The sequence below is a fragment of the Python bivittatus genome, unplaced genomic scaffold, assembly GCF_059951505.1.
Source record: "Python bivittatus isolate LINGU-HERP-01145 unplaced genomic scaffold, Pbiv_v1 ctg000530_np1212, whole genome shotgun sequence".
NCBI classification, from domain to species: Eukaryota; Metazoa; Chordata; class Lepidosauria; order Squamata; family Pythonidae; genus Python; species Python bivittatus.
In genome coordinates, this window is record NW_028277085.1 from 6037622 (window position 1) to 6608730 (window position 571109).

At 43.3% G+C, this 571109-nt stretch overlaps 24 protein-coding genes and 2 non-coding genes across 45 annotated transcripts; 11 read left to right on the plus strand and 15 right to left on the minus strand.

Annotated features, from left to right (window-relative positions):
• Window positions 1-4406: 4406 nt before the first annotated feature.
• Window positions 4407-30702, plus strand: ZNF592 (zinc finger protein 592). Of its 2 annotated transcripts, none has more exons than XM_088148478.1 (9): window positions 4407-4548; window positions 10013-12393; window positions 19688-19866; window positions 20712-20888; window positions 21877-22036; window positions 23466-23732; window positions 24063-24175; window positions 26939-27056; window positions 28195-30702. In XM_088148478.1, exons 2-9 carry the CDS (start codon window positions 10021-10023, stop codon window positions 28720-28722), a joined length of 3915 nt encoding a protein of 1304 aa, XP_088004604.1. In that variant the 5' UTR covers window positions 4407-4548; window positions 10013-10020; the 3' UTR covers window positions 28723-30702. The 2 variants fall into 2 exon arrangements, with proteins under 2 accessions (XP_088004604.1, XP_088004602.1); XM_088148476.1 differs by lacking the exon at window positions 4407-4548 and adding an exon at window positions 4892-5488.
• Window positions 30703-33248: 2546 nt separating this feature from the next.
• On the plus strand, window positions 33249-44182 carry SEC11A (SEC11 homolog A, signal peptidase complex subunit). Of its 2 annotated transcripts, none has more exons than XM_007424674.4 (6): window positions 33249-33377; window positions 35318-35427; window positions 40601-40750; window positions 42386-42505; window positions 42933-42990; window positions 43894-44182. In XM_007424674.4, the coding sequence occupies exons 1-6, from the start codon at window positions 33327-33329 to the stop codon at window positions 43942-43944; spliced, it is 540 nt and encodes a 179-aa protein (XP_007424736.1). In that variant the 5' UTR covers window positions 33249-33326; the 3' UTR covers window positions 43945-44182. The 2 variants fall into 2 exon arrangements, with proteins under 2 accessions (XP_007424736.1, XP_015742963.1); XM_015887477.3 differs by lacking the exon at window positions 33249-33377 and adding an exon at window positions 33416-34756.
• A 1215-nt stretch (window positions 44183-45397) lies between these two features.
• NMB (neuromedin B) lies at window positions 45398-52245 on the plus strand. 2 transcript variants are annotated; one of them, XM_088148479.1, is made up of 4 exons: window positions 45398-47997; window positions 49347-49564; window positions 50754-50837; window positions 52101-52245. In XM_088148479.1, the coding sequence occupies exons 1-3, from the start codon at window positions 47844-47846 to the stop codon at window positions 50793-50795; spliced, it is 414 nt and encodes a 137-aa protein (XP_088004605.1). In that variant the 5' UTR covers window positions 45398-47843; the 3' UTR covers window positions 50796-50837; window positions 52101-52245. The 2 variants fall into 2 exon arrangements, 1 of the variants encoding a protein (XP_088004605.1); XR_015797485.1 differs by having other exon boundaries at window positions 49347-50837.
• Window positions 52246-53012: 767 nt separating this feature from the next.
• On the minus strand, window positions 53013-57615 carry DUOXA2 (dual oxidase maturation factor 2). The gene is made up of 6 exons (XM_007424680.2): window positions 57469-57615; window positions 56321-56378; window positions 55968-56102; window positions 54823-55036; window positions 53740-53951; window positions 53013-53215 (listed from the first exon to the last, which is right to left on the minus strand). The coding sequence occupies exons 1-6, from the start codon at window positions 57613-57615 to the stop codon at window positions 53013-53015; spliced, it is 969 nt and encodes a 322-aa protein (XP_007424742.2).
• An 11446-nt stretch (window positions 57616-69061) lies between these two features.
• On the plus strand, window positions 69062-99710 carry DUOX2 (dual oxidase 2). The gene is made up of 33 exons (XM_088148181.1): window positions 69062-69137; window positions 70239-70322; window positions 71602-71766; window positions 73006-73193; window positions 74500-74701; window positions 75279-75445; window positions 75968-76031; window positions 76957-77053; window positions 77720-77810; window positions 78323-78425; window positions 78694-78854; window positions 79470-79636; window positions 80965-81077; window positions 82539-82676; window positions 83308-83421; window positions 83770-83972; window positions 84473-84658; window positions 85937-86162; window positions 87024-87117; window positions 87582-87757; window positions 88723-88792; window positions 90247-90342; window positions 91676-91854; window positions 92837-93067; window positions 94313-94412; window positions 95274-95323; window positions 95874-96001; window positions 96473-96626; window positions 97026-97258; window positions 97534-97692; window positions 98275-98430; window positions 98909-99037; window positions 99588-99710. Exons 1-33 carry the CDS (start codon window positions 69062-69064, stop codon window positions 99708-99710), a joined length of 4623 nt encoding a protein of 1540 aa, XP_088004307.1.
• Window positions 99711-116743: 17033 nt separating this feature from the next.
• On the minus strand, window positions 116744-135030 carry SORD (sorbitol dehydrogenase). Of its 2 annotated transcripts, none has more exons than XM_088148480.1 (9): window positions 134775-135030; window positions 132402-132435; window positions 130207-130371; window positions 129119-129278; window positions 125066-125184; window positions 123876-123941; window positions 121082-121257; window positions 119808-119929; window positions 116744-119109 (listed from the first exon to the last, which is right to left on the minus strand). In XM_088148480.1, the coding sequence occupies exons 1-9, from the start codon at window positions 134850-134852 to the stop codon at window positions 118944-118946; spliced, it is 1086 nt and encodes a 361-aa protein (XP_088004606.1). In that variant the 5' UTR covers window positions 134853-135030; the 3' UTR covers window positions 116744-118943. The 2 variants fall into 2 exon arrangements, with proteins under 2 accessions (XP_088004606.1, XP_025020183.1); XM_025164415.2 differs by lacking the exon at window positions 134775-135030 and adding an exon at window positions 133808-134730.
• Window positions 135031-149793: 14763 nt separating this feature from the next.
• TERB2 (telomere repeat binding bouquet formation protein 2) lies at window positions 149794-155601 on the minus strand. The gene is made up of 7 exons (XM_088148182.1): window positions 155538-155601; window positions 153921-154002; window positions 152744-152883; window positions 151650-151711; window positions 151358-151431; window positions 150291-150370; window positions 149794-149939 (listed from the first exon to the last, which is right to left on the minus strand). The coding sequence occupies exons 1-7, from the start codon at window positions 155599-155601 to the stop codon at window positions 149794-149796; spliced, it is 648 nt and encodes a 215-aa protein (XP_088004308.1).
• A 1096-nt stretch (window positions 155602-156697) lies between these two features.
• TRIM69 (tripartite motif containing 69) lies at window positions 156698-163681 on the minus strand. The gene is made up of 6 exons (XM_025165771.2): window positions 163133-163681; window positions 162253-162348; window positions 161728-161961; window positions 160220-160242; window positions 159155-159279; window positions 156698-157562 (listed from the first exon to the last, which is right to left on the minus strand). Exons 1-6 carry the CDS (start codon window positions 163679-163681, stop codon window positions 157018-157020), a joined length of 1572 nt encoding a protein of 523 aa, XP_025021539.2. The 3' UTR covers window positions 156698-157017.
• Window positions 163682-168789: 5108 nt separating this feature from the next.
• On the minus strand, window positions 168790-174843 carry B2M (beta-2-microglobulin). Its single transcript, XM_007426771.3, has 4 exons — window positions 174687-174843; window positions 172301-172579; window positions 171258-171294; window positions 168790-169804 (listed from the first exon to the last, which is right to left on the minus strand). The coding sequence occupies exons 1-3, from the start codon at window positions 174757-174759 to the stop codon at window positions 171281-171283; spliced, it is 366 nt and encodes a 121-aa protein (XP_007426833.1). The 5' UTR covers window positions 174760-174843; the 3' UTR covers window positions 168790-169804; window positions 171258-171280.
• A 2228-nt stretch (window positions 174844-177071) lies between these two features.
• PATL2 (PAT1 homolog 2) lies at window positions 177072-193094 on the plus strand. Of its 2 annotated transcripts, none has more exons than XM_088148482.1 (19): window positions 177072-177480; window positions 178379-178490; window positions 179620-179945; window positions 180848-180916; window positions 182191-182256; window positions 183033-183179; window positions 183713-183799; window positions 184802-184932; window positions 185019-185096; window positions 185830-185971; window positions 186778-186895; window positions 186973-187067; window positions 187387-187431; window positions 188363-188511; window positions 189127-189286; window positions 190536-190676; window positions 190890-190987; window positions 191081-191270; window positions 192699-193094. In XM_088148482.1, the coding sequence occupies exons 1-18, from the start codon at window positions 177442-177444 to the stop codon at window positions 191232-191234; spliced, it is 2157 nt and encodes a 718-aa protein (XP_088004608.1). In that variant the 5' UTR covers window positions 177072-177441; the 3' UTR covers window positions 191235-191270; window positions 192699-193094. The 2 variants fall into 2 exon arrangements, with proteins under 2 accessions (XP_088004608.1, XP_088004607.1); XM_088148481.1 differs by having other exon boundaries at window positions 186970-187067; window positions 192699-193093.
• A 4023-nt stretch (window positions 193095-197117) lies between these two features.
• SNX1 (sorting nexin 1) lies at window positions 197118-221008 on the plus strand. The gene is made up of 15 exons (XM_088148483.1): window positions 197118-197298; window positions 200627-200729; window positions 202957-203093; window positions 203886-203952; window positions 207207-207250; window positions 210596-210737; window positions 211972-212050; window positions 213258-213333; window positions 216096-216209; window positions 216361-216454; window positions 217311-217516; window positions 218629-218772; window positions 219151-219231; window positions 219804-219875; window positions 220584-221008. The coding sequence occupies exons 1-15, from the start codon at window positions 197173-197175 to the stop codon at window positions 220632-220634; spliced, it is 1536 nt and encodes a 511-aa protein (XP_088004609.1). The 5' UTR covers window positions 197118-197172; the 3' UTR covers window positions 220635-221008.
• An 826-nt stretch (window positions 221009-221834) lies between these two features.
• On the plus strand, window positions 221835-230173 carry SNX22 (sorting nexin 22). 2 transcript variants are annotated; one of them, XM_025165775.2, is made up of 8 exons: window positions 221835-221976; window positions 224306-224389; window positions 225929-226033; window positions 226132-226217; window positions 227546-227578; window positions 227693-227717; window positions 228272-228345; window positions 229808-229941. In XM_025165775.2, coding segments are annotated over exons 1-8 (495 nt in total). In that variant the 5' UTR covers window positions 221835-221889; the 3' UTR covers window positions 229809-229941. The 2 variants fall into 2 exon arrangements, with proteins under 2 accessions (XP_025021543.2, XP_015743311.2); XM_015887825.3 differs by lacking the exon at window positions 227693-227717 and having other exon boundaries at window positions 221839-221976; window positions 229808-230173.
• Window positions 230174-232225: 2052 nt separating this feature from the next.
• On the minus strand, window positions 232226-238848 carry PPIB (peptidylprolyl isomerase B). The gene is made up of 5 exons (XM_007426773.3): window positions 238655-238848; window positions 235155-235268; window positions 234449-234542; window positions 233525-233709; window positions 232226-232643 (listed from the first exon to the last, which is right to left on the minus strand). The coding sequence occupies exons 1-5, from the start codon at window positions 238829-238831 to the stop codon at window positions 232521-232523; spliced, it is 693 nt and encodes a 230-aa protein (XP_007426835.2). The 5' UTR covers window positions 238832-238848; the 3' UTR covers window positions 232226-232520.
• A 1906-nt stretch (window positions 238849-240754) lies between these two features.
• CSNK1G1 (casein kinase 1 gamma 1) lies at window positions 240755-281491 on the minus strand. 3 transcript variants are annotated; one of them, XM_088148485.1, is made up of 13 exons: window positions 281338-281491; window positions 269821-270213; window positions 269190-269230; window positions 266575-266644; window positions 265247-265398; window positions 264308-264542; window positions 263416-263501; window positions 262381-262465; window positions 260615-260763; window positions 259003-259104; window positions 257979-258086; window positions 256066-256172; window positions 240755-246050 (listed from the first exon to the last, which is right to left on the minus strand). In XM_088148485.1, exons 2-13 carry the CDS (start codon window positions 269996-269998, stop codon window positions 245996-245998), a joined length of 1368 nt encoding a protein of 455 aa, XP_088004611.1. In that variant the 5' UTR covers window positions 269999-270213; window positions 281338-281491; the 3' UTR covers window positions 240755-245995. The 3 variants fall into 3 exon arrangements, 2 of the variants coding, with proteins under 2 accessions (XP_088004611.1, XP_088004612.1); XM_088148486.1 differs by lacking the exon at window positions 257979-258086; XR_015797487.1 differs by lacking the exon at window positions 240755-246050 and having other exon boundaries at window positions 256132-256172; window positions 257979-258852.
• Window positions 281492-282899: 1408 nt separating this feature from the next.
• On the minus strand, window positions 282900-287465 carry PCLAF (PCNA clamp associated factor). Its single transcript, XM_007426767.3, has 4 exons — window positions 287297-287465; window positions 285072-285149; window positions 284299-284464; window positions 282900-283695 (listed from the first exon to the last, which is right to left on the minus strand). Exons 1-4 carry the CDS (start codon window positions 287346-287348, stop codon window positions 283632-283634), a joined length of 360 nt encoding a protein of 119 aa, XP_007426829.1. The 5' UTR covers window positions 287349-287465; the 3' UTR covers window positions 282900-283631.
• Window positions 287466-296863: 9398 nt separating this feature from the next.
• Window positions 296864-330078, plus strand: TRIP4 (thyroid hormone receptor interactor 4). Of its 2 annotated transcripts, XM_088148487.1 has the most exons (14): window positions 296864-296988; window positions 297888-298054; window positions 299092-299228; window positions 300026-300253; window positions 301021-301099; window positions 302733-302862; window positions 303761-303976; window positions 304745-304868; window positions 305557-305744; window positions 308799-308923; window positions 310521-310612; window positions 319984-320086; window positions 322061-322102; window positions 327576-330078. In XM_088148487.1, the coding sequence occupies exons 1-14, from the start codon at window positions 296882-296884 to the stop codon at window positions 327641-327643; spliced, it is 1806 nt and encodes a 601-aa protein (XP_088004613.1). In that variant the 5' UTR covers window positions 296864-296881; the 3' UTR covers window positions 327644-330078. The 2 variants fall into 2 exon arrangements, with proteins under 2 accessions (XP_088004613.1, XP_007426827.2); XM_007426765.4 differs by lacking the exon at window positions 322061-322102.
• Window positions 330079-340383: 10305 nt separating this feature from the next.
• On the plus strand, window positions 340384-427739 carry ZNF609 (zinc finger protein 609). Of its 3 annotated transcripts, none has more exons than XM_088148488.1 (10): window positions 340384-340567; window positions 364728-365609; window positions 403351-403576; window positions 414307-414394; window positions 415175-417551; window positions 419116-419482; window positions 420716-420891; window positions 421187-421397; window positions 422969-423047; window positions 423629-427739. In XM_088148488.1, exons 2-9 carry the CDS (start codon window positions 364860-364862, stop codon window positions 423040-423042), a joined length of 4269 nt encoding a protein of 1422 aa, XP_088004614.1. In that variant the 5' UTR covers window positions 340384-340567; window positions 364728-364859; the 3' UTR covers window positions 423043-423047; window positions 423629-427739. The 3 variants fall into 3 exon arrangements, with proteins under 3 accessions (XP_088004614.1, XP_088004615.1, XP_088004616.1); XM_088148489.1 differs by having other exon boundaries at window positions 340385-340567; window positions 364728-364840; XM_088148490.1 differs by lacking the exon at window positions 364728-365609 and having other exon boundaries at window positions 340385-340567.
• On the minus strand, window positions 426582-440788 carry OAZ2 (ornithine decarboxylase antizyme 2). The gene is given in 6 exon segments (XM_088148491.1): window positions 426582-429248; window positions 429814-429899; window positions 431464-431639; window positions 432851-432931; window positions 432933-433008; window positions 440625-440788. Coding segments are annotated over 6 exon segments (570 nt in total). The 5' UTR covers window positions 440645-440788; the 3' UTR covers window positions 426582-429117.
• A 22142-nt stretch (window positions 440789-462930) lies between these two features.
• Window positions 462931-467555, minus strand: LOC148214787 (uncharacterized). 2 transcript variants are annotated; one of them, XM_088148492.1, is made up of 2 exons: window positions 464664-467555; window positions 462931-463987 (listed from the first exon to the last, which is right to left on the minus strand). In XM_088148492.1, the coding sequence occupies exon 1, from the start codon at window positions 466111-466113 to the stop codon at window positions 465073-465075; it is 1041 nt and encodes a 346-aa protein (XP_088004618.1). In that variant the 5' UTR covers window positions 466114-467555; the 3' UTR covers window positions 462931-463987; window positions 464664-465072. The 2 variants fall into 2 exon arrangements, with proteins under 2 accessions (XP_088004618.1, XP_088004619.1); XM_088148493.1 differs by having other exon boundaries at window positions 462931-464323.
• Window positions 467556-467632: 77 nt separating this feature from the next.
• RBPMS2 (RNA binding protein, mRNA processing factor 2) lies at window positions 467633-498478 on the plus strand. 2 transcript variants are annotated; one of them, XR_015797488.1, is made up of 9 exons: window positions 467633-468149; window positions 485204-485281; window positions 486323-486361; window positions 487255-487317; window positions 488462-488612; window positions 489630-489778; window positions 492520-492682; window positions 496862-496929; window positions 497160-498478. XR_015797488.1 is itself a non-coding variant. In XM_088148494.1 (8 exons), the coding sequence occupies exons 1-7, from the start codon at window positions 468096-468098 to the stop codon at window positions 496922-496924; spliced, it is 597 nt and encodes a 198-aa protein (XP_088004620.1). In that variant the 5' UTR covers window positions 467641-468095; the 3' UTR covers window positions 496925-496929; window positions 497160-498478. The 2 variants fall into 2 exon arrangements, 1 of the variants encoding a protein (XP_088004620.1); XM_088148494.1 differs by lacking the exon at window positions 492520-492682 and having other exon boundaries at window positions 467641-468149.
• An 8551-nt stretch (window positions 498479-507029) lies between these two features.
• LOC103051532 (general transcription factor II-I repeat domain-containing protein 2-like) lies at window positions 507030-514102 on the minus strand. 4 transcript variants are annotated; one of them, XM_007441452.4, is made up of 7 exons: window positions 512344-512483; window positions 512081-512195; window positions 511941-512010; window positions 511121-511206; window positions 510773-510899; window positions 510087-510287; window positions 507037-509308 (listed from the first exon to the last, which is right to left on the minus strand). In XM_007441452.4, exons 2-7 carry the CDS (start codon window positions 512099-512101, stop codon window positions 507465-507467), a joined length of 2349 nt encoding a protein of 782 aa, XP_007441514.2. In that variant the 5' UTR covers window positions 512102-512195; window positions 512344-512483; the 3' UTR covers window positions 507037-507464. The 4 variants fall into 4 exon arrangements, with proteins under 4 accessions (XP_088004621.1, XP_007441514.2, XP_007441513.1 ...); XM_007441451.3 differs by lacking the exon at window positions 511941-512010 and adding an exon at window positions 514037-514102 and having other exon boundaries at window positions 507041-509308; window positions 512344-512816; XM_088148495.1 differs by having other exon boundaries at window positions 507030-509308; window positions 511850-512195; window positions 512344-512375.
• Window positions 514103-516372: 2270 nt separating this feature from the next.
• LOC103052797 (uncharacterized) lies at window positions 516373-531705 on the plus strand. Of its 4 annotated transcripts, XM_088148500.1 has the most exons (7): window positions 516373-516516; window positions 516823-517350; window positions 517489-517615; window positions 517898-517977; window positions 518683-518809; window positions 520508-522266; window positions 530525-531705. In XM_088148500.1, the coding sequence occupies exons 2-7, from the start codon at window positions 516937-516939 to the stop codon at window positions 531375-531377; spliced, it is 3360 nt and encodes a 1119-aa protein (XP_088004626.1). In that variant the 5' UTR covers window positions 516373-516516; window positions 516823-516936; the 3' UTR covers window positions 531378-531705. The 4 variants fall into 4 exon arrangements, with proteins under 4 accessions (XP_088004626.1, XP_088004623.1, XP_088004624.1 ...); XM_088148497.1 differs by lacking the exons at window positions 516373-516516; window positions 516823-517350; window positions 517489-517615; ... (1 more) ...; window positions 518683-518809; window positions 520508-522266 and adding exons at window positions 526426-526544; window positions 528311-528429 and having other exon boundaries at window positions 530257-531705; XM_088148498.1 differs by lacking the exons at window positions 516373-516516; window positions 516823-517350; window positions 517489-517615; ... (1 more) ...; window positions 518683-518809; window positions 520508-522266 and adding exons at window positions 526724-526955; window positions 528311-528429 and having other exon boundaries at window positions 530257-531705.
• Window positions 531706-532506: 801 nt separating this feature from the next.
• Window positions 532507-537195, minus strand: RPS17 (ribosomal protein S17). Its single transcript, XM_007441455.3, has 5 exons — window positions 537080-537195; window positions 535900-536051; window positions 535393-535498; window positions 533294-533359; window positions 532507-532632 (listed from the first exon to the last, which is right to left on the minus strand). The coding sequence occupies exons 1-5, from the start codon at window positions 537080-537082 to the stop codon at window positions 532552-532554; spliced, it is 408 nt and encodes a 135-aa protein (XP_007441517.1). The 5' UTR covers window positions 537083-537195; the 3' UTR covers window positions 532507-532551.
• Window positions 534725-534859, minus strand: LOC112542401 (small nucleolar RNA SNORA71). The gene has a single exon (XR_003086167.1). It is a non-coding gene; the product is annotated as a small nucleolar RNA SNORA71 (small nucleolar RNA).
• LOC112542402 (small nucleolar RNA SNORA71) lies at window positions 535690-535821 on the minus strand. The gene has a single exon (XR_003086168.1). It is a non-coding gene; the product is annotated as a small nucleolar RNA SNORA71 (small nucleolar RNA).
• Window positions 537196-541244: 4049 nt separating the features above from the next.
• Window positions 541245-566086, minus strand: CPEB1 (cytoplasmic polyadenylation element binding protein 1). Its single transcript, XM_007428458.3, has 11 exons — window positions 565949-566086; window positions 565506-565697; window positions 555305-555522; window positions 554845-555091; window positions 554638-554751; window positions 552926-553015; window positions 550753-550889; window positions 548192-548390; window positions 547156-547250; window positions 545503-545583; window positions 541245-542650 (listed from the first exon to the last, which is right to left on the minus strand). Exons 1-11 carry the CDS (start codon window positions 566028-566030, stop codon window positions 542540-542542), a joined length of 1566 nt encoding a protein of 521 aa, XP_007428520.2. The 5' UTR covers window positions 566031-566086; the 3' UTR covers window positions 541245-542539.
• Between the last annotated feature and the right edge of the window lie 5023 nt (window positions 566087-571109).

Consider the following 571109-nt stretch of genomic DNA (forward strand, 5'->3'; position numbering starts at 1 on the left):
CAGCAAAGCGGGGGATAACAATTCTCCCTAAGGGCAAACCCAAATGGTCAAGTGCCCACAGAGGGGGACCTAAGGCAAGACTTCTGAGAAGTAAGAGAAAGGTATCAGCAGATGGCTTCAGAAATATTCAGAAGTCCATAGCAACACAAAACCTTTTTTTAAACATCTCACCCTCCACAATAATACAGCCAAATTGGGACTGAGCATGTTCAAGGAGGCCCCAGAAGCAAAGGCCTATTATATGTTAATTAGAAATTAGAAAGAAGACGATGGAGAAAGTAAGAGCTTCTGCTTAAGCCCCATCCAACTTGTTACTGCTGTTGACATATCTTACAAAATGATGTAGCTATCTGGAATCTTGAAAAGGAATCAGGTACAAGGATATACTACAGACCACTGGAAGAGTTTGAGGAGACGCTCTAAAATTAATATATAGATAGAATTACATCTCAATTTTTTATCCCACCTTATTTTTATAAATTACTCAAGGCGGCGAGCATACCTCCTTCCTCCTCCTATTTTCCCCACGACTGCAACCCAGTGAGGTGAGTTGGGCTGAGAGAGAGGGGCTGGCCCAAAGTCACCCAGCCGGCTCTCGTGCCTCAGGCCACTGTAACTGAGTCCACCCACCTTGCTGCTCGTCATCCTCTTCTTCTCTTTCCTTCCACATTTCCTAACATAAGAGCCTTCTCCAGAGAGCTGGCTCTTCACATAATGTGTCCGAAGTCAGATCATTTGAGCCTGGTCATTTGTGTCTCGAGGGAGAACTTAGTGACTTATACAGTGACTGTTCCCTAATAATCTATATCCATTTCCTAAAATGCCTATTCCTTAATAAATTATATCCAGAATCATTCATACCATATCAGCTTCCATAGCCAAAAGTGAACTTAAACCTTGGTCTCCCCAATCCTAGTTTAACCCATTATCTACCGTGTCACACTGGCTCACATGTGTTGTGACCTTTGGCTATTTCTCTAGCATAACGAAATGGATGTGCTATGCCTGACTGACCACTTGGGAAAGAGTTCTTACTTCGGTGGATAATGATCACTAATCATTATCCAAAAGAGTCAGAGAAAAGGGAGAGAAAGTGCTCAGAAGATCCAAAGGATCGGATTAACACACATAGTTGGGGGAAAAACCATGGTCAGAAATAAATAAACAAACTTACGTGGCATGGTTCCAAGCTAACAATGGAGAACCTGAAGAAAAAGGCTCATATTTTTCAGGACCTAAGGCTAAGCTGCAAAGAGACAAATTGATATGCAAGGCTGGTCCTGTTCCGAGGCAATGCCTCAGCATTCATTCTATAACCCTTTTGCTCCGTATCTCAGTAATCAAGAAACACTGTATTGCTCACTTCTTTATTTAAAATATGCATAGGTCGTAAAATGGAAAGGTTGGAAAGAAATGTGGAGATCTACTAGTATGTCCTGACAGCATTTTCCCAGCACCATCATGAGGAAAAAAACACTATATTTCCTTGATCTTTAATTTACTTTGGCAGAGTATATGATTAAAGCCTGTGTCACATGATAATCTTCCCTGTGTGATATGTAAGAGTTGGCAATTGCAAAATGCGATTTGTGATAAGAATAAGGACATTACAATCATATCCCAATTTTTCTTTGCAAAAGTCCCTAATTCCTAATCTTTGAGAATTACATGTCAATGATCAGTGTGGTCCTGTTCTACTGCTGTTAGGACCAACTTGGCCCAGAAAGTCCATATTATAGGGTTGATTTTAAAATGAAACATATAATAATGATGATGTTCTTGCATGGTCCAGTAGACTGTTAGTTATTTTAACTCTGTTTTGTGGAGTTCTTGGTGGTCTCTGAGCTTGGTTGTTTGCTTGCAGATGTTTCATTACCCAACTAGGTAACATCATCGGTGTGAGTCAGTGTGGTGTTTGTTCCCTGTTTACACACAGTAGCTTGCCCTGCCAGTGTTGGTGGGGGCGTGGTTTTTTTCTTGGTAGTCTCTTGATTAGGGTGTTTTCTGCTTGATTGTTTGTCTGGGGTTAATCCCTGCTTATCTGGGTGTTGGATGCTGGAGAGGATGTGTTTTGGTCTTTTTGTTTCCTTTTTAGCTTTTTTTAATTGTCTCTTTTGGATGGTGTGTAAATGTAGTTTATCTCTGTATGTCTATTGATGGCTGACTTGTCTGAATGCCAAGCTTCCAGGAATTCCCTAGTGTTTTTGGATTTTGCTTGGTCTAGGGTGTTCACAGTTTCCCAGTTGAAGCTATGGCTGCCATGTGTTGTGAGATTAAGGAGTTTTCATCATGTCTTCTGACTGCTAGTTGGTGCTCGTGGATGCGTTCTGCTAGTCTTCTGTCTGTCTGTCCTACATAGTGGCTGTTGCAGTCCTTACACTGTATGTTGTAGATGACTCTTGTTTTTTCTTCTTGGGCTACTGGGTCTTTTGGTTTACTTAAGATGTTTTGGAAGGCTTTAATTGGTTTGTGTGCTACCTAGTCTGGTAATGAAATGTCTGCAAGCCAACAACCAAGCTCAGAGAGCACCAAGGACTCCACAGTTCAACCCTGAGCTACTATATTCTCTTCTACTGTAACTCTGTTTTGTTCGCATGTTGTTCTTTCCCTGCTACTTACTTTGGATTGGTTTCTCTGAACTTCAGCTACATTCTGGACCTTGGGTTTGGGTTTCTGATTTCATCTTCTTATGAAACTTTTGGGGAATATCCTATTCTGTTCAGTCTAATCCTTGGCATGCCTAAACTGGCTTGCACAGGCACAGATCTTACCCTGAAGGATGCCATTGACCTCATTCCTTTAAAGCACGGATAAACGTGTGATCACAACCTGCAGAAGCTTAAGATACCCATTTCTCCCCTTAGTACCCTACCCCCAAATGGATCCTGGCCCCAACCACTCTTAAGAGTACACTCTTTGACATGATGTACAAAGCCTAGTGCGGCCCGTGAACTTCCAGAAGTTGTACTCTGGGGGTGTAGAAGATCACACACAGCAACAGGAAGTGTGTAAAACCATTCCTGCTTAAGAAATTCCCACTCCTGATACTCACTATGAACTAATAAAAAATACAGTAAGCTTTCCAGCTCTGGTTTTTAAAGCAAAAAATGTGACATCGGTTCCAAAAGGGACTTTCCTGCAACTATACTGTTCATAAGTGAATAAAGCATTGTTTACAATAAATTCTATGGAAAGAGAGACAAAAAGAGAGATGTATTATGACCAAAAAAAAAAGATGTTTATTATGAGTTGTTGGCATAATTGAGGATCTTAGTAAAACAGAATCCCCCAAAAGGAATCATGACAGATTTTAATTGCAAAATGCTAGCTGTGTAGCATCCACCTGTCTGGAATTTCAGGAGGTTTCCTGGCGCAAGATGGAGCTGATAATTGAAATATTACCTGTGATAGCTTATTCAAACAAATCAGGGAAGATAGATACTCAGAATCGTCTAGCCCGTTTTCCATACTTACAGACCGCCTCACGTCCAACACTCTCAGGGCAGTTCACCATAATAAAATCCAATATAAAAATGCAGTAATGATGAAAGTAAACACCACCCCCTCTCACGAGGAGAGAGAATTCAGCAGCTGGGGAGGCAGCAGCTTCCAAAAGACAACTAAGAATTTTTGAAGAGGTTTCACGCCGCGGTGGAGTCCGGGCGAACCATTTGGGTCAAGGGCAGTGTGCTAATCACATTTTTGGAGTGCAATAAGGGTCAGTGTGACACTCGCAAAGTCACAACGTGCACGAGGTCGAACAGAGCATCATGGACTGCTAGGGCTGTTGGAAAGTCGGCCTTGTTACCATCCCCAGCCTCCCCACCTTCTGGAGTGAACCCCAAAGGCACTGGACTACAAGGCCCATCACTCCCCACAGCATCAGGGGCTTCTGGGCAGCGCAGTCCTTGCCACAGCACGGCGTCTCTCGGGAGGTTTCCCCAAGACCTTCTCGGTTACCCGTTCAGGGAGGAAAGGACGGGCCGTGTAACCCGGGTCGGGTCGGCCAGGGAGCCGTGTTGCGTGTGCGGGGGCGGGCGAGGCTCCTCTGCGGGCCACCCTATCCCATGTTTTGCGGGGGGCACGGCCAGCATCCATGCCATGCCATGCCATGCCATCCGAGGCAGAAGTCGAGGCTGCCAGGTCCGGTTGCAAACCTCCCGACGGTCACTGGACGCAGCGCGAGCTCTCTCCGCCGGGCGCATCCGGCTGCGGCAGCCCAGCCGGCCACGAGCTCCACGGGCAGGGCGGCGGGGCCAGCCCGGGGCAGGTGGGCCGGCGGGAGGGCGCGCCGCCACCGCGCGGGCCGAGGCGCTGCCCGAGCCGCGGCCCCGCCGCCGGCCGCCCTCCGGCCGCGGAGCGAGCGCGGACCCCTCCGCTGCTGGCGCGAGCGGGCGCCGGCCTCGCCTCGGCCCGCAGGCCCCGCCCCGCCCGCGCGCGGCCCCTCCCGCGCCGCCGCCGCCATGTTGAGGCGGTCGCTGCCCGGCGCTGGGTGAGGCCTGTGCGGGCCCGGGCGGCGGCGGAGCCCGCGGCGGAGCAGGCTGGTCGGTAAGTGCGGGGCGGGCGGCTCGGCGGGACCCGCTTCTCCCTCCCGCGGCGCCCGGCCGGCGCGCTGCGAGGCGCCCGGCGGCGGGCCAGCCTCCCGGGGGCGGCGCGTGGCCGCCCTCCGCCAGGCGCGGGGCCCGCCACGGGAGAGCCGCCGCCGCCCCGGGGCCCGGCCGGCCCTGCCCGGGGGCGGCCCGCCCGGCCGGGGCACGCCCGGAGCCCTTCTCCTCGGTGGGGCAGGCGGCTGGCAAGGGGCCCCGGCTGGAAGCCCCGGGCGGGCCGGGCGGGGGCTCCTCATCTTCAGGAGGGCGACGGGCGGGCGGCTCAGCGCGCCCCGCCGGGCCAGGCTGGCACAGACGGCGTCTCCGGGGAAGGAGTCCCTACCGTGCCAGCCTGGGTCGCCCTCTGCCCCGTTCGGGAGCCGGGCGCCCTCGGGGTGGCCTGTCCATCCGCGGGGGGTAAAGCTCTGCAGCCGCTCTGGACAGCAGGACCCCCGGAGTAGCTTAGACATGTAGCCAGGGTGGTTGTGCCAGCCTGGCGCTGCAAGACCAGCATCAACTTTTGTGGCAGCTGCCAGACTCACCAGGGTGCGTTCTTCCTGTTGTCATCATCCTCATCCTCATCCCGGGGCCACTAGCTTCGTTGGGCACTGTTGTGCCCAGTATGTCCCCAGATCCCACTTGCTGAAATCCATCTTTGAACCTGGGGACCCGTTTGCACCCCTATGTCCCTCACAGCACCTTATCCTGCCACGCTCCCGTCTCATAAGACTCCCTGCGCCATCCGGTTGGCCACTGTGGAACCTGAATGCCGCGGTCCGATCAGCATCGTTTTGTTTTGTTTTTTAACATCCTCAATATTCTGCCACCTACGGAAGATCAAGTACAGTTTGCAGATGGGCTCTTGAGTTTGCGCATTTGGCGCGCACCGAGATGTACTGATGGTACATATTTATTTTATGGCTTTTCTAGGCCGCCCCACTCCCAGCGGACTCTGGGCAACTTAGACTTTGCCGAGGAGGGCCATGCTCAATCCAGAATTCCAGATCTATGCAGAATGCCCCAGGGGAGCTGTCCATGTTATGCTTGTTCTTGTCAGCCTGCTTCTTTCTGACAAAAATCATCTTTTATTAAATGTTTCTCTTCCTGCTACCATGCCATAAATGCAAATATACTTCAGTACTCCTCCTAACCTAGTGCACGGAGTTTTTGAGCTGCAGTCTGTAATATTTATGTGTGCTTAGTAGAGGAATAAGAGACCACCATATCATGACTTTTTCTCCCACCATAGAGGAAACGTGTTACATAAGGGGCTTCAGTTCACATGCTGCCAAGCATTTCAGTTAGCTAGTAGAAAATGTCTTGAGGATGCCAAACTCCCTCAAACTGAAATCTACTCTAGTTCTTATATTTCTGCAGAAAGGCCAGCTAGGTTTTAAGGAATATTTGCAGTCCGGTATTAAACTTGCTAAGAATGAAATATTTTAAATGGTACTGGATTTTCCTAATGGGTAAAGCTGTTGAATTAGTTTTCTTAAGAACTCAGAGCACTTGCATACAGTATAGGGCTGTTGTAAGTCTATTCAGTATTTTAAATAGCTACCCTGTGTTATCCCAGCATGTGTGATACCAGTATTAGGGTGAGGATGTACACGAGGCTGAGAGCTATTAGAGGTTGTTAAGACTGTCTGTAACTGAGCTGCGGTTTGAACTGGGAACTCATGAACTGATTGACAGTACTCCATAGTTCACAATTTGGAAGTGCAGTTCTATACACGTTCATTGGGCCTTATTCCCAGGTAAGTAGATGGTAGCCACCTTCATCTGTGGACTGAACCCAGATGCGTTTAACTTTGGCAAGGTGGCAGTATCACAGACTTCATGTGATTGTCATAGGAAGATAGACCCGTTGCATGCAGCATAATGACCTTTGTCTAAAATACGCTAACCAAATTCACATATCACCCTAAGCAATGATTTATTGAACAAGCTGTAGTGACTTGAATCATACATTATGGCAAGCAATAAACCATGGTTCACAAACAAGGGCTGGCTCACACGTCATGACAAACCAAAACCAATCTGAACCCAGTCATAGGAAAGGATAGGGAAAAATTCCAGGAAAATATCTTCATTGAGACTCATTCGGATACTCTTGGCTGCTTGTGAATTCGACTTTAAAAATAGATCAGAAGCGCCTTTGAACAAGGAATGTTTGTCCTGTTTATGATTTTATCCTTGAACTGTTCCTTTTAAATTTGTGCTGATAAAATATTTTCTACCAGCAAAGCAGTCCTTCACTGGGCATCCTTTTTCATGTTTTCAGCCTGCTTCTGATTAAGTTTTGTTGTATTTTTGTACCTTTCTATTGTTGGGAAAAAATTGGCAAACCATGAGAATGCCTGGGTTCACACAAACAGAGAGCTATAATGTGGTTTGTTTGTTTTTGGCTTGACGTTGAAATTACTCATTATGGATTAGTGTGTAATGTGCAGCCCATTATGGCCTGTTCATCAAATTATGCTTATAAAACCAGGCTTAGCTTTATGTGAATACAGCCAGAAAGTGAAGATGACCAGTGTTTATTAGGAAACACTGTAATGTTTCTGCATCATTTGCAGCTTGGTGTTTTTCTTCCATCTATACTGAAAGTATCAAATCCCTGCTGTTGTTCGTCTTAACATTAATATTCTCTAAAAGCAGACAGTTTCACACGTGAATAGAATTTCACAAGTCGGCGGGAGATTTTAAATCATTGCACCAGGTTATCTGACATGAACGCATCAATGAAATTGTAACATTCATTTTTTTGTGGGACTTTGCTGGGGGAGGAATTTGTGTCTCCTCTTGTTGGGCCATAGAAGTTGGTTGTGTGCTTGCTTGCTTGCTTACAATAGTATTGTACAATCCATAACTCTGTTCAATTTTGTATTGATTTCATGAGGTTATTTAGCATTTGGTAGATGGGAAACTAGAGTAACTATGGGGTTATGAGAATGCTCTTCTGGTAGAGCAAATATAACAAGCCAGTTGAGGATGAGCTGGAATTGATTGGTAGGGCAGTTGCTTTGTCTGCAGAAAGCCCCAGCTTAGCCTATAGCATCTCCAGGCAAGTTGCTTTCATCTATCTGAAAGTTCAGAGAACAGTTCTTGTCTGACTCCAGTTTATGCATCACGTTGAGCTGTGGTTTGTTTTAAACATGGTTCATTGAAGAAAACTACTACTGTATATCTGGGTTGACACAACATGCTAAGCTAAAATCAAATGGACTGCATCATAATTACGGCTTAGTGGAAGTGTGGGACTAGCACTGTGGCCACACTGACATTATAGACGCATTTATTTTTTCCCCCCAATTTCAGAACTTAGGATAAAATTGGAGGATATATAGGAGTGGGCAGCGGTCCAGTTGTAGATGTATCTATTCAGAAATACAGTAATTGCCACTGGGATCAGTGAAATAAAAACAGTTAAGTTTGGGTGGACTTGGAATGTTAAGGTGATGCCTTTGAAACTGCATTAGGCAGAGTCTTGTCAGCCTTTGAATTGACTGGGTTGTCAAGAAAGGGGAAGACAGGATGCTGACTTCTGCAGCCTTTCTGATATTAGCATAAAAGCTGCATTACATCTGATGTTAATGACAAGATTAGCAATCGTAGGATTTTTTTTTTTTAAAAAAAAAAGCCAGATGCAGAAGGATGGGAGCAGTGGGTCACTGGCCCTGTGGCCTGCAGGGTGCTCCAGTTTAAGCCTTCCCTCCTCATCTGTTTGCATTGGAGAAAAGGCCTCGGTTTGACCCCCATGGGAGTTAGTCACACTGGGGAGTGGCGATAATGAAATTGCAATTGGAAAGTGAAAGTTTAAAGCTCTCTCTCCTTTAGGTGGAGTGCTGAGGATGTTTCCTCCCTCCCCTGGCTGCAGTTTTTTTTAATTTTTAAAATCCAGCAAGGTTGTTTATCGATTGCGTTGCAAGCATGGCATGAAGTTAAACCCTAAGCATTCAGTTCCAGTGGCTTGTGAGTTTGCAACAAGAAAATGGAAGACTTCCTTGTTCCTGTGCTGTCCCAGTTGACCGTTCCAGGGGGAAGGTCACAGAGACTGGCTCTTCAGGACCTTTGTACCATCCAGGGCAGAAGATTTTTTTTTCTTTAGGCTTCGACAAGCCCTGTGTGTGCAACATGGAGAAGAATGAGATAAAGTGTGCCAATTGTTTCACAGCCCTCTGGCAGTGAAGGGGGAATTGCTGTGATGCAGATTTTGGCTGGGCTTCCCCTGTAGCTGTGGACCAACTGCTGATAGTCAGTGTACACAGCACACTTTGATTTCTTCACTCCTTGGCTTGGCCCAAACTGGCAACAAAAGTCATGCTGACAACATCAGCAGCAAACAAGGAACAGCAGAACAGCAATACAGGATAATGATAGGAAAGGGGAAAGATGAAACTTGAAGGCTGCAAGGAGGAAAGATGTCTGTTATAATGGGGGAAGGGAGCTAAAATGAAATGCAGCAGTCTAGCTTCTGTGGAAAGCTTCAGCATCAGTCTCTACTGAAGGCATCTTCTAGTAATGTTTATTTTTGCATTGAAAAAGAGATGCTTCAGGAATGTGCCTGGGAATGGGGGAGAAGTCACCTTACTTATTTCCCATCCTTCCCAGATGCTTCTCCCACTGTGTCAGTTTCAGTGTGGAAAAGAAAAATAAGATAAATGTGAGAGGAAAAGGGAATGGGTTCCTCTTTTCCCTTTCAGGGAAACTGTCTTGCATGGTACAAAGAGGGTTAAATGGACAGCAGACTACCGGAACATGCATGGCATCTTCTAGGTATGTTGGGACTGAAGATTCCAGAGTTCCTAACCAGCATGGCTGAATTCTGACTCTGGAATTTGGGAATTGCTGTCCCAATGCTTCTGGAGGGCCTCAGGCTGGAGAATGATATGATGACTGTTTGGAACAGCAGAAAAAAAGCAAAAATCACTCTAAGGGCTAAAATTATTTATTGTGGCAGAGTTCAAGCTTTGGTAGACTGGAATTTGGTGCCTCTGATGAAGCAGGTTTTAATCTACATGCTAATCAAAAACAGATAAACTACATTATAGTCCTGCATGATGTGTGAATTAGTTAACAGTTGGCACTTTATCATCTTCATTCTCCAGCTACAAGATATAGGCAGTTAGTTTCCCTGAGGACAAACTAAAGTGTAGGAGCAGCCTTCCTAAACCAGGACTTTGATGCCAGTAACCTTGCCAGCTAGAAGTAATAGGGATTGAAAGCTGGCATATCTGGAGGGTATCAGGTAGGGAACGTCTTTGCTAAATGATGAGAGCTGGTAACGCAGCCCTTGACTTGTCTTCCTAGTATCGCTTGTTAGAACTTGTGTCTTCCTGGGTCTCTTTCAACCCTACAATGCTATGTTTTTAGAAAATGTACATTCTCAGTGATGCTTCTGACAAACTGTTTTTGATTTGTAGTTTTCACCATGGGGGACATGAAAACTCCAGACTTTGATGACCTGCTGGCTGCTTTCGACATTCCTGACCCAACCAGCCTTGATGCCAAGGAAGCCATTCAGACAGCCGGTGAGGAGAATGACAGCCATCTCAAGCAGACAGGGATTGGCATAGAGGAAAATACATCTTTGTCCCATGCTGCCCCAGCTTCTGATGTTCCAGTTGTGAGCGTCATTGTGAAGAACACCTGTCGTCAGGAGTCGTTCGAGGCAGAAAAGGACGGTAACCACCTTGGACCGGGCCTGTTGCACAATGGATTCCGTGGCTCAGATCTGCCCCTGGAGACCCACAGCTATGGGAAATTTGATTCATCTTTCATCAATGGAGATGGCTTGAGGAACTATCCAGAGAAGTTGGAACAGGCAAAGTCGGAGCCTTTACCAACTTTTAGTCAGTTCAGTCCAATCTCCAGCCCGGAGCCAGAGGATGTGCTCAAAGAAAACAGTATTGTAGACAAACCTAAACATGCCCAAACTCCTTATTTCCCACCCCATCCCATGTATATTCCATCGGGGTCGTCTGTGTTAGATTTGCTCAGTAGGACTCTGCCAGAGCCAGAGTTTAGTAGGTTTATGTCAACTGGTCCATCGCTGCTAGATCTCTTAAGTAAGAAACTGCCAGAACCAGAGCTGAGTATGTTTGATCAATATTGTAAAAGAGATCCAAAGATAGAAATGCATGGGCTTCAAGAGAACAGGGCAGAGGTCACCAGCAAGAGGGAGCGTGACAAGAGCCCAGAGAAATGTGACGGGTCTGGCAAAGATCTTATGGACACACACAGTACCTTTGGTGAAGGGTTGCCCCTTGGCAACTTCCATGGCAATAACGTGGGGGAAACTAAAGGTTCTGTGCCTGAGATGAACTTTTCTTCATCAGTCCCACCCCGCCAGCGTCTCAAGCCCACTCACTCCAAACTTTCCTCTTGTGTCGCTGCCCTTGTAGCCCTCCAGGCCAAGAAGGTTGCAGGCATCTCCAAGGAGGATCAGGCAAATGTGACGAGAGAGCCCCCTGGCTCCTTTAAGGATGGCATTAAGGGAAGCCCCAAAATGCCAAAGTCACCAAAGAGCCCCAGAAGCCCCCTTGAAATGGTGAGAAAGGCCAGCAAGCAGCCTGAATCTCCCCGGAGTGTGTGCAGCGACAGCAGCGGCAAAGGCTCTCCTTCAGTGGCAACTGGCTCCCCTCCAGCAATTCCCAAAGTGCGGATCAAGACCATTAAAACCTCTTCTGGTGAAATTAAAAGAATGGTCACGAGGATCTTGCCTGAGGCAGACGACTTGGGCAAATCTCCTCAAGAATCACCTGCAGATGGCTCAGTGGCCGAAGAGTTTGTCAAACCGTTCCCTTCTCCAGAAGCGGCCTCTTCCCTGGAAGCTGAGCCATGCAAGGATTTTGCAAAAGCTGCCGCCCCAGAAGCAAACTTGTTAAGCCCCCAAGTGAACACTTTGATTGCAGACATTCCCATAAACAGCACCCCCAGTGCGTCGCTCTTGGCCAACAGCAGCAGCGGGACAATGAAAGTAGGCGTTGCAGGACAGCAGCTGAGCAAAAAGCAGCAGCCAGGCATCGTGGCCCAGCTCTGCAACCCAGCCAGCCTCCTCCCGAAAGCCGTGCACCTGGCCAACCTCAACCTGGTCCCCCACAGCGTTGCAGCTTCGGTGGCTGCCAGGTCATCCGTGCAACGGCGCAGTCAGCCCCAGCTGACACAGGTGACCGTGCCACTCGTGCAGCAGGTCAAGAAGGCCGCCCCACTTGTTGAGGCATTTAACAAAGTGTTGCATGGTGCCAATCCAGTGCCAATATATACACCCAACCTCAGCCCTCCCCTTGACAGCAGTATTCATGTTCCTGCCTCTGGGTATTGTTGCCTGGAATGTGGTGATTCGTTTGCCTTAGAAAAAAGCCTCACTCAACATTATAGCCGGAGAAGTGTCCACATTGAAGTCATGTGTACTCAGTGTTCAGCAATGCTGCTTTTCTTTAACAAGTGTAGCTTGCTCAAACACGCGAGGGATCACAAGAGCAAAGGCTTCATCATGCAGTGTTCACAGCTCTTCATGAAACCCATTTCTGTAGACCAAATGTTTTCGCCGTCTCCCACAAGCTCTTCAACGTCTTCAAGTCCACCGACCACACGGTTGTCCTCTCTGTCACATAAGTCCTGTGCTGGATCAGGAAGTGGGACGGGGAGCATGACAAATGCCCAGCCGGCGCTGCCTCTGTATACAGACCCATTGAGACTTATTCGTTATGGATTAAAGTGTTTTGAATGTAATAAACAGGCATTGGACTATATTGCCCTAGCAGCACATTATCAGAGAACCTCAGAAGATAATGAGGGCCTGGTAAGTCACTTTCGGACACCTGAGCTAAATTTTTCCGCCTTTGGTTTCTTATCACTGGCAAAGAACCTCAATCACATACTAAGCCAGGAGAAAAAAATGAGTTGTGTGTCTTTCTAGCTTCTTAGGAGCTATATCAGGATCTGTATTGCAAAATAGGGCCTGCAGGATGTCCAAACACCATCAACATCCTGTTATATTATCTGTGGAACCTCCCAAATTAAATTTAAAAGTTAAAACGTTAAGTACCTGAAAACTTGCCATATTGTCAAATCTCAAGAAATGTTGGAGAAGAATACCAAAATCTCCTGAGAACTCCAAGGTGAGGTGGTGAAAAATCACCTGAGATCTTGCAATATTTCTGCCGAGTTTTTAATTATTTTATTTTTTTTTTTATCAACCCACTAAAGGTTGCCAAACCTTGATCTATATGCTTTATCAAACCTAAGTTGCGTGTGGAAAATAGCCAGTGGGCACAATCACTGAATGACAGACAAATTCAGAGAGCTGTTCTGGGCTAGGAACATGTAATACCTCTCTACCTCTCTATTTTCTCTGTACTTGTAGAAAAGTGGTGATTTGAACGATCCTTAAGAACATTTATTTTATATATCCCTTGTTGTATAGCTTAGCCTTGGCCAAATGTGCTTGACTTCAACTACCAGAATTCTTAACTGGAAATATAATAGGCTGTATATTCTGGGAATTGCAGTCCCAATTCAGGGCCAGGGTAGTATAGTAGTTAATGCAGTGTTTCTCAACCTTGGCAGTTTTCAGATGTGTGGACTTCAGCTTCCAGAATTCCCAGCCAGCCATGCTGGCTGCGGAATTCTGGGAATTGCACTCCACACGTCTTCAAGTTGCTGAGATTGAGAAACACTCCTTTAGACAGACTACAGTCCTTGACACACTAACCTGGAAGTTGGGACTACTGAAATCACCATGGCATTTCCAAGTAAAGAGATTGTTAAGGTCACTGTTTCACCCAGATTCTTATATCTAAATATTTAAATAACAGTGGGGCACATTTACAGCTTCTTTCACTATCCGCTGTAGATTCTCCTCTCTGCTTGATTTTCCCACTTCTAAAAATGCTCAGAGGCACTGAAATCCACCAAAAATCCATTTATTGGAATCCTGGGCCTACTCACAATTGCCACAGCAAACCTTGTATTTATAATGCAAACTGGCAATATGTTAAAGAGGAAAGAAAACGAAAACTTCAGCAGTCTGTCTGCCACATAGTTCAAGCCACCACATCGTTACCATTTTTCAGGCCTGCAACCTAGTTAAGCAGTAATGCCCTAATATTCCAGCTCCCTTATTTATTTTGAATGCTTCTGTAATGTGATGGGTTAGAAATATTAAACAAAGAGTTCAACCCAATAAACCATATCAATTATTTCAGCCATGATGGAGTCAACAATAAGCTCTACCATGTCACGTGAGGTTTTGTTGTGTTTTACTTGGGCAGGTCTGCCAACCGTCCAGGAACTGGACTGTTTGCCATTGTCTTTGACTTTCTAGAAAGTGAATGTAGTTATAAAATGTGGTAGATCGGGATGCTATATGTTCCTCCACCACCACCACCTGGAGAGCCAGTAGTGTAGTGGTTAAGATGCTGGACTAGAAAGCAGGAGATTGTACCTTCTAATGTTCCCATAGGCAGAGAAGCCAACTGGGTGATCTTGGGCTAGGGTCTCTAAGCCCAACCCGCCTCATTGATTTGTTGTTCTGGGGGAAAATAGGAGGAAGGAGTATTAAATCCACTACCTTGAGTTGTGCAAAATAAAGGTGGTATAAATCTAGTAAATAAACAGACCCCACTTTTCAGTAAAGTGGATGAAATTCCAGGTGTGATCTAGTGTACGTATTGATATAAATTTGCTTTTAATAGTATTTAGTCCTGCTGTTAATTTGTTTTAGAAAACAACAGCTTTAAGCAAGATGGATGGGAACTTTGCAGTTCCTCCTATTCTGTTGGATTTTGTGTGGAAGCTTTTCAGAGTTCATCTCAGTTTTGTGCTGCCCTCCTCAATTTGTATTTGGGAGAGAAACAGTGAGAACCTGGATAGCGCAATCCATAAATAGTAGTATTAACCAACCATAGAAGGTGGGTAGGAGGAGATTGTACCGTGTTGGAGCCCTGATGGTCATGGAAAAACATGCACTTCTCATAGTTGAGGCACGAAGAGCTACGGTTGAAATGAAACAAATCAGCCAGTCCTCCTACCCTTAGTTTTCAGTTGTATAGTTATTCTGAGCTTTGAATTGGATGTTTCATTTTAGCAAAATCTTCAGGTAAGGGTTCCGATGGTTTTGACCAATTTCCTGTTCATGCTCAGTTTTCCTCTGTTTGTATACGTTGAAAGCTACGTCTTTGTAGAAATGTGGTCTTCGATTAGCTATGCAAATGTGCCAGGCTAGCATGCAACTTATTTTTATATCTGTGTAGGCTTCTTTGAGCACAAATCAGTGTAATAATTGTAGTCTTACTGAGGCTAATCAGCTTCAAAAACTCCATCATTTACAGGAAAAGGTAACAGTCCGTATTGTGATTCTTCATAACTTGTAACAAAAATAAGATTAAAAAGGTAACTATAGTAAAACAAAATAAGTGTTACATTCAAGTGGGTGGTAGTGGAGCAATCCATGTTTTGCATATAATAACTGTGTTTCCATGGATCAGTAAACCAGATATCTTCCAAATTTTGACTTGCTTCCAAAGAACTGTTTGGATACACACTGCTCTGTTCCCAGTGGGCACAGCTGACTAACCCAGACAGATCCATCAGTAGTTTGTTTGCCCTTTCATAGAAGCCAGAGCTCCACAGTTTGTTCTTGGCTTCTGTCTTGGAGAGAAACAAGCCAGAATTTCTAGTTTGTGCAATGTAGTAACCAAGCCTAGATGGAGTTACCTGATTTGTATCTCAGGCATGCTAACTAGTGATAAGTCACAATTTTGAAGACCTTGGCTTTCCATTACAAGCAAACACAGCAACTGCCCCTTATGTTTCTTAATGTGAAGAAACTACCATGATTCTGCACGACTAATTTGTTTGGAGTTGCTGAATATATGTGAATCCATTTCAGATTTTTCCATGCTGTTGGCACGTTGCACAAAGTTGGGCAACCCTTTCCATCTTCGCTGTCGGACAAGTCTGGTCGAGGAGTCCATCAGTGGAGAAGTTGATAATACAACCTGAATTCCTAGCTCATGCACAAACTAACCCATTCCAGCAATCTGGGATGATAGTATTGTGCTCTTTGATTAGGATGCCAAGAATCAATTTTGAACAGGTGCAGTCACTGAATTCAAAGCTTTAACAACAAAATATGAATCATTTGAAAGCAAGGGTAGGAAAAATCTAGTAATACTTTATGTCAATATGTTAATGATTTTAAGCATTTGAGAAGTGCTGAAGTCATATTTAATGATCTTTTCAAAGAGATCCATTGAGAGGGAGGGGGTGTTTGTGAGAGATCTTGCACATGCATGTGTGTAAATTGTCGGGGATGATTTCAGTAGGGAGATCAGAAGGCTGAAGATTTCTGTTCAGCTGTATTGACAGGCACTCAGCTAGGCAGTTTTGGCAGTAGAGCCATGCCCAGTGGAGCTGTTATGGGCTCCAGAGCTGGGAAAAGGGAATAGCTTGGGCCAACATATTGGGGTCATGGGAGACTGTGTCCAAAGCAGTGGCTGCTAATATGGAACAAGTAAGATATTGATAAGGCAGCACTCTCAATGATGTGAAGCTGCTCAGACATTTCACACACACTTGTATCTGTGTATTAAATCAGCCCATTTGTCCATGAATGATTTTTTAAGCTTAAGGGTTCTTCATAGACCTTCATTTAAGTGGCAATGGAAGGACAGTTAGAAGTAGACCATTTGTTCCTCAGGCTTGACATTTATTATCACTTTAAGCTAAATGCAGACATAATGTGGTTGAAATAGAACTACATGTTATATTCTCAAGAGTAGCAGAACATCTGTCTTTTGTCTTTCTTCCCCCCATGAAGCTACATCTGTGAAGCTCTACATTCCAGCTCCAGATTGTTAGAAGCTGTAATCTTGAAAGCTGTTTCACTCCTACGTTTTTCTCTTCTCTCTGCCTCTCCTTCAGTCCAAATGGCTTTAATATATTGTCTGATGAAGAATCATTCTTCAATTAATGTATCATTAATTGGTGACACTTCAGTTGGTGTAAAGACAAGTTTTAAAAGGTGTTGCCTTACTGTGATAGATAGATGGTTGCTCTTCAGTGGATCAGCATGGCTGGCTGTGTTTGCGTATCAAGGAAAAGGAGTAAGGGGACTTCCATCCTTTGCATTTTGGCAGAAATGTAATAACCCAGAATCTTTGCTACCATAGGATCATGCAGTGAATAGGTCTTTCCAGTCAGAAGTCCTCTGGTGGGTCACCGTGAAGACAATCTGTGATACGGTGGTAATGCTTATGACCCTCCTTCACGCAAACTGGAAAGCCATTGTATTGGTTCTGAAACTCAGAAAACTATGGTGTTGGAAAGGAGGAGGGAATAAATGGGTCCTGTAAAACAGGCGCATGTAAATGCCCTTGATTTAATTCATTCTACTCAAAATGTATTAGTTGCTTTTCTAATAGCAGCTGTCAGGGAGCTTGCAATAAGAATACAATGAAAAATAAATACAAGAGCAAAATAAAGCAATAAATTTAAGTATCTGCTAGAAACATCACAAATGAAAAACAGCAGAGATAAAACTAATTAAGTCGCACATTTTGAACTGGTTTTAAGGAATGTTTCTTGGGTTTGGCTGTATTTTTTATTAAGTTTTAATCAGGCCAGTTTAAACTCATTGCTTTTTGTTTGTCTGTGGGAGTATTTTATGCAACCTTTGTTTTGGGAGCATTTTATCAGCCTATTTTGATGGGAAAAGGATATAAATCACATAAATAATAAGATTATTGTAGCAAAGTACAAAAAAATTAAACATACTGGGATTTTAAAAAGCAGAGTGATGTGTGGTAACAAAAAGAAAATGGAGCGGGTGCTGGATATGTTTTTCTGGGAGAATATTCCAAAGCTCAGGGTTGAGGGTTGGGTTGGATTTTCTGTTTCAGAAAATGTCATTAATGTTCAACAGGCTAAATAGGTGTTATATAACTACACCCTTCCTCTGCAAACTGTTTAGGCCAGCAGTCATTGGAAATATCAATTTACCACAATATGAATGAAAGCGTAATTTCAGTAGATAATGCTCACGCTGATAATTCTGCCCTTAACTCCCAGCTGGCAGGATTCCTTTGTATTTTGCTATAAGTCAGTGTTGTCCAACTTGGCCACTTTAAGATGAGTGGACTTCAACTCCCAGAATTCCCCAGCCAGCAATGCTGGCTGAGGAATTCTGGGAGTTGAAGTCCACTCATCTTAAAATGGCCAAGTTTGGACAACACTGCTATAAGTGTAATGTATTCCACTTTCTCTGTCAGGGTTAAAATTAAACACCTGATTAAACTGATAACGTTTTTTCTCACACGAGACATACAGAGTGGCAGAGAGGGGATGGAAGCGTGTTTGCTCAAGGGGCATAACCGAATGAGCAGCTTCTTGGGCTTTGGCACTTGCTCCGAGAAAGGAAAGCTTCTCCTAAGAAATTGGGGCGCTCATCTGCCTCTCTGTGCTGGACACACTTGAGTGTGGTTTTGGGACAAATGCTGCCAGTCAGAAGTTTTGTTTCTGAGCCTCGTCTCCAGGCAGTGCAGGGTTTGGGCAGTGAATCTTTTGCCCTGGTTTCCCTTTGGTCAGACAAAGGAGCCCTTCAAGCATCACCCGCCCTAATCTAGAATTCTGAAGATCACAACTCAGCCAGCCAGCCAGCACCTCCTCTTGGACTGCTCCCGTTCTTGCCAGTGAGAATAGCTGAATAAGACAGGGAGTCTCTCCCTAGGACAGTGTTTCTTAACCTTGGCAATTTACTTACTTATTTATTTATATTTCAAATTTAGTCATGCTGGCTGGGGAATTCTGGGAGTTGAAGTCCATGCATCTTAAAATTGCCAAGGTTGAGAAACACTGCTCTAGGATTTGCTCAGGGCAAGAGTGAGTAATCTTCTGGTGGCCGTGGATTGTGCTTCATATTTGGAGGAGATCGAGGGACTGGAAGATTCTCTGCTACAGATTTGCAGCAGTTATAGTTGGAAGAATTTCAAAAAAGGTAGGATAATGAGTCTGATTAGCTTTGATCAATAATTTAGTGTCTTCCTAATTGGAGTAACCAAGGAAGAGGACAGGTTTGCTTGTTGTGGTTTTTTAAGGCATCAAAAAGCTTCATTTATTTCATCTGGAAGTATTCACCAGGAATTGTCTTGGAATGATGGGGGTTGTAGTTTCACACATCAGGAGAGGACCAGTTAGGAAGAGCTGCTTCACAAGATAGGATTTTTGGACAGCAGAAAAAGCACCATCTCTCTCTCTCCATTCCAAAAAGTATTTACAGAAGAAAGCTAAACTCTGCCTTTTCAAAGTTCTGCTAATCAATCCTGTTTAAAGGCTTGTCAGCATCTTAGTGTTGTACAGAACACAGATGTTGATGGGATCTCAAGAGCCACCTGGAATGGTGGGAATGATTGAGTTGCATCAGGTGGTTATGTTTACATTGAGGAATTATTGTTGCTTGGGGGGGGGGGTTATTTTTGGACTATCTGAATCCTGATGCTGTAAAATGGAGTATAAGCTGCCCAGAGATGGTTTCAGTTGGAACTCTGCATAAACCCTGGTAAGTAAATACAAATAAATAAATGTGCAGGCTAATGAAAGATTGATTATGTGACCAAAAAGGCAAGACAGAATGAGAGGCTGGCCACATGCAAGATGGAATGGCTAAGGGCAGTATAATTGACAGTGGTGTTAGCCGAGGAGCAGAAGACCCAGCATCAAGCACCCCACAGCTGGGCAAGACCGAGGAATTAAGAACAACACAGATTTCAGTAACATATCTTTAATGCCTGTTTGGGGAAAATACAGAACCTTGGAAACTGTAAGAAGAATTTCCCAGCCGCCTTTACAGTGAGTTAAATAAGATGGAGTCTCTTTGAAGGAGTTGAAATGCTTCTTCCCCGGTTTTTGGCCACCTGGGCTGAGTGGCCATTCAAGAGATGAGCTGCAAACTGACTCGCTTCCTATCTCTGGATGGTTTAAGGCTCCTTCCCCTTTTGCTCCTCTCCCAGCCTCTCCATAACCTTGTGCCACTGAAGGAAAGGCAGGACAGAGCTCAAATCGGTCAGTAAAGATGCCTTTCTTTTTCTCTCTCCTAGACATGTCAAGTGTGTCAGATGCTGTTGCCGAACAAATGCAGTTACTGCGCTCATCAAAGAATCCATGCTCATAAATCACCCTATTGCTGCCCCGAGTGCGGGGCCATTTGCCGGTCGGCCTATTTCCAAACCCACGTCAAAGAGAATTGCCTGCATTACTCCCGTAAAGTCGGTTACAGGTCAGTGCTAAGTCTGAGGAACCTGGGAAAAAGCGATATGCTATTTAATACATCTGAAAGAGCAAGTGAGGGAGAACAACATCCGTTCTCCCTCCTCCTGGAGCTGCTTTGTCATCAACTTGCTTTGCCCTAAGACCACGTGAACATTTCCACACAACAAAAGCCACTCAACAGGGCTTTTACTGACCCTTTGGAAATGCACGTTCTGGGCCAAGTTGCAAGGAAGTCGGCTAAAAAAAAAAAAATTGCAAATGACTGGGCTTCTAGGCAGATTGCAGTAGTCTCGCCTAAGGATGCATTGCTGTTTTTTAGGGGAGAAGTGATACTGACCATCTTTATTTTTTTTATCTGGCCACAAGTAGAAGAAACTTCAGAGTAGTCTATAACAGGTGATTTTGCCAGTCTTAACACCTGTTAAAAGGGACTTTTGTATATATGTGTCGTCGGCTCACTCTCTCAGAAGCCTGAAGCTCGCAATGAGTTAACAGTGTCTCACAATTACTCATCTGTAGCAACTGCAAATTGAGGTTCTTTCTTAACTTGGACTAATACTTTCACTGGCTGCTGTTGGCCCCAGAGAGCTGGTATGGTGGGATGAATCTCATTTTTTTATTCCCTCTTACTCCAGCTGGCCATATCTCAACCTCTAACTTCTAGCCAATATCCCTTTCTGCAGCCACCTATCTAGGTTGATATCCTACAACCATGAAGGTTCATGGTTTCTACCAGGTCGCCGGCTGATGATTCAGTAAAGCAAACCTGGGCCTGTTCCCATTTCCTGACTATAGAAATGATGCTGACAGATTTGTGGCTGCAGGCTGAGTTTTTCCTCTTGTTCTCCCCAGGTGCAGCCATTGTGGGGTGGTTTTCATGTCACAAGCTATGCTGAAAGTCCACATTCACGAGAAGCACTGTGAAGTCTTCCACAAGTGTTCATTCTGCCCCATGGCCTTCAAGTCTGCAGACAGCACCACTGCTCACATCACCAGCCAGCATCCTGCAGAGCCTCACAAGACATCTCAGTAAGTGATCTGTTTGGGTCCATGGGCTGGTTTTGCACCATTACAGTTCTGGAGTTTCTTTTCATTTCCTACTCCACCTCCTCCATCTGGTTCTTTGACAAAGGCTGCCCCCCAACTGACCCATGTTTCCAGGAGTCTCTCAGGCCCACGTGTACATGGGAGATCTTGATTTCAGTTTTGTGAAACATGAGTAATAGGATCTGCAGGGTTTTTTTTCCTTTGGGAACTGGGAGGTTATGTTACAGTCCTGTTTGCTAATTATTTTCATTCTTAGTTGGGCTGCCCATCTCTTCCTGAGACTGCCTTTATGTTTGCACATAATCCAGGAGTAGTTTACTATAATCAGTGTGTTACCCTCAATGTTCTGCGTGCTAAGTGCCAGCTTCTGCTGCCTGAGCTAGGAGATCTGATCCCATTGGTCTCTTCCAAAAAGGAGATGCATTTCCTCTTTGTCCCCACTCCTGCTACTAAACAGCTTTGTTAATTCAGGTTTAGGAAATGTGTAGTCCACCAAATGATGAATGGCAATTTCCACCATTGTTTTTGCTAGCTAGACCTGATGGGAGTTGAGCAGTATCTTGCAGTCCAGACACTGCCTGCCCCTCTTGCAACTTAGATACCAGAGGTGCAGAAGTAAAAACTGGAAGCAGAAGTCATGGTCCAGGGTGGTTTAAAACAGATGAACGGCTTCCATAAGCAATCGGCAGTTGTGTTCATCCTCCCTACTGCTGGGGTGAGATAGAGTCATTGCATCTCCTTTTGCAAGGGCTCCGATGTGATTCATTCAGGACAGGGTTGACACACACCTCTGTTCATAGGGCCCTTGAGTCCAATATTATTGTTGTTGTTATTATTAATTTAAATGTATTGGCTGCCCAACTCCAGTGGACTCTGAAATATGTGTATTCCCAAGACATTTTGCTTTTCTTGATTCATGCCTTCATGAAGGAGCAAGTTCTCCTTTTCCACATCCAACTGTTTGTTCCAGGGTGATCTACAAATGCTCTTGTGAGACCGTCTTTAACAAGAAGAGGCTTCTGCAGGAGCACTTCCAGCAAAATGCCAACAGGCTGATGGTGGGCGTGTTCAAGTGCCCCCACTGTCAACTGGTGTATATGCAGAAGCTGCAGTTAATGCAACACGTCAAGGTTGGTAGCTCAGGGCGGTTCCCTCACTTCTGCAAACCCTGCCCTGCCTTCCACATATTCGGCTTATCCCATGAAACACTTTTGCTGCCTTTTATTTTCCCATCTCTGATGGACATTCTCTCATTCATCAGGCTTTCTACATATTTGGCTCTAAAATTTAGGTTGCTTAACTGTAATTTAATTGTAAACCATAATCGACTGGATCTACAGGACAAGCTAAGCCTATAAATTGCAGAGCACAGTGGCTGGGTTCGCACAGCCTGCAAGTCCAGACCAGAGGCGTTAGAACTTAGCACAATGTGTGAACCAGGAGAGTGTCCTAAAATCACCTTATTTGTTTATTTGGTACCTCTATTTATTTACATGAATTATTACATTCCATCACAATTCCAAAGGACTCTCGGCACTTCCTGGAATATCCAATAACAATGAAAACGTCCACGGTTGGTTTAAAATGAAGAGCATGTAAAACATAGTCAAGCCCAGCAACCAGCAGTTTATAAACCTCACTCAAAATAATGTCACACCCCAAATGCCCTCCAGAAGAGCTCTGTTTTCAGGTGCTCCTGGAAAGCAGTTCAAGGGGATCCAATCCTAAGTACAACTGGGAGGCCATTCCAAAGGGCTGGTGCTGCCACCAAGGAGCAGCAGCTCCAAGCTTGGCTTCCTCTGCCTCCCAAAAGAGGGGAATCACCAGCAGCTTTTCCCAGCAGATTCAGGCTGAATGCGGTCCTGAAGGTAAATTTAGAGAAAGTGCACGGAACAACTCACCCAGCAATGAATTGCTGAGGATGTCAGTAACTTCTTTACTTCTAGATCTATGATCTAGGTCAGGTTGCTAACCTGAGCTGAGCGTTATGATCGTATTATGTATATATTGTGCCAAGTGTACTGATTTCCAGTCCGTTTCTGGACCCAGTTCAAAGTTCTGAATGACCTTCTAGATCCAGACCTTCACGAATGCAGAGAACAGAGATGCATTTCAAACCTGTATTAAAACCATTTAACTTTTTGTCTCTTTGAATTGGTTCAGACCGGAAATGAGCTGGGTGCAGCTTTTCCAAATTCTATGCCTGGGATAAGGCAAATATCAGCAAGGGGGCTTGAACAAATGTGTCTGAATATTCTGTTTTCCATGGCACTGCACAACGTAATTCACCATTGCCTGTTTTGATCTAACCATGGTATGGAGTTACAGCTAGACTAGCAGATTACAGCTAAGGAAGCTCTTCAAACAAGATGGCAAATTGTTTGGGTAGTGGCGATGGAAGGGAATGTTTTGGACTTTCCCCTGTGTTTTTTTAAAAAACCTACAACAAATGGCATCTGAATAATGATATCTTGGGGCTATTTCATGAGAAAATGTGGATTATCTCCCTGCTCTGGCCTTTCAGTGTGGAGCTGAGCTTGATTCCTTGACTTTCACTAGAGCACCCACGGAGTCCCTGAAAATCCCGAGGACTTCACCAGTGCTCGGCAGAAGGTCGAGGCGACCACAAGCGGTCCCGTCCTCCCAACGTCCAAGGAGCTGTCCATCATCAACGGTACTTCTCAGTCGACCTCTTTGCCCACGAAAGGCACGAGCCCAGAATCCAAGCCAAAGTCCAGAACTTGCAGTTGGACTTGCCGGGAGTGTTCGCAGTGGATCCCCGACCGTGAAACTTATGTGTCCCACATGAGAAAAAGCCATGGAAAGGTAACAGCCCGCATCTGGATCCTCTTCCCATCATTTCATATCACTGCAGCTCTTCTTCCACTTCCTAGCAATGCTGGGGAAGTAGGAGTGAAAGGAAGACGCCTGCTTTTGTTCCTCCCCTTCCTCCTGTCCTAGTCATGGGGTGGGAAGCAGTAGAACCACACTGTCCCTTTCTCTCATCAAGAGGCCCTCTGCACAAACAAGACCCCTATTTATGCAGAGCAAAGTCTGGCCGCTACCCTTCCGACCACTATTTTGCCCAAATTGAAATAAAATGAAGAGACGGTTCCCTGTTCTTTCGGCACTAACTCTTCCGGTCCTCTTGCGCAGAACATGAAGAGATTTCCTTGCCGGCAGTGTGAGCGGTCGTTCAGTGCCTCCAACAGTCTGCACAGACACGTTCGCAATAATCACGACACAGCAAAGAAAGTGTACCCTTGTTGGTGAGTCTGAGAGGGGGAAATGGGTCCTGCACGGTCCGGAGCACGGCGTCACAGGGTCATATCTGCTCCTGCCTGTTAGATGGCGGGTTCGTGCGCTAGTTGTGTTAGATCGTGTTAGTTTCCAGGAGATCCTGTGATAAGAGTAGGGGATTTTCATAATAATAGACGCGCTCTAGCTATCTCTGGAGGAGCTGTTGCGAGTTCAGTGTGTGCTCTCCCTGTTTAAATGAGTTAATTTCAAAACCTGTTGCAAGGGAAGAGTTTGCAGTTCTAGCCAGGACGGTCTTTTCCAGGGCAGTTCAGTAGGAGGTGACAGGGAATATCCACAAGAGAGAAGGAGAGGTTGATCCTTAAGGGAATATGGCCATCCGACAGAAACTTGCCCATCCTGGATTTAAAGTTAAGCATTCTTTCTGCGGCCAGGGGCTGCATTTTTCTTTTCTTTTCAAAGGATTATTTTCTTTCCAAAGCTTGCAGGTGGCCTGTCCAGTGATACTGGAGCAGGTGGAACTGAAGTTGCAGGGAGTGGTGATTTGGAGACAATTTAAGGGACAGAACAGATGCGTAAGCCTCACCCAAGGCCCCCGTTGTTTGGGGAAACTGAAGAACTGGGCCGCTGACAGCTGCAATCCGGAGTGTTTGGGCGGAGGCCGAGGGCAGCCAATGGAATGCAGGTGGCCCATCAGCAATGTAGTGTTGGTAGAGGAAGTCTGGCGTAGCAGCCAGGATGTTTGTCTAGGTTAATCTGAGATACAGTGAACTAAACACTTTTACGTTCTGCTCTGAAATCTTTGGAGAAAAGATAAACTACCCACCAGACAACCAGATAAACTCAGTTCTCGTAGGTCCAGCTGAACTATTCAAACCAGTATTCAGGATAAGAGAGGCTTTCCATTTCGGATTACAAGTTCTAGATCCTTGCTTAAACGCTCTGTTTTTGAGCTTCCCAGAAGGCATCTACCTGAGTCGTGCTAGAGAGTGGCTTTGTTAATTTTCTGTTGTTTTTGCCTTCAGGTTATGTTTCAGATTTAAGCACTCTTGGTTTCAGAATAAAATAGCGACACAAGGGCTGCATCTTTCCGTTCTAATTAATCTCCAGGAAAGCAGATTTCCAGGAAGCAGATGGAACTTCAATTCATGGCTTGTTTTTAATATTTCATTAAAATATATTGTTTAGTATGTCTTAGTTACCCAACAGAAAACAGCTCCTCTAATTTAGGGTGTTTTCTGGCAATTATTCCTGTATACTACAAATAGTTCTTTCCCCGGTAAAAGCTGCTTTCCATCACTGATTCCATTTTGTGGTTTTAGTGGTCCCTTAATTTATCCATTTGAACAAGAAATAATACTTACTGAAGCCAGTCTTAGAAAACCCATGTTGGCTACAGAAGATTCCAGTTTGGGGAAGGCTGTTCCACATCAAACAGTCCCTGCCCGCATCTGTTCCTTTGTATCTCTGTATATTTCCTTACTTTTCTAACTGCTAGTTTGATTTCATTCATGTTTCTCCATCTGGCCAATGGGGATTCTTACTTTGTGGGGCTAAGATTACAACCAGGAATACTAAGGCATTATTTTAAACCTCCTTCACTGACAACAGACTAACCCAGAAAACAGTGCAAGATTATGTCTGTGGGAGCTCTTTCAAAATGAGAACATTTGAGCTAGAATGGGGACAGGTTAGTGTTCATCCCTACTATTCTTCCTGTAGAAAGCATTTTAAGGAGAAGAAAAAAAGTGTTACTTTAATTGAAGTACAGATGTTGGGCAAGGAGACAGGGGAATTCTGAGTGTTACTTTAATTGGTGCATGTGAACAGAAAAATGTAGCATGTATCTGTTGATCTAATCTTGTGATTTTAAATGCCTCCTCTCTGTGGCCTCCTGCATTCCTGCCACATGCTAGCGAATGTGAAATTGCAGTTCCCACCGAGATCCCAGACAAAACGTTAGTCTCCCATGGCAAACCTTTGCTTTCCCTCTGGAAAAGAAGCCGTTCTTATCACCTCTGAAGGATGACCCAAGGTCACCTTTGGCATCCCTGGAATTCAAAGCTAGCTTCCAAACTACTTGTGGTAGAATCTTTGTCTCTGTATGTAGCTCTTAGAAGCAGGTCTTGCTTATGGAAACTTTTGCTGTGAAATCACGTCATTTGTGGTTGAAGAGTTTCTCACAAACCAAACTTAGCTCACAAGTTCATCAGTTGAGAAAATTGCATGGATGTCCTTCAAGGATATATTCAGAAGGTTCAGCATAGACGCAAAATCATGGTCCACAAGTTGGCCTAAGTCAGTGTTGGTCCACACTGGTCCACAAGTTGGCCTAACTCAGCCATGCTGGCTGGGGAATTCTGAGAGTTGACCCCAGAATTGGGGTCTGAAGTCCACTCATCTTAAAGTGGCCAAGTTTGGACAACACTGGCCTAAGTCTAAGAAGACAGTCATGATGGAACTTTAGAGAGAGAGGTTAAAATATAATTGCACTTATAACTACTGTGAAGAATATCGGAAGCTACTTTTTTATATCTTTGTATCTTTCTTTATATCTTTCCCTTTTTTTCCTACTTCCTTTTCTAATTGCACTTTTAGCTTTTTCTGTTATTTTTCTCTTTCGTTTTTTCCTGTTCTAATTTAGTTTGTATTCATTTGTATTATTGCCTTTAAAACTTTTCATAAAAAATTACACACACACACACACACACCCTACATACCTATAAAGAAATCCAGTTGTGTTGATGGCATTTCTTTTGTCTTGTATTTTGAAGGTACTGCACAGATGAAATTCAGACCTTTCCTCAGCCATCGATGCTGGAGAGTCACATGAGCCTCATGCACGGCATCAAAAATCCAGATCTTTCCCAGATATCCAAAGACTTGACAAAAGTAATCTGCAATGCTTTACTTAAGATGTGGAGGTGGGGTAGCTAATGTTCTCTCTCTTTGGTTTATCATCCCATTTGGGATCTGCTTTCCAAGCGTTGCCCTCCAGTTCTCTTTCCGGGAGGAGCAAATAGGTCCTTTAAATAAGATGCAGAGCTATATCTCGTGGGCTCTACAGACAGTGCCAGCCCTACCAAAAGATATTTCTTGTAATGAAAACTCGCCCATTTCCGCAATCATCTGCGTGTAATTTAACAATTACAAAAATTGTTATTTTAGCCTTACAAAATCCCTTAATGGTAAATACTAAGGTATTTGATTCTAGGCGAACCCACAGTGCACTAAAGACTTTTACGTCTCAAGTAGGGCTGCCTGAAACCACCTTGTAGTTTAACAAGACCAGCATGGAGGAGGCAGCTTTATTTCAGGACAATCTGTGTTAGGTCTTTCTTAATTAAATGAAAATCCTAGGCTCTGATATTGACAAGTGACAAGAGAGTGAGGCCTGAAGAAACCAGATTAATTTTTGACAGCAGAGTCATTAAGGAGAAAATGACCGGACAGATTGGAAGACAAGCTTAATGGCTTCTGTGCACTATAAAATAGGGAATTATAGCCTTGGGAATCATAGACCTAAACAGGTAGCCCTTAAGGCACTCAACTGCATTTGACTTTGGTTATCTTCCTGGGAAAGTGCTGGAGACAAGAGTTTGATTAATTATATCTAAGTTCCCTCCCAAAATGTCGCTCCATTCCAGTTGCTGTCCTCAGAATTGAGAAAACTGGTGAAGGTGTTTTCCGTTCAACAGTAGTGCAAATAGAGGTCAATCCAAATAGGGGGGTCTGCTGTACCCACGACAAAGGGCACCCTTTTTTATTGTCTTCTCCTCACTACAGCATCACCTTTGGATGAATACATTTCAGGCTAAATACATCCATTGACCAAGCAGAGACTGGGGTAACCAGAGAGCCTGTAATTCCACTCATTACTCATAATAGCTTGAGGTGCCATGGACAGCTTGGTAGTGGGGTGCAAGGAAGAAGAGATGGGTCTCTCTTGCTCTTAGTAGGCATCGTTTTGATGGCGGCCTACAGACTGCATTGCAGATTGTTACAGTGAGCATATGGGTTTGTTTTGCAGACAAAAACTCCAAAGAGAGTAACCGCAGATGGTCTGAGTCAGGTGGAAGCTACCGCATCAGGATCAGATGACCCGCCAGCAAAGAAATTGAAGGCAGCCCGCTGGAAATGTGCCAAGTGTGGTTTTGCTACAGCCACAGAGACTGACTTTCTGGAACACATACCTCGACACAAGTCAGACAGTTCCACATACCAGTGCCTGCTCTGCGGTTTGTGTTATACGTCCCACCTCTCTCTGAACAGGCACCTCTTTATTGTTCATAAAGTAAAAGATCCGGAAGAAGAAGAGGAGGAGGAGGAAGAGGAGGAGGAGGAAGAGGAGGAGGAGGAGCAAGAACAAGAGGGTGGAAACGAGGTTCCAGAAATAGAGGCCAGAGAGAACGGACTGGGGGAGGCGAATGGCGAGACAAGCCACAGCAGTGCAGAAGGGGACTCTTCCAAGAGCAGAGACTCGGAGCGCGACCCTGTGCCCTGCAGCAAAGAGAAGCCTAGTTCCCAGAACAAACCCACAAAGTCTCCCCCTATTTAAGAGTGCGCTCAGCTTCCCCAGAATCATTGGTTGGAGGAGGGAGGGAGGGAGGGAGGCTCTTCATGATGCTGTTGAATGGATGGAACAGGCGCCGCGTTCCGTTCGTCTTGATCAGTAAGGGAAATTGGGGAAAAAGCACCCAACTGTCACCGTCTCCCTAGCACAGAATGTGTAATGGAAGGGGAGGGAAGAGAGAGAGATTATAGCAGTGTTTCTCAACCTCCGGAACTTTAAGATGTGTGGACTTCAACTCCCAGAATTCCCCAGCCAGCCGTGCTGGCTGGGGAATTCTGGGAGTTGTAGTCCACACCTTAAAGTTCCGGAGGTTGAGAAACACTGGATTGTAGGATGACCACGGCTGACTGAACTGTATCAGGCCCTTCAGGGTAAGGAGCACTTTTCCATTTTTTTTTTTCCCCTTTCCCCAACACAAACAAAGCATTCATCTGCCGCGCAAGACTTTTGCCTATTAGCTCAGCCTCTTTTTCCCCCCCTTTTTAATTAATTAAAAATACGGCCCTTTCTCACCCACAGCCCCAAAATGCCAGGAATCTTCTCCGGACCACACCACCTCTGACTGAGGGTTCTTCCTTTTCAAAACAAAAATCCTCTGGGCCTGAAAAATGACCTTTCGGACATTCTGTGAATATGATTTTGAATCCCACCTTTTTCTAGAGGACACGCTTTCAGTACTAGTCCCTGGCAGATGTTTTGTTTGAATTTTTGAGAAATAAAAGATCACATTTCCCCAGCAGTACCCACGTTTAGCTGTACTGTAGCAGTGCAGGCCTTTCAAAGCTGGTGGGAGGGGTGACACTTCGCTTAATCTTTGTTGCAAGTGACATCAGTTGCATATCTGCTTGAGTATTTGTCCCCTTCCTTACAAACACACACACACACTGGCTTGGAGTGATGATCATACATGGCAATGGATTCTCGGTCACCCTTCTCTGTTGTATCTAGGCTCTTTTCATAAATGTTGGGGGCACATACACATTTAAATACCTGCCCAAGTAACTCTTGATGTCTGTAGTAAGAAAGAATAAGGAAAAAAAATAACGGGAGGCTTGCCCTTCGGTTGTAGGCAGCATCCTTGGGTGATCAGGCTGTTCCTCTTCCAAGGTTAGCACCCCCTTCCTCAGTTTGGGGAGCAGCCTTGATCACTGCCCCCGGCTGTAAATGATCAGAGTTGTTTTCCCAGCCCAGTTGAAGGGTACCGAGGGTGGAGGGAAGGGGAGATTGGCTTGGTTTATCATTCTCGATGTGTTGTCCCAGAAGACTTTCAGTTGCGAAACAAAGATTACAGTACAAAAGAAGCTGGAGGTCTCTCCTGATAATGCCCTCTGCTTGTCAGTTCAGTTAGCTTGCTGTTTCGGCACCGGGAAATGAAAGTAATTGGGGCTGATGAAGTTTGTTCCACGGGGAGGGGGATCACTGTTTGGCCCTCCCCAAGTGCACCTGCTCTTCCAAAGCACATCCTTTCTCTCCCACCCCTTTCCCGTTTTCATCTCGGTTGGCTGCCATTGACTCTCAAGATTGCTTTCCACCCTCTTAACGTTGGCTCATCCCCCCCGCCCCCGTCTGTGGCCTCCCCGCCCAGCCCCGTGTGCTTTTTTCTCATGCTTCGTGTAATATTTACTTTTTTTTTTTAATACGGTTTTTATGTTTCAAGTCGGAACCCTGCTCATTGTTTACTATAAATAATTTAAAAAGAAAAAAAAACCCTATTTATCTTATTGCATTTGAATTGCTCACTTTCTCGTCTGGACGTGTTTTGATAAAACCCTTTGTATTTTTTGATACTGTGTACATTTTAGTCTAGGGAATGTTTTACAAGGTAGCCTAGCTATAGTAACAATAGCAGGGGGCAGGGAGGATATTCCTCCCAAGCCATCACATATCTATTTAATCTGCAGTGGCATCTGTGCCTTGCTATAATGTTTACTTCAAAGTATTTCAAATAAAACCATCTAACAATGAGTGGCTTCCAGCCTCTGTTCTCTGATGTTGCAGCTCTTCCAAATTCACACTGGTCTTTCAGACCCAGCTCAGTCCAAATGCTGGAGATTCATAATGGAGTCCCAAGTAATTTTCCTTGATCTCAGTGCCTGAGGCTGTGGTTCAGCATCTACCCTTTGAGAAGAACAGCACTGGAGGAGGACCTGCTCTGAAGCAGGTGCCTTCTGCAACTGCATTCACACGGCATTCAACCACAAACGAATCAATTATATTTTAGCCAATCGTGTTCTGTGAATCCAAACTCTGCAGTCGTAATGTGAATATTACTTGGTGATCCATCAACTGACTAAATGTGTGTATAGGTATAAATATTTCTGAAGCATGAAGAGAAGATGAGGGAGATAATTTCAGGGACAGGTCACCTTTTAGTAACTAAGGGCCAGGCTTAATATTTAAGTCCAAGGGCTGCAAAGATTGCAGGAAAACCATATTGCACAAGGTCAGGGCTGGATTTTGGGGGAGGATTGGAATTCATTCTTTCGCTTACAGCAATGCTTTAAAAAAACCTTTTAAAAATCACAGTACAACGTTCATCCATTTCCCACTTCAAAATAGAGCGAAATTGTGCCATCGCTTTTCAGCAGCTCTAGTCATAGGCAACTCAAAAGGGACAGAGGATGGCCAGATGTTACTGCTGACTATTCTTATAAACACCTGCGTGGAAAAATAGTTTGCTTCTCTCTTTTGAATTAACTAGGCTGACTGCCATTCCAACTGTAAGCAGTATCAACTGCAGGAGAATTTGCATCGCAGTTCACGCCTTCTAACCTTAAGCCTCGTTTGGGATTGGAAACTAAGCAAGGCCAACAGCTTGGATAGGACAGTATCAGGGCTGTTGTTTAGTCTAGGATAGTGTTTCTCAAGCTTGGTGACTCTTAAGATGTGTGGGCTTCAACTCCCAGAATTCCCCAGCCAGGGGAATTCTGGGAGTTGAAGTCCACACATCTTAGAGTCACCAAGCTTGAGAAACACAGGTCTACGAGGTTGAAAAAAGTACCGAAGGCAATAGCAGACCAGTTTCCGATTCTAATCCTAAAGTCACCAGGACTCTCAGTCTATTGCTCAAAGGAGATTTTTCCCTTTATCTAAGAAATCTGAACTGGATTACTGAAGAATTGGCAGGGGAATTTGCTGCATTGCCACAAGGCACACCAGGTAGTTCTAGAAATGCCTCTCTTTTGCGCTAAATGCACCCCTTCCTCTCCAGGACACCTTTCCCTTATTGCAACTGACGTTTAAGGGGAGAACTGAAGCGCTCCTGTATTTCTAGTCCAGTCCTCCAGTCCCTTACAGCTCCCTTCGCAAAGCTAAAAATGGGTCTGGATAAACCGCCAGAGGGGGTTTTCCATTACAATCTTTATAGGTTTGTATCCTGACTTCCAGCTCTTTGTTTTTCCTTGTAGATGCCTTCCAAATGCTACAGCCATAGGACCATTCAAAAGAAGAGAGAGTTAAGAGGCTTCCTTGGGGTCAGGTAAACATATTCTGTGGAGTCCCTGGAGTTCTTTGAGCTCAGCTGTTCTCTTGCAAACGTTTCGTTACCCAGCTAGGTAACATCTTCAGTGCCAGAAGATGTTACCTAGCCGGGTAACGAAACGTTTGCAAGAAAACAGCCGAGCTCAGAGAACTCCAGGGACTCCACAGTTCAACCCTGAGCTGCACATATTCTCTTCTATTGGTAATCATATTCTGCTTCAAAAATTATGCGATTTTTTTCACGGCCTCCTGTGAGTAACAAAGACACCCCAGAGTGTCTGGTGTTGGACCGTAAATAAAGGTTGATTGATTGACGCGCCAGAAGAGGAAAAGAAATGGGATGCCCACTGGATATGCAGGCTGTCTCTTGTTTCTTTAGAAGACTGGAAAATCCCTTTCTGCGGGAACCAAGTAGGTTAGCTCAGGGTTCCTCAACCTCAGGGACTTTAAGAGGGGTGGACTTCAACTCCCAGAATTCCCCAGCCAGCCGTGCTGGCTGGGGAATTCTGGGAGTTGAAGTCCACCCCTCTTAAAGTCCCTGAGGTTGAGGAACCCTGAGTTAGCTGACCACCACCCATGAAAGAGAAAGGACAGGGCAACGCCTTGGGGGGGGGGGCTGGAGCCAATGAGCCCCCGCAAGCCGGGCTGGCGGTGCAAAGTCACTGCAACGGCTTCTCCTGGAGTGGGATAACCCCTGCGCCCAATACAGAGAGACGCTGTGTCTCTGCCCTGCAAAAAGAACAGCTTCCGTACTTGCATTTTTTCCCCTCGGGGTGAAAAAAAAATCTAAGAAACCCTCCTTTCATCCGAAATCCGATGTTCAGATCAAAGGGAAAACAACCCCAGGGGGGCTTCGCAGCAACAAGACAGCTCGAGCCTCCCGGGCACGGCGCTGCTCTTCCCCCCGCCCTCGCTCATCAGAACCGGAAATGATGTCCCTGCAGGCTTCTGAAGGACCTCTCGGCAAACAGGGCTCGTTCGGGCTGGTCTAGCGCGTCCAACTCTATGTTTTTCCCTCGGACCAGCTTGGCCGGATATTGGCCTCGGCGGCCGGAAGCGGAAGTGCGGGGCGCTCGGGTCTCCCGGCGGCAGCCTCCTCGCCCGCCGCGATGCTCTCCCTGGACTTTCTGGACGATGTTCGGCGGATGAATAAGCGGCAGGTTCGCGCGGGCGCCGGGAGGGGGGAGGAGGCGGTCCCGGGGGCGGTCTTGCTCTCGGCTGCGCGGCGGGCTGCAGCGTCCCGTCGGTCCCCAGTTGAGCGGGGGGGCGGAGCCCCCGGTTGAGCGATGGGGCGGTAAAAACTAGTGTGAGCGGTGGAGACGTCACGTGACGAAGCGGGCCTGGCCCCTTTCGCTGCTCGTACAGCCCCGCCTCCTTCCAGGTGCGTGGGACTACAACTCCCATCCTCCCCAGTAGGCGTGCCCATAGGTCAAGGAGCGTGGAAGGTGCAGTGCAACATACCCGGAGGGCGCCCGCTTGGGGAAGGTGTGAGGGGCAAAAGAACCAATGAAGTGGGCTAACAGTCCCTCCTTTCTATATGGTGTGTGCGTGTGTATTGTTGTGTGTGTGTGTATATATATATTATTGTAGGGAAAATAGTCAGGAATGTTAAGGATGCTCGCCACCTTGAGTTATGTATAAAAAGGCGGGATAAAAATACAATAATAATAATGCAGTTAATATGTCTGCGATTGCAGTGAGGGACCTTGAATTGCACAGCAGAAGGAGCAGACAGGCTGGAACTGCCTGATGACCCTGGATGGAAAGGAGACGGATAACAGAAACCAGGGGCTTGTCGCCTTCCCAGTCCAGATCTCCCAAGGATTTTTTTTTTTTATCCTTCCTCCTTTATGTATAACTCAAGGCGGTGAACATACCTACCTAACGCTCCTGCCACCTCTTTTACCCACAATTTCCCCCTATGAGGTGGGTTGGGCTGAGAGGGAATGATAGCCCAAAATCACCCGGGTGGCTTTCATGCCTGAGGGAGGCCCAGAACTCACCGTCTCCCAATTTCTAGGCCAGCCCCTTCACCAGGACACCACGTTGGCTCTCCACATTGCTGCAGGAAGGGAGCAACTTCCATCTCCCTTCAGGCACTTGATGCTCTGCAGCCTCATTTCGCTTCACATTTCTCCTTCAGAGCAATTGTTGTCTGGGAAAAGTGAGTCAAGAGCGTTAGGGGTCGTCAGAGCAGCCATGGGGCTCTGCTTCAGAGGACTCCCCGAAAGCAAGTTTGATAGGTTCTCTAGATCAGTGGTCCCCAAACCTTTTCTGTTCATGCGCACTTATCAGCATAGTTTGAGCATGCGCTCCCAGGATACGTATGCCTATTTATTTATAAATTATAGACCTATACCACTGTACTGATATATCATGCACATTATAAATCATACCCCAACACTAGCAATTAAAAAGGGGGTGAGATAAATACATATAAATGGACATTCTAATGTTTTATACCCACACTCTGTGTTTTTTCTTGAGCATCGCCTGAGGCTCATGTGTTCCACTTTGGAGACCACTGCTCTAGAAGAAGGTAAATGTAGTGGCCAGGCTCATATATTATATTAAGCTACTCTGCCTTGTTAAATAAACAGTATTTTTATTTATTTACTACAGTTTATAGGCCCCTCAATCCAACAAGACTCAGTCGCTTATCAGTAGAAGAAATGCTGCTTTCACTGGTTCATGTGACATTAAGCCATAAACTATTTTACAATAGTTTGTGTTTACAAATCTCAACGGTTGGCAGTTTCACAATGTATTGATTAAGTCAAAACTACGTATCAACTCTGGCTTTTAATCTGAGGTGTGAGCCTTGTTAGCATGCTCTGCTTTAACATTCAAGCTGCCAGCTTAAGCCAGTTACTTAGAACCGGGTCCCACTTAGTCTGATTTTAGCCATACTTAAGAAATCAAGTAAAAGAGATCATGCCTGGTTGCAGTCCCCAGTCCTGCTTATCATTTGTGTGTGTGGGGGGGGCATTACCTTTGGAGATGTGCCTGAGGAAGAGCACTGTGCATGGGTGTCTTTGTGTTTTGCAGAGGACTGTCTTGAGTTCCCAGTGATAATCCTTGTCCCCTCACCCCCTCCCAGCTGTATTACCAGGTCCTGAACTTTGGGATGATCGTTTCCTCAGCACTGATGATCTGGAAGGGGTTGATGGTGGCAACGGGCAGTGAGAGTCCCATCGTTGTTGTGCTTAGGTAAAATGATATTGGGAATCTCGGGCTCAACCCATCTTATTGTGGGAGATTTGATAGGGAGAGGCAGTCCTAATGGTTTGGGGAGGCATTCAGCTTGTGGGGAATCTGCTTGGACATGCCTTCTGCTAACATAGCATGACCTTTGAACAAGGGCAAGCTTGACAGAATGGCAAGGTTTAGGTTTACAGCCTGTCTTTTTACAAGTATTGGAATGCAGGTCCTCCTCGAGCTACATTGCCACCCCTTCGGTCAGAGAATCTGCTTTCCGATATTTGTAAAAAGAGAAGCTGTAAACCTAAAACATTTAGGTGCCTCTTGTTTGAGGGGTGCAGTTAAATAATGGTGTTGACCCCTGACATGGCAACTTTGATTCTTACTGGGGCAATGGCTTTGGCTGATTTTTCTGTGTTCTCAAGTGCCTCCTGAAAGTCAAACATTTCTCCAAGATCTTAAAATAAATGGTCTCTGATTTGTTATCAGTTTGTAAAACTGTATGGCAGCAGCATGCATAACACAGTTTAAAGAAAGCACATTTGTTCTGATTTGACCAACAGGCAACCGATTTGCCAAAACTACTTGTTCCTATAACTTTCCCAGAACCTTGTAAACATCCTATGTGAAAGGCTGAAATAGATTCCTACTTTCTGTCCATTGATTGCTTGTGCTTTGAGGTCCGTAGATGAATCCTAGGAAAGGCTCTTACATTTTTAATTTTCTTCCAGGATTTCAAAGCAATATACATAGGTCTCCTTCCTTGTCCTCCTTTTACCTTCACAAAAACCCTGTGAAGTTGAATAGGTCAAGAGATAACAATTAGCTCAAAGACCTTCATTTGAATTTGGAACTATCCTGCCCAGTTTTAAATGCTGCACCATGCAGGATAATATTGACTGAATAATCAGTAGAAAGCTGATTGTTCTCCATATATTCTAAGCCAGAGTATCTGTAGACAGCTGGCTTTGAAGTGGCTGCTGGTCTTATAGGGACAGTGATACAAATAGATTTCAGATTACAGGTAGTCCTCACCTAACGACTACAAGAGGGACCGGAAAATTCATTAAGTGGGGCAGTTGTTAAACAAGTTGCGCCTGATTTTATGACCTTTTTTGCAGCAGTCATTAAGCAAGTCACTGTGGCCGTTAAGCGAATCACGCGATCATTAAGTGAATCACGCAGTTCTCCGTTGATTTTGCTTACCGGAAGCCAGCTGGGAAGGTTGCAAATGGCGATCACATGACCCTAGGATGCTGCAACTGTTGTAAATACATGCCGGTTGCCAAGCACCTGAATTTTGACCATGGGGGCGCTGCAACAGTTGTAAGTGCAAGGACTGGTTATAAGTCCCTTTGTTCAGCTTCAAACAGGTCACTAAACAAGTGGTTAAGTGAGGACTACCTGTATATCCTCAAAAGACACACATGCATTCAGCACAAAGCCCCAGAGTCTCCCCCTACAGAAATGAAAAGACAAAATGCCCCTGCCTTTTGCCTTGCAATCAAGTTGACATGACATCAGAGGGAAGACAGACAGGGTGGAGTAGAAAGGCCAGCATTATTTGTATACTTGAAACAAGGGGGAGCTGTTACCGAGTACAAAATGAGCAAGCAGAACTGCCAAGAAATCTGTTGTGGAAGGCAGCTGGCAGGAAAGACAGAAAGTCATAATCAGTTTGCAGCATCTTGGCTTCTGTGGTACAGAGTGTGCTACCCTCCTCTGTGCCCAAAGATCCGAGGGCAGTCGTTTTATCCAACGCCTCTAGTAAATGGCCCCGTGGTACGTTCCTGCTGTTTCTTCCAGCTGATCAAGTCCACTTGCACAGTTTAGGGCTTTAAGTCTCCCAGCTGCCCTGTGCAAGAGGCCCCCCAAACACTCCATGTTTTTGTTTGTTTGTTTGTGACGTGGGCTTCCCATTTCTTGGGAAAAAAATCCCCATCATGGCTACTGATAAAAGTGAACGTGGCTGAAATAGGTTAAGGCATCTCTTTAATCCAGGGACCGATAAATCTGCCCAGTACGCCAAGGGCCATGTTTCAAAGCCTCCATCTGTGCAAGAAATTATAAAAAGGACCTCAGTTGCTCAACCAGGGGCCCAAGCAAAGGAGCAAAGGGCACATCAGAAGTTGTGAGACCTTAGCCTATCCCGGTACTGTCAGCTGGGGTGGTGCAGAGTGACAGGATTCAAAAACAAAAAGGTGTTTCACCTTCTTCGGGAACACTCACGTGGCATCTGTCTTCAGTCCCCTAAAGCCAATGGTCTTTTCCCAGTTCCCCTCCGCAGGTATGATCCTGGGGAAAGATGTGTTTGGTTTCAGGAGTGGCAGGCAAATGCTGTGCACTGTATCCACCCAAGCAACTTTTGGCCTGCAAATCCAAAGACTTTTGCAGAGTTAGCTCTTAGCTGCAGCCCCTCCCAAGGTACCCTGGGTGTGGACAGTGGCAACGGCCTGTCCCCAGCAGTATCTACATGTCCCATTACATCCGGCAAGAGGGGCATGCTCCAGGTCCCACCCACAAGAGACGCCACCCTCGGGAACATCTTCCCCCCAGAGATCAGATTTGCCCTGACTCTACCGGTCTTTTGCAAGGCCTTAAAAACCTGGTTTTACCATCAAACCTGGGGCCCTGATAGTATGGGCGAGCCTGTTTCCTGGCTGGGTTGATTGTGGGACGTTGTGAGTGTCCTCAGCTACTATTTTACACTATTTTATGTAATTTACCATTTGGGTTATTGTTTTTATTCTGTTTTTAATTGTTAGCCACCCAGAATAATGTATATGAGATGGGCAGCCTTACATACACATACATACACACGCGCACACACATATTCAGTGCATTCGGAAAGTATTCAGACCCCCTTCACTTTTTTCAATTTTGTTATGTTGCAGCCTGATAGTACAATTGTTCAAATTCATTTTTTTTCTCATTAATCTACACTCAGTACCCCATAATGACAAAGTGAAAACAGAATTTTAGAAATGTCTGTAAATTTATTAAAAAGGAAAAACTGAAATATCACATGTACTTCAGTATTCAGACCCTTTACTCAGTACTTTGTTGAAGCACCTTTGGCAGCAATTACAGCCTCGAGTCTTTTTCGGTATGACGCGATAAGCTTTGCACACCTGGATTGGGAGATTTTCTGCCATTCTTCTTTGCAAATCCTCTCAAGATCAATCAGGTTGGATGGGTACCGCTGGTGGACAGCCATTTTCAGGTCTCTCCAGAGATGTTCAGTAGGGTTCAAGTCAGGGCTCTGGCTGGGCCACTCTAGGACATTCACAGAGTTGTCCCTAAGCCATTCCTGTGTTGTCTTGGCTGTGTGCTTAGGATCATTGTCATGTTGGAAGGTGAACCTTTGGCCCAGTCTGAGGTCCTGAGCACTGTGGAACAGGTTTTCATTGAGGATATCTCTGTTCTTTGCTCCGTTCAGCTTTCCCTCAACCCTGACCAGTCTCCCAGTCCCTGCTGCTGAAAAACACCCCCACAGCATGATGCTGCCACCACCATGCTTCACTGTTGGGATGGTATTGGGCAGGTGATGAGCGATGCCTGGTTTCCTCCAGACATAACGTTTAGAATTGAGGCCAAACAGTTCAATCTTGGTTTCATCAGACCAGAGAATCTTGTTCCTCACAGTCTGAGAGTCCTTCAGGTGCTTTTTTGCGAACTCCAATCAGGCTTTCATGTGTTTTGCGCTGAGGAGAGGCTTCCGTCTAGCCACTTTGCCATGAAGCCCAGATCGGTGGAGGGCTGCAATGATGGCTGTCCTTCTGGAACTTTGTCCCATCTCCACACAGGATCTCTGGAGCTCAGTCAGAGTAACTATCGGGTTCTTGGTCACCTCTCTTACTGAGGCTCTTCTCCCCCGATTGCACAGTTTGGCCGGGTGACCAGCTCTTGGAAGAGTCCTGGTTGTGCCAAACTTCTTCCATTTGAGAATTATGGAGGTCACTGTGCTCTTGGGAACCTTCAGTGCAACAGAATTTTTTTTGTAGCCTTCCCGGGATCTGTGCCTTACAATAATCCTGTCTCTGAGCTCTGCAAGCAGTTCCTTTGACCTCATGGCTTTTGCTCTGATACAGGATGCATTGTCAGCTGTGAGGCCTTCTATAGAGAGCTGTGCGCCTTTCCAAATCATGTCCAATCAATTTAATTTACCACAGGTGGACTCCAATCAAGGTGTAGAAACAGCTCAGCAACTATCAAGAGAAATGGGAGGCACCTGAGCTCAATTTCACATGTTGCAAAGGGTCTGAATACTTATGCCAGTGTGATATTTCAGTTTTTCCTTTTTAATAAATTTTCAGACATTTCTAAACTTCTGTTTTCACTTTGTCATTATGGGGTACTGCGTGTAGATTAATAGAAAAAAATTGAATTTGAACGATTGTACTATCAGGCTGCAACATAACAAAATTGAAAAAAGTGAAGGGGGTCTGAATACTTTCCGAATGCACTGTATATATAATGAGTAAATAAACGAAACTCATGCTTTGAGTCTTTCCCACACATTTTTTCAAGGCTTTTTGTCTTCTGCAGCTCACCCTGCAGGGTATCTTGCCAAAGCTGAAGGAGGGAGCCAGACAACTGCCTTGGCACCTTTTTCCTTCTTGCATTTGGATATCAGATGAGCTTAGTGACTTCCCTCACTAAGCACGCTGATGCACGCTGCTTAAAGTTCAGCTTCTTTCTCCACAGGGCTGGATCAGTCATTCCAAAGGTTAAGGCTTTTGCATTGCTTTGCCATTTTCCAGACACGAGCAACAGGCTGGCAAATAGGTTGGCGACGGAGAGCGTCAGAACCAGAGTGCAACAGATGAGAGCTAGGAATGTGGAGGTGAAATGTGCAAGTGTTTATTGGAGAGCAAGATTCTCGCTGTAGTGACATTCTCAGGGTAATCAGTGGTGCAATGTGAATAGTCTTATATATAACAGTATCTTTAACCTGGGGTTTCTCAACCTTAGCAACTTTAAGATGTGTGGACTTCAACTCCCAGAATTTCCCAGCCAGCATGCTGGCTGAGGAATTCTGGGAGTTGAAGTCCACACATCTTAAAGTTGCTAAGGTTGAGAAACACTGCTTTAACCCTTGAAAACTGACTGGGTGAATACCATCTGAAGGCAAAATGCAGAGCTTGAGGTATTTTTATCAACCAGTGCTTTTATCTTCCAGTGGCAGTATGGAACCTGCATTTCACAGAGGAGATCTCCTGTTCTTGACCAACCGCATCGAAGAGCCAATCAGAGTGGGTGAAATCGTGGTCTTTAGGATAGAAGGAAGGGAAATTCCAATAGTGCATCGGGTGCTGAAAATCCATGAAAAGTATGTCTCAGGTTTTGGACGGTGATACTTGCAGACATCTGTTGCTATGTCAGTTTTCGCTGTGTCCTTTCACAACTGGTTTCAGCTCCGTTTCAGTCTTCACCATGGCATGGAGGATCGGAAACGAGCTTTATCCGCGCCCATTTCTTCTCTCCTGGTATTCACAATTCTGATAATCCTTTGTTGTTGTTTGATGAAACTACGCTTTACCTGAACCAGCAAACAGTTGTTTGAATGAGCCCCTCCAGCCGAGATCGCAAGCACCATTCATCTGGGTTTGGCATCTTGTTTGGAGGGCTCTTTCAAGCCAGAGTTTGCTGGTTTAGTTGCAGCTGCAAAACGTGGTTCAATTAAACAAGGGACCTTCCATCACACTCGGTGTATGAGAGGAGAAGGTCGAGGGAGCTAATAGAGTTTGGAAATCATGTGGAAGAACCAGTACGAATACAATGGTGTTACTTGAGGAAGGGAGCAGATGCTAAACTTAAACTAGCTTTGCCAAATCTTTATAATCCTGGATTAGGTGTGGGTTCAGCACTTTGGCTGTTCTATGCTTCCACCCAGGTTATATCTTTTTTGTATTCTGTTCTTACTGTTAGAATTTGAAAAGAGTATTTAGATTAACCCAGCTTTGACTTGAACCTGTGCTGGAAATGAACTCAAACTTCCTGCCTTAAACATGGAGTGCAAGAATGATGACCAAGTTCTAGGCAAGGAGTAGGTAACCTGACTCCAATTCCCATCATACTTGGTCAGCTTTATCTCTGGCAAGGGACTGTGGGGACTTTAGTCCAAAAAGTATGGAGGGATGCCAAGTTATGTAGGATAAACAAGGCTTTGATTTCCCTTTCCATATCTTTCCTGTTACTAAATCAGTTTTCTTTTTAATAGCAAATCGGTTTTCTTTTTCATTTTAACATTTCAAAATGCATTTTTCTTCCAAATGCTTGGTGTATTTGTGCAGCTTTTCTTAACCCCGCAACTCCTTTGTGTCCTTCTGTGTAGGCCAAAACAAAGCTTTATTTGGCAAAACAAAAAGAATGAAAAATTCCATTGACAAAGCCATTAAACCACCCAACTCCATATCATGTGAACTCAGAATGATTAAAATGCAAGCTACTTAATCTTTATTTATTTTTTTTATTTATATATCAAATTTGTCACCGCCCATCTCGTTGGAAGCAACTCTGGGCGATTTACAGAAGAGACAAAATTAATTAAAATACCATATAACAACAATCTTAGTAATAAATAAGTTCCAAGAACGATGGAGAATTGGTGAATTCAGCTCTAATTCTCATAATTCCTTTGGGGTCAGAGATGGCTGGATCAGAAGCTTCTATGGTTGCTTCACAGCAAAGTGGGGAATATGTAACAATTGTCACAAAGGTCCTAAAATAAGGTTAATGTTGTAAAAGGAAAAAGAGGGAGGATCCCAGGCATATACACTCACACACCCCACCTGCAGAACACGGGAAGAAACCAGCTTAAAATCTTGATCCTGCCTACTGGTGTATTGGGGCATACTTGCTTGGCATCTTCATTCCTACTTACAGTCTGGTTGCATTCCGCTTTGCCCATCCATTAACTTCTGCCCTAACAGTGTGGGTTGTTTTTTTTCTCTCCCTGTGCCAGACAAAACGGCGACATCAAGTTTTTGACCAAAGGCGACAACAATGCGGTCGATGACCGAGGCTTGTACAAGCCAGGGCAGCACTGGCTGGAGAAGAAAGACGTGGTTGGAAGAGCAAGAGGGTGAGTGAGCGGCCAGCCAGCTGGTGGCACAGTTAAGTGGGCGTTCCTTCCCACTTAACCACTCTGCGGAGTTCAGCGGTTTCCCCTGCGTTCGGCGATTGACGTCCCTGTTTGCTTCTGCCCATTCGCCAGATTGGAAAGACGTTATTCTTGGAACTATGATTTTAACTGTCTTCCTCTTACGTCTTGGTTATGGATAAATTTGGTCCTCTGGTTTTGAACTCCCCTGCTTCTGTATCACACATTGTTTCTGAGTTTTATGAAGGCCTTTTTTAACCGGCATGTAATTTGGAGGAAGAGGGCCGCTTATAGAAAACCTTACATCTTTTGCTCCTTTGTTCCCCCCTGTCAATTTAGTTTATGATCAGCCCAAGAGGTTTCAGCCAGTAGAGTGTCTAAAGAGGATGACTTTGTTTCTCCGTTTTAGATTTGTGCCGTACATCGGAATTGTCACCATCCTAATGAACGATTACCCTAAATTCAAGGTAGGACTTTCTGTTCCTTTGCTCTCTTGGCGTGACCCACTGCGTCGGCAAGCCAAAACATTCAGACAACGCATGGAGGCAGCTGGGTTCAGGGTCTCTCTCGGCAGAATTCCACTGAGGCATCCCAAGCCGGGCACATTCTAGGGAGTGCAGGCAATTGACTCTCAATGGTGGCTTGGTGCAAATGAGTAAAGTGTCTGGCCTTTCCAAGTCTTGGAATTTTGTTTTGTTTGGGACATAGATTGGGGGTTGAGAAAGGCCAGAGAACATTTAAAACAAACACCACTGGGAGCTTCCAGAGGAGCAGGCAAGGCACAGCGCAGCTCCCTAACATTTTTTCTGAAGTTGAAACTCTTCAAGGAACAAGGCACGTTCTTAAACCATTGGTCTTGTATCGTTTAAAGCTTGCGGTCACCATTTGGGGCCATGCGTCCTGTTAAGTTCTCTTGTGGTTTCGTTAGTTTCATCCTAGCATAACATGTGAACCGTGCATTCTAGTTCGCAAGTTATTTATGGGTTAGCACTGTGCTGACACTGTGGGCTTGTTCTAGTAAACCTGACTAAAAGAAAGCATAGCTTAGTGCAGGATGTGAACCCACCCACTGAGATGGCAAGCTTGTACCCAAATTGTGCCATTTTGGGTGTTTTACTATATATTTTACATATCTTCCTGCCCTTAGAGAAATAGTCCATTCCCACCACATTTGGGGGGTAGAGGCAGAGGGAGGATCCTGGATGAGTCCTATTGTTGGAGCTTTGAAGCTGAGAACTTCTGTGGAAACCTGGGACCTTACTGGAGACCATGTCCTGTGAAGCAAGGGACCGGGCAATTCCTGCATTGTATTTGAAACAATGTGGGTGAATGCTCCAAATATTTCTGTCTTGTTCTTTTCCCCCCACCAGTACACTGTCCTTTTTCTCCTCGGCTTGTTTGTCCTCGTCCATCGAGAGTAGCCTGTCACCAAGGAAGTCCAGCGGAGGCTTGGACCATCCCTCCGAGTAGGCGGTGGGATGTGAAGTGTGTCCCATTTCGCTGCTTCTTAATCCAAGTTGGTTTGGTGTTGGGTTTCATTTTCTACGGCTGCTGTGTCCCTGGAAGGTTGATCTCAGTATTTTGAACAGTTTGTCACACTTTAGCATTTTTGTACATTGGTGAATTTTTATATTAAAAGTTTTAAGCCAATGCCTTTTGCCTTTTTCTGAGTTCGTGGGTTCTCTTTTCAACTGACTCCACTGGAAAGTATGAAAATCAGATTCTGGTTAATGGCTCAAGATGTCTCTGTGGACAAGCTGTGTTCCTCCAAGTAAGAATAAAGTAATCTTAGGACCAGTGAATCACAACTATACATTCCAGTTTTAAAATAATAGATGTGTGGCACCTCTCCACTTTCAAGTTGATAGGCCTGGGACCAAATGCTGGGTTTTACATATTGAAAATACTGGCTTTTTAATTTTAGTAAGAAAATGCTGGAGACCATGCATACGCAATGGCCTGTATGGTGAGGAAGAGCCAATGCATTGGGCCTGGGAAGATCAAAGCTTCATAGCATTCTCACTGCATTTTGGCTTCGGTGATTCTGTAGCCTCTGATGCAGTTTCTCTTACCACCTCCACTTTTAGCAAAGCCGCAGTAAAACACAGCCCTGTGGGTGGCTTAATTTTATCTGATTGTTACTGCCATTGAGAAGGATCTCAACTAAGCTGCTGCTGACTCAAAGGTCCATTTAGCACAACAGGCATAACTGAGTCATGGCGAGAAGTTAGTGGTTCATGGAACCATGTTTAATTGACTCAGCCACTTAACCAGAGACCCTCGGTCCCTCTGGGGTTGGTTAAACAAACTCCACCATCACTAGTGAGATAACTGGCCCCAATCCTCCACAGCTGACCTGAAAACAGATTAAGCAACATGTCCCGGACTCCCTGCTCTAATTTTATTCCTCCAACCACCTTCTTGCGGAGTAAGCTGAGCTGAGGATGATGGCTGGGTTTACTCATTCCTGCTTTCATTTGTTGGTCAAGCTGCATCTTTCCCCCCTTTTAAATCCCAGAGATGCTGCATTTCTTTTTTATGTCTTTTTTGGGGGGGGGGAGGTTCTAATGCAAATGTTGCTAATCAACACCTTTGCAGCGCTGAATGGAAATGCTGCTATTTTATACACAAGGGACAGCTAATTGCTGTGAAGAGAGGTGTTACCCCTCAAAAATTGCTGAATAATAATGATCTTTTTTTTAAAAAGCATTAAAGCACTTCTCCCACATCTCCACACACACATTTCACTTCTAAGTTGCAGGATTTCAGAAAGAGCAAAAGGAATAATTTCTGCCCACCCTCCAGTCTTCTGGAAGAGGTATTTCTTTTGCATCCTTGACCCTCCCAAATTTTTAGGCCACTCTTCACTGAAGATCTGCCATCATGTCGGTGTTGACTCCTAGTGAGCATATAAATAGATTTCCTCCAGAAATCCCTGTCCCTAACCAGGTCCCTCAGATCACAGATCTCAGTAAAGCAACTTTACTGAGTATTTACAGGTTGATATTTAAGTTAAACTTGGGTTTGTATTGGATTCCATGATAAGGGCGAGGTTTAAATGTTCTTTTCTGGCATTTTTACTAATAAGTTACTATAAATTCAGGGAAATAACACCAAGAGTTCCATCTATCCATCTTTAAAATGGTTTCTTCTTCAACCTCAGCAAACATAGCTAAGAAACAATAGGAAAGGCCAGTAAGGGGTGGGGCCTGAACAAAAGTGGGTGGAGCAGTCACTTTTTTCTCCTCCCCCTTCTCCATTTTTCACCGGAGCTGCTTGGAGGGGAATGGCTCATCCTTCTGCAAAAGTGCATCTGATTGCTTGGGAGTTGGAAACTAGGTTAAGGGTTGAATGCAGACCCTATGCTTCTTGGTCCTGCTCTGCTTGACAGCAGTCTTTCCCACCTCCGGTTGAGTTTCTAGGAATTAAACCTGGATCCTTCGCATGCAGTTCCCCTAAGCCATCATCTGCTTCCTGATTGCACTGGGGAAGTTGCTGTTTACTGAACCACATTCAACTCGCAGTTCAGTATGATTGCAGACCAGCATTGGTGGGAATCCTTGACTTTTGACAAGGTCTTCTCCAGCCCTGCTTGGAGATGTGTGAAAATGAATTTTGGATCCTTTTCATGCGAAGACTGCTCATTGCCCCATTATACTGCATCCCTTTTCAAGCAGACCAGTTCCATCTTTGCCCCAGCAGATACACCCCTCTCCTGCTTCTTTGGGCTTATTGGATGTCTTGTTTCCCTTCCCAGGTTACCTGGTTGAGATGTTCCGAATCATCTGGTCAAACCTGGGATGCTTCCAGTAATTGATCCAGGACTGGGAGTCTGGGGTTTCTTTAGTTGCCCAATAATTGGGGTCCCTTAATTTCCACTCCCTGCACCTCCTGCCCCTAATTCTTGAGAGGGCTTTGTGCTCTTTTATGCTAGCCAAGCCACCACTGACAGCTAAACCCCCACACACACACACCCAAAAACCCCCTTAGGCTTTAATCCTCTTCTGCACTCTGCATGCCCACACACAGCCTAATCCTGAAATGTGAGCAATCCATTGCTTCCAGAATAGAGTTTAAGAATGAATAATGCCATCTTGCTTTGTTAGATCTCTGGGCAACTCTGCAGCTTTTTTATTCAAAGCAAAGTATGTTCCTTAAGACAATATTCTCCCCAAGGCACCACATCTGAAGCCTAACATGGAATTTAACTGCCCGGAGAGAGCACTAGTATGAATAAATGTAGTGTAACTTTATACAATGCAAAGGAGGAGGTTGCAAAAAATGTGGGGAAAGGAGGGCACAAGCTGTCTTCAGGATGTCAGGCGGGGGACCAAGGGGTTTCTGGTCACCAGAACCCATGATTTAGAAGAATTTCCGCAGGTTGGATCATATTAATTGGTTGCTGCGAAAACGATGAAGTGCCTTGTGGCATCTTTTAAGGTGAATGTGTTCATTACAGCTGATGTTTTCATGGTGAGGAGTTGACTTTACTGATGGCCCATAGCAAAAATTATATCACCCTGGATCTGAGCTCAGATCCTGGAGACAATGTGGACCCAATCAAGTGTTTTGCTTGGCAAACGTCTATAAAAGGATGGGAATTTCGCATGATCATGAAGAGGGTGGGAGATAGGAATAGCTTTCGCTGGGTTAACATTTCCCCAGCCCTCCCCCAAGTTCCAAGCGTAAGCCTTAAGGAAACGTTCAGGCATCCTGCTTCGAATGGAGGGATGGGCTCCATCTTTTGAGAACTCCTCTGGGGGTTTTAGGTTCCAGCTTGCTGGTTATAGGGCAGCTTCAAATCAAGTGGCTGATCTGGAAAGGGTCTTGGCTATTTAGTCCAAGGCACTGCCTCCTACAGCTGCCTATTGCTCTGGGTATGCTCAGAGGCATTCTAATCTTTTATGGATGCCAAGATTGAGCCTTGGCATTTACGAGAGAGCCAGACTTCGGGGAGTGCTGATCAAATGTCTCTCCTGCAGACTCTTCGGTCTTCTCTTTTCCCTCCCCTCCCCTCCCCTCCCCTCCCCTCCCCGCCCCGCCCCGCCCCTCCCTTCCCAAGGGACCCGGCCAGAGAGGGGTCCCCAGGCTCCTTCCGAAGCTCCACGGTTCGGGCAGACGGCCCTGCCCGTCGGCTCAAAGGCGTCGCCCGGGCCGCCGGGCCGCGCTTCAGTCCCCGCCCCTGCAGCGCCGCTACTTAAAGCGGGGACGGGATGCGAAGGAGGAGACGGCGACGACCCGAGACGGGCTGGGAAAGCAGGGCAGAAAGGCGCCCCCCGGTGGCACGACGAGGCACGGCAGGGCGTCCCTCCGTCGAGCCATGGCCAGAGCCGGACTCGCCCGGAGCCGGAGCCGCAGCCTGCGGGCGGGCGGCGTGGCTTTCCTCATCCTCTTCTCCGCCCTCTCCGCCTCGCCTGCGCTCGCCGAGAACAGGAACGGGCCCATCCGGCTCAGGGAGAACCTCTGGGCTACAGGTACGGCTCCTGCGGCTTCCGACGGGGCGCCCGTCCTGCAGAGGGGCGCCGCGGCAGCTGCCCGCGCTGCGCGTCAGCGCTGGGCGCCGTCGAGGAAAAGCGCAGTTTCTTGCTGGACGCGAGGGGCGCGGGCGGGGGTGGGCTCTTTGGGATCGGCCGCGCACCCCTAAATCTTGGGGGACGCCTCCAAGAGAAGGGAGAGGATGAGGGCGTGGGACCCGTCCTTCAGGATCCCCGCCTAGCCTGGACGCTGGCGGGGCGTGGAAAAAGTGAAGCCTGGCACAAAGTTGAGCGGCGTGGCAGCCTTGCCTGTGCTGGCGTGGCCAACCCTGTGGCGAAGCTGCTTTTCCTTTATTTCAGGGGTCCCCTTTGGCGCCCCTTTGCCTTTGTTAGGCGCAGACACTGCCATAAAATGGTACTCCAGCTGAATGGCTGGATCGTTACACGTTTGGGGTGGGGACGGGCTTGTTCAAAGCGCTACACCGAGCGGGAATACTCCCTTCAGCACCCGGAGGGGGACAGCTCCGGAAAACACCCTCGTCGTGGGGATAGAAACACCAATGGATCGCCTGTTATTTGCGGCAGGGGGCGAGGGTGGGGGCGGGCAGAGGAGCTGCTAAAATTCGGAATATCTTCGAATTCACCTCTCCAGTCCGACTGATTGACCAGCTCTCCCTTCAGGGACCCCAGTGAGTACCCTGAATTTGCCAACCTGTGTCCTTAGAAGGCAGGGCAGGAAAGCCGATCATGTCTTTCATGAGCAAGTGCAAGCACAGGAGGTCTCTTTTCTTTTTAAAATGGGCATGTTAATAATTTTATTCATGAATACACAATCCCTTCTTTAATCAATGTCATACATGTGTGGATAGACTGAGTGCACGTTTCTTCCTTAATAACTCCAGATTTAAAAGTGATGGAATGTTAAAAACAATCATATTGTCCTTTAAAAAGTTAAATGCTATTTCTCCAGCCAACTGATAGATCATAAACTAAGCAGCCATTCTGCTCTGGGAAATGCAGGTGGAGGTAGCGAAACAAAGAAGGATTCAAAAGAGGGGAGGGGGAAGGAGGGAGGGAAGGAAGGAAGGAAGGAAGGAAGGAAGGAAGGAAGGAAGGAAGGAAGGAAGGAAGGAAGGAAGGAAGGAAGGAAGATAAAATGAGGGAGGAAGGAAGGGAGGAAAGGCAGGCAGGCAGGCAGGCAGGCTGACTCTAAAGTACCAAGACAAATAAAGGGATGTCCATGACAGCAGTAAGAAGGAAGTGCACCTGGTGAATCTCCCAGGAGAGGTTGGAACCAGCCCTGTGTTGATTCGTTTAATCTAGAATTCTATGTATCTGTGTCATTTCAGGGCATTTTATGGGGAAGAAGAGTCCCCTGAGCCCCACCCCTCTCCACTCATCATCCTTGGAAAGAGCAGAGCCCAATCATATCCCCAGAGCCTTCAGTCCAGCAGTCACTAGCATTGTAGATGACACGAAGGACCTACTGACAAGAGAACTTCTCAAAATCCTGTTGCAACAGAAGCTTCTGGAAGAGAACCAAGGCAAACAGGATCCCAAAGAGCAGGTGAGATCCCTCCAATTTCCTGTTTGGAAGGAATGTGCAATTGCCAGGGCTCCACAGAGCTAGTCACGAGGCCCACCCTTACTTTCTCAGCCTCCAGGCATCCTCCTTCCCTACGCATTTCTCATATAACTCCAACCATGCCCTTTCTCAGGGAGCTGATTCACTGCCGTGCAAAATGCTGGAGGGCTGGTACTTGGCCTGCCACCTCCAGTTGGGTTCTTATGGCTGCAACATCTAGCCTAGCTTTTGCATTCTTCTTTCTCCTCCTCCTCTTCCTCTTCCTCCTCCTCTTTCGTCTCCTCCTCCCCTGCCTTCTCTCCCTCCTCCCAGCTGTTCATAATCAAAAGAATTGCCCAACTATGAGACCAACACAGATCTCTTAAGTTTTTCTTTTTCCTTCTTCTTCTTGTTCCTGGTGGGACTGACTGAAAAGGAACACGCAGGGAGCTTTGCAGGAAGTTTAAAAGAGGTTGAGGGCTGCTTGGCATGAATGAAAGGCACTGAGAGAGATTTCAGAGAAAGCCAGCAACACTTAGATCCAAACTGTTGGGAAGCCAACCAGATAGGCAAGAAGGTCTTCTCCTGAGCCAGAGTCTTGATCCATCCTGCCCAGGACTGTCAACCCTGACTCTCAACATGGATTGAACTTGGATTTTCTGCAAACCACACAAAGACAATGTCCCTTCCCTAAAAATAAGATGATGTTTCTAGTCCCCGTGATTCTGAATGAAATACTGATTTAGATAAGAAGCATTCCCCACTCCCACTCCATTTTTTCAGCCAAGAGTTTTGCCACTCTTTCCAGAGATGGAATTGAATCTGGAGCTTTCTGCAGTTCAAAACGTGAGCCATGTTTTTCTCCTCTATTTTACCCCTAGGTCACATTTCCTCCATGCACTCAAAAGGGCAAATCCCCAACTGCTTTATCTCACCTCGACCTCTTTGTTTACTGCTATTGTCCTACAGGACAAACAACAGAGACTGGACTTGTGCATTGTGCAAAACCATCCTAGGTTTCTTCGGTCTGGAGGGATTCTGGTTTAGAGACAGGCCACAAACAGCAAGTGGAAAAGCCCACTTTGGCTCCTCCAGCAGGATGGAGAGGGCTGCCTCTTTTGGGCCTCCGAGGTGGTGAACGTGCTATCTGTTCTGCTAATCTGTCACCTTCTACTCTCGTTTTCCATTACAGGAAATGCCGTCATTAATGAAGTTGCTGGCAAAATACATTTAATGGCAAAGAACCGAGAAAGATGTGATGAACTATGGCACAAAGGTAGAGACATTCCTGAAGGCCTTTCTCAATCATAGATAGATAGATAGATAGATAGATAGATAGATAGATAGATAGATAGATAGATAGAAAGAAAGAAAGAAAGAAAGAAAGAAAGAAAGAAAGAAAGAAAGAAAGAAAAGTACTATGTGTGGAAAAGAGAGAAAACACCCACTAATTCCCTGTGCCACGGTTGCTGGGGGAGGGGGAAGGGGAGAAAGACATCATCCATAAATGCCTGTCCTTACACATTGGGAAGCAAGGTTTTCAGCAATGTGCAAACTGCACGGGTACATCCTATAGTAAGAACTGCACTGCAGTATCACTTTGGTGACGTGCAGAAGAATCCAAAGATTGCCAAGCAATACACATTAGCTTGTCTAGATCTTTTGTGTGTGGTCTACTGCAGAACCTAAAAAGGAGAGACGACAAAGAGCAGTCAACCTCATCCTTCTGTTAGCTAGGACTCCAGGCTCTTTGCTCCTTTTGGTAAATAGAGTCCACCAAGCAACCTTTGCGTGCAAAATGGTATCTACTTCAAGAGACATGTATATCCTGCTGGAAGTCATGCCATAGAGCTATGGTGGAATTTGATGTCCAGGGGAGGGTGAGTGATGGTGGGAGTAACTTTGGGGACCTGGTTCCAAACTCTGACCAACACAGTCAAGGTAGCAGCCTTGATTCCCGAAGTCCATAAGCCTCCAGAGACATCAATCATTTCCAGAATTTTATTAAAAAATAAGATGGCTACAGTAATGCTGCTAACAAAACACAAGAGCTACAATCAGGTCGTAGACGAAATTTGCTAAGGCACCCTCACTGCTTCTCAAGTGTTCCCTTGGAGAACTGTGCTCAGCCCAGAAATACACAAGGATAGCTCCAACAGCCAGGGATGTAGTTAGTTACCCCATAAGTACCTTGAGAAGCCCACTTCTGACTGGGAACCAGGCCACTCTTTTTGGAGATGCCCATAAGGACGTTGGCAAACAAAACAGATGATGGTCATGCATGGTATTCATCTAAAAGTGCATTTTGCTAATGCTTCCCAGTGAATGTTTACTCAGCCCACGGCTCCAGATTTGCTATTTGTTGCTAGAATGCCTACCTCCTAAGGAGAGGAGGAGGACTCTCTTGCACGTGTATGTTGCCCCTGGTCCATCTGCTAAGCCTGATACTGAAAATAAATAAAAAAAACCTGAACTCTAGGCTAGGGTGATCCAGACCCTGCAAATGTACAGGTATGATTGTTTGATTTTGTTTTGCTAGGCATGAGATGAAACCAAGTAACCCAGCAGCCTTTTCTTTTTTACATCTACGGTGCCTTCAAACAATGTGAAGCTGATTGACAAAACCTTTGGCCGGAGACAACTTTGTAGAGAGGAAATAGCTACCTTCCATTAAACATTTCTGCTCACTCAATGCTACTCTAGCCTTCCTAAGTCCTGTGACTGGGGGTGCCGGGAAAGGCTGTGTTCTTCTAGGACAACACGTTGGATGTTTTTTTGATTGTATGTTGATGTGTTGTTTGTATGTTGCAAGCCACCCAGAGTTGATTGGAATCAGGCAGTGCCTAAGTCAAATCAAATAAATATTCAGAGTTGGGGAAAATCTTGGGCCCATGGGCTGGGGAAGAATCTCCATTCAGCAGAACCATCCCCAGTATTTTGGTGCTTGATACAAAGGACCCATCCTCCAGTTACAGCAGCTTCTCGGTAGTTGGATCAGAGTCTGTTGTGATACACCATACATGTCATCCAACTTTTTCCTCCCTCTTTCAGTATCTGCTGCTCAAAGCATGTGCCTCCCTCTACCTAATGATAGGGCAGGCCCTCAGTGGCAGGCAGGGGGAACCTTAGCAAATAGGGTATCCCAATGGGATCTGCCTGTGCATACTCCCCTCCTGCTAACACTACAACCATCTCTTTTACTGGCACCACTCCTTTCCTGGTATGGCTGGTGTTGGCACCAGAGCCTCCAGGAGAAGTGCTTCATGCTTGTTGACCCAAACAGTGCATTAATGAGGCTGATCTACCAAGGCCTATAATGGCACAAAAAGGCCAGGTTTGGAGTCAGTTCATAAAAGTGCATCATTCCTTCCCAGTAGCTTGGCCAGGACATCACACAGTCCGTGTCCCTTAAGAAAGACCAGTTCAAGTAAGTCCCATGCCAGGTTTTGCTTTAGCTGTTCTTGATGGTCAGTTTGAAATCAGGCTGAGAAGAAAGTGTCTGGGTCTGATGGAAGTAGGGGTTGATGTGCACCTCGCCCAACATGCCTTCATCATCCTCTTCATCCTCGGCCAGGTCAAAGAATGCTTTCAGGAAGTTTGGCTGGGTGAAGTGCAGGGCAATCACGACTGTGCCAATAAGGAAGCAGAAGAGCCCTGGAAGAGAGGGAGACCAGCAGCATGAAACAGAGACACCCTCAAAACACCACTCAGCCTTGCTTTCCAACACACGTGCTGTACCAGCACATGGTACAGATAATCAGACCAGGTAAAAGGCTAATAAGCATATTTGCACCACTTTCTGACTCTGGTTGTATTAAGCCTTGCTTAGAGTCATGGGGTTGGTTTGCTTTTTGTTTGACTGAGTTATGTGCACCCAAACTGTTGTGATGCACGTAAAAAATTAAGTGTGCTTTGATCGCACCATCATGGCTACCCCCTTGACTTTCTTGACCACATCCTGTAGACACCCCTGCAAGCCCACCCAAAGTCAGAGGAGACTGTCCTGAAGACGACATTTTAATCTATTCAGCCTATTTCACAAGGTCAGTGTGAAGATCAAGAGAAAGAAACAGTGACTGCTGTGAGCTCCATAGATTAAAAAATGGAGAGGAATGGCCAGAATTGAAATTCCCTCATTTCTTCACTACCATCCAGGAAATACCCTTTGGGATGCTTACCTGTGGCCAGAGTGAGCCAGAACGATGCCCCATAGGCCAGCTGCAGAGATGCCAACCCAAACTGGATGACACACCAGGCGTTCCTCCCCGTGGAGAAGGACAGGAGTGCGAAGATGAGGAAAGCCCCTGTGACGAGAATCATGTAGCCGCCATACACTGGGACCGGCATGGAGAACAGCATGTTGGAAACAAGCCACGCACAGAATGCCACCCTGCAGTTGCAAAGAAGGAGCCACAGTGGTTAGAACTCAGGGGGCAGAGGAGGTCTGGATTCAGACTGGGCCCTTTCCAATTGGAAGGGCCTCCGCTGGAAAGAGGAATGGCGCTGGGCAGAATACTTTGCCCCACCTGGTTCCCTGCCAATGTGTTGGACTCAGATTCCACTCCCCATCAAAGTGTGTTGAAAATGCAAGGGATTTTGTTTCCTTTGGGGTTCTGTTCTTTTGCCCCCCACATTAGCCTTGAGCCCAAAGCACAAGAGGCAACAGGGACAGAAATCCCACTAGCCTTGCAAAGGGGCTCCCCTTTTCTATGCTCTTTGTAGCTCCTGGGAGAAATTGAAAGGGGGACAGGCAATGGGGCATTACCCTGAAGAGGCTCCCCCCAACATGGGCGTTCTCGATGGGAAATGATCAGAAGGCTTAGGACCTGTTTTCCTTCAAGGCTGTAGAACCAGCCACTTAACCTCCTGAATTATTTCTGTATTTTGCATTTCCCCACACGGGGCTGTTTGGCTTCCGTGGACTGGAAGCAGTGGAGGAGAAGGTTAGACTGATGTCAGATGAAGTGGAAAGAGCATGTGCTTGGGACTTGCGGGAGCCTTCAGCCCTAGGACAACCTGGGAGTCCTTTAAAAAGCCCGCTAAGAATGGCATGGGGAGGGGAGGGAGAAGAGAAATTCCTAACAATAGGAGCTGTTCAACAGAGAGATGGTTGGTGGCTTCAAAAGGTGGTGGGATTTCTTTACGCAGAGGTTGGATGGTCCTCTGCCAGAAACATCAACCTGGCCCAAGGCCCAAACTTCTCCCATCTTTCTAGTTTCTGCCTGGATGAATCTACCTTTGAGAAACAAAGTTCCCCTTACCAGAGGGTTGCTGATGCATAGTGACCAGCCATGCGGTAGACACTGTTCAAGCCACAGGGGCTGTGCTCAGCAAACTTCTCTGCCACATAGAGGATGGGACTGGGCAATCCACGTTGCAGGCCTTCTTCAAACTCTTTGTCGTAGTCGGCCCCAAACCACCACGAAAACTGTTCATTATAATTGATGGTTTCATTAAGCTGATCCACGGGTTTTCCTGCAAAGAGCCAGGGGCACATGGTGAGCACCTAAACAGGAATAGGATTTAGAACTGGAAAGGGGTAGAAAGATCCCAGAGGTCCACGTGTGAGCCAGGAGGTGCTTTCTTCCCATTGGGGCTTCAAGCTGGCTTATCTCCACTAAGCTATAGTTATCAGGTTTGGAGAAACAGCAAACCCTGGCTCAAATAATTGCAGAAGCTAATGTTTCCCTAGTTATCCACAATGGCTGCACACCAGGACGCCAAAGAGCCTGTAGATACCAATTGCCCTGGGGCTGCAGTACAAAAAAGGATGGGCCATCGGCAGCTTCTGGCCACATCACTCTCTGCTCAGTTCCAAAGCTCTTGGTCAAAATCTCAAAAGTCCATAGTAAGCAATTTAATCGGAGACCTCTGGTAAGAATGATTCCAAAAGAAAGAGAGGGAGGGAGGAGAAATGGCACAGAGAAAGAATGTTCAGCCTCTCCTTCCCTCTCTGTATCTGTTGCATGCTTCAACCTCACCCCCTACTTGGACTTCAGCATCTGACAGACTTCCCACAAGAGCAGGCCAACGTAACGCCCAAGCCCCTTTGCTTGCCTTCCACTTACATAGAGCATAGCAGTGCGTCTGTTAGGCCTGCGAGATAGACCAGGCAAGTACCACAACCAGGAGTCCTAGCTCTATCTTTGTTGCAAGGTCACCTTAACAGAATCTTGCAAGTCTGGAAGTACTTCTCCCCTCCTCTCCTTTTGCTCCCCAGAAAACAAGGGAGGGTCCCTTCTGAAATGTTTCCCACACCCTCCCTCCCTCTGCGGGCTGAGACATCTTCTACACCCCAGTTGTTCACCCTGTGGATCTCCCTCCTGTCTCCCCAGGTCTTTCCCACAGACCATTCCGTTGGCCCAGCCTTCCCCTCCTCGCCCTCTTTGCAGCCCTGCGAACTCACCAACCAAGGTGATGTTGACTCCCGTCAAGCCAACGTACAGCCCAATATCTGCATGGACCATGGCGGCGCTGAACGATTTGTAGGTGACGTTGGCTGTCACCCTCCCACTCTGCCAGTCAGAGGTGAAGTGAACAGCTGCAAAAGACAGAAATCTCTGTCTAAAGCAAAGGGGTAGCTGAGAAGCGCCATAACTCGGGGCAGGATTCCTAAGCCCATTCACCTTCCCGCATCCCATGAATGCTCGAAAGCTAATGCTTGTGATCAAGCACCAGGGAAAAGGGCTCCCTGTCCAGCCAGGAGACTAATCCAGGCCGAAATGAAGGTAGAGACTAAAAGAAGGAACCAGAACTTACCAACAATCACTCCTCCAATAAAGAGGCTGGAGATGACCCGAACAAGCCAGTAGAGTCTCTGCGGACAAAGAGATCAGGCATCAGGAGCAGACAAAGGACTTGCAAACCAGAAAGGTGAGTCCTCACTCGCCCACAGGGGAGTTGGGGCTATCACTCTCTCTCAGCCCAGCCTACCTCACAGGGCCGTTGTTGGGGGTGGAATGAGAGGAGAGCCTACAATACACCTCTCTGAGCTCTCCGAGGAAAGGTGGGATAAAAGTGCAATAAATCAAGTGTTTGAATCCCTGGGCATGGCAGAGGCAGTCTCGATCTATGTTTGATCCCCTGGGAGCCCATCTGGGAATCAGTGTGGACTGACTCAAACGAATCATGGTTCCTATATCAACAGGTAACAAGAATAGCCCCCCCCCCCCCAATTCTCTGAAAGGGAAAAATATCTTAATTTTTTATTCTACAAACTAGGAGATCATTTTTGTTCACAGAAGTTCCAGCTTTCCCAATCTTGATCCAATCCCTACTTACACTCTTTTCATAGATATTCTTGTACATATTTTTCCTGCTCCCAATCTTGCCAATGACCACTATTGTCTGTTTAATCTGTTCCATTAAAGACCACTTCAGGGAGCAGAAAAACTTGGAAGAACTCTACATTTTATGTTCACGCAAGCAATTAACAGGCCTTTTAAAAGAAACCCGTTCTACAAGAAGAAAGAAACATGCTTCTCTGAAAGTAAAAAATTCTTGCCAGAAAAACATATTACTTTTCTCCCCACTTTTAGGTTATGGTGCAGGTCATTCTAGCTGAAGCAAATTACTCACAGCCAGAGAAGTTGTAAACTCCAACTCTTTCACATAGTTCCTCCTTGCCACTCAGTGTACCCCCCCCCCCTTAGCACGTTCGCACAGCCCTTTTAATCTCTGACTGAATTAACCCATTTTTCTGGGCTCACCCGATGCACCAAACCCAAAACACAGAGCAAATTGGTGGGATTTGCACAACCTATTACGCTGGCCACCAGCTGAACCCCGGCTAACTCTAATGAGCTTAGCATGTGAGTCTTTGCTCTGGCTGGTTCAAAGATTGTGGGAAAGTTGTCCCTGATGCTTCGTTCCACCCCAGTTTGAAACCAGGCAGGCCCAATACTCACCGCTCTGCCTCGAATCCCAGGCAGAATAAGTAAGAAGCTGAAGGCGATAACCAAGAAGACGATGATAACAATTATGAGGTCAACATCAAAGATGAAGGGCTTCCTGGACTGGGGGTAGAAGGGGTAGATGCCATCAAACAAGGTCATTTTTGGCCAGAGATCTGGAAAAGAGGTGAAAGGGTGGTCAGCCAGATGTTCTCCACAGGGCAAATATAACGCAGGTCATCGAAACCTGGGCAGAAGATGGTCAGGGATCCTGGCAAAGGGTTGGGAGGAGTCGACTTCTTTGAAATTCTGGGGGTTTAGCTGAAGACTTTCGGTGCCCGGGAGAAGTCTCCAAGAGCCCCAGGTGAGCTCCAGGTTTCCAGAGAGCCCCAACTCTCTGCCTGGTGTCCAGGAGTTCCAAAGGCGCTGCTACAGCCGAGGGAGCCTCTCCCATCCAAGCTGGCTTTGTCCGAGGCTGTCCCTCGCGAGACGAAGGAGCGTCGGAGCAAAGAGGGCTCCCCACGGCCGCCTTTCTCCCTGAACGCCCTCGCCTGCCAGCCACCTCGCGGGGGGGGGGGGGGACCGCTTCGCTACGGCTTTCCCCCCGCAGCAGCCTCAGCCCCGCCGCGGCTCTTGAACAGAAGAGGTCCGGCCGGGGTTCAAGGCTGCGGAGACGGACGGTTGGCGGGTGGGAAGTGAAGTGAAGTACGAGTGAAGCACTCTTCACATGCCCAGGGGCATGCGTCTCTTTCTCTCTCTGGGTCTCCGGGGCCAGGTGGCTGGGGAGAAGGAAAGTCTCCGGCCAGGCCAAAGTTAGCCGGGCTTTGCGTCCCCCTGACTCAAGCCCCTCCCGGCCTGCGAGCGACATCCGCCAGGGAGTCTTACCCGCGAGGCTTCGCTGCACCTTCTAAGGAGACAGGAGCGCACTGCAGGCGCCCAGCGCGGCGCTCGGTTCTTATATAGCCGGAGAAGGGGGGTCGCGCGCAGGTGGCGTGCAAATGAGGGATGTCTCCGGCCACGCCCCCGACAGCTGGCTCCTCCGGCCGCTGCGACGGGGCGGGCGGCATTCCAGGGTGGCTGTGGCGGCAGCAGCAGCAGCAGCGGCAGCAGCGCCGAGACTGCACCGGACGCAGGTGAGCAGGCGGCTTTCCCGGGGCAGTTCCCGAAAGACTCGGCTGGGTGGCCCGCCAGGCTTTCCTGCCAGAGGCAGCCCTGCGGCGCACGCGGCGCTGCCGCCGCGCTTGCCAACACGCGGCGCGCGGGGCTCCGCGCGGACCGAGCTCCTCTCCGCCTGCCCGGGAGCGGCTTGAGTCGAGGAGAAGCGTGTCGGGTCTCCCGCCGCCCGGTCTGGGTCCCGGGCGGTCCTGTCTGCCTGCTGGGAGCAGCCTCGCCTTCCCAGGCCCAATCCAGCCTCCTGGAATCTGGCGGCGGGTTATTATTTGAGCCAGGCAGCGCAGCGTTTTTGGGGTGGAAAGAAATCTTCCCGTCTCGGGGTTGAGTTCGCGGGCTGAACTGCGGACGGCGGGAAGCCAGGAGATCCTCTCTGTCCGATTTCATCCTTCGATGCCCCTAATGCCTCCTTCGGAGTCAGGATTCTCAAGCAGAGGTGGCGGACGCACGTGCGAACTCACGCGTCCGTATCCCTTGGGCTTGCCCTGCCGTAAAGGCAGAAAGTCCCCATTCCCAAAGGGATACCCGCCAGAGTTGTGGACCCTTTAGTCCTGTTGGATGTCCCGCAAATCGGAATTCCGAAGGGCGCAGGCGGGAGGACAGTGGCATAAAGTGCGAAGGGTATCCGGCGCTTGTTCAAACGCGCCAAAAAGTGGATTCCGAAGTTCCGATTGACCGTTTTGCCTTCATCGGGACTGGCCGGGCGTTTCTGGGGGAGAGCGACTTGGGCTCAGTTGCAAAAACCAGATTGTCTCAGCACTGCCCATTTTAGGTTGGAAAGATTTTACTCCAGAATCAGGAAAGTTTCTGAGGTATAGGTCGTCCAACTTTTCCTGCCCAGATACGTTCCCTGGCTGGGGATGATAGCGATTGTAGTCTTAACACATCTGGAGGGTTATTGCAAGGTTCGATTTTTATTTTTAATTCCCCCCACCCCCTTTGCTGGAACTTAGGTGAGAAGTAAGAGTTGCCCTAGGTGGGATTGCTCACTCAAAAATCAGGATTACTCACCCCTCCCTTTGCTTTCTGACTGTGGCCAAAAATAATTTGCAGCAGCAGGTAATGGGTGCCCACATTTTGGCAAGAAAGGGGGCACTGGAGATCACGTGGCCAAAAGGAGAATATGTGGTCATTTTAAAAGAATTGGGTGCAAACATCCCTGTTCGTGGGACATTCCCAACTTGTCCAAGTGGGGAAGCAGCTTCTTCTGGGAAGTAGATTATTTTGTACAAGAGAGGGAATCCATTTGGGCTCAAGTTAGAACAGCATTTCTCAACCTTGGCAACTTTAAGACCTGTGGACTTCAACTCCCAGAATTCCCCAGCCAGCCTTGGGGAAAGACCCTTGTCTCTGGAAAGACCCTTGTCTGGAGCCCAGGGAAGTCACAGCTAGTAAATGGAAGAAGGAAAGAGGGATTCCGTGCCTGCTCTTTCTTCAGCGCCCCCCAGATCCTTGGGTCTCCGTTCCAAGAAAATGCCATTCCCCCAAGAGAACGCTGCTCCCCAAGATTCAGAACAGAGCTCCACATGAAAGTGGAGTCGCAATGCTCTGACTTCAGACAAGGCTCCATCCTGTGCCGTGAACGTTAGAAAAAGCCCCAAGGTCTTGAATGGGACGACACATGTACTTAGGGCCACAACTGAGGGTGTTTTCAAAGCGACAGTGGCAAACACATGTGCCATACAAGTCCGCTTCTTGTTCGGAAGCTGGGATGGTCTTGTCCTCCCTCTGGAGAGTTCGCTTGGTAGAAAATCCAGATTGCATAAGGCAGGAAAAGTTGCTTACGGCTTAGTTGCCCCAGGCCAAAGCAGGACTCTGACCCTATGAAATCAGATCACAATCAGATCTGGTGACAATCATCAAGGAATGTTCTGAATTTGGGGAAATTCGGTTTCAGCCCTTGTAACTACGTACATTTACCTTGGTGTGATTCATGCCCTGGTTATTTTTCTGAGATCAAACACAAACACAGATCAGTCTATCAAACACAAATAGACTGCCTGGGTTTTCTTCCCTATGCACACCCTTCTGGATCGCTTTGTATAAGTTGAGGGTGTGTGTGGCCAGCAGGGAGAAGTGGACTCAATGTGCAGAAGTGATGTGTGAGCAAAGCAGAGCAGGAAATCCAAAGTGCAGGGTATCTACCAGCAGTTTAACTAGTAATCTTAGAGAAAAAGGAAGTCATTTTAACAAGCTGCTGGATCTTGTGGATTTAGAATCCGCAAACTTTGCATGTCAATTCTTGTGCAGTAAACCCACATCATTAATGCGCAAGTGGGAAGGGCTGGCAGTTGTAGGTGGACAGAAATTAAAATAATCTAATTAGGACTGTTGAGAACCTGTTTGGTCCAGTAGTTAAAGGGACCAGGCTAGAAACCGGGAGATCGTGAGTTCTAATCCTGCCTTAGGTGTAAAGACAGCTGAGTGACTTTGATCCCGTCCCTCCCACTCAGCCCAAAGCTAATGTGGTGTATTGGGGAAGGGGCTGGATTAGAAGCTGAGTAACAACTGTGAGTTCTAGTCCTGTCATAGGCATGAAGCCAGATGAGTTACGCTCTCTCTGCCTTAGGAAGAGAGTAAAGGCAAACCACTTTCAGCAAGGTTGCCAAAAAGAAAGAAGGTGGAATGGAGTAACTAGGCAGGGGGCAAAGCTGGTTGGCTGGAATTCTGGAGGCACAGTGTAGGCGGCAATAGTTCCCTGCAACGTTTTGAGGCTGGTCTTACATTAAGTTGAAATCTCTCTCCCTTTTTTTAATCCATTAATATAGAGAGTAGACAAATAAGCGCAATAGGTCAGAAACCCTATCTCCACGTTCAGTTGCCAACTTAATGTAAGACCAGCCTCAAAACGTTGCAGGGGACTATTGCTGCCTACACTGTCCCTCCAGAATTCCAGCCAACCAGCTTTGCCCCCTGCCTAGTTATTCCATTCCATCTTCTTTCTTTTTGCTTGGGGGGAGAACAAGCAGAGGCAGTCAAAAATGTGCGCAGGGCAAAAGAGGTTTACGGTCAGTATGGTAAGCAAGTCATCTTCCTTAGCCAGATGACAATATTGGACGGGTAAAGCAAAGCAATGAAGACTGAAATTGCCATGGGAGCCGAATGGAAAGATAGTTCCTTTAGAGAAGGAAGTATTCTCAGTTGGGAAAAGGCACACAGGTTCAGTTTCAAAATGCTTTTTAATAATTCTGAAAACTGGAAAGTCCCAATCAAGTCCCACCTGATGGGGGTGAGGGTTAAAAAATCAGTTGGGTGATCAAAACCCTGCTCCTTTTTAAGCTGCCTGTCAAAAAGGGCCGTGGTTTTGACTGTGCAGTCATGACTGCCATTTTGACTTTTTTGATCACCCCCGTTACAGATGCCTGGATGCCCAGAGAAATGAAATGCCACAAATGTGTCTATCGGCTTTGCAATCCCTCCAAAAGAGAATCTTGGAATTCAGAGGGACCATTTTGATCCTCTCAAAGGGCTCCAGAACTGGGGGTGGGGGGAGAAAATGAAAATCAGACGTCTCCGTTATACACGCAGTGCAACTTCAACTTTATGACATGAACCTTTACCTTCCCTCCCTGCTGCTCCAGTGAATCCTGCCAGGGAAATTGCTCGCTCTCCATGTGTGGTGCAGGGCACATTTAAGGCACAGAATTGGGAAAGAAAAATTCTCTAGATCTTGTGAATGATAGGATGAATCGGAGCCTTTTAGCAAACTTTAGGAAGCGCTCAGAATCCAGTTCCTTGGGACAGAAAAAAGCCACCTTTGAAGGAGGCCAACACTTGGTCCAGCTATTTGAGTCAGTTGGGAGCAAAGTTGTACCATTTTTAAGACCAGGGATCTTTCCTTTCGTATCTGGATCAAGGTTGGAACGGTGTACATCCTTGCCCTTTCCAAAATAGACTCCCTATACACACACAAACATACACACACTTCCTTGATAGAGCTTCATCCGATTTTTCCTTTCCTTTTTTTATTCCCCCCACAATGTTCAACTGCTCAGCCAAAGAGAATGTTTAGACTTTAGACATTCTTGCCAGGAGATACTTTATTTTCAAGAGTCTGTTTGCATCACAGCTCAGTCTTCTTTTTTTTTAAAATGTTTGTGGGGTAATCCAGCTGAATCTTTTGTTTGCAAAGACTAAAACCTTCTCCTTGGCCATGTCCCCACTTGCACCTAACAACAGTGCAAAGATGCCCTGGCTGTATCTTCTCTTCTTCTGGGTCTCCATGACGTTGGCTTCATCCCACGAGTGACACAGGCTGAAGCCTTCCTTAGCTGCTCCAGGGTTAAAGAAGGTTTTTTTCTCCTTTATTCCAGCAAAATGCAAGGGTAGCCTCAGGGTGGGCAAAATCAGTTAGGCATTGCCATCCATTTATCTTGGGGAGTCAAGGAACTTAAGTATTGACAACAGAGAGGATACAGGTGAGAAATTGGCAACAAGATAAGCCAATGTCAATGTTTAGTTTTCTGTCCACTCAAGGATGGGTGGAGAGCCCTTTAACTCAATCATGGGGAAAGGCCCTTCAAGGGATTTTTACTTGCCTCCTTAAGTGTGTGTGGTTGAGAAGTGCTCCTTGCTTGTTAAGTATGATTTAGTATATTTCTAAATTCTCTTTCCATCACTGAAGTCCTGCTTCTAGTTGTACAACAGCCCAAAACAACCCTCCCAAATGCTCCCCTCAAAACAGGGCAGACCTCCCCCCTCAAAAATAGTAGGCTCCGTCCATTTTGCAACACCGTTCCCCTCCCCTCCCCTCACACACACACACACACATTTCCCTGCAACCCCAGCTGCCCAAAGATTCTGCTTCCAGACAGCATGGACTTTGGGGATAATGAACACAGATTATGACAATGCATAGGATCATAGTAGAGTTGGAGGCAACCCAAGGATCATCTAGCCCAGTGGTTCTCAACCGAGAAACACTTCCTGCATGACCCCCTGGGAGGGGGCCATTTTAACATCAAGGCTATTCCAGGGAGAGGGGCTACAGCTTGCAGATTCACATCCCCTTAACATCTTGTGGGAAGACAGATTCTACCTGGAGCAGAAACCCCCCAAAGTAGCAAGGATGAATAAGTAGCACTCTGAGTTGGATCTGGAAGCCGAATGGTAACCAACAGAGCCCTCGCCATCTCATTGTTACCCTGTTGTAACAACTCTCACCCCTCAGCAAGCAGACAGCTGCATTCTGGGCCAGCTGTGGCTTGCAAATGGTCTTCAAGGGCAGCCCCATGTAGAGCATGATCAAGGCATGAGTTGTCCATCCAGGTCATAGGTGACCAGTGGGATTCCTCTTTTGCAAACTGGAAGGTTTCTGTGTGCCAAGCCAACTGGCAAGTAATAACATTGAGGGGCTATTGACACTTCTGAATTTTATCGGAGGCTAGGAGCATCTCTGGACTTGGTTTGAAAGGCTGCCCCGTCTATTATTTTTCTTAATCCACCACTAGAGGGATTTAGACCTTGCATCAGTTTCCCCTTCCATTTCTGGTGCAGCTGGGCATGGTTCTTCCTTGCTGCTCAGAGGATCAACTATGCCTCAGAGCATCTGTTCCTTGAAGTTGATATTGCTATCCTGTCTTAGCTGTTTGGACTCTGCAGTTGGCAAGGAAGCTATGGCCAAATCTAGATGGTAAATCCCAGTGCCCCTCCCTTTCCCCCCACCCTGCAGATATTACAGCATCAGAATACCTTTAGACCACAGCTCCTATCATCAGCAAAAAGGGGAAACCCCAGTGTCTTCTCTAGAGCTTCCCTGCTTCCTCCTTAGATAGAAACCAGTTTTTCCCCCTTTGCATTCTCTTTTTTCTTCCCATTTCTCATTTTGCATTCCCCACCACCTTCTCTTTACGGGAAATCAGGCGGGTTCTATTCCGTAATTTGATTAAATCAATATCCGAGGAGATCCATATCTCCCTGAACGTGGCTGATGCAAGGAAGACCAACTCCAGATACTGTAACTGCTGTGCAGGATTTCATTGGGGTAAAGATTTCTTTTCGAGGTAGTGATGGGCCCTGAAATTTCTGCTCGCTCGTTCCCAGCAATGTGCCTTTGCAAAGCCTTGTGAAATAATGTGACCCATCACCTCCCCACATGTTGAGTGTTCATCAGAGCGGTGCCAAACTGTGGCCAGAGGAGGGGGAGGGCGAGATGGGGTGGAATTGCTTGCAGCGAGTTCAGTGGGTTTAAAAATGTGATGTCAAATGTCCTCGGGCAAAGCAGTTTCATATGCTGACAGTGCACAGAAGAATTCAATTTACTGGGGAAAAGCCAGGTCTGGCTGTTCAGCAGAAGGGCAGAGGGGGATGAGCCATATGTCAGGCTCTGCAATGGGCACAGCTGGAACCAAAAGTGGGCGGGACTCTGTAAAAAATAAATGAAACATAAACTCCAGCCCTTGCAAAACATGCATGCTTGGTCGTGGGCTTTACAAGACTGTGCGATGATTCCGGATGCCTTCAGCACGTTAAATGTAGTGAAAAAGTACTAAACTTAGTGGTGCTGAGTTGGGGCGTAGGGAGGAGTTGGATGGTGATGGTGATGGTAGCAAGGTGCTTCAGATACATTCCCCCCCTCCCAAGAAAACGAGGATCTGGCTGTCTCTCCACATAGTCAACCGCCTGTGAGGTGTGACTTAGTCCAGTGAGTTTTGAATGTTTTCACTTGAAGGCTGGCCAAAGTGTTTAACTGCTGATGAAGCACTTGGGAGAGAGAACACTAGCTTGGGAACCACAGGAGCAGAGGCACATCATTTCAAGGGTAAACCGGGAAGTTCTTCCCTCTTTCTACTCCTCCACCATCTCAAGCACATTGGTGGCTGTTTCTGTGCTTACACAGTCTGTCCTGCCATACACCCAAGATGCTTGACTTGGTAACAGAGTTCAGCTCTTTTCGACATTCACAAAAGATCCTAATGCATGAGCTAACCAAAGAGGCTGGGTTTATACCCTAGGAATCCATGCCTAATGGTAATGATACTAACATGACAATACACACATTGTGATGTTGTGATGCAAGCTCCACCCTTTTGTACAGTACTTGCATTGCAACATTGCACTAAAGTCTATAAGGGACAATATTTGCATCACGATCTGCATTTTGTTTCTTGCTTTCCCCCCTCCCCAGGACCATTTATGGTTTACAGAATTACAGAATATACTCAGATCACCCTCCCACTCCAAAACTCAGCAGGTTAAAACTACTCTAGCTTGTTGCCTGGGTGTTCTTTCCCTGATGGGCTAACTGTGTTGTGCAAACCCCTTCAGAGACTTCTCCAACTAAATGCCAACAGTCTAGATAAAACTTCTCTTAACCTCCATGGCCATTTCAAACATTCAGGATTCTTAATGATAGGATACTGTTTCATCTGTTTTCCCTCTGAACCCTGTTGGCAGAGAGAACAAAGAAAACTCGCTCCTTCAATCTCTTTCTCCACCCCAGTTTCTAAAGAGGACTTAGAAAGATCCACATGTTCCCTAGAGCAAGGTGAACAATCAGCCAACCACTTCTCCATTCATGTACCATGAAAGAAAGAAAGAAAGAAAGAAAGAAAGAAAGAAAGAAAGAAAGAAAGAAAGAAAGAAAGAAAGAAAGAAAGAAAGAAAACAAGCTACCTCTTGTTATTTCTACTCAGTTCTCCCTAATTTCATAAACTGTTTCTCCTTGGACTTCCTTCCTCCATAACAAAGACACATTTTTTACTTCTTTCCTAGAATAAATAAATAAATAAATAAATAAATAAATAAATAAAAAACAAGCTACCTCTTGTTATTTCTACTCAGTTCTCCCTAATTTCATAAACTGTTTCTCCTTGGACTTCCTTCCTCCATAACAAAGACACATTTTTTACTTCTTTCCTAGTAGTTGAAGGCTATATTTTCCTATCACTCCAATGTTGGCTGGTCCACTCCTTTTAAGAGAAGGAAAATAGACTGTTCTGTTGTATCAAAACGGCTTCTTTGATCTCCTCCGTCCCCCAACAACCCTGTGGATGAGTCCAAACTTCAGACCTGCTGGGTCTACCCATCTCCTGAGTACAGTGCTATCCAGCTTGTCTCCAGATATAGAACTGCCCCCAGCCAGCCAGCCATGCCCAGAAATGCTCTGTGTCCTAATGCTGCAAGAAAACTTTCTTTGCAGGCACAAATTCATGACTGTAGATAATTACATCCAACATCTAATGCTAAGCCTACTTCAGCCTGTATAGTTAGAGGAAGATAGATCTGTTGTCATTCATCTTTACAGTTAATTATAGGAAGAGACTTCTGCATATAATTGTTGAAGGGGCACGGTTACAGTGGCACAATGAAATAATAGTCTGACATTTTTAAAGAAGCAAAGACTTCAAATAGCTCATTACTGCTGCAGAGAAGCTACAGGAAAATAAGCATTTTTCTCATAATAATTACGAATAACTACACTCAATCAATTATATTTCTCCTCAAACTCATGCACCGGGGTCTTAAATGATTCCTTTTTAAAATAAAAAATTGGATTTATGGTTACAATTCAGTAGTGAAATATATTTTGAAGAGGAATAATAATAATCCACTTTGCATGAATAAGGTCCCAGGTTTCAGTAACTAGACCTCATGATGGCACAGGAGGGAAATCAATTGGAATTATGAGCTTAAAGTTAAAGATTAAAGGGGGGAAAAGCTGCCAGATTCATATCAATCTTCTGAACATCTTTTTATTCCAATATTTAAAGCCAAAACTATCCAGACCTTTTGCAGATTTGAAACATTGGGAGACCACTCTCCAGCTGCCAAATATGAGCTAATTGGAAAATTAGCATGTGAATCATATTAATATGAATCACTGCTTGTGAATAACTGCCACAGACAGATGTTTCTAGCATGGCTAAAATCATAACACAACAAGAAGTGGATAAAAAAAAGTGTTCAGTTGACCTGCCCAGATCTGAAATTAAGGCCTGTGTGGTTGCCTAATATATTCCTGGGGGAAACCTCACTCATTTTATGGGCAGCCAATTCATTACCAACCCATCTTCTGTTGATGCTCCACGTCAGACACAATCAGCGCAATCAAACAGTGACGGAAATTCCCTCTTCAGTGAAAACAGCCATTGTTATGAACACAGCAGGTATAGCTGGAATCAGCTCTGAAGAAGATTGATACAAACATGTGTACAGGAATATGGAGCAAAATGCTTTATGTCTACCATATACAACTGGGCCAAAGTGGAAAGAGGTGTGATTCACATCTTACATTACAATAATGTCTAAGCCTTGTAGAATGGAAGCCCAGCTTTACTGTGACTTAGGGGTGTATGGACCAAGACATAGACCATGACTTGGATCAAGACTTAGGGACATTGATTTGATCACGTTGATCAGCAGTTGTTCTCTGGCTTTTCCGAAGAGTCTTCTGAAGCCCCTAGCAGTTGCTCACAACCAAGAAAGCTAGTTTCTCACCATCTTATTAACCAGATTTATTGAAAGGAAAAAGGGAATTAGGTTAGGAAACTGGATGTATGTATTTTAGCCTTCCATTCACCGGAAAGTTCAGTAGGATTCTTTGATCAACTTGCTAACCACTTGAAGCAGTGGGGAGGGTTGCTTCTTGCTTCCCTGATAAGGATGAATATGTAGACATTCTGAATCTGTAATATTTTGCAGACCACTTCCCTATTAGGGTAAGAAAGTGTGTGCATGAGTGAGACACGCAGTGAGCATCATGATTACATAGAAGCCTGAACCTGAGTCTTCCTGCTCCAAGTCTAATATCTTAACCACTTCACTCAACTGGCTCTCAACATCTTGATCTTACCTTCTCCACTGCACCTGTGACAACAGAGATTCCACCTATCCACCTAATCAGCCCTCTATTTCTTTCTCTGTTGCACTTCCTTTCTAACAGAGAGAAGAGTTTAAACATTGCAGAATGAAGCTGAAGTTGTGTCTGGCCTTTTAATTCCTCAGGCTAATGTTTATGGCGAGAATGGCTCATTAATTCCAACCATTATTTTCTGCTAGAAATAGTTTCTTTCTGCAACTTTCCAGACTAGGACTTGTAAGAGAAAGCATATCTGGACACTCATGGTGTCTGTGGGGAAAGTGAGAGAAAGACCTTGGATGAGGAATAAAAAGTCAGTGGAGAAGGGTGACCACCCATTCCTCTGCTGTTTTTCTCCTCCTAACGTAGCTCTAGATTTGCAGCAAAGAATTGGTTGCCAGCATGTTCTTATACCTACTGACATATGCCACGTTGCTGATCCACCAGATGTAAAAACATATTTTCAGATCATTTCTTTGGAAAATGATGGCTTGCCCTGGGGTGATGAGAAGATCCAGAGTTGTACAGTCAATGACTTTATGTCCCTTACTTTACAGTATTTATTATCGAGGTGATCAGATGCAAATCCTTTTCTTTCCACTTTCAGGAAGAAGTCCAACCTCTCCCCCATTTCAAGAAATGGGGACAATTGAAAAAAACCCCAATCTTCTTGTTTGGCTTTTGCTGATTTTGACACATTTATGGCACAATGCAGGTAAGTTAGTCTATTTTTTTCCACCAACTGGTTCCCTGAATCAGAACAAATTTCACCACCGTCTCCAGAATGGTCACTCATCATCCACTGAAGGTGTTGCTGAGAATGATAGAGGAGCTGTGTGAGAGCAGATCAACCATCATTTTAGCATAGCTTTCCCACCAATGCCATCCAGATGCTTCTGAAAAATCACATGCAGAATGTGGGAATAATTGTTCTTGCCCGTGTTTTTTTTTCCTCCCATGTTTTTTCTCAGCCTCTGATACTAGAAGCCACAAAGGACTGACATGGCTACCAGTAACTGATGAATATTAGCCAGTCTAGTTTGAAAACTGTACAAATTGCTTGCCACATTCTTTAGAAGTGCATTACACTATAGAGTTCAAATTCCATATGAAATCTGAAAATTCCGTAGTTCCATTTTGGACTGACAAGAAGTTCAGAATTCACTTTCCTGACACTCCCACCATTGCACTGCCAGATTCTTCTGCATCCTTTTATATATTTTTTGCATGAGTTTCTCTTCCAACCCTCTTCATCTTTTTTAAAATTTTTATTAAATAGTCCCAAATATGATAGCTTTCCTTCCCAGGGAAGCTCAGTTCAATCCCATAAAAATTTTATTTGCTTTTTTTGGGAAACCTGAATTGGAGACCATATGGCAAGCTTGATCTGAATAGTAATCTTGTTATGTTTGGGATGAAGATGTGGGTTTGCTTAACTGATATTTTATTAGATGGAGGCTCAAACCCAGATAGTAGTGACACGTTTTCCATCAGTTAGTATAGAGAAGTAGGGGAGAGATATAACCTAGTTAGAAATAGTCTCTTAGCTCTTTCAAGAGGTGTTATGGTTGAATGTTGGCAGTCCCCACTGAGTAGAACACAGTTTGAAAGGTACTCACTTGGAGTAATGGTCCAGTAGCCAAACTTCTTTCTAACCAGAAGGGGGCTGTTACTGGGTTTTCAGTGGTCTAATCCAGCACCTTCTAATGTGTTGATTCCAGTGTGAGAACTGGCCCTGATTTTTACTGGAATTCAACTTTATTCCCCATCGCTTTGTTTTTCAAAGTGTGTTCTTCCTTGCCGGCTTTATTTCCAGGTGCCCAGGAAAATATCCACTGGGAAATTCAGCGTTATGATGGCTGGTACAACAACCTCATGCAACATAAACACAACTCAGCAGGTGAGAAAGATGCAGCTGATCTTCCAAACTTCCAACTTAGAGGAATTGTTAGTTATTTACGGCTAAAGTTCTCAACCTGAGTTCCATTGATCTTAGTGGACATTATCTCTGAGCTTATGGATCTTCAGCCAGTAGCTAATCATCAGCCTCAGTTTTAGGTATCCTAAACTATCCTAAACTATCCTAAACTATCCATCTCTAACCATGTTATTTTGGAGCAAATGTATATGAGATTATACTATGAACCTTGTGGTTCCACAAAGACTTCCTCAATCCTAAGAATATAAACATTCTCTCAAGTGGTCCACCTGCTCTCCCACTTTGCTGGGGTGCCATTTCCAGTATTTGCAAGGAACTGTGGCCAGTAAGAAAAACCAGTTTTGCATAAGATGTCCATGTGCTCGTCTGCCTCTGTAGATTCAAATTCAGAAATGGAGGCTTAAATAAAATGGCATAAATGTGGCCTTAGTGGGGAAGATGACAACCAGTTAACCTGGGCCTCTTCTAGCCCCTCCAAAAGCCTTAGCTGAACCCCCAGCCCCATTCAAAAATCACCTCTGAATTATAACATTTAATGTCACCAAAAGGGAAAAATATTCAACACATAGGGGAGAGGATAATCACTTAGCCTGTTAAATTTTATTTTCATGATGCTCCAATTAAATGAAATCAAATTAAGTTTTTCTACTGGCACATTATCCAACAGCCAACTATAGACTTCTGCCTATGCCAGAAAAAGTGTATGGGACAATGCACTTGAATTTTCTTCCAAAAATTACCTTCCCATCACCCTTTCCTTGTTTCTCGTGCCATACTTTGCCCCATTCCCACCTTGGAGTGATATGCTGAATTCCTTCCCAAGGTTCACAATGGTCACATCTGATTATTGATTCATTATGTGCCATCAAGTTGCTTTTCACTCCTAGCAACCACATGGGTAGATTTTTTCCATGATGATCTATCCCTAACTTGGTCTTTCAGGTCTTCAAGCAGTGTACCCATCACCAGTGTAACTGAGTCCACCCACCTTGCTGCTGGTCATCCTCTTCTCTTTCCTTCTATCTTTCCCAGCATTAGAGTCTTCTCTTTCACATAATGTATCCGAAGTAGGATAATTTGAGCCTGGTCCTTTGTGCCTTGAGTGAGAACTCTGGGTTGATTTGATTGATCATCCATTGGTTTGTTTGCTTGACTGTCCACGGGATTCTCAAGAGTCTTCTCATGATCCTTCCTTTGCCCCATTCCCACCTCAAAGTGACATGCTGATTTCCTCCCCTAGGTTCACGGATGTCACGTCTACTTCCTGCTAACTATGCAGACGGTGTATACCAGGCCCTGCAGGAACCTCATGTCCCCAATGCACGCAGGCTTAGCAATGCGGTGGCCCAAGGGAATTCAGAGATGCCTTCTCGGAAGAACAGGACAGTGCTTGGTGTTTTCTTTGGTAAGCAAACATCCTTTAAAGAGGCAACCTGTTGACCCAGCCATTCACTTGAGCTCTTTGGATCCTTCTGGCACAGAAACCATTGCTAAGTGTGTTTCCACCAATTAAAACTTGAATCATGTTCTTGGGATTTAGAAAAAGGTCACACCAGCCTGTGGGTTTCTCCAGAACCCTTTACTCCTTTCTGATGGGAAAGTAGAAAAAAGAGAAAATCAGTTCAGCCAGTTATTTCCTCCAACATAATGATTCAGGTGATCTTCTACCTGGACCCAGTCTTGGAGAAGTTCTCAAGCTTTAAATGTGTGGTTTGAGAAAGTCACAATTTGTATTATTTCAAGCAAATAATACAAGAGTGTAAAAAGAAATCCTTTGTTACAACAAATCCTATTTGAAAGAATGTCCTGAACAGGTCCAAAGCAAATGGGCCAAGTGGGGCAGAAGTACATACAGTACTGAACTGAATTCTGCACGGGAAGCCAGATAAAACTAAAATCTGTACCCTATGGATTCACCCATAAGTCAATTCCTTCTCCCAGCATTATTTTGCAAATCCATGCAGTTTTTAAATCTAGATAGTGTAAGTTCTGTTAGCTAGTCTGATTTGTTAGTTCCAGTCTTCAGACCAGAAGTGAAATGGTTTCTAGAACTTGGTGCATATGTTCATGCTTATACTGGGTTCTGTTTTGGCTTCAACCCTCTGTTGGCCACCTAGAGTCACTGTTGTGAGATGGGCAGCTGTACAAATGGTTAAAGTAATGAACCGACTGCATGGGCTGGCCTAGCACAATATGCTAAGCACCAAAAACCTAGCCAAGATTAAATTAACCAAGCTTTGAATGTCATGCAGGTACATCCAGTAGATTTTCAATAGACCTGTTTAAGTACATTGCATGTACCAAGTACATATACACACACACACACACACATATGCACGTGTGCACACACACATACACTCACAGCACTGATCTAATATTTGTTTTCTTGATGGTTCCTGAAAATTGTTTTCTTTTCTGGGAGTGTCTTTCTTTCTTTCTTTCTTTCTTTCTTTCTTTCTTTCTTTCTTTCTTTCTTTCTTTCTTTCTTTCTTTCTTTCTTTCTTTCTTTCTTCCTTCCTTCCTTCCTTCCTTCCTTCCTTCCTTCCTTCCTTCCTTCCTTCCTTCCTTCCTTCCTTTCTTTCAAGATATATGTCATCCATTGCAACTGGTTTCTCTAACCTTCCTGATTTGGGGTATCTGGCAGGCTTCCACGTGCTGTCAGAGATTTCAGAGGCCGACAATCCAGGCTGCCCAGCCGAATTCCTCAACTTGCTGATCCCTCTTGGAGATCCTGTCTTTGACCCCAGCAGATCTCAACAGGTCGTCCTGCCCTTCCAGAGGATGCGTTGGGCTGCAGGAACAGGACGAAGCCCCAACAATCCCCGAGAGATGGTAACAATGTCCTTTGGTGCAGGATGGGTCTGAAGATTCCTGTGATGGCACAAGCCAAATTCTGTCACAAGGGGTGGAATGCTTAGGATTAATTTGGTTGTTTGCTTTGGAATATATTTTTTAAAAAATGACTCAAAGACTACACCTACACCTTAAGGTAACAGAAAAGCCAGATGAAAGTAGGGCCCAGAAATGAGTAGAATAGTCACTATAGCAAATTGGCAATCTGGTGTCTTCCGGATGTATGAGACTACAGTTCCCATCATACCTACACAAAATAGATAGGATCCCCTTTTTCTCCAATGACCCTTGTAAAGCAGAGGCTGGCATGTTTGAAGAACCTGAGTTGGAACTGCTTCTGAAATCTAGGTGTGGCTTGTTAAAGCAAGTCAGCTTCATAAAGCATGGTTTGAAGCTGGTTTAAAATTAATCCCTGGCTAAGCGGCAAAACAAATGCAGTTTACTGAAAAGGGGAAGGAAAGATCTGATCTTCCTTCCTGAGCTAGCTGGGCTTTGGATTCCAGTAAATGTGGAGGTCAAGGAGAAGACCTCCTTCTAGTTTCCAAGCATGAGTAAGGAATATTCAGAAAGCCTGGCATATTTTGGAAAGATCTTCAGCCTTTTTCTACGAGATGAATATGGACATTGTCATATTCACACTCTCCCAATGTGCTTTTGTGGGTTGTGTGTGTGTGTGTTTTTTCTTTTGCTGCTCCTAGAGTCCTCCCAAATCACACTACCAAAATTCACAGGCAAATCCCTGAAAACTGAAGGAGGAGCAATGTCTCATTGTTCCCTGGGAGACAATTAAGGAATATCTTGTGCTGAGTGGTTAGATAAAATATCAGAAATGAAAACAAAACCATAAAAAATAATCCTTAAAAAAAAAGCTCTATCTTACATTTACATGACCTAGCAGATGCATTCACACCACATGCTACACTTGGTTAGTATTAACCTTGGTTAGTTGGGGGGGATAAGAAGTGGTGGGAACCCAGTTCAGTACAGAGCCCATGCTGAGAAAATGAGATAATTTAAAAACAGATTAAGCTGCAGTCTAACAGGAGCAGTTGGTAAGAACACATAATTGAAAGAAATGGAGTATATTCATAAGCACAGAAGTAATGGTTTCAGTATCACCATTAGGTCCAAATTTGCTGGGCTTTGACTACTTTGTGTGAAGGTGCTGTGTTAAGACACCTTATCAAAAGAGTCAGTTCACCCAATCCAAGCAACTGAGAGACTGAATTGGAGTTAACTGATTTCCTTACTCTCTCCTTCCCATCTTCCTTTTTGTTCTCCACAGGTAAATGGGGTGACTGGCTGGTTAGATGGCAGTGCCATCTATGGCTCATCACATTCCTGGAGCGATTCTCTAAGGAGTTTCTCCCGAGGGAAGCTACTTTCTGGAACAAAAGATGGTTTCCCAAAGCAGACAGAAGTGAACAGCTTAATGTGGAAGGCTTTGGATCCATCTACAGGGAGGGGTGGATCACAAGGCATCTTTGGTAAGGAAGTTTGGGATCATCAGCTGCTCCTCAGAGAGGGAGGGAGATAGGGATGGAATCCCAGAGCATTTCTTTTCAGGCCCTCATTCAGTTTTCTGTAATAAATGATAATAGAAAGTTGGGTGTGTATTTGAGAATTCTAGAATGCATGGAGGTCAATAACAACTCAACTGTTTTGTGCTAGAGCTTCCAGAATAGGGGGTGACTTCTGAGCATATTCTTCCTTCAACATCTAACTTTACTACCTTATCCTTTTATGGAGGGAAGAAATCTAGAGGTCAACACCAAACACAGTGGCCTTTTCCCACCTGCATCTTTGCAGAGTGTCCTAAAAATTATATCCTCCTCCTCCTCTTCCTCATCATCATCATGTCTTCTCTGATATCTGGCCATTAGGATTCACCTTGCTTTCACAAGTCTCTTGGGTTCTTTTTAATAATGATTCCTTCTCCTTCTCCTTCTCCTTCTCCTTCTCCTTCTCCTTCTCCTTCTCCTTCTCCTTCTCCTTCTCCTTCTCCTTCTCCTTCTCCTTCTCCTTCTCCTTCTCCTTCTCCTCTTCTTCCTTTTCCCCCCCCAGAATTTGGAAATGCCAAAGGAAATGAAAACGTCTTCCTGCAAGCCATGAGTATTGTCTGGTTCCGCTATCACAACTATTGGGCAGAAAAACTGGCCAAGCAGAACCCAGGCTGGTCAGACGAGGATGTATTCCAACATGCACGCAAGAGAGTCATTGCCACTTACCAGGTAAGTAGAGTTTGGAAGAGACAGAAAAGACAGGAAAGCATATGTAGCTTCTTGAATAATCAGCTCCTCTTGGCCCATATCTATGCTCTCCATCCTGCCTTTAAGGAAGAGGCATTAGTGCAGAAGCGGAATACACATTTTATGTATAGAAGATCCTGAATTCAATTCCAACCAATCATTGTTTGAAGTTTCACATACAGAGTGATGGGGAAAACTTTCTTTTCTGACAAATGGCTGTTGTTTTATTACTGGCCTGTTGTTTTTGTTATGATCCTTCAAGTCAATCTTGATTCTTGGTGACTACGTGGACAGAGTGATTGGCCAAAGTCACCCAGCTGCCTTTTGTTCTTTAGGAAGGACTAGAACTCAGCTCTTTCTGTTCCTAGTCCAGTGCCTGCAACCACTACATCAGACTGGCTCCTTTCTTGGCAATTCAACATTGGCCTAATACGGCATTTAGTTCAAAACAGCATGCATTGGCTTATCTTATAATGTTTCATGATCTTCTCATTGTTCTCCTAGAATATTGTGCTGTATGAGTGGCTTCCAATCTTTCTGGAGAAGACAACCATCACAGATTATGAAGGTGAGGAACGGCAACAGAACAGAATAGATGCCAAATGGAAAAAGACATTATGCAGCCAGTGCCTGCATTATGTAGACACTCCCTGCATAATGGAGAAGGGAGATAAGGATATTCTTGTGGATATGAAGAACTGCCTTAGCCACCTCTCCTTTGATTTTATACTTGTGTGTAGAAAAGGCTGGAATCTGTGTCATTTCCCAGCCTATACATCATCTAGGTTTTCATCTAGGTTCCTTATATAGGAATGCTAAATTGCATTTACATCCCAAGTTCTTCCATTTAAAACTCAAAACATCACAGGGGTTTCAAGGAATTCCCTTCTCTACATCTTCTTTGCTTTAGTAAAATGCTTCTACTAAGTACTTCTGCACCAGGCTGAAGGATAGAATAGGAAACCAGGTGCCCTCCTGCTTTCAGGGTATAATCCCACCCCATTGGCTGTGGAAGTTGGAGTTCAACACACTTAGAAAGTACAAGATAGAGAAGACTATATCATCGTTATTGTCCTTTTGTAGTTATGTGTCTTAGTTACATTTAGCATTTAGATTATTCATTGTACAATTAATTGTAATTTTGTAGGTTTCTTTTGCATTTTAATACCTGTACTCTGCCATTTTACCTTCATAATTTTATCTTCACCTTATTTTATTCTATCAATATGACTTTTTATTTTTATTTCTATTTTAGCATAATTGTTATGTTATTAGTTCTATGCTGGTCTATAAAAATTGATTGATTGATTGATGTATATTAGGGTTTTATATATCCTTCCTCTATCAATACCAGTTTCTGTTTGGCCAAGCACACAAATCTTGCTAAGGCAATCTAGATGTACTGGTTGAATATCTACAATATAGTGGGAGGTATAATTCTTCTGTATTTAATATACCTCTTGCTATCCCTTGCACCTCTCTCTGGATTGTAGGTTACAAGCAGCATGTGGATTCCAGGATCTCTCCTGAATTCCTCGTGGCTTCTGCACTCTTTCTTGGCACTAGAGTCCCATCTGGAGTCTATATGAGGTAAGAAAAGCAGGTTTTTTTAAAAAAATAATATTGAAGTCAGAAGCAGAGAGATGCCTAGAACTGCAGTTTTTAAGATTTACAGAAGTAGTCAGTCACACCTGACATTACAAAATCTAAGCAGGAAAATTCAGTCCCAGTAGGATAGTGATGGAAGGAAGGAAGGAAGGAAGGAAGGAAGGAAGGAAGGAAGGAAGGAAGGAAGGAAGGAAGGAAGGAAGGAAAGCTCCAAGAGAGTTACTAGCTAATGTTTTTCTCTTGTAGATAATACAGCTGGATTCGCACAATATTCAATATGGTTTCTCTAGTTCTGGCTTAAGATTTTGTGTGAATCCAGCCATTTTAGTTTGTAATGTGTCAACCCAGCCAGCTGTGGCTTATTCAACCAACCTTGGTGAACCAGTGTAAGCTAAGACCTCAACCATGGTCAACAGAGTCTCCTGCTGCACCTTGAAAATCCAAGACTTGGATGGTACATCAATAGGTTGCCTTTGCAGATGGAGCATTACCAGAATTATACATCTCATACAGCGTCTATCCAATAGCCATCTGGCTGGCTTCCTCTTTGACTCTTTCCCTCTTGCTGTTTTTTGCCAATGGGGTTAGGCATTATACTGATCTCCCACAGAGAGCCCTACTCATCTCATTTCTTTTAATTCTTTTTAGGAATTCAACATGTATTTTCCGAAATGTGTCTGACATAAATGGACAACTTTCTCCAGCCCTCCGCCTATGCAACAACTACTGGAGCCGGGAGGTAAGGAACTTTAGAGCTATACAAGAGTAACTAAATATACATTTCTAGTTGAAGGTGCTCAAGAGATGGAGATTGCAATAAAATGTATTGAGTAAGTGGATTCATGGTGAAATATTCATGTCATATGAAAAATTATAACTCAGAGGTAGGACACTTGGTTGCATGCAACAGACCTAACTTTCAGTCTTCAACATCTCCAGGTGGGGCTGAGGAGGTCACCTGCCTAAAATTTTGGACAGCTTTCATCAGTATAGAAAGTACTAGAATAGGCTATCAAATGTCCTGCTTCATTATAAGACAGCTTCTTATACCTCTAGTTCAGCTGGTGATTTCACAAAGATAGGTGCCATTCCCAGGAACCCAGGACACATACAGTTGAGCCCCAATAGTTCCTATCAGCGTGAGCATTGCTCCAAAGTTCTGACTTACTGCTGACATGCCATCTTGGAGCTGACCAAGTATACCTTTGCAATAGATAGTACTTCATGCTAAGTGTTTTCTGCCTTGGCCAGAATCCTAACCTCCAGACAGCTAAGGATGTAGATGATCTGCTCCTGGGAATGAGTTCTCAAATTACCAAGCTGGAAGACAACATTGTGGTTGAAGATCTCCGAGGTATATATTTTCATTCATTTATTGGAAAGCTCTCTCTGTTGATGGCTCTCAAAAAAAAAAAAAAGCAAAAGTTTTCATTCCTGCTGCAAAGCTGAGTTAAAAAATGTACTGCAGCCTCAGAAATTTGGGGTGGACCATCTTTGCCTCCTGCGTGTGGGGCTTTCAGCTAATTTGCTTGCCCTTTGATGTCATGATTCCTTTGTTCTTTATGTGGACATTCTTCCATTTTGCTCCACTATGGATATCCCATCTTGTTCTTCTTCTCAAGATTACTGGTATGGGACAGTGAAGTACTCCCGAATGGATTTTGTGGCGAGCTGGATCCAGCGAGGAAGAGACCTGGGATTATCTACCTATAATAAAGCCAGGGAGTTCTTCAGACTTCAGCCTGCTAAGAACTGGACAGACATTAAACAGAAGAACCAAAAGGTACCCCATCAGAGGGGTTAAAACGGACATAAGATAGGGCGGAAGGCAGACAGAAGACTAGCAGCTTCTTGTCCATTGAAAGCAGGCCTACCATTACTTCCCTTTAAAGTTTAAGCAGATATAGAGGCTCAGAAGGCAGGAAGAATCTTTCCTTTACATAGGAGGAAAATGCTTGACGTTAGTCTGAGCACCCATTTTGACCCCAGCCACATGCATTTATGGCACATGGACTCTTCCAACGGATACAGACTTCAGTAGAAAACAGTTCTCACTCTTATTCACATTCCTTAAAATTCCCAATAGGTAGGAAATAGAAGCTAATGCAGCTTGGTCCTCTTCTCTGCCTTCTATTGGAGTGGGCGGGAGGTTTGTTCCAGTTCAAGCAGCAAAAGCAGTGGGGCTGTTCTGAACCAGATCAAGGGTCCAGCATCCACTATTTACTCTTGAAAAGCCATTCATCCAACTGGACTTATTTTATTCTAGTCACAAGGGTCTCTTCCCATTTTGTACCTGGTACCAAACTAAAAGGGGACAAAAATCTCCCCACCTCTTTTAACTATTCAAGCACACCTTCCACTCATTTAGCCTCAAACCACATGGTCTGTTTACTCCTAGATCCTTGAATTAACTGCAAACCTGTATGGTAACAACCCTGATCACCTGGAGCTGCTTCTTGGAGGGATGCTGGAAGAGGATGAGACCCTCTTCCGAGCCATCATTGAGGACCAGTTTGTTCGCCTACGAGATGGAGACCGATTCTGGTTTGAAAACACCAAGAATGGGTAAGAAGTTATCCCATCAGAACATCATTTAATTTAATCCTTCGGTATCTATCCATTCTTTCTTTCCTCTGGGAATGTATGGTGAGATGTGTGGTTCTCCTTGCCTTCTTTTTTTATTTTCACAATGACTTGAATAGGTAGGTTAGGCTGAGAAATAGAGACTGATCCCAAACTCACCCAAATGTTTCATGTTTGAATGAGGATTTGAACTTCAGCCTCCCAATTCTAACCTGGCATTCTAACCATAGCATTATGACTGTATTTACGCTTAGCACACTGAAGATCTAACTGATGCGTTCTCTCAAAATGCTAAGCTTGATTAATGTCAAACTGTGTTAGGGCTTTTTTTTTTTATTTGTGGCTTAGCGTGTTACGTGAAACCAGCCCCCCTGGTTAGTTTAAATTTACAGCTTTAGATAATGTGTTAATTGAACAAGCAAGCGAAGCATGCTATTTAGCTATAGTCTTTGTGGTTCTCCATTATTTCTAAGCAGCTGGTAGTCCATAATGTCACCATGCTATTCCTTGGATATGCCCACAAGATTCTGAAGGGGCCTCCATTCAAACAGCCAGCACAGCTTGTGTTGAGAGATGTTGGGAGTTCTAGCTATAGGCCAGCAACATCTGGAGAACCATAGATCATCTGACCCTCCTCTAGATACCTTTTCAAAGTCCTTTTCTCCTCTGAAAGTGTAGCACTGATTAGATAAGCACTCTGAAGGATTTGGTGACATCTTGGATGGTAGGCCTCTTGGTCATACTTCAGTCCTTTTGGGTGGTGGCTTTTTCTAAGATGTATATTTGAAACAGGGCAGAGCTTGTATGCTATTTCAAAAAGGGGGGAAATTCCCAGATAGTAGGTGCTGAGGGGTCCTGGCCTAGAGATCCATACCTCTTCTAGGTGGAACATAAAGGGCAGACAAACCAGTGGTCTGTCTCATCATAAGGCTGCTTCTCGTATTCTCAAAAGCCTGTGTGTCAGGCCTAGCCCAAGGAACTCCAAGAAACAATGCAAATTCAGTTCAGCTTTGTTTATTAGCTACAACCTCTAGCAAGAATCTTCCCAGACTGAAACTCCAGCTCCCAAGCCATCCAGTCACAACAGTGTGAATTCCTCAAGGAGGTGCCAGTCTCATCCTCTTGTATCTCCCACGCTCCTCTGGCGAGCTAAGAAAATGTTTATATCTCTGAGCCTGGCCTTCATAATTCCATTCCATCACACTGTGTCAAAGTATCCAGCTGAGAAGACATGGTGCTACGTTCCTCACTGAAAAAAATTGAGAGAAATCCCATTGAGTATTGTTCTTCACATTTCTTCCCTTTCTTAGACTGTTCACTTCGGAAGAGATTGAGGCCATTAAGAAGACTACCTTCCGTGATGTTCTTGTTGCTGTCATCTACTCAGACAAAATCCAAGCAGATGTGTTTATCTGGAATGATGGTAGGTGCTTATGTTCGCTGGGGCTGCATGGGATGAGACAGAGTCCATGCAGTGTTTTGTACTAAACAAACAAATTCATTGGTGCCCATGCCTATCCCTGATGATGTCGAAATGAACTAACATGTGTCACAGTGTCATGAAGAAGCTCCACCCTTTCATACTTGTATTGCAGTGTTGCACACAAGTATCTAAGGCAGCGTTTCTCAACCTTGGCAGCTTTAAGATGAGTGGACTTCAACTCCCAGAATTCCCCAGCCAGCCATGCTGGCTGGGCAATTCTGGGAGTTGAAGTCCACGCATCTTAAAGCTGCCAAGGTTGAGAAACACTGATCTAAGGGCAGAGCTTGTGTCATGACATCGTAATGCACATTTCATTACTTGCCCCCCTCCCCGTTGCCACCACTGCTGTGTATGCCTATGAATAAATCCATTACTTTTACCTTTATTAGAAATGTTGGAAGGCTTTCAACAGGGGGAAAGAAGACAAGCAGAATTCAGAAATGGAATGTCTACATTATACTGTATATCCAAAGTTCTGGATTCATTATCTAAAGTGGGGGGGGGGGAGATGAAGCCTAAGAGTTTTTGACAAAGCACCAAACGATAGTTTAGGATTACCCATAAATAAGGCCAATGTTTTTAGTCAGACAGAAACTTACAGTAATCTCTTTTCCCAGCTTAATTTATTTTTTTTTAAATTGGCAACTCCAAGTCTTTTGAACAGGGACAGCTTCATAAATGGCCCCAAAGGCTCCCAGCAAGTCTGTAATGATAGTCACTGGCCTCAGAATGGCAAGCAGAACCAGGTGATTGAAGTCCCGTCCCCTTTTACATGTCTGCCATGTATGCAATACACATTAAAAAGAAGTGAGTGTTTCATCACCCAGTTGCATCTGCTATTTTGAGGCTAGTGACCATCACTGCAAAGACTCCTGCTTTGGATGGAAAATATGGACAATCTGAATCTTGAGTAGCATCTGGGTCAGCAACTCTCTTGCTCTGCCTTGCAAGATTTGACACATAAACATTTTTATGGCATTCCTCTTGTCTTGGTTCAAGGGCAGTTTTATTAATTCTGGTGCGGAATACCCAAATCTCCCCAGTTTGTTATTACAGCTTGGAGAAATTTCCAGATTTACAACATACCATCCCCATGTCTTACCTATACTTGTTCATCCAGATCACCTAAGATGTCATCTGCTTACTCAGGGAGGGGGAGAAAAAAGCAATACATTCACCTGTGCTCAAGTGAGTCCCATTGCTTTTGGACGGAGCTCTGGGCCAATTCTTATTTTGTCCTGATGGGCGTAGAAACCAAGCCATTGTTGGAAAGAGGTGGGTCTGGCTTCAGACTCCAGCAGAGAAGGAAGATATAGAGTCTTAAGAAATTCTGCTGGAGGGAGGAACAAAGGCAATCAAGTTGAATGAAGCTCCCTGTCACTTTGCATTCTTTACCATCAGATGGTCCATGCCTCCCGGCCAGGCAGTTGGATTTGCAGACCCTCCCTTCCTGCAAAAAGCTGACCATCCTAGATTACTTTGAAGGAAGTGCTGCTGGTTTTGGAATCCTCATTGCTGCTCTATGTTGTTTGCCTTTAGGTATGTTTCAGTCCAGGTTTGACATTTTCCTTTCCTTTCCAAGGTGGGGTTCAACTGGGGACGTGTCCCGGGAGTGAGATTGTTGAAAACTTGAATAAAGCATCTCTGTAAGGGCAATGTATGTGAGTGCTCACTTCCAGAGAAAAGAACCAGTAGTTCAGACATCAATGGAATAAAAGTTGGACCCACAGCTTATTAGGCCATTCAGCCTGCATCATTCTGACAACAGCTAAATGCTCTCTCTGAAGAAAGTGAAGACGGAGACAATGAGAAGCAACATGTATGGATCTGGAACCTTTGGCCAACCCTCGATTTTAGCCCCCTTGGTTTCCACTATGCCCTCTGCTTTTTAAGCTGATCAGTAGAAGGCAATGGCACCAGAGGTGATTGAGACGGTGCAGGTAGCAGGGCCATTGTCCATAGTGGTGAAGAATTCTGTGATTTGTCATCCCAATAGTTCTGAAGGACACCAGCTTGGAGAAAAGTAGCATGAGGTGACCAATGTCATTAGCTAATAGGAAGAATTTGCAGGTCCCCAACAATGCTCACTGTTGGCACCAGGACTGGCATCTGTGAACAATTCCAGCTGTTGCAACATCAGCCAATGCTTTTCTTGCTGGTGTTTCTGCAGTGAGTCTGTTCATTGCCTGGGTTGTTGCTGCTTTCCGGAGGAGATCTTTCCGTAAGCTGCAGAAGAAGCAAAATCCCACCATTCATCCAGAAGTATCTGCTGAAGGAACCCAAGGTGAGGAGCGATTTTGCCAGAGTGGCCATTACTCAAAGATTCCATTCAGACACAGTATGAATCAAATGTACAGTTCCTGGATAATTTTTTCCTAATTACGATTCAGAAACTATTACATCTCTCTCTTGTATTCTATTCACTGGGGTTATCCTATTGGATTTAGATTCCTGCAGATAAGAAAGTGATGGAGAAAAGTTATGAACACTTGGGCATTAGTTATATTGGTGTAAATAGATGCATTACCTGTTTAAAAACCTACCTGTCTTCAAAGATGATAAAAGACTCATTGGGAAATGGGAACCTGGTTGTTAGAAAATGCAAGGCTAATTCAGAATCCTCTTCCCCCAGCCTTTGAATGGCAAGGCTCCAAGACGGACAGTTCACTTGTCTACATCCAACTGAAGGAAGACAGAGTGATCAAAGTGCTTGATAGCAAGCTGGCTGTGGTTCGAAGCATAACCCTAAAAAGCCAGCAGAAAGTGGAGACCATCATGTCTAACAACAGAGGCAGCAAAGCTATACTTCTGAAGATCCCTAAAGAGTATGACCTGGTACGTACCAAGGAGGATGACAACCAACTATTTATGTTCTCATTTACACACCAGAAATGTTTCCACCTTGCCTTTCTGTCTTCCAAAACTTCCCAACCCCCAGGAACCTGAGGAAAAATAAAATAGCATCCAGGATTATCTCCATAAAACACATAATTTTATGCCAACTATTTAACAGCAGTAGGAATGTAGTTGTTTTAACTGCTGTTTTGAACAGAGTCAAAGAGTGGGCGCTAAATACCCCCTGTTATAAATATCTAAGTCATTGTTGAATTCATGAGCATCTAAAATATCCTGAATATCTCAAGCAATGTCTTAAAAATTAAAATATGAAAGAGCAGTATAGAACAAGGTTGCCTTTTAGTTGCTGTAGTCTCAGGCTATTTACAACAGAGCATTGTAGTACAATTGTCTCTGAAGTGAAAATAGCTGCAGATTTACCAGGTCTCAAGATTCTCCACCTCAGCTGGGAATGTCTCCTGTTTCATTGTTGTTTTTAGGTGTTGCTGTTTAACACAGAAGCAGAATGCAAGGACTTCCTTGGACAACTGAAAACCTACTTGGAAATAAATGAATTATCTCTCCAAGTGTCAGTGATGAGTGAACAGCAGCTGCTGAATAAGGCAGTAACCAAGGAGCAAAGAAAAGATATTCTGGAAATTTTTTTCCGGCATTCGTTTGCTCAGGTGAGTGGGGAAGCTGTTTCTCCTCCTCTCCTTCTCCTTCTCCTTCTCCTTCTCCTTCTCCTTCTCCTTCTCCTTCTCCTTCTCCTTCTCCTTCTCCTTCTCCTTCTCCTTCTCCTTCTCCTTCTCCAACAAGGATGAAAAGATAGTGATGTTCAACAAATAAACTTCAGTGATATGCTGCTATCAGTTCTTCTATGGAAATCAACTGGGTAGTTCACCCATACACATTATGCCTTACAGTTGCAGCACTGAGGTTTAGGATAGAAAATGGTCAGGACTTCACCAAAAATCCAAAGAGTCTTGTAGCACTTCTAGACTAATTGTGGTTTTTTAAACCACATAAACTTTGATCTCATGCCTTTTAATAAATTTTGTTAGCCTGAAAAGGTGCTACCAGACATCTTGGGATTTTTGGCCACCTTAGACTAACATGGTTCTCCTCCTACAAGGTCAACATTAACCAAATCTCTGTTCTGTTTTGCATCTATGCACATGGCCAAGGATTTCACAATCCCCCAGTGTTGGTAATTACTTCTCTTCTCCTTGAGTTCAACCCACTCAATTTAATAGTTTTAAGGGGCTTGTGCAAACAGTACTATCAACTTTTATATAGCTGGTCTACCTTCTTAATGTCCTCTCCCCCTCCCCACCAGGTGAAGCCAGGTTGCAAACTCCATTTTCCTCCATAGTGTCACCATTATTGTTTTCATTCTCTTCTCACATTTAACTCAGGTTTTTTTGTTTTTTGTTTTACTCTTCACAACTCCTTTGTGAGTTAAATTAAAGGCAGTGAGGAACTGGAGATTTCTCAATGAGATTCTTACCCACAGTGGGATCTCTCACCATCTGCAACCAGTCTTCTAACTACTGCCCCCCAATGCTTACACAGGAAAGCTGAACTCACTAAGCAAAAAAAAGTTACAGAATAGATGTTATCCATGAGACTTATTGCCAAAGCGTGATGTCAAAGGAGTCTTGTACCATCTTAAACAATTGTTTCTTTCTTTTATTTGAAAGTTGGAAAATATTGCATATGTATACTGCTGGACAATAAAGTCAACTTGTAATGTTGCCTAACCAAATGATTTTATCAACTGTCGGAATGACTGAAATGTAGACCGAACCTCCTCTTGTAAGTGAATGTTAAGTCATACTTGCATGATCGGACAGCAAAAGCAAGAAAGATCCTAGTTTTGCTTACGGTGTCTTATCTTACTGATGGAAAGTGAGTGGACTTCCTTCCTTCTGGGAATGTGATCATTGGTCTTATGCTTTCAGGTTCTAAACATTGACAGATTAGATGCTGGAGAACTCAGCTTGGAAACATCTCAAAAAGCCAAGGAAGCCTTAAAATGTGAGCTGAGCCGGGCAGAGTTTGCTGATGCCCTGGGCCTCAAACCCCAGTCTGTATTTGTGGACTCCATGTTCTCTCTCGCCGACAAAGATGGGAATGGGTATCTCTCCTTCCGGGAATTCCTGGACATCTTGGTGGTCTTTATGAAAGGTGAAACTTGCAACTATTCAACTGTAAGGGTTGGGATGGAGTTAACCACAGTCAATCTGGCACCAACCTGTTGTGTTCATATGATACACTTTACTAGATCAGGTAGATTTACCATTGCATTTCTATAACAGGCTAAGTTTAGATTGCATTAAACCTGGCTAAGATTTGTATTTTATTTTTTATATTTTATTTTTGGGTAGCGCTGTGTGTTATGCAAATCCAGACTGTTTAATTTGTTTATGGTTCAATGACTTGTGCAACCTGAGGAAATGGGTTAATTCAGTAACCATGTCAAGCATGTTGTGTGAAGGCAGCCCTAATATTTGGTCCTCAACTAAAATATAAATGTTGATATTAGACCAGTTTATCCAACCATTGATGCTGAAGATAGATAGGAGACAATAGAGATCTTTCCCTTCAGTTCCAGAAACAAACAGGTGGGACTGCTGGGAGGGAGCAGGATCCTTTGCCATCCTCCTTGAGAACCTAAAACAAGGACTGGAGGTAGATGCCACTATTATAGCAGAGACCTCTAGCAGAAACTCAGTCTTGGTCCATAGGAGCTGGGGGGATTGCATTAGCCTTTCAACCAACATGATGAACTTCCAGATGGTGTGATTTTATGAACAGCCATCACCACAGTCCATGAACTTTTGAGTAGCTGCAACCAAGTCCTTTCTATCTTATCTCCACCTATTTCCTGAATCCTCTCCACACTGATAATCTCAGAACTTTCCTTCCTTTCTGATTGTCAACAAGATCAAGAAATGGACTTTGAGGATCTCTCCAAATAATTGGGGCTGTACAATGAATTGTGCTTATGATGCATGGTCTGTGTTCTTCTCTACCTCTCTCAACCAGGATCTCCACAGGAGAAGTCCAAACTGATGTTTGCCATGTATGATATAGATGGAAATGGCTTCCTTTCAAAGGAAGAATTCTTTCGGATGCTGAGGTATCTTCTGCTGGTTTGGGCATGGGATGTTGGCTTTTGTTATTGTAACTCATCCTTGGTGGAGAGATGCTGGAATTTCAGCAGAACCTTCCATTTGCTAAAATGCTATCTTGCACCTCAGGTCATTTCCTCACCTGAAATTCAGTCTGTATACATCTTGGGGAATGTTGACATTGACAATGAAACTCAACCTCATAACCCACAGCCCAGCATTTTGGAGGAACTGAAGCCATGTGGAAAATAATTCTCTAGCTGTGCAGATTAGGGCTGGGCTCATTTCAATCCAAGCTCAGTCAGTGCCCCCACCCAACCCACTGAATTTGTTCAGTTCATCTGAGTCATGAGTGAAATAGAAGTGCCATCAACCACGGTCCTTCCATTCATGCGAGAGTTTGCCATGGACTCTTTGATTACCCAGAAGTCTTATTTCCTTAAGACTTATCTCCTCTTATCTCCTGCTCTAGGTCCTTCATTGAGGTTTCTAACAACTGCCTCTCACGGGATCAGACCGAGCAGGTCATTGAGTCCTTGTTCAAAGAATCAGGATTCCAGGACAAGGAGGAGCTCACCTGGGAGGATTTTCACTACATGTTGCGGGATCATGACAATGCACTTCGGTGCACTCAACTTTGCATTAAAGGTCAGCAGAATCCCATAAAGATAGCTCACAGGAAGCCTTCTGTTGGGTAGGAGTAAGGAAGCCATATTTCTGGCAGCAAACATCAGTAGTAACAGTTCAAGATTTCCAAGAAGTGGGTGCCTAACCTTTTAATCCAACTTTCCTAAACATGATACCCACATGATGGGCTGGAACTGCATTTCCCAGAATTCCTATGCTTTCTTAGAATTCTGGGATCTGCAGAATTCTGGCACCTGGTCCCATGTTGGGCAAGGCTGTTTTATTCTTCCTCCCTCTAGAACTGCTTGAGGAATTCACTTTTCTCACTAGAACTCTCTGGAATATAGCTATTTTTGGAATTTCACCTCTAAATTTTGTGATTTGGAGCATTTGGCTCAAAAAAGTTTTAAGTATTTAGTGCTATGTGAGTTTTTTGAGATAAACTACCTCTACAAATGCATGGTTGGAGAACAAATCAGTTTAGGAAAACATCTCTGCTGAAAAACTATACTTTAAAAACTGCATTTTAAACCAAACTTTTGCAAGGTTGTTTTCAAAACACTGCAGCTTGAAACAGAAGTGGAACAGAGCTGATTTATGAAAAAGAAAACTTCCAAACTTGACCTGAAATGGGGTCTGTTTATCCCTAGCACCCCCATCCACTGGTTTTCCCTTGGTAATTATTCCTAAAGGCCATTTTAACCTAATTTTGTTTTCCCAGAGGCCCAACCCTGAGGAGCAAGTCACTCCAGCAGGAAACAAAAAAAAATAATAAATCAGCAAGTGGGAAGGTTAAACAGCTAAATAAAAATGTTTTCATTTTTATTATATTGTACCTCCCTCTCTCTCTTTCTGTCATGGGTCGCTATGGGAAAGAAAGCCATAAGATGCCCACAAAGTCAATCAGTATCTTTCTTCTCCATTCTCTAACTCTACTAGGTCCTTGGTGGTCACCGATGTAACTTTCTTTTCTGTCTCCCTCACAGGAGTTCCAGACAGACTCAGACAAAATGAAATAAATCGTGTTTCCTTCATTAACAAGGATCGAGATAACAAGTAAGCCATCTCCCAGTTACTCACCTTCTCATGCTTCCATTCCATGCAGCCTGTCTAAGCCTGTGTTGATTTCAGATGCTACCCAGGTCTCACTTTGCCCCACCACAAATCACAGAGTTTCTCTGCAAAGACTCCCGGCATGTTTACAGTTGCCATCCTCTGCCCAACCCATATGGTCATGAGGTAACCAGTAATGCGATGGAAATTGATATTCACACAGTGGGGATCAGAATATGTTAATGATTATGGAAGACCATAAGGGCCAAATTAGGCGTTCATTTTTCAATGGTTTATATTGTCATGCTTACAAAAAATAGATAACAAGAAAGCTTAACCCTATCAACTGTGAAGATGGCATTTGGAGAGGGCCAAGTGTGGAAAGGCTTAAAGAGATGCCCTATTGTAGTAGAGCTACAGTTTAAAGTTTAAACATTAAAGGTGCTCTGGAGCTAGAGTTCCAGAAGTTCCTATGTCTGATAACCTTTCTTAAGGTAAAAGTTTTTCAACTTTTTCAACAAGTCTGTCAAGTTCTTCCACATTTCAATTGTTGAAATACAACCAACCTGAAAACCTCAGGAAGGATCACTTGTGAATGATTATGACGGTTACCTACACCTACAGAAATAGCACATCAGAAGGGAATGTTTTCATACCCTTATCTTCTTTGCATAGTTTTTTTTCCTTCCTAGAGAACAGCATTTAAAGATCATGAAATCTACTTTCAGATGGCCATATCATTGGGCCCAGAAAGGCAGGTGGTTCAGGCCGCTGATTGTGACATGAAAAGGCAGGGTTTAGAAATTCTGCGTTTTTCTTGCCAGAGATGAAAGGAAGTGCCTTAGATGCCAAATGAACTTGGCTGGCCTTGGATATTCTACTTTGGGAATACGTGCCACAATCTTTGGATGACTTGATGTAACTTGAAAGGGCACCATTCAACAACTTAAGTCAGGCTATTCATGGGATACACACAGTCCCAAATGCAAGGTGCTACCACAAAAATAAAATGAACTGAGTGTCATCAGGACTGGCCCCGCCAATACAGGTGGAGTATTGGTGGAAAACAACATTCTTATGAAAAGGAGTTCTTCCCACTGAAATGTAGCGAATAAAGTCAAGTTTGAGCTCCACCCTTGAGAATGGGGGCTGTCTGGAAGTCATCTACCTAGGTCAGTGTTGTCCAAACTTGGCCACTTTAAGATGAGTGGACTTCAACTCCCAGAATTCCCCAGGGGAATTCTGGGAGTTGAAGTCCACTCATCTTAAAGTGGCCAAGTTTGGACAACACTGACCTAGAACGTTTAAAGCCAAAACATCCCAAAGAAAGGGCTGGCTGGCGTTTTTCATTATAATTTTTAGAGTTGGGTACGATCAAACCCTCAGGACATCTTGCTTGCTTCCAAGATCACAGACTGAGTGTTCTCTGTAAAAGATGATGATCTGCTCCCTTACAGTTTATTCCTGAACCGGGAGGATCCCCTGATTCAGGGTGGAGACTGGCTACCTGGCGAGGGAGTCGGGCAAGACTTGCGGAAAAGGCCCTGCAAAAAGTAAGCATGTGAAGTGCATTATGAATCAAAGGTACTCATTCTGAACTTGAAGGATGAACTGTCCATCTTAACTGCACAGCATTCTCCTAATAAGCGTTCTCCTAATATAATAATAATACTCCACTCCTAGTTTAGGGTGGAGGCTCCAGTGAACTACTGGATCTTATTAGGCACATAAAAGTAGAAATGAAATAATATCTGTGTAGAGTTTATGTTTGGGTATATATTCTACTTTCATTTCTTATTGCACTTTCAGCTTTTTATGGTATTTCTTCCTTTTTCACTTTTTCTGTTCTAAATTAGTTCGTTGTAGTTATTATTGTTCTTAAAACTTTTAATTAATATATCATTAAAGCCCACGAGAGCTACGTCATTGGCGTGAGAGCAGTGGAAATGCAGGCTTCAGAGATGTCCTCAAGAGGCTCAAACACCTCTGGATATTCCACCCCGAATTAAAAACCAGAGGTGTAGAATACTAGGGTAGAAGCAACTGGATTTGCTTCTCCAAACCAGCTTAAGTTGCTATGGTGAAAAAAAAATTATCAGAGTATACCAGAAGAAAGTTTATGGGGAAAACAAAACCAAGTGGGTAAATCCTTAGGGTTTGTATGTGCTCAAAAATACCCTTGTTCCCTGTTCCAAAGGTTTGTCTGGGGGTTCTTTTGAGGTCCGGATGTTAGTTTCAGGGTTCTAGCAAAAAGCAAAGTAGATCCCCCTATGCCTGAAGATGGCTCACTCACTGAAATATTGAGGAATCCCATATGAGTATACCAGGATGGCACCCCTGTGGGATCTTGCCTTTTAACACATGGAGGGTGACAGGAAAGGGTGAGGTAAGCACACTTAGATCAGCTTCCTTCCTACATGGTATTAACCTCATGGACAACCAGATGCCAAAAGACAGCCATTTTGGCATTGATAAAAATTGTTGGGTCAGAAGGAGCCACTGAGTGTTTCCCTGCTTGGCGCCAGTGTCCAAATTAGAGGATCAGCAATACATGGCTGTCAACCTGTGGTTGCACACCTCCAGTGAAGGGGACCCCACTTTATCCCCCAGAGTTCCACTGCTGAACAGCCTTTTCTGCTAGGAAACGTATCTTAGCCATCAATCAGAACCTGCCTTGCTCCACGTATGCCACATGAATGTACAGGTGGTATATGCTTTGGCTTGGGCCATATGTATTTTTGTACACAATAATTCTGCTATTATGGATCTCAGAAGCTTTCCCAGGAATCTTTTTGGGGTGTTGTAGAGCAGATTTTTTTTTTAAAAAAAGAAAGGTCTTCACCTTGTAGCAAAAGTTCTCCTGACCTATGACTTCCCCTATTCCAGATTGTCATTCCCAGAACCTCATCTCTACACAGAAGCACGGAGGGAGCGGTACCAGAGGAGCAAAGTCCACCAGAAGGTCCAGCAGTTCAAGCGGTTCATTGAGAACTACCGGCGCCACATTATCTGTGTGGTGATATTCTCAGCCATCACTGCTGGCGTCTTTGTAGAAAGGGCATACTGTGAGTTACCAGCCTACCTAGCACCACCGAAATGGCTGCTCGGCTCAAATGCTGGTGCAGCCAACTTGATTCAGAACTCTGCATCCTCATGCAGTGAGGAAGGAGAGAGGCCCGTCTCCGGGGCGGGCGACCAGTGGCAGCCACCACTAAGCGTACCACGTGCGTATCTCCTTGCAGCACAGACTAACGCCGGTGTAAAGCAAGACACTCTCGCTGCAAGTAGAGCTGTACTAATGGTCGATGAGGGAAGTTGGTTGCCAAACTTCCTGGTATTGTATTGCTTTCATAGTGACTGCTTTAATGACTCAGTTCTACAGGGGCTGAGTCATAACTTCAGTGGCAAGGCTGTTGAACAAGAAAAGGCTGAGTATCCTCCTTGCAATCTTATAGTAACCTAACCCCTCCCCATGGGACACATAGGTAGAGATCTGGAAGTGAACTCCAAATCTGTACTCATAGCTATGTGTTCCCTAGTGCCTTTGACCCCTTTAGATTGTATTGCACTGCCATGCTACTTGTAGGGCATGCAAGCGTGTTTATCATCTCAGCATGCTGGAGATGAGATGTCGTTATGGAAGGCACAGTGGCATATCTTGTGGCTGCGGGCCTGTGGGTGGACTTCTTCCAAAGCTTTGGATGAGGACCCCAGAGCTTGTCCCAAAGCATCTGCTGGATGGTCATTTTTATGGGGCAGAGGTGGTGGACATGGGGAGGAATCCCATGAATGGTGCCTCCTCCATTTAATTTCACATTCCTCCAATTGAAAGGGGCATGGCATTGGATCCAATTGGGTTGGAACCTGCTCCCACTCCCCTCTTTATTCTGAGTCTACCTCCTTTTTGGAGCATGGCCTGGCCTGCTGGACACCACCTGAAGGACACAAACAAGTCTCAGCCCAGGAAAAAAGTGGTGTAATCCCAGTTATTAGAGGCTTTGTCACAAGTCCAGCTTCTGGAACTCACTCAATCCACTTGGCTTACAGACTATGGATTTGCATCACCACCCACTGGCATTGCTGACACCACCTTTGTGGGCATCATGATCTCTCGGGGGGCTGGTGCCAGCATCTCCTTCATGTACTCCTTCATCTTACTTACCATGTGCCGAAACCTCATCACATTCCTACGAGAAACTTTCTTCAATCGCTACATCCCCTTTGACTCTGCTGTGGATTTCCATCGATGGATTGCAACAGGAGCTTTGATCTTTTCAGGTAGATTTGGGGGAGGAGGGACAATGTAGACATACTACATGTTCAAAAATAGCCCATTTACAACCCTTGCACCTGTCCAAAGCAATCACAGTAGAGTCAGAGTATGGAAATGACTCCAAATCCCACTTGATGAATTGAATTAACTTGAATCATTGATTTGATGCGATGATTCAAGTCATTCTGAATAATCAAATGAAATCATTCCGTTTGAGTCAAATGCTTGACTCAGTTTGGGATTTTTTTATTTCTATTTATTAAGTTTTCATATAATAAAACACCAATAAAAGAGAGGAAAAACGTGCAAGAAAAGAAAAAGAGAACTAAAGTTAAGAAATATATAAATGACACCTGACTTTCTTTTCAACAGATAATTACAATCTTATTGTAATCCCTGACTCAATTTGAACAAACTGTTTATAGTAGTTAGAAAAGGGGCATCTGGGTATCAATTTGTCAGATCAATTCAGGAACGTTTGGTTCAATTCAGTGCATCAAACTGATTCAGAAACTCAGTTCAGAGATTTTATTGGAAGGATTGATTGAATCAAATTACCTTTAAGCAGACTCTTCAGATTGAATCTTTGAATAGTCAAATTAGAACATTGTGATGGTTCATAATGGCATGTGGTACAAGCAGGCAATTAGAGCTGGCTTGGAGTGGAGTGGTAGGAATTGTTGAAATTAGAAACTCTAGGCACTCTTTGTTCAATATGATGCAGATGAAACTTTTAAAAAATCAGTTCCTCTCTAATTTCTCACAACTGCAGCTGCATGAATTTTGAAAATGCACAACCCAGAAAAGTGTAAGAAAAATAATTGACAATAGCAGTGGAAATCAACTCCAGAAAAATCTGGTCTTTCAATTTAGGGGATGGTCTAGCAATCTGGGCTGAGAAAGAATAACTTACACTCCCTCTCACTAATCACTGTTGACTAGCCTCTAAGCATTTTTATCAAGGAAATTACAACTGTAACAAAAATACAAATATGGGTGTGGAGTGTTTGTATGTTTTGTTACACTCGAACTTTGCCCAGTTAAGAGACATAAACATTTAATTGCTTGCATCCTAACAATTTCATTACACTGATCTTTCATTTTTTTATTGTTAGGCATAATAATCTTTTCATAGCTTTATAGGGCCCATAGTTCCATGGCTGGGGATTTGGATAGGGGTAAGAGATTTGAAATTGCAGTTAAATTTAGTGACACGGATATCTAACCTCGCTGTCTTGTGTTTCCTGTAGTTTTACATACTTTGGGCCATGTTGTGAATGTCTACATCTTTTCTGTGACACCTCTCAGCATCTTGTCCTGTCTCTTCTCTCATGTATTTACGAATGATGGGTGAGTAGATATGTTCTCTCCCCTTTATGAACCTAAGAATGCAAAAAAAAAAAGGAATTAGTTTGCATAGCCTAGTTCCAGGGGGCTGGAAAAGAATGGAAACACTTAATTTCAGACATCTGTGTAGTTTGGAACTAGTTGTGCCCTATCAGTAAGGAAAACTCAGCATTTCTTTGATGGAACTGAGCTTTTCCCAACTGTGTAAATTCAGCTCCCAGAATTCCCCAGATACTGTGGTCATCCCTAAGAATTCTAGGAGTTAAACTCTACACATAGAGAAGGTCCAAGGTCCTGAATGTGGAATCAATGTGTGTTGACTTACAAGCTCAGTGTGAGAATTATTTCTCTTCTTGATAAGAGGGCTGACAGTTATAAACAGAAAAGACTCCACCATTCACAAAAAAAGCAGGGGTCTGATCCTATATGTAGAAAGAACAAAGGCAAGAATTCTGCTGCCCTAACGTTATCTATATATAAGTGTCTTGTTTGAAAGTAGAATACTTACTGGAATTCTTGGGTAGTAATTTTTTTTACTTTACTCCTAATAAATACAGCCAACCAGATTTCTTGGATTCTTATTCCTTAGATTAACTGTTTCTGATCTAGATAGCAAGGAGGAAATATCTAACACAGAACCATTTCAGTCTAGGGAAAGCAAGACATAATAGAGATTAGGTTCAAGCATTGTGTAAGCCTTAATAGGATTAGTTTGATTGGGTGTAGTGGATTGGATGAATTCAGCCAATTTGCATTATTCAGAAACGCATCGTTAAACCAACTACAGTTTAGCACAAGGTATGAACCAGGTTACACCGTGGCTTGTTCTATTAAGAACTACCACTGTTGTGTTTTCATTTCCAGATCACAATTTCCTCCCAAATACTACTGGTGGTTTTTTGAGACAATACCAGGTAAGAATCAAATAGCAAAGGCTTTTGGTGGCCAGACTGCAGTTAACATTTGGGGGAGGGGGGTTGATAAAGATCTGGGATATAATGCAAGTGGCCAGACCCAAATTATTTATGTGGTCTAAAGCTGAATTTGCAAGGTTTTTTTTCCCCTCTGAGATAGGATGGGGGTGTGAACTGTGTGTTTTCTTTGTCTGTTTGGTCCATTAAGCCCATTTTAGGGCTTACATTAACTTTTGAGGGTGTCCTTATCTCAGCTCTGAAGAATAACATTGGGTTGCATGGAACTTTGGGACTTCAGGCACTGGCATCTGTTAAAAGCTATGATTATGCCGTGAGGGTAACACAAGTAGCAGGATGTCATGGCACAACTGATACAAACTATGTATTTCTGTCATTTGCACAATGCTGTGTCATCACTTGCCCCCTATGGAAAGCTATGGCTTCAGGTTGCCCACCTCTGAAGTAGATGAAGATAATGGTGAAGTAAGACAACATAATGTGCTCTCTTACTTCAGTTGATGTTCCCTTGTCCCCTCCTGGTCTTCTGTAGGCATGACTGGAGTGCTATTACTTGTCATCCTCGCTATCATGTATGTCTTTGCCACTCACTACTTCCGGCGAATCAGCTTCCAAGGATTCTGGATCACCCATCATCTCTATGTGGTTCTCTACATTCTGGTAAATGATACTTAAAGCTCGTGAAAATTCAGAAATATGAATAGTCCACAGATGAAGGAAGTTTTGAGGATCAATGAACCTTTGCTCTCTGACTTGGTTAACCAAATTAGAATTGAGTCAGATTTAATGGTCCATTTACTCTGTTTGCAAAGGTGTGTTTGAGAAGTGGATTGTATTTATTGTATTGTATTGTATTGTATCTTATTCTTTAACTCTTTCTGTTTTGCATACAAAAGGAGCCTTATCTCCAGATAGAGATGAAAAAGAATTGAAACTGAAAGAGTTGTTGCTGCTATTCATTTTGGAGGGACTACTGATATAGTTTAATTTGAAGAAGGTTTATGTGATCCTGAGGACTTCCAAACTGAATGTTATCTTTAGATGCTTTCACTCTTTGTCTTTGCAATCAGAGAAGAACTTTCCTTTTCTGTTCATTATAATGGACTAAACTGATGTGTAATATATTTCCAGGTTATCATCCATGGCAGCTACGCTCTGATCCAACAGCCCCGCTTTCATATTTACTTCATTATCCCAGCTCTTATCTATGGAGCAGACAAACTCATCAGCCTTAGCAGGAAGAAGGTAGAAATCAGCGTCATTAAGGCTGAACTCCTCCCTTCAGGTAATATTGCTACCTGCAAGTTCCTTTCTCCTGCACCCTGCATCAAGGAGAATATCTTCCACCTGAGCACCCTCCCAGCATGTGGACTTCAACTTCCAGAAGTCTTATGAATGGTCCTGCAGCCTGGGGGATTATGGAAGTTGAAGGTCATGCATCTAAAGGATGCCCATTGAGGAAAGCTGATCTAAAGGGACTTACTAAGACCTGTAGGCCATGTATGGCCTGGAAAAGTATCTGGGTGGTCCAACACAGTCTTTGCTGCCTGTCCCTTCTTGAAGATAACCCTCTAGCTCTAGTCTGCCATATGTGTAACTTGCTAGTACAAAGATAGTTGTAGATAGCATTGCTGGCTTGATCTTTCATAGCAAACACTTAGGAAGTCCTTTTTCCTTGGTTCAGGGGTCACCTACCTCCAGTTCCAGAGACCCCAGGACTTTGACTACAGGTCTGGACAATGGGTGCGGATTGCATGTTTGTCCCTGGGGACCACTGAGTACCATCCTTTCACTCTGACATCTGCTCCCCATGAAGACCTGCTAAGTCTGCACATCCGAGCAGCTGGACCTTGGACAACTCGACTGCGGGAACTCTACTCCCCAGAAAGCATAGCAGAAATTGGCAAATATCCCAAGGTAAGGCTGGGTTTTGCTTTGCTTTGCTTTTCCCTGGTGCAGATTTTAGTAGAGGATGCACGGCAGACAAATATGGCTGATGAACATGTTAAAGAATAAGATTACTTTTCTGGTTCCAACATTGACATTGCTTTCCTTTCCACCAACCCTGTAACTACTTTAAAAATATATGTATAGGGGAGAATTCACCCCTTGCTATTCAAGCTCAGTGGAAACCATTTGAACTCCATTGTCCAAGCTAACAAATATCATTCTTTACTCTTGGTTCTTTGTAGCTCTATCTTGATGGTCCATTTGGAGAGGGACACCAGGAATGGAACAAATTTGAAGTGTCAGTCCTGGTGGGTGGTGGCATTGGAGTGACACCCTTTGCCTCCATCCTTAAAGACCTTGTCTTCAAGTCCTCAGTTGGCTCCAGGATCCTGTGCAAGAAGGTGAGTTTGGAAGAACAGAGGTATGGCTGGGCTGCTATATCACTCATCTGCCATTGTGTCAGTAGGTATAATGTCAGGTGATAGGACTTCTCTAAGAATGAACTGCATTACTTGAGGCAAATAGTGGAGGTATCTATGAGTACTTAGTTTCAGATCCCTGACACCTACAGATGGGGAAAGACTTTTGCTGGCTCATACATCTGAACTAAAATGTACTTATCATATGATATTTCCACTTTTCTATAAGGCAACTCTCCATTTTTTTAAAAAATACAAAAGAGCACACATTAGGGGAAAGAGCATACTCCAAAATAAGATTTAATGTTAAAACAACATGCAGAACTTAGAGACAATTGTTTGCAAAAAGTCTACAAAGTGGACAAAATGATATACGTAGGGGGGCATATTAGGAATATGTGTGAAAAATGAGTATAAATTTTCATTGGATTTTTTAAAAAAATAGAATTCACATTCTGATACAAAACCTGGGAAGAACAACAACTCCACTATTGATAAATTATAGGCATTATAGGCACAAAGAGCTTTTGGCAATCATTGTAGCCTTTTTCTCATTCTTCCCAGATCTACTTCATCTGGGTGACCCGGACACAGCGGCAGTTTGAGTGGGTGGCTGACATTATTCGAGAAGTGGAGGAGAATGATCAACGTGACTTGGTCTCTGTGCACATCTACATCACCCAGCTGGCTGAGAAGTTTGACCTGCGCACCACCATGCTAGTAAGTCCCCACATGCAGCTTACTCAGGACCCTAGATCTAGGCTCCTTCAGGAAATAATATTCAAGAGGTTACGTTCTCATCTGTTAACTTGAAGTGCTATTAGTGACTGAGTCTTATCCAAGAGCATCTGCCAGTTCTTCAATGAGTCCAAAGGAATTGGGTATACACAATTAAAAATTGTGCAATTAAGAAATGAAGGTGGGATAGGGTTGGGCAAATCAGGAAGCCTCCAACTCATCTTGATCTTGACTATGAAATTATTGAGTGCCTTTAAGCAAGTCATTCCCTTTCATCCTCGGTCCCCTCATTTTCAGTTTGGGACCAACATTTCTGACTGTACCCATGAGTCTGGTTCCACACAGAGAATCAAAACTTCAGGGTGACTGGATTAGTGGCTGCTTCCTTGGTGGAACAGAGGCTCCTTCTCCTCCAGATCCCCAACAACTCTGTCCTGATGATTGATTGATCTCTTTCTAGTACATCTGTGAACGTCACTTCCAGAAGGTCCTCAACCGGAGCTTGTTCACAGGCCTGCGTTCCATCACCCACTTTGGACGACCGCCATTTGTCCCCTTTTTCTGCTCATTGCAAGAGGTTCATCCTGAGGTCAGTGATAGCCTTTGCAGGTTGGGGAAGGAGGTGAAGACTGTACTTCTGTGCATTCAGTGATGTTCTATTGCAGGCAGAGACATGTTTGCATGGAACAGAGGGAATCTCAGCTATGTAGGTGTGCTTCTTGAGGAGCCCCCAAAGGTGCCTTGTCCCAGCTCAAATTATTTGACACACATTGCAGGAAGGAGAAGGCCCTTGGGAATCTTTACATCTCTTTACAACTAGTTACAACTTAAGTCAGATGAGAAATGTGATGGGAACTTTGGACAAATGTTTCATTTCCCCCAAGGTTTCTTGTCCATCTTATTCCTCTAGATCAGTGTTTTTCACACTTGGCAACTTTAAGATGAGTGGACTTCAACTCCCAGAATTCCCTAGCCATCATGCTGCCTAGGGAATTCCTGGAGTTGAAGTCCACACATCTTAAAGTTGCTTTAAAACAATGCTGTAAATGTTAGAGCCAGATGAGAGTTAAATTATTTCCCCCCCCCTCTTTTTTTTGCATCTCTCTGATTCTGAGCAGTTTTTTGGTTCTTGTTTTCAGGTACGGAAGATTGGTGTTTTCAGCTGTGGCCCACCTGGCATGACAAAGAATGTGGAGAAAGCATGTCAGAAAATCAACAAGAGGGACCAAACTTACTTTATACATCACTATGAGAATTTTTAGTTCTTTTTTTCCTAAGACTCTGTTGCTGTTTGAGAGAATATGGTCAGAGGTCACCATTGGCTGTGTTCCTTTCTTTATCTTAACCAGGAAGGAATTCTTGGATGATAGTTTATATCTTACTTTCAGCATTTTCAGAAAGCTATACTTTTTGTCCTGTCAAGAATTCTAATGCCCTTGAAGTTTCATAGTTTATTTATTTATTCAATTTGTATGGCTGCCTATTTCAAATAAGTTAACAATGATAATTGAGAACTGATGCTTGGCCAACCTCAGAATGGACTAGGAACCTGATTCCAGCATGTGGATCCTTGCAGAACTGAAGTCTGCACATCCTAGAAGAATAATCTGAACAACTACATAACAAAGTGATATGATATCATTGGCACTAATACAGTCTTTTCACTACAAGTGCAAACTGGTTCAGAATTAACAGGTGACTAAACATCTTCCAAAAAGCCCTAGATTACAGCTTTGTAGCACTCACTGTCAATTATTTATTCAACATTCCTTAATTCATTCCAACAATTATAGTTCCTAAACTGGACAGAGATGAGCTATTCTTCCTTTAAGGCAATTTAACCTCACCATTCACTATAGTAAGCCTAAACAGTTTCTTGTACTTTTTCTAATAGGTGGACCTGTTAGGCTTATCTTATAGATGGCTCTGATTTTATAGGTGGCATTGGTCACAGAGAACTAACCATGATAGCTAGATAACTATGAACATCAGCCAATATAGTGGAGTGTAAAATCCTGTATAGAAGCATTCATCTCGGGGGACCAGATGCTGGGTCAAATAAAGAATATCACAGGACCATCCCATCCTATCTGGCTTGTTGCCGTTGGCAACTGCAGAGCACAGCTTGTACTTTTTTGCCTCCAGTTAGATTGCAGGGAGATTTCAGTGTTTCTTCCTCCATGGAGGACCATTTGTAGCTTCACTGAGTAAAGATGCTTCCAGAAACACTGTTCTACAGGAAGTTTTTCAGCTTTCCAGCCTAGCTTGCAGTCCTGGAGTTGTTTAGTGGATTCCCACCCAAGTGCTAACCAGGTTTAACCCTGCTTAGATCAAAAGATACAGTAGACCTACTTTTTCTTTTCTACCTTCCCAATATTCTTTTTGTGAAAGGAGGAAAAAATGACCCATCCGTGGGATGGGAAACCATGGGGAGGTTGCAGGCATTGTTGTATCTCAACCACTATTAAATTATGAGGATGCAGTAAGGGGCTTGCACACCAAGGTTTAATGCAGACACAAACTCAGAAAATGTAGCTACTAATATACATTAGAATTTGATCGCTGTTATGCCATATCACTGAAGGTGGTGGAAATCAAAACATCAGAGAATTCTTAGTGGAGCAAAGTCTTAATGGAGTCTTTTAAAGCTGGATGGATTCCTTTGTTTGATTTATTTTGTTCAGCTGATTGAGTCCATTAATTGTATGTTTGTATACAGCGCTTATATTAAAGATTTATTTCAACTGAAATGTATATATTCTTGAATCAACTTTATTTGAGCTTAACACTGAACTTCAAGATTCTCCATTTTGTACAGTTTACTAATCAGTTTTTTTCATCTATTGGGAATGAATGAGGTTCCCCCCCCAAACATTTGAACATCCCCCCACCCTAATGGTGTTTCGAAGGGAGTTGAAGTCCACATACCTTAAAGTTGCCAAGGTTGAGAAAGACTGGACTAGACTGAAGATTAAAAGCTTCCAAGAGGATAATGACAAATCACTTCCGTATGTTGACATGAAAACTTCATGGATGTGTCCTTGTAAATCACAAGGGGTTGAACCAGCTCAAATGAGACTATATCCTCAAATGTCATGCAAAAACATTTGTTTAAATCAATTATGAGAACCAGTCTGGTGTAGTGGTTAAAGGCTCTGGGCTAGAATGTAGGAGACCACGAGTTCTAGTCCTGCCTTAGGCACAAAGCCAGTTGGGTGACCTTGGGCCAGTCCATCTCTCTCAGACCTGGGAAGAAGACACTGGCAAACCACTTCCAAATGCTTGCCAAGGAAACTGCAGAAATCTGTCCAGGCTGTCACCAGACCCAAGACTGACTCAAAGGCGCACACACACACACACAAAATTATAAGCCAAAATAGTTAATTAACAAGATAAGATCATTTGACTTAAAACAGCAAGAATACTCTTGGAAACTTCTTTAATAGTCCTGGATAAGGCAACTAGTACCTCTGTTTGGGGAATCACAAAAGTTAGGTTTCCATGGAAATTAATTTCTAGGTGCTGCTCTTTAACTTTTCGGAGTGGCAAAGAGGTACCTGACATGGCCATTGTGCAGTCTTTTCTCCCAACTGAACCAATTTAGGATGAAGTCATCTATGAAATGAGCCACAGATGATTCTTCTTTTGAGACAGCAGCTGGAGAACACAAGAATTCTTTGCACCAAGGAGCATTTGACCACCAGCGCACACTGGAGGGAGGGGGGAGAGAGAAAGAGAGAAATGTCTGGGGGCACCTTTTCAGATTAACAAGTTGTATTAAAAGGCACAACCTCTTGTGAGTTACCAATCCCTTCATCAGATGCCTGGAGTGGCTAACTTGAAAGGGAAGGGTTATTACACACTTTGCACACTGTCTCTTATCTGGCCTATTGTTAATAAAATGAGTCTTGGCATTTAAGGGGCAAGCAAGCTTTTTTCTCTCTCTCTCTCTCAGATATGGCTTAGGTAGAACAGAGACTTTCCTATCCTCTGTATTCTGCATCCAGGACAAATATAAACATTTTTCTCTTTAATAGGACCTTCTGCTTCTTCATTACTCAGTAGCCTTTAGCATTCTGCATTTACTCAGGAGTGCATTTTCTAACAAGGGTTCCTGCTGAATTCAGATCTCCAAAGTTCTCAGCCCTTTGGGGCAGGCCAGTCTGAGAAATGGACATCATTCTGAGAAGGGTTCATTTTTCTGTCTGATGATCTGATGTGGGAAAATAAACTTCAGCAGTGTGCTTAAGCCCTTCCACCAGCTCTGCTCAACTTGCATATTTGTAGATAAATGCAAAGGCAGTCATATCAGCTCTGGCTGGAGCAGGCCTATTTCCAGCCCCATGTAGTGATGTCCAGCATTGATTCTGGAACCTTCTGGATGAAAGGTGGGCTGCTCTGTCTTTGATGCACATTTCAACAGATGATTTTCAACAGATTTTCTACTTTGCTTTGCAAATTGAGATTCTTCCTATGCAAGAGTTCTCAGAGCTGCAGCACCAGAGACCAACAAAAGCTATTCACCAAACATTTCTTTGTAACATGACCAAAAGGGAGAGAAGACTCCATGGGTGTCCACTAAGCAATCCCCTCAAATCTACTTCATTTGAATTTAGTTTCAGTACAAACAACGCAAAGTCAAAATTCATTTTTCTCCTGGTCCTGTGCCTTTGGGCTGGATAAAGCTAGGCCAGCTTGTCACTCATCCGTTCTACCCAAAAGCACGAAAACATCAAACTTCATCCAACCACCCAAGCTTTGGCCAATTCACCCTCAGCTGGTCTCTTCTCTGGCAAAGACATCTGCCATACACTCCTGTGGGCTCTTGCTCAAGGCAGCCGTTACCCGTTTAGCTGATGGCAACTTTGATGACTCTGAACAAAGTCATGCCATAAGCCAGGGGCACTTTGCAACGAGGCAGAGCTATAATTATTGTCTAGACAACACAGCTCTTGGTTCAGAGCAACTCACAGTCGAGCTGTTTCCACCGAGCCCTGCAGAAAGACGCCAGATCAGCTCTGCTAATCCTTTCAAATCCACAAGGTGAGGGAAGGGTTAGAGGACTGAGAAGGGAATGCTGGGTGCTTTCACACACGAGGTTTGCCTTGTTCCAGTTGGCTTGTCATCCAAAGATAGAACATGAAGATCTCTTCCACTTGGATTGAATTATATCCAGAAGGGAAGATCCATGATCACACCACACACTGGAAACTGGAACATGGGGTCAGAGTTGAGAGAAGTCCTGCAAAAGTGGACAGCAGAATCCAACATGGGTTATCATAAGCAATGGGGCCTGTTTCTCTCTGGTTTTCAGCCAGGAAATTTTGGAACATAGCTGAGAACAATACTTATATTCTCATATAAGATCTAATCCAATCCTCTGAAATGTGCAGGAAAACTTCAACCATCCATGAGAAGTAGCTGTCCAGTCTTTTCTTGGAGATGGAGAACCTCCAACCTCCATAAGTAGATTGTTCGCTGCTGTACAGAATTTCCTGTCAGCCAGTTTTCCTTATATGTAAATGAAATCTAGGTATCTGCAATTTATATTCACCACAGTATTTCTGGTTCTAGTTTCGGTGGCCCTGGAAAATGGTTCCTGACCATCTTCCCTGCAGTTTCATTTTATGTTCCTGACCTGGCTATCATGTCTTCCCTAAATCTTTTCTCCAGGCTGAACATCCCATGTTCCTTCAGCCTGTCCTCACTGGGCAAGTCCTCAGACATGCAGACACAGACCATCTTCTTTGTCCCCAACTGAACCATTGCTAACTTGTCAATATTCTTCTGAAAATGTGGTGCCCAAATTGTTCACAGTTCTCCAAGGTGCGGTTGACTATCCATGGCATACTTACGCCACCATTTTTTGTGAGAATCACCCCCCAAAAAAAGGATTGTAAATGCCCTGAAATACACTTAATACATTTAAAAATAAAAGCAAAGAATCTCACCAACCCTTTCTCCCCTCCAACTTAAAAAAAAGCCTACCTAATAGGGGATTGTATTTGTTTTGTGTCAACATGTCACTCACTGTGGCCTTTCAGCTCTTAGACAACATGAGGTCAACCTCCCTCCAGCCACCATTTGTCCATTTCTGGTCTAGGCCAAAGACGAAAGTACAGACACGTTGCTCTTCTCTTTGGAGAATGGGGGAATGCTGCAAACTGGTTGACTAGGATCATATCTGGATCCATATTCAGTTGTCTGGCTGTCTTCTAAAGATGCCTGGTCTCCTTTTTTACAGAGGACACCCCCATCCAGCCCAAGTCTGGTATAAAGGCAAGACTTCAAAAATTTGGCAGAACCGTATGAATGTTGGAATTATCTTTCAGCAATGTCTGAAAAGGAGATCGAGAGCATTCCAAAGTTCATTCCCAGGTCACTGTCTCTCCCTAAAGACAAACTTGTTGTTCCTCTATTTAAGTTATATTTAGTTCTGTATTTGCATTATAGCCATACAATTGAGCTCATGCCAATTTCATGCAAATCCTTTTTAGTCTTCTTCCTTTGTGAGGTTTTTCCTCTTTCTTGATACAAATGATACAACAGCCTAAGGTCACCTTGAGTCATAGGTAAGGTACTACTGGGAATTTGATTATCCTTGCCACGTGCCCCCAGACCAGGAAGAAATCCTAATGTTTGGCTGAACTATCTGATGCTAGGAGGAAATTCCTGGAACAAGGCAAAAAAAAAAAAAAATCAATGCTAGAAGTGTATGTTTGATCACGTAACTGAATACTTTACCCAGTGTCACATGGTTTCCTTCCACTGGAAAGAAAAGGGTTCCCCATTTTTCTGAGAGGGGTTGGGTTGATAGCCAATTGATGGGCCACATAGTGTCTGACTGGCAAAAGAGTGCAAGGAGGGGCTTCTGTTTGCAAAGTACATGGAATGTTCAATGGGGATTTCTCCACCCATCTGCAATAGATGATGGATGGATGGATGGATGGATGGATGGATGGATGGATGGAGGAAGGAAGGAAGGAAGGAAGGAAGGAAGGAAGGAAGGAAGGAAGGAAGGAAGGATAAATGATAGATAGAAGATGATAGGTAGATAGATGAGAGAGAAAGAGATGAGATGGATGATAGGAGAGAGACAGAGATAATTTATATTTTGCCTTTCCATGGCAAAGGTATTCTAGGCAGCTAACAACAAAATAAAATACTAGAAGCAGATAAAAGGAACTTAATCACATTATATTGATTAAATTCTCATTAACACCTTTAAAGCTAGAAGGCTGACCAAATTGCCTCCTGATGGGTCCAGTGGGAAGCAGCTCCAGCCTGGAATAGATGCTCACGTAGGTGCTGCCTAAATGACTGGGGACTGGAGGGGTCCTACCCCCTATCATCACCCAACATGCCTTGGAGGGTCTGTTCAGCACGCTGAGGAAACACGGTCAACACATCTCCTTTTCTCTTTTCTTTCATCAGCACAAGCCAGTAACAAACAGTAGGCAGCTGCTAGCGTTTAACATTCTTCAACTGAGTTGGAACGTTTTCAAAGGAGGCCACCCAGCATATAAAATTATCTTTAAATTGGCTTTGAATGTGTGTGAGGTAAATGCACTGCACAAGCCAATTGAAAGGAGTTGGTCTTCCCTGTCACTAATTTTATTACTACAAGGAAGACTTGGGTTGTTTGTATATGGAGAGTTGTTATCACTAGCCTAGCCCCTGTTTCTGCATAAATCACAGGTTCTATGACATGTATTGAAATTACATTCCTGTTTATCACAGGAAAAACAATGAACAGGGCTGTGTCTTTCCTCAGAATTTATCCTATCTCAAGCAAAACATTTATAATGAAGTCATTAAGGCTATATACCCAGCCACCAACCCAATAAATCCCCAAACTTGAAGTTACCGTTTGGCACACATTATCATTTCATCTGTCTGGGTTAAACTCTCTTATAGGTGTTTCCTGTCAGTAGAAAAGTGAATCATTGGGTTTCTCCTTTGAAAATGTTGTTCTCCTTTTAAAACTTTGAAAGCATTCGACATGATATCGGCAGGACAATATGGGGAACAGGAACTCAGGTAATCCACCTTGCCTCTGAAGATGCCAATCACAGATGCCAGCGAAACATCAGGAAATCTGTTGCCTAGACCAAGGTCACTAAACCCTGAAGCCCAACACTGCCCAACATTGGGAGGACTGTTGGGGATGTTCTCAAAATATCAAAAGTGGGTACAAGGGATAAATTCAACACAGGCATGATGGGGGGCTACAGCACACTGCCCCTTCTCTTCCTATTGAAATCCTACTTTCCCCAAGATCCCATTTCTTCCCAAGTGAAAACAGAAGTACTTGGATGGACAAACTTTTCAGTCCTGAAGACTACACAGATTGTTGGATTGAGAGATGAATTGTGCTTGCATCATTTGCCATGTCTGCTGTTGCACACACAACACACCTCATACTTCAACCTCTTTCTCTCAGTGACTCCCTACAGGGAGCTGGTCTCTACCAGTTAGATGGTCAAGAGAGCCACACCAAGTCATGGAAACAAGGAACCAATAACCTGGGTTTTTGCCAGTATGAGGAGAAAGTGAGGATGGGATGCCCAGCGAATAAAATTGGCAAGGCAATCAGGAGTTTTGCAGGCCAAATTTTTCATAGCTATAGGACATATGTGACCCCTTAGGCTTCAGAAGCTCATCTTCATCTTCTCACACAAGAATGTTCAGTTTTTCTGGGCTGAGGGCACCTGCCTTTGAATGGCATTTCAGGGACCACCCTCCCAAAAGTTGTAGATGGGGCCAGAAAGAAACTGATTTTCATTCCACAAGCCTTCAGAAGGAAACATCATTCACCCAGGCCTTTGGAGAGGACAACTGATGTCCCTTTCTGCCTTTCTGTTCCCCCTGGGTTTGTTTTCTTTGCCATTGTTGTTCTTTTGTCTTGTGCTGTTTTTGTACTTTTTGTCTTGTTCTATGTTTTAAAATATTTTAATAATTGTAAATCGCCTAGTCGCTGGGAGTCGGGCAGCATATAAATTAAATAAATTATTAGGATTATTACTGTTATTGTGAAGTGTTTCTTTTAATATTTGTTTCTTATGGTTTTGATTTTGTGATATTGGGATTGTTTTTAATTCAAACATGGATGTTACAGTTGTACTGTAAACCACTGAGACTCAATGGAATGGGGTGGGGTAGACTTCTGCTGAATAAATAAATAAATCACAGGATGATTTTTCTAGTCATGCATTTAATCATGTTCCTTTACTGTTGAGCCACATCCAGGTCTAACATTGACCCCCAACAGATCAGAGTAGTCCTTTTGCCATAAATTCCTCCATAGAGCATTTTCCCCCTTGTATGTGAATGCAATATAAATGTGTCCTGGCATCATTTTTTTCAGTATCTCCCCACTGCCTGCATCTTACCACCAGCCCCTAAGGGTGATACTCTTAAGCTGCCCTTAGATGTACCTGTGTGTCAGGTTCAGCCCAAAGAACTCCAAGAGACAATGCAAATACAGTTCTGTTGCATTTATTAGCTTCAACCTCCAGACAGAAATCTCACCAGACTGAACCCTAGTTCCCAAGCCAGCCAGCCACAACACTGTGAATTCCTTAGGGAGGTGCCAACCTCATCTTCTTGAACTTCCCACACTCCTGTTGGGGGCTAAGAACATGCTTATCTCCCTGAGCCTGGCCTTCATAAGTCCATTCCATCACACTGTGTTAGAAAAGCATATTCCTTCACCATCCAAGGACAGCCTCAAGGGGCATAAACTCTACTAGGACTGATTATTAATTTGGAGGGGAGCCAGGTAACTGGCAGTAGCTGGAACACAGGCAAGGCAGACTAGATAGTGAGATTAGCCATCAATAAGATGACAAAGTTCATGCCAACATCAGTATAGTTTACTGCCAGCTCAAGAATTGGTGGAGAACATTTCAGTTCAGCAGTGTGGAAAGTCACACACTTTCCCCTACAGGATGATGAGTTTCCAGCCATACCACTGAAACCCCAGCATCTCCTAAAAGTTTACTACACTTTTTATCTAGCAGTGACATCCTTTGAAATAGTAGCTAGAAGACCATAAAAGCTTGATGCCTGCATAGACCAAACTCCTAGGAAAGAGCTGAACATTGAATAAAATATTCCTGCTCCATGACACAAAGAGGATGTGGTTTTTGAGGTTTCTTAACAAAGTTGAACTGGATACAGCTGTCTGCTGGAGGGTTAGTGCTAGATTCATGAACCTCTTGTAGAAACCACCACCCATCTCCTGAGCCTCACAGCTGCCCAACCATCTGAGATACACGTGCAAAGTTAAAAAATATCTCCCCTACTAATAACTGCCACGTAGCAGTGTGAAAACTAGACTAAAGTATCACAGATTTGTGAGCAGGTTTTCAACATCTGTAGCCCTTTTTCTGAGGTTGAATGTTAAGTATAACAAGGCAGAAAAACATAGGGCATAAACCATCGTTCCCAAATCTGCATTTTCCAATATTGCAAAATGGATCACAGGTGAAGTACAGAAGCAACAGTGAGTAATGGCCGTGTTTTGGAAAGATAACATCTAACAACCGTTTGTTGGTTGTAGCCCTTGTGGGAATGAACACATCCCTGTAAGGCAAATAACAAAAGTAATAAAGGAAACGTTTATTTATTTCAGTGTTTCTCAACCTTGGCAACTTAAAGACATGTGAACTTCAACTCCCAGAATTCCCTAGCCAGCATGGCTGGCTAGAGAATTCTGGAAGTTGAAGACCATATGTCTTTGATTTGCCAAGGTTGAGAAACACTTGTTTATTTATTTGTTTGTTTATTGGCAAAGCTGAAAACCTAGGTTCAAGTTCTCCCTTAGGCATGGAAGCTTCTTGTGACATTGGGCTAGTCTTTCCCTCTCAGCTCAATGGCCAATGCAATGTAGTATCTGACTAGGAGTGGGAAAATCCAGGTTCAACTCCATCCTCAGCTATGGAAGCTCCCTGGATGACTTTGGGCTGGTCTTTTCTATCAGCCCAAGAGCCAGTGTGGTGTAGTGCTTATGGTGTTTGACTAGGAATGGGGAGACCCAGGTTCTAGTCCTCCCTTAGGCATGGAAGCTGGTTTAATCTCCATGTCACTTGTTCTCAGCCCAAGACCAGGAAGTCAAAAATATCTACAGGATCTACCAACTTGTCCTGAAACTTCATTCTGAGGTGATTGATTTGGACTGATAATAATTGTGCGTGTGTGTGTGTGTGAGAGAGAGAGATGTTAGTTTTATATCATATTCTACAACAGCCTGAGTGAGAATGCTGGGAATTGTAGTACTAACTATCTATAGAGCACCAGATATGAAGGTGAAGAAGAGCAAGCAAGATGTCTACAGATGATGGAGTGAGATGATATTTTGCTTTCTTTGCTGTACCTACCTAATCCCTACACCTTTGCCCATCCGAAGTTTCTTCAATCTTTGAATGGCAGGGAGCTTTCAGGATGACTTATTATCATAAGAGGCACTGTTACAGTGTTTTGGCTGTTGTACAATTATTCATGTTTCTTTAACTGTGGTATTGTGGCATTTTTTTATCCCCTCTCTCTCACAAGACTGGCTATTGTTACACACACTCTACTTATTTAAGTAGCGAGCATTTTAGAGATGTAGCATTTACCTAGATTTCTTTCTCTTTGGATATGTTTTCTACTAGGGTATTTGCTTTTATTTACAAATACAGAAGTCGAGCAAAGCAGGAAACACAGCTTTGAAGCTGCAGCATTCCAACCAACAACCCTTTTCTCTATGTTTGAGTGAAAAACCAGATTGTTGTTGTCTATTTTTTCCCCCTCTTTTGCATAACGACAATACGTTCTTAGCTAGCAGGCAGGGTTTAAGTGGGAAATGATCCATAAATTATTTCCATAGCAGCTTACTGCCAGGAGTTTAACTCACTAAGGATGCGCCAAGATACTTCAGGCCAGTAGATCTGACCCATTAATTCTGTCTTACCCAAACCTGTCTCCCACAAGTATAAATGATACATTTTAAGTCATTTGGGGCAACCTGTCCTACTGGTGTACCAAATATAGCCATTAAACTACAGATTATAAACCATAATGACTGGGTTCATACGTAGGGTTAGGATGGATCCAAAGAAATCACAATAGGGGGCAGTGTGATGTGTGAACCCAACTACAAACTACCTTCTCCAAAACTTAAATGACAAGATGCCCGTCCACACTGAAATAATCAGGGCTGCTCTTATCTTTTTAGTGCTATAAATCAAGTCTGGGGTGACAACAATAAGAAATAGTGGCATGGAACCACTTCAGAAAATTATGTCTGGACTTCCACCAAAGGTAGAAATCCCAGGAAAAAGACTAGTGTGGAAGCTTCTTGGACTCAGCTTGTCCAGCTTACAGCACCATTCTTGAACACTCTTGGTTTGATGATATTTTGCCTTTGTCTTTCAATGGCAGAGCAAATCTGCATTCAGTTGAACAAAGGACTCTCCAGGGACAGAAGAAGGGGCCAAGAAAAGCCATTATTGGTGGTCTGGAAAAACAGAGACTTTCTGTTACTCTTGCTTTCTCCTTCCTCTTGAAACCAAGTTAGGAAAGAGAGAGAAGAGTAATTCATGCCATCAAAGGTAACAGTGCAGGAGCTCACTCTTTCTAGGATCTTCCTCAAGTGTGCCCACCTGTCTTCACTTAGGTGGACTGAGAGGCATCCTTTGTGGTGTCCACATTAGCTCTTCTGTTGTGAGAGCATCCTTCTTCTGCACTTCTCTTGCAACTCTCCATGACTGAAATATTAAATATTATCAAACAGAGGGCTCCAATAACCCCCTCAAATTTAATAAGGTGCTCCCAAAAGCCGCCTCCACCACATCCTGTTGTTAAGATATATAATGAAAATCAGAAGCTTCTGTGGACATCCACCACGCTGTGCCAAGTTGCAAGCTGATTTCACAATTCTGCATAGGGCGGAATTTCCCACTTGCATTTTAAAGCCTTTTCTTCCTTTGGCATCTCATTCTTCGAGGAAAGTCAACAAGGAAATTGGTTGCTTTACAAGAAATTGTCAAAGTCCAACATTGAAGCAACTCTAAACATTGCATATGTGGGGGTGGATCCCTTCAAGACATACAATGGAATGAGATGGCCCTGAGGCCTCCAAGTTATCTTGCCAGGCTAGATTTTTCAACTACTACAACTGCAGAGAAACACTGCATTTAACATTTAACTCAACCCCATTATTTCTTTTCAGCTCTGCCCAGAACTACACAAAGGAAAAATAGGAAATCTCTGAACCAGTGTGGAAATCCAGCAACTTGCCCTTGTGAATGTAGGGTTTTGCCAAGACACGAGCATTTCCTTAGATACTTGAGAGCAGGCAGAGGTGTGTCCCAGATCATCTTCCTCTGTTGAGGTTCTTCACCAAAAAAGACATTGTGTCTTTTTTCCTCCAACCCTGCCTCTGAAAAATGTTGTGAACTTTAGGAAGATTCATCCAACACAAGTTAATTCTTAAAAGGATTTTGGCTGCAGATTAGGGCTTTAAAAATGGTTAAACCAAGCAGCTTAAATCTAGACAAGAAATGAAATGTTAATCAACATAGATCCAGAATGAGGAAGTTGTCAACCTGCAGATCATGCAGTAAATTTCCCACAGCTCCAGCTAGCGTGGCCAATAGTGCAATTCAGCAGGCTGCAAGTTCTCTATTCCTGTTACAGATGCCACAAAAGAAGTATGATGTGATCTACACATGCCCTCTCCTGCCAGGCAGAAATCTTTTGCATCAGTTGGGGTTTTAGAAACCTAAATTGCTCGTTGTATTACTGATCAACTCTTTTCCTTTCCTTGCAGGGTACAAAAATATGCAAATATACAATATCAAGGGACTTATCCTATTCTAGGCACCCTTCCTTGGAATAAATATGAACCTGGTGACTGAATAAAGCACACACCAGAGTGCATCTTACAGAAGCCTCACTATCAGGAGGGGAAAAACTTGGAAATACTGAAGCATCACCTTTGAATGTTTAGATTAGAACACCAATTATCTACAAATACTGCTGAAAATGATTATGATTATTGCAAGCAGGGCTTGTCCCACCATTACACACAGGGAGACAGCTGCCTTAAATGACAGAGACCAGAAGATGAATAGAGTGGCAGAAATGGGAGCCCACCATGGAGAGCAGTGTTTCTCAACCTTGGCAACTTTGCATGGACTTCAATGCCCAGAAACCCCCAGCCAGCATGGCTGATGTATAGGAATCCATGGGGAGGAAAGCAAGTGATGTCACAACAAAAATTCTATGATTTACATATTTGTATCTGACATTGTGACACAACTAACCAGAGTCAGGGTTTGCACTGTGTTCTTGCAACATACACTTCATCATTTATGTTGGGGGATGTTGTTGCAGCAGACGTCTATGTCTACATCTGAAGTGATTCCTATAAGCTGTTATTTGTTTCTGCATATATATTTTCTCCAGGGGTGGAGGGGTTTACAGTTTATTGTGCTGTATTCGTAGTGTATGGTTTGTTCAGCATCTAAGTATTTATAGGATAACTAGTAAAACTTGTTCCTCTTCCATAACACCTTTAAACACAGTCTATCTATCATGGCAGACATCTTTAAAATTAACTTCTGGGTCCATTGTTCACAAACATCCTTCAATATGTCCAATGTTAAAGTATACTGTTCCATTCTTATAATTAATTTCAAAATCTTATTTCAAATCCATCTGGACCCTTAATCCATTTGAAACTTTCTAAAATCAATGTTCTAATCACCCATTTGCTGTTTATTTCCTCCCCCCCAAAAGATCTTTTTTAAAGTCCTTAAACTTATATTTAAAACTTCTTTCACTAAGGATTGAAGAAGACTCACCTGGTGCTCTAAAACTTGTCATTGCAAAGGTTCCTAATACCTTAAAAACAGTTAAGGAGCAATCTCCAAAAGTGGTTAAGAAATGAGGCTTGGTGAACCTTGTGTCCACATAGGCTACGTTATGGCTGTGAGCTTGGTTGAAATCCCTCAACTCCCAGCCGCTCACAAGCTGACCACAAACACCTGAGTTCCTGCAGTCTACTCACAAACAGAAGCTGTCCAGAGTACAAGTGGGAGATCTCATGATCTCTCCTTTTTCTGGAGAGACTTCACCAGCCATAACTCACTGTCTAGCTGCCGATCTCCACCGCAGTGCCATCTCCACTCGTTTGGGGATGTCTAGTTGCTATGAATCCTCACCAGACAAAACTGAGACTGATTTGAAAGTGGATTTAAAAATGACAGGCTACAAGAATGATATGGAAAAAGATACTACACTGGATATACAAATGAAATCAGCTAATGGATTAATAATTAAAAGCGATATACAAATAACAAACCTAAAGAGCGACTTGGATAACTTTTCTATATTGGATTTACAAAAGAGACTTGTTAAAGTTTTGAAGGATTTTATGAGAAGGAACAAAGTAAAAAATTAAAACAAATCAAGCTCTAGGACAATAATTGAAGGGATTAAAGTTCAAGATTGTTAAAAGGATGGAATGTAAAGTTGGCTTATTTGATCAAGGTTAAAATAAGTTATGTCATTACAAAACTGGCAACCCTTTATGGATTTTTTTGCTGACATCAGGACTGAAATGATGAAACTCTATGGATTTGTTTATAAATAAGAGATGGGATATGGGAAGAAGAGGCCATTTGTTGTATTTTATAAAATGGTGATAAGTTACTAAAATTGTTATACTTGTTGAGATGAAGGGGGAAGTCCTTTCTTTATATATTTTTCTTTTTTTTACTATATTATTTTTTTCCTTTTCTATTTTTCTTTCTGTTTTTTCCTTCTGTTCTGCACTATTTTGTCTTTTTATTCTTTTATTTTTTTAGTTTGTATTCATTCTTATCTTTTTAATTGTAATGTTTAATAAATTTATTTAAAAAGAAGTATTTAAAGAATGACAAATACTGAAATAAGATAAGTAAAATAAGTAAAATAACAGTTTGTAACCAGTATATTTATAATAAATTAAGAACCCATTTCATTTTGACTTAGTTTCCTGTACCTTCACATTCCAAAACAGTTTAAATCAGCAATAAACTACATCTCTATCAGTGGGGCTGACTATTTCATGTTTCCTTCAGTTAGAAACCCTTATTTTAGAGACAGATGGAATTATTATAGATCCCATAAAGGCTTCCTTTGATATGTTTTTTAATTGTATGTTGTCAGCCAAGCCTGTTTAATATATTTACAGTTGAGTGGTAAATTAAACATATTAAACATTTATTTTGTTTAATGTGTCATTTTAATTCTATATTTAAATACTGAGGTGTCATCTCTTATAGTAATTTCTAAAGGGATATTCAGAATAGGCTGAAGTCCTTTGGCAGCTGGATTTCTGTGTTCTTCACAACTCTGCTGTCCAACAGTGGAAGTCTCTAAATTCACTAGTTCTATTCATACAACACCCTTAACCTGGTTACGAAACAAAATCATGTTCTGGGTTCACATAATCACCAAATGGCTGGCTTGACAGTACATGCTTCGCCTGCCGAAATCTAACCACAGTTACAAGCAGCCAAACTTAAGCAATTGTGCAAAGGTGATGACTTGGTTTTTAATGAACGATTTGGTATGAGCTGTCCATCTCGTAAAAAGATGGAATTTCAAATCGCCACAAAGCTCAAAAGCCAAGGGGAAAAGAGCCAAGAAAAAACAGCACCTCAAGATGGGAGTTTGAACCCTTCCTCCCACTTTTCCCCACCAGATCTGACATGCAGATCATTTCATATAGTTAGTTCCATTATAATGTACTAAGCTAAAAATACAAAGTGATTACGGGTGACAAATCAAGATTCTAAATTTAAGGAAATAGAGAGGGGTTCTGCATTTGCTTCTCCTTTTTCAACTATTGATTTCTTTCCTGGGAACTCTTATTTATACCAAACCGTTAACAAGAGCAGAATTAAGTCAAGAGGATTCCCCAACCTAATTGCTATGCATTTGCTTTTTTAAAAAACTGGGCAAAGTATCAAATATTCATTAAGAAGGGTACTACAGAGAACAAAATCAAAGCAAAAAGTAGGGTCATTTAAGCTGTGGATACCTCCTTAGGTCCCAAACAGTCTGAAACTATAAATTGAAGCAGGTTGTAATTTCTTTTGAGGACCGTGGGCCACTTAGCCACGCGCTCTGTGCCTGGATAGTCAACCCTTCCATTGACTTCAACTTGATTTCTGCTATTTGGTGATGTAAGTAAGGCAACCTGCGACCTTCAATAACTTGGGGGGCAGATGATAGGAACAGCCAGGGAAGTATCCCCGAAAGCTGGATGTGGCTCATGATCGCATTCACCATGTGAAGTTCATTACTCAGCATTTCCATCAAGAGCTCAGTGGCTATGATCCCAGCGGTAAAATACAATAGCCAGCAATCAGTGATTTAGAACAGTGTTTCCCAACCGTGGCAAGTTTAAGATATGTGGACTTTCAACATCTTAAAGTTTAAGATATGTGGGCTTCAATTCCCAGAATTCCCGAGCCAGCCATGCTGGCTCGGGAATTCTGGGAGTTGAAGTCCACACATCTTAAAAGTTGCCAAGGTTGAGACAGACTGATTTAGAATGCCAACTTAGATTAACAGAAGTTGGCCACCATGTTATGATTATTTAAATCACAAGCGCCTGACATTACCACTTTTATAATATTTTGTGGGGCTCTCCTGAATTCTTTCCAGCTCATTGATACCCAGAACCCAAAGGTGATTATTCCATGATTTGAAAGGAATCGAAGTCTTTGCTACTCAAGTCTGTTGACCTTTCTACTTCCTCCCCTCCTCAAAATTCACTCTTTCCCATCAGTTTTTGAAATCTCCCTTTTATTGCTAAAGGTTGACTCTGCCTCTGTCCCTCTTTAGATTACAATCCTCAAATTATTAATCTTTTCTTTTTCTTTTTGGCTTGTGTTTTCTATCCTAGATCTCTCTGGTTTTATCATGGTGATAAAATGATGACTAATGACCAAACTATTTGCGCTGGCAATGCAACTGCAAAGCATTGGACTTTCAGCTGTAGGTTTAATTTAAAGGCAACTTGCTTCCCACCACTGAACATGGTAGCCACGTGGTACAAATCTGTTTTTTTTTTAAAGTCTTATTTATTTCATAAAAATCAACAGTATTACTTGACAAACACATCAAATCAAGGATGCCGTAACATCTCTGGAAACACCTTATACAGAGCAAGTATATCATGCCATTTCCCAAAAGGACCTTCTGCTTTCCCCACCATGGTGTAGACAAAAAAATAAAGCTTTTGCAGACTTAGTTTACTTAGTAGAACCATTTTATTTCCTTATTGCCCTGAGTTTTCAAACAAAAGGAGAAGACCTAAGAATCAATTTGCGGAACAACCAAACCATGAAAGACTCTGAGCCATTACAACAGACTCAACAAAAGCTACTTTCTTCTTTTATTTGCTCAAGCAACATCAGAGGATAAATTTTAACCATGAAGAACAGGCCTGACGTACCAGGGCTTTGTGAGTGAAAGGTTTCCCCTGGAGTTACCATATTAGGCTCTTAGGGAAGACATAGGACTTGAGTGTTCCAAACTGTCAATCTGGCACTTTGCACTTCCAAATAACAGACCCACCTAAGTTCTCCACCTATTGGCATGTGTCTACATTCCACGAGGGGGTACGGCTTTACAAGGAAATGGTTCTTGTTCCAACAGTAAGGGCTGAAGTCATCTCTGCAAGATGCAAAACCAGGATACAATAGTTGTATTTGCTGGGGATCTGAGCACCAGAGCAACAATGATGCTATTTCCACAAACAGGTACAACTATACATACATAAAGCAGCTAAGGCTAGAAGAGGTATACATTCTTCAGTGAACTAATAACCCATGACCTCAAGATTCTCCAGGAGATATGGAGGTAGGATGGAACTGCAGGAGGTTTCTAGCATCATTTACCAATAGGAAGGAAGGAAGGAAGGAAGGAAGGAAGGAAGGAAGGAAGGAAGGAAGGAAGGAAGGAAGGAAGGAAGGAAGGAAGGAAGGAAGGAATTCTTAGGATGGGATGGACATTTGATAGCCCTACGTTCTGTGCCATTCTACCTCATTCATACTTTAGGCATTTCTTACAAGATTATAGTACAAAGCTTCTAACAGCTATTTGTATATTCCCATGTCTACATGTAAACTGGTCTAGAACTTCATCCTAATTCCTGCAGGAACTTCTTAGGTGATGTACATGGTGTGCAGTAGCTTCTAAGTATGCACTAGCTGAAGGAAGTGGATTGGGACAGACACGCAGGGCTGTTCTTTCAGGCATTGTATAGGGATTGCATTTAGATGGATCCATACACATATACGTATACAAAATTAGAATGCTGAGTTGGAACCTTCAGTCCTGATGTCTCACTTAAGAACATTCCCTCAACCTGATGCCTTTCAGATATGTAGAGATTATGGCCACTATTTGGGAATTTTTGGACCTGCAGTATCAACACCTCTAGACAACATCAAAAGAGAAATTGAGAGTACCAGCTATGTTTTGCCTTGAGGGAGAAGGTTGAAAAAGGTTGTTTAATACTCTGAATCAATAACCAAAAGGGTACCAACATAGGAGAAGGCCATGATCTGCTCATTATGGAGGACATGGAATCATTGATAAGTTACAAGACAGCACATTCTAGTTGAATGTTAGAAGACCACTAAACAAATGAAGACTAGAGAGATTATAAGTTTTCCTTTGCCAGAAACACTCAAGCAGACGATTGATAACTATCTGTCCAGGATGCTTAAATTAGAATTCCTCTCAATGGGCCAAAGGGTTGAAATCACTAGTTGAAATGGCCCCATCCAACTCAACAATTTTGTAAGTTGAGGAAGGCTTGTAGGAACAAATAATTTCAACTCTCCACTGCCAGTCCTTTTGGTTCAAGCTGAAACAATAGCACACATGCAAAGGACAGAACTCCAAGTTCTGCAGAACTTAAAAAAAAAAAAAACTTTAGGAAAAAGGGACCTAAAAAAGAATACTGATTAATAGCTACAGAGAAAATTGGGGTGTGGATGAAAACTGCTGGAAGAGGGCAGAATTGATGAGCTGGCATGCCCAAACAGACACAGCTGTTGCAGATTCCTCTTGCAGTGTCGTGTATCTGGAGAGTTTCTTATGGGAGCGGGTCCTGAAATAATACAACCTCATAAAAGTTGAATATTCATGCATTGTGCAGAAAATTGGATCTGGAGGCCGAATTTTATGATTCCATGCTGGTTCCAACTACACATTTCACCTCTAAGAGTCTGAACAGATGTCATTTCTTCATCTGACTTCAAGGTCTATTTCTAGGTTAAAGAAGGTCAAGTTTCAAAATAATTTGCGTAAGATTTGTTTCCTTGACAGTGCTCTACATTAACACACATTTTAAGGCTTTGATTTTTTGGTTTAAGTTTTCTTCTCCATGTACTTAATCCTCCCTAGCAGGAGAGTAGAATGGAGCACCATGACATTTTTTTTCAGGGATTCAGGTCATTTGGATCACATTTCAGCATAATTTTTATCCCAACGCCTTTCTTAGTTGCCTCAAACGCTTCTGTTGCCTTTTCCAAAGGAAACCGATGTGTCACCAGTGGCTGCACATTGACTTTTTTCGATGCAAGCATAGCAATTGCCATGGGCCACCTGCAGTGAAAAAGAAAAAAGTGATTGACAGACACTCAGGTTTTGAATTGTTGACTGTGGCAAGAATTACTGTTAGGTAGATGTTTCCAAGACCCATCAAAAATCAGAGGTTACTTTATCTTCTCCTTAACCCCCTCCCCTTTTTTTTTTGGTAAATATAATTGTTTGTTTTCTGTTAAAAAAAAGTTACAACTGAAAACCCAGTTTGATGTATTTAAATGTCTAGAACTACATTTAGGTTTTTTTCCTCTCTTTTTAATTAAGAATATTCAATATATTAGATCTTTGCACAGTAGCACTAGATCAAGGACAAAACATTCTGTACTGAAATTATTGACATTGTACAATACTTTCGGTTAAGCTACATTTCAAACCTGTCCACACCCTCTTGATAAAAGCAATGCAGAATGTGTATTTCTTTAGCTACACAATGTCTTGACAACACAAAATGGCAGCTACACAATGTCGTTTGAAGGCTTATCACTCTTCCTTACGGGTCACAGTGATGAACTGATCAGATTCCAAGAGCTCTTTAGGACTGACTTTTTGTTATATATATATATATATATATATATTTTAAAAATGGCTGGCAAAATCTTAAAACGTGGTGCGGTCACATTTCTTGATTCAGTGTCCAAGGTCAGGTATGAGGAAAACAAATCACTATTTGCTCCTCTAGACCCATGATTAATACTTACGTATTGCAGTATCTAAATATCCCACGGATGTCCACCTCCCGCACAGCTGCATTCACAATGGGCAAGGTGACCATTTCTGGGCCCAGACCCACCAAAACCAGAGTCCCACCAGAACGGGTTGCCTGAGGACAAAACAAGAGGATCCAAATCCATTTCCAACTTCTCCAGAAGCCAACATGTCAAGATTACTTTTCTCCCTGCCATAATAACAGTTGAGAGGGGATAAAGAAACAAAAGAAGGTGCCTTTTGCTACAGAAGCATCCATCTATCCCAGAATTGTCACCAGGATTGCCATTTTAGGCCAGAGTTTTCCCTGTCCTTCTTGGAGAAGGTAGGAACTGACCTAGAACCTTGGACATTCAAAGCCTGTGCTCTGCTACTAGGACAAATCCCTTCCTGGCAGTGTAAAAGAAAAGAGGTCCCATGGAAAGTCTGAGAGGTATCACCCAGCAATAACAAGCCATCAAACATCCCGAAGTTCCAGAATAAGCCACACTGACATCAAACATCACATCATGACATCAAACGTACATGAGGTATGTAAGACGTTTCATTTGCATGATGATGTCATCACATACATGTCATCACTTTCCTACTTTGTTTCCCCCTGTGAAAGCTATGGTGTCCCCTGAGGGCTTGAAGACCAATACCAACAGTGTCAATGAACACACCAAGAAAGGGAAGTCTCTGATTGAAAGGCCACCACTGAGAAGGTTCATCTACCAAGCCTCCCAAGTTGGAAGCTTCAAAAGAAGTCTCTAACAGCCTTCAAATGTGGGTTTCAGACTCTCCAACCTGCAGGTCCTCTACAACTGCTACATGGAGCCAAGTCTCTATCCTTCATCTCCCCTCTGGTGCAATTAGGCTTAGAAAAAAGCCAGCCATTATCAGCAGTGGGAGCTTTATTTTCTTCAAGTGGACACTATCATGCAGAACAGCTAACCTCCCTGACGGCTGCCTTTTCCTCAGGATATAATTTCACACGGGAAAGAAAAGCATCCCCTGGAACCCAACGCAAGATGTGGGTATATGTGTTGATGCAAACAATGTGTGTTTCTTTGTCAGACTGGTTTAGCTGCATGTGTGAAAAATGTATTTGTGCATCTATCATAGGAAGGTGGCCTCATCTACTTTAATCACTTTAGAAAGTGCCCCATTCTAAATCTGAAGTTCTCAATATGAACAAGAATGAGTTTTCCCTCTCTCTCTCCTACAATAATGCCCACAGTTGAGAGATTATTCTTGATGCACACTTAAGCTATGAGGCACTCACATATATTCCAGTCTGGATGCAGGCTTCGGCCCCAGTGCACTCCAAGGTAATGTCAGGCATACAACCCAACATGTTTTCCACCACACTGGCCAGCTCCTCAGGACTCTGCCCCTTTACCTGGATGGTGAAATCAGCCCCAATTTCTGTAGCTTTTTCGAGCCGTGGGGCAGACAAATCTGTAGTCAAAGAAAGCAAAATCCATAACAATAATGGAAACTAAAGCACTAGGATCAGTTAAGTTAATTTAATTATCTGAGGGGAGTGGTTAAACCAGTCCAAGCAAGAGTTTTGATGATGGTCAGCTACCAGCCATGTTTTCCTGCCTCTGAGATGCTCTAGGACAGAATAAGAAACCAGTGCTGACCTGACATTGTGGACAACAGCTTCCATCATCCCTTGCCATTGCCTTGCTAGTGAGAATTGAGGGAAGTCTAGTGAATAGCAGGTTATCTACTCCAGATTTAGGAAAGTTTGGGGACAAACAAGCTTTCATGGTCTCTCTAGGATCTCTGGAAGCTGTTAACATATCCAGAGATAGAGAGATTAGGGAAAGATGTTGCAAAGTATTATTCTGACAACCCAACATGGTAGATAGTCAGTGGTAGCTGATTGCCAAAGTAACTCTGGTTGGCAGGTTGTAACAAAGGTCAGTGAACAAATCATTGCCAATATTTCCCACCAACACAGGCACCAATCTCTATACGTAATTCACCTTCATGGGACATCAAGTGAAGGTCCTGTGCAAAGATCATATACTAGATGTGCTGTTTGGGGAAGAAAAACTAGAAGATCCATCTCACAGGTGCCAAAATTGTGACCCACCTACTATCATGTCTTTCATGGTCATCAGAGGGCATGAAACAGATGGGCAGACAGATACATATACATAATGGACTATGATATACTGCATTTTGGGGAAAGGTGACCACAGGACTTCACTTCTCCCCTCCCTTGGGTCCTATCCATGCCCACTTTTGCAGTACACGTCTTGAGAGACCCCCCAAACCCAGGTAAAGCCCTTAAGCCAACAGATCTTGAGCTACATAAATGGCATAAAGATCCAGGGAGAGGGCATGTGAAAGGCCTCCACCTTTGTGTATCAGCTCATTCCAGCAAACGGGCTCTGACCTCATGATTTTTGGCAGCAGTTCATTTGTTAGTCTTTAAGGTGCTGCAAATTCTTTGCCAGCTCAAGACATCTAATAGTTTTAAAGAATAGAGTCCATCCAGATGACAAATTGTTCCTACCTTGGATATATTTGAGCTCTGAACCCCAACGTCACAGATCTACTGTACTTCTTTCATTCCAAGCTATTCCGACCTATTTACACTCATTTTCCTCTGTACTTAGGAACACACAGACACTAATAATGTGGGTGGCATTCAAATCCATTGATAAAGTAGACTTTTATCCAGGGCTATACAACATTTTCAGAGCAAAGGTTGTTCTTGGTCTGATTAATACAGGAGACCAGGATCCAGAATTAGGCAGAAGTAGAACAAAGATTAAACTCAGTTTAATTTACATCTAGATTGAATTAAAAGCAAGTTCCATACCTTATGCCCAGTCAATACAATTATCCTCATATGTTTAATGGCTATAACCTTCTACTGCATTAAAAATTATGGTGTGGGTGGTGTTTTCGATAATATCCTCAGGACCCAAAGTTTTGGGGAGCCAAGGCTTCAACTCTATTGTAGTCCCTAAGCTATGATAAGTAGCAGAATTTTAGGGGTCAACCTAAAAGAGCCTAACCCAAATATACTTTCCCAGGATAACTAAAACTGTCAGCTCTGCCACAAAAACATTTAGAAGGTGAAGGAATGCTGGTAAGTTGGGAAATGATCTTGGAAGGGTAGCAGAATTCTGAAAAAGCAAAAGAAAGTAACTCCCTAGAAACAAATTATGTTCATAGAATAACTGCCTCTTTGTTATTTGAAAACCCCATTGTTTTTGTATTCCTGGCCCATAACCTCCTGGTTCCACCATAATGGCCTCACTAGGTATATGAGCCAATCAAATACTTGCTGTTGTCTAAGCCCAATCAACTACCTTGCTGCCATGTCCCATCCCATATATATTCTAATATGCATAACTCTGTAGAGAGGGATTGTTAAACTCATCTCTCTTTAGACTTATCTTTGCCTCCAGTGCTGACAATAAACCAGTTTGGGCTTCATTGTAATGAGTCTTCAGTTCAAACATAGCCCTGAAACATTCCTCTACGGTATCTCGTACTCTTTTGCACTACCAACAAGTTACTTTCCCACAATCACCTGGACGTGGATTTATGATGGAGAATCCACCCGATGCATCCTAGAGCACTATATTCAAAGGGCCCAGTTAGGTGGCAGTACATAGCCAATTGTGGCTGATCTGTAGGGCCAAAGCGAGATCAGACTGGGTTAGTATTTGGACGAGAGCCCACCAAAAAATCTCTGAGTGGTCCGCTTGATTGGGAAGCAAAAACACATCCCAGAAGACGACAAGAACATTCTATGGATGTGCCTATGGAGTCACCAAGAATCATATTAGACTCAAAGGAGACTTTACTTATATTTAATTGTCTTTCTGCTTGTTTATGCAAAATAAACCACTAAGATTAAGAAAACAACGTTGTGCTGCCTAGATTTGGCTCATTTCTTGGATAATATTTCTTCCTTTGTCCCATCTAACAGCTTTGTATTTGCCCAAGCAACATTAATCCTTTATCTCACGTAACCGGTAATGTAAACTTTCCAGCTGAACTGCAAACACAGAAAATACAACATCTAGATTGTAAATTGGTCTTACCGCTAATCACCACTTGGGCAGCCCCCATTGCCTTAGCAATAAGCAAAGTCACAAGCCCAATAGGTCCTAAGGGGAGAGAAAGGAGGGGAACATCAAGACGACACTCTGGTTATTTATTGCACAGAGTTTGAGGCTCAACAGACCCTTCTAAGGAATTCCTTTCTTTTTAAACAATAAAACTACAACATTATAAAAAGAACATTATTAGGAAACAATAAAAGCATCACAGTAAACACGGCCTTTGCTTTATCCCCCCAAAAAGGCAATCACATGGTCACCAGGTGAACCTTTTTGGAAGAGGAATTTGGACACCATATCAAATATGAAGATGATGGAAGCAATTAAAAAAATGGGGGAAATAATGGAAGGAGGCGCATTTTAGCTCACCATGGAAGGAGCCTGAAAGGACAGTGAGAGTCACTTGCAGGACCCACAACAGAGAGACAGAGATGTGAACAACAGGACTGGCTATGAGCTGGCAAGTGAACTGAAGCTATGCAAGTCAAATTGTTCCACCAGGTGTTCCATTATCCAAATGGGATTGAGATTACCAAGGGTCAGGAACCTTCCTAGGGTAACACCCCCTCCCCAAAATTCAGGACCAAGGAGAGAAACCCCAGAAACAAGTCACCCCCTAAAAGTGGAGCAGTTGTAAGAACTGGCATTAGGAAAGCCCTTCTAACACTCAGAACCTGCATCAGAACTTTCCTTTAAAGAGGCAGTGCTTTTTCTGATCCTCTCCAGCAACAAGGAAAAAGAGAGAGATGCAGGTTTGAGAGGTAGAATCCTGAGGTTATATTTTTCACAGCCTTCCAAGCATGTATTGGAAGGGATGCATAAGAGAAGATTCAGATGAATGTTCTCAACTGAGATTGATCAGGGATGGATGTCACAGTTGTCTCATGGTTGTCACACACATTACAAGGACGCACTTAAGCCTCCCATGGATTCTTGTTCCATACATGTGGTCTGGAATTATGTATACAGAGCACTGCCAGTACTTCTCACACTTCTACACACAGCAATGACTGGAATGCTTAGGGGAGATCTTGGTAGGGATCTATGTGAGAAGGAATTCCAACAATTATATCCCAAAGGAGTACAGATTAAGGAAGTTGTTTGGGAAGGAGCATCCATGGGACAAACATAATACATCAGAAAAATCAAAGGAATCCCAAAGTCTTCCCTACCAGCACCACAAATGAAGACTTTGCTACCCAGCGTCACCTCAGCTCTTCTGCAGGCATGAATTGCTACAGAAAGAGGTTCAACAAGGGCTCCTTCCTCAAAGGTGACATTGTCTGGAAGCCTGTAACAAGACCACATAAACCAAAGGACTCCCATTAGTGTGTGTCAAGCAAAAACCAAATTCAAAAAAGCAATCCTAAATGGAGGAGGAGGTCCAATTGGGGAGGTGTTTTCCACGGGGTTGAAAAGCTCAGGATGGAAAGGGAACTCCAGTGAGACAGTACTTTGATTTCTATCAGGCATCTACTCATTTTGAAGAATGTTCTCCAATCTGCCCATCCTGAGGTTCATTCCCTTGGGTTGTAGCTTTTATTCTCTCTGTGTCTGTGTCTTTTGAATTAATTTTGAAACCAAGAGTGAGGCAGCCCCACCTTCCGATGTACAGAAGCTGGCAAAACCAGCAGCTGCATTTTACTTCAGCACTGGCAGTTTGACAGAGTCCACCATGGCACTAGAAGGCACCAGCTTACTAGAGGATCAGGCACGGCATTTTCCTTCCTGCCTCCCAGGATCTGCTACCATAACATAGCATCCACTCTACTCCCTAACAAAGCCAGTCCTAACAAAATATGTTGTCACTTCCCCTTACTGCCTGGTCAAAGTCCCGATCACTCTGCTCTGACAAAGCCCCATATTTGTACCCGTTAATTTGGATTGATCAACCATAGGACCAGATGTGCCTCCAAACAACTGAAGCATGAACATTAAAGTCTAAGAGCAATCGCTTAGAAGAAATTCTAACAAACACAAGATGTTTAAGTTACAGTGGTACCTTGGGTTACGAACTTAATTAGTTCCGTGACTCTGGTCACAGCCCGAATTGGTCGCAACCTGAAGGAAATTTCCCCATAAGGTTCAGTGTAATTACCATTAATCCGTTCTGGCGTGGAGGACAGAGAGGCGGCTATTGCTTGGAGGGAGAGTCCCCCTCCCTACGACCACGTGTCAGGGGCGGAAAATGGCTGTGGACCACATGTCAGGGGTGGAAAAATGGCCGCAGACCACGTGTCAGGGGCGGAAAATGGCCGCAGACCACATGTCAGGGGTGGAAAAATGGCCGCGGACCACGTGTCAGGGGCGGAAAAATGGCCGTGGACCATGTCACGGGAGGGAAAATGGCCGCGTATCCTGTTTGTACCCCGAGGCGGAGTTCGCAAACCAAAGCAAAATTTTGCAGCCGGAGCTGGTCGTAACCCGAAAAGTTCGTTAACAGAGGCGTTCGTAACCCGAGGTTCCACTGTACTTGCTACTACCTCGCCAATTGCCACTCCTTGAAATTCTCATCTGGACCCATCATCCTCAATCGCGTTCCTATAGATATTTGGGGGATAAATGTTTAAGCAGAGCAGCTGGCGATTCTGGGTGCTATTATCCCAACCCAGCTGGATAGAACAGGTAAGGAAAGGTTGATACAGTCTTTTTATTTGTTTTAACCTTTCAACGCTACCCAATATCTGTTTTTTTTCTAGGTAAGAATGTCAAAGGCCGTTGGGTGACAGTCCCTCATTAGCAGTAATTAGAGGTTTAGTAACGCTCTGAGAAAGGATGAATTTCAAGCCAATTGTTTCATCCTTCTCAAACTGACATGTACAATTACTTCTTCAAAACTCTTGGCCACAAGAGATTCTGCAAACAAATGTGTTGGGGTAAGAGAGTTACTTCCTTTATTTCAAAGCTGCAGTTAATCTTCCTGGCATTATCATCCTCTTAGATCAGCCAGTCCTAACTGCCTGCGGGCGTTGCTGTTGGATACACACGAGTTCTCCTATTTTAAGACGAATCTTAATCTTTGCTTCAGACTCCAGGGTTTGAAAACTATTCCTTGGGAAGGTAAAAGAAAACAGGAACCCCAACAGAGCCTTTTTCAAAACCTTGCTGACAACTCCCAGTCTCTTAACTACACTTGGGGAAATGGTTTATTTGCAATAGGTCTTTGAAACCCAGAAAATAAAACTCTAGGCCACGCTAAGAAAAAAAGCATTCAATGAAGACGTATCGGAGAACTGCAATATCTTTCCTATTAATGTTATAATTAAGAATTGCAAAGGGAAAGGGTTGCCGATGGAAAAAAAGGATAACAATATTCTCTTATTGCATCTCACAGGATTACTGGAAATGAGTTTTTGAAAAGGAGTTTCTTTGCTTGTTTCTTCGTTACTAATTACTGTGTTAGATCCTAAACTTATTCATGCATATTCCCCCAGGCATTAGGCCAGAAGACTGAGCTAGCTCTGCTGGTTGATTGGTTTGGGATTTTTTTCCCCCCTCCGTTCTGGTTGGAATTATTTCCGCGAACTCAGACATTTGGACTGTTGATTTTTATTGTTGGCTTTAATTCTTGTGCACCAGCCAGGGTCATTGCTATGAGATGAGCGGCCATATAAATTGTTTAAATCGTTTTTTAAAAATGAATCATTTTTAAGTTCTCCATCCCATGCAGAATTAAACAAATAGCAACTAGAGTATTTTACTTTCCATATTATTTAATCCCTAACGATTTACAGTCTGCCATGGGTTTTAGCACTGAACATTTTGGGGTTATGCACAAAAACTGAATTGTTTCTCTTCCTAGACCACTTAAATAACAGAAAAACTCAGCAATTTGATCAGTAGATCAGAATACGTCTGGCGATGAGGGAAGGGCTGGGATAAAACATTTAGTTTACTTGTAGAGATCTCAGATTCAATCTGCACTGTGAGCTGGTTCTTTGGTTTTGAACGTTTAGATTCCCAGTTTATGTATGTTGCATCGTGATTTATGGTTTCTATTTCAATTAAGGGATTGATGTTTTGCCTGTTCTTAATCCAAGCTACAGATTAAGGGAATTGCACGCTGCTCGGAGTCAGTTAAGCTCAGGAAAAAACCAAAAATCCTAAATGAATAAAAATCTGCAGACAAAATTACAGAAGCTTCCTGTTTAGAATATCGCTGCCCGCCAGTATCAAGAACACCGAATCTGGATGTGCTGGGTCAGTTTTATTTCTTAGTGGAAAGTAGAGCTTTCTGAATTCAGTTTTCCAAATGTGCTTTGGAACGTGCAGATTGCCAACATACAATCTGTCTTGTCTACTTCACCTTAAAGCAGCTGCATCTTTTCCAGTGATCTTTTCTGCAGAACACATCCGAGGCATTGCATAGGCCTAATAAAAAGCAAGTTCCCTATTTTGCTACTATCCCTTTGCTCAGCCATTTCTGTAATTTTTGATAAAAATGTTAAACATTACGTAAGAACTCCTTTAAAATATGTGCCTCTGATACTTGAAACTTCTAGCAGTGAGGAGGCCACAGAAGCCAGAAGAATCCAGCATTATTTTCACTATATTTTCACAATTCAAAACAGATTCAATTCAGGCCTTCTCTACAAAGTTGTTGTATGTACAGCTAAATCACAATATTGTTAGTACTGTGCAGCCAATCTTGGGTAATCGTGTTGAGTAAATCAAGTTTACTGAGCAACATGTAGAAATATTATTAGTTGGATGAAAATTTAACAGAGTTCATCAAAACAGATAAAATGACACTTACAGATGTTCAACTTCCAAACAAGAACACCAGAAAGATATGGCTGAAAAGATGAGCTCATTTTTTTTTTCAATGGTTTCTAAGCTATCATTAACCATTTTATGGGTCAAGCCAACATAATTTTGCGTGTTCTCAGTTTCTCAGATTCAGCCGCAGAGAAATAAAGGCCAATGAAAACGTGGCTTTTCCAAAGCTGACAGTGGAACCACAGGGACCTATATATTTGTGATTATAGCTTTCATGATTCTTTGTAATCTATTATTTACTACTTTTATTTTTATATCTCTAAAGTTCCTAAAGCCTATTAGGACTAAGGCCATGGATAAATTGCACACGTGAAATAAATAAAATAAAATAAAATTTCTCTCTCTCATTTTTGCCCCCCATCCCACCCCCACAAATATCTCAGAACTAGAGAAACTCAGTTTGGTTAGCTTCATAACATGCTTCCCCAAACAATATTGCAACTAACTTGTAGCAAAAGTTGGCATCGTGCTTGTAATAACGGCACAGGTTCCCGTCATCAGGAGGGGTTGCACAGAAAAAAAGGGTTGGAGATAGGTTGTAACGCCCAATTTTGCAGAATTCGTCAATCTCCCGGGGAACTCCAGGCTCAATAGCTACTCGATCACCTGAGAGACCACAAGGATGTAAGAAGATGAGAAAGCAGAAAAAACGATCCACTAAAAAGCTATGGTATATCTAGGGGATCCATTCACAGTATCTTATCCTAAACAGATACTCCAAAGTATTAGGTATGTAATATTCAATGTTTATCTCCTGAAAGTTGATGAAATCTAAAAGCCCCAGAGCATTTTTAGTAATCATTGGAGCAGTCCGGTCATATGACAGACAATCAAGCTGAGATAAAAATCGAATGGCGAGAATTACCTATTGAGTTCACGGCAGAAGAGGGTGAGATATAATCTAGAAACTTCTAGATTTACTCTTCCTCTAGGCCCCACAAAATCACGTGGTTCTAGAATTAAGTTCTCATACATTCCAACCTGAGAAGGCAGATCTTTGATGTTTGCTTCAAAGAAAATGGCTGCTGTTCCCTTGAGAAGACTTCTCACATTTCACCCAAATGACATTAGGACACAGATAGATAGATGGACATACTACATTAATGGAAGGGAGAGTGGGTCTAAAAGCAGTATATAAACATTTCTGCAAATTGTGGTTGCCCAACTTTTTTTTTAAGTCAAGGGCTACATAATATTTTTGTGGAATGGTTTGGAAGTTTAGGGACAGAGAGAGGAAATATAGGGAAAGGGACAAGAAAGAATGTGGTACAGCCAAAGCAGTAAGTAAGTAAATAAATAAATAAATAAATAAATCTGCCCAAAGGAAAACCATTATTTTTCTTGACACTTTTTCACCTGATTTTAGTCATAAAGCCAACAATTCTATTTTACCTGTCCCAAATCAGTGGCAGTTGAGGAAGGAACTGGGAGACCCTTCCTCCAGAAGGGTACTGTAAATATATATGCAATCAATCCTTACTCATCAGATACTAACAGGAAAGATGGGCATGACTTGGGAACAGCTTCAGCTCACCTTTCTTTAACTTGGTTACTGAAGACCCTACTTTAATAACGGTTCCTGAAGCTTCGTGCCCTAGCACCATCGGAGCCTTCACCACAAAATTTCCAATTCGTCCATGTTGCCAGTAGTGGACGTCAGACCCACAGATTCCAACGGAGTGCATTTTCAAAAGCACTTCTATTACAGAAGAGATAAATCAGAGAGTGAAATCTCCTTCAGGAACCCCTACTGCTTACAGTATAAAGAGGGGCTGAACCCAGATTTTGGAAGCAGCAGAAATTTGATTAATTCATTCATCTAAATCCCTTTATTTATGTATTTAGGGGGTTGTACACTGCTGTGATTGAAACCAACTCACAGCAGCTTTCATGCCCTGTTTACCTAAATGAGGTTAAAAATTGTAGAGTTAGAAAGCCAGATAACAATACCATAGAAAACACTAGAGATCAAGAAAACTCAACTTTCATCCATTTCCAGATTATAGTAGTGAACAGTTCACCATATGCCTTCCCCTAAGGTCCACTGAAAACACCAGGTTTTGATGGCCTTTTGGAAACAGCAGAGTCAGGGACATCCAGATCTCAGGAGTCTATTGAAGGAATAAGTCTGGATCCAACCCAATGCCAAGAAAATTGCAAAAAGGCAGCTTATTCACAAAGATGTGTGATTATTTCTTAATTAATGAAGTGTGCAATGTTGAGTTTTCTTTTCCCTGGTCTTGCAAGAGATTTGCAGAATATTTCAGAGATACAGTTATCAGATGCAACCAACTTGGCTAGCCCTTGCCTAGATATTTTTCTCGCTCAAGTTACCTATCAAGTCACATCCTGTCTGAAATCTACCTGTCTTGCTACCTGTGTCCTATTTCTTCCAAAACCTCTGAGTCAAGCCATGGGGAAACTCCAGTTTACTGGACACTAATTCATGGTGGGCAGACAAGTGATCAAGGAAACTGGAAAGCCCATCATGTACAAGAGTCACACTTGTACATGGTTTTGCAATACCTGTACCAGTGCTAATGACTTCAGGCCATATTTTGTCGCTTCACACCTATGCAAGCTGCTAGAAACCTCTAGGCATGTAGTTTCCTAGCTAAACTCTTCATCTGGTTCATGTGGACACCCACAGCTCGGGCAGTCTTGTCAAAATAATCAAAGGAGCACTATGTAGAGAGTAAGAAAGATGACCCTGATGAAGAGATGCAGGTGTGAAACCACTCTCAATAAAAGTAGTTTTAGCCTTCCTCCAGAGTTGATCTCATGGGTGGTCTACCTAGTGGGGTTAACACACTATGCCCTCACGCTACCAGCTCTGTCTCTTTTGGACATTCGAAAGGTCCAAGCCAAGGGTATAATGTTGCTTTCATCAGACTGCCTGGTTTGACACACACACCCTGGCTGCAAACCCCACAGATCTGGTTACTCTCCTGCCTTAAAAATTAGGGAGTTCTTCTCTTTGGGGAAACTGGACCCCTGTTTGCTTCACTGTACTCCCTTCTCTGCCACTTAGCAGGTGCAAGTGCTATCTCCTAGGAAGACTACAGTATGTCTTTCTCACTTTCTCTCTGCAGAATATCTATTACGGTTTGAACCTCATCCTGGCAAGTAAACCAAACATTCTCTTTCTTGATCGCCAAGAACAAGTCATCCTGAATTCTCACCTTTCCCAAAAGGTCACAAAGCTTCATAGGCATGGACGCCCATCAGGAAGCACAAGGGAAGCAAATGACAATGCACGCATCATGTCACCATCATGTAAATGGTACAATCTAAACACTTGTATCAGATATTGTTGGCATGATGTCATGACAAGCGTCATCACTTGGACATCATCATGGCTTATAGCAGAAGCCTACTGTACATTATATGCTGGAAATGCAGACACTTGTATCATTCCGAACATTATTCCATTATGATAAAGCTGGTGGAGACATTTTAAGTGCCTCCTAACGCAAATGCTTCATATTTTTACATTTCACTGAACAATATTTACACTGAAGGATGTATAATAAATAACGGGTGAAGATACAATCTGACAAATGAATGAGACTGGCTTAGTAACTGTTCCTGGAACTAAACCGTCTCCATCTGGTGCCATTCAGATCTATTCAGAGCTTCCATCACTTCCTTCAACATGCCCATCGACCATACTAGCTGAGAATGAATTGGGAAGTGCTGATATTCCAAAAAGCGAACATCCCAACTTACCATTGGGACCGGGTTCAGGAACTGGTCGGTTTTCCTGAAAGAAAGAAAGAAAAAAAAATAGGGAAGGTTCAATTTTACATGAAACCTTAATGTTGCTTACGCCAAGATTAAATCAGCTAGTTTGCCCTGGAAATTCCTTGCTAGTTCAAGGATCAATGGGTATGAAGAATTCACTTCTCGTTCTACAATTAAACAAGCGTCTTTCCAGTGTCCTACTTGGAGGAACAATTTAAAAATATAAACTGTACGTACTGGTTTGTAAACTTGTGTTCATATTAAGATTTTAATTGAATAGCATGACATGATATGCATATTGTAAGCGTAGTTCTGTTCATAAGAGGTTCATAAATAGTTCATAAGATGACTTTTTCCCCCTCTTTCTCTTTCATATTAAAAAATTAAAAACCATCAGTAGAATTGCTTGAATGCAGGAAGGCTAGATTACAAAGGTAATCCCATAAAGTTGAATTGATTTATATATACACAATTACAAATAAGACAAGAAGTGCAGTCTTATCTCATGTTCTGTTCTTCACTTGTGCGCCAAGAACTTAAAATACCAATTCTTATTCTTCACCAAGAATAGGGGTATACAATTTTCATCAGGCTCTTGATTTTTTATTTTGTTTCTTGCAGCTTTTTAGAACAAGGAATGAACACTTGTAAAAACAACCTCTAAATAATTTACAGCTGAAGGGAGAGGATAGTAAAATCCCATACAAAAATTTTTCAATTGGCAGACATTCGTTTTTTTCAATTGTACATCACATTTTACAGGAAAGAAGAACTTGAAAGAGACAGTGCCAAGTAATGTCATTGGCAAATTCAACAAAGACTGAAATCGGATTCCCCTCTATTCCTCTAAAAACAAACTCCAAGCATAACCTAGAAATAATTTACATTTTAAATCTTCCAAGAAAATAAAGTCTGATACGGGCATTATTTAAAGATATTAAATTTGCATTAACTAAGAAAAAAGTGAGATAATATATCTGAAATGGTTGTACCAATAAAATACTAAACAAAGTCTGTTTAATGTTTAGCTTTGAGCAAACATTCTTTGATTCTGGGGATCAGATAAATGTCCCAGGATGAAAAGATCCCAATAGCTAAACAATCTAACAGTGGCAAAGTCCCCATTTTTTTGGCATGCTTCTTCTTAAAGATGGCAATCTACCCCCCCCTTTTTTTTTTAGAATTTTGAAAACTCTCTCCTGTCTTTTATTGAAAATAAACTCCTCTCTTTTCGGCAAGTGAAAAGCAGCGTTCCACAAGCGGAAACAGGCTACTTGGCCTTTTCCTTAAAGTCTTCACCCTAAATCCCAACTCAGGATCCTCCATATTTTTAAAAGCAGACATTTACAAACAAATGCAATTCTCTGTATAAAGTTTTTGCAAAAATGTACCCTTTGGTAAACCAGACACAGACAGGACACATCCTTTGAACGAAGCCACGCTGTCATTTGTCTGCTTTTCATACGGCGCCAATACGCCATGTTTAAACCAGCTATGGTTTAGCACTATGGAGGAACCAGGTCACTGCCCCAAAGGCATTAGCAATGGGCCCCTTTTTTCCTGCTGATTCATCTTTTTTTTTCCAAACCAGGAAAGGCTATCTGCTGAAGGACAGAGAGCAACAGCAAGGGCATTTTGCATAGGTGTGGACAGGAAAAAAGGGAAAAACTGCAGAGGGGAAAAATGGCCCTTATTGGTGATTTATTTTAAAGCACTAGAAATGTTTGGCGCTGGACTAAGAGCAGCCCGCAACTGTGCAGAAGCTGCCTTTGAATTAAAAAAAAAAAAAAACAGGTGACATTGACACGCAGCTGGTCAAAAAACAGCCGCCCTTCCTTGTTGCCGCCTCTCGCTTGAAGGGAGCTGCTCCTCCCCGCGCGGCTGACTAAGCCCCAAATATCCTTGGCTAAGCCACAAGCCCTGGTTTGCCAACCGGGGGGGGGGGGGCTTCGCGCGACCCTGCGAAGGCGGCCAGCCATCTCGTGGGAGCGCAGCTTCTCGGGGCGCCGCGCAGAGCGAATCGACTGCGCCCTCCCTGGCCGCGCGGCCGCCAGCAAAGGGTCGCTCCGGTCCGGCCAATCGGGGCAGCCCGAAGCCCACCCCACCCCCGGCTGCAAGGCCGAGTTCAACGCCAGCCTGTTGCAAGGTCGTTCCTGCCTGGGGGGGCTGAATTTGCGGGTCTCCCCCGCGTGGAGCCCCCGAGAGCACGGCTGCCGCCCGCGCCATCAGCCCTGCCGGCGAGGCGGCGTGCCGGCTGCCCTCCGCCCCGGAACCGCAGCGCCTCCAGGCAGGCGCCCGGGCGCCCCTCCGGCCCCGAAGCGAGGCCCGGCAAAGAGCCGCCCCGGGCGGGCGCCCTACCAGGCGCAGCTCGCCGGCTGCCCGCACCACCACGGCGAGATTGGCCGCCGGCTCGCCGCCTTTGCCCTGCGCCGCCATCGCCCCGCGCTGCTCGCCCGATGACGCGCGGCGCGCCGGCTGCTCCGGCTGCTGCAGCTGCTCGCCGCCCTCCGCCTCGGCGGGGAACTTTATCCGCCGGGCCAGGGCTGGGTTCGGCGCGGGGGGGCTCGGACTCTGCCCCGGCAGGGTCCCAAAGCCGCGGGGGGGGAGCCTCGCGCCCTCCTGGAGAGGGGATGGGCGTCCTCCCGGCGCGGCGGGTCAGCAGCCGCTCCGGTGGCTCCGCGCCAGGGGAGAGGAGGCGGCGACGCGCCACCCAGCCTCTGCACTGATTGATCGACCCATTGATTCCGTGGCTCTCCCCCCTCCCCCCCCCGACAAGCTCAAGGCTGGTCCCTGAAGTTTATTCCTCTCCCCCACGACAACCCTGTGAGGCAGGTCAGGCTGACAGAGGGGCTGGCGCAAAGTCTCCGAAGTTTCCAAGGATGGAGGAGATCAATGCATCCTCTTGCAATGCCCATCTCTGTTTGGATTCTGGCCCAAGTCATCTCTGGCTGTGCTTGGGGGATTCAGAGTCCAGGCAGAGGATATCTGGAGGGTTAAAAGTGCCTTAGCCCTAACCTACTGCATATGTAATCAAGGTGTTCACACAACATACTTAAGCCATTTGGATTATTTAAACCTTGCTGTTATGGTTTGGTTGACTGATGGCTTGGGGACATCAGTGAATCCATCTAGTGTACTCAGCAAACCATCATTAACCAAATGGGGGTTTCATCCATTGTGCAAACCAGATTGATTATTTTTCGCACCAGGCCCCAAGTAGTAAACACCAGGGTAAAGGGAAGGACTGATGTGCAGAGCTGAGCAAAAAGGGTTACATGGCAAAAATGTTGGGTTGGAGACAAGTCTCAGATTACTCTGGTGGGGCCTTTTGGTCCCTAAGCGATTGAGTTGCAGGCCAAAGAAGACTGGCTACTTCACTGATCCTAAGGACACATTTGGTAAACCTTCCACCCTAGAGTTTGTATCTGAGGGACTTCTCTACAAAACATGGTCTTTGATCCCCAGGTCCTCCCATGCTGCTAGTTGTTTTCCAACCACCCACTTGACCTGTTAAAAGTTACCTCTGAGCACAATACTAAGCTGGTGAACTTTAACCTTGGCTGGGATTTTCTTCCTCATTTCGGCACCTTGCTCTGTTCTGTGATGATGCCATCAAGTCGTTTTCAACTCCAAGTGACCACATAGATAGATTTTCTCCATGATGATCTGTCACTAACCTGCTTCGTCAGCTCTTCTGTCAGTGTACTCATCACTACTGTAATTGATTCCATCTCCCTTGCTGCTGGACATCCTCTTCTTTTCTTTCTTTCCATCTTTCCCAGCATTATAGACTTTTCAAGAGAGCTAGATCTTCATGCTGATTAATTGATTACATGCCATCCAGTTGGTGTCAACTCTTAGCAACATAGATTTTCTCTATGATGATCTGTCCCTAACCTGGTCCTTCAGCTCTTCTAACATACTGAATCTTGCTGCTGCTCGTCCTCTTCTCTTTTCTTTCACCTTTCCCAGCATAATAGCCTTTTCCAAAGAACTGGGTCTTCACATAATGTGTCTGAAGTAGGATAATTTGAGCCTGGTCATTTGTCCCTCAAGTGAGAACTCTTGGGTTGATTTGTTCAATGATCGATTAGTTTGTTTTCTTGGTTGCCTACAGTATTCTAAGAAGTCTTCTCCAACGCCAAAGTTCAAAAGTGTCAATACTCTTCCTATCCTGCTTCTTCAAAGTCCAACTTTCACTTCCATAGAGATGGAACAGAGAATCCCATGGCTTGCACTATTCTGATCTTTGTAGGTATAGACACATCACGGCATCTGAATATTTTTTTCCAAGGCCTTCATGGCTGCTCTAGTCTTTTGTTTATTTGGTTCATGTAATGGATTCTGGAATTTTTGTTTATTTGGTTCATGTAATGGAAACAAGGGTTAATTCAGTTCCCAAGTGTGTTGTCTGAACCCAGCCTTTTTTTCTTGCAACCTGGCTTCCTGCTTATCCCAAATCACTGGCCTTTCTGAATTTCTCTCACCAATTTCATCCTAATTTCAGAAGGCCAAGGGGGCACACCTCCCCTTCAGTCCCACTGGACTGCTTGTCCCCCACACTCTGAGCCAGTCCTGCAGGCTACAACTGCTAACCCTCAATGCTGACCCTAAGTGTGGACTTCAGTCAAGCTCCACCTAAGTTCTAATTTGAATCGCCCTGTTAAGCGTCATTGGGTAGATGAAAAATGGCCCACCAGTGCTTCAGCTTCCTTAACAGCTTCAAAGCTTCAAGACTTCAGTTGCCCCCAGTAGAAAAGGAACCCCGTGGTGACCTGGGCTCCTTCCATGTTCATACACAATCCTGTCAGAATCCTGGCCAAATACTAATATACCTTGTAAGGAAATGTGCCATTTTCCTATTTATTTTCAGTCGTTGAATAACTGTTCAAGCATGCTGTGATTGGTGATTCTTTCTATGTACCTTTTTTGGCAGAGATTTGTGTCTCTCTTAACTGGAAAATTTCCCATCATTCTCTGAGCAACAGCCAGACGCAGAAGACAATGATATATGTGTGTACTGTATGTGTGTCTCTATATGTATGTTGCATAATAGGTACAATTTGTACACAATTTGCACTGTGGAATTTTGGGCACGGTTTCACACTTTAAAATGGAGCCTATTTTTCAGCATTCTGTTAGAATGCTTGAACGTTTTATTTGCCATAAGGTCATCGCAACTGAGTTGGCTAACGTTGCTTCAGCAGTTATCTAGTCATACTTTTGGTGTTGAGCAATCGCTCAGCTTTTACTTAATTCCTTTGCTTCCACGCACAAATGCACAGCATTTATACTTTGCTTAGTCACCTTTTATAAAGGCCTATTTGCTCCGCTATTTTATTTATTTATTTACTTACTTATGTGTCACATTTATATAGCCGCCCATCTCATACAAAGCAACTCTGGGCAGTGTACAACAATTAAATAAAGCAGTGAATAGATTAAAAAAAACCAATCATTATAAAAAGATAAAAAAATAATTATTAAAATGAAAATACTATCAAAAATTTTAAAATATACAAATCCCACGGAGACAGCAGAATATCAGTCATAGTGGAACCATCTAAGAATGCCTTATTGCTTGTCTATGTGGCAAGAAAATAAATGGCTTATTTTGAATAATACAAAGAATAAGTACTATTCATCTTTTCAGAATTCTTGTATTGCTCTTTTATTGAGCTAGACGTGACTCTTGCAAATAAATGTACATGCTTATTTCTTTAATTGGAAGAATACATTTTGTTTTCAATATTCCTGCTAATGTTAATCATTAATATTGACCACTCTGCAGTTGAAGATTTTAGAGCAGTTATTATAAACCACATTTTGTAGAATCATGTCCAAATTAGGATTCTATAATTTCATCTTCAGCTCCCTGAATAAAATTAAACGTTGCTCTCTAATCACCCAACATGATAAAGACTTCAGGAAAACTTCTCTTCCACCCAAGAAAAAGATCATTTTGGAAAAATAGCCTTTGGTTGCTTGGATGGATTAATAAATGATTACAAGGTTAAAGAGCTTGTGTAGGTGCCTTATTTTAAATTTGAGAGGAGAGTGTAGTCAAAATAACGATTTGTGTTCAGATTTAATTATTGGGACACTCTGAAAAATCTCAGGGGCTAGGTTTGCACCCTGCAGCCACAAGAGTTTAGCCCAGCTTTGTTACAATATAGACTGAGTTCCCACAGCTAGATAAGCTAAGCTAGTAAACCATGATATGGATTATAATGATGTACCTATGTGAAACATACTGGCTGCATTTATGCTTTATTTTCAGGGAGACCAGCATGGGTAAATGTTAAGCTTTGCAACGTACCTGCAAGCAATTAGAATCTTTTGCTTCAGTTTTTGATTAACTACAGTTTAGTATTGTAACCAAGTGCTTAACTGTGGTTAATCTTCAGAGATTTTCCTCCCAAGTCCAAATATTACAAAAAAGCAAAGTGGAATCCTAAGCCCAGCCTGATTTCCTCATTTGCCACACTTCAAATCTTCGTATGCAATTGCCCACAAGTTAATTGAATATACAAGGGAAAATATGTTGAAGAAGAGGTCTGCATCAAGCTGTATCACCATGATCTGAACTTGACGGTTTCAAATAAACTGTAATTTACAATCAGTTTACAATTTATAAGGCTTGAGCAATGAGTTGTCGTTAATATACTCAAGGCTGCCTGGGACAGGATGCATGACTGGGTCTAGGCAGTGGTTAATTCTTTCTTGAGGGAGGGGATGGTCCCACAGCAGCTTCAAAGGGCTCTGGATGAAGTGGATTATCTGGACCCCTTTCAGTCAGGATTCAGGCCAGGGTATGGGACTGAGATGGCATTGATGGCATCGATCATGCTGCTGGATGACCTCTGGCAGGAGCGGGATGGAGGTAGCGTATCCATCCTTTCTCTTCTTGACGTCTCAGCAGCCTTCAGTACCATGGATCATGGTATCCTTCTGGACTGGCTTCAGGAGTTGGAGGTGGGCGGCACTGTGTTGTGCTGGTTCTCCTCCTTCCTCTGGGGTTGGTTCCAGTGGTGTCGATGGTGGGGAGAGGTCCAGCCCACGGCCCCTATTTTGTGTCTTCTCTGCCTTAGCGCCTGCCCTCTGGATGTGCCCTCTGGAATACCTTCCCTCCTGAGATTAGGATGGCCCCAACTCTTTTGGCCTTTAAGAAGGCCTTGAAGACCTGGTTGTGTGCCCAGGCCTGTTTCCTGTTTCCTGGTTATGCTAACACCTATGGATTATAATATTTCTTGGCTGCTATATGTATTTAATTTTTCTTTTTGTATTGTTAATTGGTTACTGTAATTGGTTTTATGATTGTTCGTTGCCCAGTCACTTGTTTGAAATGGGCAGCTATACAAATTGAATGAATTAATGAATTAATGAATTAATATTGGAAGAGAAAACTGACATTTGAAGCTCTACTAGACATAGGGGAAGATATGACCCTGGGGCTTACCTAGGGTCATTCTCATCACAACAAACAATGGTTTGTTTGGCATAATGTTTGAAAGAATCAGAGCTGCATGGGTTGTGCCAAAGAGCAGCCCCCTTTCCAAAATAAATATAGCTTGTCTTAACAATTGGCGGTAAGGAAAACCGCAAAAAGGAAATAAGGAATTTTAAAAAATAAGGATTATTAAATGTCAAATCAAATCTTTCATACAATGATGCTGGGGATGGGGGAAAAACCCAGACTGTTGTATCATGACATAAAGATGAGAATGCACAAACTCACAGCAGATTAAAGAAGACATTTAGGCAACACAAAAGCTTTTGCAATTGAGGTAAATGAGTATGGAGAAATACCAGTTACTACATTCAGGCCTAGCTGAAGCAAAACTTGAAAGAGTCAGATCTTATGAAGTCAGATCTAGGAGGGAAAGTACCAGGTAGTTCCCACCGGACAGAAGCAGCCGCAGGGAGGGGTCAAAAAAGTCAAGATGCCATCTGCAGCCAGAGGATTGAAGACGCTCCCCTTTCGTACATGCAGATGCCCTAATTGGAGGGCAGATACAACAAAGAGGAGTTGCAAAAAATTTGAAATAAACTTTTCAGTGCAGTCTTATACATCAAGGGAGTTTGGTTGTGGCAACAGGTTTTTATTGATTCTTGTTTTTCTTCTTTATAGGATATTGTTTTATGTTACAGTTGTGAGTAACCCAGAGTTCTGGTTTTAAGATGGGCGGCCGCACTAATATTTTAAATATATAAAGTACATGGCATGTTTTAAGCCCTGTGAAAAATGTTTCTAATATTCAATACAATTACATAATAAGCATATTTTCTGGGTGCATTCTTTTTCTCCTCCTTCCTCCTGCATTAAATAATCTTTTCCCAAGTACTTCTCTATCGTCCGTCTGTCTGTCTGTCTGTCTGTCTATCTATCTATCATCTATCGATATACAACTTTGCCACAAACTTTAAAAATAGAGGTGCCTGAAAATCTGAGTGCAAAATTGTACCTTAAATTGTTAAAAAATGGACATCAAAGAGACTAAAACTGAACTTCCTGAAGAGAAGATTTTTTTCAAGGATTCTCCAGAGAGAAAGACCTAGTAGCTCCCTCATGAATCAGTCTTGGGAGCCAACAATTTAGGGCTTTAACCATTCATTGACTGATTGGAGAGGTTAACCAGCTTAAGCTGCAGCTGTACATTAAGTTTTTTCTCCAGATTACTGGATGGGCTTTACAAAGATTTTGGAAGGCCCAGTTTTACACCGTTGAAGCTGATTTAACCCACAGGCTTAAGAGCAGTTAACTCTACATGGGATTGGAGGCAGGATCGAAGAAGTTTGACATCTCCATTGCAACGTAAGCTTAGAGGACTGAAAGAAGAGAACTCTAAAAGCTGGTCTCTTTATTTGATGTGACTGTATTTGATGAAGAAGCAGCTGAAAGATGATCTTCCTTCCAATATGAGTTCAAAGCTGGTACCAAGTTTCTTTGGGATTTTTTTTTAACCCATAGCTTTGTGTATAGCTGGTTCTTCCAAATTACTAGATTTATGGCTCTTAAACACTGTAGGAACTCTGTAGTAAAATAATCCTAATTGTTCAGATCTTTGGAATGACGTTACATACAACCACAGCAAAATATAACAAGATACCTCCCTGTTCAGAATGAAGTGAACAAGCAACCTGGCTGGATGGCAAGTGTATTTATTCAACTACAACGCTGATTTTAACTTTTGAAACCCATTTTGGTACCAGTACCCTGGAGGGCTGGTATTTAAAAAAAAAAATACAACTCAGATAATTCGTTGTGAAAGATACCCAGGTTAGAGGAAGATAGTTATGGGCTATGTGTGCATAGATGCAAGTATACGTGCCCAGTTAGAACATTTTGTACAGAGAGCAAACTAGAGGGCATATTAATGTCCTATCTAGGCTCACTGAGGGTATAAAATTGATTTAAATGGTCCTAGAATTTATTTCTCTTCAGGCAGCTGTCATGCATTGTTATAACATGAAGACAAGTTTGGATGTTTATGGATGTTGCCTATAAAATAGGGTCCCCAGACTTAAATCTCTTTTCTCTTAGTTCCCAGCTTACAGATTCAATGTTCCATGCTGGTTTCCTTCTTCCATCTCTGCTTCCTCCTCTCTTCTCTCTGTTCTCCCTCTGACCATGTTTTCTGGCACTACAAGAAAACAGGGGAACCCTGTCTAGCAGTTTATGACTCTTACTCCTCAGGGCAACCCTTTGGGGTTGACTTATGCCCAGGAGACTTTTGAAGGGCACTCAGTGGATGAGACCCTCTGATTTAGATGGCCTTTGCATAGACCAGTGTTGTCCAAACTTGGCCACTTTAAGATGAGTGGACTTCAACTCCCAGAGTTCCCCAGCCAGCCATGCTGGCTGGGGAATTCTGGGAGTTGAAGTCCACTCATTTTAAAGTGGCCAAGTTTGGACAACACTGGCATAGACTATTCAAACTGGGTTCTCTGCATTAGAAGAAGAAAGGTGTTGGTGGGATGGGGGGAGAGCTAAGTGAGAAAAATATTGAATGAGCTGTTAAAATTAACAGCCTGGCTGCAGCATCATGCTTAAGTCCAATGATTTACATAGCTAGTTATCTATTACTCAGTGCGTCCATGCTATTTATTATTGCTTCTCACAGCTAAGACTCTCAAGTTAATACTAATCTTAGCAAATGTACCACAAAGCCACTGAATCAACACAACTTCATAATTAGTCACATATTACCCATAAAATAGGAGAATGTATGGAGGAAGGGGTAAACCAACTCCAAAAACCAAATCATTACTTTTTCCTGTCTTTTTTTTTTCCTTTCAAGAAAGGATCAGGAAAATCACCAGCATGGAAGAGAACAGTATATATCTTTTTTAAAAAAACGAAGACACCATGCAAAAACATTAGAGATTTCCAGCAAATTTAGATCTGTTCTTAAGGACTACATTTTGACAGCGCCATGTGGCATAACTTTCTAGCATGTCACTGCATGCTATTTATGAAAGAGAGGAGCCAGTTAAGGTCAGGCTTGGGCATTGCAAAATGCTGGTACAACATTTCCAGCTGTTTCAGAAGCCATGAAAGAAGACAGAAGGGTGGTAGAATGGTGGTGATGGGGAAGTAGCTGGGATTTAAGAAAACAATGTGGTCAGAGAGAACATGGATGTCCCTATGTCTTGGCTTGACTGCACCTACTCATCTCTTGTCCCACCACATGCAGCCCTCAACCCAGAAAATGTGGTGTCTTAATGGAGCCCTTGATGCACAACTGTGTTAGGGTCACACATTAGTATAACAGACCATAGTTGCCTGCAGTAGGACAGTTTGGCTTAGCTACCTCTTTGCAATGCTTCTTGATTGCCCCAGAGATCATTCATATCATCTGAGATCCTTTCAGCTGTAAATGTCAGAGACTGAACATTGGCATGCAAAAATGTGCTCTCCCACTATATGATCACCTACTCTTAATTAAGTAGCAGCAGATCCATGTTTTCCCCAACTGGTACATTTTTGTATGCAAATTCCCTTAATGTATGCATTTTTTAAATCAAAGTATTGTATTACCAGATTTAGGGAAATATGAAAACTGAGTGATAATTGTATTCCGCTGAACAAATTAGTTCGGGAAGTTTCAAATAATCAGTTCAGATATGAACATCTGCATTTCTACACCACTGAATTGGCATTCATTAATGAATGTTTTTAGTTTTTTATGTATAGGGTTTGCTTTACAGCTTGACCTTTTAATTGATTAATCAATTGTAATTAATTAATGTGTACTTATTTTTTAATTTTAATTTTAATAGTTTGTGGGTTTTGTTTTAATGGTGAGCCACCCAGAGTCACCCATTGGGGGAGATACAAATTTAATAAATAAATAAATGAATTCATTAAATTGGCATTCCCCTTATCCAAAGACCTGTTAAACCATTATAATGAATTTCTCTCCCACTGGAGAAAGTAAACTCATAAAGAAGAATAAAACCAAGCTTCCTTCCTTCCTTCCTTCCTTCCTTCCTTCCTTCCTTCCTTCCTTCCTTCCTTCCTTCCTTCCTTCCTTCCTCTCACACACACACAGTAGTTAAACTGTTAAACTATAAGTCCATCCTCAGCCTGAAAACTGAGGGACAAAGAGGTCTTCCTTCCTTCCTTCCTTCCTTCCTTCCTTCCTTCCTTCCTTCCTTCCTTCCTTCCTTCCTTCCTTCCTTCCTTCCTTCCAGTATTCTGGAACTTCCTCCATAGATTTCCCAGCTTCTGCACCACGGCTGAAATGACTGATAACTTCAGTTCTATGCTATAGTTTCATTAGAAGAACATGAAGAAATTTGCTGTTGAAATGGAGAGGCATTGTTAATAAAGATAAGTATGGGGAAGCATCTTGGGAGGGTGATCTCATCCAGTGAAGTACCTGAAATAGTACAGGATTTCAATATTACAAATGTAAAGTCAATAGGTCAAATACTTGAGGATAAACAGTATACATTCTTCTGGCAATTCATAAGTATTAATGAAAGGAGAAGGAAATTGCTAAGGCATCTTGATGAATCACAAGATTGTTCGGTGCTCTGTTTACACTACATCTGCAAAAACACAACTTCACCATACATTCTTTAAAATATGGAAGTTGACAACAGATTGCATAAATAAATCCAGTTATCTGAAGGCAGCTTAATTGCCCTGTTGCAGGACGAGAAAGAAATAGCCTGACATCTTGCAGAGATTAATGCTAGTCTGAAGCCCTCAAATAGTTCCCATCAAAACAGTGCAATTCCCCTGTCCTCCCTATTAATTTTCCTCTGGAATCTACCATTGTTCTCAGCCTGGTGCTTCACAAGTACTTGCCAGAAACCATGTGTAACTGTTCTGAAAAGTGGAATTCATAAGGAATTGGGGTGTAACACTCAAAGACTGCCCTTGCCAGCTTCTCTCTTTGTGACAAACAGATGCTGGGGCTGATGAGTTAGAGAAGATACAGGGATTAAGCCTGAGGCCACAAGAACCTCATGTCCCGTGCCAGGGTTCTCTTGAATAAGATGACACAGTGGCTGGTTGACTCCTCCAACAAGCCTCAGCTTAGCAGTGCCCAGCAGGATGAAAAACCAAGACGCTGGCCCCAATGGCCAGTTTGGGCCTGTCTATGAGCTGGTTAGAGCAGCTTTTCTCGAGCTGATGCTTTAGATGAATACATCCATTACTCCATCAGACATGGTGGCTGGGAAGGTGGAGCTGTGGTCCAGAATTTATAGTAGAAACCAGATTAGGGAAGGTATGGCTAAGGAGTCAGACAAGTAGTAATCCAGGTTTCCTTCTGCATTCAGCCATGAAGGTCATTGAGTGTCCTCAGACCAATCTTCTCCCTATAGGAAGGGTTGTTGTGAGAATAATTTGGCCAGGGGTTGATGTCAACATCTTGGAAGATATTATTATTTGCGTATGTATCTGGTTTTATCCTATTTTTACTGTATTTTATATTGTTTTTATTGTATTGTAATTAATATTTATTGTTGTTTTATTGTGAACTGGCCAGAGTCACTTTTTCATAAGATGGGCGGTATCTAAATTTGAAATATAAATAAATAAATAAAATAAAATGTCTTGAGCTCTTCGGAAGACCACTGAACTATGCTGCAGTGCAAGTTACCCACCATGCTGTCTCAATGACATTTGCACCCGTGAAAGAGTGCTTCCAATACATGGACACTCTTGACTTTGACGTGCTATTCAGCCAGGGAGGAAAGAGAAGTTAATTCCATTTTGATAACGTCTTACCAAAATTTGCCCATTCACCATAAGCAAGATGGAAAGAACTTGAGATTTTGGGGAAAAGTAGGAGAAAAGTAAAAGGGATGGTTTTGATCTACCAAATTTTGAACAATTAGTGCTTACAAAAATGGGGATTAAACTCCAGTATCATCAGCCATGCTGGCAAGGCTGAATTCCCACCTCTTCTTTCTGAGCAGCAACCCCTCATCCCATCCCATTTTAACACATATGTGGCAGACTGGCCAGCCCAGATGAGCATTTTTGAGTGGAGGAAAGTAAGGAAAATTAGCACATTTCTTGATCAATTGGTTAGAAAAAACTTGACATTAAAAAAAGATCCAAGGGTATAACACACAAGCAGGCCTTTTGTTTCCATTTTAGTTTTTATACTTTGCATCTTTTAATGCTATACAGAAAGCAGGTTTGTGGTTGTTCTTAGCAGTTGTCCTACGTAGTTGCAGGCTCTGTGTTTTGGCACTGGGTTCACCTAGTTCTTCCAGTGAAGTTTATTGATACATGATGCAACAAGGTTTTGCTTATCAAAGCCTGCTTCTCACACCACCTGATGCTGCGTGGCAGGCTCTAAATTCAGCAATAAATAAATAAATTGGTGCTGCCAGTAAAGCAGGATTGGCATATCACTGAGAGATTTATAACTAGGTTAAGATAGTGGTTAGCTCCCAAAAGAGAGCAGCATAAAGACCAGGAGGAACACAAGTCCATTTCTGAATCACAGCCTTTGTCTTTGTCTGTTCAAAATTGGTGACCCACCCAAGGGCAAGACTCACTTAGTTTCAGGACCATTGAGAGACCTTCCAGTTCTGTGGCTTAAGCCATACGCCTTCTACAGAGAAAGCTAGACTATGTCACCGTGCTTGTGATTTGCCTGAATCTTGTGATAAGTCATCATGAATATGTCCCTTTGAGCTGCAGCTCATTTTCAGTTTTTCATAAAATATTGTACAAATTTTATTATAAGCCGCCTAGAGTCACGCAAAACTGAGATGGATGGCTATATAAATTGAACGAATGAACGAACGAACGAACGAACGAAAGAACGAACAAACAAACGAACGAACGAATGAATGAATGAATGAATGAATGAATGAATGAATGAATAGGAAAATTGCATGTGGCAAATTCCGCCTTGGACTTCATCCTCTTATTAGAGGAATGCCTCTTCTTAGTTGATCGTTAGGAGTGGTTCGAGTCCAGCCTTCGCGTTAAACAGGGTGAGCTCCTGTTTCCTCCCCAGTTCCTGTCAACCCAACAGGTCGAAAACTCATGTGAGTAGATAAATGGGCACTCTCACTCCGGTGGGAGGAAAAATGCTGGCGGCGCCTTGGAAAAGTGAAGCCTATGTTCACCTAAATACAGTCACACAGCCTTTTTCACTTCCTTATTCAAGCCATGAGTTTTCAAGACATGAGATTTGTCTTCTGATTCCCACCTTCTTTAGACTGTCAGTTTCTTCCTACCAGCCACAGCTTCTAACTGAATTCCTCCTCTATGCCCTGGTAGGTACCCCAGAGTTCTTTTCTTTCTATTTTTTAAACTTCTTTTTCAAAAATCCCTACATCAGTCTTGTATTGCAGGTGAATGGAAATTCTAAGTCACACAGAAATCAAGGCTAGTAACAGGAGCGTCTGCAAGGGGGAGTCAAAAAAAGTAAAAATGGTATCCATGGCCACACAATCAAACCTTTTTTTTTACATGCATCAGATGCTGGAAATTAAGGAAATCATAATATTATTTGTGTGCACTGTGTGTTGGAAATTAAAGAAATCACAATGCTATTTTCAGTCAGAGAGTTTTGTGGCATCTCATATAGTAGGTAATTAATTGCAGAAGCTTTTATGATCTGACTCATTAATTAATGAAGCAATCCTGTGATCCAGTCTAGTAGGAGTAGTTCAGTTCCCCCCTATCTCCAGTGGGGGGAGAAGAGAAGACGCGGGCGCCTTTTAAATTTAAAAAGGAATTTATAGCATTTTTGCATTCCCTTCATCAGTAAATTAGCTTAATTATTTAGAAAACAGCTCACTTTTAAATTACTTTCCCCTTTTTGCAACACAGCTGATAATTCCAACAGTCATGCAATAGAGATTTAAAAGTAATTGTCTCCTTTGTGAAATCACACCTAATTATCATTTTGCTGAATTGAAGTCACGCATCCGCCTTTCCCTTCCTCCTCGCGCTTGATCCCACGTGCAAGTTTTATCAAAGGGCGCCCCCTGGAGGCCATACGTTTCTAAATTCACCTTGGGAACCAAAATTCATGATTGCTTATTCCATGAAAAAAGGGCAGCCTTATGTTCATGCGATTATTGGCTTTATTATTGTTAAAAGGGATCAAGATGTGATCAATTCAGAGCACTGATATTCTGAACAGGGTCAGACTAACTCCTCATTCTCTCTCGTAGCAGGATTATTCTTCCAAATTATTTGCCGAGTAAATACAGAATCACACACGTGCCGGGAACTTGGAAAGCTGAAATCCAATCCATTAGAAAGAGAATTGCAAGTTGAGGGTGACTGCTGTAGGTCCTTATTCAGGTGTGTCTGCAGGGTGTGGTCAAAAAAGTCAAGATGGCAGCTGCAATGGTGCAACTGAAGCTCCAATGCACACTGAAGATGCAACTGCCATTAAAAAATGGGCAGAGCTTTGCACCATCGCAGCCGCCAACTTGACCTTTTCGACTACACCCTGTAGACATCCTGCCCTTATTTACATACTTCAGCGTTCCCCCAAAATATCATTTTTAATATACTCTAGTAAAAGATACTAAACTTGACATATTTATGGTTGTTCTACAATTGTTCTACAACTGTTTGGTTGTTCCACAGTTAACTTCCCTGCCAAATTTTATGAATGTCACCACGTTTCTGGAAACACGCTTGCCAGGAGCACAAAACGGATTAAAGGAACACTTGGTTTCATCATCATTTGTTCCTAGACAAACAGGTTTGACCACAGGTTTGACCTAGCCATAGTCTAGGACGGTGTTTCTCAACCTTGGCAACTTTAAGATATGGGGACCGGGAAATTCTGGGAACTTTAAGTTATGTGGACAGGGCAATTCTGGGAATTGGAGAATTCCCTGGAGAATTCTGGGAGCTGAAGACCACCTATCTTAAAGTTGCTAAGGTTGAGAAACACTGGTCTAGGAAGAGAATTGCTCTGCATTAAATAGACAGTTAAGATAAGGGGTTCTTGCTGTATGAAATGTGTTAGCTCAGCTAGACGAGAATGCCTGGAGCAAGCAAGAGTTTTGTGAATGGCCACAATAACCGATTTATCACTGTCTGCATCTCCCACCTTTAGCTCCCCCCTCTCTGCCACCATAAATATGTTGTGTTTCTAATTCAGGATAATGCACCATGCACCAATACTAGATTAGATGTGTTGGTCTTTAAAACAGCCATTAGACACACTGTGTGTAATAAAAGAGAAAGGATCCCACCCTTGATTCAGGCTGAATTGCAGGTGATATCATGAATACCTTGTCATTTTCTAGGCTACAATATAGAGTAGGATTTACAGGTGGTCCCCCATTCAAATATTAATACTGGCTTAGCTTTTTTTTTTTTTTTAAATCAGCCCAGGCTGGCTCAATGCTGCCACCTCCTGGGGCAGTGTGCACAGGATCAGCACTCATTCTCCACCGATTGTCTGGCAGAGCAAGCTAATATTTTAAAAACAGTAAGGACTTGCTCCCTCTTTAGATCCTTTTGCCCGTCTCCAGAAGACCTCTGTGAGCAGTAAATACAGTTGAAGCCAACGGTCACTATCCCCAACCTTTAATATGGAAATAATTGTTGTCTGACCTAGAATGCACACAATTTTAATGTTTCACGGCAGAGCAAACGTCAAAACACAATGCATTAAAAGTACATTGATTGCATTAAAAAGTAGCCATGTTTTAAGAACTGGAATACGAAGAGCCATTATGACAAATAGGACATGTTCTAAATTGGTCAGGACTGAATCACCCCACAAAGAGCAGCACAAAACTTTACAACATTTGCCTTTCCAGTAATAACATTCCAAACTTTTCTGAAAAAAGGAGGAATCAAAACTGCAAGGGAAGGTAACTGAGAAACGAACTCTGCTCTTCGTAAGGAATCCAGAGTTACTCACAACTTCCTTTTTAATTTCATTTTTTCATCAGAGAAAACATTTGTTTCATTTGGAATCCAGTACGCTAAATAACCAGAACAACCAGGAATGAAATCTCGTATCTCCCCGAGAAATTTCTTCAACTCTTTCCCAGAGGTATAACCTAGAAAATAAATGCTAATAAATATGCATTATACACATATATATTATGTATATGTGTGTACAGTATTGTGTGTATGTGTGTGTGTATTCTCCCAAAGCATCCTCTAACCCAATGTTTCTCAACCTCAGCAACTTAAGATGTGTGGACTTCAACTCCCAGAATTCCCTAGCCATCATGGCTGGCTGGGGAATTCTGGGAGTTGAAGTCCACACATCTGAAAATTATCAAGGTTGAGAAACACTGCTCTAACCATTAGTCCAACATCATGAGGCATTAGAATACCCAGATACCCAGTCATTGATCTCCTGAACTAAGTGTCTTAATAATTCATTCATCACATATTTTATTTACCTGTCACCATGTTACTTGATGGATAATTTTGAAGAGGAATGTATGTTAGTTTCCCTGTTTCAGATGTCCTCGGCCCTTGGCTGCAATCAAAATAAACATTCTTGTTTATCACCAGAAAAGGATGTTCCTTTTGGTTCTTTTAATGATAAATACAGTGCTAAGGAACACTTTTAATTTCAGTTTATTATTTTCCCCACCTATCATCTTGCTAACTAAGAATCAAAGATCTAGGCCAGTGTTTCTCAACCTTGGCAACTTTAAGATGTGTGGACTTCAACTCCCAGAATTCCCCAGCCAGCAAGGCTGGCTGGGGAATTCTGGGAGTTGAAGTCCACACATCTTAAAGTTGCCAAGGTTGAGAAATACTGATCTAGCCTTTGCCTTGGAGAGACATTTTGAAGAGGCAGGAGAAACAAAAGACCAGATAGCAATTAATTAAAAAACAACTCATAGTTTCTGCAACAAAATCATCTACTTTATTAAGTTCTCCAGCAGGTCTCCACTCATTTTTATCAAAAAGTTCCAAATGTGACTGAATTTCATTTATTTACAGGACTAAACCTCAAGGTTAAAAATAAGGAATTTATGATCTGTTTAACTTTAGCAGCTAAAATAATAATTGCTCAACACTGGAAAACTCTAGATAACATAACAACTGAGATGTGGATTAACAAGGCCGCTTCAACTGCCACATTAGAAAAAATCACAAAGTTAAAATAATGAGACATCAGAGGCAGAAACCACTATTTCATCAAATTTGGATGGATTTTATGATTTACCTCAATAGCAATAGGCTATAACATGGTAATACTTTCCATATGGTAAATTTGTACATGTACAGTACCTGTCTCTTTATTTACATTTTAGTAGATTTTTTCATATTTTCTGTATCTTTTTTTCTCTATGCATCTTGGATTTATGTCCGTTTAATTTCTTGATAATTTTGTTAATCGTGGTTCAACAAAAACAATTTAAAAAGTAACGATTTTGGTCAGGTCATTCTCAGTCAATACATTACCCTTCAGTACATAACAATCTTCTATCATTCATTCTGTTCAGATGCATACCATTTCTCCAGCTCTTTCTTGTCTCTTAACTTTTCTTGCTTCCTGCTGCTTTTTGATTCAAGAGTTTGACTAGACTGTGGACATAAAAACAACCTTAATTTCAAATTTCTCGTTGCTCAATCGGGCAAGGCCAGTTTATAAAAGATATTCAATCAGCCCCATAAATCTTATTCTCTTGTATGGGGTGGAAGCCACCTTCTATGAACAATTTTGTCTGAGGCAAAATAACAAAATTCAAAACACCAAGCAATAATATTGTTAACATCCGGTGCACTCAAGATATTTTTTTTACCTGTAGTTCTAGTGGACTGGTTATCTGTTCCCATATAAAGTTGCCAATTTTTTTTCTAATTTCTACAGTGAATGCAAAAGGAAGAAAGAAAAAGAAGACCATTCAAGGAGGGAAAAGCCATTCAATTATTTATGTGATAACAGGGCCATCCTTCAACAGCAATTATATTTGCTGCCAAATTCACCATGCAAAGTCATTAAATGTGATAGATCTCTTAAAACTGAATAATAGCACCTATTCCCCAGCCTTGTCTGGAAACGTGTATCTGCATCTGGGAAATTTCTAAAAGTTATCATCCCATTCTTACAATATGGTATGAACCTGATATATTTGGAAGAACAAATTGATCTCATTTGCACGCATCATACCCATACATGTGCAAATCCACATTCCATTACATCTGCATTTATAATATATGTAGTTGCATATATAGTGTCAACTGCTCAAGGGGGCTTCCTTGGTAAGTGTATCTGCAATTCTTTTACACAGGTTCTTTCCTGTGGGCCATTGGGGCACCCAAAGCGAAAAACAAGGTGTACATTTCATGCATGCATACACCCATTATAATATGGAAGGAATGGAAGTTCTTTGAACATCCTGGTCACATTTACAATTTTGCATGCAGCCTGCCATCTTAGCTGCATTTCTAGAGAGCTAATTCCCCCCTCTGATGACAGGTATTTGCAATTATTTCAGATTAAATAATCAACAGAGTCAAAGGAGACCTGTTTCCTTCAGATCTTATTACAGAAGATTTCAGGAAATGAATGGATGCAAATGGGACTCCCCTTTGCCTCTCTGGTGACAGCAAAAAAATCTTAACTTGCTATTCTTTGATGGCTGTCAAGTTTGGGGCTAAGAGATGCCATAGTTTGGGACAACTGATAATAACAAGGATGTGCAAATGAAGACATCTCTGTAGTCACTGTGATTACAATCAGTTGCCCCCCCAAAAATTGAAGAAAGATGGAATGGAAAGAAAAGTAAAACTGAAATCCATAGTTGGTACAAATGTATTATTATTATTATTATTATTATTATTATTATTATTATTATTATTAAAATTCTTGCTCATTCTGGCCCATACATACAACCTTCTTGCAAGCTGGCTGGTGGGAGAAGGAAATGTCCTAGAGGTACGGTGTTTTTTATTTCAGCGTTGATACTTGCGGTAAGAAAACAGGAATGAAAAACCGTGATTCGGTCTTCTAGATAGTCTAAACTTTGGTGTATTCTAGGCAAAGAAGAAGGAAAATTATAAAAGTCAGGGGAAACAGTTTGACATATTTGACTTGACAAGGGGAAGTGGTGAAAATTTTCAGAAAGAAGCAGAACTTTTATGATAAATCTGGTCTCCCTGTGAGTCAGTGGTACGGTGTAGTAGAGATGTTTTCTTCATCTCTATTAAATATCCACAGCAAGCAAAATCAGAGCATTTTTAGCCAACATGGTGCCCATTTTTGGGGTGTGATGTTTATGCATATGTTTGTTTATTTATATGCACAATTATCTATATGCCACAAGACTCTAGAAGACTCTAGAACAGTGTTTCTCAACCTTAGCAACTTTAAGATGAGTGGACTTCAACTCCCAGAATTCCCCAGCCAGCATGGGGAACCCCCCCCCATGGCTGGCTGGGGAATTCTGGGAGTTGAAGTCCACCCATCTTAAAGTTGCTAAGATTGAGAAACACTGCTCCAGAAGACTCACACTAAGGTGTCTTCATCATACTTTCCAAACCCAACCTGCTCCAGATTTAACATTATTAAGAGAATATCACAGCAGGAGGAATGTATTTGTGTTGGTTTTCATTTTCCTGACTATAGTTCAGCTGTGTTCGTTGTTACCAAACGGGGCAGCCTCAGGGTATGGTCTAAAAAGTCAAGTTGGTGGCCATCATGGGGTGGTCAAAGCATTGCATGTAAAAACCAGGTGGACCTTCGACTGCTCCATCACAGCTTCCATCTTCACTTCTTGGACCATACCCAGTGGACCCCCCGCTGAACAATTTGGCCTAAGGAGGGAAAGGCCAGAAGCTCCTCAAATAACCAAATTCTAAACACCAGCCAAGAATTCAAAGAAAGTTAAAGAGGTAAAATCTTGTAGCAGGAAGCCAGAACCTCTGGCTCACAAGAGGTAGGAGACTGAACCACGTGGGGTCTTGAACCCTTCAAGGGAGAGGATTTTCTCTGGTCAGAAATTAAGGACTAGAAAAATAAGATCATATAAGACACTGATCCCAGCGAAGCAAACAGTTGTGGTAAAATGTACCTTTTTGTATCTGGGTGAGAAGCATCACTGCTGAAGAGGTAATCAGCAGCTTCCAGATTCACAATCACCCCTCCTTCACCAGCTGCAGAAAGACATCACAGTGAGGGTCCTTGATCGTGGAACACAGAATTTGAAGTCACGAGAGAGTTATATTCTTCACAAATGACTTGGTCTACCAAGATTTAAAAGACAGACTGAAAAGCAGCTTTGCCATTTGAAAGCCCTGGGCAAACCCTGATAATTGTTCTTAAAAACAGAGGGTGTTCCAGGATCAGCGTTCCCAGGCAGAGGAACTTCCACCTTTCCTCTGGCTGTGTCCTCTTTCTTTCATTGCAGCTGCCATGCCCGTTGTCACTTACCTAAACCTTCTTGAAGGTGATGCCTCTGAGCGTGTTCACACCCACTACAACTCCCAGAAGGCCCCAGCTGGGAATTCAGGGAGTTGAACCCACCACCCATCCCGAGGGCACCAGGTTAAGGGCAGCTGCCTCGGCCTCTGACCCTGCCCTTGGGGCAAAGACCCAAGGCGGGATCTGGGCTGGTGGGACGATGCTCTGAGGCTAGGATGGTGTCATCAACTCTTCAAGTTTAGAGGAAGAAAGTCCCACTGCTGGGAAGCCATAGTTCGAGATGATTATTCCATGTGGGCATCTCGGAGATACTTGGTTGTCCACTATGGGAAGCTGAGGGCCGGACGGGAAGAGCCTCTGGTCTGATTTTGTAGGGTTCTCGGATTGCTGCGGCTCTGGGTCCATGCCCATAGCAGCCATCCGACATTAACAATTTGCCACAACTATCCAGCCTCCGCCTCTGTGAATGAACCGCCCAGATGTTTCCTTCAGCCCTTTCAGAACAAGGTTTCTGAAGGGCATGAGGTGGGCAGAAGGATGGATTTACACAATACGCTTCACCCAGTCATTTAAATACCTGGTGGCTTGACCGGCACAGCACATTAAGCTTGGTTTCTATCAGCCTTTGTTTTGTGGCTTAGATAGGAGAACTCAACCTGGGATAGAACACCTGGTCGGAAACCAGAAAATGGGTCCTTCCTGCGGCAGGAAGAGCCTAAAGTTGTCCTCTTCTGCGCTGGATTTTGCTGGAGGAAGCTTTTGGCGTGGCGTTGTCCACGCCCCCACATGCCCCACGTAGTTCACCCAGTGTGGAAACCGGCCTTGAACTATCACAAGCCTGAACTGGCCCAGCGCATGAAGCCCTCCCTGGACGTTGTAGGAAGGACAAAATGAACCCAGCCCGACCCAGCCCTCTCTCGAGTGCCCCAGCTGTTCACATGTGCACGCCGACGAATGTGTGCGCATAAATCGAGGAAGAGACGTTGGCGTCACGGCGTCCATGTTCAGACTGTAGGATTTGTGGCTGTGTCAACAAAATCAAGATGGCACCGTGTGCTTAAAGCCCTCCCTTCGAAGAGACCCAGATTCGAAGCCCGGGGGGGCAGGGCTTCGATTGCACAGGCGCCATCTTGACTTTTTGGACTTCCCCTGGTGATACGGTCTTGCTCTTAGTGGCAATGGGGGGGGGTTAGGCCCCCTCACCCCAATGGGGGCTTTTGCTGCTTTCCTACCTCCCCCCCTGCAGGACTTCCCTTGCCCCCCTCACCCCAAAGGCGGCAGAGCTCTGGGTGGACGCTCTGCGAGAACCAGGCGCTGCGGCCCCCAAACATCCCTCCTTCAGGCCGAGCCGGGCTCTTGCAAGCCTCCGTATCCCCGTTTCCTTTCCATCCAGCCCGAGCGAAGCCCCAGAGGTAGGAAAGTCTCCGCCCACCCGCTGAAGGAAGTGGCTTGCACGCATCTGATCCTCTTGCACGCGCATCTGCACCCCTGCACGGATTTCTCCCCTGGAAGCTGCACCCAAATCACAGGCCGTCTTTCCTTCCCCTCCGCACGGGTCTCCTCTCCGGCTGGGACATTACGAGGGCCGCAAAATCCAGAGACCTGACGTTGCCCAGCTCCGAACATGAAGCGCGTCAAAGAGGCTCTGAATCTGGCTCGTGGACTCAAAACGCCGGGTTTTGCAAACGATTAACAATACGAACAGCAGTACTGCTAACAGCAGTCCCTCAGGCCGAAGGAGGGCAAAGAGAAAGAACGAAACCGACGGCTGATCCTCGCATTGCAGTCGCTGGAGATGTTGTGGGAGGAAAGCCGAGTTAGGCTCTGGGGGCATAAAATCAGGAGTCTGGTAGCGCCTTTTCCCACTAACTGCTTTTATTAAAAGCAACCTGATGAAGAGGTTTAACCTGCCTTTTAATAAAACGGGTCAGCTGGAAACGTGCTACCACGCTTCTGAGTTTTTGCAGTAGCTGTGAAACCATCACAGCCACCGAGGTCCTGATAGTACAGCACGAATCTCAAACAGAAATAAGTTATTGCAAACATAAATATTTGCTCTTTACTTATGGGTATTCCTCGTTTTTCTCTTTTCTTTTCTTTTCTTTTCTTTTCTTTTCTTTTTTTTAAGACAGCCAACCCACACGTTGCAATTGGTCTGGCCCTTTCTTTAGGCCAGATTTCTATTCCCCAATACATCAGGATTCCTTAAAGCTGGGGAACGAAGTTTGTCCAGTGATTACTTCCCAAAGTCCCTGAACGTTTGCCTCTTCGCACACCTGTTCTGAAGAAGTGAGCTTTCCATGCAATGTGAGAAGGAGAAAAAAAATGCCCATGCCTAAAGTTAACATTTTCTTTTGATTTGATCGAGAGGCTTTTATTATTATTACTATTATTAGTATTATAATATATGTTATGGAGTGGAACACTAATGGCTTGGGGCACATCCTTCTGCTCAACCTTACAGTCAGAAATCCTCATGGAAAGAAATCGGTGGACCCCACTGGGAATGCTGTTGGGGAGGCATCGTCCCACCTTTTCAGACATGACAGTTGTCACAGCTGATCCACGGAAAGGGCAAAGGAGCTACTCTTTTGTTGAAAACAGCTGGGTGTAAAACCCGAGCAGAAGTCCCTGGCTGGTCCCTTCTACTGGCATTGGGATCCTACCCCACGATCCTATAAGCTGCTTGTTGCTCGCAGAACAGGCTGAGACATATCTGCTAAGGAGGTATCTCCTGTACCACCCTTCTACATACTAAAAGCAATGATCCTCAGAGGTTCCTTGTTTTCTCCAGAGTCATTCAGACATGGGCAGAAGTAGGGGTAAATTTTCTCGGTGAAAGTGTCTATGAAAGTGTAGATGTGAGACATGGCATTGGCCTCATAAAAGGACACTTGGCCCCCCTCGTAATCCAAATAGATCCCCACTCTGCACGGGTTGCTGGTCAATGTTAGACATTTGGGATGAACGTCTACAGCCTTTAACTCATTCTTATTCCTTAGCTTGATCAGCCAGTGGCCCTCCTTGGGTGACAATGGGTAATTCCCTTTCCGGTTGATGCTTTCTCGGACAACTCCCAAGGTCCACTTGGTCTTCTTCTTCACCTCCACTTCCCAGTAGTGCTTCCCAGTGGTAAATCCTTCAGAACCTAAGACAGAAACGCTGCAGTCAAACCTCTCCGGGATATCTGGAAGAATCTGCTTGGTGTCGTTATGCTGGACGCAGGTCAACCCTTCAGAGAGGATCAAGTTTGGGTGGGCTGTTTTAGGATCCAAGGTGATGAAGGTGATGTCTGGTAAAGAAAAAACATGACTGATGTAGTGTAGGAGATGTTTCCAAATGGCTTCACACACAGGAAACGAGACCCATCTATACAATGTGCTACAGAACAGGAATGGATGCTCTGAAGATCTCCAGATATTGCTGGACTGTGATAAGATTTGGAATTCATCACCATCTAGAGGGCCGCAAAATGCCCACTCCGGTTTTGCAATGAAATAAGTCTAGATATCATATTCTTATGGGTTTGGAAGCTGGTTAAGATAAACCCACAGAATTAATTATTGGTTCTGTAATTCTTGACCCTGAGATTCCTGTGAGCACGGTGATATTGCAGTACCATCACTTAGAATATGACTAAGGGCAGATATTAATGTAAAGTGACTGAATCCGGAATAAAGGGTGGAATCTCACCATTTAGAAAGGGCATATGTGCATAAAAGTATAGGTCTACTGAACAACTGTCTCAAATTATGGTCTGAAGATTCATCAGTCTTATTGGACCAATTCTGGGTGAAATCCAGGAATGATTTTCTTCTCTGGATGTCAGCTCTGAATAATTGGAAGATCCCTAGAAGCAGATTTCAGGGGCATGATGATGGGGCTTTGGGGATGACATATAATTGTCCATTTCTTTTCAAGTGATGGAACTAATCCCATCAGCAGTGAATTCTGCTGTTTAGTTCCAGGTTACATGATTCAGCATCCTGCTTCAATTAAGCCATTCTGGTGCACTCAAGGCCTTCTTAAAAGGAAAAGCACAGGGAATTCTATATGGGCAACCTTGAATTCCATAACAGAAGAAAAACAGGACATAAATGTAATAAAAATTATAATGATTTTTTGGGGATAGTTATCCATGCCAGTTTTCTGGGCCACCCAAAAGGCAGTATAGCAAAAGATGCCGTCATTCCAATCCCATTGCTGTTGCCCTGAAAGCAATGTTTCTAGCTACAACAAATAAATGAAGTGAATATTTGATTTCTAATTCATATGTCCTAATGATACTGACTAAAGAGTCCTTCCAGATCTCACCTAATATGCTATTTATGTATCAATGATACATAAATGGCTACAACTATTCATTGCCATATGCACACCCCTCCCACCTTTCTAGGTAAATGAACCTTTCCAGTAGCATGACCAAAAAGCACCATGTTTCCTTCAAAGCTTCTTTTTTCAACCTAAATGAAGGGTGTTGGGTGGGAAGATTTTAATTTCATTTAAGAAGAACAAAGGAATAATGGGTGGATTTCCACAGGAAACACCTGGGCCTGAAGGTTAGCAGTCCTGAGCTTCAGAATTCTCACTGCACCTTATAATAGCAACTGCAAACTCCAAAATTTAATAAACATAAAAATCTCTCCCCCCCCCCAGCCGCACCCACACTCACATTCTCACGATATCCTGTTCATGTTTTCTTTATTCTTGTACGAGTCATCATGAAAATTGGGAGGGAAGGGGGTAGCAGGGTGCCAAGGTGCCAAGGCCAGTGTGCACGATAGCACTTGGGAACTGAAAAGGTTGTCCCTCCTGCTATGCTATGCGCCTTCCATCCACTTCAGTTTAGTTAAGATAGGTAATGGGGTCGGGATGAATCTTTACCTGGATTAAGGATGGATTTCATTTCTTTCCACATAGCATAATGCATGGGTCCCTTGAATTCTCCTGGGTTCAGAGTCCCAGTCACTAATTCTCCCATGGATGAATTGTCAGTTTTGTGCTCCATCCTACACAGATCGTTTGTAGAGTTAGTAAAAGGTGGTAAGGATGGGGGAGAGAAATAGATAATTCCAGAAACAATGATTAACTTGGGATATATTGGCTAAGAGCGACTCATTTAGGAATACTTCCTGCCTCAAAGAATTGCTGCTGCTGCTGCTGCTGCTGCTGCTGCTGCTGCTGCTATTATCATTATCATTATCATTATCATTATCATTATCATTATCATCAGCTACTATATAGGGAAGAGGTGTGTTTGATGTCAACATCATCTGAGGAATCTTCCTCCTCACTTCTGATTGCCTGGTATAAATGCATTGTGATGGAATGTATCTACGAGGAGGAGGGTGATGTGGGAAATCAAGACTATCGGGAAGGAGGAGGCGCATTCCAGGAGAGAGGAGGAGGCAAGAGGCAGCTGAGTCCGCAACAGGAGCGTGGGAAGCGAAAGAGGTTCAGGATCACCACTCCCTAGAATCTCCCAGGGAATATCCACTAGTTGCTGTAGTATAGATTGAGTCGGGCAAGATTCTGTCTATAAGGTGTAAGCTAATAAAGGAACTATACTCAACTGGACTGTTTCACCGTTGTTCTTGGGCTGGGCTTGACAGCATGAGGTTTAAGGGAAAAAATGAAGTAGCAAAATGTGCTGATGAGTTTATTCGTTGCTTGGACACTGATATGTGTGTTTTGCATCTGACATAGAGGAAACACTATAGAGATGTACAAGGGTTGAACATTAGGGTTCACAACCTCAATAAAGGAGCCATATGTCTATGTATCTACGTTTGCATAGGGTCCTTCAGGCAACACAGAATACAGGGGAACAGGAAGGCCGAGCCAACACATGGAGATGGTTCCAGAGTCTGTGGCTAGACTTCATGTTCTGGCTACTCCTAAGGTCTGCTATCATCATTTCAGAATATTTCCTTATAGACTCATACTCACCGTTCTATAAATGGTTTTATTCCCTGTCAGAAAAAAAAACAAGAGAACAGGAAGAAGAATCATTTCTAAATTGCCTTCCCTTAGGACCCATTTATAATATAAATATAACCCAACAAACCCAAACAGGTAGTAGGTTAGACTGCAAAATTCTCAATGGGCTTTAAAGTCTTGAAGGCACTTAGCTGCATTCATATCCTTCTAGAGCAGGGCTTCTCAACCTTACCAACTTTAAGATGTGTGGACTTCAACTCCCAGAATTCCCCAGCCAGGATGCTGGCTAGAGAATTCTAGGAGTTGAAGTCCACACAACTTAAAGTTGCTGAGGTTGAGAAGCCATTCTAGACTATGGCTAACACAAAATGCTAAGCAATCAACCATGGTTTACCACTAAGAATATGACTTGTTTGCTGGTGGCTTAGTACACTGGATAAACCTTGCCATGATCTCCTTCACATGCCTGTCCTCTAGAACAAGACATCAGTTCTATCCTCGGGTGTGTTTCTTTCCTAACAAATGACCATGCTGAGGACCTGTTTTCATAAAACTTTTTCTACCAGGCTCTTAAAAATACTGTAGGTAAAATTACACCTGATGTTAACTTTCCCACCCTGGCATCTTTGGATATAATCCTTTTACTATGGAAGCTGAGCTCCCTCCAGCATATCTGGAGAGCTCCAGGTTGCAGAAGGCTGTCTTTGGTTTTGGTATCTTCCCAACCTGCTCTTGGATAATCAGGCTTAGCTGAAACAGGGATTATGCATACATTCAACATGCATAAATCACGAATTGTTGCCTTCCTAGGAAATGTCACTATCAATATTCCTTTGCACCACATGAGATTTAAGTTGTTCTTTTACTCCTTGGAGTTTGTAGGACTTCTTTTTGTACTAAAGGGCTGGAGAGCAACCCTAGGCAGGACAACACTCTTGTCCTTAGAACCATGGCCTAGGCCAGTGTTGTCCAAACTTGGCCACTTTAAGATGAGTGGACTTCAACTCCCAGAATTCCCCAGCCAGCATGGCTGGCTGGGGAATTCTGGGAGTTGAAGTCCACTCATCTTAAAGTGGCCAAGTTTGGACAACGCTGGCCTAGGAAGAAGCCATTCAGATCATCAACTCCACCCCTTGCTCACCACAGGAAACCATATTGAAGCACCCCTAACAGATGGCTGTCTAGATGCCGGTTGATCATTTCCATAAAGAGAAGTCCACCTCCTTTCTGGGTAACTGGTTCCACTGTTGAACTACTATTGAGAAGTTTTTTCTAACCTTTACCTGGGGCCTATTCTCCTATAACTTAAATCTTCTGCCCATGTTTAGAGCAGATATAATAAAATGACCTTAAAGTCAAATGGCTGCAGGCTTCATTTCCTACCTATTCTACTTGACATCGCAATTCTCAATTAACTCCTTCTTCCTGATGCTCAGCATATGCTTGTGAGCCCTAAGTCTAATGTTTCAGCAACATTATCCCAAACCATGTTCAATTGTTAAATCTGGAAACCTTACTTTTAGGAAACCAGCAGAATTTTGCTGGTACAACCGAGCCTGAATGCAGACCAAGGTGTCTTTAGCACTTTGTGACCGGTCCTGGAGTTTGTTTAGATTGGTCTCCATTTCCTGCAGAAGGATTTCACTCTCTTCCTTTAACTGGTGAATTAACATTTTCTCCTTGGTATGAAGAAACTGGTGCAGCTTTAGGAACTCCAAGGAGATATGGTACTGGAGCTGTAATTTGTTCTCCTGGAATAAAACAATGTATTGAAAGTAAAGGGCACATAACTAACTGATATCCGTTTTATGGTTTTGGACTGTTGGTCTGTTATTTACCCTGGAATAATGATGACACCAAAAATAAGCTTCCTTCCTCCTTTTAATTGTGGCCACAGAGAAGAAAAGGGATTCTGATGTTTTCATTTTCATTGGGTTGCAGTATATGCAACGTTGCTCAAAATGGGGGAAAAATGTGTTACCCTCCTCTACAATACACAGTGAGAGTGTTCAAGGGTATCTGTTGAATTCCTGCATACTCACTTTATGATTAGATATTTTCTCCTCTTGAGCATTCTTCAGCACCTCCAGTTTAACCAGGATGGACCTCAGCTGGATTCTCAGGGTGAGCAACCTTTCCTGTGGATACAGTGGGAGGTGACAGCTACGTCTTAGCCAGATTAAACAGCTGTTTGAAACCTGCAGTGGCTTTCCAAGATGCTGTACTCTTTTCAGGCACTAACACGGGGTTTGTTAGGAATATACTACAAACATATACAGTACTACTTCCAAGTTTGGAACGATTGCTTAAAATGCAGGGACAACCTGTAGTTGTGTAAGATGGGCAGCTATATAAATGTGACATATAAATGAATAAATAAATAAACCTGTATCCATACAGACGTGCCATTTCCTATCAATCGAAATCTTAGATAGAACACCCAGAGCACCTCAATGTGGTTGCCTCTTCAGTTTTAATGTAGTGGAAAGGGAATATTCTTTGAAGCATGGGGAACAATCACATAACTACCCTTTTACACTTTTCATTTCAGTCCAATTGCAGTTTAAATTAAATCTAATTTAGGATTGATTCTGGCCCGGCTCATTTTCTTCATCCTGGACCCAAGCGCTTTTGAAAGTTCTGCTTCTAGCATTCCTCCCAGGAAACAAGGGAGTCCTGGGTGCTCACAAGAGTATGCACACCTGCTTAACACAATTTTGAACTAGGGATCTACCATATATGCAACCGCTTCTAGGTGGGGCAACCTCTCTCAGCCCCAAATCCTTAGCTTGAAGCACGTGGGTCATTTCAAACAGAACACTAAGGGGTACTTAAGTGATCTGCGGGCACCTCCAAGAGGGCTTCAAAAGCTTGCCTTTGACTGGATCACAGGATCATTCATTGGATCAGGATGTCATTTACCGTATATATCTGCACCGCGTCAGGGATGAGAAGAAACTGGGTGCATTGATCTTTAGGGATCTGAGCTTCCCGGCAGGTGAAACATGCAAGTTTCTCTTGGGGTTTCCAGTAAAGGGTCAGTGGCTCGCTATGCTCAAGGCATTTCTGTTGTTGGCACCCCACATGAAAAGTCTTAATCTTCTCCGCCATTTTCTCCAGGGCTCGGTTGACTATGAAAGTGCGGTCAGGAATGTTTATGTGACATTCTGGGCAGAAAATCCCCTTTTTATCCCAGATTGTTTCCAAGCAAAGTTTGCAGAAGTTATGGCCGCAAGGTAGAATGACCGGCTCTTTAAACAGTTCGAGGCAAAGGGCACAGGATAACTCCTTGGTGAAGTCATCTGCACGCAGCTCCCACGAGGTGTTCGATGAGCTGGCAAGAACAGGGCTCGCTTCTCTTTCATTTAGGGAAGTGAACGAGGAAGTGGAAGGATTTTTGCTAGTGGAAGTAGACATGATCCTGGAAAGAGCAAACACTAAAGCAACAAGCAAAAATAGGGAAGAAAGCATGCATGAGAACTGTTCTTATCTTAAATGACAATTGTTGGATTAGTAGATCATCCATTAAATGATTCCAATTCCACTGTTGAATGAATCTATGATCTTTAACCAAAATAAAGAATAACTCTAATAAATGAGCTAGATCTAACAATAGGTGAGATTAGCTTTTCCAAACCATGCTGGAGTATAATTCCTAGGACTGTGTCCTTCTGGCTGGAAATCCTGAGAGATAATATACCCCTACCCCAGCCTAAGGAGGCCAGTTGGGGAAGACTGATGTTTGCCATCTCCTATTAAAGTCTTGTGGTTTTTTTAATGATTGAAAAATCTGCAGCCCAATTAATCAGAGTCACCTTCATAAACAATCAAAAGATTTCACTGATTAATCTAGCCAGTTGATTGGCTACACATTAGAAATGAGAATAATATTGCTATAGCTACATATTAGTCCTTCATTGTCCCAATGTCATAAAAAAACACCATTTCTAGTGTTTAGGAATGACAAGATGTTCTCAGGATGCAAGATGCTGAACTTGATATGGAAATGAAGTAGCCCCTTCACTTGGGGCTTACAATTTACTTTGGACCCTAACCTGGAGATGTTTAGATGTGTTGGGCTATATCAGCCTCATGATCTTCAGCCAGTTTAAGACCTCAATGCCCAGAGCTTGGATGATTGAGGGGGCTTATAAATTGAGGGAGGAGGAGGAGGAGGATGATACACTTGAGGGCACCAGGTCAGAGAAAGTTGCCTTAGAAGACCTGGCATACTTCAGACTCAATCCTTCCAACCTGCTGTTGGCAGATAAATCCATTTATCTCACCAATTTCCACCTGGTATCATTTCAGGTCAGGAATAAGCTCCTGCTTCAGAGGTGTTTTTCAAAACGGCACATTGGGACCTAGAACGGAAGTCGCCATATGCCCCTCCATCTGAAAGGCATGGATTGGATTGGGGTGCTTCATGGTAAATTGAGCCCAGCTTTCTATTTCCACCCATTTCTAGAATGATCTAACATTTATCTATGCTATTTCTTAGGAATTAACCTGTTTTGCAGAATAAAGTCTTCGCGTTCTTGTTCAGGGGAATCCTTGGGTCTCTGCCCCTGTTCCTCACTAACCTGCTTTAAGTCTCCTGGCTGGTAACTGCCACTCTCCAACTGTCTTCTCCTTCCAGAAGGTTCCATCTGGGTTCCTATGAAATTATTTAGTCTCAGACCTCCCGTGACGCTCTCAAAGCAAGACCACCCTTAATAACAGCTATCAAACAGGTCTTATTTTATTCTTTTCTTGGCTTTGCCTTCCAACTGCTTGCTTTACGCTTTGTAATCCGACGAATATTCCCAAACTGAGATGCACAACTAGATACCGTACAATGGTCTTCCTAATCTTACACCAGCAAAAAACAAACAATCAAATCTTGTGATACCATTATGATTTTGAAGCATTTACTTACAAACCAAGTGACACCAGGATTATTTACTGCCGTGGAGATCCCCATCCAGTGTGAGTCTGAGAAATATTGTTGCTAAATATTGTCTGTGCAACACACTTCACCAGCTGAGTTAAAGGCCTAACCATTGCACTAAGCTAAGCTTAGTTGAGAATCTTGGCCAGATCGCACATAGCTTAGTGTGGTGCTCGCTTTATTTTCCTCTTCCCTACTCTTTAATTTTTTAAAATCAAATATTAATGTTTGAATGCATTATTTACTAAATACCCTATTGTTTTTATTGTAAACAATTTGAGATGCTGTACTCCAGAAAGCCGTATATAAATATGATAAATACATACGTGAATAAATGCACAGTCCCTTTGGTGGGTGCTTTGAGCAAATCCAGAAATGGGGTTAAAAAACCAGGTCAGTATTTTAGGAATACAGACACTGAGTTGTTATGGGGCGTTGGGGATGAAAATGCTCATATGTTTTTACAGGCATCTGTTTATGGATCATTTCTCTGTTTTGTGCAGAGTGCCTTCCCTGTTCCAAAGAAGAAAAGGCTCTAATAATTCTGTAAAGCACCAGCTTTATTTTTAGAAAACTAGAGCAGTGTTTCTTAAACTTTTTGCTCTTGGGACCCCTTCCCACTTTTAAAAATGATGGAGGACCCCCAAAGAGATTTTGCTTGTATGGGTGATATTTATCGATGTTTACCATACTAAAAATGAAAATGGACGCATTTGCTGCTGCTTCTCACGATTGTTGGATGGGAGTTTAATATTGTATTGCTTTTCAACATAGGCTGACAAATAAATTTGATTTTGCAGACCTCCTAAGAGGGGAACCCCAGGGGTTCAGGACCACACTTTAAGAAGCACTGCTCTAGAGGTTTATTCTAGATTATTCTATTATTTATTGCTGGACCTGCTCACAGTCATCCACGTCCTAGTCACCTCCCACCTTGACTACTGTAATGCGCTCTACATGGGGCTGCCCTTGAAAAGTATCCAGAAGCTTCAATTGGTTCAGAATGGGGTGGCCCACATAGTTTTGTGCAAACCTAGATTTGCACTCATGTCACCTCTCTTGCGGGAGCTGCATTGGCTGCCGGTTTGCTTCCCGGTCCAATTCAAGGTGCTGGTTGTCATCTTTAACACCCTACATGGCTTGGGGCCAGGTTATTTGAAGGACCGCCTTTTCCCAGTTTCATCTGCCCAACCCACCAGATCAGGGAGGCAGGGTATGTTACGGGTCCCCTCTATTAAGGAAGTCCATCTAGTGGGACCAAGAAGGGCCTCCTCTGTGGTGGCTCCCTCCCTGTGGAACATCATCCCAGCAGAGATAAGATTGGCCTCTACCTTGACACTCTTCTGCAAGGCCTTGAAAACATGGTTGTGCCAGCGGGCCTGGGGATCCCAGGTTGATAGAGAGCCCACTGAGGGGTTTGTCTGAACCTAGTGTTGTCACCGTGAGTGAGTTGGGCGGCCATATAAATTGTTTAAGTAAGGAAGTGAATAAATAAATAAATAAATAAATAAATAAATAAATAAATATTAGCTTGCAAAGTTTGTTGAAGTGTTTTATTTCTGCAACTCCACTGACTCATTGACTTCTTTTTTTTCCTGAGAAATTAAAAAGCAGCAGCTTTTTAGGTACTGTTGGAAAGTAGTTACAGTATTAGAAAGCTAAATTAATGCCATTTTAGAAGGGAAGTGTTAAGGCTTTGCCGTTATAAAGAAGCAAGTCACCAAGGCAGATAAGGAGAAACGTCTGGCAACAGAGATGAGAATTCAAGCTATGCCTTATTAGGAAAGCGAAACTTGAGGAATTTAGAATTAGGTGTAACCTGCAACTTTAGCCTTCCTTATTCGCTTTTTAATACAGGTGACATTGGCATTTTAGCAGGGCATCCACCCCTCCTTTTGACGTTCAGGAACCATGTTTTCCTTTTAGCCAAAACCATTTCCCTTCATTGTGCGAAAACTAGCCTATTCAGAAACTAAACACTTGAGTGTTGCAAGTGTTAAAGAAACAAACCTGGATGGGAAAGAGGAAGATGTAACGTATTTTAAGGCTGTCTTCTCTCACATCTAATCAGTGTCTTTTATTGTTTGATTTGTCGCTTTCTCATGCAACCCATGTATCGAATGTATATATTATTTGTTTCTGTACTCTATATAAAGACTTGATCCCCCCTTTCACTTTGCCTGAAGTACTTGTGATTTGTACTGGGGGGGGGGCACTTTGCAAAGTTAGTGTCTCCCTGTCCCAGTTCAGCCACCAAGTTCTTTTCAGCTCCATGCCAACTGGAGTGCCTGAGTTTTAAAGGCAACACAATGCACAAACTAGTTGTTTATACTTGACTACAGGTAGTCCTCAACTTATGATCATTCACTTAATGACCATTCGGAATTACATTAAAAAAAGTAACTTACGACCAGTCCTTGCGCTTATGAACCTCACATCCCCGTAATCACGTGATCAAAATTCGGGCGCTTGGCAACCAGCATGTATTTGCGACGGTTGCAGCATTCTAGGATCCCATGATCACCATTACCGACCTTCCTAGGCTTCCAACAAGCAAAGTCAATGAGGGAAGCTAGATTCATTTAATGATGATTCGCTTAACGACCATGGCAAAAAGATAATAAAATCAGGCACAATTCACTCAACGACCACACTGCTTGGTGACAGTTCTGGTCCCAATTGTGGTCATTAAGTCGAGAATTACCTGTATAAAAGTGTCCTGCACCCTTTGCATGGGGCCAGTGGCACTCAATGCTTTTGCCTTGCGTGCGCTTTTTTAAAAAACTCTTAGTGTCTGGTGTTTTGACCTGAGCAAGGAACAAACCATAGGGAAGACATTCTTCCAACAATCCTTTCCTTTTCCAATATTTCGCCTTCTTGTTGCATTTCACACCATACACATCAACAGCCAAGTTGGCCGTGTTTTACATCTGTTGGGATTTGAATTGAGATAAAATCAAGGAATTTCTGAGATTAAACCCAAAGGACAGGGGAGGAAAATGGCAATCCAAGCGCTCCTTCAGAGGTGTCTGCTGGGGGCTTCAAAAGGTCGAGGAGGTGGCCACAACCATGCCATCAAAGCCCCACCCTTTTATGGGTATCACGATGTGCATGGAAAAGGGGTGGGACTTTGAATGCTTGTTGTGCTGCCATCTTGATATTTTTAACCCCCTTGTGCTCTGTGATAGTTGATCTGGGGATTTTTCTGCAGGGAGGGGGATGGCTAGGAGAAACAATTTGTGGAGGAATTAAGAGGGTAAATTTATTCCAACACCATCCTGAGAAATTAAAAATATACCTAAGCCCACAGACCTGGTGCTGTTCTGGATGAAACACTGCGTTTCATGGGTTTCCATGACACACCAAACCTTAAATTTCAGTATTTTAGCCCGTTGCATTATGCAAACCCAGCTCAGTGGTTACTTTGTGGTTCATTCCACCCTAGATAATGGGACTCATACAATAAATAATGCAGGGCTACCAGATCCAGCGCTCAAAACTCTGAACCACTTCTAGCTAGCAGCAAAGAGTATTTTCTGTATCTTCCTTCTGAGTAAGCCCGCTTGGAATTGCATTGCAAAGCCACCCACTGTGCAATTTTACTTCAGGAATTATTAAATCATTCAAAGCCACGACGTTCCAAAGAAAATGCTGTTAGAAGGCCTTTATTGGAGGATTACCTTTACATTAGTGGAGGATTACAAAACGAATTTACATTCTGCTACGTGTCAACTAAACCGTTGGCCACAAAAGAGTGGCGTCTACCTGGCACGCAAGGTCCAATCAACACACCGAGTCAGGGAATCCTTTCATTCTTTTTATTGAGGTAAAAAGACCACCCTTTGGCAAGAAGGGTCCCATCTCTCCGAAGAAAGAACGTTGAGCAAAGTCCTACATCAGTCTTTACATTGTCAAAAAATAAGGAAGGAGGTATGTATAAAAACATGATTGGCTACATGGGTAAGCAAATGCACTTGATTTGCTTACCCATACTAACATCCCATAATAAGCTTAGCGCGTTCAGTTTCCTAACATTTCCACCTCAGGGGTGTGAGTAAACTATGTTAATTCGCTTTTGGCTACACTAGGGTCATAGATGGTCTCATAACAAGGTCACTCGGTGGTTTCTGAATACCTCAGAAGCAGTCCTCTCCCCGCTTTCAAAGGACAACAATTTTTTTATCAGTGTCAGACACCTGCTACACAACCCACATCCTCTGGAAACTCAACCTCAAGCGTTTTATAGTATGCTCTAAGGAAATATGCACTCTTAATATGCTGTAGTATATCTGCACCTGTGGCCCTAAAGATCAACATATCTCGCAGTTTATAAATTTAACTATCATTTTTTGAAAGTCATCTGGCCCCATTATTATCTTTAATAAGCAAATTGAGGCAAACTAATATTCCCAGAAGATTTAACAAGTAGTAGTGGAGAGAAAGCGGTGAAGCTTTTAAGCGTTCATATAAAATATAGGAAAACTTATATAATCACACACAGGTCCAAATTTGTAAGGCTATCTTTAATCCTTTCCAGAAAAGCTGAAAATGCACTGCTTTAAAAATCTGAAAGTGGTGCTCCCCAATCAATCATGAGCAGAAAGAGTATAGGAAGTCAACTCAAATCTCATAAGCATATCCTTTGGAACCAGTGTTGATCAAATCTGGAGAAAAAAGACATTATTATTAAAAAAACAGTAAGAGGAAATGCGGTACAGTAGATGATAAACTGGATCGGAAAGCCAACTAAACTTTCTGCGTCAGTGTCTGAGTCCCCCTTCACCAGATTGTGTTGAGGATGTACAAAATACAAACCTGGGAAAGTATTTTTAAGCCCTTCAGAGTATTGCAAGAGTCGTGCAGGGATCTAATGAGGATTACCACACGTTTGTGAAAGGCGTTTTCAACTCTTTAAAGTGCAATATAAATATTAATTACAGTTCTTTTGGCTATTGTGTTCTACACTTTTACACTTTTTGACATCTGTATTCTGCGCGCACACGTGTGCCCACGCACACACACACACTAGCCCAGTGTTTTTCAAACTTGGCCACTTTAAGATGTGTGGACTTCAACTCCCAGCATTCCCCAGCCAACATGTGTGAACTTGAATTCCCATAATTCATGCATCCTGGTTAGGGAATTCTGGGAGTTGGTCCACACATCTTAAACTGGCCAAGTTTGAAAAACACTGCAGTAGCCTATATAATCTTGGTTCCTGGATTCAAATTTCCTCATATGCAACACTCTTTTATATATATAAAAATTATTTGTGAAAGCCCCACCATTAAAAGAACTCTAGTGTTTAGGTAGAAATAATGCACCATTGTCTATAGGTTTTTCTTGGTCACCAGCACCTTAAAAAAAAATCCTCTTAATCTGCATTATTTGATTTTTAGGAAGAATTAAGATCTTAATTTGCTTATTTTCCTATGCCATCCTTTTTAAAAAGTGTTTTAGATAAAATATCCAGACCACCTTGTGTTTTTGTTTAAAAAAAACCTTGTACAGGGTTTTAAAAATATTAGCTACTTTAGCCATATTATTATTGTATAGGAAATCTGATTAGAAATGGCATATAGATACCTTCATGTCTATCCCAAAATTGGGTTTTTTTCCCCTCCCTGTCATGTGAGATCAAAATTTTACTCATCTATATTCAGGTACATTTTATTTACTGCAATAATTTATATCACGTTACTTCAAAAGGGTTTCTGCAAAACGGTCAGTTGGCTTTGACCCTTGTGGCTTTCCAGAAATCTGTTAAAATATGGCTTTTTCAGGGAGCCCATAAGTTGGCTGCGACACGTATAATATTTTAACACAGCATTTCTCAACCTTGGCAACCTCATGCTGGCTGGGGAAATCTGGGAATTGAAGTCCACACATCTTAAAAGTTGCCAAGGTTGAGAAAAGCTGATCTAAAGCACCAGTTTTCTCTCCTCTTTTTACAGCCCTCTCTCCTGCTGAAAGCTGTTAAACACACGGTTCTCTGGCTTCATTTTGTCTACTGCTTTCTTTTTTGAGAGCAAGCTAATCTTTTACTCCCTTAGTAATAATACACACATTTGCGTATTGCATGTGAACTATACTTTTCATGAAACATCCATCTCTTACCTTATAGACTGCAGATTACTGGCTTAGTGATCCTGCTCTGTAGAAGACAAAGAGAACAAATTTTCAGCACGCATTTCTTCAAATAGATGTCAAATCATTGAGGGCCTACAGAGTCTAAGCCTGTAATTTGCTACTGCTCTGCATGCACTCAGCAAGAAATCCACCCCAATTTTTTTTTTTTCTTAAATAATAGGAAACGGTTAAAAAGCTTTCTGGCAACATTTTCTATCACATGTAGAAATTTGTAGAATACATTTATTATATTTCAGAGGAAACTCAAGAGAGATAATCTTAAAGTGATGTTGGGAAGAGTGGAAACAACAGAGCCCAGTAGTAACATACAGATCTATAACAGACTCTTTTTCATGACGTTTACTAGTGAACTGCCCAGAATCGTTGGGAGTTGGGCAGCATACAAATTTAATACATAATAATAAAAACAGGACGTGGCGAGCTTGTTGTATTTTTTTTCTTTTTAAAAACATGTCTTACTGAAATCCTGAGACACAGAAAGGGACCTCCTATTATCATTTGCAGAGTTCTGCTATTACACCCTATGACGATAAAGTAGAATTCCAGTAGTTCACGTATGGTTTGTTTTCTGACTGCTCGACTATCAAAGGCTGACAAAAATAAGCCATGGTTTGTTTAATCACTCCCCATATGGTAGCTGGAATGTTGGGAAGTGTGAGAAATCAAACGGAGCATCCTGGTTCACTAGAAGCTAGGACTGGGCTAAACAGAACATTGCTTCAATGCACAGGACACAGATTCATTGGACAGGCCCCTTCACAGGACAGGTGGGCAACTTGTAACTCTCGAGATGTTGCTGAACTACAATTCCCAGAATCCCTCACCAGTGGCCATGCAGGCTCGGTGAGTGGGAAGACTAGATTGGCAACATGTGAAGAGAGGCTGGACTGGCGATTCTCATGATGTATTCTCTGGCCTGTCCATGGACCAGGACAAGTTAACTATTCCCGTTTCGAGTGGAAGAGGGGAGGAGGCGATGGAATGGAAAGACAGTAACCCAAAGTAGTTACCCCATTTGACAGTGACTGGTTTGTCCAGGGCCTGGTGGTCCACCACGCACAAATATTCATCATTTCCATTTGGAACCACCGTAGCGTAAGTCAGAAGCTGGAAGGTCCAGTCTTCCTTGAAAGAAAGGTCAGACTGCTTGACGTTAGCTAATTTAACATTATTCTTCAGGAGAGTGACATTGATTTTTGGAGGGTGGAAATTCTCCGCGTAGCAGTGCAAAACATTTTCCTTGCCATGTGTCACAGGATGGCGGGAATACACTTGCACAACAGGAGCTTCTGTAGATTGGAGGAAAAAGAAGAATCTGTTGCAAACCCAGGTCATCTTGCCCCATGTTTTCTCCATCATACCCATAAGTTTGGTCCACAGACGTTGCTTCCAGAGAGAACACTATTTGCAAGCCCACAAGACCCAACTGGCAATAGCTCATTCAGGTAGCTTCATGTAAGTAGTGCACAATAAGAGGACCACCTCTTTAGAAAGTTATGGGTGATAAAAAAAAAAAGAGCAAATAAGCGGGTCCCCAAATGTATCCTTTGGCTAAAAGTAGGCTCCCCTGTCTTGGTAAAGGTTGGAAATTATGTTTCCAAAGCATCAGCTGAAAAGGCAAGTGAAAATAGGAGCAACATTTGATCACTGCCCTCCTAATCATGGCCAAAACTCCATTTTGGTCATCCTGTAGCTCTCAGGGAAAAGGTCTATAAATACAACATCCCTGGATTTATCAACAGACATCCTGCATGTTAATAAAGTCCAACAATCTTTTTTAAAACATTGTTTTATAATATAATATAAAAATATAAAAACAGTTTTCTTAGGAAATGGCAATTTCCAACAGACGGTTAGCAGAAGGTAGTGTGTGCTATAGTCTCTTCCATGCTGGCCAGTTCCCAATCCAGAAGCTTCCTCAAACTCCATCTCCACCCTGAGTTTCAGATGAACGAAGAGTAGATAAAGTAGGACCTACAATTTAGAGCAGTTTTTCAACCTCTGCAACTTTAAAACATGTGGACTTCAAGTCCCAGAATTCCTCAGCCAGCATGAAATTCCATGGCTTGAAGTCCATGTATCTTAAAGTTGCAAAGGTTGGAGAACAAGGATTTAGAGCTAACTAAAGGCTGGTAGGTGTGAGGAATTAACAGCCCGACCTTCCTCCCACTGTTCCCAGACTCCAAAGTTTCCTGTTTGCTCAAACCTAACAACTACTGTGAAACTCTAGAACAGCACTTCATTTCTATTTTATTTTACTTCTGGAGAAGGCACCTCATCAGAGAGAGTGCCTCTTTCCAGCACACTGTCATCCCTTCCAAACCAAAGGATAAACAGGTGGTCCCCAGTTTAAGAACAAGTTCCGTTCCCAAAGTGTGTCCTTAAGTTGAATTTGTACATAAGCCAGAACAGTATTATTGTACAATACCATGTAAGTTGTACAGTATTGTGCAATTAACTCAAATCATAGTGGATTTAAGTCGAATTTTGCTACAATAGGCTCCACTTGTAACTACGGGTCGTCTGTATCCGGGGCATTCTTAACCCAGGGCCCCTTCCTTGCTACTCAACTCCTGCCCTTCTTTCCTTTTGCATTTGGAGCCCCACGAGCAGGACAGAAACGTTGCAAAGGAAAGAAAACAAAGATGTCCCGAAGCTAAGAACGAGACACGACATATCCGGAACGCCATCACGGCCCTCAGCGCTCCTCGACCCCACCCATGTAGTTGTTCACACGCACCACTTCTGCCTTTCGATTTAAAAAAGAAAAAAAATGTTCTGTTGTTTTGGTCTTACTTGGAAGATGCTAAACCACCCTGTGGATACGAGGCGGGTTTAAAACGCAATAAATAAAGGATAGACCCCACTCGTTCCCTTCCATGAAATCAGTCAACAGAAATAAGAAAAAAAGCGAAGTGGAATTCCCCTCATTACTCCCCTAACCAGATTCCTCCCCCGCCCCAGTATCACAAGGGAGTCAAAACTTTTCTTTTAACCTCCGAGATTATATAAGGCGACCGAAAGACAGGCAACCCGCTTCCGCTGATATGGTTAGGACTACAACCCCCATCCTTCTCCAAACTGCTGGGCTAAACACAGCAGAGACCCAGGAGACGCAAGACCACCCCCAGCCCCGCAAGGGCCCTGCAAGTTTCGGGGGCCAGACCCCCTCGCCCACCCCCAACCCCTCTCGCGGGCTAGACGCACGGCGCCCGAAGCTCCTGGAAAAAATCTAAATCCATAAAGAAAAGCCTCTTAAGCACGGCCAAGGCTGCGCCCTCCGGTAAGTAACTCGCTTCTACCCCGGGCCAAACGTCGCTGCCAGCCAACCCCGCGGGACAGAGAGCAGCAACCGACTCGCAGCAAAGAATTTCAGCCGCAACCATGAAGTCTTACTTGGATCAGCCTGCGTGAGATCGGAGACCCACACCAGTACGACGCACCACAGAAAAAGCTCTTTCGAGGCCATCGCTGTGGAATGGTGGCAGTTGCCGCCTCTCCTCCGGGCCCACAAATAAAGCCAGCGAGAGCACTGCGCCTATATAAAGCTCTCTCTCTGGTCCAATCAAAAAGCCCCAAAGAGCTGTTTCGTCACTAGTAGCCAGGCAGGAGGCCTTCCGCAAGCGTGTTTTCAGGAGTTCGGGGACTTTCCAGCGCGCGCGCGCCCTCCTGCCCCACGCTGGTTTCTCTTTCGCTTTCCTGGCTGTGAAAAAAAGGATGATTTCCGAGAAACGGTTTCTGGCCAGGTTAGTCCCGAGGAGGATCGACTTCCGCTGAACATGTGAATCCGGGTGGCAGCGTCTGGGGTGGGAACGGAAAAAGATCCTGATGGTGGTTAACATACGAATGTGAGCGTGCAAAGAATTCAAAGCCATCATATTGAGGCGGGGCGGGGGAAACTCTTCGCAGATCACACTAAGCTTTGGTTTGCTTCAGCAAGGTTTGTTGGATAAGCCCCAGTTGGCCAGGTTCACACAAGAGATTGAGTTAAAACCAGGCTAATCCCATTATGCTTTTGTAGGAGGTGTGAATGAGATTACAGCAGGGCAGGCCACTGCCTTCCACCCTATTTTTCAACTTCCCAGTCTAACATACAGTCCTGGGATCTCTTAGTGGTCTCCCATCCACGTATCATCAATCAGACTAACCCTGCCTAAATTTCCAAGATCAGCTAAGAACTGGACAACTTTTTCCCACTGTCCCTTTACTCCTCCCTTACAGTTTTACTTCTTTTTACACACACACATACACCCCCATTGAAAAGGAAACAATTTATTAACCTACATTTATTTATTTATTGAATTTATTTATTCATTCATTCAATTTATATGCTGCCCATCTCCCCCAGAGGGTGACTCTGGGCGGCTCACAATTAAAATCAAACCTCAAAAACAGTTAAAAATATAAATACCCACATTAATTCAGTTAAAAAAATCAAACTATATAAAAAAAACTATATACTGTACATAAAAAGACTAAAACATTCAAGATGACGGGGTGGGGGTAGAATCAATTACCCCATGATGTACCTTGTGGATTCCCCTGGATTAGGCTTTTATTAAATAGCTGTTCTGCTGTAATTACAGAATGCAATCAAAGCTCCAGGTAATATTCCTTCCTTTTCATTTTTTTTCTTTCCAAAAAAAAAAAATGTTCCAAAAGAAAGAAAGAAAGAGCTGCAGCGTGATTGGCTTTGTTAGGGCCCATCCCTTTGTGTTGGGTGTTTATCTCTTTATCATATTTCCTAGAGGTAAAGTATGGCCCAGACTTGCTCCCTGACAAACAGGGTTCGGCCTTCAAAATGCAGCTGCGTTAGGTGGTTCCAGCTTGGTATATTTGAGTTTGTGAAAGCTGGCTGAGTTTATAATTCTAAACAGACACTCCTCACGTGGCCTGCATGCCCCTGAAGCTGCTTTTATGTTTCTCCTGCACTCCCTGACATCCGAGTCCAGGAAGTATTCGCAGAATAGAAGATTCCTCCACCAAATGGAATAATCCTCTCCTGTAGAAAGTTAGCAAGTCAAGAACATTTCTAATACCAGTTTTTCTGGTTTGCAGGGAGGAGCATTTAATAACGTGCAACAGCTATCAGAGATTGTATAAACTCGTTTGGACTTCAGACTCCTTTGTGAAGGCGGTTGGCACGGTGGAAGGAAAAATATTCCCTTGCTGGATTCTCAACTGTTTAACGGGCAGGAAAATGGCTGCCAGACAGTTTCAAAAGAACAGCCTTTGAGGGCGGGTGCTAAGAGCCCCAAGAGAGGCAGGTGTAAATCCCAAAAATCACCTCTCCTAAAGTGCAGCCTTCACGTAGCTATTAAAATCCGCTCTCCCCATGAATGCAGATGTTTGGTCTATGATGGAGGGGTTCAAACCTGATTTCTGAATTAAACCATTTTCTAGTTTCATGCAATACACTGAATGTCAAGCTAACCAAGGGAGGCGAGTCTGTAGTGGACAACAAACCATGAAAAAAAAATCCTGAAATTAAAACTAAACAAGCCTGTTGTGAGAATCCATCTAGCTACGTTTCACCTGATCTGGTTGCAGGTTAGTGCGAATCCAGCAAGGGGCAAGGATGGGTCAGTGGAATAGATATTAATACATATATAAATATATCCCCCAACTCAAGGTAACATTCCTTCTAACTGAGAAAAGAAGCCACTTTTGAAAAGTGATGTTAGCTTTTCCCGATCCGGGCTTTCCAAGCGTGCGGGGCGTGCGATTCCCATCATCCCCAGCCAGCCCGGTGAGGAGGATGGCAACGGGAAGCCAGCAAACCAGACCGGAGCGCAGACTCGTTCGGGTGCCGTAATCGCCGCGTTCGCCTTTAAGGTGGCCGGCGCTTCGCCCGCCGCCTTCTCACGACCCGCTTCCCCGCGGGTGATGGCACCGGGTCCCTCAATTCTCCGCGCTACTCCACGGAATCTGATTCGGAGCCGAGCCCCCCGGCGGGGCTCGCGAGCCAGCCGGCCCCGCGCATCGGGAAGGGCGCGACGCCGGCACGGGAGGCCAGCGCGGCGGCCCCCCCGGGGGTGTATTTTTTTAAATAAGGCCCGGGCCGCTGCCCCGCCCCCGAAAAGGCGCTTGAAAAGAGCCGGCATGGCCGCAGCGAGCGACCACCGCCGGGCGAGGGCGCCACGAGGGCTGCATGGCCGAAGGAGGCGAAGCCGCGGGGGCGCCGGATGTGGTAAGCGCGCTCCGCTGCGGGGCTCGGCTCGAGCGCTTCGGGCTCCGCCGGCGGACGGGAGGGGCCGCGCCCGCTGGCAGGGCGCCCTCCTGGCTCCTCCGCGCGCCCCGCGGCCCCAGCGGGCGCGCCCCGAGCGCCGCCGCAACCTTGTTGCCTCCCGGCTGGCGGCGTTTCCTCTCGCAGAAGCCGCGCCCCGGTCGGCGGGCGCGGCGCGGGTGGCCTCTGCGCTGGAGGCTGCGGCGGGGGCGCTTCCCGCCAGAGGAGGCTCCGCGGAGTCGCGGGTCCCTCAGCTCGGTAGTAGTAATAGTAAGGCTTACTCCTGCACGCCGGAGCGCGGAGCTCCGAGGATGGCCCGGCGGTCGAGCCGTTCTCCCGGGCGCGGAGTTCCTCCTCTCCTCCCTTCTTTCCTTCCTTCCTTCCTTCATCAAATTTATACACCGCCCCTCTCCCTATCAGTGGCTCTAGGCGGCTCACGAAGAAGAAACGTAAAAACATTCAAAAGCTACGGAGCGCATTAAAAAGAATACTCTTCCTGCCCAGCTCCTAAGCATGAGTTATTCCTTCCCGGGGCTGCTGGAGACATACCTCGCCCACTCTTCTCAGCCAAGAGACCTTGGCTATTGAAGACCCTCGGCCCTGAATCTTTTTTTTTTTTAAATTCATTTCATTAGATGCCTCAGCCTTGATGGGAATTGAAATGCTGGTGATACAGATAGTGATAACTCTCCTTTGAGAGGGGCTCTGTACAAAACATTTATTTCGGACAGACACATAACTATGAGTTTAAACTTTCTTGAACTGGCCCAGAGTGAGGTTCTGTTTTGACCCGATTCCCTATTTTCTTCCAAGAGGGAGTTTGACTGCATAAAAGGTCCAATTTCCTTGTTTCTTTAATCAGATCTTAGAGGATTATTTCATGATGGAGGAGGAAACAGAGGAAGAAACCCTGGTTGACAAAGCAGCTGAAGAGGATGAAATTGACCTTTATATTAACTTAACATTCACTTCAGGTAAAACGTACGGAAACAGCGAATCCCGTGCTCTCCAACTGAATTAGGAGGAGCTTGTAATAAAATAGAACAGTAGAATGAAAGTGATCCAAAGCTGTCACAATTGATTTTTTATTTTTAAATAATATGAATAAAGTATAGGACAGAAAAATATAAAAATGCATTTTGAAAAAGGTACAGATAATTATCCCCATTGAATCTGAAAATGAACCTACTTGGTTAATGCAGTACAAATCATTAACAGTATGAACAGTAAACACTATAGTCGTTTATAGGTCAAGTTGAAATAGAGTTCTCTGAAGAGAAGACCCGAGTCTCAGATGTGATACAAAACTCTATATGGTGTTACAGTGCAAGAATGGTTTCCAATTCTGCATCAGATTTATTCTTTATGTAGGAAGTTCCATAAAAGGTGTTAATGGCACATGTATTAAAATACCTGCATAAATATCACGAAAACATGGCTGATGCCAATTGGGATCTCCTAGTTAGAAGTGTTTGCATGATTCCTCCCTAACCGGACACCTGCGCCCAGACATTGCAAGAACTCAGCCAGCTTGAGAATATATCTGGAGGGTACCAGGTTGAAGATGGATAACTCCTCTTCCAAATTAAATATTAGATGAGTTCACACAGCACGTTTAACCTAGTCACTAATACATTACACAAACTAAGCCGCCTACTTAAGTTTGTGTAATGTATTAAACCAGAAAATAAGTAACTTGGGTAGATTTGTGTGGTCTGCAAAGGGTCAGAACAAACCAAGCTTAACATATGCAAATGCTGCTGTTACATCATTTTACGTACTAAAGTATTGTGACTGCAGCCATTCTTTACGAGCGGGACCCCTCTGGAGATTGTCAAGTATATAAGGAGGACATTCTTCCACCTCTTTAGCAATTTTGTCCTCTGTGGTATAGTAATATCCAACAAAACCTCAAATTTGTTAGTACAGTTGTGAGGAACACAGAAAATAAGACAGCTTGAGCCCAGGACCTTTGTCAAGTCAAATCGCTTATTTAGAGTGAGATTGTAATTATGTAAGAATTGTACTGCAGTTACAGACCTCCTCTTTTAGCATAAGGGCATTTCTGCATTGACTTAGTTGTCTGTTCTCTTGGTTTGCAAGCCTACTCTGAAGATAATGGCGCAAAGGCCCTGACAACAGAATCACAGAAAGTGGCTGTGGTTGACCCCGGGGAAGGGGTGGTGGTCGTTGCTGGAGGAGAAAAGGAGACCAGAACTTCAGAGGTGGAACCTATGGTAGAAGATGGAGCAGGAGACGAAAGCCTTCCCAGAGAGTCTCCACCCCAGTTTGCTTATGGCACCATGGAGGACGAAGAGGAAGCCATGGCTGACCGTGGACAGGTGCCTACGAGTGAGAATGCAGGAGAACTACATGAGCTGGAAGATCCAGCTGTTATGAGTGCTGTACGTGGTCAGCTTCTGCTGGAGGTGAGGGGAACCCTGGGGAACCTCCTTTGATAGGGGGCTCTGAAGACTGAGATGAGTTGCAATACTCATCTTTCAAAGAGAGCCAGTTTGGTCTAGTGGTTAAGGCACTGGGCTAGAAACCAGGAGACGGTGAGTTCTAGTCCTACCTTGGGCATGAAAGCTGCTGGGTGACTTTGGGCCAGTCCCTCTCTCTCAGCCCACCCCACCCCACCCCACAGGGTTGTGGTTGTGGGGAAAATAGGAGGAGGAAGGAGTATGAGGTATGTTCGCTGTCTTGAGTTATTTCTAAAAATAATAAAAACAGGATAAAAAATCTTTAAAAAAAATATTCATTGTGGGTGGTGGACCAGGTGGCTGTGAAAGAAGGGACATCTCCCCCAGTCCATTGAAACGGCACTGGGTTGTTTCCCTGACAATGAAGCCTCTGAAGCTGCTCTAAACTATAGGAGAAGCTCCAGGTTTTGATTCTTATTTCATCTAGATCCCATCTTCTCTCAGGATCTGGAAGTGGCATGCACAGGGATCTCTTAGTGAAGTTGATTAAGTTGAGAGAAGGTGGACAGGCTCTAAATCGCTCAGTGAAGTCAATAGTCTAGTGAACTCTCTTGGTCCACATTCAGCACCTGAGCCACTCTGCCACCCTGACTTCAAATTTGTTGTAATGTTGTAATTGACAAAAACGGGGGGATTACATTCATGGAAAAAGTACCTTCTAAATCCCCATGCCCGTGATCTTAGATGCAGAGCAAAAACATAAAATCTGTAACCAATGTTTTGTAATACCGATAACGCTCCTAAAAAAAATAGTTTCAGAAGTGCCCATTTTGTATTTGGGACATCTCCTTCCTTCCTTTCTTTCTGTGATTTTCTTTGTTTGAATCCCCCCTTTTCTCTCTTTGCAGAGAGAAGATTCTGCTATTCTTGATAGCAAAGTTGCCAACAATCTTTCAGATTATTCTCCTAATTATTTGGTAAGACTATTTAATTTCCTCCCTCCCCCCCTTCTGATAAATGTATATTAATGGAAGAAGTAAAAAGGGAAGGAAGGAGAGGAGGCAAGTTTTAGGCAGGATTTTACAGGAAGAGGCTGCTTTTGAATGGTTGCGTCAGTAGGCAAAAACATCGCCTACCAAAGGAGCCCACATTTTCAGTTTTGACAGCAGATGAACCTAAGAAAATTTGGACGTGAAAGCCCAAGAGTGGAATAAATGCTGTTCCCCAGTTCTAACCTTTATCTCGAGTTGACCACTGAAATTCAACCTTTGCCAAGAGCTTAGCAAAAAAACCTTCACCAAACCCAGGAAGAAAATGCTTGGTAAAAGAGGTAGCTGTGTTATTTCTGAAACGCCTCCCAGTATTTTCTCAAGAGCACCATGGAAGGGAGGTAGACATTCAGAGCAATTGTGCATCTGTGGAGTCCTTGAGGTTCTCTGAGCTTGGTTGTTTTCTTGCAAACGTTTTGTTACCCAGCTAGGTAACATCTTCAGTGCTAGAATGGAATGGAATTGACATCCTAAAATTGCTATTCGTACTAAGAATTTTTACTTTTCTGTTCTTAAAAGAGTACTTTTCGATACTTGAAGCCAGTGTTGTCCAAACTTGGCCGCTTTAAGGTGAGTGGACTTCAACTCCCAGAATTCCCCAGCCAGCCATGCTGGCTGGGGAATTCTGGGAGTTGAAGTCCACTCACCTTAAAGCGGCCAAGTTTGGACAACACTGCTTTAAGCTTTGTGAATAATGGAATGTTCAACATTTTTAATCATATTAAATAAATACTGCTGCGTTGAATCTGCATTGCAATAATGTATGAAGATTTATAACATTACAATGAAAGGCGGAAAAAAGGCTTCATAATGGAAGAGCTGCTCATTCTTGAGAGTTTGCAGACTCTACCCTGGATTAAACTGATCCAAAGTGAGCCAATCACTTTCTGTGTCCTTCGGTTTCTTATATTCACGTATTGTATTTCTTTCCTCCGTATATCTTCTCCTTTCCCATCTCGAGGAAAGAGAAATCCTCTGATGTTTTGGCTGGCAACTCTGTTTCCTCTTTTTGCAAACATAAGCCTAAAACCTTCTTCTGGCTGCTTCAGCACCGATTTCCAAGAAACAGAAGTTTGATAAATGGGTAATAGAAACAGCCTGGAATGCCTTCAGTAAACAGTGGGAGTCTTTAACTGTACCGATTGCTCACATTCATTTTGCCCCAGTTCTCATCTTTGCATCTGTGTTTCCATCCCGTTCAGACTGCTTCAAAATGTAATATGTGGAGTCCAACTCTGAGAAGGGGCCCATCCTTGCCGATGATGCAGGTAACACTCTCTCACTGCACTGTTATGCTCTGAAAACAGAACGGTTTGCCTGGGCTTTACCATCTATCCAGCTTGATTGATGGTACGCTAGTGACACTAAGCCAGGTTTGGCTGTGTTGATCGTCTACTAAGCCATAAACCATGGTTTTCAAATCGCAGTGGCTGGATTCACCCAGTGTGGCAAGCCAAAAACAAACCACATGATGATGTAAAAGAATGTGTGAACCCGGTCTGCTGGGACTTGGAACAACCTAGAAGTATTTGAAGCTACTCAGATTTTAGGAGATTCGGCTTTTGTTTTCAGAATGAGAGCAGACCAGGGTGGATGTGGTGGAACAGAGACAAACTGCTGGTTCTAGTGGGGAAGGGGAAGGGAAGGATCCAGAGAGAGAGAGAGTTTGGTCTAGTGGTTAAGGCACCAAGCTAGAAACCAGGAGACGGTGAGTTCTAGTCCTGCCTGAGGCATGAAAGCCGGCTGGGTGACTTTGGGCCAGTCCCTCTCTCCCAGCCCAACTCACCTCACTGGGTTGCGGTTGTGGGGAAAATAGGAGGAGGAAGGAATATTAGGTATGTCCGCCACTGTGAGTTCGTAAAAATAATAAAAGCGGGATAAAAAAATCTAAAAAAAGCAAGAGATAATATTGGACCCATTTGCCTTAATTCAACAAAGTTCTGGATTAATAAGTTCAAAAATGGGTTAAGGTTAGGTTATGGGCCTCTCTCCATAACTCTAATTAACTGCAGTTCAGGGTTGATTGCCACTTCTTGTCCTTCAGGTGCTGGAACGGGTGTCCAGGTCCCACACGGACCTGGACTTCCTGACTTCACCAGCACAGACCGGCTACCTCGATTCCCCTGAACTTGAACGCTCAGCTTTCTGCGGGAGGACTCTGAAGCCCACTTCCCAGCGTTTCATGCGACAGGTAAATAAAAGGGAAATTTCTTGAATTCCAGATTTCCTGAATCTTTCAATCGTGCAGAAGCTCCGTGCTATAGCAGGAACTTCCTCGCTGCCTCTGTTAAAATACAGGTCGGCTATCTGTTGTTTCCCTGTTGAGGGAATTGGTCCTTTGGTGGAGTCTGCGAGGGACCGTGTAGTGGAGGAGCTGAATCACCGTACTTGACTAACATCTAAGTATGTGCAGGAACCCGCTTGCAATTGGATGCCCTCTTCCTCCCAGACCCATCTTCTCTTTCACTCAAGTAGCACTGAAAGGGCCAAGATGATACAGTTAGCAGAGATTTGAACTGATCTCTTCCACAAGAATTCTGGAAATGAAGCTGAAAATTAGGCCAAAGCCTGCTGATCAACCTCCTCTGTTTTAGAACAAAGACTTGAGACCCCCAAGAGTTTTGGGTTCTGGTTTTAATCTGCATTTTATACATGGTTGAGTTGTATGTTTGTACTTCTACATTTTGATGATGGCCACTCAGCGTCCATCTTCCTGCCTTGCAGCAGTCTTCAGCGATGTCGCCTTCTGTAAGAACGCCTTATCCGTTCACTCCACCCCGCAGGACACGTCGTCCGTTTGGCCTTAATCAGGTGATGTGCTGTGCAGTTTGAATGTTGTACCTCTAGAAAGTTGCTCTGTTAATTTTGTTTAGAGGCCCTGCAGAACAGCTGGCTTTTTAAAATAATCAATAAAAATGCGATTATTCTGTATATGTTAATTCCTCTGGATACGCTTAACGTTGGAATTCAGCACTGGCTTTTGGAGAGGTGCTGGGAAGCAAGTTTCCGATTGCACATTCTTGTTTTAAGGTTCCCAACTCTTGGAAATCCACGCAACTTGCATCTCTCTCGTTTTTTCTCTCTACGGGATTTTTCTGCTCACAGGACTCCACACTTCCCCATGTGGAGACAAGGCTGGAGTGCCCCCTGGTGGCTAGGTGTAGTCTCTGCAGGCCATGAGAAGTTGCTTCTCTGAAGTATCTGTAACTTCTTTCTAAATATTTTCCCTGGTCAGATCATTTGAGGGGCAAGTTTTAGACAAGAGTTCTTGAAATTTAGAAATGCTGAGAACGTTTTAGAAAAAAAATACAATCCGTGGTCATCCTGGTCAACAAAAAGGCCCACCACCCTCAATACTAGCTGAACACAGTACTATGTATTATGATAGACCAGAATTGTTGGATTTCTTGCATAAAAGGCTGGAAGACGGGTGAGCAGCTGCAGGCCATCAGTGGTCCCTAGCCCCCTTTTTCTAGCTTCCCCCCATTTGGTGGGATCATCTGGTAAGTCCCTTGTAGATGTGAGTGGTCAAAAAATTAAAGTGCACCCCTCCAGCTGGGATAAGATAATACCCTCAGCTGCAACAGGGGACTTTGTTACTCTGTATTGGAGAACAGCCAAGGTGACATTAGCCAGTTCTTCCTGATCAGTGAGAGTGTACAGGTGCTTCCATTGGGTTCCTTCCTGAAGAACTTGGAAGAGATTTTGGACTGCTAAATGCTCATTTAGTCTCTCTGATCTTTCTCCTGTTGCATCTGATGAAGAACATAATGGCAGAAATGATTGTGGTCTAACCATGTGTTCCCTCCTCAGATGTCAGGCTACGCTTCCCCACCTCCCTTCCAGCCTTTGTTTTCTAATGCCAGCAGCCCAACGTGGGCTTTGACTCACACGCCTGAAACTCCACCCTTCAGTCCACTGAGTGGCAGCCAACAGAAGATCAGGTAAAAGAGGGGTGAGATAACTCCTTGGTCTCCTCCTTTGAATGGATGTGGGATTCACTGCTCCCTTTTGTCTTCCATTTTTGTAGCTTGCCTAGCACTATGACCCAACTCCATCCTTTGCATCAGCGGTTTCTGACCCAAAGGCAGCGAGGGCAAGAAAGGAGGTAAAGGAGTAGAGAAAATTGAAAGGGGAAAGCCTAATTGTCACGTTCCATGTAGCTGCAAGAGCAAGGAAGTAAGAATAACACAGATTTCAGTGATGATTATGGCAACTAGGTTAACTTTCTCTGTGACAATCTGTTCCCAACCTGACTCTTCAGGTGTTCCAACAGCACACCATCATTGCTGTAATTGAGTCCAACCACTTTGCTGCTGGTTGTCCTCTTCTCTTTCCTTCCACCTCTCCCAGAGTCTTCTCCAGAGAGCTAGGTTTCAGATTTCAGTAAGGTATCATTAATGCTACTCTGGGGTGAATACAGAACCTTGCAAACTGTAATATGGATTCCCAGCCTCGCTTATACTGAGTTATTTAAAGGGGAATCTCCTTGAAATGCTTTTTCCCAAATGTTTTCCTACCAGGGCTGACTTGTGTGTGTGAGAATCTATTGCTGACTTGCCCCCAGATTTCCTGCCCTTGTTTCAGTCTCTCACTCTAATGCATGAATAGTTGTGTGGCTTAGTGTACTTGTTCCACACACTGACCACCCTCTGGTGGAAGTCAGTTACTGACTTTCCATTTCTGGCCTGTTAGCCCAGATGATTCAAGAGCTCCTTCAACATGTCCCCAGAGAGAGTAAAATGAGGATATATTTCTTGGGTAAAGTTGACTTCTTGGACCAGGGGAGGTAGAAGGTTTCAAAGCACATCTCATAGCTCATGTTCCTGCTTACCTCAAAGAATTTCCTGTATAGAATCGCAGCCACCAGAAGTGGATCCTTTCTCTGCACTCATGAGTCCGATTGAAAAAGATTGGGTGATAAAGGTGCAGATGCTCCAGTTGCAGAGTGAAAACCCCCAGCGGGATGACTATTATTACCAGGTAAGTGCAGGAAATAGGTGGAACCAGTCTCAAATTGTGGGCTGGTCAGGGAGAATCTCTGAGGAGGACTTGAGATGGTCATTGCAATGGATTGCTTGTAGTCGTTCTTGCTGTTCTAGAAATGATGCTGTTAGGGGAGGAGCTGAGGACAGAACTCAAGGAATGCGTGAGAAATTGGGCATCTCCCAAAGCATTTTTTGAGGACACTGTAAAACAACAGCTCTTCTCCACCCCTCCTCACTCCCACCAGACCCCCTAAGAACATTACTGTTGGTTTGCCCATTACGTCATTCGACCTACAGACTACAACCAAGATGCATAGTTTTTTTTCTGGCCAAGGACAGCGCTTAGCCTTGAGCCATGCTCCAGAAAGAGGGATCAAAAGTTAATCTACCCTTTAATTTAAACTATTTATGTACCGTTAATATATCCCCCCCTCTACACTTTTCCTCTTAGGTCAGAGTAAACATTCCAGTTTAGTGCCAACTTTGGGAGAGTCTTAGGACTTGAGACTTTTCAGGGCTGAACGTGGTCCTGGAGCCTCAGGGCATCCTGAGGCTGAAATGAGCTTTCTCTGTGGGTAAGGGGCAATGACAGGGTTTCTTAAAATAAGTCCTCTCCAGTGGTGGGACAGATGGTCAGGAGGATCACTGCCTGGACCAGGCAGGTTTCAAAAACCATCACTTGGCCCCTGTTGAAGATGCAAATGGAACGCAGGACAGACTTCATGCTGTAAATAAAGCCCTAATCAATATATTGTAGGCTTGCCCTGCTTTGACCAGTGAGCTGTCCTATCCTACCTCTAGGAGTATTATCACAAGCTGGAGCACAAACAAGCTGAGAAAGGACTCCTTGCAGGGTGTAAACCAGAGGTCCCTAAGCTGGTCACCCCATATATCCAAAAAGTGGAGACCTACGAATCTGGTAAGTCCTGTGCAGGAGGGTTTCTAAGGAATGGAAATGTCCAAACATCTCCTGACAACAACTTCCTCTGCCAGTAGTGCGGATTCCCGGGTCCTTAGGACAGGTAGCCATGTCCACATGCTACAGTCCCCGCAGAGCTATCGATGCTGTGCACCATTTCTCTCTGGAACAGGTACGTGCCAGATCTTCTTGCCTGTGTTTATCTGGATGGCAACTTCATGAGCCTCTCTCTATATTTTTGGAGCGGGGGGAGAGTTTGTTTGAAATCATGCACATGAACCTCAAAAATATTAAACCAAGTTGGTCCTGGATCTCAGATGAATATAGTTGGTCATTTTACATTAATGGCTCCACTGTCTTGCAACTCATCTGGAGAACTCTGCTTTCCAAATTCCTGTGGAAACTGGCCTGCAGACTTGTTAGGACATGGTGCAGATTGTCTCTCTTAGGTGACTCAATATTTATTTGTGTTTCCCCTCTTATTTTCCAAGGCTGTAGGGAATCAACGGCTACGAGTGCTGTACCAGATTGAAAAGGTGTGTTGCTGTCTATTTCTTGCATTGTTTAACCGTTGGGTAGGTTAAAGTGGAGAGTCTCCCTCCTTGATTCTCCTCAAGTAGTCCAGAGTGGCCTCGGTCTGATCTTTCTACGCCACAGAATTCCAGGACATCTGAGCAGAGTAGAATCATAGAAGGTGCAACACAACTATTAGAATTTAAGTCAAACTATGGGAAATACCGTGGGTCTCCTAATTTTGTTTAGACCACTTACCTACAGCCTAATAAGTCTCTAGTATCTCTTCACTGTCAAGTACTCTTCCCAAGGTTGATGTCCTTCAGATGTTTTTACAAGTCCCACTCCAAGATTTGAAAAAGATTATTCCAAGAATTACCTGGATGAGCAAATGATCTTGATCCTATCAACCTCCATAATGACCCTGTCAAAATGCTACTGAATTGTGAAAGTTAAAAAAAAAATGTTTAGAACATCATAGCTTTCTGGGAAATAGATGGATGGTTATGTGATTACAACACCCTGAAAAGATGCTCTACACTCTGAAGGGTGATTACCGTATTATGTATGAATTTGATCGCAATCCGAAGAAGAGTGGACCATGTTCTAGAATTAGAGTTTCTCCAGGTGTTACAGAATTATATCTCCTGGAAGTCTTGGGCCCTCTGGCCAGTTGTAAAGATGTTGAAACTTGTAGGTCAGCAATTTCTGGCCAGAAATTTCCCCATTCCTTGATTTAGAATCTCCATGGGAAATAAGGCATAGACTTCTCCATTAATTCTTGAAGCTTAAAGGTAAGACAGAATCTGCCTTGCTTTTGTCCTGCAACTAACCAGGAATGCAAGAGACTTTGAAGCCCCTAGGGAGGCTACAAAGCAGTGCATCAAGTATGTGCAGGAAACTAATACTATGTCTTGTAAAGTCCTGGCTGATGTTTATGTGCTGTGGAAACAGATGTATCTTTGGCTCCTGGAGATGGAGGACACTCAGCGGAAACTGGATCAGGCCCCAGAAGAGAAGCATCCGTATCTCTGTGAGAAACTTGTCCATGTAGTAGAGCGCATCTACCAAGCACTGAGAATTGAAGAGCATCCTGGTGAAGAGTGAGTCCAAGACAAATTACTAACAATAATGATAAGAGGAGGGGAGGGCACCTTTGGAGGGGCTCTGTGTCTACTTGAATCCCTTTTGTCTGTCATTTTAGCTGCTTTCTCTAATGCAGTGTTTCTCAACCTTGGCACCTTGAGGATGGGTGGACTTCAACTCCTAGAATTCCCCAGCCAGCATGCTGGCTGGGAAATTCTGGGAGTTGAAGTCCACCCATCTTCAAGTTGCCAAGGTTGAGAAACACTGCTGTAATGTATTAACAGTTATCTCTCTTACTCCTTTTTGGATCCAAACTTTCCTCTTTCCCGCTAAAGCAAGCTTCTTGCAACCCAACATTTTCCACATCGGCTGGAACCGTTGTTCCCATCATCCCCACTACATGGCCACCTGCTTTCAAATTTGAGAAGGCAGTTTCCTACCATGTTGACTGGGAATGCTGGGTGTTGCAGTCCCAGTATATCCAAAGGGTGCCAGGTTGCTCTTGTGCAAGGGTTAGAAGATGATAATTTTTGGAAACTCCGGGAATTTCTGTAGCTGTAATATTGAGCTCTTTGTGTTTGGAGTGTGTTTTTCTTTGCTTTGCTTTGACTTCCTTGGGGGTTTTCTTTCAGGGAGGTGAAAGAGGAGTTTCTTCAGATTCTGCTGGTAGGAAAAGGAAAAAGGTTGGTGGCACGCCTCCTGCCACATCTCTCCCTGGAGCAAGCCAAGATGACCCTTGTCAGTATTGCTCAGCATCTAGCAGTGCTCATCAAGAAGGACTTGCTGGAGGAGGTACTTGTTCTCATCCTACTTTTCCTTCAGCCATTATCAAAAGACAGTGGCCTTTGGAGATCCACACACAAGGAGGAAAACCCATCTTCTGAAATATAGACAATACCTTTGCACTCAGATACTAAAAATGTTGTCCCTTCTGCCATTTTTACCACTCGCTTCACTCAATGATAAGGAGGAACAGGGAAGTCAAATTTCATTCCCATCCCCCACCCCTGGTCAACTCCCTGAATCACCCATCTCCCTTTAACACATTCTCAAGCCTATATTTTTGCAGCTGTAAGGCTTGGCAGATCTAGTCTTGATGATCCAAGTCAAGGTTCTCATGAAGTAGAACTTCATAGCTCCCATAGGAACTGCAGGGACACATCATCTACCCTCTCCTTCAACAAAAGAAATTTCTGGATATTTGGAAGAACTGTCTGCCATTGTAGAAACTAGCATCCCTAAAAGGTGTCACTAGAGGACTGGATATATTTCACAGTATAGGTCATTGGTTCACCTAGCTGAGTATTGTTTATGGTGTATGGTCTCCACAATGTGTTCCGCCCCCCTCCATTTCTAGTGGCAGAGGGCCTACTGTTAATTTAGCAACCACAGGAGGGTTCTAGATGCCCCTAACTTTGATCTACACTGACTTGTAGCAGTTCTCCAGATTTTCAGTAGAGGGCCTTTCTTTGGTCTCCTGAAATATTTTGAGGACTTAATGTGGGAATTTTTGCATGCAAGGCAAGTGTTTTGTACTTCTAAGAACCACCTGACAGAATTAGCAGCAAGAGTATGGCTTCACTCCTTCTGGGCTGAGATCTTCAGAAAACAATTGGACAAAATTGATGAACTCAGTTTGAGTTGATTTCCCAGGCTTAATTTGTGGGATGGGTTACAATCTGGATTTGTTCAGAGGTTCAGCGTGTTGATATTGCTAAAATGGGTTTGCATATGTGCTGTGGTTGGTATAGCCCTGTTTGTTGAATAAATTACAACTGGCTAAGTTTGCTCAACATATGAAGTGATAAACCTGAATTTACAAATCACAGGGATGGTCCATATAGGATGCTAAGCAAAAACTAGCAACATTACAGTTCAGTCCTATGGGTGAACCCAGCCTAGATACAATGGTTGCTTGGATTCCACAGTATCTCTGGTCTGGCTATTGGATGTGATAATCTCTCCCAGAGTGGAAGACGTGAGTTTGATCTAACATCTGTCACTTTGCCCTCCTTCTTCCATGCCCTTTGGATTGTGGCAGACCCTCCCTGTCCTCTACAATCCTCTCTCTGACACCATTGGACAGCTGACGTTTAGCGAGCTGATGGATATCCTCCAGGAACTAACCCAGTTGCAGCCTGATTCTGTCAGACAGTCCCTCGCTTTGGTCTTTGGCAACAAGGTATGGGAGTGCACAGATTCAGAGTGAGGTAACTGGGATACATCTCAGAATCCAGATTAGACTGAGATGTGGAGGACTTTCCCTAGCATGTACCTAGTACATGAGTGTTGAATGTAATTCAAACTTTTCCCATCTTGATAGTGACTCAGTGACTAAGTTGAGTCCAAGTGCTTTATTAGTGGGTCCTTTTTCTCTCCATCCCCCTTCCCCAAGTTTGCCATCTCGCTGCTGTACCTGCTGTTAAGCCACGGTGAGAGGTGCCTCTCTTCGGATACATCCCTGAAGCCTGATAACAAAGACTTGGAAAAATGGTGAGGGACCATCTGGTGAACAGAATGATCCTACCCTGGTCGGCTTGACGAATGCTGGGCTCCCTACTGTTGCGACTCTGTTATTCTTCACAGGGTGGATATGGTGCTTCTTGTTGCAAGGGAGCTGTCTCAAGTTCCCAAAGCTTTCATGGTGGAACCACTTCACCTTCCCAGCAACCTCCTCTTCCTCTTCTGCCGCTACGTGGACAAAGACATTGTGAACCGCTTGGATGTCCAGATGGAGTGAGGATTACCCATGAGTGGAGGGGTGTGCTGGATGAAGGCAAGTATACCTGTGAGAGTTGAACATGGCCAGGGCAAAGCTGTAGATGAAAGCTGCAGGGCCTTTATAGCCCAGTCGCTTGGCAGGAAGTTAGGGTCTTCTCCAGTAGGTGCATGTCTCTTTTCAGATCTCTTTGGTCTTTGATCTGCCATGTAACCACCTGGTCTGGCTGAACTACAACTCCCAGCATTCTCAGAAAGTATGGCCAATAGTGAGGGATCCTTGGCATGGTAGTTCAATAACATCTGGAAGTCCACAGATCTCCACCATCACCTCTTTCATAATGGGTGGACATGTGAACTCATTACTCTTTTAGAAATGGGGAAGGAGGGCCCTGACCATGGTTATGAGAAAGAAGACTGCTTGCCTTTCTGTGATGCCTGTCCTGTTCTTCCCTTGCTTGTTTTCATCTGAAGTTCAGCAACTTACTACACCAGTCCTCCTTATCAGAAACTTGGGGAGATCTTTTACATCTTGCTGGACCAGAAATCCTTATAACAGGAGCAGCATTCCAGGAAGACATCTTCCTCAGTCCTGCCTGGGATTGAAAGTATATGCTTCTACATGCAGACCAGATTCTTTGGGTGCTGGTACCTTGCTCTTGCCTGCCTCTGGCATAACCCTGGGATTCTCCATCGTGATCTTCGAGGGCTTTGAAGCTGAAATAAGGCCATCAGTGAGACCCAGTTTGGCATCAGGCTAGAAACCGGGAAACTCTGAGTGACCTTGGGCCAGTCACTCTCTCTCAGTCCTAGGAAGGAGGCAACGGCAAACCACTTCTGAAAAACCTTGCCAAGAAAACTGCAGGATTTGTTCAGGAGTCAACACTGACTTGAAGGCATCAAAAAAAGAAAAAAGGGCCATCAGTACGACCTATCTGAGATTAGACTTAAGCTTACTTAACAAATTTAAGCTTGTTTTCTTTAAGATAACTGTAGGTGTCCTTCTACTGCCCAGCCAAGGAAGAGGGTGCTTAATTACTGAATAACAGGATTTCTGTTGTTCTGATAGAGCCCTGCCAAGACAAGCAGTAGATTGCAATATGGTTGCCCTTGCTCATGGGTTTCCTGTTTCGCTTCTTTGTTTGGTGTGCCATCTCTTAGATCTAACATCTCCACTATTAGAAAGTGTGTAATGTTGACTGACCAGCAGTTGGCGAGCTGCAAGTTAGAAAAACCCAAGTCTCCCTTGTTTGATTCTTAGGGACTCATGGATTCAGAGTTTTCTAGCGACCATACAGAAGCAGTTTCCCATGGACGCCTTGGACAATATTTCTAGGCGAGAATTGTTATGAGGTAGCTGCATATAATTAGCTGAACTTGGTCATCCTTATTTTTGCAAATAATGCAATGGAGAGAGTTGCTCATGGATGAGATTACAGAGTTGCAGAAACTCTGCTGGATTCTCAAGCTTGTCTTTGTTTTACAGGTGATGCCTTCATGAGCCGCTGCAAGACGTGGAATTGCACTGGTCCTGCCCATGGAGACTTTGGCCAGTGGCTTCCATCAGCATCTCAAGCAGCCAGATGCTCCAAGAGATGTACAGGAAATGTTTCAGAACTAGATCCTTAATTTAACAACACCGATTTTTTTTTTTACTTTTGTTTTTGTTTTTTTGGTTCGGGTTTTTTGTAATACTCTGTGCCAATTGTAAATATCTAGTGCTGGCGCTAGAGCGCACGCCACGCCAACGTGCTCAGCCGGGGTAAGTAGACATAGGCTGGCCTGTACAGTGAGCACTAGGGGCCTCTGACGGGGAGATAACTTTATTTTTTATCGTCTTCTGTATGTACAGCACTTCAATACAATAAAAGCAACTCAAACTTGTTTGATATCTTGACCTGGGAGGAATGGGGTTGGTGGTTAGGTAACTTGACTTGATTTGGTTCAGGATAGCTTCAACACGCTTGTTGTCTCCAGAAATGTGGAAACTTCAGCTCTCAAAATTCCAAAAGAGGGATAGAACCAGTAGCAGACATTGTCTTCTTCCCAGGGGAGTCTGCAGGTATGGTCAAAAATGTCACGTTGGAATCCACAATGGTGCAACTGAAGCGCCGCACATTTTTTAATATGTGGATGCACATAAAAACCAGGCAGAGCTTCAGTCACTATCGCAACTGCCATCTTGACTTTTTTAACCATATCATGCAGATACCTCTGCTTTTTCCCATCAGCTGAGCCCACACAACAGTTGAGACATACAGAAAAGCTTCGTTGTGACTCTTAAGGTACAAGAGATATCTTGGCCTGAAGTCCTTCATGATTTCAAAGGTCGCTGGAAATTCTTTTGAGTTACGCCTGGCTCCAAACTGATCATCGGTGTAGTTGTTAACCATAAAACCCAAAGTCAATATGTAGAAGTCAGATACTCTGCAGATGTGCACGTTGCCCCTTCCAGCTACATCATACAGAACAGACTTTGTCAAAGCAGTAAGTTCACAAGGTTCAGAATTGTTGGGGTGGAAGACTTGGGCAAGAATGTCCCAACTCCCCATGTGTAGTTTGCAGAATCACGCCCATCTGTTGGAAGGTCTTTTTCAAGTATGATAATCTTAAAATCATATTGTTGAAGAGATTGCACGTTCAGCTACGTTCTTCTCTTGGACCCCTCGTGTCTCTAATGAGAGCGTTGTTTCTCTCCTAGCCTAACACAAGTTGCAAAATCGTCCCCTATAATTCTTCAGTCTCATTCACTGGAACAGTAGCTGCGTTATAACTCGGTCCTTCCTTCTGTTTTGCTTAAGATGTTGCAACTGCTCTGCCAAATCATTGCTTCTCTAATCTTATCAGCCAGAAAGAGGAACCAATTTATGTCTAGAACCCAGCCCTTTGTTTCCTGTGGCAGCTGTTTGTACTGACTAGCAGAAACCATAACTTTTCATTTTCTCATCCTGGGCTGTTTTCAGCTGTCCTGCCTTAGTTTTGTCTTTGAATAATAAACAATCAAACCACCACGTGTAAAATGTGTACTTTGTTTCTGTGCCGTGAAGGCCAGAGTTCAAAACGGGTTGCGCAGTCTGTTGTAAATCTCTACCATATTGTATGTAGCTGTACACAAGACTAAGAGTACTTTAAGAAGTCAACATGTCTTGCCTGAACCTGACTTTTTATTATTGCTGCACAGAAAATGCTGAAACAGCAAACCTGTTTGCCAGTAAACACAACAGAGGATTTCCAGCAGCTGGGCTTCTCCCCACTCCTTTAACAAATGGTGGTCTATTCTCCTGCTCTTACGATTACCTGGGCTAGAAGAAATATACCTCCCAGCCAGCTTCTAAGGTCAACACCAAACAGCACCGAAAGCAGAAGTACAGGGTGGATTGGCCAGGCCAGTGTTGTCTGTCCGTGATTAAACTGGTGCCTGTGAAGGAAACGAAACATTTAAGTGAAAACCAAGATGCAAATCTGGGCACCTGTTCCACCACTCTTGCTATACCACTTAAAGATCCAGGCATTATTAAAAGCTAATAAGCTTGATCTTTTCCTAATGTGAGGCCTACAGTGCATCCTGGGAAACTCCCGGCACAACCATCTCAAGAATGATGCCATCAGACTGAGATGCAGTGAACAACCCGCAACTGAGGATGAAATATAAGCACAGATTAAGATGGTTTGGACAATGGCAGATCATCACCTTCCATACAGGTTACAGTGGAGAAAGTGGCCCGCCCAGGGGAAGGTCCAACAAGAAGTACCAAAGAGAAGATGGGTGAAGCAGATGGAAGATGATCGGAAAACCTAAAGCTCCATCTGTTAAATGCAAAACAGTCCTCAATCAGAAAACATGGACAACTCTTAATAAGGGATGTCCATTGTCCAACAGCACCCACAGCAATGTCAGCCCTGACCAGATGCTGACTAAGGGGGGGGGAGTAGGAGGAAGCTTGCTTCTTAGAATTACCAAGCAAGCTAAGCAAAATACTTAATGTGAGTGTATTACTAAAGACTTGAGTGGGGTGCTCTTGTAGAAAAGGGAGTAGTAAATATCATTGGAATCTACACAATTTAAGATTTAAAACTACCTAAAACCATGCCAAACTACTTGAAGATGATCCCCAACTTTTCAAGAGTATGATAAGCTACTTATATTGCTGAAAATAATGAAGGCGCAGCTTTGCTCATCAGTCTATCTGGTTTCTCTCATTTCCTGCTTCTCAAAAGCAAGGTAACTACAAGATGAGATGCTGGTTTGTTCCTGCTTCTGCTCGGTACCTCTTCAAACCACAAGATTGTCTCTGAAAGTTTTTTTTTTTAAGATAAACATCTCTCTTTTCCTGACAACACATAATGTTCCATCAATACTTGTCACTAAAAACAAAAACAAAAAAATAGAACAAGTCTCCATTCAGTCTTCTTCATGAGATAATTATGGTGGAGATGAGTGGAAGATCTCCCCTTATAGACCATTCAGAGCTTCTGGCAGAAAAAGTGACAGGAATGCAATAAATAAATAACAAGCCTTGATGGCTAAATTGACTTCTTTGATCAAAGAAAAGACAGTATTTACGTTTATTGCTGACTGGAAACGCCTTATGGACTTTTTGCATAAAACAGAAAAAAGGAACTTATGATTTATGGTTTTGATGATTAGGATAGATTATAGAAAGAAGAGAGTTATGTTGTAACCATAGAATAAGAGGTAAATTTATAAATGCACTTATAACTGCTGTAAAGATCAGAAGCCACTTCTTTGTATCTTTTTTCCTTTTCTATTTTTCTTTTCCTTTTTTTCCCTTTCTTGCGCTTTTTAGCTTTCTCTGATTTCTTTTTCTTTTCTGTTTCTTACTTTATATTAGTTTGTATTACTTTTTTATCTTCGTTTTTAAACATCTTTAATAAAATTTTATATAAAAAATAAATAAATAAGCCTTCTTAGATAAGGAGACTTTAATCCAGCCCCATAAAGAATTGCATTTATTCATTCCATGTGGAAGGACAGCAGAACGAGGAGGGGACAATCCAGTGCTCTATTGAGGTGCTGAGGTCCAAGCACTATCCACGGCAGATATTTTATTCTGTCTATAATAAGTGCTATTGTGTATCATGTTCTAATCTATAATACATACATTATATATTTATTTATTGAACTTATATAGCCGCCCATCTCACTTGAATGATATATGACATACATGTTACATATAATCATTTATATTATATATTAATACTCTATGCCATACGCTTACATTATGTTATATATATATATATATATATATATATATATACACACACACACAATATATGCATTATATCTGTTATACAAAATCATTTACATTATATATAAATACTGTATTACATACACTTAAATTATTTTATATTACAATATACATGTCTATTATATATAATTGTATTATATGTATATGACTATGGTATTACATCACTTACTTTACATTATACTGTGTATACAATTTAAATATATATATATACACACAGACATTATAACTATTATATAAAATCATTTACATTATATATAAATACTGTATTACATAGACTTAAATTATGAATATTTTATATGTACAGTATATACATATATTATCCATATGCTTTGTATTATATACCCACATCTATATTGCATGCATTTACATTATGAGCCATATATTTTATGTACATAGCATATACATTTATATCCATTATAATCGCCTCAGAATAAATCAAGCTCCGCCTGCTGCGCTGAGCGGCTCTTACGGGCGCCGCCAACAGCTGCAGGGCGGGCACCCGCTTGCCTCTCCAGAAGGAGACCGCGGCCACGCCCTTCGCTCCTCCCTCCGCCTCGTGCCGGCCCGGATTGGGCGTCCCGCTCGCTTTCCCCGCCTCCCCTTCGCCCCGCCCCTTCGCCATAAATCACCTGTTGCGGCTTCCGGCCGGGCTGCGCGAGGGGAGCCGGAAGTGGCTGCCTCGGCGGCGAGATGGCGTCCGGAGGCTCCCCCGCGGACCGGCTGCCCCCGCCCTTCCCGGCGGAGGCGGAGGCGACCCCCGCCGGACCCCCGCCGGACAGCGACTCGGACGGGGAGGACATCTTCACCGGCAGCGCCGTGAGTGCCCGGGCGGGGGGCGGCTGGCCGGCCAGACCTCCTCCCCGCGCCCGCCGGGCGACCCAGGCGGGACGGGGCTGCTCGGCGGTGGCGCTGCGCTCGGCCCGGCGGGAGGCGGCCGCCCGTCGCTCGCTCCCCCCCCCGCTCCTGCCGCCTCGGAAAGTTTCCCCGGGCGAGCGCCGCGGGCGCCTCCTCGCGAGTTCTCCCGGGGCGGCCCCGACTCCCATCATCCCCGGCCACGCACCGCGGCCCCAGCCCGGGAAACGGCCGAGAGATGCTGCCGCTGCCCCCGAGCGCCGCCGCCGCCGCCTGTGGGGACCTGGAGGAAACTCGCCCCTCCCGAGCGGACCCCGGGATGTGCTCCCGGGAAGCCCGGCGGAGCTTCCCGCGTCTGCGAGGGTCGCTCTTGGGATCCGTCTCCCCTTCTCGGTCGGGGCGCGCCCGTTCGCCCGGCGGGAGGAGGACCGGCTCCCGAACCCGGCTCCTGAACCCGTTTGCAACCCGGCGCCCTTCGGTTGTGGCGGAGCCGGCCTAGGATGATGGGAGTCGGAGTCCGGCACGTCCCCGGCTCTGCCTGGGCATGGCACGAGCCTCTCCCGTAAACCCGCGTGCCTTCCAGCGACCTCCCGGGCTTGTTTCCCGGCGGAGCGGATGGGAGCGCAGCCGCCAAGCGTCGCCTGCGGGAGGGGAGCCTGGACTGGGGTTCAGGTCCGGGTTTCAAATTCTGCTTACCTTGCTTTACAGCAAGAGATGTGTTCCTGTTGCTTCGCTGCCCCAATCTGAGTCTGCGTCCCATCTTTGTCTTGGGCGGGTTTGTTTCTCTGGGAAGGACTTTATCTTGGGTTGAAAGAGGGTCTTCCGCAGGTGCTGGTTGATCCTTCACCGCTGTGAAATCCCTTTATAGAGCTGCTGTTACTATCTTCTTTTAGTGAGCGGTTACCCTTCCAGCTAATCTCAGTCACAAGGACTTAGATCCCAAGAAGTGAAGATGTTTTGTTGATTTCCAAGGTAGCCTACAGCCCTGGGATTCCCTAGTGGTCCCCCATCCATGTAACAACCAGATCAGATTCTGCGTAGACTTTTTAAATCAGTCGAGGCCAACTAAATGCTGTGTTTTCTTTTAAAGCAGCGCGAATGTTTGGCCATTTATTTGCTAGATTCATATCCCTCCTTTTGGTCACAGCAGTAACCCTGTAAGATAGGTTGGGCTGAGGGAGTCCAAAGTCTCCAGTGGGATTCTCTGGGTGAGAGTAGACTTCATCCTGGGTCTCCCCTGACCTAGTCCAATATCTAAACTCTATGCCACAAATGTGCAGTATGTGTTTACACAATTTATAAGCTGTTGGGCGGCTTACCATTTTTCAGAAAACAAGATAATACCTTGGAGATAAGTTTTAAGTTTTGTTTCTGATTATTCTTTTAGCTACATTTTTATCTGAGAGATGTAAATTGCTTATGGAATATACTACTGGGTATCTGACCCTCAGAATAACCGTCTTTTAGTAACTTTGAGGATCCCCCAGGAGTAAAGATGCTAATTCTATACTGTAATTTTGTGGGTCGCATATGTACACCAGCTGATATTAAGCTGCCAGCATTAATAATGGTTATCTTTATGGCTTGAAAAGTTGTCTTAATGGCTCTGAAAATTTCCATGGTCATGTTCCTCTGTCAGTCTGGGCAGCCGTCCTGGGGTGTGACCATGTGGATGAGAGGGTTCCTTAAATGCAGTTTTGGTACAATGGTTTTGTCTCAATCTCTGCTTCAAAAAAAAAATAACCTTAAGTGACGTGATTGCCAAGGCAAGGGGAATAAATGGTGACTCTCTTTCTCGCACTACAAAATCCAGAAACAGTTAATTGGCAAAGGAGAAAAAAATCAGGAGATTTGAGGCCAGGCCCCACCCTTCTGTTTCAAGAGAAAATGCTGATTTTAAGCAATTTATGCAGTAACTACAAAAAGTTAAGGAATACAAATGGAGTGAAACTTCCTGTGAAAAAGGAACCAAGTTTGACATTTAGTTTCTGACAGTGAGTAGGGAAGAGTTATGCACATGTGTTAGTTTGACATGCCAAAAGAGCACTCTGAGATGGCTGTTGCACAGCTTTTCAGCAGAAAAGTCTGAAATGTGGGGAGCCTCTCCCATTGTGACAAGAGCTTGAGCTTCATCAGGGTCAGCGTGCCTTGGCTTCTTTGTGAAAATACACAAGCGGGGGGCTAGCAGAAAACAAACTGTTGGAAGTAAAATAATTCATATTTTTGTAGTCATATTATGAAATGTAGATTACCTGCAAAAGCATGAGGAAAAATAGAAGGTAAATCAATAATGGAACAATAAAATAAAGAGCAGAGTTCAACTCTTGTTGAAAAGTTTCAGCAAACGGTTAGGGCTAGGTAATAATCAGGAGTCTGTTGCACCTTTTCTGACTGACAAATTTTATTCAAAGGCAGAAGCTTTTGTGAGCCCCAGTGAGGCTCACAAAAGCTTCTGCCTTTGAATAAAAGGTGCCCTCAGACCCACGGGACTCTCTTCCTGCAATGGCTCAGAACGAGGATTTGCATAATAACATAACTCTTTGATCCGTCTTACATTGTGAGAATGCCATAAAGCTTTTGTGTTTGCAGGAATATATTCCAAAGATGTAGGATGAGAAGAGGGATGTACAGATTCCCAGTCGTGTGTTTGAAACACTGCTACTGCACTTCAGCTCGAAGGCAGTGCGTTGGTGTGAGCTATAGACTTGTATACAATAAAGAGGTCAGGACTGACAGGTTCAGACGGACAGTCCAGTTACTTTGACATGCGGTTCAAAGGGGTCAGAACTTCTCCAGAAGTGACCTGTAGTGGCGTGACATCTAAACCTTGCTTTGTTCCGAACCAGGCTCAGTAGCACCCGCAGTTCTGTCCCTGGCGCCTCTTGGAACCATCACCCTGTTCAGACAGCTATTGTCTTTTGGCCAACTGCATGCTCAGCGATGCAGACAGTGTCAGCACTGTCTCCAGATACCAAAGCGGGGGGGGGGCGTGTAGGAAGCGGGGAGCCTTTATAAGCCATGTGCTAGCCTGACAAAGCAGCATTGGAAAAGACACCCAATGCCTCCATTGTTAATTTAGCCCTAAAGCGACATATGCATTTCCAGCCCTGCCAGCTGTTGAGAAGAGATGTGTAGATTCAAATGGGAAGACTTTGCGTAGGGCAGGAGGAGGAAGCTTAGGTTTGCAGACTGAGCATGGGCAGAGAATCTGCTTGCTTAGGTATCTCTGCATATGTTTCAATAACAGATTTGATTCCGCAGCTTGGATAACGGCCCCTCTCTATCCTTATAGAGTAAGCCAGCGTTCCCAAAGAAGGAATCCCCAGTGCAGCTGGAAAACAGTTTCAGAACAAATGGCATCCAGGAAGACCAAGAAGATCAGGATCTATTTGCAGGTTTGTCGTGTTGCATGTCACGGTGGAAAGTGGTTAATAATAGTAAGTTATTAAACTCGTCTGCTGCCCAGCTCATGACGACTCTGGGTGGCTTACAACAATAAAAGAAAGAAATTACAATAACATCAATAAAAAATAAATGGCCCCCAGTCTTCACGGCTCTTCTAAACCACGGCAGGGCCATCCAGATCTCAGAGGGGACCTTGTTCCAGATGGTGCAGAAATCTATAGCTCCCTTAAAGTAGGTATGACCACATGTAAATAGAAGAATATTTGCCGGTCACACCTACTTTAGGAGTCTGGTAGAACCTTTTCCAGCTAACAAATTTTATTAAAAGCTCACTTTCTATAGATTTCTACTCCATCCAGCTGAACCTGGTGCTTCTCATGGTAGCACCTTTCCCAACAAATTTTATTGAAAAGGAGGTCACAAAAACGTACGCCTTTTAATAAAATTTGTTAGTCTGCCTCTCATATTTTTGCCACCATAGACTAACACAGCCCTCCTCCTATGCTGTTCGCACCTGTTTTAGTGAGGCACATGCTCACAGACTTTCTCTGAAATGCTCACACGAGCTACTTTGCTGACTTGTATCCCACTAAGATTGTATAGTACAGGTGTTACTGTTTTGCAAAAACAAATTTGATTGAATTTAAATTTCCTTGAGATTACATTAATTACAGTTCATATGATTAAAAATAAGTTACTTTGACCTCAACTTCTGGTGGCTATATAAATACAACCATGGAGCTTTCTTGGCAATAACATGGAATTGGTCTGCTGTTGCCTTCCTCTCATGCATTACATTTCTGTTGTGCTGTAAGCATTGCAAATTGGTGAGAATTTTTGGATTTGCTCTAGGGGCCGCCAATAGTTGTAGACCTCTGTTCTAGTTATAAACTTGGCAGCTAGTCTGAAGTCATAGAGTGTAAAACACATTACGAAGTCCCTAGAACTTTGGGATAGCTGTTGACAAGCTATTCTTGGCCTCAATCTTCTCATCTGCAAATGGGGATCCTGTTACAGGGCTTTGAACGTGAAAAGTTTGGTCACATATCCTGAGTAGGCCTCAGAGTCCCATTTCTGCTGGTGAGGCTTTGTTTGTTAGCAGAAATGGGACGGGGTTAGCTCCTGTGTTTCTCTGTGTCTCCTTGTCCACTCTCAAAATCTGATCCGGAGTGTTAGGAGCACCCCCCCCCAAAAAAAACAAATTTGGCAAGATGGGGTCTACAAATGGGAAAAGAAGAGCCAAACTACTGAAGCAATTCTGCTTGAAGTATTTACAAATGGATTATGATATGAAATATGAATCACATCAGTTTATCGGAACCAGAGAGAATTCTTGGAGAAAGAGTCTTGTATGTTGAAGGAAATCCAGTTGGAACAAATTTAACATGGCTGAAATCCAGTTGGAATGGATCTGTTATATTCTCAGTTCTGGCAAGAAAGCTTGTACATATTGCCAGCCGTGACAGTTTTGTTCTAATTAAATGTTTCATTACTTTAGTTTCTAAAAAGTGGCCATAGCAGGCTTATGACTGTTTCAGGTTTAGTTTGCTTTTTGGAAAGGGAACTCCACAAGGTTTTCTCCAGTTAGTGGGCCTAACCCAACTTAGTAAATCTTGAAAATGCCCAAAGAGGAAACTGGCCATTTACCCCCAATATCTCCATCTGACACTGGGGCAAGAATACAATCATTAACTTGTGTGTTTATTTCATGTTGTGTTTGGGCCTGTTTAGTAAGAATATGATGTGTTTGATACATGAACAGCAACTTTGAGATGACTGGTTGAGATTTGTGATTTAGATCAAGAATGGAGAGCACATGTCCTCCAGATGTGGCTTAACCGCAACTCCCAGGAGCTCTATCTGGCAGAGCTGTTGGGAGATGTGACCTTCTAGATACTGTTAAACTACAAGTTCCTGACTTAGATACTATTGAAACTGACATCTCCAAGCAGAGATGGGTGTTGGGGCCCAGAATGGATAGCTTCGTGTTATATGCTGTTGGATCTGATTTGATTGTTCATTTCTAAAGAGAGAATTCTGATGCACTAAGTAGATGATTCAACTTAGTGAAATGATTCTACCATGAATGTCTTTCATATTAGCTGTAAGTCAAGGAAGTGGCTCCATCTTGTGAAATTTCTGTAGAAATTTCATTCATCAGGGAAGTGACTTATGGCTTAAAAAAATCAACTTATCATTCAGTTTGCTCTTTTGCAGACGCCACTGTTGAATTGACCCTGGATAGCACCCAGAACCACCAAAAGAAGGAGACAACAACTGTGTTCAGTCCTGTCCCTTCTGTAGAAAAATCAGCACATTCCTCTTCTAAGCAGCAGTCAAAAACCTATGAGGAGGTAAGTGCTTTTGTGTTTGGCTAATTATCTGTTCAGTTTAGCTAGTTGTATATTCAGCTGTGTCCTGAATATCATAGGGAAGGAAACCCCGTCCATCTACATGGATTTCCAGCACCGTGCACAGAGATGAGGTGCCACCAAGGGCCTTCTCCACCCAAGCCCTACCCTCAGGGAAGTCACAGTACAACAAGAAAGTCTCTTTCTCCCTAAAAAAAAAAAAAGCTAGAGTGGTTGCTGCCCTCCCTTTTATTCCTAGAGAAAGGGGCCAATCCTTTCTCCGTGCAAAGCAGGCACGTTGCGTAAGTTGGATATTACTTTGAGCTTCATACCTTTTCCATCTTCTTGCAAGACTATTAAAAGAAGCCCTGAAGTTACTTTTGTGAGTGGAGCACGCCAGGAACTCTGCAGGCTATTGTCTCCCCTCTCCAATCAGGATATAGATTTTTGCCCCTCAAGCTTGCAATATAAACTTGAGTTAGAGCAAAAGTAAATATGATTTATTTATGCTTTACAGCTCTGCCTGTCTCCTGTCTTTCAGGATATAATTGCTAGGAAAAGCAGCTTACAAGTAACACTGGCATAAACAAAAGCACAACAAACACTTAAAAAAAAATGTCAACAGCTGGGATGTTTCTCAAAGGACAGTGAGAGGGTGGAAGAAATCGGGAAGGAGCAGAGGCTTCTGGTGTGGTCTCCACCTGCCTTCCCACCTCTCTCTTCGCCATATTGTGTATCGTATGCAAGGCCTAAGAAAAGTTTCTGACATACATGTAATCTCTCCTTCCTATATAGCTGGAAGAGGAAGAGCAGGAAGACAAATTTGAACTTTCAGTGGGAGTGAGCGATCCAGAGAAAATTGGTGAGTCACGATGAAATGGAAACAGTTTGACAGAGTTCGGTAGGATTTAACTATGCTGGGCATACCGCCATTCACTAAATTCACCTTCTGCCCTCAGAGTCACTGTTACCTTGATTTTTTTTCTGGAGCCTTTGATTTCTGTACAATTTAGAGCAAAGATATATCATGTGAGAGCTGAGTTGGGCAAGGAAGAACCCAGTGATTCCCAGGCTCAAGAAAATGGCCATGTAATTATACCTCAATGGCTTCTTGCCAGGACCATCAAGAGAGCAGCCACATTAACTTGGAAAGATGGGAGAAAAAAGCCTAAAGCATAAACTCTGGAGCAAAGACTTGTATAAAGGCTCTGATTTGTACTGTAGTGAGCAACTGACCTCCTTGTTCAAGGGGTAATTCTTGTCTGCTATAAAGCTTATAAACTAGTCGAGTCATATCAGAAAGTTAAGATGAGTCAGGCCTAGTGTGGAGTAAGAGCTGAGGTGTATTGCTGAACAGAAGTGTGAAGTCTGACATATAACTTCTGAAAGTCAAGGACTAGACCAACCTTTGCAAGACGTACAAAGGGCCCTTTTGAAAATGTTCAGGGCCTGTAAGGACAGGGATTTGGGGAGTTTTTATAAGGCAGAATAGTTGTATCTGCAAAGGCACTTGTTTTGCCTCTTCAAGCCTCCAGTTTCCCCCCACTCCAAAAATGCAAAAAGTGTAGGGGGCAGTGTGGTTCCCTGCAGCCTGGGGTATTTGGGAAAAGATGCTGGTGAGTTCATGGCTGGTTTTGTATACGTAATGTAATTCTGCGGGAATACAGTGGTGATGAGAAGAGTCATGACTAAAGCTCCCGTCCACTGGCCCTCAGTGGCAGCTCCCTCTCTTGCACGCTTGGCACGCTCTTGTGTCGCCGAACAGACTAGCAGGTTGACATAATCTGCCAGCATCTTGGGCAGGGAGATTCCAAACCCAGCCTGGAGAGTGCCCTTCTGCATTTGGAAATGCTGCGTATTCTCCTTGGAACAGTAGCAGCTGCGAAACATGATCAGGCTTGATGCACCTTTAATGGCAGCTGCATAAACAGGGTATCTATCCGTGCAGGGTTATGGCAGGAAAACTCTGTACCTGGGGAACATTATACCCTTTGCTTTAGGCTTGTGGTTTTCTCAAATGAAAGCTCTGCACACCAGAAGGATTGCTTGGCCAGCTCTCAACCCACTTCCTCTTTCTATGTGCTAAGTTTTTTTTTTTTCCACTTTCCTTCAGCTGCCTTAGTGTTCTAACAGCCACTTAATTGTTCAGTGTGGGGCAGATGCACAGGGCTCTCTCAACCTTAGCAGTGCAACAAGTCCCTAATTATTGCACTAGGCTGATGTTTGTAGGAAGCAGGGCTTGGCACCCCTGAGGGAGCCTCTGTCCTTGGGCTTCACCCATCCAGGTCCTGGCTTTGCAAATCTCTTCTCTCTAGGACTGGCGTGATAGAAGCAAAGTTAGGACTTACAAGTGAATGCCACGGCCTCCCAGGTTGGAGGAAAATGCATTTGTTGATTTGTTTGTTCATTCAGTTTAGAGGACACCAACTTCTCAGCAATTCTGGGCAGCTTAAAATTAAAAGGAAAAGAGAATAGATTGGCGTCACCATCACCTGAGATCCATTCCTTTTATTCGTTCCTCTCGAGCCCACCAGAGTGGTGGCCTTCATTTATTTCTTATTTATTTGATTTACACGGCCACCCTTCTCATAAAACTGAGTCTGAGTGGCTAGCACAGTTTAAAACGATGATACATAAATAACACAGGGCAGAAGTAACAAAACAGTTGCAATAAGATCAGAAAAGCAAAGGAAAAAAAAGGCAATTGAGGATAAGCCAGTCAACAGTAATTAACGAACCCTCCTGGGTTCAGCTAAGCTTCTGACTCGCAGGCCGGGGAAAACGGCTGCTCTGAAGGGCTTCCTGAACGGCTGCAGGGTCTTCCGGAGGGCAGGTGCTGCGACAGAAAAGGCACCCGTCCTGAGTCCTGCAAGCGAAGAGCATCGCCAGCGTTCCAGTCTAATATTTTTCTTTAGATCTTTAATGCAAATGTGCCTCTCTAGCCTTCTAGAGTGTTGAAGGAGGAAAAAAAATAGCCCAGATAAACTGGAATGCAGATGAAACATTCCATCAGCAGCTGAACGGATTCCAAATCTTGCTTTGGATGTGGCAAATAGTAAATATATCCCCACCCCTTGGTGCTTTTTGTCAGTGTCATCCTGTTGCTGGTTTCTCACTCAGCCTGTGATTCCTTCAGGCACCTGGAACTTTTGGGGCAGTGCTGTTCCTTAGTGAACTGCCTCCCTTTTAGTGGTGGTGATGTGGTGGCTTGGATAATTTCTGTCCACTGAAGCCCTGGATCGATCCACCCGTTGCTGGAAGTTCTGAGTGTTTTGTTTTTTTTTAACGTCAGCTGAAGCATGGAGTGAGATGCAATTGCTCGATCCTGTTACTAGTCTGCATTGATACCATTGAGGAAGAATTCAGCATTGGAGAACGCTCTTTTTTGAAAGGAAGTGAGGTTTTAAACCTTTTGTGTCTAAATGAGATGTGTCGTCTACCCTGGGAAAAAGACAAAAATTCTGTATGAACTTGGGGGAGTTGTATAGCAGGCTTCAGTACCTGGAACCTTTTTTTCCACCCTACTCCCTAAATTCCTGAAGTCTCAGGATCACATTCTACCCTGAAAGGGAGCCCTGTTGAGTCTTTGCCACATAATCCTTGAAAAGTAAACGCCACCAATAGCTACCGTTTGTGCAAAATAAATTGTGTAAATAGTAACCATTTGTGTACAGCGTGTATGTATGTAAAGGTATGTGTGTTGAAGTTTTCAAGCATGTTTTTATTCTTATCGCTATTTTGATATATGTAAACCACCTAGAGAAAAAACCAGTTTGGTGTAGCGGTGAAAGACCACGCTAGAAACAACACACACACACACTGTGTAGAGTCGGTGAGGATTAAGGAAGTAAATACCTGTAAATTGCATAAATAAAGTCCTGTTAAACACATTCTAGATGTTGATTAAGATCATGGACAATATGGATCATCTTTGAAGGAAGCCCCAAGTGGTCACCAGAAGAGATTGAGCAACTGTCCTTGGCAGTGGGTTCTGCTGACCAGCTTGTGTTTACAGAGTGCCTACAAAGAAGGGGCATTAACCCCAACTTACTAAGGGTCCCAGTTATTATAGCCCGCTGAAGCTCTTGTCTCAATGTTCTTCTTTTGTTCCTGCAGGAGACGGAATGAATGCATATGTTGCTTACAAGGTGTCCACCCAGGTATGCCTGCTTTCTGTTGTTTTTCCCCATTATTGCCAAGGCAGCCGGTCTATTTAAGGCAAAGTAACTCTTTTATGTCCATTTTCCACTTGGGTTTAGAATGTTTTTCTTCCAAAGGTATTTGGCAATCTGTAAGAGGACAGAGCTATGAAGTGGCTGTTCACTGTTTTAATTGTACTCTTCCCCAGATTCCCCCCAATTCATTCAGACTGCAAAGGGAAATCTGATGTCTAGCAGAGAACCTGATCATTTAGACAGTGTCTGTATGGCTCTTTCCAAAACAAGGGTTTCCTGGCACCCAGTTTTGTAATCTAAAAGCAGCAAAGGGGGGGAGAGATGCACACGTAAGCCTGGGCACCAATTCTTAAAGTTATGTTATAGTTGTTGTAGTGATGAGTTTGGAGCAGTAGAAGGAAGGCTTTGAAGACAAGCATTTTTCTCAGCCAGATTGTTTCAGTAGGTCTTGCTTGTCCATTTGTCTGGCTCCCACAGACAGCTCACATTTCTAAATCTGTCTTACATTTTCACTCACTGTTTCTCTCTTTAGCCCAGGCCAGGTAGGTGTTTGTGCCCCAGATGAGCTCAGGTTACAGTGACAATGTCTGTAATGCCTGTGTAAAAAGTGTCCTGCCATTTTCTACAATCCACAGTGCAGAAAACCCCACAGGTGGCCTTCAAAGATACTGTAGGCTGGGCAGTGGCTACTTTAGAGGGGCACAAGGCAGAGAAAATGTGGGAAGTCATTTGATGGAAATATGTGAACTTCCGAGCCCTAGAATGAACTGCAGCATCCGAGGAATTGTGGAGATGGAAGTCTTCTCGTAGGTTGGGGAAAGTGAAGATAGAGATCCTGGTGAAACATCTGGAGTGTGTCTCTCACCCTTAATCCCCTCCTCCCCAGCTATTGCTTCCTACTCCCAGACAGTTCTTTTATGTCACCTCCATCTGAACTCTCTCTTTAAAACAACAGCTGCGATGGCCCCACCCTTTGTCACCAAGCATTTAAGCTTTACTAAGCAACTGTCTTCTAAATAACCATTTGGTGAACTTCATGCACCACCTGTCCAAAAAGCCCATGGGGTTCAGCTTTCCGGTCGCTTCCCGTAACTCTGCGTGAGCAATTATGTGTGTTGAGGCTTTGTCTTCGGGATTTCATGCTGATTGGAGAAGGGCCTGCCTCTTTTTTTCCCTTTTGAAAGGGTGCCAAGCATGTTCTCAGAACACGGCAGGTTATTTCTAATGGTCTGTTAGCAGAGCTGCCCCGTGGACAGTCCCAGACAGCAGCAGTTGGCGCGGCAACACATTGGGACAATAAGCTCATCTGTTCCTTTTCTCCTCCTCCTCTGTTAATCTGGATGGTGACCTTGGAAAGCCTCTGAGATGAAAGGCTCCAGTTCTCCTGTTCTAAAGAACACATTCTTGGAGAGGACGTAGACAAAAGACCAGCCACACCCATTTAAGGGCTGGGAGGCATTGTTTAATTATTTTATTTTTCCCCAACTTCTAAGTGCCAGACACGGAGAGTTTTCAGCTCTTGGGAAATCAGAAGATTTCTCTGCACAGTAGGTACACAAAGCCTACCTATTTTGATGCTTATTTGGTCCAAAGAAGTATTTTTCAAATGCTCTGAGACCACAAAAATGGGACTAGAGTACAGGTAGTCCTCGCTTAACATCCATTCCTTCAGCAACCGTTCAAAGTTACAATAGCACTGAACAAAGGGACTTATGACTGGTCCTTGAAGTTCCGGCTGTTGCAATGCCCCACAGTCACATGAACAAAATTTGGGCCCACCCACATTTACAACCACCTTTTGGCCGCCCATCTACCCGCCACCACCAGCTACCCCCACTGCCCAAAAGGGCAGAGATAGGGGGGTATAGGCAAATAGGGTGAGTTCCAGAGGAGGCAGTCTCTTACCTTACTAAGGCTCAGGGCTGGGAGGAACCAAGCCAGGAATGGCTTGGATCGGGGTGGGTTCTCACCTAATGACCGGTGGGATTCAGTTAACGACAGCAATAGGAACTGCCAGGATTGCTGTCGCTAAGCGATGCCTTCACGCGACGTCACGCTTTACAGCCGCATCACTTAGCGATGGAAATTTCAGTCCCGATTGCTGTCATTATCCAAGGACTACCTGTAGAATATATACGCCTCACATTGTTTACCTGTGACATAGATCTCCTGGCAGTGCCACGTCTGCAGAGATGATTTTTTTTAAAAAAATGCAACAATAAAATTTACAGTGTTTGCACTCATTTTGGAGATTTCAAAGATGTCCCATTTTTTCCCCATAATAAAATGGATTGACTCAGGAATGATCCATAAACCACACAAGTTAAGCATTAATTTTACCAGCGAAGACCCAGTTTCTTGTCGAGTGCCAATAGCTGTTAAATTTTTCTCCTGTTCCCATCTCAAAAGCTACCTATGCATTTTATTTAAATCCTTTTGACTGACCAGATAAAAGACAGGTGTCCCTCAGTTACACCTTCCTTTCATCGATTTCCAGTGTCTTTGCAGCACAGATGCCTTCGGCTTCCAACTTACTGCTTTTTGCCAGCTGGCAAAAATACCTTGTCCACCCTCCAAATATCCACATAACTGGGTCAGTGTGTCCCCAACTAACGCATCAAAATCCTCTTCCGTGCTTCGTGGCAGGTTGCTTTTGATACGGAGAGGAGACGTCCAAAAATGCTTATAATGTGAATTGGCAGTCTTGCTGAAGGGGAAGCAAAGCGGTGCTTGGCTACAACAAAGGCCTCTTTTATCCTGGCTGTGTTTAGTTTCTTCAAGAGTGCATCAGCTTCATCTCTAACGCGGTTTGCGTGTCATTTTTAAAATTAAATATATTTAAATGCCTAAAGTTGTACTTTGGGCCAGTCCCTCTCTCTCAGCTCAACCTGCCTCACAGGATTGTTGTTGGGGGAAAAGGAGGTAGGAGTATTAGGTATGCTTGCCACCTTGAGAGAGAGAAAGAAAAAGGTGGGAATAATATCATCATCATCATCACAATACCTTTAACACCAAACAACATCTGCCTATCCCAAGTCCTTGGGAAGGGCTTGATAGGTGGATAAAAATGCCAAATCCAGGCTAAACATCTGGCCGACTGAGCGGCCAACCATCACCCTCATCACCATCATCGTGCTTGTCGATAGCTGAGGAGCATGCCCCACACAACCCTGAATGTGTTTTCTGAAAAGTAATGGCTGCCTTTTGTTTTAAAAGCTTTAAGGAACCCTAAGTAGGATCGCAGACTTCCAAGCGGTGCCATTCAGATTTTTAAATCAAGATGTGTGGACGTGCGTTTGCGCCTGCTAACCTGATTCTCACTGTCCTCAGACCACTCTGCCGATGTTCAGGAACCAGCAGTTCTCCGTGAAGAGGCGATTCAGTGACTTTTTGGGCTTATACGAGAAGCTTTTGGAGAAACACACACAAAATGGAATCATTGTTCCTCCTCCTCCCGAGAAGAGCTTAATAGGTGAGATTGCCAGCAACGTTTGATTATATTCCCACGTTCAACATACTGGCCCAGCTTCACACGTTGCCATACACCAGAGCCCCTGGGCTCCCATCCCATCCTAGATGAGACTAAAGCGAAGTAGGATATTTTGTGCTTCGGCCCCATCGTGAGCGATGACAACTTGGCTGGAGCATTGCGTGCTGCGTAAACCCAGCAGTTGTGTTCTCTTAACACAGCTTTAGCACGTTAGATAAAAGGCAGGCAATAGGGTTTGGGTTTAGCTATGATGTGTGAGCACAGCTTTGGTGGTTTATAAACCAGCGATTCTTGTTATACGGGCACCGGGGTTCAAGGACACAGGGTTGAAACAAGCTATAAGTCAGCATAGCGTATACCTAGCGAACGTCTTTTGTGTAGCTTCAAACTTCTAGACGCTCCCTGTGCAGCATTCACGGGCAATTTGCAACGGCAATACGTTGCTGATCTTTTGTGAGCTGTAATAGCATCTTTTTCTAAGGATAAGGTACAATCTGGCTCTTCATTCCTCCTCAGTAAGAGGCGAAGCACTCTCTTGCCCTGCAGAGTTACTAGCCAAGGCCTTGATGCCTGCGATGTCCTGTTCCAACGCCTTCCCTTTCAGAAGATAATTCTGCAAGTGACGCTTGAGCTTCAAGAAACAATGGGCAGCCTCCTCTTCTCTGCTCACCTGCTAGCACAGGGGGAGCAATCTATCACCTGTTCTGATTGAGTCCCCCTGTTCTCCCCATTCTACTAATGACCTATTTGCTGCCTAAAAGAATCGCAGTTCTTCAGAAGAACCTGCAGGAAGGAGTAGTGGTTACTCTACTGGGAGTTGGAGTAGTGGGCTTTTTAGCACTGTTGCTTTTTTAAAAAATCCCCATCGTAAGCAACAAGGGGAAGATACTGTAGACCAACACCAGAGCTAGACTATAATTCCTCCTTTGAGAGGCGTGCAATGGAGGCACAAGGGACTATTCAACCAAGCAGATTCCCCAGTTGAAAGCAGAAAGGCCTGATGCTGGAAAAAGCCAGCCTCGAGAAATGGTGGCAAGACGAACATTAAGGTCTCCAGCTCAGAAGAAGGCAGTACCCAGGTGAGACCCGTAGGTCTTGCAAAGTCCTCTGAGCCACAAATCTGATGAGAAGCTCCGAAAGGAGACCTCTAAGTTGAACCTCTTGTATGTGCCACGCAAGTAATTTGTGGTCATATTTTTCTTTTCTCTTGTTCCAGGAATGACCAAAGTAAAAGTTGGAAAAGAAGACTCCTCCTCCACAGAATTCTTAGAGAAACGAAGAGCTGCCTTAGAAAGGTTGGTATCTGCATCTCTCATTGGTGGGTGCTGTAGTTTGGTAAGCCACAAGGTGGTGCAATTGGCTTGTTGTTCTGGGTAGGGAGATCTGCCTGGTACGGAGTAGCCCATGGGCTCACCTAACCTGGTGCGATTTATACTTAGTTCAAAAGCAGCAAGTATCTGATGCGTCTCAAAGGCCCCTAAATATTTCCTAGCTTCTGGTCCTCAGATGTCAACCTGTGAAGAATCTCATTCGCTTTTAAAGCAATCTGGAATAAATTGCAAGAAGACATTTCCTTTTGAAATTCTTCGGAGATTTGTCCAGTAGGCTATTCCTGTGAACAATCGATGGAAACTGTTCTCTGGAATATGGCCTACAGTTCCTGAAATTTGATCCTTTTGGTTGGAATGGATTCCAGTAGAAACTAAGGCTAATGAAGTTCACCCAGGTGGAAATTGCTTCATATCTCCCCCATGAATGGAGAAGTGAGAAGGGGAAGGCCCCAGGACAACCTGTTTTTCTTCTGTATTTTCATGCTTCCAGTTTCAGTGGATGTGCGACGTCTCCTTTAAGATAAGCTCAGCTCAGTTCCTGGTGCCCTTCTGGACACAGCCATGCTGTTTTCCGGCAACCACAAATGGTTTGCCATTTCCTTTTCCCAAGATGTTTGTGTACTTCTGGTCTATCCTGGCATTCTTTGGTAGTCTCCCACCCAAGTCCTGATCTGACCAAGCCCAGCTTAGCTTTCTAGCCTAAGAAAGAAACAGGCCAAGAGTCATCAGTGACTTCCACGGTGGAGTGGAGACTTGAATCTGCATCTTCTCACCTTGGTTCTGTTGATTTATACCCTCTTTCTTGTTCAAAAGATCAAGATGGTATACATAGTGTAGATATAGTGAGAGCAGATACAGGGGGCTGTTGTAGCAGAAATTGGACTGGGTGTGTGCCTGCCCTTATTTCTAAAATCATATGACTCTTCTTAATTCATCCACACCTGAAAGCAAGTAGTGGGTGGATCTGATTGTGAATCAGCCATTAGAGTTTAGTTACGCTTATTTAGTTATCCTCCCTACCCCTACCCCAATATTGGTATGAGGCTGAGTTTGTGAATATGCCTCCTCCTATCCTAGATGCTGTAGCAGCACAAACATCCCTTAGAGTTCTCTTTTAAAATCAGGAATGCTTCATGGAGGCAAACTGAACTTCTGTATTCCAATTCCCCAGGTTTATTCAAAGAACCGTAAGCCACCCAACCATGCTGCAGGACCCAGATGTCCGGGAATTCTTGGAAAAAGACGAGGTTGGTCTGCTGCCGTAACCAAGTGTGCGCTCTTATGGCCTAAGCGACCCCGGCATGTTTATGTGATGAAAAAAATTGGAGAAATGGACACTGGTTGTTGTTTTTGCTGCACTTGGGCTTAACAGCCGTGTTTTCAGAAACCAACTCCTTTGTGAAAGGCAGGAGGGGGTGAAGTGGAAAGCAGTTTCAGTTTCTTTCAGAACACGCCAGCCATGGGAAAAGAGTGACGCAGATCGGCTGGGTAAAAAGGGTTCTGAAGGAGTCTGCTGATTCAGCCGGCTTCCTCTTTGTTCCTTTCTGCTGAACCGTGTTCAGGTTAGGCTCTGTGGGACAGTGATTGCAACACGCTGAGCTACAGCCAGACGCGGCTCCTCTTCTGGCCAAAGCAACCATCCAAATTCTCTCTGCTTTGCAAAGAAGCTGTTTGAGAGGGGCTGGCTTGTGGACTGTTTCCAAGTAATAAGAGCTCCTGCAGAAGGTGTTGATCTAGAGGTGGGCAGTCTGCATCTCTGAGCATTCGTTGGTCCCAGGGCATCCTGAGATTGCACTGCCCCACAGGGAAAATGGCTCACTTTCAGTGGTGCAGTTTTTATTCGGTCCAAAACCAGGCCAAATATTTTTGGTTTCACTCCTTCCAGCGGAGGCGTTCTGCCTCTGCTGACAACCGAGAAGAATCAAGTTGCGGCTCTTGACCTAGAAGAATTTGCCCATTGTTTCTTGTACGGCACTTGGAGGGTGCGTCTTTTTTTTCCCTCCTGTTTTTGCTCTCTCCTCTCTCTCTCTCTCTCTCTCTCTTTCTTCCGGCGGTTTCATCCTGCAGGCTGCCTGAATGGTCCAAGCCACTTGCAGAAGCATTTGTGATAGCTGAGAAAACGGTGCATGATGTGCGGTTGCAGGATACACAACAACTGATTACTCAAGGGAAAAAGCAGAGCTACTGCTTGTAAAACACTTTTTAGACAGACAGCACAAGTTTGTAGTTAAGTCCTAGGAGGAAATGCAGTCATCACTGTCTGGTCCTGAAAGCAAGGGAAGTTGGAAAGAGCCTCCCATTTGAGCCCTAATTTTTTTTTCATGCATACACAAGGTTATTCCTTTTTGTTTTAAACCTGTGGAATTAGAGTCTATTTCTTGCCGTCAGATTGCTGGTTGAAGATGAGCACACTCCTGCGTGTTGATAGAGGACTTTGGTTCACGTGTGGCTTATGATTTACCCTCTGGAGGGCATGGCTCTTCTCATGTTACTTCAGCAAGGAGACCCAGTTTCAGATGTTCTAAACTTCCTTCACTTTAGTTTTTCTGGCTCACTTCTGTTTTTGGAAAAGTGAACCTCTTCCCAGTTCTGCAACTTTCCCCTCAGAAAGGAGTGTTCTACTGACTTTGGTATCATGTTTTCTCACTCCAGAAAAAAACAAAAGTCTAGTTAACCTTTTTTAAGCAAACCTGACGTCAGTGCTAGTTTGCAAATAGTGCAGAGGTGCCCATGGAGAATATTCCCTTGTTGCAGCTCAAGGATCAGTTAGGAAGTATGTCTGCTTGCGCACAAATAACATTGATCACGCAGTTCACGTTATGGAATCTGCCGTTCGTAACCTTTGGTCTTACATTCTCCGACTTTATGGTGGGTTTCCTGCCAAGCAGCATTGCGGAAGTTTAGCTCTGAATGAACCACAGTCCTCTTTTCTTCTTCTTTAAAGCAGCACAGCCACTGCATACTAAAGAGAAATCATGACTGGATCATCCTTAATTCTAGGAACAGACTTATTGACCTGCAGATACAAGTAATGTATTTCTAGCAGTGCTTGAAACCTTTTTTAATAAGAGCCTGGATGGCTCTACCAGCTTCCCAAAGCTTCTGGGTGACTCAGAAGTGTGTTTCGCCCTATTACATCATTTGGGTGACTTGAAAGGGGGAACTAGGTTACTTTCACTTGGGTTGCTTTCTCTTTGGGGCACCGTGGCCTGTAGCAGGTAGTTGAATGAAGTTGGACTGTTCTGACTGGTCCTGTTGCCTTGTTTGGCCACTGGGAGGAGGGTGGACACCAGATCATGCTTTCTCCACTCTTAGAACCAAACACTCTAAGCTTCAGAAAGATCTTCTAGTTGGTTCCCAGACTGAGGAAGTTTCAGGAGACCCAACGTATAATCAGCCAGCGGCAAGCATTCTCAACAAAGTGTTCTGCCTCACCAGATCATAGGAAGGCAATGAGAAAGAAAATCAGAAAGTCTCTGCCTAACATCCATGGCGATATACTGGTTCTAAGTGGGAAATAGTTTAATTGCTGGAATTCTTGCAACACATCCCATTCATCTCATTAAAGAGACCTTGGTGAGAATCTTGCCGAGAAAAGAATCACTGTTGGTTTTAGGCAGCCTGACAGCTACCCTGCTGTGTGAAATGATTCAGTTGCTCCTGCACCGAATTTTCTGGTCTGTTCCCTGAAAGTTAATAGCCCATGGATCAAAAAAAAAAATCATCTGAAGCTGGGGAGCATTGACTAGGAGCTGGTTTCCAAAGGAGAGGAAATGCTTCTTTAAATTCATAAGCCTGCGGCCGACTCTTCCTAACAACCTAATAAACAGGATTTTTCCTATTTAAACTCTATGGAAATCGACATTCTGTTCTGACAAACAGGGTACCCCTCTTCTCTCTTTCCTGTTAATCATCTTTCAATCCAATTGTGCTTGGCCTCTGAGGAGAAATCTTCAAACAGCACTGATCAACTGCACCGTTGTTGATTTTCCTTCCCATCTTCTTTCAGCTGCCGCGTGCCGTTGGCACCCAAGCCTTGAGTGGAGCTGGCCTCCTGAAGATGTTCACCAGAGCCACCGATGCAGTCAGCAAAATGACCATCAAGATGAACGAATCAGACATTGTAAGTAATCAAGCATTTCTTGATATACATGAAACCGCTATATATCTTGTCCCTGGGTAGGATTCCTCAGATTGTCTGCATCACTGAATTCATATTCTCTTCATACGATGACTCATTGGGGTTGGTTCTCTGCCCCGTCTCTCCTTTCTAGTGGTTTGAAGAGAAGCTTCAGGAGGTGGAATGTGAGGAACAGCGCCTGCGGAAGCTACATGCAATTGTAGAAATGCTGGTCAATCACAGAAAAGGTAACTTCCCTGATGAACTATTGAAAAACGGTGATGTCACCTCTCAGCTTTACAGACACTCTAGATTTGCATCTGGGGCCATGAGCACTTTGTAAAGTTGCGGGGGGAGCATACGGTGCTCTGGTTCCCCGCAACCTTAGCTGGAGTGTTCAAAAGCGATGGATGTTCAGGGTTCAGATTTAGTGGCCTTTTTTCTCTTGCAACGAAGTGATGCTGGTTCTATCTTGAGATTCTTTGATTATCAGCAGGAATAATTGTTGTGACTTTGAATCGGGGGAACGGTTTCTGGGTGTAAAGGAGGCAGCTACATGCAGAGACTAGAAAAGTGATCATGGGCTTCTTACTCTGGCAGTTCTGAATACAAGTCTTCCTTCCTGCAGTGCCTTCCAGCTGAAACATACAACCATGTCTAATTACTGGAAAACAAGCCATTAATGAATTGTAGAAATGGAATTATAGTAACAAGGGACTGGATGCAGTAAAACAAAATCTATTTTCTGCCCTTCTCCCCCACATCAACCTGCAATGAACACATAGCCCCCCAACGCAGATAAGCCTCCCTAAATTGGCACATCATAACAGTGGTTTTTGGCTGGTTTAGTCATTTCTCCCCTGTTTTCCTCAGGCCCAGTTTGCCACTGGCTCTGCGCCCCCACTTTCCAAATGTTCATTTGAACTTGACTATCAGAATGGCTGCCTGAAACTCTGCGGTTGGTTGCGCAATCGCCACCTCCCTCTTGGGATGTTTTTGCCTTTGAGAGTCCTTTTTCTGCTGGGTTTCGGTGTTACACATTGCAGCTAATGAGGAGGTGAGAGCTTTCCTTCTCCTTCTCATGCTCCCCCTTTCGTCCTCCAGAGCTGTCGCTGAACACAGGTCAGTTCGCCAAGAGTCTGGCCATGTTGGGAAGCTCAGAGGACAACACTGCCTTGTCCCGGGCGCTCTCCCAGCTGGCCGAGGTGGAGGAGAAGATTGAGCAGCTACACCAGGAGCAGGCCAACGGCGACTTCTTTCTCCTGGCTGAACTCCTGAGTGACTACATTCGCCTTCTAGCTGTTGTAAGGGTAAGAGCTCCTGGAATCTTGCTGAAGGGGAGGTTGGAGCAGATGGCGCCCTGCAGAGCTCTTTGGCCATTATGGTGGGAGAGGGCCACACTGGGAGCCCATTAGGCTTTAGGAGTTGGACCTCAATGTGTGTCCAAAATGCTTGCTGACCCCACTTTCTCAAGGTATGTACAGTAGCCAGTGGTATTTGAGAATAGCCACACTGGATCAGACCAAGGTCCATCTTGGTCCACTATTGTGCTCTTGTCATGGCCAAGCAGAAGCTTCTGCGTAGGAGGAGACCATGTTGGGTCACTTGCAACTTGTTTGGGGGCAAGCTGTCTCCAACCCAAGATTGCATGAAGCCTTCAAGTCAAAGGCCTGTTAACAGGTTGTCCTCCGTGAATTTATCCAATTCTTAATTAAAGCTAGATAGTGGTGATGATGAATTCCACCAGTTAATTGTGCACTGTGTGAAAAAGTAGTTACTTTTGTTTGCTCTAACTTTTCTGAACATTGGAAAACCTCTCCCATCCCAAATGTTAAAGAGCCTTAATAGGGGCAGGGACACTTTGGGTGTGATTTTGTGTTGGTCTTTTGGGAGATTTAAGCAAAGTGTGTGCATTAAGCCTATTTTGTGGCTCTGTGCAAGAAAAGATGTAGCATCTTCAGTTATTTCAAAAGAGACGTTTCACTTAAGCAAACATCACAGTGTACCTCTTTTGAATATTTTGCCCAGCCCTGTCTTCTTAAAACTCTCAAGAAATTGTGCTGTTGAATTTTAGCACTCTGCCACCAAATTGTAGAGCTGTATACTAAGAAACATTTAGCAGACCACCATAAAGAGATTGAGACGGTTTGCACCTCGTGGGCACCCTTCTTTAGGCAAAGGTGTTTGATGCTGTTTGATCAGCTTTAATATTGTGGACTTCGACTCCCGGAATTCCCTAGCCAGCATGCTGGGGAATTCTGGGAATCAAAGTCCACACACCTTCAAGTTGCCACGGTTGAGAAACACTTCTAGCACCGTTGCGCCGTTTACATCTGACTTTGTCACTGCTCTGAGCTAAACCATAATTCCCCATTGATTATGTTCCTGAAGCTTCCAGCAGTGGCTCTCTCCCTCTCAACAGGGTGCCTTTGACCAGCGAATGAAGGCTTGGCAGCGTTGGCAAGACGCTCAGGTCACGCTGCAGAAGAAACGGGAAACTGAAGCAAGACTTCTGTGGGCCAACAAACCCGAAAAACTTCAGCAAGCCAAAGAGGAGATCTCAGAGGTGAGAGGAGGCCACTACAAACCAGGCCCATCATGTCCTTCTAAAACATTGCTCCCCATCAGGCAGGAACTCATCCTGTGCTGCTTCATAGTGATCCCACAGTGGGATCTAGTTCTCCGTTGCAGTCTGCACTTCTACATGTAAATCATGCACTACTATATGTCAATATGAGCTCAAGCTGTGCCACTTCCTAGAGAACTCACATGGCTGTCCAGCTCTCAGGAAAATAGGAATCTGCACTACTGCATGTAAATCTTACATCTATTTGGACTTAAAAAAAACTTCTTTTAAGGACACACTGCTCTCTCGAACAGTCTTTCTTCTGCTGATGGCCAAACATCGCTGCGCTCTTTAACCAGTTTTTTTCTGTCTCTTCAGTGGGAATCTCGTGTGACACAGTACGAGCGTGACTTTGAACGGATATCTGCTGTTCTCCGCAAAGAGGTCTTACGGTTTGAGGTACATAGGACTGCCTCTTTTAGTACAGGAGAGCCTCTTCCAGTTTCACAGTGCCAATGAAAGCAGAACTAATCTGAGGAAATGTCTGGCCCCAAAGGATTCAGTTCTTGGGTTAACACTGCATCCCCTTCCACCACCACCAGCTTTCTCAGTCCCAGGGTTACTGTAAGGAAAAACAAGCGGGGGAGGGAGGAAGGAACAGGTAGGAGACTTCAAATGTAATTCATTATCAATGGGCTGCCTCCTAATTTCACATTTAAAAGATGCAAGGCTTTGATCACAGGGTCACAACCTCCCTTTTGACTTTTTTGACCCTCCTCCCAATGCTCTTCCTACGCCTATTGCATCAAAAGTTCAGTTGCACTTTTCCAGCAGTTAATTGTTTAGCAGGCAATTGTCTGCTTTTTACTTGAGACACATGGAATTAATTGTCTACTCAGAAAATTGCCCTAAGTGTCAAGCCCAGTTCCAGCTTTGGGAACTTTTCTTGAGCTTTGCAGTATCCTGCTGTTGGAAGTGCCCCACTGAAGATCTATATGTCTGTGTGTTGTTTTTTTTAACTTCTATTACAGAAAGAAAAAACAAAAGATTTCCGGACACACGTGACCAAATACCTGGAGTCATTGCTACATTCACAACAGCAGGTGAGGGAGAGATGTGCTGTGCATCCCATTGGCGCGTGCCATGTCTTGTATTTATTTATAAGCCAAGAGGCTCTGCAGAGCAGCAGGTCCCAGGACTCTTGTCCACACCCAGTGACCAGGGTGAATCAGCTTCCTCCATCAATGCCTTTGGTCCCCTCCAATCGATATATTCCGAGCTGGACATTAGAAGATCAGCTCCAGTCAACTCTGTCAGCCTCACAGCTTGGAAACTCCTGTGGTTTGGGCTTTTCCTTTCATGGGGACAGGCTTCCCCTGGATCAGTGTTTCTCAACCTTGGCAACCTGAAGATGGCTGGACTTCAACTCCCAGAATTCCCCAGCCAGCCATGCTGGCTGGGGAATTCTGGGAGTTGAAGTCCAGCCATCTTCAGGCTGCCAAAGTTGAGAAACACTGCCCTGGATTATCCAGAAGGTCATGATAACGGCTGGGGAATTCTGGGAGTTGAAGTCCAGCCATCCTCAGGCTGCCAAAGTTGAGAAACACTGCCCTGGATTATCCAGAAGGTCATGATAACGGCTGGGGAATTCTGGGAGTTGAAGTCCAACCATCTTCAGGCTGCCAAAGTTGAGAAACACTGCCCTGGATTATCCAGAAGGTCATGATAACGGGGGGAATACCAGAAATCTTTCTGTATAAGCAGCTGGAGAATTGTTCTCTGATGTTCCCTCTTCTTCTCTGTCCACACAGCTGGTGAAGTATTGGGAGGGGTTCCTCCCTGAAGCAAAGGCCATCTCTTAAACAGGCTGGGTAAACATTTACTCCTGGATTGGACTGCCTTGATCACGGAATACCTCTTGGCCTTGGCTCCTGCAGATCTGATACTCCTTTGCTGAAGGAGCGGTTTCCCCAGCTAGTAACTCTTCTAACTGTATATTATTTTTTTCCATTTAGATTCATATATAAATATATATATATACACACACACACATGCACACACATATATTTTCCTATTGAAAAGAGACTAGTTTCCTGCTTACAGGGTGACTCGCCATACATAGCGGAGCGGAGGCAGGAATTAACACACGTTCTTTGGACTTCGATGTTGAACCCATGGATGTTTTCGGTGACTCCTGTGGTGCAACGACAGCAATGAAATAAAAGTTAAAATCAGGGCTTGGTAGCTAACTCGTCTCTTTGCGTGTGTCTGTGTGTGTGCGTGCTTGTATGTGTTGTGGCAACTGGCTAGGAGCTGTAGTGGAACGAATGGGCCACATTTTAATGCGGAGAAACACATTTCATGGTTTTCTCACACTTCTCACAGATACAAGCTTCTGTCATGTAGCAACAGGAACTGTGGATATCCCCCCCCCCTCCACGATCAAGAGTTTATCCCCATAAATCTTACCAACTAATTGTTTTCCCCAGGCCTCAGTACCAAAACAGCACAGGCAGGATTCTGCCTTGTTGCATCTCACAAACAACCCTCAAGGTAGGCTACGTAGCCCAGCGCGGCACCACCTTTTGGGCAGAAGGCTGCTGACATTCAGCTGCCAAGTTTGGACAAGGCATGGGTGGGGTTTGCGGGATTTGATGTGGCAAGCCATCACTCCTGACTTCATGGACCGTGCCAAGCCAACCGTTTCAACCAGCCACAGCTCAGGGCAGCGTGGAAACTTGAGTGCCACGGGGGGAATCGTAAAGCGTGGCCGACGGAGGCAGAAGACCTTTGGTTCCAAGTTAGCATAGCCAGTCGGGAGTTTTTGTAGCCCTTAAGGGCTGCTCTGAGGCCGGGCAGGTGGAAGCCCCACCGGTGCGCTTGCTGCCCTGAGTCGCTTCTGAAGGATCGCGGGGCCGCAGGAATAAAACGCTCCGGAACGCGGCTTCGAAGGGGCTGAGCGCGCCGCCTTCGCCTCGCGCCCTTCCAGGCGTGCCGGACTCCAGCGCCCTGCCCAGGCGTCTGCGGCTCCCCTGCCGAGGAAGCCGCGGGCGGGGCGGGGCGGGGCGGCCGCGGCGGGATAAGCGGCGGCGGGACTCAGCCGGGCGGCGCAGCAAGATGCTGAAGCTGGACGTGGCCGTGAGCGCGGTGCGGCTGCGGGCGTCCTCGCAGCGGCGGCAGCGGACTCCGGGGAGGGCTCACACGGTGCGTCCCGGGCAGAGCGGGCGGGCAGGGCTGGGCGCCCCTCCGTCTCCGGGGCTCTGGCTGGCCGGGGCGCGGGGCAGCTGGCAGTGCCCAGGAAGGGTGAGCTGAGGCGGGCGGGGAGCGCGAAGGGGCTCTGCCCAGGCTCGGCCGTTTGTTACGGGGCCGAGTTCAACAGGGAGAGGAGAACGGGATAAAACCAGGCGAACTGCCGCCTGAAGCCTTCCCTTCCCGGGCTCGGTTGGAAGGGCTGTTCCCTCCTCGAGGGAGAAGGGGAGCGCCAGGGTTGGCCTGCCCCTCCTCCGCCAGGACGGTGCCTGGCGGACGACCCCCCAAATAGTCTTCTAACGGCAAAAGAGTTTCTTAGGAATGAGGTTTCCTGAAACCGGGTCCTCTTCCTCTCCGTCTCCCCCGACCTCTTATTCCTAGTTAACAACGTACGTGTGTGTGTGTGTGTGTGTGTGTAGACGCGCGATTGCGCACATGGACGTGCCTTGGTGCTGAGCGCGGGGAAACGCAATGCGGGGCCGTGCGATGCCCGAAATCCAGGCGGTGGGGCTTCTGCCTCGGCTTAAAGAAGGGAAGGACATCCGTGATCTTTCAGGGCGCGTTTCAAGTCGCGCCAACACCCTGTGCGCACACAGACACTGGCCTACTGTTTGTACAACTAGGTCAGGGATCAGAGGAGGGAGAGGCTTCCTGAAGATCAATCAGCTGCCATTCAGCCCCGCTCTTGGAGAGTCTGCTGTGGAAAGCACCTGCTCCGAGAAGGACAGCTGGGCCATTGTGCGACGCACAGCCCAAGTCACCCAGGGACAGAAAGGATGGATTGAGATGCCCTGCGCTCTGGAAACTCCAGAAGCCCCCATGCGGTTGTGCAATCAGCTTCCTGCCTTGGGTCTGGCAAGGTTAAGGCAGACCCGCTCTGGGGCAAAGGCAGAATGACCCACTTTTCCCCTGCTGATAAACAAATATTGTAGGAGCACAAACTTTCTCCCTAGACCTGTGTTTCTCAACCTTGGCCGCTTGAAGATGTGTGGACTTCAACTCCCAGAATTCCCCAGCCAGCCTTGCTGGCTGGGGAATTCTGGGAGTTGAAGTCCACACATCTTCAAGCGGCCAAGGTTGAGAAACACTGCCCTAAACTGTGTTGCAGTTCTGTTCCATTAAGATGGGTTGAGAGTCCTGTATTGCAGTTTGGAGGAACTGATTTTACTTCTGTAAGATAAACTTGTGTGGTGGGGTGGTGCCCTTCAGTCAGCAGCACCGCATCTCCCATCTTGAGTAGGAGGATAAAAGAAACCAGCTAGCTGATCTTGAGTTAAGCGCCTACGTCTGTCTGCCGAAGCAAGAACTCTCCAAGCGTTCAGACAAAGGGGGTCCTTTCCTTGCCTTACATCAGGGATTGAATGCACAATCTATCCTTTTGTCCTTTTCTCTTCCCCAATGAACGTTGAAGCTTTTAAAAACAAGTTTCTGGACCTCATGGGAGCGGTAGAGTTAAAGATCAAGGGAAAGATGCCGAAACTCCAGGTGATTGTCTCCATGCAGTTTTATTGACAGAGAAGTGGTTTGGTCCAGCTTTTGAAAGCTGGCTGGGTGACTTATCCTATTTCCTGTATGCTCAATTAGACGCCTCCAGGGAAATTCCACAAATTTCAGCAGGGTAGGAGAGCCATGAGGTCATCTAGGAGCTTGCATTCAGAACTAGGTCGTATGTTCTTGGTACAGAGAGACCCTTTGGTGTAGTGGTTAAAGGCACCAGGCTAGAAACCAGGAAACAGTGAATCCGAGTCCTGGCTTAGGCACGGAGCCAGCTAGGGGACTTTGGGCCGGTCGCTCTCTCGCAGCCCTAGGAAGGAGGCAAAAGCAAACCGCTTCTGAAAAACCCTGCCGAGAAAACAAGAGTCAAGAATGACTCAAAGACACCCACAAAAGGGTCTATCCAGGGGTGGTCTCTCTGCATGCATCCACACAGAGGCCTTAAGAGAGATGAGAACTGCCCAGGCTTTTTCTGAAGTGTGTCCCCAACTTGTTAGACACATTCCCCAGGCCCAGAGAGAGCTGCTTCTGATTAAAAGCCAGCCTTTGCTGGCTCCTCGCATCCTGCTGCTTTGCTGGGCTCTGAGCCTTGCTCAAGCCACTGCCAGGGAGCACGGCTTCAGAGACAGCGTGGTAGGAAAAGCCAGGAAGGGAATCAAATCTGTTCTTTCATTCAGAAGGGCTGAAAAGCATCCTCTTCCCAGCCCGGTCTCTCTAGCCGTGACTTCCAGGGTGCAGTGAATGAGAAGAAGGGCTCTGAATTTTGACCCACTTCTGGGTGCTGTTGCAGGTGTTCAAAGTGGAGATTGTGTGTAATGGAAGGAAACATTGCGTGGAGAAGCGCTACAGTGAGTTCTACGCGCTTCACAAAAGGGTGAGTAAAGGGGACAATCCCCCTTGAGTCGAGCCTTTGTAGTTTGGGTATCAGCACAGGAGTGGTTTGTTGTTTTCATTGGGGATTTTTTCCCCCCCAATGTTCCACTTTAGCCAGAGCCCTGGGATTTCTTAGTCTCCCTTCCAAATAGTAACCAGGGTTGACTTTGCTTAGCTTCTGGTGATCAGCTAAGGTTGGCTATGTGCTGCCCCCTGCTGGAAACGAGGGGGTGGTGCACCCAGGATTCCATGTGTTCCCATCCCAGAAGGTTGAAACCCTCCTGCCCGTTTTGAGCACTGCACCAGACCATGTGCAGCTGAATTGGTTCAGGGACCACCTACGAGTCTGGTCCCTCAAGTTGCCCATTCCTGCTGCAGCCCAGCATCCCACAGGAGCTGGACGCTTCCTGAAAGTCCACAAATGGAAGGCAGTAGTTCTACCAGCCGTTGCTCCCTAGAAGTAAACTTCCTCTGAGTACAGAGGTTCTATTTAAAGCCATCTGTTCAAGCCTCTGTAGGCTGGGCTGTAATTTTCTCATGCCCCAATGCCAACTGCTGCTTTTGCAGAAAGATGTAGGAGGAACCCAAGAGAAGGTACACACCGACATTCTAGTGTCGATCCCACTTCAGTTCTGTAAGAAGAAGGGAGTGTTCCTAACTCTGAATCTGAAGTACGTTGCCTGCCAGGTCCAACACAAATTGGTTGCTTTTAGGATATTTCTGTGATCAAGAGAAATGCAGGTGTCTTTGGCTTCTGGGTTTTCTTTTGTGAATGAGAAGATCAGGACCAAAACCTGCCCTAGGATGGCTGTCTAGGATCTGTATCTAGTGGGGAAAATGTAATTATGGATTTTTTCCATTGAAATATTTCTATTTAGCTGGAATTTTTGCCAAAGGCAGGAGCACAACACTGAGGAGAAGAACCATGTTTACTGCAATGATCATTGGGTGCCTGCTTTCAAGAAATGGAGGCCCTGAGCAATAGAAAAGCATAGGATTTATACACTTTTGAGGTTGAGAGGCGGGCAATCTGAGGGACATGATTTGAGGATAGGTTTGGATAAGTGTTAAATGGGGGATAAATGGTTTTTAAATGGTTCTTCCATTGTGAGATAAGAACCAGGCAAACCCTTAAGCAGACAGGTGATGGCCATTGTTTCAGTATGATACTGTTAAGAGGGCTATTTTTGGTCACTCTTGGGTCATGCAGTAGCCTGGAGCTGATCCTGTTTTGCATGAGCAAAGAATGGCAGGAGGAAGTGGAGAAAAGAGATTGCAGGAGAGGCAAGGGCGAGGGGGGAATAAAGAGTTTGCTGCAGGAGGCAAGGGGGAAGCAAGGGGGAGAGCGTCCAGCTTTATTTTATTATTTTTCCATCACATAGCCAAAGGCATCATTGTACAGGTAGGTAGTTATGTAGAGGAGATAAAGCGAGTAAATACTGGCAATTTCAGAACTGTCACCGTTCCTTTGTCCATCTCTGTGGATGCCCGTGTTGTAACAGGCGCCTAACAGGTGCCGTGTCCTTGTTTCTCTCCTTAGATCAAGAGGAATTGCCAAGTTCCTGATTTCCCACCCAAGCGTGTGCCCAACTGGATGGTGAAGGTTCTGCAGCAACGGCGTGCAGGCTTAGAAGCTTATCTGCAGGTGTGGGGAGGGGGCACTGAAACCACAAATCCTGTTTGCTTTCTCTTTCCATATTCCGCAGGGGGGTTCACTCCACCTACTTGTTGCATTTCCTGCAGGGGGTCATCTTGCAGAACCAAACGCTTCCCAAGGAGTTGCTTCGTTTCCTGAAGCTCTGGCAGGAACAGCAGGAGCCCCCTTTGGTGTGAGTATTCCTCAAGAGCAGCAAATTCTCTCCCCCCTTCTCCCTGCAGGTGCCAACAGCTGGACAAGGGGGACTGGTGATCCTCCAGGTGTTGTTCAACAACAAATCCCAGCAATCTAATTCAGGATAGCCAGTGGTGATGGATGCTGGGTGTTGTAGTCCTGGATCATCTGGAGGGCTTCTGTTCTACATGAATTCCATTGCATTCTTCTTGCCTTGTCCTTTGGGCATTATTGATGTCTGCTTTTCTCTTTGTTCCCCCCTCCCCAACCGGCAAACAATCACAGTGAAAACCCAACACCAAGGGCTGATTGACAAACTATACTAAAGTGTAATGCGGTTTCTTAGATTTGGTTCAGACTAGTAGATGAAGACACCCGTATTAGCTTCACTGAACAAACCCAATGTTTTAACAGGTTGAAATTTAGGTTATTTTGAGGACCCTTCGAAGCTCTTCTGTTGTTAGGATCCTTTGAGTCAGTTTTGACTCTTGGTGATTACATGGCCATGGTCCCTGTAGTTTTCCTGACAACAAATTGGAAGTCAATTTTGTCATTGACTTCTTCTTGCGAAGGCTGTGAGAGGGACTGGTCCAAAGTCACCCAGATGACTTCCATGCCTAAGGCATCGCTAGAACTCAGTCTCCATTTCTAGCCTGCTGCCTTAATCATTACACCAAACTGGCAGTCAAGTCCATGGTGACCACATGGAGAAGTCCATGCAGTTTTCTTGACATGTTTCAGAGGTGGTTTGCCCTGGCCTCCTCCTTCCTAGGGTTGAGAGAGAGAGACTGGCCCGAAGCCACCCAGCTGGCTTCGCGCCTAAGACAAGACTAGAACTCAGATTCCCCTCTTTCTAGTCCAGTGCTTTTCACCACTGCATCAAACTGGGCCATTCTAGCCACTGCAAGTCTTCAGCCATTGTCCAGGTCCTTACTCTAGAGACGGGTGGCCAAAAGGACTATATAGCTCTAGACTCCAGACCGCTGAAGTTGATGGATCTTCTCTGGTCCTGGTACTTGAAGGATATCCATTTGTGACTCCTGAAATTATGCCATGAGGCCCTCCCACGTTTCAGAGAACAGCTCCTGTGACAGGATAAATCTAAAGCAGTGGGTGGGAAGTATCTCCAGCTGTTTCAAGGGGCAGCTTCTGAACAGCTGGCTGAGAAGGTAGCTCATTTTAAACCTTTGTTACCTCTCTGCGAAGGTGAGGGTATGGCTGACTCCAGAAATTAAATAATGTAATGAAACAGTGATGTGGGTTGAGCTGTTCTTTACTGACTGTCTTGTCATGGCCTCCTGGCTTCTTGATGTTCTTTTTCAACAGATGGGATGAGAATTCTTCCTTGCAGGACTCCAGGTAAGTCGTTTTATATTTTGGGGGAGGGGGGCTGGGGGAGCATCCTGAGCTTTTCCTTGTGCTGGGGAGAGGGATCCAACTACCAGCTTGTCCTCATTGTTTATTTCAACTTAGATGGACTGGATTTCCATCATCCCCGGTCAGCTTTCTGAGAGCTGTTGTGTCTTAAGGAGAAAGACGGGACTGGTATTCCAATGTATCTGGAAAATGCCAGAAGGCTGGCTTACTCCGTAGTCATACTTCTCCAGTAATACAAAGGCTTGATTTCCAGCTCTAAGCAAGTGACTCTGCGTGTGACCCAGGGAGCAAGATCTACAAGAGCCCCAACTCTGCCTGCTTCTTTGCTCTGTCTCTTTCTGTTTGAGTGTCACCCCTGGGCTGCCACTCCAAAGCTGTGTGTAGCCCTCCAGGCTGGGGGAAAAAATCCCCCACTTCTCTGCTTACTCTAAGCCAGTGTTTCTCAACCTTGGCCACTTGAAAACGTGTAGACTTCAACTCCCAGAATTCCCCAGCCAGCCATGCTGGGAGTTGAATTCCACACGTCTTCAACTGGCCAAGATTGAGAAACACTGCCCTAAGCATTGTATACCCTTTTGAGTAGCTTGGAGGAAGGAAGAGGTGGGGTGAAGCAGAAGGGTCTTTGCCCCATTCCTGCTTGTCCTAACAGAAGGTGGTGCTCTTTTCTCACCGCAGTCCCAGTGCCCAGCTCTCTCACCGGCCTGTCGTAAGCTTCCACAGCGATCCATATGTGCTCCCATCCTCCACTGGTAAGCCTTGAGAAAGCCACTTCCCAGGAGGCCTTGGGTTGGTGACAGAGGAAGGGGAACTCCAGTTTGCCAAGGCTCTGCTATCGTAACGGTATGCAAGACAGACTTCGAGAAACAGGGCGAAGAGATGCTGCCTAGGGAACAGTCAGGTAAGCGAGGGCAGAGCCCACAGCTGCATAATGGGTGGAGTAAGAGACTCAGAAGGGACCCTCCCTAACTTCTCAGGCTGTAGCTGTAAAGGAGACGAAGGGAGATTTGTACTTTTAGACTTGCAAGATTGTTGTTAGCCTTCCCAGGTAGACCAGACAGGAAATTCTATGACCAGATGAGCTAATTCTACTTTATTGTAAGGCTACATTAACAGAATCTTGCAAGTCTGAAAGTACAACTCTCCCGTCGGCTCCTTTACAACCTGAGAAGTTAGGGAGGGTCCTTTCTCTCTCTCTCCACCCATTATGCAGCTGTGGGCTCTGCCCTCTCTTATCTGGCCGTTCCCTAAGCAGCATCTCTTTGCCCTATCTCTCAAGGTCTTTCTCATATATCATTACAGTTATCCAGCAGGAGTCTGGGTTGGGAAAAGGCAAATGTGTTTCAGAAGCAACATGTGTCATAGAGTCTGAGCTGGGAACAAAGTACAATGCAATGGGAGTTTCAATGCCAAAAGATATTGTGTGATGGATTTATGGTGAAAACCAGTTCCTTCCTCCTTGCAATCAAGCAAGTGTGGAAACCTATGCTTTTCCAAAGATTCTTCAATGATAACACCCAGCAGCCTTCACTACAGGTCATGCAACAACCTCTAGATGGACCACATGGTCTCCCTCACCTTTGTAAGATGTGTAAACTCCAACTCCCAGAATTCTCCAACCAGCATGCTGGCCAGGGAATTCTGGGAGCTGAAGTCCACCTGTCTTAAAAGTTGCTGAGGTTGAGGAACACTGGTGTGGAGTCCCTCCAGACGTGTGGGCTTCACCTTCCCACCGTTCCCCAGCCTGCATCGCAGTTGCAGAGAATTCTGAAATCAAAGCTCACACATGCAGAGGACGTTAGGGTGGGAATGTTCAGTTTAAGAGACCTGGGCCTTCATGGACAGGCAGTTAACCAATGTACCTCTCCGTCCTTGGGTAGGTAGCAGGAAATGGACCTGTTAAAGTTGTCCTACACGCACAAACCCACAGAACCTTAGTTTCCCTCTGGAACTGGTGGCCTAAGCTACTTCTGCAAGTGGACTCCAGCACCAAGTGCCATATTTTACAGTTTCTGTTGTTGTTATCGTTATTCTGATGCTTTAGTCTTACTCCTTGTCTGGGGGGGGCACAAAATATCTCTGGGCCTGTGCTTGGGCAGCCACTCTGTAAGCCGCGATGGCGGCTTTGGATTTCTCAGCTGTAAAGAGAATACAGGAAATCAAGTGTGCTCTTGAGAAACTGCAAACCAGCTACTTGTTCCTCTTTTTACCCAGACTTGCTTCCAAATATCATCCTGCGAGGTGTCCTGCAGGGCCTCTACACCCGAGACCATCATCTGCCTGGAATCAAAGCTCTTCATGGACTGGGGGTTGCAAAGGACAATGACAGCTACCCACAGATTTGGCCTTCTGCTCCTTTGTTTCCTGCCTAGGGGATGAGTCAGCTGTCTGCTTTGGAAGAGCAGCCTGCAGCTTCTCTCGCATTCAAAGTGGAGCACACGGGCAGAGGGCACAGAGCTCACAGACTGGGCAAGCATGCTTGTCAGCTTCACCCGCTGGGGGGAAAAATCCGGTGCAGATCATATGTTTGTTGTGTAGGGTACCAATTAAATGCACTGTGGTTTGGAGGCTGCAGTTCTAATTCTGTTTACCTGGGTCCCTTGGCTGCATCTCTTTGGGAGCAGACTCCAGCATTTGTGAAGCTCACTGGCCTTATCAAGGAGAGGCTGCCACCAGAGCAGTGTTTCAGCAACTTTAAGATGTCTGGACTTCAACTCCCAGAATTCTGGGAGTTGAAGCCATCTTAAAGTTGTCCAGGTTGAGAAACATGGCACAAGACTGTCCAAAGATAGATCAGGTCCCGGTTCTGGGTCTGCCTCAGCCAAGAGGCAAACCAAAAAAGTCTGTAAGGTGGCTGGTCTTGGTGCCAGTGGGAACTTCAGTAACACATCTTTCAAAAGCCAGAGAGATGCCTTGTTTGGAAAGATTGTGGACTCTATAGCAACATCTTCACCACGTCATTACAATACCTGGGAGCAGGAAGGGTCTGCTGCTGCTTTAAATACTGTGAGATACAGGTAGTCCTCGCTTAATTACCACAATTAGGACTGGAACTGCATCGCTAAGTGACACATCATTAAGCATGATGTCACGTGACCGACTTGCGATCTTCTGCTGGCTTCCCCATTGAATTTGCTTGCTGGAAGCTGGTTGCGAAGGTCACAAATGACAATCACGTTACTGTAGGACACTGACCATCACAAACACGCACCAGTTGCCAAGTATCCAAATCACAGACCTCAGGGATGCTATGATGGCTGTAAGCGCAAGGACCAATTGCAGTTACTTCTTCAGCGCCATTGTAAGTTTGAAGGGTCACTAAACAAGGCCATTGTTAACCAAGGACTACGTATACAGTGGTACCTCGGGTTACAAACTCGCCTCGACTTACGAACCGGATCCGCGGCCATTTTCCCTGCTGCCACATGGTCGCGGCTTCCTGTGGGCGAGGTCGCGGTAGCAAGGAGACGTTCGGTGAGGCTTGTGGTGTGTTTTGCGGTGTTTTGCGAAGGTTTTTGGTGTGCGTGTTAGCATGGCTCCAAAGAAAATGCAGAGCAGGCTTGGTGGGAGTAAGGCTCTGAAGAGAAAATTGCCTCGGGTTGCGACCAAATTCGGAGGGCGGAACGGATTAACCGTATTTACATTGAACCTTATGGGAAACTTTACCTCGACTTGAGACCAACTCGAGTTGCAACCAGAGTCACGGAATGGATTAAGTTCGTATCCCGAGGTACCACTGTACATCATCCCCAAAGTTGGCAGGCTGAAGATATGGACAGCAGTGGACTCAAGTGTACATTGCCAGTCTGGATTTCCAAATCAAATTGTATGTTAATTCAGAAAATCACAAGTTTACATGTGCAAAAATCAACTGATTCTGGCTCAATCCATTTGATCATACACATTTCCTCAGTCATCCTAGTCCATCTCAGCAAAGTGGATAGCACAGGGGAAAACACTAGAGCTTGTCCTTTGATGCTTAATCTTTACCCTATTCCTACCAGAGTTAGCTAGCTAAATTCCAAAAATGGCACTGTGATGGGCCAACAGCATTTTCATGTGATAGAGGCTGTGCATCTTATTTTTTTAAGGCTAATACTTCCCCCAAACAATTGAAAACTGGATAGCCCTCCAAATGGGTTGGTCTACAGCTCCAACATTCCTAGTATGGTTGAGGAAAATAGGAACTCTTATCCAATCGTCTGGTGCAGTGTTTCTCAACCTGAACAACTTTAAGATGTGTGGATTTCAACTTCATGCTGGCTGGGGAATTCTGGGAGTTGAAGTCCATACATCTTAAAGTTGTTCAGGTTGAGAAACACTACTCTAGTGGGCTACCATGGCTAGGAGAAGTTCCTCAAAACCAACCTTTTAAAGCTCTTTATACTGTGAATGACCACACTTTCCACTAGAATTCCCATTGCCCAGAATAGCTGCTTTCATTTCCAAAATCAGAGATCACTACTAGAATGCTTTGTCCTGTTCTGTTCCTAAAAAGGCAACTGCTGTGACCTTTCACTATCTTCTCTAGAACTGGGTTTATACCATGTGCTAAGCCATGTTTGATGGCACAAACTACGACTGGCTCGGGTTCACATGTCCTGGCTGATGAGGACAAAGGCAAGGCAGACGTTCTACAAAAACACAATGGTCGGTTTTATTGGTCCATGTGCTTTCTTACAAAAGAATGAGAGAACACAACACTTCTGGGCCACTCAGAAGGGGCCTCGCTGCCCACAGAGGCTGATGATGGAAGAGGAAGAGTTGAGCTGTTGTTGCAGAAATGGAGGCCCCACCACCCAGCATGGAGGGGACAGAAACAGCAGCGGTTGCTCACCTGCTGGAGGAGGATGAATGAGGCCCCAGGAAGAGTGTAGGACCTCCAGCCCTTTTGCAGACCAGAACCTGGTCCTCTAGCAGCCCCAGATTATTCTTTGGCAATGGCAAATGGTTTCTCCACCTCAATGACATTGCAGTCCGCAATGATGACATCTTTCAGGGGCTTGTCGCGGCTGTCTGTCTTAGTGCTTTCCACCTTCCGGACAACATCCTAGGAAGAGGTAGTAACAAAGTCCTGAGATGATGGGCCCATCTACTGTGGAGGACAATATCTCAGGGATGTTCTGGTCTCCACCATCTCCAGGTCTAATGGTCCCTACTGCAGCTTGGAGGATCAGTTGAGGTTCCAGTAAGATGGGAACTAGAGCCCTCCATTATTTTTATGAAGGGTTCTTCAGGTATTATGAAACTACAACTACCAGCAGCCCTGGCCAGCAATGTTGCGAGTTGTAATTCAACAACACCTGGAGGGAACAGCTGCCAAACGCAGCTTTAGCTAATAAGAACCCCAGTCTAGGGCTTCAAGATCCCAAGGCACACCCAAGCTGAAAGGAACAATCAAAAAGTCTTGCTTGGGAAAATGAAAATGTCGCACTTGGCATCAAAAAGACAAATTTGCCAGATATGAAATCTGGGGAGACCAGGCAGGGGATAATCATATAGCCAGGCCACCACTATGTGGAGAACTCCATTCTCCAGTAACAACCAACTTCTAGCAGTGATGCAATCTAAAGAAAAGGAGGTCGAGCACATCCAAGTGCAGCTTCTGGTGACTAGGTATCCTTCAAATTTATTGTTCTATGACTCCTACCATCCCTGCCAAGAGGTGTAAGGACAAATTTGAGACAGCCATTTTTACAAAAATACAATATGCTGTCTGGGGTTGGTGATGATGGACATCTTAACAAACACCCTAACAGTTGGGTGCGTCACACCTCATTGTTAGCAAGGCATTCAGATGTAGACCAAGAGCCAACTGAGTTGTAATAACAGTCAAATTCAGCTCTTATTTTGACCCAATGCATCCTTTGCATCTATACAGTGAGCAAGACTAACTCCCACCCCACCCAGCCCACCCGGAGCCCTACCTACCATCCCTTCCAGGACTTTGCCGAAGACGACGTGCTTGCCGTCCAGCCATGAGGTCTTGACAGTAGTGATGAAGAACTGAGACCCATTAGTGTCCTTGCCGGCGTTGGCCATGCTGACCCATCCAGGCCCGTAGTGCTTCAATTTGAAGTTCTCATCTGGGAAACGATCTCCGTAAATGCTCTTACCTGGCAAGGTGAGAAGAGGAGCGATGTACTGCTGTACAAAACAGGGACTAAGGGTCCCAACTCTAAGGCCCACCGGCCATGCTAAGCGTCTCTGAGATCCTTGTGTCCTTTTCAGGCATTAGAAGCGATCGTTTGGCAGGGCTTTCATAAGATGCTGACCACTGGAACTCATCAGCCCCCCATTCCCTTGTTTCTTGGTTGTTGCGTTTCCACAAAATGTGCACCAAGATTTACCTATCCATGATATACCTAATCAAGGGACACTGACTTATTTCACAAGCTAATCCACAATTAAGCTACCTTTGGCTGGATTCACCCTTCACACTGCACCAAATAAATCATATTATAGCTTACAGTACTGTGTGAACCCAGCCAGTTAGAAGTAAAGCCTCCTTATTTTCCCTCGCTTTTGTAATTGATTTTACTGCCCATTGTTTTGGCCGGTTGTCTTTACAGCCTCTTCATTCGTTATTATTATTATTATTTTTTAATCTAGGCATATTTTAAACTGTTGCTAGTCACCTTGACTCTCACACTGATAAAATAATAATTAAAAATACACGTGTAGGTGAACCCACTCAAGAGGAAAGGGTACTTTGAGGTAGAAGTGCCCAAGAATTAAAGATGGCCTCCTCCGGATGTGCATGGAATTCTGGGAGTTGTAGTTTTCACACTCTGGGGCAAGTAACTCCCACAATGGATGTTCAGCCCCAACTCCCGCTACAGCCTGGAGCCTTACCTCCTGTTCCATCGCCCCGGGTAAAGTCTCCTCCCTGGATCATGAAGTCCTTGATCACACGGTGGAACTTGCTGCCCTTGAATCCAAACCCTTTCTGGCAGATGAAAGGAGCAAGGCGTGAGAGTGGCAGACGCAGGGGATCCATACATTAAACATTGGCAGGGCCCCCTATGTCAGCACCATCCAGAGACAGGGGATTTATAGTCTGGAATCTCCAACCAGCATGAGACAAAATGAGCAGGCAGAAAGTGGGATTCATAGTTTTCCTAATCAGACTGAGAACCAAAGAGTTTTTAAACATGAAACGCCATCTTTCCCTCTCAGTAGGGCTGCCCCCTTGACTTCTGGAGGTCCATTCTATGGATGGATGATTCTTGCGAGCCACCCAAAGTTGTGCTGTAAGGTGGGTGGCCTTTTAAATAAATAGCTAAATAGATCCAAACTAATATTATTGAGGGCAGAGTAATTTATTTTCTTCGTAACTTCAACCATTTGCTCCCTGTGGTGGCCGCCCCTTTCTCCCTAACCATAGGGCTGGGCCTGCTCAGAAAGAGCCAGCGCCACGAGGATTTTTCTCCAGTCATCCACAGCAATGGACTTCTCTGCTTTGTTTTCCCTGTGAAGCATCGTCACGTTGCACCAACCCAACACCTATTTTTGCAGGCAGTCAGGAAGGCCCGCGTCTTGGAGCCAGCGTCCGGCTTACCTCTCCTGTGGATAAGGCAACAAAATTTTCAACCGTCTTTGGAACCGTCTTTCCAAAGAGGCCAATGACGACACGCCCCACATTTTCATCCCCGATCTGAATATTAAAATACACCTGGAGAGAAAAAGAGAGGCTGCTATCAGGGACCGGCTGCTTAGCCAAACTCGTTCCTATTCCGAATTCAGCCCCCAACTCCTGGGGGCCATCCCTGATAGCCAGGCACCGCTTGTTGAAGTTTGCCCCCGCAGGAACTCTTTTTGCCCCCAACCACACTTTATGCTTAGGAGGTCGTAGCTGAGTCAGAGCATCACTACAATCACCGCAAACATAAGGGGCCCCACCATTAACCTGCCCTGGTTGCTTCAGGATAAAAAAGTACTACGTAATACATGTGGCTGCAACCTCCCTCCCTCCAACTTCTCACCTAAATTAATCAGGGCTGAACGGGCAGAACCATGGGGCCCTGGGGAACAGCCCACACAAATGTCCACTTTTAGTGAATTTTTTTTTTTAAAAGGCTACCCTAGGTGAGGCATAATTGGGAAAGGAAATTGCAATATCATTTTATTTATTTATTTGTCATATTTATATAGCCACCCATCTCACACAAGATGACTCTGGGTAGCATTCAACAATTAAAAAAAAATACATAAAAACTATACATAAAAAACAGTAAAAACGCACAAAACAGGAGGGGATAAAATTCACGAGGGAGCCATGGTAAGATCTCCCCGGTCCCCTGGGAGCCCCAGGCCTGATCATGCAGCCAGGTCTTGGGGGACTTACGGACTGTTAAGTGGGACGGAGCTAATCTCACTTCCAGGGGAGGAGATTATATATTATATTTTCCAGCATATACAAGGCCATGGTGTGACTCTACTGGAGATGTGTACGTTTCTGGTTGGATTCTGAGGAGCTAAAGAAGGGGAAACAAAGACCCGGATGCACAAACACACAATTGCAACAAAAGCAGAAACACACTTGCAACACATTGCTTCGCTATGGACTTCAGCGATGGCTTCTGCTGCTAAAGGAAACAGAAAGAATTCTAGAAGCTGTGCCCTGCAAGCTTTCCCTAATTTATTATACCCATCTCCTCCAGCCTCCGTTGACTATGATCTCCACCAACCCCAATCAACACGGCCTTCGTGAGATGATAGCGTTACGCCTCTCCACAGCAGCAGGTTAGGGAAAGCTGGTTATGACTGAGAAGGTATTTCCGTAACTGTTTAGCTGTTCTTCCCATATACGGATTGCACTTTCGAAAAATAGTAATAAAAATAAAAGTCTGCAAGATGATTATGTGAGGCTGAGGAGATGGGGAAGGAAAATAATACAGGGAGTCCTCGTTTAGCGACTGCCTCATTTAGCAACCGTTCGCAGTTACAACACTGATGAAAAAGTAAGTTTGCGACCAATCCTCATACTGACGACCTTCGCAGGTCTGTAAAGCAAAGGAAAGCTGAAGTCAGATCGTAAGCACAGTCGCAGTTCACTTAGCGATTGCTTCACAACGCCCGAGTTGCTGGTCCCAACTGTGGTTGCTAAACGAGGACTACCTGTATTAGATGTTTTCTTCTTTCAAAAACAAAGACATTGCAAACCTGCAAGAAAGCAAAAGGAATCAGAGAAGAACTATAAAAATAGACCCATCTCCGGGAAAAACTCCAGGTATACAGGAAATCTCCAGGTATACATATATCAGCAAAAACATAAAACCAGCCTAATAGCATTCTTACTTCTACGGAGTGGGATTTAAAAAGTGATGAATAGTTTCTCTCAAACCTGATGTCCTCCCGTAAACTAAAACACCCATAATTCCAAGTCAGCCCTGCAAAAAGGAAAAAAAACCCTCACCCCAACAAAAAATACTTCTTAAGCCTAAACTAAGCCCTCCAACTTGGTTGCTCACCCCCGAGATGTTGCGCTGCTCCTCCTATCCAGCACAATGAATAGGATAATGGCATTCTTTATTGTATTCATTTATAAATTACAATCCAACACACCTAAAGGGTCCCAGGCTATGTGAAGGTGAGGAACACATTGTGTCTTTGAAAGCCCACCAGATGTGTAAGGGCCCAAGATGCACGCATGCACGATGCCATCAAGCACACGCCATACATTATTTAAGCCGTGCTAATTGAATCAGGCAAGGGATGAAAATACACACTCTGAGTAGCAGCTGCAATGACAGCATCACGTGTGTGCTGTTCTTAGAGGCTTCTACCAGACCTGGGTGTCAGGACAGAGGCTGCTGCTTGAATGGCCACCAGCCTCAGCTGCTTTTCCTAGAAGATACAACAGCTACATCCATGGATATTTCCATGGTAGGCAAATCCTGGGCCAAACCTGAAACTGCCCAGAGTTGCTGGGAGGTGGGTGGCCGTGCTGCTTATTTATTATTGTTGTTGTTGTTGATTGCAGTCAGCCAGATGTTTAGACCGGATGTGGCATTTTTATCCACCTATTGAGTCCTTCCCAAGGTCCTGGGACAGGCAGATGTGGTTGTTTGATGGTGTTAAAGATATTATTATTGTTGGTATATAAAATGTTGTTATATAAAAAGGTATTATGATTGTTGATTACTATGATTATCATCATCTCAGACTTGGCTAAGGCTTCCTGGGAATGGCAGAATCCTTTGCAAGGGAAACTAATAACAGGGCCCTCATCCTTCTGTCCTGGGGGGATCCCTCCACCCCTCCCAAATATTCTTTCTTCATTCCCCTGGAAATCACAGTCCAGGTTTAGTCGTTTGAAAATGCCATGTCATCATCCTGACCATCATGTTCCTTAATTTCAGGGGCTCTAGAAAGCAGACTGCAATTCTGGCGCCTTCACCGGCCAGGAGACAACCCCACTGAACCCGGGTGGGCTTCCTTCTGAGCAATCATGCAGGAAAGATCCTGCATGAATCTCGCTGCCTTTTGCCTCCCAACCCTAACCTTGCAATCCGGAGGGGATGATCCCGCCCCAAGATCCAAAGTGGGGCAGCTGCAAATCCCTGTTCTCCGCAGCCTTCCTATTTATGGGCGACCCTGCTTAATATGGGGGGGGGGATGCATGCATCCCCCGCATGCAGGCACGCCAGCGTCCCCCGGCTCCGTCCCCTTACCTCGGCATCAACCCCACCGGATGCAACCGACGCAGACCCGCCCGGCGGCTCATCCTGTTCTGCGCGGCCGCTGCCGTTTCGGAGGATGATGGTTCCCGCTCGCCCCCCCACCCCTTCCCGCACGTGCACACCCACGCGAGCACGTGGGCGAATGCACGCGGATGGCATAAAAGCTGCCCGCTCGCCGGCCGGCAGATGCGGGGTCGGGAGCCGTCCGGGCGTGGGCCGGTCGCTCCCAGCCTGGCCTACGTCGCCAGGCTGTTGTAACGGGGCGAGCAATCAGAAGGGTTGCTGCACGTGCGGCAGATCCTGCCGCAGCGCAATGCAAGAGGGGGGCGCGATGCACGGTGAATGAGGAGCCTGGGTGACCGCCCGCCCCGCTCACCTTCACCGTGACCTTGGGACCCTTCTTGCGCTCCTCTGCATGAGTGCCTGGGAAGAGCAGCACCAGGAGACCCCCACCCAGCCCAAGCAGGGCCGCGGCCATCAGCAACTTCATCTTCCTGCGCTCGCAGCCCCAGCCACGCCAGCCCGGCCACAGTGCCCGCCGCGCCGCCAGCATCCGCCCCCTTCCCCTCGCTCTCCTTCCTTCCCCCGCCCTCCTCCCCCCTGTCGCCGCCCCAATGGTACAGCCCCGAGCCGGGCGGAGCGATGGCTCCAGCGACAGGGATTGGCGCGTTCCATCGCCAGAGCGAGGGGAGGACGGCGAAGAATTCAGGCGGCGGTAGCCGCAGCTGCGACAAAGGAATGCCACGTTTGCAGCCTCGTATTGGGCAGCGGGATCAGCCAATGAGACGCTGGCACGGAAGACGGCGGCGCGCCCATTGGGCCAGATGGCAACAAAGAAGAGGCAGAAGGGAGGGAGGCTTGTCGGGCGAGACTACGTTACCCAGAAAGGAGCGCGCACGGGAAGGGTACTGCTCCTCTCCTCTAGGGGGCAGCATAACGGAAAGGCAAGCTGACAGGATTCGGCGCCTGCGCAGGGGAGAGCCCCGCTCCCGGGTCCACTTTCCATTGAGCAACCGGATCGCTCTGAGCCACCAGCCGCCCTCAGCCCTGCCTACCTGCAAGGTTGTTGTGCGGAAGCAATGGGGGAGATCCGTATTGGTCCTCTTGAGGAAAGCCAGGCTACGGACGCAAAGGGGTTGGGCTCTGAAGGCTGCAATGCCGTGGGCGAAGTTACTCAGGATAAACTAAGTCCTTTAGACCAGGGCTCCTAAACCTGGGCAACTTTAAGATGTGCGGACTTCAACTCCTAGAATTCCCCGGCCAGCATGGCTGGCCGGGGAATTCTGGGAGTTGAAGTCCGCACATCTTAAAGTTGCCACTGTTGAAAAACATTGCTTTAGAGCATCATCCAGACGGGCGCATGATGCTTCAGACAGATTAGATAACTTTATATCATTAATTATTCAAACAGTAGGCTTAACCTCCAAAATAAAAAGTAGATGCAGCCCTGGTCGCTACTGCTGCACACGTTTATATTTTAGGTCCAGAGGAAAAGAGTTGTTTGAAGCTTTGTAAAGATTGACTCTTTTGGCATCTTACCTTAACAAAAAATAGAAAAGAGTGATTTTTCTGCTGGTCATTCCTAAAAATCCAGGTGTAAGGTTTAAAGCGCCCCAAAGTGGGCTTGCTCCATCAAAGATTACACTCCAGTAAGTCCAGAGGTCTTTTATATAAATGTTGCGGGGCTCTTGACATGAAAAAGAGCATGGCCACGCCATCTGAACTTTTAGAGGTTCACTGTACAATATACAGGTGAAGCAGCAAAGCTTAAAGCTGAAGTCTAGTTTAAATCTTCTTATAAACAAAAAATAAATCTAGTCTCTGCAGACAGTAAGTTAGCATTTTGGGTAGGCAGGTGATCTGTCTATATTATCATCGTCATCATATTATTTTGGTGCCTTCGAGTCAGTGTTGATGTCTGGCGACGGCCTGGAGAGGTCTCTGCAAGTTTTGGGGAAGTGGTTTGCCATTGCCTGCCTCTTAGGGCTGAGCAAGAGGAACTGGCCCAAGGTGGGACTAGAACTCCCAGCTTCTAGCCTGGTGTCTTAATCACTACCCCAAACTGGCTGTTTATATTGCACATAAAACCAAACTGAAGAATCAGTCTTTTAGTCTATCGTACTTTCATTTGCCATATTAGGTTCTGTACAAAAGATTGCACTTAAATGTGCAACTACTTCCAAATGTTTAACTGAACCATGTATTTGAACCATACGTCACATGGGAAAGCCAAAAATGTTCCAATTATCCCACTGGTGGCAGAGAGCGCACCAATTTGCAGCAGAATCCAATCCACAGACCAATTTCCCAAACACCTGTAACCAGGAATGTATGTGAAATTCGGATTTTTTGGGGGGGTTCCACCTCGGAGCACTTGATGTTCATTTGCATTACAATTCTCTTGGTACATACGCACAAATACACACACACAAACAGAGGATACTTACTTGTGCACAATAATGAACAGAGCAGAAGTGAACAGAGCAAAGTCAATGTTTTATTTTACATTAAAATGGTGCAATTAGGGGGAGAATGTATTCAAGGTACACAACATTTCTTGCAATGTCCCATTAAAACAGGCGCATCAGAAAGATCAGTAGCAGGACCCATTTCCTGGCAAAATAAAACCCCACCAGTGCTTGAGGAAGGTTTTTCCTGCACACGGCATATATAAGCCCTTATCCTGGTTGAACTGTTTTCAAATGTATTTCAAATTGACATTCATGTGGAAAAGATATTTCATGTTCACCACTGGGTGGCAACAGCAGTGCCAGGATTATGAGAGTACAGTAAAACATTGCATCGTGTGTTTCAAATAAAACGATTAAAAAAAAACAACCCAAAAGGCATTTCAAGAATCAGAAATGTGCACATAATACTTTAAAAAAAGAGAGAGGAAAAAAAAGATTTTCACAGCTGATTTTTCTTTATGGTAAGAAGAGTTCCACTCATTCACTATCCCCATCCCATGTTTTAAAAGCACAAAAGGCCTGCAGTAAAAGAAACAGACGAAATAAATTATACATCACAAGGTTTCCAATGGGAACAAGCCACTTAACCGCATTTCCCTGCTTGGAGAAGATGAAATATTTGGTATGGTCTGCCTACCCCAAAGTCTTAACTCTCCTCTCTCCTGGTCATTGCAAAAATCATTTTTGTCACCATCAAGTTGGCTTCCTAAGTGGAAAAGGCAACCCCTGTTCCATATTCCACATGGTAGCACCTACATCATACAGCAATAATGCAGTTGGGGGGGGAAAACATTTTGGGGGGGGGGGAGAAAAAGTGATTATATTCCTGAGACAGTCTGAGAGACTCTCAAAAGAATGAGAGAGGTTACATAAAAGCCTTCCTCCTGTCTAGGTTTGATTGGCACCCGCTCGCCATTTCTTTGGGGGGGAGATGAAATTCTGAGCTGACAACAGGTAACACACAGCCACCCGCTTTGGGAGAAAGGGTCCCTCCCCATGACTTCCCTCTTGGGTGAGAAAATACAGGCTACTACTACGTCAGTGTTTCTCAACCTTGGCCACTTTAAGACCTGTGGACTTCAACTCCCAGAATTCCCCAGCCAGCACAGCTGGCTAGGGAATTCTGGGAGTTGAAGTCCACAGGCTTTAAAGTGGCCATGGTTGAGAAACACTATACTACGTGAAGGCATTCTGGTTGGGGTGAACGAGTTTTTCTCTTTTGGCAATAAAGCGAATAGAAGCAAAGGCTGCCAGCCTTCGAACCCAAGGCTTGCTGCACACAAATACAGGAGCGAAAAAGGCTTTTCCCCTTCCGACAATCACGCCAGGCAGGGATGGAGAACTGGGGGCCCTCCTGAAATGGCTGAATTACAAATCTAAGCATCCCTCACCATCAGCCATGCTTAATCAGGATCACTGGGAGTTGCGGGGCAGCAGGATCTGCCGGGCCACAGACTCCCTACCCTTGATATAATGAATAGTTCCTATAACTTCAGAACAACTTACATTTCTCCTCCCCTCACAGACAATTTCATTGACAGTAAAATTATTAGTTTGAAAAAGACATTTCATTCCAATTGCTTATGGGATATACGTAACACAGACACAGCTTAGAGCACTGTTTCTCAACCTTGGCCAGTTTAAGATGGGTGGACTTCAACTTCCAGAATTCCCCAGCCAGCCATGCTGGCTGGGGAATTCTGGGAGTTGAAGTCCATCCATCTTAAAGTGGCCAAGGTTGAGAAACACTGGCTTAGAGAACTGCTGAGGCAAAGTACATCCACAACTGTATGTCCTTTCATTGCTAGCCGTCATGCCAACATCAAGGCTTACAGAAAGAAACGAACCTCTCACTCCTCAGTTATTGAGGCTCAAAACTCATGGAACACAGCCTTCCAAGAAAAGGCTGGTACATCCTTTCAAGGCCCAATAAGGAGTACAGAAAAGGCGTGATCTGTTCCTCTTGAACCTTTTGTAATATCTTGAGAAAGCAAAGTTTATGGCTTTGCACTTATAGGAAAGTACAAATTTGGCAGTTCACGTTTATCACTCCAACACTACACCCAAATTACACGCCAGGGGCTCACCCTGGTATCTTCCATTTACCTTTTGGAAGAAGTCACCACTCACCAAACCTTAGGAAAGACACACCTATGGAGTGCTATTATTCAAGAAGCAGCAGTAACAGTCTGCTCATCCCCTTCTAGAAGTTGTGGTACATGACGGAAATGGAAGCACAGATCTCAGATTTTGGATTTAGGAACACTGGACAGGCCCTTTTGAAAGGCAAATGTCTCTGGAACAACCATAGCTAATTCAGGGGATGTTTGAGTATTGTAAAAGGGTAACGACTGAAAGAGAGCAAAATTCTCAAAGCAATGATAGACTTAAGAATTTTCTAATGCTGATGCTGGTAATTCTCAGTGCGATATATGTACATTTCTTGAACATTAATGCAGAGCTTCTTTTAGATTAGCAACTCGAGTTTCTCTATAAAAAAGAAAGGAATGATCACACCAATGAGACAGATCATTTACTAAGTTCAAGAATATGGAGATGTCTGTGAATGGGATTCCTGGTCCAAACAGAGAATTAGCCTTTTTTACATGACAAAAAACCAAACAGCTGATGAACATGCATATATGGAAAGCCCTCTTCCTAGATAACTGGATATAGTTATTTCTATTTTCTAAACAGATATTAAATAACTGTTGATATGTTGACCTTACAGAAAAACTATGTGAAACTAGTAAGGAATTCAAGAATTCCTGAAGCAAAGCAATCCTTACAATAGATTTGGCTCTTAATTTCTGGGAAAGATAGGTAAGTTTTTCAACACAGTTCAGAAGCACATTATCTGAGGCTGGAAGCTGACATGTTTTGCCTCACTGGAAACGGGAGGCTACAGACCCAAGTGTTGATATTACAATTTCCAAAGAAGTAATGGAAAACTTTGAGGCTGTTTTCATGAACCAGACCAGTGCTCTCTGCAAAATGAAATATTAGCGTACAACAAAAGGAGATCCTAAAAGTGGTCTAGACCAAGTTAGTTTCTCTAGTTCCTATTTCATTCTAGAGATTTACTGAGGATTTAGAAGCAAAGTTATCCTTACTTTAACATATAGCTCTCCCTTTTTGCAAGCTTCAAGTTGTACCTTGGCAGGGGGAAAAAAGCCCTAAACTGTCTTGCTTTGTGTAAAGACATTTCACTTTCAAGATGCAAGGTTTTCAAATGGATAGGATAAGAGAAATGTAAATGCTGCTTCTGCTAGAATTAAAGAGCTGCAATTTTCCTTTTTGAATTCTTAAATTTTTATCTCCTCCAGAAATCAAGCATGATTCCCATGGTAAGGGTGGGATACAAGACTCATTTTAATTGGTATTCAGTGGAGAGTAAGTTAATCATTAAGAATGGACTGCTAAGGGGGAAACTCCCACCTCTTATCAGTGATGAAAGATGAGGATGAGGAGCTGTGTGTGGTACCCCAATTTTGGGAAAAAGGTAGAACCCAAAGAATGAATGCACTAGTCACTGAAAATCTAGGTTCTGGCACACTAATTGGGAAATGAACAGCAATCTACAGCTCTGCAAAGAGAGTGGGGTTCCCTCCCCAAATGAGATTTTAAAACTAAGACACGCATCAGACATGAAAAGAGTATTTGAGATGAGCAGGAACCCACAGAGTCACTAGAGGACCCAGTGGCTTTTTCCCTACAAACAGGTTCTTTCATTTGCAAACAAGGGGCTCTTGCTTATTTCTCCCCCTACAATCCTGAAGGTAGCTTCCTTCCCAGGGGTGCCCAAAAATTAGTCACTGATCAAAGGGGCTGTGTTGCCATTTAGACAGACAGATTTTAGGAGGTGAATCCAGGTGTTTTGAAGAAGGATCCCTTTCATTCCACTCTCAAACTGTCTCCTTGGAGAAAGACCTTACATTTCTGATATTTATCTCAATCCGTACCCACGTACATGTATTAATACAAAGCCCGGGCTACACAACTGACAGATCTGCAGGCACTATGCAGATGACTCTGCTGGATCTCACCCCCTCTTCTATTCTGTAGAGATGACTGAAAAACCTTGGCAAAATCCAAACCAGAGATGAAGTGTAAGGCAGCGGCAGTGTCCTCTCTCTGGCAGAGCTTTGCTCCGCTGAAAAGGCCAAAGTGCCTCATTCGTTCCATGGTCGCTTATGGCAGTCTGCATCTGCCTCTCTGTCACTCGTCCAAAGTTCAGTCCGGCTGACTTTGCTCCCTCCTGCCAGCAGAAAAGATTTTCAGTCCCAAGCCGGTCAAGTTAGGCACCATGGAGAAAAACCGCAACCGGGGTGTTCAACGTAAGCTGGAAAATTCAAGTAAGCTTCAGGGCACAAACAACGGTGGGCCTGGCAGCAGTCCTGGGGAGCTAAGAGGGGCGGGCAGCCTATATTAAGAGGAGGCTCTGCACTCCAGAAGCTGAGCACGTGTGCTGGCATCATTCACAGCCACGAGGAGAGAACACACATAAACAGCATATGCATCCGTCATGTTAAAATAAAAAATTAAAAGTGCAACAACTTATGCTCATTTAGAACGGACAGTTTTCTCTAACCGCTCTGAGAAAGGAGACATCACCGAAGCCATAAATCAAGGCAACTGGAAGAGTAGATTGCAATTCTCCAACTGTTGGCTTTCCGCCACAGACTCTGTCCAAGTGCAACTAAGAAGGATCACACTTTGGGTGCCGGGACAGCTGGAACTCAGCGTTTGGATGTAGGAGAAGCTGGGCTCTTTCAGCAGCACTCTCCTCTCTTCGCCTTTACCTTGGCCCTACGGTTCACACCAGCCCCTGGGGAGGGGAGGGGGAAGCACGTGAGAACCAAAAGGAGAAAGCGGGGAGGAGGAATAAAGCACATTCACCAGGAATGCCCATTTTGCTGAACTGTTGTACAGAAAGGAAGGAGGGTAGCCAGCCCCACCTTCCATCAAGGGCAACCAGTGCCGGGCAGGGGCGGAGATGCTGTCCTGATTCCAAAAGGAGCCTCAGGTACGGAGTGAACAAGGGAGACCATTTGGGGAATCCACCTGAATGTTTATTTTGGAATTTCCCCCTCCTCTCTCTCTCTCTCTCTCTCTCTCTCTCTCTCTCTCTTTTTGGTTTAAAGTGTCCCTTGTTTCTTGACTTTCCCCAACAGGAGCCCCATTCAATAAGACGTGGCAGGAACAGCAGGTACGTAAAGCCCCCAAAGACCTTCAGGAGACACCTGTTATTTCTGGCGTTGGGAAGACTTCTTCCTTTTCCTCTTATAGAAGCAGCAGCACCTGGAGCACAAAGAACACAGCAAATCAATACAGAGTCCCAGGGCCATCCAGTCAGCCCTCTCCTTCCAACACAACGTACAGGATGGAGCCAACCTCTTCATTCTCAGAAACACTCAAGCACATGATCCCCGATCCACCCTCTCGTGCCAAAACCAATGGCATTAAGACAACTGAGCAGTCTGCATTCATTATTACCACACATCAGGGATCCATGCATTTTTTTTAGGACTGCCATAGCTCATTGCAATCCATTCTAACCTCCAGCTTGACCATCTTTTTCCATACCACCTACATTCACCACCAGGAATGTGAACATGGTAGCTTTCATCCAAAAGATTCACACCATCACAAAAGCACAGTCTGAGCCCATATTTTCTCAAAAATGCCACCTGGACAAGCATGAAGCTGGAAGTGTGTCTAACTAACAGGAGATTCAGAAGCATGAAGAAGTTTGCATGAGATGCTGTTGGAACAGATCCAAATAGCATAGGCAGAGGAAGGTCACAGTAGTTGCTCACATGGAGATTAGAGTCAATTATTTAAGAATATGTGGGATGAAGTTTTGGCCTAATAAGGATTTGGGTCATCCTGATCAGGAGTTTTCAAAATATCTGAGGTAAAATTTTGGGATTGTCATTTAAACAAATTATCCTTCCTTCCTTCCTTGCTAGAAAATAAACACATTTTTTTTTACAGAGAAATAAACTCCTTATGTAATCTGAATTAGTTGGAGATTAAGTGTTCAGTGATTTAATACTCTTCCCTTCTTATTCCATTGCAAACAAATAAATTCAGACTGGAAGATACAGTTAAACTGGCAATCCATGTTTACTAACTCCTCCTCTGTTACATTTTTAACAGGAAAAATGTTTTTCTTGTTTTCCAACCTACTTTTATTCATACCTGCCTGATGTTATTCATTACATAACAATGAATTTTCCTTTTATCTGATAGGGAACTGAATGCACAATTCAAATTAGTGTCAGTGCATAAACCTGGCTGATGGCATCTGAACTTGTTTGCTATCTGAATCATTTACATCCTAGTTGTTATTATCAAAGATATCTGTAGTTCCAATTCCTTAAAAAGGAAATTAAAGTGATTGTTAAATGTACGTTCCCATATTTAGAAAGCAGGGTGCTGTTTCTGTTTAATGTCAAATTAAATAGAATTAATATTCTATTTAATATTCATACATATTCCAAGGTTTTAACATTCAAACAATTTCATCAATTAAAATCTGTATTAAAAAGACCTAAAATCAAAACATGCAATCAAGTTGATGGAACAAATAGTTAGAGATTTAATTTGAGGTACTTCCTTGGAACCCCTAACTTATCCCTCACCATTATGTTCAGAAGTTCAACAACAACACCCTTGCCTCTAGAAGCTGTCCTTTTTTCTCTGTTGCATGAAGTCTGATCTGTCTGTCCATCTAACACATTTCTTCTATAGCACTTTTCCCCAGCTTGGTGACTTTAGGAATGATGGGAGTTTTATCACACTAGCTGAAGATGACTGAATTGGTAATTTAAGATAGATGAAGCCCCTCAGATTGGTGAATGCTGGGCCATACTGTCTGTTCTGACCTGCCTCGGATAAATCACAAATGCAGCTTGCTGGCATCACTACAACTTTGTGTCTTTCACTCTTGGAATCACGCTAACCAGTTTCAGTGCATTAAATAAAACCCAACCAAATTATGGAAAATATAGAATGCTAGAAAAAATGTCAATCAGTGTAAATTAACTATATTTAACCTCCCTCCACACCCGTTCCACAGAAATACTTTCTACCAACTCCTGCTATCTGAGATATTCTTCCTTGGGAACTGATGACGCCAGAATTGGGCAGTGCACAAATCTCACCAAAGTCCTTTATCTCTCAGAATGCATCCACCCCACAAAAGGGATGCTGGGGGGTGGGGGTGGGACATGGCAACCTTCTAATTGTGTTCTTCAGTTCATGTCATCATTGCTTAACAGAATGGCCGTATTCAGCATCTTGCCAAAACAATTCAGGGTTCAATCAGCTTCTTGATCAATTGTTTAGGTTATGAGAGTATAGAGAAATATTTCAGATTGAGTTTAGGGCTAAAATAAATATCCTCAGGTACTTGGTTGATTGAGAGGGGAGATACAAAGAGCATGTGATCCAGTAAATGGATAAAACCTCACAAAAAGTAACTACAATAAAACAGAAAGGGGACATAGCTAGTGTTTTGACAAGGTGTATTTTAATCAATGATAAAATGAACAACCAAAGTGAAGGAAGATGAGCTGTAAAACCTGAGAGGCGCATGCAGGAAACTAAGGGTGACTTATTCTGCACAGATGGCCTCCTTTAATGATGACACAGGCTGGATGGTTCACAGAATGAGACAATCCAGTTTCTTATGAGAAGCCTGGAGTGGACCCTGGGAAGCCTTCACCTACGCAATGAATTCACTATGAAATGAAGCAGAGACACAGAGTCACATAGAATGACCACATATGCGAGAGTCTCTCTAACATACCTATTTCCCACACTCAAGAGTTCCATTTCAGGCTAGTCTTCCCCCAACCCAACACCACCCAGATGCATTGGGACTGCAACTCCCAAAACTCCCAGCCAGCATGGTGGTTGGCCCAATATATCTGGGGGGTGCAGTTTGGGAAAGGAGGATCTGCACAAAACCAACCATGCTAAAGATGGCTTCTCATGAACACAGGAAATCTGTTTCTGGAACTGGAGGATTGCCAGAAAGGGGTGCTCTTCTTCCAGCAACCCTGTGACAAAATGGTTTTAGGAAAGAGCCACCCCATTATAAACTTGCTGGATTAATCACATCTACTTCTCTAGAATGGTACACATTGACAAATCATACAATGGCAAGGATTCCACAATAATACTCTATAATTTATTCATAAGGAGATGGGTATCAAATTCTTTCCTGTTTTAAAAAGTGGGCTTGTTAAAATGCTTCCCTAAATGCTACTGAAAAAACTCTCCTGAGATTTGTGGCAATCAGTGAGAGACTAAAGTTAAGCAGCAAAGCATATCTTTTCCAACTAAACAATGATGACCATGACATTGTGCAAAAATGTATTACGATAGAGAGCCAAGCCCATAACAGGCATATAATCCTGGGCAACCACTTCCAATAACAAATGTTATTGGCCCATGGCTTGTCTTAGGCACACTTCACTTCTGACTTTGGTTCTAAACAGCACCAGAATTCCATGAGCCTCTCCATCGAGATCGATCAGGGAAGACTTTGGTCAAGACACACTGACTTTTCACAGTGAGCCTTTTTAACTGTGATACTCTGAAATTCTTTATCCAGATTTGGTTCCACCTTCACAAGTGGGAAAAGCTTTGAGTGGCTTTTGAGAAAAGTTCTGAGGGCCTCTAAAAGCATTTATAGATAAAGTTCTATCTATATAGGTTTTTAGGGCTGTGGATTGGATAGATCATCAATTTCAGATACTTTTTATAAACATGATTTAACTACTGTCTAAGTAGAAGAGAAGGAGGGGTAAAATGAAATTTTAAAAGACCAGGCACCATCATGGGATAATAGTCTGGAAAGCCTGGGTTCGGCCAGATCTGCTACTCCTGAATGTCATATACACATAGGACTCTATGAGCATCCAGGGGACAACTACCACAAACAGAGCAAGCAGAGCCAAAGGACAAAACAGCTCAGTTTCTGTAATTTGGGCTAATGCAAGGGAAGACAGCATTCCTTTTTTTAGATAAGGAGTGATGTGCAAAATCTTTTGAAAGATCTCACACAACAGTTTCACACATCCATTCAGACATTCTCTAATCTGAAAAATGAATGGAAGTCCCCAAAGGCAGAGTATTTTTAAAAAGTGATTTGCCCCTCCCTCCAAGTTCAAAACATTTGAAAAAATGACCATTTCAGGATCTTTCCCCAACTTGATGCTCTCCAAATGTATCAGTCCTAAAAAACCCCAAATGCCCCAGCTAAGGTGTACATCAGAGTAAAGCATGAGCTTTGGCTGATGGAGGCTGCTCACATGTTTTGTGCACACAAAGTCTCTAGTTCAAATTCTGACAGCCCCCAAAAATGCTATAAAATATTGCCCCAAACGCAGAGGGCCACTGCTGATCAGATAAGGTTAAACTCCATGGCTTTGGAATAATGTGGCTTCCTACATTCCTTCTGGATCAGCGTTTCTCAAACTAGGCAACTTTAAGATGTGTGGACTTCAACTCCCAGAATTCTCCAACCTGCTGGCTGGGGAATTCTGGGAGTTGAAGTCCACATGTCTTAAGAGTTGTCAAATTTGAGAAACACAAGCAAAATCCCCTTGTCTGATGTCTTTGGAGACATGTTATATTTAAAAATAATGGATTCCATTACTTTTGTCTTCATGATTCCCTCAATTTCTCCTGCCTCTTCCAAGTGACACTCCTTCATGGCACCTTATCCTGGAGCAAAAGGTGATGACATGGGTTAAACAGTAGGACTATGCTATGCTTTGAACTTAATTTCAAAAAAATATGTCAGAGCTGTCACTCTTTAAAGCAACTGTCTTTTGGGAGGGTCACATGCCACCTGCAGAGTTGCAGACCAGTACTATGTTTGGGCCCTTGGCCATTCCAAAGCACCTTTGCAAAGTTATTTCTGGAGTGCTGTGTACTCTACTAAACAGCTTATTTCAGAAGCTGACACAGAGAAAGAACCTGGTTCTTTTAACAGGCTTGGGGATCCCAGGGAAGTAGGGAGCCCACAAGGTGGCTACACTGTGCATAGGCTGTTGGTCCATTCTCCCACGGCCTTATTTATATGTGTGTTTTAACTGTTTTAATTTTTTTAATTTTTTTTAATTGTTGTATTATATTTAAATAAATAAATGTTTATTTAATTGTTTTATTGTACACCACCTAGACTCACGTATGTGAGATGGGTGGCTACATTAAATTAATTAATTAATTAATTAATTTTATGTAGCGTGACATTCGCCCCAATAATCCTGACAGCTTCCCAGCATTCAGTGGCAATCTTTGGCATTTATGCATCCAATATTTATTTTGCGTGCAAAGATGGCAGAGCAAATCTTGATAGAGGCTGGGATACTAAGAAACCACTCTCAATTGCTTATAGGTGAACACAGGCATGGCCTTCTGCAAAACTGTCTTTATTTTATTTCTGTAGCACCCACCAAGTACATCACAAAGAACAGATCTGATAGGTCCATACCCCGAGGGGCTTACAATCTAAAAAAATAGACACAAGGAAAGCATTTTTTTTTGCAGAGCAAAATTTAGCAAGTGTACAAAAACAGAACATGTGGTTAGTCAATGAGTTATGTGCTGTTTATGTTCACTGAAGAAGAATCCATAAGTCTATTTGTGGCTTTTTTTCAGGGACAAGCTACATCCACAGCTTGATAAAGATGAGGTTCTGTAGCACAAAATCAGGGGATTTACAGAACTACCTGAGAAGTAATTCCAAGGTCAGGGGTCTATCAGGAACAGCATCTGATGCAACCTGAGATGCTTTATGTGGGAAAAAATGGGGAAGTCACTGGAGTCCCATACAGGACATGGATGGCCAAACAAATTTCTTCAAATGCCAAATTCTAAAACAAACCAGTGAGACAGGTTCATTTTAGATTACAAAACTGCTAACTGCCATGACTTATACTGGCCACCTCAGAACTTTCATAATCCTTGGTGCCAACTATGAGCATGTAGATGAACATGTACACGTGCAAAAAAATCAACAAACTTTTAAAATTAAGGGCCACTAGTTCAGCTGGGAAAACACACTAAACTCTGTTTATGAGGCTCAATAGTGGCTTGAATTCCAATTACATGCTTTTAAGAAAAGTAAGAGATGTCACTCAAACATAGCAGCTCAGTCTGTCCCAGGATGGGAAACTGAATCTGGCCGAAGGGAGAAACTTGAAGGCCAGAATTATGGGATGGGACAGGAAGGGAGGGGAAGGGAAGGGAAGGGAAGCCCCCACCCCTCACTGTTCTCCAGCTATCTCATCCTGTTTAGACAGAAGATGGGACTGTTCATTGTCCATCTTAGAGACAGAAGTCCTCAGAATTCAGAAACACTGCAGCAGCCAAAACAGCTGGCATTTGACAGGGAATCTCCCCCACCACCACATCTGAAACTCTAAGCATGGGCAAAATTCCTTATGTGGCAAAATTAACAAGTGCTATTTTTGCCATAAACATTCCCTGCTAGCCCACAAACTGCTTTTCCCAATAATTCCTGGGGCAGAATGTTTCCAATACAGGAGCCCCAAGAATGATAAGGCTTGAAAAATCATGTTCCAGCATTATGCGGTTTTGAAGTACTGGGGATTATCGTTGGAATCAAAGCTCAATTATAGCCAACCCCCTGTCCTTTTTTCCCAAGCTAAAGGCCTATGTAATTAAAAACCACCCTCTTCTCCACTTGCTGCCAATAGTCAGAGAAACCTGGTTATGTGGATCCATGTTTGGATAGAGGGAATCTAGTTCTACTTTAGCTCCTCCTAATCCTATGGATTAGGATTTCCGGTACAAAAACCAGACTATTCTCATAGTACTGATCCCTAGCACAGGAAATGTCCAAGTCCTTCATGAGACAATAGAAACTGTTGCGAAACTAGTAATAAAACACACCTTTTACAAATAAAGGATCAAAAAGAAAAAGACAAAGTATATCCATGGCAAATGAACTGCTAATAAGAAAGCTGGATAGTACAACAACTTCAGGAACAAAGTGAAGTGCCTTCATGCTTTCAAAGTGTTTATCCACAATCCCTTTTTTTTAAGAGATAAGCTACTGACGTGCCAATCTAACCACCAACCTATATGCCTTGCCCTAACGAAACCACTTCTTAAACATCCACTCTGCCCAGTCAATTAATTTTACTTTGGTTTGGCCAAGCATAGCCTAGTCTGATTCACTCCCCCTTGTACGTGAACCAGAGAGAGTGACTCACCACAAGTTGAGCATTTTCAGGCAGCTACAACAGACAGTGAGAGGAGAAAGAAAGAAAGACAAATAAAAACACAGAAAGGAAAGAAGGAAACATTAGCTCAGAGGTGAGATGGAAGCATGTCATGGCAGTCATGCAAACGTGCATTGCAGATCTGAGGACACCAGCTCCATCTGCTTTCTCAAATCTGGTTCCACCTGACCCTCCGTAACTACTGAGGAAGAGATACCATGATGGGCATTTCTGAGATAGACAAAAAGAAGTAATCAGACCATTATTCCAGAGCACCAGAATATGGTCATAGGGGCAAAATCGTGTTCAGTAGACTTTGGCAGATGGGAGCAAGAAGTTTCTGAACTGTTGGGTTGGAAAATACTCTTGGAAAATTTGCAAGGAAACCCTAGAGAGTTTTAAACCCTAAACACATTAACGCTTTGATGAACAATAACATAATTAAAGTTCTAACTTTCCTTCATTTATCACTCTAGTGAAAGTTAGTCTGCTGTGATTTGGGAGGAAAAAACCTACAGGATTCAGACAGAAGTAGCATTCCTTGCATGAGAAGTTTATAGTCCAAATTAGACAGAACAGAGACAACCACAAAAAAATGGAAGCAAGCTAAAATAGAGGAAACAACATCTAACAAACTTAGTTAGGAATGAGTGTTTAGAGTCTTAAATGAGTGACTGAAAAGATCAGGGTAATATGGAAAGTAATAGAGATAAAAAGGAGATTTAAGAAAAAGGATGAGATTCAGTGGCATTATCTAGCAGAAAAAAATGCAGTGCCATAGATTAAAAGGAAGGAGATGCAAGAATAGCATTAAACAGAAGGACAGGCTCATTCATATCCCTTACTTTACAGGGAAAATACTACATTTCTGCCAAGGAAAAACAGGAGTGGTGAGGTGGCAAGAGGTCTTCTACTTTGAAGTAAGTATAGGTATAAGTACAGCCAAAGTCATTTAACTTGGGACAAGAACAGAACATGCAAGAAGGAAATATCAGCAATGCAGTTAGAGTTAATGGAATTATTTCAAAGCAATTGTTGTCAGTGTGAAAAAAAAATAATAGAAAATTTACCTAAGAGCAACCAGAGCAAATGGCCTGGATCTCTAGTATAAGCAGAAACACAATGGCCACCAAGAGGAGAATTGAAAGGAAAAAAAAATAAAAACTGGAGTATAGAAAGTAAGAAAAACAAGGGCTGCAAGACATAAGATGAAATTGTGTGATGGCTGAGTGAGAAACACTTTGGAAATACTCATCGCCTAACATAATTGAAGATAAACCTTGGTACTATTTCCGTGGAAAGTTTGGCACAGAGGCGGCACTATGCCACAAACATTTATAATAGTAGAGAACAATCATGGTTTCCAGTGCACATTAACATCCCCTAACTTCCACTTCAATTACAACTACCAGTTCTGGGCTGCTAATATCCAAATGACCCCTAGGTGACAACAGTGATACACCAGGTAGTGGTTACCTGGAATTTGCAATCGAGATCTGGCAGCCCAAACCTCCATCCCAGAAGAAAGCTTCTCTCATGAAACTGGAGTGGAACAGAATGTTTTCAGGACAATTGCCCGTGACATGCAATTCTAGGTACAATTACTTGGGAATAAAAGACTTATTGAACTAAGTGGGAGATGATGAGCGCCATGAGAACAGTAGTGAGACCATGTTTCCTTCAGCCTGACTGGCCCCATCACAAAGGTGATGGTCTACCTTTGCCTAGTAGATGCTGCAGTGTCGGAAGAGTTATCTTGGTCAAGGACTTTATGAAAGCTATTGCCCAAATGGACATTCCTAAGTGCTGGAGTCTAGTCCACTTGTGTGACATTTCCTGGGAACGAGCCTGTTGCTAAAGTGCTGAGCAATCTCCCAGCACTTTGTATAAGTACAACTAATTTTTAAAAATTAACTTAATCTCTCCTTCCCATTTTTTAACGACAGAAAGTCACTGACCATCTGCAGTGCAACAAAGTTATCAACTGGAAAAGCACAACGTTTTGCCACGAGTATACTTAAGCTCATTTAAAAACATTTAAATTCTCCTTCTTCTAAGCCCAAAGATGTTATAGAATTCTTCTTAAGAGAGAAGGTAGAAATGTTTGCAAAATGATAACCTGTTTCTTAAAGGATTACTCGGCAATTACTTCTTCTCCAGTGAAGCTTCAGAACCTGAAGCATAATTAAAGGTAAGGCACAGACCTGCTTTTCTGGAAAGAACATTTGGAGTTCACCTTTAGCCTAGCAAATCAAGGATCGCATTTGCCAAGAAACTTACAGAAATATTGTCACGATTGCTGAAAGACTGCCCGGAGCCACAACAAGGCAAGGTAAAGCAAACAGCGATGCTGTGGCCCACTAAGTCTTTGAGGAACCTTCTTCTCAGTGTAATTAATTGTTTCCTCGTGAAGAAAAGGAAATGAGGGGGAAAAAAGCTCCACATCATGGTTCCTGCAGTGATCATAGATCATGCACAGTAGCACTGGATGGTAGAGATGAAAATAATGGCCTCAACCTCTAATATAAGCAAAATAAATTCCACTGCAAGCAAAATAATTCATGATTTCTATGAGCCAAAAGAATTCCCTCCTGAACACAAAATCATCTCTTTTCAAGGAGTTATAGCACAACAACATAGCCTCAACCTTCCAGAAGAAGGCTGGGAATGGGGAAGTGGACACATGTTTCTCTACTATAATCTCCACATTACCCCAAAGAAACTGAATTTGTTAAAGTGCATACGGCATTAAAGGCCAAAAGATATAGCCTTAACTCCCGGGGAATCGGCTATACATGCCACTTGCAAATTCTTCTGAAATCCTCTGTCAAATTTGCAGCACATGCATTCATCAGAAGTAGCATGACCTAGACAGCCCAAGGGAAAAGAAGCTGTACCCAGCAATGCCATGGTTATCCATGCAAGAAGGAAAGCCAAAAAGGATCTGACAACACATTATGAGTATGGGCGCATCAAAGCACGGAAACACACCAACATATTTCACACAGAGATGACGCAGGGAAAACCTTGCTTGACAGCAAACATACTTAGCTTCCTCTACTACTTCCACCTCAGTACGGGCTGCAAGTTGCACATTGGAGGGTGCTCCTGTTGGCTCTTCAATGTTCAACTCACCATTGGTTGAGCTTACCACCTGGAAAGAATACAAACATACACACACTGTTAATATGGGACATAAGACCACACACCAGTGTATGTCAAAGCTGCATCAAATGCAGCCTACAGGCCTTTCCCAACCAATAAACCAAGACATCTTGAGGGCGTCAGGTTGGGAATGGCTAACGTCAGTCATCGAGTGAAGAAGAAAAGTATATTCAGAAAGGGATGTTATTTCACACTAGAAAGTGCTTTTAATCACACTTAGCTTGAGTTTAAAGTATTCTACAACCTTTCCTGGATTTATTTGGGGGGGGGCTGTGGATTTTTGGTAGGAATATGGGTAAGGTCACTACAACTTTTAAAAGATACCAAGCTAAAAGGGATGTTGCATCCTGTCTATAAGGGTTTGGGGGGGGGGTCATGGTTTTGAGTCAGTGGGGGCCAAGGAGGCCCGGAAGGAGAGCCCTCAAAGGCACACAGATAAATTGATGGAAATGGCATGCAAATATAGCCATACAGATGGAACAATTTTTTTTTTTTAAGTATGACAAAACTCTTGTCTTCTTTCACAAAATTAGTTATGGAATTTTATTCACTGCATCTTCCAGAATGTTTTCTGCCCTTTTAGCCTGTCAAGTAAGAAAGCATGGCAAAGACATGCTCTACAAAGGCATTTTAGCTACTGGTAAAGGGAGCATCTCAAGAAGGCAAACAGAAGGAAAAAAGAACCACCTCATGAGCTATGAAGCACATTGGTTTATTTTCACGTCTATAAAGAAGTTAGCCATTCTCTAACACTCTAACCTCTAAAACCAGAGAACAGAGGCAGAAGAGGATACAAAGGCAACAGTGCTCTGGTGTTACAGAACCTGTTTTATCACCCTTCTCCTCCCCGTCCCTTTCAGCCTCTTTCCCTCCATCTTGGCACATCTGTTGATCAGGAGGCCACGCACAATCACCACTACAATGAAGACCACTTTACAAGTTATTCTGGCAGCACAAGGCCAGGAAGGAAAACATATGGCTGCTTCAGATCATGAGGTAGTACTTTGCCGATGAAATTGCTTATGGATACAAATTTCATGTGGGAAACCATAATGTTCTGATCCTGATTTCCTTATGTATTGTTCAGTGCCCCCTCCTCACACTTACATCAGTCTTTTTGTGCAGCAGATCCTTAATAAGTATTTGATTGACAACATATAATCTTGCAATGGGTGATGGGGCTAATTTGTATGCTGGCTTCAGTCCAAGTCATTTGAAGTCAGAAGAACCATAGTCATATATGGGGTAAGACCTGGCCTTCCTTGCATCTCCTGGGATTTGAGGATCAATTTTAGTCTGACATAGTTGAGAGCTGCTGTCATTTCCACTGACAGCCTCTTTCTTCCCTAAAGTGGGTTGGGAGGAGGAGGAGGGAAGGAACAGGAAAAGGGTATATGGATAGAAGGTAGATTTGGACATAAAGTTTGTGTTCTAAGTTCTGCCTAAAAAGCTTTCCCCAATTTGAGCAACCTCCAGATATGTGGATTAATTCCAAGACTTCTCCAGCCAGATTGGTCTGCATTGAGAATCCTATTGAAGTTCACACCCATGGAAGATGTCCAGATTGGGAAAGGCTGCCCTAAAGAATCAACCCTGGAAACAGCAACATCACACTTAGTCAGCTCTAAGTCTTCTGGCATTCACAAACTTTTCGTATCATGCCCATCCACCCTCATCATTCTAGCAGAAGCCACCCAGTGCAGCTAAAAGATCAAGGGGACCCTGCACATGCCCAAGGACTGATCCACAAAACAGTGATGGCCAAAAAGCTGTGCGGGAGAGGAAAAAGCAATACCTGGACAGATCCCCCATGCCGTTCAGAAGCCAAGTGAGATGTCAGAAACAAAGTATTGGCCTGCCGGACTGCTGGTATGTCCCAGTCTCCTCTGCGCTCTGACGCAGTCTGCCCAGGCATCGGCATGCAGGAAAGCAAAGAGACCGGAGGAAAGGCAAAGGTGAACCAGAACCAAGCAAGCATGTGGTAAGCTCAAAGAGGGACAGGGAAGCAAAGCATTTTAAAAGCATCTCAGGCGTTAAATATTCACTTTAACAAGGATGCCTAAAGGCACAAAGCAGTAAATGCAGAACTGGATTTCATACAGTTAAAAATACAAAATAAATCTCTTTTTTAAATTTTGCAGATACGCATGAGACATATTTTATAAGTATATTGATATTTAGAAAGAGTTTTAGACTGCGCACTATCAGTGCTTCTGCCAACTCATTGTCAGCTATTTCTAATTGCTGCTGACAGCACAGTTCTACTATTAATTGATTTGACTGATGCTTTATTGCATATCAATGAAGTAAAAAACAACAAGCGTGCATCTGCGTGCTCACTGCATGGACGGGCCCTGCGTTTCCCTCTGGACTTTGCTAATCTCTTAGCATCTGTGATCCTGCTAGCAAGGATAGCTCAGGGGCCACGTGTTTCCTACTTTTGCACTTGACCAGAATAGCCTGCAGAGCAAAAGCCACTTCAAAACATCCATCATTCTCACAATAATACATTGAACTATATTTTAAAACCAAAGGTAGCAATGTCTGGTTTCTCTTCAGTTCTCCATTCTCAGACTGGGATTTGCTCCTATTAGCATCTGGGGCTCGAATTATTTGGTACCCTTGTTAAAAAGACATATCCGCCCACTCCAATAACAGCCATGGCAGAGCTGTAAGAGAAAGAGCAGTATGTATTAACCAGGCTTCCGGTAATGCCAATGTCATCACTAGTTTTTCTCTGTGTCCCTTTAGGAATTAACTAAAGGCTGGAAATAGGGAGATACATTTTAAGCATTAAGTTTTAAGGTTAACCAACCAACCTGATTTCGATAAGGCTGTACTGAGGATCGATCCCGATGTATATGGGGATCTCTTGTTACTGATGGTCCCGATTCTACATGCATGGGTCCCACCGGAGTGGGCTGGAAAATAAAATACAGACACAACCATATGCTTCGGTGAGACTCAAACTATCTCGGTCAGCTCAACAAACAGGTGTGTTCACAGTTGCAATATTAGCAAAAGGGCTGGTTTCAGTCAAAGCTTTCAGGTTCTGCGACAAGAGCCTGCAGCTTCCTCGGCATGAGAGCCAGCAGGTTGCAGAAAAGCACATAGGCAGCAACCCCTGGAATGCTGGCAGATACTAGGATTCTGTTAGGGACAGTAGTAATTCTCAATGGCCATGCCCTTCTGTCAGGTGGAGCATTCCAGAGCTACAATCGGCAGTCATTGAATCATGTCAATACTCATGATTTTAAGATCTATCATGCAATGTCTCTCTATATTTCAGAACCCTTTATTTATCTAATTAGATGACTGTTCTTATGCATATATTTTAATCTGCAGACCCAACACCCAAAATCTTTTCCCGAGATAAATATCGCAGCAATAGGTTAAACGTGACAAGTACATTTCAGAACAGAACTCCAGAGCCCTAACAACTGAAGCTTTCTTCAACAAAGCAGAAATTCTTGGGGTTATATTGCATCCCTTGAGATACAAGATGGGAGACAAGAATGATTCAGATTCCAGTACCAGAGAGCACAGGAAATAAACCATTTAGAAACCCTCTTTAACATAACAACTATGTGTGGGAGAGTGAGTTTCAGGAAACTGCCTAGTTACTTTTCTACCAAAGGGAAGGACAATCCCAAAATGACTTTAAACTTGACTTTAGCAATATAATAATTGATAGCAGAGAAGACAACTCAAGGCACATTCTATGTTGTGTCATTTTGGATTGTGAACTTGAGAGCATCTTTTTTATTACACTCAAGCAGCATCAAGGTTATTTTAACTGAAACATATAGTATACACGGTCTAAATAAATGGAACTTGTCCATACTACTCAGTATTCACTATAAATTTTCAAGTCTCAAGCAATCTCTCAGGATTTTGTCAGATATAATACTGGTATTTGCAACTACACCTAAAGCGATAAAAATATATACTGCTGAAAATTAATGGTTATGGTTGGAGTTGGGATACAACTAACACCTCGTAACTTGTGTTGGAAATGACAATCTTATCTGAATGCTCTGCAAAGCGAGGCTCTAACAGCCTCACTTCCAATTTGCTTTTGTAATCCACAGATATGTGGGTTACACTTTGTTAGTTTACATTTTACACTTATCAAAGAGATGCAGGAAAAAATGTATTCTCCATCCCTAATGCAAGAGCAGCAACATTGCACTAACTGTCTAGAAAATCCCATTTGCTAAAAACCAAAACGAAACACTTCCCCCGCTCCAAAAAAAAAAAAAACTCGGGAAGAAAAATATAGCATGAACATCTAGGTTTGCAGGAAAGTTCCCCCAAAAATATAGGAGGCCATCTTGCTTCCCAAATAACGAGACAATGATGTTCTGTCAAATTGGCTTTTAAAGAGCAACTTCTGGAAAATACAGCAGATCTCACTTGCTTACAACTTACAATTGGTCTGCCAACCCAGTCATAGGCATAATCAAAGGTGAATCCTCTCTTTTCAAATAATTCTGTGAAGATTGTTCGTAGGTAATCATAGTCTGGTCTCTCAAAGAAGTCTAATCGTCTGACATAACGAAGATAAGCGGCCATCTCCTCTGTTAAAGGGAATTAGGAAGAAGCAACATCAGACAATCTGTTCAGAAAGAAGTAGAAGCAGAATACATTTCAGCGTTACCTATTGGTCAGGTTAAACCCCTAAATTATCAGTTTACAGAGGCAAACGAGAAACAAATCTGTTGGGTTGGTGGGATACAAAGCCATGGATTTCTAAAGGGTTTCCTTAAATATACAGTTGAAATATTTAAAGACTTATGAAAAAGGACTAACAGGCAAAACAATTAGTAGGCACCAGCTTTGGGAAGACTATGTGTTTATATTAGTATTCTTATTCTCCCAACAGTTCAATGCATTGGGTGTGGGTATAAAGATCAAATATGTAGGTATAGTCACTTCAAAAACTCAAGCTAAAGCAGAAATTTAGACTTAATGGATTCTAATGTAGGTGTATCTTCATAAGCACAGGGCTGATCACCATAAAGAAGGAGATGTGGCATGCTTGCTTTAAATAGTTTGAGCGCTGCTGCGGTGCAAATTATAGCTTTCGTATGTTGTGAATTTATTATGTTGGTGGATTTTTGAACCCAGACTGAAAGGGCTGAACTCAACAGAAAGTCCAAGTAAGAGAAAGGCCAGGTGACTCAGAGTAGATATAGGTAATGCTCTCCCAAGGATTAGGTCACTTTTAAAAGCACAGATCTGAAGCAAACTGGTGGAACTGCACGTTCTAAAGAAGTTTCAGAGTAATCCCCCTCATTTAATCATTTCTTACAACACATATTCAGAGCTCTTCTTTCTTCCCCATGATTAGATGAAAAGAAGAGAGCATCAAGCACCACAGTCTAAGTTTCTCAATATTAGAAAGCAGTTTCACACGCATATGAAACAGTGGGAAGCAAGACCACAAATTCTGTGACAGAGAAACCATATTCCTGCAGTATGGAAATGAACTTGCAGGACAGACTGGAACCATGAGAACAATGTTTTTCAGGGCCCATCCTGGCAAGAGTTCACTGGCACAAGGGTTGATAGTACCAGAAGCTACCAAAGTATCTTAACACAAGCATCAAGAATGCCTTTTCCCTGCCTATTTGCTCCAACAAGAGCAGGCTCTGAACGTTTCACCTGGAGTTCGCTATGTATTTTAATCCAAGTATATTATCTGTACTGAACATAACAATTAGCAAAAAATATATTTAGCACAGTCATATCAAACCTGCAGTTCCTGGCACAGGCAGCACAAACTATTCATTGCAGCCTGCCAGATGACTGAAACTCCTATGTTTGTGGCTGTTAGCCAACTGCAAAAACAGAAAGTTTTATCAAATATAAGGCAGACTGCAAAATATGACAAGAGCTGTCACAAACTTGACCAGCTGGAATTTACCATGATTAGATCTGCATAGCTAACAAACACATTTGAGATATCAGGAGGCTGCAAGTAATTATTCAAATACAAGTTCAGGAAAAAGTCACTGATTTTAAACTATAACTGAAATTAGTGGCCAACTCTAATGGTTGTCATACATTAAACTATAGTTTCCCAATGTGTGCACATTTTTTGTACTAGCTCTGTTCTAAAAATCACCGTCTTAATCGTTTCTATTTCCAGGAGTAATTTACAGAAATGACAAGCCACCAGCTCTAAAAGTTACCTGGGAAGTTCTCACAGAGAACATCGATTGGAGTATTCCTCTTTGTGTCTCCAATCTTCTGATATCGCTCTTTCAGTGTATCAGCCTGTGAAATGCAGAGATGCTAATTTTAAAAACTGTCATTGGATCGCAATATGTAGGATGCTGTCCTGGAGAGAAGGATAGGCGGAGTAAGCAGAGGAAAAATCTTTGGGTGAGTTACAGGAGATTGGCAAGCATTTAGCTAGGTCCTCGTGTCTCATCCTGATACATTTTTATTTGCACCATAACTCAGCAAGTTATGTTTTCAACATCAGTGCTAAAAAAACAGAAATTTAAATTTTCCCATCTGCAAAACAAAACCAAATTGGTCCCCTCTCTGTACAGTAGCTCCCTTTTTTAACAAACTGCATTTTTGTGTGTGTTTAGTTTTGTCACCGTTCTGCCTTAACCAGCTTCAAGAAGCAAGAGCATGGAGAGCTGATTTCAGATCTTTAGTTGTTGTCGTTGTTCTGTTTACTTTCTAAAATGGAAAGTGGGATGCCAGTGAGAAAGTGCAGTTATAAGAAAAGCAACGGGCAGTGAACAAAGGACTTTCTAGAGAAGCAGAAAAAATAGAAGCAGGGAAATTTAAAAGCTCAGAGGTAGGCAGGTCTGGGGCAGAATTAGTAGCCTCTCTTGGTTACTTAACAGAAAAAATTGTGAAAATTGCAAAAAAAAAAAAGCAGGACACATGGTTTCCTTTATCCAATTGTCAGAACTGAATTTTACTAGCAAGTATGTTTGTTCCTTGCTGGCAAAATTATAACTATTTCACCATTTCCATAGTTTAGTTTTTCGGGGATTTTGTGAGCCACCCAGAGTCTTCTGGAGTAGGCGGCCGTAACAAATCTAATAAATCAAATTAGGTGGGGCAAAACCTGGACATTGACAACTAAAGTGAGATGTTCTTCCCAAAGGATTAAATTAAAAGTAAATTGTCAGAAGAGACACATAACTAACACAGAAAACTATCTGCCAAAATCAAACTGATTGAGCATGCATTTTAGCATCTACCTTAAGGCCTTGCCATGGTAAACTGCCTCGAAGGAAATACATGAACATATGTCCGAGAGCTTCCAAGTCATCTCGCCGACTCTGTTCTAAAACACGTAAGAGAACAGAACGCTGCTCCAATCATCTTAATCAATATTACATTAGCAATTACATCCCTAACTCCAGTACAAGAAAAAAGACATCTGTAAACACGTGGACACACAAGCGACATATATACAAGAGGTCTGAGAAATTACTAATTTAATACAGATTTATTCTGCATGTACAACAACAGAAGTAAGCTATTTACTCACAGTCTCCAAGACGGACACTCACACGTTCAAATGGAACAAATGTCTGTTAAAGCTAAGCTGGACACTCTGGGGTTCTCCAGACATTTTGCGCTATTATAACGTCTGACCTTTGCTCAGGGTTTTTTTTTTTTTCGTGATGTGTAAACCTGGCTTCCTCCTCTCTTAATAAGCCAGAGTTAAAAGCCATGATTTATTCTTGTTTTTGGATTCCTAACTTGTGGGGAAGAGATAGCCACAAGATCCCAGTTCACATGTCACAATAAACAACCACAGAAGAAGCTACTATGGTTCATTTTGCTTGCAAAAGGAGACAAGTAGGGAAAATTGAATAAAAGCACTATTAATTCTCATTTCCAAATAGCCAAAGAATTTGGAAATTTTGGCTATGTCCATCCCAACTGATGAACAGCTATGCAAGGACACGTAGTGCTAACATAAACTTCTTTGTTTTCATATTTACTGCAGGTATGCTGAAGTCACCTTGCTATCTAATTTTAAAGAGAGTCACAATATGGAAATTAACAGCACCTGAACATGTTTTTGAGACACAAATAGAGCAAAAAAGAACCCATTAATGTAACCTATTAAACTGAACAAACCTTTGCCAAGATGTGTGTTAATGGACATATATCTTGCTGTTCCAGTTAGGCTCTTGTGTTCTCTGTAAGGTATATGCTTCTGTGTTTCAGGATCGATGTACTCCTTGGCCAACCCAAAGTCTATTATGTGGATGACGTGTTCTTTCTTATTTCCTTGCCGGCCAATGAGAAAATTCTCTGGCTTGACATCTCGATAAATGAGATTCTTTGAGTGTACAAATTCCATTCGGGTGATCTACAAGAAGACAGAACAATAAGTTATTCTAGGACACTGAATTACAAATCATTTGCTAACTGTTCAGGACTAGTATTTTGAATTAAAGTTCACCAGAATAGCATCACTAGGTATGGAAATATCCTATAGTCACTAGCTTTATATACCAAGTTTTTCTGCCATGAGTAAAGATGCATTCCTTTATTTAACTAAAGGAAATGGAAAATATAAACTATGTACGTAGATCATAATCAATGTTTTAAGAATCTATCTTTTAAAGAACCCAAAGAAATCATTCTGGGTTGGCACTTTGTTCATGAAAGGCGCTGCATTAAATTATTGTTCTTCACTGTTATCTCAAATGAACCAAGATAAAACTAGAACATGCCCAAAACAATCTAACAATCCCTAGCAAACAGTTTGAAAGCCACTAACCCAAGATCTGCTTTCTGTTCTTATCAGTCATTTGATGCAGCCTACCTTAGCCATAAATCACTTGTGATCAAACTAGGCAGCTTGACTTGATTATTGCTCTTTTAAGTGCCTGAGCTCCATTTTGGGAGTTCTCTGCTGCATTAACACTTGTAAAAGTTTGCAAGATACACTTAAATAAAACCAAAACATACAGAAAAGTTTGCACAAGGGCCAAAAAAGCAGTAATTGAAAATATTTGATGTCAGACAGAGGTGTATATTTAAAAAATGTGAAACTCTTCCTTTACTCACCAGCTGAATTGCTATCATTAAGACAGTCTTCAGGGTGAATGTTCTATCACAGAGGTCAAACAAGTCCTCCAAACTTGGACCAAGAAGTTCTAGTACCATGGCATTGTATTTTCCACATGGACCATAATAAAATACCTGTGGGAAGCCTTCAACTGAAACAAATACAAAAAAAAACCTAACTATATTGTATCAAGAGGATAATAGCTACTACTATTAACACAAAAAAGACTCAAAACCACCAGCTAGTTCTAGAAAAATATAGCCCAAACTTCTTTACCACCACATTTCATTTGGCCTTCCTTTTGTTACGGGGGAGAGGAGAGAGGAACTCAAAATTCTGAATTAGACCTATGCTAGCACAGCAATTTTTGCCAATACTTATACATCTGGCAGAATTCAATTCCTTAAATTTGATAATGGGCTACAGAGCTACTTACAGGGCCCTTAAGATACTTCACCTTTTTCACATTTGGGACAAATTGAATCATATCACCAGCTACTTTTCAAAGGTACCACCAGATTTCAAATCAATTTACACTTCCAAGATGGAGAGATATTACTTTAAAAAAACCAACAGTACAGAGTTGTACTGTACAGAGAGGGGTACAGAAATTATCTGAATATTGCTTTGGTTCCTGCCACACATCTGACCCATGGATTGAGTCTCCACCCCAGAAAATCAGTGGTCAGTCAACCTTTTTAGATGTGGGCATTATCATACAATGTTGTGCAATGTTATGAGTACCAATTAAAAAAACTAAAAGAAAATTAATTAAAATCATGTTTATTTTTTACAATTGAAGGCCCAAGATTTCACAAAATCTTGTTAGAGTTGACTATATTGTGAAACCAACCATTTTTAATCTTAAAACCTGTTAAAGTTTATTCATTTATTTGACAGGGGTTGATGGGTGCCATCTAAAGTAAATATTCTAAACATCCTACAGAATTTTCTAATGAGTCAGTTACATTTAAGGTAAGATATGTTATGCAATATGATTATGTATTTTTTGCAACTATGCTGATTTAAAAGAATTCAATAATCTCATTGAATTTGTTTATTTCCCTTTTGGCATAAGGAATACAAATTTAAACAAATCTTGACACAGTTCCACAATCATCAACATTCGTGCTGTTAAAACTAATCAAATGACAGCAGAGACCAAACAGAGTTGATGAGCTATACGCACTACACTTCTCACAGCTAAAAACTGCACCTCTGATATCTAGGATATTTGTGGCTTTCAAATATATGCTTGGGTCAATACTAGTTTCACTACACTCCTTTGTCACAATTTATTTTAACTCCTAGGAGAAAGACTTCTTACCTGTGCAGCCGAGGTGTTTATAAAATCTATACTCTAAGTGCAGTTGTGGGGCACGAGATTTTAATGGTTCCTATAAAAAACAGAAGAATGGAGCAGACTGAACTGACTTTTTATGGTAGATTGTTTCACCAAATTACAGCGTAGGATCAGGAATACATTAAATGGATTTTGGAAATTTGGTTTCCAGTGTAAAAATATATATACTGCCTTTTACAGCAAGGCCTTCTACAGGCACTTTCCAAGGAAAAAACATTAAACAATGAAATTACAGAAAAATAAATATAAAATGCAAACAAACAGTCTGAGGAAATGGACAGGACCCTCATGACTGTGAGCTTAGCTACCTGCTCATTAGATCCATGCCACTCCTGGTTAGCTAAGGCAGGGATCTAGTGATGGTGAATTCTTACTTAAGAGAGGGGGTTGTTCCTCCATCCCTTAAGGAGGCATTGGTTCGCCCCCTCCTCAAGAAGCCATTGCCAGATCCCACTATACTGGACAATTTCTGTCCAGTATCCAATCTCCCTTTTTTAGGGATGGTTGTGGAGAAGGTGGTCACACAGCAGCTTCAACAGACCCTGGATGAAGTGGATTATCTGAATCCCTTTCAGTAAGGATTCAGGCCTGGACACGGGATAGAAAGAGCATTGGTCGCACTCTTGGATGATCTCTGGCAGAAGCAGGGTTGGGACATTGCATCCATCCTGGCTCTACTTGACCTCTTGGCAGCCTTCGATACCATCAATCATGGTACCCTTCTAGATTGGCTCCAGGGAGTGGAAGTCAGAGTATTGTGCTGGTTCTCTTCCTTCCTACAGGACTGACACCAGTCAGTGTTGATCAGGAGGGAGAGGTCCCACCCTCGGCCCCTACTATGTGGGTTGCTGCAGGGTTTTTTTATTCTCTCTTCTGCTTAATATCTACATGAAGCTGCTGGATGAGATCATCCATTGCCATGGGGTGAGGTATCATCAGTATGCTGATGATACTCAATTATATATCTCTGCCCCAGCGAAGTAAGCAATAGTGGTGTTGTCCTGTCCTGGTGCCTGGAGGCTGTGGGGGTGTGGAAGGAGAACAACAGGCTTCAACTGAACCCTGACAAGACTGAGTGGCTTTGGGTTTTAGGCCCTTCTGAATCTGGGACTTTACCATATTTGGCATTGGGTGGGGTGGCACTGCCTCAAACACACCTGAGCAGGTAGCAATTGTGGCTAGGAGGGCCTTTGTGCAACTTCATGTTGCACACCAATTGCACCCATTCCTGGATTGCAAGGCTCTGCTCACAGTTATTCATGCCCTGGTCACCTCCCAAACTGACTACTGTAACATGCTCTATATGGGGCTGCCCTTGAAGAGAATCCAGAAGCTTCAACTGGAGTAAAATGTGATGGCGCAGGGACTTATGTGTGCCCCTAGAAGGGCACACATTACACCTCTGCTCCATAAGCTGCATTGGGTGCCAGTTTGCTTCCAGGTCCAGTTTAAGGTACTGGTTTTGACCTTTAAAGCCCTACATGGCATGGGGCCAGGTTATCTGAGGGACCACCTCTTCCCAATTACATCTACCCGTCCCATCAGGTCTGACAGGAGAGGCATGTTACAGATCTCGTCTGCCAAGAAGTTCCATCTGACGGGACCTAGAAGACAAGCCTTTTCTGCCGTGATACCCTCCCTTTGGAACATCATCCCCCCCCCACTGAAGTGAGATTAGCCCTGACCCTATTGACCTTCCAGAAATCGCTCAAAACATGTATTTTTCAGCAGGCCTGGATACTCCTTGGTAACATGGAGCCCACGAGTTGGTTCTATTATGTGTAATTCTCTGATGCATTCTCCCTCCATCTTTATATTTATGTCTAATTGGTTTTTATGGCTATTTGATTGTTTTAATTGTTGGTTTTATTGTACACCACCCAGAGTCACATTTGTGAGATGGGCGGCTGTATACATTTGATAAATAAATTTAAAAGTACTGCAAAAATATATTAAAAAAATGTTATTGTTTTAAAAGCAGATAAATTGCCACGTCTTTCACGTTTAATTAAATATAGGGAGATATATATTTAGGAAGTCATCACATAAGGACTGTGCCATCAGAGGAAAGGTGATGAGAATGCAAAACATCTCAGAACGTTCTGATCCTGAAATGGCCTGTTCCAACCTCACAGAAGACAGTTTAGTATTCCAGAATTTGTTTGAATTCAGACCATTTCTGGAAAGCTTAGAATGGCTTGTTTCAGGGGATGGCATGTGCCATGACTGAACCTACTTCTCGTGCCCCCCAACTAAGAGAACTGAGTGGACAGGCATATAACCAGGATCTCTTCTATCAGACTCTTCCATTAACGTGCAGCAGTCCTTTGAAAAACTTGGGACAAGCCATAAGAGTTTTAAAAGTAATCACTGGCATTTAAATTGAGCTGGGAATGGTTCTAATGAACAGCACAGCTGATACTGAATTGGTTTCTACAATATTTAAAGGCAGTCCCATGTTGCAGCACATCTATGAAGCCTAAGCTGGATGCAATTAGGGCAAATGTGGCTTGAAAAAGTTGTCTTGTTTGGCTAACCTTCAGAACGCAGAGATGTTTAAAAACTGCAAAACTACTCACCAGTTTGATTGCTACATATTCATTTGTGTACAGATTTTTGCCTGCAAGAGAAAGAGAATTTTGTTTGAAATAGCAACTAGGACATACAAGTTATTATTTTTAGCTGCTGGGGTTCTCTAAAATTTAAAAAAATAGGTTCAACAGAATAGCTTGTTTTTTTATTGTCAACTTTTGTTTGCAACTCACATTATCCCCTATAATCCATCATCTGAGAATAATTATTCAATCTTGAATGTTTGTTTTGTATACATTTAAAAATAAATATAGAAATACAGGAAAGAATGATCCCTCAAAACACTTTACACTGCAAGGACAGGTGTCATCCAAGTAAAAAAAAAGTTCCAGTCAGTTAATTTCAAGAATTCTAAACCAAAGTTCATTAAATTCTGAACAAACATAAAGCTAGAAAACTGCAAGTGTTACATGTATGGGCTATATGATGCACGTATGTATTATAGCAAGAGGTGAAAAGGAAACATTGCTAAGTGCCACCAACGACATGTACTTTTCACATGCATGTAAATTTGAGATGCATTCCCTAGGGAATCTTTTCTAAGTAACTACATTACTACTTATGTGACCAAAGCTGTGTAGCCATAATTGAAAGCTACTAAACTGGCCACGCTCTTACCTAGCCTGAGCTCTCCGAAATTTCCACAGCCGATCTTCTTGCCAACTCTGAAATTGGGCCCAACCATAAGAACCCCAGCAGCCGAAGTGGAACTTGATGCTCGAGAACTATGTGTACTTCTTCCTGGATTTCCTTTTCCTGTTCGCCTTTCATCTTTCTCCCTAGTAATATGGTCCATGATCTTGCAATAAAAATATCTGGTAGTAAGTAGGATTTGGTCTTTGCACTTATTCTTGAAGAGAGAAATATATATCCAGAAGAATCATTGGGTCAAACTATAAAATACTTTGGAGATCTTTTGGCATCATATCCAGGCTGTTCAGGCACTGCCAGGGAAGGTTCGGGGGGATGACTTCAAAGTCCTCAGCGAGGTAGAGGAAAACCTTACACAACCTGCAGGGAGAGAGAGAAAAAAGGAAAAGTGTAAGATCAAAATCCTATTTATAAAGGAAGAAGTTGCTCACTAAAATGGAAGGCAGCGATCTTCCCTTAATAAGTATTCTTAACAGAACAAACAGCTCCAGTTCACAACCCTTTCGTAGTCTGAAGTAAGAAGCATAAACTTGAATGCCACCACTTGACACGCCCAAGTACTTTGCTCAGGTTTCTACTACCTCACAATTGTTATCTTTGGATTTCTTTTAGGGAGGACGCAGGGGGTATTCTAAACGGCCTACAGCCCACAAGTAGAGTCCACCCTTCCTAATATTTGACTCTAACCTTGGATATGGGTTCCTTATGAAGAATGTTCATGATTCTAGGTATTTAAAGCAAAGAAAAAATTGAAAGGCAGCATTTGATACCAATCATATATATAAATGGCATGAATAGACTGTACAGATCCCATCGCAAAATATGGTCAAGTTAACACCTAGCTAAAGTTGGGGAAGCAGACAGCTTGAAGGTGGCTTTGGTTATAAAACACTTTGCATTTCTTGGTAAGATTAGAGACATCTGCATCAAACTCCTCAACTCAGCCATGAAGCACAGTTGGTCATCTGGGCCGTGGAGAGCCAGATACATTTTCTTGAGCACACTGGAGGAAAGGAAGGATATATACGTAATACATATACAATCAATAGATTTGTAGACCAGTGTATTTTTGCATCATTCCAAAGCAGCACAGCATGTAGAATATTGGCCCTGGAAACATAAGGACAGAGATACTAAATATTATGGCAAGCATATCACAGAGATCTCTGATTTTAACTCGATGTTTAGTTTTGCTCATACTATCTATGTTTTATCGTTTTAAGTTGAAAGCAGCACTGGAAATTCTGAAATGGAAAAAATTTCCATTTCAATGTTTGAAAAGTATTGTATGTGTGTATTCAATGTTTGAAATGGAAAAAAAATGGATCTCAGGTCAGTTAGGACTTAAATTTTAAACACTTTCATTCAACAAGTACTGCTATACTTGGGTTTAAAATATGTGAAGAAAAACCAGATATTTTCCATTAAAAAACAAAATAGTCACTATCTATGAAAACATATACACTACTAAAAACTACCTTTTCCCTCAGATTTGCACTAGATTAGCTGTCTGACCAATTTATGGCCAAAGCCAGCTAATTAAGAAATTAATAAAGCCAGTGATTCAATAAACACAGAGGGAGAGTTTTCTCTTTTTATGAAAGGTCATTAAAAATTAGAACACTGTGCGAAGTGCCTTTAAAGGCAGGTACTCAAAATACTGTTTGCTTTTACTCCCTCAAAAGTTTTTCTATACAGGTAGCATGATCTGTATGTTTGTATATAAAGCGCAACATCATGTGACCACATCGCTTAGCAACCACTCATTCAGCAACCATTCAAAATTACAACAGTGCTAAACAAGGGGGACTTACAACCAGTCCTCAAAGTTGTGGCCATCGCAGTGTCCCCACAGTCACGTGATCATGATTCGGGTGCTTGGCAACCAGCTAACAATTACAATGGTTGCAGCATCCTGCAGTCACGATTGCCCTTTGCAACCCTCCCTAGGCTTCCCACATGCAAAGTCAATGGGGAAGCCTGCAGGAGATTGCAAATCGCTCCCGCCAAATCTTCTCCCAAGGAGCCCCTGGTCAGCATGGGGAACTCATACTTAGTGTCCACCCACCCAAACTCATAGCACCCACCCACCTGCTTGCCTGGGACACGGTTTCAGCAGTGTAAGCAAGTGCTTCTGGATTCCCGCCTCTTCCCACACTGCGGTCACGTGAGGTCCTTGCTTAACAATGGCATTGGGGACTGCTGGGATTGCCATCGCTAAGCGATGTGGTCACTTGATGTTGCGCTTCACGACTGCATCACTTAGCAATGGAAATTCTGGTTGCAATTGCCATTGTAACCCAAGGACTACCTGTATTCCCTTTTGAAGTAAGCAACATTATGGGAAGTGCAGAAAAGACAACAAAATGCCAAGCCAAAGAAATTAAAGGCATGAGTTTAGAAAAAAAGAAATACATTTAGTTTACACCAATACCATTCACTATATTTTCTATCCCTTTCTGTTCTTGCAAACCATCCTTGCTTCCATTATGTTCATGTACCACTTAATACATTCTGGTCACAACAGAACACATATTGCCAACCTTTTTTTTTCTAAACCAGTTTTGCATATCCTACAATGTCCCTGTTGGCTTCCCCACATTCTACTAAGGTACACAAATTGATCAATACTGTATGCTCTGTTTTCTGGCCACTTAAGTATAACTTGTAATCATTTATTCCATTTCCCAGTCAAGCCCAATTACTTTGGTCTTTGATGCAATAATTTTCAGACCGATACTCCTTGTTGCATTACACAAGCTATCTAAAACATGCTGCAAATCATTCTGGTTCTTATCTAACTATACAGCATCATCTGCATACAAAAATATACATACTTCACATCTCCAACTAACCCAGCTCTGATTTTACCTGAAGCATTTATCCATCCATCCATAAAACAAGGGGACATAATGCATCCTTGTCTTACTCCCTGCTCATTGTTTAAGAATTTGCTAAGCCATTTATTTTCATGTATGCTTTACTTCCATCTTTTATTTTCTTTTTTCTGCCTTCAAGTCTTTGAGTCTTTACTCTGCTCTTATAGCACTACTTTGCTCATTGTCATCAGAATTCTGCCAAATACCTTCCCAGGCACACTTAACAAATTAATCTCCCTGCATTTTTTGCATTCACTTTTGCTAACTATCCCCTTGTAGAAGACAACAATAAAAGCTTTCTTCCATTCTCCAGGCAAAATGCAGTCTTCACACGTTAAACAAATGGTGTAGCCACTCCAGAAGCAAACCTCACCTGTATGTTATTTGCCCAATTATACCATCTGCATTTACCACCTTAGCATTTTTCAGCATTCTCACAATATTTATGACTTACTTTCTTGAACACTTTTATACCATTTATTTCAATTCTATTCTTTGACACATCACTATCATTCCCATACAAACCTTCCAATGTTTCCTCATTTTAGTTTTAATTTCATCACTTTTGTTCATTATTCCATTTGCTCTGCTGGAGACTCCTTGTTTAGCAATTTTCACCTATTATTTTGGATGTGGATGTTTGATTTCCATCAAACATACTTTGCATTTTCTCTACACCTTTAGTCTTAGCTGCCCTTGCTTTCTATAACAAGTGACAATTTTCATTTTCCCCAGTCAAGATTTTTATGCAGAAACTGTGGTAGTGACAGGTAACTTTAAATACCTTTCCCTCAATTTCAAAGAGTTTATATACTGGCTTAGTTTAATTCAGGCTCAACAATAAGTTTGAATTTTACTATCTAGCCTGTATGTGAATGTTGCAACTCATGAAATAAAGGATAGCTTTATGATCTCATTTAGAAGAAAAGCCACTGCCAGTCAGAATAACACTGACTTAAATTTTCTGACCTGGCAAAAGACAGATCCTACATACCCAGGAGTAACCTGATGTACCGAGTGGCAAATGCAAAAGACATATAGAAGACCCAAGGTGAAAATAACCCTAGGAAAATAAAGCAGGAATGTACAACAAAAAAGATGCTTCTTTTGTAACAAGAGAAAAGGTGAAAGAGTTGTTACAGGGATGTCAGGAAGATTTAAGACAAAAAGCTATTATTTGTGGTTGTCTGCAGGGAGCCAGTTTGGTCTAGTGGTTAAGGCACCAGGCTAGAATCCAGGAGACGGTGAGTTCCAGTCCCGCCTGAGGCATGAAAACCAGCTGGGTGACTTTGGGCCAGTCCCTCTCTCCCAGCCTAACTCACCTCACTGGGTTGCGGTTGTGGGGAAAATAGGAGGAGGAAGGAATATTAGGTATATTTGTCACCTTGAGTTATTTATAAAAATAATAAAGGTGGGATAAAAAAAATCTGAAAAAAAAAACAAACTTTGTCAAAGTTACTAATCCCTTAAACTACAGGATTGTGATTTACTTGTAACCTAATTACATGGTCATACCTGGCCTGGAAAGGAAAGGCACAAACGCATTTTGCCATTCCACCCAAAGAAGATTCTCTGTTCTAGCTACATCTTTGTGGTGAAACCAATCTGGTTAGCTGACAGTGAATCCTACACTCCCCCTAGAATGTAAGAGACTCATAGAACTTAGGCAGCTGTGATAACATAATGCTGTTTAAGGGGGTACAGGCAAGGCATCTTCGCCCTGAATAATCCAGAAACCTCTCCTATTTTTTCTGTTAAAACAGTAAGTAATAATGAGTCAGTCTGCAAACCCTCTGGCACAGGGTTCCTCAACCTTGGCAACTTTAAGATGGGTGGACTGGGCTGGCTGGGGAATTCTGGGAGTTGAAGTCCACCCGTCTTAAAGTTGCCAAGGTTGAGGAACCCTGCTCTGGCAGAATATAAACCCTGACAGCTCCCTTTACTTCTATGGTAGAAATCTGTGAAGTAAACAAAAAAATCTCCCAGAATTAACACATCTGAGCTGCATATATAGTTATCAATAATTCCTATTTTGATTCTGGAGAGATTTTTTTCCCCCTACTCCTATTCAAACCAGCAGCATGAAAAGACAAGGAAAAACTAAAAGTATTTACTTTCAACCAGGTCTGAATGGCGTGATCTCATAAGAAATTCGCCTTAGAAGCCAAACAAAACAGTTTAATCATGTGGTGTCAAGTGTGAATGAAAAGAAAACAGGTGTTTGGGAACAAAGGAAGTTAAATATTCTGAGCCAGGGTTACCCCTTAATACATCAAGTTCTGGGTCCTAAGCAGAAACTCATCATATGTCGTTTGTTTTTAAGGGACAACATCTGAGATTCATTCTGTATTACAGCAATTTTTGGACACTGCTGGATCATTTAGGGGAGCCAATGTTTTGAATGCCATGAACAGAAAACCATCCATACCATTGTGACCAGTAATATGTCATCCACATACCTTAACATTTTCATTATATTTTAATTGACATGCCAATATTACAGAACGAATAATATCATAAATATCCCATTATTTCTGTTATAAGTAATGGTATTTTTCGTAAGTGCCTCTTATCCTGCACTGCATTATATTAACATTTCAAATGTACGCTGGATAATACATAAAAAACATTTTAAAGCCATTTTTTAAAAAAATCAGTTACTTGAGTATCATCTGCGGATATAGTATTACTTGCACAATGCAAACATCACAAAACTAACAGAAAGAGAGCCAGAAATATATACAAACAATTAATGCTGTTACACTAAGCAAGGAATAGAAAACTGCTGATGGATTATATCTTGGAATTATTTAGATGAACACCAAACTGAAGGAAAAAAGTAAGAACAGAGTTTATAACCTGAGTAGAGTTTGGTTCTGAAAACAGAAAGCCAACTGAACATATCAAGATGCAACCATTTTAAGTAAATCAGCAAGCAAATGCCAGGATCTAATGCCATCACGGACTCACCAATAGGTATAAATTATATACGTTTTTGATTAATCTGCATAGATTTACCACCTATTTTGAAGATCAGTCAACAACTGAAGGTGGTTGCCATGGAAGTGGCTCATAGTTGTGCCCACGCAGCAGCACTGAGAAGCTGAAAACAAGTGGCTACAGGAGGAATTGAACCCTGATAGTGCAAAAAAGCTGAAAGGAGAATTAAGTACCACTGAATTCTACTCTGCCCTAAACAACAGAGAATAACAAACAATATTTCTCCTCGTTTTTGGTTAGATAATCTATTTTTCCAAAAAAAGAAAAACACTGTCAAAGCAATTAGAGTTCCAAAATTCCCTTTCGAGCCCTGTTTGGTTTGATATGAACAGCTCAGCTGATTACAGTATCTTGTTCATATCACTGCAACCACCATTCCTCATGAAATCAATGGAATCCTATTAAAACTCATTTATCAAAAGTCCATATTTCAACAAGAACTTTATGTTAGACAGCTAGGGCATTCCAGTATAAAAACAGATCACTTCTAACTGGCAGATCAATGGAAATCATAAGTTTACATAACACAGAAAGAAGAAGAAAGTTTCAGATAGCAACGGAACTATTTATCACTATATCACCAATAGTTACATGAGCTATTGCTGTGAAACCTGATATAGATCCACAGGTATTCATAATATGGTTTGGTTAAATCCCATCAATAGGGACATTGATGCAGACCTCCTGGGTGCACTGTGGACGTCTCCTTCAATGGCACTTTTTGGTCAGTTTTATCCATACACACACAAAGAATACAAGGAGCTACTCTTTCAGACATCCTTGGCTTGACATGGATGTCTCCAAATCTAATCCTTAAATAAACCATCTCAGTATGTTTAACATGGATAAATAAAGGCAGGAGTTGTGAGGCCATATGATAACTTACTGAAAGCTACTTATGCATAATTCAAAAGAAAAGCACACACCCTTCATCACATTGTCATATTTGAACTTTGTTTTTGCTAAGAGTGATATACAATGCAACTTTTCCAACTGTATACGATAAAATCTATTGTTAAGCTTTCAGTAAGATGTTGGTCTGTATACCAGGGGTGCCTGATCCTAGCAGTTTGAATGTTGAGAGCATATTGTGGGAATTCTTCAAAATAGTTGCACATAATGGATGTGGCTAATCACAAAATACCAACATATCAGAAAGCAAACAATCCATTTTATTTTCAAAGAATGCCTCTAGGGTTTATGGAAGGCCCAGAGACATTATTAGAAATATAGACTCTGCTTTGTTGTATTCTAGCTTTCTATTATTATTGTTGGTTGCACAGTCAGTCAGATGTTTAGACTGGATTTGGCACTTTTATCCACCTATTGAGTCCTTCCCAAGGACCTGGGATAGCCAGAAGTTGTTGTTTGGTGGTGTTAAAGGTATCATCACAGGATATAAGCTGTTCCAAGTAAAACGGTCTTTTGCAACTGACTAATGGGGATTTTGTCAATGCTGATGGTCTTCAAGTGGTGCTTCAGATGTTTTGGGATTGCACCCAAGGCACCTACTACCACTGGTATTATCTTTGCTTTCTTTTGCCACAGTCATTCTATTTCTATTTGCAGGTCTTTGTATTTTGTGATTTTCTCTAGTTCTTTCTCTTCTATTTTGCTGTCTCCAGGTATTGCAATGTCCACTATCCAGACTTTTTTGTCTTTCTTATCAACAATTGTTAAGTCTGGGGTGCTATGTGGTGGGGTGCTTGTCTGTTTGAATTCTAAAGTCCCAGAGCACTTTAGCTTCTTCATTTTCTATTACTTTGTGGTCCCATCAGTTCTTGCTTGCAGGCAAATGGTATTTCTTGCAGATATTCCAATGCACCATCGTTGCTACTTTGTCATGCCATTTTTGTAGTCAGTCTGTGCAATCTTCCTGCAGCAGTTGACTAGGTGGTCCATTGTTTCTTCAGCTTCTTTGCAGAGGCGGCATTTGCTGTCTATTGCTGTCTTCTCAATTCTGGCTTTATATGCATTTGTTCTTAAGGCTTGGTCTTGTGCAGTCAGAACTAGCCCCTCTGTCTCTTTCTTCAACTTTCCTGCTCTTAGCCATTGCCAGGTTTGGTTGTTATCTGCTTTGCCTGCTAGTTTTTTTGTGTACTGGCCATGTAATACTTTGCCTTGCTGTATCTCTTTTCTATTCTTCATTTGGTCTTGTAGGCCAGTTTGGTCTCTTCAGTATTCAGTAAGCCTTCATGGTGTACTAGCTTCACTGCATCTTCTTCACTGTCCTTCAGATATTCTTCTAATACCCTTTTTTCTTCTTCAATTGTCTGGTATACTTGCAACGTTCCATGCCCACCTATGCTCCTTGTTAAGTAGAGTCTGTCAAAATCACTGCATGGATGAAGGGCGTGATTGTCATTATTTTTCTGGTCTTCCTATCGAGGGCTTCTAGCTCTGCTTGAGTCCAGTCCACTATTCCAGCTATGTAGCTAATGGCTGGAATTGCCTAGGTGTTAATTGCCTTGATGGTATTTCCTCCACTGAGTTTGGACTTTAAGATCTTCTCCACTCTTGTGGTGTATTCACTATTAACTTTCTTCTTGACTTCAATGTACTTTATGTTGTCAGCTTGAAGGATGCCCAGGTATTTGTAGTGATCTTCTTCATCCAGACTCCTGACATAATTTCCATAGAGCATCTTGATTCCTTCAGTTTTCACTATTTTTCTCCTGTTGATGGTAAGAGTGGCACATCTGTCCAGTCCAAACTCCATTGCAGTATCTTGGCTGTATATTCAGACAGCGTTGAACAGTGATTCTGTTTCAGATGGTGTTTTTCTATACAGCTTCAGATCGTCCATGTAAAGGAGGGGGGATAGTCTGGCAGATGTTTTTGATGTTTGATAGCCATGGCCTGATTTGTTCAGTATTGTTGACAGAGGAATCAATGCAGTGACAAACAGTAGTAGTGATAGTGAGTCTCCTTGATTCTCCTTGAATCTCCTTGGGATTCCTCTCCCAATCTATCACTGTTGACCAGCTAACAGTGATAGACTGGGAGAGATTAATATCAAGAGAGGAATCTTTCAAGGAGACTCACTATCACCACTATTATTATTATTTAGGGCAAGAAATTTGTCAGGTACCAAGAAAGATGTTCGCAGCCAGGTTTCATGCTGAGGATCCAGAATTATATGCAGGACACATGCAACCAAATCAATTCTTTTTAAACTTATTCATGATTATCTACAAGAGTTTGGATCAGGAGACATAAAGTTGAACACAGGTCTCTGTGTTGGTAAGACTGGATTAAAAGTTGTATTTAAAAAGAATAGCCACAATGCTTAAATAAGGATTCTCTGGAAAATGTGCTCAGTTCAACATCACATGAATTGACTTTCACTCAACTTTTGGCCCTTTTAAGTTTCCCCAAACTGCTCCAGAACATCTTTCAACACAAGGAAAACTGATGAAAGTGTGAAGAGGGTATGAAGAATGCATTCTGTCAGTAGAATGATACTGTTGGATACAGCTTTATGTTTGATTACTGTTTCACTAAGAATATGCTAGTTTATTTTCAAATAGTTCTGTTGACTTTGCTTAAATCTGCCAGGTGAAATGTAAAATTTAATCTCCATACAGTTTTCATACAGATAGCCAGAAATGGGGGGGGAAAAGCCCTATTATCAGAGACCACTAAGAAATCCAAAAGTAATTCCTGACTTACTACCTAAATAGATATGATTAAACCACTCTGTAATCCATAGTCATGGTGAAGTATCATAAAGAACTATATTCGAAGGAAGATGTATACTGTAGATATCTTTGTTGTAGTAATTTATGACTCTAAAGTGTGTCATAAACAGAAGTATATTCTACAATTTCAAGAACATTTCATCACATTCCTCCAAAATCAAAGGCAGCTTATGTCCACATAATGCTACTTAACACCAGGCTGCCAAAATAAAAAATGCTGATATATTTGTTGCAGAATTTTTTCTGCCAAACAGGAAGAAGCGGTGTTCAATATGTGCAATTAGAGTAAGGATCAACACATCTTCTAGAAGAGAGATCGAAACTGTATTACAGTACCGTGAAATTAAAATGGAACAATTATACCAAAGCAAGTCTATATTTCCGAATGTCAAAGTATTTATATCAATTGCTAGTGAAAGCAACCTTGCTGCTGTTTCCCTTAACAAATGTCTTTTAGTTCTAAAAATACAATTCCTCTGAAATACCTGCAAATATTCCCCATGCATCCTCAACTGCATGAGAATTTGAGCTTGTAGCAACTAGTAAAGAATTTTTTAAAATACTATGTTCCACTTTCAAAAACTGCTTTTATTCTTCCACAGAACAGTACTTCTCTAAACATGATTTAGAAAAAGGAAGACAATGATTCAAGTCAACTATATTTAAGGTTCCTCTCATTTTAGTCTATACCCCAATACATGCAACTCCATCTTTTTAACAGCACCTATTTCAACGTCCTTGTACAAAGTATTTAATTTGTTGATGCAATATCTTCAGATTGATATTTACCAAACAAATGTAACTCCCAAAAAGGTCATAGACAGAAAAGGAATTTGCTGCCAGAGTTACATCCACAATACACAGAAACCAGCAAGTGAGAAGAACTGCAAAAGATCATCCTTCAGTTATGGGCCATAATAAACCACTGCACTTTAAGCACTGAGTCATCTAGGTTGAAAGAAAAACAAGGCAATCAAGAAGTCCATGGCAAAGAGGAAGCCAGAGAGCAAAAAAGAAAATGTGCCTTTGGTGCAATCACATCCTTACTCCTAAACTGTTTAGTTTGGCTCCTTACAGAGGGAGCACATGCCAAAAGTGAACACATCCAGGTTGTAATTCAAAACTAAGGGGAAAAAGCGGGTTCGTACACCGACGTGGACAGTCAACAGGTTTAAAGAAAAGACAGAAACCTTCTTTTCCCCTAACACATACGCGGCCAGCCAATGGGAAGGCATCTCGCAGGCCTGGGCAGCCGTTTCGCAGGTGGGGTGTTGAGAAAGGAGGCGATGCTCGTCAGAGCCGGGCGCCCTCTCCGAATTCCGCATCTCCCCCCCCCCCAAATCCCGCGTCCGGAGCCCTCCAGGGCAGCCTCTGCGGGGTCTCCACGTGGCGGTTCGGACGTGCAGCGCCGAGCCTGGGACCGGGCGCAAGAGCGGCAGCGGCGGCGGCGGCTTCCCTTTCTTTGTCTCCTTCCGAGATCGCGGCCAAGGCAGAGCCCCGCTGGCTCCGCGGCGCAGAGGGCTGCCGGACACCTCCGAAGCCTGGCCTTGGGGGGCCCCGCTCCGGAGAGGAGAGGCGACCCCCGACCCAAAGGGGTGGGCGAGGGAATGCCCCGGCACCGCCCCGGCAGCGTTCAAACGTCCCGCATGGCGGGAGGGCTCCGACCTCAAGGCGGGGGCGAGGGAGAGAAGAGACCCCCGCCGCCGCCGCCGCGGCTCCGGGCCCGGGGAGGCAGCGTCGAGCGGCCCCTCAGCAGGCGCAGAAGCCGAGCGCCCGGGCGGCGAGGAGCGACCCCCTTTCCGCCCTCCCTCGCGAGCGTTCCCGTCGGCTACAGTTAACGGCGGACGCCCTCGCCTCCCTCCCCGAAAACGAGCACGAGGCGGACGGAAGCCCGGCCTTCCTACCGTCCCGAGGAAAAGCCGCTTCTCCCGGCTGGGAGGGGGCGCGAACCCGGGGCCACTGCCCCCTCCTTCGCTGAGCGCTCTAAGGGGGAGCGGGCCACCCCGGAAGCGTTTCCCGCGGACACGCCCTACGCCGGCCAGCACCCTATCGGAGAGACGCCAGCCGGCCCGAGGCGCGCGTCACAAAAGTGTTTCCGGGGCCCGTCCGTCCCGAACGCGCCCTAGCAACCGCGTCCGGTTGCTAAGCGGAACAGGGTGGGCTTTCAGGTGATGGGCCGGCGCAGGCGCGTGATGGCGGGTTTCCGGGCGCGGGCGTTACAAGGTGGGGGGCGGCGGCGGCCGTTGCTCCACCCGAGCAGGAGGCAGACGGGCACCGGGGATTAAGGAGTCACCCTCACGCAGATTCTGGGGTCACGCGTAACTTGGTTTACAGCTGATCCTGGAAAGCAAAGCCAGGTCAGACCTGGTTTGGGCATGGATGGGAGACCACCTGGAAATCCAAGGGCTGTAAGCTGGAAGTCGGGAATATCCCAGAAGGTGACAAGGGTAAATATTTTCTAGGTTCTACCCCCAAAAAGAAAGGGTACTGGGGAGGGAGAGGCAGTCCTGGACCCCACAAGTGATGTCATCACACAAATGATCCATATTCCATGCTTGCTTTCATATTGGACTGATTACACAAGGTTGGCATTTGTGCATCAAGTATTCTATGAGGCAACCACCCTTTGGAGCAGTGTTGTTCAAACTTGGCTACTTTAAGATCTGTGGACAATTCCCAGAATTCCCCTGCTGGGGAATTCTGGGAGTTAAAGTCCACCAACATCTTAGCACGGTGTGGGAACAAATGGCAGCTGTGCAATTCTGTGAAAACATCCCCCGGTGCTCAGTTGAGTAGCACACCCAAATGCCACGCAACTGTTAGCACTTCTAAAGAGGAAAGTTTGCACTTGGGCAAAGCCATCACCTACCCTGATGCTAACATTCTGGAGAACTCAAATGCTTGCACTCTTTTGTCCACAAGGTGTAGTAAAAAAGGTCAAGGTGGTGGCCACAACAGTGCAATTGAAGTGCCAATTGTTTTTATATGTGAATCCCTCATTAAAAAAAATAGAGCTTCAATCACACCACTGCAGCCATCTTGACTTTTAGGACACGTCCCACAGACACTCCTGCGGCATTTCAGAGGATCCTAATTAAACATTGCTCAACTCCAGACTAAAGATTCATAAACACAAGTTTTGCTGAATCAGTAAAAGGACTCTTATCCTACATTAAAAGCTAATTTACAGCACACCTCTGTATGTTTACCCGGGAGCAGAGAAGATTTATTCTGAGTTCAAACAAAAGGGGCTTTTGATACAATAGGAATTCTGGAAACTAGTCCCAGCACAGCTGAAGGATATCAGGCTAAAATATAGTGAAATTGAATATTTCTTTATCTTTCCTCTGCCACAAAGTTCAACACAAGTATACGTACGAATACTCATAGTCCTTAAGAAGTCCATCATTTAAGAACCAATTTGTGGTCTGCATATAGACAAATTAGTTACGCAGATAAAAGCAAGGATAGCTCTGCTGAATTCAGTAAAAATCTGCATTATAACTTTTATTAGGTCAACTCCACAGTTACAAATAATGTAGTGGGTTTTAAAAATTCATTTATTAATCAGGGATATTACTCCCCACCCCCCGCATACAACAAAAACAGAGATGGAAGGAAGCTGGAAAATCTTTGGAAGCATTAACATGTTATTCCTGATATTATTACTGTTTTTCATGTTGCCCTCGTACCACAATTTGGCCCTGTCAAACTATCATATCATGAAGAAATTCTACCGTTCTGTCACTGTAATGAGATAAGTTTCTTGGGCCTTGTTTCTTTTAAATCCAAAAGAGTTATTAGTTCAGCATTTTCTAGTTCACAGAACAAACTAGATATTAATCACAGCAAGAGTCAAATACAGAATTTTCTTACAGAAACACGAGCACATTATTTAACACTGATATGGCACAGAATTTTAGTAAGTGCATAAAGAAGCAAAACGAATGTAATATAAAGCATATAGTTACTAGTTAAGAATCATTAAAGCATTGAAGTACTAAGAGCATAGTACCAATAACCTCTCCCTTTTCTTAGTCTGTCAAGTTTTAGTAAACTTTATTTTAGTAAACAGATTAGCATGCTAGATGCTTATAAAGGCTCATGTTCAGACTGAATGGATGTAATATATACAGACTATACACAACACTCTGAGATACAGAGCATAACAAGATCTGCTAGCAGAAGCATGACTAGCTCACATTTGATCATCTTCAGAAGATTCTTCCTGTACTACAGGATAAGGAGACAAAGGACGTACCCTGTCAATGGAAAGGAAATACAAGTCAGCAACCATTCACATTTCTCTTCTAAAATCCCAGTCACCTATATTTAGAATAACTGGGCCATTAGAAGAGACTAAAAACATTATAAAGGCATGCACCCTTTATCTTGAACTGGAATCTGTTTTCCAGTTAGGTTAGCAACCTTCTAACCTCCCTTGACACACAGTCGCTTCCTCCTGTCCGTGTTGCCATGAATACAGATTTCAGAATGCGTGCCATTGAAACAAAACACGGACAGAAAATTCTATTATCTAGGCAATGCTGGAAACACTGTTTTAAAAAGCACTTTGTAAAAAGCCATGAAACAAAGCCCCACTGTGTGTTCCATCTGTGGGGGAAAAAAAGTTCCCAAAAACTTTTGCCCCCAATTCCCTTTAGAAAAAATCCAGTTTCAGACATCTTCCCAAAAACCCATGTTGTACTAAGGGAGCAAGGCTCGCGAGTTGTAATTGCACCAAGCAGTAACTAAAGTGATTAGAGTGAGATAGATCTGGAGATTTGTTTCACTCATTCTTCCACAGAGCATTAATACTGTGGCAGTTTTTTTCCCCCTAGGAATGCATAGATGGCCGTGCTTACTTCTTTCTGCATTTTCCTATTTCACTGCACCCCGGCTCCTCCTCCGAGTCTCGGTTCTCCTTTTCCAGAAGGTTTGGAGTTTGCCTGAAGAATTCTCCAATTCCTCTTTGCCACGGTGGGGTCGGCCTGATGCATACCGGATTGCCTCCCACATACTTACTTTCAGCTGTAGAAAACGAACCAGAATTTATCAGCGCCTAACTATCAAAGAAAAAAAGCAGCCCATCCACCGTAGTAGCTCCGAAAGCTTCTTATCCGCATACGGATTAATCTCTAGGAAACTGAATGCACAAGCTGTCTCAAGTTAGTCAAAACAAGGCACCTTTGCCAAAATGTAAAGCGAGAGTGCATCAGATGAGTAGTGGACTAACTCCAGGCATCTACTCTCGTGGAAGCGAATGTAGGCCTGCTGCCTATTTTGGATAAACGTCATAGGAATTCAGCCCAGATCTCAAAGCGTGAAGTATTTTAGGCCCAGCTCAGATGTGCTTACTCAAGAAGAAATAGCAAAATGCCAGAAAAACTAAGAAACCATATTATACTTGGCAACAGCCCTGTGCTGTTGCAGCTCTAGATTAAGGACAGACATAGCACAGTCGCTTTAATTAAAAGGAAGCCTAGGGAAAGCAAGGAAGCACCCTTAAGGAGGCAAGTGAAGCTTCAGATTGATTACTTGCAGTGCAATTCTAAGTTGGAAAGTGTCAGCAGCCGTCAGCCCCTGTCCAAAGCAGCATTAAAGCCAGCCAAGCGTCAAGACCATCCTACGCACTCACCTTTCCTTGATGTAGGAGAGGGACTAACATTCGCCTGTCCAGAGCCCAGCACTTTTCGGGGAGCCCTAGCAGCTACCACTGGCATAAAGAAAGGGTTAGAGATTATTTAGATTTAAAGGTGCCTCTAAGTCGAATTATCTAGGCACCAAACCAACTGCTTCTCTTTCAATCCACACAGAGTTTCCTTTGAATATCAAAAGATGCAGGGGCTAAGAAGGTAACAAGGGTATACACGCCCTACTCCAAGGTGCTCGGAGTCTGGTAAGGTACTTGGCAAATGTTCATCTCCAGCCAGAGAGGTAAGAAGGAATGAGAGCTGGCCGTCTTGGAGAGACCAGAGCTCTCCTGTGCTCCTCCTTACTAAGAAGCTTGCTCCATTCAGGGTGGATATCATTAAAAGCTTAAATTAAATTGGATTTTTAAACATCTGAACACGTTGGCTTGAACAGAACCCAGTACCTTTGTTAGGGAAGCAACACTTTAGCCCAGTGTCAGTGGGAACCAATCTGATATTTCTAATAATTACAGTTTAAGATTTACACTTGATGAAAACAATTTGTTGCAGGTTGCTCAGCAGTTGTTCTTGCCAACCTTGCTGTGACCTATCAGTCAGAAATTTCTTTTTCAGTTGTCATTTAGAACTCACACGAATGGAGCCACCCCGAGACCTTACCCTCCTACTAAGTAATAACTATTGATTGTAAAGCAGAGTCCGTAGAAGAGTATTTTAATGACACTCCTTATCTGTTTAAAAAAAGCATGTAAAACACATATAGCACCATAAAGAGAAAGAAACTTGGCATTAAAGAACTGGAATATCTATATAAACCCGCCTGCCCTACCCTCCAAAGGAGAGGAATTCTTAGGCTGGAAATTTGAGGAGCTGAATTGCAGCACTAAAGGCCAATGTACCACCTCAAATTAGTTACATATTAAAGTAGCTGCATAGCCAAATAGCCAAATAATTTGTCTAGAAATATAAGCACTATGAGGTCTAATGAACATATGAAAAATAGAATGGGAACTTTGATTTAAATCAGTTTTCTATGAAGCTTAGTCAAAGAAAAAAAAAAAAACAGGATTCAGCCTATGAAACAGAACTCCTATTCCAGGAGTCCAATCCTAGCTATAGAGCCAGGAACAGAATACCCAAAGTTTCTGGTCACCCTAATAGATAATGAACCCCAATATGGAGCTGAGGTTCCATAATGAAGCCCCCTCCAAGAACCTCAAAGCCTTAGACAAGCCCTAGACTCAAATCACCTGCTGGGAAAAAAAAAATGTAACCAGTATCTGTCCAGTTAAAGAAGGTCAACCAGGAAGACCTCCAGGGCAGATTACCGAGTCCCTATCTTCCGGCTCACTGTCCAGAAAGCCATCACCAAGATTACCAATTACCTTAGGAAACCATGGTCAAGACTGCAAAAGTCAGTTTGATGGTAAAAGCTTTGAACATCAATAGCAATTCACCTTGTTCCTTAATCCTCTTCCAGGCCAAAGAGTCGCCAACTGCCATTCCACTTGCTTCATAACAGCGGCGTTCTCATAACCAGCTTAGCTGTGGTTTCCTGGCTTAGCCAGATTCTCTTTGTTCCCACAGCATCCTGGGCTAATGGAAGTTGGCTGCTTGTGGTTCCCCACGCTGTGCAAAGGCAGCCCAAGACAAACTCTTTACCTTTTCTCTTCGTGCATCAAACGTCAGCCCTCCGAGGTAGGGCGACATTGAATAAGGGCATTTCTACATTCTGAACCGCTGTCCTCCTGATTGCGCTGGCAGCTGCAATACACGCTCTGCATTGACACCACACGCTCATCCAGGTCAGCTAAAAATCTAACGGCTGTATGTGCACCCCGTGCTAATCTCAGTTGGTTTTTCTATGGCTTGCTATGTCTTACACCAGCCTAATGGGTAAAAGTGGTTAAAATCCATCACGTGTAGAGGAAGATGGAGGAAGGCAAGGGATATGACACGTCGCACAATTCATTTAACCCGGACCCTACGGGGCAGCTACAGTCACACAACGCCGCGTAAGCTGCCTAGTTGTACCTGTCCTTTTCCTTTTTTTCGTGGCTCAGCATCTTGGGCGAACCTAACCCTCTTAGGCAGGTAACTGCTCGAGTCCTTACGCAAACGGGCTAATTCCGCATCCCGGCTAATTCTGCAACCTGGTTAATCATGTGTCAACGCAGCCCGGGTTTTTGGGCACCGACGCCAAACGCTTTACCTTTCCGATAGGCACCGGCGGTGCCTCCGCAGTTCGCCTTGGTCCGCACCATGCCGCCGGCCGAAGAAGAAAGGCAGAACCCGGGAGGAAGGGCAGGCAAACGGCCACGCCGCGGCGGCTCCGCGCTCCTTTCCACCCGGCCGCCGAACGGCTTCTCCCCACTGCCGCAAGATTCGTCCTTCCCGCGCGCGCGCCGCACTCCCATTGGCCGAGGCGGAGACGGCGGCGGGCCAATCAGAGACCAGCCCGCGACTTTCATCAGCGGTTCGAAACTGCAGCCGCGTTCCGCTCGCTTCGCCGGACTCGTCCCGAGGGGATCCGCGCCTGGCGGCCGAGCCCCGGGCTGCAGCTCTCTCGGCGGGCGACAGCAGGCGGAAGGGGGTCTAGGACCAGCCCTGTTCCAGTCCGATGGGGCTCCTTTGGGTCTGAATCGAGAGAAGGGTGCCTCCGCCTATTGCAAGGATCGATAACCACTGGATTTTATTAATTGATTGGACTTGTATGTCGCCCGACTCTTTTTTTAACTTGTTTAGATTTATTAAGAATTTTACATAAAGTAAAAAGCAAATTTAAAGAAAAAGATAGAAAAGAAAGAAGTGCGAGAAAGAAAACTAAAGTTATGAAATATAATGCCTTCCAACCTTCTCTTCAATAGATATTAACAAACTTATTGTCTTCCTGCCCTCTTAACTCTTCCAGAAATCCCTTCACCCCCTTATTTAATTCTCATCTGTTTCAATCACTACATCTATAAATCATTTTGTTTTTTTCTTCTTTTAGCAAAAGCTCCATAAAAAGTTTCCAGTCTTTTAAAAAAGCACTCCTTTTCTCCCTGACCAAACAGGTCAGTTTTGCCATTTTGGTAGTTCTGACATTTTTACAATCCATTCCAGTTCATACAGTGATGTTTTTATTACACCTTGTAAGCTTTAAACTATTAAGAGAACAGGCAGCACATCAACATTGTACATCAAACAAACAATACAAAATAAAAATACAGTAATTTTTAATAAACAATGTTGTCACCCATCCTCACAGTTAGGAACGGTTGCTTATTTTGAACCCAACTGTATTTACATACTTACTTACTTACCAGTTTGGGGTATCTGATAAAGTGGTTTGATTCTGATTCAATTCATTAACATTTATCCTAAATATGTTGTTTCTTAAGATACCAGAGGATTGTTGGCCTTTTTAGGAGAGACTTTAATGCATCCACCTCTCTAGAAGTTGTAAAGCATGGAATCAGGATGTGAAGGATGTAAGTGGGTTATAAACTCACCACACTGGCTGCGTTTGCACAGTGCTGCACTAGTTAACCATGTTTTAGCCTAGTGTATTGTACAAAGCCAGCTAGTGAGATCTAACATAATCTCTAAGAAGAAGATCTCAAAGAAAAATGGGGTATACTTGAATTATAAATACAACCCCTGTTTAAATCTGTAAGTTATCAAAGAGAACTCATTCCTGTCTTTAAGATCTCCTACTAATTACTGAATAAACTCTCCTTAAAATCAGGGCTTTTCTGCTACCTATCTGGAAAGATTAACAGTTCTATTCCGCACCAGATCAAAGCTGAACTTAATTAGATTTACAGGCCAGTCTAAACACATTAAAGCTTGGTTCAAAGCGTGACAAGCAGCTTGCTTCTGCAACTCCATCCATTATTATGGTAATAAAACCCTCACAGCTTAAATGGGTGCTAAACCACTTGAGTTCCATTGTCATTCATCAAGAATGAGTGCTGTTAATTTGTTGATTGAGAAATGTGGTGTCCCAAGGCTCTTCCCAGGCATTATATATACAGTACACATATGGAGAATGTAAAATCTATACAATAGTTGTCTAATATTTATTTTCTCAACACATCCTTCATCATGTTTTCATCATATGCATGATCTGCTGATTTGTTTCTCACAGCCTATTTTTCTCGACTGCTATTTTGTGTAGTATCTAATATTTGGTGGGAAAATTTATTTGATTCTGGGGGTAGGTACCCATCAACCTTCTCCCCCCCTCCATGCATTTCTTTTCATGCTAAGTCAGCAGCTGTCACCACATCCTTTGTTACCAAAATGCAGTGTTTAACTATGTCCTCTGTGAAGAAGCATTTCCTGTAGCCAGACACAGGTTAGATTTGCTAGTGTAACCTAGCTTCAGAATGCTATTGAAGCTTGCTTTATGCCTGAATATTAAAGGGCTAGTACATTGGTTCAGAGCAATGGATAAACCTAGGCCTCAACAAACTAGTTTTGGCAAACTAGTAACAGTACTGTTATTACAGTTATAAGATGAAGAAGGCAGCACTGGAGACCCACCACAGAAAGCAGATGGACTTGTGGGTGAAAGGACCACATTGATAAAGTAGACAAACATCAAAGACTTGTCAAGCAAAACCATGCTAACCACTGATGTAGACATGTTGGAAATGCGATATGGCATGTCCCAGGTGGGTTAAGAAGAAGAGCTAATTGGGAATCAGGCATGGAAGGTGCTTGAGAAAAGTGATCAGTCAAAAAAAGAAATGACCCTAGTAATCTGGATCCATGGGAAATAAAGGTCTGGACTGTGGGCCAAGTTTTTAGAAGGTTTCCATCACTGCTTGAACCATCCTCTCAGTGTGCTAATTTGCATCTCTGCTGTATTCAGTGGGGCTCTTAATAAAACTGGTCACTCAACTAAGAATTTTCAACTTAGGAAAAGTCTTAATTTCCTGCTCTTATTCTAATAGTTTATCTTCTCTGCAATTGTTTCCTTGCTTCAGTAAAAGAGGAAGTTCAGTACAGTGTTACTGAATCCTAGTGCTTTCCATGTTCTTGAAACCAACGAGAGAAATGAAAGCGGCAGGAACTTCCTGATGCTCAATTTTTAAAAGTTATACTTGTGTTTACACTTGATGGCAAAGGCTTCCACTGCTTTTTCCGTAACAGTATGCTGGTCATTGCAATAAACTGGTTCTGGGAACAAATTACAAAATGTCTATGTTGGTTTGACCATGTCAGTTTGGGGAAAACACACTTCAGCAAGGGTGATCTAAGTCACTGGGTTGCCCATTCCAATAAGTATTGATAAGCCCAACACAAAAAAATAGACAATTGCAAGTCTGTTCGGATTTTCTTAAAGAAGAATCCTAACAATGTAAGCTTGGAAGGTTTCCCCAGAAATTCCCAACACCACAGCTCCATTAACTGATCCTGAATTCTACCATTATGAAAAGAGAAGCCCCATGTTGAAGCTATGTCTGCACAAGATGCCTGCTGGCTCACCCAATTAACCTAATTTTCTGGCTTTGCAAGACTTATGACACACATTAAACAAATTAATTGCACAGGCTGCATTTATACAACACATCAGGCTAAAATGCAGGTGCCTAGCTTGTAGTGCAGAATGGTATGTGGACAGAGATATAGCTTAAAAATAAATCAAAGGCCAAAAAAAAAAAAAATCTGCAATGAGCAATATCAACCCAGGTGCTAAGGCAGGACGTGTTTCTCACAATCCTCACAATTTGAGAGCCTTGGAGACTGGCACTCAGATTCACATTTAGCTATTCCACTGCCACAAACTCTGTATAAAATATAGATCCTTGGAACTTTTCTTTACCTCCCCCTATTATGAGAACTGTTTATTCCTTCTGCTTATTATTTTTTTCCTAATTATCTATCTGCTAGTGGGCCACTTGCAGATTTTATTAGTTCTTCTGGCTGTGGTTGGACTTGGGTATAACTAGGAAAGTGCTGATGGACCCATGGAAAAATTCTAGGTCAGAGTTTGAGTAAACATTCAGCCTTGTCTTTCAGCTTGTGTAACAGAGTGGAGATGTGTGTCCTTGAAGCAGGAATGCAGGAGGTCAGCAATCTACAGACAGGCCTCTTCCAGGCATAAACAATGGAATAGTGTCATGAAAGGGGAGATGTGTAATATTCACAGTGCATGGACTCACAACTCTCTTTAAAAAAGAGACTTCTTCCTTGAGGAAAACTATAAATGAATTATTTTCTGAGAGGAGGAGGAGGAGAAGAATTTGATGCTACAAAGTTTTATTGGTTTGGGCCTTAAGACATGAAGCAAGTTTTAGTTGGTATGAAGATGGGTAGCCAGCTAGATTGCAGAAAGGTTGGGATGGTTTTAGAAGGGGCTGGGTTTGTGAAAAGAGAATAAGGAGGTCTACTTACATATTCCATATTCCTCTCTGGTTCTTTTGACTTTGGGGTTGTGTGTGTGTGTGTTTGCTCCTTTTTCTCTTTTTTAGATTCATGGAGAAAGTAATTGGTTTCAATTAAGATTTTCTTTTGGCAACCCATATTGTTGCTTTCAGCCATTATGAACTGTGATGCAGCTCTAATATCAATGTTATTTTTATATAATCCTCCTTCCCAAAGGAGCCATATACATACATACATACATACATACACACACACACACACACACACACACACACATACTAGTAGGGTCCAACAGGGATATGTTTTGGAGTCAGTATTATTCAACATTTTTATGAATGATCTGGATAACAGGATTAATGTGCTGGTTATCAAGTTTGTGGATGACACAAAAATTGGGCAGTCCTTCCAACACCTAGGATGACAGAATGAGTTTGTAGCCTAATCTGGACTAGTTGGAAGACAGGTGAGAGGAATAAGATGTCCTTCAAGAAGGGAGAAATGTAAGGTATTACATCATGGCTTGGAGGAGGACTTGGGTCTCACGTTCAGCTTACCAACAAGCTGAATGTGAGACAGCAGTGGCAGCCAGCAGCTTCAAGGGCAAATGCAGTTCTGAGTTGTGTTAGAAGAAGCAATGTATCAAAGACATGTGAGTATCCCCCTCTGCTCTGCATTGATGAGAACATGCCTGGAGTACTACAGATTCTAGTTGCTACAATTACAGAAGTACTGCCAGGTTAGAACAGCTTCAGAGGAATACAAGAAGATCATACAGCAATTTGAGGGCATGCCTCATACAGACAGGCTGAAGGAACTTGGGATGTTCAATCTGGAGAAAAGAACACTGGGGGAGACAATCTCAGTGTTCAGGTACATAAAATTATGCCATAAGGAAAGATGTTCAGAAACTATTTTCCACCAGAAACTAGGACCAGGAATAATAGATATAAGTGACATCTATCTAAATTTCATTTAAATATACAGAGAAACTTCCTGACATTAAGTTCTGTACAACAGTGGAACAGTCTACCCGTGGAGATTGTGGGTTCTCCATCTCTGAAGGTTTTTGAGAAAAGGCTGGACAGCTGCCTCCCATAGATTATTTAATTGTTTTTTCCTGAATATTGCAGAGGGTTGGACTAGATGATCCTTGGGATCCTATCCAACTCCACTCTTCTGGGATGTTCTGACTCAATAAAACAATTAAAAAAAAAGATAAAACAATCAAGAATAAAAGTCCTATCCAGAGACAAGAAGTCAATAAAAAAGCAAGAATGATGAAAACAAAGACCATTCTTTCAAGGGGACTCATTTACGAATGCTTGGGCAACAAGTAGGCTTTCAGTTACTACTGAAAACAGTTCAGGAAGAGGAACAATCACCTTCAATACCCTTTGCTTTCTAGATTGGACTACGGATAGCTGCCTCGACTTCTGAACGAAGCCCAGCATTTTAACTATTGGAGTAGGCAACCTCCTTCTGAAGGATTTCAAGCAAACTGCATTTGGTGATTTCAAAGTTAGGCTCTTGGCATAGGCAAAGAAGATAAGATATTTTTTTCAGGGGCGCAGTGCAACATTCTTCCTCACTTCCTGCAGAGTACAGGAACAGTTGCTTCAGAGGAGTCCTGAAACAGCATGAAGGTAAGAACTTGGGAGTGAAACTCTTGGTTTGTCTTCTTTTTGATTTCTTTCCAGTTCTTTTTTAGCTGTGTTTTCTTTGATTCTTCTCCAGATGGATTCAAGTTTCAAGGATACAAGCTCCTGCAAGTTTCTTTGTTTCTAAATCCCTTTCCTGTGCTCAGTTTTGCCTTCCTGCTGCACTTTCATATGCTTTCTCTCATAAGCTCAGATCCTTATATTTTGGGTCAGACCCTTGTTCAGCTGTATGTGCATTAATATTTATGGAGGAGTGGGATCCAGAAAGGCAGGATTTTTTTTTTTTTTTTTGGTGGGGGCAAATAGTGTTCTTGCATCAGGTCACCCAGTTTAGAATAACGATCATGTCCTGTTTTTGAATTCTCAAACAATTGCTAACTCCTTAAAATAAACTTGCTCACAAGATTGATCTGCGGAGTCCCTGGCTCACCAAGCTTTAATCGCCCTGTGTACCAAAACTCGGTTTTATTTGAATAGAAGTGATGTCATTTATTTCAAGTTTATTTTGGAAATAAATGTCCTTTATTCTTTCTGCTTTCATCACCCTGAAACTGATAAGTTTAGAGCTCATATATGGAATTCAGCTGATCTTATATTCACCTCTCTTGTGCATATTGCCATCCCTTCTTATCTGTTCTTTTCTTTGTGATGTAGTACCTCGGGGGAGGGTAGTGTTATATTTTTTCCCCCACTTGGAGGACAAGTTGAACATGAAAGTTCCAAATTTTGTTTAGCAATAGATAATATAGATGTAGTAAACTGTTTCTTTCTAAGAGTTACAGCCACAAAACCCTCCATAATTACTTTCAGAATTATTCTTCAACGGTCATAAGGCATTACCTGCACTTATTTCTCTTGCTTTAGATATTAGTTATCTCTTTTTCTCCCCCACCCTTTTTTACTCTGCCCCAGTATAGGATTCAGTTCTCTCTCTCCAACCTCCCTCTCCCCTTTCCCCTTATCAGAATGGCTCCTGATAAAAAAAGCAGCTAGTTAACCTTTTATTTGCATTCTGACAGAACCACAAAATATCCTATAATCATACATTAAAGTTGGCTTCTAGTGCATCTTAATTTTTTTTAATAATTATATTGAAGGTTTTAATAAACATAGTAAAAACGAATACAAACTAAACTAGAAGGAAAAAAGTGCAGAAAGTGCAGAAGAAGAAAAAGAAAAGGAAAAAAGTAGAAGAAAAAAAAGAAAAAGGCAACAAAGAGAATAATAAAGAAGTGGCTTCCAACCTTCATCACACCAAGCATAAGCTAATGTGGTAACTTTTCACCCTCTTTTAAAGTTACAAATTAAAAAAAACAACACTCTTCTCCCCATAGCCTAACTTTTATCTATACACGAATATCATATTTTCAATCCTTGAAAAGTCCATTAGGAGTTATCAGAAATATCAAACAAATTATTTATCCCTGGTCAAATAGTCCATCTTTATATTCCTTCTTTTTGCTCTGCACAGTCTTGACCTTTAAATCATTCCAGTGGCATCACAGGATTTGATCCTTCATCTCTCTCTGGCATTTAAAAGGGGTCTTCAAAGCTTTCAACTGCCTGGTTTGTAAATCCCATAAAGAGGCATCGTCCAGGATTTCTTGCTGCAGCTGTTCCATGTCCAGATCCTTTTCTTGATTGGTCTTTTGTATTCCCATTTTAGTCATCTCAATGTTGTTGTCTTCCATGCCTTCAAACTTTATAATGTCTATGTCAGGTAAAAAATTTAAGTAGTTTTTTCTCATCATTTTCTAAAAGTTTATCCACTGAAATCTGTATCCTTTCTGAGATATTATTAATATCAATTAATTAATATTAGTTATTAATATCTCAGTCATTCTATTGACTCAGTCATTGGTTATTAATATTATTTAATTAATATTAATTAGTTATTAATATCTCAGTCCATTTTTCAAAGGAAAAGTTATAACCAGCTTAGCTATTTTAACTCTTTTCTGCCTGGTCCTCTAGTGACCATTTGCAACCTTCATCAAGCCTCAGTTCCTAATGTGGGTTTAGTTCCGTTTCAGTCATTTCTGAAGTATTATTTAATTATATACTTGTTTCCCAAATCTTATAGAAAAAATAACCACTATTCCAAATCTCTCTGATCTCCCAATCTGTTTACAACTTTCTTAAATCAAAATCCTTTTCTGCTTTTTGCCAATTGGATATTATTTAAAATTCTTACGTCTCTGTTTAAAATTTCTTAAATCCAAAGAAGGTAAAACTAACCAGGTGTCAAATTAAGCTCACCATTTTGAAGGTCTCTAATATCTATACAGTGGTTAAACTGAACATTTCCGAATGTGATCAGAAAGTGAATTCTGCTTAATAAGGCTTATTGTCCTTATTAAAGGCTCCGCCACTGCTGAGATCAAAGATGTCATCTCCCTTGGTTCCTGGCACTCAAACCTGCAGGAGACCACTGTTCTACAGTCTCCCTGTGAAGAGCTGCCATTCAGAACATGGTGGGCAATGTCCCATTCTCTCGTTCTCTGGAAAGATTTGAAGGACCGGTCTACTCGCTGGTCCTTCATTCTTGACAGCAGTTGTCGTCTCTGGTTGTTTACAGACGTCTTCAGTCAGCCATGACTCACACTGGAAGTCCCTAGTCCATCTTAATTTCTGATGGTTAACATGGACAGAAGCATTTCCACAGGAATGTTACAAGGAATCAAAAATCTTGTTAGGGGGATAAACCAAGCTAAAGTGTATTTTAAGGAACCCTTTTTACTCTGGTCAAACCTCTAGAAATATCAAGAACACATCATGCTAAATCATGATTTCTTTAATGATAGTTCACTGAACAATCTGCTAAGCCATAAATTATGCTCTAGAGCAGAATATGTGGTAGCACATATTCAGCCCAATCCAAGCAAACCACATTATGGCTTAGGGTGTTCTGTGAACTGGTTTAATGAACCATGGTTTCTTGAATTATCCCAATTGTCTGGATTTGCAAAACACATTAAACCGTAAGCCAGCCACTTACACCAGAGTTACATAACATTTCAGATTGCAGCCCTAATATGTGATTTGTTAAGTTGCACAAACCTAACCATTGCAGAGCAACTAAAAATGCAGAGGGTGGCCATAGTTATGAGCAAGGTACAGCCTTTCCTCTACCATCTTATGCATTCAGAGAATTTTATTTACAGGCCCAACTATGAGTTACTCAACTGGGTTTTGGGGGCCAGCACGACGCTTAGGCCAACATAGGATTAGCCAGTGCGTTGTGCCCACCCAGCCAATGTAGTGTCTGGATCAGCAAGTGGTGCCCCAGGCCAGGAATGCAGTCAACCATGGTTCAGTTAACCTTGAGTCTGCATGTTGTAAATCCATCTATGTGGTCGCTAGGAATTGAAAACGACTTGATGGCCTATTATCAATGAATCAATCGTATGTTGTGCCAACTCAGTCACTGCCTAGGCTAAAATGGTGACGGTTCAGTCCATCCCCAAACACAACTCAGCTCTCCTTTTCACACTCTCAGTGAAGTTGGTCGCGTTGCGTAGCGTGTCTGTCTCTCTTGCTTGCTTCAGGACCAAGCAGGAACCAGAACCTGAATCTCCCCAGCAGCCTCGCTCCGCCGCATTGGGCCCCTTGCTCTTAGAACCCTCTAACCACAGCCCCCTTGTGGTTAGCAGCGGAACTAGAGATACGCAGCCGTCGTTGTCCAGACGGCGCCTTTGCGCGTTGCCCCGGAGCCTTGCCGGCTTTTCGTGGATGTGCACCCGTTTTCTTCTTCCCCCGTCATGAAGGCGTCGCTGCCAGAGGCGGAGATGGCGACGGCGCTCGTGTCGTGGTGCATTGGGCAGCTGCGCGGCAGCTTTGGGCTGGATGTCAGCGAGGAGATCATCCAGTGAGCTGGGGGGTCGGGGGCAAAAGGGAAGCGGCGCAGAGCCGGCGCTCTCCCGCGACGCAACCTTGCCACGGGCTCCCCTCTTCGCCTGCCTCGGGATGGCGCCGCGTGGGTGGCCCCTTGGCCTGCCCGCTTTCCGTTTGGCTGCCTTTGGCCGTGGCAGGCCAAGAGCGCCAGTTGCTATATCGAGGGTATCGCTTTTTCCCTTGGACAACAGGCAGAAATGCAACAGGTGTGGGGAGTGGAAGAAGCCGGCCCAGCCCTTGAGCCCAGTGAGGTGACAGTCTTGGGCAACTGATGCTGGGGGCCGTGAGACAGGACCACTGCATTCATGCAACCCATTAAACCCTTGTTTGCAGCTCGGGATGTTGCGTGAATCCAGGCGTTACAAGTAAATATAATGGTTACCGTTATAATGGCAAACCATGATGTATGGCTTCATGTGCAACGTGAATGTGACCTGCCCTTGCTGTCTAACATACCTGGTCCTCTTTGGTGTGGTGGAGAATGCTGTCCTATGGCCAACGTGTGACACTAAATTGCCCCTTTGACCCATTTCTATATTAGAAACAGGAAGTAGCTTGCTGATGTGGGGCAGCAAATATCTTGAAGGGGACCCTAGCAGCAAAGTCAAGGCCAGTGTTTCTCAACCTTGGCAACTTAAGACATGTGGACTTCAACTCCCAGAATTCCAGGTCATCGTTTCAGAGATATTTCCTTACCTAAATAGAGACACAGAATGACCAAAGGCAAAAAAGTGGTGGGAGTGTGAGCATCTTAAGACTTGCTGCTGGCTTCCCCATTGACTTTGCTTGTGGGAAACTGGCAGGGAACATCAGAAATCTCCCTCCCTCCCTTCCTTCTGTATTATTTTATATTATTATTCTGTATCTTTTTAGATATATTTTGTCTATTAATGATGAGGAAGAGATTCGAGAGTATGTCACTGACTTAATCCAAGGGAAAGATGGCAAAAAGAAGTACTTTGTAGATGAGCTCGTAGCCAGGTGGAAACAGTCCTGTTCTACAACTTCTGATCCTTTGCAGCTGTATCAGAAAAAGGATGGTAAGTCAGAGCAGAAAATGAGATGAAAAGCTGTTCAAGAATCAAGAGGACATTAGAAATCATTGAGTAAAGAGGACATTACTAAATCATTGTTAGATTAGCTCCAACCAATAGAACACTCTAGCCCTTTGCTACCATCTACCGGTAGCAAACTGAATTCTTGTAGACCTGGTCTGATAGCTCTGCCTAAATGCAGTGTAGCTAAAATATGGCCATCCAGAGCTTGCTGAATTACAGCAATCAACATTCCTTACAATTAAGATTAGTTGGGTTGCAGTTGTATGGAAGCTACAGTTCAGCAGTATCCAGAGGACCTGCCCCTGGCCTAACCAAAGAAAGCTGCACGTTACATGAAAAGGTGCTTCTTTCTAAGAATGCAGTAATTTGGTCAGCCTTCCCTAGACTGAACTAATTATGAGACTGAAAAAAAAACAGGCATGTCTATGCTGCTTTCACTTTTTCCTTTAATATCTAGGAATATGCAGTGATGTGACATAGTTGTACATTGGCCAGTGATTTATGGAGGGTAGCAAAAAATCTGTACAACAGTCTCATGTCATGCTGTTTTTTTGTTTAGACCAGGGGTCCCTAAACTCTTCGGCTCACAGACCCCTTCATGAAGTTTCAGATTGTTCATCAACCCCGAAACATTTATTATTTGAAAATAATTTGATAATACTACTTTAATAGTACTACTACTACTGTGAAGAATAAGAATAGAGACAATTCAAGGCCGCTCTCACTGGTGGCTGACTATCCAATGCTGTCTCACCACTAGCCACCTCACCTTCAGGACTAGGGACTGGCGTGGAACTCTACAGAGACCTCAAAATATTAATTGATTCTGATCGACCTTTCATCATTTATCAACCACCTGTTGACCCCCAGACATTTATCAGCTCTTTTGATAGACTCACTAACCCTTGGGGTTGATACAGACCACTTTGGGGAACCCTAATTTAGATATTTGCAGAGGGGTGGGGAAGGAATCTGGACTAATAGCAGCTTCTGCTAAGTTTTTCCTGTTCTGTTCTTAGATACTTTGGATATTCCTCGGCCAGGAGACCAGACAAAGAGAGGAAGGCATAAAGGGAGAAATAAACAGGAAACACCTATTTATGTTGAAGCCAGTCAGCCTGTAGAGAAAGTAAAAACACCACTTGATTTAGCCAAGGTAGGTACATTTGGTATCCACTGTTATTAGAACACATTCATTGTGGAATACTTTTTACATTTAAGAATAAATCTAATCTTTCAGAATCAATGAGAAGGATTGTTGATTATAATTTTTCACTTAGTGCTTTTAAAGGTGCCCTTGCGTGTCATGGTGAATAACAAGACCCTGCCTTAATCCAAATATCACAAAACCCTAGTTGAAGGAGTGATTAAAATTATTTTTCATAAATACAGAATAATTAATGTTTATCCATTATCTTGTTGCAGTGCCATACTTGGCTGAGAATTCTGGGGATTAGAGTCAGTCTGTCTGGAGAGAGACATTGTAGGAGAGGCTGTTTGGGGCCGTGATCTTGGCTGCAGATAATTTAATATCTTACTGGAATGTTTGTCAAAAAAAATCTAGGACGTTTTCACATGAATAACTCCACTGAAAGGATGAATGGGCTACTGTTTCAAAACAGTGGTAATTCTCAGGTGATATTATATTGGTGGGTGCTCAGTTTTGTATTCTAAGGGTTTTCTTTGGAATGTAACAGAACCAAATTCACAGGTTTCTTTTTATTTTGGAGTGGGGTTAGTGGTAATACTATTATTCCTTACATCAAACAAAACAGTGAGAGACACTGTTTTAACATACACTCAGGCTATCTCTGTATACCTTGCTGTAACTGTGAAAATGGGTAACTAATCCCAGTTCAGGAGGTTCTTGTTGTATGTACTCTTGTGGTACATCTATTCTCTGGTGTGTTTTCATCTCTTCGTTTTATCCTTCTTTCTCCACCTTCATAACAGGTCCAGGAGGTCCCCAGAGGTAGCAGCTCCTCTTCCTCCAAGAAGAAGGCAAAATATGTCAATTTGTATACCAAAGAAGGTCAGGACAAGCTGGCCGTCATGATTCCAGGGCGTCATTCCTGTGAATGCCTTGCCCAGAAGCACAAACTCATCAACAACTGTTTGATGTGCGGGCGCATCGTCTGCGAACAAGAAGGGTCTGGGCCTTGCTTGTTCTGTGGAACTCTGGTATGCTAAAATGTCCTGTTTTGGTTTTCTTTCTTTGAAAGAATTGTTCCATTGTTTGACTTTGAATCTAAACAATGGCTACAAGATCCAGAGTGCAAAAATGCAGATGGCTGCTAGATGGCAACAGATAGAGACAGAAAAGCATCACTCTGCTGTCTTTTAGTGGTTGTCCAATTTTTGGCAGCCCAGATCTGGGACTGACAACGGTCTCAGCGTTTTACTTTTAAGCCAGGAACTTTTCAGGCTAGCACATTGATTGCAACAGCATGAAAACAGCAAGTAATAAGGGAGGACGAGGAAAGTTTTTTTGAGGAGAAACCTCTTTAAAGAGGTAATTGATATTTTAAATACCTGTTTAACACTGAGAAGAAAGGAATGCCTATCATAGCACAAAATCCCCTTTGCCTGCAGCAAAAGTTCCCACTGTAAGCCACCAGCCAGATACACTTGTGAAAAATAGAGAATGTATTCTTAACTAGAATGGCTACATACTACTGAGTTACAAAACAGGCAGGAAAAGTGTCTAGAACAGAACCAAAGGGCATATTAAATTCTCACCCTGGCACTTTGTTGTTTTTAATTTGCTTTGAACATATTTTAATTAAAAATGCTTTCATATCAAATATGGATGAAGTTACAGTTTTGAGAGGAATCTTTACAGTGAACAAATGATGCACATGCAACAAGAAGAAAAGATACTTCCTTAGTGTTATGCCCTGTACTTGGAAGATCTTAAGTTCAGTCTGATGCCTCTTCTTCTATCGTAGGTGTGCACCAAAGAAGAACAGGATGTCCTGCAACGGGATTCCAACAAGAGCCAAAAGCTGCTAAAGAAACTTCTGGGTGGTTGGTATTTTATCAAGGACTATTTCTACAGGTAGTCCTTCCTTAACGATGGTAATTGGGACCAGAATTTCTGTCGCTAAGCAAAGTGGTCATAAAGTGTGATGTCATGTGACTGTGCTACTTAGCAACAGCAATCCTGGCAGTCCCTGGTAGCCGTTGTTAAGTGAGGACCTCATATGATCACAATTTCTCACTTCCTGCTGGCTTCCTCATTGAGTTTGCTTGTGGGAAGCTGGCAAGGAAGGTTGCAAATTATGATCACATGATGCAGGGACACTGTGACTGTCGGAAATCCAGGCAGGGTGCTGACCACCTGGATCACAATTACATGACTGCAAGGATGCTTCAGTGGCTGGAACTTCAAGGACCAGTTGTAAGTACCACTCGTTCAGTGCCGTTGTAAGTTTGAACGGTCGCTGAACAAGTGGCCGTTAAAAAAGGATGACCAGTATATCTAACCTTGTTACAGGGCGGGTCGGAATTATTCGATTCCCTTGAAAAATTTGAAGGATGCTATACTGATTCAATATGAGTAATCTTTTTTGATGGTTATTACAAGTATCCGATCGATTGTTTTCAGCTCAGCTGATGCCAGGTAATCTTGGTTGAGTTGGGCATTATATTCTATTTTTCGGTGACCAACAAGCCCACAAGGCTTGAAGTGAGCTTTTTTTAAAAAACGTTATTTAACAATGATACAGTGTATACAGATATACAAAGATAGATAGATAGATAGATAGATAGATAGATAGATAGATAGATAGATAGATAGATAATTTCCCTCTTTTAGAAGTACATCAACAGTATTCTATGTTTATTTTGTTGTTATTTAACAATAATTGTTATAATTATTATTTTATTTTATTTAAAACAAAGGTACAGTGGTACCTCAGGTTACGAACTTAATTCATTCCGTGACTCTGGTCACAGCCCGAATTGGTTGCAACCCAAAGCAAATTTCCCCATAAGGTTCAATGTAATTACCGTTAATCCGTTCTGGCGTGGAGGACAGGGAGGCTGCTATTGCTTGGAGGGAGAGTCCCCCTCCCTACGACCACGTGTCAGGGGTGGAAAAATGGCCGCGGACTACGTGTCAGGGGCGGAAAATGGCCGCGGACCATGTGTCGGGCGGAAAAATGGCCGCGGACCACGTGTCAGGGGTGGAAAATGGCCGCGGACCACGTGTCAGGGGCGGAAAATGGCCGCGGACCATGTGTCAGGGGTGGAAAATGGCCGCGGACCACGTGTCAGGGGCGGAAAATGGCCGCGGACCGTGTCACGGGAGGGAAAATGGCCGCGTATCCTGTTTGTACCCTGAGGCAGAGTTCGCAAACCGAAGCAAAATTTTGCGGCCGGAGCTGGTCGTAACCTGAAAAGTTCGTTAACCGAAGCGTTCGTAACCCGAGGTTCCACTGTATATTTTCCAAAAATATTATCTATGAATCGACAGGTAAATTTTTGAATGTAATGCCAAAATCTCCATTATGTTATTGTTTATAAATGTTAAGGGAAACAAACACCCTTAAAAATAATATGGGTAAATAATTAACTTTCCCTTTCCTTTCCCTTTCCTTTCTGACTTTCCCTTTCTTTGTACTGAAATGAGCTTTTTTTGGGGGGGGGGTTCTCTCAGGTGCTGAAAATTCTGGAAAGATGGACCTAAGTGACAAAGATTTACTCCGGCATCAGGAAGTTCGAATTAAATCAGGTCTGGAAATGGCTGTGAAGCACAAAGATAAGCTGCTAGAGTATGACCAAACAAGGTATGTGGGAGAGTAATGTGGAAAAGGATGAATAGACCAACATTCCCCAGCTGAGGGCCCCCAAAACGTGTTGGACGTTGACTCCCTGATTTCCTGGCCCGCATAGTTGAGGCACCTGGTGGGCATCAAGGCGGCTAGTCTTGATGGAAATTGTGCCGGAAGGATTCACACCTACCGTTTCCATCCTCGGCCACCGAGCTTTGCTTTTGCATTTCCTATTTAAAGCAGCCACACAAGCACAGATGCTTCAGTTTTAACTCAGCAGGTTGCCTTTGATGGAAAAGCTGGAGGAGCTTCCCTGAAGAGAAGAGAAGCCTGCTGGGCGAATCATTAACAGTGAGAATCTGTGCTGGCTGGACTTGCCTTTTGGCAGGAGAACTCCAGCCGGGTGACGGGGTTTGTTAGAAGTGCTCAGGTACCTGAACCGAAGAAAAGAAAATACTTCTCGCTGTCAGCCCTGGCCCTGTTATTGGTCCATTATGGGTAAAATCTACTGCGCTTTGACTAGTCTTAAACATGAAAAGGGACAGCCATTGGTTCTGTTTCAGTGCCCAAGATAGGGATATTTACTCAATATTTCTATTTGCCCAATATAATCCCTTTGCTTTGGGTGCTGGAAAAGTTCTTCATGGAGGGCTCCAGTGAAAAGTTGGAGAGCCCTCATGTATCAAATCTGTGTTTGAAGTAGCCGTGGTCTGTTAGAAGAACACCTATTTTACATTCTGAAGGCCCCAATTTTAATCTCAGTTAAAGGGGTTGAGTAACAAGCGATGGGAAACCCCCCTGGGGAGATGCTGCCATTCAGAATACATAACACTGTAGAGGCCAAAATGGACCAGATGCTGACATGGTGCTCCTGGGAGTAATGGTGCTGCCCCTCTTCCATTCGGTTTGCCAGTGTGAGACGGACTCAAGTGATCGACGACGAGTCTGATTACTTTGCTACTGACTCCAACCAATGGCTGTCAAAGCAGGAGAGGCAGGTGCTGGAGAAGAGAGCGAAGGAGCTGCGTGAGCTGCGGCATGCCTCTCGGCTGTCCAGGAAGATCACCATTGACTTTGCTGGTCGGCAGATCCGGGAGGAACATGACAACCTGGCGGAATATCACAGCAAGTGAGGATCCTGGTGCAATGGCGGGGGGTGGTCGACTCAAGATCATGGTAGCAATAGGCAAGCCCTTCTGGAAATGGCGGATGCTCTTTGGGTGGGAGTGGGTGTGTTGGGAGGGGCTTAGCTTTTTTCCCCTGCTCCTCCTCCACTCCATGCATGCATGCATGCATTCATTCATTCATTCATTCATTCATGGATCCTGTTTAAGCATCCATGAATGGGTCTTCTGTGAAAGACTTTCTGAAGAATGTATGCCGAAAGGAAGGACTTGTGGCCCTCCAGATAGTGCTAAGCTATAGTTTTCTGCATCTCTCCCCGCTGGTCTGGGCCGGTAGAGATTGGTATTTCAGCAGCAGGTGGAAGCCTTCCTAATTTACAGCACACTTACATCTCTTTTACGTTCTGCAATGTCACAGTGAACTATGCAGACAACAAAGACTACACTCCTGCATTTGTAATAGGAAAAGATCAGCTGCCATGATGGATTTTTCTCTTTTATTAATTCATTCTGTTCAGGCAGGATAGTGAGCTTCCATAAAAGCTCCTGAGGGTTGTGGAAAGGCAAACTCAAAGTCTTAAGAGGGTTACTACTGACTTGCTAACCAAGGTAATTGAGGATAATATTAAATTATTGAATAAAGGTATTCTCAGTATATGCAACTCATTAAGAACATGTTTGCAAGAGAAGGGCATTTTAGGCTGTAGCTCTAGATATGAAGAGTGAAGAGAATATCACGGGAGTAAAGGCAAACTGGTTGGTTGTCTTTGCAGATTGGATGAAACAGTTGAAGCTATCAACAGCGGCACTTTGATCAAGGCAACGCAAAATCCAGACAGGAAAGTTGAAGAATTGGGAGTCTTGGTGAATCCACACATTCTCCAGCCAGCTCCTATGGTCAGCGTTCTTTCTTTTTCTTGCCTCCCCTAACCCCCCCCCCCAACAATCTAATATCTGCTTTTTCAGGAATAGATTTTGGAGATCATCATCCTGGGATTAGGATATTTTTTGTCCATAAAACATTTTTTCCGACCTATTTCTTTGGGCATCACCAACCTGTTGGCAGGGCTCACAAGTCATGCTAAGCTATAGCTGGTTGAATAAACCTCAGTGTCTGGGTTCACGTATCACACTGAGCCACAAATGCTAGTGGCAGGGTTTGCACAGTGTGCTTAGCTAAAACCAAGCAAGCCATATTGGGTGTGAAACCAATCAGAAGAGACATTTAACCTTTTGACGTTCTCCTTGGGTCCGTGTGTTGCATCTTAGTATAGTGTTTCTAGATCATTTTCCCACTGTAGTTCAACCAGAGAACACAAACGTAGATGGACTGTTTCAAGAGTGTCGTACTGGCAACCAGTCTCTTGTTTTCATGGCTAATTAGGTACCTTTAAGCCCCCCACAACAACTTTTGTTCTTTCTGCTCAGTTCGGCGACAGTAGTGAACACCAATGACATTTAAGCACAAGTCAAAAAGCTTATGCTTTCTGCTCCTATCTTTTCATTTTACAATTCTGGTTTAAGTATAAAAATGTTAGCTTTCTGTAATGTCTTGGTTTTTGTTCTCTTTTAAATTATATTGAAGTGGGTGGACCAGGCTGGTTTGCTCCCACACCGGAAAATGGACTTTTCTGCAGAGAGTGGCAAATACACGGATTTGGAAAGAGGTCGCTTACGGATTCAGGATCGAGAGATACAGGAGATTTCAGATGACGGCTGGTGTCTGAGCCTGCATCAGCCCTGGGCCTCCTTGCTGGTCAAAGGGATCAAGAGGTAAGCAGAGATCTGTCACCAGGAGCACTTTGAGTCTGGGTTCACGCATTACACAAAACCATGGTTTGCTTTATCCAAGATTTGTTTGAGTAAGCTTCTGGGGCAGGATTCGTACAACATTAAGCCATAAATGTGGTTTACCAACTGTAATTGCCAGTGTCTTACAACACGCTAAGCATAAGCCAAAGAAACCACTTTATGGCATAACATGTGAACCCACTCAGGTATGTTTTCTTTGGGGAAGTTGGGAGGCTGTAGTGAAGTAACTGCTGGATCTGCGTAGCACTGTTGTGTGGACAGAGAAGTTCCATTATTGTTTCAAGCTAAATCCTACATGTTTTCCCTCCGCTGGTTTCTGCTGCAGATGGGCCACTTGTGTGATGCTAGGTTTGCCCAACCACTATTGGAAATCAGGTCACTGCCATTTTAGAGGCTCACAAGCTTTAGAAAAAACCTGTTGGTGTTTCTTTAATTGGAGCTGCCTCCAATTGACTTAATAGGCTGTAGCTGCTTTCTTCTCATGTTTGCGAAGTGCGTGTGTTTCTCTTCTTCCCTCTGTGGCTTGTAAGCCCTCGGGATTGCCCTAACTTGTAAAAATATTCTTTGGGGGCTTAATTTTGAGCAAAGTTTTTTCACAGCTAAAGGCTGGAAGAATTGCGTCACAGGAGCATGTTTTCAATAACCGCTGGCAATTTTATGTTTTCTAAGGATGTTCGGGAATTGATTCTACCTTTTTTAACCTATTGGTCATTTTCCACAAAGTATGGCACACCCTTCTCCTAAAATTACGTCAGCTTACTTCACACTTAGAAGAAGGTTAGAATCAAATTTCAGGTGGGGACTATTGATGAGTCCAGAAATGCCTTGTGCTGCATCATTGCTAAAGTGGAGAGAGATGCTGAAAGGTTTGGGGGGGATAAGGGGCCAGAGTGCCATGAGCATTTTGGAAAAAGTGTGGAACAAATGAAGTATAACCCTATACAGGTAGTCCTCACTTAATTACCACAACTGGGACTGGCAACTCCATTGCTAACGACATGGTCATTAAGCAAAACATCATGTGACCGTGACAGACTTACGACATCAGGCAATCGTGACTGCAGGACACTGAAACACCTGCTGATTATGAAGCGCCCAAATTGCGCTCATGTGACTGTGGGGACTCTACGACTGTCATAAGTGCAAGGACCAGTTGTAAAGTTACTTTTTCAGCACCTTCATAACTTCAAATGGTCACTAAACAGGGCAGTTATTAACCAAGGACTACCTGTAGTCTAATTCCAGTCCTTAATGGGGGAGCCCAAACTGTACCATCCCTGCATAAAAGCAAGAGCTTTGGAAACACCCTGAACTTTAAAGAAATACAAAACATTGAGGGATGGATAAAGCCTCTGAAGGGAGGGAGAAGTTTCCTAAAACATCCCCCAAAAGAACCGCATACATTTTGTGGCCCTGGAACTGACTTCATACATTACATCAAGTCTTCATTGGTTTTAACTGTTTTTGTTAAGTAAGCCACAGTAATGAGGGTCACACCCAGTGGTAAGCCCTCAACCAAGATTTATAAGTGGCCGTGGCTCAGTTGATACAACACTCTGAGCAAAAGCAAACACACACTTATCACAGGGGATGAACGTAGTCTGTATGTAAAGGTGGGATGGGAAACTATGGAAAGTAAAGTGGCTGAAATCTTACACAGGAGGTGACCCTTCTGCACAGTCCAGTTCTAATTATGCCATCCGTCCTGTTTTCTCCTGAAACCTCCTGAAACTTCCAGTGTTTAATTTTAATCCATGTTTACGGCTATGCTAGCCTAAATATTTTAACCATTCTGATCCATACACCAGGTGGTGCTGTTTCCTGTCTCTCTAGCTGAAGAAAAAAAAACTGTGTGTGTGTTGAACATAGTTGTTGCATAGTTTAATCCTGCCTTTCCCCAACTTGATGCTTTCTAGATGTGTTGGATTATACTTCCCACCACTTTTATATAGGGGTAATAAGTGTAGCAATCCAATCCATGGGGTCAGGGGGCACCAAGTTTGGAAGGCTGAATGTAAAAAGCATTTGACTGGCAATCAGCTGATTGAAGGTGCAGTCATTTGCCACAGTTGTGACAAGGACTGTGTGAATGAGGACCCACTTTGGTATGTTGGGTGAGATATTATTGGACCCAGAGGCCAGAGGTGCCGTGTTTCAAATGGCTGGTTTGCTGTGAAACGAAATGTGTTATGTTGGGCACCTCCTTCTCAGTGTCTTTCACAGTTACAAAATGATAAAAATGGCTTGGCTGTATTTAGTGTTCTAAGCTCTTTAGAGAAAAGGGCTCAATACCGACATAACAGGTACATATAGACACAGTAATTCTCCCCTTGCTCCTTGCCCCAGAAGAAAATGACCATGAATGTAAGGCAATTCCCTCCCTCACCCCCTTAGCCTAGATTCTCAGGGATTTTTAAGATAACCCTCTTATTTTAGAGGTCATTTATTTGAAGTGAAAAGCCCAACCATCCCATCAGTTTTGCAGTAGTGAAAAGAGCATGCATCTATAAGTACATTTGGGCTTTGATTTTTATCTCTTTTACAAATTAAGCCCTGGACATCGCTCATTTCACTGGGTTTAGTTACACCCATACATGTATTGGCTGCCAAACCTTTCTTTCCTGGCTGTCTCATGACAGAGCTCTAAGCAGGGGGAAGAATTTTTCAAAGAACCTTTTTCCTAAAAAAAAAAAAAAAAAAAAGTTTCTTTCTAGCATTCTTTGGAAAGTGTGTGTAGAGAAACGTTAATTTCTGTTTAAAAAATGGGAAGATGTAAATCTCCTACCTGCTTGGAAGATCACAGTTCTTCTGCCAGTCTCATTGATTGTGAAGCTTTTTCAGGAATCTGCCCTTTTGTCATGGCCACTTCCTTTGTGTGCACGCTGTTGGCTGAGAGATTGCCCCGGAGTCGCATGTAGTGGCTTCCAAAATGTAATGAAAATGTCCTTTGAGTGATATGTAAAGTATCCCTTGGGAGGCTGGCTCTGTTTCTGATCCTTCCCCTTCCTTACACAGAGTGGAAGGCCGAATTTGGTACACATCACACAGAGGCCGGCTGTGGATAGCAGCCACAGCAAAAAGGCCTACCCTGCAGGAAATCTCTGAGCTGGAGGCCACCTACAGAGTGTTATTCCAGGAAGGTGAGCTTTATCCTTGATCTTTGTTGGGGTTCTTTTCTCTGGAGGCCAGAAGGGAGATGAAAAGAGGTGTGTTCGCAGCTCGTACGGTGAGATCCTCTGGAAGGAGAAGTGCTCAGAATGGTTCCAGCCAAAAACTTGTGCTGTTTTCCACAGGGCCATTCTTTATGCACTTGCTCTCTTTGCTCCTCCACCTTCTCGCTCCATTATCATGACGACATAACATTTCAATTTGACTATCCAGTTTGTGGAAAGGACCACACAAGGGAAACGGTTTCAAAACAAAATGGTGCCCATTTATACTTGCTTGAATTTGATAGTCTGTCAAGAATAATGAGTATGAAAATTAGGTTAAAAGGAGTATTAAGATAATCCTGTAGTTTGGCGATAAACCAGATCCTCTTTTTATTCTGTCCTTACTCCCTCCCTTACGCCTAGAGAACTACCTCATATTAGTTTTGATGATAATTAGGGTTCACACATTGCATTAAGCCTGGGTGGTTTAGCCATGGTTATATGAACCAGCTGTAATTTCGCTGGGTTTGTACAACACACTAAGCCACAAACTATGATTTGCAAAATACAGTAGGTGGGTTTGTGCAAAATGCTAATGAAAGAAAACACAATATGGTTTAGTGTGAAGATTATGAGAAAAGAAGATTTTGAGAAAAAGGTAGCCTCAGGCATAGGAAACAGGAAGGGAGAAAGAGCAGATATATGTGGATGTATGAATGTGTTACAGTTATTTATGTTATGTGAAGCCATGGATTATATAACTATGAATATTGACTGGTGTTATGCAATGTGTGAAACCACAAGCCACCATAGCAGGATGAAACTCAACTGATATCTTCTGGATTAGCTCATTGCATGACTCCAGCTAGTGTTCCTTTTTGAATTTATATAGTCTGACTGACAATTTTTCCAGAGCCCCGTTTTCTATCCTATTGGTCATTTCACCACACTTTTTTTATTTCTCAGTTCCCCTCAAGTACATATTGCGTGTTTCTCAAGACAGAAATCTTACCACATGCATCTGACAGTCAGATTGCATAAAAGGGGTTTCCCTGAGAGGGTGCTTCTTGGCCCTGAACAGGATCCTTAGAGCAGGGTTCCTCAACCTCAGCAACTTTAAGACGGGTGGACTTCAACTCCCAGAATTCTCCAGCTAGCCATGCTGGCTGGGGAATTCTGGGAGTTGAAGTCCACCCGTCTTAAAGTTGCTGAGGTTGAGGAACCCTGCCTTAGAGGACTGCACAGAACATTAACCTTTGAAGGGCCACCATAACCTGAGGGAGATTATACCTTGACTGGAAGGGTAGCAATAGAAATTTGGAAGCTCTTGGAGCTTCAGGTCCTGATGGGGAACTGCTTCCCGTGACGTGGCAATGAACTCCTTTCCCCGCACGTGCATATTATCAGGCAGTGCTCCCTTAGAAAGCGTGTGCTTTATCTAAACCATTAAATTAGCAGTTGAAAGTACCATGGAGTGAGTGCACGCAAGGGCTGGCAAAGGCTAATCAGGACCTCGTGGAGAATGGCAGAGACTCGAGGCACATGTGGGAGCTTGCCTTACAATTTTCTCTCCTGCTTGCCACAGATTTGGAATTTCCCAAGGATTATCCCTCTGGCTGTCTCCTTGGCTGCGTGGACTTGATTGACTGCCTCTCACAAGAGCAATTTAAGGAACAGGTGAGTGAGCAAAAAAGGTTACTGGTTTCTGGGTTTTTTTGTTTTGTTTCTGGGAGTGGGGGTTGCAGTAATTGAAGCGGGAACACGCTTTTGTCACTCGTTTTAAAAATAAATGGCCTTTTTCCTCCCCAGTCTTCCAGGAGTTATAAAATCAATGCAATTGGAGACAACCCCATTCCCAAAGAACCTGAATGTGGAAAATGAAAAGATTGCTCTGTTAGTTCCTGCTGCGCCACTTCTCTGGGGAGCAGAGAGTTACATCTTCTCTCCCTTCCCCACAGTCTTGCTTTGATTGACAGCGGGTCCTCTGGGTTTTCCCATCGGCTGTTACCATTGGAACCTGTAAGGAGATTGAGATGCTAAGGAATTGAAATTAGGGACTTTTATCTGCAAGGCGTATGTTTCCTAGCCTGTCAAGGCTGGGCAGTCGGTGGCAACTCGCTGTTCTAGGAGCATGAGAGAAATTAATGCTCCGCTTAAGGGTTTGGGTTGCATTAAATGAAATGCCAGCCTTCTGCCCACTCAGAAGATGTTCTAGACAGCCTGTCTTAGCAAGGGGGTTGCTTGAGAGTCAGAGTCTTGGGTAGGAAGCAGAAAAGAAAGAAACCTTTTCCTGTCTCTCGTTCTCTACCCTTAGATCTGAAATCTCCTCTCTCAGAAATCTCTCTGTTGCCACTTGGGTTGGTTTAACCAACCGAGCCCTGAGTCAGGGAAATCTCTTTTTGAACAAGCCTTCTGCCATCTGGGTTGGCTGGTTGTTGATTTGCAGAAGCAACCGGGACCCGTTTACCTGGGGGATTTGTGGCAGTCCCTCAGGGAGGCCTTGCTCAAACAGACAAGAGCTGCTGTGAAAGCTTCAGTGAGGTTCTCTTTCTGAAAGCAGACTCTTCTGTGGTGACCCCAGGATACTTAGCAATTATTCCGCTCCTCCGTATGGTGTTTCTGTCTCCTCTAAGCGAGTGACAGAGTGACTTTTGTATTAGCGTTTGGGAGGATCCGTGTTGGTTTGTTGATGTGTAAGATTTCTAAACCGTCTGACTCCAAGGGCTCTAGGCACTGGATGACATAAGATAATAATGCAGTGCAATAGTAACAGTACAATTATAGAGTAAAACCACAACACAGTAGTAACTCCATGTATGGGGGAGATCTTAGCCCAGCTCTTTAATCTCTAAAGGGTTTCTGTAAGAGCCAAATCTTAACTGTTCTCAGGAAGGCTGGCGGGGGGCGGGGTTGCTTCTTGCCTGAGGGGGGTAAGCTGTTCCAAAGCAGAGAACTGTCACAAAGCAAGCATGCCCCTTCCCTTTGCACCTCCTGAGACCTTCAGCAGATGCTTTCTATTCATCTGGTTTGGGTGGGCAGCGTTTATACAGGTTAGGCCAACTCTAAGATACCAGGACCCAATTCCTATTTGTTACAGCCCCCCAACCCTCCTCTCCCAGCCTCTATTAGCTCCAGACAGCATCATTAATGGCAAGGACTTCTGGGTGTTGTAGTTGCCTATTCCTGCTTTAGAGGCCAGATGTTCAGTGATGCTGGGCCAGTACCTCTCAAAAGCAGATTTTTAGATGGATGTAAAGAAAAGCTTTTGATGGCCAGATGGCGAGATGGAATTGGTGCTATCAGACGCCTGTTGAAATAAATACAGGACAACACTATTGTTCTTTCCTACAGCAACCCCTTCGCCAAAGGAGATCCTTGTAATGCCTACAATTTGGAAAAGCCTAATGGAACATAAATTCCTATATTCTTCATCTGCAAAACCAAACTGCCACACATGTGCCTCCTTTCCTTCTTCCAGAAATTGCTAAGAACGTTGGCTTCCATCTGATTGGTGATTTCTTGTGGCCACATAAGAACGTTTTTCTCATCTCTAAATTGTCCTTTCCTCAACATAGGTAGGCTGTTAGAAGCCAATTAATCTTCTGATGCTTGGGCAGGTGGAAAGCCTATCAGCCATTCTGTGGTGAGAAGCCAGGAGACACTGCTTCTTCTTTCTTTTCTTTTCAAGTGAGAGGCTAATAGATTAATACCCGTCCCTGAAACAGTGTCAGATCAGAGCAGCTCAACATCTTGACAATCAGCAGGCAATTTATGTTAGAGAAATTGGATGGCGGATGAAGCCAATTGGCTGTACCCTGCTTCTCAAGTAAAGTGTACTCTTATGCTTGGAAGCCTGTAATGATGTGAGACTCTATTTATACTTCCACAATTTTAGTTGAATTCTGTGGATCAGCTGCTGGACTCATGCAGGCTTCCCTGCTGTTCTACATCTGTTGCAGAAAGCAATGCAGATTGCTAAAAGGCATTTCTCCATTTCTCCGTTGCCTTGGGAAGATCACGTTATGCGTATCTTACTTTGGCAATGACATCATCATCCCGCGAACACCAAGTATGCGGCTTCCTTAACTTTGTTTCAGCCGCCTAAGTTATCCAGAAGGAAAGGTATCCCTTTCGTTCATGCATCCAGCCACATTTACATGGATGCATTTGCAGAATTGTACCTGTATAAAATAGCTATCGCTGTATTTTTTTTTTTTTCTCTCAGAGTTTGTTTGCCAGTTCATTTTTCAAGAAAGTGTGCATTACTTGGATTAAAAAAAAAACAAACAGCTTATACAGAGGACATTTGGTTTTCAAGCAACGAGAAAATCACTTTAGGTTGCTGATAAATAGTGAAACAAGAACTAATTAGTCCTTTGCTGTATTTGCATTTTCCATACCACCATATTGTAGGCTGGTTTAAAAGTTGAGTTAAGGGGAAAAGGTCCAAATGAACAGGAAGTAATTACCACCAGTTAGAATATTTTTCCCCAACCTGGAGATTTCCAGGTATGGAATTTTAAATACTATAGTTTCCAGAAACTGTAGCCGCTTCTCCCCATTTTTCTTTTGTTCTTGTTTTGAGGAACCCAGAAGCTTGCTCAGTTCTTGGTGATTTTTTTTTTAAAAGCCGGTCCTCATGAAACCTGGAGGCCTACTATTCTGTTTGATTTATTCAAATATTAACCGATAGAAAATGCAAGTACTGTTTCATGGACTTTTGGTAGAAGAAGGGTATATTCCCATTTGAGGGAGGGGGGAAACTCAGTGGAGAAGGATCCCTGGTAGTAAGGGGGGAAGATGCTGGAATTATTTTTGAAATTCTCAGGAGGCTTATTCCAGCCTGGTGCCTTCTGGATGTATAGAACTACATGCCCCATCGTCGCCAGCCAACTTGGCCAATATCAGTGGGAGCTGTAACCTAACACATTTGGAAAGTGCCAGGCTGGGGTCTCTGTGAACTTGCCTGACACTGCCTTTGGAGTCCTTTCTGTCTGATTAGCCAGACTGAGAGTACCAAGGGCAGCAAGACCTTTTCACTAGTGGCCCCCGTTGGGCAAAACGTCATCCTCAAGGACATCACTAGATTGTTTTGTTGTGAAAAGCCTTTTTGTCCGCACCAACTTGTTTTATGCTTAAATCCTATTGTCTTGGTGTTAGCTTTTAGGTATGCGGGAAGGGGGAAGGGAGTTGTTGCCTTTTTTTATGTTGCTGGACTTCACAATCATCTCCTTTGTTTTTGACATTGTTTTCATTCCTTTCTTGTTTTCATTTTATATTCCATTGTTTATGAGTGAGCAAAGCTTCTGTTGTGCTGGTCCCGTCTTGCTTCTGCAGAACATCTTCTCTTGATCCTGGCCAGGAACTCTGGATCCAGCCTTCCACTGATAAGTAGGAGGGAGGACCAGATTAGCCAGGGTGCCTCTCCCAGGCTCGCCTTCTTTGCCCCTGCTCCAGCTTGGGAACAGGCTTTATGTGTGCAAGGCTGGCCATGGTGAAGAGTGTGAAGGGAGCTTACATAAGTGTGAGATGAAAGGGAAGTGAAGTAGCCTGGCGGAGCTCTTTGCATCTCCCGTTCAAAGCAGCCAAACCACTTGCCGGCTTGTTTCTGTTATCAGCAAGCAGCAGATAGAAGCTCTTGACAGTCTCAAGGGAAGATGTTGCCTGCCGTTTGATAGCACAGCAAGACTGTGGTTTGTAACCTCAGCAGCTGAAGCTGTGGATGCTGTGCTGCTGCTCCGGAACAAAGCCATTTTGATTACCCAATCCCTAACAATTAGCCGTGGCATTTCTGCCCAGTTTCTTTCTGACTTGTTCTTGCTAGGCCTGGAAACTTTCTCACATTGAGACAGGGGGGCTTCTGAAAACTCCAGCCTACTCCCTGCCCTGAACACACTGAAGAGGTTGCTGTTGTCATACTTGGTCAAAACCAAGGCAACCATGTTGTGGCTGAGCACGATACGTCAAGCTGGCGGATGACTTGCAGAACTCAGCCAGCCTTTCATCAGATCTCAGGGCAGATCTGTTGCTTATTTTCTATTTCCTAGGCATTAGAGTTTCTATTTCCTAGGCTTTTCATTCAGGAACTCAAGTTGTACCTAACTGTTCCTCTTATTTTTCTTCAGAACAGCCACCTTGTGAGTTAGGCCCTGTTAAGAGAGAATGACTGGCCCAAAGTTACCCCGTGTGCTTCAGGGGCTGAGGGGGAACTAGAACCTGGGTCTCCCTGCTCTTAGTCCAACACTTCTGTTGGTATATCACATTGACTTTCATTCTTTGCTTTGCATTGCACAAAATATTCAAATTAAACACTCTGGTGCAGTGTTTCTCAACCTAGCTGACTTTAAGATGTGTGGACTTCAACTCCCAGAATTCTGGGAGTTGAAGTCCACACGTCTTAAAGTTGCTAAGGTTGAGAAACACTGCTCCAGCATGTGCAGCTACCTATTTCATCCAGGTAAAGCCTTTTCTAATCCTCAAGAGAACTTGCAAAACATCATGCGTTTCTGTCAAGAGGTGACAGTCACTGGCTTTTTTACCCTTTAAACAGCTGTGTACAGCAGTCATTTTGCAACTGGGAAGTTGAGGCAAAGAGAGTTTCGTGACCGAGAAATGAACCAGGGGATTTCCCACTTCCCTGGTTCCGTATTTGGTCAAGAAAAACCTTCTACACGGTGGGGGGGTGGGTGGGGGGGGAACCCTGGCTGTATCGGCTGCAGTGGGAGCTCCTTGTACTTTATTACCTTTGGTCAGACTTGGATGTCTAGGCCTACCTTCTCTGATCTTTCGTGATCCAAATCTGCAGTGTTCCCCATGTGGAGAGTAGAATGTGCTCTGTAATTGCAGGGGGAGCAGTTGCTGGCATGCCCTAGGCCAGGTGAGGTCTTGCCCTTGCTTTCTCAGCCCTCCAACCCACCCACACTGAGGTTCACGTTCTTGAAATATGCTGGTCCATCACTCATTGATGGTGGTGGCATTTTAAAAATGGCTTTGGAATAACGATGGTAGGTTCAAAATAAGCTTAAGCTTCTAGTTTAACTGTTCAAAGTCTCCTTCTCTGGAAAAGAGAAGGAGATTTTGCTTTCTCCAGTGATATCATCACTGTGTTCCCTGCAGCCTTCAGAGACCTAAACGTTTTTTTGAGGGACGTAAAATGCTCTGGTTGATCATATGCTGATGATGCTGAGTATCGAATAGAATCCAGTGGATTTGAACCAAGTTCTTTCTTGCCCTGGAAAGCTGATTCTGCTTCTTCTCGAGTGACTTGTTGGTTGGAAAGGTTGACATGGTTGTTTCTGGCGCCAGCACTTTAATGTACTTGCTAAAGGGGCAGGGGGGAACCTCTATTATATTTTATTTTGCTAAATAGTGAAAGAACCATTTTCTTGCTGGAGTGGTAATCAATTTCCTGCAAGAACAGAGTCGAAAACACCTACTAAGTAATTAATTACCTGAAATATTAGCCTGACAGCTGCACAGCTTTATGAGGCATGAAAGAGGGGGCTTCTCTATCCTTCCCACCTACTCAGCTTTGAAAGAAAGAGATTACCAAATATATCTGGTGCATTTCAACCATCTTCTGCCAATTTTCTCCTTTATTCTTTTTTTTTGGGGGGGGGGGGTAGGGTTGTCACTCTCTTGATGTGCTGTTAAACCAGAAGGTTGTGACTCATAAGCTGGCTTGCGGACAGAGTGAAAGCTGACTGTGGGCTAAATTTAAATGACACTGGTTTTCTTTAAGAAAATTAAGAACAGAATAGAATATTCTTCCCACAGATGGAAACCCTTGCATTCATTTTATCTGTGGTGCCTAGCTTACAGCTCTGAGTAATGCAGAGAGGGGCAAGGGACATCACAGAAGAAATTGCTCCCTGCAATTCCACTTCTGAGAGCATTGTAGCCCCAGGCTTCCTTTTGGTATCTGGTTGAGCAGTTTTCTTGGCACATGGTTCTGATCATCTCTGGTCCAACAAAAGGGCTCCAGTGGGGAGAGCTGGTGGGCCACTTCACAGTGTTGCTAACTAAAGTAGTTGGCGGGTGCCCACGAGGTGGTAATCCTCATCTTTCCCCTTTCAAGCTGTAGTCAGCATTCTACTGCTTTGCATGGACTCCTGCTGTTGGGGGGACCCTGCACCAACTCTGCTGAGTGACACAGAAATTCTGCCCTGGTGACACCATTGCTTTGTTGTACTTAGTCAGCAGCCTAGTCACAGGCAGGAATTTGATCTTGATGTTAAGCCTAGGACTTCATACATCTGAAGGTCTGCCAAAGATTCTGACATTCTAAATCAGTTAGCTTTTAAGATTCACAAAAGACTAACACAGCTACCCCTGGGGAAATAAGATGATTTGGGAAAACATTTGGGAATCCAGACTTCAGTCCTTGCAATGTTTGGCAGTAAGTACAGCATTCTGTCTTCAACTGAATTCCTTCAGTAATCCATCTAGCTCTGCCATTTGAAATGCCTTTGGTGGGGTGTGATCGTGGTATGCTAAGTCTTTCCAGCTGACCTCAGTGATGCCAGTGATCAAAATTACATTCTTTTGCCCTTGTGGAAAGTTGCTCCATTTCCTTGCCTTTTGTGGTTGTTCCCTTTCTTTTGTCACTCTGAAATGCTTCTCTGAATTAACCAAGTATGTTTTTGTTATACGCACAAGAAGTGTACTTTGAATACCAGTTGCTGAGGAGCAATAGTAGAAGGAGACCCCGCTTGTGGGCTTCCTGAGTATGTCTGGTTCTCCCATGAGTAATTCAGAATATTGGACTAAATGGGCCTTGGCTCAATTTAGTGGACCCCCCCCCCCTTATGTTTTGAACTTTTTGTTGGCTGACATTTATTTATTTATTTATTTATTTACTCATCCATCCATTCATTGATTCATTCTATTTGTATAGCTGCCCATCTCAAACCAGTGACTCTGGGCAGTGAACAATCCTAAAAACAATTAAAACACTTAAAACACAATATGTTTATGTTTCTCAGTCATCCAGGTAGCCAGTCATCCAAAGGTTGAGTCATGGCAACTGGACTTCTTTTCTTTTTGGTTAGAGCTGTTTCGCTACTTGTCCAAGCAGCTTCTTCAACTAAGAAAGTTGGTTAGGGGGACCCCATAAAAGATTTCTATGGGGTCCCCCTAATCAACTTTTTTAGACTGAAGAAGCTGCTTGGACAAGTAGCGAAACAGCTCTAACCAAAAAGAAAAGAAGTCCAGTTGCCATGACTCAACCTCCAGACACTTAAAACACAATACAAAAAAGAAATTAAATACAAATAGCAGCCAAGAGATATTATAATCTGATGGTGTCAACATAGCCAGGAACTTGCTTTGAAATGGTCCAAATAACCAAATGCCTTTTCCTGCTCACTCAACAAGCCAACTCGCTGCATATATTGTGGAGAAGGCCAGCAATCTAACCATCTCCCCATGTGAGAAATGAAAAGCCATCTCACCAACAGAGTTGTCTTCAGTGCAGCTGCCTTCTGCAGCTTCCCCATTGGAGCTCTAAAAGCAGCCTGCCCATGATGTTCTACCAGCTGACATTTCACAGTTAAAGACACTTTCATGTTCCCACTGGCTTGAGGTCTAGCTGCCTGAAGGGTGCCTTCTGCTGTATCCATCTGCACAAGTGTTGAGGTCCTCTCCATAGCCACCCTGCGCATAGACCTTCTGAAGGTGGCAATATGGTGGCCAGGGTAGGGGTATCCACACTTGTAGTACTCTTTCCCCCAAAGAAGCATCAAATTGGATGTCCTTCTGGTGCCCATTAAAGAGTTTAATCCCTCAAGTGAGGAAGGGGAGGGGAGTTATTTGCTGCCCCCAATATTGTGCCTGCTTTGTAGCAAATGTTCCTGCCAGAGAGGAACGTTCAAAAGATGGCTAAATTTAAAAAAAAAAAGGCAGGGGGAATAGCCATCTGTTTCCTCCCTCTTTGTCATTTTTTTTTTAATCACAGGTCTTTGGGAATGGGTGGAGCTAATGATGATGGGACAAACTATAAATGTTCCTAAGATTGTGTGTATATAACATTTAATTTTTAAAATCATCATAGAGTTACAGGGCTGGAAAGGGCAATTTAGATTGTGAAGTCCAATTCTCTGCTCGCTGCACAAATCCAAATTAAAGTAAATCTAAATTAAGGTATTCCCCATAGATGTCTGTTCAGATTCTGCTTGGATACATCCAGTGAAAGGGGAGCCCACCCCCTCTGAGTAGTTGAATCTAACATCAAATTATTCCTTATGTTTGGAATGCTCTTCTAATATTCAACCAGTATATTCCTGTAACTTTAAATCCTGAAATTTAAATCCATTCTACACCGTGTTCTCAGGGATTATAGACTACAGCAATATTTCTCAACTTTAGCAACTTGAAGACGTGTGGACTTCAACTCCCAGAATTCCCCAGCCAGCCATGCTGGCTGGGGAATTCTGGGAGTTGAAGTCCACACATCTTAAACTTGCCAAGATTGAAAAACCCTGGACTACAGTCTTCTCAACTTTCCTCCATGTGACATCATTTGGGCTACTTAAAATGTGCCAACGTAATCATTATTGATCATGGCGGTGGTATCTTTGCCCTGATTAGCTCTATCTGCTTCTCTGCAAAGAGACCTCCTCTTAGTAAAAAGGCTGGGGATAATTATGTCTGTTTTTTTGTTATTTTGAAGAAGCTCAAAAGAAGGGAAGGAGTGCAAAATCTCTCTCCTGCCCTCCACCCCCTTACTCCCAGGCTGCAATTCTGCAGTATAAGATCTCTTCTAAGGTGGATTCTAGCACTGTCTTTAGAACTGGGTGCTTGGATTTGTCCAAGCGCAGTGTGGTTTCACTTGATTCCAGTCTACCTTTTGAATAGATTTCAAGAAATATTGGGGTGGGGGAGCTCTTCCCTGCCTTTACATTTTAATTTGCTAGGTAGTGCTGGAAACATATTTTTGTCGATTTGTATAGTTTTCCCTTGGTAATTAGTTCTCTCTCCTTAATTTATTGTGGTGCTGATAACCTATTTATGATGGTGATGTTTTTGTTCTCTCTTTTTTTTTCCTCCAGTATCCCCAGCTGAGCCAGGAGTCAGCTTCTCCATTTGTCTTCATCTGTTCTAACCCCCAAGAGATGGTTATTAAGTTTCCCATCAAAGGCAGACATAAAATCTGTAAGTAGCAGGTCTCTACTCCTGAAGGAGGGAGGACACTGGCAAAATGACCCCAGGTGGGGTCCTTCCTTTCTCAGTGGGTCTCCTAGACTTATCTGGCAGCTGCATGTCCTGGCAGGCAGTGGGACTAGGGCAGGCCGCAGCAGTGGGACATCATGGGGTGCCAGCAACTTCCCAGGGAAACCGAGTCGATCTTTGTAGATGCTCCCTGGCAAGCTCTGTCCTTGCTTGCATGTTTTTCACTCCCATCCCCGGTGCCCTAAAGTCCCTGCTTGAAAGCTTCGATTATGCTGTTTTTCATGCCAGGGCAAATCGACCTTGAGCCTTTTGTTTCCTCTTTAGTTTTCCCATTCCCTGAAGAACACAGCTTGCTCCTGGCCAAGCCACTTTCCGTTGCCCTTATAGAAGTAGGAAAACCCTTGTAATACCATTGGGCCAAGCCACAGCCCAGTAGGCACCAATTTGTCTTGAGAGGAAATAATTACAAAATTGATATTCATGTGTGATCAGGGAGCAGCTTGGGGAAAGATCATTGATCTGGTAGACCACCTTTCCTAAAGTTCATTTCTCTTGAAGCCTCTCAGTTGGCATGAAAAGCGACATTTGGATGGGTCTGTAGAGAATTTAAGGGCGGAATCTTGCACATACAGGTAGTCCTCGCTTAATGACCATTCATTTAACCGTGGCTCAAAGTTATGAGGGCCTTGGAAAAAGTGCTTTATGACCCATACTTGCACTTATGACCATCACAAACTGCTGCACCCCCCCGCAATCACATGATCACAATTAGTGACCTTTTTATGGTGGTCATTAAGTGAATTACCATGGTAATTAAGTGAATCACACAGTCATTAAGCGCATCACATGGTCATTAAGTGAATTCCGGCAAAAAACGTCCATCGGGAAGCTGGATTCGCTTAATGATTGTCGTAAAAATGGTCATAAAATTGGGTCCGGTCACATGATAACTTGCTGAACGATGGCCCTGCTTAACGACCAATTTTCTAGTCCCTATTGTGGTTGTTAAGTGAGGACTACCTGTAGACGTGAATTCTTACCTAGCCTAGGTTCTGGAAAAGCCAGACACTTCCATCTCTGTTATATTTAGGAAGCAACATGTTTACAGTCAAGGATGCATTAACAATTGCCTCCCTTTGGTATCATCTTCTCTCACCTGTCTAGCAGTTACCGCTGATAAAATGATGGCAATAATTACAGTCACCATGCAACATCGATGCTTGTCTAATTACCTTGATTTGATCTTATATTTCCTATGAAGCACTAGAGTTATTCCACATGTGACAATTTCTTACACGGATATCATTTCTGCATAGCTAAACTGTGTTTAATTTTTCCATGCATTGTGAGTTGACTTACATTTGTTTTGTTGTATACCCCTTGGAAACTCTTAAAGAAATCCAGCTTTCCTTGCATGTGAAAGGACTTTTCTGCGCTTATTAACATGTGAGATTATCCCTGTGCTTTTCTACTCTAAGGGGAAAAAAAATTGCACATTAAGTGGTCCTCAGTGACCTGTATTTATGCTGAGGAAAGCAGCTTTTGGCCAAAATAAAATCTCTAGACTCATTATTGTAATCTAGAACTCAACAGGATCATGCTGTTGAAATGTGGAGGCAAAATGGTGGTTTTGGACAGCATGGTATGTCCAATTTTGCATTATTTAAGATTTAAAAAATGCTTACTTTAATATCTGCTTTGTACTTGAGAACACACAGAAACACACTGCTCCAAATTTTTAAAGTGCCAGGAATATCAGGACAATCCATATTAATTCTTTGCTGGCCACAAAGCCCTGAGACTTTCTGAAGCTGAAATCATCCCTTAGAAAGGAAAAACTTGCAGATTTCCAATTTAACCAATGATCTAATTGAAATGGGGTGATCTTGGTCCTGAGAAATAAACCTTGACCCCCGACAAGTCCTCCTCCCTGCTGTCCTTTTTCCTCATCTTTAGGTGTCCTGATTCAAGGAAGATTCTGCTTTGATATCTTGGTTGGTAAGTGGTACTTAAGGCAGTTTCCTGCTTCAGCAGTCATAGGAAACTGTGCTTTAACAAACCACAAAATGTTACTTGAAGGCAGACCCTCAAAGGAAAGGTGAAGAATGAGAAAGGAACCCTCTCATGGCACTATTGGTCCAAGATCATTGTAAAACTGGACTAGTAACTTCCTGTCATAGTTTTAATGAACATTTGTTTGTAAACAACAATATACAGTCATGTGGTTTAGCCTGAGGAATTGGAGTAGATGTGTATCGTGGGTCAGGGTTTGACTGATCCTTCAAACTTAACCATTTCCTGCTGGAAAAAGTTCTTTTTAAATAGTGTTGACTTTATTTAAGAGGGGAAAAAACCCCCACTATTTGTTAGTTTAGATGTCTGAATTTGGCTTCTAACCTGCTGTGTTATCTACAGTTCATCTCCAACTTTTCTAATGCACAGATGCAATCACATTTTTCTTTCTTTTGCTCTCTGCCTTTGAAGAGTTCTGAACAAGATGATGAATAATACTAGAAATGATTTCAATAACTGCTGAGTTCTGATTTCCAAAGAGGACTGCTACTGCTTTTGCATCTCCAGCATGTTTGGATGATGAAATTTGTGGTCCTTTGTTCTGAGCCCTCAAAGCAACCAAATTAGTGAGCAATCAGCAAAATATCACCCACTCCTGCTTTGGAGGAGGGGGTGTTTTTAAATATTGAGTCTGAGGTGTTACATGAACATCCAAAACTCGTTGATTAATTGATCGTTTTGGTGTTTATTGTTCCTTTTTAGTTGTTTTTTTTCTTCTCTAATGGACCAGCTGGATGCATTCCCCTCCCTACCCCCTGCCACTATATTATTGTAATCAAGAAGTGTGTATGGTAAAATCACTCCAGTCTCCACTATTAGGAAACAGCATTTATATCTCTGCAGGGGTGGCCTTTTTGTATTCTCCCTGTATGACCTTGTCTATAGCAACTGGCTCGCACTTCTGTATTTGTCGTAGAAACACAGGTACGTGTGGCTTGATTTCCTGACTTACATCGTGGCTTTGTCTCACAAAGGAGAGAGCCTGTTGTTGTTCAAGCCAGTCTGGCAGCTGTGGTGGCACAGCCCTTAACAGGAATGCACCTGGCAGATCATCTTGATTCAGCCTATTTGTTGGAGACAGTGAGTGTGTGGTGTGTCTGTCAAGGACCTCCTTGGGAGATCAGCTTCCTCCCTACAAGAATCAAAGACTTGCCTATTTTTATCACTCGTGATTGTTTCTCTCACCCTCCCAGAGGGCTTGGCCAGCTTCTGACAGGAGGGTCCCTATCCGGGGGGCCCCTGCATCTCTCAGTAGGTTCTGGTAGTGCCCAGTGGTGGCACACTTGCAGGGGCGGTTTGCACAACATGCAAAATATGATTTGTTCACGTGGGGAATAGTGTGTTGTATGACCCCAGTCACTGTTTGCAAACCATGACTTATGGTTTAGCATGTTTTATGAATATCATTGAGGTTTGTGAACCATGGTTTATGAGTTAGTTTACACCAATTCAGCCTGTGTTTGATTCAGGATACCTTGACAGGTGGTGTGTGTTAGTTTGGGGCAGCCAAGAGGCAGCATTTTAATTTTGCACAGGGCCCCTGATGTTAGCATCAGCCAGGGGTATAATGGGGAATCAACCTTGTTGCCTAATGTTTTTTAGCAGCGGGCCATGCAGCAGGTGATTGTGGGGAGGGGGAGACCTGATAGAGCCCCCGGCAGTTAGCTGCCTATAGAGGCTGGATGCTGGGGCCAGCTCTGATCATTAGATTTCCTGAGAGATGGCCAGGCTCAAGACAAGCTTGTTTTCTCACGTCGATGCAGCAGAATTGGCATTTCTGCTACCGGCACAAACCCTTCATATGTCACCCTGGGTCATTTCCAAACTGACAGTTCTCTTCTTGAAGCAGTTTCAGCCTAACAGACTGGAAAGTGACTTTCGGCTTTGCCACTTTCCTTTTCCCTTTCCCTTTTACTCTCTCTTGGAAGAATTTAGCATGTAAGCAGGGGGCTGGGGGAGAAAAGACAGTCATTCCAGGCCATCAGGAAATAGTGACAAGGGTGTGGGAACAGAGACATTGCAAGCCTTTAACGTGCCCTTTGAAGTATTCTCTGCCATGACTGAAGCTGAGTGTACAAGAAAGACTTTAATTCCATCCAGTATGTATGTATGTATGTATGTATGTATGTATTTATTTATTTATTTATTTATTTATTTAAATGTATTGGCCACCCACCTCCAGTGGACAGTAATCAGGAGGAGTCCAGTCAGACTAACACGGCTGTCCTCCTACAGTGTCTTTAGTTCCATGGATACTTTTTCTCAGGATTGTAGTTCTCACTAAATCTATTCACTTAGCTCTGAGGTTGACAGCCCCAGGATCCCTTTGATCCCTAATTATTTTATTTTCAGCATGTTCCTCCTGTTTAATAGACTTTCTGCAAGAGTTACACCCCTTCTTATCCCATCCTCATGGCTTCTCCCTTTGACTCTCTGCAGATTAGGAGAAACTCTATACTGGCTTCTATTTTCACTGCTTCTGCTTATAAAAGAAATACATTTATCTCAAGATTGTTAGTGAGTAAATGAGCATGAAACTGAGCAAACTCAGGGAGGCAGTGAAGGACAGGAAGTCTGGCGCAATATGGTTCATGGGGTCACGAAGAGTTGGACATGACTTAACGACTGAACAACAACAACAACATATTTGAGGTTAGCAATAGTGAGGCCTGGCCAAAATACATTTGCAATCTGGTTTCCCAAAACCAAGTATAAAAGGACATTCTGGAATTGGGGGCAGAAGCAAAGCAGAGCAGAGATGATGGGATAGGATAAGGGAATGTTTCTCAACCTTGGCAACTTTAAGATATGTGGAGTTTAACTCCCAGAATTCTCCAGCCAGCCATGGGGAATTCTGGGAGGTAAAGTCCACATATCTTAAAGTTGCCAAGGTTGAGAAACACTGGGATAAGAACTGAGATAAATCAGATTTGGGACTCAGTTTCCCATTTTGCATGTGGCAAGTGCTGCAAAATGCTCAGTTAAAAAAAAGGAAAATGGATATAGCTTTTTCTAGTTGGGCAATCGGGCCACTGGTTATTAAAAAGAGTTTGCAAATGGTTATTGAAAAGAGCGCGCTGGGGAATTCTGGGAGTCGAAGTCCACATATCTTAAAGTCCCCAAGGTTGGGAAACCCTGAATTAAACATTTCAGGAGAGGGGGTTGGTTTTACCAGCTCCCTCCCCTAACTGGAGTCCAAGAATTTCCTACCTCCTGGAGTAGATAAGGCTGGGGAAGGTTGCAAAGGAAATTCCAGCTCCACGAACCCTATGCTGTTCACAGGAGAGAAGTTAGGATCCAAGCCACTTGGAAGCTCCTGAAATTTCATGTGAATTCCAACAGGCACAGAGTCAAATACTATCAAACTCCTTGAGCTCCTGAACGACCTGTGTTCATCCAATACAAAGCCAAACAAATCACGGAATGGGTTGGTGCAGTGGGTAGATCCAGCCAGGCTACAGAAGACGGTGCTGAGCTAGGTGATGATATAAGCTATTTGTCAGACTCTGTGTAAAATACCTGTCCAGGTTCCAAAGTCATCCTTGTATCTCTACAATTACAAGCCAACACACACCAGCTCATCCGCTGCATTGTCTCAGACGTTCTATAAGCACTTCCCCATATGCCCTCATTCTCTGCGACCCCCAGATGGCTCCATCATGCTCAGAACAGTGGGGTTGGTACAGTAGCAGGGACCTCTCTGAGGGGACTGGATGCCACTAATGAGTTCCTGCTGGTTATGGATGAGCATGTCTCACAACAGCCTGTGCCTGAACAGGGCCAAGACGAAGTCAAGCTTTTGACAAATATTCCTGCCTCCGTTTTAGACAGCAGGCCAAGGACAGTTGCTTCCTGCTTACTTGTATAACATCGGAAGGTGTTAGCAGAGCACATGCCTAGCCCGCAAAAATTAAGGCTTGGGCACCAAGGATGTGGACTATTCTCTGCTTTCCCCACCACACCCCTTTACAGCACTCTCTTCCTCCTGTAGGGAAATATCTGCCCTTGTAGATCCAAGCCTGGCAAGAAGGAAAGAGCTAAGCAGTATGAGGACTTTCTCTTGGCAGCCCTTGCATCTGATGTGCCGTGCAAAGCTACAAAAATGGTGGTGCCGTCCCGCTAGTGTTGGAGGAAGATGAGCTGGTGCATTGCTGGGCAGAAGCATTATGGCAGATGATCCAGTCGCTCAGTCCAAGAGAGATTAGAATGCAGACCGCTTGGTTGAACAGGATGATGGCACCAGCTGATAGTTCCTAGCAGTCCAAGGGCAGCCTGTAATATATCATAGGGTCCTTTGGTGCTTTCCTATCCTTTATTCTTTAAAGCCATATACAGGCACTTGCACATTGTGGTTAAGCTGGCAACAGGTGATCTAAGCCAGATAAACGAGTTTTCCCTATGAGATGTTTTGGGCTTCAGCTCCATCATACCCTAACCAGCTTTCCTTTCTTCTCCTGCTGCTCCACCTTGTTGGCTTTGGACCAGCTTGGGGATCTGAACAAAATGAGAGAAAATATTTGAAATTAGTATTCAGCGTAAGCAGCTTGTCATGAGAGATATGAAAGAGAGCTGGATCCCAACAATGAGCAAAGCTAGATTGGTTTTAATCATGGCTTATTGAATGAGCCAGAGTTGGTTGGGTTCACACAACCTGCTAAGTCATCAGTTATGGTTTACTGTCCTTGGTGGAATGAGAAAAAAAATCACAGTTTGGCTTAGCCTAGTGAATGGACCCAGCAAAAGAGAGAGAAAGTGAAAAGATGATGAAGGAGAAGAAAAGTTGGGGGCCTCCTTCAGGATTAAGTTGTAGACCAGTGTTTCTCAACCGTGGCAACTTTAAGTTGTATGGACTTCAACTCCCAGGATTCCCCAGCCAGCAAGCTGGGTGGGGAATTCTGGGAGTTGAAGTCCACACACCTTAAAGTTGCCAAGGTTGGGAAACACTGTTGTAGACTTTCAACATACAACCATGAGGTTACAGGAAAGCTTTTGTCCTGAGGATGGCCACATTTGCATCCAGAATACTCTGCTGCCCTCTGTTTGCAGGTTGTATTAAGCAGGTTTATTAAGTGGCCTGTTTGCTCTTTGGGGGCTGTCTGACTTGCAACAATTGCCCATTTTCATTCAGTTTTACTGGGCATGCAGGCCAACTTCAGTCCTCTTTCTTGCTCTTTCCCCAGGATTTCTTCCCCGCTTCTTGCCTTCTGCACAAGGCTTTCCACTCCAAAGCTGGATTTTTGGAATTGGTCTGTTGTCTGAAGAGGGAAAATCCAAGGAGAGCAGCTCACTAGCTAGGAGAGATCTTATTGCCTGCAGCTGATTTGAATTACAAACAGCCTTGAAGAATAAGTACTAATGAGTTCCCCCCTCCCAACCCTTTTCCCTTCTCTCTTTTTAGGGAAGCTGGATTCAAAGATTCATCAGGGAGCAAAGAAGGGGTTAATGAGGCAGAAAGTAGCCGTGTGAGCTCCCAGGGCACAAATCCTCCTTTTTCTCCACTGCACTCCCCACTGTACTCACCACTCCTGGGCACAAGAGAAGAATGGCTCTCAACTCAGCCTGAGACTTCAGAGTGGAGGCCCCAGGAGCACTGAGGAAGAAGCGCGGGCACACTGTGAACTCAAGGGTTTGGTGCAGAAGAAAACAAAGAAGGAAAATTGCTGTTAACTTGCATCATTATAATCAAAGCAAAAAAAAAAAATGTGCTGAGTTGTTTGTGACCAAAGGGAACCCTAGGAGAGGGTGGAATTATGCCTTGATGTCTCCCCCAGGGTCTGGAGGGTTATCTTAGACCAGCTGGGCACTGTTTGGTGTCCTCCTTGGACTACAGTTTCCATTCTCTTAATTATGGATGTTGGAATCTATAATAGCTGAAGAACACCAAGTCCAGAAGGCTTTAGAAGCAGCCCTGTGCTAAAAGTTACGGACAGAGAACTTTTCACTTCCTTCTCTGCCTCAGCGGGCTTCCTTTTTCATATGGCCTCTTTCCTTTCTTGCTGGATATAGAATCCAGTAGCCAGTTTGCCATGGGAATCATCATGGCCCACAACAGCACCTGGTTTGGGGAAAGATGTGCCAGAGTTGTACAAAGCACCAGTCAGAATTGCTTGCTGAGAAACAGGGACCGGCATACATTTATCCCTTTTATTAATTTACAAAGTGGGGCTAAGGTCAAGAGTACAGTTGAGCGTGGGCTATCTGTGGCTCTCCTCCTGCTCCTAACCCAACACATCACCTTAAATAATTTGCTTTTATTCAAGTAAACACACCCGTGCACGTGGGCATCACCAGAGAATAAGAAGAGCTGGCTAATGGTGGATTTGTGTGTATGAGCTGAAATGCCATGCATTGTGGGTGGAAAAGTGTGTTTTACTTCCTCTCTTTAATTCTTCTTATCGAGTGACATGTTCTGTTCCAATGGGTTGTGTTTCTATCTGCCTTGAAATGCTCTTAGCTCCCATTTCTACCTTGACCAAGTGCCAACAACTCAGTGTTCCTCAGGAATACCAACATGCCAGAGGTGTGTCCTAGCTTGGCTACAGGAAGGAATTAAGGGAGGCTGTGCAAATTGAGCCAGAGATAGGCAGGAGGGAAGTCCACCCAGTAGCGGCATAGAAGCTCATGCTGATAAGGGGCATGATATGTTCCATTTGGACCTGCTGGTCTTTCTGGACCCACTTCCTGGGTGTGTGAACAGCTGCAGCAGTTTCTGTTCCAGCTCTTGCAAAAGGCTATTGAGATATAGATGTCCTAGTGCCCTGTGCCCTGACTATGGGCACAGACAAGCAACACGGCTTTGAGAAAAAGTGGGTTTTTAGTGTTGTATCTAACTGTATTATTTTTAGATGTGTTCCCTGCCTCGGCCTTTTCTCCGTTTCAGAGACTCCAGAGCTTGCAAAAAGAAATTGGGAAGCGACTTCTAGGGAAGCAATGGCAAACGGAGCTGATGACCGCAGCAGAATGAGTTACAGGTGAATGGACCGGTGTTTTGGAATTCCTCTCCGGACAAGGAGAGGACTCGGGATAGCTCCCATGTGCTCTATACAGCAGCTTCTTGTGAGGAGACCGTAAGAGAGTGGTCTCCGGTGGGTTTAGAACTCTAAGAACCAAGGGATTTCCATCTTCACCCAAGCTGTAGTCAGCACCTTTCAAAAGGACACTGGGTTCGCATATGTCCTTTCTTAACCACTTCTTGTAATGATATGTGGGAATGACCTTGAGAGATGAGGGGAAGAGATGCTGCCTAGGCTGACACTTCTGGAAATTGCTTGTTAACAGTTATTTGGATATTAAAAACCTTCAGAAAGACAAGTTTCATTATACTGGGTGTTGATCAGGAAAAACACAATAAGATGGGATTTTGAAAGTTGGACACTAGAGGAAACCAGAAAGAACTAAAGATTATAATTAAAGGAGAAGAGATTCACTAATACAGAATGGAGCAAACTAATCTGACTTTGGAAGAATTCAAGGATATTTGGGAACAATGCACTCAGAAATTACTCTTAAGATCGTTATTACAAAAATGGATTTAAAAGAGGTTATAGAAGGGGAACAGATTTTATTGGACAAAACAGACTGAGGCTGATTCAAATGTGGATCTGAAAGTGGATTTAAAAATGTGAGGCTACAAGAATGATATGGAAAAAGGTGTTATGCTGGATTTACAAATGAAACCAGCTGATGTCTTAATAATTAAAAGGGATATACAAATAAGAAACCGGAAGAGTGACTTGGATAACTTTCTTATTTTGGATTTACAAAAGAGATGTGTTGAAGTTTTGAAGGAGCTTCTAAGCGGAGATGAAGAGAAAATGAATTTAAGTTCTGAGATTAAAGATCAAGATTGTTCAAAGCAAAGGAAAGGAATATAAAGTTGGTTTATTTGATCAAGGTTAAAATATATGTGCTGTTGTTTCTGGTAACTCTTATTGGATTTTTGCTGACCAGGACCAAATGACAAGGCTTTAAAGATTTGCTTATAAACAAGAGATGAGATATGGGAAGAAGAGGTATTTTATTGCATTTTTAGAGAAAGTGATAAGTTACTGTGTTAAAAGGAAAGGAATATAGAGTGGGTTTATTTAACTGCGGTTAAAATATATGTATTGTTATTTCTGGTAACTCTTAATGGACTTTTGCTGATTAGGGCTGAATGACGAGGCTTTAAGAATTTGTTTAAGAGATGAGATATGGGAAGAAGAGATATTTTGTGGTAGTGTCAGAGAAGGTGATAAGTTACTGAAATTGTATTTGTGACGAAGGGGGAAGTCATTTCTTTATATATCTCTTTTCTTTTTTCTTTATATATATACATATACACAAACACACACACACACTTTAATTTTTTTCTTTTTTCTCTGCACTTTTTATTTTTTATATTTTTCTTAGTTTGTATTAGTTTTTTATCTTTGTATCCTTAACCTTTAATAAAAATTATTACAAAAAAAAAATTGGGAAGCGCCTGCCACCCTTGAACTGCAGGCAGCCCACCCCCCCCACCCCCACTGTAGTGCTTCAGCTCATTCCTTTTGTTTCCATAAAACTCTTTTCTGTTTCTTAAAGAGCAGCTTTTGCCTCTCGTGCCTCAGCCCACCCCATGAAGCTTTGCGTTCACCTGCTCTGCAGGTGTGGGCTGAAGTCAGGAGTGTCTGGGAATCCCTTGAGAGAGAATGCGCGTGCACGCATGCGTGTATCTGTGCATGCATGCAAGTGTTGCTGACACAGGCCGAATGAGAAGCTCTTGGTGCCACCGTTGACCCGGCGCCCTGCTGGAAAGGCGTAGTCAACAGCCGCCTGGCTTTTCGGCAAGGGTGGGGGATGAGCTGGGAGAAGGCACGATCCTTCCATAAAACCATTTTCAGACAACGAAGGGGGAAGCTGGCCATGTTTCAGGCCAGCAGCCCAGCTTAAATACTTGGGTTGACTCACGGACTGTTCTGCAAGAAGTTGCTCCGATTTGTTCATACCAGCCTTCCTCAGCCCCGTATCCTTGTGATATGCTGGGATTACAACTCCAGTTCCCAAAGAGAATGGGAAGGCTGGGAGTTGGAGCCCCAACATATGAGGATGGTGGCAGGTTGGGAACGTTGGTCTGTCTACGTGTTGACCAGGGCTGGATGATGTTTGGGAAGACTGTAGGAATGAAGGAAATGTTGGGGTTAGAAAGGAGCAGGAGACACACATGCGCACCCACAGCCCCACTTGGATTCTTGGAATTAATGTTATTGTTCGCAGTCTGGCTAGAGGTTGGAGGCCTCTAATCTGTTTATGCCAAGTGTCGTTTCTGCCCACTGCAACCCATGGCAAGGTTGCAGTTCCAACGTGCCCATTTGGAGAGTACCCAGTGCTGCCAGCCAAAAAGCAGCAGGATGAGCTGAACTGAAAGATCCTTTCCTTGGCAACTGCTACTGCCGATGCTCTGTGCCTCCTGGTGACATTTGAAGTTACTATGGACACCCAAGTGTGCGGGCACTCAGCCTCCCCTTGGCAGCCTCTGCCGTTTATCCAGACACCGCTTTCAAATCTTCCCCCCTCTCCTCCCCTCCCCAAATAAGAGTTGGAAGGCTTTCTTGTCAAAACCCTGCAGTTGTCAAGCGGCGGTGCAATTTCTCACAGGCCTCAAGTACGAGCCAGGAATAGGTGGGATACCATGAAAGACAGAATTGCAGCATCCTGAGGACCCTATTGAGTATTGGGCTTTTCATAACAGCTCTTATTACCTATGGCGGTTTGATGCTGCCTTGGCATTGCTGCTTTGGCGTTGGAGGATACACTTTCTGATGCCATGGGCTGTGAACTCAGTCCACAACAGGAAGAAAGGATTTCGGGGGTGCGGAGCAGAAGCCAAGGGTAGAGCTGAGATTGGACCCAGATTTGTCTCTGTCCTTTCCATTCCTTGGGGCTACGTTTACGCCTCTGCTTCACCATCATAGGGTTTGCCAGGTGGTTTCTTAGTAAGCTGAGTGAATCCAGACGTTGCAAAAAACTCTCCAAAACGTGATTCTGACTGCGGCTTCATTGATGGGAGATCAGTCAGGGTAGTGGCGCTTCTACATTTAAAAAATAGTTCCAAAAATGTTAAGTAGCTGCACTGGTCAATTGGGCAGGAAAGTGCAAAAGTCACCCTGGGACAATACTGTACATTTATTAGAGTTAATAAAAATGTCACGGTGCTCAAGCATGTGACATTTTGATTTGGTTGAGAGACAAGTATGACTGTTGCAGCTGTTGACTTTCTTTGTCCACAGATCCCTGTCCCCTGAGAGCCAGTCAACAACTTGGGTTGAAAAGATGCTTCCTTCCTATTTTACTCATTGCTTATGATGCTGGGAAATGCCTTTAGTTATGGGAATGAATCACTTTTTCTTTTGGGTCCAAACTTGCCTCTTCCTTGGTAGTATCCCAGCTAAGCTGTGTAGATTATTCCAAACAACTAGGTTGGAAATGTTTCACTGATAAGCAAAGAAAACTACATAAGCGAGAAAAGCAAGTTAACATGGGGATCCGAATCTGCACTTCCCTCCTAGATTTGACCGATATATAGCCCTCTGATGGGAAATCCGTGCAAGAAACTCCTGCTGTGGGTGGGGGCTTGTGTATCAGGGGAATCAAGTCAGTTCAGGGCAGGAATGTCTGTATGAATTTGATTCTAGGTTAGAATAGTCTTGGGAGTTGGGAGCCAGGAGTAAGGGGATGAACCTTGTGAATTTTTTTGGAGATAACTGGTGGGAAAAGTACCCCTACACTTTTGTTTTACCTAAAGCCATCTTACTTGGATTTGCAATCATACGATTTCTAATAAAGGAGTTCATATCTTCTCTGAAAATTTAACCTTTCTTTTGCTTCGAGATCCCGTTCTTTCTTCCCTTCTCCACACCTGCATCTTCCTTCCTGGTTCTTGGTTGCATGTGGGAGAGGGGATCCTGTGGCCCTCCAGCCACTGCTGAGCATCAACGCTCCTCTCTGTTGGCAGAACCCTGTCAGGTGCTGAATGGCTTAGCCAAATCTACTGGGGCAGAAGTTCCCCATCCCTTCATTATTGCCAAAGCAGCATGTGGTTTGCTCTCCATGACTAAACTGAGGTTCCCAATTGTGGCTCTAGATGGTGGACACAAACCAGCTAGTTCGGATGTAATGGCAAAATGTGGCTTGAAACAAAAGGAAGGAAAGAGAAGCTCCAGCTGGTACAGAAGGAAGGTTGTTAGAAGTTCAGGAGTACCAAATCTATAGTACTGTGTATGATGGCTTAGGAGAGCAAACAGATGTTCTGAGAACATTCCTACCGCAGTAGGATATGCATGAATCTGGCCTTCATCAAGTTCCCTATAAGGATCAGGATCTTCTTAGCAATTAATGCTGTTCCAAACCATCAAGAAAGTTAGGAAAGAATCACAAGTAAGATGCCGAGAAGGGAAAAAAAAGTGCTTGCAAAATGTTTCCAAGGAGAAGCAATCTGTTTGAATTTTTTTTCCTGTTTTAAATGACAATATGGAATTCCCCATAGAAGGTTGGTGTTTTTGGGGTGGGGAAGGGTGGGGAATGTGAAACCAGACAAAAACAAAAAGCAGAAGTTCTTTCTATGAATATCCTCTTTCCTCCTCCCCCCCGCCACCCAGTTGCCATTCCTGCAAAAAGACAGCCTCTGTTCCCATGAATGGAAAATAGATTTACTTGAATGATAAATGAATAAACTCATCGGGGCATAATAGATTCCTGAGCCAAGCATTTTCACTGCCAGGAAGCAATACAGTATATGTATAAGTATCTCTCCCTATCTTCGTACAACATGGGGACTAAGCCATTGGCAGCCGTTTGAAAATCTGCAAAATTAAAAGAAAACGGGAAGGTGGTGTGAATCCTGCGGTGTGCAGGGGATTGATTAATGACCTCTTAGCTTCCATCCAACTCTCTGATTCTGTGAAAAAGAATCAACAGGGCCTTAACACAGCCAGAAAAGTACTAATTTATTTTTGTTGTGTTCCTAACATTTCTGGATGTTTAGTGATGGGGGTTTTAGATGGATCTGCCTCCAAAACAAACCTCCTGTGTTCTGGCTTGCTCTGAGCCCCCAGGTGCCCTGGAGTCTAATTCACTGCCATAGATTCCTCCGAAATCTTGCAAGTTGATTCCGTCTTGATGGGAAAGGCTTAATAACCTCAAGGAGCCTCAGTTCCCGATGTAATCAGGAAGCAGGTTGATCTAGCCATTTTTGAGAAAATTATATATTCCATCCATCCGAAAATGTGTTATCGTTCCCTCTGGAGCAAATTTTTTTTAGACAGGCTTGGTAAATACTGAAAGCTTAGTTAACTTTTTCAAAGATCTCTAAAATCAGGGGAACTTGGAACATATTTGGAATTATAGTGTTTTGGTCTTTTTCTATATTTCTATTTGTTGTGTTTTTTCTTTCTGATTGGTGAGGTGTTCATCTTTGCTTTATGTTTGAAAATGGACTCTCTTGTGTAACATAATTACATAAAAATTGTAAAAAGATGTATACAAAAAAGTGGGGGGAGGCAGCTGACTTACTGTGGTCAATTGTGCCTGGGGACGAACCCACATATCTCTTTTCACAGCCAAGGATGACTCTAGTGCACCAATGGGGTTTCCACAGCTTCAACAATTCAATGTTGTGGGCCACAGTATGGCTCATCAGTGGATTAACCCATCATGTGGTTGGTTTATGGCTTAGCACAGTGTTTCCCAACCTTGGCAACTTTAAGATGCGTGGACTTCAACTCCCAGAATTCTGGGAGTTGAAGTCCATGCATCTTAAAGTTGCCAGCATCTTAAAGTTGCCAAGGTTGAGAAATACTGACTTAGCATATTAGGAAACCCCAGCTCTTCTGGCTTTTAACCTACGGTTTATTGCTTGACGCAATGTGTGAACCACTGAATTGTTTGTACAAACTCCTGGGTAGGCACAATGTGGATTCTGGCATTGATTCTCTTTTGCCCTATCTTTTCCCCGCCCCACCAGCCACTTCCTCCTCGGTAAACAGATGAATAAATGGAAGAGCTTTTTTCTTTTACCTTCAACCCCGTCCTTTAACTTTTTAATTATCCCACATGAAAACCAAAGGGTGAGGTTAAGATAATTGTCCAGAAGCCCAAGAATTAACAACGGGGATGCAGATTAATTATTGAGTTGCTTTGTGATGGTTAATCTCTCTCTTGACTTTACTTTTTCTGCTCCGGTTTTCCTTGTCCCTCCCTCTTGTTGTCTATACTTTACCCAGAAAGGTGGCAACACGAGTGAGATGCCAAAGCTGATTAGCCCATATGCTGCTCCCTGACAAGCCTGCTGTGCATCACGGTACACAGATTATTCTAATGCTAGAAATCCAGCAGTGATTCCTTTAGGCCACTTAAGCTGGCCACCCACTCCTTGTAACTAGCCTTTCTCCCCTATGGAGATGGGCTGAACACACCCAGAGTCCAACTACTTGGGGTTTACTGCCCCCCAACACGCAGACTTTGTGACCCAAAGCAAAGGTACCCACCAACGCTTTTAAATCTTCCTACCCTCCCACAACTTTTGTTACCTAGAAAACACAGCATGCTCCATATGAGTAATACTTTGGAGATGTCTGTGTGTGTGTCTCTAAGTGATCATTAAAACAAGACCAGCATGAATTCAGGCCATGCTCAAAAACACTTGGGGTGCAGCCTATAAGATGGTGCAGGATAAGTAAACAGCTTCAGTCATCCCTGCAAGAAGAAAGATGTAATCTGGATCATGCAAATACTTCCTGAAGCTTACAGGGGAGGCTCGGTCAGGGCGGGACATGGGGCCGGATTCCAGGGCACTCTCATCTGAAGGAGGAAGGCCCCCAATTGTGGTGAAGCTGCATTTCAAAGTCGAAAAAAGAGCACAGACCTCACCATTGCAACAGCCTCCACACGGCTCCCAGAAGATCTACTGTGGTCAACTCTCTCGCTCCACCATTTCTCAAACTCTAAATTCCACATCCCATTAATCCGTGATGCGGCAGGTTGATTTTGCTTGGTGTGGTGAGCGTACTCAGCTGCTGTGATTTGGAAACTCGGGTTTATACTTAATTATTTTTCACGAACCAGGCAAATGCTGTCTGTTCTACATACCATGAATAAATGATGGCTAAGCACAATCTATGATTAATTAGCACCATCGGCCTAAAGCAAGAGGTGGAGTTTCTGAATTCTAAGTTCTCACTCCTGGCCACTAAAGAACAAATGGTCAGTTGTATAGCAAGGCTCGGTACCCTCAGAGATTTAAATGAAACGATCCTCTCCCCCAGACTCAAAAGGTGTAAGGCTTCTCTCCTCTTTCTTCCATTGGAAGTGCCAAAAGTCTGCCAGAGCGAAGAATCGACTCTGCCAAAGTAGATCCAAGCACACAGGATGGAATGCAGGCAGGGGTGTGTCAACCGAAGTGTTCTCACATACTTCTGCCAGAATGGCATTAGGGAGTAGCAACAGTAACCAAGAAAGGGTATTCTGTTGTAGGCTATGGCAGACGTGGCCTAGCTTGATGTTGGCTGAAAATGAGTTGTAATACATCTGGAGGGCACCAGGCTGGGGGAAGGAAAGCCCTGTATCAATTCTCCCCCTCCCAAACTCTTTGATGCCCATCCCTTCGTTCATTTATTTCATACAGATTTGCAACTCATTGGACAATTTCAATGCCCAATTTATACATGTACAGTTTATGCCTGTCATGCATGAAAATGCATTTTATGCCTGTCTCCATATGTATTAATGTCATATTTTGTTACTTGCTCTGGTTATGTTCAGTGGTCTCCAACGTGGAGTTAATTGCTTGCCATCCTGCCTTCAAAAAACAGATTCATGCTGGCTGGGGAATTCTGGGAGTTGAAATCCACACATCTTAAAGCTGCCAAGGTTGAAAAACACTGTGATAGGTGCCTTGTTCTTTTAGAGGAAGTAAAATATCTTTAAAAGACTCCTCCTGCCTACCACCTTCCTTTTGAAAAAAAAACACCTTAAGGGCAAAGCTGGACTGCTTTATATTCTAATCCCTGCATCTGTAAAAATGCTGAAGATAACAAAAAACAGGCCACATTAATCCCAACTTTAATACTTGAAAGTCCATATTTCCAACCTCAAATGCAAAAAATTAATGAAAGGGGGGAACTGGAATTAGTTGAATATAGCCATTTCTGTTTTTGTAGAGAGTGACTGTAAAATATACACTGCCTTGGCTCCAAGCCAGTTACTACTCAGTGCACTTCAGGTATGTAAGTTAGTTTGCTTCCTTAAACTGTTGTTTGGTTAATGGTACATTAACTGCCTATGTGTTTGTTTCATTTTGAGCTGCAGCTGGCATTACTGCCAGGCCATGTGACTTTTGAAGGAGAGCCCAGAAAATGTTGCCCACACCCATGCTATTCCCTGCATAGCTCAATCATAGCTTACCCAACCCAATGTTTATGGCTCACATCACACACAACCCATAAACTAACCACGGCAGCCAGGTTTGCAAGACACCCAAAGCTAAAATGTGTTGGCTGTCATGCAAGCACAGCCTAGGAGCACACACTGTACACACGCAGACACAAGAGCAAGCCTGTTTGATCTCACTGGGACCGAACCATCCAAACGGAGAGCCATGGCTGTACTCCTAAGCTGCGACCTCCAGTCGAGTTGCAAACACCCAGAAAGGATCTTGCGAGGCATCGGCTGAAGGTTTCAGCAGGCCAAGAGCACTTAGGTTGTGAAGCCAAAACAACAACTCTCCCAACAGCTGCGAGAGAGGATAATGGACTGCCAGCCGAAGGAAGGCCAACGAGACTAATTTACAGAAGTCTGATGAAGTTCTTGAACAGCAATAAATCTCCCAGGGCGATGAAGATGCATAGTGCTGAGGGTCAGGCCCACACTATTCCCCTTACCGGAGTAAGCAGTTTTATTTATTGTGTAACTGGACAGAACAATCTTATCAGCAATCAGCCTTGTAAATCATGCCATAGTGTGTTGATGAGAGGGCTCTCAGCTAGGCAATCTTCAGAGCTGAGTAAGGAAAACTGACATTCCTCTGTCCCCTCCCGCTTTCCGTTCCAGTACCTGATCTTGGGCAGAGGGCATTGGTGCGCCGTGCAGAGATGGTGCAGTGTAATATGGTACAATTAAACTGTAGCTTCCCACAACCACACCACATTCTTGCATCACTGGGGGAAAGACCTATGGACTCCTGTGTTTTTAATGCCTGTGCTGGAGAAGGACCTGATCAGCTGCACCCAATGTAAGTACCCAAGGCAGCATCACTAATAGGAATGTGAAAAGGTTCCTCCCAGAAATTACTTGTAAAATTAAGCAATATTGATTAAAAAAAAAAAAGAAACCCTAATTTTCTGTCACAGTACCTCACCTAGAAACACCATGCAATAAATTCAAAATAAATACAAGATGTTGACCTGGTTCATCACTTGCTGATATGTATAATTATGTTTTTAAACATGCTTTATGCCTAAATGCCACCTGATGGCATGCAGTGATACTATAGGACAGATATTAAAAGAACTTGGGTAAACAGGGCAAGAATATACCATCATAACTACGTATATTCTGACTGATTTAGAATTGTCCTCCTTGTACTGCAATGCCACAATTCCTCCTTAGAGGTAAGAAGTAGTTCAGCCTTCCTGAATGCATTTGTTACAAAAATCTTCTTAAAACATGTGCAATGCGCACACAGTCTGGAAATGCTGCTGGATTAAGCTCTGTCTCTGGAGGAGAGGGCAGCCTCAGGACTCACTTCTAAGGTGAGCTAACCGAATTCAGTAACAACTTTTTTTTCAAATAACGTTATTAGGTTTTAAGAACAGTAAAAACAAAAACGAATACTATATTGAAGATAAAGAATGAGAAAGAAGAGAATGAAAAAGAAAGAACAAAGTCAAAAGTGCAAAAAGAAAGGAAACATACAAAAAAGAATGACTTCTGACTTTCCTCACAACAGATATAAGTATCAGTTTACACTAAACATACTCTAAGTTTACAGCATAACTTTCATTTTTCTACAGTATTGTCCAGTATTATTTTTAATCATCAAATCCATCCATCATAATTTCATTTTCTTCTGTTTCACCCAAAAAGTCTTTTTTTTTTTTTTTTAATTTCATACAAAAAGTCCAAAATGAATTCAGGAACATGACGTTTGCTTGTACACAAGCCAGCTTCCCAGGCATTAGGTAATTTGTCTTGCCATCTCTCAGGTTCCCAAAGATCGTTGGGAGGGTCAGACCCAAAACAAAGGGTCAGAAGACAAGAGAGGTTTAGGAGGACCAGGCCTGCACTAGCTTGTCCTATTGTGGTTAGAGATTTCCTCTGGATCTTTTCCTCCTACTGGGGTTTAGCAAAGCAGTCCTAAACAAGTCCTGCAAGCTGAATTAGTAGTACTTTCTAGTGGGTGGGCTTTACAGTAGCAGGCCACATCTCCTTCTGAACCAGTGTTTCTCAAACTTGGCGGCGTTAAGATGTGTGGACTCCAGCTCCCAGAATTCCCCAGCCAGCATGGCTGGCTGGGGAATTCTGGGAGCTGGAGTCCACACATCTTAACGCCGCCAAGTTTGAGAAACACTGTACTAAACTGAGACATGGCCAATCTGTCACCCTCCAGATGTTGTCGAACTCCAATAGTTGGCCCAGCCAGGATGGTCTTGGTGAAGGGGCTGGGATCCTCCTGGGATCCTGAAGTCCTGGCGCTCTTCTTCTGAGGCCAGAGAACTACCACTCCCGGCACTCCTGCCCAAGGACCATGCTGGGGGGTGGCGTTCAGGGGAGCAGCGATCCCCAGCTGCAGGGCTAGGGGTTGCCCGCCCGAGGCATCCCATCTCACAAGGGCCCCCGGCACCCTTCCGTGAGAGCAGACTCCTTGGGGAGCAGGGCGGCTGGCCAGCAAGCCTGCCTCGCGCGCCCCTGCCCGCCGCCCGGCTTTGTGCCTTAAGAGGCAGCTGGACGCGGGGCTACTGGCTGGTGCCTTGCCATATTCCCGGGCGGCGCGGCGCTTCCCGCCGCCTTCGCAGAAAGCCGCGCCGTGGCCGCCGCCTTCCCGGTCCGCGCGACGGCCCGACTCCGAGCTCCGGGTTTTCCTGGGCGCGCGGGAGTGCCGCGCTTCTCCCGGGCTTTCCCTCGCGCTCCGCGCTCCAGCCTCCGCGTCTTCCTTCCCGCCGCCGATCCGGGCTGCTCCGAGCGCCTCGGCTCCCTCCGCCTCCCTTTCGGGCGGCCGCGCGGAGGGAGGGCCGAGAGGAGCCGGATCGCAGCCGCGGCGCCGGCCGCGCGCAGACCTCCCCTTCCCACAGGCGGCGGCGAGGATGACGGGCCCGTGAGGCGGCTTCATGGAGGCGGCGGCGGAGGGGCGCGCCCGGCCCCGGCCGGGACCTGAGAGTGAGTCTGAGGCGAGGCGGCGGCGGGCGAGGCCGGGCTGGGCGGGCGGGCGGGCGGGCCAGGCTCCTCATGGCGGCACGCTAGGCCCCGGCCTGGCCCGGAGCTCCTGCTGAGGCCGGAGCGGCGGGAGTCGCCTTCGCCGGACGCGCGCAGGAGCGGCGGGGGGGGGGCGCGGGCGCGACGCGACCCTCCCCTCCCCTCCCCTCCCCAAAGGGGGCAGGGCTGGCCTCGCGCGGGGCCCTTCCCGCGGGGGCCCCGTCCCTCCCTCCTCCCCCCATGCACAAAAGCCCCGCCGCGCCCGCCAGCCATGTGGAGGGTCCCCTCCCCGGGAAGAGCGGCGCTCCGGCCCGGCTGTTCTGCCCCGCGGGGCGGGGGGCGGCCGAGGTCCCTCTGGGGCGAGGGCTGCCCGCGTGGAGCTCCGCCGAGAGGGTCGCGCGGGCGCTGCCCCCGCCTCCCTCCGCCGTGGGAGCGTGCCCACGAGGACACGGAGCCGCCGAGGCAGGGCGGGCTTCCTTCTGCGCAGCCCGGAGCCGCCTCTGCGCAGAGGGCACGGCCGGGGTCACCGCGGAGTGTCGCTTGAGGCCACGGCAGCGGTCCGGGTGCTCCCGGCACGTGTGCGGCGAGCCTCGGGGAGACCCGGGAGGAGCCCCCGCGGCGCCTCGGAGGCTTGAAAGCGCCGCCTCCCCGCCAAGCTGTGCCGCCGGCGGAGTTTCGCGGCTTCGGGGGAACTTGGAGGCTTCGCGGATTGGAAGCCGGGATGGAGGCAGCCCCGCTGGGAAGGGCTGCCCCGACGTGCGAATGGCGGTTGGAGGGTCCAGACCTGGACAGGACTCTGTGTGAGGGGATGTGATGGGAAGGCTGCGACTCCTTGTCCTCCAGCTTTCCGTGGCCATCCTGCATTTGCTCCGGTACCATTTTATGGTGCAACTTTCAGGTGATGGTGCTTGAGTGCAGGGCTCGTTCAGATGGTCGGAGTGTTTGTGCATTGTCTTTTGGCTGCACGCAGTAGGGAAGGTTTAATGGCTCCCAGTTTCTGTTCATTAAAGGATGTTGTAAAGATAATGATTTACTCAGAGGGTTAAGCTTACTCATACTTGTGGACCGTGTTGTGGTTAAATAATGGTCTTGTAAAGTTGTTGCATGGAAGAAGTTCTTAGTTGTCCAGGGTGGATAGTTAATGGCAGGTTTGCTGTATGTCTGATGCAATAAAATCATGTTGGCACTTTCGGTATCTCTCAAGACTTATATAAAAGCCCAGTGTCCTGAAGGAGTTGTCTTATATGACGTTTATGTTTTGAATGACAGTGTATGGAGAGTATAGCATTCAAGCCTGGCTTCTCCGCATGGTATTTCTAGGCACTCTTGCTGCCTCACATCAAACAGACTATCCTGCTATCTTTGAAGAGTGCCTGCTTTTAGAATGGGAAATGACAGCTCCTCAGCAGTGCCCTCAGTGGGTTGAGGTAAAGGCTCCTTAACAGTTGCTGATGGCTGTAGGAGGAAATGAATAGGCAGGTTGAAGTGTCCTGTGCAAACCAATCTGGTTGCAGCTAGCTTTATTTATTTATTTATTTCTGCCTGCCTGCATTTGGAATTTATTTGGATTGGTTATTTGGCTTGTGAACAAATGCCTTTTGCCAGGGTTTGCTTCCTATTTTAAGAGCTGTTCCTCTGAAATGGAATTCTCACCTTTTGTATTTTAACTCCCATCAATCATTCTGTTAAAGAATCTGAGCCCCACCATGATAGAATCAAAAACCCCACTTTTTCCTCAGGGGACATGTGTACACAAGGATGTGTGTATGTTATAGGAATTCTGTTGTAGCAGTTATCATTTCTGATGAGTTTTAAAAACTTAAAACTTTTCAGTGATCTATTTTGTGTCCCATCTGTGATACTACAATACCATTGCATTGAAAATGGTTTAATTTATACCTTGACCTTTTTTGTGAGCTTAGTGTAGATTATACTGAATCTTCTAGGCCTGCATGTGTTGTGAACAGCAAGGAATTCTTAATCTTTACTTATTTCCCAGTACATTAAGGTTTAATGTACATCCAAGGCTATCTCCAGCAAAACCACTTACCAGGTTAAATCTGTGGAATAGTTAATAGTTCAAACCTTGTGATATAGGTGCAGGATCTGCACAACCAAAGCAAGTTATTACCTAGAATCAGTGACTGCATTCACTCTGTGTCCTACCTGTGCAATCCATGCTTGATAGGGACTAAGTCCTATTAAATTTGTGGATTTCTGGATAAGTAAACAGACACAGAATTTCTGCAAACAGTACCTAACACTTTTGTTTGTTCAAATAGTGTATTTTAATTATTTTTTGATCTGCTACAGATTCTCTTGCATAATCTCTTGCAAGTAACCTCAGTGGAAATCATAAGGAATATTTTTAAAATCTGCCAACTAGTTATCTTTTTTAATATTTTAAAATAAATAAGATTTGTCAGATTTATTTTCTTTCCATTTTTAATGTATCTCACTAGTTTTTGCATAATAGTCTTTTTATTCTTGTTTGCTTGGTACTCTGAATATGCTTACTAGCCTTAGATTGTGTTGAACATTAAAAGAGAAATGAGCATTAGCAATATTTAATCTTTTTGTTTAGCAGTACAGTAATGTCAGGAAGTTGTACTGTTAGTAGTCCATATATGTTCAGTTTTAAGTTTTTATATTCTGAATACCATGTAGTTTGTGACTGTGAGACAGTTCCTCAAATTTATAGCCAGAATACATTTCTGGGATCTTCTTCATTTCAAGACAGATGTAGAGAATTTTGTGGTTTTGTTTCATGCTTTCCCCATTTTGTGAGATAAGAAAACACAGACTTTGATGTCTAATAAACATACATGTTCTCTGACAGACTTCACTTTTCCAAGATAGGGGTGATAATTTCTGCATCTGAAAAAATACAGTCATGTTCAGAGATTTTGCTGCTATTTTGGAGGGGGTGGGTGGTTGTTATCTTTTGGTATTAGAAGTCAAAGTTTATAAGGGGTGAAATGAGAAATAATGTCATCTTTTGACTGAAAACATAAGACTGTTCAGTCTGTGCTGTTTTATTACTTTTGTCATAGGGTATTTGTATTTTGAAGATGTGTGGGCTACAAATTCTTTTTTGAAATCTCCAGTTTGCAATATTGGTTCACTTAGTTCAGACCTCATACTGAAGCATGGTGTTTGCTAAAAAAAACAAACTGCTTCATGATTAACGTGCAAAACAAGGTACTTTGTCCACATCATATTCTGCTTTCTCTCAGAACTTTTCATTTTCCCCACAGAATGGACCAATCTGAATGTTCCAAAGGTAGCTAATTCATACTGTCCATAACAGGAAATGGTTTGTGGACAAGACACAAGAATTCAGGACCAGATCACACCCGGAACACCATAAACAACTCTTATTTGGATAATTTTGTTCCTGTCTTATTTTTTGTCATCCTTGCCATCTTTTATTCTTCATTTGTTCATTATTATATTTTTTCTTGTTTTTAATGTTTTTATTTGAACTGCCCAAATTTGGGCAGCATATGCATTTAAATAAAATAAATAAATAATACACTTCAGAAATGCGGCAGACAACAATGGTGTGCTCACATCATTCCAGGAAATACAGAATGATTTGGAGAGAAATTCCCTTCTTTTTCGCATCCTTAATTGTGGCTTAAGGGGATGTTTGTAGCCAGTTGTTAAACTAAACATCAGTACATCAAATTCTGTCAAGTCCTGAAAGCATAAAAATAACATGTGTAAAGGCTCAAGTAATAGGAAAATGAATACTTTAAGCTGCTGTTTTTCTTTCCTTTTCTGATATGATATTTGTGTGAACCACTCTAAATTCTGTAGATTTTTAAATACCATCAGAATAAAATGTGTTGTCAAGCAACTTTGTACAAAATATGTAAATTGTAATTTGCTGGTTTTAATTTCCAGTCAAAAATAGTGGGTTCTTTTAGTTTAGATTGATCATGACCCAATTTGTTAATATAGCAGCAGTTTTCTGTAATGCTGAGTTTCATTGGCAAAAATCCTTCGTAAAGTACAATCCATAATTAGACATTATAAAGCTTTCAAGGTTTATTTTTTATAAAGAATTAGAACAACCAGAATTTAACAGCAGGTAAATTTGCAGCAGTAACTTTACTTCTGGGTGATAAAGTGACATCAAAATGAGAACTAACAGTCTTTGGGGGAAAGAATACTAGGCACTAGGCTAGTAACCAGGAGACTGTGAGTTCTACTTTAGGCATGAAGCCAGCTGAGTTACTCTCTCTCTTAGGCAATGGCAAACCACTTCCAAAAAAGGTTGCCAAGAAAATTTCTCCATGTAGTCGCCAGGAGTCAATGATGACTTGAAGGACAGAAAACAAAAGGATGTTAAAAGGTTCCAAATAGAGGCACCCTAAAGAGGATGTTTGGTGATAATCTTATGACAAGCTTGCAACAAGCACTGGGTATGTGCTGAAAGATGGAGTGGTAAATTTTAAGCAGTAAAAAGCTTGCTGTTTGGATTATTTCACCATTTGCTTCTGGTGAACTTTCATCAAGCAAGCACGGTCAAATGCTTCCTTGTCACATATCATCTTGTGCTTCAAGAATAGATCTGTGTGTGTGTGTGTGTGTGTGTGTGTGTGTGTCCATGGATGGGCATATGTGTAATCTGTATGTGTGTTACCAGTAATAGGGACTGGAACTTAGAGGCTGAGAATAATAGGTTCTGGTTTGTATGTAAAATTCCTTTTACTAAAGAACAGCAACATTGGAATGAGCCTGATTTTTCTGTGCTGCTCTGGTTCTTGCAAACCTGGAACACTTGCTGATTCAGGTGAGCTGCCACTGAAAAGTTATGAGAAGGGTGTCTCTTTTGAAGCATTTAGTTGGTTCTATAAATAGTTTTGAGCTGATGCTGGGGGTCCTCTGAGCTTTGTACAGGCAGGTGGCAGTTTAACTAGGTTCATTTGCTCATACTGGAGAACAATAGTAGTTTGCTGAAGAGTAGTCTTGGTGCTTATTCACTGGAGAACTGGTGCAAGAGGCCTGAGCTTGGAGTCAGGTCATTGTAGCCAAGCAATGGCGGCTGCTTTTGTTTGTTTGAAACCTTTTGTGGTCTTTCTCTTTCTTTGTGAGCACTCCTACTTCTGACAGAGAGTGAACTTATCTTGGGGGATTCACTGAATTATCTGGACAGATATTTCCAAGCTTTTGAACTTTTCTATCCAGAGTGTGTGCGTTAAGAGCTTCTTGTCACACAAACACCCAAAGATAGGGTCTTCTCCTGCAGTTCAGCCTTTAGTATAAAGTACAATTATTGATTGGCTTTAAAAGTCAGTAAGTCAGCATGATTATATGGATTAATAATATAGAATGGTAGGACACTAAGATCTAGTTTATTTAATTCAGTCAAAGTTATGAAAGAGAAAAAGAATGCCTAACAGCCACAAACTGCAAAGAAAATCTAAGGCTGAAATATAGCAAAGTAGCAAAGTTAATTCTAACCATAAAGGTCCACCTTTATAGTACCAGTGATACTATTTGTTTCCTAATATTTTCCCACTGTATAAATTCTGTCTGGAATTAAATCTTATAAAAGGTGGTTGACACAAAAGGCATCTTGTCTACTTGGGTATTTATTTAAAAGAGGTGCTATGAGTAAATGACAAGTAGGAAAAACAGGATACTAGTACGCATGCCACTGACTCAGCAGATCCAGAAAGGCATGGATATAGGTGTTTATCGTATGGGATATCAGCAAATCTACCTTGCAAAATTTCAAGAGAGTAAGGCAATGAAAGAGGCCAAAGAAAAAGCATGCCAGCCCCTTGAGGAAAAGCTGCTAAAAGCATAAGGTAGAGAGAGAATTTTAGTTGGATTTCCAAGTAGCAATAGGTTGTTCTGCTAAAGTCGTTTTGTGTATCAGATCCCATAACACATTATTTTATGGGGGTTTTGGAGAAAGGCTGCAACCCTTTAGTTTTGATTCCAGTGAAATTATCCACCTGGAGTGATGTTGATCGTATGAAGTTAAGGGGGCTGGGCCTTCTGGATAATATATCAGCTTAAGCCTATGCACAAGTCTGCTTTGCCAAATCAGGGCTTTTAAGGAGATAAAGCCAGCTTTACTTTACAGCATTTGGAATGCAACAGGGAACCCTAAAAATCAACTTCAGAAATTTAGATTCTACTTTCCCAAGATGAAGATCTTTGTTTTATTAAAAACAGCTGTTTGATAAGATTTGCTAATGTATATGCTTTGGATAGTCTCCGCTCAAGTGGGGCCTCAAGTTGTACAGGAAAAGTCTATATCATAGTGATAATGTCTTTCAAATGGAGTTCACATTAGATAATTGTACTGCTGTGAATGGGCCAAGTGCCTCACCCACAGAGTAGGCAGTTTAATTCAAAAAAGGAACTGCATGATGTAACTCACACTTCTGGAACCATTGTCAGAAAGGGATCTCTTGGCAGTACCAGGTACAGTTTTCAAAGGCTTTTGAACCAGTCTGTGGGACCCTATGGAATGGGAAACAGACAGCTCGCTCAGGCAGGTTCATACAGCTGCAGAATTTGCAGTCAGGGCAGATGCCTAACATCTATGGTGGATAGAGGTATGACAGTTTGGCCTTGAGATTATTCAGAGCATTGCCCAAAGAGCAGAGATATCTGAAAGAGGGGATAACCAAGGTCTGTAGAATAGCTAAGCTGATGGCAAATGTGCAGACAGAGCCATGTGACGTCCAGGACCTCAGTGTGACCCAGCTTGTGGTTTCAGCAGTAGTAGGGAAACCATTGCTCCAGACCAGCATTGTGAGCACGCCTTAAAATGGAAATAAAGTGTCTGGGGAATTGATTGACCTGGTCCTAATTGAAAATAAGACCAACAAGAAGGCACTGTCAGCAGCAGAAACAACATAAACAACATAAAAAATAGCAGATGCAGGAGAATACCTCCTATCTTCTTTTTGTCCTTTTGTCCTACCTGCTTTCATTCAGAAACAAGATGGGATTATGCATTGGAATACTCAAGACACAGGATTAGTCATCAGGGCAGAGGAGAAAAGTTTCAGAATATCCCTCAAATTGATGCCACCAGCTCCTTGGTGGATGGGTGACTGCAGCTGGGAAAGTAGGCTCCTGGCAAGTAGACAGTCCGATTGGAGTATAGAGTTCAGAGCCAAACTGAAGGATAGATTCCTGCCTTCCCCAGTTTCAAAGAAAAGGGAGATGCAACAGAAGATAGGAGAAGCCATAGATGATGATGATGATCGTTGTTGTTGTTGTTGTTATTATTATTATTACATTAGATTTCTCCACCCATCTCCCCTAATGGGGGACTCTGGGTGGTTCATATAGTACAACATTCTAACCACCAGTGTTTCCTCCCACCAAAATGGGAGTACCTATTTATGTACTCGCAGATGGTATGCTTTCGAACTGCTAGGTGGGCAGGGGCTAGGGCCGAATGACGGGAGCTCACACCGTCACGAGCTGGGCTTGAACCGCTGGAGTGCCGACCATTTCTGGCCAGCAAGCTCCAGCATCATTAAGCCACTACACCACCGCATCCCCCATGATTTATGGATAATCCGCGCAATAGAATATGTTTCAACCCAGGATGGAAGCTCTGGCCTGATCTCCATTTTGTTAAGCCACCAAACAGATTCATTAGACAGTTGACCTTCAGGATGGAGATTGTGATGACTAAGGTAGAAGCCATTATTCCAAGCAGTTGGCTAGCCTCTATAGACTTGTTGGATGCCTTGCTGTGTATCCTGAGAAGTCTGTCAGAAATTTCTCAGATTTGTGTACAGGGTTCAGTTTGCCAGGACCAATTCAAGGCTGTCCCCTTCAGTCTGGTGTTAGGACCCATAATTTTTAACCTAAGTGTTGGCACCTGAGGACTCAGATTTTACTCCTACTTGGATGACCCTTTAATCAGAGCTCCTTCAATGGAAAAGTAATTGAATTAGCTTAACTCCAATTCCTTAGAGATTACAACTTTGTGATAAACATAGAGAAGAGCTCCCTTGTTCCCTCCGAGTGAATACTGCACCTGATTGTATGATATATCTGAAAGAGGGAAGACTCTTCCTATCTCCAGAACAATCACTCAGGTTACAGAGTCCAATAAAAGAAATGCTAGCTTACTGAAAACAACCCTCATGATTTTGGCAAGACTGCAGGGAGTGATAATAGCAGCCCAGAACATAGTATTACCCACACATTTTCATTCCAGACTGCTCCAGTGGCTTCTGCTCCCATTACAGGAATAGATAGCCTCTAAGATCTGAATGACCCTGGCAGTCCTACGCAGGGGGACAGATCCCTGAAGTGGGGATTTGTAGTCATTCATTCTGACCCCGAGGGACAGTCCTCAAAGAGCCAAACAGAAGATAACCATAGATGCCAACTGAACAGGATGGGAAAGTCACTGTTGTGTCTCTCAGTTAAGAACCTGTGGCCCAATCTGAGGCCTTCCTGCAGATCAGTTGCTTAGGGCTGTGGGCAGCGTATCTGGCATTGTTGAACTTGGAGCATCTGGTGAGGGGAAAGGATTTCCTAATAAGGATGGACAATATTACAACAAAGGCTTGCATCAGCCCCCGGGGAGGAACAAGGTCAAAGGGCCCCTAGAAGGAGGCAAATCACTTAATGAGGTAGGCAGAAGACTACTTGATCTTGATAGCAGCAGAATTGGTAAACAATGAACACAACAGTGAACTGGCTCAACCACCAGAGTGTGCCACAGTCAGAATGGACATTTTACCCAAAGGTTTTCTGGAAGTAACAGAGATATTTGGTTTATTATTGATCATCTTCTTTGTAGCAGAGAAGAGCAGGCAGGTGAGCCACTTTTCATTTTCCATGATGTCAGAGCAGAGGAGATAGATGATCTGGTAATGTCATGGCCAGAGGGTTTGCTCTATACTATTTCACTGACATAGATTGTGTCTAGCATAGCACAAAAAATGAAGTTTCTCAAGGCATGAGTAATTGTGGTCATTCTCTTCTGGCTCAGGAGCCTGTAGTCCTCTGCATGGATGTAAATAGTTAAGGAATTGCTATGGCATCCCTTGGGCATAGCAGAATTGTTGAGGGAGGGAGTTGTTCTTCACCCAGACCCAGAATGATTTCAAGGTTATGCTTGGAAGTTGAACAGAGGTACCTAGTGAGCCCCAGTCCTCAGATTCCATAGTGGAGACTGCCTGCTGGGAAGATATACCAGATGATCTGGCAAGTGTTTGATGGTATAGGAGAAGGAATCTGGGATACTGGAAATTCTGGGGTTCCTACAAGGTGAACTAGATAAAGTGTTGGTACCAAATACCCTGAAGAGGCAAGCCACCACCATAGGATTAATACTTTTGGATGGGTAGGGAAAATCTCTTTCAGGTTACATATTTGTGTGCTTTTTCTCAGGGGGTTGACTTTTATTTCTTCCTCAGTTATTCCCCATTTCTCATCATGGGATTTAACATTGGTCCTCAGGACATTGTCCCCAATTCCTTTTGAACCAATTAAGCATATATTTATGAGCATCCTATTTTGGAAAACAGCCTTTCTGGTGGCCTTAACCTTAGCTAGGTGGTTTAGTGAACTGACAGCCCTGTCAGTCCAGGAAGACCTGCATGTGTTCCATCAGGACAAATTGGTGTTAAGGCCAGATCCTGTCTTTATATCCAAGATAAAATTAAAATTTCATAGGGCACAGGAGATTGTTCTTCCAAATGTTTGCCCAAATCCTGTTAATCCTAGAGAAGAAGATGGAGGGTTTGTTCATCTCTTACAGAGTAGGCAAACTAGGGAGGTGAGATTCTCATTCTTCTATCAGTAGATGGGCGTATCACATTGGCCTGTAGGTTAGCAATAAACAACTACTGGGAGACATTACTGCTATCTCCATCAGGGGAACAGCAGCCTTACAGCCTTATTGGCATGGATTCCATTAACAGAGAATTGCAAGGCAGCCACGTGGTCAGAGTTGTCTGCCTTTTTTAAACATTAATGGGATAGACATCTGCAGATACTATACTCCCCCCCGCTATAATAGATCCCATCCCTGTTAACTCCACTTTCAGGGGTGACCAAGAATGGCACTTGGATTTATTGTGAGATTCCTTTCAGGTCACTGAAAATGCACCTGACAATCCCACCACAGTAAGATCTTGTTCTTCGGGTCATTTGCCCAAGTATATGCTGGAAGGATCGTGTTTCGTGTCAAATAGTGAACCTTCTGCGTTCTGATTTTAAGCCATAGAGAATCATGATGCATACTGTGAGTTGTAGAGTTGTTTGTTGAATAATAAAGTGTTTTGTTTATACTACCTGTTGGTTGAAGTCAGTTCATGCAGTTGAGGAGCAGGGGTTAGTTTCTTTTTTTTTTTTAAGCCAGAGAAAATGGAGTTAACCCTTTCATTCCAAGTCCATCTTTAGTGGCCAGAAGGACATCTTACAGTAAGTCCAAGTGTTAATTTATGGTAGAAAATATCATGGGGTTTCAGGGCAATGTTCTAGATGGCATTGCCAGCTTTCCTGGGTTTTGCTCTGAACCTCCCAGTCGCAGTGGATTGAAAAGCTATTGTCTGATGGCTAAAGAGACTTGGCAGTAAAAAAGACCATTTAGTTCTGTGGGTTGCCTTTTGGCCATTGTTATATTTCAGGTATACTGTAGGTATGTAAAGCAGCTTTTTTAAGCTTAGTTAAAAATATTAAATACCCCTACATTCTCCTTTGAGAGAGAAAGAAACTGCAGTGTTTCATGACATTTGAAGAAAATCAGAACTACAGTTAAGAGCATAAAACAGGATTCTCATGTGTTTTACCTAGCTCAAGACTGTTTTAAAAACAGCCCATATTTAGAAATCAAATAATTTTAATTGCACCTTTGTGATATTACTTAGTTGCATGAAAGTAGCCAAGATGGAGTTGTTAATGAGATTAACATTTTTTCCGTGATTTAAATATTGATTTTTTGTTACTATACTATTCTGTCTCAGTTGTTGTTTAGACACTGAATAATCAGAAGATACATTAGGACTGGGTATATTCTTTTGTATACATGAAGGAAATCCATATTCTGCTTTCAGAATAAACTATGCTTATTAAGTTACCAACTTAATTTAGTTCACATGCATATGTGTTTGCTTTATAAAACGCTACTTTATAATATTTGGGCTTTTGCAGAATGGAAAAAGAATATGTGCCTTGAGGCAATGGGCACGTGGGAATAAAACCTGTGGAAAAAGAACATAAATTAATGTTACCCTGTACAAAACCCTTCATTAGGTTCTGTTTAGAGTTGTCTTGTTCATTTTTTCTCTCTTCCTTTCATTAACAAATGAGGAAAAGTGTATATCATAGATACATGATGTATTTCAATATTTACTCTGTTTCATTCTCTGGTTCTCTTGTATTGTTTCAAGTCTTTTTATAGCAATACGTGTGTAAACAACACCATTTTCTCTCTTTTAGTCATTAAACTTATTTTTTAAGAAGTGTTTCATTCGATTACACATATAGAAAAAATATGAATTTTATTGTTTTTATTTTTGGTTTGTTAATTATTTAACTAATATATTAAGTGATTGGTAATTTGAGGGTTGCTGCCAGTTAACGTTTTAGCTATATTAACATTGTTTTGGTAGCAACTGTGCAAAAAACAAGTCTTAAATATAATTGGTATAATGCATTTAATTTTTATATGTGGTTAATCTAGGAAAAGAGATCTCTTGTATTTCATTGCAATGAGGGAAGGGTGTCCACATACAATTGTCATGTATTCCATTCTCTCAAATTGATGGGAATCCTACAGATATGATAGGCAGGAATGGTGACACCAAAGCAGTAAAGAGGATGACTTTCTGCTCCAGGGCAAAAGCAAATTTTTCCATTGCAGTTTCTATTCTCCCACATCATGATAGCAGAAGATGACAAGTGCAGGTAAACATTCTACTATTACATACAAAGCCCATCTCGTTCCAGCATGCCTCACTTAATTAGTTGCTGAACGAATGGAACTGCAGCTGTTAGCCAATACAGCAACAGTCTTTAATGTTTAGAATCTAGTTTGGTTTTATTATTTATTTATTGTCCCCCTTAAAGGCACCAAGGCATTCCAGAGCTGCCCATTTGTAATCTCCCTGGAGAAATCTTCAGTCCAGCCTGTCTACTGCCCACCTGTAGTGGGGTTTGGAAGGAGTGAATGAGCCTTGAAGCACATAGCTTTCAGGGCCCTGTCTGAGGTGCTGGGAGATACCAATACAGAATGACTTCCTGGGCAGTTTTGGACTTTTGTTCTGTAGTCGCCACCGTTAAACCTAGCATGTCTTATTAGCTCTTCTGCAGGCTAGTGTTACAACTGTTGCTTGTGGCTTATTAGGTTTGTTTCTGTTTAACCTATCTTTGCCAAGCATGTTTTCCACTTGGCAGTACTTGATGATGATGATGATGATGATGATGATGATCCACTATTATAATTGCTTTTTGCTGGATGCTCATTGGCATGGAACAGGCATTTATCTTTAAATCCCATAAGTATGTGAAGTGGTCACACAGAATACTAAAATTACAATTGGTTCAAATTGTTAGCAGTCTTTACATTGCTCTCCTTCCCTATCTATCCCTCCTGCTCCTTATTTCAGAAATGAGAACTGAAATAATATTAGAGTAAATATTTTCTGCACAGATAGTGCTAGTTTTTCCACAGCAATCTTGCTGCATAGTTTTGTAACCCTAAAAACATAGGAGATTTTTGCTTAGTGCAGGATTTTTTGTTGAATCCCTTTATAGCGCTAGGCTTATTAAGTTATTGTGATGACTGAATCACCTCACAGATAGATAGGGTGGGACTGTTAATATTTGAATATTGATTTGAATCTGGCACCTCTTGAATTGTGATAAGTGAAATTCATTGTCTTGAGTGGTAGAATCTATACACTGGATTAAACCATAGGGTGGCTTTTTGATTTAAAATGTTATATGAATATAACTGTGGTTAATTCAGTAAACCATGGCCTGGTGTGATGTGCAAACCAGGTCTATATTACCCAGAACTTGTGAGATAAAGCAAGGTTATTGTATGCCCAAAGATGGAAAGATTCGGCATTACCCACAATGGAGGAATGGTTGGTGAAGGTGATGGAACTTGCCGAGATGGCTAAATTGAGTCAGAGAAAAACAATATCTTTATTGACTGGAAACCCCTTATAGACGTTTTGTGTGAAACAAACGAAAAAAAAAAGATTTATGGTTTTGATGATTAGACAGGATAGATTATAGAAAGAAGAGAGTTATGTTGTAAATATGGAATAAGAGGTAAATTTATAATTGTGCTTATAACCACTATAAAGATCGGAAGCTACTTCTTTGTATCTTTTTTCTTTCTTTTCTATTTTTCTTTTCTTTTTTCTTAGGCTTTTAGCTTTCTCTTTGATTTCTTTCTTTTTTTCTTTTTCTTTATATTAGTCTGCATTTTTATCTTTTTAAAAAATCTTAAATTAAAAAAAATATAAAGAACTTATGAGATATACATTGCTTAATGTAATAGGATCCAGAGAGGCATGCTCTAAGTCCCATCTGTTAGGGAGTGCCATCTGGCTGGGCCTAGGAAGAGAGCCTTTTCTGTCATGGCACCTGCACTTTGGAACATAATTCCCCCAGAGAGTAGATTGGCCCCAAACCTGTTGGTCTTTCGCAAGGCCTTAAAGACATGGTTTTGTCACCAGGCCTGGGTATCCAGCTGTGTGTGAGCCTGTGCAATGGCTGTGCTGATTTGTCATTGGTGGTTTAGTTTTTTTTACCTTGGCTGCAAATTACATGTACGTTCTTATTTTTATTGTTTTATGTTTTTGATGCTGTTTTAATTACTATTAGCTGCCCAGAGTCATGAATTTGAGAGGGACAGCCGTACAAATTGAGAGAATGAATGAATGAATGAATGAATGAATGAATGAATGAAAGAAAGAAAGTAAGAAAGAGAAAATATAGCCATTCGTATCACTTTACAGTCATGCATTTTAATGCTTTACTCATAAGATGTAGTTGGCACATTTATCTGAAGTTTAAGAAGATCAAAAACTCATGTCATGCTGTATCAGTATTAGGTCATTTATTTTACCAGGTGCAGGAACAATTCACATGGTGACTTATCATGAACTGTGACATTTATAATTCTGCAGTATCTTTTGACAAAGGAAATGCCCTAATTGAACATTAAATCTAAAATAAGAGGGTTGAACTATGGCGACACATAGACTAGATTTGTACAAATGCCTACGGTTAGATAGCTTGCAGTTCACTATGTTGTAAGAACCCAGTTATTATTCAGCATGTTGTGTGAACCAGGTTGTCACTTTAACTCATAGTAGGATTTAATTGTTTGGCCATAGATATTTTGCCCCACTCTTACATAGAGAGAAACTAAGAATGATCAAACAGCTGAAGTCAAAAACATGCAAATCAGACTCTTACAGTCAGTAGTTTCAGAGAGTTGTCCAAATGCAGTCTCTAGATTTAAAGCTAAGAAATATTGTACTGTACTATATTTGAAGGGAATTGAATTAGGAAAGTGAAATACCAATAAGGTTTAAGAAGTTTGGATAATTTATTTACTGTTTTAGGTTCTGAGTGTGGATTGTACATAAGTTGACATAGTAGTTGACTTCAGCAATCTGCCCAGCTTTCAGTGCCTCTTTAAAAAGTAACAAACAAATCATGCCAAACTAACCTTATATCCTTTTTTTTTTTACAGAGTTACTGCTTAATAAATCTGGGGAATGCTATAAACATAATGTAACCTCTGCAAAGTTTTCAAAGGATCTCTCATGAGATTCTCCTTAATAAAGTAATAAAATATGGATTAGTTATACTGCTATAAGATGGACTTGTGGTCGGCTGAATGGCTATACCCAAGGAACACTAATTAATGGCACCACTTCAGCTTGGAGGGAAATACTGAGTGAAGTGCCATAGGGCTCTATCTTAGTTCTATGCTGTTCAATGTTTTTATCAGTGATATAAGCACACACTTATAAAATCTGCAGATGACACAAAGCTGGAGAGAGATAGTTAACACTTCAGTTAAAAGAGAGAAGATTGAAAATGATCTAAGCAAGCTTGAGCAGTGGGCTGAAATGAATAGGATGGAATTTAACAGGGAGAAATCTGAAGTTCTGCATGTTGGAAAAATGTAAGACGTAAGTATAGGATGGGAGAGACCTGGGTTTGCAGTAATATATATGAAAGGGTTCTAGGTGTCCTTGTTGATTACAAGGTAAACATGAGCCCACAGTGTGATGCAGCTGCAAAAAAGGCAAATGCTATCTTGGACTACACTAACATGAGCATAAGAGTCCAGTTCAAGTGGTGAGTTCTCGTTTGCTAGAGGTCAAACAGAAGTTGGTAACCTGTTGCATGCCACTAATGGTTGCACTAAGAAGAGGGTTGGAGCAGATGACTGCTAAGATTGCTTCCTACTTCGATTCTATGATTCCCTGACATAGCTTCTTTCTTTGAGGAGAAAGGATATAGGGTGGAAATGACATAAACTGGTTGCATGAGCACAGCATCTCCATTTTGTTAATTTGTCTATATGGTATTATGTCAGAATATAGCCCTAAAGTAAGAGAAGATGGTTTGTCTTCCAGTCATTTAATTTCAGAAATGACAAGATGGGCCCATCTTAAAGGCAGTTTTCACCAACTTGAAGAGAGGTGAGGGTTGACTAGAGAAGAGGGATAAGAAAATAACATACAGGAAACATAAGAACTACCTTGTGGGACCAGATCAGAATTCTTCATTCAGCATCCTGAATCCAATAAAGGCCAACCAGATGCTCCCAAGCAGCTCACAAAAAGGGAATCAAAGCAATAACCTTCCCCTTTGTTGTCCTCCACTAAAAAGCATTCAGCGGCATGCTGCCTCTGAATTTGGAAGTGTCAATTAACCTTCATGGCTAATAGAGTTTCATGCTCTAAATATTCTTATTTAGAGCATTCTGTTCCATTTTGATCTTGTGTATTCATGAAATACAAACTTAGTTTAGAGCAGCCACAAAGGAGAACTCCCAAGATTGTATGTACAATGCAGAATGAATCTGCCATGTGGGATGAGTCTTAAAGGAGGTCTATTCAGCACAGCAAAAAGAAAAAAACCAAACCAAAAAGATGCTGGTTTATTTTTAGAGATCTAGAAGTATTTACAGTAGGAACTATCGCATCACATTATCTTTGAACATTTGAACTGAAAATAATTATTTAATATTTAAATTTTACTTCTGCACTTATCTTCAATAATGGATATAAATGTAAAACACTATTTGGTTACAATTACACAGGGTTATATGTACATCAATACTAAATAAAGGTTGTTAGTGGATTTTAGTTCTATCTAAAGTAGTAAAAGTGTAGAATTTGAGTTTAATAAACATCAGGTACATGTTTTATGATCAATGTTTATTAGATGTTTTAGCAGGAATCCATTGCAAGTTTGAAGAACATTTTCTTCTGTTCAAGAACCAGATTATCTGATAATTTGGGCAAGTGGAGATTTTCTTGGGCATAAGAAGCAACTTTATCCATTTGCCTGTTGTTACTATATCTTATATTTGTATAACCTATTCCCTCCTGTATTGTGATTTACAACATCAATTTTAAAACATTAGGCTTTTCTTTCACATCATACAAACTGTTCTGAAGTCTTCCTGTTTTAGGGTCTCCTGTTTATTGTTATATAGTTATATACATAGACATAACTCAGAAACAGGCTAATGGACATATTTTGTAACTATAGTTATCTGCATTAGAAAAACATTGCCCCTGACACAAAGTAAACTTGGCTTTTTATACTTTTTAAGTATTCTCTGCTATGCCTTGTATCCTGGTGATAATCCATCTGTGGTACGCTAAAGAAATTGTCATAAAAAGTGAGTAGAGTAAAATCCTCTGTGCTGATTTTGTTTTGGCTTTTTGATGTAATTATTGCTCTGATGAGAAGCTGGATAGTAATGCCTCATGTAGACCCTTCATAATTGAAATGATTTTGTAAGTTATTATAAATCATGGTCAGGCGTGGATAATCTTGATGTAGGCATTTTATTTTTTATTTCAATCTTACTTGCATTGTGTATTCCCACATTTTAGACCTTGGCTGTGCCTCCGCATTATACACAAGGCCAGGGGAGTGGGGGGTTGTAATAGCACATTTTTGTAGTCTGATGGGATCTGCCTCAGAAAGAGAGAAGCAAAGATTCCCCGCCTCCCCCTGCCAGCAGACAGTTCCTTGAACGAGTTAGGAAGCTCCTTTGTGCAGATTTCTCCATCTCCTTCTGGCTGCCAGCTGGCTTTCATTCAACATTGTTTTCATCGTTGGAGAGAGCGCAAGGGAGAGAGTAACATCTTAAAAAGAAAGCTACAAAAAGACATGGGAGTTGCTCAAAAAAGAAAGAAAGAAAGAAAGAAAGATTCAACCTAAACAAAGCAGCTGGAGGGAGCTCAGCTCTGTAGCGTGAGGAGCTAAGAGTGCGGCAGCTTCGTCGGCCAAGCAAGATGCATCCCTCGGAGTTTCTTTAGTCAGGAAACAAAAAAGGAGCCTGTGTAGAGGAAAGCCGTGGGCTGGCTGCCAACCACAGAATGACGGGAGGAGCAACCCTAGAAAACAGCAGCTGCTCGTGTTTCCACAGCCATCTCTGGAAAAGTAGGCATTTAAGAGGCTGGATGGGGTTAACGGAACAAGGTCCCGGGTTACATGGAATTATTCTGGGCCCTCCGAGGTAGGTCTGTTACAATTGTCTGAGGCAGACCGGTCTTAAAAACTGCTTTGTTCTGCTTTGATCGCTATGAGAATTCCTCACTTGTTTTCCTGGGGATTGCCTGGAGCCAGAATGCACATAAGCTGGCTTGCACTGGCCCTGGGAAGGCAAGGCAACGATCTGAAATCCTGTTAGCTTTGCCAAGCTCTAGAGCTGCAGTTGCGTGGTGCTGGAGATTTTCCACTGTTTCTGTTGTTCCTCAGTGATGGCATTCCTGAAAGTTAATCAGGTTGAAAATTGCAGTTGGTAATGTCTAGAAGAAACCAGAGTTCTGCAGATTTGAATGTGTCAGTAGGAGACATTCTCTTTGTATGTAGCTGAAACTGCTGGTGGAATCAATTCATCTTTTGAGTGTCAGATCGTTCCCAGTTGGATTTTCTTTGCCTCTTACTTCCCTGCAAAAGGTCAGCAGTAATGCCAGCTGTTGTGATCAGCAAGAAAGCAGAAACTGTGTGAAAAGTCACAATTAGCCTTCGTGAGATCTAATAGAGGTGTTTTTATGGGGACTCCAGTTTGAAAGAGAACTTTCAGGTTGGTCTTTAATGACATAACTCTCAGAATACAGATGCAGTTTATGGTGGTTTCATGCAGCCTCTAATGGAGTTGAATTATTTATGTCTGGCCCTGCACATGTGTGGTTTTCCCAAGTGAGAAGCTCTCTTGGTATTTCTGTTCCAAGACTTCTCTTAGAATCCCTGTTGGAAGATTGCCAGTTATACAAGTGAATACGTGCAGCTTCTGCTTTGTATGGGTAGAATTCGGTGTGGCAAGAAGGAAGTGGGGAAGGGTTCCTATGCTTGGATTGACTTTTTCCCCATCTGATCTAAGTCATTTCTTGGTTCTTTTTCTTTCTGATCTCTGTAATAGACATTTTGGAGGGGCAGCATGCCACAAGCTGCAGGCTAAGGTACCGTTGGATAAATAGAATGTATCCTTTCAGACATCTGGCTAAATCCACAGTGCACCAATTTTATTAGTTACATTTTCCATAACTTTAAACAAAACTAAATATTGGGACTTGCATGGAATATACAAAAGGCAAACCTCTGGTTTATTTCTATTATATTTATATGCTACTATATAAAAGTAATCCATAGCAGTTTAGAGTACAAATACAATAAAGCTAAAAATACAGTAAAAAATATAGTAAAATCAATTTCAGACACAAATTCAGTAAAACAAGCAGTATTATTAATAGAACAATACATATGATAACCATGGCACCAACTCTAGAGTACATGGCAGCAAATTGCACCTTGAAGGATCTCTGGAAGAATTCCATTTCAACTGACTTCCAGAATGATGCCAGTATAGCTGCCAACCTGGCCTTTGAGGAAAGGCTGTTTGAAGGGTGGGGGGCACCACAGGGAAATGTCCCTAGCCTCCCATTCCTGCTATGCACATGGGATATGTTGAATACCCCCATCCAGGACAAGTGCACAGGATGGGCCTGGCGGAGACTGTCCTGAAGATGCTTGGGAGCCAAGTTCTATAAGGCTTTGTGGGTTAAAACTAGCACTTTGAAATTATTGAAAGCCAACATAACAATATAACACCTGCAGTATGGGTATAATATGATTGTAGCAGTCCTACCTGCTAGAATACAGGCTACTGCATTTGTGCCAACTCCAGGTTCTGAGTAATCTTCAAAAGTAATCCCAGGTCAAGCACATTGTAGTAATCTATCTTAGTGATGTTGAGGACATGAGTTACTGTAACAAGAGTTTCCTTTTCCAGATAAGGCTGCAGTTGGGCATACCAATCAAAACTGAGTAGACACTCCTTGCCGCCTCCATCTGTGATTCCAGCAGTACCATAAATTTAAGAGGAATCCCAGAAAGGCTTCTGCAGGGAGATTGCCATTGTATGTAGTACTGAAACTGGAGTAGGCAGAGAACCAAATACTTCTGGACAAACAGCAACTCCATCTTGTTAGGGTTGAATTTCAGCCTGTTTTGTCCCATCCAGGCCCTCATAGCCTCCAGACTGTCAGGTCTTCCACAACATCTCCAGTCCTGCCTGTTGGGTATCATCAGCATATTGAAATATCCCACCTCAAACTGATGGATGATCTCTCTCAGCAGTTTCATATAGATGCTAAAAAGTAAGGATGAAAGAACTGGACCTGGTGGAACCCCAAAAAGAAGCATTTCCCCAGTATCTTCTACTTACTGCTGTAAAACAGTGCTTCCAATCCTCACAGGTAGTCTGGAAGGATACTGTGGTCAGTGGTATTAAATCCTTCTGAAAAGTCAAGTAGAACCAGGAAAGTACACTCCTTCTATTTAGGTCCTAATGAAGATTGTCTTTTAGGGTGACTAATGCTATTTCTATTCCATGGCCAAACCTGAACACCAACACAAAAGGATTCAGATAATCCACCTTGTCTAGAGCAGGGGAGGGAAGGTTGGAGACTGGGCAGAAATTGTCCAGTGCAGTTGGATCCAGGTAAGGTCTTTTCAGAAGGGGCTGCATCACTGCATCCTTAAAGGCAAGAAACAACCCCTTCTTATGAAGGAGGTGTTGATTGCCAGATCCATCTACACACATAGTTAATCTGAATTAAAAAAAGAGCCAGGACAGGCAGGGATGGTGGAGTGGAGTTCATATTAGAGGGTACTCTAATCTAGTTCAAAGTCCATTAAAATGAATCTCAGAGTTTATGTTACAAGACATTGCCCCGGTTGTCTCATCAAACTCTGCCCATGAAGACTTAGGCAGTTTTGAGTGACTATCAGCAAAATATGTGTAGTTGGGTAAAGGTGTTTTTACTTTGGGTAATGACACATGAACCCATTGCCCAGTCGCAACAGAGACATTTAAATTGACCTAAAGATTGCCATGGGTACTAAAATATATTTGAAAATCTCCCCAAGTATTCCTATTAAGGCAAAAACCAATGGTAATTTGTTGAAATGACATAAAGATCATTCAATGATATTGTTTTTACAATACAGGTAGTCCTCAAGTTACAACCATTCATTCAGCGACCGTTCCAACTTAGAGTTTTGGGTAATGAAGGAAGACGTTTGGGAAGCACTGTGTTAAACTGATCAAATGATGACTGTCTGGCCTGCTTTAAGCATTCAGATACCTAATGCAGATAATATTTATGGTTGAACTGCAATTGTGACATTTAAGGAAAAACAACATCAGCTTGGATTTTGGTTGCAGTGTGTTGTTTTCTGTGACGAGCATATATGTATGATTGCCATGGAGGTTATTTATTTTTTTAGTACTGACAGAATTCGTTTGCATAGATGTAGCTTAAACTCCTTTTTAATTTGCCAGGTGGGGAGTATTCAGATCTGAAGCAGGAAAGGGGTTCCAGATCCAGCAGGGGGGCATTCAGCAGCTCCTTAAAGATGCCATGCTTTTTTCCTGAACTCACACTGTAGCTGAATGGTAAACAGCTGGGACCATGCATAAGTATGGAAAAAGGCATGTCTTCTTTAAAGAACCTCTGACAAATACAGTAAATGAACTAACCACATCTGAAGCTCCTTTCCTGCTTTGGAACTGAGTAATGCATACCAGACCTTTGACTCTGCAGTATAGTAAAGACTGAAATGCAAATCTTCAAACGCTACAGCAGCATTTCTTAACCTTGGCAGCTTTAAGATGTGTGGATTTCAACTCCCAGAATTCCCTAGCCAGCAATGCTGGCTAGGGAATTCTGGGAGTTGAAGACCACACACCTTAAAGCCGCCAAGGTTGAGAAACACTGCTCTATAGTGTCATCTGCCATTTTTCAGTATGACAATTTAATATAACGTTCAATTCTCATATTGTTAAAAAGCATGATACTTTACTCTGTGTTAAAAGCAAATCAGTCTTGGAACCAAAGTAACTGTCATGAGTTATAAAAACATATTAAACAAAGAAGGTTTAATTATTAATAATAACCAAATTATTAACATGGTTTAGGATAAACTGTGCAATGTCCTGATACATGCATGCTATCTGTTACAACTGGTGTTAAAATTGATTGATTGATTGATACATGCATGAAGATGGATTTGGGCTATATTTAATGCGGCAGTGCTTCTGAGCAGGCATCCTTCTGCAAATTTTATTTCCCATATGCCTTTTCAATTTGGCAGAAATGTCTGTAGAATGCTCTTAATTTCTGTTCCAACCTCTTGAACAACAGCAACAAAAAATGAAATTGCAGGAGGCTGGTGATGTTCAAGGACCGTTAGTATGCACAGGTTAGTGGCTGCCTGCTCTTCTGACTGTGGGATATGTTTCTTGTTCTATTAGTACATAAAAGAAAATGGGGCACATCGATAATTCATTCTGTGGCTCTGCCCCTTCTCTAAAACTAGCCCAGGTAGGAAGAAGGTTGTTTCTGACCTCAATTGGAGGAATAAAGGCTTAGTGACAAGATGTAACAAGCCAATCAGGCAGAATATTTCAGGGAGACAGATAGCACTAAGCTATGAATCAGAAGGTGAAGTAACAAGAGGCTGCAGTTTTTCAAAGCCATTCCTGATTCTGTAGCTGCTTATGCTTCTGCATTTATCTACTGTAAAGACAAAATCACTGCTGTGTTTCTAAATTTCCTGCTCTAGTATCAACCCTTAGCTCCTGAGGTTAAAAATCTCCATAATGACCTGTCAGGGAGCAGACTGTTAGCAGCCAAAGTTAGAGATTCTATAGGGGAATGGATGGAAAATAGTCCAGCTACCGCAATCATATGAATTAACTGCTAATATTGTACTGTGTTCCTTTCTCCTGATGTACATTACCAATGTGCCTTTTAATCCTTGTGCTTTTTGGAATTAAAAAATAAATAAAAATGAAAATACAGTACCCCTTTTTGAAAAATGGTACTGCTGTTGTGTTCCTGTAAGTGTTCCCCATGTGTTACAGTACAGATCATCAGTATCTCATGCTTAGCAAGGAGCAGCAAAAGACAATAATGCTTAAAGAAAGCCACAGCTGGAGGAGTGCCCATGGGTTCATAGGTGCACCTGAGACTGCCCTTTGCTGGCGTTTGGCTGACTGCAGGGAAAATGCTATTTCATGTGCTAATTACTCGTTGTAAATATAATTGTCATATACTTATCTTATGGAATGACTGACTTTCTCATTTGTATCCTCCAAGGTACAGAGTCTTCATGAAGATTTATTTATTTACTATATTTGTATGCCACTTATTCCCAAAGGTGTGATTGGTCACTTAATCATTATAGGCTAAGAATCATTATAGGCTGGTATAAGGGAGCCAACATCTATGCATTATTTGGCCTTCAGATACAGTTCTTCTGTATATAACTCCGACAATTCTAATTTATACTGTTCTTATCTACCGGCCTGTTTACCTAATTTGGACTTTCCTAATTTGTTTCTTGTCTTTTGCTATCACTCTTCAGTAAATATACTATTTCTGGGACCTGTCTAAAAGTCATGCAGCCTTTCCTTCTCTCTATAGATAATTCAGGATTTTGGAAGAAATGACTTTGGGGTGATATGAAATACCTTATCAGAGTGGATAACACTGTCTCTTCTTCAGGTCGTCATGGCTGATACTGAAGGAATCTGTGATGTGTATATCACAGCTGAGCAGGCTGCTGCTTCTTGTCCTCTAGTTAAAGTTATCATGATATAAGGGTATATTGTTCTTTTAAAAAAGCTTATTTGTTACACTGGGTCCGATTCTTCATTTGAATTCTGCAAGATTGACTCCATCCCTTCCTAGGTTGCTTTTGCTCTTCAAAGGGAGCCTGATAAAATTTCTGTTTTAAAAAAAAATTCTGATAATTGAATTTCATTCTAGTATGTAGTAGTATTGTGCCCAGTGGGGGGCTGTTGTAGCCTTTGAAAAGAAGTTACCTTGGGGAAATTGTTTACTTGCCCTTTGGAACCTCTACTCCTTTTATGAATAACATAAAGTTAGTAGTGCAAAAGAAAGGCATGTAACCTAAAGTACACGGGACAGACAGACTGTAGCAGAGGAGCAAGTTCTTTACACGGAGAGCGTCTCATATTCGTTTCCTGGCAGCTCTAATCCAAAGAATCAAATAGTAAACGAAGGGAGGCCATAGAGAGCAACTGCCCATTGTAATACACGTATTGGCTAAATTGATAAAATTGTTTGGCTTTAAGGTTAGGGTCTGTACTCCTATGAAAATGGTTTACTGTGATTCAACTTTCAAAATTTTCTTTTCGCCTAAAAGCAAAGCAGGAATGGGTGGTGAATATGTATTCAGTTACTCTGCATGGGCATTCTTAAATCTTGCATGTAAAATCCCTTCCCATATATGTATGTTGTGTGTGTTTTTGAACACGCTTCCTAAATAATAGCAATGTAACATATGTTGTCCCTGCTTTTCCTTTCAGCCATTATGTTATCATCTGGGTACTTCTTGATCACTGGAGGCTTGAGAACATAGCTGAAGCTGCTACTTCATACCCTGAGGCTGAAGGAGCAGACAAGAGGCTTGAACCTTGAGGTGGGTCGTTAACTCTAAGATGTCCTTGAGCAGTGGAGCTGCTGGAGGGAAAGGAGTGGATGCAAACCCAGTTGAGACATATGACAGTGGGGATGAATGGGACATTGGAGTAGGGAATCTCATCATTGACCTGGATGCGGATTTGGAAAAGGACCAACAGAAATTGGAAATGTCAGGCTCCAAGGAAGTGGGTCTGCCAGCACCGAATGCTGTGGCGACATTGCCAGAGAACATCAAGTTTGTGACCCCAGTGCCAGGTCCACAGAACAAGGAAGGCAAATCCAAATCCAAACGGAGTAAGAGTAGCAAGGACAATGGCAAGGCTGCCCCAGGATCCTCCCTATTCACGCCAAGTGAAGGGACTAGTGGCAAGAAGGAGGTTCAAGGGCGCTCTGGGGATGGTGTGAACTCTGGTGGCTTGGTGGCTACCATTGCCCCAAAAGGCTCTGAGAAATCAGCCAAGACTTCTCGCAGTGTGGCAAACTCAAAGAAAGAGAAGGAAGGTGGTTCTTCCAAGAGTAAGAAAGAAAGGAGTGAGGGTGTGGGTGCTCCAGCAGAAAAGGAGCCCACTGTACTCCAACCTCTTGCCTTGGCAGTCAGGGTTGGGCAATACGATGGTGGCCAAGGATCTGATCCTACTGCTGCTGCTGAGCAGCTTGGAAGTATAGCTATTGACACAGGATCTGCACTCAATCCTTTGGGAGTTAAGTCAGAGCTGGAAGATGGTGACAGTGAGTGCCGACAGCTCAAAAAAGTCAAATCGGAGAAGGTAAGACACAGGTTGGTTTTCTGGGATTCTGAGGAAGCTGCTCCTGCTTGAAATACTAATATCCACAGCGCTTTCCTCAATAACATGGGGGAATAGGCTGTTCCATAGCTTATATGATATGCTCTTTTGCTACATTGTGTCACGTGTTCTGGAGTCTTGGTAGTTAAGTGGATGTCATTCTTTGCCCAGAAGGAATGGAAGGCTGAATTTGTGGTTTCTGTCTGCTGACATGAATGGTTGTTTCTGAAAGGCAGTTGATGGAATGATGAAGGTGGGGCTACAAATAGCTTTTTATTGCTGCTAGACATTCTGGGGACTCCCTATCCTGTTTGTTATATTGTTTATATGGAATGATAGTGACGTTTGTCTATTCTGTAACTGTGGCTAGTTATCCTATGCATGTATCTGGAGAGGAGGGAAAGAGTTGCTACAGATAGTCCTTGGTTAACAATGGTAATTGGGACCGGAACTTCAGTTGCTAAGCAACGCAAAGCGTGATGTCACATGACCATATCACTTAGTGATGGCAATCCCAATAGTCCCCATTGCCGTCATTAAGCAAGGATCATGAGTTGTTAAGCGAGGACCTCCCTACAACTTCCTGCTGGGTTCCAACAACCAAAGTCAGTGGGGAAGCTGGCAGGAAGTTGCAAGTCCCAGGTGGCTTGCAACCAGGCTGGTGGGCAGGTAAGTGGCTGCTGCCAGGTGGGGGAGGTTGCACAGGTGGCTGGTGCAGAGCGAGCAGGGTTGGGGGTGGTTGCTGATGGGTGGGGGAGACTTACCAGAGTGACTTGCGATGTTTCCTGCTGGTTTCCCCATTGACTTTGTGGGAAGTCAGCAGCGAAGGTCACAAATGGTGATCATGTGACCGCAGGATGCTGCAACCATTGTAAGTGCGAGCCGGCTATCAAGTGCCTGGATCGCGATCATGTGACCGTGGGGGTGCTGGGACAGTTGGAACTTGGAGGACCAGTCGTAAGTACCACTCGTTCAGCACCATCATAACTTTGAATGGTCGCTGAACAGGTGGTTATTAACCAAGGACCACCTGTATTCCTAGGAAGAACAGAAGGAGTGGACAGATAAAGCTTTTTGGTTACATCAAAAGATTTTAAAAGCAGGCTGTGTATTTAGAAGCTTGTGAGCGCTGTATAACTTGATATATTATTTGTGCCACTGCATCTCCCAGCACATCTGTGAAGTGTCACCTGCCTGTACTGAATTATTTATAGCAATGTACACAGTTTTTGAGGAGAAAAGAGCAGTTTCATGGATTGTGCATAAGGCTTACTTGACCTTTCAGGTGCTAGTCTAGGAAATACTCAAGGCTAATGGCTTTCAGAGAGTCAGATCTGGCCCAGCCAATAGCTTATTACTCTTTCTGCCTAGATTCTGGAAATAGCAAAGCCTTATGTATGTGTGCATTGGCTAGTTCTAGCTTTATTATTATTTATGTGTGGAAAATATTGATGTGGGAATGAGGAGAAAAATGCACATAGTTACCTACTCATCTCATAAAGGAAACAAAATCTACCACTTGGGTTTATAGCGAATCAAGAGAAGTCGGACAGGATTTATGCTTCTCCACTGCATGGTAGCCAATCCCAGCCTGATGCCTTCCAGATGGCTGCTAAAGTGGGACTGAGCTATTGCTTACACTGTAAAAAAGGAGGGAAAGCCTATTCAGTATCATTTTCTCCAGAGAGCTGTCAAGGTTCATCACTTTCCTATCATGGTTTTTATGGCAAGAGCTATTTGCAGAGAAAAAGCATACTCTGGTTTAAGTGCTGTAGAAGCCTAGTAATAGTTAATAACTGAAATCTGCATTTTCAGGATGTTGATACAGGTAATCCCCAGGTTAAGAATGCCCTGTTTATAGATGACCCATACTTAAGAACGGAGCCTATTGTGGCAAAATTCGAGTTAAATACACAATGATTCGAGTTAAATACACAATGATTCGAGTTAAATAGAGAATGGTTTGACTTAATTACACAATACTACTTATATACAATAATACTGTTCTGGCTTACATACAAATTTGACTTAAGGACAGACTTTGGGAATAGAACTCGTTCTTAAACTGGGGACTACTTGTATAAATAGGGAAGATTAGCATATGTTAATTTCTTTCCCTTTCTGTAGATACTATGAGCTAGAAAATACTTAGGTATATAAACAAAATAGCATGTATTGAAGGATTGGCAGATATTTTTAAAGAAGAGAATAGAGATGTTTGTTCGCTATATGTCTATTGTCATACTACAAAGCTAGTGTACTTCTTTTCTATTGATTATAGGTAATGGTTTGTGTTTATATTGAAACCTACTATGCATTACTTATATATAAAGAAAAAAGACTGGCTAGATTATGCCTTTTTTCAACCAACAGATGTGTACAGAAAACTAGCGTGACAGTTCTATAATATGTGAAATTTAGATTCCAGAGTCTAAAACAAAATTGGTTAGCTCTGTCAGATTGAGCATAGAGCTGGTTCTGCTTTTTATAGCAGTGAAAATGGCCTGTGGTAAACCTAATAGGGAAACATGCCTTATAAGAGTCTTCCTTGTTTCTCATTCCATTATCTCCAGGCAGCATGTCCAATGGGAGTTGTACTCCAACTCATCTGGAGGGCAAGAGTTTTAGAAAAACAGTTTAATCTGAATTTGGCAATATTGCATATCTTTATAAAATAAGAGTAGCAGCATAGAACTTTTCAGGGCACCTTAGCAGAACCTTATCCATTAGATTTGATCCTGAATAGAAAATTTCAGACTGTGATGATCAAGGAGAGATTTATCTTTAGCAACTAAGGGAATAGAAGCTATGCAGAAAGACCATTGGAATCAAGCATCTTAAACTTGAGGTGGAATTTCCCTCCTGCTGACACCAAGCTCCTCCTTTGTGGGTAAAATTCAAGAGAGGAAATCTCTTAGCAGCTGAGGTGGGAGTATATGTTCAGTGTAAAAATAAAGTCCAGTGAAATTCTTTTCTGAATATTTACTTTGAAAGTTGTAGAGGGAGACAAATAAAATAGGGATCCTGTTCCTCTGGAAACCAAAGTTATCAATAGATTTATTACAGAGGGCAAATAGCAATAACGGATTTGATGGTTGCACAAGCAAAGGAGCTGTTGATGGTTTCATGCCTCAGAACAGGATTTTTTGTTGGCATCTGTGAACATATCTTCTAAGAATGTTAGTTGGATTTTTCTTTAGAACAGACTCATGTAATGGCATCACTTTAGATGCTTTTCAGTGAACAATGCTATATGAGAACAAAGGATGAGCAAAGAAGGTGCAGTGAAGGTAGGACTACATAACAGGAAGCAAACAAGGGTTCTCCTCTTCATTGTTGCCTGACAGAAGACTTAGGCAGCCTTCTGTTTTCTCCCACTTGGAGTCCAGCTGTATATATGTTGGGGGAGAGGAGTGAAATAGTTAGGAAAAGATTTTCCAGAAGAGACTTTACATGTGTCAGAAAGGATAACCCTTTCCCCACCTACCTACTCACCCTTGTAAATCTCTCTCCCAGGCTTTTGTGTTAATTGGAAGATAGATGTTTGTATAAAGTGTAACTCCAATATTTGTGTGGGGGGGGGGGTTCCTTTTGTGATACGCTGTTTTGTCCATGACAAAAAACATAACTGTCTTTGGATCAGGGGCCTGACTTCTGAGTGCCACTTCAGTGCTTCCTTCTGCCAGGTGAGAAACTGTGCGACTGTCAGTTGTCAGTGCTCTGGCTATGTACTGCTTTAGCTGATAATAGCAAAATAAATGGCAGGTTCTTGCTGTGGGGCAACAACTTCTGTAGTGCCTGTGAGAGTAGGAGGAACAATCTAGTGGACTGGAAGCTCCATCTATTGTCATAGTTCTCTGCTGTGACTATCTAGCTTGATTTAGGATAAATGGAGAACAAGAGATGACCAGTGGACAATACGGCTTCCCCCTCTTGGCTTCTGTTGCAGCTTTGTTTTAATTTATGAGTTTTGGGGTGGGGTGGGGTGGGGTGGGATGGGATGGGATGGGATGGGGAGAAAGCATGCTCCTCTGTGATATGGGATGCTGACATGATGTTACTAGATGGAGGAAGATGGGGTTTTAATAAGCTTCTTGTAGAGGTATGTATACGTAGCTGGTCTCACACATGCAGTGCTCTGAATGTGTTCTTTGTGATTGTCAAGGATTAGGAGACTCAGTTACACTCCTACTTAAAACTTATAGTTGGGGAGATGTACCAATCTCAATTAATTTACAAATCAGTTTTTCATATTAACTGTCTTTCAGTAATTATGTACAGGCTCAGTTGAGATTATCATGGCAATCTTAAACTTGGAAACTCCCCTCTGTGGCAGAAACAAAATGAAAGCATCCTTTTTCACTTTAGCAGAAACTATGAATCCTTGTTCCATATGAGTGAGGATTTTTTTTAGCTAAAATTGGTTAGTACAAGAAAGAAACCACTGTATTATTAGTGTAGTTTCTTCATTCTGAACGTACAGAATTTCTGAAACCAAAAGTGTTGCAAGCTTAAAGATGTTCTTGCCTGAATTCCATGAGATTGCTTTTATCTCAGATCAGTAGGGAAGGTAGACTTTGCTTGGTGGTTATGAAGCAAAAGGCAGGTTATTTCAAGCCTTTCATGCAAAACAAAATCAAATATCCCTCCCCAAATGGTCAGCTGGGGTTTCCATTAACAATTTTTATAGTTGACACTAGAACCAAAGCTGATTTTCTTCGATTAAACAATTATCCCTGAATATGCTAATAATCGGCACTGACCATTAATTTTTCTAAGAATGTAGGAGTCTCTGGGGAAAAAAAACCTTTCTTTTAAGTCTACTAGATGTAAGAGTTATCTGTTCTGAAAGTAAAGACTTGAATCCAGAGCAAACATACTGAATTGCTAACAATGGGCCTGATTTTTTTAAAAAAAGGCTTATCAACAAATATTAATTATGGTTTCATTTGCATTTCAACTGGCACAAAGTTAGCCTGCTGGGAATAGAGTTGGGTTTTTTAAACAACAAAACCTGAAGGACCTTCTGACAAATGGGTTAGAAAGTAAAAATAAAATAAATATTTAATACTGCTTAAATCCAGTATATTATATTTATTTTCAGTCATTGTTTTTACCTTCTCTACTCCTGATGCAGACGGCAAGTTTGAAGCTGTTGCAAAACCAGTTTCCAAATAATGGTTGCTAAGGGAGAACTGTATGTCCTTTATTACCGACTCAGACAAATAGTTCAAAAATTGCCTGTTTCTATATGAATTGAGCTTTAGGAATCTGATATTTTCAAATTGTAGTACAAATAATCTAAATCTGCAGTTCACAGACTAATGTGGAAATCTGGACTTAGTCCTTAGCACTTCACATGCTAGAATACTGTATTATGAAACAATTCTCAACTCAAAAACTATCAACGCATGTGTAGCTTGCAAGGATCAAATCATATTTTATTACGGTCATAGACCAGCATAGGACTGAAAGGTGTGGAGAGGTATAGTGAATAATGTTTAGTTTTTCTTTTCTTTTTCAAATATCCTGACTTTTTAAAACTTATAACCACTTCCTCTTTCTGTGTTTTGCGTTATGCTGCTTACTCTAATGAATACACACACACACACACACACACACACACGTATTTAGAGATTTTGGAAACAAGGCTTATAGTAAATCACAATTAATGGCAAGATAAAAATGGTCTGATTCTGCCAGTTTTTAATAAACTTAGCTGACTGTTGAGATATTCTTCTGGAGCTCTGTTCAGAGTGTGGCTGCCTTTTGAGATAAAATAGTTGATAAGTAGACTTCAAAAGTTGACTCTGGCACTCTCTTTTTCCCATCTATCTAATTGTTTTCTCATGAAACATATAGCTTTAGTGTGTAGCATGCAGTGAGTTTTATACAACATTGGATTTCTGCATTGTTCTATCTGTAAATGTTGTACTACCAGATATAATTTGGCCTTCACAAGAACCTCTATAACTTGAGTGATGATAGATTACATATTTAAAGTTAAATAAATACTTCTAAAAGATGGTTTGTATAGCTGAGAACTGTACAATGCAGGGACCTTAAGTTCAAAACAAATCCTTTTATTATGCTGAAACTACTATGATTAGATAAGCTTCTACCTGTTCTTTTCCTTAAATTCCTAGCGCTTCTACTGGTTATTTACTTAGAGTGGATTTATTACCTTTAAGTATTTCTTTAAGCAAAATGGTTATGCCTGAGCTTGCAGATTAACTGAGATGGTAGCATGTCCTCCAAATCTTGAAAAGAGGAATTGTGTTACACGTGGGTCACAGCATCCTCATTTAGTGCATGTGGCTTGGAACTAGTTATGAGCTATCCAGACAGACAAATTCGTACTACTGTCTAATTAAAGAAACAACTGCCTGTATATTAAAAGGAAGCATCTACACAGCCCTGGCTTTTAGACTACAAGTGATGGGAGTAATAATAGAAGGATATCAGTATCCTGACTTAAGGGCCAATGCTAACGAATCATAAAGTCTGCTTGAAATGGAACTTAGGTGTGTACTGCTCACAGTCACTCATGTCTTAGTCACCTCCCATTTGGATTACTGCAATGCGCTCTACACAGGGCTGTCCTTGAAGACCATCTGGAAGGTGCAGCTTGTTCATAATGCAGAGGCATATGCAATTTTGGGTGCCCCACAGTTCACCCAAATAACACCACTGCTTTGTGGGCTGCACTGGCTCCTAGTTGCTTTCTGGGTGCAATTCAAAGTGCTGGTTATCACCTTTAAAACCCTTCATGGTACAGAGCCAGGTTACTTATGGGACCACCTCTTCCTGAGGGTATCTGCCCATCCTAGTAGGTTAAATAGGGTGGGTGCACTCCAGGTCCCTTAAATGTTGCCACCTGATTTTCAGAGGCTGCCCAGCCCTTTGGAACAGCCTCCCACCTGAGATCCAAGGGATCCCTACCCTTTTAGCCTCGCTGTTCCCCCATGCATTGGGGTGTTACTGCTAACTGTTTGGCTGGCACCTGTGGGGGGAAGGGTACTTTTGTTTTTATGGATTGTTGTGAGCTGCCTAGAATCTTTATACGAGATAGGCAGCCATATAAGTCCTGTAAAATTATAACAATAACAGTAACAACAATAATAATACAAAGACCTGCAAATAGAAATAGAATGACTGTGGCAAAAGAAAGCAAAGATAATACCAGTAGTAATAGGCCATCAGGATAAAGCCTACAAGTATCTGGGCATTTTACAATTGGATAACATCAATCATGGGCAAGTTAAAAATGTGATTAGTAAAGAATAACTCCAAAGAGTGAGAAAACTGCTAAAGACAAAATTGAATGGTGGAAACACCATCAAAGCCATCAATACCAGTGTTATACGATACACTGCTGGAATTATTAACTGGACACAAGTTGAACTGGACCAAAAACCAAGAAGACTCATGACTATTCACTATGCATTACATCCCCATAGTGATATTGATAGATTATACCTGCCCTGCAGAAATGGAGGCAGAGGTTTCCTTCAAGTCAGACAGACTGTTGAAGAAGAAAAGCATGCATTGGCTGATTATGTAAAAGGCAGTCAAGAACAAGCAATGATGCAAGTTAAAAATGGGAACTTATTGAATGTACAGGAAACAAAATGTGAATATCAAAATAATGTAATAAAAATATGAACAGAATGCTGGCAAGGAAAAGCATTACATGGTCAATTTCTACAAAAGATCGAGGGGAAAGTGGATAAAGATAAAACCTGGCAATGGCTTACAACTGGAACATTAAAAACAAAAACAGAAGGTTTGATATTGGCTGCTCAAGAGCAAGCTATTGGAACTAATACAATCAAGGCCAGAATTGAAAAATCATCAAACGATTCAAAGTACAGATTGTGCAAAGAAGCAGAAGAAACAGTCGATCATATACTCAGCTCATGCAAGATCTCACAGAGTATAAATAATGACATAACACAGTCACCAAAATGATTCACTGGAACATCTGTAAAAATTATCATTTGCCAGTAATGAAAAATTGGTGGGCACATATAGTTGAAAAAATAGTCGAAAATGAGCAGGTTAAATTATTGTGGCATTTCTAAATACAAACTGATAAAGTCTTGATGCATAATCCACCAGATTTAACTGTGGTTGAAAAGAACAGTGTGTGGATAATTGATGTGGCAATACCAGGGGTTAGTAGAAGAGAAGACAAGGAATAGGAGAAGATCACAAAGTATCAAGATCTGAAAATCGAGGTTGAAAGATTATGGCATAAACTGGCAGTGGTGGTCCCCGTGGTTATCTGCACACTGGGTGCCATTCCAAAAGACGTTGGGCAGCACCTAAATACCTGCACTTTGACAAAATTTCCATCTGTCAGTTACAAAAGGCCACACTGCTTGGATCTGCACATGTACTATGTTGATACATTACAACATTCTAGGTTCTTGGGAAGAACTCGATGTGAAGAACTGGCAGCTGTGACTTCACGTTGTTATGTATCATCATCATCATCATCATCATCATCATCATCATCATCTGTCTGGAGGGAGGAGGGACGATTTTCAAAGCTTGTGCCTTCTGAATCCCTTTCCTCTCATTTATCCATACTTTGAAATGCTAATATTTTAAAGTTTTCTTCAGTGGTTTAGATACAAAAAGCAATTAGGGAATGCAGCAAGGCTGTGAAGAATAACAATTCAACACTGGAAATAATTGAAGGGAGGTAACATCTGGAGGGGTTCTCACACATTCTATTTTTCTGTGGAGGGGTGCGGTGTTTATGGCATTGTTGGAAAAATAACGGATGAAGCCCTCACAAGGAGCACCTCTGTGTGAAAAAGAGCTGAGCTAAATGCAGCCACAAGCTTTCGATCCCCTTTTCTCCTGGAGATGTGACAGAAAGGGCAGCAGCTCTGTCAGAGACAATTTCCCAAGCCATCAATTTCCTTCCTTCCAGCCAGGCAACTGCTCCCAATGACAAGGGCTGAAGGCCAGCTAGCTAGAGTAGAGGCATGCTTATTATGCTCTGGTTTCCCGCTAAGTGGTGCCAGTCAGTTGCTATGATTCTAAAGATGCCAGCAGCAGTAAATATACCCATTCCTGCTAAAAACAGTTTGTAGCCAAGCAGATAATACACTCAAGTCTTGACTGCTGTTGGTATTCATGTTTATTTTCTTTCTTCCACCTATCAGTAGTGAGAGCAGGTGGGTATTAGTGTAGTTGATTTCCAAATGCGTTGGGAGTATTAATGGCTAGAATTCCCAATAGTCCTGATATATTTTGAGACCAGTAGTTTAGCAAGGAGACCAGAAATTATCTCTGGTGTTATGGTAGATGCACTCATATTTATTTTCCGTTTTAGGGGTAGAGACACCATCTACTAACTGTTGTGTTCAGTTTTCCACTAACTTACCATGGTGTGTTACCTGCTTTGCTTCCTGGACTAAATATTTCTGGAATGCACTGGAAGGTGTTCCTCTTTTATTAGAGCTTTCCAGCTGATGCTCAAGCTCTGTTCCTTTTGCAGTGTTCCCTGAGCTATGCAGGAATAAGCTACTGACAGGGCTGCCTTTGGAGGACTTGCAAATGAAGGTTTATTTCCTTGCCCACCCCATCCCATCCCACCCCACCCCACCCCACCCTGTTTCAGGAACCAGGCAAAAATCTGGCCCTTTGGTGTCCAGTATGTGTATAGAGGCAAGTGCCATTATTTATTTTTATTTTATTTATTGTTAAACTTGTATGCCGCCCATCTCCCCCAATGGGTGACTCTGGGCGGCTCACAATAACAAAAAGGAAAAAACACCAATCGCTCCAACAATGGCTAAAATCCATAAATAATTAAAATAGAAACATACCTTAATCATGAGATGCCACAGGTTTGAGATGGGTTGCTGTTTTTTTTCTGGAGGTTGATTATAATTGAGAAAAATACTGTCCTTGTTCTGATACAGCAACTTAGTGAGTGGAAGAGGATGCATTCAGTGAGAAGTAACACACGCACGCGCACACACATTTAATGATTTGTTTCATTTTTATTCTGCCTTCCTTATGAGATCAAAATAACATATATGCTTACATGGTCACCACCTTAACCTACCTGAGGCCACCATTTCATCAAATCAAATTAAATCTTTATTATAGTCATAGACCAGCATAGCCACTGTTTCATTTTCATAGCACTCCAGCATCTGCAGAGATGTGAAATTGCCCACAAGCTGTGCAATGGGTTGTTGCCTTGTGCTTCACATCTGCAGTACCACTGTTACCCTCAAAGCTCTGAAGAATCCTTTCCAATGGTTTTGTTTTGCCTTCAGTTTCCTTGTTGACTATTTAAACATCACCCTATCCTATGAGAGAATTTTTGCTTAAGCAATAACATTTCTGAATCTCTTTATATCCCTGTTGTGTAGTTTGTCTCATTAATGCAAATTCTGAGGAGTCCAGTGTATTCCTACATCTGTTGATTACAGTTCTGTGTTAAACAATAATCATTAGCCTCCTTCACACTTCCTACTTTTGCAGAGAGAGGTTGATTCTTGGGAGTGAGATGTAATCCCAGGTTGCTGAGAAGTGGGTAGAAACATCAGGCACGTTAGGGATTATTACATTTAAGGAGTCTGGAAGATAAAATTCTTCCAAAATACAGAATACATAAATGTTCCAGAATTAAGCATATTAATTTTCTAGTCTTTTAACTTTTAATCCTTCCTTGGAGAAATTAATAGAGTAGTCAAACACAATATTCCCTTATTCTATATTTTTATATCCATTAGGCCAGACAACAAATGCAGTGGTGCCTCTCAGATTAGCAATGTGTTCATAGAAGAAGATAAAACATTTGGGGTGTTTGTAATTAATTATTAATTCTCTAAGTCACATTCAGACAGTGGTCATTACGCATATTAAAACATGAAACATGGTAAACTACAGTAGCTTACATAGCACACTTAACAAACAAAAAAATCATATGGCTTGTTGTGATGACCTGATTCATACAATACATTAAGAAACTATTGTTTATGGTTTAATGTGAACATAACCTATTGTCAAGGAACAGTTTAGGGTAGCTTGGTCACAAGAATATCTGTTCAAAATAAGGTTTGCTAAAACATATTTAATATATTTTTGTGTTTCTCTCTTTAAAAAACTCCATCAAATGGTTGATAAAAGTAAATGATGTAATAGAGCTGATAATTAAAAATATGTATATTTTCCCTGATGTAGTTGGTACGAAAGACATCCCACTCCCAACTCTTCTCAGTTTTAAACTTAATTGTGGGGTCTTCATTTCTTTAACTGTCTCCTGCATATGTGACGTATGTGGGCTTCTTGGGTTAGAACAGCCCTTGGGTCTCATATTAGTGTGCCAATTATCTGTTAAGCAATAAGTGATCAGGTACAGCATGTTGTAGCTTTAAACTTTCCCTGGGACAGAACCTTGGAAATGGAAAGTTGTGTGCTGAATCAAACCCTTCTGTGTATCAGGACACTACACAGTTGGAATGAGAGAGCGCGAAAAACATTGGATTATTTGAGTGCTTTCGGTTCCAGTGGAACTCTGGCACCTTGCTTAGTAAACATAATTCTTCATTCTTTAATGTAAGATGTGATATATTTAGTGATAGCTTGAAACCTTGTTATATTTCCACAAAATAGCATTACTTGTCTGTCTTATTCCTTTTTGGTGTTTTCCAGATTTGTTAATATGGTTCAGTACCCATCTGCATCTTGTATTAGTATGCCCCTAAAGGCCTTGCATAGATGATTTAAAGCCTCTAGACACTCCTAGCAGGCATTAAGGCAGATGGCTTTTGTTCTGCTTTTCAGGTCCGCTTGCCAGAGGAGGTAATTTTGAAGAAGGATTTGATATGTCAGTAAATGAAAGGGGAAAACTAGTGCCTTTGCCCATGCCTGGGAAATGGGCCAGTACTGGAATCACACTTGGGTTGGCAGTGAAAGCAGCAGATTCATAGAAACTAACTGGTGCAGCTGAAAGATTCTGGCAAGCCACTGGGTTCCTGAGCAGGGGAGCAATAGCAAGAACATAACGCAGACAACTACACCTAAGAAAATAGATGTCTTTCTGTTCTTAATGGGGAACCTTTGCTTCTGATTCTGTGTTCCATGATTGAGCCTCCACCCATTGCAACACCCTGTATGATACCCTAATAGATACCTATAATAATTCCTCTGGGTCTACTGGAAATGAACAAGTGGAGGTACATGAATGCAATTTTTGGTTTTTTTTAAAAAAGAAATGTTAAATACAGAATAACAATTTTAATCATGTACTTCTGTTATCTGCATCTTCTGTTGTATCCAAATATAAGAATGCTGCCAAGTATTAACATACGAAAGGAGGTTTTCCTTTTGCAGCTCCAGAACTGAAAAGCTGCTCGGAGAGCAGAAATACTTTGGGCTCACTCTCTATTGTGTATGCTAAATGTGGACTTGATTGAAATAGGATTTAAACATTAGTTTCATCTAAAAAATGCTGGAATTGGGTAATGCCATTCACTGTGTCCAGCAGATAATATTTCTAAACATAATGCCCAGATGCCTAAGTGTGCTCCTGGTGTGCCAGTAGTTCTGCCTATTCATCTTCCTTCTTGTCTTACCAGTCTGGTAGGTCTTGCAATCCAAAAGCACTCTTGGCATTTCTGCCTCAAGTAGCAATTGCTGAATGAATCCTGTATTGAGTAGCTTAACACATCCACAGTCTTCTAGATTGTTATTGCCAATTATGTGCATATGGGTTGGGGGAACCCTTCAGTATTGTTTCTTGTGGAACGGTGGCAGCAGCAACAGTTGGCTCCATATAATTCCATGAAAACAAAATCAACAGATACTATCTCCTCTGGCTGAGTTTTATATGAATCTAGAGTACCAAACTGTCCCTAAAATCCATATGGCCAGAACCAATCTGCAACAGAAAATGCCTAATTAAAACAATAATGTAAACATTTCCTGCCTTTACTTCTTACTGAAAACAGTCTCTTGATGTGTGCCCTCTGAACTGGCCTTAACAGTCCCTCTGGGGCTTTTAAAAGATATTTCTTAAGCTCTAAACTTTCATTGATCTCCTATCTAAATTTCACCTTCCTCTCCATTCTTGGGGCACCTGTTTTTTATAGTTTCTTCATGGAAAGAGTTGTGTAGTTCCACATTACAATTTTGCACATGTCTCTTACTTAAATGCTGAATTACGAGAGAATACCCAGTATCATTCATCACAGTTTAAATGCACATTTTGCTCCAGATGCCAGGAAGGCAGTCATACCATATGAGGTGGTTGTGCTGACTCTTATTCTACTACCTCAGAATAAGAATGTGTAGATAAGAAAAAACCTTCCTTTTCAGGTTAGCTCTCATCTAAATGGTGGGTTAAAATGGAACAAACACAAGCAGTAAGTGGCAGATAAAGTAATGGAATAGGGTATAGTTCAAATGACAGACCTCAGTAGAAAAGCAATTACTCTTTGATAGAGCACATGCTTTCTGAGCAGTTCCAGGTTTAATCATTGTCCTCCCCAGGTGGATTGGAAAGTCTCTGAAGAGCTGGTACCAGTGAAAGTAGACATGATGGTAGATGGACCAACAATCCAAACTAAGGCAGCTTCCAACTTTCATGGGTTATTTTTAACTAGCTTATGTAAGGGAACGAGCAGGTTGATGTGAGACAAGAAGATCTTCTTTCTAAGCCATTTAGTGGATTAAGGGTAATCACCAGTATTCTCAGTTGAAGCCAGTGAAACTTAACCAAAGAGGAGTTGCATGTCCACAAAACTGACATTTGATAAACAAATTATCTGTGCATTTTGCATTCTTTTGATGTTTCCTGTATTTTTACTGTAGCCAGTGTATGTAACATGCTTTATGGAGTTTCAAGAGCTTTTATCAGGATTCATCCTGGATGCTATAAAGCATCCTTTCCCCCAAATAAACATGCTGTCTAGGGATTCTGGGAACTCTAGTCTACAGTTGAAGAGCACCAGATTGGAGAAAGCAGTTTTAAAAGCATATAGTCATATTAACACATACTACTAGAGAAGATTATACTGTATACCCAAAAGTTTCGCCAGAAAGTACAAATTAAATTGTGACAATAAAATAAGAAAATCTGCAAATATGTTGTACATGTCTACAAATACTGTTAAATGTCATGCATGTTTCATGGAAGATACTTATTGTAGTCAGCATGATAATTCTGTACCATTTATTTTGGTATATACTCTATTCTATCCTAAAAGCTTAGATCTGAAAAGATAGAGCGTAATCAGAATAAAATAATGGACTTGAAACAGGATTTTTATGACTAAGATGCTGTTTACCATTATTACTAATGCAAATTCCACACTGGTAATAATAATAAAACATAATGTTTTGGGAGGGGAGAATTGCTCTTTTCAAATATTATCACTAGAGAAACATGGTATCTTCACATGGAATTACCCCAGTAACAGGTCACAGCCAATTATAACCATTCTGTTCTTCTCATACTGGGAGTACCTGGTGAATCTCCTTGTTTGTTATTTAATCCAAAGGAAACAAAGCTTTTGGGCAAAATCAGTGTGTGTACTTGTTTGTATTCATACATGTTTTTGCTCTTTTATTCATTGGAACAGACATGAGCAACCCAAGTATGTATGGTGAATGAGCTCATGAGCATAGCACTACTGGCTCATCTAATGTTTCCTGCTGAGACCTTTGAATTAGCTTGCTCTCAGTAGCAAAAAGAACTCATATCAAAAATTAGGTTTTTCTGTTGCAATACTGGTTATAGTGTAATGGATGCTCTGGTAGACTCACTCGTATAAGACATCTGAGAAAAAGTTTGATTTTTTTTCCCCAATTGAAACATGAATCAGAATGTAGGTGTTTCATCTTCATAAATTCAAATCAGTGTAACCACTAGGTATAGGCATTATTAATCAAGATATTCTTAAGGATCTGAGATTTTAAAAAATCAAGTCAGCCATTTGAGATAACTGTAAGCTTGGAAAGAAGATGTAGCTATTATTAACATCTTCTGAAATACAGAAAAATGTCTACTAGGTGAAGGTGTCTGGAAACGAAAAGAAAAAGTAGGCTGCATTCTAAAGAAGCAGTACTTGTTTGGATTCATTTAAAATCTATTTTACCAAGTTTTACTTGGAAGTAAATTCCATTAATTGTATTGAATACATATTCCTGTACAGTCTGCAGCCATATGTATATGGTTTTAAGTACATATTTTGTCCTTAGTATTTTCATTGAATTTTATTTTAAGATATTCTAAGGACTTGGATTACTGTTCAGGCTACATATAAATATCTTCTATTTCCATGTGATTTATTCATTTCAGTTATATGACCTCTACTACTTACAGAATTTGGAATGGAATGGATGTTTTCCTAAACTATTTTCCTTTCCACTGACTCAAGCACTGTGAAGGATAGCAGACTACATGCACAGTGCTGTATATTGTACTGTATGCTGTTGTGAACATGCCAATAAACGCTAATCTCTCTGATTGTAGAAATGTCTTGATTTATATATGCCTAGCCACAATATGAATTTTTTTTTGGTTTAGTGAGATATAAAATTATGGTTTAGTGTTGTGTATAAATCATGGCACTCTGGCTTGTTCAATAGACTGTAGATAAAATCTTGGCTTGACATTGTGAATACAGTCTCAAATCTTCAATTCTCAATCATCTGCTTAATCCTGCCATATCTCCAGTCTATTGAAATTGCCCGTCTTTCTCCTTTTGCTTGCTCACTTCCATCCTATTCATTCAGCATGGTGGCCTACAAAGATTTGTTTGCTATGATTTTAACACTTATCACTTGTCAAAACTCTATTCTTTTCCTATTTTCAGTCTGGTTTGGAAATCAGGTATTGTTCTGAGAAATACTAGAGCTTTAGTAATCATTTTTAAACTTTTTCAACCGTTGTAGGTCAAAGTTCTTAACAACTGTATGATGCATTCAGAATTCTAATGTTTTTGGGGGTTGACTGGATGTGTTATCTAATATAGTTGGTATTTAGGTGAGAGGTTAATGGATTCTTTAGATTGGAAAGGAATTGTATTTTGCTTTACTAGCTCTCCTTTAATGGCAAAACCTGAATATCCTGTGGATATGAATGAGAACAACAACTTGCTACAACTATGTACCACATGTTTAGTTTCTGCTGTGCTTTGTTCAGGGGATCATCCCTTCACATCTGTTGAACAGATGGAAGCTACTGTATTCTCTTTTTTCTTTTTTCTTTTCTTTGAGCTTTGGAATGAACTTACTGCCATTTAGTAGTAGAGTTTCTTTTCATAGGTAAGACTGTTCAGGTTAAAAAAAATTCTGACAACATGTGGATTGTTGTGTCACTTGTAAAATGTGATAGAGCAAGAAAGCTCTTTTCACAATTGCAATATAAACTTCTGTCCTGTCTGAATGTTTATACTTAGGAGCAGCAACTCCTTTATTAGAAAAATATGTTTTATTCCTTGGTATAAAATCATGGAAAAGGCCTATTAAAATTCTTTCCAAGTGTCTGTTGTGTTAAAGTTCTCTGTGTTCTAATTCTAAAAATGCTTTTGCAGCCAGAGTGCAGCATCCTTCTTGTCAGCTCAGCTGTGTATTTGGATCCTTGCTGAACACATCCACCAAAGAATTTTAGGAGTAGGGGGAGAAAAAGGTAGCTTAGCAAGGAGCATGCAAGGACCTACTGATGGAGGAAGGAGATGAACCTACACTGGACAGACTACTAGTGCTTAATTTAAACCATATCCAGTTTCTTAATAATCTTGTTGCAAATATTTGTCTCCCCCCCCCCCCCAAACAAATGGAATGATGAAGCACAGGAAAGTTACCCAGTGTCCTGAAGTTTGGGGGTGCTTGGTTTTATGCTGTTTCCTTTGTTCTGGTTTTGCTTGCTAAATAAGCTATACAACAATCTGATAATGCACCATTGAGAGATAATTGCTTGGGTAACACATCGCTTACTCCCTCTTTTCAACCAGCAGCTACCCTGACTATATTACAATTTCAAGTGGTCTGCTTGAAATGTTCTTGGCCTTCAAGTATGGTTAATGGAATCTTGGCTTTGTATTTCAGACTGGGCAAATTCTGGGGAATGGTATTTTTTATTTATTCAAGATATACGATAAATATATATTATGCAAAGCTGTTGGAAGAAGATGAGTGTAATTTTAAAATTGGAGGAAGAAAAAGACTGTGCTATACTGATGGCACTGCTCTGAAAACAGGAACAGCAACCAGTCATAGAACTGACAGTGAAGATATTGAAGTGGTAGATAACTTCTGTCTTTTAGGATCAGCTATCAACAGTAAAGGAACAAGCAGTCATGAAATATGCTGCAGACTAGCACTTGGTAGAGCAGCCATGAAGGCCTTAGAAAAGATATTCAGATGCTGTGATGTGTTTTTACCTACAAAGATCAGCATTGTCCAAACCATGGTATTCCCTGTGACACTCTAGAGAAGTGAAAGTTGGACTTTGAAGAAGCAGAATAGGAAGAATGTTGACCCTTTTGAACTTTGGTGTTGGAGAAGATACCTGAGAATACCATGGACAGCCAAGAAAACAAACAGATGGTTCATCAAACAAATCAACCCAAAGTTCTCAGTTGAGGCATAAATGACCAGGCTCATATTATCCTAGTTTGGTCACATTATATAAAGAATTAGTTCTCTGGAGAAGACTTTAATGCTGGGAAAGGTGGAAGGAAAGAGAACAAGAGGATGACACAAGGTGGATAGATCAATTACAGTGGCAACGAGCGCACTATCGAAAGACCAGGTTAGAGACAGATTGTCATAGAGAAAAATCTATCTATATGGTTGCTAAGAGTCAACACCAACTTGATGGCACATAATCAATTAATCAAAGTATGGGGGAGAGAATACATTTTAGAGATAAAATCCCAGTCCACAATAAATACTTCAATTTTTAGAGAATAATAAGCTTATAAATCGGCACTTACCAGGCACTTTCAGGAAGTGTGGATTTCCTTTATATTTCAAATGATAAGACTGACAACTTCTGTAAAATATTTGTGATAGCAAGTGCCATTTGAGCTTTAGAAGGTGACCTGACCAAGTAGGTTAGGGCTGCCCCTGTAAAGCTGAGGACTTCCCTATCCTAGAAAAGTTTCCTTTGGGAATGGGTTATTTCCATCAAAAGTCCATTTTTATATACACCAAATTGGCATGCTAAATGTGGGTGTTCAATTAATCTGAAGTTAGTTTTAGAATTCATGGCAATATCCGAAGAGGCCTAGGGAGGTGAAACAAGAAGGTTTGGTAATCTTCAAGCACAGGCTTCTTATTTATTCAGTCCCTTAAAATCCCTTCTCCCATCTGCTATGTAATGATCTGGAATTTGTGTTCCTACTTGTCTTGATAACGACAACGCTTGCTGTTTTCACAGTTCTTGCTTTATGTGTACACAGTAGTTCCCTTCATTTTTGCAATGTAGACTGTATCCGTTTTGTTACCTTTTGCTTTTAAAAACTTTACGTAGGTCATTATCCATTTTTGCCCGCAATGTTTCAGCAGGGAAGCTCCAGCTTAAAGAACAAAAGGCAGCTTGTGAAGCAGTGTATGTACTTGGTGCAAGCAAGGACAGTTTGCAAGGTCAGAAATATGGAAAAGTAGATTGATTCTAGTATAAAATAGATTTATCTATATTTCCTTTTCTTATTTCATCTCACACTGTTAATTTCTTTGCTTATTCTTTTTGACTCCCTTTTTGCTCTTTAGGTGGTTTAGGGAATAGTGTGATGGTTGTGTAAATGTGTAAAGCTATATCTTTCACCTGAATTTACACTTCTATCATACTAGCTTTTGCTATGAAGGAATTTGTCCTAAAGATTCAGAGGTTGATTACCCTTCCAAAATGAATGCACCTCTAGTAGCACAGATTGAATTGCCAGTATCACCTCACATTCTGCCGAACCAATATGGCTTTAAAAAGGTTGAATGCTGAAGTGTCTCATGAGAAACTGTAAGTATGACTGTTTGTATTATGCTAAAATGCAGTTCATGGGTCCTCATTTAAAAAGAAGTTGTCGTGTCTGTGCTGGTCAGTTTGTCCAAACATTGACAGGTGAGTTAATGTGATATGAATATAAGTCCCATTTTGTGATGGGTACAAAATTTACTATCAGCTGTTTTCATATAGCACAACAGGTATCACTTCACCTCGTACTGGCTCTGCCTGATTAGGCCAGTTTTAATACTTTCCCCATTCTATTATATTATAAAATACAAATAAGGTTTTGCTTAGCAGATGCTCTAGTTCCCCATTTCTTGAGTATGTGCTTTTGTTAAGAGTCAGGATAATATTAAAGCTTGAAAAACTTGCTTTTTGTTGAACCTAATAATGCTGCCACCCCATGGATAGTAATAGCCATGTAGTATATTGTTTGTGGTAACCTTATTGGGGTCTGCTGGGTCAGGGTCAGACCATTTAAAGATCTTACTATGTTACTTCTTGTTTTAGGGCTACTCAAGACTAGGGCTAGCAGTCAGGCACACCTACTAGTCTGTAGTACAGCCCTGTTCTCCTAGACTTGGTGGCTTTATTTCTGTTGGCTAATGACTAGAACAGTCAAGTGAGTCTGTTAGCTGTATTTGTGTGACTAATTTATCCAATTAAACAAGATATTATAAAGAAAGTGTCTTGGCTGAAGTTGGAATTGTTAGTGTCTGTAAAAATTAAGTCTTTTATAAGTGCTCTGAATTCATATTTGATTGATGTTGCATGTGAGTGGTTACCCTGCTCCCTGGTAAAAGGAATTCTATCAATAATGTCTTACTCCTAGCAGCCATCTTGTGATATTGCTAATGAAACAATAATGTGTAATTACATTTTTTGTTTTTTTGCCATTGAATCCATTCTCATTGATTTGCCAGGAACAAAAAGCAATGAACTAAGAACTACTCAGAAAGTTATTATTTAGTTGAATTGCGGCCAGAACTATATATGCCTATTCCCCAATCCAAGTACTTTTTTGGGTAATTGGTTGCCTGACATAGGGATTTTTATAGCACTGTTTATTTTTTACATTTATATATTGCTTTTTCATTATATATATTTTTCAAATGATATTCTAGTTAGGAATGGCATATACATATATTTGGTTTCAATAAAATTGGAAACTGATTCTCTGATAACCTGTACCAAACCAAAAGTAATTATACTTTGTTTCTTGGTTTGTGCTAAATGTATTTTGTCTTGCCCTTTTCTCTGGCTTCTCAGAAAAATTATAAAGAAGAATTTTATAGTGTTGATTGTTCATTCTGAGAATAGAAGAATTGGAAGGGTTACATGGACTTCCTGGTAACTGGGCAAAGTGAAATGGAAAAAGCAAGCATATAGATGAATTATTCCATTTTGTAACTTGTTATATAATGTTTGTGTTGGATAAATTTCAATATCCAGTATTGATGGATTAAATAGCTTAGATAATGTAGGGATTCAGTTTATTCAAAAAGTTCTCGTAGCAAGATGGCCGATCATATTTGCTCATTTAGAGCAGAATAACAACAAAATGTTGTGATTTTTCATATCCTTCCTTCCTTGTACCTTTTTATCAAAACCAATAACTCATACATTTGGCAAACCTCAGTCTTTAAAAAAGACAAATTTCCTTTAATGTTTCTGTACAAGATCCAGGACAATCCTGTCCTCCCTTCATCTCTAAGTTTGAATTTCTGAATAATTCTGAAGCCTGGATCCAGCCTTGGAACAAGAGGAGAAGGTGAAGGCATTCTGACCACATCATTGCCTGCACTAAATTGGCAAGCCCCAGCCTTCAGTTAGACCTGAATGAGGATCTTCTGTTATTGTGCTGTTCTGAAATAGTAGGCGGTGTGTGTTTGATGGGGTTGGTTAGGAGCAAGACGGTGACAAATGCACATTCCAGCCCTCTTCAAGTGGTATAGTATGCAGCTAACCAGGAAGAATTAGATCATGGAGAAATTGCAACAGGTGCAATAAATGCTTTTAACATAGTAAATCGGGAAGCAGCAATAGCAGAAGCTATTAAACCATACAGGAAAGAGTGAACTGAAGCCAGTGAGTCAACTAGTGGATGATAATTGCAAATGTTCCTCTGACATCCTTTCTTCTGACTCTAATTTTCCTACTGGGATCTGACTGCACTTAGTCCTTTTGCCCCTTTTTAAGATTGCTATTTGGAAAAACAAAAGTTTTTCCTTTTGTTTGAAAAGTAAAAACCCATGTGACACTGCTTCCCTTTTGACAAAGGCAGGAAAAGAGTGACTTTTAGAGTTCAATAGCTGCAGAAACAAGAGGTAGTCCAGCTTCAACACACGGGTTCCATACACAGTCACATATTACTTTGAGCAGTGGTTATGAGTCATCTGCTTCTGTTGGCTTATGCTTGGGAATTGCCTTCATGCAGTAGATTGGAACAAGCTTCTCTGGCAAAGAACTGCAAGTTTTCCTCTGGATGCAGGGCTGGTGGTTCCAGTGTCGTTGCCAGGGAGAATTGCAAGCTGCTTTGTCAGTGTGGTGGGCAGTATACTAGAGGACAGCTGTCATCAGGAGCTTTATGTTCCTTATATTCAGACATGACCCTGTATTGTGGCTATTTTGTTTGCTGTTCCTGATTAAAAATTCATGCCATTTCTGGACATAAGGGAACCTGAAGCCTGCAGATCCTAATCATGAGTGTTCCAAATTGGATCTGTAGATTGCACATTGTATTATGGACTTTGGTACCAATCTAGACAAATAAAAAGGCTTGTAAGATACGATGTCCTGTATATTTATATCTTTTTTTTAGTACAACTGTCTTGTCTGGATCTAAATTCATGAATAAAAAGTGCCTGAAATTATCCGGTAAGTCCCCTTATAGTTATACATCCTTGTCACATTTGGGCTCATTATAGTTTGTTTATTGTGGTAAATATATTTTTTACCTGCCTGCCATCCCTGAATCACCTGCAATTTGTTAAACTTGAAAGTTCAGTGAACAGTTTTTACTGACTTGCATTATGATGTCCATTATTCCTGTCAAGAATAATATATGTATAAAATTGCAAGATTAAACAACTTTTTTTCTTACGTGCAGTAGTTTAGAGATTTCACTGTGGATATGACTGTGTTGTGTTCATAGACCCCCAAAAAGACAAAGGAAACAAACTTCAGTCTTTTCTATTATCACTTTTGCCTTCTAAAAGTTCTACCTCAATTTGAAAGTTTCCATCTCCAGAACAGGAGCAATGTACAGTTTAGCTAGCTTGCATTTTTGTATTTATTTTCTACTAACAATGCAAAATTTGGTTAGTTTATTTTCTCAAGAGTTGTCTCATTTTGGAATGATGCAAGAAGTCTGCTTGTTTAGTTAGATTAGGGTTTTTATCTGTGAAAAAAGGTAACAGCACACTGAAAGACTTGGATTTCTTGTGTTGAGAAAGTCAAACAACTTGGGGTGGGTAGAGGAGATGCAAAAGAAAGAACTTCTGCTGCATGGTAAGAATACTGAAAATTCGATGTAAGAACGAACAGTTTTTCTGCACACACTGTATCATCTTCATTTAGGGTACATTTTACATCTTTCCTCATATTTATTATTTTCTGTTTATCTTTTATAATAACCTATATGTAAATTCTGATGTAATTTGAGCAAGAAGTGTCTGCAGCTTCTAACCTTTGCTGCTCTGTCTTATTTAACTCTTTCTGAAATGTATTACTCAACAGCCATGGCCTGGTTGATTCCCAGAAAGGAAAGGAAAGGAAAGCACTTAGGCTTTTTTATTACAGAAAAGAAGTCAACTGAGACCAGATACAAGGAAGGCATATATGCAATTATTTTGTAAATAGTTATGCAAGAACTTGTTTTATGTAAGAGGCTTAAAATTGCTGGTTGCTATATGAAAATTAACATGAGATTTGCTGATACCATGCTCTATTCTACTCATATTGACATTTTTTTAAAGAAAAAAATAGTGTGAAGTGAAGGAAAATAAGCAAATTAGGCACTTTCTTGCATAATGACAAGGTAGAATGGTCATGAAGAAATTTGAGGAGAGGATGCCAAGCTGCAGTTGGTCTCCTCTGAGCTAAAGTCTGATGAAATGGCTGAAGGGAACCTGATTGTCAGTAGATTCAAGACAGGCAGAAGGAAAGTGTGTTTCATCATTCATTCCATAATTAATTTTACAGAATTCCATACTGTGAGAAATGGTGGTAGCTGTTTGTTTTAATGGCTTTAATAGACCAAATGAGAGAAGATAAAACCTGTTGGTGTGAGTGCTAAACTGTAGCTGGATGGGAAACCATGGTCCCTTTGTGGTATCTAACTATTGTGGGAAACAGGATATTTTTATTTATTTATATTTCACATTTGTCACTACCCATCTCACTACAGAGTGACTCTGGGCGGTGACAAATTTGAAATTGGACAAGAGAGACAGTTGATCTGATTTCGCACAGCTGCTTTTACAGTGTACTGCATGAAATACTCTCCTCATCTCTACGCAGTCCCGAAACCTCCCTTTCCTTTGTCCTGAATTTATCTCTTGGTATGATGGTTGATGATATTTTGTGTTTTGTTATACATCTCTCCTGTTTGGGGCAAATGTCTACCATTGAGTCCTTCCTGGCATTTAATTTAGAGGATTACAAAAACATGCACATTGCAGGGTAGTGATTTCTACTTTTCAGTTGCTAGTGAGTGTACTTTTCCTCAATACCAAAAGGGGTCTGTCATTAATATGAAGAGATGGTAATTCACAGGCAGTGCTGCATAGTTGAAAATTTGAAATGGCTTCCATTCTTATGGAGAGTGAAAATTGGTTAATGTGTAGAAAGGCTTGTGCTTCTCAAAAAGCTATAATTTGCTGTGATCCATGTAACTCCCTGTTTGTATGGCAAGCAAATAAGAAGTGCAAATATTACACCCAGAGAGAATTTGTGGGTGGCAAAGTCACACACTCCAAACAAATGATAGGAAAACTATCTGCAATGAATTGCAACCAGATCATCTTTCCTGTGGGAGCCCCAAAACTCACTGTGATCATATGGAAAAGCAACTCTGTTTTTATTTGTGTTGGACACACTGTGACTGAGCAACTCACATGAGATTTTTATGCTTGGTTGTTCTGTGTGGTTAGTGGAGTTGCACTACTAGTTTGTGAAATGATTATTCAACCATAAAGTATGAAATGAGCAGACCTGCTGTAATGATTGAGATGGTGCTTTGCATATGTTGAAATTGCAAATAATACGTATCTCCAAATAATAATAAGCCATTATCCATCTTCCAGCAAAAGTTAAGAGGTTTTTCTTTTTTCTTTTTCTTTTATTTTTGTAAAACAAACCCTCCGGAATAAAAGAAAAACAGATACTAAATTCCAATAAAAGAGAATAAAGGTGGCTCAGAGTTGAACTGTGGAGTCCTTGGTGCTCTCTGAGCTTGGTTGCTTACAGATGTTTCATTACCCGACTAGATAACATCAGTGCTAGTGAGTGAGGAGTTTGCTCCCTGTTTATATACCCTGCCAGTGTTGGTGAAGGTGTGGTTTTCTCCTTGGTTAGGGTATTGTTCTCTGCTTGATTGTTTGTCTGGTGTTAACCCCTGTTTATCTGGGTGTTGGTTGCTGGAGAGGATGTGTTCTGGTCCTTTGGTTTCTTAGCTTTGTTTTTTAATTGTCTTTTTTGAATGGTGTATAAATGTGGTTTATCTATATGTGTCTATTGATGGCTGCCTTGTCTGAATGCCAAGCTTCCAGGAATTCCCTGGCATTTTTGGATTTAGCTTGGTCTAGGATGCTCACAGTTTCCCAGTTGAAACTAAGGTTGAGTCTGTCCATGTGTTGTGAGATTAAGGAATTTTCATCATGTCTTCTGACTGCTAGTTGGTGTTCATGGATGCACACTGCTAGTCTTCTGCTTGTCTGTCCTACATAGTGGCTGTTGCAGTCCTTACACTGTATGTTGTAGATGACTCTTGTTTTTTCTTCTTGGGCTACTGGGTCTTTTGGTTTACTTAAGATGTTTTGGAAGGCTTTAATTGGTTTGTGTGCTGTGGTGATGCTGTGTGGTTGTTATAGCCTGTTGGTTGTTTCTGAGATGTTTTTGATTTATGGCAGTGTTTTTGATAAAATTGGTATCCATTTTGTTGGAAGATGTTGTAAAGGGTCCGCCTATACAGACAAAAATTGGTGTCCAGTCCCAGTGACCAACAATTGACTTGCCTAAACTAATATATCTTCCACAGCTTATGGTCCTGTGAATTCAGTGTCTGCACAAAGGCTGCTTTGCCAAGTGCAAGTCAGGATTTTGTGGTACCATGATATCAATAGCCTTATCTCAATAACTCAGCAATCTAAAGTTGGTTGAAGGGCTGCAATATATACCAAAGCAGATAAAGAAGAGTTAAGGTAGAAATTCCTATTGAGCAGAGAAACTGAGATTCTTGTAATTTTTTTCCTATTTTTCTGTTTAAGTTGGTAAAAGGGAATAGATTAAGAGAGTAAAATGGTATAGATTCTCTTCAAGTGAAACTCCACTTCTGGTGACCACATGAATGTAGCTTTTTTGGTGACCATATTGTCACACTGCTTTCTTTAATTATCTTTAATTTTTTTTTCAACTTCCTACTCTTGCCTACAGCCCTGGAATTCTCTCTTGATCTTCTATCCAAAGTAGAAGATAAATTACGTCTTAAATTAAGGCTTAGCCCAGATTAATTTCCAAGCCCAGAGAAGGTCATTCAGGATGATGGAAGCTAAAATGACCACTGTGACTTACTTAAAAGAAGAGCAGATTATGCAAAGTTTAAAAATTAGTTGATAGTGACGGACAGAGATCAAATGGAAAAAATGATTTATCATACTGTGTTGGTTTGTTCTTTATATGGAAAAATCAATCTTTTAACTTAACAGTCATAATATAAAATGTCACTATCCCATTAAAATCTGTTACTCTGTTTTAAAAATTTAGTGAAGATAAAAATCTCTCCTTAACCGTACAGGAGAACCCTGACACAAAAATGCATGTTAAAACTTCTGATACTTCTGTAGATGTTTCATAGCTAAATATAATAGTTCTCCACAAGAAGCCCTGTCTAAGTAGAGACCTAGAGAGAACAAATTAGGATGCAGTATTGGTGCAACTATTAACCCACATGCTAGGTACAGGTTGGAGGTGAATTTGTAAAAACACTTAGTTTTTGGAGAAAAAGAAATTTGGAGCTCTAAAGTCTAAGTAGACAAGTCAAGATAATTTCAGAACTGTTTATCCCTCAGGCAAGAAAAGACATCTTCTTTTAGTCTATTAATTATTAAAGTCTCTAACTTGTTACAATATGCATGCCCCAATACTTGCAAGTTGTATACTTCAGAGGATGAAGTTATTCTAATTTTCCCCTTTGGAACCATATTCTGCAGTGAGGAATCAGTTGGTTTCTCATCACACATGTGGTTCTGGGGGGCTAGTTAAGGAAAGTGGAAGGATGTGTGATACACCATCTCAGCTATACAATCTACTGAACATAGAAGAGGGGCAGGGAGCTTCACCCTCCTTTTGCCTCTTAACTAATCTAAACATTGGAATTTATTCTAAAGAGGATGTTTCCTCAAAGTATAAATATCTCATTGTTCTGACCAATTGAACACTTCTTTCTTATAATAATTTTATTAAAAGTTTTAATTACAACAGTAAAAGATAGTACAAAGTAAAGAAGAAAAAGAAAAAAAGAAGTGCAAAAAAAAAAAAACCCTAAGGAAGCTACTTCCCACCCTCATCACAAGTATAAACAATCTCTTCACCTCCTCTCAGTTAACAGATATAAAACTCTTTGTCCCATAACTCATCTCTTAACTATAGGAAAATCCAGTAAGTAATGTCTTCTCCAATCCAGGTGTCAGCAAAAAGTCCAGAGACCTAAAATAATAATGTTAATTGACATATATAAAATTCGACAATGTTTTTCCATTCCAAATGCCAACAATTCCAAAGAGAACCACCCCAAATGGCAATATATCCCATTCAAATAAACATTCCATATTTCAATTCTTAACTATAAACAAATCTACATTTAATAAATATAAAGTAATTCCAGTATCCTAATATAAACAAAAGACTAGAATTTAACATAACAAAAAAGGGTATAAAAAGACAGTTAAATACAGAGTGAGTTTAAATGCTGTCAAATTAGGATACATAAAGTAACTGTAGATAAAAAAGCTTAAACACCATGTTAAATGTAAGCAAATCCAATACACATCATTTTTCCAGTCCAGATATCAGCAGATCCAAAAAGAACCACCCAAAATAGCAATGTGTCCCATTTTAGCACTGATCAGATAAACCAACTTTGTGTTCTTTCTTTTTAGGCAAAACGATATTGCTCTTTAATCCATTCAGGTGATTGTTACCAACTGAATACTTCTCATGCATATCCAGTTTTATTTTCCTCATTGTTTGCTATCACACCAAGATCAATAAACCAGGCGTTGTGCTTTGGTTTGGAACAGGGCTATGAATCATAATTGGAAGCAAATCCCCAGTTTCAGTTTGAAGCACCAACTATGATTTGCTATTTTGGATACGGCTGGGAAGGGGAAGTGAAAATAAGAACCAGTAGAGACACTTGCCACAGTTGCCATGGATGGCCTCATGCTCACCATGCCAAACATATTTATAGAAGCCTGGTTTTATTTTTAATGTTACTGTGGAAAACAGCTAATCCCTTTAGCTAAAATATCATAAGCTTCCAGCTGTGTAAAGCTTTTCTGAAGTAGAGAATTAATTAATTGGAGATGTGAGTACAGTCTTTTTATTCTCAAAACAAAATACTTTATAGTAAGAAAAGGAAGATATAGGAAATAAGAAATGTGTAAAACTACACTGTACTCTCCAGTATAGTTAATGGAGAACAAATCATAAGAGAAAGTTTTCAAGTATTAATTTTATAGAACTAGAAAAAGAGGATTCTACCTAGAAGCAGCACTCGGTCTCTTTTCATAGTAGATTAGTCTGTGTGACTCACAGCCAGTACGTTCATCACATGCACTATGATTTTCTCTTTTGTGCTGGGCTAAGCTCAACTTGAAATGGTTAAGCCACTTTTGAAATATAAATTGGATTTTTTTTTCTTTCCTCGTAATCTATTGATGATTTCTTTAAAAAGCCAGAATTAGACAGAATGTGTTAAGCCAGCCAGTTTGTCCTGCCATTTGGGGAATTGCATCTAAAGGGAGTAGTTCATGCTTATTTTGGTTTATTTTTATTGTATTTCTCCATCTCTTTCCCTTGATTTTCCCTGGTGGGAACCAGTACTCATTACAAAATGTATGCTCTCCAGGTGCACAGGTTACTTTCATATTGTACCTTTCTTACAAGCAACAGTCATGAAGCGACGGGTCTTACAGGTAGTCTTCGACTTTTGACCCCAATTGGGACCGGAACTTCTGTCGCTAAGTGATGCAGTTATTGAATGAGTCATGCCAAATGTTACAACCTTTTTGTTGCGGTTGTTAAGCAAATCATGCGGTCATTAAGCAAATCTGGCTTTCCTCATTGACTTTGCTTGTTGGAAGCTCCCTGGGAAGGTCGCAAATGGCGATCATGTGACCCTGGGCTCCTGAAATTGTTGTAAATATGTGCCAGTTGCCAAGCTCCCAAAATTTGATCATGTGACTGCGGGGATGCTGCAATGGTCGTAAGTGGGAGGACCGGTCATAAGTCACTTTTTTCAGCACCATCGTAACTTTGAACAGTCGTCAAACAAATGGTTATAAATCGAGGACTACCTGTATAAGCAAGAAGGAAAAGAAAAACATCTTCAAGGAAGGTAATAGCCATTCCGGGAGAATCCAAACCAACATTTTAAATATGTACAATTTTAACTTATCACAAGGCAGAGGAAAAAGATGGCTCTAATTCCTGATAAGTATATGAGGCTTTTAGTTCCAGTAACTTAAGAAATCACCCCAGGCTGTTAGCCAAGCTTAAAAAAGAATCTGAAGACCACACCCTGGATACACACAGATGGTTGAAATAGCCTTTGCCTTGCTGAAAGTTTGCAAAATGATCACTTTCCAGCCATGCCAATTAACTGAAGTCTGGTCCAAATATGTTGCCTGAAATGACCTTATAATCCATAAATCTTACAGCTGGTCTCTCCAAAACACATTCCTCATAGCTTCTGCAGATGGACCCGCTAGCTGGTAATTCTAAGGTGGTAAAAGCATCATCTTCTAATTTAGGCAATATCATATGCTTGAATAAAAGCAAACATTTTTTTGTAATCTCTTCAGTGTTGTCATCCTGGAAACTAATGTGGTAGGTGCATCTTGTCATACAGCCAGCCGGACTTCAGGTATTAGCTTTTTATCTATATCAATATCTATATCCACCCATACATACATACACACTTACACAAACAAACAAACAATTTGGCACTTCATGGGCACATATTTTACTTTGATTTGCAACAATCTGTCAAAATTAATAAGATTGTGTTAATTGAGACTAAATTATGGAGTTTTCTTGTGTAGTTCTAAATAGTGGTTTTGCATTAACAAGTTACAGGTATGTTTACATTTACTTGTCAGATTAGTTTACACAAAAAGTATCGTAGGCACCTTTTACTGTTTGTATATGGACTGTATTTAATTCAACACAGCTGTCACAATCTGAATAAAATAGATTTTCAAGATTCAGTCATGTCAATGCTTAGTTGCTTTTGCCTTTATTCAGTAGTATTTACAAGCTATTCAATAAAATGGGGAGTTCTTAACCAGTTTCTGTAGGAAGTATTGTGAAGTTGGAGTTTAATTCATTCTAATAAATGACTGCGTATTTAGAACTACATGCCTTTGAAATGTATCATTTGCCCATCTTGTTTGTGATATTTATTCTGAGAATGTACTACCTGTGTCTTTGCAAGAAGTATGTCCTCTTAAACATAATCTCAACTTGAGGTGTGGTGGAAGTGTTCAGCAGAACCTGCTATAAATAAGGTTTAAAAATGGTAACTCTTCTGTCAAGGATTGTGTACTGGTTGCTTTGGGGAGACAGTATTTGTCAGTGAAGAAGTCTGTGAAGGCAAATTTTATTCTATATCCTTTTAAAATAGTGTAATGTTTAAAATTTTACAGTAATGCAGTTAAGGCGATGTTGCTACACATAAGAATTATGGTACAAGGTATTCTTGACAGTGACAGTTGGAATATATGCATCTTAAGACACAGCTTGACAGAGCCAGGTACAGCTCTTGTACCACCCACAAGTGCCAGTGTGACAAGACGTCTTGTCAACATCTTCTGTATGTGTGCTACATTTAACTTTTAATTGAATGGGAAAATATATGAAATTTTGCTGTGAGGATTAACATTTTTTCACACTGTAATACTAAATGGAGGACGTGTATAAACACATCTAAAATTCTTGAGTTCTTGCAGTTCCCCATGAATTTTATCATGGACTTCAGAACTTGCAGGTGGTTTTTGGATAGCCATTTTAGTAGCCACCATGAAGTTATCAGCCTTTCATTTACTGCTAGCTAGTAGTAGTATTGAGTGATTCAGGTTGCATTCCGTATTCTTCTCTCCTGAAGGACTGACTGCCCTTGCCTGTTTTAGGGTTTGTTTGTTCATTTGTTTATATTTCACATTTGTCATCGCCCATCTCCCTAGAACCGACTCTGGGTGATCTACAGTAACAGAATAAATATTAGTTAAAATACAATAAAGCCATAGTCCTACAATAATAAATAATAAATATCTTCCAAGATTGATGGTGAAATTATTACGCTTGGCAAGCGTCCTCAAGGCGCCAGCCACTTCCAGGGTTGGTTATGTCTCTTGCCCCACACGAGTCGGTAGAGCCAGGTCTTCAGTTCTTTCCGGAAAGCCAGAAGGGTGGGGGCCTGCCTCACCTCTGGGGGGAGAATATTCCAAAGCATGGGGCAATGGCAAACAAGGCTCTCTGGCTCTCTCCTGGGACCTGCCAGTCTACATTCTCTTGCCAACAGGGTCCACAGCTTACTCTCTCTGCCTGACTGGGTGGGACGGGTCTATGTGTTAGGGGTGAGGCAGTTCCTCAGGTAACCTGGACCCATGCCATGTAGGGCTTTAAAGGTGATAACCAACACCTTGAATTGGACCCAGAAGCAAACTGGCACCCAATGCAGCTCCCTCAGCAGAGGTGTTACATGTGCCATCCTTGGAGCACCCAAAATTGCCTGCATGGTCATATTTTAAACCAGCTGTACCTTCCAAATACTCTTCAAGGGTAGCCCCATGTAGAGCAGAGACTGAGGGTTGCTCAGACTCTCTGCTGTCTGTTACTGTATTTAATATTTTAAACTATATGATTTAAAAAAAAACACTGTAGAAGGTAAGAAAGAATTGTATAACGTCCAAACACGTGATATATGTATTCTACGATTTCTTTAATGAGAAATATATTTCTAGTGTATTTATGTTGCTAGCATGCTAAATTGACGTGAATATATGAGGGTTAGCATTCTTAAATATACCTTCTTGATTAGTCCAAATGTGGTCCAAATATTGGACTTTCCATGAGGTAACTCACCGTCATAAGCATCACAGCTAGGTTCTTTGATTTAATAAAGGAGCGTCTTTCTTTGGCTCTCTTTCTATTAAATGGACAAAAATATACAGCAATATGAGAATATGAATCCTATATACCTGTAGGTTCAGGGGAAGCAATGTAAATATTTGGCAGTGGAGTTACATTTGGTACTTTGATGTTTACTTAATCTTGAAATGTTTCCATATGGTTCTTACAGAGAGCAAATAGTATCAAAATGACCTGTGCTTTCTCTCTTCAATTGACTATAACTGACATTAAAGCTGAATCTAAAATGTTGCAGTGAATTATTATAACACTGCAGCGGAATGCAAATTATACATACATGTATAGAATAGCTTGCAAACATAACAATTCCTATTTTGCATCCTGCAGCCCCATGTCATTTAATAGGAAGAAAGAGAAGGTGGAAGGTGTTTGTTTAAAGTACACTAGGTCAGGAGCTGGTTATCTGTAAGTCTATGTCACTTCCAACCCCTTTTTGCAATCCCCAGAGCCCCCTCAAATTACATCACCAAAATTCAGTGGCAGTTAATAACCAATTATTAGCAATATAATTTCTAACCAATGTTTGGCAGAACAAAAGAAATAAGGCATACTAATTATTAAAGTTAATTTATGATCCCATAGGTGCCTGTATTTTGAAGCCATAACTACAGTTTAATAAAAAGGTGCATTGCACTTCTGCAGCAAATGTTCTTCATGACATCCCACCTTAAAGATAACACTATTTCCTTAGAATTTACTTTGTAAGTGTTCTATTTATTTATTTATTGCTCTAGAATACAGGGGGGGAAAGATATTAAAAAATGAGGGGGGGGGAGGAAACAGAAAAAGACAAAAATGTGCACAAAAAAGCAGCTCAATTTTTTAAACATAGTATTAAAGCTAAACAATATACAATAATATTGATCAGTGTTTCCATTGTATCAATAAAGGGCCAAGTCATAAGCAGAAAATGAACATATATATCATTAACCCAGGATTATAAATCTGGGTAGCATTCTCTTCTACTGTAAGTGTATTCTTTTTTAGTACATCCCATGCTCCATATATAATGGAAATTACAAATGTTTATATTTCAAAATCACATCCACATCTTTAAATCAAACTTTTCCAAGGCTATCTTAATGAACGTATCTATATTAAACCAACACAGGACAATAATAAGGCAAACCCTTAATCTTTCATTCATTTGATTTGGAGACTGCCCAACTCCCAAAAGATTCTGAGCAGCTTACAGTACACACGAAGAAAAAACACCCAACACATTAAAAAGTATGCACACCTGGAAGAGTGAAACAACCAAACATGCCCCAACCCAACAAAAATTAACCACGGCTTGGCATCCACCCTAATCTCAGGCCTGGAAGCAGAGCCATGTTTTGAACAATCTTTGGAACAGCTGAAGGGTGGGAGCCATACAAATCTCTAGGAGGATGCTGTTCCAGAGCACAGGTGCCACAACAGAGAAGCCACACTGCTTAGGTATATGTAAAGTGTCCCCTCCATTGTTTTTATCTCTTCAGTATAATTAAGTTTATAGTTGTTCCTTTTAAACTTTCCCTGAGGAGTCTAGTAAAGATGTTGAATTAATCTCATTTTAAGATTAAAATAAGCATTAATATTTTTAACGCTTTTAGTGGTTCAATTTTTCAATATGGGGTATTCCAACTCTTAATTCCAGGATTCTTGCAAACAACTAATATCCACCTTAACAGTGTTATTTGTTTTAAAAACACTGGCTGTAAACCTTCCATAGCATTTTCAAGTGCCAGAAAAATGTTCTAGATCTCAGTACTTAATTCTGGGAGTTGTACAACTGGATATTTTATTCAAAGCTTTCTGAGCTCTTTCTGCATGTATATTGGATTCACAGCCTTATAATTTTGAATTCAAAGTGATTCCCTCAAGTTATAAATCCATGGATTTAGGTTTAGTTATAGCTTGACAGCTGAAAACATATTATTTCAATTGCTTATTTTACCTGATCCTTGGTGAGGAACTATTTTATCTTCGACCTGAAGGAATTATCTAGGAACAGCTAATACATTCTGTTACCTTCAAATTAGTCTAAGGAATGTCATAATATTGAATGAATATGAATTGAATGAATAAATATGCATTTTTATCATATGAACTGGCCATTGAGAAACTTGTGAAGGAGAAATTGAGAATATTGCCTCTGAAATTTTCTGAAGGCTATGATTCCAGTACAGTAGAAAATAAACTTCTCTGAAATCATATTTGTAAGTAAAAGTGGATAGGGTTGAAGTATAAATATCCTTTTCGATTTGTATGGAAGATCATTATTAAGGAAAACTAGGTTCCAATTCTGAAAACTCTCATTTTCAAAGTGGGCTGAAGATTTTTCTGTATGGTGAGTCACAATTCATCTTTAAGGAGATTTGGAAGTAAATGCAGTGATTGGTACACAATTTACAATATTTTAATCAGTCACTATGGCTGCTGAAATTGGAGGAGAGGGTTGAAAGTTGTTCTCTCCTGTCCAATGTCAGCGCTTGGCAGTAGTTGTCATAGCGTGCGCCTTGCTTTGGCAGGCTATCTGTTTGGATCCTGAACATAGAAAGAGATTTTGTACAGAAGGAAAACAAAATCTAATTACTATCTATAGGAAGTTGAATGATTTTTCCAGATTGTTTATTTCCTTGCCTTCAGTGGTTGAAGCCATTAGTGCTAAAAGAGGTGTCGCCAGTTGCTAAATCTAAAGCTTCACATATTTTTTCCAACAAAGACAGTAAACATTGGCTCAGTGTATTCAATAAAGACATGACATAGTGCACTGTTTGGGGTGTTGCTTGTTTAATCAGAACTTTATTTATTGCAGGACTTAAAGGAAGCTGCAGGTCGCTATACTGCAGGATTACAGATAGTTCTAAAGAGTTCACAAACTTTCACGACTGTACCTTTGTTTAGACAAATATCCTATTCTCATCTGCAATTCAGACACTCAGTTAAGGCAGAAACTTGATCAATTATAGAAGAGCAACTCCCTTTTCCTTTTCTTCCTCTAAGATGTACATTGGTCAGCAACGTGTATTCTGTCATAAATTCTTTAAGAACGAGCTCTCTACACTTTCTCTTCTTTCATCTTTTCAAAAGCTACAGGGAAGATTGAGCTACACACAGTCCCTTTTTCCTCCTGTGCCCCAACAGCTGATAAATTACACTACATTTGTTCTACTGCAGAGTGAAATATGAAATCACATAAAGCTGTCTCACTTATTAGATGGTTCTCAGCAAGCTGCTTATTATGCATTGTGGCATAATGCAGATTACAAACGTGACGAAATGATAATTAGCAAAGCTGGAGCAGCAATTAGCGTTCTTCTGCTGAGTGCTGATTACCTTTCATAGTAGAAAAGCAGCTGAACAGTTTGCAAACCTACAACTTCCCTGACTCTAAACACATCAAGAAGTGCCCCAACTCTGCCTCCAGGGATGAGTTGTGGTGAACCAATTTCCATCTTCCAAGACAAATTGACTGTCCATAGTTCTTTGCCAAATGTCTTGCTGCATTATGCGAGAAGGAGGGAACATCTGCTCAGGATTAGAGAATAAGGATTTCTGGAGCAGCTGATTAGGTTCATTTTCTTTTCTCCCGAGCAGCAGGCAGAAGTATCTGCTCTACTCTCTCTGGTGGAAAAATCTTGACCTTCAGCTGGCGGTGTTGAGACTCCATTTGGGGTGCCCTTACAAGAGAATCAACCTAGTATGCAGTGTTGGAATCAACATTGCTTCCTTTAAGAATATTGTCAGAACTACTTTGAAAAAGAAGGGAAGTAGTATGGTTTCTTAGATTAGTGCAGCCTTTCCTAGCCTGGGAACCCTCACATATATGGACTTCTATTTCCAGAATCTCAGCAGTGATAAAGCTGTTATAAGGTGTTACTTCTAAGCTTGTGTTCTGACTTGGGTGAAGGGTCTAGCTGCCTCCACAGGTATTGTTTTTGTGCTCAGATACCTAGAATTTCTGCTTAGCTGAGAATAGGGCACCATGTTTATCCTTCATTCCCTGTGCCATTCTTAAGCAGAGCAGAAAGCTAAATACATCAACATGCCTCCACAAGTATATTCAACAGGGTCAAGGATCCTGTTCAGCAAAATGTAAGTTACTCCACTCCCCTTGTACACAAATACATGCAGACAAACTCAAGGAGAAAGAGAGTTATGTTATGCTAAGAAAATCAGAAAGAGAGCAATTGCCCTGCAAATAGGAGCTTACGTCAGGGAGTTTGCACATCAGAGGTATGGCTTACTGCCCTTGAAAAAAATAGGTTATAGCTTCTGTTATCTGCCTGGACAAACATAGCCAGCTTGATCACTGCAGATTAAAAAGGCAGACAGTATTAAACGTTGATCAGATAAGATCGGCTTTGTTTGGCTGGCTGTCCAGAGCAAAAATGTACACAGAAGGAAAAGGGCCTAATGCAGGCAAGCAGGCAGTGACACTCTGGGTGATTTTTTTTTCCTGCTGTGTTAACTTGACTGGAAGTGAAAATCCATTCCCAGAGCTCAGCAGTGCCTACATTCTTGGGCACCGAACCTTGCCAGAGGGTAGGCAGCTGTTTCCCTCAGTTATTGCTTATGTGATGGGGGAGATTTAATGAGATTGTGTGCACTGAAGGATAAATACAAGCATTTTCCCCCTTCCTTGTCCAGCAGAGGCCCTACCGGGCTTCGTGATAATTCCACCATCTTCTAGACGAAGCTGTACCTGTCATTTGAAGGGGTTTAATAAATTAGGGTTGCAAATTTTCCCCTCCTCAAAAATGTTTGCAGAAAAAATGTATAGATGCTCTTCTGATGTTCTGGACAAGCAACACTGAGCATGCAAGATTCAGCTTGCTCTGTTTCACTGTGTTTAATTGCTTCATAAAAAGAGAGTGCAGCTCTATGTGTGAGAGAGAGAGACAATTTGCAGCAGCTAAGGATAATCTGGCAACTGTTCAAAAACAGAATTAGCTTGAATGAGAGTGTGTGGCTGTTGGCAGTCATGTTCCATAAATAACCCCTGATTTTATGGTCACCAATACTCATGGGAAAGAGGGTGCAGGTTATCTTTTGGCAAAGGGGGTGCTTTGGGCTCATCGGAGACCAAAAAGCCAAGCTATGATCTCCAGCAAGCCGGCAGATTTCCCAGAGTGACATCTTGAAGGCTTTATCTCCCTGGCTGGAATGTGTCTGCACTTACCAAGAGACACTAAGGCCATCACTTAACTGCAGAGTGACATGTCATGCAGTTCTTGAATTAACTGATGATGTGAGGGACAATGATAGCCAAATTGGAAGCCTTGTTCTATGAGAAGAGTGCACTCTTATGTGAGCAGCTAGCTTCCTTACACTGCAGCTCATGTTTTAACCTAGAAATCTATTATCTTTCTCTGGTGGATGCTTAAATTGGGACAGCAAGATTGTCTTGCTATATATGAGAATTGGTTCCCTGGGCTGGGCGAATAACAGTATAGATACTTGCTGATGGGGAATCACTAGAATCTGCTGTACAAGTGCTTTTTCCACAGGAAAACCCAGTCCTTAACCAGGCGGAAGTGGAAATTCTGTTTTGAGATTATACCACATTGGACTTTCATGTGTACCTTCAGATGGAAAACCTAGATGTCAAGGAGAAAGTTCTATATGTTAGTCTTTACCTATCATGCTAATTTGCTGTGTGTAAGAATCCTGTTATCAAGGAGGAATATTAAAATCCTATCTGGAGTCTAAGGTGGTACAATGCAGGCATAAACTTGTCTGCCTAGATTTTTACCTTTTTCCCTCCAAATGAATATCCATTGGTTTGGAAACATAGCACAGAGACAGGTGCTGGAGAAAAGATAAAGTTTGTGTATTGAATTGAGAGGAGGTGTTCTTGAGAAAAGGTTATAGCCTTTTCCATGGCTGGCCAGAATGGCCAAGTCAAAATATCAAGATTCTGTTCTTCATTGATAAATGTATTAGATAAGAACTTACTTACAACCGCTCCTGAAGATAAGGTCAAGGGTAGGACTTGTGAAAATGCCCTAGTTTGGGAAGATACAGGTGGTGGGGGGACCCAGGGGACCCTCATTCATAGATATGCATCAGTTGTGACTGCTTTATTTTCTATTTTTCCAGATGGAGTCTCCCGTGTCCACCCCTGCAGTGCTACCCCTGCATCTTCTTGTCCCTGTTGTTAACAGTGATATCTCATCACCATGTGAACAGATAATGGTACGCACTCGCTCTGTAGGGGTGAACACCTGTGATGTGGCACTAGCTACTGAACCAGAGTGCTTGGGCCCCTGTGAACCTGGCACCAGTGTCAATCTGGAAGGCATCGTATGGCAGGAGACAGAAGACGGTAGGTGTCCTTTAGTATACTTGTTTTAGACCAGTGCTTGTCACTTGATGGATATAATGCAGTAGATCATACCACCACTTTAATTTGCAGTTTTAACCTCTTGCATGTATGTATACTTGCACAGTGTTTTATTCAATGTTCTAGAGTTAAAAAGATGAATTTATTGATTTGAAGCTTCATTTATTCATGAATCTGTCCTTCGTTTAAAGCTTGTATTAACTTTATATTTTCTAAAGCCATCTTTCCAAGTCAATGTTTAGTTCAAGCTCTTTAACATTTGCACTTTTGGAGACAGTGTAGAAGTTTGTGAGATGTATAAATATTCTAAATTGGAGAGAAACTCTGATTTCCGTTTCAAAAATGAATGAGTACCCTTTTTTGTTTCATAAGCTCGGGTGTCCTCTTCCACCAGCTTTCCCACTTTATCTTCAGCAGACTGCGATCCACAAAAATGTGTCTTTAAGATACCATAAAACTCTTTTTTGTTTTTGCCTCGAGATTAATGCAACTACCCCATTTAGAAACTTCTGAAGAGGTATGATTTGCCTTGGCAAGGAGCCAGTAATAATTGGGAGATAGTCAATTATCTTCCGAGAGAATGATACCAAGAAGCATCTTGCTGAGATGCAAAATGCATATCCTTGGCTGTTACTGATCCATCTTGATATGATGCCAGGCAGAGTGGAATTGACAGATTCTGAGAGGTTATAATTTGGAAAGACAAAGACATGCTGACAAATGTTCTTTCCAAACTTACTTGGCCTGCACACTTGTATCTCCAGGAGCTTGTGTGAAGCTGAATGATTAAAGATCAGAACCAACTATCTCATCACTGAGCTTTATCATCTTTCTGTTATATTTGGGTTTCCATTGATTGTTTTCTTTTTCTCTGTTACTTAAAAAAAATTCCAGTGAATATGGGAACCTGCCAGACAGAATGAAACAAAGATAGTAAGCCCATACATGGTTTTCTTACTTTCACCATTTGATAGCTCATTTAAATGTCAAGTTGAGTTTAGGTGGGCGTTCTCTTTGTTGTTAGTGGCAGTTCCAAATATCGAATCCTGACCTGTTGATCAAGGGAAGGCCCAATCCATAGACAAATTGGTCTGCTTTTGACACTGGTGCTTGCATCTGCCTACTAAGCCCAAGCTCCGACACCCTACCAGAACTCCTGAAATTGTCAAGAAGGTCTGTATGCTGATCAGTATCTAGTCTGTCTTCCACATGTGTTTCAGAGAAAACAACTTCAGGAGGCAAGTGAGAGAATACTCATCCTGTGCCGCTTGTTACCATCTCTAATGTGTTTGCAGCATTAGCCTTTTCTGGAACAGCTATAATTTCAGATCTTGTCTAGGAGTTACTCTGTGATTCCTGCAGCTTAACTATTTTTAGCCTGCAGAGTTGTAAATGTAAATGTGCAGAGTTCTTGTCTACCACATTATTCCAGCTACGGCATGGTCCATACTGTCAGAAATAAAATAACTCTCACAACAAAGTCTTTGCATCCTTTAGATCAATTCTGAACTATTACATCATTGTGTGTGTTTTCTAGTTGTGCATTTGGCAAGATTTTGGCTCCCTAATTAACAATGGTACTTGGATTTCAGGTGATTGTTTACAATTTTGCTAAATGAATGCATTTCTCTTATGTGCTGTATGATGCTGAGCCAGAAAACAAATCTGTGAACACCAGGAATTTATATCTTCCTTTCCAGTTATTACTAAAAGGAATTGGGAAATTGCCATTTTTATTAAAGAATAAGCACACAGAAACTGATTTTTGACATGCAAGCACGTTTCATCTGTATCCCAAATCTCTTTTTAGCTTGCACATTCCTTTTGCTGTCCTGGAGTTCTTGATTGATCAGTAGAAGTCAAAATGAAAAAATCAGGTTAGCAAAAAGGCAAGAAGTGGCCATCATGCTTATTTCACAAGACCCACTGAAATTTCCCCATTAAATGAATTAAGTATGTATATGGGAAAGTGTCAGACACTCAGTCTACACTCCCAGTAGCACTCACTAACCAAAGGCTATTTTATAAATAGACAATTAAAGAATTCCCACAATCCTTGTTCATTTACTTTTGTTGTCTGTGGCAAGCAAGTCTTTTTTCTAGGTGAGCAAGCAGGAAACTGAAAAAAACTGCTAGTTCTTCTCTCTCCCTTTAGTGTGCCAAGTACCACTAACAACATCAATATTTGAGTGGCAAAGTGAATATTCTTTAATGCAACTGTTTGCATGGTTGGGCTACTTACCTAGAGACCTAGTTCAGACATAATGTTAGACACAGGGTTCGTTTTCAACTAACGAATTCGTCCCTTTTTGCCTTGAGTCTAAAGGATCCCCTGGTTACACAGAAGGGCAAAGAAGTGAAAATGTTTCCTGGGGCACAGATAACACTGGTTCAGAATTCCTAACAGCTATATTTGTCTCTTCAGAAATTATTGACCTCTGTGAAAGTTGTAGCACTTGTCCTTGCAGCTCCATAGGCAGCTTTTTCATGGCCATCTGCTCTTTCTGCTGAGTAAACAGACTTCTAGCTACAGTACTGCTTGTTCTGCTCACCTGCCTTCCACAGAAATATATTGTGCTGAATAACTGTAAGGATATTGTTAAGACATTGCTCTTGTAGTAGCTTCTCTAATTCTGTTCTGTGTGATTCTGATCTGCTGAGATCATTAATGGATTTAATTATACTGAAATGCAGCCCTCCACTCGCTGCCTTGCCAGCCACCAGGTTCCCATTTCCTCTTAATTGTGATGAATGCCATCTGGAGTGGAGCCAGTAATGGAAGAGGGGGGCTTTCAAGGTCCCCAGACCTGCTCCATGTTGGAAGCAAACCCATTTCGGCCACCTTCAAAGACTGAGGCTTGAAGTACCATTACCACTCACCTGGGAAATGTCTCAGCCAATAGCATTAGGGCTTGCAGTTAAAAAAACCCCATTGTCTGACACTGAGATCTTCATAGCAACAAGGATCACTGCATGGCAACAGCAGCTGCTGCACAAAGGAACCATCAGAAGCGTCTTCCTCCAAATCTCTCTCCTTCCCTTTTATCTTGCGGATGAGAAGCACTCTGGGTTGCAATATTTCCTTTTTGTTTTGAGAGGTATACATTTTCTCTGAAAGAGGGCAGGCAGTTATGTCAAGTCTCCGGTGGAAAGAAAAGGGGGAAGACTGTTGCCATTGTAGCTCATAGCAGCCCTTTGAATTTTGCATAATTAAATTCTGCCGCAAGAGCTTAAACTTAGTAGTGATGGAGCTTTGGTGTACAAATTGGAGAGTGTATTCCAATTTGAAAGCATTGGTAGCCATAGTTGGAACTGTTTTAATACCTTTTTTATTAAATAAAACCCTCGTCCCCACCTCCATTGTGTTTAATGGTGATAGGCAGTGGGAAACTGTAAAATTTGTGAAAGAAAATACTTAAAAGAAAGAATAACATTTCTCAAGCTACTATTTCTCTTTGTAGCAATGGAGACCTGTGGCTTTTTTTTTTTTTATTTTATGGGGAAGAAGAAATAATCCAGTCCAGTACTGGGGTTGAATAAACAATGTTCATGTATTCAGAGCTAGATGCTTTAATAATAATTTGAACTTCTAGGCTTGCAGTCCAGTAGGTGCAAAACCCAACAAAATTGCCAAGGTTGAAACAAGCAAATGAAATTTATATTTAAAAAAAGAGAGAAAAAATGTGAGTGACATCAGAGGCAAATGTTTTTCCTTTAAATAAAAAGGAAATAAAATCCTCTTGAACTTTCCCAATATTGACAAAGTGATCCGATTGGTTCATTAAGACTCTTAATGATGCTGGTTTGCAAACAGAAGCACAAGGTAAAAAGAAAGTTTTTCCAATAAAATGGCCACTTGCATTTTGGGCAAATTTATGCTCCCATGAGAAGTGGTTCTTTGACAGATCATGCCTGAATACCACAGCAGTTGCTGAGTTACAGGTACATAACTGTAATTATGTAGGAAAGCAGTAGATTTTTGGTTTGAAAATACCAAATGGATATAGTATTCTCTCCCTGAACAGCCCAGTGATAAAATGGCTGCAGTTTGGAAACTCTGATCAGACCAGCAGGTACCAACCCAAAGAATTCTGGCTCGGCAGTGGAACTACTGCCTGTTTTTTGGATGACCAGTTATACCTTTTTGGCCCTATTAACATCAAGTTTTTATTCTGGCTTGCTTTACAAAGTGCTCTTTAAAAGCATAAAAAAGCAGAGTCCCCACCACAACTTAGTAGGTTTTAAATAAACTGTCGGGATCATTATTCTGAATGTGGCAGTCATAGTTGGCCCCAAAATGCTAGCGCTTGCAGGAAATGGCTCTTCCCCTTCTCTCCCCCTGCTTTTTTCTCCAGCAAAGGTGGTGGTTCTTCAAAGGCAGACAGGGTAAAAGGCTGCTTTGCAAATCACCTTCCATTTCATAAAATAATTCTGTATTTATTTGCTGGGAGGGATTTTTTCCCCCTCTGTGTGTGCATGATTGATTGAGATAGGTTAAATCTAGGACACGGTGTGTCAGGCAGGAGTTACAATTAGTCTTGTGCTTTGTTTGGTTGCCAGAGCAGCAGGCAAAGGAAGGGGGGCAGTTCAACCACCACTGAGGTCTCTGCTTTACAGAGCTCTTCATCTTTCTCCTGTGATCATGGCAGCAGGCAAGCTGCCAGGACGTCCTTCCTAATCTGACCTGCCAGCACTGAGATGGAAGCAGCTGCTGGCGCATTGCCACACAATTAACTTGTAAGGCTCTGCAGGAAAGCAGTGTGTGAAGCCTAAGCATGAAACTGTACAAAGCAGTCTTGCCTTGAAAAGCTGGTGCCTCCTGCATGATGCTGACACCTGCAGGAAGACAGATTCCAAAGTAGAGAGAGAGATATTAGGATGAGTGGAAGGTCATCTTGGCAGCCTACGAATCAGCAAGACGAGCTCTCTAAGGAAGACAGGGTGAATGGAGAGGAAAAATCTGTTTACCCCCCATCTAAGCCACTTCCAGAGCAAAAATAAGATTTGCCACATTTGTCTCTCCCCCCATCCCCAAGTCCATACTAGTATTATAGAACTTAAGATTCCAACTCCAACTACCCAGTACCCAAATTATATCACTGTTCTCTTTGCTACATTAGAATTTGGGTATAGCCCTGCCTGAAGTGGGGCTAAAGAGAATTTTGTCTTTGAACCATGAAGAATTCTTTGATAGTTAATCTTGCATTTGATGTGCAAGCATGTGTTATAAGCACACTTGATACGTAACACCACATATTGTGAGCTTGCTTTCTGTATAAATTATAAATACCATTTTGTAGGCCCATTGCTTTGCGTCATTAGGAAGGAATAATTTCCCATTGTCTTTCCAGTCAAACGCTGCAAAATGAACTTTTGCAACTTGTAAGGAAATATCTATAGAAACTGTAGGTAGCATGATCTTTAAGTTACAGCCATGTTAACATAACCTTCCTGTCATTTCTGATAGTCGGCCATTCTTATTGGGCTAATGGGGACTGGAGATCATCAGCTGTTGAACAGACACAGTAACTTCCTATCAAAGTATGAATGAGTATGAGTTAACAGACATGATGCTTTTGGGTGGGATAAAATACAGACATTTTCTAGACATTTGAAAGCATACAAAACAACTTTGGCTATTTTTCTGTGTTTTGAACATGGTCCAACTTGCTTTTGTTTTATGTTATTTCCTGAAGTTGCTCTAGTTCATGTGGTTTCCTTTCTGTTTCTATTCTCTTGTCTTGGCTAATATCAGAACATGCTAGTATCAGTTTTCTATATCTTGGAAGATCTTTGTCCAAAGAAAGAGAATTCTGTGGTCCAGACTAGAATTTGGCTTGAGAGAGATACTCGTTTTCAATAACATGAAATGTGTGATTTCTGGAAAATAGAGGCTATGACTGAAGTATGTGCTCCTGATCCTACCATTCTAGATTGTTTCTGTATTCTTCCCACTTTAAGTAGCTGTCCCTGGTCTCCCCAAAGAGTTAGAGATTTGGCCACATTGCTTCCCCACTTTGTTGCATGAGATGCATCTTAGGAGCTGCAGAAGTGCAGCTGTGATTTTGTGATACAATAATCAGGACAGGTAATCGTTGGAAGGAATATCTATTTGAATTAAATTCTGCTAGTGGCCTGATATTATAGAGTATAATTGTTTTCTGATGAAGACCCTGTTCATAATCTTCAGCATAGAAATCCAAATTCTAAGTGTACATGATTGATAGCAGTAAATAGATGTGTTTATTTCATATAAAATTGCTCCCATGAAAACTAGTTTTCAATATATGGATCTTAACATACAGTATCACGTATGTAAAATGTAAAATAGGATTATTTGGAGTTTTTAGTAACAGGAAACTTGAGGCTGGGGATGCTTGTCATCTTTCATTATGAGACCAAACTAGTTCTGATTCTTGATCAATATAGAAGATAGATGAATGTCATACATGTAACTGTTATTTGTATACTTGCACCAAAAGAACATAGGACACTGTTTATGGAAGGAGGTCAGATTATTTCTTCCATTAGCCCATTGATTAGTACCCTAACTGTAGAGACCATAACTTGAATAGGCCTGCATAATATTCAGGCCCTCTTATGAACAGTAGCTAGTCAAATAGTAGGAAAAGAAGACTAGGATTCAACAATTGCTTCTCAGAATGGAGGGATATAAAAAGTCCATGCTGGCTTGGGACTGGTGGTTTTTAACCAGTTCAAAAATGATTTGGAGGTAGTGTGTGAGCAATAAAGGCAGGTTTTGCTGATCCACTACAGCAGAAGCACACCCCCAACTGCAGTTATCACAGAATGGCAAACCACAAGAGAAATGTAAGTAGTCTACTGTAAACTGGACTGATCATCATGTTACATTGAAAAACTGGTTTGACTCACTGTGAAGAGAGAAGAGATGTTGCTAGGAACTGAATAAAGAAAAGCAGAGTCATACATGATACCACTTTCCCCAGCCTTAACTGGGAGAGAGAAGAGAGGCACAATTAGAGGAAGGGGATAAATGAAACTCCAGCAAATTTATTGGAGTAGCAAAATGTGTTCTCTTTTTTAAGACAAGGATGTAAAAGATTGTATGGAGAAAACAGGTATATGGTTACCATTATCATGAAAACATAGCACCCTATCTTGTTTGAGTTTTGGATTTTGGACTCGTTTCTCTGTTCTGAATTGGAACATATGATTGTATTGTCATTTGTACTGTACATTGGATTATTTGCATCTCCCTTCTGGTTTACTACTTTGTGTGATCAAGTTTTGCTGACAATACCAACTTATTTACAGTGCTTAAAACAAAAAAGGAACAATAAAGAGTTCCAAAAGAATGTATCCAGACAAATGCACTTCAGTGAAAACAATGTAAAGTTGATATATTTGGCATATATCCACTTTTGGGTACTAAGCTGGTGTGAATGACTGCTTAATGAAAGTGTATGACTTCTAATCAGATTTCACATTGGTGAGGCCCAGCTGTCCATATTATAATGTCTTTACTCAAAGCTGTATTACAACACACTTGGATTACTGTGCAGAGCTCTGATTCCTGCACCTCCAGAAGAGTATTGTAGATCTGGAAAGTGTGCAGCAAAAATGATCAGAGGGGCTGAAACCAGCTCTGCAGTGAAAAGAGGTTACAGAGTTTGGGCATGGCAAAAAAAGTGAGCAAGTGCTTAGCCAGTGCAACTGAATGTTGGGGAATTTAGGACAGATAAAATGTCTTTCACACAGTACATGGCTATTTTGTGTCATACCTTTAATAGCAGTGAACAGCCAAGGGAACTAGAGTCTCAATCAGGTTTCATGCCAAGGAAAGGGAGTTAAGTTACAAAATCTTGGAAAGTAGTTAAGTATACACCAGCCCTTATTTATTAGTATATTAAGGTGAGATTTCTGTGAGCTGTTTGATCCTCTTTCTCACACATTCCTGGACAGATTGGCTGATACATTGCTTAAGAGATATGGGTGAAATGTCTCTCTGGCCCTCTTTGGCCATGTTTTGAAAAACTCCTTTTTCTTTCTCAGACTCTAGGAATGCTCTTAAACATAGTGTGACAGTGAGGACTGTCAACCTGACACCTTTAACACAGGATTAGACCATTCAAGTTAAATAAAGCCATCAATTATTCTTTACTCATTTAGTACATTTTAGGTCAGTTTCCCCTGTAATTACCTTAAAGCAGGATGCAAATAATAAAATACAATACTAAAATAAAAATAAATATAAAAAGGCATTGAGAATTACAAAGTGAGGGACTTCTGGGAAGGAACTGGCAGGAATCTGAATGAGCAGAGACAACGACTGCAGCAAAAACTGAAGAACCAGCAAGTAGACTGGCCCTACAGAACCTCTCTGGATGAGGCGAGGATGAGAGATTACCTGCATGTGCTCTGGATGGCAGCTTCTCATGAGGAGACTGCAGAACAGAGGTTTTCTACGGGTTTGAGCACTGGGAGTCAAAGGAGGCCATCATGCTCTCAGCCGCAGCAGAGCCTTTTAAAGGACACTGGGTTCACTAATCTCTCTTTCTAAACATTTTCAGAAATTACCTATTTATTTTAAGGCTAACAGAAATCTTCAAAATGACAAGTTTGAAAAGCCATCTGATGAGTTTATCTTCATTCTTGAATAAAAGAAAAATTAACTATAAACTTAAAAATTTAAAGAATTGGAAATAAATGGCAAAAAGCTAAATAAGGCTCATATCCAAGAAAGTTATAAACTAATTAAGGGACCAGATAAATTTGGAATAGTAGGACTTTTACTATAAGGTCTTGGAAATAATTATATAAATAAACAGCTTTTCGTGGGAACTAAATTTTTTTGTTTATCCTGAGTCATAACAGAAATTCAAGACTGGACACTAGAGGGGACTAAAGATTCCAGGCAGAAAAGGGGGAAAAAGTGAAGGCTTGCCCTTTGTTTTTGGTTAGTACTAGAATTTACAAAATGACACAAAATGTTATAACATTTGAACTGTCCAGGAGATTTTTGAAGAATGGGGTCATAAACTAGTAGCTATAATGTCTGCTTCTGTGACTAGACTATGTTCAAAAGATGTAAACGAAGGAATGACAGATGTGAAAGAATATTTTGAGAGATTTACAGGATAAAGAGGTGAAAGAAATATTGTCTGATGTAGAAATATTAGAACCAGCAATACTGGAAAATAAAAAAAGTGTGGATTATAAGACAGAGAAGACAAGTAAAGTGGAAACACAAATGACAAGCCAAGAGAATGACCTGGATAAGAATGACTTTCTACTGGATATACAAAAGAAGTTAGTTAAAGCCTTGAAAATTAAAGTGGAAATACAAATGGTAAACCAAGAGAATGACCTAGATAATGACTTTTTGGATTTACAAAAAAGGTTTGCTAAAGCTTCGAAGAAGCCTTTGGGATGGGAAAAAGAAAAATTGAAGAGAGATCAAATCCTACAACAACATCTGAATGAATTAAAAATCAGGATTGTTAGAAGTAAAAGGAAGGAATACAAAGTTGGTTTGTTTGACCAAGATTAAAATAAGACATGTTTCTATAAAGCGCTGATAACCTTTTACAGACTTTTTGCTGACACCAGGACTCAAAAGTTGCTGATTTATGGAATTGCATATGGATAAGGGATTGGTTATGGGAAGAAGAGATATTTTTTGTAACCTTATGGGGGTGAAGAGTTATTAAGTTTGTTTATACTTGTGATTAAGATTAAAAGTCACTTCTTTAAATATTTTCCTTACTTTCTCCTTTTTCTGTTTTCTTTTTCTCTCCTTGCACTTTTTATTCTTTCTTTTTCTCTCTGAGTTTAGTTTGTATTTGCTTGTACTATTGTAATCAAAATTTTCAATAAAAATTATTTTTTAAAAAAAGATATTACAAAGTGAATTGAAGGAAAGGGGAAAAAGTCAATCTTCATCCACATAGCCTAAGTGAAAAGACAAGTCTTTAACAGGTGCCTAAAAGACATGTCAGACAACTCTGGAGTAATGCAGAGGACAGGTGTCACTGCAGAGAAGAATATACAGCAGATATCTAAGTGATCATTGTAATCTAAGTCTGTAACAGGACAAGCAATCTGCAAAACCCACTATAATTAGTAGATATGGTGACCATATAACATCTTAAGGATTGGTGATAGTGTTCCTCACTTCCAGTTGCTTTATTGTAGAAAGGTGCTATTGTGTTCTGTGAACTTCCCAAAGGCACTTGATTGACCACAGTGAAAGAAATTGCTGGACCAGCTTGGCCTTTGGCTTCAGCAAACACAACTCTTTTTATGTTACCCTCATCAAAAATAATGGGTAAAGATGCTTTTGAATCAAAATTGATTCCTAGTGACTATATCTTTGCCATTTTCTTGACATTATTACAAAAGGGTCTTATGTTTAGCAAAGCTCAACAATATTATGAGTCTTGTCTGTAGATTTTGCAATCAGTAGCTTTTAGAGCGGGGAAGATCTTCATATGTCAAAGAAGTAAGTAGTTACAAAGCCCAAAGCAAATACTGTCTAAGTTCTCCTGCTCACTTAGCTACAGAGAATAGATTTTAGTGAACTACATAGAATTTTAGTCACCACCCACACTTGTTCTGACTTGTTTAGCAGGATATTTTTGTATTGTAGTTGAGAATGGTGGGAAAAGATGGGAAAATATTACTGCCCCGAAAGACCTGGGTATTCACAATCCCCTTCTTCCCCCTCATAGGCATGCTGGTGGTGAATGTTACCTGGAGGAACAAGACTTACGTGGGGACACTATTGGATTGTACACAACATGATTGGGCACCACCCAGGTAAAATACAAGATGAAGACTCTCTTGCTGTGTGCTGATATTATATGCTCATTCATGAGCTGCAGGCCATGGGTAGAGTCTGCTAGAGAAGATACTCTAATTTTAAGGAGCATTGAGAGACTGTCATACTGTGCATTTTCTTCCCCTTGCAGCATATGTCATAATCCACCTCTTTTTTTAATCAGTGTGACATAAGGACTCAGGCAACTACAGTTTTTGAAGAAAACTTGCCTCTGGTAGTCAGCTTTCTCATTTTCACATAGGAAATTGATGAGGCAACTTCTACCTAGGAAACCAACCAGTGTTGTGTCTCAGCTGAGACAGTTGAACTATTGTGTTACTTTTTATTGAATTACTAAAAGGAGTGGGGAGAGATTAGATAACGGATTGTGCAACTTGTGTCAGATGGGAGCTGTGCTTATTCTGAAACCTCTCTTTATCTTTGAATGCTAGAGATAAGGTATTAAAAGCTGGAAAACCCAGGTTTGAGCTTGCCTAGTATAAGCAACCAGGATTCCCAGGTTTTATAAAAGAACCCCTAAAATCATGCCCCACATTTACTTCTTTAGAAATCTCTTGCTGTCTCTTTCTATTTTACTTCAGGGACACCCAGTTAGTACGTATTGGAGTCTTGCAGAGAAGCACAGAAAACCTGGTGCTTTGGTGCTAGCATTCTAGCTATGGGGGAAACTTTCCCAAGGGAGCCAGTTGCAGAGAGAGGGAATGGCTTGAGGGCTAAACTCAGTGTTTATTCTTAAGTTCTGCTCTGCCACCTCCTAGATTCTGTGACTCTCCTACCAGTGACTTGGAGATGCGGAATGGTCGAGGGAGAGGCAAGCGTGTGCGTCCCAACAGCAACCCTCCAATGACCGAAAGCACAACCGCCTCGGATACCAAAGGGACCAGCAATAGTAGCAAGACTCGGGCAGGGACCAACAGCAAGGGACGCCGAGGCAGCCAGAACTCCTCAGAGCACCGCCTCCCACCCAGTGGCACTTCTGAGGAGGTCAAGGCCAGTCCCTCATCAGTGACCAAGCGAAAAAGCAAGCCCCTCTCTGATATGGAAGTGAATTCCAGTTCTGAGGACTCAAAGGGAAGCAAACGTGTTCGCACAAACTCAATGGGCTCAACGGCTACACCTTTAGTTGTGGCGGCGGCAGCAGCTGCAGCAGTAGCCACGACAGCCATCAAAGTAGAACCTGCCATTTTGGATAGGAACTGCCCCTCTCCTATACTCATTGACTGCCCCCATCCAAACTGCAGCAAAAAATACAAGCACATTAATGGGCTCAAGTATCATCAGGCCCATGCACACACTGATGATGACAGCAAGCCTGAGGCCGATGGGGATAGTGAGTATGGAGAGGAATCATCTCTTCCAGCTGATTTGAGCAGCTGCAATGGTGCTTCTGTTAGCCAGAAGGGCTCTCTTTCACCAGCCCGTTCAACTACTCCTAAAGTGCGACTGATAGAACCACACAGTCCCTCATCGTCAAACAAGTTCAATCTCAAAGCTGCTTGCAAGAAGAAATTAGGTGCTGAAGGAGATCCTGATTCTGGTGCTCTTTCCAATGATGGTTCTGAGGATGGTCCTTTGGTACCTGATGAGACAAGCAATGATGGCTTTGACTCAGTGGAGAAGAGGACCAGTGACAAAGAAAAGACTAAAAAGCTAGTTAGCATCAAGCCCGAGAAGATAACTTCAAAGAGCATCAAGTCTGCCCGACCTATAGCACCAGCCATTCCACCTCAGATCTATACTTTCCAGGCAGCCACATTCACTGCTACTAGCCCTGGCTCCTCCACAGGTCTCACGACTACAGTCGTTCAGGCCATGCCTAACAGCCCCCAGTTAAAGCCTATTCAGCCTAAGCCAACCGTAATGGGTGAGCCTTTCACAGTCAGCCCAACGCTTACCCCCGTCAAGGACAAGAAAAAGAAGGACAAGAAGAAAAAAGAATCCAAGGAAGTGGAGAGTCCCTTGACTCCTGGGAAAGGGTGTCGGGCTGAGGAAGGCAAGAGCCCCTTCCGGGGTGAGCCCAGTGATCTTGGGGCTAAGGGAGAGGGCCTTCTGAACGGTTCCTCTGACACCCACCAGAGTCGCCTTGCCAGCATCAAGGCCGAGGCAGATAAAATCTACAGTTTCACTGACAATGCCCCAAGCCCATCCATTGGGGGGGGCAGCCGGCTAGATAGTACAGCACCCACACAGCCCATGACTCCACTTCATGTGGTCACCCAAAATGGGGCTGAAGCTAGCTCTGTGAAAACGAATAGCCCAGCCTACTCTGACATCTCAGATGCAGGGGAGGATGGTGAAGGGAAGCTGGAGAGCATGAAGGTAAAGGACCCTGATCAGATTGCCAAGGAAGGGGCCAAAAAAGCCCTCTTTCCCTCTCAGCCTCAAAACAAGGAATCTCCTTATTACCAAGGTTTTGAGGCTTACTATTCACCAGGCTATGCACAATCAAGTCCCAGCCCCATTAATCCCAGCAACCCAACTTCCATAGATAGTCAGGCCCTGAAGTTGAAGAAAGATGAAGAGCCACCAAGCCCAGAGGTAAAGGTGAAGAATGAGGCTTGTGAGGAGAAGAAGGCAGAGCTGGGCCCCTCGAGCCAGCAGCCATCTGTCATACAGCAGAGGTCCAATATGTACATGCAGTCGCTCTACTACAACCAATATGCCTATGTGCCTCCCTATGGCTACAGCGAGCAAGGCTACCATGCCCACTTGCTCAGCACTAACCCAACCTATCGGCAGCAGTATGAAGATCAGCAAAAGCAGCGCCAGAGCCTGGAGCAGCAGCAGCAGCGTGGGCTGGACAAAAAAGTAGACCTGGGGCTGAAGGAGAGAGAGGTGGGACTCAAGGAGGAGTGGAAGCAGAAGACTTCTCTCCCACCCACTCTGACCAAAGCACCCAGCTTAACTGACTTGGTCAAACCTGGACTAAATAAGACCAAGGATCAAGGCACCGATGTGACCAAGTCAGTCATTATCCCAAAATTGGAGGACTCCTCAAAACTCCAAGGCCAAACTATAGAAGGCCTCAAGGGAAAATTAAGTGAAAGCCATCTTGGAAAAGAGACTGCAGAATCAAAGGCAGGTTTGGACTGTGGCCGGCAAGCTGAGGTGGATCCGGTACTTTGGTACAGACAGGTAAATAGGAAAGAGGATGTTGGGGTGGTTGAACTGGGGAGAGCGATCATCAAAGTGGCTAATTTCTGGGTCCAAAAAGCTAAATGAAGAGGAAATGAAAACAGCATTAATTAATTAATTAATTAATTAATTAACCCTAACTGATGCTTGTTTGGTTTCCCAGGTTTCTGGATCTTGGAATCTCTGCCAAAATATGTATGGCTAATGCAATTATAGTTGATTGATTCAGATTTGTTGATGTTTAATTTACCCTGGACAGTGTTTAATCATTCCCCCCCCCGCATTAACATTTGATCTTTGGACAGCCAAATCAACCTTTAATACCTCATGGATTAATATAGGGTATTTGGGTCACTGATATCTCCTTCTGGTCTCCAAAATGTTTAGTGAGGAACAGCTTTCCTGTTCTCTATACAGTAAGGGCAGAAAATACAGGGTGTCTGGTTGTTTCAAGAGAGCAACGTTTAGATACTCCCTTGCACTAGCCAGTTATAGGAGACAAAGAGTGTTGCACGGGCTAAATGCTGGAGCTAAAGTTGTTTTGCTTTACTAATAAACAGTATGGTGGCACAAGCTGGAAAAGAGAATTCAGTCTTCAAGTATCAATTAGTGAATACCATATTGCTCAATCTTTCTAGACCACCTCAGTTTTGCAGTGGCTCAGATGTCGTATTGTTAAAGAGAATTTGCAGGGATCTCTGGCTCAGTGATAAGCTATCACAACAATGAAGAATTGCCGAGAATATGGGAAAGCAATGTGCAAGTTGCAGTATCTTGCATGTTCCTAGGCTGGAATTAATTCAGCTGCTTCTGCACCACTTGGCTTTTTGTGAGCTGTATTATACAGTGCTGTGCAGCAGAAAATTCTCTACAGAATTGGGGAGGGATACCCCAAATGAAATTGCACCTCTCCTCCTATTTCTATCCCCTCTTGGTGTTCTCAGGCCTTTGGGAGCATCTGTCTCTTATTTATACCCAAGCCAAGTACTAAGGAGTTGTGTGACAAAAACACATGAATTAGGGGTGCCATTGCCAGCTCTAAATGAATTGCCCTGCGGCTCCTCTGCAAGAATAGCTGAAGGGGAGCTATCATTTTGGGATGCACACAGCGGGAGAGTAGTGAGGCATAAGAGTTGGGTAGCCTTTTTCTTATTTTGATCATTACTTTGAAAGCTGGGCTATCTCACTGTGAAAGAGATCTGCTTAGGTTGCTGCTCAGTCTTAATAAAGTAGGCCTGTGGTAATAAATTAAGTAATATTATTCAATAGAAATGAAGAATAAATAATGAACAATTACTTCTGCTTGTTAGTGTAACTAGAATTTAAGATTTTTGGTGAATTTTATGCGGTGCTCTGGAGAGGGATTTGAATGGGAGATAAAAAGGCTGAAAGACCCAGAGGCAAAAGCTTTTGTAGGGTTGGAGGAATCCATGTGAGTATATAATTGCTTCCAGGAACTCTTGTTTTTAAATACTCCACTTGAGGTTCCCACAGCTTCAAATATGGTGACCTCTGGCTGTGGAATTGCTAATCACCTGACTGACTCAACTCTACGTTGCTGCAGGAAGCCGAGCCCCGCATGTGGACGTATGTTTACCCTGCTAAATATCCTGACATCAAAACAGAGGATGAGCGGTGGAAGGAAGAGAGGGAGCGAAAGTTAAAGGAGGAGAGGAGTCGTGGTAAAGAATCCATTGTGAAGGAAGATGGGAAAGAGAGCACCAACTCTGATTGCAAAATGCCCTCCAGCGAGGACTCACGCTTAGTGGGAAAAGAAGCCAGATCTGGCACGCATGTACCCGTGTCCTCCCCCCTCAGCCAGCATCAGTCCTACATCCCATACATGCATGGCTACTCCTACAGTCAGTCGTATGACCCCAACCATCCCAGTTATCGTGCCATGCCAACAGTCATGATGCAGAACTACCCAGGTATGGGGGTTTGAAAGGGAACCCTGGAAGTACAGGTGATTTCTGTCATTCATAAAGAGGGAAGGCTCTGATGTGCTTCTGAGGGAAGAGCTGCCGATTTTCATCCTCAGAATAAAATGGACATTGTGGGAATTTTGCTCAGACTGATATAGTTGGGTATCTAACAACGTCAGGATGCAGAGAATAAGGAATTCCCTTTATGTTGCTCATGGCAGTGTTTCTTAAACATTTTTCTCTCAGGACCCCTTCCCACTTTTAAAAATCATGGAGGACCCCAAGAGGACTTTCGTTTGTATGGGTTATATTTATCGATATTTACCATATTAAAAATGAAAATGAACACATTCACTGCCATTAAAGTTTCTCACAATTGTTGGATGGGTTTTTAATACTGTATTATTTTTCAACATAGGCTGGCAAATAGTTTGGATTTCATGGACCCCTGAGAGGTCTTGGGGGACCCCCCAGTGGTCCTCAGATGACACTTTGAGAAACACTGGCTTATGGATTTGATCAGCAAGTCCATCGGGAGTCTAATATAGAAGTTAGTTCCACTGTATCCAAAATGCCTTACTTTCAGAATAATGGGGGTAGGCTGGCAATTTGTGTGGCTTTTCCAGGGGAGAACCTCTGTAATAATGTGTATGTAGTCCTGTTCATTCTTGATGTCTTACATTTTGAAGAAGTTACTGCTGTTGGATGAGTACACAAGTGTTATTTCAAAGGTTTCCTTTAAGGTTATCCTTTCATTTTAAATAGTGAAAAACAAATGTTCTAGCATATTAATAAAAGAAACAGACTTATCAAAATTTTACAATGTTATCATCAAAGGTGAGTTTAACAACTGTAAATTTAAATTGAGATTTAAAGAGACTAGAAGGAATAGATAGTTTTGTTGTGTTCTGTGTGTACATTTTAGGTGTTCCCAAAGCACATAGTCCTGTACTAGGGATAGATTAAAAAAAACAACCTCATCTTCCAGGCACTTGAAGTTGATACGTTTGTCTTAGCAGCTGATGATGATCTAGGAATATAAAACAAGATGTCTGGGTGGAATGACACCTTCTGCTAGATCTAGTCCTAAACGTCTCCTACTGCCAAGTCTCTGAGTCAGTCCCTTCCCTTTTCTCATCTTTTCCCTGTAGAAGATGTATGATGTCAGTTGGTTTCTTTGAACGGCTGGCTCTTCTGATAAACTGAGGGTAGAAATGCTGACTGGCATCTCTCCCACAGGCTCTTACCTTCCCTCCAGCTACTCGTTCTCCCCATACGGCAGCAAATCCTCTGGAAGCGAGGAGAGTGAAAAATCTCGAGCTAGTCCTATTATCGGCTGCAAATCCAGCTCCGAATCCAAGGCCCTAGACATCTTGCAGCAGCACGCCAGCCACTACAAGAGCAAATCCCCAACGGTGAGTCCTATTCATGGTTCTGCACTAACCAGTTCTCAGCGCTGGGCCTGGAACCTGTGGCTCTCCTCTTTTGGATCCTGTTGTATTTTAACCTGTTGTACTAGGACTGTAAGCTACTCAGTGTCTCATGATTGGAGCATTTATGCCGCCTAATGTGAAAGAGTGTTTGCAGTGACTGGAGAAATCCAATCAACAGCTGCAAGGCAACAACACAAAATCTGGCCGGGACAGCCTGCCATTCCTTGCCGAGTCACACTTGGGCTTCAACATGTCTGTTTCTCTGGTTACTTTACAGATAAGTGAGAAGGCCTCTCAGGAGCGCGGTGGCTGTGGGGTAGGAGGAAGCAACGCAGGCTGCAGTGGTGTAGGGGGAGCCAGTGGTGCTGAGAGAAGTGTTGACCGGCCCCGCTCCTCTCCTTCACAGCGTTTGATGTCTACGCATCACCATCATCACCACTTGGGCTACTCGTTGCTCCCAGCCCAGTATAACCTGCCCTATGCAACAGGTGAGAATAGATGGGGTATTTCTGTAGAGGGGTGTTATTTGGGAGAGCGGGTCAGGGTTCCAAATTCAAAGACAGTATTTTTATTTATTTATTTATTCCATCTGTATAGCCACCCGCCTGACATTGGTGACTCTGGATGGCTCACATAGTGAAAAACAACCAAATAACACAACCAATAAACAAAACCCTTAAAAGCAAATAAAAAAATAATTAAAACCAAAAAGCAGGCAAGTACAGGTCATGGATCAATCAATATAACCATCTAGCAGACTCTAAACCATAAGCAGATCCCCAGGCCCATTGACGCAGCCATGTCTAGAGCCTTTTAAAAGGCAAGCAGGGTTGGGGCCAACTGAACCTCCAGGGGGATGATGTTTCAAAGGGCGGGGGCTACAGAAGAAAAGGGCTGTCCTCCTGGGTCCCATCAGGTGATTAATCTGACGGGACCCGTAATATGCCCTTTCTGCCAGACCTGATGGGACAGGTAGATGTAACCAGGGTATAATGGTCTGTGGAAATATCCTTGAGAGACAGGAGGATGTCAGCCTTGCAAGGTAGACCAGACAGGAAACATGGCCAGATTAGCTAATCCTACTTTATTGTAAGGTTACATTAACAGAATCTTGCAAGCCTGGAAGTATATCTCTTCCCCGTCCTGTTTACAGCCCAAGAAACTAGGGAGGGTCTCTTCTGAGCCTTTTGCCCTGCCTACATTCCTGCTGCAGGCTCAGCTGCCTTTTATTTGACCATTCCCTTGGCTGCATCTCTTTGCTCTGTTTCCCAAGGTCATTCCCACATACCATTAGAGAGGAGGAAGAGCTGCAGCCAGGGCAACAGTCAGATAAGAGACATCTTGGGCTACAGTAGGAATGGGGGTGTGGAAAGCACCTCAGAAGGGACCCCCCCATAGTTCACTTGAAAGTAAAGGCAAAGGAAGAGAGATGTGCTTTCAGACTTGCAAAATTCTGTTACTGTAACGATATAATAAAGGTAGTGTTGTTAGCACTTGTCTGGATTATGTCAAAGGTCTGACATGGGAAGAGGCGGTCCCCCCAGTAATCCAGCCCCATCCCATGTAGGGCTTTATAGATTATTACCAGGCCCTTGAATTGAACCCAGCAGACTGGCAGCCAGTGCAGCTTGCAGAGCAGAAGTGTAACGTGCACTGAACAAGCACACGTAACTGCCAGTGCAGCTGCATTTTGCACCAGCTGAAGCTTCCGGATGCTCTTCACGGACAGCCCCATGTAGAACACATTACAGCAATCCATTTGGGAGATGACCAGGACATGAGTAAGTGAGAGTAGAGCCTCCCAATCCAGGAACTGCTGGGAGTTATGATCTGAAATTCTGGCAAAACCCAACAGCCCTTGCAACTTGCTGACTTCCTGACTTCCTGTCAGATTTTCACAGATATTACCTCCTTGCCCAACTTTTGAAGCTTCTCTCCAGCCACTGTGAAATGCCTCCAATATGAATTTGAGCCTTGTACTGTGTTGAAGACTGCCTTATCATCTCTGCCTCCTAAACACTTATGTTCCATTGTATATTGTGATGTTGCTCCCCTGCAGGTCTTTCATCTACAGCCATTGTTGCCAGTCAGCAAGGTTCTGCTCCTTCCCTGTATCCCCCGCCCCGAAGGTGAAAATGGTAAGGAGGTCCCAACACATCTGCCTCGGTGGCTGTGGGGAGGAATGAAGGGTGGTGGTTCCAGTAGATGCTTTCATTACTGGCTTCAGCAGAACAACAGTTCAGATCCTAGGAAGAGGCCCAACTATAAAGTTTGTTTGCTTGTAACCAAATAAACTGGAGGGGACTGGCAATATAAAGTGGCTTATGGAAGCTGCTTACTTTCTTGTGGTGAAGACCTAAGTAAAGAGCCCATATGTGGTACAGGTGATAGCTACCTGCTGTTCCATGGAATTATGTTCATTCCCACATTATTATATCCCAGATGTCTTTACCATCACTTCTGGCTTCCAGTTATGACCAGCTTTCCTCCTGTTAGTTCTAATGAAAATTAGAAATTGGGAAATGACTGTAAGATCAGTGTTGTTTGTAGTATTTTATGTTCTCTACCACGGAACTGCCTACTTCCTAGTTCTGAATCCACCTGTTTCTCCAGTTGGGGAGGGCAAGATCTCCAGTTCCTCCTCCTGAGCTGCTGAAACTCTAGCCCCACCATGCGGCTGAGATTGAGTTTGCTGACCTTCCTCTTCTCTTTCCAATAGGACATGACTGATAAGGTAACCTGGGCTGTACCAAGACATGTGACTGGCTCACATGAGGAACCGCTGGAAACTGCATTAGACATCAGTTGAATGGTGTTGATTGTTCTGCTTGATGGTCCTGCCACAGTGTGATGCAGACTCTGCCCCTCCCCCATTGAACACATGCTGAGCCCCGTATGAGTGAGTTATGGAGCTGGGACTTGCCGAAATATTTATTCATCTGACTTGGGGTGACTGGCTGTTTTCCAGAACTCTTCTGGGAAAGAGGACGGTGATGGTGGGCCAAGCAGTGACATCACAGGACCTTTGGAAAAATGATGGGGAGGAGGAGCACGCTAGTTCTGAGTTCCACTCACAGCTCCCTTGTTCCTGGGCTGCAGCCAAGGAAGCTACTCCAGAGTTGGGTGAAGAGAACATCCAGATTGTGGGTTTGGGGTTCTTTTTTAATTTTTCACTGGTGAGAAGTAGTCACCTGGCACAAGCAGGTAGGTGGACTCTCGCAAAGAGCACCGGAAAGAGGCGGCTCTCCTGCCTTACACGCCGGCCTGGGAAACTGTGGGGGAAGCACGGAGGCCACACGGCCTGCTGTGAGCCCGAGTCAGCTGTAAGTTTCTCTGTCGGGAACAGTTACTGACCTTCTCTGTAGCACTTTGCCTCGGGCCTGCTGCTCCCCTAAAAGGCCCTCCCACCAGCTGTTTTTCTAACCCCTCTCCCTGCTGGCAGGACTTGTGTGTTGCAGCAGCAGAAGCTGCTTTGCTCCACAGCACAAACAGCCTCTCAGTGCTGCCTACAATATGGCCTTTGGGCAGGCTGGCCCTGCTTCCGTCCGGTCTCCGCTGCGGCTCAGCAGTCAGGTTGCTCCTCTCTGCTTGAAGGGTGTCACCCGTCTTCCCCAGCCCTTTACCTAAAGGAAGAAAGCCTTGCTTCCTTAGTGAGGTTGTGTTGGCAGGGCTGCTTGATTTTCAGGCATTTCCCATGCCTGCAAAATCATCCCTTCCCTGCATGGAACGCAGCGAGGTCTGCCCAGGCCCTGCGGTTTTGAATATAGGCAAGTTTGACCTTGCTGAGGCAAGGAGGGTATGTCTAGCAACAGGCTGTCTGCCTGTCAAACCCTGCTGCAGTTACGGCTTCTACGAGGGTAAGCGGTCGAGAAGCAATTCCCTCCTGCTAAACGCCCCACAGGCTGGTGACATTGCTAGTTTCTGTGCAGAGCAGAGGCTGTTTCTGCGTATTGCAGGATCGCTGCCCGGCTTTCTCATTCCCCATCCCTTGCCATTGTTTTCGACAGACACTTCTGACTGGAACTCTGCCCGTGTTTCCTGCAGACCTGTCGGTTGGAATGGTAAGGGGCAAGGTCTTGCCCTGCCTAGCTGACTCATAAGGAATGAGTGCTGTATGTCTGTCCCAGCAGTGCAAGTTCCCAGCTCTTTCTGTTCCTGTCTGTATGTTGCGCGAGGCCACTCTCTGCCTCTTGGACTTTGTATATACTGTAAAAAGGAATTGTTTGAAATTTGTCGGGTTTTTTTTCTTTCCCAGTTTGAGATCTCGCAGCTTCATAAAAGTAGCTGGGGGCGGGGGTGCGGGCAGCAGGCAGAAGAGACTGCTTATTCCTGGCACAGTCTCATTCGACAGCAGCTCCCACTGTCTTAAAGCACACCGTGATCTTTGGCTCAGGAAGCAATTGCAGCATCCTCTCCGCCTTTCTGGCACTTGCCATTCAAGATCTTCTCCAGGGAGGGCTTCCAAGAGTTGCCTTTAGTGTCCTGTGACCTCTCTCACCCAAACTTGGGTTTGGGGATCAGAGGTCATCACAGGATGACCTTGAAGGCAAGAACATTTCTTTGAGGTTGCAGCCTTTTCTTACCAGCATATCGTCCTGTAAGAACGTTCACTATTAGGTTTACTGTTCAAAATCTGACATGAAGTATCAGTTCTCTTGGCTTTGTTAATGCATTGCTCAAGTAGGCGCAAAATATGACTGCCAAAATGTGAGCTGTGCAGCTCCTGTATCTGTGACAAGGAAAGAGGTGCAGCATCAGTGAGTAAACCTCAGTGCTATCTACTTTGAGTTAAAGGGGAGCCTTTACAGAAGCACCACTTTGTAGCAAGCTCTTGTAAATGGGATAAGGAATAGCTTGACTTCTCTTCCATGCCCAACTTTCTTTATGCTCCTGACCTTACTAGGTAAGGTATTTGTATAAGAAATGCCCTACCTCAGCAGCAGGATCCTTGCCCTGTTGGGTGCATGCAAAGCCTCGGCCTTTTGTTTGTATTGGTGTTAGTGTATTGCTGTTGTTTTTTTAAAAAATACAGATAGTCATATTTGTGTAAAAAATTATTTAAATAACATTAGTCCACCCCCCAAACTTGTGATAAGGGCTAGAAATGTGCTTTCAGGTTCAAAGCTGCTTCTGCAGTTGTGCAGGATACAGAGAGGTCAAGCATTCTGGCCTGAGTAGCTAGATCAGTCTAGTAAGCAGACAGTTCTTCATAGTCTACTGTTCACTAGGTTGTATTTTTCCGCTTTGCAAAACTTCCTGAGTGAAGAGTTGAAACCAAAGATATAGTCAAGAGGAAACCATAAGCCAATGTAAAGAGCAGGGGTGGAAATGGTGGAAAAATGTTTCACACTACCACCTCAAATGTTTACATCTCACAAAGCAAATAATTTAATGTTTGGCCCTTTCCAGTGATGTTCTACAGATAAATAGGACTGCACGATAGGAATGATGGGTCTTGATTTCAGCTCTTTGGGTAATAAGGCAGTCTGAGGATGTGCCTGACAACTGAATAATAGGTGACATTTCTTCCGTCTTTAATGTAAAGACTTCAGTTGTTGCATGGCTTTTAACATAGGTCATAAGCAAAGAGCAAAAAAGTAAAGAAACCTGTGCTAGGTTAATAGGGCATGTCTGTCTCCCGAACCCTCCCAAAAAAGGCTTTTGGACCAAGGCACTATAGGATATTTTATTGACCCATCTAATACCAACTTCAAGGAAGCCATAACAAGCTAAGAATATTCATGAGTATCAACCCTATTCTGCAAATTGGGTATCATTATGGCTAAAATTTAAATTTAGCAAAAGTCTGTCTAAATGAGGTTTCTTGTTTCTCCACAGGATGAGATAAATAACAAATGAGGGGAAGAGAATTTGGTAGTACTAGTGAATATTTTTATTCTCTGCCAAATATGAACCTTCCTAGATAGGGTAAGCTTACTTGTAATTAAGTATACTTGGGGCAAACAGCTTCACTGAGGAGAGGAAGTTAAATTTCCCCCTTTTCCTCAAAAATTGCATTTTGAATAGTCCTTGGTCAAAGACTCTGAATTTCATTGGACTGATATTTCCTGGGTTCAGTAGAAATGTCCTCATGTGTGGTTTTGTCCCTATAGATCTAACTCAAAGATGAGTTGGACAACAGAATCTACTTGCTGAAAGCACTTCTTATAATGCATTGGAGCAAAAGAAAATGGAAACATTATCAAGCTTAAATTAAAAAGGCCACAATTCTTTTATATTGGGTAGAACTCTGAAAATTGATAAGCACATACATTTTAAAATTAAGAGGCCAATGTAATTCAGGATCTAGCTGGCCTATGCTTGTTTCCACAAACAGTAGTCATATTGTTGGTTTTATGTATCATTCAAAGCAACCAAAGACAAAGCACACCCAATAAAGCAAGCAGAACTCATTTCAAATGGTTAGGCTCCATTTTAGATGTCCTAACTTGCAGGGGTAACACATTTGAAAATTGTCTAAATACAGTTTAAGAAATTTAAGTAGCCATATCCGCCTAGATTATAAAAAGTATGGTGAATGTAGAACCCAGTTTTACCTAGTGGTAGTCTGTCCAAGTGGCATACAGCTCTTTGGTAAAGGAGATGCTGATTCTCTCATGTCACAAGTTTTCCATTAACTAGACAGTGCAGATGAAATTGCTTATCAAACAGCCAGGTAACCCTAAATCATAAACCTATGTAAGAAGTTGGATCTTCCCTTCCAATATTAATAGTGCCAGTTGTCAGCCCAATAAATTTTCAGCGTATGGCTAATATTCAAGCCTACAGTTGTGAGATCTAACATTTTACAAGTGAAAATTGTGAGAGGACACAGATAGTTTTATTTTATCTCCATGGCATCAGTCCTATGTTGCTTTTTTCCCCAAAAACCTGCCAAGAGTCTGGAATTAGATAGTCCCCTCCTCCAATCAACAGACCCTTAATGGTAAGGCTAAAAAATAACTGCTCATTTTTGTCCTAAAGCTTAGCGAGACAAATCAAGATACCCACAATCTGTAACTGGAAGCTAAGCAGAAATTGCAACTATCTGACCAAAGAGGAAGCTTATCATGCCCCCATAGGCTATGTAGGGTTTCCCTTCTGTGATAGTCAGGCAGCTTGTATTTTGCACTGATGAGGCAGAAGATTAAAATTAATGCCTCGAAGTGAAAAGTGCTTTGAATAACATCAGTAAATAGACAAGAAGAGTTTTAGTATTGTGAATGAAGTTTGAAGGAACTGGCTGTTAAAGGTGAGCAGGATAGCAGTAATCTAATAGCCAGAGGAGGCGTTTGAAGGGAGGAGGGCATGAAATTCCAATCATGTGAATTACTTTTAGGGAAAGTTTCCAGTGCATTTTGAGAATGCATAGATTGAAGACTAATTGTTAAATTAAGTTGCCTATAAAGATCCTGTAATCCATAGACTTTGTAAGTAACAGAGGTGTGGACTTGACATTTCCTCCTAAAGGAAAGGAAGGCTTGATTTGACTGGCCCTGTCCCCATTTTGCCATACGATACTGTGTTGGACACAAGGCTGCCCTGATCCTTTTGAGAGGGACGGTGATGCAGTTCAGGTTCTCTCAGAAGCAAGGCCAGATTCACACGTTTGTTTCGCTCCCCTCTTTTAAATGAAGTTGCACTAATGCAGAGTTAATACTAGCCTAATAAAAAAGCCAGAAAGAGGACAGTTTCTCAGAACCCCAGAGTATTGATTACCCAGTGGTACCATCATCTGTTTGCCAAAAAATGCTAATGTTCCTCATATTTCCACACTCAAAACATTCCCCTGCTTAAGAGTCTGAGTGAGCATATAAATATGCATTTAAAATGAAAGCCAAATAACCAAATTAATAGATAGCCCAACATGAATGTAACAAGTAATTGAGGCTTTTCCCTCTCTTCATCTGTGGGCTCCACAGCCACCAAGTGGCTGGACAGGATGTCTCCACTAGGCTTAAAGCGGGCCACAGAGCTCCATTTACCTTCCATTTACTATTGTGCAATTACATGTGCAGACTTTATATTATTCGCTAGGTAACACATTTCAATGGAAAAGTCAACTCAGAAGATATACAGGTCACTCTAACAATAAGAAATGCAGTTTCAGTCCAGAAGAATTTTGTTTTCCCTTTCCTCAGAAGAGGCGTTTTAGCCCCCTCTCGTCCTTGAAGCATGTCCAGGCCCCACTGAAATGCTGCACTAGGTCTAATCATCATCAGAAGAGACCTGATCCAGGGGGTATACCATGAACAACACATCTGGCCTTGATGGGACACAAGGATGACCAGGCCTCACAATTTCAAAACCCAAAAAACTGAATGTCTTCAGTAACGGAGCTGTAAAGAAGAAAATGTACAATATCAGATCAATGCATAGATTTGTTTACATCTAAAGCAAATGCCTTGAATTTCTCTTTATATATGGCACAACTCAACTGTTCCATTCTGTTAAGATTTCTGAATCCAGTGCTATCCTTTCTTTGTATAACTTTTCTGTAGCCCTTCCAATTTTTCCTTCCTGTGTTGCAAGATGATTGGGTAGTTACTGGCCCTAATATAAGCTGTTCAATCAAACAATCAAAGTCATATTATGAACAAAGGCAAGTTTGGTGTGATGGTGATGAGGGCTGCAAATGGTCAAAATCAGGCATAGCCATGTCAGGAGAGCTGTATACTACCTAACTCTTGATTGCCATTCAGCAGACACGCCAATCTGGTAGCCCTACTTTGTATCACAGAGGTTTAGGGAGACAGAAAATTATGCTAGCAATAGATACTTAAAAATCATTATACTCAACTGGAAGGAGAAAAGCCACCCCCACAAGATGCTCTAAGTGAGACCCTCTTTGGGCACTTAGCAGTTTGTTTGCAGAGAGGAGAATGAGGGATTGAAAGCACTCACCTCTGTCTTCTCTGCTTTTTCGAAAGCAAATAAAGACATAACTTGCTTTCATTTTCTCTTCAGCAAATTCTAACAGCGCTAATAATCTGACAGGATGGGAGAAAACAGCAGGTTATACTCAGCACATCCCTAAGTAATTCTTTACATTAATTGCATTCATGTTCATCTCAGATGGCCTGTGCCTGCAATCATTCCTCCGGTTTCGGCACAGATAATCAAAGAGGTGTGCCAAGGAAAATAGGCTGCACAGTACGTGGGAAGGGAAAGTCGGTCAAGATACTAACCAAGCATGATTGCTTAGTGGGTATTTGCACGGCAGGAGACAACACACAAAGTACAGCTGTGTAAAACAGAACTCTGAAGAGGAAATGGGGACATTCAAGTGCTGAGGTTCAGATGTAAAGTTTGGAAAAGTTAATCAACTAATTGCATTTGAACACCAAAAGACAGTGTTACCACAAAAGTCTTCCTATGGGATGTGTATCTCAGTGAGAGGCAGGGTGGTGCTCTGCAGTTGTTTTAATTTCTACAAGCTACATCCAACACAGAGGCAGTGGGCTATGAGATGTATAGTCCATAACCTTGGAGGATGCAAAGGGACCTATTGCCCACATAATCTGCATCATTTTTGCAGGTAGTGTTGAACAAATACATAGCTACAACAATCCTCTGTATTGCATACGTTAGTGAACAGGGTCACATTACAGGCAGTTTTCAGGTTATCCATTTAATAGACCTATAAAAACTACCTGACACAGGACAAACTGCTTTTCTGCTTGGTCAAGGGTACCTTGCTACTGATCAAGTGAGTAGCACATAAACAAGGTTTTAATCAGAGGTGGAAAGCAGCAGCGGAGTTTAACTTAGAAGGGATTTTGTTAACCTCCATTTTAATTATAACTTCCAAGCTGCTTATTTTAGCTAGCTATAATTAATCAGTTATGCAATTGTACTTAAACCATGCTGACAGGGGAAATGCAGTCATCAAAGAATGATGGTAAAAGGAAAGAATAAGCTAGCTGAAGCATTTTTATAAATGAAACACCCAGGCCAGTTTAGTCCAAAGGTAAAATGTACAGCGTGAGCTTCTTTTGACAGCAAATCAGTTATGCATTGGCAGCACAATGGCTTCCCCCATGTTCAAAATACTAGGACCTTAAAGAAGGAGAGAGATCTCTGTACCACTTGTAGGAGAAGTCAGGAGTGGACAATCTTTCCCTACTGATGACTATGTTCCTTGGGACAGTTGCATGCTCTGTCCTTCTCCTCCTGCTATCACCCCTTTTTTCTCCCCTCCCTGACAAGCAGGCTGCCAGAAAAAATGCCAAAGGTCCACATGGATAACTTGCAGAACCCTTCTGAAATAAAGTTTGCAGGCTCCACATTGATAATAATAAATTAATTTTTTTTTATTTTTCCAGCAAATGGAAGTTAACACCATTTGTGATTTGGAAAACCTGTTGGAGACATTCTAAAGTGGGACAAGTATACTTAAGTTTTGAGGTGCCCTTTATTACTTTTTCACAGCTACCATTCTTCTCACCTATGTATATTAAAATGCTAACCAATACAATGACAGTAATTGACCCAGCATTCTCATCCAATAGAAATTTGAAGAAAAAAGCCAACTGTTGCTCACGTCTTACTTACCCTTCTTTGCTCCCATCAGCTAATAAGCCATCAGGGATTTCCACAAAAAGACTCTGATTGGATAGCACTGCATCCCAGGAGGAGATCTTTACTTCCGTAACTTTGTACTGGAAGTGGACAATATGTGGTTTCCCATCATGCACTGGAAGATCTTGGTTAACAGTGAGCTTCTCATCCTTTTTAAGAAAGAAAAAAACATTTTTCAAGTATTAGAACCACAGGAACAGCAAATAAAGAGCAGTAAGTTCTTTGATTCCTCATTGCTATGGGAACTGACACCAGCCAGTGCTTCTGCTTCTGAAAGAACAATCATAATGCTTTAACTCAGACTGTACTCAATTACCAACTGAGTACATTTAACAAATCAGTCTTGCCTCCTGAGCAATCTCCCCTATGTACCCCAATTCATTCAAACAAATTATCAGCTTCTAACAGAATTCACACATCTTAAAAAACAATTATACCAACAACTAACAGAAATGGTTTTGGACAAATCGGCATTCACAAATTGCAGAGATATTCTCTTTCTTTCTCTTTACCAGCAGAGTCACTTGATAGCTGCTCTATTTTATACTTTATGCAAGACAGGAACTAGAAACCAACTGTAAAGCAGCTTTAGAAAAAGAAAAAAACTTGGCCTTTACATATTTTGGTTCTTACCAATCAATCCAGAATGCAATTCAACTCTAAGCCTCACAGTAATGTTCATTCTAACAGGGTATCTAAATCTTGTATTTATAATATCTCAGTAATGCTCCAGGAACAGAAGAGACCTTTCTCCTCCTCTCTAGCACAGGAGGAAACACCTCCAAGACAATACCTGTAAAGGTATCCCTAGGTACTTCTACGCTGTCCAGCCATTTCATCAGTGGAAGATTATCCATTTGTCTTATTATTTTTGCTTCCTGGCTATAAGATATTCAGGAACTTAACCTATGATTCAGTTATTAACTTTGTAAGTGTTATGGAAACAGAGCTCCAGGGAGAAGAGCAGTTGGATGATTACTGAAGATCACCCCGGAGGGAGAACTGGAACCCATAGTTGTTTTCTTCATTACATGAACTCGGAATCTATCCCAACTGACCTGGCACAGAGCGTCCTTTGGTTATATTTTCTCATATGCTGGATTATTTTAAAAAAATGAAGCAAAGCAATTAACACTAACAGGTGTTAGAAAAAGTACCAGAAGTCACTTATTTAAAAAGATCACCAAGGAAACCAGACCAAAAATAATGAGCTTCCAGAAGCAGCATGCTTGATTTATACAGCGCTATGAACTGGGAGCACAGAAATGAAAAATATTCACGGCATTCTTGGAGATTCTTCTCATGAAGCAAAAGCCTGTTGTCTCATAGCGAAGTCCAGAAGATGTGGAATTAGGCTCACCTTATATATCAAAGCTGAGAGAGAAGGATCCCTGCCAACCCCTCGCCCACCGGGGATCTTCGACAGTGGGTGAGGGGCATCAGGAGCACCACAGAGGCCCTGGAACAATGTGCCTGCAGCACGGTACCTGGGGGCAGTTACTCAAAGGTAAGATACTCCTGGAAGAGAAAGAGCACAAGGTGAGAACCACAAGCCCCAGCAGGATTCAGACGGCACGCAAGAGCACAACATACTTGTGGTTAGCCACTATCGAACAAAAGAGGATCCCGCAGGAGACAGTAGGCACAATCAATTTTTCTACTGGCAAAAGGTCCAGATCGCCAGAAGTATGTGATTAGACCAGTAGGCATTCTTCAACAAATAACAGAGCAGCAAGATCTCGAAAAAGAAGTGTTTGGTTTCATACTTTCCAGAAGAAGAACGTTAAGGTTGCTGGGTTCAACCTTGCAATATATCATTTTAATATTTATGCAATGGTGCCACCCACATATATGCTGTGAGCAAGCAATGTTCATGCTATGTGTCCTATGCTGCATTCGTCTCATGCTTTTGATTATCATATTTTAATTATAGCCTTGTACTGGTTTAAGGTGAAATCTCAATCTGGCAGCGAAGATACAATACCTATTAATACTGTCCCTCCCATACCACACCTGTCTCAACCTATTTAAGACTCCATCTAATAACTACACAGGTGGAGCTGGCTACAACAGCTCCTTGTATTGGTGCAGACACACACATTTTTGGCTGTACTGACGTTCTGTAAAAAACATAATTCCCATTTTCCCAATAGGCCACAAGACTAGCTGAAATACAAGAGTATACAACATCGCTTATTTCATAACTGAGTTCCATGTGAAAAACAATGTTGCTTTCACCAAGAACTAGAAATGTTTTTAAAGACATTTTAAGAAGACACTTGCAAAGTCATGGTATATTTTCTAAACTGTATAGAAAACAAGCAGAATCTCAGATGAAAGTGGTATCATTTTATGGCCATTTTCTCTCCGACAGCCTCCAAACCAGTTCACACACATCTGTGCTAAAACAAGTTGCACATACTTCACTGCCTAAACTAGTGTTTCTCAACCTTGGCAACTTTAAGATGTGTGAACTTCAACTCCCAGAATTCCCCAGCCAGCCATGGGAATTCTGGGAGTTGAATTTCACATATCTTAAAGTTGCCACGGTTGAGAAACACTGGCCTAAACAGAGCACCTGGATTAAACATATTGAGACAAGAAAAGACAATCCTCTCATAAGTGGGCTAGTACTATTTTCAAAACTGAAGCTATTATTTAGTAGACTCAACTACCTCTAATGGAACACAATTAAATAGACAGTAACACCCAACTGAGTGTTAACTTGGAAGTCAAGCAGCTTGTTCATAACAAAAAGTCAGGTTTTTTTATCCCAAGTTCATTCTGCCCATTTAGTGATGCTAGGCAGCTGCAACTAAGGGTGCTAGCAAGAGAGTTTGTATACATTAACTTGGCCTGTCTTCATCATCCATATTCACTGCAATAATTAACTGAAAAACAGCTCTTCTTTCATGCTGGTGTCTGGCAGAGACTGGTAAAGCAAAAGGCTTGGCTATGTTTCTCCTCTCCTCCCTTCCCCCTTTTGGCCTCCAATACAGCTGGCAGATGTGCTTGTTTTCTCCATTCAACAATACAGCATTATTGCTGCTGGAGGAAGCTTGAATAATCAAGTGTAGCAATGAAAATCAAGATCGCCAGCAGCAGCAATAGGAAGTAGTTCATTCTTCCAGGCATCTCTGTGTCAGGTCCATCTGTAATGATGCCCAAGAAAAAATAATTTTGTACCAAGGAAAGCTGAACTTTTCTGTATTATTTCCCAGAATGACATGCTTCTCCCAGATAAGGACAGGTACTTCTATTTTAACGAACTCCTACCTTTAAAAAAATCCAGAATCTTACGATCAACAAGCCAGAACTTGTGTAAAGGATACACGCATTAGCTTGTTTCATACAAAAGGTCACATTCCCTCTAAACAAAAAAACATCTAGGATTCTTAATTTCTCCATGTTTTCTTATAAGCAATATAAATGTAAAATGGCTTTTTTTTTTACTGTTACATGGTTAGAAGTCAGAGTTGCCTACTGCAAGCCATAGGGAGATCTACTGGTAGATTCTGATCTACCATCCACTCTGTTCTACTCTAAAGCAAATAAGTGCTACAACCTTTGGGAAAGCTCCCTTCAGAAACACATTAGAGACTAGAAAAATTTCGGTTCTTAGCATGCTGAATTCTTTGCTTTTTGCTCAATACAAATTTCTGTGCTTTTACCATGTGATTCTTAATGGTTCAGTAAAGAGACAAAACACTATGAATGTCATAAACCAGCACATAAGCAATAGCTAATCTGCATTTTACTTGTATAGCTTCATACAGATTACATATCTCTTAGAATTGATATTCACAATACATAATCAGAAAAAGGCTATAAAGGTTTGTATGGCTGATCCATTTAGTACACTTTTTCTGGGCAAGAAAACATTTTACATTCCACTAAGAGCTCTGCAAAACTTATCTGGCACAGACCAGACACGGGAATGTTACATTTGACTTTATTTCCCCATCTCTGAAAAAGGTAATTATTGTTTGCACCTAATCTAAATTTACGTAGTACTTAGTGCCCTTAATCCAGCCATTTTTGTCTACTCTGACTACTTTTCAATCCTTTTTCTCAAGGTACTAGAATTGAAAAAAATTATAAACATTTATGCCTTTAAAAAAACCTGTTCCATACTCCAATAGCTAAGATAAAGAATAATCTTAATTTTGCTATATTTGGATATCGTATTAGACAGCTTAATCCCATACGGTAATTAAACTGTCATCTGATATACTGTTTATGCGCCACCAAGTCAGTGATAACTTTTAGCAACCACAAAGATAGATCTTCTCCAGGATGATCTGTCCCCAATCTGGGCTTTCAGATCTTGCAACAGTACCCCTATCACCACTGTAACCAAGTGTTAGCATATCTGATATAGAAGCTTTTTTTTTTTTTTAATGTAGCTTTACTAAAGGTCCCATGTTGTAAAATAAGGGGGAGCAGTTCTAAGGCTCCTGCAAGCCAGCAAAGCTTAAACAATTGAATCAGAGGGGCATAATAAAATGAAAAATTGCCCCAAAGATTGCTCACAAGATAGATATAGACACACACACACACACACCAGATACCATCAACTGACAGGAGATTACATTTGTGGAAAACTTCAGCCTAATAGCGAATACAGAACCCTCCCAAAATCTCTACCCCCTAGTTCAAATGGTACAAGATTCAGTATGCCTCCTTTAGAAACACAAAATCAGATTATAGACTGACTAATCCCACCATACTCAACTGAGAAGAGGACAAAGCTGTATCCAAAGGCATCTGATTCTGTTCTGCAACAGTCTGCAAAATACCGTCAGATTCCACCGATCATCTCTGAATGTCACAGAATTTGTCCTGATACAGACTACATCTAGGAACGTTTTGAATGTTAAGCTTAGCAGCCTTATAGTATAAGAAACATTGTCAAGTGTACAAGGTTTTTTCATTACACCACAATCACCATTGGTGTATATATAAAAGTGAACTCATTTTCAAGGGTGGTTTTTTATTTATATATTTTATATATATATAAAAATATTATATACATTATGGGCATTATTACGGAATGGAAGAGCTTAACTGTAATATATATATATATATATATTACATACATACATACATACATACATATATATATATACATATTACAGTTAAGCTCTTCCATTCCGTAATAATGCCCATAATGTGCTATTAGGGTATGTTTCAATCTGCTAAGAAAGAAAAGACAAGGTAACAGATCTTGCAAAGATTTCAGAAAAACAAACCAGGATTCAACAGAGTAAATATTTCACTGTAGGATTTCATTATGGGATAGTCAGTTAAAATGGGAGAGTTAAATCCATGTGCTGTTGTGAGCATTGCAAAAATTCACCCTTTCCACCATTTATTTGCACAGGGATTGCAAAGGCGATGTCTGCAAGTTAGTAATTGGTACAGACTTTATTCAGGAAAAAGCTGAGAGAATAAAGCCAGCCTTCAGAACAATCAGAGGGGTGACATTAATTGTGCAATCGAGATATAATGGATCCATAACTCTGAAAATGTGTCATAGCTTTTGCAGCACAGTGTATGAAACAAGGATGGTTTACAAGGTTTAGAGAAGTCTAGCGAATGATATTGACATCAGTTCAATTTTAGTTTCCTTACTACTGCTTACTCTTTCTGTGCTTTGCATAATGTTGCCTATTTTAAAAATAACACTGTATTTATGCATAACAAAGAGCAGGCTTCCTCATCCTGTTGCCTTCTAAATATATTGTGAGTAGAACTGAGTATATTCTCAACTAGCAGAGTTTGGCGTAGTGGTTAAGGTATCAGGCTTGGAAACCGGGAGACTGAGTTCCAGTCCCACCTGAGGCACGAAGCCAGCTGAGTGACCTTGAGCCAGTCACACACTCTCAGCCCTAGGAAGCAGGCAATGGCAAACCACTTCTGAAAAACCTTGCCAAGAAAACTGCAAGGACTAGTCCAGGCAGTCACCAGGAGTCAACCCTGGCAGGCAGGCAGGCAGGCAGCAAGGAAGAAGGGAGGGAGGAAAATGGCTTTGTTGGCTGGGAATTCTGGAAGCTGTAGTTCCAATACATCCAGAAGGTACCAGTTTGGGAAAAGCAGGTGTAAAAATTCAGAATTATCACCACACTAAACCAATTTCATGCATCATACTGACTGGCATATATTTTCCTGTTCTGAACTGAGAACAAAGGTGCAGTCTTTTGAATGTCAAGAGTATGAATTACATACATTTCCTTGCAGACACATGTCCAGCGTGGGAAACAGACCTGATAAATACAGAGGATTGTATGTAACCCACTGGACAGAGTAGATGTTAAACTCCATGGCCCAACTTTCTCTTCAGCTCCAACTCCTAAAGCTCTGTATTTTCCAGCAGAGAAAACAGAGAAAATCAAGCATTTTATAGGTAGGGCTAAAAGAAATCTGGTTATCAACCACTGTCTCCAAAGGAAAAAGGAGCTATGTTACATGAAAAACACATTTTATAAAATGAAGTCTTGCTGTGCTGAACCTGATGTTTTTGCAACCAACCTATTAGTAGAAATAGATCTAAAATTAGTTGGATCTTATGCTCTGAAGAGGGAGGGACACTTGCAAGGAAGTTTATGTGGAGTTTATAAACAGTGTGCATTAAAAGGATCATTCCCACCCTGATTGCTAGGCCTCTGGACAGATGGAATTACTTCACCAATTTACATAACACGAAAGGTCTTAAGTAGATTTAAAAAGAACTTTCCTGACAAGAGCTTTATGAGGAGGCAGCACCCAGATTTAACAATTAACCACAGCCTCATCTTCTGACCTGCATTATATTTCTGATAAATTTAGGGCCAGATACAGAAGAGCTTTGGTGTTTCATTTTTAAAGTTCACCAATTACTCATGGCTTCAGTAAAATGAAGAAACTCTTCCTTGCAGTAACTGTAAATAAACAGCCTTCCTGTTTTGCAAACCATTTCAAACATAGTGTTTGCCAGTTAAAGTGAAAGTCTAACTCACAAGCATTTATGGTTAAGATAAACTTTCTGCCACCCAGTTCCTAAGGAGAAATTAACATTTTGTTTTGAAAGAAAAGGAGCTGCGTTTCTGAAAAGCTATTGCGGAAAGCTTTTTAGTGAATCTGATCTTTAAATTCAGTTCTGAGCTTGAAGAAGCTCCTTTCATAAACTAGCTGTTAAAATAGCATGTATCCCTTCAAATTCTCCAACTACTACAAACAGAATTCTGCCTTGGTTCAGTAATAGTAGGAAAGAAATTGTACTTTCAGCTATATACAGACACAACTTTCCCTCCACCCCCAAAATTGTCTTCAAATAAACACTTCTAGGATATCCACATGATGCAAGGAAAATATGTACAACACCTTCCAAAAATAATTATAGGCTTCTGTCCAATGCAAACTACTATATAAGAAAACCCCACAATGCATGAATTACCATATTGGAGGAAGGCTAATCACCATAACATGAAACTGCTCTGCTTCCTGGAATTCAGTTCAAACCACCACCTCCTCTTCGCAAACCTCATCCTTTCAATTGCAAATGTCGTAGGAGTGTAGAGGGAATAAACCAGACAATGGCTGTATTTTGTCTTTTTCTCCACCCAGGTGACAGCTCCCTTCCATTTGTCCCCAGTATAATGGTGACTTGCAGGTGACTTCCATCAGGAGTTTAGACCATGGTACGGAACACCATCAGTCAACCCACTTCTGGGAGCATTAGCAACTGCATGTACAATCATGGTTCTAATTATGACCACTTTATCGTAGGAAAAAGGTAGGTCAGAGGAAGAGCTATTCTCACAGAAACTAGAAAATAGAGCCAACTTCAAAACACAGCCCATCTTTTATCTTCTTAGCACAGAAGACAGAGCAGACTTTTCAAAAACCCTCCCGTACACCAGCTATTATCAATGCCAATATAATGACCCCAGCATTGGGGAATAATTCTTTTTGCATAGTAATATTATCTATTATACCTTAGGGAAACCAGGTTTCTCCATCAAGCCCCAACAGTGACTCCAGGACCACTGCTCTTGGGGACAACCCCAGGGGCACCTGCCAAGAACACACTGAGGCATCAGTCCTTTAATTTACAGGCGGAAAGAAGGTTGACAAGAACTACTTCTAGATCCCAAGAGACTTCCCAACTGTTTAACAATAAAAACTAGGCCCTCGGACCTGTTCTAACGCAATAAACAAGTTCTTGACCCGAGCCAGACGGTCATCTTCCTTAGGTCATCCAAGTTGATTTCCACGACGCTCCTCCTGGGGAGCCACCGTCCAGTCCTCGGACCCCGGCTGCAGGGCTATCCGGTCACTCCTGCGACCCAGCCCTGCCCCGGTGTCTTGATCTTCACAGAGGAAGGCCCGGGGCGCCCGGAGCGGCGGCCCCGTTCGCTCCCCCTTTTCCCCAGACGCGTTTCTTTGTTAGCAAAGCCGGGGATTTCCTTCCACCCACCCACCCCTCCCTTCCACGGGAACACCTGATGCTTCCGCGAAACTGAACGGACCTGAGCTCGATCCTCGTCTCCAGAAGCCCCCCGCTGCCCAGAAGGGCCCAAGGCAGTTTTGCCGCCGAAGAAGCCTGGTTCTTCGAAAGGCCGTGGGCGACCACCCGGGCGACGGGGGAGGGCAGCCGAAGTGAAGGCTTTGGAACACGCGGGCACGTACGTGTGCGTGCCCCCGCGCTCCCAGCTGGCAAAGAGAACGGGGGGCAGCCCCTTCAGAGGCTCCAGCTCCGAAGAAGTGGAGGGGAGCCCCCGCCCCACCCCGCCCCCCCGCCGCCCCCCCGGGCGGTGTGGACGTGCCGAGGAGCAGCAGCGCCGCCCCGCCCCCTCCGGCCTGCTGCCGCTGCTGTTGTTTTTGTTTCCTCTCCCCCCCCTTTTTTTCTCTTTTGCTTCGTGCAAAAAGCCCCCCAGTGGGGAAAAAGGCCCGCGGGATGGGCAGGGACCTTCCTCCCCCCCAACCCAGCAGCGACCCCCTTTGCCCCCACCCCTTTTTCCAGCCTCCGCTCTGCCGCCCTTTCTCCCTCCTCCTGCTCCCCGGTTTCCAGCGTTGGGCCCTGCCCGTGGACCCCCCCGCGCTGAGGGGCGGCGGGGGGAGGTAGGCCTCGGCCTCCGCCCCCACCCCCGTACCTGTCCTGGGTGTTTATCATCCTCGGGGGTCGGGAGGAGGCGCTCGCCCTCGGCCCTCACAGCAGCTCCTCCCTGGGCGAGCGCGCGCCGAACTCCGACCGACTGGGCTGGCGAACGAACCGAGAGCGCGAGCCGCCGCCTGTGATGATGCCGCCGCCGCCGCCGCCGCCGCCCGCCCCGTTACTCATCTGCATAACCGCGCCCCCTCCCGCCGCCAGGCTGCCTGGGAAACAGGCCGCTCGAAACAAAGACGCGGGGGGGGCACGCAGCGGAGGCGGTGGCAGCAGCGGAAGCTCCGCCTCCCGGGAGTATTGCGCAGGCGGCGCGGGGAGCGCCGGACTGAGGCGGCGGGCAGGTATTTTCCAATATGTGTGTGTTTATATTTGTGTGCATGTGCACGTGTGTGTAAATATATATATATAGTGTGTATATATACGTGTGTGTGTTTATATTTGGTTGTGTGTGTGTGTGTTTATATATGTATTTAAATAATTATTATTTATCAAATCATATCAATGCGAGAAGAATAAAGTGGGAGTAAACGACCTTCCTCTGGGCTGCGTCCCGCGCTGTGCTGATTATGGTATTCTCGTATCTTAAACAGGATTAAGGATAATATTCTTCAGGAGTACTTCATATATTTTACACCAGTTTCCCTGCGATGGCGCCTCAACGACCTTGGGATCGTTGCTTTTCGTTGTGGTTCTTACTGTTTGGTTCTCTTCTCGTTAGAGCTTTTTGGCTCGCTTCTCCGCCTCCCTCAGCGGCTCCTCCTCAAGACCACCAACCCTGACCCGGGGACCTCCGTCTTCACTGATCCAGCCGCCTTCTCCAGAAATTTGGGACCGGAGCCTCCTCGGCCCAGCAGTATATATCCCAGGGGCTTCGGAGGATGGCAGTTGTCGCCCAAAATACACTGAGGCCAGGGAAGAACCCCGTTCTGAATTAGCCAGGAGGCTCTGTTGGGGACACAATGAGGTTCTGTTTTGTGCCCGTTGACTTCCAGGGAATTTACATCTTATTCTCTTCCTGAGTCTCCCATAGTTCAGCCTCATGGCCCTCTCAGCTAGGTTCTTTCCTCCTTGTTTGCTCAAACATCTCAGCCTTGTTCCCAGTCAATTTTCTATTTACAGGCAATCCTTGTTTAGCGACCACAATTGGGACTGGCAACTTGGTTGCTAAGCAAAGCGGTCGCTAAGTGAAACCACAACTGTACTTATGATCTTACTTCAGCTTTCCTTTCCTTTCCAGACCTGCGAATGTTGTAAATGCAAGGATTGGTCAGAAAGTTACTTTTTCTTCACCGTTGTAACTGTAGGTGGACTACCTTTATTAAGAATATCATTTGTCGATTTTTGTTGCCTTTTTCCAGCTTTAGAACCAGAGGTGATTATAGAGCAGTGTTTCTCAACCTTGGCAACTTTAAGATGTGTGGACTTCAACTCCCAGAATTCCCTAGCCAGCTAAGGAAGATGTGCCTCTGACCATCTGGCTCGGGTCAGGCTATAGGGTAACAGTCAAAATGGCAGCCACAATGGTGAGATTGAAGCTTGGCCTGTTATTTATGTATGTTGCACAGAAAAGCGTTCTCTAAGCTAAAAGAGAAATCAGTGCCATGTGTAACCTTGAGGACTCAGGTTGCTTGCCTTGAACTAAATTCATTAAATGGTTTATTTAATCATTGTTAAGCCAGTATGTCTGGGTTCACACATTATACCGAGTCATAAACTATGATTTACAATCCACAATGGCCAAGAAATGGCAGCAAAGATGGTGGTTCTTTCCTGACACCTTGAGGTCATCTTGATTTTCACAGCCCAGATCTGGAGGGCCAAGTTATTATTATTATTAGATTAGGTTGTTATCCTGCCTTTTTTATATAAAACTCAAGGTGGCACACATCCTAGAACTCCTTCCTCTTCTTTTCCCCACAACAACCCTGCGAGGTGGGTTGGGCTGAGAGAGCGGTACTGGCCCAGCATCACCCAACCAGCTTTCATGCCTAAGGCAGGATTAGAACTCACCATCTCTGGTTTCTAGGTCAGCCCCTTCATTACTACACCAAACCAACCATATTTCATCTTAGTACAGTGTGTGACTGCATTCACACGTGACACCATGGTTTGTTCAGCTGTGGTTTATGCGTGAACCCAGCCCGTATTCCAAGTACTATCAGTTTGTATGGCAGTGTTACTTTGCTGTGACTTTCCCTCAACCAACCACAGCTTGCTTTGGGGGAAGTCAAAGTCATTTGTAACCCAAGTCCAAAGAAGCCAATTGCTGTCATTCCAAGCCCCCTCCTCCCCCACAATTTCTGATTCAACATCCCATATTTGAAGAACAGTTCTATTTATATAGCTCAGGAAAAATTAAATTGGCCTTTCTCACAGAGGCCGCTCTGCCGGTTAATTGTTGCTAGAGGAAGCTGAATTGTGCTTTATTATTATTTTTAGGATTCACATGGGAAAAAAAGGGGGGGGTATTGATTCACTTCCAATCCTAAGGAATAATATCATGCCAGCAAATGTTTTCTTGATTCCAGTTGCTCTCATGCTTTGCAGGCGTGTTGTTTGAGAGAGGCACAGTAGCCAGAGGAAGAGAAAATAAAATAAAATAAATCTCTACTCATGATTTCTGAAGATACTTCCCTGGGCAGGGAGCTAGAGAAACTACTATGAACTGATCTTTCATTTTAGGCTTATGCATCATCCAAGGTTAGAATTTGGTTAGCTAGTTTGGGGCTTAATATGTTACGTGAATCCAAGCCATTGGCTTAATGTAGTAAACCCTGGTTCATTGAAGCCTGTTGTGAGAAGTGCCATCGTAAAATGTCTGGATGTTATGCTGAGGCTATATAGATACGGCCAATACTCTAGCTGGTTCATACGTTGTGCTCAGCCACACTGTAGCTTGTTTAATTTTTGTTTTGACAGGCTGCACGAATGCAACCATTGTGTCTTGTGTTTTATACTAGGCCAATTATTCAGTAAATCATGGTTAAATGCACTTGTCTTAAGTAAACCATGGATTAGGGTGATCCATAACCCCCCCCCCTTTGTTTCCTGGTCCCTTTCAAGCAGAGACAGCTGCTTGATGTCCATGGCTCTGTTCCTCTGCTGAGCAATCTGGGTTTGTGCAGACAGATGATTGCAGGAAGCCAGCTGAAGACCAGGGAGTAGGCCTGGATCTCACCCAGCATTCTCCTCTGCCTTGTCTCTTCCCAGAGTGGAAGGGAAGGGAGAAAAGCTAGTAAGGAAGTAAACTCTTCAGCTGCGGCGGAGTAAGGCCAGAGATTGTCCAGTTCCCTGCAGGAAGAGACGCTGGGCATGAAAGAGAAGCTGTCTTGAGGATGTTGTTACAGTGCAACTGCCCTCGCCTGTCATCATTTCCAAACATCGCTTCCCATGGTCTCCTGGCCGTCCTCCAAGAGCAGCAGAAACAGGAAGGACAGGAGGCCGTGGGAACCGGTCTTCGGCGACAGCTCCCTGCCGGGGCTCAAGCCAGCTGCTTCCCCCCCCCCCGGTTGTGTTTGGCGCGGAAGTCAAGGACAATGTGCCAGGCCACAGCCAAATGCCGGCAGCCCAAACAGGCACAAATAATGTGCGCATGGCACACCCGAGGTGTCACGCACAAGCACCAGGCTGCCTTTTTCCATTCTTCTGCTCTCAGTGATCCTCTGGGCTCTGATGGGATAGCCCCAGTGAAGCAATTAGGTAAGTTTCATTCAGATTCTGGAGTTGGATCTTTGGGGATGGGCCTATCTTTAATTAGAAGTGCACTGCTTCCTTGAAAACCAAATAGGCTAAGCTAGACTGCTCTCTTTGGACACCTTGCGCTCAACCCATTGAGGGGTCTCTGGCTTTCTGCCCCACAATGGGGGGCATCTGTGAGGAGGGAATTGAAAAAAAGCAACGGTGGGGCTCTACTTGTGCAACTACAGTTGCCATCTTTTTTACCAGCCCTGCGCCAACAGGGCTCTCCCCATTTAGCCTGGAACTGACCAACAATGTTGCGAAGAGAGATCTCTTTGGAGAAGACCCTGATGCTGGGAAAGATTGAAGGCAAAAGGAGAAGAGGACGGCAGAGGATGAGATGGTTAGATAGCATCACTGAAGCAATGAGCATGAAACTGAGCAAACTCAGGGAGGCAGTGAAGGACAGGAAGGCCTGGCGCAATATGGTTCATGGGGTCACGAAGAGTCGGACACAACGACTAAACAAGACCAACAATGTATATCATCACCGTTGAGTTTGCATGACACCAGACCATAAACCTGCCAACTGTAGTTTAGACTAGAATGCTGTATGGACCATCCTGCATTTGTCATTTATGGTTCCATATCAATGCAAACCCTGAACCCTAGGTGTCTTGAATAAACTATGGTTCTCTTAGCCATAGTGATGCAAATACAGTCCATGGGTGAATGCTCCTCAAATGCAAGTGAATTTGAATCCAACTGCCTTCTAGCCCTGTAGATAACCTGCTACCAGCCTCAACTAATGAGACAGTCAGATGATTCCTTCTCCTTTTATGTGCCTGTGTCATGCACATAAAAAACAGATAGAACTTCAGTCACATTGTCATAGCTGCTCTCTCGACTTCTTTGACCATACCTTGAAGACACCACTGCTTTCTGCCAAATTAAAACTCAGGTTGTGTTCTAATGAATCGGTATTATAGTAACTTTAATGGGTTGGGAGGACTAACCAGTAGTTTATTCAGCAGGTTGTGTTAAGCGAGGTTAAGCAAGCCAGGGATGAGTTTGCTGTGCAAACACAACTAAGTCAGGAGAGTGGAACGTACAGCCCACACACTCTATGGGCCTCCCAACATCCCCGTTTGCAGCCCCAGAGCCTCTGTAGGGGAAGTTAAAGGAAAGAAGAAACAGATTTGGCAAACTTTCAGATTCTACTTGTGGAATGGAATCCCAGCACAGCCTTTGAACTAATAGAAGTTGGGCATCTCTGCACTAAATCAAAAGCAAATAGATCATGTTATGGTTTACCATGAGGCATGGCTTAATCACTCTACCTAATGTTTAGGCTTGGAATTTTACAGAAGATCCAGATGTTGTCACCCATTTGTAATCCATGAATCAGGTTCCCACATCGTACTATGCCATACGTTGCTGACCATGGTTATTGAATACAGTTGGGTAGATTGGCTTAACATGTTAAGTCACAAACAGGTAGACCGCGTTATGGCCTAGTGTGCTGTATGGATCCAGTTAACATGTTCTGACTAGTTTTCCATGACCCACTAAACCCAGATTTTATGAACACAATTATAGTGTTCATAAGCCATGCTGTGCCCAAACAAAGAAATCTTATTATAGCCTATGATGATGGCAGGTTTGTTCAACAAAGCAACCAGATAGCTAATTTCCCTCCACACTCTGAACCCCAAGCTATTCTACTTTTACTTAGCTGAGACTAGCATCTTTTGTGAACTGAGGATTAGCAGCCTCCCACTTGTTCAGCCAATATTTTTTTAGTGTGTGTGTGTGTATAGAAAAATAAAGATATATGTGTGTCTGTGTGTGTATATACACACACAGACACCCATATGTATTTAATATCTTTATTTTTTTATAACAAAACAATCTTTAATTTTAGAAAAGAAATTTTAAAAACATAGAAATACAGACTCAAACTACAAGCTAAGAAGGAAAAGAAAAAAAAATCTTATATTTTATACTTACCAATAGTTAGTGGATTACCAATGAATTCACTACTATAATATAAGCAATACAAGATATTATTGTAAGATATCACAGAATCTCTGCCATAATAACACATATTGCTGCATCCTTTGATTGGTAGAAAATACTGCCTTTTCTAAAACAGATAGATCACACATTTTCAACAACCATTCCTTGACATCTGGAATAATATAACTTTTCCAATTTTTAATATAATTCTTTTTGCCACCCCCATGCTCAGTACAACCACAATTCCTGATAAACAGTCACACTTCCAAAGCTTTGATATACAGGTAGTCCTCATTTAGTGACCACAATTGGGACCAGCAACTCAGTCGTTAAGCGAAGCAGTCACTAAGTGCAACATCACAATTTTACATTCTTCAGCTTCCCTTTGCTTTACAGACCTGCGAAGTTTGTCAATGTGAGGATTGGTCATAAAGTTACTTTTTCATCACCGTCGTAACTGCGAATGGTTACTAAACAAGGCAGTCACTAAACAAGGACTACCTGTACAGTATAATTCAACATTACATTAACATTTTAATATTTAAAGATTTTCCCATAAATCTACTAATATACATGAATACACAGTCCCCCCCCAAAATCTTATCACAGGTTATGCTGATGGCAGGTTTACTCCACAAAGCAAGCCTTCCGTTTGTTCAGCCAATAATACTGACCTGATCTGACATTTGATTCTTACCCCACAGCCAGGTAAAACTAGTACTGATCTGAGATAACTTTGTGGGCTGCTATTAAGGAAGCCAGAATTGCCATGCTAGAGTGCCAAATTTTAGGACAGATGCTGACTCAAGGGCCTTTATAACATCCTGAACCAGTAGATGGCAGTGTAGCCTTTAGAAGGAGAGAGATGAAACACAACAGAATTTGCAGCTGGATTGCAGGGACTGGGGTGGAGAACAAGTCCAATGTGCCTCACATTTTGTGGCTGAAGACCGTGGAATTTCACCCGTTGCCCAGAGGATGGGTAGTCTCTCATTTACAGCCCTTCACCTTTTCCCCACTGCTTCTTTCATCTTTCCCCCTTTAGATGCATCTATCAACCTCGTGACCTCCAATTATGATGGATTCTCGACTCCATCTGGAGGGCACCAAGTTGGGGAAGGCAGTTTTAATCTCATGTATCTTTGGCCTCAATGCCTAATGTCCACTAGAACCTAGCAATTGTTACATTAGGTCTGCCCTAAAGTACAACCCCCAGTGACTACATTGACTCGTCTACATTATTTTTTTTTAAAAAAACTAGTATTGGGTCTGGTTAACACTTGGATGGGAGACCACCAGGAAATTTTGAGGCCACACTAACGACTGGAAAGTTGAAGAAACATCCTGAAAGAAGAAGTGGCAAATTAAAACTCTATTTAATCCTGCAAAAATTTCAATCAACGGCAACCCAGAACTTTCAGACAAGCTACTGCCACACTTTGCATTTCGGATTTGTATATTTAACAATTGAGTTTCTGCCTCTTTCTTCTTAAAGCCCCAGAGGCTCACTTCCTCAACCAACCTTCCCATTCTGAATATCAGGGGACTGTGTTGCATTTTTGCAGACCAAGGCTAAGCATGTTTACTTGGAGGCAAGTTCACCAGTTTTTCGATGGGACCCCCTTTCAAATCAGGATGCTCAGCTTTGCAGCTCTGCAGTGTAAAACCTACAGGAGCTTAAGAATAAGCTCCTGAATAAGAAGTAGACCTGTCAGAACCTGCAGCAATTGACCAAGTTGGGTTCAGTGGCACTTCTGACTAAGAAAGCAGGAATAAGCTTGTTTTCAACTGTCTAATGCCCTTTGCTGTCATCATTCGAGCCTGGAAGGAAAGCTGAGTTTTGGATTTTATGTGCTGTGTGGCCCCAACTACTGTGAGCAGGAAGCCATGCTTAACACCAGCCCATCCCATTGTGGTTGATTCTGCCATCAGCCTGTTTTTCCATGATGATGTGCGAACTCGGAATCCATGCTTTCAGACTCAGAACATGCAGGAAAGGACAACCCTGAGAAGTCACAGAGAGTGGACAGGGCAAATCCATCAGCAGTTGACCAGGCTCTTCTAACATGGTGGGGTTCAGCCCAACTATGAACAAGGTTGCCCAGGAAGGAAGCTTGTTAGCACATTAGCAATGTGGGGGCTCTTTGCTTTCCAAGGACTGGACCCACCACAGCGTAGCAAATCCATACATGATGCGTTATTACAGCACAGACCTTCCCCAACAACAGACCATCACTCTCCACCCTTCTAGGACTTGCAAGGTGATGTCACCATGTAAATACATCTTTAATCCTCAGTCCTTTAATACTTAGTTCAAGCAAAGGTCTCAAAGTCTGCAAAGTGGCACATGGCCTTTGCCTCCTTCCAAAAGATCCTACACTAGTTGGATTGAGGTGCTGCCTCAGTGTGGCTGTTCCTATTTGAGTTGCTGCCGAGCATCCGGCAAAGCTCCAGGCAGGAATCCCACCAGGATACGCTGCTCACCTTAGCTTGTGCTCCTGGCAGTTGACTGTTAGTCCTCTTGCCTGCTTGTAATAGCTGCTGATCTCCAGACATTGCCTCCACTTCCCCGTCTGCCTGCCAACTGCTTATCTCCTTTTCTCCTACACCCCTCCCCGCTCTGTCTTAACCCTGGATTTTGTAAGCTAAGGGCCTGGGTGAGGCACGGCTGCTTCTGGGCTTTGGCAGGTCCTTGAAAACGTCAGGGTGTGGCCCCATTATTGCAAGCAGCTGGAATGCCGGCTTGGGTGCTTGTGAGACAAGTTGTGAATGAACGTATGAATGCACAAGAGAAGTGGGGTGGGAAGCATTTCTGCCTGGCTCCTGCAGCGACTTTTCCCGAGCGCAGACAGCAAGTCCAGCTCCTTCACAAAAAGAAACGCTAAGACAGAGCAGAGAGGTGTGTGCAGGAGGAAAGGTGATAAGCAAATGCCATGCAGAGGCCGCGTCTGGAGATTGGCAGCTATTACAAGCATTTGCTTTCACTCCCTCGCAAGCAACACTTATACTTTTTGCACTACTGCCAGGGCCAGCTCTACTCTTAGGCAGCAAAGCGGTCCCTTCTAGCAGCAAGTGACGGGAGATGGTGGAATCCCCATCGTCCCAGCTGTTGACATCTTCCCAAGTTGCTACCGTGAGCAGTAACCGCTGAGACAATTTCTCTGTCCCTCGGATTGAATCCCCTTCCCACAGTATGTCACAGAGAGGACAACGGGGACAGGCCCTGAGTAAGCGAGCAGCAAAGCAGGAACCAAGCTCTGGAGATGTTCTGGAGGACCCCACCGCGTGCATCACTTGCCCACCATGCTGTTCTCAGGCCCGGTGAAGGACGCACCACCCATACTGGCAGTTTCAGTTGCCTGCCCAGGTGGCTCGCATTTGCGGAATGCTTCTTTTCTCCAGGTGGCAAGACTCAGGCAGCCTTATTCTCCATGGCTGGACCACGGCTCCTCCAAGTGACGCCAATGCCTCCAAGACCGAGAGCTGCTTCAGTGGATTTCTGTTTGAAAGAGCAGCCAAAGCAGCAGACCTTTGCATCTCCTCCCCCCGCCCCCGCCACCACCTCCTCCTTTGCACCCTGCGTCAGCTCCCATCATCTCAACTTGCGCAGAGACTGGAGATGTTGCTCAATATTTTATGGGTGTTCCCTGGTGGCTTTCAGATGCCACTTTCTCTGATTCTGTCGGCCGCTCTGCAGGGCTTGCTTTGGCTCGTCTTAGCAGGGGGAGAATTGAAGAAGGAAAGTCCTGAGCTCCAGACAGTTCTGGTGGGCGAGTGGGGGTCTCTCTAAATACTGGGAGAAGCCCCTCTCCTTTTCCACCTGCTAGGCTAACCTATTTTCCACAGCACATATCATTCTGTCCCCAGGATACTCATGGACTACTATGGTGAAAGACTAGGATCAGGCAGACCCAGGTTCAAGTCTGCTTACTGGGGCTCTTTGAGCCAATCACTCTCTTTCAGGCTGGTCTGCCCCACAGGGTTGTTGTTGGGGAATTGGAAGTGAGGGTGCTATCTATGCTGCCTTAGCTGCTGGAGGAAAGTTGGGATATAAATCTGCTATACACCTATGTAATATATTAACAACAAACCCGGAAACTCTCATCTTCCACGCCCACCTTCCATTTCTTTCAGCACTGGGTCAGCTGCATTCTCAGCGGCATTTCCAGTCTGTTGCGTGACTTTGATACAGCGTGCCTGACTTTTCCTGGCCAGTGAACGCTCAATCCGCGCACACGGGAATGATCCCGATCATGGGTTTGCCCCCAGCCTCTTGAATAGGTCCTGATGGGCATTTGCCCAAAATATAAGAACCACCACAGACAAATAAATACGATTGGGCCATTAGTGGAAGCCTGCTCTTTGCTTCTTGTGGAGCTTACATCGCACCGCTGCACCGGCCATCTTGACTTTTTGGACCACGTCCCGAGGACACCCCTGCCGGGCTGTACGAGGGAAACATTCTGGGGCCGGCAGGCCAGGCAGAAACCTATGCCTGGAAAAAAAAAAAAGGAGGGGGGGCTCTGTTTCTTTAACTGTACCAGCTGGAGAAAATTCCAGGCTCTAGGAATGCAGCGTTTGCTCAGTGAGGCGAGGGAGCCGGTCTAAGTGCTTTGTGGCTGCCGGATGTTGATCGAATGTGATGGTTGCAGCCAGGCGTGCAGGTGGAGACTCCACTCAGCTGCTGCCTTGGGGATGGGGTGGGGGAGAGGTGACCCTCCCCAACTGCAGAAGACGGGGATCCGCCACAATCCTGCAGGCACCTGCTCCGCTTTCTCTTCTCTGCCAATGGGTGCTTTTGCCACCAGATGTCCGTGCCACTTCCCTGAACCTTTCTAGAGGGGGATTCACACCACCCCACAAACCCAGCAGCTGCTTGGCTTGACTTTGTATGTTGTGTGAACCCAGCGAAGGTGGTGACTGCTGATTTATAGCTCAGGGCCAGGGATGGGCCCAGCCAGCTGTGGATGAGGGAGCCAGCCACGGTTGGGTATTGCGCAAAGGCAAGCAGGATCGACGTCTCTGGAAGCCATGCAGCGCATTGGCAAAGGAGGTATCTGGGGTGCAGACGGGGCTACCTAGCTCAGCCTTCAAGTGCCAGAATTCCCAGCCTACCTGAGCATTCTGGGAGTTGAAGGCACCATCCAGGTTGCAGAAGGTAGAGGCAGGTGAGCAGAGATTGCAAGCCAAGGTAAGCTGGATCCCCTGTCGTGGACCAGACATCTTGCAGCAGTTGCCTTTTGCTCCAGTTTGGCTCCAGAAAACCACGCAACCAATCAGGCGGAGCTGCAAGCAACAGCCTTCGCCCCCTTGCACTGGCTTGTCCCGTCCCCACGGCTGCCCCTTCCCCCTCGATAAGCTTGCGGGGAGGGAGAAGGGATCCAGAGGCACCAGCACCGTTGACGGGAGGGGGATCTCCCCCCATCCAGCACCAGGGGAGGGAGCTGAGACAACGCAGGCCTGGCCGGTGTGACAAGCCGGGCCTTTTATGGAAGCGGGGGCCCTGGCAGGCGACGTTATCTCTCCCACCCACCTTCCTCCAGGGAACGCAACCGCGGCTCCGCTTCCACGTCCTTGGAAACGGGGCCCTTCTCGGGTCCCTGGTTAGGCAAGGAGGCAACGCCAAGCTGGAGACCTGGTTTGAGGAGGTTCCCTAAGGACAGACCACCAGGCCAGGTCCCAGGGGCCCAGAGCTTGGAGAGCCCTCAAATGCCGCCCCACCTGCATCTTTCCTTTGAAATCCAGATGAGGCCCTCTTCAGAAAGATGGATGGACGGGTGGACAGGCAGACAGACAGATATAGATAGATCTCTCTTACTTTTCTTTTTTCCTATTTTATTCAATAAATCACATAAAAGCAATTATTTAAAGAAAAAAAACGGATTCCCCCCTCATACATCACACTGAGACATACTGGTAATCGAACAGCAAAAACAAAACAGACTTTTGAGGGTACTTACTGCCCTAAAACAAGCCCTGGTTCGTTCAGTAACCCTACTTGTTCATCACACTAAGTCCAATCAACCACATGGCTAAGTGTGTGAATGCATCCCCTTGTCGCCTGGGTGGGGATGCGCCACGCAAAAGCCATAGCATGAGTTGTTGCTGATTTGGTATGTTATGCAAACCCAGGCAATTGTTGCCGAGCCTCTAAACATGGTTAAGTAACCACAGCTCAGTGCAATGTGTGAACCCAGCCTCTGACTTGCGTGGGAAAGTCTGCTCAATTTTGGAGGCTTGAATCTTTGGCTTCCTTTCAGTGAAAACAGGCCTCCCAAACTGGCACTGGTTCCCTTGTTTATATTTTAAGAAGGTGCATGGGGGGAAAATCTCTTGATATGTTTTGCCAGTGGAAAATCTGGGCCTATAAAAACGTTGCCCTCTGTGCAACCTTAAAGGAACAAGGGCTGTTCTGGAAGTCACCTTCTGCAGCGTCTGACCAGTCCTGACAATGACACTCTTCTTACGGAGGACTTGATTTCCTTCGCTGCTTTTGCACGCAGATACAATCTGGGAATATCTTCCAGACAGCTAACCCAGGCATGAAAAGCCACTCAGTCAGATAAAAGGCTGTAATTCACGAAATAAATTGCTAAGTATCAACTGGTTATTCTTTCAGGTGCCCGAGGACTTTTCGGTTGGCGCCATGGGGTGAGAGAAAGGGGCTGCCACAAACGGGCAGAGCAATTGTTTTGCATTGGGAGGGGGTTCCAGCTGCAATCTTTGGCACCCCGGGAGGGGCTGCAGGCAAAATCCTGCCTAAAACCCAGGAGAATTTCTGCCAGTCTGATGGGAACAGTATCGAGTTAAAGGAACCTGATGTAGACCTAACTGAGGATGAGTAACTTCCTATGTTCCTGTTTAAATCAGGGCTTTATCCAAAATCATGAGGACTAACATCTTGCTTTAATTTTAGGGTAGGGCCTTTGCTCAGCAGCAGTCCAACTGCAGGAAAACCCAGTCCTATCCCATTGCAAGCTGTTGCCAGCCCGCATTGCCAATACCACGTGGGACAGACCTCGGCTCCGATTCGGGAGGAGAGGTCCGTTGCTCCTGTGGCCAAATCTTTGCAGAACGGCCGGGTTCTCATCACACCACGTGGGCTTGGCTTGTTGATTCCGTGCCTTGTGGGTGACTCCAGGCATTTTGGGTCATTCAATAAAACACAGTTAACTCAGAGTCAGTGGGTTGTGTGAACAGAGCCCCCGCTGGCCAGGGCTGCACCTGAAGTCAGATTCATCTGTAAATGAAATGGCCCTTTTACCTCTCAAAGACAAATAAATGTCTTGCAGTCTCCCGCAGCCCAGTCCTAAAGGGTTAAGGTGGACTAACTCTGTTCCCAGCCTAGCAGGGAGCTGGCGTGGTCTGGGAGCCCTCTCTGCAGACTCCCTCCTTCCTCTGGGCTGTTCCTCTTGCCTTGACTATTTAAGGCAAATCTCTCTGAACACGCACCCCATCTCTGCCTCTTTTTTAAAATAACTTGCTGGGAATAAACAGGCAAGGCAGAAGTCTATAAATCAGGTAGTAGCCTGTCAGTGTCTTCCAGAATCTTGTGTGAAAAAGGAGATGATGGCGTGCACACACACACACACACACACCCCTCTGGGCCTCTCCCCCAAAGCTGTTACAAAACAGGTGAAGCCATCCAGACAGTTCTATATCTCTATGCTGGGAAAGGCAGCACCTGTTGAATTCTGCCTGGGACATGGCAGTTAGAGGATAGGCAACCTGGCTGACAGAGGAAACAAAATAACCTAACAGGCTGGGGGTAAAAAAAGGTTAATGTAAGAATACAAGTTGGATTTTGCCAAAAAGCGGTCTTCTAACCATTCCAGCCCTCGGCTGAGTTCAGGTTACGCTAAGAACCTGGTTGATTGAACAAGCTGTAGGCTAAATGGTCATGGGGTTTGTTTAGTTTTTAATAGTGTGATCTAAAGACTGGGGTGTTGGTCCAACAAATCATGATGAAAACAGCAACTCCTGTAATCTGATATGCGACAGCCCTCCCCACCCCCACCGCCCCTTATAGCAATCGCGCATCCTTTTAGTTCCCTGTCCACCGGTACAAGCAAAACCTTTGCTCTCAGGATCACCCTGTGGCTGAGCAAATGATCTCCAGTGTGAAAATCCAGTTTGGAAAGTTCTTTTGCAAGATCCACTTGGCTTTTCACTTTGGCCATGTCGTCTCTGCTCTGCCCTACCCTGTGGGAATCCTTGGGAGAGCTTTCTCCAGCACGGCTGCCCTGGGACCCACTCCCCGCAAGGGGACGTCCGAATTGCCTTGAGGGGGAAGCCTGGCTCAGGATACAGAAGCTACCTTTGGAGGCCTTAGTTTGTTTCGAAACGCCTTCCTTGGATGGGTCTCTCGACACAGGAGGAGCCCAGATACACAGAGGTATAACCTGCCTTTCCTTCAGGAGCTCAAGGCAATTTATGCGGAGCTCTTTCTGAATGTTATCTCCTGCAAAGTAGGGTGGGCTGAGGGAAAGAGCCCAGCGCCAACCCTTGAGCCCCACAGCCAAGGGTGGATTTGAATCTAGGTCTCCCCGGTCCCAACCCAACACTGTGACCAATACACCCCTCTGAAGAGTCTTCCCCTCCCTTGGCAGGCATCTCCAGCTACATCAGAAATGATTCTTCTGCTGGGGGCTCCTGGAGGCAGCCAACCTAACTGTAAATATTCCTTCACTGGAATAGTTAATATGTCACCAGACGGAGCTCGCTGGCCGGCATTTGTGGCTCACTAGGCGAGACCAGGCAGTCCTGCAGCTCCAGCTTCCTCTAATGTAGGCAGGCAGTGCTGGTGGACTACACCTCCCATAAGCCCCAGCTTGCAGGTCTAAGGGTTAGCTCTGGCCCATAGGAACAGCATGTCAGTTCTAGGATGCAGGGGGGAAAAAGTGTCTATAACACAATGAGTTTCCCAGGTTTGGCTTTTCCTGTTTTTCTAGGTCCCACAAGCCCCTCTTGGGGGTCCACAAAATCAAAACGATTTGCCAGACTTTGCAGGTATTTGCCAAAACTTAAAACAATGTCCTCCTCATTATTTTTTATCTGTTAAAAAAAAACAGGTTTTTTTTTCATGAAAAATATTTTCTTTATGTTGCAATCTCATGGGATTAACATTGTTATTTTTACATGATTCAGTATGTAAATATTGAATTCATGTCAATACATAAATATTGACAAATATGCCCCCCTTTTAAATTCTAATATGGACAGCATCGATAAATATAACCCACACAAACGAAAGCTTGGTCATTCTGAAAAGGGGGAAGGGCTCCCAAGAGCAAAAAGTGTAAGGAACATTATTCTAGTTGATTTTAATTTTCCAGCATTTCCTCCCACAAGGCGGTATCTCTCCACCAAGCCTGCTGCCTCAACATCCGTGCGGACTCCTCCTCGCGCCACTCCTGGCCAGCAGACTGCCTCTGGCGTGCCCGCTTTGGTGCTATTTTTGCTGGAGCCTTTCCTCCCAAAGAGCCTCAGCCAGTCCTTTGGATTCCCGTCCATTAACACCCCCCCCCCACTCCCTTGGCCTCTTTCTCTCCATTGCCCGTGATTGACGGAACGGCCCCTTCCGGAGGGATCTGTCATTTCATTCTCATCTCTTCCAATTTGCTAATCCCTTGTTAGCCACAGTGACAGAGCTCCGGCCTTCAGAGTTCAAAAGGATACCACCGGGTGTCCGTTACAGATCAAGTTATACAAGGGAATCGGAAATGTCTCCAAGCAGCGTGGCTTAGTCAACTTAGACCCTGGAGTTAACAATCTTGGGGTGGGGTGGGGGGTCTCTGGTCAGCTGCATGTTTAGAGATCTCCCCTGTTTGTTTTGCAATAAGGGAGCATTGACATCTGCCTAGATCTGCTGCCCTGATGGTGCCAGTGAAGACACTCTGGTTGCTCCATGGATTAGAACAGTGTTTTTCAATCTTGGCAACTTTAAGACGTGTGGATTTCAACTCCACGCATACTGGCTGGGGAATTCCAGGAGTTGAAACCCAATCTTAAAGTTGCCAAGGATGAAAAACACAGTGTTAGATCTTGGAGCAGAGCATCTTGAACTGACGGGGCCTTCTGAGGAAGACATTGTGGGAGGCTGTGTGTCCCTGAGATGCTTCAGTGCACACATCATGCTAAGATATGGTTGATTGAACCAGCTGCAGTTTGCTTAGCTTGCTGGTTGAACATGGCAGATGTCCCTGGCACAAAATTTACTTTTCTCCAGTGCTGACTTGTGAAGCCACGTTGTCATTGTCCCAGAACAGAAACCCCTTTCCTGACTAGTCCATAAGCATGTGATTAGGATTCTTCTGTTTTTGTCTTTGAGTATTTTGGTGACTATTACAAAAAAGCAGCACCTGGGCCCGACAGAGCACTGCCACCTTCTCTAGGTAAGCCCACTGGCATGCACCACTGCAAGAAGTCCCTCAAACCAGGATCAGCTAGGAGCTGCAACGTTGGACAAAAATTAAGTTAAATCTATTCCAAGCAAAAGGAACACTGAACTCCTGTTGGATCTCCTCCATGCATGTGTCCTTAGCTACAGATGGTGGGCATTGATGCTGGAGTAGCGAGTGGAGCCGATAGGCTGTGCTGGCATCATCTTGGCCAGCATTGGCAATCTGGTTCTGTGTTGACTTTAGTCCGGGAAGTGGAAGTAAAACACAAAACTTCTGCTGGCAGCAGCGTTGGCTGACCTTTTCTGGGTTCAGATTCTAAGCAGGTCAGGTCTTGTTAGTAAAAAGGATGGGAGATGACTGGGAAGCCCCAAGGCTCAATGGGGAATTTTAAAAAATCCCCAAAGAAGGATTGCTTAAAAAAAATGACTCTCCTTAGTGTTGCCAAGAAAATAGCACGGATGGGTCTCTCAAGGCCCTAGGAACTGAATCCTACACAAAAGAGGCTTCACCGTTTTTATGAGGCCCGCAAAGCAAGGAGAAGGATACAACAGTTTGCTGGAAGTGCCGCAATGCTTGCCAGAATAAGTCTGTGAGAGGGTTGATCTGGAGACCATCAGCTTCACGCTGTCACAACAAAGTGCTTTGTGATGAAGTGGGTTGTGCCTTATCAGATGGCAGCCACTAATAGCAGGACTTTCTCGGCAGGAAGGAATGCAGCCCAGCTGGACCATGACCGAGCAGAGCCATGTGCCATTTATAGGGGTGGCCAGTTTCCGAGGTGAAAATCCTTTTTCCTGGATTTTTCTTCTCTTCTGAGAGGAGTTTTCATGGCCTGAGAAGCCATCCCAGTCTGTGGAGCAGCTAGGGAAAGTTGGATTCTTGTAGGCCTTACCAGCATCCCCCCCCCCCCCCACACACACACACGCTTTAAAGGCTTTGTTTTGTATTTAAGATGAGCACTGCTTGGCTACTGAAAAGGATAATCCACTTTTCAAATAATAACACGAGCACTGATATTTCCTGCTGCGGCACGGAAGTTTGCATATCATTTCCAAAAATGGCTTAGCAGCCACACGGGAGACAAACGCAGCACCTGTCTGCCACACCTGGAAGCAGCAGGTGCTGTGTTCACGCTCCTGGATTTTCTCAAGCACTGCACGGTCCTAGTAACTATATATTTGCCCACCTGTGTGCCCCCCCCACAGTATATTTCAAGCAAAAACAATGAATAAATCAGAAAGTAAGGATGCCTCCTCAGGCTTGTGAAGCTCCTACCTTACCTTGCAAGATGCTAACGCTCCAGATGTTCAGCATCCTTCACTGGAGGGGTGGATTTTGAGCCAGCAACATTTAGACAACTACTGGTGCTCCTCCACCTCTGGCTGCTAGAAGCTATTTTGTTTCCCTCTTAGAAAAGCCTTGGCCTACGGTTCACGCTGCTTTTGTAAATGATGCAAAGAATGCAGTGTTGAACATATTTTTACTCTTGTTTGCATTGTTTTCAAACCATCTATCTACTTATTTATTTATTATTCATGCGCAGTTAATTATTGCAAGCTGCCTTGCAGGAGCAAAGGGCTCAGATTCCCGGCTGCTGATCAGAAAGTTCTTCCCGCTCCAATCCATCTGTTTTGCAAAAACTCTGCTTTAGATTTTACTTGTGTGAGCTGCTTGTGTCCGAAGATGTACCTAGTAATAGCGCAAGTGGTTTGCATGCAGAAATCCTGGGCTTAATTTCATACATCTCTCAGTAAAGCTGGCGTGGAGGGGGGGAGAGAGATAACACCTCCCCTGAACCTTCAGGAAAGCCTGTGCCTGCCAGTGTCAAAAATAATGGGATTGAGAGCTAAGCCTTTTAAGTAGCAGCAATTCTGGCTGATCTTGAAAACCAGCTAAGGAGGATCAGGACTGGTTAGTACTTGGATGGGAGACAACAGGAAATCCAAGACTGTTGATTAAAATAGGGAGTTGAAAAAAACATCCAGAAAGCAGGCAGGGGCAAGCCCCTTCTGTACTGTGGCCAAGAAAACCACATCAAGCCCACAGTGACTCCATGAGGTCTTCATGAGTTGAGTGACTCCACTGGAAGGAACATTTCTCTTTCTAAATGGACCAAATTCTTTGTGGCTTAGAGGGGGAGTTCATACCGTATCCTTAGTTCAACCCCAAGCCACTACACGCTAAGCTTGGCTAGTTTGAACTGGGTTTTGGTTTGGTTCTGATTTTGCATATTGCGCAAACCCATTGTTAGCCATTTGAGGTTGTGCAGATCAGGGAACACACTCCACAGGGAGGCTAGAATTCCACGTTGTTGAGATCGGCTATGGAAACAGAATCTTGCAAGTCTGATTGCGTTTTCTCTTCCCTCCCTCTTATGCCCCAGGAAATCAAGGAAGAGTCCCTCTGGGTCTCTTCCTAATACTTTCCCATTTCCAGAGACTCAAGGCATCCTTCAGTAGAGAGCCAGTTTGGTCCAGTGGTGAAGGCACCAGGCTAGAAAGCAGGAAATGGTGAGTTCTAGTCCTGTGTTAGGCATGAAAGCTGGCTGGGTGATCTTGGGCCGGTCCCTCTCTCTCAACCTAAGAGGTCAGGCTTGTGCAACAAGCCGGTCAGTCAATTCCTGTCACAACCAATGGATCAACATCCATCCAAGGTCACCTGCATCCAAGGACATCTCTGTGTCTCCCTATAACCATCCAGCCTGTTTGCTGAGTTTATGGCTCAACATATTATGCAAACCCCACATTTGGTCCTCCAGTTTTCTGTGTTGTATGAATCCAGCCATGGAGTGCAGGAGGCAGTTGGGGCAGTTGGGGAGAATACCCCAACCCACACTCTGCTGTTGCTTTACACCCGGCTCCAGTGAGTGAATGTTGGTGTTCTCCTCAAAGAGGAAAATAGATTCTCCATGTTTCAAGCCTTGCCATGACTGCATTAGTTCATCATCCCAACCAGTCTAGATTTTGCAGGTGAATCTGCAGAAAGGGGTTAAAAAAAATCACGATGGGGCCACCACTGTGTGCTCAAGTTCCACCACTTTCTTGTATGCACACAATGCATGTAAAAAGGAATGGAACTTTGAGCACACGGTGGCGGCCCCATCTTGATTTTTTGTGACACCTTCCCGCAGACTCCCCTGATTTTATACCAGTGGAAAATCTATATCCCCCCAAATAAGTGAATAGCTTTTAGGCCTCCAGACTGTCAAATCAGCTTAAGGTGCTGCGTCAGTCCCAAACTTGAATCTGTCACCTGGTCCAATATGGCCATTTTGCACCCCAATATTTGCCCCGGCTCACAAAATAATGGCTGTAGCATTCATTTAAGGGAAGATTAAAATACTATCTTGGCAGAACCTAGACCTTACAAGAAGAAACCATGTTTGAGATAAGGGTCAGCAGTTAATGATGTTTGTACAAGGGCATTATCTGGTTGAAGTTAGGTTTCCAATATCTTTATTGGCCTTTTCCAGCTGAGAAAAGGAAAAAAAAGGTGAAAAGAATGCAGAAAAAGAGAAGGAATAACTCTTCCCCCATTCTCAGACCCTCATATTTATAAGATTTCCTGTGAGAAAAGCAAAATTTCCTGATGGGAAAAATGTAAAGGGAATTCACCGTCACCACGCCCACTCAAAAATGTTTGGTGAGAAATTTCTTCTCTTTCTCACCCCAGGGCAGGAGTAGAAAATGCCTTTTCCTCTTTTGCTCCCCAAGCACTACTGTAGAAAATAAAGCAGCTATTTCCCAGTGTGTCCAAGGCAGCGCTCCTCAACCTTGGCGACTTGAAGGTGTGTGGACTTCATGCCAAGGTTGAGGAATGCTGATCTAAAGTGAGGAGTTGCAAATCGCGCTAGCTAATCAGAAGGGGGCCTGAGAGAAGAAAACTGCATCTGCCAAGGTTCAGGGTCTGCTTGGGATGTGGGAGGTTATGGAGTAAGAAGATGCTGCTGTTGCTGAAGCTCAAAGAATCCATCCATCCCTCCATCCATCCATGCATGGATGGTTAACTTGAGATCTCTTGATTATTAAATGACTATTATTCGTAAGATTTATATCCTGCATTTTCTCTAAACAGGAAGCTTAGGGTAGCATGCATAAAATGTGCTGCCTTTTCCCCATTTATACTCACAACCATAAGACAGATAGGACTGTGTGATTCTGGCTTAATGTGGCCCGTTTGGTTTTAGCTGAGCATGTTTGGTGGCTTCAGTCATGGTGATCTATAGACTATGGTTTATGGATTAATATGATGTTTGGCCCCAGTCAATTATGACTTAGTCAGCATGCTATAATTAAGTAAATAATGCCTTAGTGACTGGTCCAGAGTCACCCAGTAAGCCTTGATGCCTGGAGATGGTTTGGATCTGAGTTTCCCCAGTCCTTATTTAACCCCGTATCTGCTACACCTCACTGAGTACACAAATATTCCTAAAAAATTATCAGGAGCTTGAATGCAAATATTCTCTATAACTAAATAAAGGTAGCTGTTATCATGTTATTCAGGAAAAGTCATCAAAGCAAAGTTGATGCCTTCAGCAAGTCTCAGATCAACCTTCTTCCTCCTTGCTTAAAACTGGCCCCTAGGACAGTTTGGGGTGAGAGAGGAATTATTAGCAAACTGGTTGTGGTAAGAGAGACTCCGAGGAAAAGAAATAGATGTATCTGTGCATTGCCACCTCTGCATTTTAATATAGGAATTGAAATGATAGAATCAGTGTTGTAGTAGTAGTCACAGTGGTGGACTTAAGACAAGTTCAAGTCCCCACTTGGGGCCAGTTATGCACACACTGTCTCTGATTAACCTACCTCAGAGGGTGGTTGTTGTGGGAGACAGCACGAGGAAAGGTCTGCTGTCTAGTCACCTTGAGCTCTAAGAAGCAAGCTAGGGTGGTGGTGATGAGGGTGGTGGTTCATGCCTCTAGCTTCTGCATCACATTGGTCTAAGTCCTTATTCCCCCTTTTATCCCTGAATTGCAATGATGGATGGAATCTGTCACTCCAGATGTTGGTGAGCTGCAACACCAATCATCCTTCAACATTGGCCCTGCTGGTTGTGGATCAGCAAAATGTGGAGAGCCACAGGATGGGCTTGGTTTTCAGATCCATTGTTGGCTAGTAAATAGAAATTAAAATGCCAAAGTAAATAAACACATCCTAATCTACTTCTCAGAAAACGGGGGCTTAGATACCAGCTGTAGCTTTCAATAATGTTCCTTAATAGCTCTCCACTCCTTTGTACTGTATTCTCATAATTAACTTCCACTAAGGTGGACATCATCACATCATTAAGTCATAGTGTGGCTTACTTGCTTTGCCTTTGTGTGGACATGTGAAGACAACCGCTCTGGATTGTAAATCGTGGTCTATGGTTCATCGTGTGATATTATCCGATTGTGGTTTCTTCAACAAACTATGGTCTGCTCACTGTGAGAACACAGTCTTGAATTAGATACCAACAGATGTTAACATGCAAAAAGTGGAAAGACAGAGTCTCTCAAGCTTTTGCACCCCAAGCCATTTAGGAACTGAAAAATAAATGCCAGCATATTGGATTCAGTCCAGAGGAGGAGAAGAAGGAAACTAGGATGGTTGTTAAAACTGGAATATTCTGAATAAACCTAGCTAAGAATAAAATTCTTATAACCAAAGAGTTTTATAAATTATATAAAATATAATTCTATATTTGAAATATAAAATATAATTTTGTATCTATATAAAATATAAATTGTATACAATTCTTATAACCAAATAATTCTTATAACCAAAGATTATTTGTCAGGAATCTAGATACCTGGCAAATAATCTGGACTGTGAAAGTTTTATTATTAAAAACAGTCCTGGCTTAAATGATCACTAGCTGATCCCATTTGATTTTAACCAAAGTGACAACTGGTACTTGAACTGCAGGGGAGGGACTAGAATCTTTTTAAAATCAAATGTAATGAATCCAGGAAGGTTGCTTAATCAGGGGAGGTGAAGTAGAGCAGTCTACCCCAATCCAGTCCCTCCTACCCACGGATCCCCTTTAACACATTTGCATAGTTATCAAGCCACTAATCTTAGATCCGCTTAAGGCAGTAATAGTGATTAACAGGAAATTGCTCTACTAAAAAAAAAAAAAGGTCCGTACATCTGACCCTTGACTTATTGAGTAGCATTTAACCCTAATTCTGCATTTTGTAAACAGAACTCGTAAGCGTAATACATTTATTGCTTTTTTAAAATAACCAGCTTCTAATTTAGGGAACCTTTTCCTTGATGACATTTTCTAAAAGTAGGATGTGCAGCAGCAATTTTTTTTAGCATATATTGGAGGCTGATCATCCTATTCCATGTGTCTCCCAGCAGCCATGAACCACGGAATCCCCCTCAACCAAAGTCCCACAAGCCACAATATGGTCTTGTGCGCTGCATCAACCCAGTAAATCTAGAAACGGCGGAGCACAAACAATGTTTTGTTTCAGTATGGAATTGGAAGGGGTGTTTTTTTCCTTCTCATGGTCAATAATAAACGCTTGTGCATTCTTCTGTGAAAGAAAGAAGGATAAACACCACAAAAGCCAAACCACAAAATGTTGGGCTGCCGGCTGGCAGATCTTCTTTTGCATCAGCAATGCCTGGGTTTATGTGTTGATTTACCTGTATTAATCACGTTTATATGGCTGCTCAACTCTCCAATGAAACGCTGGCAGGGAACAAAAGAAAAAAACATCCAACCCATTAAAACCTATTTACAGATGGCACTAAATGGGCATGCGATTGGGCTCAGTCGATAGTCGGCAAACCATGCTTGAATAAATTATCACTTAATGTGACGTGGGAATCTCGTCCGTTTTTTCCACATCTTCCTTCTCAGGGAACCTTTTGGACCACTGACATTTCCTCTTCCCTTTGGGGCCCTCGCCTTTTCCTCTCTGCAAATTTGTGATGTTCCCTCTCCATCCCAACGTAGGCGATGTCTTCCCGCTGCTCCTGATTGGCCTGGTTCATTTGTGTGGACGATGGGCCACCTCCCTGGCTGTCCTCCTGCCAGACCAGTTCTCGATGCTCCTCAGCTTCGGTTTCCTCAGGGACTCGGACCAAGCTCCTGGCCGGCCGAAGGGGATTCTTCTGGTGTTGCTGCTCAAAGGGAGGGGGGGCTGAACCACCAGAAGGTCACACCTTTTCCAGTTGACAAATGTTATTAAAAGGCAGAAGCTTTCAAGAGCTATATCTCATTTCATCGGATGAGGACCAAACTCAGAATGGGACTATGAATGAAACATTAGGAATAAATATTAAGTTGATTTTTGTTTTAAATGTGTGGTGTGTGTATTATTACTGGGTGTGTATTATTGTTGCTCTTATTATTCTTCAGTGTATTTGTGTAAATGCGCACCCACGCTTCACTGTGTCTTGTGAACATCTGAGGAAGTGCTCCTGGTTAAGCAGACTTTCCAGCCTATGCAAAGGAACTAAATCCTCCCCCCCCCACCCCGACCTGTTCCTTGCGATAAACACCATTTTTCCTGCTAGTTTAGGTCTGGGTGAGCCCGGCAGTATTGTTCAGTGGGGTGAATTGAAGGCACTTCAAGGTCTGTTATGCCCTAGAAGACATAAGCGAATAGTTCCCTTGCTTTGGGACAAATCTGTCAATGAGCCCAGATTTGTTCTTTCCGCAGGGAGCATTTTTGCTGGATTACCATCTCCAGAATTCCCAGCCCCAGCCAGTTGTCATCCACACCTGAAGGGGCACCAAGTTGGAGAAAGAGGAGATCAGGCATTTGCTTCCTCCACAAAGGAACCTCTGCACACCCAGGAAATGAAATTTAGCACCCAGACTCCCCCCCCCCCGCCCCATGATTCACCATAAGCTAGACCAAAAAAAAAAAAAATTAAAAAAAATTACACAACTCCCCCCATCCTTGCTTGGCTCCTAAGGCTAACCTCGGAGGTGGGGCGGATAAACTCGGAAGGTGTTGCGACGGGGTCCTACGAAGGTTGCAAGGGTGCTCCTTGTGCTGTACGTCGGAGTGCGAAGAGCCAGCCCAAAGCAAAGGGAGAAGGGAAGCGGCGGCGGCGCCCTCAACCTCGACCCGCTTGGCTTGGAGAATCGCTGCCTCCTGCCTGTCACTCGCTTCACACGACGCTCCTTACACGGGGTGGAGAAGGGAGACATTCCAAGGGCGGAAAGGTGTCTGAGATTTGTTCCTTCCTTCAGACGGGTCGAGATCCAGATCAATTCCTCGACGCCTTTCTGCATGAAAAGAGGCACCCGAACGGGGAGGGAAGAAGAGAGATTTTTCTTGTAACTTTCTCGGCTCAGAAGAGCGAGGGGAAAACCGTTCGGGAGCTTTTACGCCGCGACACCCCGCTCTGTCCTTCGCTTTGCTTTCGCCTGGCTGGGTTTCCGAGATAAAACATTTCTGATCGACGAAAAATGCGGACTAAAGAATCGAGCGGATATATTTGGACCGGTTTTAAAAAAAATGTAAATAAGGAAATCATAAGTCTCCCTTACACGCGCAAACACACACAACAAAGAACTTGGCTCCGGGCGAACGCGTGTACCGGGACCGCCCGATCGCCTCCAAATTCTTTGCCCCGGAACCCAAACAAGGGCGGCCGCCGCCGCCGCCTTTGAAGCAAAGATACAAACTAACGGCCTCCCCTTTGCAAGACAGCCGGGGCTCTTCCCTGACCCCCATCCCGGTGCAGGCGAGGTCTGGCTTTGCAAAGGCGCCGCTTTTCCTCGGATCCGGTTTATCCCCGCAATCTGCGAGGGCGACCGTGCTCCTGAGCATGTGTGGAGAGCCTTTTCCCTTCCCACTAGGAAGCCACGCTCGGAATTAGCCAGAAAGGAAGCTGCTCGCGAGTGGGGCAACAGGCAGCAGCCCCCATCGCCCCCGGCGGCGCCCTCCTTGCGGGGTGTAAAGCGAGCGGATGATCCGAGGTGCATCAGTATTACAGAGCGAGAGGTGTCGGGGGACGACGCACCCCACATTGGCCGACCTTTTAGGGCCGGAGAACCCCTCGGGGTTTCCCTGCAACCGATGAACCCCGCGATCTCTGCGGAAGCCGTGCCGGGTCGGCTTTCGCGCGAAGAAGCGATCCGACGGGGAGGCTCCCTCCCCGTCGCAGTTTTCAACGTTACAGTCCGGCCAGAGCTGTTGACGGATCGCCCAAACGGATTTGGAATATCCCCTTTCGGGAAACGCTTCCCGAGCCCCTTCCTCACGCCGCTGAAGCTCCAGGGGAGGGACAAACTTTGGTCCTTTTCGGGCACCCGGAATTCCTTCTTCAGGGCCCCGTCGTTCCCTTGCCCAGCGGCCCCTGGCCCCCGATTCTCCAGCTCCCTCGATAAACGGGGGTTCGTTACATGGTTGAGTTCAGACATCACGCTAAGCTACAGTTAAACCACAACTGGCAGAGTTCGCCCAATACCTTAAGCCCAAACCCGTAATTTACAAACTACAATTGGCTGAGTCTCACCAAAAGCTACGGCGGAAACAAAGCAACGCAGGGTTGTGTGAACCCAGCCCTCAAATCAACCGCCTTGCTAGAAGATGCGTGATGCTGTTCGCTCCAAGGGTGGTATCGAGATGGCAAAGGAAACGGAATAAAATCGACGAAGGCTGCAATCCTACAAAAACAGAGATTCTGAGAACAGCTTTCATCAAGTTGACCGTGGCTTAGCTGAAAAAGCCAAAAGCTGGTTAGCGCTTGGATGGGAGACCACGAGGGAAACCCACGAGGGAGTCGAAAAAATATTCGGAAAGAAGACCACGGCGGAGTACTTCATCGCTGCCAAGAAAACGATGAGGACTGTTCATGAAGGCAACGGGAGTCGAGACAGACGAGAGGAAGACCCCGATGGGGGACAGGAGGTGCAAACACGGGACCCGGCTCTGCGGAGGCCGCCGAGAGGACGTGACTAAACCGCTCCCCGATAGCGGAAACGGGGCGAGTAGAGAACATCAAAGAAATAAAGCGCACTTCTGGGGAGGGAGGGATTTCGGCTAACAAGCGGATGAATAACGAAATATATTTCATATTCTCTCCCAGTCGCAAGCTTGTTTTTCTAGCGCTGGTCCTGCCGCTGTCCCGTAAATTAATTTTTCCGCAAGCTCGCTCGTTTCTTTTTAATTCAGCTATAATGTGTAAGCCAACCCCCCTCAAATAACTATAGGAATGCAATGATGGAGCGGGGGCGCGCAGTATCTTCCATCTCTCCAGGGCCGCATTCCCACGATGCGTTTCCCCGCTGATTCAGTTTACCCAATTCTCTGGGTTTGCGCGACACAATGACTTATAAACCAACCCGGGGGCTGAATCTGCACACGGCGAACACGGCTAAAATGTGGTCGGTGGCTCAGCGTGTCGGGAGAACGCAGCCGTCGAGTTCAGAAGACCCGCTCTTTCCGCCTCGTTCTGCCGGGGAGCGCGGCCAGGAGCCAGAGGAAAGGGAGGGAAAGTTACCCTCCAAGCCCCCCCCCCCGCCCAAACCAGGCCTTTTCTGTAGCCAGAGGGGTCTCTTGGAGAGCGCGGGCGGCGCTTTGCTACCCTGCTACACGACAAAAAGGGGGCCGCCCCCCTTCCCCGCCCTGGGGCCCCTTTCGTCGGGAGGGCGCGGCAGCGGGCCCAGCCCGGTGGGTTCCCCCGGAATCCCCGTGTTAGCGAGAGAAAAGCGCGCGAGCCCTTTAAGGAAGCTCCCGCAGGCGAGTTCATCAAAGTTTAAAAAGTTTCAGGGAGGGAGAGCGCGAACGAGCGAGCAAGACGCGACGCCCGTCCGTCGAGGCCGCCGAAAGTTTGCAGCGGAGGCGGGGATTGGCCGGCGAGTTCCCCTGGAGACCGTGATGCAGGGCGAGGGGCCGGCCCGCCGGCTCGGCCCCACCCCGGCCCGGGCGCTCCCCCTGGGCGCGTGCACTCGAGCAGCCGAGCCGGAGAGCGCGGCTGGCGGGCCCGGCAGCAGCTGCAGCTCGTTGGCCCCCGTGGCCGCTCATTGGCCGGCAGCGGCGGCCAGCTGGATGTGAGCCCGGGGCGCGTCCAATAAGCCGCTCTTCCCCCTCCCCACCTGCACCGCACTCGCGCACCTCGGGGCCCCGCAGCCCCCCGCCCCCGCCCCCGCCCCACCACCTGCCTCACCTCGCCCCGCGGCGGCGGCGGCGGCAGCACCGGCACCGTCCAGCAGCCGCAGCCGCAGCAGCCGCAGCAGCCGCCCCGCGGCCCCTCTGCTCTCCGCCCCGGAGCCGAGGACGCGAGCGAGCAGGGAAGGCGCCCGCAGGAGCCCGCAGCCCGCCAGGCGAGGCAGCCTCCCCGGAGCGGCGCGCGCGAGCCTCACCCGCCCCGCGCCGCGCCCGGCCGCCCTCCGCGCCCACCATGAGCAGCCTGGCCAAGGAGAACGAGCACAGCCCCAGCAGCCTCGAGGAGGAGGTAAGGCTTGCCGGGCGCCCCCTCGGGGAAGCGGGGCCGAGCCAGGCCGGCGGCGAGCGCCCGGCGCCCCAGCTTGCGCGGAGCTCTCCTGGGAGCCCGGGGCCGTGCTGCCGCCCAGGGCGCCGGGCAACTGGCGCCGCCGCCCGCGGGTCCTCCGGGTCGCCCGCGAGGAAAGGGGAGGTTGGTCTGGCTGGCCGAGGCTGTGGGGCTCGCCTCGGGGCTGCCCTCCTGCCCGGGCGGCGACGGCGCGTCCCCGGCCCCGCCTTTGCAGGCCCGCGCGCCGGTGGCCGGCTCGCTTCCTCCCCGTGCCCCGGGGGCTTGGCGAGGCGAGGCGAGGCGAGGCGAGGGGCCAATATGGAGGCCGCCGCCTCGTCCGGCGGAGCTCTGCCCTCCGGATGCTTCTCTCGTTCCGCCTCTGGCTGCTGCCGCGATCGAAGGGAGCGCGGCCGCCCGAAGCGGAGGGTCTTTCTCCAGACGTGGCCCGCGGCGTCCTCCCCTGTTCTGCTGCCTTCGGGCACCGCCTTCGGGGCCAAATTTTGCACGGATATGTCGGTGGTTTAGAGTTTAATCTCTGGGGCTTGTTGGACGTGCTGCAGCGTTGTTGGGGAAGAGGGCGAGGGCGCTTCGTTGCTTTCCACTTTTCGAAAGCTGGAGGTGTCTTGATTCTTCTGGTGCCCTCGGGTCCGAATGCAGCCCTGCAAACGCCAGAACCTGGTCAGACGTCCGAGGCAGCTGAACTCGAGAGGTTGAGTAGCTGCGGCGGCTGCCAGACCGGCGTCAGAGCAATGGGGGGCCGCTGATTTCTCCTCCATCCAGGATCTCTCATAGATCAGATAAATACTTTTAATCGTATCAGGCACCCTTTATAAAGAGGGCTGTAGCCATTTGGTTTCTCTCCACAGATCTCATGAAGTTGCCAGACCTACTCAACGTATAGTGTTGGTTATTCTTATTATTAGTTAGTGCCTGAATAAAACAAGGTCCTGTTCCTAGGACTGAACAGACCTCTGTTTCGGCAAGCACAGCCTTGGGTTCCTTGTTTCTCCTCCCGGCCCTCTGAAAAACAGGCGTGTGGCATTGCTGGTGCAGAATGGCGACCCCCGGGCTCAGATCCTGATCCAACTCCTTAACGAATGGAGAATTCCTAATAGGCCTACGGCCGAAATGGAATTAAACTTCTGGGAATGCTTTGTTTGGACCTCCCGTTCTTTATGGTATATGAGAAATACCCTTAAAATACGATTCTCCAATGCTCCCTTACGGGGGAACGCTTGGTTCAGTAATACCAGACCTGAGACTTACTCTTATTGCAATGATAACTGAAAGGCTGTATTGCGCTGCTGTTTATGAGTAAAGATGTTCCAGGGTTAATATTCTGGGAGAGGCTACCGTGCACTGTTCATTCAGGCTGTTTCTGATGCCTTCCGTGTCCTGGTTTTATGTGTTTGTGCTAGGAGGAAGAAACAGCTCTTCTGCCTGTAGTTCAACAGGCCACTGTCAAGCTGTTTGCAAGGTGTTCCTTTAAACCTACAGTAAATATCCTGCAATCATTCCGTGAATCTTCAATTTGAATGCACAGAAATTCTGAATAACTTTCGCTGCAGGGCATACTGATTAAAAAAAGACTTGAAGTTCTTTTTTTTCTTTTTTTTTATTGTGATAGACTATCTGAACATTGGATTGTGGTCAATGTGAGTGTGAATGCTGCATCTAATTTAGACAGTCTGGCTGCGCATAAAGACAGGAACGGGATAAGTAAAGGTTTGCCAGCGTATTTCTTTGTTGCTTGCAGTCGGAGAAAAGAACGCGTGCCCTTAATCTCACCCAGCACAGACTATCTGAAAGTAAATTCAGCTCATTTAGGTGTGCTTTAATTTCTATGAGATCCCGAGTACACGATTTTGCTTTGCAAATGGAAAATTCACTGGAGCAACATCAGCATTCTGGTAAACAATCCTAAAATTAAGGGAGCGCACTTCTGAGACTTGCATGCTTCTCTGAAGAGATAGCAAAGCCGAAGCAAACTTTATTTGGGAGAAGAAAAAAATCACCACCTTAAATAAATTCCACTACATGAGGCACATTTCGCAAATTAGTTACACACTAAAATGTTTAACAACAATATGTTTCCACTTTGAGCTATACTGATAAAAGCAGAGTGTGATTTTCATTTGGCTCCAGAATAATCTTTCTGTGGGCAGTTCTAATCCTGTTAATAATTCTGCTTCTAGGGTTGATGTGAGTAGTTGAGAGGTTTCCATTAAAAAATACCCAGACAGGACATTTGAGAAAACAAATGAAAAGGGAATATAAGAAGTGAGGTCACATTTGCTTTTAGTGATGGCAACAGCTCTTCAGAATTTCAAACTGGAATTTTTTAGCCCAACCTGGAGATTACAAGGATCGAATTTGCAAGATTAAAACCACCATAACAGTATATCATCCATGGCACTTTGGTTAAAACAACCCCCAAAACAAAAAGCTGTTATCAGCAGAGCTCACCTAACCTCCTAGCCCAAATGCCTGGGGGAACAGCCAGGTCTTCAGACCTTTACAAAAGGCTAACAGGGTGGGGGCCATCTGGATCTCTGGGGAAATTCTAGCTAGCTTCTAGGAGTTCAAGTTGGCCTACACAATACTACTTCCTGTCTCCATAGCAACCCAGAGAGTTGAGGGTGGACCTGAATGTGGGTGTCCTTGGTCCTCATCCAACACCCTAACCACAACATCACACGTGCTTTCTCCAAATCATGGTAGTAGATGAGAAAGAATGTAGTTGAGTTGCTGTGTGTATTCTGAGTTCCAGGAGACCTTCTGGTGAAAAAGAAGGACTGATTGCTAATCTTGGTACTAATTCAAGCATCAGATAAGATCAGACACAAGGAGATGGTGGCCCTCCCTCCCAGTGCTGTTGGACCACAACCCACAGCAGTCTTCATCATTGCCTATGTTGGCTGAGGCCTTTGAGTTTGTCTTTAGTAACACTGATAATTCTAGGAAGGATGAGTTCAAAATTCTGTAAGATTGCCTTCCCTAAGTGGTCCCCTCCAGATGTAATTTGAGTTGTCATAGTAACATATCATACTGGATGAAGGTTATGGGAATGGGAGTCCAACCTATCTAGAATGGGTATACTAAAGAATGGTTAAATGGGTCCTTTCAATGTAGTGATTTACAATATGCGAACCCAGTTGCTACGTATTTAATCATGGCTTATTGGAGTTGCAGCATCCGATTAAAATACCATGTTAGCATGTTGATGTTAACAGTGGTTGGTAATTCTCGGATAGGTTTTGAAACAACATTATAAGCCATAATTTGTTTAGCCACTGTTTGACTGAATTCACACAATACAGTAAGCCATAAATTGAGTGACAAACCGCAATAGCAGGTTTTTAAAAAGACACTAAGCCCAAAATAAACACAAGCAATGGTTTAGCACAGTGTGTGACTCCCTAGTGCCTCATGGCTTTATGGCTTAACAAAATGTGCGAATCCAGCCAATGTATAAAGTTTCTTGACAAAATAGGCCCGCTCTGTTCTCTATATGGCTGAAGCAAATGTGTTTACGTCTCCCGGAGACAAAGAGCAGAGCTCTTAGTTACGAGGGGGAATAAAGGCACGCTCCCTAGTCTTCCAGGGTCCGAGTGCTTGGTCTAGTGTGACCAAATCAAGTAACTTTGGGGCTTCTCTGGTTTGGTACAGCCCCTCCCCTCTCCCAATATATAACCACCACTGTTTCCAAGGGGTGCAGAGTATCAAACTTGCCCATAAAAAGTTTATTGTCCAAAGAGCACATTCTTGGTGTCCTGTAGTTGCCCCCGTGTGATATTTATATCCTTCCAAGGAACTTGGCTGATTAAATGTTTTTTTCCATTATCCCAGGAAGTACAGGAATTGACAACAGAACAATCTGGGGAGGGAGGAAGGAGGTAACCTCATTGTAGAAAAGTATCTTCTCAAAGGAGTATTGAGACCCTGTATTTATTTATTTAGCTGTAAAATGATATTTAGGGCATAAACTTATGTATGGCTTGGAACAGGTGAAGTGTAGGCCAGACTACGTTCTTAAGATGTTAGTTTATGTAAGGAATAGGTTTATCTGGACATCCCAATTCTGTCTTGGGGATAACAATTGAAGACTGCCTGTGAACCCCACAGGACCTCTGTTGCAGCTTTCAGACCTACCAGAGTAGGTTGGATCAAAAAGTTTGACCCCTTTTTCATGTTTGGATGTGTTTTAAGGAGCCAAATGGATACTTTAAGGCACATTCTCACCCTTTAAAAACCTTGACACCTAAAATTGGGCACCATATCCACTTCAGTCCTAGATATGATGTTTTCAGCCTGATATGGCCCTTGAGTTATCAAGTTGCACCCCCTGTTCAGCGCTTAAAACTTTACCAGCTGCAAAAGCGCATTGTTCTCCTCGGCTTGGATGACTGCCTTGTCTTTTGCTGGAGCATAAATATTATAGCTGAGTTCACAGATCATGATAATATGATATTTGTTGAGTTTTGGCTTGGTATGTTGTATGAACCCAACCAACTGGGGTTTGTTCAATGAACCAGGATCAAGCGAATTGTGCAATGTGTGAACTTTGTCTCTGAGTGTGTGTAAACTTGGCTTATTTCACCAAAGGCAAATTTTCCCCATAGGAAGGCTGGTTTGCAATGGTTTAAGATCAGTAGAAAAATATCCCCCGTTGCTCATCTTATAGCTTCAGTGCTGCTAACTGATGTCCTTTTTGTCGCTTGCTTTTGCACAAACAAAATGCATTAGACCAACGTTTCTCAACCTCAGCAAATTTAAGATGTGTCAATGTCAACTGCAAGTTGGCTGGGGAATTCTGGGAGTTGAACTCCATCTTAACATTGCTGAGGTTGAGAAACATTGCATTGGACCAAACTCATGAATTGGATCCAACATTGGGTAACCACATCTGTCATTCATTCAACATTCAGTTCAAAAATTCAACATGGGGGAACCTGAGACTTTCTAGGTCTAATTGGATTATGTGGGATATGAGTCCCAGACAGTGTAGTCATGTTAACAGGGGCTGTAGTCCCAACGTCTGGAAAACCACAGATTTGCCAGCTTTTAGGCCAGCAGTAGAGCAGAGAGTAAATAAGATACGTACTCAACACCTGCAGTCTTAGTGCACATCAGCAGCAGTTAATATATTCCTTTCCTTTACAGCTGTTGAACAAGTTTGGCAAGCTGTTGGTAGGTGCAGAATTCTTTTGGATGACATGAGTGGCAATGGCAGGGGCTGTTGATTATCTTGCATCTGGAGCTCCAGCAGATCAGCTCTGTAAGCACTTTATGATGGGTTAACTCAAGAAAAAGTTTCAGTTTCAGACACCCCCTCCATGCAATCATGAAAACAATTCTTGTGACCCCAGCAGTTCGGATCAGTTGTTGGTCTGAAGGATTTGCTCTCTGAAGGAAGGCCTTGCTTTGCTGAAGGAGTAATTCTCATGACTGGATTCACACTTTTGAGGGTTGGCAGAAAGTATCTGGAACCTCATAAAGAAATCAATAACTTTTTTTCCTCTCATCTTTTTGGAGGTATAAAAGGCTTACACTACCTTTTGAAGGGATGAGGACAATTCTTTGAACCAAAATTTATTTTTAAAAATATTTTTTAAAAGCAAGGAACCTTGATATTGTAATTTTAAAAAACCAAGTATGCATCTTAATTTAGGTGATATGTTTGGTCAGGCTGCTAGAACCTAGAGTTCAGAAAGGAAATGTTTAATTAAGAAAATATTTTCTTTTCAGAGATTCATACATTTGGCTGATTCCAAGCCTGTGGTCATACTAAACCATGATTCATTGACTCAGCATCAAATGGCTGCTGCTAAGGCATCATGTCATGCTAGTTAGTTAGATAACTAACTGAATCATGCCACGCTATAAACCAACGGGTTGCAGTTTCCCTCAGCTTGATGGCCACACCAGGCGTTGAGGGCCACACTCTGAAGCAGGGGTAGGATTCATTTGAGGAGCCTCTTCAGGGATTTTAAGGGATCAAGTAGATACGTTGAACACCTGCAAGGCAGGGCATCCAATTTGCCCCTGAGCTATCTCCCATGTGCAGAAAGCAGGTCTGAATGCTTGTCCCTGGCTATTCAGAGATCTCTGGGTCTGCAAAGAGAATGTTGGCCCTCAGACCACACTTCTTGCATCCTCATAAACCTAAATGAAAACCCAACAAGCTGTATTATTGCTTAGCACATGTATAGGCCCTAATTTGCTAATGTATGAGATTCCTTGAGGTAAAAGGAGGCCTTTCACAGACAGCATTGGAAGAGTCGAGATGTAGCTTTGATTTAAATGTGGCTGTTTCTATCCTCCTTGAAAAGAGCAGAGGCCTTTGTGATTGCCAAGCCCTCTTGTTCAAAACCTTGAGTTGTTGCCCTACAGTCTTATTTTGGTAGTAACTGCATCCGTTACGGCTCTCTTGCCATGAAAAATGAGGATGGCAACCGTGCTTTGCAAGACAGGGTCCACTCCTATTGTTGCCTTGTCTTAGTGACAGCAACAGATGGACAAAACTTGAGGGTAAAACATTAACCAGATTAACTGTTGCTCCCTCGGGTTGGTGAAGGAAGTAAAACAGAGGTGCCCTTGGACCTACCTGGAACTGTCAACCTGGAAGGTCAAACTTTGCAACAAGTGAAACATCCCTCCAAGTGTTTAGATTTGATTTTATAATAGGATCTTCTTGGTTAAGAATGGTTGAGAAGACTGGAGGGAAAAGTAGGAGGAATAAAACCATCTTAGGTAGAAAAACTCAGCAGATAGCAGTATTTGGTTAACTTTGTTTAAACTTAGAAGCTAGGCCTGGCTAGTACTAGGATGGGAGTCAGGAACCCAGACTGGACTGTTCTGATGCTTGAACTTCGGCTCCCAGAATTGTGCAGCCAACATGGCCATTTCTGAGAATTCATAGAGTTGAAGCCCACATACTTGAATGGTGCCTGGGTTGGAGAGGATTGTTTTAGTGATCTGGTTTAATGGGTGGTCCTCAGTCTGGTGTTCTCAGCTCCAGACGTGTTCAGACTGTGTCTTTCAAATACCCAACCGACATGGCCACCAGATCACAGAAGTTAGGATTTTGCTAGGCTATAGTGTTATAGACCTATCTACTCTTACTGCTGATATAAATTAAAGGGAACTAGAAACATAAGTTATTGTCCAGCTTCTAATGTAAATTTGCTTTTTATGCATTAAGGTCCATAGACTGACAATGTTCTTCCCAAAATTAGGGGGCTTGGGGGCTTTCTCTGTAGCATTTAGCTTGGTGAAGGTGAATGCTCTGGGTGGCAGGGCAGCAATAAAAGTGACATTTGCTAGGCTGAGATGTAGTTCTGAACAGAGGTGTAAGTCTAATCTATGCTAAAAATGTCATCTGACAATTTGAATGGCATCCAGATATCCCAAACAACTGAGTATCTTGCCCAGCTAGAGTGCAATTTGGAGCGAAGCACAAGCAAGCAGATGTTTAATCTTCTCCTTCTGTTCCCTCTCAGCTTGTCTACAGAGGATGACCATGTATGGAGAAGGCAGGAGCTAAAAAGAGCACCGTGCTCTCCCCACTGCCTTCAATTGGCAAATTCTCTAATGCAATTCCAGCATTCTTGAAGTGGAACTGCATCCTAGTGCTGGTGGGCAGGGCACCTTCTGAATGCAGCTGCTAGAAAGGAGGAGACGCCATTCTGTTCTTTGACTCTTTTCCAACCAAATCAATTGTTATGATTAGTGTCTTTAATACTGTGATTGGCAACAAGGTGCCCATGGATATCCGTGTTTCCCCAGATACCTTCCTTAGTGCTTGCAAATTTTACAACCTTACCTGACCCCAAAAAGATCTCTATCAGATGAAGAAATTAATGAATTTACTCAAGTTATGATCCTTTTGCGGAAGAAGAGGTATTAGGGACTTATACTGGCCGTTTCTACGTACCCTCTCTGGGGACAAGATTTTATAATTAGAAGAGCACACCTGAAATTGTGGAAAAAGAAGGGTCTATGTAGACTAAGGAACTTTTTTATAAACACATAGTAGCATTCCAAAAGAGGGGAACAATTGGACTGTAAGCTAATGTGGCCTTTTTGGTCTCCGTAAACTAATTTTTGAGAGCCAGTTTAGCGTAGTAGTTAAAGGCATTAGGCTAGAAAACTGCAGACAGTTCTAGTCTCACCTTAGGCACAAAGCCAGTGGGTGACCTTGGGCCAGTCCCTCTCTCTCAGCCCTAGGAAGGAGGAGGCATGGGCAAACCTCTTCTAAAAATGTCAGGTGAACTGCAGGGACCAGTCCAGGAAGTTCCCAGGAGTCAACCCTGACTTGAAGGCAAAAAACAAAAATTTTAACTTCATTTTTACAAAAAGGGTAATGGAACTTGTCAGCTCCCTGTGGTCCAGTTTTTAGAAGTTAATTTTGCACAACCCAAAGATATTATATCAAAATGTTACTCATATTTGTCTGAAATCAATATAGGTATCTCTGCATTAAGTTGGAAACAGTTTGGGGAGCCAGATTTAGACAAGCTATTGGGTGATGCAATTTGGTGACCCTTGTGAGGGTCTGGGAAATTCTTCTCCACTTCAGTGTAGGAATTATAGCTTAAGATCTTATAGGCATTTAACCACTATAAAAATCTCCCCTGTAATGCATAACTTCCCTACAAGATGTTGGAGAGGTAATAAAAAGGACTTTTTTTCAACATTGGAGGGAATGTCATAAAGCCTCAAAATTTTGAGGGAGGTCTTTAACAAATTGATACCAATAGTCAAACAAAAGAGTGAATTCTCCCCAACTCTGCAGGGTTATTGCATATATTATGTTGAAAGAATACATAGTTATGAAGCAAAAAACTTATTGGTTATCTGCTCTTAGCAGCAAAGTCAATCACAGCCCACCAGTGGAAATATCTGGATAATTTTTTGCTTGAAAAATGCTTCGGTGAGATTTGTTTGTCCTGCTTGACAAGGTCTCTGATAAAATTCACATGCTTAAAAAACAGTGGGAAATTGTTGAATTAGCACTGGCAGGCTTTTATCAGTTTTAAGAATGACAACATGAATGTATGTTGGGATATATGGGAATTTTCAGTTGCGCTGATACAGGATTGTTTAACATAGAAGTGACTGTGAAATGTATTATATAAAGAAATAAAAATAAAAATAAACAAAGAAACACAGTGGAAGCCTGTAGCTTGCTCCATCCCATGATTTCAAAGTATTACAATAATACTGTAGGTATGCTGTATTAAGGGGAGCTCTCCTTTAGATTGAACTCAATGCCTGGTGACTTCATGGACACAAACATGGAGTTTTCTTGGCAGCAAGATGGGCCCTGCTGCCTTCTAGGGTGTTTTTCCATCTTCCCACTCTAACCTATAGACTAGGAGGTTTCCCATCTGAATAGTAACCAGGCCTAAACCCGATTGGCTTTCTGAGATCAGCCATGGATGGCTAGGTCCACCATTGTCTAGGACAGTATTTCTCAACCTCAGCAACTTGAAGAGGTGTGGACTTCAACTCTCAGCCTGCTGGCGCTGGAATTCTGGGAATACGCATCTTAAAGTTGCTACGGTTGAGAAGCACTGGTCTAAGCTGTGATCTGGGATTAAGGTGAGAGTTTTGGAGGGTGGTGTCCAGCTTCATCTGTTTCCAGTTTCACCTGGCTTCCCCTGTCTTTTTTCTATCGTTGTTTTAATGTCAGGGAGTAGTTAGCTTATCAAACTAACACGCCAGCTGTATTACATTCTCTATTTTAGGTCCTGTTTGTTTTGCTTTAAATATTTGACCTTTTGTGATTTTTTAAAATTTGATACGCAATTTTAATGGTATCAGCTGCCTTGAATGTCCTTTGCAGAAAAGTCAGATGTATAGATCTATGAAATCTTCTTTGGTTTGAGGACAGTAAGATTGTGGGGCATTTCTGAGTAAAAAAAAAATGCAGTCCCTGTTGCTACTTTTGCCAGCCATTTTTGCCATTTATTCCACCCAAGAATAAATTTATTTATTTATTTATTTACTTACTTACTTACTCCATCTGAAACCACCTGGATTCTAGGCAGCTTACCAAATCTGCGTAGTATACAAGATCAGAATGAAATTAATTAAAAAAGCAGAAGTAAAAGACTAAAATGATAGTGTTATGGAAAAGGGCACAGATGTATACGGTTAATGCCCAAAGACCCTCCAGAATGGGGCATGTTTTCATCTGCTTTCAGAAGGTCATGGGGGTGGGCACTTCAGGGAACAAGCTGTTCCAGAGGAGGGGAGCTATTTCAAGACGAATCCCTGCTGTGGGGTTGCCTCCTGACATAACTCCTAGTCGTCCAGGTCAGGCAGGCAGAAATTATTGGGAATTGGTGGTCCCTAAGATACCCAGCCCTGAGCCATATATGGCTGCATAGGTAGCAGCCTGCATTTTGAATTGTGCTCATAAATCTCCTGGTAGCCAGTAGAGTTCATGCAGTGTGGCGTGGCAGTCCTGCGACTGAGCACTAGGCATGGGTGCTGTTACTTTCTGGTCAAGCTGAAGGCTCCAGGTGGTCTTCAAGGGCAGCACCAAGGCGAACAAATAGATGATTATGAACCATCAAGTCAACGTCAACTTTGCTTTATGGTTGATACTGTGACATGAATCCAGAGTTATTTTTCCAAGGGGTTGAGGTACATATGCTGTCTCACCCATCGGGTGCCAGATACTGATGTCCTGTTCCTTGTAGGAGAAGGAAATATTAACAGGCTGAAACATTTGAAGCCGTTGGTCCTGTCCTAGTAATTCCAGGGGTGGTGAGCAGTGGTGTTGCTATTTTCACCTCTACTCTCAGCTGGAGTCCTTCCATGCCTGGGGTTCTAAGCTGGAAAATACACCCGTTTTGTGAAGCATTCTTCACCTCGCTGGAGGTGCCTCTGTTCGGAGTGGCTCCCTGAACTCAGCTTCCCCTTCTTTGATGAAATGTGTTAACATGTAGTTTGTGCTTGACTGCTCAGAAAGGTTGGGATGTTGCAAGCCAGAAAGCAGAGTTTGCTCATTTTCCCCTCTGTGTTAGCAGCTGCATCTTGGAAGGGGAAACCGACATGGATACCCACTTAAAATCTGCTCTGTACCTGGGTCTGGTCCTCACCCTGAAAGCAGGAGAGGACATACTCCAGCACCGAAGCACAGAATTGCATAAGCCCTATGAGTATTATTAATAACTGTTATCAGTGACTGGGAATTTAACTGCTCAGAGAAAGCAAGTTCCAAGTCCTGAAACCTACCAGGATAAACCTAATGTTCTTCTGAACTGAAACCTGCAAAGAACAGAGGAGGGTTTCTCAATGACAATTCACCTTCCTTGTTGAATTTTGAGCATCTTCCCTGTTTCTGTTTTTCAGCCTCCAGAGAAGACGGTTTTGTCCCCCTTCATCAAATGTAACACCTCTCATGTCATATTTAATGGACTGTGTTTAAACTTTGCTTAAATTACACTGGAAAACCATGGATAGCCTTTTGCTGCATGTGAACTTTCTCCTCTTTCTTTGCAAACAGCCTGTGAATTTATGTTGCAGCTGTAACACAAGGGTGTTGTTCAGTGGGAGGGAGAATGTCGCAATTGAGCCAGACCATTGACCAGTCCCGAAACAAGATCATGAGTACTGTATGTGAAATAGGTGCTCTGCCGTTCAGCTCTGGCCTTTTACACTGATTCCCGTGCTTTTTTGAGAGGAGAAGACACAGCAGCTGCTAGCTCTTTGTAACGATGCTAAAGTAGTAATGGCTTGGTTTGTTAGCAGCTATCTGCATCTCTAATATAATCAGAAAGTTATGGGGTTGAAAGGGACTACAAGGGACATCTAGGCAAACGCTCTGCAGTGTACAGGAACACCTGTCAAATTATCTTTGAGAGTTGGCTGTCCAGCTCTTCCTAAAAACCTCCAGAAATGAAGTATCCACAATTTCTGTAGGTAGACTGATCCATGATTGTATAGATCTTAATGTTAGGAAGGGTTTTTTAAATATTTCAGTGAAATCTAGGTTTTGGGTGGGGGTTTAGATTTTTTATCCCACCTTTATTATTTTTATTAATAACTCAAGTCAGTGAACATACCTCATACTCCTTCCTCCTCCTATTTCCCCACAACAATAACCCTGTGAGGTGGGTTGGGCTGAGAGAGAGGGACTGAACCAAAGTCACCCAGCCGGCTTTCATGCCTAAAGTGGGACTAGAACTCCCCGTCTCCTGGATTCTAGCCTGGAGCCTTCACCACTAGACTAAACTGGCTACTTATTTACTTGCTGTGATTTGTACCTATTCTGAGCAAAATGAAAAGGCTTTAAGCCTTAGAGATGCTTAAGGAACCCTATCTATCTATCTATCTATCTATCTATCTATCTATCTATCTATCTATCTATCTATCTATCTATCTATCTATCTCACATATTTACGTGCAGTATTGATAGCCTACCCCAATCCCAGCAGAATATGTGTGAGATACAACAAAGTCAAGATGAATGTATAAAGCTCAAGAGAGAGAATTCCAATAATATCAGTCACAGTCAATAAACATCATGGCCACCCTTTAAATTAAACTAATCTAAGGGCCCAACACCTGCTGGATGCAAAGTGGCAGCAGAACTGAAGCCATCCGTGTCTTGGGAGAAAGTATTCTATTAAAAAGGGGTTGCCGGTGAGAGAGTCTGCTGCCTGGCCTGCACCCTATATACCACAACAGGACTTCTTGGTGACCTTTAAAACTCCTGAAATTTGCTTCTTGGTTGGCTCATGGCTCTACCATGAGGGTCAGGTTTGACTCATGCACTAAACCTGGTGCAACCCACAAGCAGGGAAATTATGCATCTTTGGTTTAAGACTTAGCATTTTGGGTGAGTTTTATCAGTAAATCATGATTAATTCTGTTATGGCTATGTGCAATGTGTGTTGTTGTTGTTGTTTAGTCGTTAAGTTGTGTCCGACTCTTCGTGACCCCATGAACCATATCGCGCTAGGCCTTCCTGTCCTTCACTGCCTCCCTGAGTTTGCTCAGTTTCATGCTCATTGCTTCAGTGATGCTATCTAACCATCTCATCCTCTGCCGTCCTCTTCTCTTTTGCCTTCCATCTTTCCCAGCATCAGGGTCTTTCCCAAAGCGTCCTCTCTTTGCATTAGGTGACCAAAGTATCTGAGCTTGAGCTTCATTATCGATCCTTCCAATGAGCAATCAGGGTTGATTTCCTTTAAGATTGACTGGTTTGACCTCCTAGCAGTCCAGGGAACTCTTAAGAGTCTTCTCCAGCACCACAGTTCAAAGGCATCAATTCTTCGGCGCTCCGCCTTCTTTATGGTCCAGCTCTCACAGCCACACATTACTACTGGAGTGCAATGTGTGGACCAGGTTATATAGTTGATGGGGTCTTGCAAGCTTCTTCCCCTAAAATTTTGCTTGAGAGTCAATAGACTGGACAAAATGAATCAATAACATCTCTTAATACTGCTTTACAGAAGTTATAAAACATGAAGAGTATAGGGCTGACATTTGAGGATGTACGTTGGCAGTCTTCACTGTTAACGATTCATTTTTAGCTTTTGAAATGTTTTGTACTTCCAAAGTCATGACGTAGGAAGCTCAACATTAAGAACCAGGATGGAGAAAATAGTTTTCTGGTACAGATGAATGTAACATCTGAAGGAATAATTAAGTATACTGGGGGGAAAAAACATTAAAAGGGTGTGATAGAGTATTTCAGATCCCAAAGAGCAATATAATCCAGCCTTACTGGTCTTTTTCAAAATACATGCTTTTTAATATCTTTCTCAGAAATAATTCTTCATCCATGTTCTCCAGCAGAGAAGAAGTTATCTAATCAACACATTCCAAATCCTTCAACGTTCCTCATATTACAAGAGAACTTCTTTTGATTTTTTGGCCAAGTAGATGAACCCTATATAAAGATGGGGCTTAATGAAGCTGTTGATCTCTAGGGCGAACCATTTTGAAACGTGGTGTTAGCAGCCAACCTTTGTTTTTTTTTTTAAGACCCAAGTGTTTTCCTTCCCACAATTTTGTTTTGCAAGCTCTGTGTATGTTTTGATACTGTGCAGGGCCTTATAAGTCTGGATATTTAAAGTTGACGGGTGCAGTTCAACATTCCTTCTGGCTCGCGTCAAGTGCTTCCAGCTGCATTGTGTCTCATGTCCTGAGATCAGCCTGACAAAAGCTTGGGAGAACATCAACAGCAGTCTCTTAGCTGCATTCAGGACAGGCATACTTGAGGACACTCATGTTCTACCCCAGTCAAGGCCCAAATGGAGGGCTGTTTTTGCCTCCTTCCAGGTTCTGAGGATGGTATGGCTCTTGTTAAGCAGCTGTGATCCTAAACTATCCATAACTGAAACATCCTGATTCTCTCAGCTACACCTGCACAAAGCCTCAAACTACAGAGTAATAAACCATTTTTTAATCTGAGTGTTATGTGAATTGGGTTAAGGCAAGCCACATTTTAGTTAACTGTTCACAGTTCAGACACACACTGTGGCTAGTGTGTCAGGTGAACATAGCCATCATGTTTCAGTCAAAGTTCCCACCCTATCAAGAGCTTGTCAATAAAGCGAGATTTCTGCTATTTTTATTTGCCTCTACCATATTCTGCTCCAACAATCTTTTTGACCCCACATTTGTGCATGTGTGTGCATATGTGTATGTTTCATTTGGTCCAGAAGACAGCTCTCCCAAGTCTACAGGAGAAGTTAGCTGAACTGGCAAGTTGTTTGGACGTTTAAAAGATGTGCCTAATTTCTCAATGCAGCAAAACTGATTAATTGATTGCATTCCTAAAAGCAAAGATTTCATCAGATTGTCCGGCAGGCCAAAAGATTGTCATCTCCTCTGAGTAAAGCCATGTGAACAATGCATGGTCCGAGTTCTGCTACTTATATTTCAAGGGCTAGGTAGAAACTAAGCTAATTCTAGGACCAACAGCCATCTCAGGCTGTGGAAGAGAGAATATTTCTATGAGAGTTATGCTCAGATTTGTCATAAATTGGAATTAGGATACCAGATAATGCTACCTGTACTGAGTAACAGTCATTTTTAATTGTGCAGCAATTAAATCAACATGAAGTATGACCAAAACCTAAACTGGTACTTGTGGTGCAGTTACAGGACTCTCGGAAGCATTCCAAAAAGTGACAACATTTGCAAAACCTTGCAAAAAATCTAAACAAAACAAGCAGTTTTCAAACAACTTTAACATATAATCTTAATAAAGAAACAGTTGCTGGGATAGAAAATTAGTCTGTTTGTTAAGCATCTGATTTTGTAGCATGTTTAGGACAAATTTTGTGCTAGTCACGCAGTTCCATTGTTTTTCAAAAATAATCTGTTCCTTCTGAGGAAATAAATATAACTAAATTATGAATTATGAACTGCAAAAAAGAATAAAATTAGCTCTGTATGGTTAAAAAAAGAAGTGCTTGTGTTTAAACTCAAGATACTGTTGGTTGAGCTTAGCTGGGACTAGCCTAACAGAAGCAAAATAGCCAAAGTTGTCATGAAGAGTACCTATGGCCAAACATCCTTATTGCAAAGAACCTGATGAGAGGGCTTCCCATCTGATGATGGAACACTGATGATGGATGTGGCAGCAAGAAATGTCTCTTTGTGCTGAATTGTTCATTCTTAAACTGGGAATGTGGCACCAGAAAACAACTTTCTACAGAAGCAAAGGCATTGCCTAGGTTCTGCAGCAAATGCTGAGTCTGTGCTATGCTTTCTTAGCTAAAATTTCCGAAGACCTCTGTCCATAATTGGCTTAACAGTATAACATAAGAGTGATGGTGAGAGTTCTGAAGCAGTTGGAGGATTAAGAAATGCGGAACCTTTAGTACTACGTGATTTGAATGAGGGTTGAGGAATCTCAGTGACGAGGATCATAGAAATGCTGCAAATTGAAACATACAGATAATTAAGGCCAGTTATCAGCCAGGCTGTAGCTCTGCAGTAGCTCCTCTACTTTGTATGTACTGTATATAGATCAGTCTGTGAGATCTCCATAGAGCCCCCAAAAAATCCTGCTTGAAATTCTGAAAGACAGAGGCTAAATCATATTTACAATAATGGACAACACGGTGATTCCAGAGAATGCAGCTGCCAGCGTTCTAGGTTTATAAATAACTTCAGTCTTTGAGGAGGCCAAAACTTGGGAAGTAATTTCAGAAACATAAAAACTACTAAAGATCTAAACTCTGAAACTGGATCTTGGTTTTTGAAAGCCAGCTGGATTCTGCCTTGGAGATATGATTCCTGTTTCTATAGGACATATTTGTGTTCTGGGTTGAGGACTCTTTATCCAAAATCATCTTCTGTCATTCTGGAAATGGCCTCCCACAATCAGCAGTCAGAGGGCCTCTGCTGTGCTGCGAACCTAAAATGATAACTCAGTGGTAACAAGGTATTGATTACTTCCATGAGTGAGACCTGAGACCCCAATAGCAGATTATGTTAAATAAGGGAGGTTGGTTTTTAAAATCCTTATCTAGGTACAGGAGAAAATCTTCCTTTTATCAAGACTGCAGTTTGATTCTTTCTCCAGTTGTGATCTTGATTAAATAGCCACTCATGTTGCAAGTAAAAAAGTTTCTGTTGGTACCAGTAGAAGCTTTTATATCTCTTAAAGCTACCTGTGAGAGTAGGGAGACCATTTTTGTTAGTGGGGGTAGGCTGAGATAAAATGAACTTCTCTGCATGCTGTGGTCTTGATGAAAATGAGTCATCTTGGTGTGTAATTCTTTAAAAAATACTTATTACGTATCTAACATTGTGTAGTTTGACCCTGAGTCAGATGGTATCCAATTTCATGTGACTCAGACAAGAACATATGTATCCAAATGAATGGAGAATACCTTTCCCCGAATTCTAGTCCTGTTCCTGGATTCATCAGATCATCAGGTGACCACGCCTGAAGGACCTCAAAGTCTCAGAAATGCCATATTGCACCTGTGATGTCCAATGATCTCTAACTCTGCTTGATGGTGCTGCCTCTCTCCTAGGTACGGACACTTTTTGTCAGCGGTCTTCCTGTGGACATCAAGCCCCGAGAGCTTTACCTCCTTTTCCGGCCATTCAAGGTGAGCAGGAATGAAAAAGCAAATGCTTGGGGTCTAATTGGGAATGTCCTCTTGTTCAGTGGTAGAGCATCTTCTCAGCATGCTGAAGGTCCCAAGTTGAATCCTACATATCACTAGGAAGGCTGGAAAAGAATCCCATCAGGAAATCTGTTAGATTAAGATTGTCCCAGGTTTCTACAAAACTCGGATTTCCTGCCTTGAGTCTTATCCATGCCATTGGACACAGCCCTGTTGCCTCTGCTTACTAAAGCCCCACATATGCATAAACCTTATGTAGGGAAAGGGAAAGGCCCCCAACCTACCCCTGGTTCCATAACCTGCTAGAATCCAGGGATAAGGAACCTGTAGCCTTCCTGAATTTGCAAAACTACAACTCCCATCAATCCCAGAGAGCATAACAGTGGTAACATTGGGAGTTTTAGTTAGTAATGTCTGGAGTTGCTTGCTTTCCATCTCTGGCATAACTGATGCAGAACAAAATCCACCCACTGGTCTGATTCAGTATAAAGCAGCAATTACCTGTGGTTCTTCATTCATTAGTGTATCGATTAAGCAATGTTTTGTCCTTTTATAGGAAGGCACTTTGTCTGAAAATTGTATTACAGTAGGAGAGAATATCTGTAGCTCATGGTTGAACTGTGGAATCCTTGGTGCTCTCTGAGCTTGGTTGTTGGCTTGCAGACGTTTCATTACTCAACTAAGTTACATCATTAGTGGTGATGTTACCATCATCAGCACTAATGATGTTACCTAGTTGGGTAATGAAATGTCTGGAAGCCAACAGCCAAGCTCAAGGAGCACCAAGGATCCCACAGTTGTATTACAACTAGCAAAACACAATAGTTGACAGTGTAGAGTAAGGGGGGGGGGGGGAATATTGTCAGAATAGTAACTGCATCTTGGTTTAATTTGTTCCACGAGACAAGAATCTTGTGCTGCTCAGGGGCACAGAACCACCTTGCTATTCTTTATTTTCCTTTTTAAGGCAACTGATAGCTAATTTACTGACTCCTCTCTCTCTCTCTCTCTCTCTCTCTCTAGGGATATGAAGGATCGCTGATCAAATTAACATCAAAACAGGTAACGCCTCTCCTTACCTCCTGTTCTGGCAGTTATTCAGTGCAGCTTAAATCGAGGGCCAGTTGACCTAATAAGGGAAGGAGTAGGGGAATCTTCTGCTGGATTATAACAGATGCTTCTGTTAAGCAATCTAGAACACCTGTCCAAAGGCTGTCCAACTAGGGTATTGTTTCCCAGCCTTGGCAACCTCCAGATATGTGGACTTCAACTTCCAGAATTCTCATCAATGGCTGTGCTGGCTGTGGAATTCTGGGAGTTGAAGTCTACACATCTGGAAATTGCCATGTTTGGGAAACAGCATCCTAGATCATCCCCTCTGCAATGAGAGAGCCATCCTTAGAGATGTGTTTGGGTCCTAGAAGAAAGGTTGTTCTACTTGCTAACAAAATACTCCATCTACCAGAGCTTCTGTTTTGGCACCAGATTTGGTGAAGGCCCTTTAGCATTGTTCTAGAACAGGCTTGGCCAACTCAGTGCCCCCCAGATGTGTTCTTCCATTCCAATAATACTCATCTGTTCTGGAGGACCCTGGGCTGGGAAAGGCTGGCCCTGCCAATGATACTGCTTAATCCTTAGCCAGATAGGCCCAAAGCTTGAACGTCTGTTTCTCCTGGTTGGGGAAAAGTAACAATGCATGGAGTGGTTGCTATAAGGAATAGCATGTGGCTGGAATGGAAACAAGGTGGAGATGAAGAAGTATGAAGAAGGGGCTCCAGATTTTTCAGGAGGCTGCCTATTTGACAGCTTCTCCAGAGATGAATGAATAAGTACTCTGTAGATGTACTCTTAGTGGGGCACATAGGGGATCTTTTCCCCCTACCCTTTGAGTTCTGTGTCTGCAATCTGGTCAGGAATATGTACGCGCATGTAGCTTAAAGTATTTGTCTTTCCAGCCGGTAGGCTTTGTTACTTTCGACAGCCGTTCTGGTGCAGAAGCTGCAAAGAATGCCTTGAATGTGAGTATTGACACTCTTGTTGCACTGGTGCTCGCAAAACTTCAGAACTTCGTTCATCACTTGGCTCAGAGTGCTATGGCCCCAGTTCAGTGCAGATGGCAGAGCGACCAGATGCTTTCTGCTCATGTCTTAGTTCCCCTGACAGATAGGAGAGATCTTCCTTTCCTGCTACTTAATGGACTGTGTGTCATAAACCCAGGGCAATAGAACGGATAAGGACCAACTGGGCACAGCCACCCCCAGGGACTAGCAGTGTCAGCTGGGAGCAAATGGGAAGGTTGTCCTAAATCTTTTCATTTACTCCTAAACTAAAAAGATGGCAAAGCAGTGTTCCGGATGATTTCAATAAGTCAGCCTCCATTACAGGAAAATTAAGACGCGCTTAAGATAGCATGGAATTTTTTACAGCAGTGATGATAAATCACCTCTGAGATTGTATATGCAGTCAAACACACGGCAGCTTTTCACTTGAGTATCATAAATTAAACTGAAAGTCGAGGGGAGGTGCATTCTGAACTGCCCCGTAGCTGGAAGGCAAGGTGATTTCTCCAGGAGCATATCTGTGTCCCTAAAATGAAATCAGACAATGCAGGGGGTGGGGTGAGACCCATATTACTGAAATAATTTGGACACAGCAGGCATATCCAAGTGATGTCCCTGAGTGGTTTGGGTCTGAATCTTTGCTTTTTGGGGAGAGGGGGGGCTAGGTGGATTTTAAAGCACAGAATAGAGCCTTAATAGATGTTTAAGCCGAAAAAAGTGGAAAAAATGAATTCTGAGCAATTCTAAGAAATGCACATTTTCATCCATGCTTCAGGTTCCAAGCATGATGCTGGCTTTTTAAAAAATAATTGCTTGTACACTTATTCATTCAATCATTCACCTATATGTTTAGTTTTGGTTTTTTTTTTAAAGAGTTACATGAGGTGGAATTTCTTTCAGGGACTGAAGAGAATGGGTGGACATGCTGTCCAATACAACTTTAGGAAGCAGACGGGTAGCTTAAATCAAGTTTGGGTCTTCAGTAGATGGGGTATCTTTGCACATTTACCTGCATCCCAGACTTCAGCCGATCTGTTTCTGGATGAGTTAATGCAACTTCTTTCTACTCTGGTAACCCTCCTCTTCTGTCCTTCTGCTGCAGGGGATCCGCTTTGACCCAGAGAATCCCCAGACGCTGCGGTTAGAGTTTGCTAAGGCTAACACCAAGATGGCAAAGAGCAAGCTGATGGCCACACCAAACCCCACCAACCTCCACCCTGCCCTAGGCGCACACTTCATTGCACGAGACCCTTGTGAGGAGTTAGGAGGGAAAGTTAATAAGGAAGAAGGGGGGTTGGGGTTGGGTGTTCCTGGGAAAGCATGTCTCTGAAAGGCATGTGAGAGTATCAGTGTGCATATTCCTAGGGTCTTCCACTGTGACGTTTTTGAATTACTTTTTCACATGCATGCAACAACCCTAAATTCAGTTTCCGTATTTGGTGCAAGTGGGATGGAAGAGGAATCTGTAGAGGAATCTGAGTCCTTGGGTTACATGCGCTTCCCCAGTCCCTAGGATGTGGCTACTGGAGTCCTCTTGGAACACAGTGAAATCTGTGATAGGGTAGTGTCAGCCCTAAAACAGGCTTAAGATTCAAACACAAAGGAAGCTCTGCAAAGCATGCCCAAGCTGGCCATACCCCCTTGGCATCCTCGTGCTGTCTAGGGGGAGAGCCTCTTAAAGAACGTTGAGCGTAGCCTCCAGGCAACAAAGGAACAGGCTGTCTCCTGATGTGGTGAGATCTCAAAATTAGATTGTGAGGTTTTTAGGAACAGGGTGGTTGAACAGCATCTTCTTGAACTGGACTATTCTTACAGGGTGGTCACAAGCACAGCTTGATGGGAGACCCTTCTTGCAGAATTGGGGTGGGGATGTTAGCCTGGGTTTGGGATGAGTTGTTGCACATGTCTGCATGAATCACTTAATCTCTTGTTCCTCTCCATCAGTTAGAGCGCGTGCAGACAACCTCTAGCTCCCAGCGCTTTTCCAAATTTCACCCAATGCTAATTATCGTCCTGCCCAAACAAAGTCAGTATTTTTGGTTTCACCCATCCTGTGACATCACCAGCTAAACTTCCCGTAGCTCTCAAAAACCAAGATAGCCCTTCAAAAATGTTGTGCCCAGGCTCAAGAAATGTCTCACCCAACCTTGCAGTTGCCCTTACCATATCTGTCCTGTCATGCTTCTCCCCCATGTGCAATAGGATGTTTCCTTCTTGCCTCCTTCCCACATGGGAGGATTGCTGACCTGCCGTTGCTTCTCCACTTCTAGATGATCTGACTGGAGCTGCGCTGATTCCAGCATCTCCAGAGGCATGGGCTCCCTACCCCCTCTACACCACAGAGCTAACCCCTGCCATTCCACATGCTGCGTTCACGTATCCAGCTGCCGCCGCCGCCGCTGCTGCCCTTCACGCTCAGGTGAGCTCCCAATTGAACATTTCCCCTTTTTGCATTAAGCCCCCTCTTGCAAGGGACAAAGCATCTATGCTTCAAAACGACTTCACGCAGAGTTTTCTTCCCAGGCTGGAGAATTTCAGCGAGTGGGTGGAGAGTTGATTGCCCAAGAGACCCCTCCCCTGTTATACCAAAATAGCATGCATCTTCATGCAGAAAGCTTCTGTCCTCCAGGCCTGTCTTGAATCTGAGAAAAACACTGGGCTGTAATCCCCCTCTGCTTCTCAAGCTGGTTGGTTAGAAGAAGCTAGCTAAGGAAACTTCTAAGCACTAAAGGAAAACTCTGTTTGGCTCAAATTTTGGTTCAGAATGAGCTGCCCTACTCTAGCAGGATGGAGGGCTTGAATCTGCCTCTCGAGGAACAAAAGTGAACTTCTTTCAACTTCTCATATTGTTCCAGGATGAGTATTTTGATCCCGTTCCAAATAGCAGTTGAGGGGAAAGGGGATGTCTGTTTACCTCTTTGTGGGGCTGTGAAAAGAACTGACCTTCTAAAGTTCAAAGGAAGAGAAGTCAGGAAGGTGACCCACAGTCAGAGATATGGATAGGACTGGGACGTGCATGTTCCATTACTGGACGCTGTCCGATACAAGGAGCTCCCTGCTAAGAACAAGAGCTCTTTCAATCTGGCGAAGAATGGCATGAAGTCAGTTGAACTTCTTCCCTTCGAAAGCCATTAAACTACTGTTAATCTTGGTTCTGCTGCCAATACAAGAAGGTCTGTTCTTGTATTGTCTCCCCTGGTGACCCCTTTCTCCTCCAAAAGGGAAATTAAGGATGCATTGCTATACAGAAGTTTGAAGGAAGGAAGAAAATAGTTTAGCATGGTGAGCAAGCAGTAAGAATGTATACAAACAAGAGAAAATAGATAAAATACACGAAGTCCAAAGGGAGAATAAATAGCTGCTTATACAGATTATAGGTTTTTTTTCTCTCTCTCTCAGATTCCATCGAGTCAGAATTATCCCATAAGGGGAATCTTATTAAATCCACATTCATTTCCTTATTGAAATCATTTTTATTAGAAGCTTCACCTCCAAAAGGCTCCCTAACCAACGTGTGGGTGTATGCACAAGTACATGGATGCAATTAAAAATATCCCTTGTTTTAGGCTTACAGTCTAAAAGAAAACATAGGAAAAAAATGGGGAAGGACCTTTATTAAAAAAAAATAGTTCAACTTATTCAAAAGGGTTAGGGGAATGATCTTGTTTCAGTTCCCTTTATAGAGGATTGCTGGACAAGCGTCATTTCTGGCAAGTCCCTCCATGTTCGCTTTTCTGTGCTTACATCTCCCTAGCCCGTTGTTTAGAGAATGCAGAACACTCCTACACAAATAATGCACGGTTTATAGTGTCTCTTGGCTAAATATATTGGTTGCAAAGGATTTGCTGTGCAGACCGAGCGTGCAAAATTTAAGGATTTGGGCTTAGAATAGTCTATGCCAATTAGGCAGTTGGCAGGGACTGTGTTTCTTGCTCTTGTAATTGGGGGAGCTTGGAACAGAGGTGTGTGATTATTCCTGCTCCCCACTTGGAAAGAAGGTTCTTCAGGTTGAACTCTGCAGGTTTGCCCTTTAAAGCAAATGAATGCGTTACTCATAAAAGTCTTCGAGTTAAACATTACTTCACTCTCCTTACTAAGCAACTGGCAGCTCAGGGCTCCACCCACTACACAGGCTGAAATTCTGGCATCTGAATGAAATAATGGAAGAATTGTGTTCTTGATTTTTCGACAGGAGCATAACGGGGGCTGTTTGCTTAACCCCTCTGCCTACATGTTTAATGTAATCAATTGAGGTGTTCTGCTTCATTGCTGCCTGGTACAGTGAACGTGGATGCTATTCCTGGGTCAGTCTCCAAGGAAATGAAATGGAAAACCCTTGGGTGCAAACTCTTGGTCTTCCAGTTCCTTGAAGATCCAAAATGATGCTTTATGGGGATCACAGTCCTATGACTTGTCCTAGCTGTCATGTCTAGGTGCACTGGCACCCTGATCTTTGAATTATTGTATATTTTTTAATTGATCCATGGCAAACCTTAACCAACCTGTGGCTAAACTACCTCACTAAGCTATTATTTGTTTTAACCATTGTCTGAAGAAGCTTGGTGACTACCTTCACAGATACTATCAACTCAGAACAAGCTATGCTATGGCTCAGTACAGTGTATGAATCAGCCAGTGAATGGGTTGCACATTGTTACATAATGGGCTAATCTTCCCTGGCCTGGTAGCCTCCAGATGTTTGGGGTGTTAACACACTGGCTAAGGATGATGAGAATTGAAGTGCAGTGCATCTGAAGGGCAACAGGTTGGTGAAGAGCAAGAATCTTCAAAGGATGTTCCGCTGATTAGACCATCTGCAGTACTGGTGTTTTCCTCTACTAAAAATAAATCCCCTAGTTTCAATGAGCTCAGAAGTGGCCAAGCAAGGAAGGTTCACAGGTCCCTAAAGAAGAAGAGCTCCAGGGATGGAGTCTCCTTGACTTTTGTTCTAAGGAACTACGGAAACTGAAGCTCATAACCGTTGTTGCCTGTCAGGGCTGGTTTCCTACCCCCGGTCTTACCCAAGAAATGTTCTGCAGCACAGCCTGCTTGTCACGTTCAGTGGCATCTACTCATGAAACAAGCCTCTTGCCCCCCGCCCAAGGGGCTCCCACAGTGGCCAGCTCTTGGTTGAAATGACCCCTCCTTTGATGTCTTCAGTGACCTACAGCCAGGATGCCTACGCAGGCTAGCCCTGAAGCTCAGAGCTGGCCCTGGAAAGGTGGGACCTCATAGTCCTGACTAACCCCTGCTAGAGTGGAGTAGCTGTAGAACAGCTTCATTCCTAGAGGCCTTTCAGGATGGGCCCGTCTGGAAAAGGCTGGTAAGACAAAAACATCTCTCTGCCATTTGGGGCACAGTGGGTTGTTTTGTTCTCTTTTTCTTTACTTTCCGCAAGCTTTATCCTTTTTTGTTTTGTTTTATTTTGCCCATCTGTTCCTTAGCAACCCAATGCATGGGCCTCCACGCTATTCACCCACCCAAAGCCCAGGCAAAATGAAAACCAGGCATTTCTCTAACCCACCTCTGGCCAACTTGGCGCATATGATATGGGCACCACAGCATGGCACTTCTTGTGTTCAGAGGGCTCCCCCATGGAGCACCAATGGGATTATCCTACCTGGGGGAGGAAAGGAACCACCAATGAAGGTTTCCTGTCACATGGTGGTGTCAGGGGGGTGGGAGTGCCTCCCTACCACCTTGTTTCACTCACCACACTCACCTGCTGGGGCGGGGGGTGGTGTAGAAGTAGCAGCAGTAGCAACAGCACACATGAATTTAATTTTTCCACACAGTCAACTGGCACATATCAGTCACGCTACAGACTCCGCCAGGGGAAGGGAGAATCCCTTTCTCTGCTGGAATCTGGTAAATCTCCTCTCACACTTTCCCCCTCCCTTTCTTTCTTTCTCCCCTCCTTCCAAATGAGTAAAATTCTGACTTTGACACAATACAGGAAAAGGAAATGTAAACAATCTGGTGCTACGTGTATATTAAGGAGCAGTAGAAGAAGAAATTATTGGAACGGGCTAGCAGTGACAATGTTAAAATAAAAGAGCTCCCTGACTGAGCAGCAGAATTTTACGTCGGTAGTGAAAACGGCAAAAGTCAGCCTTAAGGAGAGGCATTCTCTCTTGCTGAGAGGGGAATGCCTCTTCTAAGGCGTGGCTGGAAATGGGTGTCTAAAGCAAGATGCCCTTTGCTTTAGAACCGTTTACTTGTGTGCAGAGGTAAGAAATGGATTGAAAAGCATTGCATGGTGGGCTGAATTACTGGATGTGTTCAAAAGGAGTTGGGGAGAAGCTTTGCTGAAAGAAGCAGGCCGGTACCATGGCAGCTGCTTGAGGGGCACCTGTGCTCCCGGGTGCTTCCTTGGAATGCCACCCGGAGGAGGCAGGGCGTGTTTCTAGCCTTAAACAACAGCACACCGGTTGGCAAGGACAGCTTCCTGTCTCATTCAGCTGCTGAAGCAGAATGGCCAAAACTGATTCCAGATGTGCGGGGGAGATGGCTTTAGGAATCTGGGAAGTGCTTTCCAGCTACAGCTGGAAGGAGGGAGGCGAAAAGCAAATCTGGAACCGTAACACATTGGTGACTATCAGATGGAGAAGTGAATGCCCCCCGGCTTGTGGAGTTAGTTGATGATTGGAAAAAGACTGGCAAATATGTGAGAAATGATACAAACCGATTATAATGAAAGTCCCTGGAACTCTGAACAACGAGGTGCTTCTCAGAATCCAAAGTGGGAATGTTTTTAAGTGCTGATCACAAACTGATTAATGACACCTCCTTTCTCTAGAAAAACTAGAACTGTGGGTGGCTACGGTCTTCCTGACAGTTGTATATGAGGTTATAAAGTTCCTATACGTGTTGCATGCTCAAACAGAAGTTCGTTTAGGGTTGTATTATGTTTTAACAAATATGAAGAGCGTTTAAAAAACAAGCTGAGGTTGCCATTTCCCTAAAGCCCAGTTAACGCTAACCACAATGTTCCCTTCTAATGATGTAAGAATTTAGTTAAAAATGGAAGGAAATGTGATGCAGTTCACAATGGTCATAGTTCCCACGCGCTGCAGAGTAGACTGAGATATTGGAATAATGTCCTTGTCCTAATTATTGATGATACTGTTGTGCTTTTTTTTCTCCCTTGGAGTGGATTGGTTGGAATCTAGTCCCTCTTTTAACCTATGGTTCTAGATAATCCTGATAACAGAAAGGTATCTTTTTACTTGGGGGGGGGAATCAAAGCTTCTGATCAGCACTTTGTAGCTTATTTGCAAAATAAGGACAGGAGCACACTTAGGAACATGCACTCCGAAACCTTAAAGATCTTTCATACAGAAGCCTTGTTCTCTGCTATCCATTCGATTGAAAGGGTTTATGTTCCAGGAAGATAGACTTTGGTTGAACTTTAGGAGAAACTTCTACACAATGGGAGCAGGTCAACGATGGGACCAGTTGCTTGGAAACTGATGGGTTGGCCTTCCTTGGAGCTCTTTGAACAAAGTCCAGACAGCCGTTGGGGATGCTTTGATCTTCCCGTAGGAAGCAGAGCATTCAGAGAAGCAGCCTGCAAGGACCCTGCAGCTGTAGGACTGAGCTGGGGCATTGTGCTGTTGAGCAAACCACGTTGGCTGGGCTTGCTCAGAGAGCTGAAGAAAGCTGGAGTGTTGTCATGGCGGACTGCAATGTGCGAGCCCCTTCTGGGATTTAGGACCACATCTATAGTATCCAGACCCATAGTAAATATTCATTTTTAAAAAATGCTAGGTTGAGTTCGTATCCCTCTCGGCATAGTCTTTCATTGGGACTCCTGTCCCTCTCGCCTCCTACCCTCCCCCACATCCAGACACTTCCTTCCTCCTGAAAGATTTCAGCTGGCCTAAGTATGAGATCAGCCCTGAACAAAATACCAACCAAACCAAGTTTGTTCATTTGTTACAGGCTTAGATGCCACTTCAATCAGACCAACTCTGAGTGGCATACACATTCCCCAATACAGCAATTACGTTAAAAACCACAATGTAAAAACTCTAAGCAGTCTCCACTGCCATGGCATCACTTCCTCAGGGTTCCTCCAGCATTTCACCTCCAAAGGCCCTCTGGAACAGCCTGGTCTTAATGGTCTGTCCCCTTCTTGCTGGGGACAGGCTGCTCCAGAGGAAGGGGGCCACCACCAAGAAGGCTGCAGCATCCCTGAAGAAGACCCTCCCTAGGGATCAGGGCCCACAGCAAACCCTCTCTTCTAGATCACCCTAGAAGGTCAGATTCCACTCCCCTTTTAGCTTGTTCCAACTCTGTACTTTCCCAGCATTTTACAAATGTAAATTGGGATATTCAGATATGTTAAATTGACTCCCACCCTAAGAATCACTACCTGAGCAAGGAATGTTTTTTGGGGGGTTTTTTGCACCCTTGTTCCTGGTGCAGGTTGTGTCAGTAAACTGCAGCAATTATAGGCATTCTATTAAACGTCTTAATTCCCCCCACCCCAAATGTCCATAAATCTCCCAAAAACGCAAAGGCTATCAGCCATATGATTATGAACTGATAATTATGGGATATGGGGGGGGGGAAGGTAAAATAAAAAAGAGCATTTACTAGCAAAGAAGGACATCTGTTAAATAGGGATGTTTGAAGGATGTTCACTCAAGGAAAAATAACTCTGAAAAAAATAATGGCAAAATTGTGATATGCCGCAGCAAAGAGCTAGGAAAAAAAGGAGATTCAAGGATATGATAAGACAGGAGGTTGCTGTTTTTTTAATCACCTTTCCTTTATGTCTCAAAACAGGCTTTTCCTTAGGACTGAGGGACATGGAAGTAGCAAACCAACCAAATCACATTCACTGGCTCCTGCTTAAGGACCACTTAAAAAACTAAAACCTTGTATGGTCCTCTAGTGACCCTGCTGCATTTGTTTTTAACTACTTAGCTCTTCCTTTCACAAAGGTTTGCCTCTTTAGTGCAGGACTCAATGTGTTTTCCTACAAATGTGCTTATGAACAATGGGTGGGATTTAGGCCTTCAACTTAGTGGATGCAGAGAAAGAGATGGCAAGCAACGTGCTTGAATAGCCTATATGTGGAATAATAGGGGGTGGTAGAGTATGAATTGGATATAATAAGGGGAGTAGGGAGTGGAACTCTATAGAGGGCCTTGAGTGACCGTTGATGACACAGTATGATACAGCTGCCATGTCTTCAACTTTGGAGCCACTTCAAAGGTGACTTCAAGGCATTCAAAGCTGTCTCCATATAGCCATTCTAGCATTTGAGATGTGAAGAAATTCAGTGTATGGTTAGGGACAAGGAGAACCTCTGCAATCCCAAAGAACTACGGGTTACTAGAAAAGCTATATAAACAGTGTTGATAGTTCTTTTCTGGAGGATCTTGAGCACCATTGAGCAATGGGGACAAATGTATCCTAGGCAGAGTGTTTCTGCCTGCTCTTGGTTCACCATCTTACTCCTCCCATATCACCCCTTATCATTCTCTTCTAGATGCGCTGGTACCCTCCTTCTGATGCTACCCAGCAAGGATGGAAGTCCCGTCAGTTCTGTTAGTTTTAGTGAGTATTGGGTTGCAATGCATATGGAAGTTCTGGGCGTGGTTGGAGAAGATGTTATCTTCTATAGCAGGGTTTTTTTCAGCCAGGGAGAAGTGAGGAGATAGTGCTGTCTGGCTAGACAAGGGCCTGGGAAGCTGAGAGTAGATGCTCTCCTCCATGTGTGATAGTGGGACTATGATGAGAGATGTATGGAGTTAGCCTTCATAATGTGTTCTGTTGCTTTTTCCAAGAGCTGCTTCTTGGCCCACATTTTCCCCTCCTGTCTCTCCATGAAGTAATGCATGAAGGATGAAGGAGTCTCTGGGAACCTTCTCTCTCGGCCTTTTCTGTGGACACCGTCAAAGTGCCCGACTCCAGTAACTTGGCCCTGTTATGAATGAAGCTGTGGATTTCCCCCTCCAAAACTGTGAACGTGATCTCCTCCATCTCTTCCCCAGTGTCATGGCTGCGTTCTCCTGTTTCCCTGACTTCCCCCCCAAATCTGCTAAGCCCCACCACTCTCCCATTGCTGAGTTTCTCCTCCTGCTATACTGAGTCCTTTCAGGAGAAACCCAACCTTGTTGATAGACCCCTTTGGTGTGGGCGTGTGTGTATGTGTGTTCCCAGCTGGGATGCTGGCACTAAACGTGGCCTAGCTGTGTACAGTGCAATATCCAGACTTTTCTTATCCTGAGCGTTGTTTATGCAGTTCTGCTGAAGGAAGCAAAAGACAATCGGTTTTGCATGTTTTCTGGCATGAATTTAAAACACTTTAACTTGGTGGGTGTGTGAGTGTGCAAAACTTGTTTTTGGTCTAGCATTTGTGTAACCATAGCAGTAGATCTTGGACTAACTATCGATCACTAAACTTTTTCTTGCTTCTCTCAAGACTTGGCTTCTGAAAAACACTATTTACTTTTTCCCCCCTCTCTTCTCTTCTTCCTCTTCCCTCTCGCCTAGGGTTTCTTTCCCATGTTCAGCCTTGACTAGAATTTGAAATAAAAAAGTTTCTTCTCAAAAGTACAGTACACTGGGTTTCTGGTCCATTTTGCCCTTCCCCAGTTTAAGTCAGGGTTGTTTTTATGTTATTGTTTTTCTGTCAGACTTCTATATATAGAACAGCTGTAAAATATTTAACCTTTTTTCCCACATCCCTCTGATTGGAGAGAATCCAGTCTTGCCAACTCAGCAATCCTTATGGGAATACCGAACAAAGATGTACGAGTATTTTTGTACCATGTGTAATAAGGAAATATTTATGCATCATAAAAAGATTTTGTGTGGTTTTTGTGCAATTAATTATTAAAGAGAAAAATAACTGTAATCTGTAAGATAAGTTTAATGTTTAGTTAAAAGCTTGAAGAGAAAGACTTTTTTTCTGTAACTGATTCAGTCAGGCATAGTAACAAGAAATTGCACAATTTTTTTTTGTTGATATTTTATTGCTTGGTATTTGGAAGTCCTTTAAGTATTATATTGAACCATGGCTGTCTCGCTTGTATTAAGATTGTTGAATAAGTTGCTATATCCTTTGAGAATGTGAAACTGGATAATATATGAATTGTACTCAGTGGTGTGTGATTCTTTGCTGCCTGGAATTTTTGTACATTATTCGTTCTTTGCTCACAGAGTTCGCCAGTTAATTTTACCTGGAAAAATGAAATGGGGGAGAGGGCTGCGTTTATCTACAGGTGAACATGCATCTTCACCTTTCCTTAAGGCTCACTCTCTTGGAGATTATAAATCTGTATATAAGACAATGCCACCAAAGAGGAGAATGCAAATGCTCAGGACTTTTGGAAAAATGTTGACATGGAGTGAAGGTAGTGTGAGCATCTTTCTTCCAGGTCCTCAAGGCTGCTCACATGGAACTCCCTTCATTTTATCTCCACAACAGTGATGAGCAGGGATGCCTGGAGGTTGGGCGGTTTTTTTTTTTTTAAAAAATTCAAGATGATGACCGTGGCTGCGTGAACTGCCCCACTCTTTTTCTACACAGGGCTTCGATCACACAGCCACAGCAACTGTCTTGACCTGCCTGAGAAGTAGATTAGGCTGAGAGACAGTGATTGGCCCAAGATCACCCAGCTAATGGTGGACCTGAATGTGGGTTTCCCTACTCCTGCCTTAACCACTACACCACACTGGTTTTAAAGACCTACCTAAAACCTCGAGGAAAGAAGAGATGCAGTGAGATGCATTTACTGGTAAAATTAGGAAATAAATTACTAGAATAGTAACTCTCCCTCAAAAAGTATATAATCAAGTTTCAGGTAGGTGGCTTCCACAAAAGAATAACTGGACATACCACACCCCAAAGTAATCTTCATACTGGAGATGCATCTTTCTTGGCCTCCCAGCCAGAATCTCTAGATGTTGAAATGGATAATGACATCAAGGTGCAACCAAGAAGAGGTTTTGTGACGTTGATTTCAGCTGCAAATTGGGTAAATGCCATTCTATTTATGACCGTTAGTCATAAAGGACAACCGGAATTAGAAATGGTTACTGTGCTGTTAAATTCAACATAAAGTGAATTGCCACGAAGGCCAACACACTTATTTCAAAAACAAACTTCTGAATGAGGACCAGCTAACTGTAAACAAAAAATCACAAGGGTCAAATCACTCCAGAACATGGGGTGATTCTTAAAAACAGCTACAGTAGATGCTCAGCCAGGTGGTATATTACAGACTGGAGGGGTGGGGGCTGAAACTATGAACAGGCCAGCATAATTTACTGGCAGAGTCAAGGAAGCTACCAAAAGCAAGGGAAATTTTCTGCAGAAAATTGATAGCATATTCAAACGAAGTGAACAAAGCATTAACTTTCTAGAATGAGCAAGCAGATAAAAGATATGCAAAAATCATCTGACAGTTAAATATATTACTAATCTAAAGCATAAAACCAAGATGTTTATGCTATTAGAAAACAAGTTCAGGGTGTCAAATGGTAATCATGTTGGAAGAGGAAAAGCTGAATTATTGCCTTCGCTGTGTAGATGCAAACAGGTGATGTGCATAAGACTCAGAACCTAATTGTTGCTGTTATCACGAAAATGAACAAATTCAGTGTGTTGGGATTTGTCCATCTGAAAGTGTTTAAAAGTTCAGATATACAATATATCGCTTAAATATCTAATCTACAAGTTGCCCCTAAGATGAGCCGTTATGCTAATACATTGGTGTTATCTTGGCAGCTTTCCCATTTTAAATTAAGGAACCCAGTAAGCTACATGCTTTTTACTTTAATATCTATTCCTACCAAATTAAAAACAAAATTCAAATATCAAGCAAAGAAAAACAAGTCTCCACTAGGCAAAGGTAAGTCCTATCTTTAGCCCTTTCTCTGAAGTTCACATACTTCAATGGGGGTGTGTTAATCAGCCTAGTATACTTGGATATTGAAAAAACTTTTCACAAACTCTCATCAGAGGCTCTTAAGTTCTGCAAACAAACATCGGTGTACCTAAGACTAACCAACAAAATGTAGAACTCCGTAAGATACGGCTTAATGTCATGGATGAACCTTTTCTGTTTTTGCCCTGGGATGTTGTCATTTGACCATCCTATTTTTCTCCTGCTTAGTATGATTGGAGTAAAAAAAGGCAGCCTGTCTCCTTGTTTCCAGAATATTTTGCCCTGATATAGATTGCCTTTCCTCTTTGTCTGCTGGGACTTGAACTGTATGGAGGCACCTGCTCTATTAAGCAGGCAAGTTTGACTGTAGTCATCCAAAGCTAGCAATGTTTGATGAATAAATGATAACTTTTAGTCAAGTTGAAACAATTGCTCAGCCAACCGGCATATTCATGACTGCAAAGGAAGCTGCTTTGTTGCTGCAGTCAAGGCACTTCCTAGCAGTGGGATGTGGTGAATGAAGAGGTGGTGTATGGTACAATTGGGAAGTTTGCAATAAATGGCAAAGGAAATCATAACAAAAATTACCTCCATAATCATTTTGATTCTTGTCCATTTACAATCCAATAAAAGATCAATAACGTGAATTCAATAAAAATAGTGAAGAAGAAGAATCCAGATAGAACCCTGGTGTCAACCTTGACTTAGTGGTAGCCACAATTAAGTGCCGAAAAACCCTGCAAAAGAGCTGTCTTCACAACCTTATGGAAAGGTTCTAAGATGGATGGTCATGTACCTCCCATTGACTTTTCAAGCGCCCCTCTCCCCTTCAGCTTGAACTGGGCTGTTTATGCTTTTATAGTTCATGCTATTTTTATTTGTCATAGCTGTATTTCCACATGATAAACCACAAGTAAGGGTTAACTTGAGTTTTTATGTCACCTTGCCCTGACTGTGTTAACCCGTCAGAGCTGGAGGCTAGCCTGGAGGCTGTCACTGGAACATGGAGTGGTTTCCCCAAGTTCCAAATGAAGAAGGTCCCCCCAGATCTAAACTGGCAACTACTCCAGATGAAATGCTAAGCCTTGGATGAGCCTCCTTATGTACCTGCTAGAGCCATGCAGGACAGAGGCTATTCTCATTAACCTATTCCTGTAACTTGGCATGTTGTGGGAACAAAGGACTGTAAGCATACTTTATGAGTAAGCCTGTGGCACTAAATCAACTATTTGAAGTGGTGGCCCCCACCTGCTTCTCTTAGTATTTTTGAGTGTTGACCCCTCCCCCCAAGACCGAAAACAAGAGAGAAGATAGAGCGAAGCCCTGTTCTAAAGGCAGTAGCTGGAACCAAAAGTTTGAGCTATCTTTAAAAAACAGACTATTTCCTGGAAAGAAGATACCCAAGCTCTATATACCAACAAAAAGGAACTGCTTCCCTATCTTGCCATTCTAGGGTTTTATGACCTTGAAGAGGGGTTGGAAGCAGAAGAAATCCTCATGGGCTGACAGCAGCTTTTAACTTTTACCCAGTGGGTCTGAAGCATTTCTGGTCAGAGTGGCTGAGTCATGCGCAACATGCTAACGAAATCCAACCAAACTCCATGATAGTTTAGTGCGATGAGCCAAAGGATGTGCAGAAGTAGAAACAAACATTAAAAAACTAGCAATACAACAACAAAGGTTCCAGATGTTCCACCATTGCTGTAAAATAAGAGAGACTGAAGAAGTCAGTTCAACTTTGGGTTTCTTTTCCTGAGGGATGTTTTCATATATTCTGTCCTAAGTATATTATTGGTCTGTTTTGCTTATTGATATCTACGCTAATTAACAAGCAGGTTTCTTCTGCCTGAGAATATTTTTCCAGTCCTTTGCTAAACAGGCAGGACTGAATCTGGGTGTTCTGACAATCCCCTTGTAAGTTTCAATCCTTTCCTACATAGGAGGCAACCTACTATCTGGTAAAAACGATTGGCCCACCTTGCCTCACAGTCCGTTTTAGATGACTTATTGCTTGTTATCTAATCATCTTAACTGGAAGACCTTTTTGTATGCAAAGCCTGAGTTTTGCTATTAAGCTCTCGTTTCTTCTCTTTAGAACAGTGTTTCTCAACCTTGGCGGCTTTAGGATGTGTGGACTTCAACTCCCAGCTGGCTGGCTGGGGAATTCTGGGAGTTGAAGTCCACACATTCTAAAGCCGCCAAGGTTGAGAAACACTGCTTTAGAACATCTCCTTCCTGCTACCATCTCACCATCTTTCAGTGCCTGAGATCATTCTGTTTCTTCATCGGTCCCGGTTTAGTCTCTACATTGATTTTGGCTGAACCATTCCCACTTTGCCTGTCTTGTCAAACCAACCATGTTCCTCAGTTCTGCTCACCTAGGCATAAATGGCCCCTGGAGAGCACTAGAGGCAAGTGTGGGACCACCATGCTCTTTGAATTATAGAGGAGATTCTTTTAATCGTGCATTAACACGGGCTGAACATAAATAATTCAGCCCCCCTGTGCTTGCATAGAGTTCTTGCATATGTGTTGGGCATACAGATCCCTCATCATCAAAGTAGGTCATAGCAGCACTAGCTGTCCTAGAAAATATGCACATTTCCCTCTGAAGTTATAACCAGGTGCACATACAACTGGCTAAAAAAACCGAGACCATATCCTAAATTTGGATAGTATAACCAGGTTCATATAAGACAAGAGTAGCTAGATTGGACAATGTATAATACTGAAATATAAACTGTTGGCCAGAACCTGCTACTCTCCAGATGTTGTCTTGCAACTTGTGGTGTTCCCTACCATTATTCATGCTGGAACTGCGGTTTAGCATCAGACAGGTACGGATTCCTCATTAGTATGCTATATTTTAGCTCTGGTTATGTCTAAAAGAATAGGCAGTGTAAGTGAAAGCTAGAATTTTCCTCTTTGGTTTCACCAAGCCATGGTTTACTTAAGTAGACCACAGAAGGCTGGAGTAACACAACAACACTGAACCAAAATCAGACAAAACACTTAAGGGCTTTGTGTGGTGCACGAACCAGGTCTATGTGATGCTAGGCTACAATTGCTAACCGGCTTAATGGAAGGTAACTCACTTCCAGCCTCAGAAAAAGTCCCCAAAATGTGGTCTGCTGTGTCCTCTTAATCCATTACTCACGATCAAACTTTGCTTCACCTCCAAAGCAAAACAGTAAACCTTTCAACACTGACTACTGGTAGAAGCTCTTAAGGATTCATGTGCAATGCCACGGTGCCACACATGTATTTGGACAAGTAAACCACAGTAAGCTGAGTAGCCTTTCTGTCCCTGTTTTTTCTGCTATAAACTGATTTTTAGAAGAAAAATCTAAACATGGCTGTGGCGCCACCTAGAGATGTATTTCCTTCCTCTCAGCATCCCAAGTGTTAGAGTCTGACAAATACAGTTTTGCTCTAACATTAAAAAGAAATGGGACTTGGTATTAAGTGGGCAATTTTTCACCCAAGAACTGTTGTAGCTTTTCTGGTGCTGCTGCCATCTGAAGGAAATCTTTAGCTCCTCCTTCTCTTTGCTCCAATTTAATTCTGTAGAATACATATACTATATCTATAGCATATAGTAGACCATAAAGAGGCTCTATTAACACAGGTGTGGTTAACAAAGCAAACTAAGCCATAGTTTACTGGAATGGTTAAGCAAACTAAAATAGCTTCACTCCATTTGAGGGAAAAAACCCATCAGACTGAAGTTTAACACTACAAATATCTAAAAATCCATCAACCATACCCTATAACCCTTTGTCTAAAGCACACAATTAAAAAAAAAAAGTTTTTAACACTGTATTAAAATCATTGTTTTCACACTGAATCAAGATTTTTGTCCTAATTAAAATGGTGTCCATATAGATTAATTATTGGACCAATACTTCAGTCACTTTTTTATTCTTTAATAAAGGAATAGAAACAAAGAGATCTAAATCTGTTCATTCCAATATTGGGGGGGGGGAACCCCTCTAGCAATTATGCTAATTCTACCTTCCCACTTTTTAAAATGGGAACTGGAAAGCTGAAAACTGAGGCTGATTGATTTTGCTTCTTGAGATAGAAAAGCAGTCAGTTTTCCACCAGCATCACACCCATTCATTGTACGTAACACTTTGGACGTTTTGTTTTGTGATTGAAGCTTTTCTCACACTATTAGCGTTGTTCTGGTTCTTGCTAGGTGTGGATTTTTGAGCGAGCAAGAGGATGGGTCTTCTGAATTAGGCTCTTTCCACCTTCCAAGCATACAAAGCTGCTCTTTGGCAGCTCATAAGCTTTGACCTTACCAAGAAGGCTTCCCCACATTGATACGGTTTGTCTTCTGGTGAATTCTTTGAGGTTTGTTAACGGCCATTCTACAGGTAACCCTTGTTTCACATTCTGACCCTTTATGCAATTTCTCCATGAGGTAAGTACTCTGATGGCAGCTCAGATCTGTTTTCTGACAGAAACTCTTCCCACACTGCAGACATTTATAGGGCTGGTGCCCTGTCTGGATCCTGTGATGTTTATTAACGGTTGTCCTCCCCACATCCCATTTCCACGTGTGGATGTCTGGCTTCTCTGATGAGGCATCAGCTTGAACCTCACAGGGAAGTTCTTTCCACACGCCAAGGGCTTATGAGGTCTCTCCACAAGCGATGGGAAGTGAAGCTCATCTCCTCACTGAGGTGCCTTCCATGCTCCTCGGATTGCCAGCGTTATCCTTCTGGGTGGATAATGAAACGAGCTTCAGGCTTGTTCAGGATTTCAGCTGAGCGAGGCCTGGGGAGGCCTCCTGCTCGACCAGACCGCTGCTGCCCTTCTCCCTGCAACGTGGAGGCTCCCTTCCACATCGCCTGGCCTCACACGACGGGAACTGCCAAACGAGCACCAGAGCCGGGCGTCGCCTGCCGCAGGGCGCCCCGCCGCCTTCTCTCCGGGGACTGCCCGCCCGTCGCCCGCGGCGTGGCTCCAGGCCCCCCTCCTCGGCCAGCAGCAGCTGAGACGGGCTTCTCCATGCCGAGCCGGTGCCCCGCCGAGCCGCCGACAAGATTAGGCCGCGCTGCTCCTCTCTGCGGGCGGGCGCCGGAGCAGCCCCTGCGCGCAGGCCGCTTCGTCCGGGCACGAGGACCCTGCAGGGCGGGCAAACAGCGGGCGAGGCCCGGGGCGGAGCCCGTCAGCCGGCAGCCACGGGGAAAGGCTTTCCCGGGCCCGGGGAAGGCGCTGGGCTGCCCTCCGCACTCCAGGCCCGCCCTCCTCCCACCCCGCAGGCAAGGGCGGCCCGAGCTGACAGCGCCGGAGGAGGAGACCCGGGCGCACCATCGCCGCCTGCCCGCCCACTTGCCCGCGGTCCCCGCAGGGCTCCGGCCCGGGCGCCTCCCCGACCCTCCCCTGCAGCCCCAGGCCGCCCTTCCGCCCAAGGGCCCCGCGGGCTCACCAGGGGCAGAGCCGGTCCTGCGGTAGCGGGCGGCCCCTTTCTTCTGGGGGAAGCGGAGCGCGGGGGAAGGTTTGCCGGAGGGAACACCAATTCCCGTCCTCTCTAGGAATTAAGGCGCCGCTCGTCTTAACCCCTTTGAGACCATGCCGCAAGAGTCCTATTGCCAGGAGGCCTGCATGGGTCGCCTTCTGGGGTCTTCTAGATGCTGTTTCTGATCTGATCTGGGGGAGGGTCTTCTTGCCTGGTGGGACTTTAAAAGACATTGATTTTTCAAGAGAAAGAGAAGGTCCCTTTTTCTGCAAGCAAGGGCAGTTCTTCCCCAAATGGCATAAAGGTTCAGAGACAAAGGCAGTATTTCTCAACCTTGGCCACTTGAAGTGTGGACTTCAACTCCCAGAATCCTCCAGCCAGCATGGCTGGCTGGGGGATTCTGGGAGTTGAAGTCCACACTTCAAGCTGCCAAGGTTGAGAAATATTGGACAAAGGAAAGCCTTAAAAAAAAATTTTTTTTTTTGCACCTGGGCAAAAGCTTTGCCAGTAAACATATCTTTATGGTACAATTTTCCAATCATCTTTTATCACTTTTGTTGCAACCAGGTGCTTTGCTTTTAGATACAGAAACCATGAACTTTCACTATGGAGGGGTGGTATGAGGTTATCCATCTAACATAGATTCTCATGATGGGTTTATTTACTTTGCGAGAGATTCTGAAGATTGCCATTCTTCGTCAGAGTCTTGGTAGACTTCTTCCTCTTATCTACTGGTCTCCATATGAATTGGAGAACTTCCATCACCTTCAGAGAGCAGGCTGGATGGCAGTAGCATGGGGAAAGAGTGGTGACCTCTGTACTAATCTAAGCTTAATAACTCAGCACCTGAATAATATTAGTTGTATGGCATTTATACTACATATCTTCTACAGATATTAATCCCAGATATAAAATGCCTATTTTCTGCACTCCTACCATTTATAGGAAAAGAACTAACCATTTTAATTAATTTTTAAAAATTAAAATCAGTCGTAGAAAGCACTACTAGACTCCTCCTGATTTTTTGCAACCACAAATTAAAGCAGTTGTCTTTGAATAATATTTATATGGTTTCACTTCTGCAAATATTTGGACAAACAACTCCGAAACACAGCAATAAATTCTTTCCTATTCCACATTTTCACACTCTTCTCTTATGTAAAGTATTTAATGTTGCTTATTAAAGCTGTAGGTATTTTTCATGCCCTATGCCACTGTGGGCAACTTGTGGCCTTTAAAATCTGGTCATAATTGTAGAAAACAGCCAAGTCCTATGATTCTGAGAAGGGAAAGACATTGAAACTGTATTGTAAGCACTGAAACAGACATATTCGTTTAAAAAAGCAAATCTTCAAAACAGCCCCCCCAAATGCAGCCTTGTCTACATGTGATGTGATTGACCTACTTTGTAGCTTTCAGTCCCCCAACATATTACATGTGATCCTTGAGTACATATGGTGGTAACAGAGAGTTCCACATATAAAAGAGCATTTATTTTTTTGCATAGTAGAGGGGGCAGGTGGAAGCATAACATTATTTCTAGACTACCAGTACATAATCATATTCACAGTTACAAATAAATTGGTATATATTTAAGCCTAATCTCTCTACTATTTTATGAGACACAAAATAGAAAATAGAAACTTGGCAAAGTGAAGTCTGCTCTAAAGAAGCTAATTAGTGCAAAACTGCCACATTTTGCCTAAGTCTTACAGCACGGCTCCAGACTAGTGAGAGGCTTGACACTGCATACCGTCGGCAAGCCTGTTGTAATTGGGAGTGTAGGAAGAGATTGCCACTCGCAAACAGTCATCCAGATGTTTGTCAGTCATCCGTGTTCTATTCTTTGACTTGATAAATCTCCTTGTTGAGAAGACTGACTCACACTGGTAAGTTGACCCAAAGTAAGACTTTATCTTTGCAGCCGTCTTCCTCAACAAAGGGAATTTTTGGGCATCCACCAGGTTCCAAAAGTTGGCATGGCTCGAGTTAGATTTCAAAATGATATCATTCTGAAGGCCCACAATCTCCATCTCCACCTCTTCTACCATGGCCTGGCACAACTCCCCTATGGCCACGGCTGTCTCTGTGACGTCGATCGGGCTAAATGGATTCTCAAAGAAGGACACCACAGGCTCAATGCTGGTGAACTGTTGGAAGCGCGCATGGAACTGCTCCTCTAAGGTCTCGAGGTAGCCCACAAACGGTGCATTGTTGAAATCGCTGTCCCCGACCACTTGCTTCATGGAAGGGAAGGGAAGAAGAGATTTCACTTGCAAATGCGACTTCCACAATCTCAGTTTGCCTTTGAATGAGTGGACTGAAGAGATCATTCCAGAAATATGCTTATCGTTTCGATGAAGTTCAATATTCAAACTGTTCAGTTCTTGCATCAAGTCAGCAAGGAAGGCTAAATCTACCAACCAAAATCTATCATCGAGTTGTTCCACGTACTGATCTTTAGTTTTTAAAAATGCCTTGATTTCATCCCTCAGGGTTAAAAACCTGGCAAGGACTTTTCCTTTACTAAGCCACCTAACTTCTGTGTGCAAGATCAGGTCCCCGTATTCAGCATCAACATCCTTCAGGAGGGCTTTAAAAAGCCTGTGCTGCAAGGAGACCGCTCGAATAGAGTTTATTATTTTTGTAACAACATCCATGACATGTTTAAACTGGAGCACTTTGGCGCACAGTGCCTCCTGATGGATAATGCAGTGATACGAAATAAACTTTGGAAAAGATTCATCTTTCTGACAGTGCACAATGAACCCATCCACGCTGCCCACCATGGCCGGAGCCCCATCTGTAGTGATGGAAGAAAGTTTATGAAGAGGGAGGTTTATTTCAGTCGCGTAGTTTTTGAAAGTCAGAAATATGTCCTCGCCTCTCGTTTTCCCTTTCAGAGACAGTATTTTGAGGAGCTCTTCCTTCACGGCAAGGTCACTAAAGACCAGCCTAACTATCATGGCCAACTGGGAAGTATCTGTTATGTCAGTGGACTCATCCAGCTGAAGGGAAAACCAGAGGCATTTCTGCAGATCGCTTTGCAACTGATACTCCAAATCATTCGAAATGGACTGGATTCTTCTAGAAACGGTATTCCCAGACAGCTGAAGCTTTTGTATTGCAGTCATGATTTCTTTTTTATTGGAAAAACCTTCAAAAATCGAGTCGGCCGCTGTCAAAAACACCTCTTTCAACAGCTCTCCGTCCTCAAAAGGTTTGTTTCTTTTAACCAGCAAACTGGCAATTTTAAAAGATGCTATTGTGGTGTTTTTGGACTGAACCACAGGTTTTGTATAGACAGTCAGCTGGGACGCAAATTTAGATTTCATTTCTTTCACCTTCATTTTTCGAAGCTCAGAATCGAGGGGGTAATTTTTGGCAAAAGCACCGTGATTTCTCTCAAAATGCCTCTGGACGTTGTGTTTCTTTGCAACCGCAACCGTGGACGAGCAGATTAAGCACACCGATTTGCCATTCACATCCATAAAACAGTATCGTTCTTCCCATTCTTTATGGAAGAGATACGTCCTTTGTCTTTTACGGGCCGGCTCGCTTATTTTAGCAACTAGGAATAAGGTGAAAAATAAAGCGCCATGATAGTTCAGTGCCTTCTCATAAGGAAAGATTTAAAAAAATTTTTTTTTTAAATTAGAATCCACAAGCAGATAAGCCTTTGCACAATGCACGATACTCAGCTCTCCGGCTATTGCTGAGAATCACAGCTCCTAGCAGTACCGTCAATAACAAGGACTGCCGGGAGCTGCATTTCAGCCACACCTGGACAGCCAGCTTGTGAATCCCTTCCAGTATCCTAGAAGGCTTACCTGAAAACCAAACATGCTTAATTATGGCTTATCAATGCACGCCAACTACTTGCGTTCAAGAAACCCTAAGCCAAATTCAAGTAATGACATCATCGCTTAGGGCAGCGTTTCTCAACCCTGGCAACTTTAAGCTGTGTGGACTTCAACTCCCAGAATTCCCCAGCCAGAATTCCTGCCAGAATTCCTCAGCTGCTAAGCTGAGCTTGTCGCCCAGCTGTCAGTCTCCGCTGGAGCGTCATCTCCTCTCCTTCGGAGACGTCTCTGCCTACCAGCTTCCTCACCTGGAAGCCAAGCCCTGCCCCTTTTGTGCCACGTGTGTAAAAAAAGGGGCCTGACTTCATTCATAAAGGGACAGCTGCCATCTTGCCTTTTTAACCCCCCTGAGCCACCTATGGCATTCCTCGCTCAGTAAAACAAACATTAAAGGGAACTCTAAGCACATACATGCTTTCTCCCCGAGGGAATTTTAAACATCTTTTTAAAACTTAAATAAGGAATGACCCAGCATTTGGCACTTACTGTTTATTTTCTCTATTTTTTCTTGGACCGCATTTTGATGGAAGTCACTGCTCTGGGAAGCAGAAGACTCACTCAGCTCCATCATCCTTTTCCGATTTGGTACAGACTTCCTCCTCTGTTTCTCCCTCTTTTTAATGCCATCTCCTTCTGACAGTCCCACAGGTGGCTCCCCTTTCCGCTCGGCTGCCCACTTATCGCCTTCTGCAGTGAATACAGGAAGCTGGTAAAAGCCTTTTTGGGAAATGGAGGCACTAACCAAATCCAGTTAACACAAGCTGTCTTATTTGGTTTGGATAGAAAAGAAGTGTTATTCCCCTTGCTGAGATTTTCTAAAGGAAAGGTAAGATGCATCAATGTATACAAGTTGATAAAATCTGCTGGACCAGAAAAAAGAAGGAGGAGGAGGAGGAAGAGGAAGTGGAAGACGAGGAGGAGGAGAAGAAACAGTAAAAAAAACCTGAATAAAAGACAAAACATATACTCAGCTTGTTGTTATTTGCTCACAGAAAGACTCAATTTCCCACAAAATAGTTTTAAAATGGGAGGATTATTACATCTGCAAAGAACACGGTAGTGGGTAATGGGTGCTGATGCTGTTTTTGGGGAAGGTCATGTTACATTCAGGATTGCCTTCCACTTTGGTAGAAACTGCATCATTTTGTAACAGGAGAAAGAGGGAGGCTTACCAAAAGCAGCCATCAGTCCACAACCTTGCTCCACAGCTTGCTTGGGGAAGCCTTTCTGGTCAGGATCTGGCAGAATCCCTTCTTTCTCGGTGACCTGGACGGCCACATCCTCAGTAGCCACTGTGCCCTGGAAAGAAGATGACAGAAAGTTGAGTCACCAGCAAAGCTCAAATGGCTAGTTCAGGGATGGGGTGAAAGATCAAGATTTAGGATCCAAACCTCTGCAGAGAACTAGACAAGGCCTTCCTAACACACACCTTCACCAAAGAAAAGGACAGGTTTGTTCAAAGGCGGGGAGGTGAGCAAGGACAGACGCAGTCAATCTGCAATTCTCTCTCTTTCCCATACCTGTGCCTGTTGCGCAGCTGTTGCGTCCCCTCCGCCACAAAGAAGGGATGTTGACTGGGCACGTATTACTGACATCATTCCATCTCCTGGAAGGAACCAAAGATAATACGTGTCTAAGTGTGCAGAGCTGCTGTCCCACACACTCTGTTGAATTTTAGGAGAGCTGTAAACATCCGGCTTTTTAAGAGAACCCAGGGATGGGGGCCATTTGGTATAATTTGAGAGCCTCCATCTTGTGCTTGGCATGGATGTTCATTGTTCCTCAATGGCCATAGTCTTCTTTGTAACTGTGGTGGTAGAGGGCTGTTGTTAGTTTGCTCTTTTGTGATATTTGTTAATATTGCTTTTCTTCTGACTAAAAGAAGGGGCAGTAAACCAAAGCCCTGGTTTACTGCAAATGAATATATAAATTAATCTATTTACTGAATGCAATCTTCCTCAGTCCAGTGTTTTCAAATGTCTGGAGCTACAGTTCCTATTATCTCCCACCTAGCATGGCTAGAAGTGATGGGAATTGTACCCCACTGAATTTGGAAGACACCAGACTGGCAAATATCTGCTTCATATTATTTTTATGGCTTCATCCTCTACTGCATGAAAAGGTATCTCTTACGGGGAACGCTGCTATTATTTTATCTGCCATGAAGACATATCTCCCTACTTGCACCTTAGTCACCAATCAAGGTGCTGATTATTTGTGTGTAAAAAAAAAAGAAAGGGGGGGACTACCTGTTCCTGAACTCCAACAGTCTTTACCAATGGGGCCAATGTTGAGGGATGATGGGGAGATGCGGATCAAAACATCTAAAGAAGCACATACTTGACGTTGAAAATAAGCCCATCTTTGAACTCTGGAAAACGACTGGAGATCTATCTTCACCTTGGAAGACCTGTAAAAGTAGATTTCTAGGATCATCAGAAGAGAGACAACAAGTGAAAAAGCCACCTATTCTTCCTCACCTTGTAGGATGGACGTTCCATCCCCTTCTTGTTTCATCCACCTTCGTAGGGCGCTCTGTCGAGCATCTGAGGAAGTCTTGAATGGTTCGGGAAAATTGGGGCCCGACTCTGCATACTGAACAGCAAAGAGGATCCAGACATAGAATGAAGAGGGTGAAACAGTTAGGACCCCCACCCCACCACACATACCCACACAGAAAGGTGACCAGAAAGTGCTGAGCAATTTAGAGAACATTCCCTTGGATCAGGACCAAAAATTTTACCTGCTGCTCTTCTTGTTTCTTGTCCTCTGCCTGAGTCAAGAGGAAGATTTCAGCCAGGGCCACAGCCTGGGAGCTGGTCTCTGCTCCACATTCCCGGACCCACCTCTGCATCTCCGGGGGAATGACAGCCAGGAACTGCTCCAGGATTAGCATGTCCAGAATCTGGTTCTTTGTGTGTTGTTCAGGTCTGAGCCACTGGTGGCAGAGATCATGGAGCTTCTTGCAAACTTCTCGGGGGCCCTTGGCGTCCTGGTAGTGGAACTGCCGGAAATGCTGGTGATGTACCTCTGGGCGAAGCTCCCAGTTTTCCCCACTGCTCTCTGACTTGATGGTCTCAGGGCCCCTTTCAGCTTCTGGGCCGGCTGCATTTTGCTCATCCATCTTTGAGATGTTCTCCCAAAACTTCCCCCTCCTAGGCTGCCAATTTCGTCACAGGGGCAATGATGGTTCTGATTGGTGACTGCTACCAAGTTCTGCAAAGCCAAGACCACATACTGTCATTGCAAAATGATTATTCTTCCAGGACGGGAAGCATTTTCCCAGCTAAGGTTGGGTGGCTATCAGAGAATGAAAGGAAATTCCTGCTGAATTAGCCTCCCTTTTGTCATCAATTTCTATCTTTTCATTTATTTATTAGGTAGGTCATACGGCACTCATTTCCAGGGATTCCAAGTGGTCTTTTAAATGCATTTTAAGTAACAGATTAAATAAAATTACTGACAAATATATAAAATATATCCAGGAGGCAGTGAAACAGAAAAACATAGAACCGTAAAAGAAGACCAATACTGCAGTTACCGTGTATACTCACAGATAAGTGGACCCTCACATTTTTAACCAAAATACCATGAAAAATACGCCACAGAAAAACTGACCCTTGACATTTTTGTATGTTTTTCAATATATTCTGAAGGCATTGGGTATGTTTGTGAGACAGGCTACGCCTCCCCAGCTAAGCCATACAGGTTAATGAGATGCTAGTCAGGCTAAACCATGGTTTGCTGAGCATGTCAAAAAGGGGTGTGCTCCAGTATGCCGGGCACCCTGGTTTACAAACCACGATAGTTGCACTCCCATGCTGAGCCAAGAGATTTGCATGGGGTGTGAACCCAGCCTCTTTGGGGGAAAGCTCCAATCCACTTCACTTAAGGATGGATCCTCCCAAACACGGTCACTTTCCTCCAGTACCGACAATCAAATAAGTTGCCCCAGCAGAAGAGCTCCAAAAAGGATGGAAACACAGCCCCCCGCCCCATACAAAAAGACTTTCCCTCTTGGGTGTCTCATCTTCAACGGAACATTTGCTGTTTAAAGAGAGCCCCACCCGGCGCACAACAGAGAGGGGACAGCTGGGGGGAGGCTGCAAGGCCCGAGGCAAGGGGGCGCCACCCCCCACGCGTGGCAGGGGGAGAGAAGGGTCCCCAGCCTCCATGCATTGTTCCCTCCCCGCTGAGCAATCCCTGGCTGCGGAGGGCCCCCGGCTTTGCAGGAAGAAGGGAGGAAGGGCCGGGACCGGAGAAGGGGAGCGAAGAGACCCCTCCCCACCAGCAGATCCCGCCCTGCCCTTTTTGTTTTCCTTCTTTGTAAGGGGCGGGGGGGGGTTGAGCCTGGGCATTTCCCCTCCCACCCCATCGCCCCTGCCGCTCTGGGACGCCCCCCCTGCAAAGCCACGGTGGAAGGGCTGGAAACTCACCCAATTCCCCCCGAGGGGGTCTGCAATGCAACGCTCCGAGGAGGAAAAGGCCACTCCCCCCCTCCCCACCCCCCGCTGGAAAAGGCGGAGCAGGAAGGGCCCTCGGCGGGAGGAACATTTGCAAGGGAAGACCGCCCCCTCTTCGTGCCCAAATTCCCTTCCCCTCTAGGACATTGGCTCGTTCCACTTAACCCTTGAAAAGCCACGCCGAGAGATTTCTCCCCTCTCCCCGCCGCTCTTTTGCAAGCAGCCCAGGATGCGGGCTAAAACATCTGGGCACCGCTGGGCGGGGTTCGCAGGGCAGCAGCCGATGCACAGAAACTGCAGAGAGATGCAATGCAATGGCTCGGTAATGGTTTGGCTTGGCGCGATTTAAACATCGTTTTTTGCCTCCGCGACCCTCCTGCCACCCCCCCCCCCGCCCCAGCATGCAAAGAACCGCTTCCTACCTTAAAGAGAAGAGGGTCCTGCCCGGCGCAGGACACCCAGGATCTGCGCAGCTTAAGCGACCCTGATGCAGGCTTTCCAAAACTAGGAGCCGGAAATGAAGTCTACCGCTCCTTTTTGTGTGTGTGTTTTTTTCCAAGCTGCAGCCTTAATTAAAGCCCTTTTGGCCAGGGGAAAAAAAAGGAAGAAATAAGGGCTATTTCCCTCTTTCTTTAACAGGGACCACTCTCTCGGACCTCCACCTTCCCCTTGGATGAAGACAGACCTGGATTTCAGCTGGCTGTTCTCATGGGACATTGGTGATAAAAGAAAAACTTCAGAGATTTAGATGAAGTGACACCCACTGGCAGCTGGTACAGCCAGCGGCAATGTATGAATGAGGCCCGTTTTAAACATTTTTTGTGTAATCGCCAGATTACAGCCAGATTTCATCCTATTCCAATAAGTGCTTTTGGAATTAATGCTCTTGCTCAGTCAGGTTTTCATAAACATGTCTAAATGTGATCCAGATCAATGATTCCAAATGATGTGAAACGTTTGTGCCCCGTGGCTCATGGCTAATCAAAAAGGCAAACTATAAGTGCTTTAAAGGGCCCAAAAGCAATGTTCTAGCAGACCAGAAGAGATAAAAAGAGATCCTGAAATATCAGAATGGAACAAAATATTCTAATACAGATTTGCATTTGTCCAAAGCAGAACTTGTCTGCAAGCAGGAAGAGAGGGAGTTCAATCTCCTCAATGACTTGCTCATCCAGAATTCTTTGGCCAGAGTTTAATAAAGACTGTTATTCCTCAGTGAAGTCAACAGTAACCTCCTGAAACATTATCTGAGCCGGATAGGAAACAAATGTATTTCCTCTTTGCAGATCACAGAAGAATTAGCAAAAGATTAAAGTGAGGGGGCCAGGTATGAGTCTCAGGATTTACAATGTCATGGTTTGTACAACATGCTAAATTAAGCTAAATGGGGTTGGGTAGTGTTGGAGAACTCAGAAACTATTTTAGCATGTTGAGTAAACCACGTTATCACCTCTAAGCCATAATATCTTTGGGCATTGCAAGTTATGTGAGGAGAGGAAATGAAGAAGAAAAGCTTATGGCCAGTGATCAGTATGTAATAAAACTCATAGGAAGAGTACTGATGCTTTTGAACTTTGGTGTTGGATAAGACTCCTGAGAATACTGTGGACAGCCAAGAAAACAAACCGATGGATCATCAAACAGATCAACCCAGAGTTCTCACTGGAGGCACAAATTACTTTGGACCCATGAGAAGACCCCGCTCCCTGGAAAAGGCTCTGATGCTGGGAAAGGTGGAAGTAAAGAGAAGAGGATGACCAGCGGCAAGGTGGGGGGGCTCAGTTACAGTGGCCATGGGGCGCCATCGGAAGAGCTGAAGCCTGGTTAGGGACGGATCGCCTTGCAGAAAAGTCTTCAAGATGTTACCTAGCCGGGTAATGAAACGTTTGCAAGAAAAGAACCAAGCTCAGAGAACCCCAAGGACTCCACAGTTCAACCCTGAGCTACACATATTCGGTTCATTTTATTGCAATAAATGCAATAAATGCAGAAACCTAGGAATTTATGAAAGAGGAGTTGGGAAGGTGTTCCTTCTCTTCCCAGCCCTATTCTCCCCGCCACCTGGCTTACAAACCCCATCTCCCCATTGCATGTGACAAGCGCGCAAACCGCCTTCTCCTTGCCCAAGAATCCACGTCAAGTCAATTTCCCTTTGTTCATTAGGAAGTAAAACAGCGCCTTCGCCTCGAAGCACAGAGACATGAAACACTCCCATTTGCATCCCGTCGGGGGCGCTGAAATGCCCCCCCCCGCGCCAAGATACACTGCCCCCCCGCCGCAGGGGAGCTGCGCGCTGCTCCGGCACGGCCGCCTGAGGGTTAAAATGAACGTCGACTTAATTCCTAGAGAGGAAGGGAAGGAAGAAGGAACTGGAAGGGGCGGGCCCGCTCTAGGAAAACCGCTTCCCCAGAAGAAAGGGGCCGCCCGCTGCCGCAGGACCGGCTCTGCCCCTGGTGAGCCCGCGGGGCCCTTGGGCGGAAGGGCGGCCTGGGGCTGCAGGGGAGGGTCGGGGAGGCGCCCGGGCCGGAGCCCCTGCGGGGACCGCGGGCAGGTGGGTGGGCGGGCGGCGATGGTGCGCCCGGGTCTCCTCCTCCGGCGCTGTCAGCTCGGGCCGCCCTTGCCTGCGGGGTGGGAGGAGGGCGGGCCTGGAGTGCGGAGGGCAGCCCAGCGCCTTCCCCGGGCCCGGGAAAGCCTTTCCCCGTGGCTGCCGGCTGACGGGCTCCGCCCCGGGCCTCGCCCGCTGTTTGCCCGCCCTGCAGGGTCCTCGTGCCCGGACGAAGCGGCCTGCGCGCAGGGGCTGCTCCGGCGCCCGCCCGCAGAGAGGAGCAGCGCGGCCTAATCTTGTCGGCGGCTCGGCGGGGCACCGGCTCGGCATGGAGAAGCCCGTCTCAGCTGCTGCTGGCCGAGGAGGGGGGCCTGGAGCCACGCCGCGGGCGACGGGCGGGCAGTCCCCGGAGAGAAGGCGGCGGGGCGCCCTGTGGCAGGCGGCGCCTGGCTGTGATGCGCAGCGCCGGCTCTTCCGCCAGTTCCGGTCTGGCGAGGCCAAGGGCCCCCGGGAGGTCTGCAGCCAGCTGTACCGTCTTTGCCGCCAGTGGCTGAAGCCAGAGCGGCACACCAAGAGTAGGATGCTGGACTTGGTAATCCTGGAGCAGCTCCTGATCGTCCTCCCGCCAGAAATCAGGAGCTGGATCCAGGAGTGTGGAGCAGAGAGCAGTTCTCAGGCTGTAGCTCTGGCAGAAGGCCTTCTCCTGAGCCAGGCAGAGGATCAGAAAGCACGAGGTCAGCAGGTGAGAACATTTCATCCAGTTGACCCAAAAAAGTATGAGAAGATGTGGCAAAACTCTTGCTCACTATTTCTGGATATCTTCCAAGGAGAGATGTCCTAAGCCTCTTGCTGCCATTTTTCCTTATTTATTCCTTTCCAGGGACAGGATTTTTTTAGAGGACTTGTGGCTGATTTCCCTGAGACGCCGAAAGCTCCATCAGAATCAAGACAAAGAGGTCTACAGATGTGGATAACCCAGGAAAGTGACCTAGCTACTGCTCTGCAGAGTAAGGATTAATGGGCCTAATTTCTACTTGGACATGTTATGCAAGAAATCCTTACACTACCTTAAGTTTTCTCGACCCTCCTCTACAGAAGGTACTTGTCTCCTGTCCTTTTATGCAGTTGGAGGATAGCTTTCCTTCAGTGTTTACGTTTTGCACCAATGAAAAAGAGACTGCATGAAAACCAAGCTGCATCCGACAGATAAATGATGTCATAATATTCATGTCAAGTTTAGCAATGTGTCACTCAATCTCTGAGATGAGGATCATGTTTCTTTCTTACAGACGATGGGAAAAAGTCAGCATCATGCAATCAGACTTTGCTTTATGATGGAAAGAAAACCATTTCTGGGCATTCAGATCAGGTAAGAAGAAGAACAATTAAATGGCAGAACAGCCAGATCAAATAATCCCCTTTCTTTCCGAATGGGCATTTGAACTCAAACTCCAGTTTGTTAACTTTATATTCTGCTTTTCCTGCAGAAACTCAAAGGTGTATGTATAGTATTCCCTCTTTCAGTTGTATTCCCAGAATGACAGGTAAAATGGGTTGAGCGAAGGACAGCCCCAGTGGTGCTCTGAAGCTTCCGTGGCTGAAACATGCATGTGAGGTTTGACTTTCTCTGGTCTCGTAAACAGGTTATAAAGAAAGGAGGGGAAATGAGCAGTTGTTAGCAAAGCTTCTACATTTGTTCCTGAGTTTTTCAATAATGTTTTATTGCTTTTTAATTAATAACAAAAAGGAAAAAAACCTCACAAAATAATAATACACAAGAAGAAAAAAGTGGTATACTACACTGTTTTTATTTTTTTGTATTTTTGCTACTTTTTTGTAATAGCACCTTTTAATGGTTATTTTCCTTCTACATTTGTTCTGGAGTTGATTTTGCTTTCATCTCTGTCAGCTTCTACCTCTGACCAGGATGTTACCAACCATCCCAAGGTGCCACCTGTGAAGCTTCCAAAGTTTAATGTAATCCTCAACTCCTCCCTGAATGAATGGTTGGATTGTACAGATAAATTGTCCTTTATCTTGTTTGCTAAGAAGAAACACTTTCCTTTTCTGTCAGAGTCTGGTGTGCTTTAAGGATGTGGCTGTGCATTTTTTGGAGGAGGAGTGGGCTATCTTGGTTCCCGAACAGAAAATTCTGCACAGGCAAGTTATGGAGGAGAATCTAGAGATTGTGGCCTCCCTTGGTAAGACTTCTATTATTTATTGGGGCAAATAAAACTATTGTATTATTACTTGTGCAGATCTTTAATTTTAGAATGCTATAATATTTCCTGTGTTTCAGCATTTCAATCCCCTTCTGATCTAGGATTGACTTTGTTTTAATATTTAAGCATTTAGTTCCACCCTTTCAATTTCATAAAGAGTGATCAGTGCACTCACAAGCATTTGGAGATGATTTGGCATATTAAGACCACAATATAATGAAAATGAGAATCAAGAATTGTTAAAAAAAATTAACACAGGTTGGAGCTTTTCTAGAATCTAATGCTGGGTGATGGAAATAAAGGTGAGGCAGCATAAAGCCATAACATCAGCATTGCTGAGAAAGTCCTTCCCACCTATCCTAAGATGATGAATGTGCATAAAAGTCCTCCATGTGACCAGAACTCTGATAATTTAGAGCAGTCTTCCATGCTGGTTGGGAATTTGGAAGTTGTAGCCTGACATATATGCCAAAAGTGGATTTAGGGCTTAAAGACCAGTGTCACCACTTTGAATCAGGTCTGAAAAGGAGTTGGGAGCCAGCATACTTCAATTGTAAGTCCCAAAGTGGTTTTCAGTTTCCTCTGGAACCAAATTAAATTATCTGTGGAGGATGTTATCCACAAAATGATGTGGGAACTGATCGCTTCCATTAAAATTCTTCTAGGCCTCAACTTTTTATGCTTAATTTAATCTTTCAAATACAGTGGTACCTCGGGTTACGAACGCCTCTGTTAACGAATTTTTTGGGTTACGACCAGCTCCGGCCACAAAAATTTACCTCGGTTTGCGAACTCTGCTTCGGGGTACGAACAGGATATGCAGCCATTTTCCCTCCTGTGACACGGTCCGCGGCCATTTTTCCGCCCCTGACACGTGGTCCGTGGCCATTTTTCCGCCCCTGACACGTGGTCCGCAGCCATTTTCCGCCCTTGAACCGTCCGTGGCCATTTTTCCGCCCCTGACACGTGGTCTGCGGCCATTTTTCCGCCCCTGACACGTGTTCCGTGGCCATTTTTCCGCCCCTGACGTGGTCGTAGGGAGGGGGACTCTCCCTCCGAGCAATAGCCGCCTCCCTGTCCTCCACGCCAGAACGGATTAACGGTAATTACATTGACCCTTATGGGGAAATTTGCTTCAGGTTGTGACCAATTCAGGGTGCGACCAGAGTCACGGAACAAATTAAGTTCGTAAACCGAGGTTCCACTGTAATATTTTTTCAAGTATTCTCCCTATCCTATCCCATGCTTTCTGAATATATTCTTACAATTTTTAATTTAAGTCTAGAAGGTGATGGGAAATAGAAAAAGAGAAGCTGGCTGTTCTGTAAGAGGCAATGACATAGCTGCTTTGACTGGCCTGGGAGGGCAGCAAATGGAGGCCCACCCCCATCCGCTGCCTTCCAGAAATGCTGACTGGAGTAGCTGCTTCCTTGCATGTAGTTCTCTAGGGAAGTTCACAGCTCCACTGAGCCCCTGGTAGGTGTCATTCTGAGGACTCCTGCAGAATAACACCTATTTGGTGTCCAGCCAATTGCCTGTTGGAGGACAGATAGCAAAGTGGAAGAAAGCATTCACATAGCAGGAGAGGGAAGAGGGCAGTAGTGGGTCTGCCTTGAGCAGGAGGACTCTTAAGCCATTCTAAATCCAACCTTAAAGTTCTTTTCAATATCCCCCCAGAGAGGCAACTCTTGAAATCCAAGGAACGTGGTAGGAATTTTATTGAGAAGATGACCTTCACTTCCCATCATGAAACTCACCTTGGAAAGAAACCTCATAAATGCTTGGAGTGTGGAAAGAGTTTTCCAGTAAGGTCAAAGCTTATGTATCATGAGAGAAGTCACAGAGGGGAAAAACCATACAGATGTTTGGAGTGTGGGAAGAGCTTTGGTTGTAGCTCAACCCTCAGTAAACATCGAAGGATTCACACAGGGGAGAAACCTAACCCATGTTTGCAGTGTGGCAAGAACTTTAGCGATAGGACAAACCTGACATATCATCAAAGAATTCACACTGGGGAGAAACCACACAGATGCCTGGAGTGTGGAAAGCGCTTCAGTTGTAAGTCACACCTCATTGTTCACCAAAGACTCCACACTGGGGAAAAACCCTATCAATGTTTGGAGTGTGGGAAACGGTTTAATAATAAAACCAATCTTGCTTCTCATCAAAGAATTCACACAGGAGAGAAACCACACCACTGCTTGGTGTGCGGGAAGAGCTTTTCAAAGACGGTGCGTCTTGCTTCTCATGCAGCAACTCACCTGTCAGAGAAACCATACCCCTGTTCAGAGTGTGGAAAGAAACTGAGTTGTATTGAGGCCCTCAATACACATCAAGAGATCCATACAGGAGAGAAACCATACCACTGCGTAGAGTGTGGGAAACAGTTCCTAGTGAGATCAAAACTTGCATATCATCAAAAGACTCACACCAGGGAGAAATCACATACATGCTTGCAGTGTGGAAAGTCCTTCTGTCGTAAGGGGCATCTCATTGCCCACCAAAGAATCCACACCGGAGAAAAACCCTATCAGTGCTTGCAGTGTGGGAAAAGTTTTAATAACGAAGCGAATCTCACTTCTCACCAAAGAATTCACACAGGAGAGAAACCATATCAGTGCTCCGTGTGTGGGAAAAGCTTTTCTCAGAAGGCACGCCTGACTTCTCATTCAGTGACTCACCTGGCAGAGAAACCGTATGCCTGCTTAGTATGTGGAAAGAAACTGAGTTCCATCAAATCCTTCAGCCGCCATCAAAAAATTCATGCCGGGGATAAACAATACCAATGCTTGGGATGTGGCAAAAACTTTCTTCTGAGGTCAGAGCTTACGTATCATCAAATGACTCACACGGGGGAGAAACCGCATAAATGCTCGGAGTGTGGAAAAGGTTTCTGTCGGAAAGGGCATCTCATTGCTCACCAAAGAATCCACACTGGGGAGAAACCCTACCAATGCTTGGAGTGTGGGAAAAGCTTCAGCTACAAAACAAACCTCATTTCTCATGAAAGAATTCACACAGGAGAGAAGCCATACCAGTGCTTGGTGTGTGGGAAGAGCTTTTCTCAGAAGGCACGCCTGACTTCTCACGCAGCAACTCATCTGCCAGAGAAACCATATACCTGCTCACAATGCGGAAAAAAACTGAGTTGTATTGGAGCCCTCAACACGCATCAGAAAATTCACACAGGGGTGAAACCATACAAATGCTCAGAGTGTGGAAAAACGTTTCTTCTGAGATCAAAGCTAGCCTACCATCAAAGGACTCACACTGGGGAGAAACCATACAAATGCTTAGAGTGTGGAAGGAGTTTCAGTTGCAAGGCTACTCTGACATCCCACCAGAGGATTCACACTGGAGAAAAACCATATAAATGTTTGGAATGTGGGAAATGTTTCTCTAGGAAGCTTGCTTCTCATCAGCGGACTCACACTGGGAACAGATCATGCAAGGGAAATGCTTGGAGTGTGGAACATCCTCCATTCCATAAACCTTGTATGTCAGACTCAGGGATGGGAGAAACTGCATATGTGCTGTAGTTAGAAATTATGCCTCATTTCTCATTAAAGAATTTAAACGTAAATTAAAATGTACATGTGGGAATTCCTTATATGGCCCCAGAAAGCTTTGGGTGCAGTCTGCCAAGATCTGCAGGACTTGTTGGCAAATTGTAATTCTGAACGAACACTAGGGGAAGGTATTATATCTAACTGAGAAGGAATGCTGTATTTAATTTGAAGGAAATGTAAATTAAGTTTATTTTTTCCTTTCTCCCCCGTGACTTATTTTTGGAGTGTGGTACAACATCCCATTTAAAGGCAAAATGTGGATCTTGGCCCAGAAATGTTATACACTTACAAAATAAATGTTTGCAGTATGGAAAGCATCTTTGCACAGGCATGAATCTCACTTATCTAGTGATAATTCGGGGGAAAGGGTTAAAGGATGAAAATGTTTGGAGCATGGAAAGAGTTTAATTTTGAGCTCAAGCCTCCATGCCTTCAAAGCATTCATCCAGGGTAGAAATCACAGAACAGGGAAAAGGACTTTTATGGGTAGAAAACTTGTGCCTGCAGAAAGCTGTTTTAGTACCTGAAGTGTGCTAAGATTTTTAAAGCTGTGAGTGTGTCAGAGTCTGCACACCCAATCCCAAAGTTCAGTAAATCCTCTGGAGTCCAAAGAGTTCCATCAGAGATTTCTTTGTTCAGGAGAAGCGTACAGCACCATAGTTTGTTGAGTCTAATTCTACAAAGCAAACCCTTGTCCTTTTAAGCCCAAATTCCCCCCCTTCTAGCTTTTCTTTCCCGCTTGAAATTCTTCGCGCCTTGCCCCGGTTCTCACACCTCCCGGCCTTGGTTGCCTGTGTCAAGATAAAGATAACGGCACCTGGCCTCCTCTCCCCCCTTTTTATGGCAGGTCAAGCAAGCGGTTTAGAATAACATTCCCGCCATTCCACTATTCACCCATTGATATATATACTTAGCAATAAAACTAAAAGCAATAAAAAAACAGTTGAAGGTTCTGGCTTGCGTAGATCCTGACAGAGTGATTTGATCAACAATAGAACATTTCCTAGTCTGGCTCTATTTTAGCCAAGCCATTATTTACTGGATAAATTTAGCGTCCACTGCCAAATTTCCCAGGGATATGGGCTTTCTGGGATCAAAGATGCACCTTATTTACATCTTTAAATCATTATCTGAGGCAAATAATATCTTTTTCTCAATTTTCCTAAACCTGAGTCTATTAAAGGTTAGCACAGGCTAAAATAATATCAAAAGATTATGAATGTAGGTTAACATAACATAGCATTCAGATAATCAAATATTAACACCCTTGTACCTCAAGGCTTATAGAACAACTGGGTACTCAATCTGACATAGAAAGGAGAGGAAATTAGCTTTTATTTTCAGATAGATGGCTTCTGCATTCGTTTTCTCTCCTACTCTTTCAAATCTATTTATTTAATTTATTTCTCACATTTGCCAGACTGTTGTGCACAGAAAATTTGTAATAGCTTTCTCCAAGTTCTCTATGCACTTCTTCTGATAGTTTTTCGGCTATTTTAAGACCCATTTAAGAAATACAATGGTTGTATGATATTGGCATTTTACATTTTGTGGTCCTTCCTAGTACTGGTTCCATTGATGTCCTGCCAGACACCAAGCAACCAGTCCTTTCTTTTCAAGATGGTTGATCATCTCTAATCAGAACTCTGCCCTGTACTGCATTCAGCCTGACCAAGTACCATTTTCTTTGAGGTTATATGTATTTTGAGTCACTAGTATTTTCTCCCAAATCAAATGGTACTACTTTTATCACAGTGGCATCCTACACCTGTGTCTTTGAAAGTAAGCCTTGTGGGTGTCTGTGGGATTTTCTCCCAAGTGAGAGATTGTGGGTTGGGTCTACAAGTAACTAGGTTTACAAAAATAAAACAATCTGTTATCCTGAGTCCCTGTTTATCTCAACTTCTGTTTTTTTCCTTATTTTTCTGGGTTGAACTTAAAGTGAAAACTTGACCTCTGTAAAATGTCTGTCCGTCTGTCACATTGCCATGCTGGGGAAACCTGCACTTCCCAAAGTTATGTCAGAACGTCAAAATTTTGAGTTTTTGTGCATAATGAATGGGGGTGTTGGTGATGGGGGAACCATCTGCTCTTCCACCTCAGGAAACAAAATGGGCCAGATTCAGTTTTCACTAGCTTTGTCTTAAAATCACTTAGTGTGAAGAGGGAAATTGGGATTAACAAATTTAAACCTCTTGATTTTTGATAAAGAAGAAATAATTATGGTTTGGTCCAGTAGGTATTTATTATAGACACCAGTTAGGAAAAAGTTCTTAGTTCAGTTTGTCAACAATAAGCAATGTAAATGCAAGAATATTTTGGAGTGGCCCAAAAGTAAATTCAACAACAATTTTGCTCAGGGAGTATTTACTGTCATTTACAATTGCACTGCTGTTGATCTCAGCTTTCCATCTCAAAAGTTGGAACATTACCTCATATAGTTTGGTCTTGTCCTATTACTGCTACAGTTTAGGCTAATGTTAACAGTTAATATGACTTTAATCATTCTTTGTGAAAGTTGCTTGCGCTTGAATATAACTAAAATTTATCAAAATATTAAAAACCATGTCTTTTTCAAGCTTAAAAGAATTATTATTTAACAGTGGAAGGAGACATTTATCCCTGATTTGCAGCAATGGATTATTAATACATGCTGTTTGTCAACATTTAGATTAGGGTTTCCCCCCCCCAATGTATGGGCAAGGAAGAAGACTTCTGAGCAATGTGGAGAAAGTTTTTGAAGTTCTGTTCATAACATTTGCTAACCTCTCATTTTTTCCCTAAAAGATTATGAAGTTTGAGGTTATAAACTTTTCTTAATTAGTTCAGTGTAACAAAATGTATGTACATTTTAAAACATTTTTTAAATACCCTTGCTTAAAACACAAGATAATAGAGGGTGGTGGGAATTGTTAGATGTTGGACTGCAGGCCTGTGCCTTCTTCCAAAGACAGAAACAATGTTTGATCTGTGAATTTTGGTCTGAACCTGGAGCAGGAGGATCTCACTACAGCAACTCACACTCACTCACTCAAGATTCCGCAGCGCACTCTTCGTGAAGGTGCCTTTGAAGGTCACTCAGAAGCTGAAGTTGGTTCAGAGAATGGTCTATAAATGTAATTAATAATACTTTTCCTAACTGGGTTTTCTTTTCCTCTCCACTATAAATGTTCATGCTTTTTCCATCTCACAGAAGGTACTTTTTTCCTCCCTCAAATTCTCCTCGCCTTAAAACGTTTTTGTTAAACCGCAGTATATCGCTATTTCTCTTACACTCTGCTTTTTAAAGACCGATGTTTCCTTCCACGCTCTGCCCAAGGAAAACCTCCGCACCATTTTTCTCAAACGTTGCAAGTTTTTTTTTACTCCTTAAAACTTTTGCTTGGAGAACCTTTTTTTTTTCTTCTTTTTTTTGGTAAGGGCCGGGAAGAAACTTTTGAGGGAAGGGGCGCACCGGCTTCTTTGGCTCAAATGAGTCTGGGGACAATCCCAAAACCACTCGAAGCCCTCTGGAACCTCCCCAGGAGCGCCGGGAACTGCCTGGCGGGCCGGACCCGCCGCTCCAAGCTGCAGGGACGCCGCGCGCGGGCGCTCGGAGCGCATCGACGGGTCGGGGGTGTCCGGGAAGGGCCCCGCGCGGCAGCAGCGGCAGAAACGCAGCCGGGGGGGGCGGTGGGCCGGGCAGGCTGGGGGTGACGTCGGGAAAGGGGAGGGCGCAGCCGGGACCCCGGGGACGGTCTCGGAGCGGGGAAATCCACCGCTTCGCTTCATTCATCGGGCGCCGCGTCGCTGCAGCCGGACGGGGAGGGTTCCAGCGACCCCTCCTCCCCCGGGGCAGCGCTCCGCGGAGAGAGCAAGAGGGCACAGCGGGGGCGGAGAAGCCAGCCAGGCCCCAGCCCCAGTGAGCCCCGCAGCGCCCGCCAGGGCGCACGTGCAGCGCGGGTGGCCCGGGGAGCCCGAAGGAGCCCCCGCCGCATGGCAGCCCAGGGGTTAAAATGAGTGGCGCCCCGACTCCTAGAGAGGAAGGGAATGAGAGAAAGGGGAGGAAAAGGAAGGGGCGGGTCCTCCTGCTCCTGCTCCTCTCCCACCCCCAGCCCCCCAGAAGAGGGGGACCGCTCGACGCTGCGGGGCCCCGCCTGCCTTGGGTGAGCCCCGCCGGTGCCCGTGGGCGAAAGGGCGGCCTGGGGCTGCGGGGGGGGGAGCCGGGGGCGGGGGGGCAGCAGAAGCAGGGGGTCTAGGTGCCCAGGCGCATGGTCCTGGGGGTGGGGAGGGGGCGAGGATGGGCTCAGGGCTGCGGGGAGCTGCTCCAGCGTCGCTGCAGGGCGCTGGACAGGGGGCTGAGGCGGTGCCAGCCAGCCCGGGCCGCCCCACTGGGCATGGGCGCAGTGACCAGACGTCCTAGCTGATAAGGGACAGCCCTCTGTCTCAGAAAGCCGCCCTTTAGATTTATTTAATTATCTATTTCCTTGGTTTCGCGCTTGAATTCTCCTTTGTAAAGCAGAGTAACAATTAAAAAGAATCCTTATGAGCCTCTCTCAGATTTGCCCCTTTTTCAGGTTAGTCCTTTGTGTTTTCCAAGAAAATACGGTCATTGTCACTGTGGCGGGAAAGCATCAGAGGGGAGAGGGCCCCTTGAAAAGTGGACCGAAAAACCTACCCGGGGGACCCCATTTCTTTGCCACCCTTCCCTAGGAGCAGTTTGCCAAAGAACATTCAAATTAATAGGATCCTGAAAAATAACGGAACCAAGGATTTGAGCAAATCTCCTTCTCTTCAGGCAGCCTGGTCCTGGAGGAGCTGTCCCATCAACAAACTGGCCAAGGAGAGGCCAGTGTTCCGATTAGAATTTCCCCCCCCCAAATGCGGAAATGTTTAGTTTCTTGAATATTTTCTGACCAAGATGGAAAGAATGGGAAAAGCACTGATTCGACTCGCTTCAAAGAAGATGGCCTATGGGTTTCCCTTCGCTAAAGCCAGAACACCGCTCTGATTTGAAGTTATTTATATGAAAATAGCCACTCTGGGTTCATCAACTAAAACCAATCACTTTTGCAGTAAAATTAGTGTTGAACATTACTTCTGCACTCCTGGGGAGATTTCATCCACACCCTCCACACCCTCTCCATGTAATTAAAATGTATTTTCTAATGTATTTTTACACATAAGGCTTTGGAAGGTATTTAAGTGTTGAATGAACATGTTAAAAGATGTGTTGTGTACAAATAAACAGAATTCACAGAAGCAAGCAGGTAAGGGGAAAAATGTAGCTTTCTGGAGGCAAAAGTCAAGTCAACTTAATTTTTTTTTTTAATTGCATGGCTGTCTTAATTTCAACTAAGTAATTTAAGGGAAGGAAAGTTGTATGGATGATGGCAAAGATGGCCCAGTGAATGGCTTCTCCATCTTCTGTCCTTCAGCCATACTGATGATGTTATTCTATGGTTTTGTGATGAAAGAATCTTTCCTGGTCCCAAATGAATTCTAATATGGCATTCACTAGTGTTTCTGACAGACCTGGTTGCTAACTGGAGTTAGCTGAACATGCTTCAGAAAATACTGGCTTGGTACAGTAATACTATAAAAGAATGATGCTTCTTTTGTAGGGAAATTTCTGGAGGAAGAAAGTGGCAACGCTTCATGACTGAGGCAAAGTAGCTTTTGCATACCAAATCAAGAACAGTGGATGATTCAAGTAGCGGAATGGGAAGGAGTCAGCTTGGGTGATCTGAACAAATCTCTGTTCTTGCCTTTATATGTAAAAAACTGTCCACTGTGAAAACGATGGATGCTGTTCATGAAGGTTTAAATCCTGCAGGAGAAGACCTGCTGTTTCTCCTGAAACAGTGTTTTGGATATTACTGATGCGTAATTTTTATACTAGCCAGTGAGCAGTTCCTGTTTTCTTTTTTAGAATCACTTGCGTTTTGAGGAGGTTGTGCATTTCATGGAGAAGTGGATTTTGCTGAATCTTGAGCAGAGTTCTTAACAGTCTAGTCATGGAAGAGAATCGTGGGACTGTGGACCCTTTTGGTGAGCTTCCCAATTTTGTCTTTGAGGTTTAAGAATCAGAATGTTTTGCACAATCTGTTTCATGACTTTACAATTTTTCTTCTGATGTAGCTAATTATATAGTTTTGTTAATTAAAACATTTGTTTTCCAATTAATGTAATCCTATAAACATGGGTTACAGTAGTCAAATATCAACCTCAAATATTAAAAGCACAATATAATGAATACAGGGATTTATCAATGATCATTAGATAATTAAACCATCAGGGAACACTAAGGACTATCATGGAATCCTAGAAATCAGGATTCTGGTAGCACCTTTTCCAATTAACGAAGTTTCTACCTTTTAATAAAACGTGTTAGTTGGAAAAGGTGCTACCAGAGTCCTGATTTCTTGCCTCCATAGGCAAATGTGCCTCTCCTCCTATAATCCCAAGGAATCCTAAAAGTTTGTTGCAATAACACAGCTATCACCTAGAAGAGAAGAGAGAATGAGAGAGAGTAGAAGAGCGAATTGCCCAGAAATGATGCCACAATGAAGGTTCCTGCTCCATAATCTTTGTTATTAAAAGAATAAAAGATGAGAACAGAGATACTGTAAAATCTATTTCCACTATTTTAATCTTCATTTTTATTTCAGAGGTAAGTGCTCACCATTTTGTAATTTTGCTGCTGTCGGAATGACCTTAGGTGCCACATTGTCAGTCCGATACCGAGTTTTTAAGTGTCAGCCCTTACGAGTTGGGGTAGGAAAGCAATTGGGACTCCCTGTAGCTGTTGAGCGGCCCCAGAGTAATAGCCTTGCCCTTAACCTGTAATTAACCTAACAATCTAGACCAGCGTTCTCAACCTTAGCAACTTTAAGATGAGTGGACGTCAACTCCCAGAATTCCCCAGCCAGCATCAAAGTTGCTAAGGTTGAGAAACACTGATCTAGCCTATATGGGAGTGCTGTATTAAGAGTGTGCTAGTCAGCAAACAGATCACTGTGGATTGTTGCTTTTCTGTGGGAGATGCCAAAGCTATAGTAGTAGAATAATGGATTTTATTTGCTGCCAAGTCTGCCTCAATATTAGCAATAAGCTGGGATTTATCAATGTTCAGCTGAGCTTGTTAAACGTTTAGTGATTGCTGTTCCAGAGTATCAGCTCCCCCTGCTCCAAAGTCTATGAACAGTGGAAAAGTGACTAGGAAAAACTGGCTCACGCAGCCCAACTGCTTCTAAATATTCCTAATTGCCAGTCATGAAGGCAGAAAACTTTTTTGGCCGGTAGGAGAGGTTCATGTGAATGAACTCTTGCTCCTTCAGATCTTGTGGTTCTTCATAAATCTAATAGCTGTCAGGCTTTTCTTAAATAAGGATGTATCTTAAGCCCTAGTATATAAATAGTAATGCCAGATATAAACTAGTTGGTGTGGAACTAAGGGAATTGCAAGCCACACCACCTAGAGGTGGTCCAACCATCGTTGAGAGAGGAATTCAAGCTGGCATACAGTTAAGCTCTGCCAATTGTCTGTTTATTTCCCCTTTAAGCATAATTATATCCTGTTTTTACCCCAAAGAGTTCAGAATAGGCATGTAATTCTTCCATGGAGTTGCATAACAACCTTGTGAGTTGGGCCAGACTGAGAGGGAAAGATTATCTTAAGTACCCCAGGATTGAAGCTGAGAAAATACTGAGGGCTGCGAGTTCAGTGGTCTGGGCCAGTCAAGATAGCTTGTTAAACACTTGATAAGAGTTCCCCTGCTTCATCTTTTCAGTTCACCCATTATTGTGGTCCTTAATTGTAGTCGATCAGTGATTGGAAGATCTGCTTTTAATATTAATTCTCTGCTTTCATTACAGAAGCTAACAAGTCAGAGATGGAGAATAAAGAAGAACCGCGTGTTTTGGATCCAGAAAAAAAGGGAGATAAAAAAAGGGAGCCACAGAGAAGGAAAACTAAATTAAGTCAGATGAAGAATAAAGCATCTGCCTCTCTGGCCAGGGACCACCGTGAGCTTGCCAATCCAGAAAAAAACAATAAAGGAAATGAAAAGAATACCTTCCTTGAACGTCAGAAGAGTTTCCATTCTGACTCAAACCTTATAGCTCATTGCACAAGCTACATCAAGGAGCAGCCATTTAAATGTGAGAAGTGTGGAAGGAGTTTCAGTTTAAACACACACCTCAGTGCTCATCGAAGAATTCACACAGAAGAGAAACCCTATAAATGCTCCCAGTGCAGCAAAAGCTTCAGCGCAATGACCAGCCTCGCCAGTCACCAGAGGAGCCACTCGGGGGAGAAACCCTATAAATGCTCTGAGTGTGGAAAGAGCTACAGTTCCAGCACAAGCATGGCTTATCATCAAAGAACTCACCGCGGGGAGAAACCTTACAAATGCCTGGAATGTGGGATTGGCTTCAGCTTGAGCACAAGCCTCATTTCTCATCAGAGGATTCACACAGGGGAAAAGCCGTATAAATGCCTGGAGTGTGGGAAAAGCTTCCGTGTGAGCACAAGCCTCACTTCCCATCAGAGAATTCACACAGGGGAGAAACCCTATAAGTGCTTAGAATGTGGCAAAAGCTTCTGTGTAAGTACCAACCTAACTTACCATCAGCGAACTCACACAGGGGAGAAACCCTATAAATGTTTAGAATGTGGGATTAGCTTCTGTTTGAGCACAAGCCTCACATACCACGAAAGAATTCACACAGGAGAGAAACCATACAAATGCCTGGAATGCGAGATGAGTTTCCGACGGAGTTCGGATCTTAACACCCATCAAAGGATTCACACAGGGGAAAAACCATACCAGTGCATGGTGTGTGGAAAGAGCTTCCGTGTAAGTTCAAGCCTCACTTCCCATCAAAGAACTCACACGGGAGAGAAGCCATATACCTGTTTGCAGTGCGGCAAGAGCTTCAGCAGAAGCACACACCTGAATGCTCATCAAAGAACCCACAGGGGAGCAACTGTGTGAATACTTAGTCTGGGTTAAATCCAAAAGCAAATCTCATTGAATAATTCACTCAGGAGACATGATCCCAGTGGTTAGAATGTGGAACAAGATTAATTTGTAGTGAACCAAGTGGAACATATTAATGTTCTGAAACTAAGATAAGAAACCTATTTCCTTTTGCTCTTCTTTGTCCAGATGTCTTCGTACCTGGTCTTGTGTCTCCCCTGCTTTAATTCTGCCAACCATTCCAAAGACAAATACTTGTAAATGTTGAAACTGGGTTGAAACATTGCATAACTTTAGTGCTAAATTGTTATGACAAGTAACAAATAAAATCTTTAGTATTGTCCATTATTCCTCAAACACATTTTGAAACTTATTCTGTCTCCAGAGATTTCAACTATCACCCCCATTTTACAGCCCTCCTCTTTGGGATGAGAATAAATGGCGGGGGGGGAGGGGAGTCATGACTGGCCACGAGATACTCTTCTGATTGTATCATGCTAATGCAGCTTGCCTTAATGGCCAACTCCCAGGATGCAAGGCCACTGCAGAGAATTCTAGAGACGTCTGCACATCTGGAGGAAGCCAAGTCAGAAAGGGCTCTCCTACCATAGGGCCACCCAAAAAATCAACCTCATATTTCATATATAAATTGAGAGATGTTACTGCTTTATGTATGTGTTAGTCTCTGATAAGATCCTGTTTAAGAGATCTATAGGTAGATGCTTGATAGCCTGTCCGGGTGAATGAAATACATGATACATTTTTGAGATTGGGTTCATAGCAATCTTCTCCATGATCTTTGAAAAATCATGGGGGACAGAAGATTGGTGAAGGGACTGCAGCTAGGAGTTGCTCCTATCTTCAAAAAGGGTTGAAAAAAGAATCCAGTCAGTTTGATGTTGATACTGGGCAAAATGTTGTAACAAATCATTAAGCAGTCAGTTTGAGTGCATTTAACAAAAAACACCTTGCTTGGCAGCAGTGTTTATCAAGAATAAATTGATAATCGAAGTTAACACAAACATTGCTTAGCAGGAGACAGGAATGCAACCAAATCAATTCTTACTCTACAGGACATGGAGAATCCGTGTAAACAACACGTACCTAGAAGACACAGGTATTTGAAATAATACAAGTCAAGGCATTGTTTCTATATATTTATTGTAAAAGTGACAATACGGAAATGGATTTAGATGGCACCTCTTGGAGTTTTGAAGTTCATCCCTACGGTGGGCTGTGTGACCTGCAGGTTGGACAGGCTGCCAAAGTCCTGGAAACAGAAGAGAGCCAAGATACACTAAGCAGATCCCTATGCAAGAGCTGAAAAGGAGATCTTATTCGGGCCAAATTATCTACTTGAAACCACCTGGGTGGTCTTTGATGCTCAATTCCTTTGGTGTGCAAAAATAAATGAATGCATTTAGCAGTCATAACCTGCCACTGTACATCAAGCATTTTAGTGATTTCCCAAGCAGTTTTGCTGGCTTTCCCCCTGCACCTTGCTGGCTGTTAAACATCACACTACATAATAATACTGCCCAAGAAAACTTTCAGAACTGCTGCCAAGTGGTGTAACTTTTGGGGGTGGGGGGGAGGGGTGTCTTCAAGTCAAGTCTTGACTCCTGATGACTGCCTGGACAAGCGCATGCAGTTGTCTTGGCAACATTTTCAGAATTGGTTTGCCATTTCCTTCTTCCTAAGGTTTCAAGAGAGAGACTTGCCTAAAGTTATCCAGCTGGCTTCATGCTTAAGGCAGGAGTAGAACTCACAGTCTCCCACCTTATAGCCTAGTGCCTTTAACCGCTGGCTCTCATGGCTATTTTACTTTCACTTAACCTTCAGGCGCTCACACCAACAGCCAATTTCAAGAAACTGCCACCTGGCGATAGAAAAGCAATTCTGTTGGGAGCCATACCACATGCCCCACTCACCAGCAACTTCAACATTTCCTTGGTATCAGGATCCACTTCAATGATCTCCTGATCCAGGGCAGAGACCTGATGAAGAAAGAGGCAAAGGCTGACTTGGTTAAAACAGGTTCAAGAATTATGAGCCAAAACACAGCAACTGTGTGATGTACACATTGTTGTAAACCCTCTTCTTGCAGGCAGCCTGAGATTATCAGCAAGAAGTTTCAAGAAATGTGAACAAAAGGAGTTAAAGTATCAGCCAAAACTATATGACTGTGCCAAATTCACCAACAGCAGCCTTGCCTAACCTGTTGTCCTCCAGATATGTGGACCATTTCCAGAAACCTCAATTAGTACCACCATAGTCTTGGTGGATGGAAAGGCTTTTAATCCTAAAACATTTGGAAGAGTTGATCATGTTGAGGAAGGCTGACACAGGTACACCAGAATAAACAGTATGGCCCTCTGTTCTCCATAAAAATCTACAGTCAAAGAGCGATGCACATAGGCATCAAACACAAATAGGCCCTCAATAAGATCAAATATTCATTTTGGGTATCCTTTATTTTCAGATAATCTAACCTGAAAAGCTTTAAGAACAAAATATATCTGTATGTAGTAACTGCAAATATTTTTTAATAACTCAAATTTGGGAACTTAACAGAACAATGAAAGTCTTCCCACCATTGACTGAAATTTGGGACCCCAGAGGACATGCAAAATACCTCCCATAGAAACTGCTCAAAATGTAATTTTCTGTCCACATTTACCAAACTGTGCTACAAACAGAAAGCATTATGGCTCTTCTTCTCCCAACATCCTAAATACTGTCACAGGCAGAAAATGACATACCACTTTTAGTCACTCAAGAACAGTGAAAGACAGACCCAAACTAGCACAATAAAAAACAGAAACTTCAATTAGACTTCATCTCCTATGTCCAAAGAATTGTATCAGGGCAGTCCTATACCCAGGTAGATAGATCAACTATCAAAAACATCAAGCACCAGAAAATGCCCCTTAGCTTTATTCTAAAATTATGCATGGACTGCCAATTACAGATTTGTTTTTTTCCTATCATTTTTGTTCATTATCTTAACAAAACCAGAGTAACCATCACCTGCCTTGGCTATCTTCTATAAGACCAAATAACTACAGCTTTAAATAGTCAGGGTCCTACCAGAGCAAGGCTATTCCTTTGTAAATCATCAGAACAGAAAAAGTCAACTGTATAGACAGTACTTTGACATATATTTCTGTCAAGAGATAAGTCACATTTCTGAATTTCGGAAAGGCAGCTGTATATTTTTTTGAACACAACAGAATATAGTATAGCAAGACTGCCCTTATGTTAATAAGGAAAAAAAAAACAATTATCACCAAAACTACTGTAATTAAGACTTCCAAGATCAAGTATGAAGTATCACATGCTATTGCGCTAAATGAAAATCGTGTCTGAAAAGCTCAGGGTTTGAAGGAGATAGCAAGAGGCCCCACAAACACGGGAAATGCTTTCAGGCATCCTCTGCCTGCACTATCAATGACAAGGCCACAGGCAAAAGGCCTTTATCACTTTCGAATGCAGGCTCAGTTCATCTTCGCTATTAGAAAGAGATGTCTAGGACAAACCACCAACTTCTGCTCTATACCCTGATCCAATGCTAAGCCCCATTCACACAGGCCACTGCAGTGACACTCCTCCTTACAACAAATTTCAGATCTAAATTTGTCCTATTAGTACTTTTGTTTTTCCTTCAGCTTTGTACAAAGAAATGGATAGTATGTGAACAAGTTCCTAAAACTGATTCTGCTTCAAATCCCACTTTCACATTACAGATGGCAAGAAATGGATGACTAGTATAAGCCAGCTGAGTGATTGTAAGCCACTGTAAATCCACACTAGATTTTAACTCATGGTAATAATTTAAATCCCAATTTACTGACCAGAAAAAGTTCAAATTATGTAAGATTACAGATGATCCAGAAACAAAGCTTTGCTAAGATGACTACGTATTTCAGAGAGGATTCTTGCCATACAAGATTTACTGGAGCTAAATGTGCTTTTGTTTAAAATTATACAATAAGACTCTGTGAAACTCAACTGAGGTTACAAAACTTACCTCTGGGACGTAGTTATCCCTTCTTTCTCTTTCCTCTTCTTGCAGTTTGATAGAGATACCTCTGACCGGCCCCCTTTGAATGCGTTTCATCAGATGGGTGACGTACCTTAGAGGAGAACAGAGGGTCTGAGTATATTTCACTGTCATTTTTCTCCCTCTAAAAACCATCAAAGGCATTCAAGCAAAAATTTCAATAAGCTCAGAAATGACCCAACAAACCTTAGCCTTAAAGTTTCAAGCACAGAAAAATGTCAAACCAAGTTGTTGCCTCCATTCTAGCCAACTGGTTTGCAGTAGTGTCTGAAAAGCTCAGGGTTTGGTAGGAAAGTAAACAAGTCCTCCAAACACGGGAAATGCTGTCAAGAATTCTTTTCCTGCATTATCAATGACCTGGTCACAAACAAGACCAAAATCACTTTCGATGCAGGTTCTGCTAAAGAGCAAAATCAAGGTTTAGAATGATCGGCCAAAAGCTTTGCATGAAATCACGTTAGCAACATTTCCTACCCAGCGATCTTGTTCCGCAGTTTTTTGCTAGGGATGATGGCAATTTCCTCACACACTCGCTTGTTTGTGTGGAAGTCATTTCCAAGGCGAGTGTAGTATTTTTCAATGATAACCCGTGCAGCTTTTTTCACCGTCTTTGTACGAACACGCCCCTAAGCAGATCAAAAGAAAAGGATAAATCAGAGTGTCACAGAATGAAGCATTTCCAATTTTGCAAGCATTTGAGAAATTTGAAATCAGGGGCAAGCCAACTGGTGCCCTTCAGGCTGCACCTCACCTTGAAAGGCACTTGGGACTGAAAAGCCTTAGAAATTCTGCTTCCACTGACGACAAAGCTGGAGTTCTCTAGTTCTTAGGAAAACACTTCTTTTTCTAAGGGATCATGGCTTGGATCCCCATCTGTACCTACACTAAATCATGATGTGACTTGACTGCATTTGGCTTACTGTAATGTGTAAGCAGTTACACACTGCGGTTTATAAAACATGACTGAATGCAACACCTGGCCCCAGTGTGAATGGTAGGAAAAGTGAGAAAGAAGCAGTTAAGGATTCTGCTGCTTTTATTCCCCCCCCCAACAAACAATATAGAGGTAGGCAACTTGGCACGACCACTCACACACTAGCCAGGCAGGCTAGAAAAGACAGGCATGTAAGTCCAAAACAATCAGAGAATCACAACGATATCCTTTCTCACTGCGAATTTCCCCCGGAGAAATATAGTGTCAGATTACAATCCTCCCCATGCAGACACACCAATGTGACGGGAGGGAATCTTTACCTGTTGGATCTCTGCCTGCCAGGCCGCGTTTCAAGAAGCAAAGGTGGGGGAGGCAGACGGGCCCAAAACGATGCCTCTTCCCTCCCCCAAAAGGACAGGCGGGGAGCCCCCGGCCCTTCCGCTTTCATAGTCCCTGACCTCGCGGCCCGCTCCGTCTCCAAGCCCTTGCAAGCCTCGAGAGCCCGCCCGGCCTAGCTGTTACCCCGCAGCCATTTCTGCGGCGGGGAAAAAAAATGGGACGCCGTCATCCCCCGGAACAGGGCACAGGCCGGCGTTAGGATCGACTCTGCCGACGGGCCCAGCGACACCTCCCCCGGCCGGTACCGCGACCGCCCCGCATTTCCCTCCCAGCGCCGCCTCCGAGACGGATGGCTCCGGATTGCTCCGTCCCCTCTCTCACCATGTTGGCAGCTACCGGTCGGAAAAGGAGCGAAGGATTTTGGGAAAGGAACTATAAAGCTCGGTCTAGAAGAGCAATCACGGGAAGCGGAATTGCGTCTCTCACGGCGACGCCTAGCGGCCTGGAGGACCACTACACAGGCACAGCATCCAATTCATTCTGATAAACGGAACCTCGCTGTTTCTCAACCTTTCAGATGTGTGCACTTCAACTCCCAGAATTCCCCAGCCATGGGGAAGCAATACGAGTTTTGAGACCAAACATACATCTATTCAGAGAGGAAGTAAGAGGCAACTGAGAAGGGTGGGAGAACTGCTATTTTTCAAGAATGATCATGCAGGAGATAACCTTTATGTGACTTTTTCTCTTTTTTTCAGTCCCTTCAAGTCAGTGTTGACTCCTGGCCACTGCCTGGACTAATCCCTGCAATTTTCTTGTCAAGGTTTTTCGGAAGTGGTTTGCCATTGCCCCCTTCCTAGGGCTGGGAGAGAGGGACTGGCCCAAGGTCACCCAGCTGGCTTTGGGCCTCAGGCGGGACTAGAACTCACAGTCTCCCGGTTTCTAGCCTGGCGCCTTCACCACTACACCAAACAGGCTCTTTTTTAATTTCAGCCAACTTCACATATTTTTTATTTATTTTATTTATTTATATTTCAAATTTAGATACCCCCCATCTCACGAAGAAGTGACTCTGGGCGGTTCACAATAAAACAGCAATAAATATTAATTAAAATACAATAAAAACAGTATAAACATACAGTAAAAATAGAGTAAAACCAAACACACACACAAATAACAACATCTTCCAAGATGTTGATGATCAGTAAGATGTTAACATATGGGAGCATCTTCAAGGTGCTAGCCAACCCCAAGGTTGGTTGCTCCTTTTTTCACCTCATGCCAGGTGGCAGAGCCAGGTCTTGACTGCTTTCCAGAAGGACAAGAGAGTTGGGGCTTTTCTATTCTCAGGTACATGTCCTTGTAAAATACACAAAAAGATCACAGCATTCTTTCTGGACAACAAAATTTTCATTCTCCCATTATAATAATAGATTAATTAATCATGTATTCCCCCCCCCCCCAAAATGAGGTTAGCTTCATCCCTGTTAATGTTGTGGAAGTCCCTCAACACCTGGTTCTGTCATCAGGTCTCGGGTCCCAGTGAACCAGATGGCTCTATCATTGTGATTAATATTCACTCTCTCCTGTGCCTTGTGGTTTTTATATTTTAATATTTTAATAATGACTGTTTTATATTTTTAATAACGACTGTATTTATATATTGTTTTACTTCATTGTTGTACGCCACCCAGAGTCACTTTTTGTGAGATGGGCGGCCATATAAATTTGATAGATAAAGGTTCAGATGATTAATTTTTCTTTAGTCAGGTGACATCTATAACACTCGTGCATAAATACGTCACTTCACCTGTAATTCTTCCAGTCCAGTTGAGTTAGTATTTCAACGGTCCTCAAAGGAAAGTTTTCATTTGTTCCCCCGTTACTTGATTTCATGGAACAAGAAGTTAGAAAGCATCATGATGTCCCTAAAATAGTGTTTTGTATCTTTTTGAAATGCTCCAGGTAACAAGCATGTGACTTAATATTCTATGCATCTATGAAGAGCTCGTTTTTAAACTGGCATTTAAATTGGCATTTCTGCAAATCTGCAAAAAGTTATGCAGTTACTGGAGTCTTAAAACGATCTGAAATGGGTTTCCCACAGCCAAGACTTGACATTTTCAGCTCAGGCTGAAAAAACACAATTACAACAGAATGCATTAGCCTTGCGCGTGTATCAATACAATAAACACTGTCCTGCTTTCGACACTTGATCTTAACCAAAGGCCGAGCAGATGTATTGATCAAAGTGCATCAAGAGAACAGCAATTTTGTTTGAGAAAAAGATATATACTGATGCCACAGAAATATATTCCCATGTGGGTCCTTTCAAACTATAATCACAAGCGAAATCTAAACAACCAGATCATTTTCATGCAGTTATGCTGCTCAGTTAAGATAGAAGGCCAAATTGTATTTAATTCACCCAAGACCTAAAAAATCAAAGATTGTACTTAGTTCATTCAAGTCTGAAAGGTGCACACAATGTTCTAATTGAAACTATAAAATAATGGGTGAACCAATTATTTACTTAAAATTTTGATTTCTATGGCCACACACTTGTATACTACTTTGGGCAGCTTATAAGAATGAAAAATATTAACATGGCCATGCCAGAGAAAAATGTCTGCCATTAGTAAATGCAACAGCGGGATCACATAAAACCCTGGCCTAGAGCCTGGGACAAGAGCCGAGTCTTCACAGCTCTCTTGAAACTAGTCCGGGTCAGGAGCTGGGCAGACCTCAAGGAAAACACTGTTCCAGAGAAGGCATTGGAATATGCTTTATGTATTCATAATCTCCCTATTTTATTATGGTAACCTTAGGGTGCATTATCATGAGATTCTGGCCCTCAGGTGGTTTCATTCTTGATTCACATGTTCTTCTGATGGAAATGTGGTGATACTCCTTCTAAAAGGTGGGTGATAATTGCATTCAAAAGAAGTCTATGAAGATTGGCATGGTCTTTTAAGTGAGATTTAGGCATATTAATAAGGGCCCTTTCTTACCACCAGCTGATCTGGTTCTCAGAAGACCCTGTTGTCCAACTCTGAAGAACCAAACGTTTGCCTTACTATAAGGATGGAAGACACCTGTAACAGAGACCAAATGGACGTAACATGGAATTCTGCTCCAAGTACTGCGTTGCTGCAAAGCTTGGTCTTATAATAGGGACAAAACTACACAAGGTTCCTCTGAAGGTGCTCCAGCCACTCACCTCCAAGGTAGCTCCATTCCAGTCCCCGATGTCTGCATTCTGCCGCCAGCAAACATAGCTGTCGGTGGCCTGTTTGGCTTAAAGCTATTTCCTTTTTAGCTCTAAAGTTAGCCATGAACTGCCCACCTCTGTTCCATTATTCATGTCTGCTTTTAAATGAAGTGGTATCACAAAGACGACCATGACTCATTCCCAATTGTGCCAGAATACAGGAAAAGCAATTTGATAATAAAACTGGTGTGGGTATGCATTTTAATTTTTTTGTTATGTTGTTTGAACCAGCAATGCAAGAGAGATGGTGCACTCCCGTTTTTTTATGGTGTTCCAACAAAGCAAGCTTGGAATCTTTGGGGGGCTTATGCATTGTCTTTCCTTCTCTATGCTGTGCATAAACACAAATATCCAGGGTAGGCAACTTGGGGGACACACACAGCTCCCTACAATGTTGAAGTTGTGTTGCCAACATTTGGCACTAAGCCCCATCTAATTTAGGAGCATGTATACACATACACACAAATGTGTAATTGTGCGCCTTCCAGTCATTCTTGACTCCTGGGGACCGCCTGGATGAGTTTCTGCAGTTCTCTTGGCAGCATTTTCAGAACCGATTTGCCATTGCCTGCTTCCAGGGCTGAGAGAGGGGGACTGGCCCAAGGTCATCCAGCCGGCTTTGTGCCTAAGGTGGACTAGAACTCATGCCTTTAACCACCATACAAACTGGCACTCTCACATACACGAACACACAAAAGAAACATTACTGTTTTCCAGGCCAATTTTGGCAAGGGGTTGGTGAGTGATAGGGGCGTTTCAGGGTGGAAATAGAAGTCCTTTGCTTACCAGAGGCCTACCACCTCCACTCCTATCCTTAAATCTCCGAACAGCAGCCTGGAAAATCTCAGTCCCGCCCTTTCTGGAGATCTTGCCAGCAGGTGGGTGGTGGATTTTCACCCCTTAAAAACACTGCCTATTTCCCATTCCTCTCTCACAGCCTAGATCAGGGGTTCCCAACCTGGGGTGCCCACACCCCCAGAGGGTGCGAGATGGAATTCCAGGGTGTGTGACAATTTTATGCAGAGTTAAAAGCTTATTTTTTAAAGTTCAATTTATTCACCCACATTAGAAATCAGACTTCATCTTCGAATATATTACTTTTGGAGGGCGTGTGAACATTAATCGAACATTTCCTAGGGGTGTGGGGCACAGAAAAGGTTGGGAACCACTGGCCTAGATATACCAATGATGGCACCCAGATTCCCCAGCCTCTTTGACGCACGTCCAAGCTGCCTTGAAGAACAACACCAGCCAGAGGATCTGCTGTAACGTGTTTATTATGTGCCAAGAACTACATCACAGCTTACTCCACACATCTGTAGGAGAATGCAGTCTTGCCTGCATATGCTACAATGAGGTAGAGACTTCACATACTGCTTCACAAAAACCCCACAAAGAGCAGCTGGAATATGCAACATGAGCTCAGCAGGAAAAAGGGAGAACTTATAACACTCGTTCTTTGGCACACAGCTTCCAAGAGAGGGGAAAAAAAAATAAAACAAAATCAAAACTTCAACTCCCAGCACAATCTGTGGGCTGCACTCACTGCTCCTGAGGGGGCGTCTTGCCCCTCTAAAACAGAAAAGGGCTCCTAGTAAAACCTTTGCGGCCCAACCAAGTGCAGCCCTTGAATCAGCTCAGATATAAAAAGAAAATTGAAGTCTTGTGACTTTGTGATTAAAAACCTTTATCAAGCCCCCTGAAGTGCAACTTAAAGTGCAACGAACTATATACAGCAGATCAAAGGTCCATTTATCCGGTCCAGTTTCAAAATCCAAAATATCCTATCCTTCTCGGGTTGTAAATACTGCTATTCACAACTGGGAAACCTTTTTTTTTTTTTTTTTAAACTAACAGCTCCCAGACACAAGTTGCAATGATGTTAAAAGCTGCCAGGAAAGAAAAAAATCTAGTCTCAAACGACTTAAAAACCATTTCAAGAGTGTAAAAAGGAACTGGTAAAAATCCTGGAGCGTAAAATATGAAATATGATTTTGGTTTTAAGTGAAGAACAAAGTCTCCTTGTTGTTACAGTAAAAAACACCAGCTGAACATTCAGTTTATTCCGTTCAGATGGGGAAGGGGGGGAAGGTTAAACGAATGGAAAGGCACTGTATGGCAACTGCAAACAAAGTGGAGCCAATGAGACCTGCATTATTATGCATTCTACCATCAGTATTGCAAGAAATGTAAAAAAAGGGCCCTTGATAAATAAGAAATTGAGGTGAAGGCATCTGCATTCAACACCTTCTCAACCTATGGTCCCTCGATGCTTCTTGTCAGCAAGCAAGGAACCAAAGTCTGGGAACTGCAGAATTGTTTGAGGGGCCCTCCCCTCTCAAAAACCCCCAAACAAACCCCCGACAAAAAAATTTCACTGTGCATTAGTGCAGAAACAAATAAAGACCAGCAAGTGCAAACGTGAAGGCAAGATTCCCCGTTAGTCCTTCAGACGGGCATCTCCCCCAGCCTGGGTGTGGCACCAACTAGGATCGGTGGGCTTCTCTTCCCTGTGGCAAGTAAACAGAAGAGCTTTGCCCTGCAAACGGTAGCAGCTCTCAGCCGCTGCTCTAGCTGGCGTCTCGGTTCTTCTGGTTGCGCATCAGTGGACGGTGGTGGTGTAAGATCTCCATGGAATGTTTCCAGTGCCAGCAAGAGCGACAGAAGTATTTAAAGCACACCTAGGCAGGACCAAGAGAATCGTGAGAAGGTCAGAAGCCACCTTATACCAAGTCTGGCCACTGGGTCAGCATTGATCAGCTGTGGCTTTCCAAGGCTTTAGGCAGGATTCTTTCTCAGGTCTACCTGGAGATGGTCAGAATCAAATCTGAGATCCTCTTTGTGCAGAACAGATGCTCTGCCCTAAACTGCAGAATTTCTGGTACACAACTGATGCGGAATCTATAGGATTAACATTAGCATTGATCTGTGGTAAGGACAGAACTATGAGGTTCATATAGGAATGAGCCCTGATGTTGTTGAAATGGAATCTACCACCCACGGATACAGGAGTGCAAGCAGAATTGAAAATAAAATTTCCCCTCTGTAATAAACGTGGATGCTGTCCTTCCCCTTTTATCAAGGCTGTTGTTATCCAAAGAAATCCAAATCTTATTTTCTGACAGGACAAAAAAAACCGAAGCAAAGGACTATGCCGGGAGTTACAAGACCTCCTAAACATAATCCATGAAAACTTAATGAGTCAACGGACATGTTGCAATTCAGCTTAGGTACGGCCCCTTCTGCAGAACTGAGGGGACAGGTCTATTGGCAATTTTGAGCGTTGCAATCAAATAATTTTACAACGTGCCCTGCTGAGTGCTGTGGTTACCATTAAGAAGAGACGGCTGGGGCGAGGAGGCCAAAATATCAATTTCTTAGAAGACTGGTGAAATCTGAACTTGATTATAGGGCACAGGTGGGGTGCAAACTGTGAATAAAGGGTACTATTTTGAGAAAGTCTCTGCTCCAAAAAATGTTTCACAGAGGTCTCTACTTTCCCTTTGCCAGTCAGTGTCCTCCATTTCTCTTCTCAGGGAGACATGCAGATTTCCTCCCCCCCACATGGCACCATTCCAGATCATCTCTCTTATCTCCTTTTTTGCCTTTTCTTTTGGAAGACAGGCTCAGGTCAGAAACCCCAGGCCCTTCCCTCGCCTCTCCCACAGGCCCATCGTCACTGTATCAAATTGGAAGGCAAGGGAAGATCTGCAACCAAGGCAAAGCAGCATCAGAAGGCAACTGGACGCTCAAAGTTTGTTTTGGGAAAGTAACCTGGCACAAGGAGAGAAGATTCTGAGTCCTTCTAGTACCCTGACAGACCTGGAGCCCCCAGTATTTCCACGTACCAATGAGCACTAGCCTTGGGAATGCTACTCTTGCAGGGGTGTCCGAAGGACACAGGAGAAATGCTCTCTGACCCCAGCTGGGGGCCCTGACTGGAGAGAGCACCCCAATGTCAAGCCTTCTCCTGCATATACAGCAACTGAGGAAGAAAGGAGGGAAACTGCATGGATGCCTCTTTGTGATGGAATGGAATTATGAAGACCAGGCTCAGGGAGAAAAACATTTTCTTACATCTCCTGAGGAGCGTGGGAGATACAAGAGGATGAGACTGGCACCTCCCTGAGGAATTGATTGATGTCAGGCCTAGCCCAAGGAACTCCAAGAGACCATGTAAATTCAGTCCAGCTATGTTTATTAGCTACAACCTCTAGCAAGAATCTTTCCAGATTGAAACCCCAGCTCCCAAGTAATGCCAGCCACAACATTGTGAATTCCTCAGGGAGGTGCCAGTCTCATCCTCTTGTATCTCCCACGCTCCTCAGGAGATGTAAGAAAATGTTTTTCTCCCTGACCCTGGCCTTCATAATTCCATTCCATCACACTCTTCCTTATCACCACCACAGTGGGCTTCAGCCCCACAAAGGTCTCCCCACACCTCTTCTGTCATCCAAGTCATCCTTTCCCTCTCCTGCATGACCACCAGACCTGCCATTTGGCTAGCAATGGTTGACTTCGGAATGCCAGTAGTGATGGGTCTTCCCTCCCTTCTATGGGGCTCTTCCCTCCCTTCTATGGGGCTCTTCCGCTTCGACTCCTCTTGGAACTATCATGTTTGGGGCTGCAAAACTCCAAATCTTCCTTGACATGGCAAGAAACAAGAGACTTTGCTGGCTGTCTAGGGGTTGTTTAGGTTTTTGCTGACCAGATTTGGCAGCTCTTATCCCACTTGATCAGGTTTCTTAAATGCATGGGGAGGGGAAGGCAAGGGGATGATCAAGGGGGCAGCTGCTTTACCTATATTTACGCCACTATGTAAAAACCCTGTATAGAACTGAATAGTCGCCACGTGCTAGGATGGGAAACGGCTTGTCCTGCCTTTTATGCTGTAAGTAGATACGTGTCAGTCCCTAATACACCCTTACAACTAAGGAGGGCCTCCTCTGCTGCAGTTATTCACTTCTGCCTTGAATCTGACAGATACCATAGCTCTGTACTCCTGGGGCATCAATACAGCTAGTTTTTCTCTATCCAGAAAAACAGTCACGACAGTTGCCCATCTCACTCCGAGTTTCGGCCTGTTAATGCTTATCCTGAGCGTCTTGTTTGTTCTCTACCAGTGGCCATTCAGTCCTCCAATTATAAAAGAAAAAATGGTTCCCCAGCTGTTTTCAGAGATGTGCCTTTTAGTTTCTTTCCCTTGAGGGCACAATGAAGTTGCCCCTTTGCCTTCCTAATTCACATTTCTAACACTGCCCAAGTTCTCGACAATTCTGGGCAGCTTCAGAAATGTGAATTATAAATAGTTTATTTATAATTTATTTATGTATAAATTATTCTGGTCTTCCCACCTGAGCGATGGATCCATTTATCAAAGTCACAAGACAATTAACTACAAGGATATTTTTAAGGAGAGACGCAAGGGAGCCCAAAAGAGTTCTGCCAGTAATATATGAAGTAGTACAGGAAAAGAAAAAGCTGCATCCTTCCCTGGATTTTGAGACCAAAGGAAGAAAATAAGAGCAAATACCTGATCTCTACAGAAGAAAGGGCCTGGCTGAGATCTGCAGACCTGACACATGGCATCTTCTAGATATGGATCGATTTGAACCTGCACAGAGAAAATCAAGTTCAAGCTATCTAATGCAAGCATTGTGACAAAAGGGAATAGAAGCAGTTGGTGAATTTAGCTGAATAAGACATGCTTCACTGCTGCTTTGGGAGATGGCCGGCCAGATTCCCAGAAGGGGAAAAACAAAACTGGCCCCCACAGGCCTCCCGATGAAACATTCACAGAAGATTATTGCATGTAGTCCAGGAGTAATGATTTAAAAATTCAGCCAAATGGAATTTGTTTTGTACATAACATGGTATATTTTTTCTTTTATGTCTTTTTTTTAATGCCCCCTCCAAACAGCAATCTATTTTGATTGTGGGGGTGGAGGGAGAGAGATTTAGTATTTCACTTACGAAACACCTAGTGACGAACTACATACAGCCTCCTTAAACACTATTCTGATTCTTCTGCAACATTCAGGTATCAAAATTGCATGATGCATAAAGGTTCCATGGACCCAGAAATATTTAAGGTGGTGTCTTTGATGGCCTACCCTCACTCAGAAAACACGGGGCTTTGGAGTCTCACTTAGCTGGTCAACTAAGTCCCTGTGTGGTTCATTCAGGTTTACGGTGTGTTCTGTAAAATCAACCACCAAGGTTGGAAACTACAGTTTTGGCAGTGTTGTTATAACCCAGACACCCAAAACATCATCAATAAGCTATGGCTTTAAAACCTTTTGATGGCTGGGTGCCAAACTTTAATTTTTGCAATAATCCAAGGGCCATTTGAAGGGGGGGAAGGATAACACTGCAGCACCAGAAACGCCATATCATGAACATAGGTGGGATTCTTCATTCCCCCCACCCCTAGATTTGGAGGAGGGTTTACCCCCACCTTTACATTGAACCTTTATTTTATGGTTCACATTACAGCTCCCCCCCCGCACCAAAAAGTGGGATGCCATTCGACAATGTTTCAGCAATAATTGTCAGACAGCAAAGTTTTCATTCACAAGTGGAGATTAGCTTCAGCTTTTAAAGTACTTCAAGATTCAAGCTGCCCAGAGTCACCCTCTGGGGGAGTTGGGCGGCATACAAATTTAATAAATAAATAAATAAAATAAAAAATAAGGTTTTCTCCATGTCATTATTCCATTATTGGACAGCAGAGGGTTTTAACATCACTTCAATCTAATTTGAAGTTCACCAGATTTATCTCATTAACTGCAAGGAAAATAAGCTGCTAATTGGTGCATCCTGTCCTCACTGCTTCGCTCAAGTAACTTAACACATTTAAAGCAGTAACTTAACACATTTAAAGCTAGCCTTTCAGCAGACTGGATCCTGGGTTATCTGGGAACACTACTCACTAACCTCTGCATTTTACTTGATAGTTCTTATGTTCAATCCCTAAAATCTACAATTCAGCATTTGTATTCTTTTTGCTGACTCCTTGTCAGCCTTGGTACTTGGAGAATGAAAAACCCGCCAGTTTTAGTACACTCTGTCTCCGTGTATTTTTTATTCCATCCAGAACCTCTACTCTGATTCTACAGGTGGACTTGCCACGCTACAAGATTCGGTGTCTCCACCCTACAAAGCTTATGACTTGGATGCTCGATACCTTTTTTGTAAACTTCGTTGTTTTGATCTCCACAAACGCGGCACTCACTGCTTTCAGATAGCTGCGCTGGTTGTTAAAGGTGACACGGCCAGATCCTGCAAATAAGCCAGCCTGTTAGTACCATAAGGCTGAGTGCCTCACCAACATGGATCGATAGCAAAGACTTATGAGTCAGCATGCACATGACTTTCTACAAGGTCTGCCCTACTCAGGGGAGAGAAGAAGATTCTGCTGAGAAGTGTCTGTCTAAACCCCCATTAGACAGATGACAATATGAGAAAAGATTGTTTCAGGAATTGAATTGTTACTTATTTCTACACGAAATGTCCTGATTGCATCTCTCAGGTTAATCATTTGTGTATGTGTCTGGTTTTTATTCTATTTTTACTGTATTTTATATTGTTTTATTGTATTTTAATATTTATTGCAGTTTTATTGTGAACCGCCCAGAGTCACTTTTTGTGAGATGGGCGGTATCTAAATTTGAAACATACATACATACATATATACATACATACATATAGGTATGGATTGGAACTTGAATATTAATAAGATTTCACACTTCTCAGTTGTTTTTTGTCATGTTGAAATACATTTTGATATTCTTAATAACTGAAAATGAATTCAGCAATACAACAGATGTTATAGGTAAAAATATGCCGTCAACCTGAACTGAAAACAGATTTTGTCCATTTTTAATACCAGGCTGCAACTGTTAAACGACATTCAAGATGTCCAGTGCAAAATGTACTGGGGGAGGAGAACCCATATTTAATTCTGCCCCACTGCAAAGAATTGGCAAAGAGTGCCAGGAAAGCAAACTCACCTAGCCTCCGTTCAGATAAAATGATCACTAGACAGCTATTCTCTCCCACCTGTGCTTACCACAGTCCAACTGTGGAACCAAGATATTCAAGCCTCCTCTTCTTCCCTGGGCTTCCTACGGGGAATGGCATTGCTTCCAAGGCATTATCCACAAAGCCCCAGATACCACCACCACAGAAGACACAAATAGCCAAGGACCGGCTTTACTTACCAATTGGATACTTGTGCTTGTCTGTGTCAATACCTGCATACACAACCCCTCCAAACAGGTCGTTGAGGATTCCTGCTAAGGCCTCTGCATTCAGCATCCCATGAAGGGCTCCCACGAAGACTGTCTTGCCAGGGTCAAGCCTCTGAGTTGGGCTGCGCACAAAATTGCTGTCTGCCAAGACCCATGGGATCACCTGCACCTGAATGCACAAGCATGAGCGTTGTTCAAGCCACCCGCACAAATTCCATACCTTCCCTTAAACCAAGGATCAGATGGCTCTCCAGTTGTTGGTAAACTACAATTCTCAGCATGCCCCCCCACAGGCTGCACTGGTACTGTTAGAAGCTGCAGTTCAGCAGCACGTGGAACATCAACATCTAAAAGCAGAAGGTATCTTTTCTTGTGCTGTAGAATCTAGACCAGTGTTTTTCAACTTCAGCGACTTTAAGATGTGTGGACTTCAACTCCCAGAATTCCCCAGTCAGCAGGCTGGTTAGGGAATTCTGGGAGTTGAAGTCCACACATCTTAAAGTCGCTGAAGTTGAAAAACGCTGATCTAGACCATACAGCCAACCCAGAGATCTATACATGTCCCTGGGCCATAATAGCTTAGTTTAGCATGATGAATGAACCCAGCCATTGTGTTTTATAAGATCACCACTGCTTCAAGAAAATATAGAAACTATGACTTAGTATAATGTGGGAACTCAGCCAACACTGTCTGCATTTTATACTATCAACTTTTCACTACAATATGTCTCTTGGGAACAGAACTGCCGGAAATGCACTCTGGATGAGGGTCTGAATAATCTCCATCCAAACTAAGATATAGATAGAGGTCTCTTAATTATTTTGAAGCCATATATACTCAAGCATTTCTCTTCCTGCATTCAACATCCTTTCTGGAAGCCAATGGCTCCATTTTTTTGGCCTAGAAATGGCTAAAGGCGGAAGCTCTCTTAATGATTCTGCTCTCTTGCCCATGCTGGCTGTGAGCTAAAGGTCCACCATGTCTGGAAGATGCCAAAGTGAAAAATCCTGGGCTAAGAGCTTATATATCAGATCTTTCAGCTGAGCAAGTTCTTTTCTGAACCTGCCACCTACCTTGACTCCTGGCCATTCAAGCTGCAAGTCCAAGTTCCAAATCCTAGATACGATGTTTGCTTGACTTGCCCTCTACAAATGCCATCTAAGGCTTGTCAATGACCAGTCCCTTTGGGCAAACAATGCCTCTTTCTCTCCTGACACTGCTTGGCAAATGCAGGCACAAGTGTTTTCATCGGCTCATTTTTTAAGCATGAAACAATACTTACAAGAGGCTGAGTTCCATGTTAAAAACCTAAAACTAAGCTGCAAGCAGAAATCCCCAGGGCCAGAAGCCAAAAACAAAAAAACAGGGGCACTGCTCCCAGATTTATCACTCATCCAGTGAAATCACCAGCCTGTAGGACTTATTAAGAAAGATCAATGGGAAGTGCTGTCAGCCAGAACCAAACAAGCTTGCAAACTAGCGCTGTTCACGTTTCCTACGTGGGGCAAGGCACTGCCAGTTTTGTACACGGGCTGCTAAATATACTAGAAAACTTGCATCATTGCAAGGTGCCCCTGTTGGTAGCCTACAGTCCAAGCTGACCACTGCCCGAGTGGAGTCTTATGCAGGATGGAGAAGAACAGTTCTGTATGCCCCACCCTGCCACCTGCCATTAAATAGGGCAGCCTGCAGAGAATGGCATTCTTGTCTTGGAGTCAGACTCAAGAGTCAACTGCTGGTCTTTAGTTCCCTACACAAAACTCTAGAATAGTGTTTCTCAACCTTGGCCACTTGAAGATGGGATTTCAACTCCCAGAATTACCTTCTGCCCTCCTAACTGATAGCTCCCTATATATGAATATTTATGCCTGTGTGATTCTGGAAAGATAGACAGTTCAGTACGGGCTTCTTTATGGTGACTCCTACAGAAAACACCATCTAGCATTCATCTTCCAATGATTCCCAGGCAAAACAGGTGCATTTTACACCAAACTGCTAATATCAGACACTAATCCAGATCTAACAATATAATCCAGATCTAACAATAGATATTACTATCTATTGTTAGGCTGTAGTGAAGACACAATAATTTCTCCAACTAATTTTAATTTTATTTTATAACTCACATTTTAATTTTGCCTCTTGGGCAGCTACCTCTTATTAACTAAAATGTTTTACAGATAGTCCTCATTTAGTGACCGCAATTAGGACTGGCCACTTGGTTATTAAGCAAAGCTGTTGCTAAGTGAAACATCATGTTTTTACAATCTTACTTCAGCTTTCCTTTGCTTTACAGATCTACGAAAGTCACAAATGTGAGGATTGGTTGTAAAGTTACTTTTTCATCACTGTTGTAACTGCAAATGGTCACTAAACAGTACAGACAGTCCTAAACAAGGACTACCTGTACATCTACATGCATGTGTACATGGGGATGTCTGCGCGCTGTGTACTTCTGATCTTTGTTCTTAATAAACTTTTGACCTACTAATTTCATTTTCATTTCAACTACACCACGCTGTTCACTCACCTCCTTGCACCGCATCCTACGGCTCGACATCTTGAAATAGTACTCGCTCAGACCACTGGGACTCAACATATCTCGGGAGCAATTCTGGAGCAGAGCACGCACAGACTTCTCTGATTCAAACACCAGGTAGGCATAACCTTGGGTAAGAATGGGAGGGAAGAATTTAAGACTAAAGGGCACATCTTCTCTTTTCTAGCAGTCACCATAAGGATAATTAATATTAAGAAGTGCTTTACTGTATCAAAGAGATCCATCCAGTTAAACTGTTTTGGGAATAGTCAGTAACAATTCCCCAATTATCTGGTAATCACGTTATTAACAAGGATGTTCTACTTAGATCACTTGCTCCTCATCCTCCATCCTCTTTTCTTCCAAGCCTTGCAAAGTAGACTATAAAAGACTGCCAACTGCACCTTTGATCCTGATTAGCTCCATTTGGGGAAGGCAAATTCTTGCACTTTAAGAACCAGGAGGAGAAAATAGCAGCCAACTTTATTCCTGGGTCCTTCTGAACAGGAAGGACATGAACCACATTCCCTTTCAGCACGTTCATGTCGGCAAGATGGAAAACTATGCTCATTGGAGCAATTCTTCATTACAGTAGAGATTCGACAGTCTCTCCTCCAGACAGACGCATCCGTCAGAGACAAAATGGTTCCATCAAGTATTGCAATGATGTATGAAAGCAGTGGGACTGTTCAATCTAGGCCTAAAGATGCTACTGAAAATCTAAGAACCTTTCTTGAAATCACACACACACACAAAGGAATGCAAGGTTCCATTTGTGAGCTAATTATTACATAGCACCAATCCTGTTGCAATACTCTCCCTGACGGCACAGCTATGCTGGGAGGAAAATCACTAAACAATCTCATTTCCTTGGAACGCACTTGGCATGACAAGCCCTGCCCCTAAGGCAGGCGCTGTGACAGGGAAGAGATGTCTGGCTGCGTCTTTCCTCGTGAGTCCTTATCACTATTGCAGCTGCTGTTGCAAATTGAACATTTATATGCCTAATCCCCAGGCAGCCATGGTGGCTGGATATTATGAGTTGAAATCCAATATAAGTGCAGGACACCTGACTGGGGAAGGCTGATTTTGAGTAACCAAGCGCAACGGGAAACGAGATGATCTAAGCCGTAAAATACTGTCACTGGAAAGGGTGCGGATTTATTCTCCATAGCTCCTGATGGGATAAGAACCAACAGGTGGAAGCTTTACAGAGGGGACCACAAACTTCTTGACCATGAGAGATACTTAGTAATGGAACAGCCTGCCTCTTGGAGTCATGGAGGCATCTCTGGAGGCTTTCAAGCAAAGACTGGGCAGCCATTTGTCTGGGATGGTCTGAGGATGCCTGCCCTGGACAGGAGATTTGTAAAGCAAGGCAGAGGAAGGAAGGCATGAACAGATATGAAGGGAGTTGCAGAAAAGATCACACAGTCCTGAGATAGAGGGAAGTGTGAGAAAGCAACTGATAACCCCACCTTGATTTTGTTCAGTGTAAGACAGAACAGAGAGGAATTTGAACAGGCTTTCAAGATTGATGTCAACCCTTCGAAGCAGGCCTGGTCAAGAAACAGGCATTGTAAGGATCCCAGGAATGCGCTTCATTGTAGTCTGGTAGCAAAACAGAATCCTAAAAGCCTGTCCAAGTTTCTCTCTGTCCCATCCTATATTGAACAAAAGCAAGGCAGAGGGATTTTGAGTTTCTTTCTCACACTTCTTCTTTCTCAGGACTGTTTTATTCTGCAAGCCCCCCCTTAATGGTTCCATGCTTCCTTGCTTCCTTCTTTCCTTCCCCAAGATCAGTTCTATATTCCTTCAGAATTGGAGCAGGAGACTTGCAAAGTGCCTTCCAACCTGTGATTCTAGGACAAGCCCTCCTGACGCATCTGATGGGGACAACTGTTGAGGGCAACCAGGGGTCCCCCCCTGCCCCAAAGCCCTGGCCCTCAGCCCTGAACAGCCCCCAGTGTGCAGATTTCCCTCAGCAAAGTAGAGAGGAGGAGGTTAAAGGGAAGAACCTGTGCACCAGAATGAGGCCACCAACCGACAGTGCTCTCCCCATCCGTCACCAGCATGCAATCATGCCCAGGAGCCCTCAGTGCTCTATACGAAGCATGGATAAAAAGAGTTCCTACCATGTCTGTATTACCTTTAGGCATATTACCTTTGGGAGGGCAGCGGGGATGCTTGGTATCCTTACCAGGCCACTCCACTCTCAGCGAGCCAAACACACGGAAGGTGCTGATCAGACCCGCTGCACAGGAAAGACATTCCATTAGAGGTGAGGAAAACAAACTCAAATCAGTCTTCCCACTCCAATACGTGAAGTAGGATGGGGGAAGGCTGCCTCTAGCCCGTGCCCCAGTGATCCTAGATGGCGTGGCCAAGAGTGAAGGATACTGGGAACTGTAGTTCAAGTACCACCTGGGGTAGGATTGGCTCTAGCATTCTCCACACTGCTTCATTTTAGCCACCGGTGATCCCAGGCAGGGTTCACTGTTGGCTGGGAAGTGTAATTCAAGTACCACCTGGTGTACAACTGGCTTTTGCCCCAGGGATCCTAGATGGCATGGCCAAGAGTGAAGGAGGTTGGGAATTGTAGTTCAAGCAGCAACTGGATGGTCCAACGTCACCTGCCCCTACATTTCTTACTCATTCTTGGAGGACTGAACACATCTCTTTGCTAGCAAGCCAACCCAGTCCTCTTTTAGCTAAATGATTTACAGATTTTCACAAGATAGAATTGCACATTGAGACTCCAAGGCCTCAACTCAACAATTCTGGCTCTGAGTCCTCCCATAAGTTGCTGACAGATTATAATGTTTCATCATGCCAACTATATAGTATTTAAATTCAAAGGAAATCAACCTAAGTTTTTGCTGGGGTTCCATCCACTTCTTAATCCTGGCCCTGCCAAACTGTCAATCAGTGGTGCCCAGCATGACACTCACAGGCCCAGTGTGCTCCTCCAGCTCCCCCCAGTTTGCACATCCTTTGGTAAAAGATGTCGTCAGACTTCCAAAAACCAACATTTCTTCAGACTCCAAGTGGGAAGCATGACACACCTCTACCAGTTTCATTTTTAATCCTCTTTTTTTTCTTTTAAAAAAAGTATTCTTTAAACTTTAGGCACAAGTGGAACAATCAAAGGCATTAATTATCTGCAACTTGACTATTCAGTTCTCCCATTGACAGTTCATTCTGCTGCAGATTAGCCTTGAGCACAGAACCATTAACATAAGAACTTCAGCCATTATCATATGCATTTCTGGAAGATAAAAAATGCCCTGATCTTTTCTATCTGTTGATATGGAGATGAACTGCCCTAACTTTCTTGCAAGGGCAACACTAGTACAGGTAGTCCTTACTTAATGACCACTTGTTCAGCAACCATTCAAAGTTACAATGGCACTGAAAAAGGAGACTCATGACCGGTCCTTGAAGTTGTGGCCAAGTTGTGGCCGTTTCGGTCTTTAATCACAATTCGGGCACTTGGTGACTACTTGTATGGCTTTTGCTGGACCTCAGTAGACTTCCTGGGTTTCTGCAGCTTTAAGGCCTTAGACCCCTGTAGGGTTCAATGTGTAGGGTTCAATGACCCTCATGAATCTGTAAAATTAAACCTAAAAATATGAAAGCGTTTCCATTTTTTTAAAATGGCCAAGACTGCAATACTGTACATGAGATCTCAAGGGTGAGAATGCTGAACCCCATGAGCCTTTGGCCATTTAAAAACAGTTGGGCACCTGCTTCATTGTGCCGCACCACAAAAGAAAGACTGATGTTGTGTGTCTTCTGAATCAGGCTTTTACCTGCACCACACCAGAGTAGGGGCTTAACCAAGAAAAAGGAGTGCAGGGGCTGTCAGGAACTCACCTTCTGTAATGTCCCAAGGAACGCCTCCTAAGAACACCTTGCAGGAGTAAACGGGATTTTTGTAGTTTCGAGGTGGGAGCTGCCCACTCCATGTGCAAGTTGCCTCGTTCACAGCTGAAGACGAAAGCCACAGAGAAGCTTCACCCAGGAGCCAGAGACACTGGTGGAACTTTACCTTGCCTCCCTCCTCACCCACGCCCAGCTCACCTGCGGCTTGCTTATGCAGTCTGGCTTCCCTTTCAATGCTGAAGGGATCCTCTGGGGAGTCAGTTATGTTCCAGGATGGCCAGGTAGAGGCCCCAGGCCACTGCTTGGGCATGCTGGTTGGGGTGGACGTGACAGCAGCCAAGGTGGCCTGCTCTTGATCCAGGTGAGATCCTGCTCCATTTAAGGAATCTCTGGTAATGCCTCCAAGAGGCAGGAATGGCAGAGGAGGAGAGATGCGGAGGCTTGACTGCAAAAGACGTTCATCAGAAGCACAGTAAAAATCACATTTGGGAAGAAGCTTGAAAGTCATCAAGCCCAACCTCCTACCAATGCAAAAATTAAACTCCCTTCAGCTCCACTAAATCAAAGCAAGTTTAAGCACATCTCGGGAAAATCTAACTTCTTCCCACCCACCTCTGTCTCCAAAACAGTGTGAGAAAATATAACAATGGCTTCTTACAATCAGATCTGAGAGATGGTCAGATCCAGAGCTGAATCCACTAGTGTCAGAATCAGAGGGACTGCTGGAACGTGAATACAGGAGGGATCGACTGCTGTCCAAGCGGGAGGCCCTCAAAGTCGGAGTCGGAAGGTTCTCGCTCAGCTCTGAGCCAATGGGATCTAGTGGCAGGAAACCCAGTGGTGGCTTCCCAAATGGATTGCCCAGCATGTTGAGAACTGAAAAGCAGGACAGAAAATAGGATGAATAAATAGCTCTTAGGCTGGCACCCAATCTCAGCTCCCTTCAAACTAAGCCATCTTTGGGTTCTAAAAAAAGAAAAATCAAAAGTCAATTAGGGGCACGTGTCCACCTGGACTAGAGCAGTTTTATCACAGGGGAGTGGACCATGTGGATTAAAGGTTAGAGGCTGCTCTATTAAGCCTCACAGCCTCAGCTAAAAAGACCCACGTTTGACACCCCTAATCCAAGATTTGATTCCAGAATAAATAAGGAAGATACCTCCAGTGCAGGTGCCTCATCGCTAAACAAACACACAAGCCCATCTCCATTCTCTGAGAGATTCAAAAAAGACCCCTGACTTCATTAAGCATTGCCTTTGGCTGAATTCCACCGGCTGATGCCCTCTGAGGTTGAGAACACCACCTTCCGCAGCATTTGTGAAGCTGAAGTTACATGACAGACAGTGATGGAAGACCAGCCAGTTCTGAAAATGCTAAAATGCAAGCAGGGGTATATTTGTCTTGACAGCCCCAGGATATCTAGTACTCTTCAATCCTGTAAGACCCCATCACTCCAACTCCTCTGTCTGGCCTGCCATCAGCATCTTCCATTTCCTCGTTCAGCAGTCTAAGCCTATATACTCCAAACCCTTCACTTCAGCAGAGCCACCTGTAATGCTTTTGACCCCAAACAATCCTGATTATGTTCTGACTCCAGCGAGAAAGTCTTTCGACGCTGACCAACAGAATCTCTTTCAGAGACAGCTCCCCCACTCACGAAAAAACCTCACACATTCCCTCCTACACACCACTGCCTTTTCTACAATCACATGGACCAATCACCAGACCTACACTAAAGGCTGTGTATTGCAGCCAGAACCTTGTGCAGCTTTGTTTGAAAAAACACACACTCTGCCAAAGAGGCTGGCTTTCTCACTGTCCACGCTTCATGAACAAAGACGTTGACACAGGCATGTTGCATTGACACAAACAGCAAAAGCCTCCAAAGGCAAAATAGTACAAAAAGACAACCCGCACCACGTTGGGCTAAAGAAGCTATGAAGTGTCACACTGATCTATAGAGTAAGAGGACTCATATTTGCCCTTTGAAAGGGCAGTTTCTAGCCCTCATGATTTCAAACTGGTGCTTCTCATATTTATTACTATCTTTGTAAGCATCCAGCTTGAGAACCCGATCTTGTGCTGGCCGGCAGCACAGAAGAGCTAAGCAGATCAGAAGCTTTTTGTCCAACTCCCGAGTTATCAGAGAACACACAATAAATAAGGCAATCATCTTATTGTGTATCTTCCTTATTTATTCTGGAATCAAATCTTGGATTAGGGGTGTCAAACGTGGGTCTTCTTAGCTGATGCTGTGAGGCTTAATTCCCAGTATTTTGTGACCACCGCCAATTTCTGAAGCCTCCTAAGATCACTGTAGCAAACAAAACTGACCTCAGGGAGCAACTTGCAAAAAATATTCCCTTTCAGGTATCGAGGTCAGATAAAACCAGCCACGTCTTACTGTAAACACAAGGAAACCCAAGAGACTTGCAAAGGCCGCTAGAACACCATGCGCCGACAGGGGTTTGATAATTCTTCGGAGACAGGTTACTGTGCAACTGCTATATTAGCAGTTTGTTTATTTTTAGATGTTAATGAAACACGCCATGCTTCAAGATCTAAGCGAAGAATGGGCACCCTTTTGTCAGCCAGAAACTGCATGCTTTATTTGGGGGAAAGCGAAAGGCTACAGTGAGCAGAACAGCGATGCCAACGAGGTTGACTGTGACATATATGCCCAGGAATTTCTCTTCCTGAATTGTTTGGAAGGGCATGAATCATTTTTCCCGTTTGTGTCCCCTGGCTCTAGTTAACAGGAAACCAGGTTACTGATTTTCAACCACCGATCAGAAGGTGTTGGAAGAGCTAATGAAAGAAAATTACATTCCAGTAAGATGGGCAGGTACAGTGAGATCACAACAAAGGAATATGATCTTGATCCAGATTAAAAGAACTGTTCTGGCTACTTATGGGTTATTTTTTAATGTATAATATAAGCCCCCCCAAAAAAGGGAGGGAGGGAGGGAGGAACAACCCCCCTCAAAAACATACAACTCATACCAATGTAATCTTAGGATGTGTTGGATATTATGCTATAGAAATAAATTAATAACATTTAACTCAGTTTACTTTATAGGAAAAAATAAGCATATAAATTAATATATACGCCAATCAGAACTCACAGTGGTAAAATGCTTGTTCAAATATAGAAAGAAATGTAAGTTCTACAGACCACTGTATAATTGGTGGAAAAGGAGAAACATTCCTAACCTTTGAGAGTTTTTTTTTTTTAATTATAAAACTGCTGTCCTCCTGAATCTAGTGTCTTCAGAATAAAATTAATCTGTGAAATAACTTCTCCCCCAAGGGAGCCATTATAGCACACAACCACTTCATTTTGAGCACCACATCTAACAATACCCAAGCCCATCAATTTCTTGCTGAAAAGGTGTGTCATTATCTAACAAACAGAGTAATAATTTTTGTTGAATTAATTGTAAACTGCCCTTGCCATCTGCAAAAGAAAAACTGTAAATTACAGCCAAATATTGAAAGAGGCAAAGTTAGACAAATTAGGTCTAAGGAACAGAAAGTCACCAGTAGGTTGGTTTTACAGTAAGTTTTCACAATGCCCTTCAATTACATTCCTAGGACACTTCACGATAACAAAATAATAAAAAGATAAATCTGTAAAAAAAAAAACCTAGAGTCTAAAAGCCACAAGGTAATAAAAAAGCAATATAACGGAATCAGAAGATTTAAAACTAGCATCTAAACCAGTGTTGTTCAAACTTGGCCACTTTAAGATGAGTGGACTTCAACTCCCAGAATTCCCCAGCCAGCATGGCTGGCTGGGGAATTCTGGGAGTTGAAGTCCACTCATCTTAAAGTGGCCAAGTTTGGACAACACTGATCTAAACCCTTGGGGAGTGGGTGGGAATTAAACAATAGCCTAACTGCCCTTCCTGGCAACCCCCTACCTCACTTCAGATTGAAGTTTACTCAGTCTTCTCCAAGATAAACATTTGGCAGCAAACTGGCTGGTTTTTCCAATAGCCATGGGAGGGGGGCAGATCCTATTGCAAAAGATACCCGCTAACAGTGCACATTTATTTTCTCAGAATTCCACATCCCCAATTCTTTGAATTCTGCAGCCCCGGCAATATTCTGCGTTAGAAGTTTTGGAGTTGCCTTTTGCAGGCTCCAGGGCAGGATGGCAAGCGTGCCACAACGTAATGCAGCACTTCTAGAACAATAAAATGCTGAAATCACGGGATGTAGTTAGATGAAGGCTGTTCCAAGCAGGCCATTTTCTCTCTTTCGGCAACCAACCCAAGGGCAAGCTAGAGGAAGCTTACTTGCTCAAGCAGGTGATGGCTTAATACCATTCTTTCAGGTGTACAAACCCAACAGTTTGATCCTTGAGAAAGGGCCTTTCCTGATTCTTCTTACTGCATTCACAACTCTCTACAGCCACTGAAATCAAAGGTTCCTGAAGCGGTCAGCAATCTCAAGAGCCTATAGCACAAATTAGCAGCAACAGAATAGCTAAAGCAGTGTTTCTCAACCTTGTCCACTTTAAGCTGGGTGGACTTCAACTCCAAGAATTCCCCAGCCAGAATTCTGAGAGTTGAAGTCCACCCAGCTTAAAGCAGCCAAGGTTGAGAAACACTGAGCTAAACGGACACAGACAGATTTTAAAAAAAGAACTTTTTTTTTTTGAGATGGATAGCTCTTGCAGGCTCATGTATTTCCCCCTATCAGCACAGCTTAATTCCCTTAATTCTCAAGGTGGCCCAAGAAAACTGTCCATGGTGCAGACAATTCAACTCAATTTGATATGATCAAAGATCAGCTGCAGAAAGGAAACAAAGAAGGACCAGGAGTCCAGCATTTACACCGAACACCTTAGAAAGGGCCCTTTAAAATCAATCCTTAAGAGATCAGTCAGAGTATCTTCAGAATAAACCTGAGAAGAAACACAAAGGAATGCTCTAGCCGAGGTTTTCATAGACGTTATTACAGGGAGAGGCCTCAGAAGTGTCACTTTAGCATGGCTCACTCTGGAACAGCCTCTCACAGGAATAAAATTAAGCAGGTCTTTATCTTCTGACTTATTTCTGTTGCTCTATCTATTTGCCACTCCCAATGGCAATTGCCCAGATATTAACTCTCGTGACTCAGCTCTTCTACTGAGCCCGGGTGAAACGTCCTCCCTGGAGTAAATCTGGCAGTAAGAAGGGAAAAAATGGAAAATGTAACTCCGTGTAGGGTAACCAGCTGCAGAAATTCAGAATTCATGAGCTCCATTTGCTTTTCCCAGTCCCTAAACCCAATAACAAACGGGAAGGGATCCCTGCTACTAACAATTAATCTTCCCAGGCCTCACCCTTCGCAAGAGCACAAGATGCTAAAATCTGGATCGCAAAAAAGTGGCTTTCCCCTTACTAGAAAGCAAATAATAATTTCAAGTGCAGGAGCCCTCAAAATGTTTATGTCTTGACCACAAGTCACTTTGGGGGAATGTGGGTTCGAAAAGGCAGCATAGAAGTGTCTGAATCAAGTAAATTAAAAATAATCATAGTAGGCTTGACAGAGGTGAGAATTGCCTGTATCTGTCTCTCTATGATGGGGGCAGAGGCTTTTAAAATAAGTCGATCCTAAATTCACCCCATCCCCCGGTTCAAAAGAGATGCAACCCTCCACAAAGATGGTGGTTTGGGAAAATAGCATACTTGGTGAATAATCAACACTCACATGGTACGTGATTTTGACTGGCGCCAATACCCATCGCTCACTTAGAGCCTTGATCGGACTCCCAACCTGCTCAAATTGTACTACAAACAAAGGAGTCCTCATATTACTTAATATGTTTTGGGACTTCCGCTGCATCTAATCTTTTATTTACAGATAAAATAGGAGGAGGAGGAAGAGGAAGAGTGTGTGTGTGTGTGTGTGTATGTGTATACACACACACTTAACATACTGACTTCATATTGTTCAAAAACCACGTGAAAAACTAATTTTGCCTCAGTTATGCTTTTGCCAGGAATTTAAATCTTCCATGAATTAAAAATAGTAGCCCCATTGCAAGGATAAATAAAATTTCCCTCTAGTTTAGTACAGAAACTAGAATACCATAAAGACAAGACAGCAGGTTTAACAAACATTGCGGGTTTTTTTCATGCGGCATATGCCTGTCCTCACCGTTTAACCATTTAAAATTCTGGGGAACTCCTTGTAGTAAATATTAGTAGCCAGAAATACTAGCCAACTAATTTAATCATACCTGAAATTAATTAGGGCCAGAAATGTACTGTTCATGGCCCAAAGAAAATGGGGACTAGTTAAAAAAAAAAAAGTACAGCAGTGGCCAGGGACTGTATTTCTTCCTTGAGCAAATTATTCCTAGCAAAAAATAAAACTTACATACTGCGGAAAGATTCTGTTTCAGCTGTGTTTGTTTTCTGGGGGCTTCAGAAATGTTCTTCCTCCAAATGATAAATCCATTCTACCATCTCCTCCTTCTGCACACATCACCCTTGCAAGGGGACCCTATTGATCCTAAAGCTTTGGAACCTCTTTCAGGGACCCCATTACATGTTCCATCACGAAGAGCAACTAGACTGATAGGAAGAGGAGCCATGGCCTTTGCTGTGGCAGAAACCAATTCTTTCCCTAAGAAACCCTGGTCTCTTGCTGTAGGCAGATCGCAAGATCGGTTGGCTTTTGATGAGTTTCAAAGCTGTATTCTTTGCTCTAGAACAGTGTCTTCCAACCTGGCAATTTCCAGATGTGTGGGCCTCAACTCCCAGAATTCTCAGGAATGGCTGTGTTGCCTGGGTAATTCTGGGAATTGAAGTCCACACATCTGGAAGTTGTCCAAGTTGGGAAACATTACTCTAGATACTTTAAAGATGGTTTGCTCGCTCCAAATTTGATCATTTTTTTAAAAATGTTTTATTGCCGAAGGGGAGGGGATCTTTTGGGCTGAAAAGCAGCTTATAAATATTTTAATAAACTAAAACCCAAACATGCAGTAGAGTATTAAGCCATTGTCAGACCTTCCAGCTGTTCTCTTGCAAAGATCGAGAATGGGCAAATATTGGGAAACAGGTTTGATAGAATTTGAATTAACAGAGGAGGGGTGGATTTCTACTCCATTTCTCTGCTCAATGCAGGGGCTACTGAACCATTAAAAAAATGTCCAGCTTCTACTTCACAGCCTTCAGGTGGAGCCAAGGAGGGCAAACCTTGAACTCTTCAGAGAAAAAGCGGTATATAAATATAATAACAGATAGACAAAAAAGGAGCATCTGCTTTCACACGTCTCTGATATGTCGATGCTGTCCTAAACAGTTGTTCCAGCTCGAAATTGTGCCTTTCTAAACATTTCTGGCTGGGTATGAGCTTCCCATGGGGCAGAAGAGACAAACTGGAAACCCAAAATTGCCAACAACTGTTTGCCATGTCACTAAGAAATCTTGGAACTGGGAAGTGGATGGCCAAGATACAATAGGAGCTGCCAAATCTGGACTCATTTCCAATGCAATAAAACAAGGAGGCATTAGACCCTCTTTCCCAAAATGGGGGCTCTTATCCGATCCATCAGTCTCAGCCTCTGACATGCGGCAGCCAATGGCAAAGAGGCTTGGAGATAAATGCACATCGCTCCCGAGGACACAGCACCCCCGGCAGATGAACGACAGGCCTGGGGACACTGTCTACTCTGCGGACATGTTTTGCAAAAAGTGCTCCTTGCGAGTCTGCAACCAGGTATCTGCCAGTGCCCTGCTTATTTCATGAAACAAACAACCCAGGGCTTTTGACGATGGGCTTCAAGAGAAACAGCAACGCCGTACGCCACGATTCAAAAAAAGCGGAGCTCCGTCTTTGCCCCACCCAAAAGAGGCATGCAGATTTGGAAGAGTCACAATAGCCTGTCTGGATTCCAAGCACATCCAAAGTCAAACCCTGGCACTTCAAGAGTGCAAATCAGCAATAGTATTTTTAGCCTGATTGCAAACTTTTTGCACTTCCCAGCCAACTCCCTGAGGGTTGGTACAGCTGAGTCATTGTAGAAGCTTCCAAACAGCCGAGACTAACAATGCTGCTTCCTACTTGGCAGGGTCTGTCCTGCCTACCCACAGGCTCGGGTCTTGAGGCAAACCCAAGCAATGCTGCAGTTCTAGTGCCAAACACACTGCCAGCTGCTGCATCAAAACCCAGCAAGGGAGCTGCCTGCTGAAATCTGACTCTAGGCACAGCATCCCAGTCTTTGCTCAGTAAAGCTACCATCTCAAAGAGAATTCTCCCTTTGCCATACAATGCACAGAAAGGCCACTCGTGGGAGCACCTGCTTCCCCAGCCCTTGGCACGTTTAGCCTCTCTTCCTCTACGAAGATATTTCCCCCTCAATATTTCACCGGCGTCCCCTCCAAGGTTGCAAAGTCATTGTGCAAGGGGTGGAGTTGGGGAAGAGGATAAACAGGGGATCTACGTAGGATTAGAAACTTGCGCACTCCATACAGCCAACGACCCCAAGTGCAATACTGGGATTTGGAACTGAACTTCTCTCGTGCTACGTGACTTAAAGCGCCCAAATCCCTTTCATGCACCCTGAACTGATGCTTCAGCCCCACTTTTCTCCTCTCAGGGTGAGATCTTCGTGAAGGCTGCATTCTTACAATGCAGCATAAAGTTGGATGAACAACTACAAACTCAGGCTCCGAGTTTGCCACTGACTCTGTATTGTTTTAAAGAGCATTATATAATAATCTGGTAGTACTCCTACGCTAATACTCTATATAGTTTCTCCTAAACTGAGTAGGATGCTAATGTTGGGTTGAGCTAAAATGGGACAGTGAAGGGTTAATTCATGGTGCCCAATAATACTTCACACAGAAATATATTTAGTATCATGGTTCTAGAAAAATACGATTCAAATGCCAAAGGAACAGAAAGAGAACATTCAAGTATTTCCGCAATGCAATTATGCCTCTGAAATACAGACTTGGACAATGAACGCCTTTAGACCGGTAAATGAAATTTAATTTTCCATCAGCTGGAATTGCGGAATTTGTCCATTTGATGTCAGAGCAGTTCTCTTCAAAGACAAAATGACAATTTGATAAATTCATGTTCTGCTCGCCTACCGCCAAAGCTATGTGCTTTTATACTGGCTTATAGGAAATCTGAGAAAATTGTTTTGAATTTCCCAGACAGGGCAGTGAGTTTTTCCTCTTCTTAGAAACCTTCACTGTTGCCTACATGCTATTTAGCAGTTGTTTCTCCATTTCCTACTATAAGACCTCTTTGATCCATATGGGTCATGGGGTTAAGGACAAACAGAAGACCCCGTTTTGATCCTGCTAACTGGCCAAACACCACTTACTTTTTCTGCAGGGCCTCTCAAAAATCAACACATCTATCGTTTTAGATTCCTACGGATGGCAAGTTCCAATTTTGCCCCACCTCAAAACGTCTGCAGAAAGACCCAGCCCTAGCCTGTTGCAACTATATACTACCACAAGACAAGGAGTTGATCTTTAGCCATGAGGTCAAGGCTGTTGAAACAATAAAGTAATGGCAAGAATGGCTAACTGCAGCCCTTTATAAGGCCTTCTATAGACAGCCATTGTCCTTGGTGCATCACCAGCCACATCCCGAGGCCATCTGATGGAACGCTGCAGCTTAATTTACCAACTCCAGACTGCTAGTCCAGACAATGGCAACAAGGAAGTACAATTAGGTGTGGTGCTTCCCTATTGCCTTTTGAGCTGTCTGTATCTGCAATTCTAGGAAGCCTTACAGAATTGCAGGAACACTATGGCAGCATAAAGCAGCTGATCTCAGTACAGCCACAACTGATGGTGACAAAGAAGCTTCAGCAACCTAAGTCCTATGGTAGAGAGGCAAGCGAGCCTTTTTACAGAGCTCCTCCAAAGCCATTCAAAACCTATTTAAATTAAGACGTGGATGCCATAAGAATCTGTAATGGCCTAGCCGGTCCTGTAAAAATCCTGCCAAAATATATATGGAGAAGTCCTGCCAACTGATGGCTACAAAACGATAGGTTCCAAACCTTTATCAAGGATCCTGAAAAATTCAGTATTAATGCACAACACATGCCTTAACCACAATAGGTGCCTAGTCACTGTCCTTTGTGAAGTGCTCTGTTTTGACCCATATGAGCTTTGCATCTTCCTGAAGCATCACATTAGTCAATGTGGGAAAGGTCAACCCCGGATGGAACAGGTGTAAGCGCTCCTTATTTTAGGGACAGCTTAGGTTTAAGGAAAAACTGAGCACAATCTTCTCTGGGATTAAAAGCATCACCATGTATAAGTGACTCTCTCATCACAAGAGAGTCTTAACCCTAGATCTAAGAGGCGCTGTCAGTCATTTCTTTAATGACTGGGTTGACAGTGGCTCTGGAGCATACAAGGAAGCAGCTGAAGATCTCCCAACAGTCTGGATCCCTCCAAACATACACAACTACACTTACTACAGCCTAAATCAGCCTGGGATCATTTGGGAGTTAAAGACAGGATAAACAAACACCAACTCCTTGCCATCATCTCTGTTACAACAGCCTGCATACAAACCTACTTTTATGAAAGTCATTTCTCCAACCCAACCCACTGTACCTGCTGGACTATCCCCAAAAATGTGGCTGGAGAAAAACTCTCCCCCCTCCCCCACATTAACCAATATATGTCTCTGTGCTGCTTCAAACTTAGAAAGTTATGATTCCATATTAGGGATGGGGGGGGTGTTAATTCTCAACAGATTCCCTTCTAGGAAGGAGAGAAGGAGCTGCTAGGGGTCCGTTCTTTCACCAAGAACAGCTCCCGGTAACAGAGCTGCAAAAGGCAATCCAGCAACTGTTGCTGTGCGTCAGCAGATTCACTTACCAGACTGCGTGCTTGGCTGGGCTGCAGCATCCGTATCCTGGGTACTCCACGGCCTATCCCACCCTGGCAGGCTGAGAGACTGCAGTCCAAGGCACAGGTCGCTGGCGTCTGGGAGACCACGCGGAGACTCCTGGGCAGAAGGGGGGAAGAGCATCCTGCTTGCTGCTCCTGTTCCCTCGGAGTCTGGAAACTCTGCTCAAACAGGAAGGGGGGAAAAATGAAAGCCACGCAGACCCACACAGGTGCTTCGGACTTTCCCACGCAGCCAAGCTCCAGCCAGATCTCACGGCGCTCAGGGACTATGCTACAGGCAGTGACTTCTTACATCCAGCCAGAGAAAAAGTACCATATGGCCTGTAAACAGAGCTTCCTCTACCTTCCACCTTCCAATCCCGCCTGCACTACTGACTGGGCCAGCATGTGATCAAGCGGCTGATGCTTACCGTGTGCCATAGACGTCACTCGGCCATGCAACAGAACCACATCTTCGTTTAGAGGAGAGAGGTGGAGAACAAACCTGCCCATGGGAGTCCAGGCAGCATGCAGGAGAAAAGGAGGCGCAGTCACCGCCAGCCCGGGGAGCGTCGCTTAAGCAGGGAGCTGGGGCTTAGCTAGCAGCAGTGCAGGGAGGTGGCTCGAAACAGCCACCCCTTCAGCAACAGCTGTAGCAGAGCGGCAGCCACAGAGCGAGAGAGAGAGAGAGAGAGAGAGAGAGAGAGATCACACTGTCGGCTTGGTGCTCTCCTGGCCCCGCCCACACCCCCCAAAAATCCTTTTCACCCTGGAAAGCTTTCAGCTCCTGGCGCAAGCCCTAGAAGACAACGAAAAATGCAAAGCTTCACAATTCTGCTAGCATCATCTCTTTGCTTTAAACTTGGCAACCGGGTTCGCTGTTTCTCTGCATTGTTTATGAGTATGGATAGCCTCTGAAAGGGGGAAAAAAGGGATTCTGAGCTAGAAATGTGCCCACACACTGGAAAAGAGGGTAATGCTAATACAGACAGCCATAAAACGGGCACGGTGTTGAGGAAGCACCCCCAAACATTTTTTATTTTCCAACGACCGTAGTCACAGGTTTCTTACCGAGGGGCGTAATCCGTCACTGTGCTGCGTCTTATTCCAAACATGCTTATAAGAAAAATGCAGTGTATTTTTCCAATTCCAGCATAATGCAGAGATCAGGGTGGGAACTGGGCCATGGAAAGGTTATCTCCACTGCAAACCCCATTTCCCTTCCTTCGCACAGCCTCATAACAGCTGGGGCTCATATCACATATAGCCAAGTTTCTCACGCCATCCTCTGGGCTTGCTAAGAAAATGGACTTGCCTTCCCAGGTCTGACCTTTCCAGGACCAGTTTAAACTTTTAGGATGCAAAGGAACAGCCAATGCAACATAACTGGGATGCAAAACCCAACTTACTGCAAATTATGTCTTGCAGGATCAAAGGCAACCCCACAATCCTCATTATCTAACTTTACATAAGTAAATGCTGCTTAAAATCAGGGATGTCTCTACACAGAGGCTTATCTGACAAAAGAATTGCTTTCCTTCCAAGCTGTAGGAACCAGCATACAAAATAGATCCTCCTCTGCATTCAAAAAGTGAGCCTAGTTCCTGCCTTGCCTTATAAACAAATCAACAATAGTTTCTCACACTTGCAAGGTCGTTTGCTTTATGCAAATGTTGGGCACTTCTGGTTATGCTAATAGAAAATAAAGAACTTTTGATATTATGCCAATGATATTCTCATCAGAATTAGCTAAAGTTGCAAAACTTAAGTTTCAACCACTTGACTCATTTTCTCTCTCTCTTTTTTAAAGTTCCTAGTAAAATTTGAATTCAGGTTCTTTATAACCTGAAATCAGCGCTTGACTAAAATGCAAGCTGGCTTCACACACTACACTAAGCCACCATGTGGTTTGTTTGGTGTTGGGTTGTATAAATCTAGCCAATTCTATAAGGATTGGAAGAGAGGCCAGCTAGAATCAAAGTAGGAGGCTAAAACACTAGCGAGATGTGCAGATAACATCACTTCTAAGGAAGACTTAGAAGAGCTCATCCTGAATCTGAGTTGATGTTAAATATGAAGAAAACAAAGGTAATGTCATGCTACTTATGGAACTTGTGCAAGAATTAAGGTAGTGGTTTGTTTTCTTGAGTTGAATAATAGATAAAGATGAACATGAGATTGAGAAAGACAACAGAGAGCCAGTTTGGTGTAGTGGTGAAGGTGCTGGCCTAGAACCCAGGAGTCGGTGAATTCTAGGCCTCCCTTAGACATGAAAGCCAGCTGGGCCACTTTGGGCCAGTCCCTCTCTCTCAGCCCAACCCACCTCACAGGGTTGCGGTTGCTGTGGGGAAAAGAAGAGGCAGGAATATTAGGCACGCTACACTCGCCTCGTATACATGCACGTATGTATGTAAAAAAAGGGTGGGAAAAAAATCTAATAATAATAATGATAAGTATTCAATAGCCTTTGAATTATTTATTTATATTATTTATATTTCAAATTTGGTCACTGCCCATCTCACTATCCAAATAATAATGATAAGTATTCAATAGCCTTTGAATTATTTATTTATATTATTTATATTTCAAATTTGGTCACTGCCCATCTCACTAGGAAGTGACTCTGGGCAGTTTACAATAAAACTTATGGTTTTTGAGATTGTTACTGAGAGTGTTATGGACCAATCAATCGCTCCAGGACCAAATGAAGTCTGGTGTTCCCTCAGCGAATGATCCAGCAAGCACAGACTCACATACTTTGGGCAAGTGATGAAAGAGGAAGATGGAATATAAGAAAGACTATGCTTGAGAAAGTTGAGAGAAGCGGAAGAGATGCACAACGGAGAAGGTGAGTAGATGGGATCAAAGACACTACAGGAATATCCTTAGAAGAGTTACAAAATTGCACACAGGTTGAAATGATAAGCATTTGTCTATTCTGTCACCAGGAATCAGATCCAACTCAGTGGCACCTAACTAGTTAGCTTTAATGGGCAAACTTAGAGCCAGAAATATCCCAAAACTTCCAGAGAACCATCTGTATCTAGCAAATTTTCCAAGAATGAACTTGTAGGGCTACATTAACCCAACATGGTTCAGCAAGCTAACAAGAGCCTGCTGGATCAGGCCAAGAGCTCATTTAATCCAACATTATACATGGCCAACCCAGTATATCCAGGGAACTCACAAAACACTAGCGTCCTCTTTCAATCACATTCCCAACCACCCAGTATTTATAGTATTCTACCTGTGATTCTGGAATTAGTAAACAGTCATCAAGACTAGCAGTTGCTGACAGGCTGTTCCTCCACGGATCTGCCCACTTTAAAGCTGTCTAAATTAGTGGCCTCTGATGCCATACCCAAGCTAGCAAACGCCAGAAGAAAGTGCTAAGAAACGGACAGCTATTTCTAATATTTCCCTTGCATAGTCTTACTATCTAATATTATTTTTTCCAATAATTCTATTAAAATTATACAGGTAAAACTTAAACAAAATAAATACATTTTTAAAAATTAAAATTTAAAAAAGTGCAGAAAAAGAGAGAAACCTCCCCCTTCATCTCCAGCAAATATAATCAATATTAGCAACTTATCATGATCTCTTAAAATATAACCAGATGTCTCTCCATTCATATTTATCTTTCTATAAAGCCATCTCTAGAATCTCATCTCTCCCTATTAAACAGCAGAAGTCCAGTAAGGGTTGCCAGAAATAACAACCTAAATATTACAAATTGTATCTATTACCCCTAATCTGAATCCTTTCCTTTTAAGCAAATCCCATTTCTTCTTTTCTAATAATCAAAATCCTGTCACACTCAGAAAGCAATTGAACATTACCAGAAAATACCACCATCATTCACTCCTGATCAAAAAGCCATTAAACATTCCCCAAAACAACCACCTGTTATTTTAACCTTGATTGAATAAACCAATTCTGTACTCTTTCTTCTTTCTGCAAACAATCTTTAAAATCCTCAAAGAAAGTTCCAGCATCTGCCTTCTCATACTCTTTTCTCTCAAAGTTCTTGCCTTCATCTTTATCAAGCCCCCTTTGCACTCCCAACATAGTAACTCCAGCAAATCCCTCTTGTAAATCCAACGTAAGGAAATAATCCAGATCATTCCTTTGATTTATTGTTTTTTCGATTTTTAAGTCATCATCTTTCACTTGTAAATTCATTATTTCAATCTCCTTCTTGTAAGCTCTAATTTTTAATTCCACCTGTAAGTCACTCTCAGTTTTATTCAATGGGGTTTGTTCCTCTGCAGTAACACCGAATGAACCCACGAAGCAGTTAAATTGTTGGAAAAATTCCTGTCGCCATAAATCAAGCATTTCTTTTAAGATAGCCATCTGGTGCCCTCTAGTGTATAATCTTCAAAGTGGTTATCAGAATGTAAATACGTACTTTCCCATGGGAGAGGATCGTTTCAATTAACTTCAAAGTCTTAAATCAAATCCATCTGAGCCCTTAATCTGTGTAAAACTTTCTAAAGCCAACAATAATCATCCTTTTCCTGTATGTTCGAAAAAATATAAATCTTAAACTTATAATTAAGCTGTTGTTTTTTTTTTAAAGGATTGAAGGAACTCACCCTGCGATTTCAGTAAAACTTGCCAGACTGAAGGTTCTCAATCTTTAAAGAAAGCCCCCAAAATAAACTCCAAAGTGATTAAGAAATGTGCTGAGTCAAACTTAAAGTCCATATAGGCAACATCAGCGGGGCTATAAGTATGATGGAAACCTATGACTCCCAGCTTGCAAGCTGACTGCGAAAACACAGTTTCTGCCCCCCACTCGCAAAAACCCCAGCTATATGGAATACATGTGGGTTATCTGATGATCTCTTTAACTCAACTCCAGCAGCTCGATTCCTGCAATCAGGCACTGATTCAGCCACAATGTGTTTCTGTCCTTCAGAGGAACATCAGTTCGCCATTCAGCTCACCAGAAGTGTGTGATATATATATATATATATATTTATTTTAAAGGAAGATAAAAACTAATACAAACTAATACACAGTAAGAAAAAGAAATCAAAGAGAAAGCGAAAAGTGCAAGAAAGGAAAAGAAAGGAAAATAGAAAAGAAAGAAAAAAGATACAAGGAAGTAGCTTCCAATCTTCTTTACAGCAGTTATAAGTACAATTATAAATTTACCTCTTATTCTATGGTTACATCATGACTCTTCTTTCTATAATCTATCCTGTCTAATCATCAAAACCATAAATCATAAGTTCATTTTTTTCTGTTTTATGCAAAAAGTCCATAAGGAGTTTTCAGTCAGCAGTAAACAGAGATACTGTCTTTTCTCTGATCAAAGAAGTCAATTTAGCCATCTCAGCAAGTTTCATCATCTTCACCAACTGCTCCTCCATTGTGGGTAGTGCTGAATCTTTCCATCTTTGTGCATACAATAATCTCACTGCAGTTACCATATACAAAAACAAAGTTCCATGACTTTTTTCCAACTGTTTGTCCATCAATCCCCAAAGAAAAACCTCTGGTCTCAATTGTATATTATTCTTTAAAATCCTCTGAATCAGTGTATTTGAATCCAAAATTTTCTAGCATTTTTACACGTCC

Coding starts and splice junctions, on each gene's coding strand:
- ZNF592 (XM_088148476.1), top strand. CDS start 5,353: ATGCCGCGGTCCGATCAGCATCGTTTTGTTTTGTTTTTTAACATCCTC. Junction 23,733..24,062: donor TGAGAAAAAGCCATGGAAAG/GTAACAGCCCGC, acceptor CCTCTTGCGCAG/AACATGAAGAGATTTCCTTG. Junction 27,057..28,194: donor TATCCAAAGACTTGACAAAA/GTAATCTGCAAT, acceptor TTTGTTTTGCAG/ACAAAAACTCCAAAGAGAGT.
- SEC11A (XM_007424674.4), top strand. CDS start 33,327: ATGCTCTCCCTGGACTTTCTGGACGATGTTCGGCGGATGAATAAGCGG. Junction 33,378..35,317: donor GGCGGATGAATAAGCGGCAG/GTTCGCGCGGGC, acceptor ACCCCCTCCCAG/CTGTATTACCAGGTCCTGAA. Junction 42,991..43,893: donor ACGATTACCCTAAATTCAAG/GTAGGACTTTCT, acceptor TCCCCCCACCAG/TACACTGTCCTTTTTCTCCT.
- NMB (XM_088148479.1), top strand. CDS start 47,844: ATGGCCAGAGCCGGACTCGCCCGGAGCCGGAGCCGCAGCCTGCGGGCG. Junction 47,998..49,346: donor GGAGAACCTCTGGGCTACAG/GTACGGCTCCTG, acceptor GTGTCATTTCAG/GGCATTTTATGGGGAAGAAG. Junction 49,565..50,753: donor AACAGGATCCCAAAGAGCAG/GTGAGATCCCTC, acceptor TTTCCATTACAG/GAAATGCCGTCATTAATGAA.
- DUOXA2 (XM_007424680.2), bottom strand. CDS start 57,615: ATGACCTTGTTTGATGGCATCTACCCCTTCTACCCCCAGTCCAGGAAG. Junction 56,103..56,320: donor TATTGGAGGAGTGATTGTTG/GTAAGTTCTGGT, acceptor TGTCTTTTGCAG/CTGTTCACTTCACCTCTGAC. Junction 53,216..53,739: donor CTGGCTCACTCTGGCCACAG/GTAAGCATCCCA, acceptor CCTCTCTTCCAG/GGCTCTTCTGCTTCCTTATT.
- DUOX2 (XM_088148181.1), top strand. CDS start 69,062: ATGGGGACAATTGAAAAAAACCCCAATCTTCTTGTTTGGCTTTTGCTG. Junction 78,855..79,469: donor TTAAACAGAAGAACCAAAAG/GTACCCCATCAG, acceptor GTTTACTCCTAG/ATCCTTGAATTAACTGCAAA. Junction 87,758..88,722: donor CACTCAACTTTGCATTAAAG/GTCAGCAGAATC, acceptor TCTCCCTCACAG/GAGTTCCAGACAGACTCAGA.
- SORD (XM_025164415.2), bottom strand. CDS start 133,897: ATGGCGTATTGGCGCCGTATGAAAAGCAGACAAATGACAGCGTGGCTT. Junction 132,436..133,807: donor TGTGTCTGGTTTACCAAAGG/GTACATTTTTGC, acceptor TCTTTCTTTCAG/GAAAACCGACCAGTTCCTGA. Junction 129,279..130,206: donor AGTAACCAAGTTAAAGAAAG/GTGAGCTGAAGC, acceptor GTGGTCTCTCAG/GTGATCGAGTAGCTATTGAG.
- TERB2 (XM_088148182.1), bottom strand. CDS start 155,601: ATGTTTGGGGGCCGCAGCGCCTGGTTCTCGCAGAGCGTCCACCCAGAG. Junction 151,432..151,649: donor CCAGTCCACTAGAACTACAG/GTAAAAAAAATA, acceptor TTATGTCCACAG/TCTAGTCAAACTCTTGAATC. Junction 149,940..150,290: donor ATCAAGTAACATGGTGACAG/GTAAATAAAATA, acceptor TTTATTTTCTAG/GTTATACCTCTGGGAAAGAG.
- TRIM69 (XM_025165771.2), bottom strand. CDS start 163,681: ATGCTTTCTTCCCTATTTTTGCTTGTTGCTTTAGTGTTTGCTCTTTCC. Junction 162,349..163,132: donor ACGCGGTGCAGATATATACG/GTAAATGACATC, acceptor CTGTATCCACAG/GAAAGGTTGCTCACCCTGAG. Junction 159,280..160,219: donor ATAAAACCATTTATAGAACG/GTGAGTATGAGT, acceptor CGATCTGTGTAG/GATGGAGCACAAAACTGACA.
- B2M (XM_007426771.3), bottom strand. CDS start 174,759: ATGGCCTCGAAAGAGCTTTTTCTGTGGTGCGTCGTACTGGTGTGGGTC. Junction 172,580..174,686: donor TCTCACGCAGGCTGATCCAA/GTAAGACTTCAT, acceptor TCCAATCTACAG/AAGCTCCTGTTGTGCAAGTG.
- PATL2 (XM_088148481.1), top strand. CDS start 177,442: ATGGCCGAAGGAGGCGAAGCCGCGGGGGCGCCGGATGTG. Junction 183,800..184,801: donor GTCCGTTTGGCCTTAATCAG/GTGATGTGCTGT, acceptor TTCCCTCCTCAG/ATGTCAGGCTACGCTTCCCC. Junction 187,068..187,386: donor ACCATTTCTCTCTGGAACAG/GTACGTGCCAGA, acceptor TTATTTTCCAAG/GCTGTAGGGAATCAACGGCT.
- SNX1 (XM_088148483.1), top strand. CDS start 197,173: ATGGCGTCCGGAGGCTCCCCCGCGGACCGGCTGCCCCCGCCCTTCCCG. Junction 213,334..216,095: donor AATTCTTGGAAAAAGACGAG/GTTGGTCTGCTG, acceptor ATCTTCTTTCAG/CTGCCGCGTGCCGTTGGCAC. Junction 219,876..220,583: donor TGCTACATTCACAACAGCAG/GTGAGGGAGAGA, acceptor CTGTCCACACAG/CTGGTGAAGTATTGGGAGGG.
- SNX22 (XM_015887825.3), top strand. CDS start 221,890: ATGCTGAAGCTGGACGTGGCCGTGAGCGCGGTGCGGCTGCGGGCGTCC. Junction 224,390..225,928: donor TCTACGCGCTTCACAAAAGG/GTGAGTAAAGGG, acceptor TTCTCTCCTTAG/ATCAAGAGGAATTGCCAAGT. Junction 226,218..227,545: donor CAGCAGGAGCCCCCTTTGGT/GTGAGTATTCCT, acceptor CTTTTTCAACAG/ATGGGATGAGAATTCTTCCT.
- PPIB (XM_007426773.3), bottom strand. CDS start 238,831: ATGCTGGCGGCGCGGCGGGCACTGTGGCCGGGCTGGCGTGGCTGGGGC. Junction 235,269..238,654: donor GTCCCAAGGTCACGGTGAAG/GTGAGCGGGGCG, acceptor TTTTCTCTCCAG/GTGTATTTTAATATTCAGAT. Junction 234,543..235,154: donor TTGCCTTATCCACAGGAGAG/GTAAGCCGGACG, acceptor TTCATCTGCCAG/AAAGGGTTTGGATTCAAGGG.
- CSNK1G1 (XM_088148485.1), bottom strand. CDS start 269,998: ATGGACCATATTACTAGGGAGAAAGATGAAAGGCGAACAGGAAAAGGA. Junction 269,231..269,820: donor TTTCGGAGAGCTCAGGCTAG/GTAAGAGCGTGG, acceptor TTTCTCTTGCAG/GCAAAAATCTGTACACAAAT. Junction 263,502..264,307: donor TAACACACATCTTGGCAAAG/GTTTGTTCAGTT, acceptor TACGTGTTTTAG/AACAGAGTCGGCGAGATGAC.
- PCLAF (XM_007426767.3), bottom strand. CDS start 287,348: ATGGTGCGGACCAAGGCGAACTGCGGAGGCACCGCCGGTGCCTATCGG. Junction 285,150..287,296: donor CGCCGGTGCCTATCGGAAAG/GTAAAGCGTTTG, acceptor TCTTTATGCCAG/TGGTAGCTGCTAGGGCTCCC. Junction 284,465..285,071: donor CTCTCCTACATCAAGGAAAG/GTGAGTGCGTAG, acceptor CGTTTTCTACAG/CTGAAAGTAAGTATGTGGGA.
- TRIP4 (XM_088148487.1), top strand. CDS start 296,882: ATGAAGGCGTCGCTGCCAGAGGCGGAGATGGCGACGGCGCTCGTGTCG. Junction 298,055..299,091: donor GCTGTATCAGAAAAAGGATG/GTAAGTCAGAGC, acceptor TTCTGTTCTTAG/ATACTTTGGATATTCCTCGG. Junction 300,254..301,020: donor GCTTGTTCTGTGGAACTCTG/GTATGCTAAAAT, acceptor CTTCTATCGTAG/GTGTGCACCAAAGAAGAACA.
- ZNF609 (XM_088148488.1), top strand. CDS start 364,860: ATGTCCTTGAGCAGTGGAGCTGCTGGAGGGAAAGGAGTGGATGCAAAC. Junction 414,395..415,174: donor CATGATTGGGCACCACCCAG/GTAAAATACAAG, acceptor GCCACCTCCTAG/ATTCTGTGACTCTCCTACCA. Junction 417,552..419,115: donor CGGTACTTTGGTACAGACAG/GTAAATAGGAAA, acceptor ACGTTGCTGCAG/GAAGCCGAGCCCCGCATGTG.
- LOC148214787 (XM_088148492.1), bottom strand. CDS start 466,113: ATGTCTGAACTCAACCATGTAACGAACCCCCGTTTATCGAGGGAGCTG.
- RBPMS2 (XM_088148494.1), top strand. CDS start 468,096: ATGAGCAGCCTGGCCAAGGAGAACGAGCACAGCCCCAGCAGCCTCGAG. Junction 485,282..486,322: donor TCCTTTTCCGGCCATTCAAG/GTGAGCAGGAAT, acceptor CTCTCTCTCTAG/GGATATGAAGGATCGCTGAT. Junction 489,779..496,861: donor CTGCTGCCCTTCACGCTCAG/GTGAGCTCCCAA, acceptor ATTCTCTTCTAG/ATGCGCTGGTACCCTCCTTC.
- LOC103051532 (XM_007441451.3), bottom strand. CDS start 512,724: ATGGATGAGCAAAATGCAGCCGGCCCAGAAGCTGAAAGGGGCCCTGAG. Junction 512,196..512,343: donor AGAAACAAGAAGAGCAGCAG/GTAAAATTTTTG, acceptor TTTGCTGTTCAG/TATGCAGAGTCGGGCCCCAA. Junction 511,207..512,080: donor TGGAACGTCCATCCTACAAG/GTGAGGAAGAAT, acceptor GGTTCCTTCCAG/GAGATGGAATGATGTCAGTA.
- LOC103052797 (XM_088148500.1), top strand. CDS start 516,937: ATGGAGAAGCCCGTCTCAGCTGCTGCTGGCCGAGGAGGGGGGCCTGGA. Junction 517,351..517,488: donor AGAAAGCACGAGGTCAGCAG/GTGAGAACATTT, acceptor ATTCCTTTCCAG/GGACAGGATTTTTTTAGAGG. Junction 517,978..518,682: donor TTTCTGGGCATTCAGATCAG/GTAAGAAGAAGA, acceptor CTTTTCTGTCAG/AGTCTGGTGTGCTTTAAGGA.
- RPS17 (XM_007441455.3), bottom strand. Junction 533,360..535,392: donor GGGATAACTACGTCCCAGAG/GTAAGTTTTGTA, acceptor TTTCTTCATCAG/GTCTCTGCCCTGGATCAGGA. Junction 532,633..533,293: donor AGGAAATGTTGAAGTTGCTG/GTGAGTGGGGCA, acceptor TTCTGTTTCCAG/GACTTTGGCAGCCTGTCCAA.
- CPEB1 (XM_007428458.3), bottom strand. CDS start 566,030: ATGGGCAGGTTTGTTCTCCACCTCTCTCCTCTAAACGAAGATGTGGTT. Junction 555,523..565,505: donor CCAGCCAAGCACGCAGTCTG/GTAAGTGAATCT, acceptor CCTGCTTTTCAG/TTCTCAACATGCTGGGCAAT. Junction 550,890..552,925: donor TCCCCGCTGCCCTCCCAAAG/GTAATATGCCTA, acceptor TTCTTACCCAAG/GTTATGCCTACCTGGTGTTT.